This window comes from Carcharhinus amblyrhynchos, chromosome 22 (assembly GCF_965287045.1).
Source record: "Carcharhinus amblyrhynchos chromosome 22, sCarAmb.v2.hapA, whole genome shotgun sequence".
NCBI classification, from domain to species: Eukaryota; Metazoa; Chordata; class Chondrichthyes; order Carcharhiniformes; family Carcharhinidae; genus Carcharhinus; species Carcharhinus amblyrhynchos.
The window spans coordinates 8369477-8921730 of NC_137345.1; the positions used below are offsets into that span (position 1 = coordinate 8369477).

The 552254-nt window shown below is 45.6% G+C and overlaps 4 protein-coding genes across 26 annotated transcripts; all 4 read left to right on the forward strand.

The window, feature by feature from the left end:
• The first annotated feature begins 8725 nt into the window (after positions 1 to 8725).
• LOC145356854 (protein phosphatase 1 regulatory subunit 15B-like) lies at positions 8726 to 25220 on the forward strand. Its single transcript, XM_080209788.1, has 2 exons — positions 8726 to 10351; positions 20836 to 25220. The coding sequence occupies exons 1-2, from the start codon at positions 9086 to 9088 to the stop codon at positions 21025 to 21027; spliced, it is 1458 nt and encodes a 485-aa protein (XP_080065914.1). The 5' UTR covers positions 8726 to 9085; the 3' UTR covers positions 21028 to 25220.
• A 36178-nt stretch (positions 25221 to 61398) lies between these two features.
• On the forward strand, positions 61399 to 392548 carry plekha6 (pleckstrin homology domain containing, family A member 6). Of its 18 annotated transcripts, none has more exons than XM_080209801.1 (27): positions 61399 to 61630; positions 61764 to 61840; positions 61961 to 62018; positions 289096 to 289179; positions 295925 to 296060; positions 300810 to 300914; positions 304718 to 304790; positions 307787 to 307887; positions 319117 to 319292; positions 320363 to 320830; positions 329139 to 329619; positions 335061 to 335144; positions 340550 to 340603; positions 355622 to 355687; positions 358291 to 358371; positions 358877 to 359026; positions 360618 to 360719; positions 361003 to 361117; positions 363756 to 363892; positions 373288 to 373399; positions 378761 to 378870; positions 382703 to 382897; positions 383537 to 383698; positions 384371 to 384504; positions 385783 to 385925; positions 389333 to 389437; positions 391995 to 392548. In XM_080209801.1, the coding sequence occupies exons 1-26, from the start codon at positions 61566 to 61568 to the stop codon at positions 389431 to 389433; spliced, it is 3570 nt and encodes a 1189-aa protein (XP_080065927.1). In that variant the 5' UTR covers positions 61399 to 61565; the 3' UTR covers positions 389434 to 389437; positions 391995 to 392548. The 18 variants fall into 18 exon arrangements, with proteins under 18 accessions (XP_080065927.1, XP_080065928.1, XP_080065929.1 ...); XM_080209802.1 differs by having other exon boundaries at positions 378764 to 378870; XM_080209803.1 differs by having other exon boundaries at positions 335064 to 335144.
• A 6736-nt stretch (positions 392549 to 399284) lies between these two features.
• On the forward strand, positions 399285 to 437475 carry LOC145356813 (vesicle transport protein GOT1B-like). Of its 6 annotated transcripts, none has more exons than XM_080209711.1 (5): positions 399285 to 399378; positions 403425 to 403516; positions 406608 to 406786; positions 408314 to 408395; positions 415115 to 416102. In XM_080209711.1, the coding sequence occupies exons 2-5, from the start codon at positions 403442 to 403444 to the stop codon at positions 415151 to 415153; spliced, it is 375 nt and encodes a 124-aa protein (XP_080065837.1). In that variant the 5' UTR covers positions 399285 to 399378; positions 403425 to 403441; the 3' UTR covers positions 415154 to 416102. The 6 variants fall into 6 exon arrangements, with proteins under 6 accessions (XP_080065837.1, XP_080065840.1, XP_080065835.1 ...); XM_080209709.1 differs by lacking the exons at positions 399285 to 399378; positions 415115 to 416102 and adding exons at positions 402049 to 402147; positions 437341 to 437475; XM_080209708.1 differs by lacking the exon at positions 399285 to 399378 and adding an exon at positions 402049 to 402147.
• A 53920-nt stretch (positions 437476 to 491395) lies between these two features.
• ren (renin) lies at positions 491396 to 543230 on the forward strand. Its single transcript, XM_080209662.1, has 9 exons — positions 491396 to 491463; positions 512089 to 512236; positions 515258 to 515381; positions 517543 to 517661; positions 518223 to 518419; positions 522638 to 522760; positions 525947 to 526091; positions 532697 to 532795; positions 542663 to 543230. The coding sequence occupies exons 1-9, from the start codon at positions 491408 to 491410 to the stop codon at positions 542828 to 542830; spliced, it is 1179 nt and encodes a 392-aa protein (XP_080065788.1). The 5' UTR covers positions 491396 to 491407; the 3' UTR covers positions 542831 to 543230.
• Positions 543231 to 552254: the final 9024 nt, after the last annotated feature.

Here is a 552254-nt window from a genome sequence, read left to right on the forward strand (position 1 = left end):
GTAAACAAACAGTGGCCCTCTGGACCCTTTTGTATCTCTCACCTTAAACCTCTAATTTTAGACTCCCCTATCTTTGGGAAAAGATATTGACTATCTAAGTGACCTGTGCCCCTCTTTATTTTATAGACCTCTATAAGATCACCCCTAAGTTTTCTACGCCGCAGGGAAAAGAGTTCCAGTCTATCCAGCCTCTCCTTATAACTCAAATCATCAAATCCCTGTGGCATCCTAGTTAGGACAGGTGGCCAGTCGCTTGGCTAGAGGTAGATTTTAAGGAACATCTTGAAGGAGGAGGTGGGGGTGGGGGGAGGCTGGGTTGGACTTTGAGAAGGCAATTCCTGAACCTGTGGTCAAAACACTTCCACTAATGGTGCGGTGAAGGAAGTGGAGAATGATCATGGAGAAGTCCAGATTGGGGGAAAGTGGAGTTCTCAAAGGTTGGAGAAGGTAACAGAGAAGGGAGTTTATAAGTTTTGTAAGTTTTTTTTAACAGTGTCGCTAGTAGGCTTACATTAACACTGCAATGAAGTTACTGTGAAAATCCCCAAGTTGCCATACTCCGGCAGTGCCTGTTCAGGTACACTGAGGGAGAATTTAGCATGGCCAATGTATCCAACCAGCAAGTCTTTCAGCCTGTGGGAGGAAACCGGAGCACCTGACAGAAACCTACGCAAATGCAGGGAGTACGTGTTGACTCCACACAGATGGTGACTCAAGTCAGGAATCGAACCTGCGTCCCTGGCATTGTGAGGCGTTGATGGTAGTCATGATGTGGAAATGCCAGCGTTGGACTGGGGTAAACACAGTAAGAAGTCTAACAACACCAGGTTAAAGTACAACAGGTTTATTTGGTAGCACACGCCACTAGCTTTCGGGGCACTGCTCCTTTGTCAGGGAGTGGGAGTTCTGTTCACAAACGACATATAAAAACAGAAACTCAATTTACAGAGTAATGATTGAAATGTGAGTCTTTACAGCTAATCAAGCCTTAAAGGTACAGACAATGTGAGTGGAGAGAGCATTAAGCACAGATTAAAGAGATGTGTATTGTCTCCAGACAGGACAGTTCGTGGGGGTTATAGATAGTGTGACATGAACCCAAGATCCCAGTTGAGGCTGTCCTCATGTGTGCAGAACTTGGCTATCAGTCTCTGCTCAGCAACTCTGCGTTGTGTGTTGTGAAGGCCGCCTTGGAGAACGCTAACCTGAAGATAAGAAGATTCTGCCTCTGAGCGCCAGGGACCCAGGTTCAATTCCTGGCTTGGGTCACTGTGTGGAGTTTGCACATTCTCTCCATGTCTGCGTGGCTTTCCCCCGGGTGCCTAGATTTCCTCCCACAGTCCAAAGATGTGTGGGTTAGGTGGATTGGCCATGCTAAAATTGCCCTTTAGTGTCAGGGGGACTAAATGCATATGGTTATGTGAATAGGGCTTGGGTGGGATTGTGGTTGGTGCAGATCTGATGGGCCACATGGCCTCCTTCTGCACTGCTGGATTCTATAATTCTATGAGAGGCTTGCACGGAGTGGATAAGGAACAGCTATTTCCCTTCGCTGAAGGGTCAGTTACGAGAGGACATAGGTTCAAGGTGAGGGGGGGATGTGAGGAAAGACTTTTTTTTAACGCAGAGGGTGGTGATGGTCTGGAATGTGCTGCCTGAAGGGTGGTGGAGACGAATTGCCTCACATCCTTTAAAAAGTATCTGGATGAGCAGTTGGCACATCGTGACATTCAGAGCTATAGGCCAAGTGCTGGCAGATGGGATTAGGTGGGAGTTCAGGTGTTTCTAATGTGTCGGTGCGGACTTGATGGGTCGAAGGGCGTCCTCTGCGCTGTATGATTCTATGATGTGCCAAGTGCTCATTCAGCTACTTTTTAAAGGAGATGAGGCAGCACGTTCCAGGCTGTCACACCCTCTGGGTAAAAGAAAAAGGTTTCCCCACTTCCCCCCCCAAACTTCCTGCCTCTCACCTTGAACCTATGTCTTATAAATTGGGAAGAGTCAAGAGTTTGGAAATGTAATGCGTTGTGACTTCATGACTCAATGCACTCAGACGGGGTTACGAACAGCAGCAGCACTCATTTTTTATTGGTAAGACAGTCCAGATTGTGTACAGCAGGTGTTCCCAAACTGTGGTTTCTGTGGAACTCCCGGGTTGCGCGAGGGCCCTCCGGGGTTCCGTGGATGTTCCACGTGACGAGAAAATGCATTTTTTTTAACAAAAGGGAAATAAAATATGGTGCAAACTAAAATGTGTAAGTCACCTGAAGAAGCAAAGATTCAAGAAAGTGCAACACCCACAAATTGAAGCAAAACAAAAAATCAAATTGACCAATCAGAGCATGTCCTAGGTTCACTGGTCAGCCTATCAGTAGCCAAAGCTCAAAGAGAGAGAGACAGGGCTTTGATTGGCTGGTTGAGTTCTTTTTTTTTCTGTTGCTGGGCAGAAAAGTGGCTAAGTGAGCGGAGGAGGTAACTACACTTAAGATAAATTGGTAGCGTCAAACGTATCCGTAGAACACATTTTTTTACTAAAAGTAAATCATGGCAAATAATCTAAATTCTTTGTGATACCGGTTTTGGGAGGAGATTCATTGGGTGGGTTTTGGCAGGGGTTTCATGGGGGGTGGACTTTGGGAGGGGACTTTTGTGAGAGGGCCCATGGGAGTGGCTGATATGAAGGGGAGGGGGCTCAAATGTATTGTCTACCTCTAGCCAAGTGAGTGGCCACCTGTCCCAATCCACCCGTTGCCCCGATCCCTGATCCTTCACCTCAATCCCTCACCCCGATCCTTCACCCCAATCACTCACCCCAATCCCCCGTCCCAATCCCTCACCCTGATCCCTGATCCCTTGCCCTGATCCTTTGCCCAATTACTCTCCCTGATTCCCTCGCCCAATCCCTTGCTCCGATCCCTCGCCCCAATCCTCCCCTCATTCGTATTCCTCCCCTTACCGCCCTGATCCCCACCACAAGTGCTGCATTCTAGCCTATAGCCATAGCTAAAGAGTTATTAGCTTCAACATTAGAGAGTTGCAAAGTGCTTCATGAGATGCTGTTCATTTGAGCTTGAAAGAATTTTATTGTAATAAACAGTCGAAGGCCAAAGATGCAGAATACTAACTTTCTACCTAACGTCCAAAACTGTGAAATAGAATCTAATGAATGTCTTCATCAAGCTACCCAGTACTCTGGTCAGATAATGTCTTGCGCACTAATCGTTAAAAGAAGGTGAGATATTGAAGCACTTCAGGGTTGAGTGGAGAAGAACCAAAGAGTTAATCTCGAGTAAAAACAAAATACTGCAGATGCTGGAAATCTAATATAAAAACAGAGAATGCTGGATGAACTCAGCAGGTCTGGCAGCATCTGTGGAGAGAGAAACAGAGTCAACGTTTCAAGTCCAAATAGCCTCTTCTACAGAATTGAAAAAAGATAGAAATGTGATGACTTGCAAACTTGGAAAGGAGGGTGGGGCTGACTAGAAGGTCATAGAAACATAGAAAATAGATGTAGGAGGAGGCCATTCAGCCCTTTGCGCTGACTCACCGTTCATTTTGATCATGGCTGATCATCAAAGCCAATAAGGGGGGGTCAGAAGTTATGGGGGAAAGGCAGGAGACTGGGTTTGAGAAAAATAATCAGCCATGATTGAATGGCTGAGCAGACTAGCTGGGCCGAGTGACCTAATTCTGTTTAACATTGGGCATTGCAGGGAATGCAGTATGGAATGCAACGGAGTGGAGTCTGACAATACCCCTCAGGATCTTAAACATCTTCATGTGAACGTTGGCAACTCCAACAGTGCCACATTCCCCCGTCACTGTGGTGGAGGTGAAGAGGATGTTTCCTCTCGGGGAGAATCTAGAACCAGGGGTCATTGTTTAAAAATAAGGGGTCACTCATTCTACTGGCAATATTTAATTTTCTAGGCCTCCTTTGTTTTATGATTTTCATTTCTAATCGTGCTATTCATCTCAAAGGATTTTGTTATTTATCATCTGGTATTGGAGGGACAACGCAGTCTCCTCTGATTGAAGAGAAAGGTGTATCATTTGCAATTTACAGCACATTTTAATTTTAACTTATTTAATTCACTGCAATCTTGCTTTCTGAATAGTGCTGTCCTACAACTAAACCGTCAGACTCCTAACATTTAGCTGCTTGTTGTTAGTGATACCAAAACTCCATGTGAAAGCAAAAGATAAGCTAGTGGCCTCCATCGTCAGAACTTACTTCAAATGAAGGCTTATGCTCTGAAAAACATTAATCATTCTTTTACCTGACTTCCAAAATTTTATGTTTTTATTTCTGCTCCTCTGTTGCCTCATGACATACATCGAAAAATTAGTAATATTCAGCCCCTCGAGCCTGGTCTGCCATTCAAATAAAATATGGCTGATCTGTGCCTCATTCCATTTGCCAACATTGCTGCATATGCCCAACAAAAATCCTATTCAGATCAGGTTTGGGAAACTCCAATCATCCTTCAGGATCCACAGTTTTTTGTGGGAGAACATCCCAGGTTTCTACCACAGTATCAAATACCCGACTAAACACAGAATTCATTCAGTGCAGAAGGAGCCCAATGAGTCTGGACCAACCACAATCCCACCCAGGCCCTGTCCCTGTGACCCTACATATTTACCCTAACCTTCTGACACAATGGGGCAATTTAGCACGGCCAATCCACCTAACCCGCATATCTTTGGAGTGTGGGAGAGCACACCCACGCAGACACGGGGACAATGTGCAGACTCTGCACAGTGACCCAAGCTGGGAATCGAAGCCAGGTCCCTGACGCTGTGAGGCAGCAGTGCAAACCACTGTGCCACTGTGCCACCCTTGTTACCGGTAGCTGACATTTCCAGTATAATATCTTCACCTTAATTCTTCTAAGCAGAAGCTGCTCTATGGATGAGGTTCTTACAAATTGCAGTAACTGCAAGCATCCAGCAAAGCAGATTGGTCATTAAAATTCCACAACCTTTGATCCTTTACTTAAGGATTTAAGTTTGTATTTCAAAAGGCAACTTTGTGTGTCAGCCAAAGCTCAGATCGTACTCTGGACTCTGAGTCAGAAAGTTCAGGGTTTAAGACATGAGTGCAACAATCCAAACTAACATTCCAGCAAGCGGTGAGGCTCTGTTGGAGCTGCCAACTTTCACACGAAGATGTTTAAGATCCTGAGTGGTATTGACAGTGTGGATGTGGAGAGGATGTTACCTCTTGTTGGAGAATCTAGAACTTCTTAAAAATGAGATCACACATTTCAGATGGAGATGAGAATTCTTTTTCTGAAGGTCATGAATCTCTGGAACACTCTTCCTCAAAAGGCAGTGGGACGCAGAGTCTTTGAATATTTTTAAGGCAGAGCTGGATAGATTCCTGATTAACAAGGGGGTGAAAGGTTATCAGGGACGGGCAGAAATGTGGGGTTGAGGTCACAAGCAGATCAGCCATGGTTTTATTGAATGGTGGAGCAAGCTCAAAGGACCAAGTAGCCTACTCCTTCTCCTAATTTGTATATATGTTTGTGTTTATGTTAAACCAAATGTCTGTTTGCCCTCTTAGATGGACAGAAAACTGCAGAGCAGTTATTCCTGATGTTCTGGTCAATATTTAACCTTCAGTCAATATCACAAAGAAGAGTATCTGGTTATTATCACATTGCTGTTCATCGGAGTTTGCTGTGTGCAAATTGGCCATTGTTTTGTACATTACAATAGCAACACGCTTAAAAGCCACTTAATTAGTTATAAAGTGTTTTATGACTCAGATAGAAGTCCAACTACTTGAGCTGCAGATGAGGAAGTCATAAATGCGTTGAAAATGTTTTCCGAGAACACAGACCTGTTTCATTAGTTATTTGAATATTGTAAGTTGGGGAAAGGCAGTTCATATAAAGGCAGAACCACAGAAAAAAGTCCTTTTTTCCATAGCCAGTGTCGTGATGATTCTGCCTCTCCTCAGGTCTAGAGCAATCTATCTGTTGTTTCTTTTGCTGTTTCATCTCATTTTACTTTGATTTGCATCATCAAATCTTTTTGTCTCCCCTGCCTTCCATCCTATCTGAGATATTCCCTTTTGTTGCAACACCTCTACTTGCTTAACTCTCTAACTATTCCTAGTCCTGGGTGGCACGGTGGCGCTGCTGCCTCACAGCGCCAGGGATCTGGGTTTCATTCCCAGCTTAAATCACTGTCTGTGCGGAGTTCTCCCCATGTCTGTGTGGGTTTCCTCCGGGTGCTCTGATTTCCTCCCACAATCCGAAAGACATGCTGATTAGGTGCATTGGCCATGCTAAATTCTCCCTCAGTGTACCCGAACAAGCACCAGAGTGCAGCGACTCGAGGATTTTCACAGTAACTTTATTGTGGCATTAATGTAAACCTACTTATGACACTAATAAATAATTGCCAACAATTTCTTTTTGATTAAAAACAAAATATTGGGGAACAGAAAATGCTGGATAAGCTCAGTAGGTCTGACAGCAACTGTGGCGAGGAGACAGAGCTAATGTTTCAAGTCTGGATGACTCTTCGTTAGAGTTGTGTCAAATGCTACAAATGCTGGAAATCTGAAAAAAAGACAGAAAACACTGAATAAACTCAGCAGGTCTGGCAGCATTTATGGAGAGAGAAACGGAGTCAATGTTTTGAGACCGCATGGCTCTTCTTCAGTGCTGGAGGGAGATAAAAGTGTAACAAATTATATAGTTGGAGAGGGGTGTGAAGGAGCTGGAGCAGAATAGAGGTCATGATGTGAAGATGCTGGCGTTGGACTGGGGTAAACACAGTAAGAAGTCTCACAACACCAAGTTAAAGTCCAACAGGTTTATTTGGTGGCAAACGCCAGTAGCTTTCTGACCGCTCCGAAAGCTAATGGTGTTTGCTACCAAATAAAAGTGTTGAGGAGGAACGTCTTCACTCAAAGGGTGGTGAATCTCTGGAATTCTCTGCCCGTTGAAGTGGTGGAGGCTACCTTGCTAAATATATTTAAGTCACGGGTAGAAAGGTTTCTGATAGACAAGGGAATTAAGGGTTATGGGGAGAAAGCGGGAAAGTGGAACTGATCCACTTCAGATAAGCCATGATCTTACTGAATGGCGGGGCAGGCTCGAAGGACTAGATAGCCTACTCCTGCTCCTATTTCTTACGTTCTTATGTTCTTAAACCTGTTGGACTTCAACTTGGTGTTGTGAGACTTCTTATTCAGAAAGAGGGTCAGAGTTGGGCCGGAGCTGAGGAGAAATTGACAAAAATGTCATGGACACAGGACAAAGGGAGTGTTAATGGTAGCACTAAGGACTAAAGAAGGTGGTGTAAAGGTAATAGTAGAAAGTGTTAATAGGAGAACAAAGGTGCTCAGTGAAAGAACAAGTGACAGATGGCCCTGTGGGGGGAGGGGCACATTACGTAGGGATAAATTTTTAAAAAGGGGTTGAGATGGAGGGGCAAATATGTGCAGGTTTAGGTTGATTAACTTGCTAAATTGCCCCTCAGTGTCCAAGATATATAGGTTTAGGTTGATTGGCCATGATAAATGGAGCTGCACAGCAGCACAGTGGTTAGCTCTGCTGTTTCCCAAGTGTCAGGGACTTGGGTTCAACCTGGGGTCACTGACTGTGCAGAGTCTGCACGTTCTTCCCATGTCTGCATGGGTTTCCTCTGGGCGCTCCGGTTTCCTCCTACAGTCCAGTTAAGCTGCACTGGCTGTGCTAAATTCTCCCTCAGTGTACCCGAACAGATGCTGGAGCATGGTGACTAGGGGATTTTCACAGTAACTTCATTGAAATGTTAATATAAGCCTACTTGTGACACTAATAAATAAACTTAAACTTAAGTTGCCCCTCAGTGTCCAAGATGTTAGGTGGATTTACTGTTAGGGCAGGGGATTGGGCATATGAAGAATGCTTTTTCAGAGGGTTGGTAGACACTCGATTGTAGAATTATAGAATCCCTACAGTGCAGAAGGAGGCCATTTGGCCATCGAGTCTGCACCAACAACAATCCAACCCAGACCTAATCCCCATACCACATGCATTTACCCTAGCTAGTCCCCCTAACACTGAACAGCAATTTAGTTCAGCCACACATCTTTGGGCTGTGGGAGGAAATGGAGGAAACCCACACAGACACGGGGAGAACGTGTAAACTCCGCACAGACAGTCACCCAAGCCGGGAATCGAACCCGAGTCCCTGGCGCTGTGAGGCAGCAGTGCTAACCACTGTGCCACCGAGTTGCGCCAAAAGGGCGGGGATTGGGCATATGTAGGGCGCTCTTTCGGAGGGTTGGTGCAGACTCAATGGGTGGAATGGTCCCTTCTGCATTGGAGACAACTTTAACAAGTTCACACACTCACTTCTCTACGTCGCTGCCTGGGCGGAGGGTGCCTCGCAGTTCTCCTGTGGCGGCGGCCCTCCTAGCTAGGTGGCAGTAGCGAGGCGAGGGGCTGGAGCGGAGTTTGCATTGCAGTTCCACTCTGGCGGCAGCCCTCCTGGGTAGGTGGCAACAGCGAGTTGAGGGGCTGGGGCGGAGTTCGCCTTGCAGTTCCTCTTGGCGGTGGCCCTCCTGGCTAGATGGCAGTCGCGAGGCGTGGGGTTGGGGCGGAGTTCGCCTTGTAGTTCCCCCCTGGTGCAGGCCCTCCTGGTTTGGTGGCAGCAGTGAGGCGGGGGACCGGAGCTGGGGCGTGTGTCTGACGAAATAGGCGCTGGGAGGTCGCGGCGTCGCGTCAGTCCGCCTCGGGAGATGGCGGAGAGCAGACGGGGTGGTGTGTGTTGCGGGATGGCGTACGGCGCTGGCGGGACTTGGCAGCGGCATCACCAGCAGCACCACCACCACCTTCATCTCCTCCATCTCCTGCACCTCTCCCAACGGCTCCGGGCGGCCTGCGGCTGCTGGGCCGCCTCTGGCTCCGCGGTTTGGGCGCCGAAGCCCGTTCACCCACAAAATGGCGGCGGCGCCTTCAGCCGCTGACAGTTAAACGGCGAAAAAGTCGCTCGGTCGGTCCAATTTTATTTTTAATTTCTCTCGCGAATTTAATTTCTCTCACGGATTTAATTTTTTATTTACATTTTAAACATGAATTGGGATCTCCTGTTCCCTCAGAGCACAGACCTCGGGGCCGCCGGTTCCTGCAGCGGCCAGGGGGAGCCTCCTGCCCGGCCCGCCTTCTACCAGAGCACCTGGATGCGGCTGCTCTCCGCTGTCTCCAGGCCCGCCCTGCTTCTCTTCCACCGCGAGGCGGACGAGCCGCCTCCCGGCCGCGGGGGCGGCCCACTGGGCCCGCTGCTGGACAAGATGCGAGGCGGCCCAGGCCCCTCGCTCTGGACGGCTGTCGCCGCCTGGCCCTGGGCGCCAGCCGCCGAGAAGCAGCCGCAGGAGGAAGAGGAGCCGCCTCGGGCCTCCCCACCTCAGGTCGCGGCCTCGCCCAGCCTGCTGCTGCTGGGCCGGGCCTGGGGGACAGTCCGCCAGCCTGTGCTGTGCCACCCCCTGGATGTCCTGGAGCGGCCTGGAGTCATCCTCCAGGAGCAGGTGAGGAAGAGCCTGGGGCCCCAGCTGCCTCTTTGTGCCACCCAGAGAATGGAGAAGCCCCCAGAATATTCCCAGCGCTGTGGGCAGGTCACCCTGGATCAGGACTATGGCTATTCCAGCTTGGAAGAGGAGCACACAGTCTCCTTGCACCATCATTCTGACTGCTGGGGCACCCAGCTGCCCCCTGAGCCTGCACCCACCTTCCCTGAAGGTACTGGCCCGAAGGACAACAAGGAAACCCATGTGGAAAATGAAGAAGCAGTTCTGCTGCACCTTGACTCAGCCATGCCCAAGCTTGATATTGAGGATGGGAGTACATCCTTGCAAGACGACGAGTGGAGTAGCACTGAGAGCAGCAGTGATGAATCTGAGGACGATGCTGGGGAAGAGGAAGACTACTATTCCATACCCAGACCTCAGTGCTCCAACAAGACAATAGGTTATATTTTGGGGAACGTCTCCAGTAGTAGCGATGATAGTGAGGAGGATGAGGATAGCGACTCAGATGATGATGGATTTGACAGCGATGACAGTTCAGAGCTCTCCGACACCGATGAGGAATTGTTGAACTCTTTAGCAGGGACCTCTGATCCCTACAACCTTATGAATTTCCAAGCCTGCATTAAGACGCAGCAAAATCTGGACACCAGAATTGCACTTGAGTCAAGTTGCCCCCAGCAGTCTGTGATGTGCACTCTTGTGCTAGATGGTGATGATTCGGACAGACTGGACAGTGGGTTTTCTGATGAAGTTCAAGGAGAACTTCAGAAAGCATTTGCCCAGTTGGCTTCCGGAAAAAAGTGCTCCAAAAAGGTAATGAATTTTAATGTTCACTTGTCAAACAGTGTAAATGGAGGATTTGTGATAATTAGGAGGCTTAACAGGTTTCGAATAATAGTATCCAATGCTGTAGATTGAAAACGCAACAGTTCCTGAAATTTCTGCATTGACCACATTATTTCAACATTGTGAATTTCAAACACAGTTTGGGAAAAGCAGTAGAAACTACTCAGGTATTGGTAATGGTCACTGTGTTTGACTAATTCAAATCTGTCTTAGAAGAAAATGAAGTGGTGCTTTAGTGCTGAATAATTCTAGATTACACATGCCTATTAAACACGTGGCAAATACTAAACCGTCCAGTCACAGTCATGATCCCTGGTTAGCAGTTAAGTAAAGCTTTACAGTCAGCCTGAGCATCCTTGGTAAGAGAGAAAATTGCTAACTGTGCTTGGCGGCTTATAAAAGCAGCCGGGTGTTTGAGAATGCGATTGGGCTTGGTTCTTACAGACTTGGGTTTTCATGTAACAGCTGTCTCTGAACAGATCTATGAAACTGTTTCATGGTATCTCTGCCTGAGTGCCTACCTATCGGAGAAAAAAATTAGGTGGAGTAGGTCTGAAGGAGAGGTGATAGCAAGATGTTTACTGCTGTTGAAAACAATCTACAGAAAACATTTTTAGGCTGCCTTTATGCTGAATTTTGTTTTCCTTCATTGCACTCCCCATATACTGGAAATTCATCCTTTTTAAATAAATGCTGTAGCATATTTGACAGTTTTTCATTGCTACGGCAAGATTATGCACTGTACCTTATACCATGGCCAACTTCTGATAGCCAGTGCAATTTTATGCCATATATAGCCTATGGTATCATGTAGTTGAAGGTCAGGTTGGTGTTACAAATTGTTGAATCCCACAAGATAACAAAAGTATGTAATAGCTCTGCCAAATCAACAGAAAAATAGTTGTGTATAATATCTAGATATACCTTTAGTCACTTCTATAGTCAGCTGCACAGTTATTTTAAATAAAGTATATACTGTTCAAATATATTGCTGACATTTGAATGGGCTGCTATATTCATATTATATGAAATGATTTGCTAATGAACTTATTTTACAGTAAAGCTTTTGTGCCTGTTTTTCTAAAAGTTTTTAAATATCTGGATTTTTTCTGTGGGTAATGGGATATAGTTTCAAGCATTAAGCCTGCAAATCCTGTAACAGCTACTGTAAAACACTATAGGGCAAGTCTAAGATCAAGTTGGTTTTTAGTGTTCACATTTCTTTATCTTGCCTGTTGCTTCCTCCACACATCTACACACTCAGCTGTGAATTGAGATGCATAACATTTGGTATCCTTTCTCTCAATTTAAAGATGATCTTTATTCATGATTTTGCTGGTTCTAAAAGTACACTTTACCTTCACTTTCATCCACATTGTTCAGTAATTGTCACAGGAGTGTGTATGAAATATTTGTGCTCTACCCAAATTTATCTGTGAAAAGCTCAAATAGTACATTGAACTCTTTAAAAACTTGGTTATCTGCAATGTATTCCCATTGTAAAATTAGAGCTGTTTTACTGTCCATCTCCCGTAGCACTGGCTGTCTGCATAGGGGAAAGAGGTGAGAGAATTTTTAAAAATCTATTCGCTGGCATTTATTTGCCATTCTTCGTTTCCTTTGAGAAGCTGATGGTGGACTGTCAACTAGTATGGCAGTTGTGCTTCCACAAGCTGTTAGAGATCTCTGGCACTTTGAGTCAGTGACCATGAAAATACTGGTAATGCATATCCCATCAGGGGGCTGTCTGACCTTGGAGATAGTGGTATTACCTTTTCCTACCTGAAGTGAGAAAGTCCCACTCAGCTATGATGACTGAGTTGTTCTTTGAGCCATTGTGGACTTGATGGGCTGAATGACTGTCTTTTGTATGATTTCTGGCAGTGGAGCTGAAGGGTTGAGGAGGTGTTGTGAAGAAGCCGTTTTTGCTTCACTGCATCCAATAGGAAGTACCGCCAGCAGTTATGGTTTACCAGTGCTGGAGGGAGTTTAGGCTAGTCTGTGAGATACCCATGAAGCAGGCCTCCTTGTCCTGAACAATGTCAAGCTTCTTGCACTGTTGTTGCACCTACATCCTTGTTATCAAGTGGATTTAATTTAGGGATCTGGAGAGTAATCCATGCACCACAGAATATCCATCTCCCTACCTCCAGCAGCCATGAAAAAAATTATGCAGTTCCAGGGATTCAGTGATAATGTGATTGAATATCAAGGGCTGGTGATTTGACGACTTTGTTGGAGATGGTCATTGCCTGCCATTTGGGCACAAACTTTACTCACTACTTGTGGGATCATTGGAGAGGTTAAAGAGAATAAAACCCAAACTTGTTTCTCTTACTTACATTCCTGAAAAGCCAAATAATGCCTAGTAGACAAGCAGGAAAAATAGATAAACACTTTACATACCAACAGGCACCAGGTATATTTTGCTGAAATCCCAGTAATTGCCTTTAATTTTGACAGTCGCCTAATGCTCGCTTTGTTCTCAGGATACAGCATGCAATGAAAAAGTTGGTGATGTTGCTTCTAGTGCCATTGCCACTAAATTTGTGAGGCCATTGAATGCGGCATTAACTTGACATTTGTGTTAACTTCACAATATCTGACTCGTGAGCAATTCCTATTGTATTCTGGTTGAATGATACTTTGAATCAAAAGTTGTTCGACAGTACTTCAAGCAACTGCTTAAGCTGTATGTGGCGAGCCTTGGGAATATCTGCAGACGATATTTAGGCCGGAGCGGTGCCACAGTGGTCAGCACTTCTGCCTCACAGCGCCAAGTATCCAGGTTCAATTCCAGTCTCGAGTGACTATGTGGAGTTTGCGCGTTCACCTGATGTATGGGTTTCCTCCCATATTCCAAAGATGCATAGGTTAGGTTAACTGGCCATGGTAAAATTCCCCCCTAGTGTCCAAAAATGTGCAGGCTAAGGAGGATTAGTGGAGTAAATTTATGGCGTTATGCGGTTGGTGGGATGCTCAATCAGAAAGTTGGTGCAGATTTGAAGGGCTGAATGGCCCACTTCTGCTGGTGTTGGGGTTCTGTGATTCCATGAAGATGTGCCATTGGATGAGTTGTACATTGATGCTAAGACGCAATCCAGCTTCAGTGTTTCATGTGGTCTTTCGAGGGCTTTTAATCCAGAGTCTTAATTGGAATTCTGACATTTTGACAGAGTAGACTTATCAGTTTCTAAACTTTGAAGAAGGTTAGAAGAATGAGCATGAGCTCATTTGGTGGTTAGTTTTAATGTGGCAATCAGTATTATATGTAAAAATCATTCCAGTGCAACCTTTCATACCGCCTTTTGGGAATGGCTTATTAGTTTTGATCTGCTTGGTGTCTAATGTATTTGACTTTCACAATAAGCTTCTCAGCATTTTGGTTATGGGTTTGATTATTGATTTGCTTCACAATATTGTGTACTGCAGGGCTGGGTGGTGTTCTAAAAAACATTTTTATGGACCTGGTGAATCAGTGTTTATGCAGAGCCTGTTTGGGAGGGGCATTGTGGCTCCAGGATTATGAATCTCCACCTCAATGAAGCCTGTGTTTGTAATACTTTATGGAATATATTTTACACCTGCATATTTCAAAATTGTGTCTTTTGTACCACTGCTTTTATAATGATCTGGGAAACAGGAAGTTGACATAGGCACTAACTTTGCAGTCGTTTTTAAACAAAGGCTAGTTTTTGTCTGTCTCTCTTCTCACTCCATGCAAGTCTAAGATAAATGGCTGTAGAATTCCAGATCCCATTTGAGAATTTGGTTTACATTCCTTCCAACTTATTTGTCGGAGTTATTATGAAGAGATGACTTATAATGTGAACATAAAGCTTAGTATTTATTGCTATGCAATTTCCTGTAATGTAGCCACTTACGAAACTGCTAGTGGTAGTCAGAGCCGTTTAGAATAATGAAACTAACAACACCCTTAGGATTCCGGTAAACTGGTTAGTTTTAGTTTGTTTTATACCACGTTGCAGTTAACAGATTAGGGTGAGTTTCTGACTTATCCGCCCCGTCTGTTTTAAAAGATGCTCATATTTCACGCCCTGTCTCTCTCAGGAACTTGGCATCTAATTTTTTTATTCATTGTTACCGAAAATGAGATGCATATCGTGGACCAACTGCAGGTTGAAACATGCAGGGCTTCTTAAGAGTATTATAGGTGGTGGGGACTGCTTTCATTCTGTAAATACTCCATGTAACAGTAATAGTGTGAAATAGTTTATTAATAGGAATATGTCACGAGAATAACTCAAACCAAGTGGGGTTTCAGACCAGCTTGAGAATCAGCTCTCATCAAGTGCATGTTTTGATATTTATTCTGTAATTTTCAAAACCAAATAGTTCATAGGACAGAGACCTTTTTCTATTGATTCACACTGAAATTTGATTCCCAAGCTCATCTGAAAGGATAATGTTCTTATACTCCCCCAAATCACAGTTCAGTTTGATCAGTCAAATTTGTTACATTTATGCTCACTTGGGGAGGAAATTAATTTGTCTACTTTGTATTCCAACTATTGGTTGTTAATTGTGTATAAGATGATGGGAGGTATTGATCAAGTGGACTCCCAGAGGCTTTTCCCCAGGGCTGAAATGGCTGCCACAAGAGGACACAGGTTTAAGGTGCTGGGGAGTAGGTACAGAGGAGATGTCAGGGGTAAGTTTTTCACTGAGGGTGGTGGGTGAGTGGAATCGGCTGCTGGTGGTGGTGGTGGTAGAGGCAAATTCGTTAAGAGACTTCTGGATGAGTACATGAGACTTAATAGGATTGAGGACTATAAGTAAGCCTAGTAAGTAGAGGTAAGATCGGTGCAACTTGTGGGCTGAAGAGCCTCTTTGTGCTGTAGTTTTTCTATGATTCTACTTGTACAAAATGCATATGTTTCATCATGTAACAGCATGTATAGAAGTTTTAATGCTCCATGTCTGTAATCTTGGATTTCTTCTCAATTACGCAGCCTCCCATAATATCTTGCAGAGTCATCACTGGATGAGTTTTCTCAGTAAAAAGGCATCTGACAGCTTGTGCTCTGACCATCTTTCAGTTGATTGCATTTGTGATTGTCAATTGCTTTGGTGTTACAGCATTTCTTGTTAGTCATCAGCCTCAGTCATGTTGGTCAATGCCATAATCTACTAGGCATTCAGAGAGCAAGTTGTAAACCTCTAGAACTTTGAATTCAATCACTTGAATTAGACAGTCTGAACTATGGACAATTCTTGAGGTTACAAATGCATTGCCAGCATCATGTTGACCTGGGAGGAGCAAAAATATATTTGCTTTATAGGATGTGTTCCATGGATACATCAGAATTGCTAGAAGAATGAAGACCAGGATCAATCTGGCTGTCGTCTGCCATGATACATTAATATTAAAGTTGTTAGCTAACAGCAATTAATATCATATTATTCTAAATTGACCCATATGAGGTGAGGAAATTCTCAATATGGAAAGCCTTGTCTCTCGTTCCTCCCATGCCTCCTATTATAATGTCATGTTTGTGTGTATTTTTAAAATGTTACACTCTGAAGAAACCTAACCAATTTTCACTTGTTGGTACTTATCGGTGTCCACCATCTCCTGGGGATTCTATTCCATAGTTTGACTGCTCGCTCATTAAATAATATTCCTGTAGATTAGTTTTGAATTTATCTCCCTTCAAATACAAGCCCTGCCTTCAGACTTTACTCTTTCTGGGCAAGGTTAATCAGCCTGTTGTGGTCTACGTTATCTGGCCCACTCTTTTCCAGTCCACGAGTTGCATTGTAGCCTGTAAAGCTGCTCAATGTGGCCCCATTGTTCAAATGGCCATTTGTCAGTGAGGTTGAAGATAATTGAAGTGGTTTCTCCTCCAATTGCAGGTGCAGCAAACACGGGCAGCTGTAGGTTTGCGGAGGTAGTGGGACACATGAGGTCTCTGTTCCTGCTGTCTGGCCCTGGGCAGCACAATAGCACAGTGGTTAGCACTGCTGCATCACAGCTCCAGGGACCTGGGTTCAAATCCTGGCTTGGGTCACTGTGTGGAGTTTGCACATTCTCTCCGTGTCTACGTGGGTTTCCTCCCACAGTCCAGAGATGTGTGGGTTAGATTGGCCATTCTAAATTGACCCTTAGTGTCCCAGGATGCATAGGTTAGAGGGATTAGTGGTTTAATATGTAGGGATAGGATCTGGATGGGATTGTGGTTGGTGCAGGCTTGATGGGCCGAATGGCTTCTTTCTGCACTGTAGGATTCTGTGACCTCGCTCCAGGTCTCTTCCTCTTGCATCGCAACTCCCCAATCAATGGTTGTTGAGTGGCAGTGGGAGCAGGGCAGTGGGAAGATGAGTGTCTGAGTGGTTTTCTCACACTGCCCCTGAACCAGTCAGTAAGTGCATTTTCAAATAAGATTGTTGTATCAGGATCCAATTTGTCTTGAAGATCGGAACAGCCCGCCATATGATACTGACGTTTTACTGTAAATGTTCAATGCTGATACCTAATGTTTGTTGTTACCTATAATTATGGCTGTGTGAAGAGAGTGGGCTGTGTCTTGCTCACTCCTAGTTTGAGTTCACGTTCGCCCTCCCGTACACCAATACACAGCCTAACTTGCACTGTGTGTGTATGCTGGACTCGTTACCCTGATTTCAAATGAGCAAGTCTTAGTTTTTTTTGTTTTTGTTTAGCAAGTTGTTCCTTGCACAAGCCAGCTGCTTCTTTGAAATCAATGTTTAATTTTGTGCCAAACCATAACTTTGTGAAATCGGCTTAAGAAGTCTCTCAACACCAGGTTAAAGTCCAACAAATTTATTTGTAGAAACTTGACATATATGTTGATGAGCATGTTCCTCTTGGAGACCCTCTCCACTTTGAACCGGTGGTTTGCGATGTTGGTAGCCATGTTATGAGTGTTGAGACTTCTTACTGTGCCCACCCCAGTCCAAAGCCGGTGTCTCCACATCATCGGCCTCTTGAGTGAGGAAAAATATCCTCCTGAAAAGATTGGACAAGCCTGATCTAGCTCCTTTAGAATTGTAAAATCATATGGGCTCTTGACCTTTTCCAGAAAGAGTAAACAGAATTTACATGATTCCACTATCAGCTCAACCATTCTGCTGGTTCTCTTCTGTATTCTTTTCATTATTTGCGATACTAGAACTACAGTCGTTAAAAAAACAAAGTTTACTAACTTTCTAATTATTTTAATGTGATATCATTGTTAAACGTGCAAATACAAGTAACAGTGATTGCAGTGACAGCAATCAAAGACCTATGTCATGTTTATGTAGTGTGACTTAGATATGTATAGAATTTGCATTAATGCTCTTGATTACTGTGCTGTGACTAATTCAAGACTCTAAGAAGTTGCTCATTTAGCTTTACCTGTTCTTCTGTTTGCTTACTAACTCACCAGCAGTAAGCAAAATACTTCAAATTACCCAACCATTCTCTAAGACTTGTCTGTATGGAAGTACTGTACATAGTATTCCAATTACAGCCACATCAGCGGAGGATTTTCTTGGCCCAGGCTTGATGTGCTTGCTATGTTTTATTTGCTGAGTATTGCCACAGCTTTGATCTGTTGACAGGTAGCAATCTTTTGCCTAAACTTTATTTTCTATGTACGTTATCCTTATTTCATTTAAATAATACCTCCCTCCTGGACTACTTTAGTACATGAGGTGCAGAGCTCTTGCTTTTGAGTTCTGTCTGTTGCATGTCACCCTTGTTCTCAATCTTCAAATCATCCTGTTTTTTGTTTTAGTTTTGGAACCTGCTGTCTTCATTGGCTAAACATGCATTTGAATTTGCTAAATGGCACATTTTTGACTCATTATTTGTTCACTATTCATGGAGCGCTGTGTAACCATTCTCCACGTCCAAGTCTTTGCACTTTCCATATGAAGTTTCATCTGCTATTGATCAGTCTGCTTAAGAATTTTTGTCTAATCCACCAGATCGAAGCACCATCTTTGTTTTGCTACAGTGGGGTTGCTGACTTGCATTCCATTCCATTAATTTAGTTTGCTGTCAAATGTTGTAGGTGTAGGGCAGCACCGTGTTTAGCACTGCTGCCTCACAGCGCCAGGGACCAGGTTCAGTTCCAGCCTTGGGCCACTGTCTGTGTGGAGTTTGCACTTTCTCCTTGTGTTTGCATGGGTTTCCTCCGGGTGCTTTGGTTTCCTTCCACAGTTGAAAGATGTGCGGGTTAGCTCGATTGGCCATGATAAACTGACCCTAGCGTCAGGGGGATTAACATATTATGGGAATAGCCTGGTTAGGATGTGGTCGGTACAGTCTCAATGGACCGAATGGCCTCCTTTACTATAGAGATTCTCTGAAATTCATTCGCTGAAGCAGACTAAAAGGTGTTATGGATATGGCTGGTGCCAAGTGCTGAGTTCAACACTGAGGGGAAAATTGAAACAACTGCCCTCAGCTGCTTTTGTAATTAAATAAAAAACTATCTTGGTGGTCTTTTGGCTAAGATCAAGTGTAGTATCGATGTGCTTGGTTGAAGTCATTAGGTTCCATTTCAGCTTCATTTGAAGCAATTTTTAAAAGCGGTATCTTGGCCTTTTGGTTAAGATGCAAATGAGATCAAGCCTTGGAGGAGGAGCTATGCCAACTCCAATCAGCTTGGATCATATAGATCAAGCCCAAGACAGGAGGTGAGAGCCCTGTCTTGTCAGCTTGGATTGGGAATGTCTCAACTTGTTGAGGCTCTGAATTAGACTTGATTGGATTGAATTGGAACCAAAAAAATTGCATCATATGAGCAGAGGTTGGAAATTCCAAAATTGTCTGTCTCAAAGTAAATGTTTATTTAGAAACTAGAAGGAAAAACAAAATAAAATTGAAGTGCACTTAACAACGGATTGACAAAGTATAACTCTACGTAGTTCCAAACAATTTTTAGTGCCTTCAGAACTAACACTCCTCAATCTGTTCCATTGCACTGTATAGATTTTAAGATCAATAAAAATCCAGGTTACTTCTGAGGTAAATCAGCAGCTTGCTTTTCAAGTTGGTTTCCTTCACATGCTGGTTGTTGGGATTTAAACATCTATTCCTGCTCCCCTGCATATGTTTTGGTATTCTCTTAAATATGTTTTTTCACTTCGATCAATCCCTTATCTGACTGAATTTCTTTATAACAACCCCCTCTCGAACTTAATTACCTTCCTCTTTTAGCTTTGAGTTTAGATGCAATGTAAATTCGCTTTATATATCTTCCCTTTCTTTCGCACCTTGCATCTCTTTGAATCCTGTTCTGTGTCCATTGTTACTAAATTGCCTTAGATAAACGTCTGTTTGCAGTGTTGCTAGGCTGATTATCATATGAAATGCACTAGTTCTATTCATGCAGTCACGCATTCTTAGCATTAATTATCTTGCTCAAATATTCCCACAGATTAAAATATATGACCAGAAAAATAACCCACGGTATATATTCCAATTTCTTGGATTTCCCTAATATTTCCATGACACCTGACAGAGACCCAACATCCTCATGTAATTTCACAGACCGCATCAAGACATGCACAGCATTATTGGTGCTGGCGTACAAAGGGCGTGACCTCTTATTGTTTGGGAATGTGAGAATATACCAATAGTAGGGAGTCTGGTAATCTGCCATCAGTATTTACCTAAATTACAAGCAGCAACTTGTGCCCATTTGATTTATATATATGTCACCTCTGTGTTCTCTGTCATAGTAGTGCCCAGTGAAAACATTTCATTCTACTGTTCTTCAATACAGTTTTACCTGGTTTGTTGTAACCAAGTAACCAATTTAGTTATAATCGATGTTGAAAGCACAATTGTACTGCTTCCATACACAATACACTGGAGCTCTCGTTTGAATTGATTCACGTGTAAAATGAAGAAAATTGGTTTTTAAATGGGATGTTGCTTAAAGATATCAATTGCTTTTCTGTAGCAGAGTTCTAGTATTCTTCCAGAAATAGGGTTTCACTAATGAGATGGCCTATATATTGGCCACTTTACTAGTGAAGCACTCCAATTCAGCTTTCTTTTTGCATTGCCTGATCTCAGTACTGCCTTTTGTTTTCTAGTATGTAAATCAAAGATTATCCAAATAATTCATGCTAGGCAATTGGAATTAGGCACAATTTATTAAACTTGAGTTATTCTTTGCCAATGAAAGTTGCTAAATTGAAGCCAGTTTAAATTTAAACTTTTTTCAGTGGGTTATTGCCTATCTTGGCTGCTTTTGGTAATAATTTGAGATACTCTTGTTGAGGGAGATTTTAGATTCTCAATTGTCTGAGGTATTTTTTAATGAATCAATTTCTCTAGGCCGTTGTTGATGCTTAATGAGGTGATGTACTACAAAAAATAATTAAATTGGAAACTTTTGTCTGCAGCTATTACTTAGGTATTTAACGTTCTATAATAGTTAAAACCATTTTTTGTCTCTTTAATTTAGGTTGCCTTTGATGAGCAAGTCACTGTACATTATGTGAGCAGTGAAGAAAACCGTAAAGGTCCCTGGGAAGAGTACGCCCGGGATCGCTGCCGATTCCAGAAGCGAATCCGAGAGATTGAGGAATCAATTGGCTACTGTTTTAACCCTAAACACCGATGGAATGTGCTGGAAAAATTGCAGCTGGGCAGCTAGTGATCTGCTAGAACAAACAGCCATTGTTTATTAGACTATTGTTAATAGTCTGTGTTTGCAGTCCAACCCTTAACTTTGAATCTGTGCAGCGTAACCCTTTTGCCTAGCAGATTAGCAGTTGGATGTGGGAAATCCTATGCACTACTGAGGCCAACTTGTGACAAAAAGAAGTACATTAAGGAAACACAAAAAAATCACTATTTTCAGTTGCAGTGAAACATCCAGGGAAGTAAAATAGTGCAAAGACCTGCTGTCCCTAGATTTAATTCTAAAAGCTTCATTTGGACTGAGGCCTTTAGTATGTTGGTTTCATTCTAACTTGATTTCCATGGTGCGCAGAAGGTGGTTTTGATATAAAATTGTTTAAACCAAGTTCCAGTTAGATAATTTGTGTGACCCACCTAGCAATACGCTGTAGCTTTACTAAGGTTTATCTGTTTTACCAGTTTGAATGTGGCACTTGGGTGATGTGATAGTTACCTTGCTGCAGAAATGGCTGAAGCTATCTTTTTTTCCCAGGAGCTTTATATATTGTTGATGCTGTTTAAAAAAAAACAGAGACTTATCCCACAGTATAGTATAGCCAATAGGTATGAACAGTGGCTGATAAAATGAAGAAGTGTCATCACAGAGATATTTCAGAACTTAGTCAATATTTATAAAAAATGGGCGGCAGGTAGCACAGTGGTTAGCGCTGCTGCTTCACAGCTCCAGGGTCCTGGGTTCGATTCCCGGCTCGGGTCACTGTCTGTGTGGAATTTGCACGTTCTCCTCGTGTCTGTGTGGGTTTCCTCCGGGTACTCTGGTTTCCTCCCACAGTCCAAAGATGTGCGGGTTAGGTTGATTGGCCATGCTAAGAAATTGCCCCTTAGTGTCCAGGGATGTGTAGGTTAGAGGGATTAGTGGGTATAATATGTAGGGATATGGGGTAGGGCCTGGGTGTGGGATTGTGTTCGGTGCAGACTCGATGGGCCGAAGGGCCTCTTTCTGCACTGTAGGGTTCTGAGTATTCGGTATATTCAATAGCCACCCACAATTCCAGAGTTCACGTTCCTGCTGAGTTTTGCTCCTTTCATCCAATTTTTTTGTATAATTTAATTATCTCAAAATAAGGAAAATGTCATCTTTTGCATTTTCTAAGCTACATTATGACAAAGCTCCTTGATTTAATTGACTAGTTTGTTAGGGCAGTCTAACTTCAGATAGAATCCATAGAATCCCTGCAGTGCAGGAGGAGGCCATTTGGTCCATCAAGGCTGCATCACTGACAGTCTCAGCCAGACCCTATTCCCATAATCCCACAAATTCACTAAAAGACCATTTCGCGTGGCCAATCCATCTATTTTTGGACTGTGGGAGGAAGCTGGAGCACCCAAAGGAAACCCGTACAGGCACAAGGAGGACATGCAAACTTCACACACAGGCACCCGAGTCCGCAATTGAAACCGGGTCCCTGAACTGTGAGGCAGCAGTGCTAATCACTGTGCCACCCCAAATGATCTGTGGCTAAGAAGTAAATTGGCTGCTAGCACTAATGGCCTGCCTTTTTGAATGTTTTCTAAGGATGCTGGATGTTTAGCTCTTTCGTTGATAATTTTACAGGCTCCTAAAATGTTGGGAGAAAAGGGAACTGTAAATTCAACAAATTAATGACAAAAATATTGGTGCATGTTGTTACAACTATTTCTGTTATCCGTTTGTTAGTACCAGAAGGTGCTGCTTCAAAGCTCTTGATGTACTGGTGGGTACAGCAGCTGTTTAACAAGTTTCTAATGCACTGCAGTTGGATTCTCTGCATGTTTGCTTCCAGGAAGAATTTCTGTTCCCCAGCACAGAAGGAGGCCAGTTGACTTGTCATGCCTGCACCCACTCTTCGGAAAAACTACCCAATTAACCACACTCCACTGCTCTCTCTCTCTCTCTAACCATCAAATTATTCCCCAGTTGAGAATTTGAATCTGTCTCCATCAGCCTTTCGGGCAGTTCATTCCAAATCACACTTGCTGAGTTTAAAAAAAACACTATCAAAGAAGTGATTTTGGTACCAACCTAATCAGGGAGCTTGGGGGCATATGGTCATTGGTGAGTATGGGGGTATATGGTCTGTGAACAGAAACATCCCTTCCTATCAGCGCTCAATCTATTCAACAGCTGTTCTTAATAAATATTTTGCAGCATGACACCATGACCAGATATTGAATGTAAATTTGGTTCAAAATTGAGAGCAATCCAAGAGGAGGAGGAAAATTGTTTTAGTTCTCTTGCCAATCTCGTTCGGCTGGTGATTTAATTGGACAAATACCATGGGATCCAAGTTTCCTTTTAAATCCTGGCTACTGATGGTTTTGGTTTATTAACACGAGTAACATTGTGCTTTGTGTCATTGAATTTTTAACCTGCTACTGGCCACATCATGTGAACTGGAGTCATCGAGTCATGCTGTACCCAAGTGACTGGCTCAGCGTGAGAGTATGCAGGGAAAAAAAAGCTCCCATCAACTTCAGAACACATTGGAAACTTTCTCCCTCAGACAAGTTAATAAACCCAACTGTCATATCTTGTAAAACTGTTAGCAACTGCAACTTACCACTTCAGCTGGTCACCAATCTGCACAGATTATTATAGATAAATATAGTTAATAGCTTTTAGCTTTCTCAATTTAAATTCATTTTCTTACAGCTAATTGAATTTTGGACTGGCTTAGCAAGTGCTTTTATTTGTTGGGTGCAATTTACATTCAGAATTCAAGCTTGTTTAATGCTTTCCCAATTTTTATTGCTATGTATTGTCAGTTTTTCTGTTGTATACCGTTTTTAAATGTATACTTTGGGCAAATTAAGTTAGCTATTTCTGAGATGAGCTTAGTTGGATTTATTCTCGTTTTTAATGAGTGCAATTGTCACTTGGCTGCATCTTGGAAATGTGATTACTGATTTTTATTTCAGTTTGGGTTGGGATTGGGTGGGTGTAAGAATATCGAGGATTGGGGTTAGAGGTTGCCAAGGCTTTAGAGTTGATCAGTGATCAAATTGAGTATCCTCACTTGGGAATAAAACCAACAAATGGTTCTTGTTTCACAAGTGAATGCTGACTGAGCTGACCTTGATGCCATTTTCTGTAAAGGAAGTTGTAGTTTCAAATCTTTGTACATTGTGTCTTCTGAAACTCTGGCATTGTGCTTCGGGGCAACCTGACACATTGGACTGTATAGCAACCATTGTTGAAGAATCCCTTAATTCCCATGCTTGCCCTGATTATGATTCATTTATTTCAACAGTTGACCTTAGTTGTTATTTTGCAGCTCATCCACCTCGTTGCTTGCGCCTAAATGTTGGGCAACTCTTTTACAGAAGGCGTATTAGGTTCTCTAGAGCTGGCAATGGACTGCCAGTTAATGGTAAATTTGAAGCTAGTTAATTCTCACAGGCTGAGTGGCACCTGCAAGTTGAATTTTGCTGCTTGAAACTGCTCATTTGAAGGAACACAACTTATAAGTGCAAAGAAGGCATGCTAATGCTGACCTCCCCTGCAGCAGGAGAATCAGTTACTCGCCTGTGGTAGCAGTGAGTGTTGATGCTCCAGCGCAACTGTGGGGTAGGAAGGTTGACAAAAGCTGCCACTGTGAACCTTGCTGATAGCACATTGTACGTACATCGTCTGCTTGGCACTGGAGTCATGTCCTGGCAAACCCCCCCTTTATGAAAGAAAGATGAGTGAGGTCAAACAAATGTCAGAACAGAATTGGAAATTAGAAATCAAAATTGGAAGTGCAGTTTTTCAAATCCATGTTTACTGTCTGTTCTTCTATCGCATTCACTTGTTCAACCGAACCTTGAATCTCCACCTTGTATTATGTACAACAAGTTGAGTATGTGGCCTTTTTGGAGCCTTTTGTGCAACAGATGAAATTAATTTTGCACCGTTTGCCCTCAACTTATAGTTTTTATTTATCAGGCAACCAATTGTATTTTTGTATAATTTTGCAGATTTGTAAATTGTTAAAAAAAGTTATATTAATTTACATTAGGATAAATGGGGCTGTTTATAAGTTTGTAATTTATAATTCCCCATCAAACTATTGTTTGTTATATAAATCACTTACCATAAATTTTGAGATATCTATGTGCATTAAGCACAGCATAACCCAATACTGCTGACTCAACAAATAAAATATTAGTCTGAAGCATCTACAATTCATTGTTTCACTTTCTGCAGGTGGTGAGCTATATTCTTGCAGAGTTAAGTTTATTTAATAATTTCACTGCAAAGAGGTGGATCTACGCAAGTTTGAACAAGTATCTGCAACCGAGCATTAAGACTGCAGCTTCCTGAATGGGGCAGCTTCAAATGAGGCTATTCCCTCAGTAAGGAATGTAAGATGACACTTGATTCCTTTTCTCACAAGGAGGAAGGGGGGTAACTCAACTAAATGTATTTTGTGATGTGATGGCCTTTGTGAATTGGGGTTTGTGCCCATGTAAGCCAATTCCTGCATGTATCTGCAATCATGTACCACTACCCAGACTTCTTATCCCTATAATCCTTTAACAGCGTTATTGTGTTATGTCAAGAAAAGTCACGTATTCGTTTCCAGTTTTATTTCTAACATTACCTCAAGGCTCTGTGATATTGTGAATAGTTGTTCAATAGTCAGTGCTTATTTCCAGCAACGCTAATGTTTCATTTTCCACGTGCCTGACATCTTCAGAGTAACACAAACTGTCCCACGTTGGACAGATATACCTTCTGGAAAACTTAATCTGTAAAAACAGAATTCATCCTTTAATCTATCCTCCTCAAGTCAATTCTATTCTTGTGCATGCATATAAAGCAAAAAAGTAAACGTTTATTAGTCACAAGTAAGGCTTACATTAACCCCATAATTAAGTTACCACGAAATTCCCCTAGTCGCCTGTTCAGGCACCTAACTAGCACATCTTTCAGATTGTGGGAGGAAACCCACGCAGGGAGAACGTGCAAACTCCACAGTGACCCAAGCTGGGAATTGACTGCAGGTCGCTGGCGCTGTGAAACAGCAATGCTAACCACCGTACTACCATGCCACCAATATATATATTATATCCCAATATTGTTCCCTGTGCTATAAACCCCTTGTACCATATTTAATGGTTGGGTAATTGGATGTCCAATGGAACATATTTTTATTGATGTGCCATTGAAAGTTGGTTTGTGCAATCTGACTGGGTTTGAATTGGACTCTAATGGGGTTTTCTCTAATTGCACAACTGTGAGCGAGAGAGATGGTATTTACCCTGTAAGTCTTTGATTAATGTGTGATTGCAGGAGAATTTAAACCATGTCTTTTGGAACCAGGAGAACATGTTGCAGAACAAAAGTGCTGACAAGGTAAATAACATTCACGACATCTCCAATAAATGAACACCATTGTCCCTTGACATTCAATAGCATTACCATCACTGAATCCCCCACAATCAACAGCATGGAGACTGCCATTGACCAGAAATTGAATTGGACAAACCATACAAATATGTGGCTACAATGGCAGGTCAGAGACTAGGAATGTTGTAGCCTCCCTCCAAAGCCTGTCCACTGTTTATAAGATGCAAGCTGGGTGTAATTGAATAATCTTGACTTGCCTGGATAAGTTCAGCTCCAGTAGCACTTGAGAAACTAAATAGCCTTCCACAAACATTACCTCTATTACCAACACTAGCAGCAGTGTACCATTTGGAAGATGCACTGAAGGAACTCACCAGGATTCCTTGGGCAGCACTTTCCAAATTTGTGACTGCAATCAGCTAGTAGAAGGAAAATGGCAGCAGACACATGGGAGCACCGTCATCTGGAAGCCCCCCTACAAGTCAGTCACCATCCTGATTTGGAAATATAGCAACATTCCATCACTTGGGTCAAATCCTAAAATTCCCTCCCTGACAGCACTGTGGGAGTACCTACACAGCATGGACTGCAGTGGTTGAAGGAGGCAGCTCATCGTCACCTTTCCAAGAGTAATTAGGGATGGGTAACAAATGCTGGCCTAGCCGACACTGCTCATATCCTGTAATTTTTTTAAAAAGTTGCAATGCAAAGAACATTGGAAAAGGGAAAGGCCATTCTGTCCCTCAGATCTACTCCACTATTCAATTAAATCATGGTTGACACACTCTTGGTGGGATTTTGCAATCTCACTTGGGCGAGGTTCATAAAAACTGCCCGAGGCCAATGGAGAATTCTGTCCTGCAAACCTCGCCCACCCTGATTCCAGAGCAGGCAAGGCCCTAAAATTCCAACCTGTGACTCCATTGGCCCACTGTAGATCCATATCCTTAAAGGTTTTCACACCAAAGATTGATCAGTTTCACTGCTGGAAGTTTCGGCTCTGCTTAGCAGCCAACCTTTTGTGGGGGAGCACCTTTGGATGATTGAGGTAAATCGTGATTGGTCTTGTAGGGCATTGACACAGAAACAGATGGGCCACCTCCTTTTCTATAACTTACATGGTTGTATAAATGAGGCTGAGATTTCTACTAGCAGGTTGCAGGCAGCATCTGTGGTGTGATCAGAAAACCATATTTTAAGTAAGGACTTGCCGGAATGGCAGGACAGGCATATGGAGACTGGATCGACTGGGCTTCAAGACAGGGAGTCTCATAGAAACAAAATCCTAGTGGGACTGGACAGGATAGATGCGGGAAGAATATTTCCAACGTTGGGGAAGTCCCGAACGAGGGGTCATGGTCTAAGAATAAGGAATAAGCTATTTAGGGCTGAAATGAGGATGAACTTCACTCAGAGTTGAGAACCTGTGGAATCCTCTACCACAGAAAGGCGATGGGGCAAGTTTATTAGATATGTTCAAGAGGGAGCTGGACATGCCCATTGGAGCTGAAGGGATCAAGGGATATGGAGAAAAAGCAGGAGTGGTCTACTGTATGATCATGTCGAATGGTGGTGCAGGTTTGAAGGGCCGAATAGCCTAATCCACCTACTTTCTATGTAAGGTCATTGGAATGCTCAGAGAATTAACCAATATTTTGATTAGCAACTTGACTTCTTCAGCTATCAGACAGATGCCTGCAGTTCCTTTAACCAGTCCCAGAAGTCCCCCTGTCGGTGCAAGATTTACCTTTCCACAACTCTCATCTCCTTAAATACTTAATTTTGGGAGTACTTTGGTACTATAGGGAAAAAATGATAGCTAGATTTGCACTGCTGCCTCAGAGTGCCAGGGACCGAGGTTTGATTCACGATTTTGGGTCATTGTCTATGTGGAGTCTACACGTTCTCCCAAAGTCTGCATGGGTTTCCTCTGGGTGCTCCAGTTTCCTCCCACAGTCCGAAAGACATGTTGATTAGATGCATTGGCCATGCTAAATTCTCCGTCAGCGTCCCTGAACAGGCGCCGGAGTGTGGCGACTCAGGGGTTTCCACAGTAACTTCATTGCAGTGTTAATGTAAGCTTACTTGTGACACTAATAAATAAAACTTTAAACAAAGTCCTACAAATGGCAATGTGATGGCCAGAATGACAGTTTTAATGATGTTGGTTGAGAAATGAACACTGGCTAACACTTTCAGCAGCACTTCTCGTGTGGTGGGATTCTTATGCCCTCCTGATGGGGCGGATGGATCTTGCGTTTATAACCTCTAGTTATGTAGCACTCCCTTAATGCTGCACGGGAATGGCAGCTTAGACTTTGCCTTTCCGTCTCCAGCCTCTAACCCACAAGCTGAGTCAAATTGTATGGGGTACCAGCTCAGCCACAGCTGATGCACATTTCCATCCAGCTTTGAAGAAGTTTCTGATCTTGTGCACTTGCAGTACTCACAGAGCCAGCCAGTGTTCCAGTCCCACTGCAGGTTTTGCTTGGGAAATGCTCCCACACAGAGTACAATAGGCACACACACACCATTCTGAAGCTTCTATGCTGCACAAAGGCTCAGTCATTTGACAGATGGGGTGTGTGTTCTGAATGGCAGAACCCTCTGTCCTCAGATTATACAATGCAAACACAGACCTATTGTAAACTGCTGCAGCTGAGGTCAAAAGTGTACTGCTGTATTATTAACCTCTTCCTTCCCCTGTGAAACTCTTGGATGTACACATTTTCTTTGTACAGACTATACTTTGGTATTTGAAATTTGTATAAGAACCCCCTTACACAACCCCCCACCCTTAAAAAAAATTGCATTGGTATAACACAGGAAGGATTAAATGTTTACATACTTTATTTATTAATCACAAGTAGGCTTACATTAGCACTGCAATGAAGTTACTGTGCAAATCCTCTAGTTGCCACACTCCAGTGCCTGTTCGGGTACACTGAGGGAGAATTTAGCATAGCCAATGCACCTAACCAGCATATCTTCCGGACTGTAGAAGGAAACAAGAGCACCCAGAGGAAATCCACACAGACACGGAGAGAACGTGCAGACTCTGCACAGACACTGACCCAAGCAGAGAATAGAACCGGAGTCTCTGGTGTGGTGAGGCAGCAGTGCCACCATATGTAAAGTGGTCAATTGATATAATGCATCTGAAGTATCAAAATCCAGTTTCAAAATTAATTGCTGTTTATTATCTGCACATCGTGTCGATTGTGACTCAGTTAGTTGCATTCTCTGTGTGAATCAGAAGGTTGCTGTTTCAAACCCCACCTCAGGATTTGAGCACAAAAATCTAGGCTGACAATGTGGCAGGTGCTGTCTTTTGGATGAACTGGAAATTCTGAGGTGGGTGCAAAAGATCCCATGGTCCCTCTATGAAGGAGACTAAGGAGATCCTCAGTTGACGGGTGGCACAGGAGCATAGTGTTCAGCACTGCTGCTTCATGGTGCCAGAGACCCAGGTTCAATCCCGGTCTCAGGTCACTGTCTATGTGGAGTTTGCTTCCTGTGTCTGTGTGGGTTTCCTCCGGATGTTCCTGTTTCCTCCCACGCTCCAAAGATGTGCAGGTTAGGTGGATTGGCCAGGCTAAATTGCCCCTTAGTGTCCCAAGATGTGTAAGTTAGGGAGTTTACCCTGCTGAACAGGTTAAGGGGAGCAGGTGTGGGTGGGATTACCTCTTGAGTGTCAGGGGGATTAGGTGGGATTGTTGTCAGTGCAGACTTGATGGGCCGAATGGCCTCCTTCTGCACTGTAGGGATTCTATGACATCACAAAACCATCACCTAGTCGGCATCGCATTGCTGTTTTTGGGAGCTGTGTGTGTAAATTATTAACTACCCCACTTTATTCCACTTTCTAAAGTACCTCATCTGAAATGTGTTTTGTGACGCCTCACCTTGTGACCTTGATGTAAATTTTTGTGCTCATTCGGGGTGAAGTATGATTACTGGGGAAATTAAACCATTGCTCACTCCTAGTTATCCTAATGCGCAAGCCACATGTAAAATACCAAACGTAAACTAAAAATGCTCCAAGTACTCAGTCGGTCAAGCAGCATCTGTGGAGAATGAAACACATCATTTGTCAGATTAAATGCCAGTTTGTGTTTTGTTTTTGCCCCTCTGTCTGACTTGTCTTCATTTTCTAATATCTTCTGGAAAGATGAAGCATATACAGGTAGAGAAAGGAACCTGGCTTACTGGGACAGTAAATATAGACCACCTCAGTCAGCTTGGTGGTGGGGGCACCAAGTGGTTCAATGCTGCTGCTGTCTTCATCTTTTGAAGTGAAGGTGATCATGTTCATCAGCTGTGATATTTGGTAGGGTTGCAGCAGGTAGGTATGTGACTGCTGTCTGGGTAGGGAGGGAATATACAACCATGACCAAAGTAGAGGTTAGTTGCGAAACAAACCAAAATCCCAGGGGAAACTTGGCTTGTGGGCTATATGCTTTTAGTGAGAAGGCAGCAGACTGATCTCAGCAGAAGTCCAGTAATACTTCTGGGATTTAAATTATTCCAAGATGGCACTAGAATGAGGCAACTTCTTGCAAGCTGTGTCCAGCATACCTTTTAATTCTACCTTTTACTCTCATTCTATGCTTCTAAAACTTTGCACTCTTTTCTGTGACTGTAACACGACATTCTGGATGCTCTCCTCTATGAACGGTATGCTTTGTCTATATAGCATGCCAAAAACAATATTTTTCTCTGTATGTTAATACACGTGACAATAAATCAAAAAAGATTTATTAAGAGGAAACTTAAGCACAAGATTACTGCTAATCTCCCAAAAATAGTCTCCCAATAGAAGATGTGCACATTAGTTGCATTGATCGTGCTAAATTGCCCCTCAGTGTCCAAAGATGTGTACCTTAGGTGGATTAGCCATAGTAAATGTGCAGGGTTGTAGGGATAGGGTGGAGGGGAGGTCCTGTGTCATATGCTCTTTCACAGTGTAGGTGCAGATTTGATCGGCCTCTTTCTGTACTGTAGGACTCTATGATTTTATTTGTGGGGTGGCATGGTGGCACATGACCACCTTCTGCACTGTGGGTATTCTAAATCATTCCTTCGAAAGGCTCTGTACTTGGTCAGACCTACAAATAAACATCTTCCAGCCAACACCCTCTTGATGCTTCATTATAAAAGTCCAGTAAATATCTAAGACAAAACTGCTATTGCTTTAACAAAATTCAATGCCACCCCGCTGTGGAAATCTAAGAAACTTCAGACCCAGAGTAATTTTTGCAACCCAAGACTTTTCTGCTTGACCAGATGGCTAATTCAAACCACCTCCCAGCCCCAAGCTATTTCCAGGCTGTCTTCCCAACACCAAATCAGCTCCATATCTCCTGCAGTATAATGTTTCCCTTTTGTCTTTGATTCTATTGTTTCATCACTTATTTGAACTTAACCTTGCAAAAGTATTAAAATCCTTTATTTCTTTCCTATAGCCCTCACTTTTGGGATCAAATAAAATGTAATGACCTTCCCTTATTTACTTACAAAACATTTGGGCAGCACGGTGGCACAGTGGTTAGCACTGCTGCCTCACAGTGCCAGAGATCTGGGTTCAATTCCCTGCTTGGGTCACTGTCTGTGTGGAGTTTGCATATTCTCCCCGTGTCTGCACGGGTTTTCTCTGGGTGCTCCGGTTTCAGCTCACAGTCCAAAGATGTGCGGGTTAGATGGATTGGCCATGCTAAATTGTCTCTTAGTGACAGGCAGACTAGCTAAGGTAAATGCATGGGGTTATGGGGATAGGTCCTGGGTAGGATTGTGGTCAGTGCAGACCCAAGGGGCCGAACAGCCTCCTTCTGCACTGTAGGATCCTATGATGTATTTACAAACTGTAAAATCCCTTCACTGCCATTGAAATTTAACAGTTGAAAAAATACTTCTTTGCTATCTCCTAATGCAAATTTCTAAACTTATTCACTTGTAAAACCACGAGACCAAATCTTCATTACAAATGCATGAATTGAATATTACTTCTTTTAATTCCTCAATTCGCCTAGATAATCAAATCATTGACACACGCTGTCTTCTTTACACAATGCCAGAATACTCCCCAAAAATACTTTTAAATATGACATCCATCTTCACATTGATGCAAATTGTGGATACTACGGATGGACAGGATTGGAAATCAACTGGGTTTCTTCCAACAAGTGCTGTCTAACCTGCATAGGGATAGTGGCTGCTTGGGAGAGATCCGGAAAGTCAGTGGGCTCTCCTAGATTGTCTCTTCGCAAGAGTTCATGAAGGCTATTGTTTTGCTCTCTCTGGGGGTCCTCATGCCAGCACCCCCTAATATTTTAATTAACCCCTAAGTCTCGATTCCAAATGGGATCAGACCCAAATAGCACTCGCAGCATGGACAGCGAGGGGGAATCCGGGAAGTGAACAGGAATCTGGTGAGTGAAAGGTCAACTGTGGAGGATCAGCCCTCCTCCCCCCTCCCCATCAGTCAGGTAAGCTTCTGGAAATGGGAAGTTGGAAAAGCAAGAATTTGGTGTGAGGTGTGGTGGAGCTTTACTGTTTCTGAAATTAAAAGTAAAACTTCTTATTTGTGCCACTTTCTTGGATCCAGTCTTTTGCTGGTTTTTCCCTTCTCCACCAGCTTGGTGCTTGGGTTAAAATGGGAGATGAGGACCAGATAACAACATAGGAGTCTGAATATGAATACTTGTACTGGGTTTGAGTGGGTATCATTGGCAATTGCAATTTAACATTGGTCTGGTCGGGCTGAGAAGGAGTTGGTCAGTGCCTAACAGAAATCTGGCGCGGAAATTAAAATTAGTCTCGACACTTGAAAGGAGCCAATTTAAGGAAAGTGTTGTGGGAATTATGCCATTAAGTATTTTTGCTTTGCTTCCAGTTTGGTTTACAGTAAAGCACCAATTAAACACAAACCCTGTCTTGAAAAATAGTTCACATCTAACGAATTACTGTAACTGCGTCGTTGATATTGAGGTAAAACATTGTGCCCAATTTGTGTACAAGCTGAAACCAAACCAGAAAATGTTGGAAAATCTCAGCAGGTCTGACAGCATCTGTGGAGAGAAAATAGATCCAACACTTCGAGTCTGGATGACCCTTTGTTGGAGCTCTGATGAGGCTCTGAGGAAGAGCCATTCTGATCAGAAACATTGGCTGTATTCTCTTGTCAAATACCTGGGTACAAACAACACTAGGCACTAAAAGTACTCAGCCTTCCAAGCTTTAATTACTTGTGCGCAAGTGAGAACACAGTACAGCACAAAGTATTGCAAGGTGTCCTGTCGATTCATACAGAAAATGTAGCAGTTATAATTCACTGTATCTTGCTCTTTGGAATTTTATTATCGAAAGGGTCTTATTTTCATCCTGTGGCCAAGGATGGAAACACAGTGTTTATGAAACTAACATAAGGTTTAGATTAATTGCTTATCTTGAGTACATAAGCGCTGGACTCACTGAAGTTCTTGTTTGCTAATAAGCATTTTCCATTACTCGATAGAGTTGATTGTTATTTCCATAATTGTTGTAACTTAATTTTTCCCTACCAGCACCTGCAGTTTTTAACTATAGCTTTTATCTATAGTTTCACAAGCTCCAGCAATCTCATGGTGCTTTATTTGAAGTGAGCACCCTTAATCTTGCAGAATGAAGTGAATTAAATATTTGGTTGTTAGCGTGAGTGGGCAAAACGACCACTATGGACTTAGGGTGAAGTTCAATAACGGCACAGCTTTATTTTCTTTTTACGTCGACGGAGAAGCACAGTCAGGACATACAATCGGACTGTCCCGAAAGTGTTCTGAAGACTCCCCCACAAGGGGCTACAGTTATACCTGAACTTTGTGTTTCAAATGCTAATCCTTTATTTACAGTATTTGACTTCAGCCATCCTGTTTCGATGTTTTCGAGTGTTGGAGCAATTGTTTTAAGTGTGTGTTAATCGTTTTTGTCTGGTTGGTTATCAATGGTCTAGAATCTCTGGGGTTTGAACCATAGGTGTGTTATTGATCTCAAGAGTTTTGAGGGGCCAGGGATGTTTCCTTAACTGTGTTAATTTTAGGTGTCTCCATGGGTTGTTTGACTGGTTTAGAAGTGCTGATTTTGATGGGGCGGGGATGTGTTCTTTAATTAGTTCCTGTAGGTGCCATCCTGTCCAATTTCCCTCATGTGCTAGCCCTCATTTGCATTCTAAAAGCATGCTCTTGCCTACTGATCAGTGTCTGTTACTTTGTGATTTTAGTGGAGGGCCCTGGGGATAACTTTAGTATGCTTCCATTTTGTGTGCCCAATGTCATAAAATTTGTTGTCCGATAACACGGCCGTAGCTGGAATTACAACTTTCTCATTCTCTCTCCACAGATGCTGTCAAGACCTGCTGAGATTTTCCAGCATGTTATGGTTTTGTTTCAGATACCAGTATTCTTAGTATTTTTAGGCCTTTATCTTTGTGTACAAACTGGCTTGAATGGCTGCTTATTGTTAAAAAGTTTGATAAACAGAAGTGAGATAAGTAGTGACTTTGTTCTTGGCATTGCTGGTTGAGGGAGACATTTCGATGCTGCTGTTTAAATTCTCTGGGATCCAATATATCCAACTGCAAGACTGGATGTGACAGCACTGCTCAGATGTGTAAACTTTGCAAATGAGCAGTGATTGAATATTGGGTCTTAAACCCACTGCCATCTGAGGTCAGAAGCATTTTTAAATAGCAGTCTCGGCTATTGACTGCATGTGGGATATCCTGGAGTGCATTCCATAGATTGTTGGAATCATTCAATACTTGCGTGCCAGGTTTTATAATTAATGTTCTTGTCTAGGGAGGCTTCCTGTGTGTGTTAGCACAGTTAAAAATGATGTTAGTCTTTAATTTTCATGTTGTATTAATTGCCTTCCCCATTCGATTTTTCACCTTGCTTCCTGCAACCTCAGTTTCCTCTGTGCACTCCATTCCGACCAGTTTTGATTCAACTTGGGATGTGGGCCTTGCTGGCTAGGCCAGCATTTGTTGTCCATCCCTAATTGCCCTTGGAAAGATGGCAGTGAACTGCCTCCTTGAACCGCTGCAGTCTATTTGGTGTAGGTACAACCACGGTGCTGTTAGGGAGGATTTTGACTCGGTGACAGTGAAGGGGAACAGCAATATGGTTCCGAGTCAGGATGGCATGTGACGTTTGATGAAGCTTGGAAAAGCCTTGCCTGCTGGCACGACAATAAGAGATGAAGTGAGTTTGCAAGGAGAAAATGAACAAACAGCTTTAGAAGCTGGGAGGCCGGTTGGCTGGATGGCTAGCGTGTGGCTACCATAATTGCAAACTGTGCAGAAAGAGGCCATTCAGCCCATCGAGTCTGCACAACTGTCCAACAGAGGATCCCACCCAGGCCCTTCCCCGTAACCCCAAATAATTACCCTGCAATTCCGCTAACCTACACATCTTGGGACACTAAGGAGCAACTTAGCATTGTTGACCTAACCCATACATCTTTGAAGTGTGGGTGGAAACTGGAGCACCCGGAGGAAACCCATGTAGACATGGGGAGAACATGCAAACTCCACACAGACAGTCATCCAAAGCCGGAATTGAACCTGGGTCCCTTTGAGGAGCAGTGCTAACCACTGCACCACCATGCTGCTCCCCAGAGGTATATTTGGGACCTACCCATTGTCCTATCCATTGTGACAATCACAGTGCTTTGTTGACGAATAATTGCCAAGGATCTGCCTCGGTGGTCTGAAGAAGCTTAGTACCCTTCAATCCGGACCTTGAGAGGGTGCAGAGGAGATTTACTCAAATGATACCAGGGATGCGGGACTTCAGTTATGTAGTGAGGCGACAGAAAACATTTGTTAATGCGGATGCTGGAATCTTCAACAAAAACAGAAAATGCTGGAAAAATTCAATAGGTCTGACACCATCTGTGGAGAGAGAATAGAGCCAACGTTTTGAGTCTAGATGACCTTTCAACAGAAGGGTGATTCTTTGTATAGAAAACTGGGGTTGCTCTTACAACAGAGAAAGTAAAAGAGAGATTTTACCAGAGGTGTTCAAAATCATGATGGGCTCTGATAGAGTAACTATAGAGAAAATGGTTCTATAGGCTGGAGGGCTGGTAAGCTGAGAACACAAGAATTATAGAATCCCTACAGTGCAGAAGGAGACCAGTCAGCTCATCGAGCCTGCACCGGACCCAATCCCACCCAAGCCCCATCCCCATAACTCCACATATTTACCCTGTTAATCCCTCTAAACTATGCATCTCGGGACAATAAAGGGCGCTTTAGCATGGCCAATGCACCTAACCCACACAGCTTTGGACTGTGCGAGGAAACCGGAGCAAACGGAGGAAACCCACACAGACAGTTATCCAAATTGGGAATCAAACCCGGGTCCCTGGCGCTGTGAGGCAGCAGTGCTAATCACTGCCACCATGCCACCCACAGCCCTCCAGTTGTCAACCATAACTCTTTGCTTCCTGCCACTCAGTCGATTTTAGATCGAACTTGCCAGTTGATTTTCGATCCCACATGAACTTCTAATTTGTTGCTAAAGACAATGTGAGGTTCACTTTTACACAGCAAGATTTGCAGTGCCTGAAAGGGGTGGTTGGTGTAATTGGATTCATAGGTGGCTCAAAAAAAATTAATTAAAGATACAAATGAAAAGGATACATTGGCAGGTTTTTGGGCAGTGACGGGAGATCAGAAGTAATTGAATAGTTTCTTCAAAGAGCTGGCAGAGGCATGATGGGCTGAATGTCCTTCTTTGCTGTAAGATGATCCTACACAAGAACTTGCAGCAATGTTGACATTTGGAGTCAGACCAAATCCCTGGAGCAGTTCGCAGTTGAACATGTGGCTAAGTGCTTGCCACGTTGACTGGCTATTGTATTTATTAGCTACAACACAAACCTCTGCAGTTTTACTTCCAACTTTAATTTTTTCCTTTCTTTTATTCTTTACTCTGTTTCATCTTTTGAAGGAAAAACATTTTTCAAAAAAATTAGGGTGGGGATAAACTGATAAAAATCAAAGCTACAATGCTGGTATTTCAGGAAACAATGAAACTAACCAGAAGTATCTCTTGGGAGGAGATAATCTTTCAGGCAATTTGCTTCAGCGATGAACCGTGGAATAATTAACAAATGTAAGGACCTTGCAGCTCAGCACACTGGCACAGTGGTTAGCATTGCTGCCTCACAGTGCCAGGGACTCAGGTTCGATTCCTGACTTGGGTCACTGCCTGTGTGGAGTTTGCACGTTCTCCCCAAGTCTGTGTAGGTTTCTTCCGGATGCTCTGGTTTCCTCATACAGTCCGAAGATGTGCAAGTTAGGTAGATTGGCCATGCTAAATTGCCCCTTAGTGTCAGGGGGGCTAGCTAGGGTAAATACATGGGATTATGTGGATAGGACTTGGGTGGGATTGTGGTCGGTGCAAACTTGATGGGCAGAATGGCCTCCTTCTGCACTGTGGGGATTCTATGATTTTGTGGGGACCGTTCTAAGAACTTAATTCCAAAATTTTCACTTTTACGAAGGTTTTCTAAATGAGATGTTAGCCATGGCTCAGTGGGTAGAATTATTTCCTTAAGTAAGAAGGTTGTGGTTTCAAATCTCACCCCAGAAGTTCAAAATAGGAGCAGGAGTAGGCCATTCAGCCCATTGAGCCTGTTCCTCCATTCAATGAGATCACAGCTGATCTGTGGTCTAACTCCATATACCTGCCTTTGGCCCATGTCCGTTAATACCTTTGCTGAGCAAAAATGTATCTACTTCAGATTTAACAATAGCAACCGATCTCACATCAACACTCCCACCCTTTGTGTGTAATAGCTTCCAAACATCTCCCCTGAATGGTCTGGCTGTGTTGCCTAGTTCTCCAACCAGTGGAAATAGTTTATCTTTTTCTACCCTGTCTCTTCCCATTAGTACCAAGACTTCGATCAGACGCCCCTTAACGCTCCAAATTCCAGGGGAAACCGGTCTAATTGTATACTCTGTCCTCATAATTGAACCCCCAAATTCCAAGTATCCTGTACTCCCTCCAAAGGCTAATATATCCTTCCTAAACAAAAACAGAAAATGCTGGAAAAGTCTCAGCGGGTCTGACAGCATCTGTGGAGTGAGAGTAGAGCCATCGTTTCAAGTCTGGATGACCCTTTGCCAGAGTGTTTCAGATTCCAGAATCCACAGCATTTTGCTTATAACCTTCCTAAGGTTCTAGTGCCCAGATCTGCTCTCAGTACTCCACTTGGGGTCTAACCAGAGTTCTGTATAGAGAAAGAAAATGTACGCTGGTGTACATGCGCAGTACTGAGGGAGTGCTACACAGTTGCAGAAGCTTTCAGATGAAGCTTTAGTCCAGGACCCTGTCCACTCTATCCAGGTGTTTGTGAACGATCCATTGATATGGTTCCCAAGAGGAACAGGAGCATTCTATCCCAGTGTCCAATATTTCCCCCGATTGAACATCGCTAAACCAGATGGCCTGCTCATTATTTCATTGCTCTTTATGCACAAGTTGGCTGCCATGTTTTGTTACATTGCAGAAGTGACTGAATTTAGTGACCCGTCACGGAGGCATGGGGCTGGAACATGTGGCGAGCCATTCAAAAGTTCACTGACTTCAGCGGGAATGGAAAATCCCATCGGCAGGGAATTCCTCCCCATATTTCAAAAGTACCTCGTTGGCTATAAACCATAGGTGGTGCAGTGCTGAATTCTGTTTGATTGTGCACTTGTGAAATGCCTTGGGACATTTAACTATGTTACAGGTGCTACCCAAATACAAGTAGTTGTTTCTAACAATCAGCTTTATGAAAAGAATTTGGAGCTGATCCTCTGGTTTGCCAAAAGGGCACTCGTGTTCTTTCAATGTTCTTTCAAAGTCACAAGGACTTTGTCGTGTCATTGTTAGATTAGTCCAGTTTAACAGATAGGACAGGGCAAGTTTAAACAACTAAAGAACTGGCTGGAATCTCATAACCAACCTTTAGCACACTGTTCACTGTTTCACTAATCAGGGACTGCTTCTCTCCCTCATTTGCTGCTGAGAGGCTCAGCCTATGTGGGACAAATCAGCCTATATTTAGAGGAGCAGCTCCGAGCAGCATGGTGGCACAGTGGTTGGCACTGCTACCTCACAGTGCCAGCGACCCAGGTTCGATTCCTTGCTTGGGTCACTGTCTATGCGGAGTTTGCACGTTCTCCCCGTGTCTACGTGGGTTTCCTCCAGGTGCTCTAGTTTCCTCCCACAGTGTATGTCAAGCGGGTTGGCCATGCTAAATTGTTCCTTAGTGTCAGGGGGATTAGCAGGGTAAATGCATCAGGCTAAGGGAATGGGGCTTGGGTGGGATTGTGGTCAGTGTAGACTTGTTGGGCCAAATGGCCTCCTTCTGCACTGTAGGGATTCTGTGATTCTAAGGAGCACTTTAAACAAACGTCATGAGGTGGAGAGGTTCAGCAAAGGAATTTTAAAGCCCGTGGGTTGTTGTGCAGCTCATTCTAACCGCTCCCCCCTCCCCCCCCAAGGAAGGAAAAGCAAGGGAAATTCCACAAAAATTAGATTTTGTAATCCTGCAGAACTCACCTGTGATACAAGGGAACAGGGGTAGGCCACTCAGTTCCTCAAGCCTGCCCCACCATTCAATTAGATCATGGGTGATTGTAACCCCCAACTCCACATTCCCAACCATCCCCAATAACCTTTCACCCCCAGCAGCTTGGCTTGCCGTGTCACACGTGGGACGCACAGTTAGATTTTAACCCTGTGTCTGTGGTAAACCCATTCGTCCCTCACTTTCCTTTAAGGGCTTTGATATTGCAATCAAAATGATTGTGGTATCTTCGTTCCCATTGGGATTGCAAATCCAATTCATTCAGGCGATGCCTTTCACTTGAAGACAATAACTTGTAACATTATTTTATATACCTGGGCCACATTGCTATATTCATCATCTGGCACTGTTACTGATGGATGGATTTTAATGGAATGTTACATTGCTGAGAACTCCTACAGCGCAGACTCAATGGGCCGAATGGCCTCTTTCTGCACTGTAGGGATTCTATAACCTGTACATTACAACTTGGCGGTATTAAATTCACTTTCAACTTTAACTTAATTCCCAAAATAATTAATTCTGGAATTTATTCCTTACTATTGTGGGTGGCTGCCCCTTAATTGTAAGATTCCATTGCTCTTAATTACTCAGTTCCATTGTCAACACTGGGAGAGATATGACAGCCATTTCCTCAAACAATGCTGCAAAGAAAAAACATTCTCAATGGAAAGATCAACACAGTCAGACACCAAGGTCAGGAAATTTTCCTTTATAGGATCATGTAGAGCAGAAGAGGCCCTTTGGCCCACCGAGTGTGCACCGGCACCCTGAGAGACACCCGACCTCCCACCCTAATCCTATTTAACAGCACTTGGCCCATAGCCTTGAATGTTATGATGTGTCTAGTGCTCATCCAGGTACTTTTTAAAGGATGTGAGGCAACCCGCCTCTGACACCCTCCCAGGCAGCGCATTCCAGACTGCCCCACCCTCTGGGTAAAAAGGATTTTTCTCACATTCCTTCTAAACCTCCTGCTCCTCACAGGGATTTTGTGCCCCCTCGTGAATGACCCTTTGAATAAGGGGAACTAAGTAGCTCCCTATCCACTATGTCCGAGCCCCCTCATAACCTTGTACCCCTTGATCGGGTCGCCCCTCAGCCTTCTCTGCTCCAATGAAAACAAGCCACGCCTTGGGGTGGAGCAACTATCTTCAATTTGTGGGTGTTGGAAGTTAGTTTGCAGACAGATGAATACAGAAAATACCCTGAGGTAGTCTCTGGGCGTCAACAGGAACTTGGGAACAATAGTAAGCCAATCAGCCCCTCCACTATTCAATTAGATCATGCTGATCTGTAGCCCAGTTTAATTTTTCTGTCTTCATTAACCCTTGACACTCTACTCAGTGAAAACCAATCATTCTTAGTCATGAAAATTTCAATTGACCTGCTCCAAGCTAATTTTAAATACCCAAAGTTACATATTATATTAATATCTTAAAATTATTATCTACACTTTATCAACATGTCACAATGACTAATTGTCGAAGAATGTGTTAGTGATTATCTACTAATTAGACCATCTTCCTTGTTGAAACCTCATGGCATTTATAGAATTCCTACTATACGGAAAGAGGCCATTCAGCCCATCAAGTCTGCACCCACTTTCAGATAGAGCATCCCACCCAGTCCCTATCCCCATTATCCCACTTATTTACCCCAACAAACTCCCCCCCAACCTACATCTTGGGACGTTACGAGGGCAGTTTACCATGTCCAATCAACCTAACCCGCGTAGCTTAGGACTGTGGGAGGAAACCAGAGCACCCGGAGGAAACCCACGCACACACGGGGAGAACGTGCACACAAACAATGACCCAAGGCTGGTATCAAACTCCAGACCCTGGCACTGTGAGACACATGTGCTAGCCACTGTGCCATCTTGTGAGTAAATCCAGGCAAATGGATGAATATGGAAGCAGAGCTGTGTGGTCATGGAACAAAGCTGCAAACATTGGACTGAGGTGTGATGTTGTCAGTCACAAGTCAGGCACCAGAAGCACAAAACCTAATTAAAGGTATTTGTCACAAAGATAACAGAAGGCATTCAAATATTAATCATCATAGAAATCATAGAATCCTACAGTGCAGAAAGAGGCCCTTCGGCCCATCGAGTCTGCACTGAACACAATCCCACCCAGGCCCTACCCCCATATCCCTACATATTATACCCACTAATCCCTCTAACCTACGCATCCCTGGACACTAAAGGGCAGTTTTTTAGCATAGCCAATCAACCTAACCCGCACATCTTTGGACTGTGGGAGGAAACCAGAGTACCCGGAGGAAACCTACGTAGACATGAGTAGAATGCGCAAACTCCACACAGACATTGCCTCCTGTCTTCTCTAAAACTCCTTTTCATAAGAACATAAGAAATAGGAGCAGGAGTAGGCCATCTAGCCCTTCGAGCCTGCCCCGCCATTCAATAAGATCATGGCTGATCTGTCGTGGCTCAGTTCCACATTCCCGCCCTCTCCCCATAACCCTTAATCCCCTTGCTTATCAAAAACCCATCAACCCGCGTCTTAAAAATATTTAGCGAGGCAGCCTCCACCACCTCAACGGGCAGAGAATTCCAGAGATTCACCACCCTTTGAGTGAAGAAGTTCCTCCTCAACTCCGTTCTAAACCGCCTCCCCTTTATCTTGAGGCTGTGCCCCCTAGTCCTACTGTCCTTTCTGAGAGGGAAGAGTCTCTCCACCTCTATCCTATCCATCCCATTCATCATCTTATATGTCTCAATGAGATCTCCTCTCATTCTTCTAAACTCTAACGAGTACAAGCCTAGTTTATTCAGCCTCTCATAGCTCAAGCCCCTCAACTCCGGTATCAGCCTAGTAAACCTCCTCTGCACTCCCTCCAAGGCCAAAATATCCTTGCGTAACCTTATCTTTATATTTTCTTTTCTCTCCTTGCAGCTTGCCTACCTACAGGATTTTAAAATAATAATTATATCATGAAATGTGGGTGTCGCTGGCAAAGCCAGCATTCATTGTCTGTTCTTAGTTGCCCAAACTGAGTGACTTGCTAGGCCCATTTCTAAGCCACCTACTTTACTGTGGGTCTGGAGTCACAAGTAGGCCAGACCGGATAGGGATGATGGATTCCTTCTCTGAAGCACATTACTACATCTGATGTGTTTTAATGATGGTCAATGTTAGTTTCAAAGTCACCATTACTGCAACTAGCTTTTAATTCCAGGTTTTATTCATGGAATTTAAATTTCACCAGCTGCCGTGTCCCCAGAGCGTAGGCCTCTGGATTACTAGTTCAGTGATGGAGGCAGTTATTTTTGATTTCTCTTAGTTTAGACATCTACCATGTCAAGCCCCCGAGAACCCGATATGTCTCAGAAAGGTCACCTCTCATTCTTCCAAACTCAAATGAGTACAGGTCCAAACTACTCACCCTCTCCTCCTAAGAAAATCCCTCATACCTGAGATCGACATTTATCATCAAAACTCTATTTCAAAAGAAACTCTTAAGTCTTAATAGAACCTGTTGGATAGAAGTGTATTTGAATCATAAAATTCCTACAATGAGAAGGAGGCCATTTAGCCCATCAGATCTGTACCATCTCTCCAAAACAGCATCCTATCCCAGGCCTCCAATGCCAATGTATCTTTCCTTAAGAAATTGCAGCATGCTGCTGTGCAGAGGGACCTGGTCCTTGTGCAAGAATCACAAGGAGTTTGTTTGCAGATGCAGCAGGTAATTAAGAAGGCAAATGGAATTTTGTCCTTCTTTGCTAGAGGGATAGAGTTTAAAAACAGTGAGGTTATGTTGCACCTGTATAAGGTGCTGGTGAGGCCACACCTGGAGTACTGTGTACAGTTTTGATCTCCTTATTTGAGAAGGGATATATTGGCACTGAAGGGGATGCAGAGGAGATTCACTAGGTTGATTCCAGAGTTGAGAGGATTGGCTTATAAAGAGAGACTGAGTAGACTGGGGCTATACTCATTTGAATCCAGAAGCATGAGGGGAGATTTGATGGAAACATGTAAGATTATGAAGTGAACAGATAAGATAGAAACAGGGAAGTTGTTTCCACTGGCAGGTGAAACTAGAACTAGGGGGCATGGTCTGAAAATAAGGGGAAGCAGATTTAGGACTGAGTTGAGGAGGAACTTCTTCACACAAAGGGTTGTGAATCTGTAGAACTTCCTGCCCGGTGAAGCAGTTGAGGCTATCTCATTGAATGTTTTTAAGGTAAGGATACATAAATTTTTGAACAGTAAAGGAATTAAGGGTTATGGTGAGCGGGCGGGTAGGTAGAGCTGACTCCATGAAAAGATCAGCCATGATCTTATTGAATGGCGGAGCAGGCTCGAGGGGCCAGATGGCCTACTCCTGCTCCTAGTTCTTATGCCCTTAGATAAGAGAACCAAAGATGTGGTCCATCTAGTGCCTTGGATTGTTTTGGCAAGACATGCTTATTTTTATATCCCATTCCCTTTGATTAAGAGAGATCACTGATATTGTCTCTTGGCTTTTGCCTTTATTGACTCTGCAGCTCTCTGAGACACTCTGAGGATGTGAGAGGCAATAAGTAAATGTACTTTTTCTTTTCGTTTTGAAACTTGAACATTTTGATGATGACAGCGCCTGAATGGTCTGATGAGTTTGTTCATTATTGTGACAAACACTGAACACAGCTTGAGAGACTGGCGGTCCCAGTAGTCTAGCTATAGGTAATGCTTTTGTTCCACCACCCCACCCCACCCCACTCCACCTTTCCCCTGTTCTGGCAAGCTCATTAAACAGATTGCTCCTCTGGGATTGATTTTCCAGATTGCCTACATTTGCCATCAGCTGCCGTCACCTCCTTTTCCAGCTTTAATTGGTCCCCCGCCGCACACATTGCCTCTCCAAAACACCGGATCATTCCTTCTTGTCAGCTCAGGTCAACATGAGGCTGCCACTCCTGTCTTCTCCTACATCTGCTCTTAGATTCACATCGCACCCCCACCCCTCACCCCCAATCCACCCACTCCCAAAGGACCATGATCCAATCTGGAAGACAGACAGACAGAGTCCTCGGGGGAGACTGAGGCAGAGAATGACGGAGCTGTATGTAACCCGGTTATTTTCCTCGCGTTTTGTAATTACCTTACACCCAGGTTCAGAAAGCAAGGGAAAATGCTCATCCGACAGGTGTGTGCGCAACTCAGCTCAAACAGTCTTCGAGCAGCACAGTGTCACAGTGGTTAGCACTGCTGCCTCATAGCGTCAAGGACCTGGGTTCAATTCTGGCCTTGGGTGTCTGTATGGAGTTTGCATGTTCTCCCCATGTCTGCATCAGTTTCCTCCGGGTGCTCCAGCTTCCTCCCACACTCCAAAAATGCACCAGTTGATGGATTGGCCATGCTGAAGTGTCCCAAGATATGTAGGCTAAGGGGGTTAGCAGGGTAAATACATGGGATAGGACCTGGGAGGGAGGATCTGTTGGAAAGTCATTGCAGACCCAATGGGCTGAATGGCCTCCTTCTGCGCTGCCGTGGTTCTATTGTATTTTATAGTCCTTAGATTCTGCTGAGTGAAGTTGGCAGGGATGGAAATTTCATTACTTTTTCCCAATTTTTGCTTTTGTTTTACTCATTCGTGAGACATGGGCTTTGCTGGCTGGGCCAGTATTTATTGCCCATCCCTAGTTGCCTGAGTCACATGTAGGCCAGACCAGGTAAAGATGGCAGATTTCCTTCCCTAAAGGACATTAGTGAACCAGATGGGTTTTTCTGACAATCGACAATGGTTTCACGGTCATCGGTAGATTCTTAATTCCAGATTTTTTTTTATTGAATTCAAATTCCACCATCTTTCGTGGCAGGATTTGAACTCGGGTCCCCCAGAACATTAGCTGAGGTTCTGGGTTGATAGTTTAACGATAATATCACTAGGCTATCGTCTCCCCTGATACGTGTATAACTCTTCAGCCAAAACGTTACGGCTGTTCATGCCAGTGGGATTTTCCCATCCCACTGTGGAGAACGGAGATTTGGTTGGGTGCCAAAGTCTCCAACCTCGCGGTGGTGGGCGTGAACGGCTGGTAAAATTGAATCCTTCAATTATTTCCAATTTACTTCCTCCATCCCAATTCTCTCTTCCTCTTCTCCCAGTCTCTTTTCCTCCTCACTTCTCTTTGTTTTTAACCGCTTCCGTTTTATTCCCCCCACAATTTCTCCTGCACTGCTGTGCAAACTCACTTTTGTCGTTCTTCTCTCTCTGAATTCCCGCCCATTTCTTTCCTGTGTCTTTTTTCTCTCTCGACTACACACAACTTTCAAATGAGGTGCGAGAAAGAGGCACCCTCTCCCCTTTCAGATGGAGTAAGCACAGTAAGAAGTCTCACAACGCCAGGTTAAAGTCCAACAGGTTTATTTGGTAGCAAAAGCCGCCAGCTTTCGGGACTTTTCCCCTTCGTCAGGTGAGTGTGTCCCAGTCCAATGCCGGCATCTCCACATCATGACTCTCAGATGGACACAGTAAGAAGCCTCACAACACCAGGTTAAAGTCCAACAGGTTTGTTTGGAATTGCAAGCTTTCAGAGTGCTGTTCCTTCATCAGGTGACTCAATTGCCTGATGAAGGAGCAGTGCTCCACAAGCTTATGCTACCAAATAAATCTGTTGCACTTTAACCTGGTGTTGTGGGGCATCTTATTGTACCAACCCCAATCCAATGCTGGAATCTCCACATATCAGATGTGGCTCCCACTGTGCTTTTTTAAGAACAGGAGTGTTCTGATCAATATTTGTCGCTCAAGCTACACCTAAAATGGATCATCTGGTTGGTATTATGTTGCTGTATGTGGGAGCTTGCTGTGCACAAACTGGTTGCAACTCACAAGGAGTGTGGCCAAGTGGCCACCAGCCTGAACAGCTAGGCCAGATACAGGATTGGATAATCTAAATTGAACAGCAGCCAATGGCTTGAGCAGCCGGGCCTGATGGGAATTTGGACAGGTCAAGGTTGAACACAGGCACAGGTCAGAGGTGAGCAAGGCCAATCCCGGACTTATCCTGGCAGTTGGGATCAGAGGTGCTCAATCCTGACCCAATTAGGACAACGATTTGTGTATTTGCCGGTATTGGGAAGACTCACCGGGATGTCAGTCACCATATATGGAAAGGGTTTTGTGCACTTCCTGTACCTGACGATGGGCATCGGGTGCTCTTGGCAGCCTCCGTATAAGGAATCGGCAATCTCATTGGGTGGTGTGAGTGCTGCCTGGTAACCTCATTGGCTGGAAGCCAGAAAACCATAGCATTACAGAATCATAGAATCCCTACAATGCAGAAGAGACCACTCGGCCCATCGAGCCTGCACTGACTCTCTGATAGAGTATCCTACCCATGCCCCCTTTCCCACCCAATTCCGGTAACCTCACACATTTATCATGGCCAATCCTTCTAACCTTCACATCTTTGGACTGTGGGAGGAAACTGGAGCACCCGGAAGAAACCCACGTAGACCCGGGGAGAATGTGCAAACTCCACATAGACAGTGAACCAAGGCTGGACTTGAACCCGGGTCCCTGGCACGGTCAGGGTGCTAACCACTCTGCCACTGTGCTGCCCTTCCAGAAGGGCACAAAGAGAGTTAGAAGGATAAGAAGAGACACCTGGCGGCCCGTCCACAGCAAAGGCTTGACCTCGTAGCAAAGACGCAGTGATGACGGAAGAGACTGAACGAGACCAACCTTTGTGAGGAAGGCCCAGAGTTCAGAGGAAAGAACAGGGAGAGCTCCACGAAGGCAAAGCGTCCCACCAGGTGGAGAAGCCTGGCCAAGTTCAATGGCATGGGTATTATCAGAGTCTCAGATAGACAGTACATTATGTTAATGGTGCGTAAGGGGCGGCACGGGGGGAGGGGGGGGCACAGTGGTTAGTACTGCTGCCTCACAGCGCCAGGAACTGGGTTCGATTCCCAGCTTGGGTCACTGTCTGTGTGGAGTTTGCCCGTTCTCCCCGTGTCTGCGCGGGTTTCCTCCGGGTGCTCCTGTTTTCACACGCACTCCAAAGATGTGTGGGTTAGGTTGAATGACCACTTAAATTGCCCCTTTAGTGCCCCAAAATGCATAGATTGGCGGGGTAAGTACTTGAGGTTATGGGGGTAGGGCCTGGGTAGGATGCTCTGTTGGCGAACCTGTGCAGACCTGATGGGCTGAATGGCCTCCTTCTGCATTGTAGGAATTCTATGATTCGAATACAGTTCCGTCCAATATGTTCAGTTAAGAGTTTATTTTGAAATAGAGTTTTGATAATAAGATTCTTTAATAAAATTGGACTGAATTGACTCTTATCCCTTGATCATTTCATGAGTAAGAGCAACTGAATAAACGGGTTTGAGCACAAACTGGTCAAAGTGTTTGATATTGGAGACAACAGGAGGAATTCAGAGCCAGTCTTTCCTTAACGTAAGTTTGGAGGATGAGGGGCGACCTTATGGAGGTTTATAAAATCACGAGGGGCAGTGAATAGCCAAGATCTTCTCCCCGGGGTAGGGGAGTCCAATACTAGAGGACGTAGGGTTTAAGGTGAGAGGGGAAAGGTCATAAAGGGACCCGAGGGGCAACTTTTTCACACAGAGGGTGGCACGTGTAGGGAATGAGCTGCCAGAGGAGGTGGTAGAGGCGGGTACAATTACAACATTTCAAAGACAATTGGATAGGTACACGGGTAGAAAAGGTTTAGAGGGAAATGGGCCAAACGCAGGCAAGTGGGACAAGTTCGGTTTAGGAAACCTGGTCAGCAGGGCTGTGTTGGGCCGAAGGGCCTGTCTCCGTGCTGTATAGCTCTATGACTCTATATGTAAACCTGTGCTGAACCCTCTCTCCACTCACATTGTCTGTACCTGTAGAGACTCGATTAGCTATTAAGACTCGCATTCCAACTGTTATCTCGGAATTGAGTTTGTGTCTATATATGCCCTGTTTGTGAAACAAATCCTGCCTTCACCTGATGAAGGGGCAGCGCTCCAAAAGCTCGTGCAATCAAATGAACCTGTTGGACTTTAACCTGGTGTTGTGAGACTTCTTACTGTGCCCAGTCATATAAAACCCAGGGGGGAAACCGTCTCTGATACAGACTGAAGGATATTCCCCAGTTAGGGATAGCTGTTCTCACATTACAACCAGAACCATGTATGTCATTGTGAGGGATTGCAACATTCACACCTACATTGCAACAGTGATTACATTGCAACAAAATTCCTCATTGCCTGCAATGCCCTTTGGATACCCTGAGGTTACATGAAAGGCGCTATATAAATGCAAGTACTGAAAAAAAAATCTTTTCACATCCTGTGATAGGAAATGGCAGAGGTGAGAGGAAGAGAGGGAGAGAGGAAGGAATAAGGATTATAGACTGGGGATAACTTTTCTCCACTCTGGTTTCTGCTTCTCTGTCTCGAAGAATTACGTTCTGTATGTGCTGGATTCTGTTCCATGTGGAGTATCCGATTGGTTTCTGGGGTTCCTCGGGTTTCAGGCCCACACAGAACGGCTTGATCCCTGGGTCTGTCTGGGGGCCATTCAATCTCTCCACCAATCCCTGGCCTGGTGCACTGCGTATCATTGTCCAATCTCAGCTTGAAGCCACAAAAAGCAGACATCGTTTTGTCTCAGGTTCCCGAGGCTGAAACCAACGACTCTGAAAATGGCAGGGGATTAGCACCAAATCCTTGTTGCAGGAAAACCGCAGTGAATTCTTTACATTCAAACAGATTATTTCCAGATAGACTGGATGCGAAGGCCCTATCCCCACTCAGTTGAGGGGATCCATAACCCGGGATTCAAAGTTTAAAGTTTATTTATTATGGTCACAAGTAGGCTTACAAGGGCGGCATCGTGGTTAGTACTGCTGCCTCACAGTGCCAGGGATAGATTCGTGACTTGGGTCACTGTCTGTGTGGAGTTTGCACGTTCTCCCTGTGTCTGCGTGGGTTTCCTCCGGGTGCTCCGGTTTCCTCCCACAGTCCAAAGATGTGCGGGTTAAGTGGATTAGCCATGTTAAATTGCCCGTTATTATCAGGGGGACTAGCTGGGTAAATACATGGGGTTATGGCCTGGGTGGGATTGTGTTTGGTGCAGACTCGATGGGCCGAATGGCTTCCTTCTGCACTGTAGGATTCTAAGATTCTATGACATTAACACTGCGGTGAAGTTACTGTGAAAATCCCCTAGTCGCCACACTCCGGCAGCGCCTGTTCGGGTACACTGAGGGAGAATTTAGCATGGCCAAGCCACCTAACCAGCACATACTTCAAACCGTGGGACAAAACTGGAGCACTCAGAAGAAACCCAGACACAGGGAGAATGTGCAGACTCCCCACAGACAGTGACCCAAGCCAGGAATCGAACCCGGTTCCCTGGCGCTGTAAGGCAGGAGTGCTAACCACTGTGCCAACCTAATTAAAGACTTGGGGTAAGAGACAGCAGTTCTAAAGGAGATCTGAGGGAAAATATTTATATCCAGAACATGACAGGGACCTGGAGCTCACTCCCTCAAAGAATAACAGTGGCAAAAACCCCTCTTCACATTTAAAAAGTACTTCAAAACACACTGGATGAAAGGATACAAATGCATTGGAAGCAGTTCAGACATCTGACTGATTCCTGGGATAAGGGGGTTTATTTTATAAGGACATGCTGGAACTATATCCATTGGAGTTTAGAAGAATGAAAAGCTATCTTATTAGAGTGATAGAGGTTTACAGCATGGAAACAGGCCCTTTGGCCCAACTTGTCCACGCCACCCTTTTTTTAAACTACTGAGCTGGTCCCATTTGCCCACATTTGGCCCATATCCCTCTATACCCATCTGACCCATGTAACTGTCTAAATGCTTTTCAAAAGACAAAATTGTACCCGCCTCTACTATTGCCTCTGGCACCTCGTTCCAGACACTCACCACCCTCTGAGTGAAAAAGTTGCCCCCCCGGACCCCTTTGTATCTCTCCCCTCCCATCTTAAACCAATGCCCTCCCATTTTAGACTCCCTTAACTTTGGGAAAAGATGTTGACTACCTGCCCTATCTACGCCCCTCTTTATTTTATAGACCTCTATAAGATCACCCCGAAGCCCCCCACGCTCCAGAGAAAAAAGTCCCAGTCTATCCAGCCTCTCCTTATAACTCAAACCATCAAGTCCCAGTAGCATCCTAGTAAACATTTTCTGCACTCTTTCTAATTTAGTAATATCCTTTCTATAATAGGGTGACCAGAACGGTACACAGTTCAGTGTGGAGCTTATTGGAACTTATATAAAAGATCATGAGGGGACTTGACAGGGCGGATGCTGGGAGGGTGTTCCCCCTTGTCGATGAGACATGGGAATGGTTTAATAAGAGGTCCCCCGTTTGAGACAGAGATGAGGAGAAATGTTTTCTCTCTGAGGGTCATTGGTCTGTGGTCCCGAATGGCCTATTCGCCTTGAGTGCAAAATGAATCATAGATTCCCTACAGTGCAGAAGAGGGCCATTCAGCCCATCAAGCCTGCAGCAGCAACCAGGCCCTGTCCCCATAAACCCACTTATTACCCTGACACTGAGAGTCAATTTTGCATGGCCGATCCACTTAACCCACACATCACTGGAGTGTGGAAGGAAACCGGAGCACCCGGAGGAAACACATGCAGACACGGAGAGAATGCGCAAACTCCGAGTAGACAGTGACCCGAGGCTGGAATTGAAGCCCGGTCCCTGGCAACTGTGAGGCAACAGTGCTAGCCACTGTGCCACCGCGCTGACCCTAACCCCATCTCCCACAGCCTTGGCGGTGAAGGCACTTCAACAGTGTTACATAAAGAACATACAAATTAGAAGCAGGAGAAGGCCATTCGGCCCCTCGAGCTTGCTCTGCCACTCGATAACTCGACCATGACCTCAACTCCACTTTCCCGACGACTCCCATGTCACTTCGCTCCCTTGCTGACCAATAATCCATCTAACTCAACCTTGAAATTATTCAATGACCCAGCCTCCACTTCTCTCTGGGGACCACAGACCAATGACCCTCAGAGAGAGAGTATTTCTCCTTACCTCCGTTTCAAACAGGGGAACCTCTTATTAAACTGTTTTCCCCTATCTCATTGACAAGGGGGAACACCCTCCCAGCATCCACCCTGTCAAGTCCCCTCATGATGTAAGTTCCAATAAGCCCTGAAATATAATGGCGTTTGCTACCAAATAAACCTTTAACCTCGTGTTGTGAGACTTTCTGTGTTTGCTACAGGACAGTGATTGCAGCTTGGGTTGGTATACACTGCCACCTGGTGGAATAATTGTAGACTATCAGAAAGTGCAACAGTGTAAAATGGGAGAGAGATTTTTTCACACGGAGCATGGTGAGTGTCTTGAACAAGCTGCCAGAGGCTGTAGTAGAGACGGGTACAATTTTGTCTTTTAAAAAGCAAAAGAGTACGATGGGTATAGAGGGATATGGGTCAAATACGGGCAATTGGGACTAGCTTAGTGGTAAAAAGTGGGCAGCATGGACAAGTTGGGCTGAAGGGCCTGTTTCCATGTTGTAAATCTCTATGACTCTATAACTCATTCAGAAAAACTGTCAACGTAAAACTGACAATACCATCTGAAGTTCATGATTTAAGGATGGCACGGGTGGCACTGTATTTAGCACTGCTGCCTCACAGTGCCAGGGTTCAATTCCAGTCTCGGGTCACTGTCTGTGCGAAGTCTGCATGTTCTCCCTGTGCCTGCGTGGGTTTCTCCAGATGCTCCGGTTTCCTCCCACAATCTAAAGAGGTAGAGGTTAGGTGGATTGACCATGCTAAATTGTCCCTTAGTGTCCAAGGGAGTAAAGGTTAGATGGATTACAGGGTAATGGGGAGAAGATAGGGGTGAGGTTCTGGATAAGATGCTCTTTGGAAAGGCGGTGCAGAATCGATGGGCTGAATAGCCTCCTTCTACACTGTAGACATTCTACTCTATTCTATAAATTGCTTCTGTTGGACGGTTCCCAGTACGGTGCAATTCCCCTGGAGAAGTTAGTCCTTCCGGACAATGGTCGGGTAAACACTTACCTGGGAGTTTGCCAGTGGGATTCCCCAGCACATCATTAGGGTAAACCCCAAATGTGGTGCTGGGGAGCCAGGAAGTTATGAACATAAACTCTGCTTCTCTCTCTCCACAGACACTGCCAGACTTGCTTAGTTTTTCCAGCACTTTGTGTTTTTATTTCAGATTTCTGTCACCTGCAGTATTTTGCTTTTAATCTAATATTTCCTGATGTGTTAGCCTGGATTTGCCACTGGACTAGTGGCGAACGTGCTGTTAACTGAGTTATGTTGACATGACAATTCCCCATGGATCTCACCAGCATTTACAGATACACCATAGAAAGCATCATTTCTGGATGTATCACAGCTTGGGATGGCTCCTGCTCTGCCCAAGACTGCAATAAATTCAAAAGGTCATGAATGAAGCCCAGTCGATCACTCAAACCAGCCTCCCATCCATTGACTCTGTCTACCCTTGCCACTGCTTCAAGAAAGCAGCCAGCATAATTAAGGACCCCACGCACCCTGGACATTCTCTCTTCCACCTTCTTCTGTCAGGAGAAAGATACAGAAGTCTGAGGTCACGTACCAACCAACACAAAAACAGCTTCTTCCCTGCTGTCAGGCTTTTGAATGGACCTAACTCACATTAAGTTGATCTTTCTCTACACCCTAGCTGTGACTGTAACACTACATTCTCCATCTCTCCTTTCCTTATCTATGAATGGTATGCTTTGTCTGCACAGCGCACAAGAAACAATACTTTTCACTGCATACTAAATTACTTGACACTAATAAATCAATCAATCAATTGGCTGCTGTGCTCCTGGACTAGGTTCCCATTCCTGATGGCCATGCAGTGACCCCTATAGGAGGTATTGACATGAGGCTCATATAGATTCACTTTAGGCTTATGGGCTGTGCATTGGAGATGGTCAGAAAACCTCCAGTTGAAGGTCAAGTTGATCCGAGTCTTGTGTGCCAGCTCTGGGCTCCTTCCTCAGCCAGATGGTACTTAGCTCAAGTCCCCCGCCAGGACTTGAGCATGAAAATCAAAGCTGACACTCCTGCACAATGCTGAGAGACTGCAGCAGTGCCAGTTTAGCATCTTGGGGACAGTGATGGCCTAGTGGTATTATCGCTGGACTATTAATTCAGAAACTCAACTAATGTTCTGGGGACCTGGGTTCAAATCCCAACACAGCAGATGGTGGAATTTAAATTCAATAAAAAAATTTGGAATTAAGAATCTACTGATGATCATGAAACCATTGTTGATTATTGGAAAAACCCATCTGGTTCCTTCAGGGAAGGAAATCTGCCATCCTTACCTGGTCTGGCCTACGTGTCACTCTAGAACCATAGCAATGTAGCTGCTTGACCCTTGACTTCTTATCGATGAAAAATATGTCCATCTCATCCTTGAATATATGATTGATGGCATGATGGCACAATGGTTAACACTGCAGTCTCACAACGCCAATATTTGATTCCAGCCTCAGGTGACTGTGTGGAGTTGGCACATTCTCCTCATGACTGCGTGGGTTTCCTCCAGGTGCTTCAGTTTCCTCCCACATTCCATAATTGTGTGCGTTAGGTTGATTGGCCATGCTAAGTTGCCCCTTAATGTCAGGGGACTAGCAGGGTAAATATGCTGGGTTTCAGGGATAGGGCCTGGGTGGGATTGTTGTTGGTCCAGCCTCAATCGGCTGAATGGCTTTGATCTCCATTATATGGATTCTATGACTGGATAGAGTTAGACCTACATGGAGAATTCAAGCTCAGTCTGCTTTTGGGATTTTTAGAAAGAGGATGCTTTCTCTGTAGCTCTTGCCCTGAAATTGAGACTGGAATCGACTAAGAAATGAGCCCTTTTTTCTGAGATTCTAGTGTCTGGGGGTGGAACTTTCTCTGTAAGTTGCTGCATAAGAATCAGAAGACAAGTATCTGTCTGGATCACGCTCCAGAAGTGTCAAAAGGCTAGAAATCTAATACTTATGGAAGCATCTTTGGGTTTTGTGCTAACTGGTTTTAAAAAAGGGATTCATGTTCATGGGGTATACTGTCGAATTGGAACAATAGAGATAGCTAGCTGTTAAGAATTATCTTTCATCATGTTTAAGCAATTTAATGTTTGCTAATTCTTTTTGTTATATTCTAACTGTGTTCTGAAATAAAACTTAGTTTTGATAAAAGCTTCCTTGTGGGTCACTTGAGTCATGCCTGGAGTGAAACACCCATGCCAAATTCAAATGCAAAAGTTAGGGTCTAGGCTAACTTCATGAAATACCTTGGAGTTTCTGATCTGGTCTTTAACACTGCAAAGAGAGAAACAGAGTTAAAGTTTCAAGTACATAAGAACATAAGAAATAGGAGCATGAGTAGGCCATCTAGCCCTTCGAGCCTGCCCCGCCATTCAATAAGATCATGGCTGATCTGTCGTGGCTCAGTTCCACATTCCCGCCCTCTCCCCATAACCCTTAATCCCCTCTCTTATCAAAAACCCATCAACCCGCGTCTTAAAAATATTTAGCGAGGCAGCCTCCACCACTTCAACGGGCAGAGGATTCCAGAGATTCACCACCCTTTGAGTGAAGAAGTTCCTTCTCAACTCCGTTCTAAACTGCCCCCCCTTTATCTTGAGGCTGTGCCCCCTAGTCCTATTATCCTTTCTGAGCGGGAAGAGTCTCTCCACCTCTATCCTATCCATCCCATTCATCATCTTATACGTCTCAATGAGATCTCCCCTCATTCTTCTAAACTCTAACGAGTACAAGCCTAGTTTATTCAGCCTCTCCTCATAGCTCAACCCCCTCAACTCTGGCATCAGCCTAGTAAACCTCCTCTGCACTCCCTCCAAGGCCAAAATATCCTTGCGTAAGTACGGTGCCCAAAACTGCACACAGTACTCCAGCTGCGGCCTCACCAATGCTCTATACAGCCGCAGCAAGACCTCCCTACTTTTATATTCAATCCCCCTCGCTATGAAGGCCAGCATCCCATTAGCCTTCCTGACCACCTGCTGCACCTGCAAGCTGGGTTTTTGCGACTCATGCACAAGGACCCCAAGGTCCCTCTGCGCCATCGCCTGCTGCAGTTTTTCTCCACGTAAGTAATAGTCCTTCCTACCATTATTCCTACCAAAGTGGACCACCTCGCACTTGCCAACATTAAATTCCATTTGCCAGTTCCTGGCCCATTCGCCCAGCCTATCTAGATCCTTCTGTAGACTCTCCACACCCTCCGCACAATTTGCCTTTCCTCCAATCTTGGTGTCATCAGCAAATTTCGACACCCTACACTCGGTTCCCTCCTCCAGATCATCTATATAAAAGTCTGTATGACGCTTCTACAGAACTAAAGAGGAGTAGAAATGTGGTGAATTATATACTTGAAGAGGGGATGGGGCAGAATGGAAAGTCAATGATAGGTTGGAGCGAGGGAGAAATTCATAAAGATGTCATGGAAATGAGACAAAGGCAGCGTTAATGGCGCCATTAGAAACTGGAAAGTGTTGAGAGCAGAAAGTGTTTCTCTTTCTTGGTTACTGATGGAAAGTTTGTTAGGTGCGGTGCTGAAACTGTGTTCTGAAGAGAGGCGTATTGTTTTAAATCTTGGTCCAAGTTACAGCCTGATAGTCACATCCTGTGCACTATGGGAGGTTTCTGAATGGAAACTCCCTGACCAGCATTTTCCTCCTGATACAGTAAGTAAATCTATACCAGATGGGGCGGCGCAGTGACACAGTGGTTAGCACGGCTGCCTCACAGCACCAGAGACCCAGGTTCAAATCCAGCCTTGGGTCACTGTCTGTGTGGAGTTTGCACCTTCTCCCTGTGTCTGCGTGGGTTTTCTCTGGGTGCTCAGTTTTCTTCCCACAGTCCAAAGATGTGCGGGTTAGGTTGATTGGCCATGCTAAATTGACCCTAGTGTCAAGAGATTAGCAGGGTAAATATGTGGGGTTACGGGAGTGGTGTCTGGCTGGGATTGTGGTCAGTGCAGCACTTGATGGGCTGAACAGCCTTCTTCTGTACTGTAGGGATTCTATGATTCTATGATTGTCCCTGTGTCTGTGTGGGTTTCCTCTGGGTGCTCTGGTTGCCTCCCACAGTCCAAAGATGTGCAGGTTATATGGATTGGCCATGCTAAATTGCCCCTTAGTGTCCCAAGGTTTGTAGACTAGATGGATTAGCCACAATAAATGTATGGGGTTACAGGGATAGGGCAGGAGAGACGTTTTGGATCAGGGACTTTGTCAGAGAGTCGGTGCAGCCTTGATGGGCTGAATGGCCTCTTCTTCCACACTGTAGTGATTCTATGATTGTAATTCTGAAGTCTGGGGCCAAGCCACCTGAAGACATGGCCCCGTTAATAATGGGTGATTGAAATCGGGAGCACTAAGATCCAGAATTAGTTGAGGGCAGATATCCTGCGTGGGTTTCCTCCGGATGCTCCAGTTTCCCCCCAAAGATGTGCAGAATAGGTGGATTGGCCATGCTAAATCGTCCTTTAGCATCCCTACATGTGTAGGTTAAGAGGATTAGTGGGGTAAATGCACGAGGTTAGAGGATAGCATGGGGGGAGGGTTGGTCTTGGGCAAGATGCACTGTTGGCGAGCTGATGGGCCGAATGACCTCCTTCTGCATTGTAGGGCTTCTTGTATGGAATGGGAGTTCGCGGAAATGGTCCTCTCCAGTTCACTTTTACACAGTGCTGGAATTTCACTGTGAGGTTTTATGATTTCTACTGAGTTTACAGCAGCTGATTACTCTCAGACCATTATCCAGATGTTTGTGTGTGCTAGAATGATTGAAGAGCAGATGATGGGAGTGGATAGGCAAGTCAGAAGGCTGTAGATATTCTCAATCTCCATTACGGATAACTGCTGTTTGTAACATATTTCTCTGAGGAGTAACCAATGGTTATTGACAATTATCAAATGCATTGCGATCGTGCTCCGTACATTCCTGGATCAGGTCATATCTCATCCAGCCAGCTGTCCAATGTCAAATTCAATCACATCTTTCCCTTTGCTCCATTATAAAAAAACATTCAAAATAGGCGCAGGAGTTGACCATTCAGGCCTTCAGCCTAGTCTGCCCCTTAGAAATGAAATGGAGATGCCGGCGTTGGACTGGGATAAACACAGTAAGCAGTCTCGCAACACCAGGTTAAAGTCCAACAGGTTTATTTGGAGTCACGAGCTTTCGGAGCACTGCTCCTTCATCAGGTGAGGGGAGAGGTAGCTTCGCAAACATAGCATATATAGGCAAAGACATAATTACATGATAATAGCCTCACAGCGCCATGTACCCAGGTTCGATTCTCGGCTTGGGTCACTGTTTGGTGGAGTTTGCATGTTCTCCCCGTGTCTGCGTGGGTTTTCTCCGAGTGCTCCAGTATCCTCCCACAATCCAAAGGCATGCTGGTTAGGTGCATTGGCCATGCTCAATTCTCCCTCAGCGTAACCGAACAAGAACCGGCATGTGGCAACTAGGGGATATGGACAGTAACTTCATTACAGTGCTAATGTCAGCCTACCTGTGACTGATAAATAAACTTATAAACTTTAATTACAGATTGGGATGTGAAGAATGGTTGGAAGGTGAGCCATTACAGGTAATCAAGTCTTTACAGGTACAGAGAGCGTGAGTGGAGAGAGGGTTAAGTACAGGTCAAAGAGGCCTGAATTGTCTCAAGCCAGGATAATTAGTATGATTTTGCACCTCTTTAAACGTGATTGGTTATCCCGCTCTCCACTCGCACTGTCTGTGTACCTGTAAAGACTCGATTACCTGGGAAGACTCACATTCCAACCGTTCTTCACATTCCAACCATTCTTCACATTCCAATCCGTAATTATCTTGTAACTGTGTCTTTGTCTATATATGCTGTGTTCGTGAACCTGCCTCTCCACTCACCTGATGAAGGAGCAGCGCTCCGAAAGCTTGTAACTCCAAATAAGCCTGTTGGACTTTTAAGCTGGTGTTGTGAGACTTCTAACTGTGCCCTTTACAAAGGTCATGGCTGATCTGATCTGGTCATAACTCCACTTTCCTGCCTGTTCTAGAATTCTATGATTCCATGAAGAGTGGGCCATTCAGCCCCTCCACCCTAGTTTGCCCTTCAGTAAGATCAGAACTGATCTGATGTGGCCGCACTCCTGCTTGCTCCCCCGTAACCCTGGACTCCTTGTCGATGAAAAATATGTCCATCTCATCCTTGAATATATTCAATGACCCAAATTCCACTGCTCTCCGGGAAGAGAATTCCAAACACTAACAATCCTCCAAGGAGATATGTTTCCTCATTCTAGTCCGAAATGGGAAACCCCTTATTTTTAAACTAACTGCCCCCCTCCACCCCCCCCCCCCCCCAGTTCAAGATTCCCTCATGAGGGGAAACAACCTCTCGGCATCCATCCTGCCAGTGCCCCTGAGAATTTCATGTTATGGTCACCCCTCATTCTTCCAAATTCCATTGAGTGTAAACTTAACCTGGTCAGCCTGCCTTAAAAAATAATCCCTTCATCCCAGGAATCAGCCCATGAGTACGGAACCATATTGCTGCCACTTCGGAAAAGACCCATTTATTCCTACTCTCTGTTTCCCTCTTCTGACCTCAGGATGCCCCACAGTGGTTCACAGACAATTAAATGCTCTTGAAGTGTAAATACAATGGTAACCCAAAGAGGTGCAGTGATAATACATCTACACCTGGTCCTAGAGGTCTCGGTTCAAATCCCAGGCGAGGGCTTGTTGATAAAGGAAGGAGTGTGAATGGTCCACTCTTCATAGAATTCTAGAACAGGCAGGAAAGTGGAGTTATGACCAGATCAGATCAGCCTCTTCACTGCCTGATTTTCCACCTATTTTAGTATCATCCGCAATGTTATACTCTGTCCGTGCTTGTAGATCATTTATATAGGTTGTAAACAGTTGGGGGTCTGAGGACTGACCTCTGCGGCACCCCCCTTGTTACATTTCACCAGCCAGAGAAGGGTTAATTTATACCGACCCTCTGCTTTCTGGCAGTCAGCCAATACTCAATCCAACTGAATACTTTACTCCTAATCCCCTGCGATCTCAGCTTCTGAATTAGTCTTTTATGAGGCACCCTGGCTGTGTGAATGAAAGGTTTATGAGGCACCCTGTCAAAAGTCTTTTGGAAGTCTAGATATATCACATCCACTAATTCCCCACTATCCACCCTGCTGGCTATGTCCTCAAAGAACACAAGCAAGTTTGTCGAGCGTGATAAAGGGGCCGGTGGCACAGTGGCTAACACTGCTGCCTCACATTGCCAGGGACCCAGGTTCGATTCCAGCCTCTGGTCACTGTCTGTGTGGAGTTTGCACATTCTCCCCGTGTCTGTGTGGGTTTCCTCCCACAGTCCAAAGATGTGCAGCTTAGTTTAACTGGCCATGCTAAGTTGACCCTCGTGTCAGGGGGACTAGCTAAGGTAAATATGTGGGGTTATAGGAATAGAGCCTGAATGGGATTGTGGTCAGTGCAGACTCGATGGGCTGAATGGCCTCCTTCTGCACCGTATGGATTCTATGGTGACTTACCCTTTGTAAAACCATGTTGACAGAAAGACATTTTATCTTTCCAAATGCTCGGTCATCTCCTAAATGACTGATTCCAGTCACTTCCCCACCACAGGGGTGAGGCTAACCGGCTAAGTAAAATAAAAAGTCAAATAGAACTGCTGTGTGGGAGGAAGCTCAGTAACCAATTTGTGCACAGGAAGATCCCAGGAAAAAAAGTGTGATAAAAGTAGAATAAAAAGGAAAGGGAGACTGCTGTAAAGTAGGAAACTCGGCAGCCAAACTGTGCAAAGGAAGATCCCACAAAAAAAAAGCAGTGTGATAAAAGTAGAATAAAAAGGAAAGCGAGACTGCTGTAAAGTAGGAAACTCGGCAGCCAAACTGTGCAAAGGAAGATCCCACAAAAAAAAAGCAGTGTGATAAAAGTAGAATAAAAAGGAAAGCGAGACTGCTGTAAAGTAGGAAACTCGGCAGCCAAACTGTGCAAAGGAAGATCCCACAAAAAACACCAGTGTGAAAATGGCCCGGTGGCCTAATTATTTTAAACGGTTGGAAGACGAGGGATAAATATTATCTCAGGCAGAGAGAGGAGGATAGGAAAAGGATAACTCGTGGGCATTGTAATAATATTGTCTGTTGATTTGATTGGATTGAGTTGGTACAGCGAATGTGCGTTGTTCCCCGGGTTGTCTCTGCTTTCACACTGTGACTTATCCTGGAGATTTGCTTTGTAGCCACCCCACCTTCTCTGTGTGACTCAGCGAACTTGGGGAGTGGAACCTGGTTGATAGAGGGACAGGGAGAGAGAGAGGGAGAGGCGGAATGGGGAATGTGTTTGTGTTTCGCAAGGGGCGGTAATCCTGACAACTCACTCATCTCCTCAACAAGGAAGAGACCTCGGGAAACCCACAAGGAAAGCAGGAAGGAGATTCCCCCCCCTTGACTTCCTTACAGGGAAGGTGAAAATCAAACCCCGGGACAATGGAAAACCTGCCTAAATACTGGGATTATGGAATTACCCGGGGTGGGAGAATCTTCTTTGTGGAGTTGAGTACTTGTTACAGTTTCTACATTGTTCAATCCCCTCTCTGTTTGCGGTAGAGTTTTGCGGATTCCATTTCACTCCTCCCCAATAAAATACACTTACGTATTTCTTTTAAAAAATATATATTTTTGCAGCGATTTGACCCGTTCTACCAGTTGGATCCATCCCAAGTCAGGACAGGCGTTCCGAACCGGTCACAGGCGTCGTCCAGGTAAGGAACCCAGAGAAGGATTCTCTTGTCTGTCTCTCTTATTTTCGGTTTTGAATGGGGAGCGCAGGTTGCTGAGTCTTGGCGTCTTCCGTACATTTACTGTCGTTTTTCCAACTGCAGATTTGCCTCGAGGGTGGGAGCAAGGCTTCACTTTTGAAGGAGCCACATACTTCATCAAGTGAGTGGATATATTTGAACTTTATCTGAGCCTTGTTCATTCTGGTGCTGATGAATTTTGTCCTTTTAAAAAAAGGTGACTTTCTCCCTTATCATACCTGGAAAGAGTTGACTCCCTTTTTACCTATATTACCTGTCTTGGTTTATTATGGTCACATGTATTGGGGCACAGTGAAAAGTATTGTTTCTGACGCACTATAGAGACAAAGCATACTGTTCACAGAGTACATCAGGGGAAGGAAAGGAGTGCAGAATGCAGTATTACAGTCACAGCTAGGGTGTAGAGAAAGATCAATTTACTATAAGGTAGGTCCATTCAAAAGTCTGATGGCAGCAGGGAAGAAGCTGTTTTTGAGTTGGATGGTACGTGATCTCAGACTTGTGTATCTGTTTTTTGACGGAAGGGTTGACCATCTTCCCACTTTTATTTGCCAGTTTATTCGGTACAATGTATACTTGAGTCATCCAAGACTCTGCTACCTCTGCCCCATACACGGTCCCCGTGCTTGCTACCTACATTGTCTCCTTGTTCCACGATAAAGGTCTCAGCTGTGTTCTGGAATCTTTCCCTGGCCTCCTTTTCTCTGTGATCTCCTCCAGCCTCCACACCTTGCCCGAGATATCCACACTCCTCTCATTCTGTCTGGCCTCTTGAACATTGCCAAATTGGATGCCCCACAATTGATGCCTTCGGTTGCCTGAGAGCCAAGCTCTGGAATTTCCCCCACCCGAAAATAATCTGCTGCTCTCTCCCTGTTTCCTGATTTAAGACCCTCCCTACAGCCTATCTCTTTGGTCGCCTGCCCTAACATCTCCTTAGGGGTCTAATTTTGCTTTCAAACTCTGGCGAAGCAGTGTGGAACCTTTTATTGTGTTATGAGTGATGTGTAAATTGTTGTTGGGCCCCAGGTGTCCTGGAGCTGGTTATTTCACTATGGAGGAATCGCGATGTGGGGATGCCGGCACTGGACACAGCAAGAAGTCTCACAACACCAGGTTAAAGTCCAAAAGTTCATTTGGTAGCGCGAGCTTCCGGAGCGCTGCTCCTTCCTCAGACCCACCCCGAAAAGCTCGTGATTCCAAATAAATCTGTTGGACTTTAACCTGGTGTTGTGTGACTTCTTACTATAGAGGAATCATAGTTGAACCCAATCCTGAAGACTGCACTTGGGCCTTGTCCAAAGAAGGATCGGGATGGTAGATTTGGGGGAATTAAAACCAATTGTGACGTCTTAACGTGGTGCTTGATGTGACAGATGGTCTCTGAGATGTGGCCTGGGGATTTGAGAGGTGGTTTAAGGTGTACTACTGCACGTTTTGATGCCAACCTATCGTCCCTCATTGATCGTCTCGGGAGTGATCATCAATTTATTTGGAGGTTTTCAATCCCTTTTGTAGAATTATTTGAATCAAACCAACTTGGATGCAGCAGGGTTAATGTAGATCGGGACAAATTCTTTATCACCGCAATATCATCAAACTCCACGGAAGTATTCGACAGAGCTCCAGCTGTGCTTGTAAATGTAAATTAAAGGCTGCCTGTCTTCCCAATTTCCAAATGGATTTGGAAATATTTGCAACTGTGACTGTCCAGTTGGTCATGTTCCTGGAATGAACTTGAGCTCTGAATTGTCCATATGGATTTAGTGTGTCTAATTTTACATGCGTCGGATAAAATACATTTTAAAAGAAGCTTTCATTTGCGTTCTCCCCAATCAATTTACTCCAATTTCTTGACACAGCTCAGTTAGTTCTTACATTGCGGTTAAATTCTGAATGTGGGTTACGCAGACTAGACTTCTGGTCACTTGTGTACAGAAGATTAAAGGGCAATTTAATCAAGGTGTTTAAGGTGATGAAAGGGGTAGATAGAGTGAGAAAGAATCTCCTCCTTCCAGTGGGAAAGTCCATAAGCTTGCAATTGGAAATTGGCCCTTTGAGGGTGAGGTTAGGTGGCACTGCTACATGTGGATCTCCGCTCCCCACAAGGCTGGATAATTGGTAATGTCAGAACTGAGATTGAAATAGTTTCTCAAGGTTACAGAATCAGGCAAATGCCAACGAGAGGGTCCAATCATCTCCCTATGACATTCAATGGCAATATTGTCACTGAATCCCCCACTATCAACATGCTGGGTGTTTCCATTGACCAGAAGCATAACTGGGCCAGCTATATAAATACTGTGGTGTGTGGTTACAAGAGCAGGTCAGAGGTTGGGAATTCAGCAGTGAGTAACTCCCCATCTGACTTCCCGAAACCTGTTCGCAAGCTACATGCCAGGAGCGTGATGGAATGCTCCCCGTTTGTCTGGGTGAGTGCAGCTCCAACTGTACTAGCTCAATATCATCTAGGACAAGGCAACCAGCTTGACTCCCGTCCACCACTTGAAGCATTCACTATCTCCACCACCGCGCCCTTGGGCAGCAGTGTATACCATATCCAAGATGCACAGCTGCAACTCACCAAGGCTCCTTTGACACTCTACCACCTAGGAGGACAATGGTGGATGACACTTGGGTATGTCGCCACTCAGGGTGGCACGGCGGCACAGTGGTTAGCATTTCTGCCTCACAGTGCCAGGGACCTGGGTTTGATTCCCGGCTTGGGTCACTGTGTGGAGTCTGCATGTCCTCCCTGTATCTATGTGGGTTTCCTCCAGGTGTTCTGGTTTCTTCCCGTAGTCCAAAAGATGTGCTGGTTAGGTGGATTGGCCATGCTAAGTTCTTCCCCAGTATACCCGAACAGGTGCTGGAGTGTGGCCATTAGGGGACTTTCACAGTAGCTTCATTGCAGTGTTAATGTAAGCCTACTTGTGACTAATAAATAAACTTAGAGCTCTCCTCTAAGTTAATCACCACCCTGACTTGGAACTGCACTGCCATTTCGTCACTGTTGTTAGGTCAAAATCCTGGAACTCCCTTCCAGACAGCACTATGGACTACAGCGGTCAAATCATAGAATCCCTACAGTGCAGAAGGAGGCCATTCAACCCATCAAGTCTGCACCCACTACAATCCACCCAGGCCCTATCCTCATAACCCCATGCACTTACCCCAGCTCGTCCCCTTGACATTAAGGGGCAATTTGGCATGGCCAGTCCACCTGACCCTCACATCTTTAGACTGTGGGAGGAAACCAGAGCACCCGGAGGAAACCCACGCAGACACGGGGAGAATGTGCAAACTCCACACACAGTCACTCCAGTTGGGAATGGAACCCGGGTGCGGTGAGGCAGCAGTGCTAACCGCTGTGTCCCAATGCTGCCCGAAGAAGGTGGCTCCCCACTATCTTCTGAAAGGCAATTAGGAATGGGCAATAAATGCTTGGCTTAGTCAGTGACAATCGATACTATAAATCAATTGAAAACAAAACAGGTGGGTTGATGGAGTTGAATCGCAGACCAGCCACGATCTAATTGCGTGGCAGAACAGACTCGAAGGGCTGAATGGCCTCTTCTTCCTCCGTTTCCATCTCTGTGATACTCAGTGGGATTTGCTATCATGTATCTCCTGATGTTTTAGCTTCTGGCTGTGTAGACTGGTAGGAGCCGAGTCGATGTGTTATCAAGAATGTTTCCATTTTAAATTGGGGAGGGGTGTGTGGGAGCGGAACGTGGTCGTCTTCCTGGTGCACGAGTCGACTTGTTTCGTGTGTCTAATCGGTAGCTTAAAAAAAACATACTTAATGGGTTATGTTTCTGTGGAAATAGATAAAGCGATTGCATGTCAATAGCAGCTTTTGCACGTGAGTCATTCCAACCATAATTTCTGGTTTATTGCGTTCATTTCTTGACACACTCACTGAGATCGACAAGAGTGCCACTTGGGAAGATTGTGAAACTTCGAAACTATTTATAGGCTGCAATAGTAAAATGCCAATTTTGTAATCTCTGAACCAGACAGAGACAGGCGCAGAGCGGGACAGTCCTATAATTTACCTCTCCTAATTAATGTTATAATTTAGGTCTGAACAGCGCTCCTTCCCTGGAGGAACCATTTAATTTGGATTTGTCGCGTAGACGAGGGAATCTGAATCTCTCCTGCATGCACCAGGTTTTTTTCTTGAGGAGGATCGATTAGGGCAGCTTGTTTGATATAGTCCACCAGGATTTCATAGCGAGGCTTTTTGCAAGATTTAACTATCAATAAATTAGAAGTTCATGGGATCCAAAGTAAAATGGCAAGTTGGATCCAAAATCGGCTGAGTGGCAGGAAGCAAAGAGCTATACATAATTGACAGGCGTTTATGTGACTGGGGGTTGGGGGTGAGGGTGGTACGATGGCACAGCGGCCAGCATTGCTGCGTCACAGCGCCAGGCATCCGGGTTCTATTCCCAGCTTGGGTCACTGTCTCTGTGAAATTTGCACATTTTCCCTGTGTCTGCATGGGTTTCCTCCGGGTGCTCCAGTTTCCTACCGCAGACCAAAAGATGTGCTGGTTAGCTGAATTGGCCATGATAAATTCTCCTTCACTGTACCCAAACAGGCACTGGAATGTGGCGACTAGGGGATCTTCACAGTAACTTCATTGCAGTGTGAATGTGACTGATAAATTAACTTTGTTTCCACTAGTTTTTGCAGGGCTCAGTAATGCGTCTCTTTACAATTTGTGGCGTATATCAGCGACTTAGGATGCGTGATAAAGAAATTTGCAGGTGGTGTGAGAATTTGTGTGCTGGATAGCAAGGAAGAAAGCTATAGGCTGCAGGGACGTACCAAAAGACTGGACAGGTGGACAGAAAAGTGGTGACTTGAATTCAACCCCAAGCAGTGTGAGGCAGTGCATTGGGAATGATAAAAAATGCAAGTGAATATACAATAAATGGCAAGAACCTAAGAGGCGTGGAGGAAATGGGACTAACATGTGCACCGATCCTTGTAGACAGAAGGATAGAAAGATGAGGTGGCCTTGAAGATGTACAAGATATTTTCCTTTATTAGCTGAGGAACATAATATGAGAGCAGTGAGGTTATGCTGGAACTGTTTAAAACTCTTGTTAGACATTTAGAGTACTGTGTACTGCCTTGGTCACCACATCACAGGAGGATATGGTCACACCAGAGAGGGGGTTTATTGCCTGAAGTGAAAAATTTTAGCTAAGAGGGAAATTTTGAGAGTCTTTGGAACAGAAAAAGCTAAGGGGAGATTCAATTGAGGTGTCTGAAATTGTGAAGAGCCCAGAAAGAAGAAGGATTTACTCAGCCAGATAACCAGAGGTCATAGATTTAACTAATTGGAAGCTTTAGAGGGGATTTGATGAGAAACTTTTTCACCCAAAGAACTAAGAAAAGTACAGCACCAGAACAGGCCCTTCATCCCTCCAAGCCTGTGCTGATCATGATGTCCCAAAAAAAACTACCCTTCCTCGGTCCGTATCCCTCTAATCCTTATTCATGTACCCATTAATCTGATGGTCCTTAAACGTTGCTAAGGTACTTGCTTCCACCACCTTCTCTGGTAGTGGTTCCAGACTCCCACCACTCTCTCCCCTGCACGTCACCCTTAAACTTTCCCCCCTCTTACCTTGATCTTGTGCCCCCTTGTAATTGACACTTCCACCTTTGGAAAAGGCCTCTGACTATCCACCCTGTTTTTGCCTCTCATAATTTTGTAGACCTCTATCAGGGTTCCCCTCAGCTTCCATCTTTCCAGCGAAAACAATCCTAGTTTATTCAACCTCTCCTCGTAGCCAACACCCTCGAGACCAGGCAACACCCTGGTGAACCTTCTTTGCACTCTCTCCTAAGCTTCCATGTCCTGATAATGTGATGACCAGAACTGCATACACTCCAAATGTGGCTGAACCAAGGTTTTATATAGCTGCAATGTGATTTCCCAACTCTTGTGCTCAGTGCCCTGGGCTGATGAAGGCAAACTTGACGTATGCTTTCTTAGTCATCTTGGTGCCACCTGTGTTGCCACCTTTAGGGAACTGTGGATCTGCATGCCCAGATCCCTCTGTGTGTTAATGTTCCTAAGGGTTCTGCCATTTACAATATAATTCATAACTAAATTTGATCCTCCAAAATGCATCACTTCATCTGTCTGGATTAAATTCCGTCCACCTTTTCTGTGCCCAAGTCTTCAATCTATCCATATCCTGTTGTATCCTCTGACAATCCTCGGCACGATCAGCAGCTCCCAGAAGGTTGGGATTTTAAATTCACTGTCTAAAAGGTTAATGGAGGCAGAAACTGTTGTTATATTTTAAAATAAACATGGATATGCACTTGAGGTGCTATAGTCTCCAGAATATCGAGATTCAACTGGATAGCGACCAGCGTGACACGCTGAGCTATATTACCTTTTTCTCTGTGCTGCATATCTTTCTATATTTCAATATTTTGGTTAAATGCATGGTATCTATTTGTGGGGTTTGATTTTATAATTGCTGATTATGATATTAATAATTTTGTAAATTTTTATAATCGTAGGGGTGGCACGGTAGCACAGTGGTTAGCACTGCTGCTTCATAGTGCCAGGGACCCTGGTTCAATTCCCGGCTTGGGTCACTGTCTGTGTGGAGTTTGCATGTTCTCCCCGTGTCTACGTGGGTTTCCTCCCACATTCTGAAAGATGTGCTGGTTCGGGTGCGTCGACCCGAACAGGCGCCGGACTAGGGGAATTTCACAGTAACTTCATTGCAGTGTTGATGTAAGCCTTACTTGTGACTAATAAATAAACTTTTAAGTTTTAAAACTTTTGAAAACCGGTGTGGAGTGCCATAAAAATAATGTCAATCTTTTACTCTGCACTTTTGTAGCCACGGTTTCAAAATTCCTTAAAAGAAAAGCACATTAGTAATAAAACCTATGTACATTTTGTCTCATGATGCTTGGCAAGTTGGGCGTTAGCACTTGGCACATGGGATCAGTGTCCTGTTTGAGGACTGGGACACTGAGGAGGGCGAGGAGTGCTTATTGGTGTGGTTTCCAACGAGGAGGTAATAAAAAGTTGATTAAGTGCAAACAAGTCATGGATCATAAACTGGTAGTGTGTTCACAATGCCCCAAGGACCTTGTTTTATGGCAATGGGTGGGGGTGGGGAGTGGCAGGAACTCTGAATATGTTGCCTGCTCCATGCGGTTTGAGGTCTGAAAGGCATTTGACAAGGTGTTTTTTTTTTTAAGCAGAGGCAACAGGTTTGCTTTGAATCACGTCGGGCAGGATTGAAAGGTTGTCCAGGCTTAGACTGATCAGACCTCTGTGTGATTGTAATGACTTCAATCAGGCCATTGATCCAATGATGTGTCGGTTAGGTTGATTGGCCATGCTAAATTGACCCTGGTGGGATTAGCAGGTTAAATGTCTAGGGTTATGGGAATAGGGCCTGGGTGGGATTGTGGTTGGTGCAGTCTTGATGGGCCAAAGTGGCGGCCTCCTGTAGTGTAGGGATTCTATGATTGAGGTTGGCCTATTGGAGTATGAACTCCCTGATTAAGGATCCAATTGAAGGGCCAATCAGGGAGTCTTTGCCTTGTACTAAACAGGGCATGTTAATTCCTCCCAAAGATAGCCTGCTGACCACGGGCGCTCTGTGTATTGCTGTTAGAGTTTGTAAATAAAGGGATTTTGGTGAAGGGACTTCTGCCTCTGCAGACTTATTACAGCGATACAGACGGTTAGGTATGAAATTCTTTTACAGGTTATAAAAACTTGCATTTCTATAGAGCTTTTCAAAGTAGGAGAGTTGCCCAGGGCACCCTCCAGATGTTTTATTGAACAAAATTTGACTTTGAGTCATATAAGGACAGATGAGTCTCAAGGAGCATCTTAAAGGAGTAAAGTGCAATAGAGAGGTTTAGGGAGGGAATTCCAGAGCTTGGGGCCCAGATGGGTAAAGGCATGGATGCCAATGATGGAGCGATTAAAATCTGGATGTGTGCAAGAGGCCAGAATTGAAGCGATGATACTGGTCAGTCGTTTCTAAAGTTAGTCAGATGGGATTTTTGTGGTTTTTTTTTTGAAAAAAGTGTTATGATATTTAGTATTTGCTTTTAAAGTCAGATTTTGGGGAACTTGTTTCTGGGAGTAGGACAGCACGGTGGCACAGTGGTTAGCACTGCTGCCTCACAGCTCCAGGGAGCTGGGTTCAATCTCGACCTCGGGTGGCTGTTTGTGTGGAGTTTGCACATTCTCCCCATGTCTGCATGGGTTTCCTCCAGGTGCCCCGGTTTCCTCCCACAGTCCACAGATGTGAAGGTTGGGTGGATTGGCCACGCTAAGTAAATGGGGTTAGGGGGCAAGGGTAGAGGAGCAGGCATGGGTAGGGTGCTCTTTCAGACAGCCAGTGGCAGAGTCGATGGACCGAATGACCTCTTTCACCACCGGAGGGATTCTGTGGTTCTTTGGAATAGATTAGGAATTTCTGAGGAATTTGGAAGTGCCGTATGCTGGAGTAGGTTTTGGAGGGGTGTACTGATACGTGTTAGGGTTGTCAATTCTCCAGGATGATCCCGTCATCTTTAGACATTGAGGATTAATGTCCCACACACTGCTTGCAAAGTGCAGGAGAAAAATCACACTCAAATGTGGATGGTACATGGCTATGAGGGATGTTTTGTGGTGGGATGTCTTGGAATGTACATGCTGCTGTGGTGAATTGACTGAGTGACTAATATGTTGACATGCAGGTACGTTAAGCAATTCGAAAGAATCGGTTAGCCTTCAGTGCAAGAGGTTTTGTGTATAAAATAAAGCCTTGCTGCTCTGACAAGACTACATTGTGCAAAGTTTCCATGCCTGTGAGAGTGACCCTCCTTGACATCAAGGCCGCATATGGCCAAGTGTGGTGTCAAGGTGTCCTAGCAAAACTGAAGGCAATGGGAATCAAGGGGAAACCCCTCTGCTGGTTGGAGTCACACCTGGCACAAAGGAAGATGGTTGGGGTTCTTGGAGGTCAATCATCTCAGCTCCAGAACATCTCTGCAGGAGTTCCTCAGGATGAGTGTCTTAGACCCAACCATCTTCAGCTGCTTCATCAATGATCTTCTTTCCATCACAAGGTCAAAAGTTCCCTGATGACTGTATGATGTTCAGCACCATTTGTGACTCCTCAGATACTCCTCAGCAACCCATGTCCAAATGCAACCAATTCAATATCCAGGCTTGGGCTGATGAGTAGCAAGTAACATTGCCTGGCACTTGTGTGGTGTGAATGACCATCTCCAGCAAGAGAGAATGTAGCCACTGCCTCTTGACATACAGTGGCATTGCCATCACTGAATCCCCCGCTGTTAACATCCTGGGGGTTCCCATTTATCAGAAGCTGAACTGGGCTAGACATTTAAAAACTGTGGCAATAAGAGCGGCTCAGAGGCTAGAAGAACTGCAGTGAGTAACTCACCACCTGACTCCTCAAAGCTTCTCCATCATCTACAAGGCTCAGATCTTGAGTGTGCTGGAATACTCTCCACTTGCCTGGACGAGTGCAGCTCCAACGACACATAAAAAGCTCAACACCATCCAGGACAAAGTAGCCCGCTTGATTGTCATCCCTCTTACAAACATTCACTTCCTCCACCACCGAAAGACAGTGGCAACAGTATGTACCATCTACAAGATGCGCTGCAAAAACTCACCAAGACTCCTTTGACAGCATCTTTCAAACCCGTGACTGCGGCCATCTAGAAGGACAAGGGCAGCAGATACATGGGAACACCATTAGTTGCAAGTTCCCCTCCGAGCCATTCACCATCCTGACTTGGAAATATATCGCTGTTCCTTCACTGTCGCTGGGCCAAAATCCTGGAACTACTTCCCCTACCAGCACAGTGGATGTACCTACACCACGTGAACTGCAGCAGTTCAAGAAGGCAGCTCACCTACCAACTTCTCAAGGGTGATTAGGGATGAGCATTATATGCTGGCTTAGTCAACGATGCCCTTGAATAAATGAAAACAAACCTAAGCTTCTCTAACCTAATTGCCGAGGGATTGGTTGAGTTTAGGAGAAGAGATTGAGTGGAATGAACACTTAGAGGCAATCTCATTGATGTAGATAAAATTCTTAACAATGCATAATGGAGTGGATGATGAAAAGGCTGTTTCCCCTGACTGGGGAGTCTGGAATTAGGGGCTCGCAATCTCAGGATGAGGGGCTACACATTTTGGGACTGGGATGAGGAGAAATTTGTCCACTCTGAGAGTCCTAAATCTTTGGAATTCTCTGCTCAAGAGTGATTGGGATGTTCAGTCGTTGAATACATGAAAGCTGAAACTCAACAGAGGTTTGAACCTAAGGGGATTTGTAGGATTTGGAGATATGGCAGGAACATGAGTTCAAGTTAGACATGTTCTGGAGTTCTTATTGAGTAGGCTTGAGGAGCTGAATGGCCCACTCTTGCTTCTATTTCTCAGCCTGCTTCTTAAATGCATTAAAAAAAAACACTTGAAAACCTCTGATTGAAATCCATACCCGCACAACGTGAATGTGGAACTGTAATCTTGATTACTGGAGGAGGGAGGTGACCCATCTGCAGAGGGCCTGTAGAGACAGATCCCTGCAGCTCTCGAATGGCACCAACCCAGCTTAATCTGTGGCAGAAAGTGGTTGTTTGAAAGAATACTGAGAGTGCTAGGACAACGGATAGTTTCTGTTGCTACGTTCGCAAGCTAATCCACGTTCTTTCCTGTCATCCGGTAGCTTTTGAACAGGGCGACAGCATGACTATTTCTTGCAAATGGAACCTGAACCAGAGATTCCAAAGAAGCTACACACCGGTACTAAATTAACATAAAAGTAAGTAGTCTCACAACACCAGGTTAAAGCCCAGTAGGTTTATTTGTTAGCACGAGCTTTGACTCGCCTGATGAAGGGGCAGCGCTCCGAAAGCTCGTGCTACCAAATAAACCTGTTGGACTTTAACCTGGCGTTGTGAGACTACTAACTGTACCCACCCCAGTCCAACGCTGGCATCTCCACATCTTAACTTAAAAGTGGCTGTGGTCCCATGACCTCACGTTCAAAGAGGCGCCTTTTCCTTCCAGGGAATTTTCCATTTGCAAGACAGAAAGTTTTTACAGTGTGGCCAATTTCTGACTCTTAAGAAGATGTGAGAAACCTGATTCTGGATGCTTAGAAATATACTTTGCTTCCATAGCTGTCAGAAATTTATTTTTAAAGTTTAAACTTTCAAACCTTAAAACTTTTCAGAAATACATTGTGCTTCCATTGCTGCCTGCCATTCAAATAAAGTTCAGCAACGTGAAGGAAAAAGACGAACTTCTGCAGAAAACATTTTTTGTTTAAATTTCTCGATTACAGTCGAGTTATTTGTTTGAGCGAAGATGGCTGACAGATTAGGGAAGTATAGAAATTTGTTTATTTTTGTGTTTCTTCCAGAAGACAGGCTCTGTTTACTGAATTAGTTGAAACTGGTTTATTTCAAGCACCAGACCATGAAACTCATAACAAGTTAGCACAGTCACAAGTTGCTTCTCGATTGCCTTACCAAACACCATGTGAGGCTGAGCTGCATAAAGAGATTACCAGGGTCACAGAGGTTATTTTATGTTTATTTGTTATTGTCACAAGTAGGGCCTCATATTGACACTGCAATGAAGTTACTGTGAAAATCCCCTTGTCGCCACACTCCTGAGCCTGTTCAGGTACAATGAGGGAGAATTCAGCATGGCCAGTGCACCTAACCAGCACGTCATTCCTCCCACACTGCAGAGAGGAAACCCACGCAGACACGGGGAGAATGTGCAGACTCCGCACAGACGGTGACCCAAGCTGGGAATCTAACCTGGGTCCTTGACGCTGTAAGGCAGCAGTGCTAACCACTGTGTCACCCAAGTTAGGTGTTAAGGAGTCTCTAGGGACAAGGAGAATGTGCAAACTCCAAACAGACAGTGATCCAAGCCGGGAATCGACCCAGGTCTCTGGAGCTGTGAAGCAGCAGTGCTAACCACTGTGTCGCCCATATGTTCAGGTGTTCGGTGTTTGAATGTGTGCCTCAGTGTGTGATTACTCATGCCTGGGTGTGATTACTTGGAGAAAGAGAAACAGAACTGTCGGCTAGTAGAGGTCTGAAACTATTGAACAGAACACCTCTTGGAGAGAGAGAACCTGGAGTGTGTCATCTCTGCATATCTCTGAGTCATAAAGCACAAGAGATTCAAATGTAGGTTTAGACATAAAAGGGACATTTCAGTCAGCCTCCGAAAAGAAGGGCTGTTCCAGGGTGTTGGACTGTTTATCATTTGTATGATTCTGAGTTAATGAGATGAGTATTATGGTCCAGAGGGTGAAACCAGCCAGATAGTACAGAGATTCTGGAACTATCTAGCATGCATTTTAAGTATAGGAGACATTGGCCTAGTGATTGTCAGTGGGCTAGTAATCAAAAGACCCTGTGTAATGCTCTAGAGACCAAGGTTCAAATCCCACCATAGCAGATGGTGAAATTTAAGCGGCACGGTAGCACAGTGGTTAGCACTGTTGCTTCACAGCTCCAGAGACTTGGGTTCAATTCCCAGCTTGGGTCACTGTCTGTGTGGAGTTTGCACATTCTCCTCGTGTCTGCATGGGTTTCCTCCGGGTAATCTGGTCTCCTCCCACACTGCGGGTTAGGTTGATTGGCCGTGCTTAATTGCACCGTGATGTTCCGAAGGTTAGAGGGATTCGTGGGTTACATATGTGGGGTTACGAGGATAGGGCTTGGGTGGGATTGTTGTTGATGCAGGCTCAATGGGCCGAATAGCCTCCTTCTGCACTGTAGGGATTCTATGGTTCTATTCTACGAGTCTATGTTAGGCTCACCAAAGATGAAGCTTGGTTCTGCTGAACTCAAATCAGCTGCTCCAATTCTCCTACCCTTCAAAAATGCTTTATTGCCACCCTCTCGCTGTTTCTTTATCTTTGGATTTTTCTGCAGTAATATTTTCCACCACCAGAGTGTGCTCATGCATCATTAAAGTTCCCCTGAGTCATTAACAAGAGTGAAAGAGCAAGCTCGGACAAAACAACGATTGTCAAAATTCAGGAAGCCAAAGATTTTATTACGGAATTTCTTTAAGTCTCTTTGTGTCCTGCTCCTTGACTGGAGTTGGTCAATTCCTGCAGCTGCCTGCCTCACCCACTTTAGTTTTTAATGATGTTTATTCATGAAGGCCATTCTTTCTCAACCTTTTCCCCCTTGCTGAAGTGTGCTGCCTGAGGGGCAGTGGCACAGCGGGTTAGCACTGCTGCCTCACAGCGCCAGGGTCCCGGGTTCGATTCCCGGCTTGCGTCACCGTCTGTGCAGAATCTGCACATTCTCCCCGTGTCTGCATGGGTTTCTTCCAGATGCTCCGGTTTCCTCCCAAAGATTAGGTGGACTGGCCATGGCCCTGAATCATTGCCCCATAGTGCCCAAGATGCATCGATTAGGGGTATTAATGGGGTAAATACTTGGGATCATGGGGACAGGATCTGGATGCTCCATCAGAGAGTTGGTGCAGACCCGATGGGCTGAAAAGTGACCTCTTTCTGTGCTGCAGAGGTTCCATGATCCTCAGGTTAAATCGTCACCAGTCAGCTCTTCCCCCACCAAGGAGAGAACAGCCTTTGTTTATCTGGGATGATGCTTATTTAACCTTACCTAGATTTTAACCCCTGTCTTGGCTCCACTGACTGCTGTTTTCTCCACAAGGGGTTGGTCTTTACTCAGTATCTTTCTCCCTCTGTCTTTGCCATTCAGCTCCTGACCTTGTCTTAGTGCCCAGGGGTCCGACTCAGCATCCTCACTGTGAGCGCACTCGAAGCGCCCTGGATCATAACGTATCAAATAAATACCTGAAAATGCTGGAAATACTCAGCAGGTTAGGCAGCACCTGAGGTTAACTTTTTGGCTCAGTTGCCTTTTGTCAGACTGAGAATCATTGATGATGTGTGCCTGCGTGGTGGACTCATCCTGGGTGTGCAACTGTTCGGCATTTGATTGTGTGTTTGATCTGATTTATTATTGTCCCATGTATTAGCGTACAGTGAAAAGTCTTGTTTCTTGTGCGCTATCCTGACAAAGCATACCGTTCATAGAGAAGGAGAGGAGAGAGTGCAGAATGTAGTGTTACAGTCATAGCTAGGGTGTAGAGAAAGATCAACTTAATACAAAGTAAGTCCATTCAAAAGCCTGACAGCAGCGGGGAAGAAGCTGTTCTTGAGTCAGTTGGTACATGACCTCAGATTTTTGTGTGTTTTTCCCGAAGGAAGGTGGAAGAGAGAATGTCAGAAGTGCGTGGGGTCCTTAATTATACCGGCTGCTTTTCCACGGCAGTGGGAAGTGTAGACGGCGTCAATGGATGGGAGACTGGTTTGCATGATGGATTGGGCTACATTCACAACCTTTTGTACTTCCTTCTGGCCTTGGGCAGAGCAGGAGCCCAGACCGAGCTGTGACACAACCAGAAAGGTTGCTTTCTATGGTGCATCTGTAGAAGTTGGTGAGAGTCGTAGCTGACATGCCAAATTTCCTTAGTTTTCTGAGAAAGTAGAGGCGTTGGTGGGGCTTTCTTAACTATAGTGTCAGCGTCGGGGGACCAGGACAGATTGTTGATCATCTGGTATCTGTTCCCTGTGTGTGGATACTTGGAGAAATTAAGATATAGGCGTATCATTGGAAGCATGAGACCAGACATTTTAACACTTGAATAAGCTGGCACAATGGTTAGCACTGCTACCTCAAAGCACCAGGGTCCTGGGTTCAATTCTGACCTTGGGTAACTGTCAGTGTGGAGTTTGTATCTTCTCTGTGTGTCTGTGTGGGTTTCCTCCGGGTGCTCCAGTTTTCTCCAGCAGTCCAAAATGTACGGGTTAGATGGATTGGTCACACTAAATTGCCCTTTAGTGTCAAAAGATGTGTAGGTTAGGTGGATTAGTCCTGGTAAATGCACGGGGTTTACAAGGATAGGGTCTCAGTGGGATGTCCTTTCGGACAGCTGGTGCAGACTCGATGGGCTGAATGGCCACTTTCTGCACTGTAGGGATTCTAAAACTCCTGTTACAGACGTGTAACCTGGAGTGTCTCATCTCTGCGTATCTTCGAGAGTTACGAGCAGGTGAGGAGGAGTAAGTTCCCCTTTTATTCAATCCTTTTGTTGATCGCAACGAAAGGTTTGTAACAAAATTCTTTCCCTGTAGATGTCTTTGCAATGCAAATATTTTTATTTCTTACTAAGGAGCTAATCAAACCAGATTGCCTTGAGTCAAAGAAAAAATAATTAATTAGCCGTCAAACCCCGAGGGGTAAAAAAACAATAAAAAGATGCAACAACACAAGCACATGGATATCAGAATTAAGAAAGAGTCCTAAAATAAAAGTTAAAAGAATATATGAGTAACTTCTTTACTTCCCCATGAGATGTAGCACGTGGAACTTTGCGGCTGTTTGATGTTAGGTGGCTTCTGGTATAAATCTGGAGCTGACCTGAAGACACTCAGAGAGAGAAGGAGGGATCTTTCCTGCTCTTTTCCAGCAGGACTTCAGATAACCCTCGTGTTTCTTTTCTTCCTCATAACTTTTATAAAATTCTAACAAGATTAGACAAGAGAGATTGAGCAAGCATGTTCCCAGTGGTGGGGTAGGCCAGCTCTGGGGAGTCATAGTTTGAGGATAAGGGGCTAAACCTTTTAGAACCGAGGTGAAGAGAAATTTCTTCACCCAGAGGGCGGTGAATGTGTGGAATTCACTACCACAGAATGTCGTTGAGGCCAAAACATTGTGTGATTTGAAGAAGAAATTAGACATAGCTCTTGGGGCCACAGGGGTCAAGGGATATGGGGGGAAGTTTTCTGACACACTTTCCAGGGTATGAATCAACAGGAGTTGGGGATATTTCATCCCCCACATTGGGGGGGTGGGGTTTGAGTGTCTGGGAGGGTGTAATTGGCTGGGAAACAGTTTCCATTAAAACCCCTTCATTTTTCTTCCATCCCCATTCTTTCCTCCTACTCCATCTCCCTTCCCAAACCTTTTCTCTCTCTCCCCCCACCCCGCTTCCCCTTTTCTACATTCTCCCTCTGTCCCATTCCGCCACCCTCCCCTCCCAGCATCTTCATCCATTACAGCTTCTCTGCCATTTGGCCGCTCACACCCTTTATTCTCCCTGTGGACAGCTATTAGCAGTCTTTTCCCCTGGTTTCTGTGGCTATGACTGGAGGGCACAGGTTTAAGGTGCGAGGGGCAAGGTTTAAAGGAGATATACGAAGCAAGTTTTTTTACACAGAGCGTGGTGGGTGCCTGGAACCCGTTGCTGGGGGAGGTAGTGGACTTCTAAGGGCGTCTTGACAAATACATGAATAGGATGGAATAGAGGGATATGGGCCCCAGAAGGGTAGGGGTTTTAGGTCAGTCGGACAGCATGGTTGGTGCAGGCTTGGAGGGCCGAAGGGCCTGTTCCTGTGTTGTAATGTTCTTCGTTCTTTGACTCATCTTTTATTCCCTCCCCCTCCAGTATAAATATCTCCCACTTTCCATGGAGCCTTTTAGCTTTGACAAAGGGTCACCTGGACTCGAAACGTCAGCTCTTTTCTCTCCTTTACAGATGCTGTCAGACCTGCTGAGATTTTCCAGCGTTTTCTCTCTTGGCTGCAATTTCCATTGCCTTCACACAGTCGCAGTGGATTTAGACACCAGCACATTGCATTTTTAATGTCTTAATCTCTGTTTGAAGTGGACGTTGACACCTCCCACCCGCCCAAACTCCCGTCCCCCTTGAGTGTAAAATTCCATGTAACAGGGCTGCAGTTCAATTTATACAGACTTTCCAGAGAACTGGGCTTCACTGGGATCAATTCCCGCCTTGAGTCGCTGTCTGTGTCGAGTTTGTACATTCTCCCTGTATCTGAGTGGGTTTCCCCCGGGTGCTCCAGTTTCCTCCCACAGTCCAAAGACATGTGGGTTAGGTTGATTGGCCGTGCTAAATTGCCCCTTAGTGTCAGCAGAGTAAATACGTGGAGTAGCGGAAATAGGGCCTGGGTGGGATTGTGGTCAGTGCAGACTTGATGGGCCGAATGGCTTCGTTCTGTACTGTAGGGACTCTATGGTTCTATGAGCTGGTTAACTTTTCAGTATCAGATGACTGCTGGTTTCCATCTTTTTGTTTTTGAAGATCTTTAGACAGTTCAAGAGGTTTGTGGGTGGGGTGAAGTTGAGGGTAGCCCTCGTTCTGCCATAGTTTTTCTGTCTTTATGACGCATGGTATAAAATGAATCCCATTGGTGAGAGAGAAGACAACCTGAGGTTACGGACTTAAAGCGATTGGAAAAAGAGGCGAAGGTTTTTGATTTGATTTATTATTGTCACGTGTATTAGTATACACTGAAAAGTATTGTTTGTTGCATGCTATACAGATAAAGCATACTGTTCATAAAGAAGGAAAGGAGAGGGTGCAGAATATAATGTTGCAGTCATAGCTAGGATGTAGAGAAAGATCAACTTAATACGAGGTAGGTCCATTCAAAAGTCTGATGGCAGCGGGGAAGAAGCTGTCATTTTTTTCCTGTTGGAAGAACATGGAAGAGAGAATGTCCAGAGTGCTTGGGGTCCTTGATTATGCTGGTTGCTTTTCCAAGGCAGCGGGAAGTGTAGACGGAGTCAATGGATGGGAGGCTGGTTTGCGTGATGGACTGGGCTTCGTTCATGACTCTTTGTAGTTTCTTGCTGTCTTGGGTAGAGCAGGAGCCCTTACCAAACTGTGATACGTCGGAAAGGATGTTTTCCTTGGTGCGTCTGTAGAAGTTGGTGAGAGTGGTAGTGGACATGCCGAATGGAAATTAATTGCCGTTGTACAGGGATAGGGTAGGGGTAGGAAGTGAAACTAGCTCAATTACTTTAGCAGCGCAAGCCCAAGTGGCCTAATGGCCTCTTTCTGTGCTGTAACAATTTGCTCTGATATGGAAAGGGCAACTTAGAGATGGCCTTTTCTGAAGTCCCCTGATTCAATCAAATTTTGCAGGTTGGGGGGAGGTGTCCTTAGAACCATTTGATGGAAGAAGATGGAAGAAGAGTATGTCGCATGGTGTAAAACTCTTCCCACTGGTGAGGGAACAGAGAACCTGAGGTAATTTTAAGTCAGAATTGTACGTGACTTGGAAGAGGAATGTGAGGAGCACTGAAGGGGAACTGAGGGAAAATCCGGAATCCTTTGTCAAAGAATGAAATGGCCTTATCACCTTTACCCCAGAGACGAAACAAAACCTATAATGGCAGGTCATTTTCAATTTCTTTCTCTCACTTTCTCTTTCTTGTGCTTTCAGATCCTGATAGATTAGTGAAAAGCAGCAAGTCCGGTCACACCATTCTAGCGCTGTGTGTTAGATGAGAGATACTTGGAGTGATGTCACACATATTGGAGCGATTCCAGTTGGACGTTAGCCATGGCTCCTGGTTGCATGCCTGTCTGCACCTGTACTAACCTGCATGTTTCCTTTATCAACATTTGAGTCATTGGCCATTTTCATAAACATGTCAAACTCTTTCCATTTGGGTTTGAAGGCACCGTCTCCCCTGTGCTACATGAACGGTTCAGTGAGATCTAAATTAAGAACAAGTTTAACGTGCTGTCTGTAGCTTAGCTGGTGATGTTCTTGCCTCAGAATTAGAAGGTTCTGGAATCAGATCCCTTGAACGCAAAAATCAAGGCTCTCGGCCTTAGATCCAGTCTAATATTTGGTCTTGCATCTGGTTTTGGCCAATGAGGTTAAACTGAGGTTTCACCTGAAGTAATTTTTTTAAAGCCAGCTGGGCTTTTTGGCTGAGATGGAGGTCGGATCAAGCTCGGGAGGGGGTGTAATGCCTCATTCTGGCAGCTTGGACCTTGTTTGATTGAGCCCGAGATGGGATGTATGCCTTGTCTTGTCAGCTTGGATCTGTTTTGTCTCTCATGTGGGGACTCTGATTGGACCAAATTGAATTTTTGATTGGGAATAAAGTACCAAGAGGGACAAAAACAAAATCTAGGCTGACATTCCAGTGCGATACGGAGGGAGGGCTGCACTGTTGAAGATCATAGGCGGGATTCAGTGTGATCCCTGGCAGCGGAAGGTAGCCCACGGTTGGCCGGTGATGAGATCTTCAGGTCTTGTCACTGTCAATGAGATTTCCCATCGATTCTGTCAGGCTGGACATTGAGTGGCGTCACTGAAAAATTTCATCCTGACTCGGAACTGTATCGCCGTTCCCTCACTGTCACTGTCCATCACAGTCAGGCACTGGATTGAGAGATTTGGCACCAGGTGGATGTGTGGATGGTGAAAGTCTTACTTCTCCCCCTCCTCCACCCTGCCCTTTGGCCAGGATGTTCCACGATGTCCATTGGCCACAGTAAGGAACTGCCGGTCTCTCAGGTGAACGTTGAAGATCCCATGGCTGATGGTTCGAAGATGAGCTGGGGCTTTACCCCTAGTGTCCTGGCAAATAATTATCCCCGAACTAGCATCACCAAAACAGATGATTATCCGGGTCTTGTTGCATTGCTATTTATGGGAGCTTGCTGTGCGCAAATTGGCTGCTGCCTTTCCTACATTACAATAGTGACCACACGTGAAAAATTAATTCATAGAATCCTACAGTGCGGAAGGAGACCACTCAGCACATGGAGTCTGCGCTGACCACAATCCCACCCAGGCTCTATTCCCATACATTTACCCTAGCTAGTCCCCCTGACACTAAGGGGCAATTTAGCATAGCCAATCCACCTAACCCGCACATCTTTGGACTCTGGGTGGAAAACGGAGCACCCAGAGGAAACCCACGCAGACACGGGGAGAACGTACAGACTGTACACAGGCAGTGACCCAAGCCGGGAGTCGAACCCAGGTCCCTGGTGTTGTGAGACAGCAGTGCTAACCACTGTGCCGCTGTCCCGTTGGTGTAAAGCACTGTGGGACAGGTTGTGAAAGGCGTTATAGAAATGCAAGTTTTTTTTAACTTTCAGTTCCACCCCCCTAAAAGTTTGAACTCTATGCACTAGCGTCAGTTTAAATAGACAAGCTCACATTCTCAACTAATGTCACAGGTTGTACATCGGAGGTGGAGTGACAGTTGTGATAAAGATCAAACGTGAACAAGGTCTCTAAACGGATTGAATAAAGCAGGTGGAAAGTGATGGCAGAAACTGCTTTTCAGGTCATTTATCTTACTGTCCCTGCATGAGATCCCAGGAACTGCCTGAGCCACACCCAACCATTGCCAAAATAAATACCAGAGGTTTCTAGGTGACAGTGTTGAGAAAACACCAATTGCTGGAGGATGTACTTTAACCCGACTAGAAAATGATATTAATTACCTCCTGCAACAGTTGCCAGCTGCACAGAAACAGAGAAGATAGGAGCAGGAGGAGGCTATTTTCCCATTCATCACGATCATGGCTGATTGTCCAACTCAATAGTCTAATCCTGCTTTTTCCCCATAACCTTTGATCCCGTTCACTCCAACTGCTATATCCAGCCGCCTCTTGAATACATTCAATGTTTTGGCATCAACTACTTCCTGTGATAATGAATTCCAACTTGCGTATGTGGGAGCGATGGCAAGTGTACATGTGCAGAGTTACTCAGTGTATCTGCGTCAGTTCTGAAACCATTACATTGATGTTTTCTGTCTACCATGTAATATTTTCCAGTGAACCTCTTTTGAGATGACTGCAGCTTTCCAGTCCCCCTTGTACTGGTGAGGCGCTACTGGGGTGGCATTATCGTTACACTATTAATCCAGAAACTCGGCTGATGTTCTGGAGACCTGGGTTCGAATCCCGCCACTGCAGGTGGTGGAATTTGAATTCAGTTAAAAAAAAATCTGGAGTTAAGAATCTACTGATGACCATGCAACCATTGTCGATCATTGGAAAATCCCATTTGGTTCACTAATGTTCTTTAGGGAAGGAAATCTGCTCTCCTTACCTGGTGTGGCCTACATGTGACTCCAGAGCCACAGCAATGTGGTTGATACTCAATTTCCCTCAAGGGCAACTAAGGATGGGCAATAAATGCTGGCCTGCCAGCGATGTCCATGTCTCACGAATGAATAAAAAAAAATTGTCTCTCTCTTTCCTCTCCTCTTCTCTCTTTCCCTTGAGTCCAGTATCTTCAGTAAGAAGTCTCACAACACCATGTTAAAGTCCAACAAGTTTATTTGATAGTAAGCCCACAAGCTTTCAGAACGCTGTTCCTTCGCCAGGTGAACTCCAAGCACACCCATCCACCTGATCAGGGCTGAATTTCTTCACTGGCGGTTCACTCCCTGGATGAGCTGTAACAAGCAAACGGCCTGGATACTCTGGAATTCTCCAACCCTCCACGCCGATTTTCCAGCCTCGCTGAATACTTGGCTGAGCTCCAAGTTCTCCATCCTCAGTTGCAGCGGGGCATGAACAGCCAGAGAAATCGACCCCGATCAGACGAATGTCACTTCAGAGAGCATTCCGAGTAAAGCTAGTTTGTCTTGTCTGCGATCCACATAAAAATGAGAAGGGGGTGTAGGCCACTCAGCCCCTTGAGCGCGGACCACCAATGAGACCATGGCTGTTGTTCCAGCAGCGCTCTGGTTTCCTGCCCTATTTAAGTGCCCAGTGATTCTGAGCGTCCATTTCTCCGTCTTGAATATACTCAGTGAGTGAGCGTCCGCAGCCCACTGGGCTAGACTATCCCACCAGCTTTTGAGTGAAGAAATGCCTCCTCATCTCCATCCTAAATGGTCCACTCCTACAAGATGAATCAGTAGTTTAGACCTCGAGGGGTTTACAATGACACTGATCTGGCAAGCAGTCCGGGAACGATGCTGTGATTTCCTGGTATGTGATAGTCTGTAAGAGAGTCCGGTATTAACATACAAGCCTTGCCTGAATCAAAGCTGTTTAGCTGATAGCAGCAGGGGTGTGAGGAATTTACACCGCAGTGGGAGTTTTAGGGTGGCGCTCATTTCACGCACAGAATGGGGTCTGCCCAGCTGGCTGTGCGGAATTAACTGAGTTTGTTTGCCAACCAACAGGCCAGCAGCTCAAATCCTCCTTTTCCCAAAAGCCAATCAGCGTCACGATAAAAGTGAAATAATTTGGGTGTTTTAATTTTTGTGGTGTCTTAGTGTGCCTGCTCTCCTCTCCCGCTCTGTGCGCTCGATGCCAATTGCCTCCGCGTGAATTTTCTGACAATTGCTCGATGGTTAACGAACATCACCATGGGATTTGTGGTGTTTCTCAACACCAACTTTCAGCTTATACAGCGGGTGAAATTCTCCCAAAGAATGTCAACAGGTTCTGACTGAAAACCAGTGTGTTTCTCCCCTTGGAAACCAGCACGTTTTTGCGCCAGATGTTTTGGTATTTTGCCATTTTAAAGTGGGGAGGTGGGGAGAAGGGGAGGTTTGCACCATCGTTCTGAAGGGTGGGGTCTAAGGATGCTGGCAAGACGGACTGCATGGAGGTTGGAGCGCTTTTTTTCACTGGGCGCCCCCAATATCAAATTAACATTAAAGGTCCCTGCAGTCGCCAGCATTGGGACATTGGCACCTCCTTAATTGCTGACAGGGCATTGGCACTCCTCTTGCCCTTTGGCAGCACTGGGGCATTGGCACCCCCATAATTGCCAGCACCAGGGCATTGACACCCCCCCCCCCATCTTTGTCAGCATTGGGGCACTGGCACCCCCTTAATTGCCAGCATCAGGGCATCGGCAGTTCCCTCTTCCCCCACCCCTCATTGATGGCATTGGCAGCCTCCAGAACCCCCCCATTAAGCAAACCACTGCTAACGGATTTTCCATAGGCCCTGCCCCCGTAATCCCCTCCTTCTGGCAGTGTCAAGTTGGAATTGCCAGGATGCTGGGGGAAGAGGGCGCAGTGCCAAGGCTACACTTATCTCTGAATGCCCGGCTTGGTCATCATGACTGGTTTGCATTTTTGGAGCCCAGTGGTGTTGGGGAACAGACAGTGAAGCGGGTAGTCAGCTGTTTTTGAGTATTTGAATTAATGTTAATCCATGGTAATGAGGTTCACATCCTCACTGGACATCACCCTGGTGGTGTCGCCAATAGCAGGAGGGAGGCACAGTCTCATTTTGAGTTCTCCCTGGTGCAGGTCTCATTATGGCCCTCTCGCGAGAGTTTCTGGCTATGACGGAATTTGCATTGACCACGAACAGGGCCAGATCTGGCCCTTATCATGTGGTAAAACGTCCAAACATCCATCACAGAACCATTATCAAATCAAACTTGATGCTAAGCCACATGATAGGCTGACAGGCCAGGTGACCAAAAGCTTGGTCAAAGAGATAAGGTTTAAGGAGGATCTTAAAGGAGAAGAGAAAGACATTTCGAATGAAGAGGTTTAGGAGGGGAATTCCATCTCTGAAGGAATGGTTGCCGATTGTGGAGGGATGCAATTCGGGGATGTTCGGAAGGTTGGAATTGGAGGAGTGCAGAGGGTTGTGGGGCCGGAGATGATTGCAGGGATTTGGAAAATGGGGATGGGAGTTTTAACATTCTCCCGTTCTCCTATCCTCTTGTCGCTACTCCTGCCAGGAGGTCGCCCCCTATCTGTCTTGCGCCAGCCTTGCACACCCACTGTAGCCCATCTGCAATCGTTCAGTGATGTCTGCCACTCTTAGGCCAAGCCCTGTTTCTGCTGCCCTCTCCACTTTGACCTTGAGCAGAGTTCACTATAGTTTATCAGAACCCTGATTAAATGGCCAAAATACTGACATTTTCATTTCTGGATTTCACATTTTTAAGAGTTCCTTTTGCTGTTGGGATTTCAAGCACTCTTCATTTGTCTTGTTGTCTGTGTCTGAGATTTTAAGCATACCTTTAAAATACAGGTGCTATTTTCTCCCGTGTATCTTTATTTAATGTTGGGTTTCAGAGGGCCACAGGAATGCCAAGTAGCAATTTACGAGCATTCTGTAAGTGTATAAAATAAATGGTGATGGGGAAATAACTCGGAGTGCCAGTGATAGGAATCAGAGTGCTAATGGAACGTTTAGAACCATCAGTGCTGTGACGAGGTGTAATGAAACATCTGTTTGACACATCTGTCATTTTAACATTGCCATTCTGTGTTAAGTTATGGACAAATGACTTTTAATCCCCTGCATTAGCCTGTATTTTGTTACCAGAGTCACTGTTAGTGCTTCAACAAGTGGGGAAGAAGCAAGCTTCATCACTCACCCACTCAATTTCTCTCTTTTTTTATTGCTTTTTCTTTGGTTTTTCTCTTGATCTTTCCTTTGCCATTTTCTTCCTTTTACTGACAATTTATTTTCCTCTCATTCTTTCCTCTCTCTCCCACTTCCTCCCTTTCCTTTACCTCCCTCTCTCAATTCCTCTTTTTTTTTCCCGCTCTCTTTCTTATTTCCTCCTCGTTTTCCTCTCTCTCTTCCTCTGCTCCTGCTCCTTTTTCTCCCTCTCTCTCGCTCTCAATTCCTCTTGCTTTTTTTCCTCTCTCTCTCTCTCTCCCCCTCTTTCTCTCCCTCATTTGCTCCTCTCATTTTCCTCTCTCTCTCTCTCTCTCCCTCACTTCCTCCCCTCATTTTCCTCTCCCTCTCTCTCTCTCCTTTGCTCCCACTCCTTTTCCTCTCTCTCGCTCCATCCTTCATTTCCTCCTTTCATTTTCCTCTCTCCTTTGCTCCCACTCTTTCTGCTCCCCCCCCCCCTTCTCTCTCTCTCTCATTTTCTCTATCTCTCTTGTTTTTCCTTCACTGTCTCTACCATTTTCAGCCTTTAAAAATGTCCCCTCTCCCCTTTTTTGCCCCATGTTTTGTTTTTTGGTTTATTCCTCTGTCCTCGCTCTCTGTTGTGATGGCTGCCTCTGTGGGCTGAATTCTCCCTCCGGTTTTGAGACCCCGAGGTTGGGATATGATGGGGATCCTGAGCCTGTATTTGCGGGACTGGTCCAGCTATTTCCCCTCGTAATTGGCCTCATAATTGGTGCCCCCTGGTTTCCCCAGCCAATCATGGGTGGATGGCAGGTGCTGCTGGCCCAATCGGAGGGCCAGCAACTTTGTAACCTCGGCATCTCCGCTGGGAGAGATGGGCACCATGGAGGCAGCTCGGAGAACCTCAGGATGGAGTGGTGCCATTCAAGTTTAAAGCTGCTTGGTTCTGATGGGGTATATGGAGCCTCCAGCTCCAATGATCTAGCCACCTGCCCCCAGCGATCCCCTGGGGCTGCTACAGAGAGGCTGGCTTCATGAAGCTGGTGACTATTGAGCCATAGAAAAGTTACAGTCTGGAAGGAGGCCCTTCAACCCATCCTGTCCATGCCAGCCCAAAGACACCCAGGTGCCTTTTCGAATGTGGTGGAAAGGCTGTTGTCAAAATGCCCCAGCGCTCAAGAGATCAACGCTACACGGGCTGTTTAAATATTTGAAATTAGCTGCACGTCACCGTTCAGTGGGCAGTCTCAATGCACCCACTTCCACCACTGGGCAAGCTGGCCGGTGGGATCACTTTGGGGCAGCTCCCTCACAAATTTCCTGCCCCCACCCCCACTCCAGAAAATCCTGACGGTGGCACAGTGGTTAGGACTGCTGCCTCACAGCGCCAAGGATTTGGGTTCGATTTCCAGCTTGGGTCACTGTCTGTGCAGAGTCTGCATGTTCTCTCCGTGTGTGGGTTTCCTCCCACAGTCCAAAGATGTGCAGGGTTAGGTGCATTGGCTATGCTAAATTCTCAGTGTATCCAAACAGGTGCCAGAGTGTGGTGACTGGGGATTTTCACAGTAACTTCATTGCAGTGTTAATGTAAGCCTTACTTGTTGCACTAATAAATAAACTTAGAAAAATTAGAAATCTATCTCTTTTTTTCACAGCCTATCTGTCTCTCTTTGATCCTGCAATGAGAGTGTGTGTGTGCGAATGTGCATGTGTGCATTTGCTTGTGCGTGTGTGTGCGCATGCATGTGTGCATGCATTGTGAGTGTTTGCATATGTGTGTGCATGTGCGGGCGCGTGTGTGTATGCATGTGCGGGTGTGTGTGTGTGCATGTGCGGGCGCGTGTATGTGTGTGTGTGTGCGCATGTGCGGGCGCGTGTGTGTGCGCATTGTCTCATTGCTGCTTCTGTCTCCATGTTCCTCCTGTCTGTCCCTACCCTATTAGTGTTCACATTCATCATCAGTGATAAGGAGGGTACCCCCAACAATGCGACAATAATTCCGCATCTGCCAACTCTGCGGCAATATACCCGCAGCAGAACTGATTGGTAACTGTCAAAAAAGGAGCTGGACAAGTTAAGTAGCTGTGCCGAGGCCAGGCAGCTGAGGTTTTAAATGCTTCTGGATGGCTGGCAAAGTGGATTAATCTATGAAATGTGAAACCCGAATACAGAATGGTGAACGCCATTGGCAAAGGTGGAATCAGAGAAAAGATCCAAGTCTGATTAATAGCACTTAGTCCATGTATCCAGTCAATGCCACTCCCTTATCGTGGAGCAGATCGACACGGTGCTGCTTCTCCGAGGTGTCGGATTTCACTCCAAACGTTCTCATTGATGAGGTTGTATTTCAATATTTAGGACAGGCATCTTGTGAAAGGCACACATCTTCCATTCACATTCCGCATTCTGCTCACATCTGCAGGAGGGAACCGAGTGTAGGGTGTCGAAATTTGCTGATGACACCAAAATTGGTGGAAAGGCAAATTGTGCGGAGGGTGGGGGGAGTCTACAGAAGGATCTAGATAGGCTGGGCGAATGGGCCAGGAACTGGCAAATGGAATTTAATGTTGGCAAGTGTGAGGTGGTCCACTTTGGTAGGAATAATGGTAGGAAGGATTATTACTTACGTGGAGAAAAACTGCAGCAGGTGACAGTGCAGAGGGACCTCGGGGTCCTTGTGCATGAGTCGCAAAAACCCAGCTTGCAGGTGCAGCAGGTGGTCAGGAAGGCGAATGGGATGCTGGCCTTCATAGCGAGGGGGATTGAATATAAAAGTAGGGAGGTCTTGCTGCAGCTGTATAGGGCATTGGTGAGGCCGCAGCTGGAGTACTGTGTGCAGTTTTGGGCGCCGTACTTGCGCAAGGATATTTCGGCCTTGGAGGGAGTGCAGAGGAGGTTTACTAGGCTGATACCGGAGTTGAGGGGGTTGAGCTATGAGGAGAGGCTGAATAGATTAGGCTTGTACTCGTTAGAGCTTAGAAGAATGAGGGGAGATCTCATTGAGACGTATAAGATGATGAATGGGATGGATAGGATAGAGGTGGAGAGACTCTTCCCGCTCAGAAAGGATAGTAGGACTAGGGGGCACAGCCTCAAGATAAAGGGGGGGCGGTTTAGAACGGAGTTGAGGAGGAACTTCTTCACTCAAAGGGTGGTGAATCTCTGGAATTCTCTGCCCGTTGAAGTGGTGGAGGCGACCTCGCTAAATATTTTTAAGACGCGGGTTGATGGGTTTTTGATGAGAGAGGGGATTAAGGGTTATGGGGAGAGGGCGGGAATGTGGAACTGAGCCACGACAGATCAGCCATGATCTTATTGAATGGCGGGGCAGGCTCGAAGGGCTAGTTGGCCTACTCCTGCTCCTATTTCTTATGTTCTTATGCTCTTATCTTCTCTTCACTCCCTCTGTCAGCATTCCACAGAGGCCGTTCCCGCTGGGATAACCCAGTCCACCCCTCCACTATACCCAGCACTGCTCCCGTCACCCGTGGCACCTTCCCATGCAATTGCAGAAAGTGCAACCCCTGTCCCTTTACCTCTTCTATGCCCATCATCCAAGGGCCCAAACATTCATTCCCAGGTTAAGCAGTGTTTCACTTCCACCTATTTCAATTTGGTCTATTGCATTCGCAGCTCCCAGTGCAGTCTCCTCTATATTGGAGACACCAAACTTTGCTGAGCACCTTCAGTCTGTGTGTAATCAGGACCCTGAGCTTCCCGTTGCTTTGCCATTTTAACACACAATCCTGCTCCTGTGCCCACATGTCTGTCCTTGGCCTGCTGCAGTGCTCCAGTGAAGCTCAATGCAAACTGGAGGAACAGCATCTCATCTTCCAGCTCAGCACTTTACAACCTTCTAGTCTCAACATCGAATTCAACAACTTCAGATGATCAGCTCTACCCCACCTCCAACCCTTCATTTTCATTTTATTTAATTTTTAACTGTTCCCTGCCTTTTATTTCTTTATTATCTTTCTTTATTTTTCTTCCACTCTTTTTCCCCTATTTTATCCTCTCTTTCCTTGCCTTTCCTCCCCCTTTGCTTCCCCTTTTTCTCAATTTTACCTCTCCCCCACCCATCTCTCCCGTCCTCCCACATCTTCATCTATCACATTTTATCCTCTGATTTCAGCTTCTTGCCGTTTGGCCGTTCGCACCTTCCATTCTCTCTACGGGCTGCCATTAGCAGCCTTTCCCCTTGTTTCTGTGACTGATTCATCTTTCATTCCCTCACCCTGCAATTTAAATATTTCCCGCTTTCTATGCCTTTTAGCTTTGACAAAGGGTCATCTGGGCTCAAAACGTCACGTCTTTTCTCTCCTTACAGACACTATCAGACCTGCTGAGATTGTCCAGCATTTTCTCTTTTGGTTTCATTGCAAAGGGTACAGGATAATGTGCTGAGTATCCTGTAGACCCTAGCAGATAAGCCTCTTCTTCAGAGGATGATGCATTTTGATATTGATGTAGAATTAAAATCTCAATTGTTCAGACAATGTGTACCAAAGCATTTCAGTTAAACCATCACCATTGGAACCGGACTGAATGGCAGCGATACCAGAAATAGTACTTCTGTCTGTCTCTCTCTCTCTGGCCAGAATTCTCTGGCTGCTCCCGCCAGAAAGATTTCCTGGTTCTGCCAGTGGCACCTCACCTGTTGCGGATTTCCCGGTGGTGTGGCTTCAATGGGAATTCCCATTGACAGGGCAGGAGCATAGAAACATAGAAAATAGGAGAAGGAGGAGGCCATTCGGCCCCTGTCTGCCTGTCTCTGTCCGCCTGTCTCTGTCCCTCTGTTTTTCTAGTTCTCAGACTATGACGTTTTGTTGCCCTTTTGTGTTAATGTTCCAATGTGTGTGTGTTTCTTAGTTATGCTGTTTTGCCATGTCTCCCTATGACCTATGTTCTCTCGTGTTCTGTGCATTTCTTCCTCCTTTAATTGTGAGTGCCCTCGTCTGCAGATTATTCCCAATCCTGAGAGGAATATAGAGGCTGCAATTGACTGAACGAGTGTATGCTTCTTGGTTTGTCATGAAGGATGTTTGCGCTGTAATGAGTTGCTTGTGCTGGTCAGCAGCAATTGTCACATTGAAAAGTCGCTTTAATAAACAGTGTGTTGATTAATCAGCCTGTTACTTTAGGGATTCACTCCCATCTCTTCACCCCTGTGTCTTCTACCCTGAGTCTGATAAGTCGAGTCTGCTCCCAGCTGTCTCAGAAACTAAATGAGCTTTTCTCCTTTCAAAAGTGCCTCTAGCTATCTCATAAATTTATTGTCTGTAACGTTGACTCTCCTCTGCATTCCCCCTCGCCCCCCTGAGTATCTCAGGTTCAGGACTGTTTTTACTGCTGGTGTTATTCCAACCCCCACCCTCTCAGACCTAATTTTCCAATTCATCCAAAAATAATTATCACAGGGCAACCTGTCCCCACCTATTCTTAATCTTGCCTCTGATTAGTAGAAAATCTATCAAAAGGCCAATTGATTGACCCTGGGGAGAAAGGGTGGATGACAAGGTGTATCCTGAAGGCTCATTAATTTCACATTAGCGGACAGAAGCAATTTAAAATCATTACACCATGTGTGAGACAGCAGAGATGGGATATATTCACTGGGATGCACATGTTGTGAGAGGATTTGAGTATAGGAATAGGGATGTTTGACTGATTTTGATTTGATCTGATTTGATTTATTATTGTCACTTGTATTAACATGCAGTGAAAAGCATTGTTTCTTATGTGCTATACAGACAAAGCATACCATTCATAGAGAAGGAAACAAATGCAGAATGTAGTGCTACAGTCACAGCTAGGGTGTAGAGAAAGATCAACTTAGTGCGAGGTAAGTCCATTCAGAAGTCTGATGGCAGCAGGGAAGAAGCTGTCTTGAGTCGATTGGTGCGTGACCTCAGACTTTTACCAAGGAAGGTGGAAAGAGAATGTTGGGGGTGCGTGGGGTCCTTAATTATGCTGGCTGTTTTGCCAAGGCAGCGGGAAGTGTAGACAGAGTCAATGGATGGGAGACTGGTTTGCATGATGGATTGGGCTACATTCATGACCTTTTGTAGTTCCTTGCGGCCTTGGGCAGAGCAGGAGCCATACCAAGCTGTGATACAACCAGAAAGAATGCTTTCTATGGTGCACCTGTAAACGTTGGTGAGAGCTGTAGCTGACATGCCAAATTTCCTTAGTCTTCTGAGAAAGTAGAGGCGTTGGTGGGCTTTCTTAATTATAGTGTCGGCATTGGGGGACCAGGACAGGTTGTTGGTGATCTGGACACCTAAAAACTTGAAGCTCTTGACCCTTTCTACTCGTATCCCGTTGATGTAGACAGGGGCATGTTCTTTACTCTTCCTGAAGTCGATGACAATCTCTTTCATTTTGTTGATATTGAGAGAGAGATTATTGTTGCCATTACCAGTTCACCAGATTCTATATCTCATTCCTGTACTTTGTCTTGTCTTTGTTTGAGATCCGACCCACTACAGTGGTGTTGTCAGCAAACATGAAAATTGAACTGGAGGGGAATTTGGCCGCATGGTCATAGGTGTATAAGGAGTATAGTAGGGGGCTGAGAACGCAACCTTGTGGGGCACCATTGTTGAGGATGATTGTCGAGGAGGTGCTGTTGCCTATCCTTACTGATTGTGGTCTGTGAGTTAGAAAGCTCAGGATCTAGTTGCAGAGGGAGATCCGAGGCCCGGCCCATGGAGTTTGGAGATGTGTTTCGTGGGAATAATGGTGCTGAAAGCTGAGCTGTAGTCAATCAATGGAAATCTGACATAGGCGTCCTTGTTATCTAGGTGTTCCAGGGTTGAGTGCAGGGCCAGGGAGATGGCGTCTGCTGTGGGCCTGTTGCGGCAATAGCGAACGGTGGTGGATCCAGGTAGTCCGGGAGGCTGGAATTGATTTGTGCCATTTCTAGGTTTCATCATTTGAAGATAAGGGGAAAGCCTTTTAGGACTGAGGTCAGGAGAAATTTCTTCACTCAGTGGGTGGTGAATCTGTGGAATTCAGTGCCTTTGGAAGCACTTCATAATGATGGATGTCAGAGCCACCAGGCGATAATCAGAGACATGCGGCTTGGTTTTTCTTAGGTACCGGGGTGATGGCCGTTTTCTTGAAGCAGGTAGGGACCTCGGATTGTTGTAAAGAGAGATTGAAGATATCTGCGAACACTCCGGCCAGCTGTTCCGCAATTGAACCGGGCGTTGGTGAGGCCGCACCTGGAATGTTGCGGGCAGTCTTGCTATCCTTATCTGAGGAAGGATGTCTTTGCTATTGAGCGAGTTCCAGCGTTTACCACGCTGATTCCTGGGATGGCAGGTCTATCATATGAGGAGAAACTAAGTCAGTTACGATTATATTCACTGGAGTTTAGAAAACTGAGATGGGATCTCATAGAAACTTATAAAATTCTAACAGGGTTAGACAGGGTAGATTCAGAATATTCCCAGTGGTGGGGGAAGCCAGAACTAGGGGTCATAGTTTGAGGATAAAGGGAAAGCCTTTTAGAACTGAAGTGAGGAGAAATTTCTTTTCTCGGTGGGTGGTGAATCTGTGGAATTCAGCACCACAGAATGTAGTTGAGGCCAAAACGTTGTGTGATTTCAAGAAGAAATTAGATATAGCTCTTTGGACTAAAGGGATCAAGGGATATGGGGGAAGGTGGGATCAGGATATTGAATTTGATGATCAGCCATGTTCAAAATGAATGGCGGAGCAGGCTCGAAGGACCAAATAGCCTCCTCCTGCTTCTGTTCTCCACGCTTCTATGGTTGCCAAACTAACAATCTTTTCCTGAAGGGTTTTGTGATTAAAGTGTTATTTTAAATCTATTGTTGTAAATGTGAAAACGTGGAGGGACTTTCCTGAGATTGGGAAGAGTAGGAGAAAACTAAAGGCTAATTTATTAGTAAGGCACAACGAAGGGGACATCCGAAAAAGATTAGCAAATTATATAGCACCTTTCTCATCCTTGAGTTCTCCCAATTAAGCTGATGTGGCATTTTTGGAGTGATTTGATTTGATTTGCTTTATTATTATCATTTGTATTAATATACAGTGAAAAGTATTGTTTCTTGCGCACTATACAGACAGACCATACCATTCATAGAGTACATAGAGGAGAGGGAAATGAGAGAGTGCAGAATGTAGTGCTACTGTCATAGTTAGGCTGTAAAGAAAGATCAACCTAATGCAAGGTAGGTCCATACAAAGTCTGACAACAGCAGGGAAGGAGCTGTTCTTGAGTCGGCTGGTACGTGATTTCAGACTTTTGTATCTTTTTCCTGACAGAAGAAGGTGGAAGAGGGAATGTCCGGGGTGCGCGGGGTCCTTGATTGTGCTGGCTGCTTTTCCGAGGCAGCGGGAAGTGTAGACAAAGCCAGTGGAAGGGAGGCTGCACTACGTTGCAGGAAACATGACAGCCAAGTTGTGAGTCCCGTAAACAGCAATGGGATAATGACCAGATAATCTCAATTTGCAGGGGTCAGTATTGGCCAGGGATAGTGTGGATGTAGAATTCAGTTGTTCTGTGTGAGTGGTTTACTATGCTTGATTGGATAAGCCTGGGTGTGGACTGAGGGGAAAGTACATTGCAGAAGGAGCTGGAGTCCTAAGTTAAAGTATGGACCAAACATCTTAAAACAGTGTATTACATAGAAATCAGTGTCATCTCTTCATGGATCTGACATATTAAATACCTCTATGGGATTACCTGTATGACATGGATTGTTTAAGTTTAAAGTTTATTTCTTAGTATCACAAGTAGGCTTACGTTAACATTGCAATGAAGTTACTGTGAAAATCCACTCCGGCGCCTGTTCGGGTACACTGAGGGAGAATTTAGCATGGCTAATGCATCTAACCAGCACCTTTTTTGGATTGTGTGAGGAAACCAGAGCACCCGGAGAAAACCCATGCAGACACGTGGAGAATGTGCAGACGGTGCCCGGACAGTCACCTGAGGCTGGAATTGAACCTGGGTCCCTGGCCTTCTGAGGCAGCAGCGCTAACCACTGCGTGACCGTGCTGAGTGCAACATCTTAGGAAGGCAGCTCATCATCACCTTCTCTAGGGCAAAAAGCGATGAACAAGAAGTGCTGGCCTGGCCACACCCACTTCCTGTGAATGAATGATATAAGAAAATAGACCAGTGGAGAACTTTCCTGTCTTTCCAACAGGGCCTGGGATCATCTACACTGACCGTTAGGACAGAGGTCAATTTATCATTCGAAAGATGGCGTCTCTGATAGTGCAGCACTCCCTCGGTGCTGCATGGAACATCAGGCTAGGTTTATGCACCCAAGTCTCTGGAGTGGGAATCGAATCTCAATCTTTAGGCCAAAGAAGCCAATCACTGAGCCATCGAAAGAGTAAGGGAGGAAATGAGAAATTCTTGAAACTTATATGCCGAAGGTGATAGTGTGATAATAATTATGGAAAAATAGATGGAATCATGGAATTTGATCTGTAACTTTGTGTTATAGCACAAGGATTCAGCTTATTCGGTCTCTGTGAATATCTGGGCCTAGTTGTGAATGGTAAACATTCCTGAAAAGCCCTGGAATTCTTTTGTTCTTCTGGCAGTAAAGAAACTCCAGCAATAAGCAATGAAAGAACAAACTTCATAAAGTAAATCAAAGGAAAAGGTTCATTCCATCACCTCTTGAGCCACATCCTGGGCAACACCAGCTCCCCACAATCCCTACTTGCTTTTTATTTATACTGGTCAGCTGACAACCTCATCACTTTGCCACTGGTTACATTGTCTTCCAGGTCTGCTGGTCAGTTGACCCTCATACCATTGATTACATTATAACAGATTCCGATCATCGAATCATGGAATCCCTGGAGTGCAGAAGGAGGCCATTTGGCCCATCAAGTCTGCACCGACCACAATCCCACCCAGACCCTGTTCCCGTAACCCACATATTTAGCCTGACAATACCCCTGACACTAGGGTCACAAGTCGGCTGACATTAACACTGCAGTGAAGTTGCTGTGAAAACCCACTAGTCGCCACACTCCAGTGCCTGTTGGGGTACAGTGAGGGAAAATTTAGCATGGCCAATCAACCTAACTCGCACGTCTTTGGATTGTGGGAGGAAACCGGAGCACCCGGAGGAAACCCACGCAGACATGGGGAGAATGTGTGAATTCCACACCAACAGTGAACCAAGTCGGGAATTGAATCTGGGTCCCTGGCACTGTGAGGCAGCAGCGCTAACCACTGTGTCGCCCATTGCTTACATTATAACGGTAACACCTTTCTCAGGATATTGAGATTTGACCTGTTGGGCTGAATATATAACAGATAAACATGATTGGATTGGGGTCAGGACAGATGTTAAATTTTTTTAAAAAAACCTGAACGCTGCCTCCAACCCATCCACTTGCATTTTGTGGATGTGGGACAAGTGAGGTGAGGGAAAGTAGGTTTGTAATTTAGACATATAATTAAAGTTGGCATCCACTGCTGTCACTGGCTTTGCAGTTTTTACAACAGGCTTTTTGATTTGATTTTGATTTATTGTTGTCACATGTATTAACATACGGTGAAAAGTATTGTTTCCTGCACACTATACCGACAAAGCATACCATTCATAGAGAAGGAAGTGAGAGAGTCCAGAATGTAGTGTCACAGCCGTAGCTAGGATATGGAGAAAGATCAGCTTCAGGTGACTGATTCTCCCAGGTTTCGGGGAAACGCGGGAGATGAAAGAATGTGAGGGCAGCTTCTGGACAAAGGTACGTGCCGATTCCGGCACTGCTTGTGGGCCAGGAAGAACAAGAGTTAACACAAAGCAAAAAAATGCGGAGAAGCCCGGATTTCTGGCCTCCTTAACACCCAGGCCATTCAGTCCTGCAGTATCGGAGTAACAGTCTCGATCAATGAGTGAGATAATATTCCTTCACTGTATCACTCGTGTGGTGATCTCATTCGGGAGAGGGCACAAAGAGAGGCTATCATTGAGATGTGGCTGGGAAGCTGGGTGCAAAAGCCAGAGCGCAGAGGAAGAGCCCAGTCACGGCCGCGGACAATGAGGCTGTGTTTTACGGAGAAACGCGAACTCTCGCTTCTTGACAAGGCACGAGAGCTGATAATAAATGGAGCTGTGTTTAAAGCCCATCCTCTGTGCACTGAGCGGATGCGCTGGGAAGGCAGATGTGAGCGTGTCATTGTCACTTGAAAGAGTTATTGATGGTTGGATTTGAACCCAGCAGGTGGTTCCAACTCTTGGATCGGGCTGTGCCTTTGGCTCGAGCCCGTCGCAGTTCAGCTCACGGCTGCTGAATTTTTCAACCACAGAAAGCATATCGACAATCAATCACACAAGAACTTTACACAGTGCCTTTTATTGTAGCAAAACGCACCGACGTGCTTCATCAGAACGTGATCAGTTTAATTAATCGCTGAATGGGTATCTTCTTGTTCTGACAGCACCAGGCCCTCTGGTTAAGAATCTGCACTGACAAATTCCCCATTCCCTTTAACGTGCCAGGTAACTGTTCATTCCAACACAAAACAGAAGAACGCTGGAAAATCTCAGCAACTCTGATAAAAGCTCATCCAGACTCGAAACGTTGGCTCTGTCCTCGCTCGTGATGTGGAGATGCCGGTGTTGGACTGGGGTAAACATGGTAAGAAGTCTCATAACATCAGGTTAAAGTCCAACAAGTTTATTTGATAGTAGACCCACAAACTTTCGGGGTTTGCCCCTTCGTCAGGTGAGTGGAGAGTTCTGGTCACAAACAGGGCATATAATATATTTATATTTGTACTTATATGCTCTGTTTGTGACCAGAACACTCCATGCATCCGATGAAGGGGCAAATCCCGAAAGCTAGTGGGTCTACTATCAAATAAATTTGTCGGACTTTAACTTAGTGTTGTGAGACTTCTCACCGTGTCTATCCTCGTTCCACAGACCGGCTGAGAATTTCCAGCAGTTTTTCTGTTTTTGTTTCCGATTCCATCATTCGCAGCATTTTGTACTTATCTACCTGTTTATTCTATGTTATCAATGCCAATTTCAGATAGAACCATGGAATGCCTACACGGCAGGAAGAGGCCATTCGGCCCATCGAGGCTGCATCGACCCACCTAAAGCGTATCTTCCCCAGGCCTACTCTCTGCCCTATCCCCGTAACCTCATCCGTTTGCCCTGCTAACCTACACATCTTGAGACACAAAGGGGCAATTTAGCACGACAGTGCACTTAACCAGTATGTCTTTTGGACTGTGGGAGGAAACCGGAGTGCCCGGAGGAAACTCATGTAGCACAGGGAGAACACGCAGACTCCACACAGACCCAAGACTGAAATCGAACCTGGGCCCCTGGCTCTGTGAGGCGCTGTGCCACAATGCTGCCCCAGAATAGAAGGAGGCCAGTTGGCCTATTATGCCTGTACTTATCCTTCTATAAAGAGGAATCACGTTTAGTCCACACCCACACACACATTGTCTGTAACCCTGTAAGATCCTCATCCTCGAGTACGTGTCCAACTCCCTTCTTGAAATGTTTTATGTAGTCAATTTCCACCTTCTCAGGTTGAGCCTGACCTGCCTGACTCAAAACCGTCCTTATTGTCTTCCCTCTGGACCTTCTGTCGATGATTTTTTGACTACGTGCTTTGGTTATTGACCCGCTTGTCGGGGGAGTAGTTTTTCTCTCTGCTCTATTAAAATCTCTTATCAGATTGTAAATGCCAAGCTGGTTACCTCTAACCCTCACGATTCCTCTTGTGTCATTACTGTCATGTCCAGGTGAGGGCAATTCTGAAAGGAATCCATTAGTGGATTAGGAATGAGGCTTGTTAGTGTCAATAATTATTCACATCATTTATAGAATTATAGAATCATAGAATCCCTCCAGTGTAGAAGGAGGCAATATGGCCCATTGAGCCTGTATCATCATCAATTCCACACAGCCCCTATCTCTTTGATTTGATTTATTATTGTCACATGTATTAACATACAGTGAGAAGTATTGTTTCTTGCGCGCTATACAGACAAAGCATACCGTTCATAGAGAAGGAAACGAGAGAGTGCAGAATGTACTGTTACAGTCATAGCTAAGGTGTAGAGAAAGATCGACTTAATGCAAGGTAAGTCCAATCAAAAGTCTGACATCAACAGGGAAGAAGCTGTTCTTGAGTCGGTTAGTACGTGACCTCAGGCTTTTGAATCTTTTTTTCTGATGGAAGAAGCTGAAAGAATGTCCAGCATGCGTGTGGGGTCCTTAATTATGCTGGCTGCTTTGTCGAAGCAGCGGGAAATGTAGACAGAGTCAATGGATGGTGGTCTGGTTTGCGTGTTGGATTGGGCTACATTCATGACTTTTTGTAGTTCCTTGCGATTTTAGGCAGAGCAGGAGCTAATCCCCGGATCCTACACATCTAGGGACACGAAGGGGCAATTTAGCCTGGCCAATCCACCTAACCTGCATGCTTTTGGACTGTGTGAGGAAACCGGAGCAGCCGAAGGAAACCCATGGAGACACGGGGAGAATGCACAGACAGTGACCTAAGGCTGGAAGTGAATCCAGGATCCTGGCACTGTGAGGCAGCAGTGTGAACTACTATGCTACCGTGCTGCCTATTTATCATATGGTTCATGCTTTCTCTCAAGAATATGAATCTACTCGTTTACAGGATGTGGGCATCACTGGTGATGTCAGCAAATATTGCCCATCCCTATATTGCTGTTCAGAAGGTGGGACTGAGCTGCCTTCTTGAACGGATGCAGTCCATGTGGAGTAGGTACACCCACAGTGCTGTTCGGGAGGGAATTCTAGTATTTTGACCCAGCAAACATGAAGGAACAGTGGTATATAAGAGCAGGAGTAGGCCATCCAGCCCTTCGAGCCTGCCCCGCCATTCAATAAGATCATGGCTGATCTGTCGCTGCTCAGTTCCACTTTCCCGCCCTCTCCCCATAACCCTTAATCCCCTCTCCTATCAAAAACCCATCAACCCGCGTCTTAAAAATATTTAGCGAGGCAGCCTCCACCACTTCAACGGGCAGAGAATTCCAGAGATTCACCACCCTTTGAGTGAAGAAGTTCCTCCTCAACTCCGTTCTAAACCGCCCCCCTTTTATCTTGAGGCTGTGCCCCCTAGTCCTATTGTCTTTTTTGAGCGGGAAGAGTCTTTCCACCTCTATCCTATCCATCCCATTCATCATCTTATACGTCTCAATGAGATCTCCTCTCATTCTTCTAAACTCTAATGAGTACAAGCCCAGTTTATTCAGCCTCTCCTCATAGCTCAACCCCCTCAACTCCGGTATCAGCCTAGTAAACCTCCTCTGCACTCCCTCCAAGGCCAAAATATCTTTGTGCAAGTCAGGATGGTGAGTGGCCTGAGGGGCAACATTCAGGAGGTGGTGTTCCCGTGTATCTGTTGCTCTTGTCCCTCCAGATGGTAGAGGCTGTGGGTTTGGAAAACTCTGCTTGAGGAGCCTTGACAAGTTCCTGCAGTGCATGTCGTAAGCACGGTGGTTAGCACTGCTGCCTCACAGCGCCAGGGACCCAGATTCAATTCCAGCCTTGGATTACTGCCTGTGTGGAGTTTGCACATTCTCCCTGTGTCTGCATGAGCTTCCTCCGGGAGCTCTGGTTTTCTTGTGCTAAAGAAGTGCAGGTTAGGTTGATTGGCCATGCTACATTGACCCAAGTGTCGGGGGGTTAGTAGCGTAAATGTGTGGGGTTAGGGGAATAGGGCCTAGCTGGGATTGTGGTTGGTACAGACTTGATGGGCCAAATGGCCTCCTTCTGTACTGTAGGGATTCTAGATGGTGCACCCTGTGTGGAGGGAGTGAATGTTTGTGGATGGGGTACCAATCAAGTGGCTGTGGGTGGTGTTGAGTTTCTTGAGTGTTGATGGAGTTGCACCCATCCAGGCAAGTGGAGAGTATTTCATTACACCCCTGATTTGTACTCCCTCACAGGGTGAGGAGAATTTCAATGTGCTGCATTAGTAAGACAGAAGGAGGCCATTCAGAAAGTATGCCGGAAGTAGAACCCAGGTTAGCTTTCAAAGCAGAAGTGGTTAACAGTTAAGGAAAAAGAACACAACACAAAAAGGGTACAGGCAATGTGAATAAGGAGTTTTTTGTTTAGAGAGTGACTACAGGATCAGTGGGTCAAAAGGTCTCCTTGTGCACTGTATGACTTTGTCTTAGATTAGATCAGCAGGCAACCTGCCTGTGACTCCTTTGTTAATCAAGAATCTATGTAACCCTGCTGTGAAAATATTCCACGACCCTGCCTCTACTGCTCTCTGGAGAAGAGATTTCTACAGTCTCATAAACCTCAGAGAAACACTAAGATAAAAGCAAAATACTGCGGATGCTGAAATCTGAAAGACAAATAGAAAATGCTGGAAAATCTCAGCAAGTCTGACATAATCTGTGGGGAGAGAATAGAGCCAACGTTTCGAGTCTTGAATAAGATTGTGCACTGGGCTTGTCAGCCATCTTGGAACCCATTGAACTGGAGTGGAAGCAAGTCACCCTTGATCCTGCGGAATTGCCTAAGACGAAGAAGTACCCGCACCACCGGGACTGCTGCAGTTTAAGATGTGGCTCACAATCACTTTTTCAAGCATGATGAAGGATGAACAACAAATGTTGACCTTGCTAGAGATGTCCCACAATCAAAGTATCTCCTGTCAGTGGAAAATGGCCATGCAAGAGGCTGCTGATACCTTTCTGCGCACGTACAGGAAATGGGTGGCACGGTAGCACAGTGGCGAGCACTGCTGCTTCACAGCATCAGGGACCGGGGTTCGATTCCAGGCTTGGGTCACGGTCTGTGTGGAGTTTGCACATCGTCTACGTGGGTTCCCTCTGAGTGCTCCAGTTTCCTCTCTCAGTCTGAAAGACGTGCTGGTTAGGTTCATCGACCCCGAATAGGTGCTGGAGTGTGGCGACTGGGGGAATTTCACAGTAAGTTCATTGCAGCGTTAACGTAAGCCTTATTTGTGACTAATAAATAAACTTTTAAATCAGTGGTGCAACTGGCCAAAAATAAGGCCAGAATTCTCCAGTCTTGCATGCCCTGCATCAGCGAGAACGGAAAATGTCTTAGGCCAAATCTGTGTTCGCTGGAGAATCCCAGCTGTGGGTAAGGTTGGAGAATCCAGATCTCCGGGTCTGCAAAGCCCATCTTTATAACAAAAGCTCTGATAAGAGGGGAGGGGAATATTAAAAAAAAAATTGGAGAAACTTTTCCTTTTCCTTTCCCAATTCCACAATCCCACCCCAGGCCCTATCCCCAGAACCCCACACATTTACCCCGCTAATCCCTCTAACCTACACACTCTGGGACACTAAGAGACAATTTAGCATGGCCAATACACCTAACCTGCGTATCTGTGGACCGTGGGGCGAAACCCACGCAGACACGGGGAGAACGTACAAACTGCGCACAGAGCTGAGAATCGAACCCGGGTCCCTGGAGCTGTGAGGTAGCAGTGCTAAGCCACTGTGCCCACCGTCGTCAGTTAACATTGCTGGCCTCCTGTGAGTCACAGCATCGACCACAGAAAGAACGGAAAAGTACAATTCATTGCTGCGTTAAAAGCAAAGCGCCCAGGACTCCTGAAAGCCTCCCTTCCCCACAGAGATGGGATGAAAGGTTTCCGATTCCTGTCGCTCGGTGTGAGGGCTCTCCCCGGCTTAATCAGGAGAGCGCTGCGAATGGTGTTGCATTGCCCTGGGATCCCTGGCGCACAGAAGCCATGCTCGGAAGTGCCTGCGTGCGATGCTGAGTCTGCAGCATCCAGCTCTCTCTCCCCCCCCCCCCGCTTCAGCTAGGTGGAAAAGGCATTCCCAGAGCATCTGGGAGAGCCAGGACGTGGCTTGCGTGGGAGTGGTGTTGTACTACTGCTGTGGGTGTGGATGGTGGTGGTGGGGAGGGTGGGTACACTGGACTATCTCCCTTTTATTGGAAGAAGACACCATGCAGCAGGGATTTAAAACCAACCGGGGCACCCCCTCAGCAGCAACCCACAGGCAGGTCTCTGGTAAGTCCTGGCGTTTAAATAAAAGAAAGGTCTCCATGCTGTTTGTTTGTTTGTTTGGGTGGGTTTCTGTCTGTTGTGTTAATTAATAGTGACGTCCGATCATCCCTCCGCTCCTCCTCGCTGTAAGAAAATCAATTCCTCATCTTCCCGGCGAGATGGGTTCCTGCCATGTATCCATGGCGACCAATTAGTAATTGGTAACCTCCTCCTCCGAGCTCTCGGGGATAAAGAGGCTGGTGATTATGCTTGGAGAAAATACTAATCTGATTTGAGAGGCTGCGGGAATGGGGAGGTTGGAATGTGGATACGTCCTGCTCGTCGAGGGGAAGGAAAGGATGGAGCCTTCGGTTGTGGAGGGGAGAGTGCTGACAGCTGATCGCCCCCAGTCCCGAGGTGATTACATCCCATTGTATTTGGTGCTGAGGAGATGAACTCTCTCAAAATGGATTATTCACAGGCTGGTTTGGCAGATTAAAAAATCTCTCTCTGTCTCTCATTCTCATTCTTTCTCTCCATCCCTCTCTCTCTCTCTTTTTCTCTCTCTCACGCTCTGTCCCTCTCTTTCACCACCGTCCCCATCACCAGAATATGTAAACACAGGTGGCTTTTATGTGTATTCAATTTTGTATTGCAATTCTAACAGACCGAAGCTTTTGTCTGAACTGGTTCCAGTACTATTTTGGTCGTGTTTACTTCAAGTGGGTTAATGGAGCTGAAGGAATGAGAGGAAATTCAGATGAACACATTGATATCTTGACATCCCTATTGCCAGCATCCCCCGGCCTTCCGATTTGTATCTGACAACTTCACTAAGGATCCATTGTGGGAAGCGGGAAGCAAGTTACCTACAGCGAAAATTTCAAAAGCAGATTGTCACTTGGAGCACAGGGCAACCTTGTTGACAGAGTAAGTGACTAGGTACAATGCCATGGAAAACCCACTGTGTTATCATTTGCTGCTCCGTAGTTCAATAGGGAGGAGCTGGAGCCTGCGGGGGATAAATTTCTTGTTGCGTTTGGCAGCTTTAGATTGTGACTTTTTTCCTCCACCTTAAAGCCACCCCCCTTTCTTTAAATATCCCATACATGTATTGCCTCAATGCAAATGTCCCCCCTCCCCGCATTACTCCATCTATCTTTTGTTCTTAAGGTTGCTGGTCGCCTCATTACGGAAAGGATGTGGAAGCCTTAGAAAGGGTGCAGAGGGGATTTACAAGGATGTTGCCTGGGTTGGGTGGCATGTCTTTATAGGGATAGGTTCAGAGAGCTCGGTCTTTTCTCCTTGGAGAGATGAAGGATGAGGGGTGACCTGATAGAGGTGTATAAGATGATGAGAGGTACTGATCGAGTGGATTCTCAGAGACTTTTTCCCAGGGCTGAAATGGTTGCCACAAGAGGACACAGGTTTAGGGTGCTGGGGAGTAGGTACAGAGGAGATGTCAGGGGTAAGTTTTTCACTCAGAGGGTGGTGGGTTCGTGGAATCGGCTGCCGGCAGTGGTGGTGGAAGTGGATTCGATAGGGTCTTTAAAGAGACTTTTGGAACATGGAACTTAGTAAGATTGAGGGTTATAGGTAAGCCTAGTAGGTAGGGACATGTTTGGTGCAACTTGTGGGCCAAAGGGCCTGTTTGTGCTCTAGTTTTTCTATGTTTCTATGTTGCTACTTTTTGTTGCAATCTCTCACATCTGCATTTTAATACTAAACACGTTATTCCTCCCTTCAGTTCTGGTTAGGTTGATTGGCTGTGCTAAATTGACCCTGGTGTCAGGGGGAATAGCAGGCTAAATATGGGAATAGGGCCTGGGTGGGATTGTGGTTGGTGCAGACTTGATGGGCTGAATGGCCTCCTTCTGCACTGTAAGGATTCTATGACGAAAACCGAAAGGATTGGAAACATTGACTCTGCTTTCCCTCCCTGCAGACTCTGCCAGACCTACTAGGTTTTTCCAGCATTCTCTGTTTTTTGTAATAAATCCTTTGTCTAACTCATTGAGGTGGTGTTGTATGTGTGCATGCATGTTTAAAATTTATTTATTAGTTTCACAAGTAGGCTTACTGCAATGAAGTTACTGTGAAAATCCCCTAGTTGCCTGTTCGGGTACACTGAGGGAGAATTTAACACGGCCAGTGCACCTAACCAGCACGTCTTTCAGACCATGGGATGAAACCGGAGCGTCTGGAGGAAACCCATGCAGACGCGGGGACAACGTGCAGACTCTGCACAGACAGTGATCCAAGCCGGGAATCGAACCGGGATCCCTGGCACTGTAAGGCAGCATTGCTGACCACTGTGCCACTGTGCTGCCCCATTTTGCTTGCATAGAAGGTGATGGCAACATACTAATTGTGTTTGCACTCTTGCTCTTTTATTCTTTCGTGGGATGTGGGTGTCGCCAGCTAGGCCAGCATTTGTTGCCCATCCCTAATTGCTTTTGAACGGAGTGGTTTGTCAGTGCAGGGGGCAATCAATAGTCAACCACATCGCTGTGGGTCTGGAGTTACTGGGTAAGAATGACAGATTTCTTCGTGAAATTGGGGCATTATTGATCCAGATAGGTTTTTAAGATGATCAGCAATAGTTGCCATAGTCACCTTAACTGCGTATTGAGGGATCCTGTGGATGCCTTGCTTTATTTATGCAAAGACTTCATTTTAAGATATTTCTGTCTATGTAATTACATTTAAATGCTAAGCTTGAAAATTTAACACTTGACTATATTTTAAAACTCAGAAGGCATGCTGGATTATCTAGAAAATTGATTGCATTTTTGAAGGATACAATGCAAACAAAACAGGCTTTTCATAAACATCATCTGCAAGGCCTGTTTCTCCAAGTTGGAGACAACATGTGCAACACAATTTCATTAATAAAGAATGACACATAATATAGTTCAGCTCTGCGTTTGCAGTTTAGCTTTGTTTATGAGATCTTGTCCAGTACAGTACAGGGACTGCTTTTCTCTTTCTTTTTGTTTCTGTAATGATTAATTTTTAAGTTCTGCTTGATAAAAGAAATCCATTTCAACATCATACCAGTGCTGTGTTCGCCTTTTCTAAGGAATGAATGGACCCATACTGAGACTAGCTTCATTTTCCAGATTTGTTCATTTAAATTCCGTCAGCTACCATGTTTGAACTTGTGTCCCCAGAACATTAGCCTGGGTTTTTGGATTACTTGGCCACTGACATTATCACAACACCATCACTATCTCTGGTGTATTTTTTTCTCTTTGTTTAGAAATTCCTCCATTATTACAATAACGACTATGATGTGTAATTGGGGTGAAGACTTTGCCTTGGGGCAGGTGTTTTACTGTTACAATCTGTTTTGGGATCTATATTTTTTATTTAAAGAACACTTTGGGGGCACTTTTCCCATTCTGCTCGTCATGGGAACCATGGAAAAGTCCATTGATGTTAGGGTGGGATTTTCAATTACCTGGGTTCGATTACCTGGCTTACAACTTTGGCCTGAATGGAGTTTGCACTCTGTGTCTGCATGGATTTCCTCTGGGTGCTCCAGTTTCCTCCCACACTGCAAAAATGTGCAGGTTTGGTGGATTAGCCATGCTAAATTGCATCTTGGTGTTTCAAGGTGTGTAGGTTAGATAGATTAACCATGGTAAATGTATGGGGTTACAGGGATAGAGCAGGCAAAAGGGCCTGGGTAAGAGACTCTATCGGAGAGTCTGTGCAGCCTTGATGGGCTGAATGGCCTCTTCCACAATGTAGTGATTCTATGAATGTAATTCTGAAGTTTGGGGCCAAGGCACCTGAAGACACGGCCATTAATGATGGGTGATTAATGATGGGGGACAGGGTAGGTGTGGAGGAGAAGGATATTGCAGAGATAGATGGTGGCGAGACTGGAGAGAGATATTTGAAAGTCAAGGATTTTATAAACAAGATGTTGCCTGATTGAGTGCTAATGTAGATCAGTGAGCACAGGAGTGATTGATGAATGGGACTTGGTGTAAATTTGAGAGATTGGACAGCAGAATTTTGGATAATCTCAAGTTTAAGGAGGCTGGAAGGTGGGAGACAAGGTTTGGATATTGGAGTGGTTCAGTGTAGAGGAAATGAAGGCTGGTGAGCTGGGGCAGTGATGAAGTTGGGTGTTGGCACAGAGATGGAAATAGGTGGTATTGGTGATTGCAGTGACTAAGCTCTAAGATACCGGTTGTTTTGAATCACCATGGGTGTAGGTGGGTGGAATTATATCCTGGCAGTACATAGTCAGTGATATGGAAATGAGGAAAGAGTTGCTCTTCATAGAATCATAGAATCCCCACAGTGCAGAAGCAGACCATTTGGCCCATCAAGCCTGCACCGGTATGGAGTTTGCACGTTCTCTCCGTGTCTGCATGAATTTCCTCTGAGTGCTCCAATTTTCTCCCATACTGCAAAGATGTGCAGGTAAGGTGGATTGGCCATGCTAAATTGCCTCTTGGTGTCCCAAGGTATGTAGGTGAGATGAATTAGCCATGGTAAATATATGGGGTTTCAGGGATAGAGCAGGCGAGCGGGTCTGGGTAAGAGACCCTGTCAGAGGTCTGTGCAGCCTTGATGGGCTGAATGGCCTCTTCCACACTGTATGGAACAATCCCACCCAGGCCCTATTCTTGTAACCCCATGTGTTTACCCTAGCTCGTCCCGCTGACATGAAGGGACAATTTAGCTTGGCCAATCCACTTAACTTTGGACTGGGTGAAACCCACGCAGATATGGGGAGAACATGCAGATTCCACACAGACAGTCACCCAAAGCCGGAATTGAACCCAGTCTCTGGCGCTTTGAGGCAACACTGCTAACCACTGTGCCACCCCTTGTTTCTGACTTCTGTTTGATGGATTATTGGAGCTGATGGCAAGGAGTAGCTGAGATAATTCTGACTGTGAGCATCTTAACTAATTCCCCCCTTGTTTTTGCTGATTGAAAAAAATATAACAGCAGCACTTGAATTGTATTGAGAGCAGGCGCTTCAGACTGATGGTAATAGCAGCGACAGATCAAACACTTGTAAATGGTGACAGGGCCAATTATTCTCTCATGTGAAATTTCCTTTCTCTTTTAGTACTTTCCTACTTCTACACCACCCTGCACTCCTCCATCCCTACTCCCATCCCAACTCCCATCCCTACTCCCTTTGTCCCATAACATCTGGAGCACATGTAAACCATAGAGTTGATGGTGCTGTGGTGTCATGAAAAACGCGCAGGGATCAAAAATATTCTGGGAGCGATCTTAGCGGCTGTTCACGCTACGCTCCCCCTGCACTGAAGTCGGAGAATTTGGCGCCCAGCCAAATCTCCGTTCACTGCAGTGGGATGGGAAATCCCTGTTGGTGGGAATGGCTGTAACATATCTGTCTGCTTCCCGTATTTTGCTGGATAAAAGCAAATTACTGCGGATGCTGGAACCTGAAACCAAAATAGAAAATGCTGGAAAATCTCAGCAGGTCTGGCAGCGTCTGTAAGGAGAGAAAAGAGCTGACGTTTTGAGTCCAGATAATCCTTTGTCAAAGGGTCATCTGGACTCGACACGTCAGCTCTTTTAAAGTTCATTTATTCATCGCAAGTAAGGCTTACATTTAACAATGCAATGAAGTTACTGTGAAATTCCCCTAGTCGCCACAGTCTGGCACCTGTTCAGGTCAATGCACCTAACCAGCACGTCTTTCAGAATGTGGGAGGAAACCCACGCAGACACGGGCAGAACAGGCAAACTCCACACAGACAGTGATCCAAGCGGGAATCGAACCTGGGTCCCTGGCGCTGTGAAGCAGCAGTGCTAACCACTGTGCCACCATGCCGCCCCGCCCCGCCCCTGCTTCTCTCCTTACAGATGCTGCCAGACCTGCGGCGATTTTTCCCGCATTTTCACTTTTGGCCCTGTATTTTGCTCATTACCGATCTGTGATTATTTAATATGATGCGGCTGTGTGTACTGCAGTGATATTATAGTCTCTTTCATCGTGGTCCTATTTCTTGTGCAATGGTGCGTCACTGTATTGGGATTGTTTAGGTTGCGCAGCGTGGGGTACATTATTATAAGACACGGATACATTCTGTAATTGACACTTGCGCAGGCTAATCCTCTTTCGTTGCATTCTCACACACTCTCTCCCTCTCACTGTCATCTCTCTCTCTCTCTCTCTCTCTGTTTCTCTCGCTGTCTTGCTCACATGCTTTTCCAATTCCACAAGACACTAATGGCAAGTTGTGATTAATTTGCCATTCATTGTGGGGCATGGGGAGGAACACAATGCAGTGTGTGATCTAATTCCCTTCTGCCTGCTGCGGTGTTGGATTTCAGTGCTTATCTGCTACTGAGTGCGATGGAAGCAGGGATCTTGTTAACCCCTTAATGCATGAACAGTGACAATTACAGAATCCTGGAACTCCCCACCAACAATAGTGTGTGAGCGACTTCACCACATGTACTGAAGCAGTTGGCGAAGAATCATGGATTCATAGAATGATTACGGCATAGAAAAGGTGGCCATTCGGCCCATCGTGGCCAAGCCAGCCCTCTAAGAGAAATGCAGCTAGTCCAATTTCCCTGCCTTTTGCCACATATCTCTTTCTTTTCTTAAAATAATAATCCAAACCTCTACTCTCAGGCAGTGCATTCCAACCCCAACTCCTCACTGCTGAAAAAAATCCTCATGTCACCCCTTATTCTGTTGCCATTCACCATAAGATCGTAAGGATTAGGAACAGGAGTGGGCCATTCGGCCCCTCGATCCTGTTCCGCCGCCATTCAATAGGATCCAACATTCCTCACATCCACTTTCCTGCCCTTTCCCTGTAACCCTTCATTTCCCCCCCCCGCCAGCCCCCAGTCAAAAATCAATCTTTCTCAGCCTTAAATATACACAAGGACTCTGCCCCCTGCAGCTCCCTGTGGGAAGGAGCTCCAAAGACTCTCAATCGTCTGAGAAAAGAAATTTGCCTCGCTTCAGTCTTAAATTAGCGCCCCCTTTATTATGCCCTCTGGTTCATAATAGGGCGGCACGGTAGCACAGTAGTTAGCACTGCTGCTTCACAGATCCAGGGACCTGGGTTCGATTCCTGGCTCGGGTCACTGTGCGGTGTTTGCACATTCTCCCCATGTCTGCATGGGTTTCCCTCCAGGTGCTCCGGTTTCCTCTCAGTCCAAAGATGTGTGGGTTAGGTCAATTGGCCAAGCTGAATTGTCCCTTAGTGTCCTGGAATGCGTAGGTTAGAGGGATTAGTGGGTAAATATGTAGGGAAACAGAGATGGGGCCTGGGTGGGATTGTTGGCAAGTTGTGATTAATTTGCCATGTATTGTGGGGCATGGGGAGGAACACAATGCAGTGTGTGATCTAATTCCCTTCTCCCTGCTGTGGTGTTGGATTTCAGACGTGATGGGCCAAATGGCCTCTTTCTGCACTGTAAGATTTCTATGGTTCTAGACTCTCCCATGAGGAGAAACATCCTCTCAGCATTTACTCTGTCAGGTCCCTTACATTTCCAAGTCAGGGTGATGTGTAGCTTAGAGGGGAACTTTCAGATGGTGGTGTTCCCATGTAGCTACAGCCCTTGTCCTCATAGATGTTGGAGATCATGAGTTTGAAAGGTGCTGTCGAAGGAGACTAGGCAACTTGCTACAGTACATCTTATTGATCTTTCCTGGAGCATGATGTATTGGTTAATTTTACCTCACCCTCTTTGTTGTTTACTGCTTCGGTCTGGTGACTTTAGCTGTTCACTAAGATGGACTAGAGCCTTGCAGCTAAGAAGGAGGTCATTTTGTTCCAGTGATTTTTTTTGATTTATTATTGTCACATGTACTAGAATACAGTGAAAAGTCTTTTTCTTGTGCACTTTACAGACAAAGCATACCGTTCATAGAGAAGGAAAGGAGAGGGTGCAGAATGTAGTGTTACAGTCATAGCTAGGGTGCAGCGAAAGATCAACTTACTATGAGGTGAGTCCATTTAAAGGTCTGATGACAGCAGGGAAGAAGCTGTTCTTGAGTCGGTTGGTACGTTACATTAGACTTTTCATATCTTTTTCCCAATGGAAGAAGGTGGGAAGAGTGTATGTCGGGGCGCGTGGAGTCCTTGATTATGCTGGCTGTTTTTCTAAGGCAGCAGGAAGTATAGACAGTGTCAGTGGATGGGAGGCTGGTTTGTGTGATGGATTGGGCTTCATTCATGACCCTTTGTAGTTTCTTGCAGTTTTGGGCAGAGCAGGAGCCCATACCAAGCTGTGATACAACCAGAAAGAATACTTTGTGTAAAGGTTGTTGAGAGTCATAGCAGACATGCCAAATTTCCTTAGCCTCCTGAGAAAGTAGAGGCATTGGTGGGTATTCTTAGCAATAGCATCTGCATGGGGAGGGAGCACCAGGAGAGGTGGTTGGTGATTTGGACATCTAGAAGCCTGACACACTTCATCCCCAGTGTGTGCCTACGTGCCGGCTTTCTGTTTCAATCGTTGTCTCAATCCCTCGCTTTTAGGGTAGAGAAAATGTGTATTCAGTGGAGAAAACCTGTTTGATGTTCCAAATCCTGGATCTTGCCGTGGCTTTCGGACCTGAGTGGCTGCAGTGATTCCGACAACTGTCATTGCTTCCATGGAGCTCTGGGGCCCAACAGGAGTGAGGACTCTGTCTGCAGCACCACTGTGTGCGCTGAGAGAGTTCTCACACCCGTGCTCTGGGAATTCCCGGATGTACAAACGAAGGTCAAGTTGAACTGGAACAATCCTTCATGTGTTGGCAGAGAGAGACAGCCCAGCCGTGCTTTGCAAGGTTACTTATTTTATCGACTTGCTTTTCAACTTTATTTTATTACGCTTGTTTTTAGTGCTCTCACAGAGTGGGCCTAAGTGTTGGCACTTGGTAATACACACACAATAGTGGAGACACATGTTTGTACTGCCTAATGACTAAACCATTCAAGCTGTCTATCCGCTACCTATTGAGCATGACTCAGTTGCAATACATCAGTGCTATCCAGGCAAACACCAAAACAAATCATTTATCGTAATCACAGGTGAGTTTCTCCCTGTGATCCCCTTGTCAGTCCACCTCTAGGCGATTAATTCCATGTTAGCACCGTTTATTAATGTCACAAGTAGGCTTGCATTAACACTGCAATATAATCACTATGAAAATCCCCCTAGTCACCACACTCGGGTACACCGAGGGAGAATTTAGCACGGCCAGTGCGCCTAACCAGCATGTCTCTGGGAGGAAACTGGAGCACCTGGAGGAAACCCACACAGACACAGGAAGAATGTGCAAACTCTGCGCAGACAGTGATCCAAGCCGGGAATTGAACCCAGGTCCCCGGCGCTGTGAGGCAGCACTGCTAAAAGCTGTGCCACCGTGCTGCCCCGTGTCACCGTGCCACCAGGTCACCCACCTTGTTCATTTTGTATCAGTTGCGCCTCTTGGAACCTAGGCGGGTGATTGTGGGTGGGATGGAAAGGGGGTTCTTTTTTCTTAAGCAAGTGTAAAGGGAACAAAAGAGCCTGCCTTACTGCTGCTGTATCAGTGGCATTGCCATGTTGCTACTAGCAGCTGGTCAAACAGTACTGCCCGGCCTCAGCAATGCATAGTGTAATTGAGCATGTTTAGTCGGCTCAGCTGTTCCATCTGCCAACCTCAAAAGCCCGGAGACACAGCTGGCTGGGTTCAAAGAACATTTTTGCAGCTGTACACCGCTTTTCATGGTGATGCAGCTGTTAGGTTTTGTCAATTAGTAATCATTGCAATTGTTCACGCTGGTTGTGTGTTATACATGTTGACCAGTGATGGTGAATATTTGGGACAACTTGGACTATTCTGAGAGGTGCTACAGGCATAGGGTGCAAAAAGAGGTCATTCCTGGAATCATAGAACCACTCAGTGCAGAAGAGGCCCTTTGGCCAATCGAGTCTGCACTCCCACCTAATCCCATCTACCAGCACATGGCCCATAACCTTGAATGTTAATTCAATTAACCTTGAATGTTCATTTAGCGCACTGCTGCTGTGCCAGCCCTTTGTTTTAATTCAGTCACTGGACGTGAGCATCACTTTAAAGTCAATATTTATTGCTAATTGCTCATAAGACCAGTTTTTTTATTCATCCGTGGAATGTGGGCGTCGCTGGCTAGGCCAACATTTATTGCCCATCCCTATTTTCCCTTGAGAAGGTTGTGGTGGTGGTGAGCTGCCTTCTTGAATCGTTGCAGTCCATGTTCTGTGGGTTGATCCACAATGCCGTTAGGGAGGGAATTCCTGGATTTTGACCCTGCGACTGTGAAGGAACGACAATGTATTTCCAAGCCAGGATGGTGAGTCGCTTGGAGGGGAGCCTGTTGGTGGTGGTGTTCCCATATATCTGCTGCCCTTGTCCTTCTAGATGGAAGTGGTCATGGGATTGGAAGGTGCTGCCGAAGGATCTTTACTGAATTGCTGCAGTGCATCTTGTAGATAGTACACACTGCTGCTACTGAGTGTCGGTGATGGAGAGAGTGGATGTTAGTAGATGTGAAGTCAATCAAGCGGGCTGTCTTGTCCTGGATGGTGTCGAGCTTCTTGAGTGCTGTTGGAGCTGCGCCCATCCAGGCAAGTGGAGAGTATTCCATCACACTCCTGACTTGTGCCTTGTAGATGGTGGACAGGCTTTGGGGAGTTGGGAGGTGAGTCACTCATGGCGGTATTCCTAGCCTCTGACCTGCTCTTGTAGCCGCTAAGTGGCTGTTGCTAGTCTGACCACATTGCCGTGGGCTTGGAGTAACCTGCAGACCAGTCAGGGCGAAGGCAGCAGATTAGCGCAAATGCAAAATACTGCATACGCTGGAAATCTGAAATAAAAAATAAATTGGCTGCAAGTACTCAGCAGATCTGGCAGCATCTGTAGAGAGAGAAACTGGGTTACTGTTTCACGTTACGATGAACTTTCATCAGAGCTTTTGATGACCTGAAACATTAACTCTGTTTCTCTCCACAGACGGTGCCTAATCTAGTGACCAGGATTCTTTTACTTTTATTAAGGATGGTAGATTTTTTGCCTAAAGAAGCCAGGTGGGTTTTTAACAACAGTATGATCACCATTATTGAAGTTTAAAGTTTATTTATTAGTGTCACAAAATAACACTGCAGTGAAGTTACTGTGAAAATTCCCCAGTTGTCACACTCCTGGTTACACTGAGGGAGAATTTAGCATGGCCAATGCACCGAATCAGCACGTCTTTCGGATTGTGGAAGGAAACCCATGCAGACATGGGGAGAACGTGCAGACTCAGCACAGACAGTGATCCAAGCCGGGAAGTGAACCCAGGTCCCTGGCAGCAGTGCTAACCACTGTGCCACCGTGCTGCCCCCATTATTGAAAGTTGCAACTTAGAGGGAGCAACTTAGAAAAGCTAGCTTTTCAATTTTAGGTTCATTTAATTAATTTAGATGTAAATTTTCCAGCAGCTACTGTGAGGTATGAACTTGGGTCTCCCAATCATTAGTTCTGCACATAACCACTGTCTACTTCTGTCACCCACTCCTCTCCCTCCTCTTCCCGTGACCCCTGCAGGTTTGAGTAGGATCTATCCTTCAGGCAGCTGGGGTAGGTGGGAATCTGCTTTAATTGTTTTCGCTGGCCTCGGCATTTCTATATCTCAGTCAGACTCTTGTCTGTTGGCCTCTGGAATCTGTGTTTAAATCTAATGCAGACTGTCTGGTTGTAAGAGATTGACCCAGTCAGGGCTTGGGTGGTCTTGACCTGAGTTGGTGTTGAAACCATTGTGCAAAGCTGTTTGTACTTTGGCTTGAATAGACATCCCGGCTCGGGGAATCAGAGCGATGCATTGGGGTGAGTTTGTCCTACTCTGAATCAGCGGTTTATTGTTCGGATACTGATTCTGTGCACTGAAACCAACCTGATGATGGCTGGACCCCCACTGCCAGCTGCTACACATAATGATTTCTCAAAACCCTCACTGGCAGCCTTCACAGCACCCTGGCCTTTGATCACAGTCTTGGGATAAAGGGTTCAAACATTTGGGACTCTGATGGTGAGAAGTTTCTTCACTCAGAGTTCCGAATCTCTGGAATTCACTATCCTAGGGAGCTCTAGATGCTTGTCTGTTGAGTACATTCATGTCAGGAGAGTTAGGAATGCAGGAATGAGGTTGACCATTGAACTTGTGATGGAAATAGAATAGCCGACAAGATTAGTTGGCTCCTAGAGGAATAATAATTTGATTTGAGTAATTGGATAGCTCCTTTTAAGTGCCAGTGCAATCATGATGGGCTGAATGACCTCCTTCTGTGCTATAATATTGTTAGGAAGCCTAGGGTTCAAAGTGATATTGGCTGAGGAGAAAGACTGCTCCTTTTTTCCCCTCCTACGTGGTGACTGGTGGCATGTAGTAGTATTTCTTTTGGTTTGAATTGATTTATTATTGTCACATGTATTTGTATACAATGAGAAGTATTGTTTCTTGCACACTATACAAAGCGTGCCAGTAATAGAGCAGGAAAGGAGAGTGGGCAGAGTGTAGTGTTACAGTCACAGCTAGGGTGTAGAGAAAGATCAACTTAAGGCAGGTCCATTCAAGAGTCCTACGGCAGCAGAGAAGAAGCTGTTCTTGAGCCGGTTGGCACGTGCCCTCATAACTTTGTACCTTCTCCTGACAGAAGAAGATGGAAGAAAGTATGTCCAGGCTTGTAGGGTCCTTAATTATGCTGGCTGCTTTTCCGAGGCAGTGGGAAGTGTAGACAGAGTCAATGGATGGGAGGCTGATTTGAGGGATGGACTGGGCTTCGTTCATGACCCTTTTTTGTTTATTGTGGTCTTGGGTAGAGCAGGAGCCATACCAAGCTGTGATACATCTGGAAAGGATGCTTTCTATGGTGCATCTGTAAAAGTTGATGAGATGCGATTTGCCCGGTAAGAAGGCAAAAGGCTGCTGCTAAAGGTGCACAGCATTATGGATAATATATTAACATGGATACAAGATTGGTTAACTAACAGAAAGCAAAGAGTGGGGATAAATGGGTGTTTTTCTGGTTGGCGATCAGTGACTAGTGCATGCCTCAGGGATCAATGTTCACAATTTACAGAGATGATTTGGAGTTGGGGACCAAGTGTAGTGTGTTAAAATTCGCAGATGACGCTAAGATGAGTGGTAGGGCAAAGTGTGCAAAGAACACAACATCTGCAAAGGGATATAGATAGTTTAAGTGAGTGGGCAAGGGTCTGGCAGATGTACAATGTTGGCAAACATGAGATCATCCATTTTGGTAGGAATAACAGCAAAATTGACTGTTATTTAAATGGTTAAAAAAAAAATGTAGCATGCTGCTGTGCAGAGGGATCTGGATGCCCTTGTGCATGAATCACAAAATGTTGATTTTGCGGGTGCAGCGGGTAATTAAGAAGGCAAATAGAATTTTGTCCTTCGTTGCTAGAGGGATAGAGTTTAAAAACAGGGAGGTTATGTTGCTGCTGTATAAGGTGCTGGTATGGCCACACCCAGAGTATTGAGTACAGTGTTTGTGTCCTTACTTGAGAAAGGATGTGGAGTTGCCGATGTTGGACTGGGGTAGGAACAGTAAGTAATCTCACAACGCCAGGTTAAAGTCCAGCAGGTTTATTTGGTAGCACGAGCTTTCAGAGCATTGCTCCTTCATCAGTTGAAAGAATATACTGGCAGTGGAGAGGATGCAGAGGAGATTCTGAAGTTGAAAAGGTTGGCTAATGGGGAGTGACTGAGTAGATGGGACTATACTCATTGGTTGGATTGAGTGAGTAATGCTGCTTGTGTTTTTACTAGTGCCCAGGTCCAGATTCTGAATATATTAATCACCGGATAAAAAGATATTTCTCCTCACTTTCCTTTCTCCCTCTGGCAATGACGAACAGTTTGTTTAGAAGGAGCTGCCTGTTCCCTTGCCTGGGTTTTCAGTGATATATTCTCAGTGAAGCCAGACAGTGACTATGGGAAGACTGTTGGGTCTGCTCAGTGAGTCTAGCCTGATCCTCAGCCAGTGTGCAGCAGTGCTGAAGTGAGTATCAGTCTGTAATCCCCCTAACCGAGGGGAGCGAAGTGATCACCCCCCATAGCAGCATAGGAATTGAGGTCTGCTGGATGGGCTCAGATTAGGGATTGGATCTGAATCTTGTTTAGTGTTGCAACAAGGGACACCTTTGATTTATTGGGTGCATGTGAAATATCAAAAATAAAATATGAGGCTTTTATAAAACATTTTAGTGTGAACTTTTTATAATTAATCTTTGCGATTTGGGAAGCAGGTCATTTTCCTGGTCCCTAGTAGATGGATATCTCACAGTTCCTGCAGCCAAATCTGCATGTGGGTTTCTCAAGAGAAGCAATGCTTTATTCTTTCATGGGATGTGAGCATTTCTGGCATTGATAGTGTTTGTTGTCCATCTCCTAATTGCCCTAGAACTGAGTGGCTGGCTCGCCCATTTTAGTGGGCACTTAATTGTCAACTGCATTGCTGTTGGTTTAGAGAAACATCAGGGGAGACGATGGCCTAGTAGTATTATTGCTAGACTATCAATCTGGAAATTTAGCTGATGTTCTGGGGTCCTGGGGGGAAACCAGGGCACCTGGAGGAAACCCACAAAGCCACAGGGGAGAATGTGCAGACTCTGCACAGGCAGTGGCTTAAGCTGGGAATCAAACTCAGGTCACTGGCGCTGTGAAGCAGCAGTGCTAAGCACTGTGCCACCATGCTGCCCAAATGATGATGAAAGGGCCACCATTCATTTGAAGAGTAAACATCAACATGGTGATTCAGCGGAGCAGCGTATTTATATTCTGATACAATGCTTTGTAACACTATTGTGGAAACAAAAGAACGTAAACTCTCTTTTCCTTGTCCTTTCTTGGCATGTGGGCATTGTTATGGAATATTGCTCATATCTTGAAAGGTTGTATTTAGCGGGTTAACTGTAAACTTTTATTAACTCTTTGAAAAGAGGTTCCAAAATTATACTTAAGGGGACAAGGCTGAGAGCTGTGTCCATGCTTACATCTGCACACAGCCCTGTCGAATACCATGTGTGTTGTATGTAGGCAGTACTGTACTCAGTCCTGCATTAACCCTGTGTGTGCCAGGCTTCATATTCCAGGTATTGCTGGCAAGGTCAGCCTTTGTTGCCCCTTGAACTGAAGAGTTTCCTAGGGTTCCAAGGATATTTAATTGTCAATCAAGTGGATCTGGAGTCACATATAGGCCAGACTTGGGTAAGGATGGCAGATTTCCTTCCTTAAAGGGGCATTAGTGAACTAGAGAGGGATCATTAGACTTTTAATGTCAAATTTTACTGATTTCTAATTTCACCCCATCTGCTGTGGTGGGATTCAAACCTGATTCCCTACCGAATGTTCATTACTAGTCCAGTGACAATACCACTACACCAAAGCCACATGGGACCAGCTTTAGACTGCTAAGACACGGCTGATGGTAAACACTGAGCAAATTCAGACCTGACCCCTAAAGCTAAATTCTCAATAGCAGTTAGCAATCTAACTCTGTGTGCTACCGTTCACCAGAGTTCTTGGGAATTTTGCCAAAGGCTTGCTTTTCCACTTTGGAAAAAAGTATTCACTGAATTTCTAAAGGACTGTGTGGTAGCAAAGAGAGGGCTCTCTGCTGGCACTCTGAGCTTCAGCTAAAACACCAACAGAAGCTTACTTTGTGCATCTGACAGTGAAATTCTTACTTCTCACGGGCAGTATAAGATCATGACAGTGAGGAGAGCCAGTTCCTTTGCCCCGTTCTTCCGATTTTTCCCAAACTCTTGCGGCACTGCTGGAAGAAGCGTGCGGTGGAGTCACGGGCTGGAATTCACCAAGCTTGCCTGGAGTTGGGATTCTCCAGTTCCCGCTGCAGTGAATGGACATTTGGCTGAGTGCCAAATTCTCCATTCTCGCTGGCAGCAGTAGCGGGGCGTGCAAGACCGAAGAATTCTGGCCATTGTCTTGGCATCCACACTGTTAATTCCTCTCGTGATCTTGTACGTTTCATTATGTTTTCACTTCCCATTCTTCTAAATTCCAATGGATACAGGCCCAAGATGAGGGGGCGGCACGGTGACACAGTGGTTAGCACTGCTGCCTCACAGAGCTAGGGACCGGGCTCCGTTCCCGGCTTGGGTCACTGCAGACTTCGCACAGACAATTTCTTCCCGTGTCTGTGTGGGTTTCCACCAGGTGCTCCATTTTCCCCCCACACTCCAAAGATGTGCAGGCTAGGTTAATTGGCTGTGGTAAATTGTCCCTTACTGTCAGGGGCATTAGTCAGGTAAATACACAGGGTTACGGGGATAGGGCCTGGGTGGGATTGTTGTTGGTGCAGGCTCGATGGGCCAAATGGCCGCCTTCTGCACTGTATGGATTCTGTGATTCTGTAAAACTTGCCTCGTAAGATAAACCTCCCCATCTGAAGAATCAGTCATGTGAACCTTCTCTGAACTGCTTGTATTGTATTCATATCCATTCTTAAATAAGGAGATGAACTGTAAGCAGTATTCCAGATGTGGTCTCACCATCATCCCTATTTTTATATTCCATTTCTCCGTCGTGCCCCTATTCAGATGACCATCCAGAGATTTGGGCCTAAAATGCAAATTGGAGGGAGTGCTACAGTGTCAAAGGTGCCGTTTTTCACATGAGCTGTTAAACCGATGTCCTTTCTACCTCTCAGCCACATACAGTGAGATTCCAGGGTTTTAGAATCATAAAATCCCTATAGTGCAGAAGGAGGCCATTTGGCCCATCAAGCCTGCACCAACCATAATCTCACCCAGGCCCTTTCCCCATAACCTCATGCATTTACCCTAGCTAGTCTCCCCCTGACACTAAGGGGCAATTTAGCGTGGCCAATCCACCTAACATGCACATCTTTGAACTGTGGGAGGAAACCGGAGCAGCCAGAGAATGGGAAGGGTGTGCAAACTCCACACGGACGGTGACCTAACCTGGGTCCCTGGTGCTGTGAGGCAGCAGTGCTAACCACTGTGCTGCCCCTTTTGAAGAAGAGGAGGGAAGGTTTTATTGTGACCTGGTCAATATTTATCCATCAAACAACATTACTAAAATGGAGTACGTGGCTTTCACCACATTGCTGTTTGTGAGACCATGCTGGGTGCAAATTATCAGCCACATTTCGCCACATTACAACAGCTACTGCACCTCAATGAAACTTATTGTAAAGCACTTTGGACATGAGAACATCGAACGGTGCTATATAAATACAGTTTCATTTTCAGAAACAAGCTGGAAACTTCAAAATAATTCGAACAAGGAAGTAAAGTGTGAAGTCAAACCAAGTTGTATTTTTATCCTAAGTTTAATTGAGTTGCGGAATAAGTTACGAGGGTAGATTTAGGGAAAAGAGTATAAATGGGTTCCAGAGGAAGCCTGCAGTGAGATAAAGTAATCAGAAAAAAAGTTCAGGCTTTTCCAATTCATGTTCTGGTCAGCTCACTGCCGTATCAGGGGATTCAATGGCGTAGTGGTAACGTCATTGGACTAGTAGAACAGAGGACCTCGGTTAAAACTCTGGGGACATGGGTTCAAATCCCACCACAGCTGGTGGAATTTAAATTAACACATCTGGAAAATAAAACTTGTCTCTGTAATGGTCCTCCTTCCTTCTGGTACCATATGCCCCGAGAACATGTCGGCAACCTTGATACTTGGAGGAAAAGGATGCTATTGAGGTTAAACTGGCGAAAGAAAATAAAGCAAACCTTGGCTTTCTTCCCGTGCTACCAGCTACTTAACTGAGCTACATACTGGCTGACTTGATATATGTAGCAACTCAAAACAAAATAGGAACAGGAGTGGACCATTCAGTCCTTGAACCTTCTGTGCCAGATTATGTCTGATCTTTTGCCTCAGGTTCCCACACTATCCATATTCCCTTTGGTGTCCAAAATCTATTGAATATTTTCAATCAGAGGGGGTAGAAAATCAAAGAACTCCTGAATGAAACAATATCTCCTTGTCTCTGCCCAAAATAGCTGACCTCCTTCCCGAGACCATGATCCCTGATTCTAGATCCTCTGACCAGGGGTAACCAGGTGGGGCACCCTCTGACACAAATTCTGCCTGTCGAAACTAAGCCTCTCCATCTTTGGAAGGTCTTCGTGTTTTAACGTGTGTTTTGTTTAAAAGTGGGTGGCACGGTAGCACAGTGGCCTCACGGCGCCAGGGACCCGGGTTCGATTCCTGGCTTGGGCCACTGTCTGTGGAGTTTGCAGATTCTCCCTATATCTGCTCCGGTTTCCTCTGGATGCTCCAGTTTCCTCCCACAGTCCAAAGATGTGTGGGTAAGATTGATTGGTCATGCTAAATTGCCCCTTAAATGTCAGGGCGACTGGCAGGGTAAATACATGAGGTTATGGGGTAGGGCCTGTGCCAGGGTGACTGACAGGGTAAATACACAAGATCATGGGGATCGGGCCTGGGTGGGATTGTTGCCAGTACAGGCTCGATGGGCTGAATGGCATCTTTCTGCACAGTAGAGATTCTCTGGTTTAAGGCTGAAGTATTGGGAAATGGTCTGTAATTAACAGCACGGGTAGATCTGAGTAGGCTCACAGGAACTATTCTGAAAGATCTTGGAAATGTTTCTTTTTTCTTTGCCTCAAATGTGTGGGAAGGAGCTGCTCTCATGAGTTTGTTCTGGGCCATTGAGTTTATCAATTTTTACTTTAGGAAAATGTATCCAGTGCTGTGATTGAATTCTTCCAGCTGGGTTGGAATCTGATCAAATGTCTCAGCTTATAAGAGAGTCCTCAATCAGTAAAAGTTGATAAACTCAATGGCCCAGAACAAACTCGTGAGAGCAGCTCCTTCCCACACATCTGATCGGAGACCTTATTAACTGTGACAGTCCAGCAGGTGAAGTATGTGTGCTAGTGTTTGAATCAGATCTATAATGAAGTTTTGGCATTGCATTGTTCTGCCTGATAGAATCTATTCAAGAATTTGCAGGTAAATGTTCCATACTTATTATTCGTTGGTAGGCCCACAGTGAAGGCATTATTCTCTTATTTCTAAATTTCTTTTTGTCTCTGCCCTATACCTTTCAGATGTGTATACACGTTTCCATTCCATTCTCTTTCTGTTGCTCTGGAGGTGTGTCCTATCTCACCCTCAGTCTCTGTCTCCCTCCCTATATCCCTCTTACTGTCTCTTTGTCCCTCTCTTTGTGCGTCCCTCTCTGTGTGTATCTGTCGCTTTGACCTCTGTGTGTGTCTCTCTCACTTTCTTCCTCTGTCTCTTTCTGTGTGTATGTCTATGTCTCTCTGTGTGTCTCTCCCTGTCTCTCTCTATCTCTCTTTCTCTCTCTATCTCTCTTTCTTTCTCTCTCTCTCACTTTATTTTCCCATTCCGCACCATGGGTGTGGGGTGGACCATGGACAGTCCATTGACCTCGGGTGGGATTTTCTGATTTCAGGACGAGCGCAGACAGAAAATCCTACCCCATGTGTCTCTGTCCTTATCCCTCTGTCTGTGTGTGTGTGTCTCTCTCTCTCTCTTGATCTTTCTCCTTCTCCGGCACAGTGGTTAGCACTGCTGCCTCACAGCACCAGGGATCCGAGTTCGAGTCCCAGCTTGGGTCACTGTCTGCGTGGAGTCAGCATGTTCTCCCCATGTCTGCATGGATTTCGTTCAGGTGTTCTGGTTTCCATCTACAGTTCGAAAGATGTGCATTAGCCATGCTAAATTCTCCTTCAGAGTACCTGAACAGTCACCAGAGTATGGCGACTAGGGGATTTTCACAGTAACTTCATTGCAGTGTTAATGTGAGCCTACTTGTGACACTAATAAATAAACTTCTAAAACTAAACTATCTCTCCCTATGTGTCAGTATCTCTGGAATTTTGCAGAATGTGCACAGAGTGCTGGCTGATGTGAGAAATCCGATGTGTATCTCTCCAGCTAACAGTTGAGTTTTCTCTCGCTCTCTGGCAATCTGGGGGTGTGATTTTTGCCATCACGCTGGCAGGGTGGGGCTCGATAGACACGGTAATACCAGCTCCACAGAAACCAGGAAGCCCCTTTTTAAAGGGCAGTCAGATCTGTGCTGGAAAGAGTGCTCCCCTATGCCCCCACCCCACTCATTGAGACACACCCTCCCTCTCCCCCAAACACACACGTATGGATAAGGGGAGTCCCTCCCCCCAGTGGAACTTCCCGGAAGCACTGCCAAGTTGGCATTGCCAGGGGGCGTGTCCCCTCTCTCCCCAGGGGCTGCACTACCTGTGCACTCACAACTTCCCCAGAAGTGGCTGTTAATCGCACTAATATCATATCTATCAGGAGAGGGTTTTTATGGAGGGGGGAGCATAGGTTGGAGAAACCCTTTAAGTGGATGTAAATTTATTCAAATAGACTGAAATGAAAGGGTGGCAACCTTGTTATGTCATGAGTGAGTGGCAGGGAAAGTCATAGAATGAAATTTCAATGCTGTGATTCTCTTTCCTGTTGTCTTGTGGGATTTTCCACTAGTGTCACAATATTTGCCCATGGTGAATACTGCCAGAAAATCCCCTGCCCCCGCTGTATGTCTGTGTATGTGTCTCTCTGTCTGTGCGTGTGTGTGTTTATGCGTCTCTCACTCTCTCTCACTCTCTCTCACTCTCTCTCACTCTCTCTCACTCTCTCTCACTCTCTCTCAGTATCTCTCTTTTTGTATCCGCGTGTGTGTGTGTGTGTGTGTGTGTGTGTGTGTGTGTGTGTGTGTGTCTCACTTTGTCTCTCTCTCTGTCTCTCTCTTTCTCCCTCTCTCCATGTGTGTCTCACTTTGTCTTTGTCTCTCCCTGTCTGTGTGTGTTTCTCTCTCTCTGTCTGTGCGCGTCTCTCTCTCTCTCTGTATGTCTGTGTGTGTCTCTCTGTCTCTCTCTCTCTCTCTCTCTCTCTGTCTTTGTGTGTGTGTGTCTCTCTGTCTCTTTTTCTCTTTTAAAGTTGTTTATTTGTTAGTCACAAGTAAGGCTTACATTAACACGGCAATGAAGTTACTGTGAAAATCCCCTAGTTGCCACATTCCGGCGTCTGTTCGGGTCAATGCACCTAACCGGCACGTCTTTCAGACTGTGGGAGGAAACCGGAGCACCCGAAGGAAACCCACTCAGACACAGGGAGAATGTGCAAACTCCACACAGACAGTGACCCAAGCCGGGAATCGAACCCAGGTTCCTGGCGCTGTGAGGCAGCAGTGTGTGTGTGTGTGTGTGTGTGTGTCTCTCTCTCTCTCTCTCTCTCTCTATGTCTGTGTGTGTGTGTGTCTCTCTGTCTGTTTCTTCTCTGTGTCTCTGTTTCTCTCCTCTCTTTGTATCTCTCTGTTCCTCTATCTTTGTGTGTGTGTGTGTCTCTCTCTCTCTTTGTGTGACCCTCTCGTTCTGTCTCTCTTGCTCTCTGTCTCTGTGTTTATGTCTCTCTTTCTGTGATTGTGTGTTCTGTATGTATATATCTCTCTTTCTCTGTCTGTCTGTGTCTCTCTCTCTCTCCGTCTCTCTCTCCGTCTCTCTCTCTCTCCGTCTCTCTGTTTTTTCTCTCTCTCTGTTTCTCAGTCTCTCTCTCTCTCTCTCTTACATTGCTGTATATTTGTCTGTATCATGGGTCAAAGTGAAGGCTTATGGGCTGATATTCAGTTTGTCTATCTGCTATCTATTTGGCACCATGTAGAGCATGCTTGGTGGCTTTTCAATGGTGATATTATGCACTGATATAATGCCGGCTATGGAACACAGTAAGAATGAACTAGAAAGCCTCTATTTATGTCATTTGAGCATCTGGAAATTTCTAATCCTGTTATTTTTGGACATGGTGCAGACATCTCCAGGCGGTCCATGAAGACAGAGTCAATTTGAAGTGGCCACACACAGACATAGACACACACAGACATAGACACACACAGACACAGACACACGCAGACGCACGCAGACGCAGACGCACGCTGACACCGACACACACACACACACTGACACCCACACACACTCTGACACACACACACACACTGACACCCACACACACTCTGACACACACACACACTCTGACACACACACACACACTCTGACACACACACACACACACACTGACACACCCACACACACACTGACACCCACACACACTCTGACACACACACACACACACTCTGACACCCACACACACTCTGACACCCACACACACTCTGACACACACACACACACACTGACACCCACACACACTCTGACACCCACACACACTCTGACACACCCACACACACACTGACACACCCACACACACACTGACACCCACACACACTCTGACACACACACACACACACTCTGACACACACACACACACACTGACACCCACACACACTCTGACACACACACACACACACACTGACACCCACACACACTCTGACACACACACACACACTCTGACACCCACACACACACTCTGACACCCACACACACACTCTGACACACACACACACACACTCTGACACACACACACACACTCTGACACACACACACACACACTGACACCCACACACACTCTGACACACCCACACACACTCTGACACACACACACACACTCTGACACACACACACACACACTGACACCCACACACACTCTGACACACACACACACACACTGACACACACACACACTGACACACACACACACTGACACACACACACACTGACACACACACACACACACTGACACCCACACACACTCTGACACCCACACACACTCTGACACCCACACACACTCTGACACACACACACACTCTGACACACACACACACTCTGACACACACACACACACACTCTGACACACACACACACACACACTGACACACACACACACTGACACACACACACAGACACACCCACACACACTCTGACACCCACACACACTCTGACACACACACACACACTCTGACACCCACACACACACACTGACACCCACACACACTCTGACACACCCACACACACTCTGACACACCCACACACACTCTGACACACACACACACTCTGACACACACACACACACACTGACACACACACACACTGACACACACACACACTGACACACACACACAGACACACCCACACACACTCTGACACCCACACACACTCTGACACACACACACACACACTCAGACACACACACACACACTCTGACACACACACACACACACACTGACACACACACACACTGACACACACACACACTGACACACACACACACTGACACACACACACAGACACACCCACACACACTCTGACACCCACACACACTCTGACACCCACACACACACTCTGACACCCACACACACACTCTGACACCCACACACACACACTGACACCCACACACACACACTGACACCCACACACACTCTGACACACCCACACACACTCTGACACACCCACACACACTCTGACACACCCACACACACTCTGACACACACACACACTCTGACACACACACACACACACTGACACACACACACACTGACACACACACACACTGACACACACACACACTGACACACACACACAGACACACCCACACACACTCTGACACCCACACACACTCTGACACCCACACACACACTCTGACACACACACACACACACACTGACACACACACACACTGACACACACACACACTGACACACACACACACTGACACACCCACACACACACTGACACACCCACACACACTCTGACACACACACACACACACACTGACACACACACACACTGACACACACACACACTGACACACCCACACACACACTGACACACCCACACACACACTGACACACCCACACACACTCTGACACCCACACACACTCTGACACCCACACACACTCTGACACACACACACACACTCTGACACACACACACACTCTGACACACACACACACTCTGACACACACACACACTGACACACACACACAGACACACCCACACACACTCTGACACCCACACACACTCTGACACACACACACACACTCTGACACACACACACACTCTGACACACACACAGACATACAGACACACACACGCTGACACACACATACACACACTGACACACACACATTGACAGACACAGACATACACACTGACATACACAGACATGCTGACATAGACACACAAGACACTGACACAGACACTGACATAGACAGACACTGACATAGACAGACACTGACATAGACAGACACTGACATAGACAGACACTGACACACACACACACACACACACTGACACACACACACACTGACACACACACACACTGACACACACACATTGACAGACACAGACATACACACACTGACATACACATAGACATACACAGACACGCTGACACAGACACACACTGACACAGACACACACTGACACAGACACACACTGACACAGACACACACTGACACAGACACACACTGACACAGACACACACTGTAACATTGACATACACAGACACACTGACACAGACAGACGTAGACAGACACAGATACACGCTGACATAGACACACACAGACACAAACATACACACACAGATGTACAGAGACAATTACACAAGAGACATGTACACACAGACACATAGGGGCAAATTTCACCGTCCCACTCATCACGGGAGTAAAGCGGGTGAGGGGCAGATCATCAGAAGGTCTGTTGACCTCAGGTGGGTTTTCTGGTTTTGGAACGAGTGAGGCTAGAAAATCCTGCCCACAGAGACAAATGTACACACACAGATGTATATACATAGAAACACAGACAAATGCACACAGTCAGACTCAGAGAGAGGTGTACATACAATTAGCAGAGGGGTGTACGCACAGAGGGGTGTACACACAGGAATGGATAGCCACACACATGCTGAAATGGAGAGAGACACAGTCAGTGAGACAGACAGGTGCACACATCCACACAAAACCTTACACAGTCACAGGGCAATCTCTGCAGTTGTGTGACCAGGCTCTTTCACAGCCTTGTAAGGTTCGCACTATATTTAATCTGAACTTTTCATTGCCAACATTCAGATTGTTGCTGTATAAATTCCCTTTGCTTCACAAACAGGTGCCGCGATTAGCTTGAGGCAAAACTAGCCATTCTCCTGCTCATATTTACCATACTCTGAAACAACTCAGTTCCCCTCATCCACATCACTTGGCAGTGGAGCCCCTGAACATATTCCCAATCTGACAGCTTTGCTATTTAACTGGCTGCAGCATCACAGATACGGGAGCGATAGGACTGGAGGACCACCCAAACAAACTCCAAAATACAGAAAAATGTACCTACAAACAAAAGTCGCTTTTATCAGCAACTCCAGACCTTTTCAAGGGGGCTGAAACATCTGATTCAGCCATTTTGTACAGAACTGTTGGGCAGATTAGCGCCTCTCTGTGTGAGAACCGGTTAGAATGTCTTGCATCATTTTTAGTGTAGCTCCTTTCACAACCTCTGGACATCTCAAAGCATCTTGCAGCTAGTGAAAAACATTTAATAGAATCATAGAATCCCTACAGTGCAGAAGAGGCCATTTGGCCCATCAACTCTCTGACAGAGTATTTTACCCAGGCCCTCTCCCCCGCCCTATCCCCGTTACCCTACACATTTACCATGGCTAATCCTCCTAATCTGCACGTCTTGAGACACTAAGGACCAATAAAGCATGGTCAATCCACCTAAATTGCATGCCTTTGGAGTGTGGGAGGAAACCGATGCAGACGTGGGGAGAACATACAGACTCCGCACACAGACAGTCACCTGAGGCCAGAATCGAACCTGGGGTCCCTGGTGCTGGTGAGGCAGCACTATACTAGTGTAGTCACTGTTGTGAAACACTGTGTACAGCGAGTTCTCTCAAACATTGCAATAATGACCAGATAATCCATTTTAATGGTGCAGATTGAGGGATAAAGATTGACCAGGCTACCCCTCTGCAGTTTTCGGAGTGTGCAGGGAATTTGTTTAGGTATGTGGCTGGTCCCTTTAAATTTTTTTTTGCGAGGCAACTTAAAGAAGCCAACTTGTGCGCGGGCCGCCCTCAGGTTGTTCTGCCACTTGGCAGAAACATTGCCTGGGAGAATGTTTTTTGCGAAGGGGTGTGCCAAGGGCTTATTTATATTCGCCCCCTTAGTGAATTAGAATCATAGAGTTTCGGGCTGTCTCAGTACCATGCTCAAGTGTGCCTTATCCATGAGGGACCGAGCACGAGGGAGGGTGTGTGAGGGAGAGCATAAGGGAGAGAGTGTGAGGGACAGGGCAAGGAGCAGTACGAGGGAGAGCGTGAGGGAGAGCACGCTAATGAGTCAACAGGCAATTTGGTCATGGCTGGCATCACAGTATAACCAGATCGCAATAATATCCAACCCTCATCCTGAAGTTCTTGTGGCGCAATGGGAGTCCCAGCCTCTGAACCTGAAGCTCTGGGTTTGAGGCACACCCCCAGGACTTGATGGCCAAGTTCATACCACAGTCAGTATCAACCTTCAAAATCCTTCCAACACACACCAATGACAGGCGGTAAGAGTGGAAGAGATTCCTGGTCAGTCATGTGATGGAAAGAATGTTGGATCCTCCACCATCACTATCCATCGCTCCAGACTACAACATACATGTTGTCACGGCAACCCAGACTTTCAGTGTGAACTGTAAACACGCCGCCACCAGACAGTTTGTTTACTCACCCTACTGGGGGCGCTGTTTACTGATTAAAGAGCTGAAGTATCCATTCAGGAAGTGGCTTATAATTGAAGCGGCTTAGTTACACTGTGTAAGGAGAGGGTGAGAATAAACAAGGATTATAGCACAAACACTCACACACACATCTCTCTCACTCTCTCACTCTCACATACACTCACACACTCACTCATTTACACACTCACTCTCTCTCTCACTCACTCACTCACGCACACACTCACGCACACACACATACACACACACACACACACACACTCACTCATATACACACACATACACACACACACAGCTGCTGCAATTGAAACTACCTGGGAAGCTGCAGTTCTCCTCATTCTCTGTTTTTACAGATCAGATTTGTCCAACCTGTGAGCAAGAGAGGTCACATTTCCATTTTTTACTCACTCAAGGATTGATGAGCAAGTTTTGGAAAGGCTTGGCGCACTATTAAGCACAAGGTTTTTTTTTAAATAAAAAATTTGGCGTTATGAAGAAAATGACCATGTCAAAGCAATAAATTGAAAATTAAAAAAAATGAGTAATGAAGATGCCCATGCGAGAATTAATGTGCGTGCGTGTGTGTGTGTGTGTGTGTGTGTGTGTGTGTGTGTGTCCAGTTCATTCCCGGTCTCTGGGTGCTCACTCACTCACCCTCACCCACATACCCTGTGTGAGTAGGGGTGTGTGTGTGTGTGTGTGTGTGTGTGTGTGCATACGCAGAGGTGAGAGATAATGAGAACCAGGGCACTAGGAAGAGCCAAACATCCATTCTGTCACTCTTACACACGTGCACTCACACTCACGCTCACACACACTCAGTCCCCCCTGCCAGGCGTGACTGAAGTGCTGAGAGAGGTTCAGAGCAACTGTTTGCTCTTTCTCTTTGCCTGGTCTAACACTCTGGCTGTCCTGGGCCTCTCACTTTCTGCAACCAATGCTCTGCCATCTTGTCTCTCCTTGCCAGGCAGCTAGTTTCTCTCTTCTAATTCCACATTTCCCTCCCTCCATGCACACTGCCTCGCAACTAGGCTCTCCCCTGCGCTGTCCCCCTCCCCTGCCCCCGCCCTCTCCCTCTTGTGCTCTCGCTTTCTCTTGCGCACACTCTCTCTCATGCTCTCTTTCTCTCTGCCTATCTCTGAAAACCCTCTCCCTCCACAGCAGTCCCTGGTGATTGGCTTCAGGCTGATTAAAGCACACTGTTCGTGTCTCCTCCAATCAGAGATGGTTTCTCTCCCACAGTAGAGGAATGGCCTGTGATTGGAGGAGCAGCTCCTTGCAGGATCTTACTGGTGTTTTGAACACTGGCTCCGAGGGCCAGGATAGGAGGAACAGTGGCTGCACCAGGCCTGTGGGCCAGGGATAGGAAAGTCCATTGTAGATGATGCCATGGTCAGTGCTTCTCCAAACCTTTTCATTTTAATTTAAGCCCCAAATATGTTGTGCTGCTTCAGGGGAGGCAATGGCATAGTGGTATTGTCGCTGGGCTAGTAAGCCAGAGAGCCAGGATAATGCATTGGAGACCTGGGTTCAAATCCCACCACAGCAGATGGCGAAATTTGAATTCAATAAAAATCTGGAATTAAGAATCTACTGATGAACGTGAAACCATTGTCAATTGTCGTAAAAACCCATCCCGGTTCAATAATATCCTTTAGGGAAGGAAATCTGCCGTCCTTACCTGGTCTGGCCTACTTGTGACTCCACTGCAATGTGGTTGACTCTCAACTGCCCTTGGGCAACTAAGAATAGGCAATAATGCTGGCCAGCCTGCTTGCCCACATCCCCTGAATGAATGGAAGAAAAATGCCTGTGCGGAGAGTGCTGCTTTGTCAGAGGTGCCATTGTTTAGGATTGAGATATTAACCTGAATCTTTGTCTGCCCTCCGTTGTAAAAAATCTTCACGGCAGTGTTTGGAAGAAGAAACAGGTTTGTTTCCTTAGGGTTGATATTTATTTCTCAATCGACATATTACATTAAGAGAAAACAGATTAGTTGATCATTAACAAATTGCTGTTTGTCGGAGCTAACTGTGTACAAATTGGCTACCACCAATTAAACCAATGACTATGTGGAGAAAAAGAATGAGAATATTGGCTGGGATGCCCTTGGGTTGTGGAAGATGTTATACAGATGCAATCTTTCTTTTTAATAGAGGTTTTTTAATTATGAAGGGATTTACTTGGGTGACTGGAGAACAACTATGTCCTCTGGGGAGCCATTGTCAAGGAGACATCAAATTAAAAACTTTGGCGATAATAATGAGCAGAGAGGTTGCGAGAGATTTCTTTACACGGATGGTTGTTAGAATGTGGTATGTTTTGCCTCGGGGAGTAATTGAGACAATGCCGATTGCGTCTTTCAGATGGAAAAATGGACAAGATGTGAGTCAGGGAAAGTTGCAGAGTGATGGGGCGAGCGCAGCTGGGCCGATGAGATGCTTCGTAGAATGCTGTCTCACGATCCAGCCCAGATGCAATGAAGCAAGTGACCCCAGTCTGTGCTGGAAACCTGTCTTTCTACAACCGGTCCTCTGTTTATTAAAATCAATACTAATTCATCCTCTGCCATCCTCCCTTGCCTCAGTACCTCCCTGAATCCTTCCTTGATCCCACAATCTATATCCTTTTAAACAAAGCCAAGTGTGGCATCACGTGATGACTTCCTGATGTACTTTGCCTGGTTTTAAACCTTGCCAATGTCCTGTCTTTATGGGCCTTGGCCGTCACTTGGTTTCTCAATTTCAAAACAAAGAGGTTTGCCAAGATTTTGCAGTTGCCTAGCAACAGAAGCTGGTTCAGATTTGCCAACCTCCATGTGTCGCAGAGTCTGTCTCAGTCGGCCAACAGTGTACCAGATATCTAACAGCCCAATGGATAAATGCAAGGTTTAAAATCATTGAATACAGCCAAGTCATTCAGTCCATCCAATCTAACTTCATTGCAGTGTTAATGTAAGCTTACTTATGACACTAATAAATAAACTTTAAACTGTTTGGAAGAATAGTCGGGTTAGTCGTATGCATCAGTTCCTACTCCACATCCCTGCAATTCTGACACGGGCAGTACAGTGGCACAGTGGTTAGCACTGCTGCATCACAACACTAGGGACCCGGGTTCGATTCCCAGCTTGGATCACTGTCAGTGTGGAGTTTGTATGTTCTCCCTGTGTCTGCTTGGGTTTCCTCTGGGTGCTCCGGTTTCCTCCCACAGTCCAAAGATGTGTGGGTTAGGTTGATTGGCCATGCTGAGAAGTTGCCCCTTAGGGTCCAAGGATATATAGGTTAGAGGGATTAGTGGGTATAATATGTAGGGACATGGGGGTAGGGCCTGGGTGGGATTGTGCTCGGTGCAGACTCGATGGGCCGAAGGGCCTCTTTCTGCACTGTAGGGTTCTATAATGACATGCCGAAGATATGCAGATTAGGTGGATTGGCCGTGCTAAATTACCCCTTAGTATCGGGGGATTAGCAGGGTAAACATGTGGGGTTATGGGGATAGGGTCTAGTTGGGATTGTGGCCGTTGCAGGCTCGATGGGCTGAATGGTCTCTTTTTGCACTGTAGGGATTCTACGATTGCAAGCCAGTTTTATTTTTCACATCCCCCCCCCCCACCACCTCCACGACTCCCCATCTTCTCTCTCCTGTGTGTGCGTGTGTGTGCATTTGAGTGTTGTGTGTTATGTGTGTGTTATGAGCGAGTGTGTGTGTGTGTGCGCACGCGCACGCGCTCTCTGTGGTGGGAGGGGAGGTGGAAGAGAAATTCAGCTAGGATCGGTACACCTTGAGCCGAATTTCATTCTCAGTTTGAAGGCAGGATCAGTTAATCGAACAGGAGAGTACTATAGAGGGTGAGAAGGGGCTTTTGCCGAGCCCCCATCGCCTCGATTAAATATTGCCCCTTGGGCGGGATTTTCCGGCCATGCTCCCACATGAGGTCGACGGACCTTTCCACGGTCTGCCCCTCTCCTGCTCCGATTCCCGTGGCTGGCGGAATGGGAACATTCACCCCCTTGTGATGAAGCAGTGTTGAAAATTGTACACTTGCCCGGGCCAGATGCAGACTGCTTCAGCCTGGGCTGTAACACTTGACAGCGAACTCTCAGTGGCTCGACTCCGAGATAAATATTGGACCCAGCAACGAGCTGCAGCGAGATTGGGGAGGAAACCAGAGCCTCACTCTATAAAATGGACAGTTGATACTCCTTTCCGTGCAGCTTCTACAAGAAGAGAAAGAACCTCGCCTGAGGAAACCAGACTTGTATAATTGCAGTGGATCCTTGGGATGCCACGATATCGCTTTCTAAAGGCCTTTTGGCAGCTCAGTTTAGTGTTTTATTGTCTCCATCCTCTTCTGGCTAGTCACAATGAACGTCTTACACTCTGGAGTAGCTGTTTTTGTAAAGGGCCTAGTGTTTTAATGTATTAATTTTATATTTGCTTCCCTTCAGCAATTGTTAGTAAAGCTGCGCTAGTTAAAGCTTAAAAAAATGAATTGGATAAATATCTGGTGAGAACTGGGACTGGTGGGTTACAGGAATTGATACAGACGGAGAGAATACCTTGGCTCTCTGTGCTACTGAGGCTTGGGGTGGCACAGTATCTAGCACTGCTGCCTCACAGCCGCAGGGACCCCAGTGTGATTCCCGGTTTGGGTCACTGCCTGTGCGGAGTCTACACATTCTCCTCGTATCTGCGTGGGTTTTCCTCTGGGTGCTCCGGCTTCTTCCCACAATCAGAAAGACATGCTGGTTAGGTGCATTGGTTTGTGCGTAGTCTGTGTGTTCTCCCCGTGTCTGTGTGGGTTTCCTCCAGGTGCTCTTGTTTCCTCCCACAGTCTGAAAGACGTGCTGGTTAGGTGCATCGGCCATGCTAAATTCTCCCACAGTGTACCAGAACAGGCACCAGAGTGTGGCGACTAGGGGATTTTCACAGTAACTTCATTGCAGTGTTAATGTAAGTCTATTTATGACAATGATAATTAAAACTAAACGAAATATGTTAGATGAAGAGGAGCAGGCCTGGGTTAAATTGTGCAGGTGACTGATTATTTAGGAGTTTTCTTTTATTGGCTTTGGGCATGGGTTAAGGGTGAAAGGAGAAAAGTTTAAAGGGAATATTAGTGGGGGGCTTCTTCACGCAGAGTGATGGGAATGTGGAATGAGCTGCCGGATAAAGTGGTAAATGCGGGGTCACTTTTAACGTTTGAGAAAAACTTGGACGGGTTCATGGATGAGAGGGGTGTGGAGGGACGTGGTCCAAGTGCAGGTCAGTGGGATTAGGCAAAAAATGGTTCGGCACAGACAAGAAGGGCCAAAAGGCCTGTTTCCGAGCTGTAGATTTTCTATGGTTTTATGGTGATGGAACAGGATTGGAGGAGAACTCTCTCAGGAAGTTCATGACCATCTGTGATCGATCTTGGGTTCTGTAAAATGGAAAGGACTACTTGTAACAAGTGAGCTTTTCTTAATTCACGCATTCTTGCTTCCTTCAGTCTGGATTAGCTTGCAATCTGTGGGATCGCACCTATGATAGCATGGCCCCTGGAAGGGGCAATTGTTTTGTGGCATTGTGGTTTGTGTCACATGACCCTCTTGTTGCCTATAGGAACAGAGTGCATGAACCTCAGCCTATCGGGTTTAAGGGCATTGGTTCTGGTAGGTGGGTCAATTTCATAGAATCCCCACAGTGGTGAAGGAGGCCATTCAGCCCATCGAGTCTGCAGCAACCATAGTCCCACCCAGGCACTATTCCTGTAACCCCGCATATTTACCCTGTTAATTCCCTGACATTGGTGTCAATTTAGCCTGGGCAATCCACCCAATCTGCGCATCTCTGGACTGTGGAAGGAAACACTCGCGCACACAGGCAGAATGTGCTGACTCCGCACTGATGGTGGCCTGAGGCTGGAATTGAACCCGGGTCCCCGGCGCTGTGAGGCAGCACTGTTAACCACTGTGCCACTGTGCCGTCCTGCAGTGTGAGCTGGGACTAGAGCTGACTCTGTGATGAGGTTGTTTGTATGTAGTTTAATAAATCAGCATTGTGATGTAAGGCTTCTTCACGCTGCAACAACATCAAAAGCGTTTCTTGGCCTTTTGAAGGAGAAGTGAGGCCAGGGGTCCAGCCCGTGTGATGTTGAACAATTCTTTAGGTTTAGATATCTGTCCAATCCCACATCTCAGAGGATTCCATCACCAGTGCTCTATTGAAGGGCCAGAATAAATTGTCTGATCATTAGCAAGCCTGACAAAAATAGAGTGAAACTCTTCTGACCTCCTTTAGCTTTCTCAAAATTCCTTTAACACAATTCCGAGAGTTTAAAAAAAACCCCAAGCTGCAACAGACTTTGATGTTAAGCTTAACCCAGCGGGACTGTTCTAAGTGTTGTCTGTTTGTCTACATAACCCGCCAGGGCTACATTTAAACAAAGGCACATTGTAAATTGTTGAGTTCTGGATGTGACACCGTCCAGTTGTTTCTAAAACGTGGACAGTTGTTCGACACCTTGAATGTCCTGCTTGATATCTCAAGTAATATTAAAGGAACTAAATCTGATCATCGATTCACAACTTCCAAACAATCTAGTTCAGATGCGCACAGTGCTAAATAGACAAGAAGGGCAACACAGCAGCACAGTGGTTAGCACCACTGCCTCACAGTGCCAGGGACCCAAGTTTGGGGTCACTGGCTGCGTGGAGTTTGCACGTTCTCCCCGTCTTTGTGTGGGTTTCCTCTGGTGGTCTGGCTTCCTCCCACACGCTAAAGATGTACAAGTTAGGTTAATTGTTAAATTCATCCGTAGTTTCAGGGGTATTAGCAGTGTAAATACGTGGGGTTACTGAAGTAGGGCTTGGTGTCAAACTTAATTTGGTAACACTCCTGTGCAATGCTTTGAAATGCCTTGCCATTTCAGAGGCGTTATACAAATGCACATCGTTGAAGTCACCCACAAGGATCTGAGCAGCCAGTAAGTGACTGGCTCCACAGTCTGCTTGAGTAGAATCTTCAAATCCTCTTGCAGTAGGTTACTTATTACTTACAATTCAAAACAAAATCAGAAAGGAGATGCTTTGAAGAGGAAATGAGTAACTTAACCTGTCCAACAACTAATCTGAGACTATTAAATGGAGTGAGATGACTCGATGCATTCATTGCCAGCCTCTATGAAATTGGACACCTCGGCATCCTATTTTTAGTCGCTATCCAACTGTCTCCTCCAATTATATACCTTGTTGATGTCTGCACAGCTTTGGGTGTGTCGATACACAGGGAGTTGTAGCGCACCTGGTGAATAGTCATTTGCCAGCCAGACTCTTGTGGGATGTCTGCTCTACGTAGATCACATTTCAATTCCCCGATCTCACCTTCTAGTTCAGAAAGTTTGGTTTGGAGGGTAGGTCTTATGAGGGAAGGTTGAGTGAGCTGGGGCTTTTCTCTTTAGAGCGGAGGAGGATGAGAGGCGACTTGATCGAGGTTTATAAGATGATGAGGGGGGTAGATAGAGTGGACGTGCAGAGACTATTTCCTCAGGCGGATGTAGCTGTTACTAGGGGCATAACTATAAGGTTCATGTTGGGAGATATAGGAGGGATGTCCGAGGTAGATTCTTCACTCAGGGAGTGGTTGGGGTGTGGAATGCACTGCCTGCTGTGATAGTGGAGTCGGACACTTTAGGAACTTTCAAGCAGTTATTGGATAGGCACGTGGAGCACACCAGAATGATAGGGAGTGGGGTAGCTTGATCTTGGGTTTAGACATAGCTCGGCACAACATTGAGGGCTGAAGGGCCTGTACTGTGCTAGACAGTTCTATGTTCTAAATTAGTGACTTTTAGCCAGTGGCTGCCTGCGGTAGTTAGTGCAAATAACTATCCTTCCTGCGGCAGTCTGAATTGTCAGAAAGACATTTTCTTTTATTCATTTGTGGGATGTGGGCGTCGCTGGCTGGCCAGCATTTATTGCCCATCCCAAGTTGCCCTTGGTTATTCCACATCAGAGAGCACTTCAGAGTCAACCACATTGCTGTGGCTCTGGAGCCACACTTGGGTCAAATCAAGTAAAGATGGCAGATTTCCTTCCGTAAAGGACATCAGTGAACCAGATGGGCTTTTCCTAATAATCGATAATGGTTTCATGGACATCAGTAGATTCTTCATTCCAGATATTTTTTATTGAGTTCAAATTCCACCATCTGCTGTGGCGGGATTCGAACCCAGGTCCCCAGAACATTAGTTGAGTCTGGATTAATAGTCTGATAATACCACTAGGCCATCGCCTTCCAATTGACCATGGGATGGTGTTTCTGCCGACTCTCTCCTGTCTCCTAATGGGGGTAAGGTTTCTACCTTTACCTGTCTAGTGGAATCATAACCCAGTAATAGATTTTCTCCCGCTGCATTGTCCAGGGCTGATCATTGCATAAGGAGAACTACCACCACCCCCAAATCCACACATTAATGGAAGCTTTGGGACGTTTCTGTAAAAGCCTTGACTCAGTCCCTGGAAAGGTTGTGGATTGAAGTAACTCCCACTTCAAAGACTTGAACACACACCCCTCCAGTGCAGTATTCATAGAATCCCTACAGTGTGGAAGGTGGCCATTCTGCCCATCAAGTCTGCACCTACTCTCTGACAGAACATCTTACCCATACCGGCTCCCCTGCCCTATCTCCTTAACCCCACCCATTTACCATCGCTAATCCATCTAGCATCTTGGGGCACTAAGCGGCAATTTAACATGGCCAATCCACCTAACCATCATCTTTGGATTATGGGAGGAAACCGGAGCGCCCAGAGGAAACCCATGCGGACATAGGGAGAACGTGCAAACTCCACACAAACAGTAATTCAAGGCCGGAATTGAACTTGGGTCCCAGGCACTGTGAGGCAGCATTTTTAACCTCTGTGCTGCCAGTAGTAGCCAATAAAGTCTTCAGTTTCCTAATAACCACTTGCCACTGTGCCACCCTTCTGTAGGTGCCAGCTTTAAACTGCAATCCTCCAAGCAGTTTTGGAGTCTTAATCTGAGGAAGGATGCCCTTGCCAGAGAGGGAGTGCAACAAAGGTTTACCAGGTTGATTTCTGGGATGGCAGGTCTATCAAATGAGGAGAGACTAAGTTGGTTAAGATTATATTCGCTGGAAGCTAGGAAAGTGAGAGGGGATCTCATAGAAATGTATAACATTCTAACAAAGTTAGACAGGGCAGATTCAGAAAGAATGTTCCCAGTGGTGGGGGAGTCCAGAGCTAGGGGTGATAGTTTGAGAATAAGGGTTGAACCTTTTAGAACTGAGGTGAGGAGAAACTTCATCACCCAGAGAGTGGTGAATGTGTGGAATTCACTACCACAGAGTGTAGTTGAGGCCAAAACACTGTGTGATTTCCAGAAGAAATTAGATAAAGCTCTTGAGGCTAAAGGGATTAAGAGATATGGGATGGGAGGGGGATCAGGATATTGAATTTTATGATCAGCCATGACCATAATGAATGCTAGAGAAGCCTTGAGGGCCTGCTTCTGCTTCTTGTTTCTATTAAGCTGAGCATAAGAGATCCCATGGCACTATTGCTGAGAAAAGGAAGGGAGTTCCCTTACATGGTGTCCTGGACAATGTTTATCCCTCAATCAACATCATTGGAAAAGAATGGATTATCTGACCTTCCTGTGCTAACTCGCCTTGTACAATATAATGTAAACAGTGATCGCTTCAAAATTGCTTTGACCGTAAAGCACTTCCCAAAAGGTGCTGTATCTATGCAATTCTATCCTTTTTGTGTATGTTTTGATGGTAGCAATGTTTATTCATTGTTACAGCTGCACTTGTGCCAGTTTTCTGATAGCACTGATTACAGTAATTGAACAAAACAATATATATTTAATATGAAGCAACTCGATGAGATCATGCACCTAATTTAACCTGTTGTGGCTGAATGAGATCACACGTCTTGTTTAACCTTGCATAGTGCGATCCCGTGTCTAGTCAGCGCTGAGGTACCGGAGGGAGGGAGATAATGAAGGATTATGGTAGTTGAAAGTAGGCTCTGGGGACATTGCTTTGGGTCTGTGACTCAACTTGGCCCAGTAGTATCTTTCATATTTCTGAATAATCAGGTTCCAGCCCCACCTCAGAACTTGAGAAAAGAGAAAGCTGCTGGGATGGCAGCAATCAAATTGGAGTGTTGCCACCACCAAACGCATCTTCCCCTCACTCCCCCTGTCAGCATTCCGCAAGGGCCACTCTCTCCGGGACACCCTGGTCCACTTCTCCATCACATCCAACATTTCACCATCCCCCCAGCCCATGGCATCTTCCCATGCAATCGTAGAAGGTGCAACACCTTCCCCTTTATCTCCTCCCTGCTCACCGTCCCAGGGCCCAGACAACCCCTTTCAGGTGAAGCAGTGCTCCACATGCACCTCCTTCAGTCTGGTCTATTGGATTCGCTGCTCCCAGTGCGGTCTACCCTACATCGGAGACACCAAATGTAGACTGGGTGGCCACTTTGCTGAACACCTTCACTCTGCTGCCAAGCAGGACCCAGACCTTCCTGTCGCTTGCCATTTCAACACACCACCCTGTCTTTCCAATGAAAACAATCTTAGTTTATTCAACCTCTCGTCATAGCCAACACCCTTGAGACCAGGCAACATCCTGGTGAACCTTTTTTGCAACCTCTCCAAAGATTCCACATCCTTCTGATAGTGTGCCAACCAGAACGGCACGCAATACTCCAAATAATCCCTTTGTCTTTTTGTCTATGCTATCCCTTTCATTGCAACCCCCACCTCCCAACCCTTCCAAAATAAATTTTGTCCTCTTGTCCTATTTTCTTTGTCTTCAGCTCTGACGCAGGCGCAACCAGACTCGAAACGTTGGCTCTATTCTCTCTCCACAGATACTGTCAGATTTGCAAAGATTTTCCAGCATTTTCTGTTTTTTGTGAATCAGAGTAGGAGCAAGTCATCCTCAACTGTCCAAGAATGAGGAGGGTAGTGATTCCAATATTCAAGGCGGCTCATCTTCCCTCAGTGTGTCAGTCCCTTAACATGCCGGTGTGACCATCACATCCACAGCTCTCTTAGTCTCTGCTCATTTCGAACCAGCATCTCCCTATGTTACCATTCAGATCTCTGTGTGAATCGACCCTTGTGACTTCAAACAAAGGGTTTGACTGACAAAAGGTCAACGCAGTAAGAAGCCTCACAACACCAGGTTAAAGTCCAACCAGTTTATTTGATAGTAATCCCACAAGCTTTTGGAAACGCTGTTCCTTCGTCAGGTGTGTGACTTGTTACTGTGTTTATCCCAGTCCAACGCCAGCATCTCTACATCATGACAAAAGGTCACCCAGCTGTTGACATCTTGCTTTCGTGGTGTATTGGGTGGGGAAACAAATTTGACAGGAATTAGACACAGGGTGGTCAGTGGAGTGAGGGTGAGGTACTAATTACACAACATTAAGATAAAGAAATAGAATGGTGGATTCCAATTCTATGAATCTGAGTGGAGTCTGATGAGGATGAAAATCACATATGATCCACTCTGCTCTCTCTCTCTGTGTATCTCTCTTTGTCTTTCTCTGTGTGTCTCTCTCTCTTTATCTCTCTATCTCTCTGTCTGTGTCTATCTCTGTTTCTCTATCCCTATCTCTCTGTCTCTATTTATCTGTCTGTCTCTCTCTGTCTGTCACTCTCTCCCTATCTTTATCTCTCTCTGTCTTGCTCTCGCTCTCTCTCTTTCGTTCTCTGTTTCTCTATCTTTCTGTCTGTCTCTGTCTCTCTTTCTCTCTCTCTATCTCTGTCTCTCTCTCTCTCGTCTGTCTGTATCTATCTCTGTTTCTATCTCTCTGTTTCTATCTGTCTTTCTGTCTCTCTATACCTCTTCACTCTCGCTCTCTCTATCTCTCTGTCTCTGTCTCTATTTCTCTGTCTCTGTCTCTCTGTCTATCTCTGTCTGTCTCTCTCTCTCTCTCTCTGTCTTTCTGTATCTATTTCCGTCTCTATCTCTCTGTCTCTATCTGTCTCTTTGTCTCTCTCTATCTCTCTTTCACTCTCGCCCTCTCTGTCTCTCTCTCTATCTCTCTGTCTATCTCTGCCTCTCTCTCTCGTGTAGGCTGTCTTGTTTTGCTGTTGTAGAATTTTCCACTGTTCTCTGACCTTTTATTCTTTTTGATCCATTTCTCTCGAAAGGTCAGTGGAGACTTTTTCCTCACATTTCAGACACACCCGCCTGTAGTGAAATCAATAAGATAGATTCCAGGCGCTTGATTCATTAAACTCAACAAAGAATTCTATTTTTATAAACCATTATTGACCTCAATGTTAGGAATTTATCTCAGATACATTGGCCAATTGTTTGATCAGAGCTTGTGCATTGAGATTGGAAAACTCCTTCCATTCCTGATCAATTAATGGGTTGTTATAAAGCCATTATGTTGTAAGTGCTTAATTGACTGTAAAGTACTTTGCGTTGTATTTTTTAAATTCATTCGTGGGATATGTGCATTGTTGGCTGGCCAGCATTTATTGCCCATCCCTAGTTACCCATGAGAAGGTGGTAGTGAGCTGCCTTCTTGAATCACTGCAGTCCATGTGCTGTGGGTTGATCCACAATGCAGTTAGGGAGGGAATTCCAGGATTTTGACCCAACCAACAGTGATATAGTTCCAAAGTGGGATGGTGAGTGGCTTGGAACTTGCAGATGATGGTGTTTCCATATATCTGCTGCCCTTGTCCTTCTAGATGAAAATGGTCGTGGGTTTGGAAGGTGCTGTCTAAGGATCTTTGGTGAATTGCTGCTGTGCACCTTGTAGATAGTACACACTGCTGCTACTGAGTATTGGTGTGGAGGGAGTAGATATTTGTGGATGTGGTGTTAATCAAGCCGGCTGCTTTGTCTGGATGGTGTTGAGCTTCTTGAGTGTTGTTAGAGCTGCACTCATCCAGGCAAATGGAGAGTGTTCCATCATACTCCTAACTTGTGCCTTGTTGATGTTGGATAAGCTTTGAGCTACTCGCCGCAGTATCCTAGCCTCTGACCTAACCACTGTGTTTATGTGACGAGTCCAGTTGAGTTTCTGGTCAATAGTAACCCCAAGGATGTTGACAGTGGGGGATTCAGTGATGGGAGCACCAGTGAATGTCAAGGGTCTTGTGAATAAAAGACTTCTCATAGAATCATCGAACCCTGCAGTGCAGAAGGAGGCCATTCAATCCCACCCAGGCTCTATCCCCATGACCTCACGAATTTACCCTAGCTAATTCCCCTGACACAAAGGGGCAATTTAGCATGGTCAATCCAACTAATCTGAACATCCTTCAGACTGTGGGAGGAAACTGGCGCACCGGGAGGAAATCCACGTAGACATGGGGAGAATGTGCAGACTCCGCACAAGACAGTCACCCAAGCCAGGAATCGAACCTTGGTCCCTGATGCTATGAGGCAGCTGTACTAACCACTGTGTCGCCCTGAATAAATCTTCATTTGCTGACTGTGAATGGAACCCAGGCCACAGCGATGAAACTGCTGAATCCTAACCATTAGACCTCCAAGGAAGATGGTCTCATGGATCATTTTCTTTCCCTTCTCTTTCTTTCCTCTTTTCCTTTCTTTCATTATTTCCTTCTTCAGATGTGTTTATCTCCTTCTCCTGCTTCAGGACCATTCCATGTGCTCCTTGGTTCTGTCCCTGGACCATCCAACTACCCCTTCTCCTCCCAGACTTTGACAATAGACAAAGGATGACATGGACAAGTTGGGCTGAAGGGCCTGTTTCCATGATGTAAACTCTATGATGCCATAAGGTGTTTCCTATTTGAAAAAGGTCCAAAGGAATCAAAGGTAGCAACGTGAAAGAGAAACTGGTGTAAATTCCTTTGGCTCTTCTGCTCGGGTTAACGCACAACAACTGTTTTTACGATTAGACAGTTCATTAAGTTAAGCAAGCCCACCAATGCCTCCACTTTCTCAGAAGACTAAGGAAATTTGGCATGTCAGCTATGACTCTCACCAAATTTACAGGTGCACCACAGAAAGTATTCTTTCTGGTTGTATCACAGCTTGGTATGGCTCCTGCTCTGCCCAAGACCACAAGGAACTACGAAATGTCGTGAATGTAGCCCAATCTATCTCACAAACCAGCCTCCCATCCATTGACTCTGTCTATACTTTCCGCTGCCTCAACAAAGTAGCCAGCGTAATTAAGGGCCCCACACACATTGGACATTCTCTTTTCCATCTTCTTCCGTCAGGAAAAAGGTACAAAAATCTGAGGTCACGTACCAGCCGACTCAAGAACAGCTTCTTCCCTGCTGCTGTCAGACTTTTGAATGGACTTACCTTACATTAAGTTGATCTTTCTCTACACCCTAGCTATGACTGTAAGACTACATTCTGCACTCTCTCTCATTTCCTTCTCTATGAATGGTGTCTGCATAGCACGCAAGAAACAATACTTTTCACTCTTTATTAATACATGTGACAATAATAAATCAAATCAAATCAAATCAAAAATGCTTTATTGCTGAACGGTAAAGGATCTCCTCTGTCCTGTATTTAATCTGGCCATTTGCTCGGTGCCGAAAGAGTTAATCAAATGCCACTCCCTGATAGTTCCTCATCGCCAACGTGTGTCCTCCTTGCTTTGGCAGTTGGCGCAGGTCTCAGGAAGCAGATGGTCGCAGTGTTTTATTAATCCAGATTGCTGGGCACGTGGGCAGACTGCAAGTTAATAACAAAGCTCAATTAATGAACTCCAATTGAGCCGTGATAGGCTGGGATGTGGAAGATTGTCTAAAAGGCCGAGCAGGAGCTAAACCAGCTAGAACGAACCTCCGGCCAGAAGCTTCGTTAGATCAGCTTCTGCATCATCATTCAAAAAGTGGTTCCACAGAATCACCACATTGCTATGGCAACAGCACCATTTATGCTGTGGGGCGATTGGCACTCCACCGACACTCAGTCGCAGCTATCTGTACCATCTACAAGTTGCACTGTAGATACTCACCAAGGTTCCTTCAGCAGCACCTTCCAAAGCCACCACCACTACCATCTAGGAGGACAAGAGCAGCAGATACGTGGGAACGTCATCACCGGGAGGTTCCCCTCCAAACCACCCGCCATCCTGACTTGGAAATGTCATCATCTTTCTTTCACTGCCGCTGGGTCAAAATTCTGAAACTCTCCCTGACAGCACTGTGGGCGTACACCACATGGATTGTAGCACTTCCAGAAGACAGCTCACTACTGCCTTTTGAAGGCCAGCAAGGGGTGGGCAATAAGTGTGGCCTAGCCAGCGACTCCCACGTCATGTAAATTAATTAAAAATAAAAGAGCTCGGCACCCAAGGGAGGCAAGAATAGAAGAGTAATGTGTGAGGCTGGATAATGGGACATGCTGATGAAGGTATATCCCTCTTAAATCAGCAGATCAAAATTGTACATGCTATTCTTGGTAGGGTCTCATCACTGTCCTGTTTTGTTGCAGCAAAACCTCCCCACTTTTACTCTGATCTGATTTGATTTGATTTATTATTGTCACATGTATTTACAGTGAAAGGTATTGTTTCTTGCACACGATACAGACAACGCATACTGTTCATGGAGAAGGAAACGAGAGTGCAGAATGTAGTGTTACAGTCATAGCTGGGGTGTAGAGAAAGATCAACTTAACGCAAAGTAAGTCCATTCAAAAGTCTGACAGCGGCCGGGAAGAAGCTGTTCTTGAGCCGATTAGTACGTGACCTCAGACTTTTAGATCTTTTTCCCGATGGAAGAAGGTGGAAGAGAGAATGTCCAAGGTGCCTGGGGTCCTTAATTATGCTGATTGCTTTGGTGAGGCAGCAGGAAGTGTAGACAGAGTCAATGGATGGGAGGCTGGTTTGCATGATGGATTGGGCTACATTCATAATCTTTTGTAGTTCCTTGTGGTCTTGGGCAGAGCAGGAACCATACCAAGCTGCGATACTACCAGAAAGAATGCTTTCTGTGGTGCATCTGTAAAAGTTGGTGAGGGTCGTAGCTGGCATGCCAAATTTCAATGATGATTGTGATAAGAAAACGAGAAGGTGAGAAACGTTCCAATGATTGAGGAGAAGAGACAAAGGGATGTCATCCATCAGGTCCTTGGAGGATTCTTTTGTTCATATTCCATTGTTTCATCTCTTGTTGTATTTTTGGGGCAGTATAGTGACGCAGTAGTTAGCACTGCTTCCTCACTGCGCCAGGGACCCGGGTTCAGTTCCAGCCTCAGGTCACTGGAGTTTGCAAATTCTCCCTGTGTCTGCATGGGTTTCCTCCAGGTGCTCCAGTTTCCTCCCACAGTCCAAAGATGTGCTGGTTAGGTGGATTGGCCATGCCAAATTGATGCCAGTGTCAGAGGATTAGCTGGGGTAAATATGTGGGGTTATGGGATAGGGTCTGGCTGGGATTGTGGTCAGTGCAGACTCAATGGGCCGAATGGCCTCCTCCTGCACTCTCGGGATTCTGATTCCGTGATTCCCATGCAAGCTGCTACTGATCCATCAACCAGTTATGATCACTGCCACTGTCTAATTCTTCAACCTACCATGTTAACAGCATTGGGTTGCAGCCTCTGAGATGAGAATGTTTCGCCTTGCTGTTCAGTGGGAGATCAGAGCAGAGTTTGATACCAAGGGCTGACTTGTTCATTCACTTCAGAGGACAATTAACTGTAAATTGCATTGGTGCTGAACTGGAGTCACATGTAGGCCAAAACAATAATAGTAATAAATAAAAGCAAATTACTGCGGATGCTGGAATCTGAAACTGAAAGAGAAAATGCTGGAAAATCTCAGCAGGTCTGACAGCATCTGTAAGGAGAGAAAAGAGCTGATGTTTCGAGTCCAGGTGATCCTCTGTCAAAGCGCAGAAATTTCTCCTCACCTCAGTTCTAAAAGGTCTAACTGGCTTTGACAAAGGGTCATCTGAACTTGAAACCTCAGCTCTTTTTTCTCCTTACAGATGCTGCCAGACCTGCTGAGATTTTCCAGCATTTCCTCCTCTGGTTTCACATGTAGACCAGGCAGGATGAGGATGGCAGATTTTGTCCACTACGTGCTGTCAGCGAAACAGTTAAATTTTTACAACAATCCAAAATCTTCGTGCTCCTTTGTTTGGACTGATAACCACTTCTTTTTTTATTGTTGTTTTCAGCTTAATGTGTTTGAAACTGATGAAACCCGACTGCTTTTCTGTTGTTCTTGTTAGAACAGGAAAGCTGTTGGCCTTGAGATGCCTGCAAACTCAAGCAAGCTGTGGTTGACTAGTATCAGTCCCCTGGGGTGGCTGAGCTGGCAAGCCACTTGGTTCATTTAAACCACCACGGTGGGATTTAAAATTCACCAGTTTTTAATCCCAGGAGTATAACTTCCACGCCCACTGTAACCCCCTCTTTGAACACAGGAACTAAAAGCAGGAGTAGGCCATTCAGCCCTTCGAGCGTACTCTGCCATTCATTTTGATCATGGCTGATCCTCAAATTCAATATCCTGATCCTGCCTTCCTCCCATATCCCTTTAGCCCCACGAGCAACATCTAATTTCTTCTTGAAATCACACAATGATTTGGCCTCAACTACATTCCACACATTCACCACCCTCTAGGTGAAGAAATTTCTCTTCGCCTCAGCTCTAAAAGACTTACCCCTTATCTTTAAACTATGAATGAACTCGCTGCCAGGGGAGGTAGTGGAAGCAGATACAATAGTGATTTCTAAGGAGCAAATACATGAATAGTATGGGAATGGAGGGATATGGTCCCTGGAAAGGTCGGGGGTTTTAGTTCAGTCGTGCAGCATGGTCGGTGCAGGCTTGGAGGGCCAAAGGGCCTGTTCCTGTGCTGTAATTTTCTTTGTTCTTTTATGATCCCTAGCTCTGGACTCCCCCACCATCGGGAACATTCTTTCTCAATCTATCCTGTCTAATCCTGTTAGAATTTTGGAAGTATAAGTTAAGTGAAAGAAAAGAAGCATGAGGGTTATCTGAAGTCTTGCTGAAAAAAAGCAGGAAAGATCCTTCCCCCTCTGAAGGCAGAGTGTCTTCAGAGTGCAAGGTCAGTTCCAGATTTATACCAGAAGCCACCTAATATCAAACGGCCGCAAAGTTCCACAATCTACACCTTACAGAGAAGCGAAGGAGTTACTCGTATTATTTTTGGACTCTGACTTTCTTAATTCTGGTGTCACTGTGCTTGTATTGTTGCATCTTTTTATTTTTATCCTTCACTGTCCTGACTTGGTAATACATCGCTGTTCCTTCATAGCCACTGAGTCACAATCCAAAGTTCCACAATCCAAAAGTTCCACAAGAGAGGAACCTTGCAGGTGATGGTGTTCCCATATACCTGTTGCTCTTGTCCTTCTAGATGAATGTGGTTGTAGAAGGTGCTGTTTAAGGATCTTTGGTGAATTGCTGCAGTGCATCTTGGAGATGGTACATATTGCTGCCACAGAGTATCAGAGGTGGAGAGAATGGATGTTTGTGGATGTGGTGCCAATCAAGTGGGCTGCTTTGTCCTGGATGGTGTCAAGCCTCTTGAGTTTTATTAGAGCTACACCTAATTAGGCAAGTGGGGAATATTCGATCACACTTCTGACTTGTGCCTTGTAGATGGTGGACAGGCTTTGGGGAGTCAGTAGGTGAGTTAACTCACCACAGTATTCCTATCCTCTATATGAGGAACGGTTGAGGACTCTGGATCTATACTCATTGGTGTTTAGAAGGATGAGGGGAGATCTTATTGATGCTGATAGGATACTGCGAGGTCTGGATAGAGTGGATGTAGAGAGGATGTTTCTGCTGGAAGAACAAACTAGAACCAGAGGGCACAACCTCAGGCTAAAAGGACGATCCTTTAAAACAGAGATGAGGAGGAATTTCTTCAGCCAGAGAGTGGTAAATCTGTGGAGCTCTTTGCCGCAGAAGGCTGTGGAGGCCAGGTCATTGAGTGTCTTTAAGACAGAGATAGATAGGCTCTTGATTAGCCCTTCTTTCAGAGGCTAACCCTGAATCAGCCTCTGCATGTGGGAGTACATAACAACGACTATGGGTCAGCACTTCCACTGGTGTTGTCTAAAAGAAACCTTTGGCTATGTTGGCCTTTATCTCAAGGGAATTCAGTCAAGGGCGTAGCCATTGTTACAGCTGGACGGAGTTAGAAGTTTATTTATTAGTCACAAGTAGGCTTACATTAACACTGCAATGAACTTTACTGTGAAATTCCCCTGGAGTAACCACATTCAGTTCTGGGAACTACAGGCTGGGAAGGATAGAATGGCCTTGACAGGGTGAGCCCAGATTCACCAGCATGATACCAGGGTTAAAATAACAATGTCAGGTTGTATAGACTACGCTTGTATTGCCTTAATTTTAAAAATTAAGTGTTGATTGCTGTACGTGTAGGTTGGGTTGTGTGCTGCCCCTTTAAGAATAAGGTTCAGGTGATCCAGGGGCTGAGATCCACCCAGGTGGAGCTTGGGGAGTTAGTCTAGGACTGGCTGTGTGGCTGTCATCTGAAATAAACTGTCCCCTGTTTAAGTTCTCCAGATGTGGAGATGCCAGCGTTGGATTGGGGTAAACACAGTAAGAAGTCTCAGAAAACCAGGTTAAAGTCCAACAGTTTATTTGGTAGCAAAACACCACTAGCTCACCTGATGAAGGGGCAGAGCTCCAAAAGCTAGTGGTGTTTGCTACCAAATAAACTGTTGGACTTTAACCTGGTGTTGTGAGATTGAGTTCTCCAGCCCAATGGTCCTTTCATGCCTTATAACAAGACCTGGACATCATAATGATCTAACTGAGGGGTCCAAGCTGATTAAAGGATTTGATCGGACAAATAGAGGGAAACGACAATATTTTCTTTAGTGGGAAATCCCTGAATGGGGAATAATCCTAAAATTAGAGCTGGACCAATCACGGATGATGTCCGGATGTATTTTTACAAAGGCACAGGCCAGAATCTCACCACCGTTCACCCTGGCGAATTTTCCCATCCTGCCGCAGTGAACGGAGGGGTTTGCTGGCCGCCAAATTCTCCCACCTCGCTGCAGTGGGAGCGTGGCGTGATTGGTCAGTAAGATCACTCCCACAGTCATTGAAATCAAGAACTGTCCCCCACCACACCCCCAATCCCCACCCACCCTGCACCCCATTGCCCCCCACTTCCCCCATATCTCCCACCCTCCTCTCCTTGTGCCTGCCCCAACAAGAAAAGAGACTATTAAAATTGTAATAAGTCCATGGAGATGAAACTCCCGTTATTTACAAGACTCCACCATACCATACAGTGTGCTATCTGCATCAGGAGTGCAGAGGTGACTGCCACTTGTTAAAATCCAGGACATGGAGCTCCCTGACTGGGCTATCAATTAGCTCTCAATCAGGAAGCTCATACTTAAGTAGGCCAACTCAACTGCCTGATTTAAAGTCATCACTAAAACCTTGGGGTCAATCAGAAAATTTCAAAACTAAAATTAATAGATTCTTGTGATGCCAGTATATTAAGGATTAGGGAACCGAGGCGGGTAGATGGAGTTAAGATACAGATTATCCAGGATCTAATGAAATGGCTGGTGAGGCTGAACGACCTACAGCGGGAGAGGTTCTGGCGACAGCGACACTGTTTTGGAAAATGCATTAATTTTTGTTGAAAATGTCTCTGCACTGTGCGCGCCCGTGTCTGTCACATTTGACTATTTACTTAAAAGCATCTGCCACCATTCAGTGACTCAGGGAATTAAAAAAAACAAAACATTCACAAAAACGCTCTCTCATCACATTGCATTTGTTGCTAAATTAGAAGATAGAAAGCACAGGTTAAAGTTCACATCCATTTGCTGCTTGAATTTGAGTGTTGAGATCACACGGTCAGCAACAATATCCATTACTCACTTTTTATTCACAACATTTCTGCATGGGGGTTTTTCACGGTGCAATTTTTAAAAATCAAACTTTTTATTGATTGACTAGTCAGAGGAAATAGCCTTTCCCAATTTCCTTGCATCAAAATTCTTAATTTTGAACCCTTCTTAACTTTGGAGGATCCCTCCCTTCCCCCACCCACCAATTGAAATAGTCGCCCAGATCTCCCCTCAATATGCGGACAGGCGATGGCCCAATGGGATTACCACTAGACTAATTAATCCACACACTCAGATAATGTTCTGGGGGACCCGGGTTCGAATCCCACCGTGGCAGATTTGAATTCAATAAAAAAAAATCTGGAATTGAGAATCTACTGATGACCATGAAACCATTGCCATCTGGTTCGCTAATGTCCTTTGGGGAAGGAAATCTGCCATCCTTACCTGGTCTGGCCTACATGTGATGTCAGAGCCATAGCAATGTGGTTGACTCTCAACTCCCTCCAAGGGCAACAAGGGATGGGCAATAAATGCTGGCCAGCCAGCGATGCCCATGTCCCCTGAATGAGTAATGAAAAAAAATGATCATCTTCCCCTTGACCTCCTTTCTCAAGCCCTTGGAATTGTTCATACCAAAAGTTCTTTTTTTTTTAACCTTAGGTGTCTAACCATCAGAAAACGGGGTGGCACAGTGGTTAGCACTGCTGCCTCATAGTGCCAGGATCCCGGGTTCAATTCCTGGCCTGGGTCATTGCCTGTGTGAAATCTGCACGTTCTCCCCGTGTGTGCTTGGGTTTCCTCTGGTGCTCTGCTTTCTTCCCACGTTCCAAAGATGTGCGGGTTAGGTGGATTGGCTATGGTAGATTGCCTCTTAGTGTCAGGGGGACTAGCTAGGGTAAGTGCATGGGTTTATGGTAATAGGGCCTGGATGGGATTGTGGACAGACTCGATGGACTGAATGGCCTCCTTCTGCACTGTAGGGTTTCTGTGATTCTATGATTCTAAGTGAGGTACCAAACGCAAGATCCACGAAGATCCAAACGTTTTAACTGTGGCTTGACTAATCATTCCGACATGTTTAGCACTACCCGTCTGCTCGTGCTCTTTGCTGTTAATAAAGCTAAAAGGGAGATTTAATAAATGTATTCAAAATTATGAAGGGTCTTTATAAAGTTGATGGTGACAAGCTGTTTCCATTGGCAGGAGGGATGGTGTTGTGATTTACGACCATTGGCACAAGAGCCACTTATACGGATAACAATTTTCTTATTAACACAAGTTTGATCGCGCTGTCTGACAGGATGGAGGAAATAAAACTCAATCGCAACTTTCAAAAAGAAATTGGATGTATAGGAACAGGGAAATGGGAATAATTGGATAGCTCCTTCTAAGTTCCAGTGCAATCATGATGGGCTGAATGGCCCCCTTCTGTACCAAAACATTGTCAGGAAGCCTAGAATCCAATGCAATATTGGCCAAGGAGAAAGACTGCCCTTTTTTCCCCTTTACATTGTGGTAGGTGGCACGAAGGAGTGTTTGATTTGATTTGAATTGGTTCATTATTGCCACAGTGAAAAGTCTTGTTTCTTGCGCTATGCTGACAAAACATACTATTCATCGTATGAATATTAGGGGAGAAGGAAAGGATAGGGTGGAGAATATAATGTTGCAGTTACAGATAGGGTGAAGAGAAAGATCAGCTTAATGTATGATAGGACCATTCAAAAGCCTGATGGCAGTAAGGAAGAAGCTGCTGTTGAGTTATTTGGTATGTGTTTTCAGACATTTCCCAATGGAAAAAGGTGGAAGTAAGTAAGTCCGAGGTGCGTGGGTTCTTGATTATGCTGGCTGCTCTTCTGAGGCAGGGGGAAGTACGGACAGAGTCAATGGATAGGAGACTGGTTTGTGTGATGGACTAGGCTACATTGACAACCTTTTGCAGATTCTTGAGGTCTTGGTCAGAGCAGGAGCCATACCAAGTTGTGATACATCTGGAAAAGGTGCTTTCCCAGGTGCATCTAAAAAAAATTGATGAGAGGCATTGCGGACTTGTTGAATGGGAAATAAAAGTCAAAAAGGAAAGGGGTTGAGTGTGTGGAAGTTCTATAAAAGGAAGATGAAGACTGGAGATGCATGTGCTTTGAATGAAGCATTTACATTATTCCTTTTTTTAACTCTATTTTATCTGGGTTTCCTCGTGCCGAAAGGCACACTATACCAGTGAGTAATGTTCAGACAAGATCCACATGAGTTATTCAAGAGCTGCTTTTACTCTGACTTAGAGGCGTCTCGAGTGTTGTTTTCTGGCTTGCAATCCTTGAGTAAATTTGGCAACCCCTTAAGCAAACATGCCAAATTATCAGTGGTTGAGATAAAGTGGAGAATGAGAGGACCTTGCTATAACAATAGACCCTTCAGGCAGTTGAATTTGTTTTACCCATTTGAATGGTAGATGCCGTGGGCCAAATTCTTATCAATGTCAGCTGCTGCTGTGTTGATCAGTGGAGTTATTGAGGAGTTAGGGGAACTGGAATATTTGTGGAAGGACCAAAAGGTTTTGAGACAAATATAGACTTAATGGGATCGGCCCCAAATTGCAGTATTATTGTTCCAGTCTGGTAGGGTGCCGGGAATGTCACGTGTAAGATAACAACTGTCAGGTTGCAAAATGCTATGTTGATGTACTGTGGTTTTGGCTCGATTTCTTCAGGGTGGGAAATAATAGACTTTTTCAATCTTGGAATGTTAATCTCCTTGATGAAATTAAAGTTGGGCTAAGTCTGTGATGGTGCCAGTTATACATTTGTTTGTGTAAGAGGAAGAAATTCAATGACCCAAAGTTCCTTTCCTCTTGATACTATCCCATGCTTATTCCCCTAAAGCAACAACACTTTGATGCTAAGTTCAAGGCAATATACCGTGAATGCTGGAATCTGAAACAAAAACAGAAAATGCTGGAAAATCTCAGCAGGTCTGTGGAGAGAGAATAGAGCCAACGTTTCGAGTCTGGATGACCCTTTATCAGAGCTGACGTGTTTGCCAATACCAACCCACGGCCAGAATCATTGTCCCCAAAGGTAGCAAATTACTGCTTCTCACAATTGGTGTATTGTGTGCATGGCCAGAGCAATTTATTTAAAATGATAAATAGCTTTAGCCTGACCTCTGCAAGGAATGTCCTTCGTTCAAACTGCTTTCATCCTGGTGCTTGTCTCGAGGAGACTCTATTTTTCTGCCAATGAACCCTGTTCCAGTTGTAAGTCTGTGGACTCAACTTTAGATTGGTCTGTGAGTCCGTTGTGGATTAAGACAGTCGGAAATGGTTGTGTAAACGGTACGAGACACTCGTGGTTGCAAATATCCCGATGCCTGGAACAAAGAAGTGCTGTTGTGAAATCTGCACCATCGTCATGTCAATTTGAACATGTTGTGGGCTTTGGCTTTGGCATCTGATGCCAGTATGAACGAGCCTGTGGTGTAGCAATTCCGACCTCGGAGTCGTTGAGTTGGGGGTTGAAACCCCTCCTCCTAATTCCATGTCCATCCCCTACACCTCCCATCCTGCCAGTGCACTGGGTGGAGACCAGATATCCAGTGTTTTTTTGGTCAGTGTGTTTTTGTTGTGCTTTGACAAAGGGTTGTCTGGACTCGAAGCTTCAGCTCTTTTCTCTCCTTACAGGTGCTGCCAGACCTGCTGAGGTTTACCAGCATTTTCTCTTTTGGTTTCAGATTCCAGTATCCACAGTAATTTGCTTTTATCCAGTTATTTTTGTTGTAGATTTTTCCATTTTTACAAACAACTCAAAAAAACCCTCAAGTATTGGCATATTACAGCATGATCACATTTCCACATATAGAAAGAGACAAGAGAGCACCAATGTAGTTGGTTTGATGTTCCATTATTCACTAACAGCACCTCCAGTGATATAAACAATGGAAGGATGTTTCAGAGATGGGGGAGAACAGAATGACAAGATAACGTTTTTGAAGTTCTAAGCTTTTTTTAAAGTTTATTTATTACTGTCACAAGTCGGTTCAACTCAGGGAAGTCGGTTCAGTTCTGTTGACTAGACAGCTGGTTATCAATGCCAACAGCCCGGGTTTAATTCCCTGAGGCTATTCTTGAAGTCCTTCTCAACCTTGCCTCTCGCTTGAGCTGTGGTGATCCTCAAGTTAAATCACCACCAGTCAGTGCCAGTGGTCAGCTGGGACTATAGTGACTTTATCTTACCTCCAAAATCTAATGTGAAGAAGTATCAAAGAACAATTGATTATTTGTGGGTGGTGCGGTGGCACAGTGGTTAGCACTGCTGCCTCACAGTGCCCAGGGTCTAGGGTTCGATTCCTGGCTTGGGTTGCTGTCTGTGTGGAGTTTGCACATTCTTCACATATCTGCGTGAGTTTCCTCCGGGTACTCCGGTTTCCTCCCACAGTCCAAAGATGTGCGGGGCAGGCGAATTGTCAATGCTAAATTGCTCTTAGTTTCAAGGGGACTATCATGAAGGGTAAATGCATGAAGTTGTGGAGATAGGGCATGAGTGGGATTGTAGTTGGTGCAGACTTGATGGGCCGAGTGGCCTCTTCCTGCATTGTAGGATTCTACGAAGTAGGCTTACATTAACACTGCAATGAAGTTACTGTGAAAATCCCCTAGTCACCACACTCTGGCACCTCTTCGGGTAGACTGAGAGAGAATTTAGCATGGCCAGTGCACCTAAGCAGCACGTCTTTTGGAGGAAACCGGAGCACTCGGAGGACACTTACACAGACACGGGGAGAACGTGCAGACTCCGCGCAGAGAGTGACCCAAGCTGGGAATCAAGCCCAGGTCCCTGGTGCTCTGAGGTAGCAGTGCTAACCACTGTGCCACCAAGCCATCCCATGAGTACGTGAGCCGTGAGAAAATGGCATAATGGTGCACATCCTTGTTTACAGGATACTAGAGACAGAGCCACATAACTTACATTGCAGGATTTTCAAAGTAGCTACTGTCATTGCATATTCAGCCGGGAAGAATACAGGATATTGACACAGGTATAGAAAAAGCTGATCAGACAAAGATTGAAGTCCGGCTTTATATTCCTAGTAGGTATGGCTAGACTTTCGCAACGTTGATTCATGAGAAAAGAACAATAGATAAAATTGCAGAAGGCTGTTTGGACCTACTGCACCATTTGGCAATGTCATGGCTAAAGAGCTACTGCAACATTGCCTTCCTGCCTTCTCCTCACATCCCTAATATCTAATGATCTCTGTCTCAAATATACTCTAACTGAGCATCAGCAAATTCCTGGGGCAGTTATTTTCAAAGATTCACAACCCTTTGAGTGAAGAATTTTCCTCACACTAGTCTTAAATGGCAAACTCTTTATTCTGGGGTTGTGACCCCAGGTTCAAGGCTCTGCAGAGAGAGGAAACATCCTCCCAGTATTGACTCCTATCGAGCCCCATTCAATTTCATTCTGCTGAATTCCAGGGAGCGTAGACCTAGTCTATTCATCCTGTTCTCAGTGGACAATTGTCTCGTCCCAGTTCATAAAATCCCTACAAGTGCAGAGCGAGACCATTCGGCCCATCGAGTCTGCACTGACCACAATCTCACCCAGGCCCTATTCCCACAACCCCATTTATTTACCCTACTAGCCCTGACACAAAGTGACAATTTAGCATGGCCAATTCACCTAACCTGCACATCTCTGGAGTGTAGTAGGAAACTGGAGCACCCGAAGAAAACCTGCGCAGACACGGGGAGAATGTGTAAACTCCACACAGATAGTGACTCAAGCCGGGAGTTGAACCTGGGTCCTTGGTGCTGTGAGACAGCAGTGCTAACCACTGTGCCACCGTGCCATCACAGTCCACTTCCTCTAAGGCAAGTAGATCTATCCTCAGGAAAGGAAACCAAAATTGAGAATGGTATCACAGACGCCCTCTTCTGCGGTTGATTGGTATAACTTACTTTAATTCTTTCATGGGATGTGCGAATCACTGCTAAGGTCAGCATTTGTTGCCCATCTTTAATTGGCGCTGAACTGATTAGCTTGCTCGATCATTTTTGAGACCAATTAAGAGGCAACCACATTACTGTGGGTTGCAAGTCACACGTAGGCTGGCCTGGAGATGCCGGCGTTGGACTGGGATGGATACAGTAAGAAGCCTCACAACACCAGGTTAAAGTCCAACAGGTTTATTTGGAATCACCAGCTTTCGGAGCATCAAATGAAGAAGGAGTAGCGCTCCAAAAGCTCGTGATTCCAAATAAACCTGTTGGACTTTAACCTGGTGTTGTGAGACTTCTTCCTGGGTAAGAATGGCAGATTTTCTTCTCTAAGGGGCATTAGTGAACTTGATGGTCACCATTATTGAGAACAGCTTTACATTCCAGATTTATTAATTGGATTTAAATTCCACCGACTGCCCCAGTGAGATTTGACCCCCTGTTCCCCGGAGCACTAGCCTGGGCCTCTGGGTTGCTCTTACAGGGATATGAGTGGTTAATCTAGATCAGACAACGTGATTGGCGCAGCCTTGGAGAGCTGAAGAGCCTGTTCCTCTGGTGTAATGTTCTTTGTTCTAGTCAGTGACATTATCACAATGCCACCATCTCCCCTTTAGGTAAAATACCAATATCAAAGCTGGTTTTAATCTGGATATGCTCATTTGCTCTTTGTTGTGTGACAACAAAGTGGCTCTTTGCCATTTTGTTGCCACACAAAATTCAAGCCACCTTTTATAATGCTGCGTCTCTCCTCTCCCACCACCAGTCTTTCCTTCTCTCCTGCGGGCACTGACTGATTTGATTGTACCATTCCACAGAGTATGCGGCCTTTTCTCATGCGCGAGCTGAGATAGTGAGTGTTGCAAGGCTCTTTAACTCAAAAATTCTTCCCTCAGCCAATGTCCAGGCTGGCACTTTTATTAGGAGCCGCCCGATAGTGAGCAGGACTGGGAAACTTGTAAGTCCAGCGTTCCAGGGACCTCTGCACCACTGAAGATTGGGCCTGAGACTTCTTTACCTTGGTCCAGTGGCTCAATGCCATGTAAGCCACTGGCGAACTCAAACACAGCTGCTTCCATGTAAGCTCTATTCGAGATGGCAACTTCCTGCGAGTTGTCTTTTAATCTCATTCTGTAAAGCTGTACTCTAACTCTCGTAAACTCTCTAACAATGTTCTCACTAAATTTTGCACCTCCTCCTTTCCTTCTCCCCTATGTGCTTTATGAATGGTATGCTTTGTACAGTGCACAAGAAACAATACTTTTTACTGGAGCTCAATAGATGTGATAATAATACTTCAACTCACTGGAACGACGGAGGTTAAGGGGCGCCCTGATGGACGTCTACACGGTTATGAGGGGCATGGACAGAGTGGATAATCAGAAACTTTTTCCTAGGGTGGAAGAGTCAATTACCAGTTTAAGATGAGAGGGGCAACGCTGGTAGCACAGTGGTTAACATTGTTGCCTCACAGTGCCAAGGACCTGGGTTCGATCCCTGGTTTGGTCACTGTCTGTGTGGAGTCTGCATGTTCTCCCCGAGTCTACATGGGCTTCCTCCGGGGGCTCCGGTTTCCTCCCACAGTCTGAAAGACATGCTGAATAGATGCATTGACCCGAACAGGCACCAGAGTGTGGCGACTCATGGAATTTCACAGTAACTTCATTGCAATGTTAATGTAAGCCTTACTTGTGACTAATAGATAAATTTTAACTTTGAAGGAAATGTACGAGGCAAGTTTTTTTACACAGAGGGTGGCGGGTGCCTGGAACTCGCTGTCGGGGGAGGTAGTGGAAGCGGATACAATAGCGACTTTTAAGGGGCGTCTTGATAAATACACGAATAGGATGGGAATAGAGGGATATGGTCCCTGGAAGGGTAGAAGGTTTTAGTTCATGGTCGGTGCAGGCTTGCGGGGCCGAAGGGCCTGTTCCTATGCTGTAATTCTTTTTAATTCTTTGTTGTTCTTAATTCAAATCAAATCAAAATGTTGATCCGATTTACTTACCACAGCTGTGGTCTGTGACCTATGCATCATCTGTGTGAGTGCGTAGCTAACCTGACATTTCCTGGAAGATCTAAAAGAGATTGAATGTGGATGCAGAATTAAGCAGAATTTTATCCCATTGTAATTAAAATTGTTGTGGTTTAACTGCATTATTTACTTGTTTATGCAGCTTGCATCTTATACTGAGCTATCAAATTTAGAATAATAATGTGATTTCTACCATGAGTGCTGCTACTTTAAACAGCACTGGAGTTACACACCTTAAAATGTATAAAATAAAAGCAAATTACTGCGTATGCTGGAATCTGGAACCAAAAGAGAAAATGCTGGAAAATCTCAGCAAGTCTGGCAGCATCTGTAAGGAGAGAAAAGAGCTGATGTTTTGAGTCCAGATGATCCTTTGTCAAAGCTAAAAGGCATCGAAAGAGGGAGATGTTTATACTGTGGGGGAATGAAGGATGAGTTATAGCCACAAAGCCTAGGGGAAAGGCTGCTAATGGTAGTCCATAGAGAGAATAGAATGGCCAAACTGCAGAGAAGCTGATATCAGAGGGTAAACTCCAACAGATGAAGATGTGGGAAGAGAGGGGAGGTGGGTAGGGGAAAGGTAAAATTGAGAAGAAGGGGGAAAGGGGAAGCAAAGAGAGAGAAAGGGTAAGGAAAGGGGGGATAAAATAACGGGAAAGAGTTTGGGGGTTGGGGGGCGTGCGAGGGGGAGAAAGAAGTCCAGATGATAGTATCCAGAATTTAATAATGACACGTAAATTGATATTGAAATCAGCTTTGCGCCCAGAAAAGGCCGAAGCCAGTTCCGCTGACAAAACAGGATCAGTATGATCGGGAGAAACTGGGTGCGTTTCTGACTTTTTGCCTCTCACCTGATCATACCACCTCACCTCTCCGAATGGTGGGCGGGACGAGATCGTAAGATCACACCCTGTCGCTGATTTGCACTGTTACTGCAGTGCAGTTAAATTCTGAACCCCTGGGCTCAATGGATGGAAATTGGCCAAGGGCCTTACCTTTGGTCTCCATGCTGGGAAATGCACTTTGCAGGTAAAGACCAGAACAGGTTCGTCCGTGATTTACATCCTCGGCTCCCTCCTGTCCCTTCCCTCTCCCAGTTGGGAGTATGGGTATAGGCTCGTGGTTGAAGGATGGCCAATTGGTGAGATATTGGAAGGACGTTGGCATTTGTGGAACCGTACTGTCGGATGCAGCACTGCTGGTCGGAAGGAGGAGGTGAATGAAAGAAGGGGGAGACCGCGATGAACTAGTTCCATCCGGTACCTGGGTTGGAGGGGAGGAGGAGAGGGAATATTCTCTACACAGTCGTGCTTAGTTCAGCACACCGCTGTGATAATATCTCCCCTAAGGTGGAGCCTCGCCGTGGCTGATTGCCGTCGTTCTTCCCAAACAAAGGCAGAGGTTTTGAGCACGGGTCCCCCGGAAGCCATCCTTTGATCGCTGCACAGCCTCTTTTGTTAGTAACATCGTGGGCATAATCTGTAAGCTCTCACCACTTGGCTTAATGGATTTGCGCAAAATGCATCCTGCTGATATGACCTCCAGATAAACCATCTGTCATTTTCTGTGTCCATTAAGACACGATAGCCTCGCCACTGTCTGCAAGCTGTGCGCATTTCTTTAATGTGCATTAGTGCTGCTGTTTGTCTGCACAGCATCCTGACCATGTTTTTTTTAAAATCTGTGATTGTGGAGATTTTGGAAGGTGCAGAAAGATGATAAAGCCTTTGGACAGATCAAAGATCAAATCGTATGTGACAGGATCTTTCATTCTGGCGGATAGGTCCGGAGACGGTTGAGAAAGTCGATTGATTCCCGCTGGCAATTAATGAGCTGCACACGTTCAATCTTCCACTGTTCAGTTTGATAATTAAACATTCTTATTATTATTATTTGTTCCTGGAATGTGAGCATTGCTGGCTGGGCCCGAGGGCAGTTGAGAATCAACCACATTACCGTAGCTCCAGGGTCACATGTAGGCCAGACCAGGTAAGGATGGCAGATTTCCTTCCCTAAAGGACATTAGTGAACCAGATGGTTTTTTTTCCCGACAACCGACAATGGTTTCAGGGTCAACAGTAGACTTTTCATTCCAAATTTTTATTGAATCCAGATTTTACCATCTGCCATGGCAGGATTCGAACCAAGTCCCCAGAGCATTATCCTGGATCCCTGGATTACTAGCTCAGCGACCAATACCATTACGCCACCACCTCCCCTTCTCTGCAAAGAGCTCAGTGAACTTTGTGGGCAGCAAGGCAACCAAGGCACCATTACCTCATAGGGTCGAAGGTCCCAGTGTCATATTTAATCAAGGACAGTCTTTTATCCTTTTGTGTCACACCCCAGCCCATCCCCACCCCCAGACAATGTTCCACCTTTGGCTTCAGGTCCTTTCCCTCGCAGTCCACCTCCTCCCCGTCTCCCACCAACTCCTCAAAGCCCAGCCTCCATCTTGCCCGCCCCACTCGTTACGCTTCAGCGCAACTTGTGCTACCAGCACCCGTCCGTACTTGCAGAGGAAGTTCAAAGGGCAGAGGAAGCCAGCGTCTACTGACCTCAGCTTCGTGGGTGAGGTGAAGCTTGCTGGGTGTATGCCGCTTGTGTGCAGTGGTAAATCAAGACATCCTAATTTCCTGCTGCAAGGGGAGGGGGAGCGAGATTCAGGCGACACAACCTCACAATGAACCTCCATGAGGTGCTGATGAAATTGGGGCTCCCAATGTTGCTCGTCAGGAACTCAACCCGCTTGAACGTTGGGAGAACAAAACTCCAAACCGTTTTCCTGCCATCGGAAAACTGATGTTTTGACTCGCACCAAAGTAAAAGCCTCTACTTTCTCAGAAAACTAAGGAAATTTAGCATGTCTGTTATAGGTCTCACCAACTTCTACAGATGCACCACAGAAAGCATTCTTTCTGGTTGTATCACAGCTTGGTATGGTTCCTGCTCTGTCCAAGTCTACAATAAACTACAAGGGGTTATGAACAAAGCCCAGTCCATCACTCAAACCAGCCTCCCATCCATTGACTCTGTCTACACTTCTCACTGCCTCGGCAAAGTAGCCAACATAATTAAGGACGCCACACACCCCGGACATTCTCTCTTCCATCATCTTCTGTGGGGAAAAAGATACAAAATTCTGAGTTCATGTATCAACCGACTGAAGAACAACTTCTTCCCTGCTGCCATCAGACTTTTGAATGGACCTACCTTGCATTAAGTTGAGCTTTCTCTACACCCTAGCTATGACTGTAGCACTACATTCTGCACTCTCTCGCTTCCTTCTCTATGAACGGTATGCTTTGCCTGTATAGCACGCAAGAAACAAAATTTTTCGCTGTATCCTAATATATGTGACAATAATAAAGCAAATCAAACCAAATCAGGTTACTGGCTATTACTTGTCCCTAATTTGCCTTTGAGAAGATGATGGAACCGCTGCAGTCCATGTGGTGTAGGTAGACCCACAGTGATATTAGGGAGAGAGTTACAGGATTATGACTCAGGGACAATGAAGGAGAGACGATTTTGTTCCAAATCAGGATGGTGAGTATTGAAGTTGCAGGCCTCGGTGTTCCCATGTATCTGCTGGCTTTGCCCTTCAAGTTGTTTGAAACTGCAGGTTTGGAAAAAGTTTAGTGCTTATCTATTAGTGTCATAAGTAGACATACATTAACATTGTGATGAAGTTACTGTGGAAATCCACTAGTCGCCACACACTGGTGCCTGTTTGGGTACATTGAGGGAGAATTTAACATGGCCAGCAAACCTAACCAGTACGTCTTTCAGACTATGGGAGAAAACTGGAGCGCCCATGGAGACATAGGAGAACATGTAGATAGTGACCCAAGCTGGGAATCAAACTTGGGTTCCTGGCACTGTGAGGCAGCAGTGCTAACCACTGTGCCACCCTGCTGCCCATAGGTGGTGCTGTCAAATGAACATTGGTTTAAACCTGAGGTTTTCCTCACTCTCTAAGATGAGTATCAGCTAATCACAAAAGGATTTTGAGAAAAAAATCTGATCTACTCTTGTTCAAAAGAAACTGGATGCTTGGTGCCCGCTTTCTAAATTTGCAAAATCTCTGATCAAAATGTCTGTCTAATGGAAAATGAATGGGTGTCAACTCTAACATTTATTGACCGCTTCAGAATGTCTATTTATAATTCTGAACAGTCTTTTAACAGGCTGGAACTTTGGGTTTCCCATTAGATGGAAGCTGCACATATTTTTCTTTTAAATGTCATTGCAGTGAAACTTGGTGCCAGACACTTACTGGCTCAGGAGCCAGGAAACAAGCAGCTTCTGCACCACCCAGATAGCCTACTCGAAATAAAATAATGAGGGACTCAGATAAGATAGATAATCAACATCTTTTCCCGAAGGTAGGGGAGAGTAAAATGAGAGGGCACAGGTTTAAGGAGAGGGGTGAGTGATACAAAAGGGTCTAGGGGTCATTTTTTCACACAGAGGGTGGTGAATGTCTGGAACAAGCTGCCAGAGGTAGTAGTAGAGGCGGGTACAATTTTGTCTTTTAAAAAGCATTTGGACAGCTACATGGTTAAGAGGGGTGGAAATCGGAGCACCCGGAGGAAACCCACACAGACACGGGGAGAATGTGCCAAGTCCACACAGACAGTCACCCGAGGCCAGAATTGAACCCAGGTCCCTGGCACTGTGAGGCAGCAGTGCTAACCACTGTGCCTTGCATCATTAACTTCAGATTGGGACTAGCTTAGTGGTTAAAAAGTGAGTGGCATGGACAGTTTGTTTTCATGCTGTAAGCCTCTATGACTCGTTCAGAGTAATTGTCAGTGTAAAATGGGCAGAACCATCTGAAGTTAATGATGTAAGGGCGATGCGATGGCACAGTGGTTGGCACTGCTGCCTCACAGTGCCAGGGACCTGGGTTCAATTCTGGCCTCAGGTGACTGTCTGTGTGGAGTTGGCATGTTCTCCCTGTGTCTGCATGGGTTTCCTCCGGGTGCTCCGATTTCCTCCCACAGTCCAAAAGACGTGCTGGTTAGGTGCATTGGCCATGCTAAATTTTCCCTCAGTGTACCCGAACAGGCACCGGAGTGTGGCGACTGGGGGATTCTCACACTAACTTCATTGCAGTGTTAAGTTACATGTGACTAATAAATAAATTAATAAACCTACACCACAGGGGGAAGTGGTTCAAATATGCAGCTCACTATCATCTTCTCAAGGGTGAATTAGGGAAGAGTAATCAGTGCTGATCTGGTGCTGTGCTATGCTGGTATCCTGTGAATGAACTGTGCTTGTGGATGGCCTTTCCACCCCTACCTCCACCTGAGGGCTCGAGTGAGCAATTAATACATAAATAGATACCCAGTTAGAGTTGAGAAGAATGAGGGGAGATCTCATTGAGACGTATAAGATGATGAATGGGATGGATAGGATAGAGGTGGAGAGACTCTTCCCGCTCAGAAAGGATAGCAGGACTAGGGGGCACAGCCTCAAGATAAAGGGGGGGCGGTTTAGAACAGAGTTGAGGAGGAACTTCTTCACTCAAAGGGTGGTGAATCTCTGGAATTCTCTGCCCGTTGAAGTGGTGGAGGCTACCTCGCTAAATATTTTTAAGACGCGGGTTGATGGGTTTTTGATAAGAGAGGGGATTAAAGGTTATGGGGAGAGGGCGGGAATGTGGAACTGAGCCACGACAGATCAGCCATGATCTTATTGAATGGCGGGGCAGGCTCGAAGGGCTGGTTGGCCTACTCCTGCTCCTATTTCTTATGTTCTTATGTTCTTATAAGGACTTTGTATGATTTGTATGGATAGCACGCAAAACAATACTTTTCACTGTATCTTGATCCATGGGACAATGATAAATCAAATCAAATCATCCTACTTCTGTTGTCACTCACCCAACAGTGGGCAGGCGACTTCTCAGGTGGGAAACCTGTAAAGCAAGCCTTGCTTTATTTGCCTGTGGGCTACTGGCTGGAGGAGCATTCAGTATGGATTGAGGGATCAAGGATCAGGGAAAGTGGGGGTCCACTTAGAATTACCTTGCTGCCTCCATCCTCCTGAGACCATCCTCCCTCCCCTTTAGCCGCTCCCTCCCTCCATCACTCATCAATGTTTTGGGTCCCCGGGCGATTCTCGGCCTTGGGTGTGCGAGGTATTGGCAGCATCCGGTGGCGCTGCTGAGCTATGAAGAGATGCCATCATTGACAGAACCACCCCCAAACCCCCCATGTCGTGGTCTCCCCACCCCCACCCAGGGTCCTTGATCCAGCAGGCCTTTTCCAAGATACATGATGTGAAGCTCTCAGTGCCTTGCCGATTCTGATGGGCACAGCTCCTGTCACGTCCATTAGACTCTGTCTGAGATGATTCTGGCAATGAACGTTGCTGACACCAGACCACGCTTTGGCAGCAAATTCCAAACAATCTGTGTCCATAAGACTACAAGACATAGGAGCAGAATTAGGCCACTCGGCCCATTGAGTTTGCTCCGCCATTCAATCATGGCTGATACTTTGCTCATTTCCATTCTCCTGCCTTTTCCCCATAGGTTCTTGATTAATCAAGAACCTATCTATCTCTGTCTTAAAGACACTCAATGACCTGGCCTCCACAGCCTTCTGTGGCAAAGAGATTCCATAGATTCACCACTCTCTGGCTGAAGAAATTCCTCCTCATCTCTGTTTTAAAGGATCGCCCCTTTAGCCTGGGGTTGTGCCCTCTAGTTCTAGTTTTTCCTACCAATGAAAACATCCTCTCCACGTCCACTCTATCCAGGCCTCGCAGTATCCTGTAAGTTTCAATAAGATCCCCCCTCATCCTTCTAAGCTCCAACGAGTACAGACCCAGAGTCCTCAACCGTTTCTCATACAACAAACTCTTCATTCTAGGGATCGTTCTTGTGAACCAGCTCTGGATACTTTCCAAGGCCAGCACACCCTTCCTTAGATACGAGGCCCAAAACTGCTCACAGTACTGCAAGTGGGGTCTGACGAAAGCCTTATATAGCTGTGTCGAGCTGAACTGCTCAACAAAGCTGCCTCTCATTTGTCCCTTTGCCCAAGAATTGCAAATGTAGAGTGAAGCTTAAATAGGAGGAGGATGTTTGAATGACTTGGCCTTTTGACTTCTTGTAATATTTATTTTGGAAAGGAAGCTGGAATCAAAACAAAATAGAGTGTAAATAGTCCAAATGGATTTCCTACTGAGCCTCAAATATTCCAGTAATCTTGAACTAAGCAGCCTTTTACCAGATCGATAACATGACCTACGGGAGGGCTTTAAAATTATGAAGGTTTTTTTTGGGTAGTTTTGAGAAAAGTGTTTCTGCTTGTGTGAAAGTCCAAAACTGGCAGGTATAAATATAACATACGTAATAAAGCCGATGATGATTTCGGCAGAATGCAGTGAAACTTGACAACGCGTGGAGTACATGAAGAAAATAGCATCGGGAAATGAGATAAACATATATGGGAGAGAGAGTGAGGGAGAGAGAGAGGAATTGGATGATACGCTGATCAGGGAAGATGAAATAGGGTAGGTGGAAGAATGTGTGGAGCAGTAATACCAGTATAAACCATTGGGTTAAATGGGCTCTTTCTGTGCCAAAATTAATATGTACTCGTGACCGTAAAAAGCCCTCCCAGAGCTCCTGACATTACATCTATTGGCAATGTAATGACTTCAACAAGGCCCATGATGTGGACCTCTTAGAATACAAGATCCCTGATTAAGGCTTGCCCAGTCTGGGAGCCTTGTCTGTGTATATAATGTGGAGTGTCAGGGATACTGGGACTCTGGGTTTATACTCTGAGGAAGTACATGGCTGAGTGTTGCTGACGATGTAAATAGATCGAAGTTTGGTGACGGGATACTGGCCTTGGAGGAGTTATTTCAGGCAATTTCTCCCATGTCAAAGAATGAGAAATGCTTACTAAAAAAGCAATTCAAGTCCATCACCATCTGGGCAGAAAAGAATAGTTAACATTTCAGGCCTGAACACTTTGTCAAAACTGATGGATGGGTGAACAGGTCATTGGAATCAAGAAAAAGGAGAGGCCTTTAACGTGTTTGGCCTTTCTGGTGCAGTTTGATACAACTGAGTATTTTTTTATATTCATTCATGGGACATGGGCGTCGCTGGGTGGCCAGCATTTATTACCCATCCCTAGTTGCCCTTGAGAAGGTGAGCTGCCTTCTTGAATCGCTGCAGTCCACGTGCTGTGGGTTGACCCACAATGCCGTTAGGGACAGCGTTCCAGGATTTTGATTCGGCGACTGCGAAGGAACAACGATATATTTCCAAGTCAGGATGGTGAGTGACTTGGAGGGGAACTTGTAGGTGATGATGCTCCCATATATCTGCTCTCGCCCTTCTAGATGGAAGTGATCATGGGCTTGGAAGGTGCTGTCTAAGATTCTTTGGTGAATTGAATGGTTTGCTCAGTGTATCATCGTATTTAGCCACTTCAGAGGGCAGTTAAGGGTCAACCATATTGTCGTGGATCATGTAGGCCAGGCCAAGTAACCTTGGTAAGGATGGCAGATTTTCTGACCATGATGGGCATTAGAACAAAGAAAATTACAGCACAGGAATTCCTAGATGTGAGAAGACAGTGTTTTGAGACACTGGGCCAGCCAGTTTACCCCATGTGCAATCTTTTGCTTCATACTCAGTCATAGAAATGGTTTTCTTTCAGCTAGAAGTAAGTGGGAAGGAGAGAAGACTCTGAAGGTCTAGATATTGATGCTTGGTATCACATTTGGCCGACCCCAGTCCAACACCAGCAACTCCACATCATGGCGACATTTGGTTTGGCTTTCATACAATTGCCGTCATCAAAAAGATCATTTATTTTTGTTTTCCTCCCTCGAGAGTTATTTTTACTCTCCCAAAGACAAGTTAGAAGGGAAGCTGAAGTTTACAGTACTTATATAGTTTGGGCGCACACTGAGGTTGCGACAATACAGGAGGACAGTAAAGAAGTGTAATTTGATTATTTAATTTAAAAAACAACATTCTTAGTTTTCTTGAGGAGTTTATTTATATATTAGTGTCACATTAACATTGCAATGAAGTTACTGTGAAAATCCCCTAGTCGCCACACTCCGGCTCTTGTTTGTGTACACTGAGGGAGAATTTAGCACCTAACCAGAACGTCTTTTGGACTGTGGGAGGAAACCGGAGCACTGGGGGGAAGATCCACGCAGACAACATGCAGATTCCGCACAGATAGTCACCCAAGCCAGGAATCGAACCCAGGTCTCTGGTGCTGTGAGGCAGCAATGCTAACCACTGTGCCACCGTACTACCCTAGCACTTGCGTTTTAAAAAAAAAAGGAAGGCTGTGTGAATGTGACTGCCTGTTGTCAGTTCACCTGATGAAGGAGCAGCACTCCGAAAGCTCGTGATTCCAAATAAACCTGTTGGACTTCAACCTGGTGTTGTGAGACTTCTAACTGTGCTCACCCCAGTCCAACGCCGGCATCTCCACATCAGTTCAATTCTTGTTATTGACCGAAATGGGAAGAAATGGTCACCTCATCTTTAAAACTGACAAATCCAGATACACATTTGGAATACTTTACATAGTTCAGATCTCCACATTACAAAATGAATATCGAGGCATGGGGGAAGATGCGAAAAAGCTTTACAAGAATAATACCAGAATTGAGCAGTTATCAGCACAGCTGGACTGAAGGCATTCAGATAGTTTCCTGCCAGGTGCAACACCAACGAACTTTAGATAACCTGGGGTCAATGGAAAACCATTGCAGTTGGAGATTACCTGACACGCGGTTAGATGGTCAAGATAGTCAGAAGTTACTTGCATGCAGCCCTTGGGCTTCATTCCTCAGTGTTAATGGCCCAGCCTCCTTCAGTTGCTTTATCAGTGAAAGAAACAAAGGACTCAGCAGGTCTGGCAACATCTGTGGTGAGAGAAACAGGGTTAACGTTTTGAGTCCGTATGACTCTTCTTCAGATTGACGAGAGTTAGGACTGATGCAATTTCAGACCTTCATTCTGTTGCACCAGTGACCTCTCGATTATATTGCCTGTTTCCTGATACTTTTACAATGTTGAGTTCCTCTGATACTGAAGCAGGATGGGTTAGACTAGGTTCCCATTTTGTGACCTTACAGCCTAATCTGTACTGGGATAGTTTCCCTCTTACAGTGAGTAACTCTGGTCTGATTCAACTAGGTTACTTCAAAACTACTTTTGCGGCATGGTAGCACAGTGGTTAGCACTGCTGCTTCACAGCTTCAGGGACCTGGGTTCGAATCCCGGCTCAGGTCACCGTCTGTGTGGAGTTTGCACATTCTCCCTGTGTCTGCGTGGGTTTCTTCTGGGTGCTCCGGTTTCCTCCCACAATCCAAAGATATGCGAGCTAGGTTGATTGGCCATTCTGAATTGCCCTTAGTATCCCGCGATGCATAGATTAGAGGGATTAGTGGGTAAATATGTGGGAAAATGGGGATAGGGCATGAGTGGGATTGTGATTGGTGCAGATTCAATGGGCTGAATGGCCTCTTTCTGTACTGTAGGATTCTATGATTTATTTTATGTACATTATACAGATGTTGAGCTTCTAGGTAGGCACATTGCTGCTGGGTGCAGATTATTTTATCTGCCCTCGAGAGGCTGTAGCGTAGGACTGCTGGTATCACTGCGACAGCACAATACACATCACTCATTACCGTAACTATTAACTCATTATACTACAGTTATGAACGAATTCAGTTTTGTCTTATTCATTCAGGGACATGGACGTCGCTGGCTGGCAAGCATTTATTTCCCATCCCTCTTGCCGAGGACAGTTGAGAGTCAACCACATTGCCGTGGCTCTGGACTCTCACGTAGGTCAGACCAGGTGAGGATGGGAGACTTCCCTGCTGCCATCGGACTTTTCAATGGACCTGCCTTGCATTAAGTTGGTCTTTCTCTACACTCTAGCTATGACCGTAACACTATATTCCGCACTCTCTCGTTTCCTTCTCTATGAACGGTATGCTTTGTCTGTACAGCACGCAAGAAACAATTCTTTTCAATATATACTAATACACACGACAATAATAGATCAAATCAAAGACATTAGTGAACGAGGTGGGTTTTTCCAACAGTCAGCAATGGTTATCGGTGGATCCTTAATTCCAGATTTCTTAAAAAATTGAATTCAATTTCCACCATCTGCTATGGTGGGATTTAAGCCTGGATCCCCAGAACAATAGCTGAGTTTCTGAATTAATAGTCTAGCCAGAACACCTCTCGGCTGTCGCCTTCCCAGAGTCTTTTCCTCTTTAGGTTTATCACTTCAAGATTATGCAAGAAGTTGTTTAACTCTGAAGATCTTTCCACCATCATTAGTGGGAGTCAAGTACTGTAAAAGTTTAAAAGTGCAGTAGGATATCACCATTGGCGTAGTTCATTGAACATTGAAAGCTGGGCTATTTTATAGCAATTATCAACAAAGTTTGCCAAGGGAATGGGTTATCGGAAGATGCAGTTCATTTGTTTCCCCATTAATGGCTATGAATTGGATTTAAACTCTGAAGAAACCTTGACCTTTGTAATCATTTCTGTATAATGACCTCAATGAGGCCCATGAATTGAGCTTCTTGGAAAACGGACTTCCTAATTGAGGTTATCAACAAAAGATGTCCCTGATTGAGGTCATAATTTTCTATCCAATCAGGGAGCTCATACTCCAGGAGGCCAACCTCATGGGACTCATTGCAGTCATTACAACTTCCTCCTTTAACACACAATAAAAGCCCTGCCACTTTGCTCCAACCTTTTGGTCATCTGTCTTCAGATTCCCTATAATGCATAATGAGGCCATTCAGCCCATTCAGTATGCACTGATCACAATCCCACCCAGATCCTATTCCCATAGCCCTCATTTTACCCTGCTATTCCCCTGACACTAGGGTCAATTTAGCATGGCCAATCCACCTAACCTGCACATCTTTGGACTGTGGGAGGAAACTGGAGGAAACCCACACAGACACAGGGAGAATGTGCAAACTCCACACAGGTACACAGGTAGTGTCCGGAGGCCGGAATTGAAGCCGGGTCCCTGGCACTCTGAGGCAGCAGTGCTAGCCACTGTGCCTGCTGCCACCCTCGTAACATTTTATATGGCTTATTGTTCAATTTTATTTGACAATCTTGCTGTGAAGCACCATGGGGTACTTTTATTACGTGAATAAAAAGGCACGAGAATCAAGGTTCATGCGGGAGTGCTGCACCATTGGAGGTGCTATCTGATGGTAAATCAATGTCCCAGCTGCAACCTCAGGTGGATGCAAGAGATCCCTCGCCACTAGGAGGCAGTGATGTAGTGGCATTGTCATTGGACTAGTAATTCAGAAGGCTTGAATCCCACCACGGCAGATGGTGAAATTTGAATTCAATAAAAATCCAGAATTAAAAGTCTAATGATGACCTTGAAACCATTGTCGTAGAAACCCATCTGGTTCACCAATGTCCTTTAGGGAAGGCAATCTGCCATCCTTACCTGGTCTGGCCTATATGTCACTCCAGACTCACAGCAATGTGATTGACTCTAAAATACCCTCAGGGATGGGCAATAATTGCTGGCTTAGCCAGCGACATCCACGTCCCATGAATGGATATATAAAAAAAACTTTAAAGAAGAGTAAGGGAATTATTGCCAGGGTCCGGGTCAATAGTTATCCCTCAATCAACACTCCAAAAACAGATTATCTGGTCATTACCCCACTGCTGTATGTACGAGTCCTCTCACTAAAGCATTTCCTGCATTATGATGGTGATACTTCAGAAGCATTTAATTGCCTCGAAGGTGCTTTATGCTCTGGTCATGAAAAGCACAGTAAAAATGCAAGCTTTACTTTCTTTCTGCTGTCCTTGGTAAATGCAGGCTCTTGTGATACTTAAAGAATCTTAATAGAGACTCTCAATACCTTCCAGCACCATTGCTGTGCATTCTAGCCCAGAGCGTAACTGGGACAGGACTCTCAAAGCCAGGAGCCCAGGACTGTTCCTGGCCGGAGGCATTCTGCAACAGAAAAGCGACTGTTAGAATGAATAAGTAGGGCGACAATCAGGTTTGAATACAACTGTACATCGTGGGAATCCTCAGCTTTCTCTCATATCCCCAGGAGAATATTTCTGATGGTCAATAAATGCCACCCATTTGTTCCACTTTGAATAAAACATCATTGTTGGTGGGTTAATGAAACACGGAGGCTGTTGCTGACTGTAGATTAGTAAACGATTTGGCTAGCTCAGTGTTTTAGACCTGAATTGAAATCTCTCCTTGAAAGAGAGACTCTCTGAATGAATGAATGGCAGTTGTTTGTGGCGTGTGTTGTGGGTTTAAACAGTGCATCAGATTAACCATTGGCCTCACGGTGGCACAGTGGTTAGCACTGCTGCCTCACAGCGCCGGGGGCCCGGGTTTGATCCCCGGCTTGGGTCACTGTCAGTGAGAAATTTGCACATTCTCCATGTGTCTGCGTGGGTTTGCTTTGGTTTCCTCCCGCAGTCCAAAGCTGTGTAGGTTAGGTGCATTGGCTGTGCTAAATCCTCCCTCAGTATACCCACACAGGCACCGGAGTGTGGCGGCTAGGGGATTTCCACAGTAACTGCATTACAGTGTGAATGCAAGCCTACTTGTGACGAATAAATAAACTTTATAAACTATTGGTCCTAAAGAGGAGCTGGTGTTTGAGGGTTGGGATTAGCACCCTCTCCTCTCCCATTGCAGTCTCTACATAAAGGGGATGGGTTGCACACTTTCTATTCATAACTAACACGTGTAGCCGCAGTAGAAAACATCCTCCCTGTGTATTCTGGACAGAGTAGATCGAGGGAAAAAAATGTTCCAATTGGTGAAAGGATTGAGGACAAGAGGGTGCAGATTTTACTATTGGCAATTGGCAAAACAAGCAACAGCGAACTGAGGGAGATCTCTTTCCACACAGAGGGTTGTTAGGATTTGGACTGCGCTGCCTGAGGGAGTAGCGGAGGCAGATTCAACCAAGACGTTGATAAAGGAATTGGATTGTCCCCTGAACAGGAAGAATGTACAGGAATACAGGGAGAAAAGGGAGGCGATGGCTTAGTGGTATCATCGCTAGACTATTAATCCAGAAACTCAGCTCATGTTCTGGGGATCCGGGTTCGAATCCCGCCACGGAAGACAATGGAATTTGATTTCAATAAAAAAGATCTGGAATTAAGAATCTACTGGTGACCATGAAACCATTGTCAATTGTCGGAAAGACCTATCTGGTTCACTCATCTCCTTTAGGGAAGGAACTCTGCTGTCCTTACCCACCCTGACCTACATGTGACTCCAGAGCCACAGCAATGTTGACTCTCAACTGCGCTCTGAACAAGGGCAAATAAGTTTGAGCAATAAATGCTGACCAGCCAGTGACGCCCATATCCCATGAATGAATTAAAGAAGTGGGAGAAATGCATTAGGTAAACAGCATGTACGGGGAGCTGGCACAGACATGAGGGGCCGAATGGGTTCCTTCTGAAATTCTGTGCATTCTGTTGGAAGGTCAGAGGTCAATACTGGCATAACAGGATTAATAAATGCACGTGAGGTAATCTTTCAGCTCCTGTTGTCTGTACTTTTGCTGAGCCATCCAATTAATCCCATTCTTTCTCTCTTTCTCCTTAGTCCTATAAATCTTTCCCCTGTTTTTATCCAATTATATTTCAAAGGTTACTATTGACTGTGCCTCCATCACCATAATGATGCACGCTCAAAGACTTTGTCAGGACCACAAAGCCTATTTGTTAATGTGGAAAAACTGTACAGAGGCCAGTAGCTCCCTGGCTGCCTCAGTCCCTATTATCTCTTCTAGATACCTTCTGTACCAAAAGGGCCCCACCACCTGGGGTGATTGCCCTCTCTCAGTCTCTGTGGGAGGAAACCAGAGCACCCAGGGGAAACCTATGCAGGGAGAACATGCAAATTCCATACAGACAGTGACCCGAGGCTGGAATTGAACCCAGGTCCCTGGCACTGAGGCAGCAGTGCTCACCACTGTGCTGCCGTGCCACCAAGCAAACTAGCTGAATAACTATGGGCCCTATTGCATAACTTCTGTGCAACAATATTGTGCCTCTAATGTAAGAAAATAGCCCTAGACCCTTCACTGTAAAATTATACATTGAGCACCTTGGGGCAAAAGCTTGATTAAAGAAATAGCTTTTAAGGTGCGTCTTAAAGGTGCAAAGAGAGGAGGGAATTCCAGAGCTTGGGGCCTGGATAGATGAGGGCATGGCCAATAATGGGAGAGTAATTAAAATCAAGGATGTCAATGCAGAGGTCTCGGAGTGGTATGGCTGGTAAAGACTGCAGAGGTGGGGAGGGGCAATGCTATAGATGGATTGAAAGCAAGGATAAGACATGTAACATCACAGTGTTGCTTAACCAGGAGCTGGCGTAGGCCAGCAAGAACCGGGCCTCGTTGAACAGGATTTGTAAGGACGTGGACTGTAGAGTTTTGGATGACTTCAAGTTGATTGAGGCAGATCCTGGGAGTCCGGCCAAGACTGCGCTGGAATAGTCAAAGTAACAAAGACATAAAATAAAGGTTTCAGCATTTGATGAGTTAAGGGAGTGGCAGAATCAGGCAATGTTATGGGGATGGTGGGTGGCTATGTGTCTGGGTGCCAATGTGGGTATATTATTTCTTACCTATAGTAACTATAGCAGCTTGAACTTGCATTAGGGAAAAAAAAACAAACGAATACAAGGCACCCGTTCAGTAAGATACACCAAATAATAAAAATACACAAGGCATGAATCTGCTCCTTTCATTTGTTTGCTTATTGAAACTGGGACTTTCAGTGTCTCTCGTGATCATTCATTACAGATCAAAGCATCTCATGAGGCTGCAGTTAAGCTAAGCTTCATCACACTCCATAATTGATATGAAGGCCTGGATTATCTGAGCTCGTCCATGGCTAGGATTCTCCGACCTCACCCGTGGCTGGGATTCTTCAACCACACCCATGGCTGGGATTCTCTGATCTCCCCCAGGGCTGGGATTCTTCAATCTCCCCCAGGGCTGGGATTCTTCAACCACACCCATGGCTGGGATTCTCTGATCTCCCCCAGGGCTGGGATTCTTCAATCTCCCCCAGGGCTGGGATTCTTCAACCACACCCATGGCTGGGATTCTCTGATCTCCCCCAGGGCTGGGATTCTTCAATCTCCCCCAGGGCTGGGATTCTTCAATCTCCCCCAGGGTTGGGATTCTCTGACCTCGCCCATAGCTGGGATTCTCCGACTCCCTCCAGGGCTGGGATTCTCTGACCCCCTCCAGGGCTGGGATTTTCTGACCTTGCTGGAGGCTGGGATTGTCCAACCTTGGCCATGGCTGGGATTTTCTGAATGGAAGATTTGGCTGAGTGCCAAATTCCCCATTCTTGTTGGCAGCAACAACAGGGTGTGAGAGACCAGAGAGTTTTGGTATTCTTCTTTAAGGCTTTTCCCCATTAATAATTTCCATCAAGGGAGCATTCATGGGTAAAGTGATTTGCTGTTTTGCTGTAAGTAATCACATTTGGACATGCAATTTTTAATTGGTCGATCTGGGCCCTCAATAATATCTGTACGCCTCCAAACTGATGCAAGCAGAGAAAGATGGAAGCTGAGACAAAGAAACTGAAATCTGTAGAGTGATTAAAAGCCAGGTCAAAGAAAGGTGGCTTTTAAAAGAGGGGAGGAAATTCCACAGTGAGTGGGGCCTAGCTAGCTAAAGGCCTGGCTAGTACACGGCAATGAAGGGAGACCACACAGGAGACAAGTTCGGAATTGGAGAACTCGGCTGTGGGGCTGGAGGAGGCTGCAGAGAATAGGGAGAGCCGAGATGATGAAGGATTTCAAACATGAAGGGAAAACTGACAGCAGCTAAGGATGATAGGGGGAGCTAATGGCCTAGTGGTATTATCGCTAGACTATTAATCCAGAAATTCAGCTGATGTTCTGGGGACCCAGGTTCGAATCCTGCCATGGCAGATGGTGGAATTTGAATTCAATAAAAATATCTGGAATTAAGAACCTACAGATGACCATGAAACCATTGTTGGAAAAAATCCATCTGGTTCATTAATGTTCTTCACGGAAGAAAATCTGCTGTTCTTACCAGGTCTGGCCTCTATGTGACTCCAGAGCCACAGCAATGTGGGTGGACTTTCAACTGCCCTCCAAGGGGAGCTAGGGATTGGCATCAAATGCTGGCCAGCAGTGACGCCCATGTCTCACGAATGAATGAAAATAACTAAACACAATGTCCTGGGGGAAAAATGAATTGAAGTCGAAGATGATGCAATGGGTGACTGTTTCAACACAACTGCAGAGGCAGGGAGAAGGCCTCATGTTGGAACGTGCACTTGAATGATCAAAGGAACACTATCATCTAATTATAAATGATATTGAGCATAAGACTGGAAAGATCACAACAGAGCCTTTATTCCTTACAATGAGTTTATATGCAAGGGATTTTGCAATCTGAGCTGGAGCCTTTTAATGCAGAAGGAACCCTAGCTTTCTTTTACTTTTACACACTTTGGTCATTTACTCAGCTGGCCTATTCTTGTCTCTCATATGTCCATCATCCCTATATTTTAGTGGTCCATTTCTCCGTGCAATGGCAATGTGTTTACTTGTCATTAACACTGACATTTCTGCAAATGTTCATTCATGTCTACGCTGGGTTAGAGTGTGGAACTGTTCTGAATACTGCTGAAAGATTCTTTTCCATAAAAGCTCTGCTCCATTACCCGAGGCAATTTGGAATCAATTCTGGTTCAAAAATATAAGGTGGTGGGGGGTGGGGTGGTTTCCTCTGGGTTCTCTGGTTTCCTCAACACACTCTAAAGATGTGCAGGTTAGGTGGATTAGCCATGGTAAATTGGCCCTTAGGGTCCCAAGCTGTGTAGGTTAGGTAGATTGGCCATGATAAATGCGCAGGGTTATGGTGATAGGGTAAGTAAGGTGCTCTCTTGGACAGTTGATTAGATTTGATACAGATTCAATGAGCCGAATAGTTCCTTCTGCCTTGTAGGGATTCTGTGAATTCTATAAGTGTATAATTTTGCCTATACATTGGTTAATCACCTCATGTCAGGGTGTCTTCCCTCAAGTATTGCCTGGATCTCCCGGAATTGAAGACTAACCTCCTGGTCACGTATGCAGGGAAGAATTATTGGTTAATTATGAATGAGATGTTTTACTCTACATGTTTTCTGAACACTTTTCATTTGTAGCTTATAAAAATATTGACGATGGGAGTGATGGATGGTGACGTGGGGGAAGGTTGCTGGGTGGTTGCGGCAAGAATGATAAATTAGGGAAAAATATTCGGAGGGCGTAAGCTTACCCATTTGTTTGCGACAGGCATCACTGTGGACAGTCACTACCAAGGCCATGGCTGGAGTGGTCGGTCTGCATAACCACAACAGCGACAGTGGTTACCCCGAAATGCCTTGCCGTGGGGAAAATCGCTGCTTTGGGCTACGATGAAATCAGCAGGTCTCGATGTGAAGAATTACTACCCTTGGCCGTGGCTCTGGTGGTCAGGGTGAGGCATGTGCCTTACTTTAGCTTCTCGTAATAGAAATAGGGGATTCCATCATTGTCCGCAGTATGAGTGCATAGTGTTTGCTGCAATGCATCCTTCCCTCTCTACATCCATCCCTTTCACTTTCAGGGACAGAGCTTACAGTGGTTTCACACTGAAATTTTTGTCTCAAATTTATCTTACATTTACAGCTCCCATTCCTCCAACCAAGCAACGCATTTAAGTCTTACTGCACCTTTGGTATCTCTCCCTTTATTTCTACCATCACCATTGAATTGCTACAGTGCAGAAGAGACCATTCAGCCCAATGAGTCTATACTGACTCTCTGACAGTATTGTACCCGGACCCTCTCCTTCACCTATACCTATAATCTTACATATTTACCCAGGCTAATCCATCTAATCTACACGTTTTATCATAAGATCATAGAATCCCTACAGCCTTTGGCACAACGTGTCCATGCCACCCCTTTATAGAATCATAGAATCAGTTCAGAAGGAGGCCATTCTGCCCATCGAGTCTGCACTGACTATCCGAAAGAGCATCCCCCCAAAGCCCTCCCCTCCGTCCTATCCCCATAACCCTGTGCATTTACTATGACCTATGGACCTAACCACCATGCCTTTGAACTTTGGGAGGAAACCAGAGCACCTGGAGGAAACCCTTGCAGACATGGGTAAAATGTGCAAACCCCACACTAGAATCATAGAATTCCCCACACTGCAGAAGGAGACCATTTGGCCCATTGAGGCTGCACCGACCATAATCCCACCCAGACCCTATCCCCATTTCCCCATGCATTTACCCTAGCTAGTCACCCTGATACTAAGGGGCAATTCAGCATGACCAATCCACCTAACCCACACATCTTTGGACCGTGGGAGCAAACCGGTGCACCCAAAGGAAACCCATGCAGACTCCACACAGACAGTGACCCAAGCCGGGAATTACAAACAAAAAAAACAAAAGAATAAAGAACAACACAGCACGGGAAACAGGCCCTTCGGCCCAATGAGCCCACGCCGCCATCTTAACGATGTATTTTTCCGACTCCACCCTTGGCCCGTGTCTATGCTTATGGTACCCCCGTAACTTGAAACCGGCTCCTTGGCACTTTGAGGCAGCAGCGCTAACTGTGTGCCACCACGTTGCCCTACTACCACTCTTGGTAGAACTCTACATCCCCACCACTCTCTGGGTGAAGGGGTAGCCCCTGAATGTCCAGATGGATTTATAATGTACAAATCTTCAGTTCTTGAGTGTTTAGCCTCCTCACAAGTTAAAACATCTTTCTGACTTGACCCCATCCAACTCTTTCATAGTGTTAAAAACTATCTTGGAACTTACGCAAGGAAGTCTTGTATTTTTATCTATTTTTAAACCTAGACCTAGTGGGAGGATAAGGGTGTGTCCAGACCACACCCGTAGGAGTAATGTCTTCTTCATATTTAACTGCCAAATGTATGAACCGTAAAGGATAAGTGAACAGAAACAATAACAAGCTTGAAATTCCAGAGTAGTTATTAAGTTTAACTATCCCCTTGAACAAGTGGAAAATAACAACTGTGCAGAACTCTGATGTGGATAATCACGGCAAGTCTTTTTCTTTCTTTCTTGCTGGTGCTTGCTGGCCTGATTATCTCTCGCTAAAAGCTTCAGGCTGATTTCCCAACTTAAACCAGTCAGAATGAAAAATTCAGCTCTTAAAAAATGCAACTGCGTCAAGCAAATTTACATCACAGTCAATCAAATATAATCGGCAAGCCCACCCCACAATGCTGTTTGTATTTAAACTGGGAAGGTGATGGCCCAATGGTATTGTCGCTGGACTATTAATCCAAAAACTCAGGTCGTAGAATCATAGAAACCCTACAGTCCCATCCAGGCCCTATCCTCGTAACCCCCACATACTTACCCTGCTAATCCCTCTGACACTAGGGGGAAATTTAGCATGGCCAATCCATCTAACCCGCACATCTTTGTAGTGTGGGAGGAAACCGGGTCACCTGGAGGAAACCCGCGCAGACACGGGTAGAATATGCAGACTCTGCACAGACAGTGACCCAAGGGCGTGTGTCTAACCCGGGTCCCTGGCGCTGTGAGGCAGCAGTGCTAACCATTGTGCCACCGTGCCGCCCATGTTCTGGGGAAGCGGGTTCGGCAGATGGTGGAATTTGAATTCGATTTTAAAAAATCTGGAATAACCATGAAACCATTGTCGATTGTCAGGAAAAACCTATCTGTGTTCATGAATACCCTTTCGGGAAGGAAATCTGCTGTCCTTCCCTGATCTGGCCTATATGTGACTCCAGAATCACAACAATGTGGTTGACTCTCAACTGCCCTCTGAACAAGGGCAAGTAGGAATGGGCAATAAATGCTGGCCAGCCAGTGATGCCCATGTCCCATGATTGAATAAAAATAACTTTTTAAATCATGAATCTTCAGTTCGGGATTTTGTCTTGGGCAAGACATCGGTTGAGCAACCTTTGTCAGCTATTTTTTCCTGTAAGAAGGAAGCTGACTTTTAACCCAGTGCGTATTTCATTTACTAATTACTGCGGAAATCCCCTAGTAGCCACATTTCTGTGCCTCTTCGGGTACATTGAGGGAGAGTGCACCTAACCAGCATGTCTTTTGGACTGTGGGAGAATTTCGGAGCACCCAGGGGAAACCCACGCAGACATGGGGAGAAGGTGCAGACTCCGCACAGACAGTGGCCCAAGGCGGGAATTGAACCCGGGTCCCTGGCGCTGTGAGGCAGCAGTGCTAACTACTGTGCCACCGTGTCGCCCTACAGTGTTTTGAACTTTATTTGTCAATTATCTACCACTCAGTGTGTTTATTAATGCCCTCCAGTAATTTGTTGCAGTTCTCCCAGTATTGATGATGCCCCACAATTTGGGGCAGATTTGATTTGATTTATTATTGTCACGTGTATTAACATAGAGTGAAAAGTATTGTTTCTTGCGCGCTATACAGACAAAGCATCCCGTTCATTGAGAAGGAATGTCTCCTGTCTGAGACGAAGGGCCAAATTCTCCGACCTCACTGGGATTTTCCAGTCCTGTTGCAGTTGGTTGAGGGTGAAATTCTCCGTTCATGCTGGCAGTGGCAGTGGGGTGTGAACATCTGGAGAATTTAGGCCAATGTCCTGTGGCAGGAGTGGGGACGGGGAGTGTTTCCTACAGCAGCAGAGACTGATGGGAAAACACGCCATATCTTCCGGACCAAATGGAATTGATTATGTATCTGGGAGCTTAATGCCTTATTCTGTGACAGGCTGGGCACGTTATTTCTGGGTGCCATGTTTGAAAGATGTACAACATCACTGACCCACCATTGAAGAAAGAAGATGGCGCTCATGAAAAATGGATCTCCAGGAACACACTGAAGCTGGAAAGTGGACCTTCTCAATGAAACTGAATTTGGAAGATCCAGCTGGTAGATGCTTTTCCACACAGCGAGTGGTTCGGGGTCTGGAATGCACTGCCAGGAAGTATGGTGGAGGCAGTTTCAATGAAGGCATTCAAGAGGCTTGAGTTGATTGCCTGAATAGAAACATGGTGAAACAGGGTTATGGGGAAAAGGCAGGGGAATGGCTGTAAGTCTGAAGGTTCATTTGAAGAGCTGGTACAGACACATCACATCAGGAGATGCGACGGCCTAGTGGCATAATCGCTAGACTGTTAGTCCAGAAACTCAGCTAATGTTCTGCGGACCTGAGTCCGCATCCCGCCACAGCAGAAGGTGGAATTTGAATTCAATAAAAAAGATTTGGAATTAAGAATTTACTAACGATCAGAAAAACCCATCTGGTTCACTAACATTCTTTAGAGAAGGAAATCTGTCGTCTTTTCCTGGTCTGGCCTACAAAGCCACAGCAATGTGGTTGACTCTTAAATACCTTTGGGCAACTAGGGATGGACAGTAAATTCTGGCCAACCAATGACTCCCGTGTCACATGAATGAATAAAATCACCTTTTCCTACCCCGTAACAGTTCTGAATTCTGTGAAATGTAGGAATTACACGAACTATCAGTCAAATAATTGTGCCAAGGTAAGTGCTTCTTGTTTAATTAAATTGGAAAATAGCAGCCCAAACCTGTACTTCAAAGCCACAAGTGCACAAGGTCAGTGTGGTTGGACATGAATCATTCCTGAAATGTGGATTCTTAGTGAGTAACGTGCACCTGAGCCAAGAACTGAAGGTGGAATGCTGTGATCTTCCACTGACATCTGATTACACTCTCTGCTGAGAGAACCAGGAGGGGAAAACTGCAAAGGTGTTAACTTTCACTGCTGTGGGTTTGTTTAATTGATTGTGTGTTTACACTGAACCTGCAGTCACAACATCAACCTCCCCTCGGCGAGTCAGACAGCCAGGTACTCCTGCACTGTCTGGGTGAGTTCCAATCCATTCATTCCTCTTCGCCTCTCTGAGAGACACTATAGAGAATCCTAATCATAGAATGTCTACAGTGCAGAAGGAGGCCATTCGGCCCATTGAGCCTGAGCCCACCCAGGCCCTGTTCTCATATCCCCATGTAACTAAACTAAAACTAAGGGGCAATTTAGCATGGCCAATCAACCTCACCCGCACATCTTTGGAGTGTGGGAGGAAACAGGAGCTCCCGGAGGAAACCCATGCAGACGCAGGACAAATGTGCAAACTACTCACAGACAGTCAGTCACCCAAGGCCGGAATTGAACCCAGGTTCCAGGTGCTATGAGGCAGCAGTGCTAACCACGGTGCCTCCGTGCCGCCCTAGCATGCCAAATCTGGTGCTGATTTTCATGTTGGTCCCAGGAGGCTGCCAATGTGGAGTTTAGTGGCTGCTATTCACTTGGTGGATCCCACACCAGGTCTGAGTTGGTTTCAGAATGTGTGGGTCTGCTCACCCAAACTACCTCATTAGAAAAGGAGAGCGCGTTAATCCTGTTTCCAAATGCATAACCCTCCCAGTGGGACTTCACCTGCTGGGGTGCTCACTGGAAACTCATTGGCGTAAATAACTGTGCGCCAGTAATCTTCCAAAGTAAACTTTTGACAGGTGAGGTGATCATCATAGAATCCCTACACTGCAGAAGGAGGCCATTCAACCCATCGAGTCAGCACTGACTACAATCACACCCAGGCCCTATCCCCATAATCCCACAGATTTACCCTGCTAACCCCCTGGCACTAGGGTCCATTTAGCATGGCCAATCAACCTAGCCCGCACATTTTTGAACTGTGGGAGGAAAACCACACAGACACGGGGAGAGCATGCAGACTCCGCACAAACAATGACCTGAGTCGGGAGTTGAACCCAGGTCCCTGGCGCTGTGAGGCAGCAGTGCTAACCACTGTGCCATCGTGCCAGGAAGGGATATGGCTGCAAACATAGTTGCCCCTGTGAGAATTCTCTCAGTAAAGGGTGATCTGGGTTTTCAGGAGCTCTTGCTGCAGGTTGACTCTGTTGCCCAATGGAAAGGCAATTGAGAACAGGGCAGAGGCCATTCTGCCCCTTGAATCTGTTCCACCATTCTATTAGCTCATTTGTTCCTCAAATTTAAAAGCAAAAAACTGAGGTTTCTGGAAGTCTGAAAGTGCTGGAAATGCCCAGGATGTCTGGCAGCTCCAGTGGAGCGAGAACCAGAGTTTAAAGTTTATTTATTAGTGTCACAAGTAAGCTTACATTAACACTACAATGAAGTTACGGTGAAAATCCTCTAGCTGCCACACCCCGGCGCCTGTTCGGGTACGCTGAGGGAGAATTCAGCACGGCCAATTGTGGGAGGAAAGCCGGAGCAAACCCACACAGACTTGAGAGAATGTGTAGACTTCACACTTAAACAGCACAGTGGTTCACACTGCAGTCTCACAGCGCCAGGGACTCAGACTCGATTCCTGGCTTTGGACCACTGTTTGTGTGGAGTCTGGCGACTAGGGGATTTTCACAGTAGCTTCATCGCATAATGTAAGCCTACTTGTAACAGTAACAAATAAACTTAAAACTTTAAACTTAAACTAAGGAGCAATTTAGCATGGCCAATCCACCTAACCTGCACATCTTTGGACTGTGGGAGGAAAATGGAGCACCCAGAGGAAACCCACACGGACATGGGGAGAATGTACAAACTCCACACAGACAGTGACCCAAGTTGGGAATCGAACTCAGGACCCTGAGGCAGCAATGCTAACCACTGTGCACCGTGGAGTAGTCACAAGTAGGCTTATATTATCCCTGTTATGTAGTTACTGTGAAATTTCCTAGTGTCTGCTGTTCTTGTCCTACCCTCTGCTGTTACTGATCCACCTTCAACACTGTCCCACCCCCGGCAGCAAGAAGTGACTGGGAATCCCCTCAGAAAGCAGTGGAAATTTCTGAAGTGTGGGAAGGAGCACAGTGAGCAGCTGCTGCCTCTGAGAGAATTATCCTTGGCCATTTTCTGTCAGCGATTCAGAGCTGGAAAGCATTCAGTAAATTAGATTCACCGACTGCATTTCATTAATGTTTAACGCCCTGTTCCTGTTGTTTCATGAATGTCTTTAATATTTAATCAGTTCTGTTCCTTTTTATATAAATGCTGTTTTCTCCCGTATCCTCTTCAATTTTGTCTCCTTTTTTTTTGCCAAATGGCTGCTGACTCACTCGTGGGGTCAACTTACACCGGTGCCGTGCGACTTCTGGTACCGCACCTCATTAGCGATTCTTTATGTGTGAACGTAGGTTTTGAGTGTCGCCAAGGCGTCGAAAGAAGAGGAGGAGGCAAGAAACATTGCAGTGGTGCCTCAAATTTAATATTCTCATTCTTGCGTGAAGCTTCCCCCCTCCCCACCGTATCTCTGTGAACCTCGCTAACCCCCCCCCCCCACCCACCCATAGCCTTCTGATATCTCGACATTCCTTCAATCCCACTCCCCGCTCCTACTCCGGCCTACCCCACACTCCGAAGATTATGAGCGACATGGACAGAATGGATGCTCTTTCCTAGGGTAGAAAAGTCAAGTACTAGGGGACGTAGGTTTAAGGTGCATGAGGAAAAGTTTTGGGGGAGACATGCAAGGCAAGTTTTTTTTTATACAGAGGGTGTTGAATGTCTGGAACGCGCTGCCCGGGGAGGTGGTGGGAGCAGGTTAGATAGCAGTATTTAAGGGGCAACTAGATGAATAGGATGGGAATGGAAGGATACGGGTTCCATAAATGCATACGGTTTTAGTTTAGGCAGACACCATGAATGGCGCAGGCTTGGAACCTGAAAGGCCTGTTCCTGTGCTGTACTGTTCTTTATTCCAAACTCCCCACAAGTGGCACTCCTGCCTTCAGCCATCTGCCAAGTTGGGATTTGAATCTGGGTCCCTAGAGGATTACCCTGGGGTCTCTGGGTTACTATCCCTGTGACAATGCCACTGTGTCACTGCCTCCCGCTGGATTGCATTGAGAAGATCAGGAGTGTGAACCCAAGCTGAGGACTATTCGGTGCCTTTCTTTGAAAGTTCCAGTTAGCAGGAACATGGAACGAGTAAGAACAAGGGGTATATAATGGAGACTGAGATCCACTTCTTCACAAAATGGACAGTAGAAATTTAGAATTCTGGCCCCCAAACATTGTGAATGCTGGTGAAAAGTTGAAATGTTCACTGTTGCAATCGATATATTTTTATATGGCAAGAGTATCAAGCAATGAGGGGCAAGGCCATTAAGCTCAGTCATGATGTGGTTGAAGTTGGATTTTTTTGGGGTCGAATTTCAGACCACTTAATAGAATACCTACAGTGCAGAAAGAGGCCATTCAGCCCATCAAGTCTGCACTGTCAACAATACCACATAGACCCTATCCTAATCCCAGTAGAGGCCCTCTATTATAGGAGCAGGCTTGAGGGGCTGAATGACCTGATGCTGCTCCTGTTGTTAATATGTGATCCTTAGGTTCCAGGCTAAGTTCCCAAGCACTTTGAACCCTGTTTGAACGCCTCAAGTTTACTAATTGGGTTCATATGCTCTGAAGAACAGAACTGAGAACCACTGCCACTGGGCAGCTGAGACATAGGGACATCACAACCTGCAAGTTCCCCTCTGAGGCCCACCCCATGCTGAAATATATTGCGTTCCTTCACTATCACTGGAGCAATATTGTGTTACTCCACCCCTAACAGCATTGTAGAAATTATAGAAACCCTACAGTACAGAAAGAGGCCATTTGGCCCATCAAGTCTGCCCTGACCACAATCCCACCCACGCCCTACCCCCATATCCCTACACATTTTACCCACTAACCCCTTTAAACTATGCATCTCAGGCCACTAAGGGGCAATTTTAGCATGGCCAACCCACCTAACCCGCACATCTTTGGACTGTGGGAGGAAACCGGAGCACCCGGAGGAAACCCACGCAGACACGAGGAGAATGTGCAAACTCCACACTGACTGTGACCCAAGCTGGGAATTGAACCCAGGTCCCTGGAGCTGTGTGCAGCTGTGCCACCCATTCTGGGTATATCTACACCAAACTGCAGTGGTTCAAGAAGGCGGCTCAACACCACCTTCCCGAGGGCAAGTAGGGGTGGGCAACAAATGCGGGGGCCAGCCAGCGACACTCACTCCCTGTGAAAAAATTTTTAAAAATTGATTTTCAGTTAAGTGTTGAATCTGACATGATAGTGTACACACACTGATGTGGACATTTCTGGCATGACAAAGAACAAAGACAGCGAGTATTCTGCAGTGTCTCAAAGAATGGATATGGATTCCTGACTAGAATTCAGATCTTAATCATGTCTCATCCCAACCCTGTTGCAAGGCGTTATTTGTTTCTCTGTATAAGAGGGAGTGGCCCTGTTGTGGACCTTTGGCTTGTATCTATAACCCTGTGAAAATCATCAGTCATGCGGAATTATGATGAATTTTCGCAATCTCCTGTTTTATTTCCGACCTCCTCCTCCTCCACTTTAGAATGTCATCCACGGTTTGGGTTTGATGGACTATTTTTAGTGCAGAACTATTTCCTGAATAAATCATGCACACATTTCTTTCACTTATTGTGTTTAAACAAATCCAAAGCAGAGCGTTAACTGAATGGTGTCCCTCCAAGAGAATGCGGACAAATTATTCAAGGGGTTTCCGTGAACTTTGACCTTCAGCTGAGGACAAGAGCTGCGTCACTGGCTCACAGGGTCCAGGCAATCCAGGGGTACACACCCACAGAACACTGCAAGTGCGGCACAGGCAGAATCACCATAAAAAGGATGAAAGTGGATTCTGGGTTGAGGCAGTGAGTACAAAGCACGATAATGCATTTCTTAAAGGTTGTGAGTTCATTTTTCAGCAGTCAATTAATTAGTAAAGGGGACCTAAGGCAGCACGGTGGCACAGTGGTTAGCACTGCTGCCTCACAGTGCCAGGGACCCGGGTTCAATTCCAGCCTCGGGTGACTGTCTGTGTGGAGTTTGCACATTCTCCCCGTGTCTGCGTGGGTTTCCTCCGGGTGCTCCGGTTTCCTCCCACAGTCCAAAGATGTGCAGGTTAGATGGATCAGCCACGCTAAATTGCCCCTTCGTGTTTGGGGAATTAGCAGGATGAATACGTGGGGTTACAGGGATGGGACCTGGTTGGAATTGTCAGGCTCGATGGACCGAATGGCTTCCTGCTGTACAGCTGGGATTCAATGTGTGGGATTCTCCGGCCGCGCTCGCCCCAAGGCTGGCAAATCCTGCCCGAGGTCAATGGACATTTGCGTGATCGACGTGGTTTGCACTGCTGCCTCACAACGTGAGGGATCCAGGTTCGATTCCCAACTTAGGTCATTGTCTGTGCGGAGTCTGCATGTTCTCCCTGTGTCTGCGTGGGTTTCCTCCAGGTGCGCTGGTTTCCTCCCACATATTGAAAGACGTGCTGGTTAGGTGCATTGGCCAGGCTAAATTCTCCCTCAGTGTACCCCAACAGGCATCGGAGTATGACAGCGAGGGAATTTTCACAATAACTTATTTGCAGTGTTAATGTAAGCCTAATTGTGACACTAATAACTAAACGATAAACTAAACCATTTGTTCATATCCTGCCTGCTACGACTCTCGTGGTGGGCAGGATGGAAAATCCCACCCAGTGACTCGAGGCTGCATTACTTGTTCCAAAGTGCTTTACAGGCAATGAAACACCTTTGAAATGTATTCACTTCTGTAGTGTTGGAAACGCAACAGCCAATTTGTGCACTGCAAGCTCCCACAAACAGCAATGGGCTAAGGACTAGCCCATTTCTTTAAAGAGCTGAAGTTACGTAAGTGACAGGGTGTGAAGGAGAGAGCCCCTGGTCTCATTTGAAAGAATAGTCATTGGATCCTCTACATCCATCCGAGGGTGAAGTGGAAAAGATATTGGCAGGTCGATTAGCCTCTGAAAAATGCAACACTCCAGGTGATAACTTTCATCCCGAGATCCTTCGAGATGTGTGTTGGCTAGGTTTGGCATTGTGAGGCTAAGTTTCAGCCTGATATCTGTGTTCTCCCTATTACCTCACAGGGAGGCGATGATTAATCCAGAAACTCAGCTAATGTTCTGGGGACCCGTGTTTGAATCCCGCCACGGCAGATGGTAGCATTTGAACTCAATAAAAAGCATCTAGAGTTAAGAATCTACTGATGACCATGAAACCATTGGCACTTGTCGGAAAAACCCATCTGATTCACTAGGGCAGCATAGTTAGCACTGCTGCCTCACAGAACCAGGGACTTGAGTTCGATTCTCAGCTTGGGTCACTGTCTGTGTGAAGTCTGCATATTCTTTCCGTGTACACGTGGGTTCCCTCTGGGTGCTCCAGTTTCCTCCCACAGTCCGAAAGACGTGCTGGTTAGGTGCATTGGCCGTGATAAATTCTCCCTCAGTGCACTCGAACAGGTATCGGAGTGGCAACTAGGGGATTTTCACAGTAACTTCATTGCAGTGTTGATGTCAGCCAACTTGTGACTAATAAATAAGCTTTAATGTCTCATTAGGGAAGGAAATATGCCATCCTTACCTGGTCTGGCCTATATGTGACTCCAGACCAACAGCAATGTAGTTGAGTCTCAACTGCCCTCCAAAGGCACCTAGGGATGGGCAATAAATGCTGGCCAGCCAGAGCCAGCCATATCCCGCTAATGAGTTAAAAAAAACTTCAGTCTGTATTAGCATCACAGTTGATTACTTTGTCCACTGAATTGGAAATATGATTTTATTTTACTGTTTCCACTCCCTGGGTAGAGTTGTGGTCACACTTCTCTTTTCAGTGACTTCCTCGTGATGTCGGGGTTAACCAAAGCACAAGTGACTTTTGTTCTGTTTTGGCACAGGGATGTGCGTACTGGTCTCGTTCCCTGACAGAGTGAGTGGGCGAGGACCTGGCAGATGGAGTATAACGTTAGCAAATGTGAGGTTATCCACTTTGGTAGAAATAATAGCCGGAGGGATTATTATTTAAAGGGTGAAAAGCTGCAGCATGCTACGGTGCAGAGGGACCTGGGGGTCCTTGTGCACGAATCGCAAAAACCCAGTCTGCAGGTGCAGCAGGTGATCAAGAAGGCGAATGGAATGTTGGCCTTTATAGCGAGGGGGGTAGAATATAAAAGGAGGGAGGTCTTGCTGCAATTGTACAGGGCACTGGTGAGGCCGCAGCTGGAGTACTGTGTGCAGTTTTGGCCCCCGTATTTGCGAAAGGATATATTGGCCTTGGAGGGAGTACAGAGAAGGTTCACCAGGCTGATGTCAGAGATGAGGGGGTTAGCTTAGGAAGAGAGATTGAATAGACTGGGTCTGTACTCGTTGGAGTTCAGAAGGCTGAAGGGGGGATCTTATAGAGACGTACAAGATAATGAAGGGGCTAGATAGGGTAGAGGTAGAGAGATTCTTCCCACTTAGAAAGGATAGCAGAACTAGAGGGCACAGCCTCAAAATAAGGGGAGGGCAGTTTAGAACGGAGTTGAGGAGGAACTTCTTCGCTCAAAGGGTGGTGAATCTCTGGAATTCTCTGCCCATTGAAGTGGTGGAGGCTACCTCGTTGAATATATTTAAGTCACGGGTAGATAGATTTCTGATAGACAAGGGAATTAAGGGTTATGGGGAGAAAGTGGGAAAGTGGAACTGATTCACTTCAGATCAGCCATGATCTTGTTGAATGGCAGGGCAGGCTCGAGGGGCTAGTTGGCCTACTCCTGCTCCTATTTCTTATGTTCTTATGACACAGTTAGAGCTTCAATAAACATCCTTTGATCAAATCATATTCCTGCCAATGTAAAGATGTTGACAAGATTCAATGTGAGGCAGTATTCCCTGTTGGATAATCTTAGGTTCACTTTGGGAGTGTACATACATGTCAGGAATTGGAGAATTCTCCAAAAAAACTCCACTGTAGCAAGGAGGTTGAATCTACCCTTTCCCTTGTGATTATCTGTTCTGACCTTCATTTCAACCATCTGAGATTTGACCTGTGTCTGTCTGGCGCTCTCAGAACTATCCAAGTGTTTTATCATTATGGGCCACTTGCATGCACAGCAGAAGTGGAATGATATTCTGTTTAATGGGACTTTGTGGCTGACACGGTGACACATTGGTTAGCACTGCTGCCTCATAGCGCCAGGGACCCAGGTTCGATTCCCGCCTTGGGTCACTGCCTGTGTGGACTTTGCATGTTCTCCCCGCACATCTTTGGACTGCGAGAGGAAACCGCAGCACCTGGAGGAAACCCCCGCAGACATGGGGAGAACATGCAGACTTCACATAGCCAGTGACTCAAGCCAGGAATCGGACCCAGGTCCCTGGCGCTGTGAGGCAACAGTGCTGACCACTGTGCCACCGAAACGATGATTCTATTCTCTCTGCACAGATGCTGTTAGACCTGCTGAGATTTTCCAGCATTTTCTGTTTTTGTGCGAATACGAGACCATGTATGGATGGCATGGAAAAAAACCTTTGGTGCTTTTCCAAGAAGTGCCACAGCTCTGATCTCTTGGCGACGATTGAACCCTCAATCAACAGAGCTAAAGCATGAATAGCTGATCACTCACCCTTTATCTGCATTTGGATATGGCTGCGCGTGAACTGAATGCCACAATCTGCAGTGACTCAATGTCAAAAGCAGGACAGCAGCAGAAAAAGGAACAGTTGCGTTTTTTTTAATGGCTTTAATTAATGGCCAGCTGGAAAACCTAAAGCACCTCAAAGCCAATCAGATCCTTCCAAGTGTTGACTGAGGATAGGCTAGTGGAGCTTTATTTTTTAATTTGTTCTGTGAATGTGGGTGATTCTAAAAAGGCTGCAGTCCTTGTCTAAGTTGGAAAGTCTCCCGTATTGTAATGTAATGACTACAGCTCTATGCCCCGTTGTGTGAGGGAAGATAGGGGCAGTGGAGATCTGATAATGGACACGGTGTAGGGTTTGAATGTCAGCTCAGGGTCAAACTGCACACGGCGGGGTATGAATAAAACAAAAAGAAGTACTTTCCAATATCCCAAAGGGCTTTATCATCAATTAAATACTTTCAAAAGGGCAGTCGCTGTTGTAATGTAGGAAAGCAGTCGCCATTTTGTACACAGGAAGCTGCCACAAACAGCAATGTAATAAATGAGCAGATAATCTGTTTCCGTGATGTAGATACTAGAATTACTTTTATTGAATCCCTGCAGTGCAAAAGGAGACCATTCAGCCCACTGACTCTGTACCCACTCTCCAAAAGAGCATCTCACCCAGGCACACCCCACTGCCCTATCTCTGTGGCCTCATGCATTTATCATGACTAATACACCTAACGTACACATCTTTGGACACTAAGGGGCAATTTAGCATGGCTAATCCACCTAACCTACACACCTTTGGACAGTAAGGGGCAATTTAGCATGGCCAATCCACCTAACTTACACATCTTGAAACTGGGATGAAACCAGAGCACCCAGAGGAAATCCACGCAGACACGGGAAAGAAATGCAAACTTCATACAGATAGACACCGGAGTCTGGAATTAAACCCAGGTCCCTGGCGCAGTGAGGCAGCAGTGCTAAGCACTGTGCCACCCTTGAGGGATTGAGGGATAAATATTGGTCAGACTCCCGGGAAGAACTTCCCTGCTCTTCTTCGAAATAATCCCTTGGGAGCATGGATTTTGAATGGAGAGGCAGGGATGGGGAACGGAGTCAGGGTTAGAGAGGTTTTGCGTAAGGTGAGTAAACTAAAAGGGCAGACAGGGAGGTCCCTGTTGCACATGAACCTGGAGCTGTGTAATTCAAAGCATATTTTGCGGATCTCAGTTTGATCTTTGGTTCACTAATGTCAGCCGACAGTACAGATAAGAGAGTAGAGAGAATAGAAAGTCAGGCAGAGCACTTGGTCCTGATAGCCATCTCACAATCTCTGCTGGAATGTGAGTGCCTCTACTGCTTGTAATGAAGGCACGCAATTAATTAGCCTCCAGAAACTTATATAGATTCATGCAAAGAATAGGTTATCCAGGCAGCATTGGACATATTACTGGAGGTTTCAGCTCATGATCTCCTGGTAAGCCTGGGTATGATGCTCTGTCAGAGGGACAGTGTGGGTTGGATGGCCTCCTTCTGTACTGTTGGGATACTACAGTCCTCAATAAGATCCTGAGGGATGGAAAGGATGTTTCCTCTTGTGGGCGAGCCCAGAACTAAGGGGAATTGTTTCTAGGAGTCGCCCTTTTGAGGGCAGAGATGAGGAGACGTTTCTTTCTCCCAGGAGGGTTGTGCGACTTTGGAAGGTGGTAGAGACAGAGGTGGGGGTCATCGATTAGTTTTTAGGGAGGAAGTAGATAGATTCTTGTTAGACAAGGGGATCAAAGGTTATTGGGGTTAGGTGGAAATGTTGAATTAGAAACATAAACAGATCAGCCGTGATCTTAATGAGTGGCAAAGCAAATTCGAGGGGCCGAGTGGCCTACTTCTGCTCCCCTTTGACATGCCCTTAAAGGGGCAGAATGGCCTCTTTTCTCTTATTTCGTATGTTTGTATCTCTGCCTGTCTCTCTTCATGAAGACCTCAATCTCTCTTTGGCAAAAAATGTTGGGCAACTGGCAACGGAGCGAGGGGTGGGCATGTTCTGCTATATTAAGGGTGCTATATAAATGCAGGTTGCTGTTGTTGAGTCAGCGCTTTGGAAGAAGCAGGGCAGGAATTCAGGTCTGGGGTGTGGGTGATAAGTTATTTGAAAAGGCAGCGCTGTAACAGAAGCTAGGGCCTTGCGTGCTGCCTGGAGCTACTCGCTGAGGTTTTATTCTGTGTTTGTTCGCTGGTGTTCACCTGCTGGGCTGACTAATGCAGGTTGCGTCACACACAAACACAAGCGCCCTGTAATTAGGAGCGGTAACTCTTGCACAGAGCCTGCCTGTCACATTATCTATCCCTTCCCCTCGCGATGGAAAAGCAGAAGATTGCACTGGGCGGGTAGGCAAGACCTTGGGGTGTCGGATTTCAGAGCAGTCTGCGAAGGAGAGCTCTCACAAACACACACAGGGGGAGAGCCGGGGAGGCGTCTCCTGCGATGCTGCTCTGATGGGAAGCACTGTGAAGAGTAGCTTTGCAAAGACGGTGAGCAGAATCGCGTTCTGATCAGCTGCAAGTTATTTATTTTCTTGCCAAGACGACATCGGATTAGGACTCGGGAGGCTGGAGGGAGCAATCCGAGAGACTGAAGGAAGCTTTGCCGGCAAGGTATGGTGTGTCACTTATTCCGTTTTGTACTGGGGTGTGTTCCCTCTCTGACCCTGCAAGGTTGCCAAGTTCAGGAGCAGCAGGTGTGTGTGTGTGTGTGTCTGTGTGTCTGTCTGTGTGTGTGTGTGGGAACTTCAAAGGTAACGCAGGGCAGTCAGTGAGGTTCCCATGTCATTCTGCGGGAAGAAACTTTTTAAAATTAACTAATAATGTGTCGCTGTGAGGGAGAGTGAGCAGACGGCGGATACAGAATCGCTCTCAAGCTGTCTTCACACACCGGAGAAGTGGTTCGGCCAGTTTTAGCGACGGTTGCACAGGCGATGCAGGCACTGAGTCCACAGATTCTCAGGTTAACTCATCATCTCTGTGCATAATAATCTCTCCCTCAATGTCAACAAAACAAAAGAGATAGTCATCGACTTCAGGTAGTGGAGAACATGCCCCTGTCTACGTCAGTGGGGATGGAAGTACAAAGCTTCAGGTTTTTGGGTGTCCGGATCACCAACAACCTGTCCTGGTTCTCCCATGCCGACAATAAGAAGACCCACCAACGCCTCTTACTTTCCCAGAAGACTAAGGAAATTTGGCATGTCAGCTACAATTCTCACCAACTTTTACAGATGCGCCATAGAAAGCATTCTTTCTGATTGTAACACAGCTTGGTATGGCTCCTGCTCTGTCCAGGGCTACAAAAAACTACAAAGGATCGTGAATGAAGCCCAGTCCGTCATTCATTCAAATCAATCTCCCATCCATTGACTCTGTCTACACTTCCCGCTGCCTCGGAAAAGCAGCCAGCACAATTAAGGACGCCACGCACCCTGGACATCCCCTCTTCCAACTTCTCCCATCGGGAAAAAGATACAAACTCTGAGGACACGTACCAACAGATTCAAGAACAGCTTCTTCCCTGCTGCCATCAGACTTTTGAATGGACCTATCTCATATTAAGTTAATCTTTCTCTACACCCTAGCTATGACTGTAACACTACATTCTGCACTCTCTCCTTTCCTTCTCTATGAACAGTATGCTTTGTCTGTAAAGTGCGCAAGAAACAATTGAGTGCATTGTTAGGAGTCTGTAAGAGTTAGAATAAAGTTTTAGGAGCATAGAGCAAGAGTAAAAATTGCAATTAGAGGGTATGCTGGGCGCAGATTGCCATAAGTCGCCTTGCTCCATGCCATCTTGGATTTAGTGCCATGGGAGCGTTAACATCCACCCAAGTGGGCAGGTAGAGCATCCAGATGAAACCTACGCAGATACAGGGAGAAAGAACATGCAAACAGTCACCCAAAGCTGGAATCAAACCTGGGTCCCTGGAACTGTGCGGCAGCAGTGCTAACCAATGTGCCACCGTGCCACCCTCGACATCGGTGCAGACTTGATGGGCCGAAGGGACTCTTTTTCACTTTTTTTAATATAGCCCCCATGTCCAGTGCCCTGAGATAATTGATTTTGGCTAGGATGGCATTTAGAACCATAGAACCTCTAGAGTGCCGAAAGAAGCCATTCGACTCATCAAGTCTGCACTGACTCTCCATAGAGCTTTACCCAGGCTCTCACTGCCCCACCCCATCTCCGTCACCCTGCACATTTAACATGGCTAACCTTCCCTGAACCTACACATCTTGGGACACTAAGGGGCAATTTCACGTGGCCAAAACACCTAACCTACACATCTTTGGATGGGCATATTTGCAACACTCTGAGTGTCCCGAACCAAATTGTCTGCTAATATTTGTTACTCAGTGACTTACCAAAATGTGGTTGAGAGAATGAAACCTGTGAAGACAAAATTGGGCTTGGTTGTAGTGCTGTTCTATTCCGCCCCGCCCCACCCCACCCACAGCACCTACACTGCCACCCAGCACAAGGAGCCTGCTGACTCAATGCAATCAGGGCACTTACCTGAAGATGAGGAACCTTGGTGCAATCACCTGAGCTGCTGTTCGGATCCAGGTGGCACAGAGCCTAGGACCCGGGTTCAATTCAGGCCTAGGATGACTGTGTGGAGTTTGCATGTTCTCCCCATGTCTGCGTGGGTTTCCTCAGGGTGTCCCGGTTTCCTCCCACATTCCAAAGATGTGCGGGTTGGGTTGATTGGCCATATTAAATTGATCCTTGGTGTCGGGGGAATTAGCGGGATGAGTATGTAGAATTATGGGGCTAGGGCCTGGGTGGAATTGCGATCAGTGCAGGTTAAATGAGCTGAAGGTCGTCCTTCTGTACTGTAGAGGCTCTATGGATTCTGCGGTGCTAAAAGGAATTTTAGTGAAATGAGTTGAAATTGCTACTAATTATGTCAAGTGCCATCACCGACGCTGTACAACATTTGGGAGTGAGAGACCAGACTTCTGTTATTTGCTATCCTTTGAGTCAGACGGGAGGGTCTTTGATTGCACAGATTCCTGTGTTGTCGTCTCTGCTGCTCCTGACGCCAGTATTGCATTTGTTTGGATCTCACAGATGCACAGAGTACATTTTAGAGCTGCTTGATTGTGTTCACTCAGGGAAGTGAGGTTGCACTTGGCAACCAGGAACAGGGAGTCTATTTGTTCGCAACTCAGTCAATAACAACTTGGGGCAGCACGGTGGTACGGTCGGTAGCACTGCTGCTTTACAGCACCAGGGACCCGGGTTTGATTGCCGGCTTGGGTCTGTGCGGGGTCTGCACGCTCTCCCCATATCTATGTAGGTTTCCTCCAGGTGCTCCGGTTTCCTCCCACAGTCCGAAAAATGTGCCGGTTAGGTGCTTTGGCCGTGCTAAATTCTCCCTCAGTTGCAGAATCTGCATGTTCTCCCCATGTCTATGTGGGTTTCCTCCGGGTGCTCCAGTTTCCTCCCACTGTCTGAAGAATGTGCTGGTTAGGTCTGTTGGCCATGCTAAATTCTCCCTCGGTGTACCCAAACAGGCGCTAGAGTGTGGTGAGTAGAGAGTTTTTACAGTAACTTCATTGCAGTGTTAATGTAAACCTAATGGTGACACTAATAATGAATAAGTAAATTTATATAGCACTGTTAATATCATCAAGTGTCCCGACACCCTTCACAACTTACCATGTAAGATGAAATTAGGGTAAATGACCAACAAGCTTGGTCAAAGCAGGAAGCTCAAGAAGCATCATAAAGGAGGAAGGAGAGTTAGAGAGATGGAGGGAAATTCCGGAGCTTGAGGGTCCAGGCAGCTGAAACCAATATTGGAGTGATTACAATAGGGAATAGTGAAGATCCAGAATTGGAGGAGGGCTGAAGTTGTGAGGCTGGAGGAGATTACAGAGAGGAGTGGAAGTGGGGTGAAGGGGGGGAAGGCCGGAGGGGAGGGGGTTAGCGAGGGGAAGGGGAGGGAGAGGGGACAAGGTCATGGAGGGGCTTTGAAAACGGGGTTGAGGTTCTTAGATTCAAGGCATTGCTGAGCCGGGAGCCGGTTGGCCATCGGACTGGTGCGGGGCTGAGAGGAGAAGGGAACTCAGTGTGTGTTAGGAGACGGGCAGCGGGGGTTTTTTTTACATAAGAACATAAGAAATAGGAGCAGGAGTAGGCCATCTAGCCCTTCGAGCCTGCCCCGCCATTCAATAAGATCATGGCTGATCTGTCGTGGTTCAGTTCCACTTTCCCGCCCTCTCCCCATAACCCTTAATCCCCTCTCTTATCAAAAACCCATCAACCCACGTCTTAAAAATATTTAGCGAGGCAGCCTCCACCACTTCAACGGGCAGAGAATTCCAGAGATTCACCACCCTTTGAGTGAAGAAGTTCCTCCTCAACTCCGTTCTAAACCGCTCCCCCTTTATCTTGAGGCTGTGCCCCCTAGTCCTACTGTCCTTTCTGAGTGGGAAGAGTCTCTCCACCTCTATCCTATCCATCCCATTCATCATCTTATACGTCTCAATGAGATCTCCCCTCATTCTTCTAAACTCTAACGAGTACAAGCCTAGTTTATTCAGCCTCTCCTCATAGCTCAACCCCCTCAACTCCGGTATCAGCCTAGTAAACCTCCTCTGCACTCCCTCCAAGGCCAAAATATCGTTGCGCAGGTGCGGCGCCCAAAACTGCACACAGTACTCCAGCTGCGGCCTCACCAATGCCCTATACAGCTGCAGCAAGACCTCCCTACTTTTATATTCAATCCCCCTCGCTATGAAGGCCAGCATCCCATTCGCCTTCCTGACCACATGCTGCACCTGCAAGCTGGGTTTTTGCGACTCATGCACAAGGACCCCGAGGTCCCTCTGCACCGTCGCCTGCTGCAGTTTTTCGCCACGTAAGTAATAGTCCTTCCTACCATTCTTCCTACCAAAGTGGACCACCTCACACTTGCCAACATTAAATTCCATTTGCCATTTCCTGGCCCATTCGCCCAGCCTATCTAGATCCTTCTGCAGACTCTCCACACCCTCCGCACAATTTGCCGTTCCCCCAATCTTGGTGTCATCAGCAAATTTCGACACCCTACACTCGGTTCCCTCCTCCAGATCATCTATATAAATGGTAAAAAGCTGAGGCCCCAGCACCGACCCCTGGGGCACCCCACTAGTCACCAACCGCCAATCCGAATAGCACCCGTTGACCCCCACTCTCTGCCTCCTATTTGACAACCAATCCTCTATCCACGCTAACACCCTACCCCCAACTCCATGTCCCTCGACCTTCTGCAATAACCTCTTGTGAGGTACTTTGTCAAACGCCTTCTGAAAATCCAGAAAGACCACATCCACCGGCTCTCCTCTATCCACCGCCCTAAACACATCCTCATAGAACTCCAGTAAATTTGTCAGACATGACTTCCCTTTAATGAAACCGTGCTGCGTCTGCTCTATCAAGCAATTCCCTTCAAGATGCCTCGCAATTTCCTCCTTAATGACGGATTCTAACATTTTACCTACCACAGACGTTAAACTAACCGGCCTATAATTCCCCGCCTTTTGCCTGGCACCCTTCTTAAACAACGGCATAACATTAGCCGTTTTCCAATCCTCCGGCACTTCCTGAAGGTAAAACTTGGTAGGCTGACCAGGAACATGTTGGAAATGTCGAGTCTCGAGGTGAGGGGGCAGATGGACAGCGCATAAAATAAAATAGGCGCCCATACAAGCTGAAGCAAATGTTCAGGTCAATTAAATGTAATTTTAGATAAAAAGTATGAAACACCCCTGTCATCTATACTCGGATAATACTATATGCCTGTCATTCATCATAATTATAACACACTATTGCTTGTTATACTGTACCCTTATGATAATATATCCTTGTAAGGTCCTTTTTAATGGACATCTCTGATGGTGCAGAATCTTTATAATCTGTGTCTCCTGGTATATAGGACATTTACGGTCTGGTACCTCATTGCACCCTGTCAAAAAATCCCCTTTAAATATAGTTCTACTGTCCTGTAGTCACTATATTCACTATAGAATCACTATATATCTGAAATTCCTCCTGTAAATTTCTCCTATTACACGGTAATTCATTTACATTGTGGTACATTATCAAATGGCATGTTCGAATGGGGTGCTGGGTGGAGTGAACTCCAAACCATATTCTGTACATTCCAAACTAAGAATCATAGGAACCCTGCAGTGCAGGAGGAGGCCATTCAGCCCATTGAATCCACACTGACAACAATCCCACCCAGACCCTATCCCCGTAACCCCACACTGTTAATCCTTTTAACCTACTTATCCCGGACACTAAGGGTCGACTTTGCATGACCAATCAACCTGACCTAAGTGTCTCCGGACGGTGAAAAGAAACCAGAGCACCCGGAGGAAACCCATGCAGACACGGGGAGAATGTGCAAACTCCACCCAGTGACTCAAGCCAAGAATCGAACCCAGGTCCCTGGAGCTGTGAGACAGCAGTGCTAACCACTGTGCCGCTGTGCTGCCCTAACTTTGAGAAAGAATCAAAGCCTCAACTGCGTCTTTTACCAACATCACCCAAGACCAGAAACTGGGTGGACTGGGGCACAGTCAAACTCATTAAATCACTGGACAGAATTCTACCAACCCCTAGACTGGTGCAAATGGTTAAAGTTAAGTTTATTTATTAGTCACAAATAAGGTTTACATTAGCACTGCAATGAAGTTACTGTGAAATTCCCCTAGTTGCCACTCTCCAGTGCCTGTTCGGGTCAATGCACCTAACCAGCACATCTTTCAGACTGTGGGAGGAAACCCACGCAGACATGGGGAGAATGTGCAAACTCCGCACAGGCAGTGACCCAAGCAGGGAATCGAACCTAGGTCCCTGGCTCTGTAAGGCAGCTGTGCTAACTACTGTGCCACTGTGTCGCCCCATGGAATGGGGATGAGGGGGTGGTACTGGGTTGGGAGGGATGGGTGGGATGGGGGGGGGGGGAGTGGCATATCAGCTTTGAGACTTGATCCCGGGGCATGTCACCCAGCTGTGAGGCGGATCCTATGCCTATACCAAGCAGGCAGGCAGCTGATTGGCAAGATTAAGGTCCATGTTTTCAGCATTGTGCCAATGGTGGAGCTGCCCCACCCTGTGGAGACGATGGCAGCTACATGAAGGCAGCCTCCTCGAAGTAGCTGGAGTTGATGTGGGGAAGAAGGCTTGGGGGGGGGGGGAGGTGTACTGGTGGTGGGGGTGAGATGGGGCCTTGGACATTGCAGCCTGAAGCTCCTTGCTGCACAGAGTGGGTCGCAGGCAGGGAAGGCAATCCCGAGGCCTTAACTGTCCCCCGTGGAGGCATTATCACCTTGACGATTGACCTGGAGGGCAGGCTTCCCTTTCACCCATCCTGAATTTTAATTCGTACTTGACTCTACAAGGGTGCACCCATGTTGAGATATCCTCACGGTCTCTGACCTGCCTCAGTGGGGCCCACCTCTCCTGGTTTCACGTCTGCCGGTCCCAGAGTTTGGCTGACAGCATTTGGAGCAAACTCTCCTTCCTGATCTGGAACGCTGGCCCACAGATGTCCGGGTTAGGAGTCTGCCTCCTGTAAAGTTGCCAGGCAGGTTCTACATTTCGTCCTGACTTCAAAGTCGCAGAGTCCACGATAAAATCCTGTGACTCAGTCTGGTGGTTTTTCGTTATTGGAAGGTGGTTCTCAGAAATAGGGGCAGGTGTTGGCCGTTTAGCCCTTCGAGGCTGATGTACCGTTCAGTGAGATCATGGCTGATCTGACTCTGGTCTCAATTCTACATACCAACTCATGTTCCTGACCTCACCTTGACCCCCTTCTCAATCAAAAATCAGTCACGCTTGGTCTTGAACATATTGAATGGCCCTCGGCCTCCACGGTTCGCTGGGGGGGGAAGAATTCCAGGCACCAGCCACTCTCTGAGAAAGAAATTCCTCCCCATTTTCATCCTAAGTGGGAAATGTCTTATTTTTAAACAGTGTCCGCAAGTTTGAGGGTTCGAGGAAGGATATCCTTGCTGTAGAGGGAGTACAACGAAGGTTTACCAGGCTGATTCCTGGGATGGTAAATCTGTCATATGAGGAGACACTAAGCCGGTTAGGATTATATTCACTGGAGTTTAGAAGAGTGAGAGGGGGCCTCATAAAAAAGTATAAAATTCTAACAGGGTTAGACAGGGTAGATTCAGAAAGCATATTCCCAGTGGTGGGGGAGCCGAGAACCAGGGGTCATAGTCTGAGGATAAGAGGTAAACTTTTTAGAACTGAGGTGAGGAGAAATTTCTTCACCCAGAGGGTGGTGAATGTGTGGAATTCACTCCCACAGAATGTAGCTGAGACCAAAATATTGTCTGATTTCAAGAAGAAATTAAATTTTGCTCTTGGGGCTAAAGGGATCAAGGGATATGGGAGAAGGGGGGTATCAGAATATTGAATTTGATGATCAGCCATGATCAAAATGAATGGCGGAGCAGGCTCGAAGGGCCAAATGGCCTACTCCTACTTCTAGTTTCTATGTTTCTATTCCGCAGTGTAGGGAAACAGAGTGTCAGCATCTACTTCGTCAAGCTCCCTCAGTACGTTTCAATAAGACATAATATTTGTACAAATCTGCTGAGCATATACTTTACACTTGCAAATATTTAGCAGCCGACTAATCAGCCCGGATCTTGTTGCCATGGCAGTAGCAAAATCGAGGCATGTCACATATGACAATCAGGAAGTTTTTTTATTCAGTCGTGGGACCTGGGCATCGCTGGCTAGGCCAGTGTTTATTGCCCATCCCTAGTCGCCCTTGAGACGGTGGTGGTGAGCTGCCTTCTTGAATCGTTACAGTCCATGTTCTGTGTGTTGACCCACAATGCCGTTAGGGAGGGGATTCCAGGATTTTGACCCAGCGACTGCGAAGGAGGGCGATATATTTCCAAGGCAGGATAGTGAGTGGGTCGGAGGGGAGCTTGTAGGTGGTGATGTCACCATGTGTCTGCTACCTTGTTCTTCTAGGTGGAAGTGGTAGTAGGTTTGGGAGGTGCTGTCTAAGGATCTTTGGTGAACGTCTGCAGTGGACTTTGTAGATAGTGCGCGCTGAAAGACAAGAGCTAAGCTTAAAGTTTATTCATTAGTCACAAGTAGGCTTACATTGTCACTGCAATGAAGTTACTGTGAAAATCCCCTAGCCGCCACGCTCCGGCGCCTGTTTGGACAAGGAAAGTGGATGTTGTATTCTGACTAAACCAACATGAAGAGATTTGTAGTGAGCTTGTACCCCGATCCCAGAGTCTGGATCCAACTCCCTGGATCTCTTCAGATTCAGTTGAGTATTATTGCCTGATTTACACTCTGCATGTCTGGGGACACTAGGTCCCCACATCCTGACTTATCTAGGACAACTGGCTAGATTCAGACTCTCACCATTTGCCACTGCGTCGTCTATGAAGGTGCGTAGCTGAAGTGAGCTGACCATTTTGGGCAGTTTAAATGCCTTGGTACCTGGCTGAGTGCGATGGCCTATTGCTCCTTTCAGACTGCCCCACCCTCCTTCCTTCAGTCCTTCTCCAACTCCGGCCATTTTCAGTCTGGCTCCCCACTTCCGCATCAGTCCCCCCTCTCCCCCCCCCCACCCACCCTCTGCCTTCACTCCCTCCAACCCTTCTCCCATTTGGCCCTTTACCATGGGTGAGGTTAGTGGCATTGGGAGATAACCAAGCGGGGTGAAAGGATGGAGCAACTTCAAAGAATTAGGTTGCGCTTGGAATATAGTGTTCGATTCTGGTCGCCACACTACCAGAAAAGATATGGAGGCTTTGGGGAGGGTACAGAAAAGATTTACCAGAATGTAGCCAGGTGTGGAGGCATTAGCTATGAGGAGAGGTTGGAAAAACTTGGTTTGTTTTCACTGAACGATGGAGGTTGAGGGGTGACCTGATAGAAGTCTACAAGATTATGATGGGTAATTAGGAGCTTTATTCCAGGATGGAAGAGTCAATTACTAGGGGGCATAGAACATAGAACATAGAACACTACAGCACAAACAGGCCCTTCGGCCCACGAGTTGCGCCGATCACATCAACACCTACCAATCTATAGACCTATCTATAACCCCCAATCCCATTAAATTCCATATACTCATCCAGAAGTCTTTTAAAAGACCCCAGCGAGTTCGCCTCCACCACCACTGACGGCAGCCGATTCCATTCACTCACCACCCTCTGAGTGAAAAACTTACCCCTAACATCACTTCTGTACTTGCCTCCCCGCACCTTCAATCTGTGTCCTCTCGTAGCATAGGTTTAAGGTGTGAGGGATAAGGTTTAAAGGAGATGTACAAGGCAAATGTTTTACACAGAGGGTGGTGGGTGCCTGGAACTCGCTGCTGGGGGAGGTAGTGGAAGCAGATACGATAGTGAGTTTTAAGGGGGTTGGGACAAATGTATGAACAGGATGGGAATAAAGAGATGTGGTCCCTGGAAGGGTAGGGGGTTTTAATTCGGTTGAGCAGTATGGTTGGTGCAGACTTGGAGGGTTGAAGGGCTCGTTCCTGTGCAGTAATTTTCTTTGTTCTTTATTCTAATGCTGGATTCCACCAGCTACTGCATAATCACAGGCAAATCATGTTGACACTAACACATCCACAGTAACTTGTTGGGGCTGTTGTGTACAACAGACAATAGATAATAAGCCACATGTTTCATACCTCATAGAATCCCTACAGTGCAGAATGAGGCCATTCGGCCCATCGAGTCTGTACCAACCACAACCCCGCCCAGGCTCTGTCCCCATAATCCCATGCCTTTAACCTAGTTAGTCTCCCTGACACTCAGAGGCAATTTAGCATGGCCAATCCACCTAACCCGCACGTCTTTGGACTGTGGGAGGAAACCAGGGCACCTGGAGGAAACCCACGCAGACACGGGGAGAATGTGCAAACTCCAGACAGACAGTGACCCAACCAGGAATTGAACCCGGGATCCTGGAGCTGAGATGGCACAGTGGTTAGCACTGCTGCCTCTCTCCCGACTTAACCATCGAAAGTTGATGGAAATTTGAACTAAGAAAACTGGCCTGACTCTGATTGCTTTATGTCCTACGCCACGCTACGAATGAGAATCCAGGTCCCAGTGTGAAACGTGTGCCGAGCGATGAGGGCAGAATGGGCAACATTTGATTTGGGTGTGAAAATAATGTGGAGTCCCTGTGGGTTTTATGTTTCTTTTTATTGAAAGTTTAAATAAAAAGGTTTATTCATTGGTGTCACAAGTAGGCCTATATTAACACTGCAATGAAGTTACTGTGAAAATCCCCTAGTCACCACATTCCGACCCCCGTTCGGGTACACTGTGGGACAATTTAGCATAGCCAGTGCACCTAACCAGCATGTTTTGGACTATGGGAGGAAACCGGAACACCTGGAGGAAACCCAAGTAGACACGGGGAGAATGTGTAGCCTTGGCATAGACGGTGACCCAAGCCAGTGTTTTCCTATATCAAAGGCCCCCATGTAAATGCAAATTATCATTGACATTTGAACTGTAATTTCATGCCAATTATAGAACATAAGAACATAAGAACATAAGAAATAGGAGCAGGAGTAGGCCATTCAGCCCTTCGAGCCTGCCCCGCCATTCAATAAGATCATGGCTGATATGTCGCTGCTCAGTTCCACTTTCCCGCCCTCTCCCCATAACCCTTAATCCCCTCTCCTATCAAAAACCCATCAACCCGCGTCTTAAAAATATTTAGCGAGGCAGCCTCCACCACTTCAACGGGCAGAGAATTCCAGAGATTCACCACCCTTTGAGTGAAGAAGTTCCTCCTCAACTCCTTATATATATATAACTCATATATCCTATATCAGGAGTTTTTATAAATATATAAAAAGGAAGAGGCTGGCTAGGGTGAATGTTGGTCCTTTAGAGGATGAGAAAGGGGACCTAGTGGTAGGGGATGGGGATATGGCTAAGGTATTGAATAACTTTTTTGTTTCTGTCTTCACGGAGGAGGACGTGAATAATTTGCCGGGTGTTAGCGATAGAAAGGTGGTAGGACTGGAGGGTCTTAATGACATTACTGTTACTAGAAAGGCGGTGCTCGACAGACTGGAGGGGCTGATTGTGGACAATCCACAATCCACGCTAACACCCTACCCCCAACTCCATGTCCCTCGACCTTCTGCAATAACCTCTTGTGAGGCACTTTGTCAAACGCTTTCTGAAAATCTAGAAAGACCACATCCACCGGCTCTCCTCTAAATATATATATCAACTGATATAGGCTCCTGATCCAGTGACACTGATGCTCTGCACACCACATGTCCCCAAACTCAGGCAGAAAATGACACCACGGAGCATCTACTTCACCCAGAAGAGATTCTGGATAGCAGCTTTCAGGAGGAAGAATAGAGAGACCACTTAATACTTAGAAGGTGCAAGTCTAGATAGAGTAGAGGGGGTGGCACAGTGGTTAGCACCGCTGCCTCACAGCTCCAGGGACCCGGGTTCAGTTCTGGCCTTGGGTCACTGTCTATGTGGAGTTTGCACATTCTCCCCGTGTCTGCATCTCCCCTCAGTGTACCCGAACACTGTAAGGGCGTGGATTGCCCTGCCTGCAGCAGTTGTGGACTCGCCAACTTTAGGGGCATTCAAATGGTCATTGGATAGACATATGGATAATATTGGAATAGTTTAGGTTAGAGGGTCATTAGATTGGTTCCACTGGTCGGCGCAACATCGAGGGCCGAAGGGCCTGTACTGCGCTGTAATGTTCTATGAACATGCACTGGACTCTGGCGACTAGGGGATTTTCACAGCGACTTCATTGCAGTGTTAATGTAAGCCTACTTGTGACTAATAACTAAATAATTTTAACTCTGTTTCTCTCTCCGTGGGGCACAGTGGTTAGCATTGCTGCCTCACAGCGCCATGGGCCCGGATTTAATTCCAGTCTTGGGTCACTGTCTGTGTGGAGTTTGCACATTCTCCCCGTATCTGCGTGGGTTTCCTCCGGGTGTTCTGGTTTCTTCCCACAGTCCAAAAATACACAGGCTAGGTGGATTGGCCATACTAAATATGTGGGGTTATGGTGATAGGGCAGAGGGGAAGGCCTGGGTGGGATGTTCTTTCGGAGAGTGCGTGCAGATCGATAGATCGAATGGCCTCTTCATCACTGTAGGAATTCAATGGAATAAAGGGATCTCGGGCTACACATAAACTGATCGCCACAGAAGTTGTACCACAGGTCAGCAAAGCCATTGAAAAGAAACTGGCCAAGAAATATGTTTATTTCTGAAGAAATACAATTGAAAAATAGTGAAGTTTGTGATTGCCGTATCATACAAAGAATATGGAGGCAATGGCGAGCGTGCAGAGAAGATTTACAAGGATGGTCCCAGGAGTATCCCAGGGACAGCATGGTGGCACAGTGGTTAGCACTGCTGCCTCACAGCGCCAAGGAAAAGGATTCGATTCCCGGCTTGGGTCACTGTCTGTGCAGAGTTTGCACATTCTCCCCGTGTCTGCGTGGGTTTCATCTGGTTTCCTCCCACAGTCTGAAAGATGTGCAGGTTAAGTGAATTGGCTGTGCTAAATTGCCCCTTAGTGTCAGGAGGACTAGCTAGGGTAAGCGTATGGGGATTGGGCTGGGTGGGATTGTGGTCGGTGTGGACTCAGTGGGCCGAATGGCCTCCTTCTGCACTGTAGGAGTCCATGATCTATTCTATGAATATTTTGGGTGGGCATATGAGAAACAGATTAACTGGATGGGACTCTGATTCCTTGGGAAATCAAGGCAGAGCAGTGTCCTTACAGAGGTGTGTAAAATTCTGAAAGGTTTAGATGGAGTGGATACAGAGAGAATATTTCCTTTTGTGAGTAAGAGCAGAACTGCAGATCACCAACATGAAATAGTCAAAAAGAAATCCAATGCGGAATTCATTGGGTAAGAAACTTCTTTACCCAACGTGTAGGAAGAACTTGAAACCCATTGCCACAGGAAGTGGTTGAAGTGACGATTATAGGTATCTTTAAGGGGAAACTAGAAAAATTAGGAGTCCCAAGAACTTCATACTGGAAGCAAACAGATGGTTACAATGGTGGATTAAACAAGGGACTTGAGAAACTGAGTTACAGAGAAAGGTTGAATAGGTTAGGACTTTATTCCCTGGAATGTAGAAGAATGAGGGAGATTTGATAGAGGTGTATAAAATTATGATGGAAATAGATGGAGTGAATGCAAGCAGGCTTTTTCCACTGAGGCTAGGGGAGAAAAAAACTAGACGACTTTGGTTAAGGATGAAGGGGGAAAAGTTTAAAGGGAATATTAGAGGGGGGGGCTTCTTCACACAGAGTGTGGTGGGAGTGTGGAATGAGCTGCCAGATGAAGTGGTAAATGCGGACTCACTTTTAACATTTAAGAAAAACTTGGACAGGTATGAGATGAGAGGGGTGTGGAGGGATATGGTCCAAGTGCAGGTCAGTGGGACTAGGCAGAAAAATGGTTCGACACAGCCAAGAAGGGCCAAAAGGTCTGTTTCTGTGCTGTAATGTTCTAAGGTTCTATGGTTCTAAGGAGAGGTGGGAGGAGGCTCGAGTTGAGTATAAAGGCCAGCATTGGCTGTTTAGGCTGAATGGTCAGTTTCTGAGCTATATATCCTATGTCATCAGATGTTAAAAAGATGAAAATATCTCCCAAAGCGATTTTGATTTGATTTAATTTTAATATTACCACATGTATTAGGATACAGTGAAAAATATTGTTTTTTGCACACTATACTGACAAAGCATACTATTCATAAAGTTTAAAGTTTATTTATTAGTGTCACAAATAGGCTTACGTTAATACTGCGATGAAGTTACTGTGAAAATCCCCTAGTTGCCACAGTCTGGCGCCTGTTCGGGTACACTGAGGGAGAATTTGGTCTGGCCAATGCACCTGATCAGCATATCTTTTGGACAGTATGCAAGGTAGTGGGAATGGAAAGAACGCACGGTGCAGTCATAGCTAGGGTGTAGAGAAAGATCAATTTAGCATAAGGTAGGTCCATTCAAAAGGATGGCAGCAGAGAAGAAGCTATCGGTTAGTACGTGTCCTCAGACTTTTTCCCGATGGAAGGAAATGGAAGAGAGAATGCCCGGGATGTGTGGGGTCCTTGATTTTATGGTGGCTGCTTTTCCGCAGCAGCAGGAAGTTTTCAATAAGAGATTTCACTTGAGGCTGGCTGATGATACAAACTGTGTTCACCATCTCTGTTCAATCCGGATCCTCTGATTGTCACCACACGTAGTGTATTGAAAGTTGTGCCGTAATTTTGTCCCCTCGAGGTTACCACACACACTTGTACCAGCAGAGGGAGCCTGCTGGGAAGGGATAATAAAGGATACATGTCAATAGTTCATGCAGTTCTGAATCTAAATGCCTCTTGGCTGGATTTATACATGTTCCTGTCCCAGGGACATCACACCACTGAACTGTCATCTCGGTGATCTTGGTTTCATATCAGTGTGATGTGGGCGGGTGGGTAGCGAGGAGGCAGGGTGACCCTCGCGCAGGGTGGGGCGAAGCTCTTCACAAGTGTTTTATATTCTGAGGACGTTGCTGGATCTTGTTTTGTACTCAGTGACCTGATTGAAGTTGTCCGGCACAGACCCTCCTGTGGTTCGTCCTGTTGTGGTTAAAGATTTCAAATTCCATTTCCAGCTGTTTGTATATTCCACTTAATCACATCAGTGTGTAACGTTGGGTTGGGAGAAGAAAGTCTCAACAAACGTGGACACACGGGGAGGCGACGCTTCCCTCAATGTTCTGCAAATGTGAGGCAGCAAAACGCACAGGGAAGGGTGATTAAATCAGCTGATATGATCCAGAGCGCGGCAGAAGCGGATTCTGCAAGAACTTTCAAAAGGGAATTGGGAAGGGAAAGAATCTGAGGAGAATTAGGGAGAGTAGGACTAATTCCTTCAAAGAATATGCACAGGTTCAGTGGGCCAGTGGCCTCCTGCTGTTCAACTTGCAAGCTCGCACTGAAAGTGTTGTGCTGTGTATGGAATGCGGGCTTTTATGCACAATAACGTGCCTTGAAAGTTTTGAAAAACCTCACCTAGTTAGTCGAGAAGTAATCTTATTTTGCCTGCTTCCAGTTTCAAGTTAGCCTTCGAGTGCCACCCAGTGGCCTGCTCAAGCAAGTGCAGCTTCACTTCTCTGAACCTGAATCATAGAATCCCTGCAGTGCAGAAGGAGACCATTCAGCCCATCGAGTCTGCACCAACCATGATCCCACCCAAGCCCCATCCCCATAACCCCAGGTATTTACCCTAGCTAGTTCCCCCTGACACTAAGGGATAATTTAGCATTGCCAATCCACCTAACCCATGCATCTTTGGACTGTGGGAGGAAACCGGAGCACCCAGAGGAAACCCACGCAGACATGGGGAGAATGTGCAAACTTCTCACAGACAGTGACCCGAGGCCAGGAATCGAACATGATCCCTTGCGCAGTGAAGCAACAGTGCTAACCACTTGCCACTGTGCCGCCCAATGAATGAAAGAGCTTGTGTGCATTTATATAGCAACTTATCATTGTCTGGAACAAATCTAAGTGCGTGCCACGTGCAAGAATTGCTTTTTGCTTTTGGATGCAGCACAGCGGTGCCGTGGTCAGCACTGCTGCCTCACAGCTTCAGGGGCCCAGGTTCAACTCCCGGCTTGGGTCACTGTCTGTATGGAGTCTGTAAGTTCTCCCCGTGTCTGCATGGGTTTCCTCCAGCTTCGTCTCACAGTCCAAAGATGTGTGGGTTAGGTGGGTGGCCATTCTAAATTGCCATTAGCGTCAAAGGGTTTAGCAGGGTAAATACGTTGAGTTAAAGGGATAGGCCAGAGTGGGATTGTGGCCGGTGCAGGTTTGATGGGCCACAAGGCCTCTTTTTGCACTGTAGGGGTTTTATGCTCTCACCAGGAAGTGGGCAAGCTTGGCAGGCCCTTGCCCCACAGAAAAGGAAGAGATGGTGGGGTTGGCTAAGGCTCCAGGAGAAACACTGATGATGATATTGGTAGCAGAGACTGAGGTCTCTGTAGAGCAGTTCATTCAGTCCTACTCCCCTGCTCCACCCCAGATTCCTGCTGGCTTCTCCCAAAAGCCCATCCTGTTTCCTTTTGATTTGATTGATAGTGTCCACTTCCACCACCACCCTCCATAGCAAGATCCAGATCATCAGCTGCCTCTCTTCCAGTGGCCAAGTTGGACAGCGGAAAGATCTTTTGGTTGAACATCTCATCCCAAGAGTAACACTCCAAGAATCTGGCACAGCCTCAGTGTAGCGTTGAAGTTATCGGAGCCCAAGAACACAACAATTAGGAGTGTGAGTGGACTACACATTCCAGCAAGCCTACTCCGCCATGCAGTCCAATCAAGACCGATCTTGGGCTACAACTCATAGAATCCCTACAGGCACAAAAGGAGGCCATTCAGCCCATCAAGCCTGCACTGACCACAATCCCACCCAGGCCCTACCTTTGTAACCTCACATATTTACCCTGTTAACCCCCCCTGACACCAACGGGCAATTTATCATGGCCAATCGACCTAACCCAGACATCTTTGGAGTGCGGGAGGAAACCTGAGCACCTGGAGGAAACCCATGCAGACATGGGGAGGACATGCAAACTACATACAGACAGTGACCTGAGGCCGGAATTGAACCCGGGTCCCTGGTGCTGTGAGGCAGCTATGCTAACCATTGTGCTACTGCGCCGCCCTAACTGCAGCAAGACTTCATTATTTTCCTACTCCCATCCTCGTGCTGTAAGGCTTGAACCCATGGTCATTCCTGTTAACCCAAGGTATTAAGGGATATGGTGTAGCAGACAGTATATGGGGTTAGACCGCAGATCAGCTATGATCTTACTAAATGGTGAAACAGGCTCGAAGGGGTAAATAACTTGCGTCTGTCCCTATGTATTGCTCTGCTTCAGATGGGGAGGACGCTGGCATAAACTTAAAAAGTGCTGGAAATACTCAGTAGGTTAGGCAGCATCTGTGGAGAGAGAAACAGAGTTAATGGGGGAAATCTTACCAAAAAAATGGCAGAGTGTTATTTCCAGCGAGGAGACCGTTCCTCTCCAGATCTTACAACACTCTGCCATCAGGGGACGCGCGTTTCAATGCCAACATCCCCCACTCCTCTGTCCGCTCCCAGCCCACAACCAAATCTAAATGAATCACCCACCCTCACTTCCCCATGACGCCCCCACTGGGACCCCCACAGGTTGGCACCGCCAGGTTGGCACGGGTATGTGTATTCAAATAGGCCCCAGAGTGTGACAACTAGGAGATTTTTCCAGTAACTTCATTGCAGTGTTAATGTAAGTCTACTTGTGATACTAATAAATAAACTTAAAACTTACCCTTTTAGCCCCAAGAGCTATATCTAATTTCTTCTTGAAATCGCACAACGTTTTGGCCTCAACTACATTCTGTGGTAGTGAATTTCATACATTCACCACCCTTCGGGTGAAGAAATTTTTCCTCACCTCTGTCCTAAAACGATTACCCCATATCCTCAAACTATTACCCAGCACGGTGGCACAGTGATGAGCACTGCTGCCTCACAGTGCCAGGGACCCGAGTTCAATTCTGGCCTCGGGTGACTGGCTGGGTGAAATTTGCACATTCTCCTCATGTCTGCTCGGGCTTCCTCCGGACACTCCGGTTTCCTCCCACATCTCTTCCCAAAGATGCGCGAGTTAGCTTGATTGATCTTGCTAAATTGCCCCTTAGTGTCAGGGGGATTAGGAGGGTAAGTACGTGGGGTTATGGGGATGGGACCTGGGTAGTCGGCACAGGCTCGATGGGCCAAATGGCCTCCTTCTGCACTGTAGATTCTAGTTCTGGACTCCCCCCACCATTGGGAACATTCTTTGTGAATCTACCCTGTCTAATCCTCTCAGAATCTTACATGAATGATTATGAATGGTGAAGGTTGAGGGATAAATTTTAATCGGGAAACCAGAAAGGAACTCACTCCCCTGCTCAGTTTCGCAAGAATGGTTTTGGGATTTGATAAGGGATTGAGTGGTAGCTCCAGCTAATGTAACAGAGAAGGGGGTTGTTGTTTGCTGACCAGAGTTTATGGAGCCTTTCTTGGCTGGTCTGGCTCCCTGGCACTGCTTCCTAGATTGTGTTGAAACTGCAGACTCAGTAGAAAGGCAGATTTGGATTGCATCTTGAGGCGATTAATCGGATCCCGAACTTCTGTCAAGATTACAACACACAGCTGTTTTGAGAGCTTGCCCAATGTAAAACAAACAGCCTTCAGGATAAGGGCCAGTCACATAGTTTCTAACGGAGCTGAGGTTAGAATGGAGAGGGAAAAAAAACAACCTAAAGTTAGAATGATAGCTGGATGATGGAAAAAGCCGGTCTCCACTGAAAATCCCAGGTGTTCATGGTGGAGTGGTCAACATCTGAGAAGCAGAAAGATAGATTAGTGTTAGGTTGATGGGTGTGGTGTACGTTCGCTGTCTCTCATAGAAACATAGAAGATAGGAGTAGGAGAAGGCCATTTGGCCCTTCGAGCCTGCACCACCATTCGTTACGGTCATGGCTGATCGTCCAACTCAATAGCCTAATCCTACTTTCTCCCCATAACCTTTGATCCCGAGTGCGTTAACTAGCCACCTCTTCAGTATTTTGGCATCAGCTACTTCCTGTGGTAATGAATTCCACAGGCTCACCACTCTTTGGGTGAAGAAATGTTTCCAGATCTCCATCCTAAATGGTCTACCCCGAATCCTCAGCTATACCCCTGGTTCTGGATTTCCCCTACCACCAGGAACATCCTCCCTGCATCCACCCTGTCTAGTCCTATTGGAATTTTATCAGTCTAAATGTGATCCCCCCCCCCCACCATTCATCTGAACTCCAGCGAAAGCAATCCTAACCTAGTCAATCTCTCCTCGTACATCAGTCCCCGGAATCAGCCTGGTAAACCTTTGTTGCACTGCCTTGGAGCAAGAACATCCTTCCTCAGAAAAGGAGACCAAAACTACACACAATATTCTAGCTGCGGCCTCACCAAGGCCCTCAATAATTGTAACAACTCTGACTTCCTTCTCATTTTCACCGATTTCCATAATTATTCTGAACGAAAGAGGCTTGATCGAGGAAATCCTGGCAGGCATCCCATCTCGTAATGATGTCGAGGTGATTGATATGTTCACAGTAATGGGACCTCAACAGAGCAGGGACTACTGATTGCAGCCAAGGACCTTCTATCTATCTGTGTGCTTACAAAACAAGGTTTTTTTTCTTGCGGTGATATCTCTTTGAAAATTTCTCTCGAAGCTGGATAAGCATCAAAAAGAGTCGATGATATCAGCATTGCCTTGAGCAACCGGAGTTTGCAGTGGTCAAAGCAAGCAAAGTTTTTATTTACTGCAATGAGTTCCTTATCCTTAACTGGCCAGAACTCAGAATTTGCGTTGGGTGCAGATAGGAGATGGAGTGCACAAGCTTCTAAAAATTGGTTCTTGGAATGAGGGGTGTTGCGAGCATTTATTGCCCATTCCTCCTCGTTCAGACAAGGTGGTGGTGGGCTGCTGGTTGATGCGTTTGAAACTCGGCTAGTCCTTGTGCTGTTCCTTCCATCCCATCACTTTGCTCAAGAGTGTGACTCAGTGATGGCGATGAGGGGCTGGAAGTAAAAGTTCGATTCAGATTTGAAGGAAAACCTGGATGGCGTTCCCAGGATTTCCTTGATCAGGCCGCTTTCATTCAGAATAATTATGGAAATTGGTGAAAATGAGAAGGAAATCAGAGTTGTTGCAGTTATTGAGGGCCTTGGTGAGGCCCAGGCCCTCTCCGCTGCTCTATTTCTGTAACACCATACACTTTTCACAGCTCATCCCACTGTGGAATGGAAGTGGGAAAAGACTGAAGTGAGCTTTGATTTAAACTCAGTGAGATGTAATAAGTGCAGTAACATTAATGAAAGCATCACTCTGAGACTTGTGCTAAAAAGGTCTCTTGAAATTACTGTGGATCTCAAAATTCCTGCCCCCCTCCGATATTCTGCATTTGATCAGATTGTAAGTTTGAGCTGGAACTGTGTACTGATTCTTATTGTGGAGGCGACAAGCTAAAAATAAAGCCCCCTGCCCTTAGATTAGAGAGGTGCGGTCAGTTTGTCAAGACACCAGCCAGTTAATTAGGAGTTTTCTTCCTTTGGATTTTGGTTCTGGATAATGCCACAGAGTCTGGTGGGGAAACCAGCTGCAACCTTAGAGCTTTCTCTCCGCTCGTTCACTGGCATTATAGTGACTCGCTGCTTCGTTAGGGTCTGAGTGTGGCGTCCTCCATGTGGCTCCAATCACTGATCGGGCCAAAGATCTTTTTGCGAGCAGGGTCATTGAAATCCAGTCTTTTGTACATTCCAGGAAGTTAGTGAAGGAGGAGTATAAAAGGGTCGTTTACAGTGAGGAACTTTCAGTACTGACATTGGGTTTCAATGCAAATTAAAGTGTTTTTAATCTTCTTCCCTTGTATTTGAAGACTGTATAATTCAAGCTTGTGTACACACACACACACACAGACACTCATGTATAGACGCACACACACGTTCTCACTCATTTGCTCACATTCACACATATATATACAAACATGCACATTCTCTCACACACAAATACACAGTCTCACACATGCATACACACACACACACACACACACACACACACACACAAATATGCACACTGTGCAATTGCATACACACACACACACTCAGACCCACACATACACACTCGTGTACACCCACACACACTTATAGCCACACACACACACACACACATACACACACACTCATATACACACACACACTCATATATAACAGACACACAAACTCATATACACACACATACATATATATCGCATACACACACTCATACTCACACGTACACACACACACACGTACTCATATTCACACACACTCTCATATACCCACACATACACACTCACACCCACACACACACTCTATATATACACATGTTCATATACCCACACATATGCACACACACACACATACTCATACACACTGACATGCTCATATGCATGCACACACACACATACTCTCACTCATTTGCTCACATTCACACACAATGTCTCACAACCTCTCACTCACACCCCACACACACTCATATGCACACACACACATACAAACACACACACACACACTCATATATGGACACATGCACACACAATCATACCTACACACACACACATATATACACAAATACTCACTCTTTCACACATGCATACACACACACATACACACAGAAACACATATACAGAAATATGCACACTGTCTTGCAATTGCATACACACATACTCAGTCTTGCATGTACACGCATACCTATATACACACTTGTGCGCAAACACATTCACACTCACACACTTGCTCACATGCACTCTGGGCAGGATTTTATGGCCTTGCTCATCCTGAAACCATGAAATCCCGCCCGAGGTCAACAGAGCTTTCCACAGTCTGCCCCTTGCCCGCTCCCGATTCCCTCGGCAGGCAGGGTGGTAACATTCCAACACCTCTCTCTCTCACCCACATACAAACAGCCAAATGAGATCTAATATTGGAGTGAGAGTGCAAATTAGAAAAGAAAAGGTCCTTAGCTTGTGGCGTTTCTGGCAAAGACATCATTGCTCATCCCCGGTTGTCGTTAAGTAAGGCAGTTATGAGCCTTCTGTTGCGAGGCAGCTATGAGCCAACCACAATGATGTGGGACCCAACTCAGCTCGAGGCCACAGCGTGTAAGGATGGACAGTTTATGAGCTTGGGTCACTGTCTGCTCTCCCTGTGTCCACGTGGATTTCGTCCAGGTGCTCCGGTTTCCTTCCACATTGCAAAGATGTGCGAATTAGGTGGATTGGCCATGATAAATTGTCTCTCAGTGTCAGGGGGATTAGCAGGGTAGATATGTGGAGTTATGGGGATAGGATTGTGGTTGGTTTCGGCTCGATGGACTGATTGGACTCCTTCTGCACTGTAAGGATTCTATGAACAGGATAGAGAAGTGAGAGACTCCTTGCACCCCAAATACTATTTGTCTAGTTTCTCCCAAATATTGGGAGTGATTCTCCCAAAAGTGCTGAATTGGTGGGAAAACTGTTCTAGATCAGTGCAGATTCAGACCTGAATCTCCGCACTCTGTACACTGCGGAGGTCCCACTCATGAATCTCATTAAAAACCAGGGGAGGTGGTGCCTATTCGCGCCAGAATCTGACAGTTCTGGAACTCTGCACGTGCGCAGTGGCCCCGATCTGTCAGTCTCCCCATTTGCTGGCCAGCCCGGGACCCCTGCAGTGCTGCCCCTCCAGCCCCCCCCATCCTTCCCACGGCCCAATCGCAGTCCCCACAACAATCCCTGACCCCCTCCCGCCCCAGAAAGCCCTGATGTCCAGCTTACCGCCCCCAGCAGTGGTGATCCCCTATCCCCCTCATTCCCAGCAGACTCCCCCCCCCCCCCCCCCCCCCCCCACCATGACCCATCCCTGTTTGGGGGGGGTAGGAACACCCATGCCCTGGCAGACACACCCCAATTGCTGCCATCCCTCCAGCCCAGACCAATTGCCATGCAGAGTAGCAGAGGCACCCCCCCCCCCTCACTAATCGCCCCTGGGCCCCACCCACTTCCCAATCCCCAATGGGCAGTGCAAGGTGTCCCCTGGGCATGGGCAATGCCAGCGGGCATAGGCTGGCACTGCCAGGGTGCCCATGCCCAGGAGGCAGTCCCCCTCCCCACTGCCCAACCCCCTGGAGGGCCACGATTGTCCCCCCTCCCCCCTTTATTCCAGCGGGGTCTCTCTCTAGTTTCCCGAATGTGGGGAGCTAATCTGAACCCGCCAGAATGAAGTACTCCTGGCAGAGTGGGAGATTCAGTCGGGACCTGAAAGTTCTCGATAATGAACTGCTAAACATATCTAAAACACATTTAAAACAGATACAAATTACTTACCTGCCTTCCCGCCAGTTTCCAGAGTGGTCTGAGCGGCGACTGTTCACCAGCTTGGGAGATGCACATGTTCCTGGCGCGTGTGTGAATCCCGGTACAAGGCCAACGGTGCGCATCTTTCACCTCGACCCACCAGAAAAGTTGCGGGTCGTGGTGGGAGAATCGCGGCCATTGTCTCTGACATTCTGTGCCCTCTGATTTTCTTAGACTTAGAAATCCTACAGTACAGAAAGAAGCCATTTGGCCCATCGAGCCTGCGCCGACCACAATCCCACCCAGGCCCTACCCCCATACCCCTACATATTTTACCCACTAACCCCTCTAACTGAAACATCTCAGGACACTAAGGGGCAATTTTAGCACGGCCAATCAACCTAACCCGCACGTTTCTGGACTGTGGGAGGAAACTGGAGCACCCGGAGGAAACTTTCCTCATGGAGCCAACTCTAACCCAAGATTCTTGACTTAAGGCTCCCTCCATCTATTTTTATTTCTGTTACCATCAGGACCCTTTGAGCTCAGCCCTATCCTTTAGCTGATTTTTTTTTTGTCCCTTGGGGAACCGTTTCTCTTTCTCCGTGGGTCAACGTGGGGATTAAAACCGAGAGCCGAGTGAAGGATCCTCTGCAAAAAAAAAACGCCTTCTCTTCTTCTGGTGCAGATTTGTACTGACGACCTTGCCACGACCCTGCTTTAATCCAATAGCGTCCTGTGAAGAAGGCTAAATATTTATCTTTTGAAATTGGCCCCGAGCACAGACTTTGTCATTTCTCATTGAGGATCATGGAGTCTGGATGTTAATTTGGAATGATTTCCTTCCGACATTCTGGCACCTTTCTCGGATGCTTCCCGTCCGGGGACACCCCTCTGCTCATCTTCGAAATGCACATCTTTTACGTCCATCTGAGAGGGCAGCTGGGACCCTCGGTTTGATGTCTGGACTGCAAGACATTTGCTGGAATTTTATCGCCCACAGAATCGGGCGAGGGGCGGGCAACGGAGACGTCCGTCCACCTCGAGGGCGGTCTCTTACGGTTTCGAGACGAGCGAGGCTGTAAAATCCCGCCCGTCGTGTCACAGTGTGCTTTTCAAGTTGACGCCAGTAATCCCTTGACCCTACTTTAATATTTGCAGTGCGGCTCTCTCAATAGTTATGTCAATAACTTGGCTGTCCGGCCTCACAATAAGGGCGTCAGCAACGCCCAATACTTCAGTTCAGAGAAAGGAATGTGCCCCTGATTGGAGGGCGGAGAAAATTGTGGGTGGAGGGAGTTTTAGAAACATTCTTTCCTGGAATGTGGGTGTCATTGGGCAAGGTCAATACTCATTGCCTATCCCTAATTGCCCCTTGAACTGAGTGGCTCGCTGGGCCACCTCAGAAGGCAAGTTAAAAATTGCTGTGGGTCTGGAGCCACCTGTAGGCCAGACAGGGTAAGGATGGTCAATTTCCTTCCCTAAAGAACAGTAACAAGCCAGGTAGATTTTTCCAACTATCAGCAATGATTTTATGATCATCGGTACCAAGTCTAAATTTATATTCCCTAAGTGGGCTTAAATTCCACCAGCTGCCGTGGCAAGATTTGAACTCGAGTCTTCAGAATATTAGCATGAGCCCCAGGATTATTCATCCAGTGACATTACCTCTACACCACCATCTCCTCTAATGCCTGGGTGGCACAGTGGTTAGCTTTGCTGCCTCACAGGGACCCGGGTTCAATTCCGGCCTTGGGGGGAGTTTGCACATTCTCTCTGTGTCTGCATGGGCTTTCCTCCGCGTGCTCCAGTTTCCTCCCACACACCAAAGACGTGCAGGGTAGGTTGATTGGCCGTGCTAATTTGCCTCTTAGTATCAGAAGATGTATAGGTTAGGGGGATTAGCGGGGTGAATACGTGGTGTTATGAGGATTGAATCTGGGTTGGACGCTCGGTCGGAGAGTTGGTATAGACTCGATGGGCTGAATGGTCTGCTTTAGGGATTCTATGACGAGTTGCACAAGGGAGCAGGAATGCAGATGTGGGCCGTGTCTCCTCCAAATAACGGTACCTCCGGGAGCGCAGCATCCCCTCGGTGCTGGGGAGTGCTGATAAGGTGCGTGGGTTCACTGAGCACAGGATCCTGAGTCTGAGGCCAGCGCGCTGCTGACTTGAGATTTATAAAGAGGGGGACAGAAAAACAAGCAAACTCTGAACCAGAAAGTGGTTTGGGCGAATAGCAGCGACACCTCAGGTACATGAGTGAAAAATTCCACGCCCAGAATTTGTGCAACATTTACATCCCCGGGAGGAATGTTTTGACGTTTCAGTATCGTACCATTCACAGCTCCAGCCTCTCTCACTGATGAGGCATGCCTTAGTTATTCTAAGCAAGGAATTCAAGTAAGCAGATGTTTTTCATAAGCGACCAGTGTTACAACACGGTTGTTTTTCTTTTCCGTGACTAAGGGCAGATTTGTTTTCTGAGTAACCTATTCTGCCAGGAGGAGATTAGACAGATTGTGCTGTCCTCCTGTCCCTCCCTTCTGTCTGTTTGTAGCAGCCTTCATTTCTCGTAAGCATCAGACTGGGATGAGCTGCGGTGAGTAGAAAGATTCTCCAGCCTCAGTATCTCTTGTCTGCCTCTCTGGTGTTGGACAGTGTTTATCATTTTGTCCTCCTTGGTGGAGCTTAGTTTCTTTGCTTCTTTGGAAGTGCCCCGAGCGTTGGCGACCCGCAGAGTCGCAATTATACCAGCTGGGAGGGGGACAAATGGAGCTGGCACCCGGAGTGTAGTCAGACAGATGGACCATTGGTGTGAGCTTGGCTGACTTGAGTGTGACACGCAATCTGCCGCTTTCTATTTCCCTTCCATTTTCCTAGCCACTCATTTAAACGTGTTTATAAATCCCACTGGGTGTGCAGGGAGCCTGAATGCAACACTTGCAACTCCACCAGATTTCTCGGAAAACCTTTGCACAAACACCAGTTGGTTAGAGATAATGTTTCCCAGACTGAGAAACTGCTGCTCTGCCAAAGGTGATGGTGATTCAGGGATAATGTTAAACTGAGAGACCCCCAAGTGGGCATAAGAGGTCCTTTGACCCTGGGTGGGATTTTTCAGCCGCGCTTGCCCCAAGACTAGAAAACCCCGCTTGAGGTCAACAGACCTTTGCATGATCCGTGTCCCGCCCGCTATGATCCCCGTGGCAGATGGGACAGGAAAATTCTGCCCCCTGTGTGACACACAGAGGGTGTTTTACCCATTGCCCTGACAATATCTATCCTTCAAGCAACACTTAAAAACCTTTGATCCGTTTATCTGATTATCATCTTGCTGTTTGTGGGAGCTTGCTGTGTGCGAATTGACTGCCTCATTTTCTACATTGAAACGGTTGCTACCCTTCAAAAACTACTTGGTTCTAAAGCATTTTGTGATATTCTGAGGTATTGAAAGGCATTATATTAATGTATAAAAGCAAATTATTGAGGATGCCGGAATCTGAAACCGAAAGAGAAAATGCTGGAAAACCTCAGCAGGTCTGGCAGCATCTGTAAGGAGAGAAAAGAGCTGAGGTTTCGAGTCCAGATGACCCTTTGCCAGAGCTTTTACAAAGGGTCATCTGTATTCAACACGTTAGCTCTTTTCTCTCTTTACAGATGCTGCCAGACCTGCTGAGATTTTCCAGCATTTTCTCTTTTGGTGTTATATTAATGTACATGGTCTTTTTGTGAAGGCGATATGGTGGCTCAGTGTTGCTGCCTCACAACGCCAGGGACCCAGGTTCAAATCCAGCCAGTCTGTGTGGAGTCTGCAAGTTCTCACCATGCCTGTGTGGGTTTCCTCTGATTGCTCCAGTTTCCTCCCACAGATGTGCTGGTCAGGTGAATTGGCCGTGCTAAATTCTCCCTCATTGTTCCAAACAGGTGCTGGAGTGTGGCGACTCGGGGATTTTCACAGTAATTTCATTGCAGTGTTAATGTAAGTCTACTTGTGACACCAATAAGTAAACTTTGAAAACTTTACATCGGTTCCAGTCAAGTTCTCATCTTTGTTTTCAAATCCCGCTATGACCTCTCTATCTCTGTAATCTCCACAATCCTTCCAAGATATCTGTGCATCTCAAGTTCTGGCCCCTGGATTAATTGCTGCAATTTTGGTGGCCTTGCCTTCGGTTGCCTGGGCCTTAAGCACGGAATCTCTACAGTGCAGAAGGAGGCCATTTGGCCCATCTAGTCTGCCTCTCTGGTGTTGAGCAATGTTTATTGCTTTATCCTTTTTGATGGTGCTCAGTTTCCTTAGTTTCTGGATGTGCCTGGAGTGTCGATGACCCATGGAGCTTTGGATTTCCTCTGAGTGCTCCGGTTTCCTCCCACCGTCTAAAGATGTGCAGGTTAGATGGATTGGCCCTGGGAAATGTATGGGGTTACAGAGCAAGGGAGAGGACCTGGGTATGATACTCTGTCAGAGAGTCAGTGCAGACTCTAATAGAGTTGCGACAGACCAAATGGCCTCTTTTGCACTGTAGGGATTCTATGATTCTGTCAACTGGAGCACCCTGAGAAATCCTGCACAGACACAGGGAAAAAGTGCAAAGTCTGCACGCAGACAGCCACCCAAGGCCAGAATCGGACCCAGGTCCCTGACGCTGTGAGGTAGCAGTGCCAATCATTGTGCCACCTCAGCACTTGCTTTCTTCCAGTCTGTTCTGTTGGATACAAGAGTTTTTATCTATTGAAGATTGAGTAATCTCCTTGGCCAGATTTGTCTTTCAACCAGGGCTCTCAAAACAGACTCAATCATCTCACTGCCATTATTGGCATCAAGCTGTGCAGAAATTGACCTCCTTTTTAATTAACAAGCGGCAGTTACTGTGTTTTCAAAGGGTAACCTAATTAATTGTAAAGCACTTTGAGATCTCTTGAAGGTGTGATGAGAGGTCCCATGTGAGTGCCTGCACCGCCTGCCCGCTACAGAGGCAAACAGACCAGGAGCTCCCATGTTCAATTGTCATCATTGTGATGAACTAGCAGCTTAAGGAGAAACAGTTGACCTCAGTGAACTTCATTGAATATAGAATCACAGGACCCCTACAGTACAGAAAGAGGCCATTCGGCCCATCGAGTCTACACCGACCACAGGCCCTACTTCCATATCCCTACACGTTTACCCACCAGTCCTTCTAACACTGCCGCCTCACAGCTCCAGCGACTTGGGTTCGATTCCGGCTTGCGTCACTGTGCGGAGTTTGCACGTTCTCCCCATGTCTGCGTGGGTTTACTGCGGGTGCTCCGGTGTTGTCCCACAGCCCGAAAGACGCGCTGGTTAGGGTGCATTGGCCGTGCTAAATTCTCCCTCAGTGTACCCGAACAGGTGCCGGAGTGTGGCGACTAGGGGATTTTCACAGTAAATTCATTGCAGTGTTAATGTAAGCCTACTTGTGACACTAATAAATGAACAAAACAATAAACAAAGCACATATATCAAAGTATTCGTGGACAAATGTTCATACGTATGTGTCTATGATATAAATTCATTCATACGTACACACAGATGTGGGAAATGGCAGAGATGCAGGATATCATCGCTGTGCTGGCATGACTATCTGCTCTTTAACTGCGATGATGGTTTTGATATCATGTTGAGTTAATTGTTGGCAGGTCTCTCTGTTTTTGCTACATAGCAAAGTGCGGGCAAATGGTGTGATGCAATGTGCTGCTCTCAGACTGCGCCTATCAGTCTTCAATCTCCACTGGGGTCACAGAAACTAAGAAATTAACCCTGAATGGTGGTCGTAGCCACCGGCAAAGTAATTGTCAGCAGTTAGTAAGTAGAATGCAGGCCCCGACATCCTCAAAGAGATTGAGCTCGCAGTGAGGAAAGTATCGTGGACTCAAATAGATATGAGAAATACGCTTTGGCTTCTTCCGATGAACATATTTGCTTACTTATTGCTAGTAGCTATTCCCAGAAGGAAAGATCAGCTCTCACGCTCTGTCTCATACAAGCCTCACACATCCACTATAACTCACTGCAATCGCTCTGTGACGTCCATCAATCGTCAATGCCTAGGTTGACTGCTCTTTCTGCTGCCTTCCACTTTTCCTCTGGAAGAAATCTTTGTAGTTTTTCAGCTTTGATCAATTGTCCAGAAAACTGACATTCTCTTTTCTGGTTGTTGCCATTTAGTGTTGTTTTGCTCTTGCGATTTCGTGTTCCTCTTTGAGGCGACACGGTGACACAGTGGTTAAAGTGCTGCCTCAAAGCGCCAGTGACCCAGGTTCGATTCCTGGCTTGGCTCTGTGTGGAGTTTGCACATTCTTGCCGTGTCTGCATGAGCTTCCTCCGGGAGCTCTGGGTTTCCCCTCACAGTCCAAAAGACGTGTGGGTTAGGTTGATTGGCCATGCTAAATTGACCCTAGTGTCAGGGGGATTAGCAGCGTAGATAAATGGAAATAGGGCCTGGCTGGGATTGTGGTCAGGATGGATTTGATGGGCTGAATGGCCTCCTTGTAGGGATTGTATAACCTATTACTCTTTACTTGTCTGCACGTGGAATTTTTAGCATATGTCTTCACATCCACATTTCAAAGGCCTCTATTTATAGATCTTTACTGATTTACCATTATTATAGACGCACTGTGCAGTGTGAAACAGACTGTTCGGAGAAGAACCACGTTTAAGTCCCTCGCTCTGCTGTAATAAGAGGCCGCAGCTGACTTGACAACGTCCAGTGTTATCCCAAATTATTGGTGGGGATTAGAAATAAGATCCACCAGAGTTCCTGATTGTAGCGAAGGAGAAAGATAAAGGCCAGAATTTTCCAGCCGTTCACATCCCGCCACTGCGGCAAGCGAGGGTGGTGGACATCCAAATGTCCGTTCACTGCAGCAGGACCGGAGAATCCCGCTGGAATGTACAGCCAGAAAATTTCAGCCAAAGAAAGGTGTGTCTGTGAGTGAGAGTGATGGAGGCAAGGCCAGGGTGTGTGTCACGAGTGGGAGAGCTAGCTGACACACTTCAGACAGCTAGAAAACATTTATTGTTTCTTGTACGTTTATAGTACACAGGTGGCATGGTAGCACAGTGGTTAGTACTGCTGCTTCACAGTGCCAGGGACCCAGGTTCGATTCCCAGCTTGGGTCAATGTCTGTGCGAAGTTTGCACATTCTCCCTGTCTCTGTGTGGGTTTCCTCCAGGTGCTCTGATTTCCTCCCACGTTCTGAAAGACTTGCTGGTTAGGTGCATTGACCTGAATAGGTGCTGGACTATGGCGACTAGGGGAATTTCACAGTAACTTCATTGCAGTGTTAATGTAAGCCTGACTTGTGACTAATAAACTTTAATTTTAGTATACACAGAATAGAAACCAGCCATTCAGCCCTGCCAGTCGATGCTGGTGTTTATGATCCATTCGAGCCTCCTCTTTTCTTATCTAAACCTTCCATTATAACCATCTCTTCTCCTCTACCTCCTAAACTTGTCTAGTTGCTTTTTATATCTATACAGTTCATTTTGACTACTCCCTGTGGACCAGATGCGTTGTTGCAGCAATTATTAGACTTTTAATTCCAGACATTTATTGAATTCAAATTTTACCATCTTGATGGGTTTCGAACCGAGGTCCACAGAGCTGCTGTCTGGATTACTAGTCCAGTGACAAGGCCACTATGCCACCACCTCCCTGGTCAGCAAGGCACCTTAAACCCATTAAAACATAGCGAGCTGTGGGTTATCTGTAACAGAGGGCAACATCTCATATTATTAATAAACACTTTGGGTGGGATTTTTCAGCCACGCTCGCCCCAAGAGCGGAAACTTCCCGCCTGAGGTCAACAGAACCTTTCCATGGTCCATTCCCATGGCAGGCGGGATGGGAAGATGCTGCACCTTTGAGTGAGACTCGCTTCAGCTGTGTTGCCCTTCCGATCACCTTCTTACTTCTCAATTCACCTTATTGTGATCAGATAGCGCTGGGAATGGAACACACTGCAGAATCGGAAGCCAAACTCCCATCTCTGGCTGAGTTCAAAACACTCACCTTGAAAGAATGTGGAGTAAATTTTAATGTCTGTTTACAATTTGCAAGTATTTTCAATGATGAAACGGGGACTGCCGGAGTTGCAAATGTTTTGAAGGGGAATTTTTGCTGATTGGGATTGAGGGCCTGGGCAGTAGGCACTGTGGGTTCACTGGGAGTGCAGAAGGCAATTGTGGTTTGGTAGTGGTCACTGCGACTAGTCAGTCTGCGGTCTTGGAATCCTACAGTTGCAGAAGGAGGCCATTCAGCCCATCAAGTCTACACCGACCACAATCTCACCCAGGCTCTATCCCCAGAACCCCATGCATTTACCCTAGCTATTGCCCTTGACACCAAGGTCAACTTAGCATGGCCAATCCACCTAACCCGCACATTTTCAGACTGCGGGAGGAAACCAAAGCAAACCCCTGCAGATATTTGGAGAACATTCAAACTCTGCACAGACTGTGACCCAAGCCAAGCATGGCTCGCTTGTCCCATCACTGGGGAACCTGCTATGGGGGGATGCCAGGGGGTCATCTTCAGTGGGATTTGAAGATCCGGCTGGCGGGAAGGGCTGGAAAATCCCACCCATTGATTTCCTTAATCTGTCAAGCATTAGGATGGACCTCTGCATAAGCACTGCCCAGGGCGAAATATTGATGCAAAGCAGAGGCATGGGTGCAGTTAGACCTGATAAAGGGCGGGGTCAGATAATTTTCATTATGTCGACTAAATAACTTTCTTGTGACTGTGCATGAATGCTAATTGCAAAACAAAAGATTCTCCTGTTATTAGACCGAAGTGCCTTGACGTTGCACAAGAAAATATCTCAAAAGTCTTATCTTTGTTGTAAATGGAATGTGGGCAATGACTCTGGAACAGCTCAGATGAAAAAGCATGTGTTTCTATAGTGTCCTTCACACACTCAAAACATCACAAAGTGCTTCACGTATTTGAGTAACTGGAAAGTGGTCAAGGCCTATTCCAGCCCTAAGGTTTTGATTTGATTTATTATTGTCACATGTATTAGTATACAGTGAAAAGTATTGTTTCTTGCGCGCTATATGTACAAAGCATACTGTTCATAGAGGAGGAAAGGAGACCATGCAGAATGCAGTGTTACAGACATAGCTAGGGTGCAGAGAAAGGTCAACTTAATGCGAGGCAGGTCTGTTCAAGAGGCCGATGGCAGCAGGGAAGAAAATGTTTTTGAGTCAGTTGGTACGTGTCTTCAGACTTTTGTATCTTTCTCCCGATGGAAGATGGTAAAAGAGAGAATGTCCAGGGTACGTAGGGACTTTGATTACGCTGGCTGCTTTTCCAAGGCAACGGAAAGTGAAGACAATGTCAGTGGGTGGGAGGCTGGTTTGAGTGATGGTCTGGGCTTCGTTCATGGCCTTTTGTAGTTTGTTGCGGGTCTTGAACAGAGCAGGAGCCCGTACCAAGCTATGATACAACCAGAAAGAACGCTGTCAATGGTGCAGCTGTAAAAGTTGATGAGAGTCGTAATGGGCATGCCTTAGGAGTGAGTCTTCAGATTTGGTTGGGGGTCAAGCACAGGTGAGTGGAAGAGATAAGAGGATTCAGAAGGCAGGACCGTCAGCCTCTGTAATTGTCCAATAAGCCTGAGGTTCTCCCAGCTTGTTTGGGCGACAGTGTGGGGCTATAGGGTGAATGAGCTAACTGACTATGGCGCTGTGGTACAGGAAGCCATTCAAGTTGTGGGGGGAGCACAAAAGGAATGTAATGGTAGTAAGGGACAGTATACTGAAGGGGATTGATGGTGTTCTCTGCAAAAAAGAACGAGACGGCTGTATTGCCTGCCTGGTGTCAGGGTTTGGGACATCTGCTGAGGGCTGGAGAGGAAGTTGCAGTGGTGGGGGTTGGGCAGGAGGGGGATGGGAGGGTAACAGAATCCATTTGTTATGGCCCATGTAGGCCCACGCTGTGATAGGACGAGGAAAGAGGTTCTGCATTGAGATTATGAGGAGCTAGGCACTAAATTAGAAAACAGAACCTCAAAGGTTGGAATCTCGGGATTGTGACCTGAGCCACGTTCACATTGGCAGAGAGCGCACAAAATTACAGAGATGAATAAATGGATGAAAGATTGATATGGGAGAAGTGAGTTCTGGTTTGTGGGACATTGGCACCAGTATTGGGGAAAGTGGGGACTATACCATTGGGACGGTGTACACCAAAACCATGCTGGGACCAGTATTCTGTGAACTACATAGATTAGGAAGTAGAGAGTGTTTTAAACTAAATATTGTGTGTAAGGGATAAAATTTGGAAAGATATGTTATTTCAGAATAAGCAGTAGATACATTCCAATAAAAATAAAATTCCAAGGGGTGAACCTCACCATCTGTGGTTAACTAAAACAGTTAAAGATAGTATCAAACAACATTTAGTTGCGCAAAATGGGTGGCAAGTCAAAAGATAGAACAGAACATTAAAAAAAAATGACTAAAGGATTAAAGAGGGAAAATTACAGTATGTGCAAAATAAGTCCATTCAAAAATCTGACGGGGGGGGTAAGTTGCTCTTGAGTCAGTTTTGTGCACAACTTCTGTATCTTTTTCCCAATGGGAGAAGCTGGAAGAGAGTGCGTGGGTCCTTAATTACACTGGCTCCTTTGCTGAGGCAGTGGGGAGTGTAGACAGAGTCAATGGATGGGAGGCTGGTTTGCCTGATGGATTGGGCTACATTCATGACCTTTTGTAGTTCCTTGCGGTCTTGAGCAGAGCAGGAGCCCATACCAAGCCGTGATACAACCAGAAAGAATGCTTTCTATGGTGCACCTGTAAAAGTTGGCGAGAGCCATAGCTGACACGCCAAATTTCCTTAGTCGGTGGGCTTTCTTAACTATAGTGTCAGCATGGAGGGGACCAGGACAGGTTGTTGGTGATCTGGGCACCTAAAAATGTGAAGTTCTCGACCCTTTCTACTTCGTCTCCACTGATGTAGACAGGGGCATGTTCTCCCTTACACTTCCTGAATTTGATGACCATCTCCTTCATTTTGTTGACATTGAGGGAGAGATTATTGTTGCTGCACCAGTTCACCAGATTCTCTATCTCATTCCTGTACTCTGTCTTGTCATTGTTTGAGATCTGACCCACTATGCTGGTGTTGTCATTGCATTCAGAATCCCAGAGAACTCCCACCCCCGGGATCCTGATTCTAGGACAGGGTACTGCCATTGGCATCGCCACCCTGCCTGATTGGCATGCGGTTCTGAAGAAAAGAAGCACAGGTCTCTCATCAGCTCTCCAGTCAGCAGGTGAGACGCCACGACAAACTATCATCACATCTGTCGTCATTACAGAATATAGATAGGTTCTTGATTAATAAGGGGATTAAGGGTTATGGGGAGCAGGCAGGAGAATGGGGATGAGAATCACATCAGCCGCGATTGAATGACAGTGCAGACTCGATGGGCCGAACGGCCTAATTCTGCTCCAATATCTTATAGTCTTGTGGCTTAGAAGTTGGCCTTCTGATTTATGTGATCCTTTGATTGAGTCACTCAAGAGTGACATTACTACACGTGTTCCGTTTTCACCTCTGCACAGTCACCTTTCCAAATGAGTGGCTAGATGTGCACTGCCATTCATGCCAAGTTGCGAGAATAATTTGCCAAGTTTGGCCACAGCCACCTGGCGAACCTTATACAAGCCCCATAATCCAGGCTGGTACCGCTGTACAGCACTGAGGAAAAGCTGCACAGTTAGAGGTGCTGGCTTTCAGATGAGACATTGAACCAAAGATCCATCAGCCCTCTTTGCTGGGTGTAAGAGATCCCATGATGGAGAGGTAGGAGGTATTCCTAGTGCCCTATTGAACATTCAACCCTCAGTCAGCATCACTGAAATAGATTATCTGGGCATTATTGTATTATTGTTTGTGGGAGCATGCTGTACATAAATTGGCTACTGGGTTTCCTACATTACAATAATGTCTACACTTCAAATTACTTCATTGGCTGTAAAACACTCCAAGACATCATGAAGTTGTGATGTTCGAATGTAAATCCAAGTTCAATTTATAATTACTTCTAAAAATTGACCAGTTTAGTCCATTGTCTTCTTTTCAAGGACTGATTAGGATTCAGACTTTGCATATTTTCAGTTCATGGAATTGCTACAGTGTAGAAAGAGGCCATTCAGCCCATCGAGTCTGTACTGACTCTCTGAAAGAGTATCCTTCACCAAGTTTATATCCCGGTCACCCTGCACATTTGCCATAGCCAATCCCCCTTAATCCACACATCTTGGGACACTAAGGGGCAATGTGGCATGGCCAATCCACCTAACCTGCACATCTTTGGATTGTGGGAGGATTCCGGAGCATCCGGAGGAAACCCATGCAAATATGGGAAAGGCCAGCATTTGTTGTCCATTGTGACAGAGGACAGTTAAGAATTGAGGTATATGTAAATCAGACTGGATAATGATGACAGGTTTCCTTCCCTGAATGGGGCATTAACAGACCAGATGGTGTTTTATGACAAATGAGGGCAGTCATGGCCACCGTTATTTAAACTAGCTTCATATTCCAGATTTGATTTACTGGATTCGAATTCCACCAGATGCCACGGTGGAATTTGAACCCAGCTCCCTTGGACATGAGCCTGGGCCGATGGATAACTAAGCTATTGACATTACCACTGCCACCCCACATAGTTTCTTTATAATGTAAAGAATGATGAGATCTTTTATTTTGCGAGTATTACATGGAGGTAAAATTCCAAACAGAACTTCAATCAGTGGTCATAGGTCGAAAACTCAAGTTATAGGGGGCATAGGTTTAAGGCGCGAGGGGCAAGTTTAAAGGAGATGTACGATGGACATTTTTTTACACTGAGCCTGGAACTCACTGCTGGGGGAGGTAGTGGAAGTCGATACGATAGTGACTTTTAAGGGGCATCTTGCTAAATACATGAGTAGGATGGGAATAGAGGGATATGGTCCCCAGAAAAATAGGGGATTTTAGTTCAGACAGTCAGTGCAGGCTTGGAGGGCTGAAGGGCCTGTTCCTGTGCTGTAATTTTCTTTTTTCTTTGTTATGGAGAAAGGTTGGCACTGGAATAAGCATTGGTGCCACCCATTTTAAAATAGGAGAGCGAGTATAGCAGGCTGGCTGTGTGGATGCCTCTATATTATGGAAGGCGGATATTTTGTGTAAATAATTAATGGAAGCAAATACACAGCTATGAGTCATCCATTCTGCTGCCGTACATTTGTCTACTTTCTGCCACAGATCAGACTGTTTTGTAACATGAAGTTATTACTGGGCAGCAGAGCGTGGGTCTCTGGGTGATGTCACCTTATACTGGGAGAGATACAGCCCACTGACTGTGTGCGTGTAATGTTAAAAGATTGCCACATCGGCCCTCAGTCAGTATGTAATCTGTCTGACCTGGTGTGTGTTCTTGCTGCAGTGCAAGTACAGCGAAGGTTTACCAGGCTGATTACTGGGATGTCATATATGAGGAGAGACTAAGTAGGTTAGGATTGTATTCACTGGACTTTAGAAGAGTGGGAGGGGATCTCATAGAAACTTATAAAATTCTAACAGGGGTAGATTCAGAAAGAATGTTCCCGATGGTGGGGAAGTCCAGAACTAGGGATCATATTCTGAGGATAAGGGGCAACTGAGGTGAGGAGAAATTTCTCCCCTCAGAGGGTGGAGAACGTGTGGAATTCACCACCACCGAATGTAGCTGAGGCCAAAACGTTATGTGATTTCAAGAAGAAATTAGATACAGCTCTTGGGAATAAAGGTATCAAAGGACATTGGGAGGAAAGGGGGATCAGGATATTGAATTTGATGATCAGACAATTTGATGAATGGCAGAGCAGGCTCGGAGGACTGAATGGCCTACTCCTGCTTCTAGTTTCTATGGTCAATGGTCTCAACATACCCCCAAAATTATAAAAAAGTTTATTTGTTAGTCATATTTCAACTTACATTAACACTGCAATGACATTACTGTGAAAATCCCCTAGTCACCACACTCCTGTTGGGGTACACTAAGGTAGGATTCAGCATGGCCAATGCACCTAACCAGCACAACTTTTGGAGGAAACCCACAGGGAGAACCTGCAGACTCCGCACAGACAATGATCCAAGCCAGGAATTGAACCCAGGTCTCTGGTGCTGTGAGGCAGCAGTACTAACCGCTGTGCCACCATGCCAGTCTAAAAGCACCTGTACCTTTAGTGATCTGGGGTTGCGGGGTGATCCCCGCTTATGTCAAACCATTGAACTGGCACTGAATAAAAGAAAAATCTGTAAGACCTGGATTTATAAATCACCTTTCACAGCCATCTTTTTGATGTGGATTCATTGTTGTAATGTGGGAAATACGTCAGACAATCTGTGCATTGCAATCTCCCTTAAAACTAACGTGAGGACGACCAGAGCAATGGTCTGTTGGTGGAGGGGTGAATTTTGGCCAGGGTGGACACCAGGGAGAACTCCCCTGCTTTTCTTTGGAATAGTTGTCGCGGGATCTTTCCCTTCCACCTGAGAGGGCAGATGTAAATTCATCCAAAAGATGGCACCTCTGGCAGTGCAGCATTCTCCTGGTACTGCACTGGAGTGCCAGCCTGGATGCTGCGCACAAGTCTCTGGAGTGGGTCATTGAATCCACAATCTTCGGAATCAGTGAGAGCGCTACCAACTGAACATAAAGCCAGCGCCATTCTGTACGTATCACAGACTTGTGAATGAACGGAATGCCGCATGGCTTGTTTTTTGTGAATGCACCGTGTGACTCAAGCTACAACAACGGCAAGCTTGTATTTTGGACAGCATTGATTCTGTATTATTTCATTGATGGGTCTTATTTAGAATGCAGCTGAAGTGCAGCCGGCATGATGCAATCGGCGTGTGTGACTGTAGTTACATTCCTGATGGGTGATTTTTGGAACGTTTTTGGTAGAAATGATAAGCTTGAATCAGAAACCATTTTCGCTCCTCAATTACGTTGCCAAGACCGTTCAGATCAATGATTTCTTGTTGACTCCAACAGGAACTGCACACAGTGATGCAACCATCACCTTGAAAGGGGAGGCAATGGCCTAGTGGTATTATCGCTGGACTATTAATCCAGAAGCTTAGCCAATGTTCTGGGGACCCAGGTTCAAATCCTACCATGGCAGATAGTGGAATTTAAATTCAATTGAAAAAACTTTGGAATTAAGAATCTACAGATGTTGATTGTTGGAAAATCCCATCTGGTTCACTATTGTCCTTTAGGGAAGGAAATCTGCTATTTTTACCTGGTCTGTCCTACAAGTGACGCCGGAGCCATAGCAATGTGGCTGTCTCTCAACTGCCCTCCAAGGCCAACTATAGATGGGTAATAAATGCTGGCCGGCCAGTGACACCCATGTCCCACGATTGAATAAAAAATCCCTGATCCCACTGCATATGCAGTAACTCTATAAAGTGACTCAGTGAGTAATCTCTGCCCTGCTTAATAAATTAGACAGTAAAGTAACTCCTGCCCTGTTGAATAAACAGAATCTTCTCACAACGATAATATTTCACTGATAGACACTTTATTTTTCTCAATATTTAGGTATGAGGAATAGAGTTTGGCAAGATTTTTCACTTGGTTATGTGTGGATGTATGTTATGTGTGGGTGTGTCTGTGTGCATGATATGTGAAGGTCTGTGTGCGCATGTGATGGTGTGTGTGTATAATGTGTGGGTCTATAGTGTGTGTTTGTGTATGTGCTTGGGGTTTATATGTGGTCTGCGTAGGTCTGAGTGTATGATGTGCATGTTTATGTGTATGCTGTTTGTCTGTGTTTGTGTGCCATGGGTTTATATGTGACTGTGATGCATGATGTGTGTCTGTGTGTGATGTACATGGGGGTGTGTACAGTCTGTATGTATGTCTGTGTGTGTGTCTCTGTGAAGTGCATTGGTGTGCTGTATGTCCCTGTGTGATGTGTGATGTCTGTGTGATGTGTGACGTGTGTGTGCTGTGTGTCTGTATGTGGTGTGTGTCTATGTAATGTGTGATGTGTGTGGTGCGTGTGTCTGTGTGTGATGTGTGGTGCATGTGCTGTGTGTCTGTATGTGGTGTGTGTGTGCGTGTTTGTTGACTCCTTGCATTGCAAAGGAACAGAAGCCCTTGATGACCCCTTACTGTTTATGAACTCTTTGTAATCTGATTACATAATATTGTCTGTGTGATAACAAAGTTCTGTTTCGTAATAAAACAGTTGCCGTCTTGCTCTACCTCTGCAGAGCAGAAATATTTGAATTTTATTGCCTTGTGTCCAGTGTATCTGTCATTCCCAGCTTAGTATACTCACCAAGGCAAGTAGAAATCATTGAATATGGCTGCATGATCAGAACAGATGGTCCATTGAAATTTAACAAAAATAAGTGAATCTATCCCTTTCCTGTCCAGAAGGTACTCAGTGTTGCTGGAATACACAGGAACCCTTCCCAAACTGGCCTAGCTATTTGTGCATGCTTAGAAATAAAATGGCAGACTATCTAATTCAGCAGATTATCTTAGACCCCAGTCCTGGCTTCTCCCGTTGTCTATGCAGTTACCTTTCTAACATACACAACTGAATCACAATTAGATCATTCCTTCCCCAATTCTTATCCCAATGCCAGTCGTAAGCACCCTGTAATAGCAATTAATTGGCATCTTCCAACTAATATTTGGATTTCATATTCCACTTTTCTTATTCAAAAATGGCCCTTCTGACATTGTGGTATTCCCTCAGTAGTGCACTGGAGTGCCAATCTTTATTTCTGTGCTCAAACCCTGGAGTGGGATGTAAATCTTGAGATTCAGAGGCGAAGGTGTGACCAACTAATCCGTTTGAAATAACAACTGCCTTCTGATGGAGCCTGGGGAAGGAGCATGAGCACTCTTTCAATTCCAGATATTTGCAATTGCCTACAACAATTCTGCTACTGTGTCTGGCAAGGGAGACTTAAAGACCACATAGAACATTACAGCACAGTACAGGCCCTTCGGCACTCGATGTTGCACCGACCTGTGAAACCAATCTAGAGCCCGTCTAACGTACGCTATTCCAATATCATTCATTTGTTTATCCAATGACCATTTAAATGCCCTTAATGTTGGCAAGTCCACTACTTTTGCTGGCAGGGCATTCCACACTCTTGCTACTCTACTCTGGAGACTGTACAGTATTGGTCTCCTGAGTTAAGGAAGGATGTAAATGCATTGGAAGCAGTTTAGAGAAGGTTTACCAGACTAATAATTGGAATGGGCGGGTTGTCTTTTGAGGAAAGGGTGGACAGCCTGGGCTTGTATCTGCTGGAGTTAAGAGGTGACTTGACTGAAACATATAAGATCCTGAAGGGTCTTGACAGGGATGTCGGAATTCTATCGCCTCACCCGCCACAGAATTGGAGCGGGTGAGGGGCGGACAATGGAGAGTCCGTTGATCTTGGGCAGGAATTTCCAATCTCACTCAACCTAGGTCACAAAATCCCGCCCACTGGATGTGGAAAGGATGTTTCCTTTTGTGGGAGTAGAACTAGGGGGTGAATTTTCCCACTCCGCCTGCCATGGGAGTCTTACCTGACGTGGGTTGGACCATGGAAAGGTCCGTTGACCTTGAGCAGGATTTTCGGTTTCCAGGCGAGTGTCTCTGCCCCCATCTTTCAGGCCATGAGTTCCAGACTCTCACTGCCTTCTAGGTGAAAGAGTTTCTCTTTACATCCTCTAGCAGCCTCTTGCCCCTTCCCTTAAGTCTCTGCCCCCTAATCGTTGACCCCTCCATCAAGGGCGTAAGGTTTCTTCATAGAATTCCTACAGTACAGAAGGAGGCTATTCAGCCCATTGAGTCTGTGTCAATCACAATTCCACTCAGGCCCTATTCTTGTAAACACACATTTACCCGGCTAATCCCCACGATAATCCCCACGGCCAATCAACCTAACCCGCACATCTTTGGAGTGTGGGAGGAAACTGGAGGACCCGGAGGAAACCCAGGCAGACACGGGGAGCAAGTCCAAACTTCACCCAGGCAGTGACAGAGGCCGGATTGAACCTGGGTCCCTGGCGCTGTGAGGCAGCAGTGCTAACCACTGTGCCACCATGCCACCCCCCTCCCTTCCTGTCTATTCTATCTATGCCCGGTCTCGCTTCCCGAACCAGTCAGTGCTTTGAGTTCCCGCGTCCAGCCCAATTTGAAGTCTATTCCTCCTGCGAAGGTGGGTTGGGACTTGTGCTAAATGTTGAAAGAGCACTTGCTGGAAATCAGTACGCAAGGAGTTAATCAGCAACAGCCACAAGGTCTAATCTTGGTAATAATTGGCTCACTGAAGCTGAGCGTGTTCAGAATGGCAGGTAGTGGGGTGTGTGGAAGAGCGGTTGGCTTGTCGCCCCGTCCTGTGTGTGCAGCCCACGTGTGAGAGGGGATTTAAGAGGAGGAAAAGAAAGAGTCAGCACTGCAGAGTTTGACAAGTGACTGTCGACGAAAGGTAGGTTGTGTTAGAATTGACTGAACGCAGGAGAATGTGGGGCTGCAGGTTAGGTCTATGAAGCTTCCAGTCCTTTATCACATGCCGCCTTGTACACCGCGTGTAACTGGAGAGTCTAGCAGCTAACACAGAGCGCAGAACTGTAGACTTACAGTCTTGGTTAACTTTTGCTTGAAGCAGTTTTACGCTTGATTAGGAATTAGATGAATTTTTGGAGGTTTTAACCAGGGGAAGTGATGGGTAGCTTTTTTTTGAACACTTGATTTTGATTTGATTTATTATTGTCCCATGTATGGGGATACAGCGAAAATATTGTTTCTTGCACACTAAACAGACAAATCGTAGAATATACAGGGGACAAGGAAAGGACGTGTAGTGTTACAGAGAGTCATAGCTAGGGTGGAGAGAAAGATCAACTTAGCATAAGGTAGGTCCATTCAAAAGTCAGATGGCAGCAGGGAGCAAGCTATTCTTGAGCCGGTTGGCACGTGACCTCAGATTCTTGTATCTTATTAGTGACGGAAGAAGGTGGAAGAGAGACCAAAAAAGAAAATGCAGGAAAATCTCGGCAGGTCTGGCAGCATCTGTAAGGAGAGAAAAGAGCTGACGTTTCGAGTCCAGATGACCCTTTGTCAAAGCTAAAAGGCATAGAAAGTGGGAGATATTTATAGTAAGCTGGACGAGAGTATGTCCAGGGTGTGTGGGGTCCTTGATTATGCTGGCTGCTTTTCTGAGGCACCGGGAGTTGTAGATAGAGTCAAGGGATGGGAGGCTGGTTTTCTGGGCTCCGTCCACGTCCCTTTGTAGTTTCTTGTGATGCTCCTAGAATCTGGAATCCGCGCTGTTTGAGAAGCCCACTGAGTATAAATACAGTCTGATTGAAGTGAGTGACGATGTAAAGGATTTCTGGCAGGATTGATGCCAGAATCTGCAACATTTAAAAACAACACTGGTGACCAAGGTTGGAGGTAGTCCATTGTGAATTGTCTGTCGGGACATGTGAACATGTAGGTAACGCTGCTCGGAGAGCAGGGGCACATAGAGGGTGAATGGATCACTGCTTCATTTTTGGGACCTGAATAAAAACCAGAGATTTTAGATCATAGAGCCCTACAGTGCAGTAAGAGGCTCTTCGAGACTGCACCGACCACAATCCCACCCAGGCCCTATCCCCATATCCTATACCCACTAATCCCTCTAATCTATGCATCCCTGGACTCTCAGGGGCAATTTCTTAGCGCAGCCAATCAACCTAACCTGCACACCTTTGGACTGTGGGAGGAAAGCGGAGCACCCAGAGGAAACCCACGCAGTCACGAGGAGAATGTGCAAACTCCACACAGACAGTGGCTCGAGCCAGGAATCGAACCCAGGACCCTGGAGCTGTGAAGCAGCAGTGCTAACCACTGTGCTACCGTGCTGCCCAGAGGGTACAGAAATGTCTGTCCTGTGCCAATTATTTGCACCTTAAATCATAGAGTCATAGAGTCCCTACAGTACAGAAGGAGGCCACTCGGCCCAACGAGTCTGTGCCGTCCACAATCCTACCCTGGCCCTGTTCCCGTAACCCCACACATTTACCCTGCTAATCCCCCTGACACCTAGGGGCAATTTAGCACGGCCAATCAATCTAATCCGCACATCTTTGGACTGTGGGAGGAAACCAGAGCACCCGGAGGAAACCCACACAGAGATGGGGAGAACGTGCAAACTCCACACAGACAGCAATCCGAGGCTGGAATGGAACCCGGGTCCCTGGCGCTGTAAGGTGGCAGTGCTGACCACTGTGCTGCCGTGCCGCCCCTTAAATGTGTCTGGCCAAAAGTGAATGGAAGCTGTGAGCAGTTGCCTCAGGATTGGCTGGGAAAACACTGGCTGCTGGATGAATTAGTCCTGGTGCAGTAAAGCTTTGATCTTCTGGAGCAGAGCAGTGTAAAGGGAGCATTTTTTGAATATGTAACGGCACGCTAACAAGGCGTTGACTAAGCGTTGAAAGCTGGGAAGTATTTATTTGGCATCACTGATGTCTGTCACCCTTTGAGCAGAACAAAACAAATCAATCTGCTGCTTGATGCACTGACCTTAAAAAAGGGCAACTTCCTTCTGGTACGTTAAAGCAAATTTAACTGGCTAACTTAGAGTGAGCATTAAGAGTCTCCGTGGACATTGAGATACAAAGAATGCCTGTTTTTTTTTGACTGAACGATGTGAGCCGTACACTTGAAGTTCCTTTGTAACTTACTGCTAGTGCACGCCTGCATTTATATAGCACCTTTCACAACCACCGGGCAACTCAAAGCACGTTGCAGCCAGTGAAGAATTTTTTTTAGAAGTGCGATGTAGCCTGCCATTTTGTGCACAGTAAACTTCCGCACACAGCAACGTGATAATCATAGAACCCCCACAGTGCAGAAGGAGGCCGTTTGGCCCATCGTGCCTGTACTGACTCGCCGAAAGAGTGTCTTAGCTAGGCCCGCCCCACGCCATAACCCTGCACATGTCACATTTCTACATGTTACAGCACTGTTAGAACAGTAACTCAGTGGAAACCTTACATGTCGCCACCAAGGCAACATACTATACGCCTCCAGACCTTGAAAACATCTGCGTAGAGTCTTGGAATGCCTTTTTATTTGTCGTTAAGAAATTTGGGTGGAAAGCCACAGTACAAACCAGCCAGGCTTGAGAAAGATAAACAAGATTAGATCAGTTTTAGGCTGTGAGGTGTCAGCTGTGGCTCAGTTGGTAGAACTCTTGCCTCTCATTAGAACAGTTTGAGTTCACGCCTCATTCTAGTTTAAGTTTATAATCTAGGCTGACACTTCATTGCCTCAGCAAAAAATGCTGCACTGTCAGAGAATCAAACTTTTAATTAAAGCCCCTTTACTCCTTTCAAATATTGTTGATGTAAAAGATTCCACGGCGCTATTTCATAGAATCTGTACAGTACAGAAGGAGGCCATTTGGCCCATCGAGCCTACAACGAGCCTGTAACCCTGCATATTTACACTGCTAATCCCCCTGACACTAAAAGACAATTCAGCACGGCCAATCCAATTAACTTGCACTGCAGCACGGTGGTTAGCATTGCCCCCTCACAGAGCCTGGAAGCCAGGTTTGATTCTGGCCTTGGGTGACTATCTGTGTGAAGTTTGCACGTTCTCCCTGTGTCTGTGTGGGTTTCCTCCGGATGTTCCGGTTTCCTCTCATAGTCCAAAGGTGTGCAGGCTAAATTGCCACTTAGCGTCAGGAGATTAGAAGGGTAAGTATGTGGGGTTACGGGGATAGGGCCTGCGTGGGACTGTGGTCAGTGCAGACTCGATGGGCCGAGTGGCCTCCTTCCACACTGTAGAGATTCTATGATCTTTGGCGTGTGGGAGGAAACCGGGGCACCCGGAGGAAACCAACACAGACACAGGAAGAATGTGCAAACTCCACACAGACAATTACCCGAGGCTGGAATTGAACCTGGGTTCCTCATGCTGTGAGGCAGCAGCACTAACCACTGCGCCGTGATCTGTGAAGAATTGCAATTGTGTCCCGGCCAATGGTTATACCAAAAGCAACAACTTAAAAAAAAAATTGAAAAATGCTGGAAAAACCCAACTGGTCTGGCAGCATCTGTTGTGAGGGAAAATAGAGTTTTGATGACTCTTCATCAGAGTTAAAGAGAGGGAGGGCTGTGATGGCTGATGGAACTCATGAGAAATCCCAGCTTGTGGCTTATTCAGGAAGGCACCAGCCACGCCAAGAGACATTTTTGCAAACACGCTGAGGTGAAACCTCCAAACAGCCCATCAACCTGACCATCCTGCTCCGGAGTGTCTATAGATTGGCCATTGGAGTTATCCACTACCTCAGTTCTTCTCGATAACGAGGGTTCAACCTAAGAGAAGACTTGGATTTCAGTCCAGCAGAACTCTGGTGTGTAAATTTCCCACATCCACTTCATCAGGTGAGGAAAAGGAAACTCATCCGGTCAGTTTTGACATCTCACACTTAACCTGAACAGAACTTTGAGAGGACCAACATCAGGGTCAACTGCTGGTGTCCTTATTAAAACATAGAAACATAGAAGATAGGAGCAGGAGGAGGCCATTTGGCCCTTCAAGCCTGCTCCACCATTCATTACAATCATGGCTGATTATCCAACTCAATAGGCTAATCCTGCTTTCTCCCCATAACCTTTGATCCCATTCGCCCCAAGTGCTATATCTATCTGCCTCTTGAATGCATTCCTGTGGTAATGAATTTCACAGGCTCACCACTCTTTGGGTGAAGAAATGTCTCCTCACCTCCATCCTAAATGGTCCACCCCGAATCCTCAGACTGTGACCCCTGGTTCTGGACTCCCCCACCATCGGGAACATCCTTTCTGGATCTATCCTGTTAGAATTTTATAAATTCTGATGGCAGCTGAGTCAAGTGAAAAAGTAACAGTGATGCATGAGAACCTGAAAGCTTTCCGTGTTGGCAAAAAAAAACCTCCCACAAAGTAAGAATACAAATCCATGATTCAGGACAGAGCAAGTAATACGGCGCAGTCTCCCAGATCATTGTTTTGAAGTTATAACTGTTACCGGAATCTGTCAGCTTCATAAACTTATGAGAAAGGAGAGTGATTGGTCCCAAGGGGCAAACAGGCTACCCTGTGTGTGCAGTACAACTCAAATGTGCCTTGATTTGTATGTGTGAAATTCATTAGTCAGAAAGTGCAGAAAGAATCATCTTGAAAGCATGGAAAATATGCTTTTTATTTACAGGAATTTGCACCGAGGCAGACAGGAGTGGATTGTTTCCTTTTGGTCAAGGCAGTGTAACAGCACAGTGGTTAGCACTGCTGCCTCACAGTGCCAGGGGCCCGGGTTCGTTTCCCGGCCTCGGGTCAATGTCTGTGCGGAGTCTGCACGTTCTCCCCTGTGTCTGTGTGTGGTTTCCTCCCGCGCTCCAAACGCGTGCAGTTTGGGTGGATTGGCCGTGTTAAAATGCCCCTTAGTGTCCCAAGATGTGTAGGCTAGGGGGATTAGCTGGGTATATGCATGGAGTTAAGGGGAGAGAGCCTGGATGGGATGTTCTTTTGGAGAGTCAGCGTAGACTCATTGGGCTGATTGGCCTCCTTCCTCACTGTAGAATTACCATGAACAGGTCTTTGCCATATGCTGTGCATTTAAAGTACACAAATAGGTGTGTAGGTGGATTGGCCATGCAAAATTGCCCCTTAATGTCAGGGAGATTAGCAGAGTAAATAGTTGGGTGGGATTGTGGTCGGTGCAGGCTTGATGGACCAAATATCCTCCTTTTGCACTGCAGGGATTCTATGAAATGCATTGGTTGCACATAGATGGTTGGCTGAGTTTACTGGTTTAATTTATCTTCTAGATCGACTTATACCCATACTTCTTGAGGTCTTTGGCAATATACCAGTGGTGGAGTGGGTACCATCCATAGGTCTGGGCCAGAAGTGCCGGGTTCAAGTCCCACTCCAGGACTTAACGGCCACAGAAGGTGTGTTCATAATGCGGCTGAACAGGTTGATTATCAGCCTGTAAATCCTTTCAATACACCTGATGACAGATGGTAAGAGTGGGAGAGTTTCCTGGTCAGCAATACTGCAGCAGGCAGCGGCAAACCACTGCCATACTTTGCCATGGTCACCAATGCCCTCTTAGGGCACGGTAACAGGACGAGGAGGAGAAGGGGAATTTCCCATTGGGATGGATTATTTTATGGAATGCTTGAATGGCTAATGGTGATTCAGAACATAGCTCTTCTGAAAATTAAGCTGAATTGTTGTGCGTAGCTGAATTAAGGGGAAATTATTGAAATATTTAGCTGTTGTAATAGTTAATGAAGTTGATGAGTCAAAGAATTTTCATTCATTCCATTGTTGCAAACAGAATTAATTGAAATACCGTGTCATCATTTAAATTACGCTGTAGATCAAAAGTGTCTGACCGGGTCTAATCTTGTCACATCCTGGTTTCACTGTGGGAGCTTGTGTCTAATAGCCTTTAAATTAAGTTTATTTATTAGTTACATCTAGGCTTATGTTAACACTGCAATGAAGTTATGGTGAAAATCCCCTAGTCGCCACACTCCGGCACCTGTTCAGGTACACTGAGGGAGAATGTAACACGGCCAATGTACCTAACCAGCACTTCTTTTGGACTGTGCGAGGAAACTGGAACACCTGGAGGAAACCCATGCAGATATGGGGAGAATGTGCAAACTCTGCACAGACAGTGAGCCAAGCCAGGAATGGAACTTGGTCCCTGGCACTGTGAGGCAGCAGTGCTAACCACTGTGCCATCCCTATATGATTTAAATGTTACGGCCATATGCACTTCCCATCAACGAGATCCTACTTTAAGTTGCCATGTTTTTGTCACACTCTTGTATCAACTTTTCCTTTGATGAATTTCCACAAGCCGCTTTATTATGGGGAAGCAGTAGCATACTGGTATTGTCACTGGATTTATAATCTAGAGACCCAGGGTAATGCTCTGGGGATTCGGGTTCAAATCCCACCCTGGCTGATGGTGAAATGTGAATTCAGTAAAATAAAATCTGGAATTAAAGGTCTATTGGCGACCATGAAACCATTGTCGATTGTCAGAAAAATCCATCTGGGTCCACTAATGTCCTTTAGGGAAGGAAATCTGCCAACCTTACCTAGTCTGGCCTACATGTGACTCCAGAGCCACAGCAATATGGTTGACTCTTAACTGCTCTCTGAAATGGCCCAGCAAGCCACTTATTTCAGGGGGTAATTAGGTATGGGCAATAAATGCTGTCCCAGCCAGTGATGCCCACAACCCAAGAATAAAGCTATGTAAACTAGTCACGGTGTTATTGCACTTTCTGCCTGTGGTGGCACTGCCGTGCCATAGTTTTGTATTTCCCACGCACTGCAGAGCAACTCCAACAATTTTTGCGCGCAATATCATCAAAGGAGCAAACTTTTGTTTATTGCAGACTTCCTTTCAGTTGCTACATAACACTCCCAACATTACAAAATGGCCATCATGAGCAGAATTGTGTCACTCTCTTGTTAGTTCCACATATTTTACGTGCATATCTTTGTCTATATTGATTGTCTTGTCAACACTGGAGAAAATGTAGGAGTGACATTCGCAAATCCATTTAAGCATCCAAGTTAGAATGCAGCCAGTGATAACAATGGAGCTGTTGTACTGTGACCAATGGTGACATGCTGTAAGGGTCAGCTGACCCAGTAAATTATGTAACCAATGACAAAATGATGTGATGGTCAGCTGACTCAGTATGAATAAGAAGCTGCTGGGGTTTATGAGAGCTGGGAATGGCCTGTGGTGAAGTTGCAAGTGTTGGAGTAATAATGTCTTGTTATTAGACCTTTTTTCCTTTGATTTATAAATTGGAGTAAGCCTTGTTTATTTTGTCGTCAGTAACTGAGGAATACCTTCTGGTGGATCAGCAATCTGGGGTGTTTATTCTAAAGATTGAGATGTATTACAATCTTAGAAATATCCAGTACAGAAGAGGGCCTTTGGTCCAATGTTCTTGTGCTGGGTTTTTGAAAGAACTATCCATTCCCCCAGATCTCTTCCCATTTATCTGGCAGATTTTCCCTTCAGCTATATATCCAGTTTTTCTTGTTTTAGGCAGCGTTTTCCAGATCATACCAACTCATTGTGGAAAATAATTTTGCAGCATTTTCCCTCTGTCTCTTTTGCCAAACACCTTGGAGTGATGTCCTCTAATTCCTGACTCCCTGGATTATTTTTTTATTCACTCAGGGGATGTGGGCTTTGCTGGCTAGGCGAGCATTCATTGCCCATTCCTTTTAAAAAAATAACTATCTCTGCCAGTGGAAACAATTTCTCCTTCTTTACTCCGTAACAATCCTCTTTTAAATCACCCCTTAACTTCCTTTATAGAATCCTACAGTGCAGAAGGAGGCCATTTGGCCCGTTGAGTTTGCACTGACCGCAATTCCACCCAGGCCCTATCCCCATAATTCCATGCAATTAACCCTAGCTGGTTCCCCACCTGACATTAAGGGTCAATTTAGCGTAGCTGGTCCACCGAACCCGCACATCTTTGGATTGTGGGAGGAAACCCACCCAGACATGAGGAGAATGTGTAAACCACGCAGACAGTGACCCAGGCTGGGAATTGAACCCGGGTCCCTGGCGCTGTGAGGTAGCAGTGTTAACCACTGTACTGCTTTACTCTTGGAGAAAAAAAATCAAGCTTCCTTAATCTTTCCATTTGAAAAGACTTGCATTTATGTAGCACCTTTCATGACAACCATGTGTTCCAAGTGGTTTACAACCAATAATGTCCTTCTGAAGTATAGTCAATGATCTTATTGAATGGCGGGGCAGGCTCGAAGGGCTAGATGGCCTACTCCTGCTCCTATTTCTTATGTTCTTATGTTCAATGTAGGAAACACAATAACCAATTTGCACACTGGTATTCCGATATATGTGCGAATTAGCAGGTAAATATTTTGTTTGCAATTTTGATTGAGTAATAAATGCTGGGCAGGACACCAAGAATAACTCATCTGCTTCTATTTGAAGTATTGCCCTGTCATCTTTTCTGACAGCCTGAGAAAGCAGATGAAGCCTTGCCTCATCTGAAAGTCAATGGGGCAGGTTTTACCATTCTGTCAGCCATGCGAATCGGAGCGGGAGAGGGGTGGACCACGGAAAGGTCCATTGACCTCGGGTGATATGGTTTTGGGATGAGCGTGGCCATAAAATCCTGCCCAAACGCCTCAGACAGGGCAGCAATCCATCAGCACTGCACTGGGACCAGCTGAAATTTTTTTATGCTCAAAGTGTCTGGTGTGGGATATGAGCTCCCAGCTGTCTGGTTCTGGCAGTGAAAGTGCGACCCATTGAGCCACAGATCTGAAATCCATCATCCGTTTGTTCTGCTCAGGTAACTCAGTAACTCACCCTCTCCAAATCAATTCAAATCATTTACATTGATGAAGGTTCTCCAATTAAATACAGAGGAGTGGAGTCCACAATTTAATTTGTCTGAGCTGCAGTTCAATATTTTACAGATGAAAGCTGATTGTGCCTTTACTTGAGGAGACACCATGTATTATGGGTCCTTATTCATAGGATCATAGAATCCTACAGTGCAGAAAGAGGCCCTTCAGCCCATCGAGTCTGCACCAAACACAATCCCACCCAGGCCCTACCCCCATATCCCTACATATTATACCCACTAATCCCTCTACCCTACACATCCCTGGACACTAAGGGACAATTTCTTAGCATGGCCAATCAACCTAACCCGCACATCTTTGGACTTTGGACTGGAGGAAACCCACGCAGACACGAGGAGAATGTGCAAACTCCACACATTCAGTGACCCGAGCAGGGAATCGATCCCAGGATCCTGGAGCTGTGAAGCAGCAGTGCTAACCACTGTGCTACCATGCTGTGTGCTACCTGTCTGGCTGTGTTGCCCAATAGCTCCAGATAGTGCTGCTTTACCATATGAGTACAAGAGGCAGGTGTTGCAGCTTTATAAAACTCTGCTAGGCTGCACCTAGACTATTGTGTTCAAATCTGGTCACCATATTACAGGATGTGGAGGCTTTGGAGAGGGTGCAGAAGAGGTTTACCAGGATGCTGCCTGGATTAGAGGGCATGAGCTATAAGGAGAGGCTGTTTTCTCTGGAGCGACAGAGGCTGAGGGAAGACCTGATAGAAATCTATAAAATTGTGAGGGGCATAGATAGGGTTGACAGAATCTTTTTCCTAAGACTTGGAATATCTAATATTAGGGGATATGCACTTAAAGTGAGAGAGGGAAATTTCAAAGGAGATGTGAGGGGAAAGTTTTTTTACACTTGCTGCCAGAGGTGGTGGTGCAGGCAGACATAGTATGGCTGTTTAAGGGGTTTTTGGTAAGCTCTTGAATATTGACGGAATAGAGGGATCTGGACCAAAGGCAGGCAGAAAGGATTAGTCTGGTTTGGTGTCACATTTGGCACAACATTGTGGGTCGAAGGGCCTGCTCCTGTGCTGTGCTGTTCTATGTTTGCCCATCTGTTAGGCATTTTCCCTGATGAACTAATTGGTCATTTCTAGGGAAAATAAAATGCAAAGTTTAGGTTGCTGGCAGGTTCCTGGAAGTGGAAGCAATTTTACTGGCAGCTAGTTTTACATGGGATACAAAAGGGCAACCCCCTTGGATGGCACAGACTTTGGTTGGATCCGTGTCCCAGAACAACACCAGCTTTTCCAGCCTTTCTACCCAATACCATTCTACTAAATCTTCCCTGCGCCTTCTTGGAACCATGATGTGGAGATGCCGGTATTGGACTGGAGTAAGCGCAGTAAGAAGTCTCGCAACACTAGGTTAAATTCCAACAGGTTTATCTGGTAGCGCAAGCTTTCAGAGTGTCACTCCTTCTTTAGGTGATTCACCTGAAGGAGTGACACTCTGAAAGCTAGTGCTACCAGATAAACCTGTTGGAATTTAGCCTGGTGTTGTGAGGCTTCTTACTTTCCTCTTGGAACCACTGAATTGTAAAGCACAGAAGGAGGCTATCGGGCCCATCTTACTGTTCTGGCTGTGTGAAAGGGTTGTCCAATTCAGTCCCTTGCTCCAACTTGCACAGCTCTTCAAACTAGACCTCTACAAGTACAGACCCAAGCCTTTCAGTGAGATCCAGAGGTCCATATTGTTTTAATAAAAGCTATTGCTCAATACTCAAGGCCTGATTTTAACTCATTGACAACCCAGTCACTGAGGCGTAGTCAAAATTGAGTCCTTGACTGTTGCTTTTTTTTGATGTGAATAGAAGGCTATGACAGGCTTTGCCTGAGGAACCAAGGCCCAGTCACAGGGAAAGTTCCTTTGTGGGTTAGATTTAAGTTCTTTGTTACTCATGACCTCTGGGGGCTTGACTTGCTAAGGGTGCTGTTTGTAAAGTCTCAGTATTACGGGCTTGGGCAAAGACATGTTTCAGGACTGAGAGTACTCATGGTGCAGTACTGATACTCAATCATAAATTAATTATTAAAGTTGAAATTCATTAATATTCATGAACGTATTCTGAGAGTCACTCAGTCAAATATGTCAGTGAGAAATTAATAATGAATGTTTTGGTGGTAGTGATCACTTTTTATGTGTAATGTATGTGGGGATTGATGTAATGCATTGCACCATGTTCTGTATTTATGGGTTGGAACTACCTGATAAAGCCCTGCTGCCCTCTCCCAGTTTGCCATTTTCTGTTAAGTTCATGAGGCAGGATAGGACTGGACAGGATTGTGGCTTCACTTCTGATATCTGTCAGTGTAAAGCTTCACTTTCTTAGACTTCATTAATGAATACAAAAGGTATTTATTAATAAGAATTGTACAGCAGCCTCGTGGCTGCAGCCAGCTCCCAAAATGGTCTCTGCCCGGGAGCCTCTCTCAATATGGGGTGATTCCACACTCTGAACATAGAACATAGAATATTACAGCTCAGTATAGGCCCTTCGGCCCTCAATGTTGTGCCAACCTGTGAAGTCAATCTAAAGCCCATCTAACCTACACTATTCCAATATCATCCTTATGTTTATCCAATGACCATTTAACTGCCCTTAATGTTGGTGAATCCGCTACTGTTTCAGGCAGGGCATTCCATGCTCTTACTACTCTCTGAGTAAAGAACCTACCTCTGACATCTGTTCTAGATCTATCACCCCTCAATTTACAGCTATGTCCCCTCGTGCTAGCCATCTCCATCCGAGGGAAAAGGTTCACACTGTCCACCCTATCTAATCCTCTGATCATCTTATATACCTCTATTGAGTCGCCTCTTAACCACCTTCTCCCTAACGAAAACAGTCTCAAGTCCCTCAACCTTTCCTCATAAGACCTTCCCACCAAACTAGGCAACATCCTGGTAAATCTCCTCTGCACCCTTTCCAATGCTTCGTCATCCTTTCTATAATGCGGTGAACAGAACTGTATGCAAAACTCCAAGTGCGGCCGCACCAGAGTTTTGTACAGCTGCAACATGAGTCCTGATTGGTCACGTTGGCCGTGTTGCCCTTACTCTGCTGTGTTGCCCTTAAAGGGACAATCACCACAGTAAGATAAGAACTGAAAAAAGTAAGGATGGAACTTTTCTGTGTCCCCTGCAGTGGATTTAATGGCTGGAGAGGAGGGGGACATTATGACGGAAGCCCTTTTTTTAGTTTCCTGGATCATTTTTGTTTATTAGTTGTAAAAATATTAGAAATGGAAGAAAAATCATAGAAGCCTCCCATAACAAAGCCTTCCAAACCCTCATCCTCGACCACCTAGGGCAAAGACAGCAGATATATGGGGACACCACCACCTCCAAGTTCAGGTGAGTCTTGCCTGGTGAAGGAGCAGTGCTCCAAAAGCTCATATTACTAAATAAACCTGTTGGACTGTAATCTAATGTTGTGAGACTTCTTCCTGAGCGAATGGACAAGTCAGGTGAGCAGGTGACAGTCATTTTGTAGAAATATCCCTACAGTGCACAAGGAGGCCATTCAGCCCATCGAGGTTGCACCAACTTGCTGACAGAATGTCTTACCCAGGTCTCCCCTCCACTCTGCACCTGTAACCCCACACATTTACCCTGCCAATCCACCTAACCTGCACCTCTTTGAACTGTGGGAGGAAACTGGTGCACCCAGAGGAAACCCAGGGAGACACGGGGAGAATGTGCAAACCCCATACAATCACCCAAGGCTGGAATTGAACCCGGGTCATTGGCGCTGTGAGGTAGCAGTGCTAAACCACTGTGCCACCATGTGTAGGTCTTGTGATGAAACTGCCCTGGGCTAAGTCCTGACTAGAATAGGTGACCCGATGTGGTTACGAGGCGGAGCGCTGCGGTGGTGAACAGTCATTCGCACGTAGTTCATGTCGGAGGAGTTTGTGTCCCACATTGATGAGGGTTCACAGTCAAAAGATGAAACGGAGTTTGAGAGATGGGGGTTGGGATTGAGATGGAGGGAATGTAAATAATGCAATGTTTTGAACTTATCAGTACAGCAATCAAAGTGTGTGCTAATCAGTGCTCAGGACATGAAAATATTTTTCTAAAGAGATGAAAGAAAATGTAAAACTACAAAGTGAAAATTTGTGGTATTTTAATTCGATTATAACATTCCTTGGTCTGGAATGCAGCCCAGTACACGAGGATCGGTAATGGTAGAGGTTTCCTTGGCTTCCTGTGTGTGTTTCTATGGCTATGGTGACAGCCCAGTTTATCGATTGGGATTCAGGCCCCTAATTCTGTGCTAATATTATGTAGGCACTGAGATAGCAGCGAGGTGAGTGAGGAGGTGAGGTGATTAGAAGGGTAGTGTGGAGGTTTAGAGGGGAAAGGAATTGGAAAGTCAGGAATGTCCAGTCTGAGGCCAGGGTCAACGTCAATAAGGGGGTTGTGCGATGAGAAAAAAATTGGTGAAACTCTTATCACCTGACCCGCCAGGACATGGGGCTAGGTTCCCGGAACGGAAATCTCCATCGGCCTAGGGCGGGATTTTATGATCTTATCGTGTGAGGCCGTAAAATGCCACCCAATGAGTCTAAAAAACAAGGCTGGGATTTTTCACCAAAGGCAAAATACTGTGCGTACTGGAATCTGCGATATTTTGCCTTTTCTCACTCCCGTTTGTATCAGGCGGGTTCAGGGATGGGAGCAGAAAATCTTGCAAGAAGGCCAAAATTGGCGTATGTGTGTGATGTGATTGTCCCTGTAGTGGTGGGCATGATGTTGGGAGTGTCACTTAAATATATTAACATATAATTATCAGGTCTCTACGCCTCAATCATACCCCCTCCCAGCTCCATCAGAAAATCGACCCATGTCAACCTGAGGGCAAAACAGTGTGAATCACGTCTGTTCTCCCAAGGTCTGCACCTGATGAACAGGCCTCCCAGGGAGCTCAGGTGAGTGCATCGCTCAAGGAGGAGAGGGTCACTGTCCCCAGGCATCGACTAGGCACTACTCCCTGGCACTGACCAGAACTGACCCCTTGCACTGCCCCGGAACTGCCAGGGCACTTTGCCTTAACATGGGCCTGGGGCACTCCCCCTGATACTGGACTGGCACTGCCCCCTGCCACTACTTCCTAACACTGACCAGGCAGTGCTCCCTGGCACTGTCCATCCCTGATCACTTGCACTGCCCTGGCTGGCACTGCCCCCTGATACTGGACTGGCACTGCCCTGGCTGGCACTGCCCACCATTGGCCACTTGCACTGCCCCTTGACACTGGCCTGGCACTGCCTCGGCTGGCACTGCACCCTGGAACTGCTGGTTCACTGCCCCCTGGCACTGACTAGGCATCTACCTCAACACTGCCCAGACACTGCTTGCCTGGCAGTGCCTGGAGGCAGTGCTGAGAGGCTGCGGGGAAGGGGGGATGTTGCAGGGGGAGCTCCTTTGACCTGGGCTGGTTTGCGTGATGAATTAGGCTACATTCACGACCTTCTGTAGTTCCTTGCAGTCTTGGGCAGAGCAGGAGCCATACCAAGCTGTGATACAACCAGAAAGAATGCTTTCTGTGGTGCATCTGTAAAAGTTGGTGAGAGTCGCAGCTGACATGCCAAATTTCCTTAGTCTTCTGAGAAAGTAAAGGCGTTGGTGGGCTTTCTTAACAATAGTGTCGGCATGGGGGGGAAACCAGGACAGGTTGTTGGTGATCTGGACACTTAAAAACTTGAAGCTTTCAACCCTTTCTATTTCGTCCCCATTGATGTAGACAGGGGCATGTTCTTCACTACGCTTCCTGAAGTCGATGACAATCTCCTTTGTTTTGTTGACATTGAGGGAGAGATTACTGTCGCCGCACCCGTTCATCAGATTCTCTATCTCATTCCTGTACTCTGTCTCGTCATTGTTTGAGATAAAAGATGTACTTTCACTCGAGTTCATTCATGAACTCAAAAGGTATTTATTAATAACGATTATACTACAGCTCGTGGCTGTGGCCAGCTCCCAAAATGCCTCTGCCTGGGAGCCTCTCTTACTATGAGGTAGTTCCACATTCTAGGTGGAAATTTCCAATCCCACTGCCTTGGGAATTTTAGCGAGTGGGACATGGACCATGCAAAGGTCTGTTGACCTCGGGCGGGATTTTCCGACCTTGAGGTGAACGCGGCCGGAGAATCCTGCTGTCCGATTCCCAATTGGTTGCATAGGCCATGCGACTCTTGGTCTGCAGTGTTACCGTTAAGGAGCCAATCAGCACAGTGCCCTTTTAAGTCTCTCCTTCAAATTGAGGCCTTCAACGCCACTTTTCCCATCCAACATTTCTGGGAAAATCCCACTCATCATTTGCTGGGTGAGAGACGAAGAAGCTTAATGGTGGATTGAAAGTGAGAAGCTGAGTGCAGGGAGGGCAGTGTAGCACTGTGGTTAGCCCCGCTACCTCACCGCACCAGGGACCCGAGTTCGATTCCTGGCTTGGGTCACTGTCAGTGTGGAGTTTGCATGTTCTCCCTGTGCCTGTGTGGGTTTTCTACCAAATTCTGAAAGATTTGCTGGCTAGATGCATTGACCTGGACTGTGGCGACCAGGGGAATTTCACAGTACCTTCATTGCAGTGTTAATGTAAGCCTTACTTGTGACTAATAAATATACTTTGCAGAATATCAGAGCTTATTTTGATCCAATTGTTTTTTATGAAACACGGCCTTTGCTGTCAGTATACAAACCCCCCCTTGATGATGATGGATGAAAGAAACTCCTTTGCATTGATACCCTAATGCAATAATACCCTCTTCCTCAGACTGGGCACTGAGCAGATTGTGGATGGTTCCATTCTAAAAGGGCAAGGTTGCCAATTTAGGCTGAGTGTTTTCTCAAAGGTTTAATTTCATGCTTTCCCTGCCCCAACTCTCTCACTCCAATCATCAGTCTCTCCTCCAGGCACATGACCCTCCCGTCCCAATTGAAAAGCAACAAACTTGACCTTGGGACAGCACGGTGGCACAGTGGTTAGCACTGCTGCCTCACAGCGCCAGAGACCTGGGTTCAATTCCAACCTCGGGTCAGTGTGTGGAGAGTTTGCATGTTCTCCCCATATCTGAATGGGTTTCCTCTGGGTGATCTGGTTTCCCCCCACAGTCGAAAGATATGCAGGTTAGGTTGATTGGCGGTGCTAAATTGACCCAAGTGTCAGAGGATTAGCAGGGTCAATATGTGGGGTTATGGGAATAGGGTCTGGGTGGGATTGTGGTTGGTGCAGACTCGATGGGCCGAATGGCTTCCTTCTGTACTGTGGGGATCCTACGGTTAAACTTGACCACTGGGTAATACAACTCCACTCCCGCAATATCTCTGATATTGTTTTGGTTGATAAATGAAGTATCAGATATAAAAACAAGCCCACAATTTTTCTTAAGTTGAACTACAATTTATCAGCTGCTGGGTTCTCGTTCCCAACAGTGTTCTGAAAATCAGTTTTCAAATCTTGGGCACTCCAGGACAATCCTGGAGGGTTGGCAATGCCATGTGTCTGTGACTGACCGAATATCAGTGCTTTCTGGGAAAAAAAGACTGGACGATGGTTGAACCCAGTGAAGCTAGTTAAAGGGACAATCACCACACACCTCCCCTGGAAGTCTTCTCTTCAAAAGTGGTCTTCAGCACTGCTTTTCCTATCTGACATTTCTGGGAAAATCATGCCCATCGTTTGGCGGGTAAGGGATGAGGCGTGTAAACTATGGCATCATGATATGAGCATCTTGCCCTTGGAAGATTGGAGTTGAGAATGTCCTCGAGATTGATGGAGAATGTTGTGTGTGTTGAACTGGACAAACATGTGGTATTGTGGTATTTCCCTCTCAGGCAGAGGTTATCAAAGGAATCTGCTCCGAAATGGCACTTGAAATTCTCATAGTGCTTGTGATTGGCCACCGCACTACCAGAAGGACGTGGAGGCTTTGGAGAGAGTATAGAAAAGGTTTACCAAGATGCTGCCTGGTTAGGAGTGTATGAGGAGAGATTGAATAAACTGGGATTGTTCTCCCTGGGAAGACAGAGGCTGAGGGGCGACCTGATAGGTCCCCAGCATTGGGAACATCCTCCCGGCATCTACCCTATATAGTCCTGTTGGAATTTTATAAGGCTCTATAAGATCCTCCCTCGTTCGTCTGAGCTCCAGTGAAAACAATCCTATCCTAGTCACTCTCTCCTCATACATCAATCCCACCATCTCCAGAATCAGCCTGGTAAACCTTCACAGACACTAATAAAATTTTGAGGGGCATTGATGAGGTGAACAGTTGGAAACTTTTTCCAGGGCAGAATTGACAATTACAAGGGGGCACAAGTTCAAGGTAAGGGGGAAAGGTTCATTGGGGATGTGCGGGGGAAGTTTTTTATACAGACGGTGATAGGGGCTTGGAATGCACTGCCAAGTGAGCTGGTTGAAGCAGATATGTTAGCCAGCTTTAAGACTTACTTGGATAGACTCATGAACAGACGGGGAATAGAGGGATAAAAGTGGTTGGTCTAGATAGGACAATGTGATCGGCGCAGGCTTGGTGGGTTGAAGGGCTTTGTCTTCGGTGAGAAGTATTGTTTCTTCACTCTACAGACAAAGCATACTGTTCCTGTGCTGTTCTTTTTTCTTCATTCTTTGCAACCGGCAGACTTGACAACCTGAATTTGAACTAGAAAATAGTCTGGAGTGAGCCTGTGGGAGCAACGTCTGGCGGATTCAGCGCAGAGGCTAGGAGAATCCTCTCTTTTTAGCGAGCTGAGACTGTGGAATTCACTCCCAGACTTGAAGCAGGAGCTATGTCAACATTCGAGATTAGATTGCGCGGTTGTGTAAAGAATGATGAATAGAGATTGGAGCAGAAGGTGATGATGATTATTTGCTCACGTGATGAGTAGGCACTGATACCGAGCTATTGCAACCTCTTTGTGTTTCTGTGAATTAGTAACTGTTATTCTGTGTTGTAGTGCGATCAATTTCAAGTTAGTTTCACACATTTAGAAGTATCCATTTCATTAAGTCAGCTATCTGATATGTGTGGAAGCCAATCACATTCTCTCAAAATAGCCAACTCCAGTTGCCTGGCATTGAGTTTGCATCCTCACTGACTAAAATCTAAAAAGCTTGAAAAGCAGCCATCATATAGAAACATAGAAGATAGGAGGAGGCGTTTGGCCCTTCGAGCCTGCTCTGCTATTCATCACGATCATGGCTGATCATCCAACTCAATAGTCTAATTTCTCTCATAATTTCTCTCATAGCTTTCTCTCATAACCTTTAATCCCATTTGCCCCAAGTGCTATATCTAGCCGACTCTTGAATACATTCAATGTTTTGGCATCAACTACTTCCTGGGGTAATGAATTCCACAGGCTCACCACCCTTTGGGTGAAGAAACTTTTCCTCACCTCCATCCTAAATGGTCTACCCCGAATCCTCAGACTGTGACCCCTGGTTCTGGACTCCCCCACCATCGGGAACATCCTCTCTGCATCTACCCTATATAGTCCTGTTAGAATTTTATCAGTCTCTATGAGATCCTCCCTCATCCGTCTCAACTCCAGTGAAAACAATCCTACCCTAGTCACTCTCCTCATGTATCAGTCCCGCCATCCCCGGAATCAGCCTGGTGAACCTTCACGAACACTAATGCTTGCTCAGTGAGGGAGAGAATGAGATTGTCTACAGCTAAAAGGGTTGTGAGGTAGGTATGAGGCAAGGTTATATAGATCAGGCTTATTTTCCCTCTAGTCCAGAACAAGGGTTATAATACTGGTTAGAACTAGGCCGTTCAGGGGCAATATCAAGATGCATTTCTTCAAATAAAAATTTGATTTGATTCGACTTATTATTGTTACACATATTTGTCTACGGTGAAAAGTATTGTTTCTTCACTATACAGACAAAGCATACTGTTCATAGACTACATAGGAGAGAAGGAAAAGAGAGGATGCAGAGTATAGTATTACAGTCATAGCCAGGGTGTAGAGAAAGATCAACTTAGTGCGAGACAGGTCCATTCAAAAGTCTGACTGCAGCAGGGAAGAAGCCGTTCTTGAACTGTTTGGTATGTGATCTCAGACTTTTGTATCTTTTTCCTGATGGAAGAAGGAGGGAGACAGAATGTCCGGGGTGTGTGAGATGCTTGATTATGCTGGCTGCTTTTCCGAGGCAGCAGGAAGTGCAAACAGAGTCAATAGATGGGAGGCTGGTTTGCCTGATGGACTGGGCTCCATTCACAAGCCTTTGTAGTTTTTTTGTGGTCTTGGTCGGTGCAGGAGCCGTACTAAGCTGTGATACATCTAGAAAGGATGGTATAAGACTAGTGCAAGTCCGGAACTCTCTCTTCCCTAACAAGTTGTTGAAGCTGGGGGGAGGGAGGGAGGGAGGTGGGGAGGTGTTTGGCTTTTGAACTGCAGTCATTACTAAGCATCCTACCTGGCTTGCCATCGTCATGTGACCTCTGCCATGAAGGATTGTTTGGGGACAGCCACGTTACATGGAGTTTAATAAAGTCATTAAAGCCCAGAAACGCTGAAATCTATGAGCTCATAACATGTGTCAGAAGCGGCGCTGAGTTGAGTGCTGAAAAGATGGAAGCTACTGAACGAGGAACACTGAAATGTGTCAATCCTCTCAAAGCTGCTCAGAACAAAACAGATAAGCCCCAATCATTCATCCTAATTATCATGGGAGACTCCTTCAGAGTGGCTTTGATTAAACATAGAACCATAGAATCGTAGAACCCTACAGTGCAGAACGAGGCCCTTCGGCCCATCAAGTCTGCACTGAACACAATCCCACCCAGGCCCTACCCCCATATCCCTACATATTATACCCACTAATCCCTCTAACCAACGCATTCCTGGACACTAAGGGACAATTTCTTAGCATGGCCAATCAACCTAACCTAATTAGTTTGGATGATTCAGAATATTTTACTGCAAAAATCTTTTTTTTATTCATTCATGTGATGTCGGCATTGCTGGCTAGACCAGCATCTATTGCCCATCCCTAGTTGCCCTTGATAAGGTGATGGTGTGTTACCTTCTTGAACCATTACAACTCCTGAGGTGTAGATACACCCACAATGCCATTAGGGAGGAAGTCCCAGCATGTTGACCCATCGATAGTGAAGGAACAGTGATATATTTCCTACTCAGGATGGTGGGTGGCTTGGAAGGGAGCCTCTGGGTGCTGGTGTTCCCAATTACCTGTTAACTGTTGTCCTTCTGAATTGTAGTGGACATGGCTTTGGTAGGTACTGCCTTAAGGAATTTTGTGAGTTGCTGCAGTGCATCTTGTAGATGGTACACATGGCTGCCAGTGGTGGAGGGATTGAATGTATATGGAAAGGGTAAGAATTAAGCAGGTTACCTGTGGGCTTGCGGTACAGTGAAGCGTAATTTCACCTCAACCGGGATCTTGGGTTCATGTCACACTATCTGTAACCCCCATGACTTGCCTGGGCTTGCAAAATCTCACTAACTGTCCCGGCTGGAGACAACACACATCTTTTTAACCTGTGCTTAACGCTCTCTCCATTCACATTGCCTGTACCTTTAAGACTCGATTACTTGTAAAGACTCGCATTCCAATCATTATTTTGTAAATTGAGTTTGTGTCTTTATATGCCCTGTTTGTGAACAGAACTCCCACTTACCTAGTGAAGGAGCAGTGTTCCGAAAGCTAGTGGCTTTTGCTACCAAATAAACCTGTTGAACTTTAACCCGGTGTTGTGAGACTTCTTACTTAGTTTGAGTAACACAGAGCACAGTGTGTTGCCATTTATCCTCTCATGTATTAATCTTTTCAACTATGAGCAAATATTTTTTCTTTAACTTGCTATCTTCTCCAAACAGGGCCGGCACACACTATTAACCGGTCATAATAACCAAAAGCCCAATTAGCTGGTTGGATAGATTTACTTTGAACTCAGGCAGAAGTGCCAGTGATTGGTGGAAGCGGATTCAGATTGGACAACAGTCGCTTGCCAAGCTAAAACTTGACGTTACAGAAGTAGAACAATGATGAAGTAATCCACTGCTTTTTTTCCTCCAACTATTTCCTAACCAAGCCCACAAACTTTGCTCCCTCACTCATCAATAATTAACCTTTCGCAAGCACATTTCATTGCACGCGCCGGAGACCAGACGGACTGGGTAATGCTGCGCTTTGGTTTGGCAGCACTCAACCCCATGGGGCAGAATGACGTTGCTTCTGCCTGGTTGTCCGCCTTTTGCCAGACGCAATGGGCAGCGCGATTTTGGCCACACTCCTTGTTCTGTTGAACCAGGATTTACATTTTCTGTCCTTATTCTAGGAATTCTAACGTAGATCCGGCATCAGAAATTCCCATTCCTCTGACATGGGTCTCTCAGGCATCCTCAACTCCCTTCGCGCTGTCTTCAGTTATCTTGTCCCCTGCCACCCACTCTGGAATCACCCCCTAACTTTCCCCTGCCTCCCTTGTTTTATGATACTTCACAATGTTTTTTTCATTTGTGGGATATGGGTGTCGCTGGTTGGCCAGTATTTATTGCCCATCCCTTGTTGTACTTGTCCAGAGGGCAGCTGAGAGTCAAACACATTACTGTAGCTTTGGAGTCACATGTCGGCCAGACCAGGTAAGGATGGCAGATTTCCTTTCCTAAAGGACGTAGAAACTAGAAGCAGTAGACCATTTGGCCCTTTGAGCTTGCTTGACCATTCATTTTGATCATGGCTGATCGTCGAATTCAATATCCTGATCCCCCCCTTCTTCCTATGTCCCTTAATCCCTTTAGCCCCAAAAACTATATCTAATTTCTTCTTGAAATCAGAAAACATTTTGGCCTCAACAACATTCTGTGGGAGTGAATTCCACACATTCACCACCCTCTGGGTGAAGAAACTTCTCCTCACCTCAGTGCTAAAAGGTTTACCCCTTATCCTCAAACTGTGACCCCCTAGTTCTAGACTTCCCCAATGGAAACATTCTTTCTGAACCTACCCTGTCCAACTCTGTTAGAATTGTATAAGTTTCTATGAGATTCTATGAGAATATTCGTGAACCAGATGAGTTTTTTACGATAATTGACAATGGTTTCATGGTCATCGGTAGAATCTTGATTCCAGATAGATTTTATCAAATTCAAATACCACCATCTGCCGTGGTAGGACTCGAACCCGGGCCCCTGGAACATTAGTTGAGTTTCTGGATTAATAGTCTAGCGATAATACCACCAGGCCATTGTCTCTCTAAAACCCACCTCTTTGGCCAAGATTTTAATAATTTCCTCACCATCTCCATGCACAGGCCAAATTTATACAATCTGCCCTTGGAAGTTAACCCTTTTGTTACCAATATCATTCAGTGAGTCTGCCTCAAGGAGGTGTCCCAAAGAAGTAAAGGAACCTGCACCTTACATGCTGTAAACTGCATGTCTACAGGCTGTTGTGCAGGACGATGGGATTAGAAAGGGAATGTTTGTGATTTGAGTACATAGAACGACAGAATAGAGTCATAGAGCCCCTACAGTGCAGGAAGAGGCCATTTGGCCCATCAAGTATGCACCAATCTCTGAGTATGTCCTATCCACGTAACCCCACACATTTACCATGGCTAATCCACCTAACCTACCATCTTTGGACACTAAGAGGCATATTAGCACGCCCAATCCACCTAATCTGCACATCTTTAGATTATGGGAGGAAACCGCAGCATCTGGAGGAAACCCCACGCAGACATGGGGAGAATGTGCAAACTCCAGGGGCAGTCAAATAGCATCTTCTAGTCTGTCACCATTCAGAAAAAAGTCCAATTTGCCTCCCACATATCTAAAGTGGGCAACATCTCACTTTCCTACTTTGAACGCCATTGTCATAGTTTGTCCTCTAAGGGAAGTTGGTTACGGTGTAATGTGTTGTCACTGGACTAGTAAATCAGGAATGCAGGGAATTCAAATCCCACCACAGCTGGCGAAATTAGAATTCAATAAACATCTGGAATAAAGCTGACCATAATTGTCAGAAAAATTCACCTGGTACATTAATGTCCTTTAGGGAAAGAAATCTGCCATCCTCACCTGGTGTGGCCCACTCCAGATCCACGGCAGTGTGATTGGCTCTGAAGTAGCTTAGGAAACTCGTCAGCACAATTAGGGACGTCCACATTGAATGAATAAAAATAAGACTCATTCTGTCCCTTTGTAACTCTGCTCCAATCCACAAGGATGGAGCTTCTGCCTCCCTGAGTTTGGTGACTCTTAGTTTTGATTATAGCTACTCAAGTATGTTTTTGACTGTGCACAGTCTCCCTTAATTGAGACTTTGATGTATTTTCAACATCTTTGATTTTCCCTGTTTTAACAAGTTCCCTGTCTGATTTTCTGAGCTATGCTTCTATCTGGAGTGGAGTCTCACGGAATTAGGTCATATATTTACCGGCATGTAACACAGATTTAAAAAGCACTACTTCAGTTCTACCTTGCTGTCTTCAGACTTTTGAATGGACTTACCTCGCATTAAGTTGATCTTTCTCTACACCCTAGCTATGACTGTAACACTACATACATACAGGTTCAGTTAGAAGGCAAATGTTATGTCTGCTTTCATGTCGAGAGAGCTAGAACACAAGAGCAGGGATGTACTTCTGAGACTGCATAAGGCTCTGGTCAGACCCCGCTTGGAGTATTGTGGGCAACATTGGGCCCCAAATCTAAGGAAGAATGGCCGGTTTTGGAAAGGATCCAGAGCAGGTCCAGAAGAATGATCCCTGGAATGAAGAGATAAGGAATGTTTGAGGACTCTGGGTCTGTACTCGTTGGAGTTTAGAAGGATGAGGGGGGATCTTATTGAAACTTACAGGATACTGCAAGGTCTGGATAGAGTGGATGCAGAGAGGATGTTTCCACTAGTAAGAAAAACTAGAACCAGAGGGCACAACCTCAGGCTAAAGGAACAGAGATGAGGAGGAATTTCTTCAGCTAGAGAGTGGTGAATATATGGAACTCTTTGCCACAGAAGGCTGTGGAGGCCAGGTCGTTGAGTGTCTTTAAGAAAGAGATAGATAGGTTCTTGATTAATAAGAGGATCGGGGTTATGGGGAAAAGGCAGGAGAATGGGGATGAGAAAAATATCAGCCATGATTGAATAGCGGAGCAGACTTGATGGGCCGTGTGACCTCATTCTGCTCCTATGTCTTATAGTCTTATGCTGCGCTCTCTCCTTTCTCTCTATGAACGGTATGCTTTGTTTGTTTAGCATGCAAGAAACAATACTTTTCATTGTATGTTAATACATGTGACAACAATAAATCAAATGTGCAGCAATTATATAACCGTGTCCTACAGAAGGTCTGCAATTTCTTCACATATGGCAAAGCAAGGAATCTTCCTCACACATCCTCTTGTGTTATCTATTCTCCTTCAAGTTGAAATCTTACCAGTTGTTACGTGCTTGTCTTTTGGCTCACTATAGAGCCCTGCTGAAGTAATGCATGTATGGAAGTATTCTTGCAAGGTTTGACCCCGTTTGTGTCCATGGGTGACATAATATGAAATAGAACGGGAAGCCAAGAGAAGCAGCGGACATGAGAATGAGAAATGAGAAACGCACGCCACAAGTAAAGTTCCGTTTGCTTTTAACCAAAGCACTCCTGAGTGTCATAACTCCAAATAAGTTTTAAGGTTATTAGTGTCAGCAGTAGGCTTAGATTAACACTGCAATGAAGTTTTGTTTTATTCATTCGTGGGATTTGAACATCGCTGGCTGGCCAGCATTTATTGCCCATCCCTAGTTGCCCTTGGAGGGCAGTTGAGAGTCAACCACATTGCTGTGGGTCTTGAGTCATATTTAGGTCAGACTGGGTAAGGACGGCAGATTTCCTTCCCCAAAGGACATTCATGAATCAGATGGGTTTTCTGACAATCGATGATGGTTTCATGGTCATCAGTAGAATTTTAATTTTAATTTTAATATTTTTTGTTGAATTCAAATTCCACCATCTGTTGTGATGGGATTTGAACCTGGGCCCCCGGAACACAGTTAGTTAGTTACTGTGAAAATCCCCTAGTTGCCATACTCCAATACCTGTTTGGGTACATTGAGGGAGAATTTAGCATGGCCAATGCACCTAACCAGCACGTCTTTCAGACTGTGGGAGGAAACCAGAGCACGTGGAGGAAGCCCACGCAGATATGGGGAGAGCATGTGGACTCTGCACAGACAGTGACCCAAGGTGGGAATCGAACCCAGGTCCTTGGCGCTGTGAGGCAGCAGTGCTAACCATTGTGCCATCAAAAACACAACATCAGTAACACACTATAGAAAACACATACTCAGTAATTAATGGAGGTGGTTTTCTTTTTGACACATAGTGTATTTCCAGTTTGTCTTAAACCAAAGGCAGTATTTTGGGAGAGATTGAAGCTTGCACTGCAGAGTGTCGGAGATTCAGTGAAGCCTGCACCAATCAATATTAGTTAGGTCCACTGTGTCACGGAGGGATATGAATGGGTTAGTTGTGGCTATACGGTGGGGATGGGTTCACTGCTCAGTACAGCTGTGTTGAAATAGAAATTACATCGTTGACCTGAATTGTGCAGTTACGACATGACAAATTGATTCCTCTGATGGGCCAACATTCCAAAGACATACGGTCCCTCCTCTGGGAGTGTCCTTTTTAAGCTATTTATTGATCCAATCCTCTCTCCCTGATTGGAATTTACACTATGCTGGCTTGCTGATACAGTGAGAATTGACTTCACGAAAATTAAGCGCTATTGCATCAGGTGCAAATGAATTTTCAACCTCAGTTGCCCAGTGCCCTTTGCCTGCTAAGGGTCAAAGTTTTGTACAACCATTACTGTCAGACTATGATGCTCTCATAGTTGGGTGTAAAACCTCATGTACTCATTCATTTTCTATGTCCTCACTGCACCCATTGGACACCCTTGCTCATGACCTGTCCTCACTGCACCCATTGGACATCCTTGCCCATGACCTTTTCCTCACTGCACCCATTGGATACTCTTGCCCATGACCTTTTCCTCACTGCACCCATTGGATACTCCTGCCTGTGACCCTGCCCTCACTGCACCCATTGGACACTCTTGCCCGTGACCCTGTCCTCACTGAACCCATTGGATACCCTTGCCTGTGACCCTGCCCTCACTGCACCCATTGGACACCCTTGCCTGTGACCTTTTCCTCACTGCACCCATTGGACACCCTTGCCCGTGACCCTGTCCTCACTGCACCCATTGGACACCCTTGCCCATGACCCTGCCCTCACTGCACCCATTGGACACTCTTGCCCATGACCCTGCCCTCACAGCATTCATTGGACACCCTGGCCTTCACAACCCTCTTCTTCCCTGCCCCCATCTATGACCCAATCTCCCATACCCACTCACCCCCCGCCCAAACCCCACATTAATCTACAATGTTTTTAATTCTGGATTCCATCTGAAGTGTTTCCTAAGCAAGTGTAACCTCTGGAAAGCCCATAGCAGCATAAATATTAGGCGGTTTACTGCGTAGCTTGTCTTATCTTTTGCAAAGAAAGATGTGCCAGAAGCCTAAAGGAAGCTTGCTGTGTGAGGTTGCGACGTGCAGTGACTTGCTCTGATCCAGACCTCTGCCACACTCAACACTGATTCCGTTCTAATCCATTTCTGGTAAAGAACCAATTCGGTGCTCTGTTTGTGTCGAGTGTGAAAATTCCGAGCTAAAGTGAGGATGGTTTTACTTGTACGGGTACGGTCCATGAACTGTTGGAAGGCATTCTACTTCCAGAAGTTTCCTGTGCTGCATCATATGACTTGTTCCTGGTGTTTTTTTTCGAACTCCAAGCTGTTAGCTAGTGCAGTTGGTGTGAAAATTGCAGGAACGTTGCCATGGTGACAAAGGCTGCGAGCTTAATTTCATCATCCCCACCTCAAGCAACCAGAGTTTACCATTTTGTTCGACCACACTGAGGTGGTGAGGCAGTGCAGAAAGGGTGTGTGTGTGTGTGTGTTGCAGCGGGGCCGGGGGAGAGGGGAGAGGTGGGGAGCAACAGAAAATCAGGAAGAGACAGACAGACTGATCTGTAATCACAAGACAGTTTAGAGGTGATTGGGTAGAGTTGCGCAGAGGAGCGGCACGGTGGCACAGCTGTCTCTCCGTGCCAGGGACCCAGGTTCAATTCCCGTCTTGGGTCACTGTCTGTGCAGAGTTTGCACATTCTCCCCGTGTCTGCGTGGGTTACTTCCGGCTGGTCCAGTTTCCACTGGAGCATGGCGACTAGGGGATTTTCAGAGTAACTTCATTGCAGTGTTAATATAAGCCTACTTGTGACACTAATAAAATAGCTATAAGTTAAAATAACTCTCAATCCAATAGGATTTGATAGTGTAAATAAGGAGAAACCGGGTTCCAATGTCGACTAACCTGAGGTCACAGGTTAAAGGCAATTCATAGAATCAAAGAATCTCTACAGTGCAGAGGAGGCCATTCAGCCAATCAAGTTTGCACTGACCACAATCCCACCCAGGCTCTATTCCCATAACCCCACATGTTGACCCTGCTAATCCCCTGAGACTCGGGTCAATTTAGCATGGCCAATCAGCCTAACCCACACCAGATTTGAAGGAACATAAGGAAAAAGTTGCTTTTTGCAGCGATTTGTTTTCGTCAGAAATGTCCAAAGTGCGGTGGAAGCAAATTCATTGTTAACTTCCGAAGGGAATTGGATAAATTGAAGAGTAAAATATTTACAGGGCCATTTGTGAAAGTGGAGGAGTTTGGGACTAATAAGGTAAGTCTTTCAGAGAGAACAAAGAAAGAACAAAGAACAATACAGCACAGGAACAGGCCCTTCGGCCCTCCAAGCCTGCACCGTTCATGCGCCCAACGAGACCATTCGTTTGTATCCGTCTATTCCCAGTCTGTTCATGTGGCTATCTAAATAAGTAAATAAAGAAGATAGGCACAAGGGGCTTTCTGTGTGGTATTACTCAACAATCCTTCAGTCGCAGCCATGAGTTGGTGGGATCCCAGGAGGTGATTTGTTTACCTATATTTACTGTGTAAGTCTCATGGCTCGGGAGAGGGTAATGCAGTTTGTAACTTGAGTATGCTCAAGCAATCCAAAGGCTTGATCGCATTTTCTCCTTGGCTGTGGGAGTGTTGTATTGCACTGGTTTTAGAATACTGGAACCCCAGTTATGTGTTACTGCAAGAGCATAGGACTAATTTATCACATGTTTAATTTTTTGAGGTTCTTTTGTGGCACATGGCCATTGCCGGTGGACCAGCATTTATTGCCCATCACTTGTTGCCCGAGGGCAGTTGAGAGTCAACCTCATTTCTGTTGCTGTGGATCTGGAGTCACATATGGGCCAGACCCAGTAAGGACAGCAGATTTCCTTCCCTACAGGACATTAATGAACCAGATGGGTTTTTCCAACAATGGTTTCACGGTCATCAGTAGATTCTTAATTCCAGATATTTTTTATTGAATTCAAATTCCACCATTTGCCATGGGTCCCCAGAACATTAGCTGAGTTTCTGGATTAATAGTCTAACGATAATACCACTAGGTCATCACCTCCCCAATTGAAATGGTAGAAAGAGTTAGTCAAAGAATCCCTACAGTGCAGAAGGAGGCCATTTGGCCCCTCAAGCTTGTACGATAATCCCACCCAGGCCGTATCCTGGTAACCCCACATATTTACCCCTCAGCCCCTGGCACCAAGGGACTATTTAACATGTCCAATTAACTTAACCCATGCATCTTTGTCCTGTGGGAGGAAGCTGGAGGAAACCCATGCAGACATGGGGAGAATGTGCAAACTCCGCACAGACAGTCACTTGAGGCTGGAATTGAACCCAGGTCCCTGGCACTGTGAGGTAGTAGTGCTAACCATTGTGCTACTGTGCCACCCATTCTTTCCCTCCTCCTCCAGGGAGGATTCATTGATGTCTCTAACAACTGAATGATCCATAAAGAAGGAAAAAACTGAGTGCAATTCTGTTTTGCCTCTTTAACTAAATGGTCAGGGCATGCACACACAATTACCTGCAATCCATTCAGCCTAACTGGTCCAAGTAGGTGCCTCTTCCCACTCATCTTTATCTCACCGTATCAGCTTCACCTTCCATTTCTCTCGCCTGCCAATGTTTTTCTGGCTTCCCCCTAATGCATGCCCACACACACCATTCTCCGCAGCCATGCTCCTTGCAGTAACCTGCTCCACATTCTCATCACTTCAATTCGTTCGTGGGTTTGTGAAACCACTTAGCAAATTGATCCCTTGTCAGGCATTTTCCTGAAATACTGACACTCACTTCAACATTCACACAACACATCTGTTTAAATAGAGCCTCCTCCTCTCAAGCTAGTGTTAGGTTTGCCTCCAGCTATGATTATCAAATTTCAGACCCAAGGCAAAAGAGGAGGCTTGGCCTCATTTCAGTTTGTGTGGATGTTTATGTACACATGTGTGTTCTGTGTGTCTATGTATGGGGGTGTTTGTGCATCTGTGTATGTGTGGATGTGTTTGTGTAGATATTTGCCTGTGCACATGCGCATGAATATCTGTATGTGGGGCTATGTTTCTATACCAACTCATCCAGTAACCACCTTGGGCAGACCTCAGGACCAATGCTGAGATGAAATAAGTGTCCTTGGCAGACTTTTTTTTGAACCCTCTTATTCATCTATAAAGGCACACATTGCATTTACTATTGTTCAATTACGTGATCACAAACATTTTATTCAAGTGTTTAATCCCTTCTAAAAACAAACATTGGAATTCATCATCCCACTTTGAAAAGTCTATAACCACTTGGAGAAGCCAATCAAACTATGAAATGGCAGCTTCCCACTATGCAAGTGGAAGGTTATAAAATCTCGTGCATCACCAATCCACTAATGATAACCCTCAGGCTTATTTGAACAACATAATATATACAAATTAAGGACAGGAGTAAGTCACTCATCATTTTGAACCTGCTCCACCAGTTAATTTGATCATGACTGATCTGATTCTAAGCTCAACTCCACAAACCCGGCAACCTCTGATAACCGTTCACCCCCTTGCTTATCAAGAATCTACTTATATCCACAGATAGAGGGAAATCGGCATTTTTTTAACAGTCTACACCATTTCTTTAAAGATTTAAAGAGCGTGGGTTTTAAATACCTTGACAGCTGTTCTTTTCATAGTTCCTTTTGACATGTCTTAAAGTTTATTTATTAGTCACAAGTAGGCTTACGTTAATACTGCAATGAGGTTATTGTGAAAATCCCCTAATCGCCACACTCTGGCCCCTGTTCAGGTACACTGAGGGAGAATTCAGCATGGCCAATGCACCTAATGAGCACGTCTTTCAGACTGTGGGAGGAAACCGATGCACCCGGAGGAAACCCACGTGGATATGGGGAGGATGCGCAGACTCCACACAGACAGTGACCCAAGCCGGGAATTGAATCCATGTCCCTAGCACTGTGAGACAGCAGTGCAAACCACTGTGCCACCGTGCTGCCAAGTCCCCACCCCAGAGATGTAATCTAGGCTGATATTTCAGCGCAGTATGGAGGGTGTGCATTATGGTGGCAAGGTAGGCTGCTATGGAATAGTTTGGCTTCACACCAACTTTCATCCAGGTGGGGGGGATGGGGGGACTGCAATCTGCCCATCTCCTCGTAATATGCTGCCCTCTGTATTTGTCTGTGCTGCTCTCTGTCTCTGTATCTCCCCGTCTTTGTCTCTCTCACTCTCTGTGTCTCACCGTCAGTTTCTTACCTGTGGCACATTATGGCTGAGGGGTCAACATGTCTGTCCCCATGTAATATAGAATCCCTATAGTATAGAAGGAGACCATTTGGCCCATCGAGTCTGCACCAACTCTCTGAAGGAGCACTCTATCTAGGCCCACCCGCCCCCCCACCCCCCGCATTATCATGGCCAATCCACCTGACCTGCATATCTTTGGAATATGGGAGGAAACCGGAGCATCCAGAGGAAACCCACGCAGACATGGAGAGAACATGCAAACTCCACAGAGTCACCCAAGGCTGGAATCGAACCCAGGTCCCTGGTGCTGTCCTGTCTATCTGTCTGAATCTCTCACTATCTGTGTACCTTTGCATCTCACTCTTTCTTTGACAGTCAGGCTTTCTCTGTCTCACATCCTCTCAGACTCTCTAGCTATAGCTATTTTGATCGAGTGTTCCCTGCAAGTAACTGGCAGATTCATAATGCCATAACGTTGCCCTCTTAAGTGGTAACACATTATAACAAAGCTTTGACTCGTACCATATGTAACAATGAAAACAAACCCACCAGGCGATCGGAGGGGTTCATGGTGGGTCAGAAACATCAAATTAAAGCTGCTTCTTTGCATCTCTGAAATCCGAGATGGTGGGGCCTTCCTCTGTGCAGTGTCTGTGACCCAAACGCCAAGCATCTGCAGCATTTGACCTCCAAAGTGTGAGTCAATGTTGGGTGTCCTTTTTTTCCCCATCATCCTGTGTTAACAGAGGCTACTATCAATACATCCACCCTTCGCCAGTACACACATGAAGCCCATTGTACACTAACAGCATCGTCACAATCAGCAATGAAAGACAGACTTGCATTTATATAGATTTATAGATCTTACCGGCAGTTCACGCCACACTCCCACAGTGGCGAGGTCAGAGAATTTGGTGCCCAGCCATAAGACGTAGGAGCAGAATTAGGCCACTCGGCCCATTGAGTCTGCTCCGCCATTCAATCATGGCTGATATTTTCCTCATCCCCAACCTCCTGCCTTTTCCTCATAACTCCTGATCCCCTAATTAATCAAGAACCTACCTATCTCTGTCTTAAAGACACTCAATGACCTGGCCTCCACAGCCTTCACAGATTCGCCACTCTCTGGCTGAAGAAATTCTTCCTCATCTCTGTTTTAAAGGATCGTCCCTTTAGTCTGAGGTTGTGCCCTCTGGTTTTCATTTTTCTTGCTAGTGGAAACACCCTCTCCATGTCCACTCTATCCAGGCCTCGCAGTATCCCATGAGTCTCAATAAGATCCCCCCTCGTCCTTCTAAACTCCAATGAGTACAGACCCAGAGTCCTCAACCGTTCCTCATACGACAAGCTCTTCATTCCAGGGATCATTCTTGAGAACCTCCTCTGGACCCTTTCCAAGGCCAGCACATTCTTCTGTAGATACAGCAAATCTATGTTCACTGCAGCAGGATGGGAAAGTCCTGTTGGTGTGATTGGTGGTAACATTCTGGCCATCGTCTTTCATGGCCTCAGGACTCCCAAAGCCCTTTACCGCCAATGATATACTTTTTGAAGCATAGTCATTGTTGTAATGTTGGAAATATGACAGCCAATGTGTATACAGCAAGCTCCCACATGTTTTGATTTGATTTATTATTGTCACATGTATTAGTGTACAGTGAAAGATATTGTTTCTTGCATGCTATATAGACAAAGCAGACCATTCATAGAGAACGAAAGGAGAGGGTGCAGAATGCACTGTTACAATCATAGCTAGGGTGTAGAGAAAGATCAATTTAGCGTGAGGTAGATCTATTCAAAAGCCTGGTGGCAGCAGGGAAGAAGCTGTTCTTAAATCAATTATGATGTGGAGATGCTGGCGTTGGACTGGGGTAAGCACTGGGTCTTCATTCAACTGACGAAGAGGTTAACCTTGAAAGCTTGTGAGTTTACTGTCAAATAAATGTGGAGATGCCAGCGTTGGACTGGGGTAAACACAGTAAGAAGTCTGACAACACCAGGTTTAAGTCCAACCAACAGATTTATTTGATAGTAAACTCACAAGCTTTTGAGGTTAACCTCTTTGTCAGGTGAATGAAGACCCATTCACCTGACAAAGAGGTTAACCTCGAAAGCTTGTGAGTTTACTATCAAATAAATCGGTTGGACTTAAACTTGGTGTTGTCAGACTTCTTACTAACTTAAATCAATTGGCATGGGTCCTCAGACTTTTGTATCTTTTTCCTGAGGGAAGAAGGTGGAAGAGAGTATTGGGGGGGGGGTGGTGTGTGGGGTCCTTAATTATGTTGGCTGCTTTTCCAAGGCACTGGGAAGTGTAGACAGAGTCAATGGATGGGAGGCTGGTTTGAGTGATGGACTGGGCTTAGTTCAGGACCCTTTTGTAATTTCTTGCAGCCTTGGACGGAGCAGGAGCCCATACCAAGCTGTGACTTTTGTATCATTTTGTGCTAATGACCAGCTAACTTCTTTCTAGCCATGCTGATTGAGAGGGTACATGTTGTCCAGGACACTATGGAGCACTCCCCCCCCACCCCTACCCCTCTTCATGTAAATAATACCGTGAGATCTCTTACACCCAGTTGTGTTCTAATCTGGGATCACCCTAATCTTGATGACAGACAGGGTAGAAGCCGTTTTTATAACACTGAGTCTTGTCGGAACAGAGTGGGTCACTGCTGCGACTCTCGCTGAGATTTAGAGGGTTTTTTTTGTGTGGAATATAATACTGACCTCTATCAAGAGCCCGGGTTGCCAATCGCGCAGAGCCGGCACTTGATGCTTCCCTCTTTTTTTCTCTGCCTGAGTTTTATTTCCCTGCAATTCAATGTGACGAAGGCGTGGCACTTAAAGGGTAAACCACTTGGCGAAGTAATCCATTAGTGCAAATTGGAGGAGACAGCAGCACTTGACGGCTTTGTGATCACTGTAAACGATTAAATGGGTCTGAGCACAGACCTGCAGGCACTGAGCTATTGTAAAATAGCTTGATCGGCAAGACTTGCTGCTTCATTACTGAGAGAGGTTGCTGGCCACTGTACCTTCAGCATCTGACTGATTCCTGTGTCCTTCAGACCCTCCCTCGAGGGGGTGGCGGGCAGGTGGTGGGTGGGTGGGTGGGCGTGGGAGGGGGTGGTGGTGGTGGTGGGTGTTGAGAAAAGAAACTGCGTGAAGAATTTCTGCCTCCTGCACTTCACCTTGCCGCCTGCCTAGGTGTATATGGGCTTTGTCAGGCTGCCAAGGCCGGGCTTGAGAATGAAGCTGCCACCCTCCCCCGTCTCCAGCAGTGGAATTCAGAGGCGAGGCATGAGGATGTGCAGGGAATGATCCCGAGATCCCAAGCCCGGCGGGACACTGCAAAGCATCCCGGGGTACTGATTTTTGCAGGGAGCTGTCTGCCATTAAGATAATGCTGAAGTTTAGGGCAGACAGGAAGAAGAGGTAGGTGATTGTTAAGGACAGTGTAACTGCTGCAAAGGCTGCTTTAGCTCCTTTGCACACTTGTCAGGGTAATGCTGCATTGCAGTATTCCTGTGGACCTGCTGAATGGGCCTCTATTAGAAAGACAAACTCAGACTTGTTTTCTGGATGGAGAGGTGTGTGTGTGTGTGTGGGGCGGTGGTGATGGGGGGAGAGGGAGGGCAGGGGGGTGGGGTGCGTGTGTTTGCTTGCCTGTCTCTTAAACACCCCAGGAGGGCAGACGGTTAAATGTGTGGGAGAATTCTGTGTGTGTGTGTGTTTTTTTTTGGTAGTGTTGCGTTGAGGTGCCTGAGATGCGAGCAGGTCCTTGTGAACACTGTTGCTGTGATGTGGAGATGCCGGCGTTGGACTGGGGTAAATAAACACAGTGAGAAGTCTGACAGCACCAGGTTTCAGTCCGACCGATTTATTTGATAGTATTTACGTGTGAGTTGACTATCAAATAAACCGGTTGGACTTAAACCTGGTGTTGTCAGACTTAACACTGTTGCTGCACAGCAGCACACACTGTGTGCAGATCAAGGAAGGTGGGGGTAAAAAAATGACCTTAATTCGGAAATGAAATGAAGGGTTGAGTCTTTCTGCGCTGGTGGGGTGATTAAGATTCTCATGCTGCTTGGAAACTATGATAGGAGTTTCACAGCAGGAGGGTTGGTGGGGTTTTGTGGGGCAGGGGTGGTGCTGCTGTGTTGCATTTGTCAAAGCATTTGTTACCATTTGGAATCCCAGCTCTCCGTAAATGACACAGCTTGGCTTCACCGCTAGTTACTGATAAACCTTACCCATGTTAAAATCTAGCTGCTCATACAGCACGTGGCTCAGGGTAGCAGACTGTACAGAAGTGTGATAGTGTGTGTGACTGAACCATTACCTGTCGTACAGTTTGTATCACACCTGTTGTAGCAGCTGACACTCCTGGGCTGAGTTTTCCTGGGAAAGATTTGGAAGAAGGGGGCAAGTTACTGGTAAAGTCACGGGAAGTCCAGTGGGGATGGCTCACCCGATGCTGTCCTGTCTCCTTCCAGCTTTGCCAAGAGTGACTGTCGGGGAAAGTGACAGCCTGTGCCTTGGGGGGGGTGCAGGAGAGGGGGTTGGGAAGGGTAGCATGCAGCCAAAAGCCACTTAAGGCCCAATCTCGGGCCATTATCCAGTGCTATTGGAACTTTCCCTGACCAGTATGGAGCCCTGGTGTTGGATGGAGGTGTCCATCAGGTGGGAGAACCATTGGAGATTCCTGCCCAACCCCCAATGATAAATCTTCAAAAGCCGCGTTGATCCCGGTGGACTTGTTTCCCCTCCACACTGATGGCCCTAACATAACTGGGCTCTCACTTTTTAAACAGACTCAGTTGACATCCAAGATTTCAGAGACACCTTTCCATTCTGAGGTGTCCTCACGCTCAATTACCTGCCCCAGTGATGGCCACCTCTCCTGGTCCGGTATCTGCCAGCCCTCTGAATGGGTCTTCCACCCACTGGCTGCAATTGGATGTTGAAGGCAATGAACATCATATTAGGAAGCTGTTTCATGTACATTTGGACAATGAAGCCATGCATAAGCTCAGGACCCGCAGGTGGCCTCGATGTTAGGGTTCCATCTCCCTCAGGAAAATTCACCTGACAACACTGTAGGCCGGATTTCCAGGTAGTCGGGACAGCACTGACACCATTGAAAAATGACAGGTCGGATAGCGTTGACACCATTGAAAAATGACAGGCCGGATCCGATTCTGGGATTCCCACCCCCACTCCCAGCACCAGCGGTGTTTGCTATCGTGGGATTAAGGTGTAATAGATAAGCAGCCCACAACCTGCACTCTCAAACTGCTTGGCTCCATTGTAGGGTAGGCTTCTCCTAGCCCCCTGAAAATGTTTGTGGAGTTGGAACAGCTTCTTCTCCATGAGTTGTGCTTCATGACCCTTCAGCGGAGATGAGAAGGCAATGGTGGCATAGTGGTAATGCCACTGGAGTAGTGATCCCACAGGTCAAGGCTAATGCTCTGAGGACACGGGTTCAAGTCTCACCCTGGCAGCTGGTGGAATAAATCTGCAGTATAAAGCTAGTCTCCGTAATGGTGATGCTGATAGCTATCATCAATTGTTGTAAAAAAACAATCTGGTTCATTGTTACCCTGCAGGGAAGAAAATCTGTCATCCTTACCAGGTTTGAAATTTTATTGACTATAACTACCCTTTGAAATAGCCTGGCAATCCATTCCGTTCAAGGGCAACTATGGATGGGCAACAAATGGTGGCCTTGTCAGCTTCCCGTGAACAAAAATATTCTGAATTTTGGACCCCTCACTATGGCTCCTCATGCCTTCTATGTTAACTCCCTTTCAATGTCTCCCTCTACTTCTCTTTCTCCCTCTACCGCCCCCTTATGCTCTGCCTTCTGTTACAAAAACAAAGGGATTTATATTTGTATTTGTAGACAAATCATTTTAAGTATCAGTTTAAGTGGGTTTAATTTAATGTTTAAGTGCCTGGAAAGATAAAACCGATAGTTAGATTCATGCTGGACAAAGGTATTTGTATTTGTGAGGGTTGGTTTCAATTCCTTCTATGATTCTATTATGCTTAGAGAGGGCTATGGTGTGAAGAGTAAATTTATCAGCAGTGGTTACTTGCCAACTGGGGTTTGGTAAGAAGAGAGAAGCTTTTACATTTTAGTTTAGTTGAATTTGAATGCAGTTGAAGCTAGGTAATGAAAGAAAAGGCGGCTTTCACAGCGCTGCTAGATGCAGTTGGTTTTAGATGGCTGAAGATCTCTTTTGGCCTTGCTAGAGAAAAAGCCATACTTGGAGTAATTGCTAGCAAAGCAGATGTCAGAAACCTGATGTCCAATTAGTTAAGCAAGTTAGAGAAATGAAGAGAGATTACCAAGAAGTCTGGAGTTAACTGAACCGAGGAAACTTGGAACCAGAGCAGATTGCTGTACACTAAAGTTACAGAGAGTTGAAAAGGCATTGGAGCGTGACAGGCCAGAAAGATATCTGCAGTGGTGCAAAGTTTTGTGAGAAATTGCTAAAGATTGGGAGATATTACTTGAAATAATTGCGGAAATCGATGGCTGGACCTCAGAGTTTGTGTAAAAACTTTTACGATAATGAAATCCAAAAAGGATTTCTGGACTCGATTCGCTGGTAAAATTGGACTGGAAGCTCTGTTCAAAAGAGTCATTTGGAAAACATGGATTTCAGAGTCCAAACCTCTAATGGCAAGCATTATTGTGAACAATGATTTTAAGGTGTGTTTTGGGGAATGGAGTTTGGAAACTCTCACATGACTATCATCTGGGGGGGATATTTGAGGAGAACTCCACAGACATTCCCTTGGATTCAGAGAGGAGTGTGTCTTGCCACAGTCATCTTCTGTGCTTAAAAGAGACTAAGTGTGTTAATGAAGCCTTTGTACGTTAAGATGTACTTTGCAATTTGTGTTCATCTTAATATATATGTGTAATTGTTAAGATGGGGCGAGTAGAGGAGCATGGTATCATAATTCAATTTTTTTCATGTTTAATGAATTTTTTTTTCTTGTTGTTAAATCTATTAGCAGTGTTCTGACACTCCGCCTCAACGTTTTATAAAAAAGATTCCAGTCTTTGGAGCCAGGGTTCCATTCTGGGATTTTGTTGTGGGATCATAATACTTCCTCTTGCTCCGCCTCCCTCCCACTTTCTACCTCCCTCATGCTCCACCTCCACTCGCATTGTACCTACCTCTTGCTCCGCCTCGCTCTTAGCCTTGTCTCCTCATACATGCACCCGTGATCTGTTGTAAACTGCAAATGAGCAGTTGCAAGATAGCTTTAAAACTTTGGATCTTGGTAGAAAAGATTTGAATTGATATCATAGAATCCCTATAGTGCAGAAAGAGGCCATTCTGCCCATCAAGTCTATACCGAGAGCAATTGTACAGAGGCCCAATCCCTGTAACCCCACATATTTACCCTGCTAATCCCTCCAACCTATGCATCCCGGGACACAAAGGGGCAATTTTAGCATGACTAATGCACTTCATATGCACATCTTTGGACTGTGGGAGGAAACCGGAGCACCCAGAGGAAACCCACGCTGACATGGGGAAAATTTGCAAACCCCACACAGACAGTAACCCAAGCTGGGAATCAAATCCGGGACCCTGGTGCTGTGAGGCAACATGCTAACCACTGTGCCACTGTGCCATTTTGGAATTATATATGGCATTATGAGTTGACCTAGCACTTAGTTGCCATTTCACAAAACTCTCCTGGTTACCTGCCTGTTTTATCACTAGGCTGACGTTTGTTTTTGATTTGTTAAAGTCTTAAGTCGGGTTGCCTAACCACAAAGACTCTGGTTGCCCTGACAACCTATGGAACAGTTGCCTTTGCCTCTGGCCCTTCTGGAGGCTTTGTGTCAGTAATCCTCATTTGCCTGAGTTTAGCCCATCAAAGCTCGATTTGGTTTAATTTGCAAAACAGTTGTCAAATTTAAAAATGGTTTGCGCTTGCTCCTTCGCAAAACAGGAGGGGTGGCTCACCCTGAACAATAATGACTACTTGTATTGGCTTTAAGTTGGCAAAACATTCAAAGGAGTCCAATCAGACAAAAATCATCAGGCCAAAGAGGGGAACTGTTTGAGGCGGCGCGGTAGCACAGTGGTTAGCACTGCTGCTTCACAACACCAGGGACCTGGGTTCATTCCTAGCTTGGGTCACTGTCTGTGTGGAGTTTGCATGTTCTGCCTGTGTCTGTGTGGGTTTCCTCCGGGTGCTCCGGTTTCCTCCCACATTCTGAAAGATGTGCTGGATAGATGTATTGACCTGAACAGGTGCCAGAATGTGGGGGGAATTTCACAGTAACTTCATTGCAATGTTAACGTAAGTCTTACTTATGACTAATAAAATTTCAGGTTTTAAGGAACATCTTAAAGGTAGAGTGTGAGATAGTGAACGCAAGAGAATTCAGGAGAGAATTCCTGAACCAATGGTGGGCTGAAGGATGTGATATAATCCCTGTAATGCAGAAGAGGCCATTCAGCCTTTCAAGTCTGCACTGACTCTCTGACAGAATATCTTACCCAGACCATCTCCCTGAGCCCCTTTCCCTCTAACTCCACATGTTTACCGTGGCAAATCCATCTAACCTACACATCTTGGGACACTAAGGGGTAATTTAACCTCGCCAATCCACCCAGCCCACACATCTTTGGAGTGTGGGAGGAAACCGGAGAACCTAGAGGAAATTCACGCAGACATGAGGAGAATGTGCAACACAGGCAGTCACCCACAGGCCAGAATTGATCCCGGGTCCCTGGCACTGTAGGGCAGAAGTGCTAACCACTGTGCTACCCCTGGGTGGAAAGGAAAGAGGTTGGAGTTGGAAGAATGCAGGGGTACTAGATGGCTGATAGGGAGGGGAATGAGCATTGGAGGAATCTGAACACAAGGCTGAGAATTTTAAAATTATGTTGCAGCTAAGCTAGAACCCATTTCCATCACAGTCAGAGAGGTGAAGGGTGAAACGGTGTAAAGTCGCACCCAGACATCAGAGCTTTGGATGAGCTGAACTTTAAGAAGGGTGGAAGATAGGAGGCCGACCATTGTAATAGTTGGTTCTTAAATAAATGAAACAAGTGGTCTGAGTGACCTTTACCCCTTGACTTGTATATCATCAAATAGAGAATATTAACACAATTCATCATTTTAATAATCTTATGGCAGCTTCCCCTCGATAATAGTTGTAAGTTTACCCATTGTTCTACCCACCAGCGTAGTTCATTCATCTCTATAATCTAACACTGCAGAGTTTGGCCATATCCAATAAAGAGTTGGATGACAACATCTAGTTGGTGTTTCGTGTCAGTTCATGGTTGAATGGGGAATTTAATAATAATTTAATTGTGAAGGATGTGACTCAGCTTGTTACTTGGGTGGGCAAGATTTAGATGGTTTGAGCTAAATCTAACTTGGCAACAGGAATTACTTATGATAGAATTAACAAAACTTTTATTGGCGTTGTATGAAAAAAATCTGTAGCGCAGCCTATTGACCAAGTCCTTATAAAAACTAGCTACTAAACGACAGACTTAACCTTTTGTTTGCTGTATATCTCTGTAGCCTCCTGCAAACCTCTGAGATCGCTAACCTTCCTCTCGTTCTGGCATCGTGCAGGTTGCTGATTTCTAGCTCTCCATCGTTGTTGGCCATGCCTTCAGCTGCTTGTTTGTTCTGCAATTTTCATCCTGAAGGTCTCACCCTCTCCACCCTTCGACCACTGTTGGAATTTCTATTTAAGTGGCTGGGTGTTTTTTTTTTAATTAGTTTATGGGATGTGGGCATCACTGGCTGGGCCAGCATTTTTTGCCCATTCCTAATTATCCTTAAGCAGGTGGTGGTGAGCTGCCTTCTTGAATTGCTGCAGTCCATGTGGTGTAGGTACATCCAAAGTGCTGCGTGGGACCGAATTCCAGGATTCTCACACAAGAACAGTGAAGAAACAGTGCTACATTTCCAAATCAGGATGGGTGTCAACATTTTTTTTGACTGAAGTGCCTGGGAGGATGTTTCACGACATTAAACACACTAAATAGTTGCAAATTTTTATTATTGATGGTTCTAGCAGACCGTTTGTGGTGGTTCGGGGGGCAGTGAGCATCTGTAAGCTTCAGTGCGTCTTATGGGTGTTGCATGGGACAGGGATTGCCCCGAGGTTAACATTATGGCCCAATTCCAACGTACCTTTCACTTTCTCACTAACTGGGCACCTGGCGCACAGCACTGGAATGTCGATGCGATGCCCAGGCTTGACAGAATCTGTCATGTTTGATATTTTGCAGAAGGGATGGAAGTTGTTCTGCGAGGAACGAGCACAGCAATCTGTGATCTGGTGATGCAAGTATTTACGACATGGGTGTCAACTCAGAAGTAATTCACCTCCTGGCGTGAATTACAAAGCGCTGCTTCATAAATCTGACATGTTTGAAAGATGACTCTACCCTTCTGTAATCCTTATTGTTGTTGCATTTCGACATCGAGAGGAAAAATTAGACCCTAGCTAAGACATTTTGGTAATGTATTGCACTATGAATGTCTGTGGGTGTAGCACACTTGCTGTGCACTATCCTTAATTTATCAAATCCAACTATTTTCCTTCAGTCCACGACCACCCTCTGCCCTCTCCTCCCCATTGCCACCACCGTTGATGGTACAGATGTCAAAATAATGTGCCCTGGCAGAACCCAAGTGCTAATCACATGTGCATTAATTTGATTGTTTCAACACAGCCACACCCATTACATTTCACTGAAATCTAAGGACCCTGTTGTCAATATCAATACAGGTTAATGCATGTCGTTGCAGAACAGGCTAGTTTGGAAATTATTATTTACAGGCTGTGGAAGTGATTGGTGGTTTTGCGAAGGAAAGGCCAGGGCTTGACTTGAGCCACAGCTGATGTTATTGTCATTCTGGGCATCGCTGACATCTTGCTCCCGCTCCTCTGTCTCTCTCCATCTTCTCCATGACTCACATGTTGCTCATTCTGCTTCTATACTTCAAACGTGCCCCAATATTTCTTGCCCCCATCGCTGTCCACTTTCACTTCCTCTCAAATAGTCTTCCCCCATTCCAATCATCCTTGACCTGAGGGTGAAATGAGAATTGCAATGCTCTCACTGTGTTAGTGACCGTGGATCTGAAACAAAAAGAAAATATGTAGTTTGCACGTGTAGATTCGAGCTAACAACAACAGATTTATTGAGAGAGATGTTTCAGTCTGCACAGAGTACCAACTGAAACTAAAACAGCAGCCCGTGCAATACCGTTATGACATCACCATCAAATCAGGTGATCAGTTCTTAAAGCAATCATGCAACCATTTAAATATTTAACTAGAAACATGATGGCAGCTGGATTCCTGTGCCTATTGAAGTAGGTAGAAACTTTCTGTTCCATTTCCTGGTTCTTCGGATAATCGCTATGGGGAGTAAGACATTGCTACTTAGATCCCTGATCCCAAAGGATGTTGCTGATCTGATACCAACACGTATAAATTAACTTCAAATAAAGTATTATTGGTAGTTTTTATGCATTACTACCTCATACTTTTATGTATGACTACCTGAAATCCAATTTGTATGTGATGAGGTGTCAAGCATGGCTGGAAATTTCACCTCTGAGTCAGAAGAACAAAGAGAATCACTACAATACAGAAAGAGGCTATTTGGTCCGTCAAATCTATAACAACCACAATCCCACCCAGGCCCTATTCCCGTAACCCTCATTTACCCTGCTATCCCCCTGACGCTACATATGGTCAATTTAGCATGGCCAATCAACCTAACAGTCTTTGGACTGTGGGAGGGAACTGGGGCACCGGAGGGAACCCACACGGACACTGGGAGAATGTGCAAATTCCACACAAATAGTGATCCAAGGCCGGAATTGAACCTGGGTCCCTTGCACTGTGAGGCAGCGGTGCTAACCACTGTGCCACTGAACAAAGAAAATTACAGTACAGAAACAGGCCCTTCGACCTTCCAAGCCTGCACTGGCTACGCTGCCCGACCGAACTAAAACAGCCCCCTACCCTTCCGGGGACCTTATCTCTTTATTCCCATCCTCTTTATGTATTTGTCAAGACTCCCCATAAAAGTCACTATCGTATCTGCTTCCACCACCTCCCCTGGCAACAAGTTTCAGGCATCCACCACACATTGTGTAAAAATGTCGCCTCTTACATCTGAGGGTCTTGGATTCAAGTCTCAGTCCAGTGCACAATTCTCGGTTGACCCTCCAAGGATAGTGTGGAGGGAATGCTACCCTGCCTGAGAGACCACCTTTCAATAGAGATGATAAACCCAATCTAAATGCGAATTAATTTACATTTATAGGATGTGGGCACCATTAGCTGGGCCCTGGTTATCCCTGGTTGCTCTCCGTTTCAAAGGGCACTTCAGAGACATTGCTGTGGGTCTGGAGTCACGTGTGGATCCAGGCAGGTTAAGGATGAGAGATTTCCTTCCCAAACTTACAAGTTCATAAGATACAGGAGTAGAATTAGGCCATTCGGCCCATCGGTTCCACCCAACCATTCGATCATGGTGTATATGCCCCTCATCCCCATTTTCCTGCCTCCTCCCCATAATCTGTCAACCCATTGCCAAATAAAAATCTGTCTAATTCCTCCTTGAATTTACTCACTGTCCCAGCATCCACCGCACTTTGGGATAGTTGTTCTTCCTGATGCATGTAAATGGTCCAGACCTTGGTGTACAGGGCATAATTTCAAAAGATGTCCTGAAACAAAACTTGGAAGTACTGTGAACTATGAGAAGGATAGTGTAGAACCTTGAAGGATTAGTAGAATGGACAGACAATTGCTAGCTTCAGTCCAATGTGGAGAAGTGTGAAGTGACTGAGTTGGTAGAAAGAATGCAGAGAGACAAAATATGTGCATAGAATCATTGATTGTGGTAGGACAGCTAAAAGAGCAGCTAATAAAGCACACGCCATCCTGATCTTTGTTAGTGTACAAAAGTAAGCAAATTATGTTAAACTTGCATAAGACACAGATTCAACTTCAAATGGAGTATTGTGCCCACTTTTGGGGCCACATTTTAGGAATAATGTGAAGCCATTAGCAAAGTTGCAAGGATCTGGAATGTGCTACCTGAGAGCGTGGTGGAGGCAGGTTCAGTCAAAGGCTTCAAGGAGGAACTGGGTAATTATCTGAAGAGGAAGAATGTCTAAAAAGTTACGGGGAGAAGGAGAGGGAATGACAGTAGGTGAATTGCTAATTCAGAAGACCAGCGTAGATATGATGGGCCAAATGACTTCCTTATATACCACCTCCGATTATAAAGAGAATGCTGGAATCCAAAACAAAAACAGAAGATGCTGGAAGCTCGCAGCAGGTTTCTGTGGAGAAAGAATAGAGCCAATGTTTAGGCTCAGAATGACCCTTTGTCAGAGCCCTCCTTCCCTGCTGTCACCAATCTGTGAAGGAACAGTTACAGATTTACCAAGGACGCTGCCTAGTTAGTGGACAGTTTGTCATGTTAATTTTATTCATTCACATGATCTGGCTGTTATTGGCAGGGCTAACATTTACTGACAAAACTATCTACCTTTGAGAAGATGATAGTGAGTCAACTGCTTGAATACTTGATTGGCATAGTGGGCAATGGCCCAGCGGTATTATCGCTAGACTATTCATTCAGGGACTCCTCTAATGTTCTGCGGATCTGGAGTCGAATCCCACCTTCACAGAAGGCGGAATTTAAATTCAATAAAAAAAACTGGAATTAAGAATCTACTGAAGACCATGAAATCATAGTCAACTGTTGTAAAACCCATCTAGTTCACCAATGTCCTTTCGGGAAGGAAGTCTGTCAACCTTACCTGGTCCGGTCTGCATGTGACTCCAGAACCACAGCAACAGGTTTATTCTCAATTGTCCTCCAAAGACAATGAGGGATGGACAATAAATGCTTGCCAGCCAGCAATGCCCATGTCCCATGAATGAATTTAAAAAAGCGCCATTTCAGAGGGCAGTTAAGAGCCAACCACTGGGTCAGCTCAAATGCTGGGAAAGCAGGATATTTACTTGTTTCAGCCATGCAGAGATTGCCGAGATAGAGTTAATGAACTTTTATTTACAAAAAAAGGTCCCCTTTTTAATTAAAGGAATGGAAGGTGGGTTTAGGTCTTCAGGGACATGTGATAATGTGGTTAATGGGGGGAGGTAGGTTTGCAGTAGAAAGAGAGAAACTGTTGTTGGTGTTGTTTAAAGGCAGAAGCCTGCAAGCTACTCTGGAAATTAAAACCTCTCTGAAAGCTTCAAAGCTGTTAACATATTTTATAGCAAGTATGTCTGGGTTTGCTGACCATATTTAAAGTGACATTTGACTCTGAGAGGACTGTTGCTTACTTGGAACTGAAATAGTGATAAGTTAGGAATTAGAATTGTTTCCTTTCATTTTGTAACTACTGTTAACTTAGACGTTAAGCTGCTTCATTTTGTTAAGAATTACATTTAAACTGTGTTATGAATAAAGCTCTTTTTGATAAAAGATCCCTAATTTGTCATTGGAATTACACCTGGAGTGAAGCATCTTATCCTCACATTTATACCAAAATGGAAAGTTGTTAAGGGTCTAGTCTGGCTTTACAATATTCCTTGGGGTTCAATTCCAGGACCCTAACATTGGTGAACCAGATGGGTTTTACAACAATCTGGCCACCAATGGTCACTACTAGTCTTTTATTCCAGATTTATTTCATTGAATTTAAATTGGACAACTGCCTTGATGGGATTTGAACCGCAATTGAATTGTGTGATCAATTTTGAAATGGGTATTAGTTAGGTTGGGAAGTTCTAGGGCTAGAAGTAGGCTTATAATTGAGACTAGAATCCCTGATAGTTTAAGCAGAAGGGATATTGTCATAATTTGGGTTTTTGCTGGGGGGAGATTGAGAGTGATAATTAAACCAGCAATAAAACTTCCGTAAGCAAGACGTTTAATAGGATTAATCACTAATGGATTATTCTCATTAATAGGGAAAGTGTGTTAAATTGAGGGTATTTTATTAGTGCGAAAAGATAAGACGGAGGCTACAAATAGCTGTAAAGCATGTTGCTACAAGGGTTAGTGCCAGGACTCAGGTGTTTAAGTGGGAAGTGTTTATGGATTTAATAATAGCATCTTTTGAAAAGAAGCCTAATAGGAATGGTATATCTGTTAGGACTAGGCTGCTAATTGTCAGGGAGGTTGGGGTGGATGGTACAAGTTTGTGGAGGCCTCCTATTTTGCGGATATCTTGTTCATCGTTAAGACAATGAGTGATAGATCTGGAGCAAAGGAAAAGTATTGTCTTTAATGGGGTCCCACAAATCAATTTAGTCCAAGCGTCTGTGTTACTAGTTCAGTAACATAACCACAATGCGACTGCATCGACCAGAGTCCCTGGCTATGATCCAGTGATGCTTGTTAAAGATTTGCACACTTTTAGAACAGAATTGCGTTTACCTGGGATGTACCCCATAGTGAGAGGGTGAAGGCAGGACATGGTCTCCCCGCATGCTGATGTTACCTGAGACACAGAGTAGCTAAATACTCAACCCAGCCAGAACGATGTAACCCGACAACGCTTGTTTTATTAATGAAAGTATCTTTTATGCCTCATGGTTGATGATTGCTATCAACATTGAAGGAACAAGCGGGTATGGGGGAGATGTTTACAGAGTGAATGAACAGGCATGAAGCTTGCAGAGGGGCAGGCGGCCAATGGTAAGGATTACTGGCAGAGGGGCAAGGGCGTACCATTCAGTACCATTCATACCAGCTGTGTACTCATCTAGATTAGATCTGGGGAGATGTTTTCTCTTTGTAATAGCCGCGCAATGTTTTTTAGTTGCTGGATTCTCTGAATTAGGATTTTAGATGTGCATTCTTTTTTTAATTGATGTGGTGGAGAAAATATTCCTGCAATTCTTCTCAGTTCAAGAGAGGTAACCCTTGCATCAGAGTTTGCAAAGGTGGGATTTAATTCCAAGTACGCAGGCCCACCTATTCTTCCCCTCTTTCCAGAGATATCGATGTGCTGCTATAGCTGGAGGCCTTCAAGTCATAGATTCAGCACAGCCGCAGAATTCGTATTCTGGTGAAAAAAAATCGGGTGATTTTTGATAGATTAGTGAGCAGTCAAGGGATTTTGAATACAGTAAGAAGTCTCACAACACCAGGTCAAAGTCCAGCAGGTTTATTTGGAATCACAAGCTTTTGGAGCACTGCTCCTCCATTGGTGAGTGGAGAAACTTGGTGTCTGTGTCGATATGCGTGGTATTCTTGGAGGTCCTTTGAGCCGATGGTTTTATTTGATTTAATTTATTATCGTCGCACGTATTAACATACAGTGAAAAGTTTTGTTTCTTGCGTGCAATACAGGCAAAGCATACCGTTCATAGAGAAGGAAAGGAGAGAGCGCAGAATGTAGTGTTACAGTGATAGCTAGGGTGCAGAGAAAGATCAACTTAATGCAAGGTAAGTCCATTCAAAAGTTAGACAGCAGCAGAGAAGAAGCTTCTTGAGTTGGTTGGTACATGATCTCAGACTTCTGTATCTTTTTTCTGACAGATTAAGGTGGAAGAGTGTATGTCTGGGGTGCGTGAGGTCCTTGATTGCGCTGGCTGCTTTGCCGAGGCAACAGGAAGTATAGATAGAGTCAATGGATGAGAGGCTGGTTTGCATGATGGATTGGGCTACATTCATTTGTAGTCCCTTGTGGTCTTGGGCAGAGCAGGAGCCATACCAAGCTGTGATACAACCAGAAAGAATGCTTTCTATGGTGCATTTGTTGAAAGTCGTAGCTGACATGCCAAATTTCCTTAGTCTTCTAAGAAAGTAGAGGTGTTGGTGAGTCACCTGATGAAGGACCAGCGCTCTGAAAGCCCATGATTCCAAATAAACCTGTTTGACTTTAACCAGGTGTAGTGAGATGTCTTACTGTGCCCATCCCAGTCCAAGGCCGCCATTTTGGATACAGCCATTGCATCTGTCCTTGAGCTGGTGGCCATTGTTGTTCAGACGTTGTTCCTCTGCAGCACCTATAAAGATGTACGGTGGTGCCTGATATTTATTACGAACAATTTTGTGTTGTTGCAATTCACCTCAGAGATGGATAACTTTAAAAGAAAATAAATTTGAACTTCCAGTTAATAACTGGTCAGATAATATGGTGAGATTTCACAGTTTAAAATACTTACTGTAAAAGGCTAAAAGCACCATTGACTAAACACTATTTTTGCAACTTATACATTTAAATCACAGAACAGAATTCACTATACAACTAAAAAAAACACAATCAATTATCAGTAACACCGTGCTTTAAATAGACATTCTGTCCACCCATTACCAGCTCAAATTGATTCTTAGCTCCTTTGGCTTTACTTCTGATCTTTTCCTTTCCCAGTCTAAAAAATTTTAACTCCATGATTGTCTTTCATGGTGTAAAATTTTCCTGGACACCTTTCTCTCTAGCTAAAGCTAGGTAAAACCTCTTGTCTTGTAACTCTTCACGAATTTGTTGTTTCCAGCTTGATACAAGCTGCCACTTGCATCTCTGTGCAATGAACCTATTGAAAGCTTTGGCCGTATTTGCTGTCTCTCCTGGACCCTAACAGATGAACCATGCCTGTGCAATTTTAGAGATATCTTAGAAAGTATTCCCCTCTCAAAGCTTGTCTCCATGGCATTGTGAATCAAATGGGCCTTTTATCCAGGTAGAAATGCTGATTCACTATCATTGAGACCCTGGTCTGAATTCTCAGGATAGTGAGCGCTTGGTATCCATCATCCGGAGAGTCTGGAGGAAGCCCATCCCTTCTGACTGCGACAGACCTACTGCCATTTCATGCTGATTGACAGCAGGCGGGATTTGGCCCGCAGTCAGAGAACTGTCATTCAATCAGATTGGCCGACAGTTCTTCAACCCATCCAGTCATAGCGCTACAGTGGACAGAAGAGGTACTGCATTTCCATGCCTGAGACCAAATCGAGGGGTCCAGGGGAGAGGATGCCGTGGGAGAGGTCATCAGGCAGGCAATCTCACTGCTGTGGTAGGCAGAGAGTGTGTGAGTGGGAGGTCTCCAACCCCTGTGGGTAGGGTACCGCAGTGTGAAGGGACCTTCCAATTGAGATACCCATCCACCACTTTACTCCCAAGATCGAGGGTGATCAAGGGTCAACTCCCCCCGCCCCACCCCTCATTCACCAGGCACCCGCCACCCTCAAAATTGAGTGATTGGCACTGCTGCCTCACAGCTCTAGAGAACTGGTTTCGATTCCTGGCTTGTCCGACTGGCTGTGTGGAGTTTGCATGTTCTCCCCATATCTGCGTGGGTTTCCTCTAGGTGCTCCGGTTCCCTCCCACGGTCCAAAGACGTGCGGGTTAGGTTGATTGGCCATGCTAAATTGCCCCTTAGTGTCCAAAGATGTGCAAAGGAGAGGTAGATTTGACATTGTACTTGCCATTTAGTCTCTACAAATATACAAGGTATGTGCATTGGCCATGCTAAATTGCCCCTTAGTGCCCTGGGATGCATAGGTTAGCAGGGTAAATATGTGGGGTTACAGGGATAGGGCCTAAGTGGGATTGTGGTCAGTGCAGACTCAATGGGCCAAATGGCCTCATTCTGCACTGTAGGGTGTCTATAATTTCTATGGGAAAAGGCCCTGAAGTGGCCATTAAGTTTGGACTGAGAATGTTACAAGATCAGGAACCCAAACTGAGCATTAGTGAGCAGGTTATTGCTGTGTAAGTGCTGCTTGTTAGCCCTATCAATGGCATCTTCCATCACATTGCCAATGACCGGGGGTGAACTGTTAGGGTGGTAATCGGCCAGGTTCGATTTGTCTTGATCTTTGTCCACAGGACATACCTAAGCAATTTTCCGCATTGTCGGGTAGTTGCCAATGTTTTAGCCATGTTGGAATAGCCTGGCTAGGCGTGCACTGGGTGTTGGAGCATAAATCTTCAGTACTTGTGTGGGAATGTTTTCAGGGCCTTTGCAGTGTTCAGTTTCATCATGTGGCGTGAATCGAATTGTCTGAAGATAAAACCAGTGATGCTGCTGATCTCAGAAGGAGGTGGATACTGTTATCCACTCAGCACTCCTGGCTGAAGATACTTGCCAATGATGTTCTGGGCACCTCAGTCATTAAGGATGGGGACATTTATGGAGCCTTCTCATTTGATTAGCTGTTTAATTGTCCACCACCATTCATAATTAGATGTGGCAGGACTGCGGAGTTTAGATCATTTGCTTATCAGTTGCTTAGCTCTGTCTATTGCATGCAGGTGCCATTGTTTGGGATGCAGGTAGTCCTGTGTTGTCGCTTCACCAGGTTGACACCTCATTTTTAGGTATGTCTGGTGTTGCACCTGGCATGACAGTTAGCACTGCTGCCTCACAGTGCCAGGAATCAAGGTTCAATTACGACCATGGGTCACTGTCTGTGTGGAGTTTGCACATTCTCCCCATGTCTGCGTGGGTTTCATCCTTGTGCTCCAGTTCTCTCCCACAGTCAGAAGATGTGCAGGTTAGGTGGATTGGCCGTGATAAATTGCCCCTTGGTGTCCCAATACGTGTAGGGGGTATTAGTGAGATGAATAATTTGATTTGATTCATTATTGTCACATGAATTAACATACAGTGAAAAGTATTGTTTCTTGAGCGCTATACAGAATATGTGAGGTTAGGGGATAAGACGTGGGTAAGATGCTCTGTTAGAGGGTCTGTGTAGACCCAGTGGGCCAAATGGCCTCTTCTGCACTGTATGATTCTATGCCCTCCTTCTCTCTACAGTGAGCCCAGCTGATCCCTTGGCTTGATGTAATGTGGGATATCCCATGTTATGAGGTTACAGATTATGGTTGAGTACAATTCTGCTGCTGCCTATGGCCCACAGCGCCTCATGGTGTCCTCATCTTCAGAAGGACAGTGCAATGACCACTCCTATTTACACTGTCATGGACAGATGGATCTGCGACAGCTGGATTGGCTGGGTGGGATTTTTCCCACACTACCTGCTGCAGGGCCAGTCTGGGAGAAATTTCTTCAGGGCTGAAGCAGCGTGGTCAGTGGTGGTGTCCCACTGTAGTAGCAACAGTTGAAATGCCAGAAACACATCAGCCTTCCATGCCCGTTGGACACCGCAGGGGCTGGGGTGTGTTATAGACCCCAATAATCACACTTTAATTTGATGCTTTAAGTTTCCTTTTCACTTTGTTTCTGTTCGGGCTGTTCCCCCTCCTTTTGGGGAGCTGCCCTGTTTCCTTTGTCCCTAAGTTCCTTTGAGTTGGTTTAATTGGTTTACCCTAAAAGATTAACACATCAGCCAGGTTGCACAAAGCAAGCTCTGATAATGTTTAGATAATCTATTTTGGTATTGCTTGTTTCTTCAGAAGGAATGTCCAAAATACAGCGAATGAAAATACAGCAAAACTTACTCCAACTTATAACTCAAAGAAAGGGTTTAATAAAGGAGCATTACTCCAAACTCGGGGCCTCATCCTGAGCCACTCCAAGCTACCCATAATTCTACATAGTTCCTTATTTATAGTGAATCAGCTGAATATTACATCACTCAATGATGTAATCGGTTCCATGGTTTACTGGGTCAGCTGACCCTTACATCTTGTTCCCATTGGTCACATTACATCCAATACAAAGTTGTCACTGGTTGCATTCTAGCATTGCTGATTGAAAAATAAGTATCAGCAAAACACTGACTGGAGGTTTCCGACCTCACCCACGGCTGAGATTCTCCGACCTCGTCCGCAACTGGGATTTTCCAGTCCTGCTGCACTGAATGGAGATTTGGCTGAGCGCCAAATTCTTCATTGACCGTGGAGATGGGAGAACCCAGGCCACCGCCACTCCCCGGCTCCTCTTCACAGTAGCACCGTGCTTATTTTTAATGTACATCCCAGAGGGCAGATGAGACATCAGTTCAACGTCTCATCTGGAAAACCTCACCACTGACAGTACGACACTCCCTCAGTTCTGCACTGGAGATGTTTTCGTGTTCAAATCCTGAAGCGAGACTTAGATGAATGACCTTCAGATTCAGGTGCAAATATTGCCCACTGGCATTTGCAAAGGTGAGGGAATTTGGACTCTTGTTTTTCTTGGACCGCAGGAGGATTCATTGATGTTGTGAAGAGGATTGATAAAGTTTAGCCAGTGGAATTGCTTAACACGGTTCAAATTCCAGGGAACCCAAGTTAAAACTGTGGAGGTTTAAGATTAACAATCAGAAGCTAGGTAGAGATTACTTCTCGCTGAGCTACACTGGCCCCGATTCCTTTATTGTAAAGTTCTCATCCTTGTGTTCAAACCTCTCCCTCTCCTCCAGCCTGAAAACCCTCCAAGATCTCAGTACCTCTCTAATTCTGGTCTCTTTCACATCCCCCATTTTAACGACTCCAATTGTCAGCTATGGCCTCAGCTTCCGAGGTCCTAAACCCTGGAATTTCTTTGCTGAACCTGTCTGACTCTGCTCCTCTCTCCTTCTCCTCCTCCTCTAAGCTGCACTGGGGCAGTACAGTGGCACAGTGGTTAGCACTGCTGCCTCACGGTGCCAGGGACCCAGGTTCGATTCCCGGCTTGGGTCACTGTCTGTGCAGAGTTTGCATGTTGTCTCTGTGTCTGCATGGCTGTCCTCTGTGTGCTCCGCCTTCCTCCCACAGGGCAAAGATGTGTGGGTTAGGTGGATTGGCTAAGCTAAATTTTCCCTTAGTGTTAAGGGGACTAGCTAGGGTACATGCATTGAGTTATGAGGATAGGGTCTGGGTGGGATTGTGATCGGTGCAGACTTGATGGGCCAAATGGCCTCCTTCTGCACTGTGGGCATTCTATGATATTAATGGTGTGAAAAAACATACTCCTTTGACCAGCTTTTTGGCCATCTATCCAATTTATTCCTTTCTGTGACACTGTTTCTAATTTTCTTTGATCGCAGTCCTGTGAAGCATCTTGGAATGCTTTCCTACATTAAAGGTGTTATATAAATGAAGTTATTGTTGCAGTTGATAATGTATTGACACAGACAGCTTGAGCGAGTTCAGAACTCGATTATATGTGATTCTTGAGGAGAAAAACATGAAATGAGAGAGAGAGACGTTTGTGGCCCTGGTGACTTGGATCAGCCGTGGGCTGGCAAGCTTTTCTCTGTTGCTAATCATGCTTGCGTTCTTGCGACATGTTAATCTGTTTATTCACGGATGGTTTAAAAAATGTTTATCCTGAATATCAGTTGATTTGAGAGCGGCACACTTAGTCCTGGGCACTGCGGAGCAGGTCTCTGTGTTACCCTGTTCATTGATCTGTGTTTAATCATTTATGAGTTTTGCCAGTGCTAACAAGATGAACAGCGACTGGAACTCCAGTAAGTCAGAGATGTTGTGGGAGGGTTGGAATGGAGATTTTAGTCAAAAGTGGGAACCCTACAGGCACCGGAGTGTGGCTACCAGGGGATTTTCACAGTAACTTCATTGCAGTGTAGATGTAAGTAATATGTGGGCCACCTGCTCCAACGATAGAAAGAAATAGGATTTTTATAGTATTATAGAATCCCTACTGTGCAGAAGAGGCCGTTGAATGCCCATCCACCTAAGCTGCACATCTTTGCACTGTGGGAGTAAACCAGAGCACCCGGAGGAAACCCATGAGGAGAATGTGCAAACTCTGTGCAGACATTCACCTGAGGCCCGAGCTGAACCCGGGTCCTGAGCACTGGGAGGCAGTAGTGCTGACCACTGTGCCACCGGCACGGTGAAGGTCTGGTACTGCTGTTCTTGGAGGATGCTATCCCTAACATTGAGGCTTGTCCCGGCTGCTGAAAGAAGAAATATTCTCAAACAAAAATAGCCTTTTTTCATAACATTTGTAGCAGTGCATTACTTGAACGATCATATTGATGTTCCATGAAGTGCAAAACAGTTCAGTTGCTTCCAGTTCAGTACATGTCGTTCTCAGGAACCACTTTGAGTGATATTTACAATATATATATATTGCATGTTCTCTGGTGCTGGCTGCCAGAGAGACCCCAGCTCCTCTGTGTACTGAGCTGAAAGGTCTTTTGGCTGCGTTCCTTCTCCATTGAGTCTCCACATCAGCAGAAGCGTTAGAATGAGGCCTCCTCTCAGCTGTAGGTGGGAAAGTGGTTTCACTCCCAGCGAGGACAAACAAAGTAAGTTGCACCCTCTGGAATAATTACAACAGTTTGGAGTTACTAGTCACTGTCAGCACCTCCTAAGCCTGAGTATGAGTAATCCACACTGGTTAAGTCTCTTGATTCAAATGCTGCCTCAATTGCTAAATCTCTTCTATCTATTATTTTTCAGTCACAATGACAGAACTACCACATTCCAGGACCCAGTGACTGGGGTTGTGCCCATTGAGAACTGCATCTTCAAACTGGAAGACAAGTGAGTCTGTTATTACCTTTTCTCTCTTCCTTATTGCTAGTTTTGCTTTTTCCCCTCTCCTCTGCTTCAACAGAGGTATAGTTCAATGGGTACTAGTTTTCTCTTCCTAGCTCCCTCTCTCCTTTCTCCTCCTCTCTCTCTTTATAGAATCATAGAATCATACAGTGCAGAAGAGGCCATTCAGCCCATCAAGTCCGCACCAACATCTGAGAAACACCTGACCTCCCACCTAATGCCATCTGTCCACACTTGGCCCATAGCCCTGTATGTTATGGTGTGCCACATGCTCATCCAGGTACTTTTTAAAGGATGTGAGGCAACCCGCCTTCACCACCCTCCCAAGCAGTGCAATCCAGACCATCACCACCCACTGGATAAACCTCCTGCCCCTCACCTTGAACCTCTGTCCCCTCGTGACTGACCCTTCAAGAAAGGGGAACAGCTACTCCCTATCCACGTTGTCCATGTCCCTCATAATCTTGAACACCTCGATCAGGTCACCCCTCAGTCTTCTCTGCTCCAATGAAAACAACCCAAGGCAGGGTAAATACATGGGGTTCCGGGGTAGGGCCTGGGTGGGATTGTTGTCAGTGCAAGTTTGATGGGTCAAATGGCCTCCTTGTGCACTGTCGGGATTCTATGATTAAATACATCTAATACATACTGAATATTTCTTAACAAGTTATAGAAAATGCTTCATCATTTATAGATTAATAGAACTTCCATCAACTTCAAATAGTAAAATCAAAAGAAAGATTTACACTTTGGACACCGAGGGAGCATATGGGTCTCACAGTTTATGTTGTTCACAATCGGCACGCACATCATTTCACTTGCCCTTGCTTTATGTGCGAATCACTCATAGCGGTAGGAAACAAACTACACAGACGGTAACCAATGGGATGTGGCAACCCTGGGCATGGGCAGTGGTCAGTAAACTATCCACTGGGCTGCACTCAGAACTCAGATGGACCACATGTGGCCTCTGGGCTGCAGGTTGCCCAGCACTGTCATCGGTAGTTCAGTATCAAAGTCTGTGACCATTGTTGGGCAGATTTACTATGTTAAAGGTGCTATGTAAATTAAAGCTGTTGTTTATTTTGAGAAATCTGTTGAAGGTCCAAAGTCCATAATTGTGCTCTTTTGATTTTGGACGATAGTATAAAACAATTGAAGCCAACCCAATGCAATTTTCCTAATTGATTGATAATTATCCCTGCAACCAGTAGGAAGTATTTCCAAAAGCAATGAATCAAAAACCAGAACAGGCTGCAGGCCACCTTGTTGGTGCCCGGTACAGAATTCTGACCTCGTTGCAAAGCATGCTTGGTCTTTGAGAAGCCGTGATGGGTAAACAAGTTTACACTGAAGACTCTTTACATTTTCACCATCCAAATTACTGTTTTATTGTGGGAAGAATAACTTGAACTTAACTCATCAGTCGGGGGATGGTATGGAATGTTGATTTTCTGCTCCTCTGTGGGCGGTGGCACAGTGGTTAGCACTGCTCCCTCACAGCCCCAGGGACCCGGGTTCGATTCCCAGCTGGGGTCACTGTCTGTGCAGAGTTTGCATGTTCTCCCAGTGTCTGTATGGGTGTCCTCCGGGTGTTCCGGTTTCCTCCCACAGTCCAAAAGATGTGCTGGTTAGGCGCAATGGCCATGCTAAAATTGTCCCTCAGTGTACCTGAACAGGCACCGGAGTGTGGCGACCAGGGGATATTCACAGTAACTTCATTGCGGTGTTAATGTAAGGGTACGTGTGACAATAAATAAACTTAAACTTTAAACTGATAAGGTTTTAATTTAAAGAAGAACGGATAACACAAGAGGACGTGTGAGGAAGGTTCCTTACTTTGCCATATGTAAATAAATTGCAGACCTTCTGTAGAACACGGTTATATAATTGGTGCACATTGTGCACAAGAAGGAACCTTCCCCATTTTTTGATTTGATTTATTATTGTCCCAGCGCCAGCTTCAATTCTGGCCTTGGATCATTGTCTGTATGGAGTTTGCACATTCTCCCCGTGTCTGTGTGGGTTTCCTCCCGGTGCTCCAGTTTCCTTCCACTGTTCAAAGATGTGCACGTACTAAATGTGTGAGGTTATGCTGCTAGGCTGGGAGAGCGGGCCTGGATAAGATACTCTGTCAGAGACTTGGTCCAGACTCGATGGGCCGAATGGTCTCCTTCTGCACTGTAGGGATTCTATTCTATGTTGCTCTGACCAAAATAACACCCTTGACTTAAGCAGAGATTAAAATTGGACAGAGTCTAAAACTAGAGTTGCACTCAATCTCATCAGCACCCCAAAGGGGAGGATAGGGTGGCACGTTGGTTAGCACTGCTGCTTCACATTGCCAAAGACCTGGGTTCAGTTCCAGCCTTGAGTGACTATCTGTGTGGAGTTTGCTCATTTTCCCCGTGTCTGTGTAGGTTTCCTCTGGGTGCTCCGGTTTCCTCCCATCGTCTAAAGGTGTGCGGGTGAAGTGAATTGGCCATGCCAATTTGCCGCTTAGTGTCCAAAGATGGGGGGATTGGTGGTGTAGGCGCAGAGGGTTATGGGGTAAACCTGGGTAAGAGTTAGTGCAGACTCAATGGGCCAAATGGCCTCCTTCTGCATTGTGGGGATTCTACGATTCTAGATGACAATTGCCCCCTTTGCCTCTGAACTTCCCCAGTTGCCGTTGCCAGCCAGAATGGGTTTAGCGGCCAACAGAATTTCTCGAGGTGTGAGCTTGTTCTGAGAGAGTTCTAACGATATTAAGACTCCATATAATCTGAGATGTAATGAATTTTCCTAATCACCCTCCGTTTGTCAGATTCACTTGCTGTAAATGGGAAATGGGCGTATGTGAATGTTATCTCAATACTCATAGTTCACTGTGCTTGCTTACGGAGCTGACCTCAATAAATAACCATTGACAGACAGACAGTGAGCTGGGGCCAGGATTCTAATCCTTTCAGACATTTGACGCAATGTCACCAACCAGAGGCAATAATGAAATGTGAATATTTCTATTTACTGATGTCACTTTCTGCACAGAATCAGGGAGGCCTCGGGTTGTACATCAGATGATAAACTCACAAGCAAATTATAACTCATAATGTGACACTGGCTTTCAGGAGAATTTGGAAATTTCACTGACTAGAATTCTTTTCTTCTTTGACAGCAAGGTGTCACACTTCAGTTTAGCTTGGGGCGACACGGTGACACAGTGGTTAGCACTGCTGCCTCACAGCTCCAGCAACCCTGGGTTCAGCTCCTGCCTTTGGTCACTGTCTGTGCGGAGTCTGCATGTTTTCCCCATGTCTGCGTGGGTTTCCTCCGGGCGCTCCTGTGTCCTCCCACAGTCTGAAAGACGTGCTGGTTAGCTGCACTGGCCATGCTAAATTCTCCCTCAGTGTGCCCGAGCAGGCGCCGGAGTGTGTCGACCAGGGGTTTTTACAGTAATTTCATTGCAGTGTCAATGTAAGCCAGCTTGTGGCACTAATAAATAAATTTTAACCTTTAAAACTGAGCCGAGAAATAGGGAATTTTCTACAGCTGTGGCTGAGTTGGCAGCATTGTCATCCCTGTGGGTTGTGGATTTATACCTTACTCCGCACACTTAAGTACAAATCCACCTCCATGGCAGTACCGAGGGAGTGCTGCATTGGTGGCACCGTTTTTCACAGTTTCATAGAATTTCCACAGTGCAGAAGGAGGACATTTGGCCCATCAAGCCTGCACTGTCAACAATTCCACCTAAACCCTACCCCCGTAATCCCACAAATTTACCCTGCTAATCTTCCTGACACTAGGGGACAATTTAACATGGCCAATCAACTTAACCTGCACAGCTTTGCAGTGTGGGAGGAACCCATAGCACCTGGAGGAAACCCACACAGAAGGTAGCACAGTGGTTAGTGCTGCTGCCTCATAGCTCCAGGGACCTGGGTTCGATCCCCGGCTTGGGTCACTGTCTGTGTGGGGTTTGCATGTTCTCCCTGTGTTTGCGTGGGTTTCCTCTGGGTGCTCCGGTTTCCTCCCAAAGTCCAAAGATGTGCACGTTTAGGGGGAAACCAGAGCATCCGAGGAAACCCATGCAGACCTGGGGATAACGTGCAAACTCCCAGCAGACAGTGACCCGAGTCCGTATTCAAATCAGGTCCCTGGCGCTGTGAGGCAGCAGAGCTAACCACTGTGCCCTTTCCCAGTAACGCTGCAAATGTTTCCCTATCAGGGCTTATCCAGGTAAATGCAAAAATGACTGTGTCTCACTATTTGGAAGCCAGGCTTGCATTATTATCGCCCCTTTCCTGATTGCAGGGTGGCCACAGTGCTTCACTGGTCCTGAAATACTTTTGAAGTGTAGTGAGTGTTGCAATTGGAGATCTTGTGGTGAGATGAATAGTGCCTCTGCCTCTGTACTGGAGGCGTTGGGTTCGAATCCCCCTTTGGGACTTACAGAGGAGGGGGCCTTCATAATGTGAACAAACAGGTTGAGTATCTGCCTGTGAATCCTTCAATCAATGCCAATGGCGAGTGCTAAGAGTGGGGAAGATTCCTGATCAGATGGATTTGACAAAGAAATTTTTCTTTCAAAGAGTGGTGATCTTTGGAATGTTTTGCCACAGGAAGCTGCAGAGACCGACTTCTAGAAGGTTCTCAAGGCTGAGATTGATTTTTAATCAGCAGAAGCATTATGGGTTACGGAGATAAGGCAGGGAAGAGTGTTAGATCAATGACCACCTTCTCAGAACTACTTCTGATGCACTTATCTCCTTTCTTAAAATAAGGAGACCAAAACTGTACACAGTTGCTCCAGATGTGGTCTCACAAATGATTTGCTCAAAAGCAGCAAAACATCCCTACTTTTATATTCCATTCCCCTGGCAATAAACACCAGCATTCCATTTGCCTTCCCAATCACTTGTTGTACCAGCATGCTAACTTTTCCTGTTTCATGTATCAGGACACCCAGATCCCTCTGTACCCCAGAGGTTTGCAACCTCTCTCCACATAGACTGTTTGATCCGATGACTAATCTTCAACTAAAGAAAGTGTTTGAGGAAACAGAGAGAATGCGGGAGGATATCTCTCCTCTGGGCAAGGCCCACTGAAGAAACATTTTCCCTGCCTACATGAGACCCACGGGCAGAATTATTATGGAAACAAAAGATTAAATTCCAGCAATTTTCCTCCAACGGCTACCCTGTGACTGGTTATAGCGTCGTTGATTCTGGATTTATGAATGAAATGGGAGAGGATTCACAGATATTTCAGACCTTATTTCAATATAATTATTTTTGGCTTTCCTTAAATCAAAAACCTGGAGACAGAAATCACAACCTATTTGGTTTAGCATAGAAGACTGCCTATTCAGATATAATAAGTTGTTATTATATTATTATATTGCTATATAACTATATTATTATATTACTATATAACAGATATAATACACACCACACCCGTAACATTAAAGTAATGCAAATATATACAGTATGTATGCGTACATCAGATGTGCGTGTACAATAGCCGCATGCAATATGCATATACATTAGTGCTTTTAGAGACCCCACAAACTCAATGCACAAAAATTCCGTACACAAGTGCATGGTGGCACAGTGGTTAGCTCCACTGCCTCACAGCACCAGGATCTGCGTTCGATTCCCGGTTTGGGTCACTGTCTATGTGGAGTTTGCACGTTCTCCCTGTGTCTGCATGGGTCTCCTTCCACATTCTGAAAGGCATGCTGGTTAGGTGTATTGACCTGAACAGGCATTGAACTGTGACGACTAGGGGAATCTCACAGTAACTTAATAGCAGTGTTAATGTAAGCCTTGCTTGTGACAAATAAATAAACATTAGCATGTACAGTTATAGTGTCCCTACAGTGCAGGAGGAGGCCATTTAGCCCATCGAGCCTGTACTGACAACAATCCCACCCAAGCCCTATCCCCATAATCCCACATTTTTACCCTGCTAATCCCCCTAACACTAGGGTCAATTTACCATGGCCAATCAACCTAACCGGCACATCTTTGGACTGTGGGAGGAAACCAGAGCACGTGGAGGAAATCCACACTGACACGGGGAGAACTCTCCACAGACTCTTGGAATATAGTGTTCAATTCTGATCGCCACACTATCAGAAGGATGTGGAGGCTTTGGAGAGAGTCTGGCATGGAGAGCGTTAGCTATGAGTTGGAGAAACTTGGTTTGTTCTCAATGGAACGACGGAGGTTGAGGGACAACCTGATAGAAGTCTACAAGATTATGAGGGGCATGAACAGAGTGGATAGTCAGAAGCTTTTTCCCAGGGTGGAAGAGTCAATTACTAGGGGGCATAGATTTAAGGTGAGAGGGGCAATGTTTGAAGGAGATGTATGAGGCAAGTCTTTTACACAGAGAGTGGTGGGTGCCTGGAACTCACTGCCGGGGGAGGTAGTGGAAACAGATACGATAGTGACTTTTAAGGGTCGTCTGGACAATTAAATGAATAGGATGGGAGTAGAGGATATGGTCCCTGGAAGGGTATGGGGTTTTAGTGCAGTTGGGCAGCATGGTTGGTGCAGGCTTGGAGGGCCAAAGGTCCTGTTCCTGTGCTGTAATTTTCTTTGTTCTTTGACTCCACTGCCAAGGCCGGGATTGAATCCGGGTCCCCGGCACTGTGAGGCAGCAGTGCTAACAGTAAGTCAGTATTTGGGAATTCCGTCTGCATTTCCACCCTTTACTAATATTGTTGCATTGATTGTTTCAGGCCAAAACCTAACATGTCAAACCGGGCAGGAGGAATGCGGGGTGAAGGAGGAGGCGGGCAGCGCCCGACCAGCATTGCCAGCGAGATGTCCAATCACACCTTGGTTTCAGAAGCCTCTCAGGAACAGCCAGCCAGGGTAAGGGTGGCCCTTCACTGCAGTCTTGGCGCATGTTCGCTGTTAGCTGGGAGGGTGACCACGGATTCTATTGCAATGCAGGCGGTGGGAGGGTGAAGTTATCACCATTATAACAACTGGTCATTGATGCCAATACAATGGACAATGTATTCACTGTAGGTAATGTTAGAATGTGGCAACTTTGCATTGGATGTAATGTGACCAATGGGAACAAGATGTAAGGGTCAGCTGACTCAGTAAAACATGGAACCAATTATAGAGTGACCAGCTGATTCACTATAAATAAGGAACTATGTGGAATTGTGGGGAGCTTGGAGTGGCCTAGGACGAGGCCCCAAGTTTAGAGTAATGATGTTTCTTTATTAAACCCCTCCTTTGATTTATAAGTTGGGGTAAGTTTTGTTGTATTTTCATCAGCTGCATTTTGAAGAGTTCCTTCTGAAGAAACAGCTAAAACTGGCTCATCGACTACCAGTCCTGCCCACCCCCACCATTCTTACTTCAGAGGTGTCTTAAATCTCTTGAAAACGGTGTCAACAGTTTATAAATGTACAACACCGAGGAGAAATGCAACTTTACACAGTCTCTTATCGCAGCTGTCACATTTAATGGATGTTGATAAGGAGGCGATGGATTTTATGCAGCTTCAGGAACTGGCCAGTGGCTTCCAGTCTCACAGTTGACCTGATTGTGCTTGCTGTTTGGAACCGCAAGAGAAATAATTCCACCGATAGTTACAGATCAGATCTCTTTTCCTGCCACAAGGAATATTGAGCTAATTAACCAAGCATTTGTTCTGCTCTGCAGTCTGTTCCAGAATTGGACTTGCAGGGACTATAACAGGAGTGTATATTTTTCCATGCTTTGTTGATACAATGATCATGGACTTGTTGACTGATCCTATCAAACACTCTCAATCAACTAGGCTACAATAGACCCAATGGTGCAAAACATATTACAGCCCTTAACTTAGAAAGATGCGGACAACATGCTAGGTAATGCATCATGGGGATCTTCCCTAAGCAATTGGCAAGCACCAAAGTTTCTAGCTATTGGGGACAGATGAGCACCAGCAATGCACCAAAAGTGGCATTTGTGCCTTTTCACTCCTGCACCTGATTTCCCAAGCTCTGGCACTGTCACCGCTGAATACAGACGTCCCAGCACAGCTGCCAGTATTGGGCCCAAGGACCTTTCTTTAATCTTTATTTTTTTCATGGGAATTTAAATTTAATTAATTATATTTCACCAGCTGCTACAGTGGCATTTGAACCCGTGTCCCCAGAGTATTAATCCGAGCTGCTGGATTACTAGTCCAGTGACATTACCACTCTGCCGTTCAAAGAATTGCTGCAGTGCAGAAGAAGGCTGCTTGACCCATCATCTCTGTGCTGGCTTTCCAGATGAGCATCTTGGCTTAGTGCCAATTCCCCTGCCTTTTCCCCGTAACCCTGCACATTGTCTCCACCACACTTCCAGGCAGTGCATTCCAGACCCGAACCACTCGTTGTGTGAAAAAGTTTTTTTTTAATCTCACATCACATTTGTTTTTCTTGCAAATCACTTTAAATCTGCATCCTCTCATTCTCCAACCTTTTACGCGGGGGTACAGTTTCTCCCCATCTACTCTGTCCAGCCCTCTCATGATTTTGAACATTTCTGTAAAATCTCCTCTTGTCCTTTTTTCTCCCAAGGAGAACAGTCCCAACATCTCCAATCTATCCTCATAACTGAAGTTTCACATTCCTGGAACCATTCTTATAAACCTCCTCTGCACTTCAGTGTGTTCACATTCTTCCTTTAGACAGCGCGGTGGCACAGTGGTTAGCACTGCTGCTTCACAGCACCAGGGACTAGAGTTCAATTCCTGACTTGGGTCACTGGCTATGTGGAGTCTGCATGTTCTTTCTGTGCCTGTGTGGGTTTCCTCCCACAGCCTAAAAGTCATGCTGGTTAGGTTCGTTCTCCTGGACAGATGTCAGAGTGTGGCAACTAGGGGATTTTCACAGTAACATCATTGCAGTGTTAATGTATGCCTACTTGTGACTAATAAATAAACTTTAATTTTATAGTGTAGTGCCCAGAACTGTACACAATATTCCAGCTGAGGTCTACTCAGTGCCTTGTATAAGTTCAGCATACCCTCCTTGCTCGTGTATCCTGTGTCCCTATTAATAAAGCCCAGAAAATGATACGCTTCATTGAATGTTCTCTCCACCTGTCCTGCCACTTTCGAATGTTTAAGCACAGAAACATCCAGGCCCCTCTGCTCCTGGATCCCTTTAAGAATTTTACCCCTTATTTTGCACTGTCTCTCCATGTTCCTCCCACCAAAATGTATCACCTCATATTTCTTTGCATTGAACTTCATCTGCCACCTATCTGCCCATTTTATCAATTTGTCTATGCCTTTTGAAGTTCAGTGTTATCCTCTTCCCAGTTTACAATACTTCAAAGTTGTGTATCGTTTGCAAATTTTGAAATTGTCATCTGCACACCAAGATCTAGCTCATTAATCTATCTCAGGAAAAGTCTCAATAGCGACTCCTGGGGAGCAACACTACAAACCTTCCTCCAGCTCGAAAAATATCCATTGACCATTACTCTCTGATTTCTATTACTCTAATTTTGTATCTTAGTTTCTGCTGTCCCTCTTATTCCATGAGCTATAACTTTTCTTACAAGTCTATTGTGTAGCACTGTATTGAATGCCTTCTGAAAGTCCAAGTGCACCACATCAACAGCATTACCCTCATCGACCCTTTCTATTACCTCCTGAAATACCTCTAGCAAGTTAAACATGATTTCTCCTTTAGAAATCCATGCTGGCTTTCTTAATCAACCCACATTTCTTTCCATTTGACCATTTATTCTATCCCAGATAATAGTAGCTTGCCTACTTCTGATATTAAACTGATTGGCCTGTCATTTCTGGGGCTATGCTTTTTTGGACAAGGATGAAACATCTGCAATTTTCCAGTCCTCTGGCACCTTCCCTGAGACTAGAGAAGATTGGAAGATTATACCCAGCACCTCTGCAATATCCATTCTCACTTCCTTCAATATCCTTGGAGACATTTTTCTTAATTAATTCGTGGGACTTGGCTGTCGCTGTCTAGCCAGCATTTATTGCTCATCCCTAGTTGAGAAGATGCTGGTGAGCTGTCTTCTTGAATCGCTGCAGTCCTTGTTCTGTGGGTTGATTGCAGTGAGTGGCTTGGAGGGGAACTTGCAGGTGGTGATGTTCCCATGTATCTGCTGCCCTTGTCCTTCTAGATGGAAGTGGTTATGACTTTGGAAGGTGCTGTCTAAGGATCTTTGGTGAATTGCTGCATGCATCTCATCTGGTCCTGGTTCCTTGTCCACTTTCAGTCTATTCAACACCCCTTCCGTATCAATTTTGAATCCATCCAAGAACGGAGTAGCTTCACCTGACACCACTATCTTGGGTAGCATCTACCTACTTGGTAAAGATGGATGCAAAATATTCATTTAATACCTCAACCGTGCCCCATGTATAAGTTACCTTGTAGACTCCTAATTGGCCCCACTCCTTCTCTTCCCATCCTTTTGCTATTTATCTGTGCCTATAGATGCCACTATCGTCACACCAAGGTTTTTTTTTTTAGCCTCCAAAGAATGGGAGAGTTTTATTCCAGAGAAGGGTGTTTATTCAGTGATTTGTCTTCTGGAATGGTTCCTGGTGCATTCTGTTGCATAGGCTGATGTAGTCTGTGGACAGGATAATTCCATCCCTCTCCGACGTGTTTTGTGTTGCCAGGACCGGAAAACCCCACCGGCGGGAAAGGCCAGAAATTCCCGCCTGTGTGCCTCCCGTTCCCTTTTACCTACAGATTGCAGTCATCATTTCTAGAACGAACCGCAGTCACATGCTGTTTTGGGAGGGGGCACAGAGAACGGGACAGTCAGCAGACCTACTTGTGGGCCTGCCCCAAGGCCTAGCCAGAGTACTTCTTTTACAAAGGTGCAGACTGGATGTGGCCTAGAGGTAGTGGGAGGATAGGTGGCTGAGTCATTCTGCCTGCCTGTCTCTCTTCCCCTGTCCTGGTTGTGCTGGGCGGCACTGGAGATGCGGCACTCACTGTCTTGAGACCTCTGCAAATTGTGGTCGCTGCAAGATTGAAGTCTGTGATGGACATTCGGTTCTTTATTCTTATTTTAATTTGGTAAGTTTCTTTAATCCTTTAAAGAGGTGTAGCATGGTGGCACAGTGGTTAGTATTGCTGCCACACAGCACCACAGACCTGGGTTCAATTCCAGCCTCGGGTGTCTGTCTATGTGGAGTCTGCATATTCTCCTCATGTCTCTGTGGGTTTCCTCCCATAGTCCAGAGATGTGCGGGTTAGGTTGATTGACCATGCTAAATTGAACCTAATATCAGGAGGATTAGCAGGGTAAATATGAGGGGCTAGGGAATAGGGTCTGGGTGGGATTATGTTCTGTGTGAACTCAATGGGCTGAATGGCCGCTTTCTGCACTGTTGGTATTCTATGATTCTTTATGGTTAACATTCTTATTAGTCATGGCTATGCTTATAGTTCTTAGTTATGGTTATGGGTTAAGGTTCTTTTGAGTTCTAGTTTGTAGTTATGTTTGTGATTAAGGTTCTTACTGGTTGTGCCACTTTAAAAAGGGGTGCAGAGATGAGGCACAGTTACTTGTTTTGAAGTTGATGCATATGAGGTTTCAATGTGTTGACCCAACTGTTTTAACACCATCTCTTAACAGACTTCCAGATCATCAAAGAAGAACGCTGCCTTTGGCAAGAGGTCAAACTCAATGAAGAGGAATCCAAAAGCCAATGTTCTGAAGAGTGGCTGGCTGTTTAAGCAGGTATGGTGCAATTCCTGTCTGACTTAACTCACACTGGAGGGAGTTTGCCCGTGGATTGGTGTATCAAGGGTACAAGCTTGCAGATAATGTTATTTTACCAGCAGTGATAGTCTATTTAAAATAAGTGTCTTACTGTTAATATTACTGCAACAATAAACAGAAAAACTAGATACAGTGTCAAGCCACAGTCAAGTGAATATCTGTTGGTGACTCAGGCAGACCGTTATGTCGGACAGTTTTTTAATGATTTATTTGTTTCTTTTACTTATATTGATTTTCTTTCCTCGCCCCTCTCCTGAAGATCCGGACTTATCTTGAGGCACAGTTCATGAGCAGTGGTCAAGATTTACTCAGTTGCGCAGTTAAATTGTGTAAAGTTGGGGTTGATCTGGCTGTGTGCCAATCCAATACTTTCTACACATCCCATCGATACAGACATGCAACCTCCAGCGGGAATCATGGAGTTACAATGTTCATCCAGTTTGTTCCTTTTCTTCCCCTCCCCCATTCAATCCAATCCTCCCCAGTCCAGAACCATTCAGGTTAAGACCAGCAGATTGTGAGGTGCATGGACCCCTATCCATGCCCCTCATAATCTTGTAGACTCCCATGAGGGGGTGACCTGATAAAAAAACGTCTACAAGATTATGAGGGGCATGGGCAGAATGGATAGTCAGAAGATTTTTCCCAAGATGGAAGAATCAATTACTAGGAGGCATAGGTTTAAGGTGCAAGGGGCAAGGTTCAAAGGAGATATATGAGGCAAATGTTTTACACAGAAGGTGGTGGGTGCCTGGAACTCACTGCTGGGGGAGGTAGTGGAAGCAGATACAATGGCGACTTTTAAGGGACATCTGGACCAATACATGAATAGGAAGGGAATAGAAGGATATGGTCCTCGGCAGGTAGGGGGTTTTAGTTCAGTCGGGCAGCATGGTGGGTGCAGACTTGGAGGGCTGAAGGGCCTGTTGCTGGGCTGTAATTTTCTTTGTCCTTTGTTCAGAATGATACTGGAACTTACAGGATTAGATTGTGAGAATGGGCTGCATCTAAAATAGTTTATACTGCCTTGATCCTAGAAGATTAAAGTGTTTAGGTTTTAAAAGATTCAATAGCAGAGCTATTTCCTCTGATGATGAAATAAAAATAAGGCATCGTAATTTTATAAATAGAGCTAAGCCCATTGGGGCAAGATCAGAGTGCACTTTTTCAGAGAATTGAAGAACTCTAGAACATCTTGTGAATAGTGAGATAATTAAAACCTTTGAGATTGAAATAGGTTTTGATTTTGATTTCATTTATTATTGTCACATATATTGGTATACAGCGAAAAGTATTGTTTCTTACACGCTGTACAGACAAAGCATACTGTTCATAGAGCACGAAAGGAGAGGGTGCAGAATATAGTGTTCGAGTCATAGCTAGGGTGTAGAGAAAGGTCACCTTAAAATGAGGTAGGTCCATTCAAAAGTCTGATGGTATCCTTGCTAATGCTGGCTGCTTTTCTGAGGCAGCAGGAAGTGCAGACAGAGTCAATGGATGGGAGGCTGGTTTGCGTGATGGACTGGGCATCCTTTATGGCCCTTTGTAATTTCTTGCGGTCTTGGACAGAGCAAGAGCCATACCAAGCTGTGATATAACTGGAAAGGATGCTTTCTATGATGCATCTGTAAAAGTTGGCGAGAGTTAGAGTGGACATGCCAAATTTCCTGAGAAAGTAGAGGCATTGGTGGACTTTCTTAACTGAAGTGCCGGTGTGGAGGGACCAGAACAGGTTGTTGGTGGTCTGGACACTTAAAAACTTGAAGCTCTTGACCATTTCCACTTCATCAGATTTTGGCAGGTATGGGGATCAAGTAATAAGGAGTTAATCCAGTTGCCTGTAAATGGAGTTGAGTTGCAGATCAGCCACGGGCTAGTTAAACAGGGTAGGTTCAAGGGGCTGAATGGCTTACTCCTTTTCCTTAAGTTCCTGTCAGTAAACCTGGATAGAAATCATAGAACCCTACAGTGCAGAAAGAGGCCCTTCAGCCCATTGAGTCTGCACTGAACACAATCCCACCCAGGCCCTACCCCCATATCCCTACATATCATACCCACTAATCCCTCTAATCTATGCATCCCTAGACACTAAGGGGCAGTTTCTTAGCATAGCCAATCAACCTAACCTGCACATATTTGGACTGTGGGAGGAAACCCACGCAGATATGAGGAGAATGTGCAAACTCCACACAAAACAGTGACCCAAGCTGGGAATCGAACGCAGGACCCTGGAGCTGTGAGGCAGCAGTGCTAACTACTGTGCCGCCCGTTTGAACGCAGAATTGAACCTGAGGATTTTATATTTGGTTACCTTTATTAACTGGGCCATCCTTACCAGGAGGATTTGAGTTTGCCATCCTCTATTGTAGGAGAAGTATTTTCCCCAGTGCCTGGAACAGCTTCTGAAAATATTCTGAAATGGAAACAAGAACTTTCAGCCCAACCAGTCTCCCTCAATATTTACCTTCTGTACAAACAGGTGATTTCAAACACATTCACCCACCCTGTTTCCACATTCCCTTCGGTCTCGTTCTCTTTGTGCAAATTAATCTGGGAAGGTTGACACAGTTTCTATTTGAACTGCTGATTCCAGGAACAAATTCCACAACCTCACAACACCTTGTGTAAAGAAGCTTCTCCCGTCCCTTCAGTTTAATGCTGTACCTATAGCACCCTTGCTGTTGACCCCTCCACAGCTGGAAGCAGTCTGCTCCTGTTCATCCTCTTTTCAAAGGTTTTCTGGCTTATTACCAGCAACCTCTGCTGAGTGGTGTTTGCATTTCCTCATGCCGGACAGTATTGCTGTGAGGTATAGAAACCAAATTCTGCAATGTTTGAAATTGCCTATGACTCAATCGCAATAGAAACACTGACCAACGTGAATATCACCCCTCTAATATTCCCATTAAACTCAACGTAGGTGCTTTCATTGGATTCCCGGAAAGATCAACTTAATGCGAGGTAGGCCCTTTCAAATCTCTGATGGCAGCAGGGAAGAAGCTGTCCTTGAGTCGGTTGGTAGGTGTCTGTAATAGCTCCAGGAAAGTGAAGGTTCTATCACCAAAAGCTCCTTTAGTTACAAGACGTACTACGCTCTCAGTGTGCTCACTGCATCAGCAGACAGAGAGACTGACACACCTGCTTTAAATAGGGAACATGAGACTCCCTGATAGGGCCATCAATTAGGACTTAATCAGTGAATTCATTTATTGCCCAACTAAATAAACAAAATCAAATTAACTTGGGGATAATTCAAAAGGGGCAGCTCCCTAAAAGGAGGGGAACTGCCCAAAACAAAAAAAAGCAGACAGGGAACTTAAGACATCAAATTAAAATGTGATTAAAGGGGTCACTGATACTCCCCAGTCCCTGCGGTGCCCAGCGGCACAGAAGGCATCAACTGTGCCCTTGGATACTACATGCTCCCTTTCCAGGGACACCCGAACTCAATCAGGGGAGTTCATATTCCAGCAGGCCAACCTCATTTGCCTCTCTGAAGTCGTCACAGTGTCCTCAGCCTTTTGTACCTTTTCACTGAAGGAAGAAGGTAGAAGAGCATATATCCGGGGTGCATGGGGGTCTTTAATCATGCTGGTTGCTTTGTCGAGGCAGCGGGAAGTGTAGACAGAGTCAATGGATGGGAGGCTGGTTTGCGTGATGGATTGGGCTACATTCATGACCTTTTGTAGTTCCTTGCGGTAGTTTCTTCACTCTCACTTTTATCAGTACGAGGGTTGTAACAATACCATTGTCTTTAACAGGCAAGCTCAGGAGTGAAGTCATGGAACAAGCGTTGGTTTGTGCTGGTCGATCGGTGCCTCTTCTACTACCGAGGTGACGCCTCTCTGTTTCTGCTGCACTTGCGACGGGGCTGCAGTCACCACTGCTCGGTCCCTCGGGAATTGTTGCTTTGGAACGTCGTTAATACTGGCTGCCCTCTGCCATGCAGTCAGATGTCATTCTTTTTTAAAATCCTTTCTTAAAAGGAAACAAAAAACGTGCGAGGAAAGATATGTCCCATTGCTGAAAAGACCTGTGCCACTGATACTTTTAGGAAGTATTGCATTGGGACTGTCCCACTGCAGTGAATGGAAATTTGGATGGCCTTCAAATGTTCTAACCTGGCTGCAGTGGGAGCATGGTGTGAACAGCTGGTAAGATTGCGCCCGTAGGCTTTACAAAGGAGAGGGTTTCAGGGAGGGAAGTCAGGAGCTAAAGCCTGGTGAATCAATTAAAAATTCAGAATGAGCCATTTTAACTCTTGGGTAAGCGATAGTAATTGGGGCCCCAAGTTGCATGACTGCACTTCCCCATCCAAAGGAAAATTAAAAAACATTAATTCCCAGAGTCTACAATCCCATCTGTTTGAGTAAAGGACTGTTCAGTCCAAGATATTACCCCCTTGACTGGCATCAGGATCTGTATGATCCCATCGGAACCTGAAATATAAGTACGGAGAGATCCAATAACTGGAGCAAGTGGATGGTTAAAATGGCAGCTGAGCCAAATATATCAGGGAGCGCAATGGCAAATATCCAGCTGACCGTCTAACTAGCCGTCCACTCCGTTCCCGTTGGGAAGGGTTGGAATTGAGACACAGGTGCACCATGATCCTCACTAGCTCTTATCAACTATCCCTCTTGCCAGAAGCAGATTTTGTCACGATGATTAGAAGTGTTGCAATTCATTCTCGTGCACTATGAGTGATTACAGCTCTCGGGCTGTCACCTAACCACTCGTTTCCCCAACGAAAGGTCATTTAGCTGAGGTGCGAGTTTTCAAATGTCAGTAGATGACGTCACTCTCACCTCTGTGCCACAAGGTTGAAGTCCCACTCCGGAGGCTTCAGCACATAATGCAGAGTAACAGTCTCGTTCAATTATGAGGGAGTGCTGCATTGGCACAGATACCATACTTCCAATGAAACATTAAACAAGAGCTCACCTGCCTTCTCAACTGAGTATTACAGATCCTGTTTCGCTGTTAGAAGTTCAAGCGATTCCCATCAGTGTCCCAGACCAAGGCATAGCCATCACCCACCATCACTAAAAACGGATAGTCAGGCCATTATCAAACTGTGGTGTTTTTTGGGAGCTTTTTGTGCACAACTTAGCTGCCATAATTCCCAGTATCAGGTTAAAGTCCAACAGCTTTATTTGGAATCATGAGGTTTTGGAGCACTACTCCTTGTCCAGCGAGTGGAAAGGTAGGTTTCACAAACATGGCATATTTAAACAAAGACTCAGTTGCAAAATTGAGGGGTGAGCTGATAGAGGTCTGCAAGATTATGAGTGACATGGATAGAGTGGATAGTCAGATCCTCTTTCCCAGGGTAGAAAAGTCCAGTACTAGGGGTTTAAGGTACATGGGGAAAAGTTTAGAGGAGACGTGCGAGAGGGCGGTGAATGTCTGGAATGCGGTGCCCGGGAAGGTGGTGGGAGCCGGTACAATAGTGGTATTTAAGGGGCAATTAGACGAATATGTGAATAGGACGGGAATGGAAGGATACAGACTCCGTAAGTGCATACAGCTTTAGTTTAGGCAGGCATCATGATTGGAGCAGGCTTGGAGGGCTGAAGGGCCTGTTCCTGTGCTGTACTTCTCTTTGTTCTTTGTAAAAGTGATGGAAGCAATTGAGATGTTGGTGCTGAGGGATCTGAACATGGAGGCATCCACTATTTATTTCAATGGTGACCTCTCAATGGATGAAATTAAAGATGAATAATGGCAGATATGACGCAGGGAGTTGGCCAATTGGGTGCGGTTGGGCATGGATAATTTAACTGATCCTTCCCCTCCCCTCAAATCTCAATAACAACTCGAAATTATACAGGGCCTTCAACACCATAGAATGTTTCAAGGCTCTTCACAGCCATGCTATCCAACAGCATTTGACACTAAACCACACTACGAGATGGTGGAACAGATAAAGTTGATTTTAAGCAGCATCTGAAAAGAGAGTTTTTGGGAGAGAATTCCAGGACTTGGGATGCAAGGAGTTGAAGGCATGGTTGCCAATGATGGTGCAATGGAAATGGGGCCTGTCATGACACACCATTGCTTCACTAGGCCGATTCCTGGGATGGTGGGACTGATGAATGAGGAGAGATTGAGTCGATAAGGATTGTATTCGCTGGAGTTCAGAAGAACAAGGAGGGAATCTCAGAGAAACATATAAAATTCTAACAGGACTAGAGAGTCGATGCAAAAAGGAGGTTCCTGATAGTGGAAGTGTGCAAGAGTCACAGTCTGAGGATACAGGGTAGACCGTTTAGGACAGAGATGAGGAGAAATTTCTTCACTCAGAGAGTGGTCAGCCTGTGGAATTCATTACCACAGAACATAGTCAAGGCCAAAATATTGACTTTTCAAGAAGCAATTAGTCTTGGCACTTGGAGCGAAGGGAATCAAAGGATAGAGGGAGAAGGTGGGATCAGGTTATTGAGTTGGATCATCAGCCGTGATCATAATGAGTGGTGGAGCAGGCTTGAAGGGCTGAATGGCCTCATCCTGCTCCTATTTTCTGTTTCACCACTGATCAGGTTCAGCCAAGGGACCATTGATGCACTCTTCTCTGTGAAGTCACGGCCTCTATAACCTTTTAATGTAAGACAGTGGGGTTAATTTTCCAGTCCCACCCGACGTGGGAATTGTAGCAGGTGGGGCAGAAAATTTGGCGGACCATTTAAAGGTTCACTGACCTCGGGCAGAAATATCCGGTCTTGGGGCACAGTCGGAAAATCCCACCCGGAACATGCGAACAACTTGTGATATCTTTGGAATTGCAGCGGTCATTAAATAACAATGAGTTTTTTTTTCTTCAAATCCAGATGAAAAAGAGGAGGCAATCCTGGCAAGCATCCCTTTGTTCAGCTTCCGAATAAGCCCCGTTCAACCCTCTGACAACATCACCCGCAAGCACGCCTTCAAGGTGATGTAGTGCACGCTCCAAAAAGTTATCCTTTGAGAGGTCACGTGTAGATTTTGCGTAGAAGTCTTGTGTAGAGGGTGGGATCACTCCAGTTCAGTGAGGCCCTCCATGGTTGACGGACTTAGGTCTTGGTCTTGGTCTTCACGCAAGGAATGGATGTTTGGGGCGAGGCACCAGAACATCACTGGTGTCAGTGGCATTGGAGAGAGAGTTGGTGGCTTCAGTTAGTGTGGCAGGAGATGGAGATATGAACGATGGCTGCAGGTTGCACCGAGTGTTCCGACAGTACGTCCTACGAAGCAGGACTTGTGAATCCTAGGCTTGTGTGTAAAATATGCAGAATCCAAATCTGGAAACCATGTGCATTTTTGGCCTCTGTGTTTAAGAATGGGTATACTTGCGTTAGAACTAAGGTTCACTAAATTGCTCCCTGGTTTTGGAGAGTTGTCCTATGATGAGAGATGAAGTAAATTGGGGTCAGGCTTCCTGGTGTTTAGTAGAATGAGGGTGGGATTTTCTAGTGCCACTGGAATCGACCTCGCTGTGGGTTCCCCAGCAGCAGGAAGGGCAAGCCAACGGCAAATCACCATTGACTGTGACGGGACTGGGAGATCCCCCCGGCAGCCAATGACGAACCTGTGAGAAAATTCTGGCCTGAGAGTTGATTTCATTGGCTACAAGATTCTGAAGGGCCTTGATAGAGTGGACACTGAGAGATTGTTTCTGCTGGTCATGGAATCTAAAACACAGGGGCACAGTCTGAGGATAAAGGGCCAGTCATTTAGAACGAAGACGAGGAGAAAGTACTCCAAGGGTGGTCAATCTACCCTAGAGAGGTACGATTGCTCCATCAAAGAATAGATTTAGGGCTGTTTGGTTATAGAGTCAGAGAGGTTTACAGCATGAAAACAGGCCCTTCGGCCCAACTTGTCATGCTATCCTTTGTTATGACCACTAAGCTAGTTCCAATTGCCCACATTTGGCCCATATCCCTCTGCCCATGTAACTCAATGTAACAAAATTGTACCCGCCTCTACTACTACCTCTGACAGCTCGTTCCAGGCATTCACCACATGTGTGAAAACATTGCCCCTCTGGACACTTCTGCATCTCTCCCCTCTCACCTTAAACCTATGCCCTCAAGTTTTAGACTTCCCGACCTTTTGTTTCTTAGGGAATTGAAGGAAATGAGGATAGGGTGGGATAGTGGAGTTGAAGCCCAAGATTGAACATGATCATATTTAATGATGGAGCACTTGGAACCCTAGCACTTGGAACCTTGGGGCCACTCCAGTTCCTATCTCTTGTGCTCTTGTGTTCGTATATAGTTGCCTTGAAGCCTGTGTCGTACTTCTGTCAAGAGACTAAGTATCCCTGTTCCCATTACTTCACATTTGTGATGGTGTTGGTAAGTCTACCACTCCCAGTCCTACAGGACAGCCCTGCAGTCTTCAAACCTCGTAGATTAATCTCCAGGGCAGCTCTAGAAGCAACTCAAGAGAAGAACTCTCAAAGTAACAATGGACAAAGATTTGGGGCTTTTTTTTCCCTCAGTTTGTTTGACAAGTTCATTCACTGGATTGTTAAAATATTGGAGATGGGGGTAGGAAGGCTGTCCCACTAACAGCGAAGATTAAATCCAGTGAACCAGCAAAGTCCCGGTTCCCTTTCCAACGGGTTGCAGGATGGTCGTGCCTGCAGAATGGACCAGCGAATGTTGAGAGTGTAGGAGTGAGGCGACAGAAGATCGTCTGATGAAAGTCAAGGAATACAGCAGCCAGAGTAGGGCCACGGAAGAGAGATTGAACAGTTTAGACCTGTACCCTCAGGAGTTTAGAAGATTGAGGGGAGATCAAATTGAGATATATAAGATGATAAAAAGTATGGATAAAGTTGACGTGGAGGGTTTTGTGGGGCATTCTAGAACGAGAGGTCGTGGTCTTAGGATAAGGGCAAACAAATTTAAAACAAAGTTGAGGAGAAACTACTTCTCCCAAAGGGTTATGAATCTGTGGAATTCCCCACCCCAAAGTATAGTGGATGCTGGGACAGTGAGTAAATTTAAGGAGGAGTTGGACAGATTTTTAATTGGTTATGCATTGAAGGGTTATGGGGAGAAGACAGGAAAATGGGGATGAGGAGCATATAAACCATGATCGAATGGGAGAGTAGACTCGATGGGCCGAATGGCCTAATTTTACTCCTATATCTTACGAACTTATGAACAGGTGCAGCTGCCTGAGAGATACTGCTACTTGTGGTCTTTCAAAGACCGGCTTCTGCACGAACTTTACAGAATGTACTGTCTGTGAGCTGTTGTTTAACTTTTCAAGTTTAATGTTGTTTCTACTGATGCTGTCCTTGTCACCTTCGTTGTTCGCTGTGGTGGCTTAAATATTTACGGTGTCACCTTTATTTCTCGTTGCAAAGTGGCAGCTCGGCTGTAAACACCATCCTGTTTCACAGACCAACCCCTGACTTGCGGAGGGGAATGGGGGACCCTGGTTGATAATTCTTCCAAAAACTGGCAATTTTTTTGAAATGTTGCAGCTCTGGAAAGCCACTTCCAGAAGATTTCCTCCACATTCTCATTTTTAATGCGCCAATTTCAATGATTGGGCGATTCTGAATGAAAGAGCAGCCACTTTACGATGACTAATCCCCTCATTTTGCTTCACGCAACATGGCTTACCTTTCAGATAACTGACTCCTGGTTAACATAATCTTCTGTTCCACTGCCTTGCCTATGATGGCTTGGAGCTTCATCCAAGAACGTTTGGTGACGGATGAGATGCAGTTGGACATTGGACATGTTCTGGTACTCCCACACAATTAGGGTCCATGTCGCTGGCATTTTTTTTTAGACATTTGTCACTTGTAACCGTTGCTGTCTTTTTTTCTAAACGGACCCTCCCCCCAACTTTGCAGACCGTGAGAAGTTCATCAGCAGAGTATCAAGGTGTCAGGACTGTCACCTCATTGAGCTGTAACCATCCCACAGGAGGCTTTAAATGTGCTTTATTCTAATATACAAACCAAGGAGTCTCCTTGTAATTGGAGATTGATAGCTTGATAAACGAACAAGAACAGAACAGGAATGGTATCGCAATCATTATCGCAATCATCGTCGCAATATATTGCGAGGATCCAATGCCCTTATTTAAAAATAATTACACGCATCTCCTGTGTAGCAAAGTACAGATCACCCATTGCTGCAGCGAACAGCAGAACAGACCTGAGGGGCTGAATGGCCTACTCTTACTTTCATGTCTGTTGGTATACGTGCACCTATGATAAGAAGATAGACTGCTAAGGCTGAAACTTGATAGCATGATTGACGTGACTTCCCTGATGTCACTTCTACCTGAGGAGGGTAAATATTGCAGTCCTGCCCACCATGACAGGCGGGACAGAAAATTTGGCGGATTATTTAAAGGTGCATTGACCTTGTGCAGAAATTTCCGGTCTTGGGGCATTCACAGCTGGAAAATCCAGCCCAGTAAATATAAAATACTGTGATTGTGAATTTCGAATCATAGAATCTCTACAGTGCAGAAGGAGGCCATTCAGCCCATCGACTCTGCGCCGAACACAATCCCACCCAAACCCTATTACCGTAATCCCACATATTTACCCTGCTAATCCCCCTGTCACTAGGGTCAATTTAGCATGGCCAATCAATGAACCCACCTATCTTTGGACTGTGGGGGGAAACCGGAGCACCCGGAGGAAACCCACGCAGACACGGGGAGAACGTCCGGACTCCACGCAGACAGTGACCCAAGCCGGAAATCAACTCAGGTCCCTGGCACTGTGAGGCAGCAGTGCGAACCACTGTGCCACTCTGGTTTCCCATGTGTTAACCCAGTGTAGCTTTACCTAAGCAATTCCGGTGTCACTCACTTACCCGCAATAAATACACACAGACATACAAAAACACATGCACAGTGATGCACACCACCCCACAACCCAAGTGACAGAAGTAACACGTGTTACAGTGCGTATGTGCTTGTATCTGTTTGTCATATCCCTGTCACGTATGTGTCTCTCTCTATAGCTGTGGGTGTCTGCGTGCTGATACCTGGATTTGTGAACCTGTCTGTGTCTGCATGTTTGGTGGAAGGGTTTTGTCTGCAGGCTGTGTGGCAAAATTGTTGAGAAAGGTCATGACTGCAGCTTTGCAGTGTAGGGAGAAGATCTCTGGCCTGATAGGCCAAATGGCCTCTAAGTCATTACACATGGGTGCTTCTCTGAGACAGCTTAATGGGTTTGGTGGTTAGCAAAATAAAATCAAGATTAAAAAAAACCTTAAAATTCCAGGAATCTAAACCACAAAAGTTTTATTTATCAGTCACAAATAAGGCTTACATTAATACTGCAATGAAGTTACTGTGAAATTCCCTGAGTCGCCACGCTCTGGCGCCTGTTGGGTGCAATGCACCTAACCAGCACATATTTCAGAATATGGGAGCCAACCGGAGGAAACCCACGCAGACACAGGGAGAATGTGCAAACTCCGCACAGACAGTGACCCAAACCAGGAATCGAACCCAGGTCCCTACTGCTGTGAAGCAGCAGTGCTAACCACTGTGCCACCGTACCACCCATTGCTGGAAACACACAGCAAATCCAGCAGCCTGAGGAAGCTCAAATTCGCAATTCAGGTGTTGGGGGGGGCGGAGAACCTTCAGCTAACCGAATGAACCAACTCATTGCCAAACTCTTCCCTTCGGGCGCCGGTGATCTTAACGGCAGATTCTCGGACATAATCTAACCTTTGGGACTCGGAGAAGAGCTGAAGGGCAACGATGAGTTTGTTCGGGAATCACTGTAACCTAGCCCAAAAATATAATTCCGGGCCAGTGACATTCAGCAACAGGGAGAAAAAAAAGTGCTGTTCGCCCAGCCAGTCTGGAATGTTGGTTATTGCAGTCTGAGACTGCGTTCTGAAAGTACGTAAGTAGATTATCGCCTTAGCTTACAGGCTAAGGACAGGCATTAAGGCTCAGGGATCTATTGAAGAAATTCCTGGTTTAATTTCTGTTGGTTTCTATAATGCCCAGGCAGCAGGTTGATAAACTAATGTTTATAAACTATTAGGGCAGCACAGTGGTTAGCACTGCTGCCTCACAGCACCAGAGACCTGGGTTCAATTCGGCCTTGGGTCATTTTCTGTGTTGAGTTTGTACGTTCTCCCCGTGGGTTTCCTCCGGATGCTCCAGTTTCCTCCCACGCTCCAAAGATGTGCGGGTTAGGATGATTGGCCATGTTAAATTGACCCTACTGTCAGGGGATTAGCAGGTTAAATATGTGAGGTTACGGGAATGAGGCCTGGGTGGGATTGTGGTCGATGCAGGCTCGATGGGCCGAATGGCCTTCTTCTGCACTGTAGGGATTCTATCCTGGTTGGACCGCAAATCATGGAATCCCTACAGTGCAGAAGGAGGCCATTCAGACCATCGAGATTGCAGCAACTCTCCGACCGAGCGTTCCATCTAGGTCCAATTCCTGTAACTCCACATATTTACCCCGCTAATCCCCCGAACCTTCATGACTTGGGATACTAAAGAGCAATTTAGAGTGGTCAATCCACCCAACCTGCACATCTTTGGAGAATGGGAGGAAACCAGAGGACCCAGAGGAAACCCACACAGAAACAGGGAGAACCCCACACATTAACCCAAGGCTAGAATCGAACCTGGGTCTCTGGAGCTCAGAGAGAGCAGTGCTAACAACTGTGCCATCCATTGAAATGGGTGAATAAACAGTGGGACTAAGGAAGAAGCCCCATTGCCCTTTAAAAGGATAACTGGTGGGGGAGAGGATTTTTTCTTTCCTGTTCATTTGTGGGACATGGGCATAGCTGGTTGGCCAGCATTTATTGCCCATCCCAAATAGCCAGAGGGCAGTTGAGAATCAACCACATTACTGAGACTCTGGAGTCACATGTAGGCCAGATCAGGTAGGGACAGCAGATTTCCTTCCCTGAAGGGCATTAGCGAACCAGATGTGTTTTTTTCTGACAATGGTTTCGTGGTCATCAGTAAATTCTTAATTCCAGATATTTTTTATTGAATTCAAACTCCTCCAACGGCCGTGGTGGGATTCGAACCCAGAACATTAGCTGAGTGGCTGGGATATTAGTCTAGCGACAATCCAACTGGGCCATGGTCTCCCCAACAGCAATGGTGGGGGGGGGGGGGGGGGGGTCACGTGCTAGGTTGACAAATGTATGTCCCTGGGCAATTCCTCAGGCTTCACCTAGACTGAGCCTAAGAAGTTTGGAGTCCTCGGGCAGTGTTTGTGTACAGTTGTCTGACAAAGTTGTGGAATCCACGAGCTAAAAATAGAGTGAAGATTCTAAACCAACGCAGTCTCCGCATAAATTAACCTCCAAGGAAATAGATGTTTCTAAGTCCAACACTAGTGGGGTGAGAAGAGACACCTTGTGCTCTAATTCAACTCTAAATCTGGCTGGCATGAGAATGACTGGGGAAACACTCAGAAGTGGCTGGAGGCTCTTGTTTTCATTCTGGCGAGTGCGTCTCCTCTGTGAATGTGAGGTGACCAATGAGGGTCAGACTTCCAAAGACTTAGTGACAGTTTGACAACTCCCCCCGGTCCATTTTTGTTTTCTGAAGCTTCATCCAACTTGTGGGCTTGTGAGGAAGGATAGGGACCGCCTACAAAATCCTGCAGGGTCAACCTTGATTTGTTTTGGACCCAGGTAGAAGGAATGCACTACTTGGAAGGGTTTTAATGGCTTTTCAAAGCATGGTCCATCCTAGGAAACAGTGGTGCAGTTGGGCATTAGTTTCTATGTAAAATGGACAATTCCTGATACAGACAACTGTTCTTCCAAGCTCCCAGCAACTGGCTATCTGCTGTCCATCGATTCGGCCTCTATCAAGTGAATAGAAAATATCCACACACCCAAAACAGGTCATTTCCATTTGTTTCCATGGAAATGTTTTCCAGTGGTCTACTTCATTCATTCATAGAATTCCTACAGTACAGAAGGAGGCCATTTGGCCCATCGAGGCTGCACTAACTCTCTGACTGAGCATCTTACTCAGGTCTGCCCCCCTCCCCCCAGCCCCATCACCATAAACCCACACATTTACCCCCTAACCAACTTATCTTGGGACACTAAAGGTCAACTTAGTATGGCAAATCAACCTAGCCTACATATCTTGGGGCAACAAAGGGCAACTTAACATGGCCAATCCACCCAACCTGCGCATCTTAATAATGTGGAAGGAAACCAGAGCACCTGGAGGAAATCCATACAGATACATGAACATGCAAACTCCACATACGCAGACACCCAAGGCCGGAATTGAACTTAGGTCCCTGGTGCTGTGAGGCAGCAGCGCTAATCATTGTGCCGTCATGCCATCCACTTCTTATTTCTTTATGTCAGCTGGGAGAAGCCAACTTCCTGCACCTTGAATTGTAGCTGTATCGGCGTTCCCCAGTGTAGCACCGATAACACAAACCATCTAGCTCATCCTCATTAGGGATGCCAACCGTCCGGGATAACACTGCAGACACGCCGGGTGGTTAATCTCTGGGACATTGCTGAATGTAGCGCCCTGGAGAAAAACCCAGAGCAGCATTTAAACACTTTGTTTTCTCATTTCCATCTGAAAGCTATTGGAGATGAGGGTGACAAAAGGCTCTCCAGGCAGGTGGGGTATCGCATGTACCCAATCAGAGTTGACAAACCCAATCTCCTCGCCACCAGTTCTCAGAGCAGCGGCAGAGGCCTGGGTTAAAGTTTTGGCCTGTTCTGTGGAACTGGCATGAATTTTATTCACTCGTTCTTGGGACTTGAGTGTCATTGGCCAGGGGAACATTTATTGCCCAGCCCTAAAGGCTTTGAGAAGGTTTATTTATTTATTATTAGTGTCACAAGTAGACTTGTATTAACCCTGCGTTGAAGTTACTGCGAAAATCCCCTAGTCGCCTCACTCCAGCATCTGTTCAGATACAGTGAGGGAGAATTTAGCATGACCAATGCACCTAACCAGCAAGTCTTTCGGACTGTGGGAGGAAACCCATGCAGACACAGGGAGAATGTGCAAACTCCGTACAGACAGTGACCCAAGCCGTGAATCGAACCCAGGGTCTCTGGCACTGTGAGGCAGCAGTGCTAACCACTGAGCCAGCATAAGCACCACTGAGTGGCTTGTTAGGACATTTCAGTGGGAGGTTATAAGTCAACCCTGTTGCTGTGGATCCAGAGTCACATGTAGGCCAGACCAGGTAAGGACAGCAGATTCCCTTCCCTAAAGAACTTTTAGTGAACTAGAGGGGTTTTTTTCCAACCTCAATCCAATTGTTATTGCTATCTTGCATTTTACTCCAGGTTTATGACATCAAAATTAATTGCCACCAGCCATCCTGGTGGGATTTGAACTCTGGCCTCTGAAGCGTTAGTTTGGACCTCTAGATTAGTAATTACCACTGTGCTACTGTCCCCTTTACATTCTGAAAAGTATAGAAAGATTTTCCCCAAAGCTGAGGTTTATAACTCAATTAATTTATACTTTGAATGGCGAAAGCCAGGAATACTCCGGATGGTTGCTCTCTCTTTGCCTATCCTCTCGGTGTGGTGCTTCACTATGTTGATCTCTGCTGGTTGACCTGACATTTTATCTCTCCCTCTTATGGCCGAGGACCCACCTGCACCAGAAGTGGCTGCATTGTACCTGTCTTGAATTTCTGCAGGATCTCAGCTAGGTATAACTTCCAGTTCTTCTAATTAACTAAGATGATATTGAATCCAAATTAAAATTGACTACAAATCCTATCCACAGAAACCACCGGTGAGTGTTGCAGCGTACAAAAGCCTGAATTTTTAAAAATTCATTCGTGGGACACTGGCATCGCTGGCTGGCCAGCATTTATTGCCCAACCCTAGTTGCCCTTGACCTGAGTTTGGCTTGCTTGGCCATTTCAGAGGGCAGTTGAGAGTCAACCACATTGCTGTGGCTCTGTGGTTACATATAGGCCAGATCAGATAGGGATGGCAGATTTTCTTCCTTACAATGAACTAGATGTGTTTTTCCGACAATGGCTTCATGGTCATCAGTAGATTCCTAATTCCAGATTTTTTTTTTATTGAATTCAAATTTCCCCCATCCACCATGGCAGGATTCGAAACCGGGTCCCAGAACGTTAGCTGAGTTTTTTTGGATTAATAATCCAACGATAATACCACTGGGCCATCACCTCCCCCAAATCCCAATCCTATCTGACCATGCACAGAATGAATGCACGCTTCAAGAAACATGGCAGCTCAGGCAGTTTTGTTGAATTCAGGTTGTGATCAGCACTGACCATGCCCATTGTAAGTAACTGTCCGGTGTCCCAGTATGTTGCATATGTGGCTGGATCCATTGCCACCTTCCTCTTGTCCAATCTGTACTTGCTTGGACTTCAGATAAAGGCAGGGCTAGATTTGACTGTGTTGTGCTTGCCCTGATCAAATGGACCATCAATGGCCAGGCCCCCATATGTCGGTTGCAGCGAGGTGCTGGAGAGCTGCCTGTGCTGGAGGACCTGGATGCCTGGTCCTTCCCTCCAAAGGACCCAGAGTTTTGTACAATCCAGGACTCAGGTCTTCTGACCACACTCACTGCCTGGCATTTGCACATGTGGGCACATTTGGACCCGCAAGCTTACCGCACATTTCATTGGCAGGAAGTTTGCCAACCCCATGATCTCTGACACCTTGTCCAAACTTTGCTGATATCTTACCCAAACTAATAATCTGATTTCATTGGCTTACTCGACCATTAAGTCAACTTTTGGCGTTGCTCACCAATCATACCTTTATTTTTGAAGATTACAAATGTCTAAAGCTGCCCAGTGGACAGAGATGCATTTCTGAGGCATTTCATTAACTTTTGACCCCTGTAGAAGCTGGACAAGTGGTTCATGTGACAAGCAATGAGATACATTCAACATTCCATAATCTCTTCCATCTACTTATCCCTCAAATTGATACATTTTACCAATGGCATAATTTTTACAAATGTAATAATTCTTATGATTTGTTGTTAATTTTTTTTAAGCTTTCAATGTCCTTGTTCAGATGGCTCAGTGGGGTAAGTGCACAAGAGGGGACCCAGTGCTGAGATACACAGTCTCAGTAGAAAACGAAACGCAATGCGGCCCTGGGCTCGGCAGAGGGCTAGCCTGGAATCCTGCTCCTGCTCCTGAACCTGATCATCATCCAGCGACTCTTCCTCAAGCTGCCATTGCTCAGGCCTTGGCTGAGGACAAGGTTGAGCTTGGCCCTGTTCTGCGTTCCATGATCAATTTGGTCATCTCTGCTCAGGCTCCCACACGGATGTTTCAGTGCTGGCGACATTGGATACCAAAATGAGGGAGGCCCTGTGATGAAGGGGGCGAAATCCAGGTTAAAGAAACCAGTTCTTCGTGAACTTATTAACAATTACATGAAAGCGACAGTACGAGAGGGAATTGTAATGCCTTCCCAAAAGGAAGGAGATGGGACAGGTGCTTGAAGAAATAGTGTCACATTCCCCACTGAGCACTGCAATAATGGACCAATGAGAGAATAAGAGAAATTTGAGTGCAATTGCAAATTAAATGTACTTAAATGGAGAGAGAGCCACAACTGGAGATTTGTTTGTGAGTTGGTTATCTTGCCGGGGCAGTCCTTTGTGAGGAGCTGCTCCCCCATTTTAACACCCACAATCGGGGTGATCTGAAAGAGGCAGCTAAAAATGGCACCCGTTTGAGATGATCAGGGACCAAAAGACAGCCCGTGGGTGACACTGAACCAGCTGAGCTGGATCCACGTGCCCTGACATGGGGCAGCAATCAGGAGTCTCAACTGGGCAATGGCATGGATTTTGTGGCTATTGGAATGATGCCAGTGAAACCTTTGGAGTGCTGGTCACTTAATGGGTCCAAAATGTGCCTCTCGGTGTGAATGCTCCGCAATGTGGATACCCCAAAATCTCTTGCGACCCTTTCGCCCTTCCAGAACCCTCATTGGTAGTGCCAATAGACCGGCTGTAGATCATAGAAAGATATTATTGACGCCAACCTCTGGTTGATAGGAAATGTGTGTGCGGGACAAAGTGCACAATTGCCTTCTGGTTGTGGTTCTCTCCCAGCTCGGTCTTGCTTTTCGGAACAGCCACCGGTTCCGCCTCGCCGTTGACGTATTCCTTCCTATCTCTCCCGCAGTTGATTATAAACCGGCAGCCAGGCATTTTTCACAATAATGACCGCTCCGTTAATTATCAGGCTGAGCACGCGGGCATCCGAACTTACTACCTGAGTGCGGAGAACAGGACAGAGATGGAAGATTGGATCAATGCCATGAATGAGGCAGCGAGCATACAGACCGTGCCCGTGAACAGGTATATCAGACCCACCAGCCATGTGACTCTGTGCTGCGCTGAATAGAGTCATTGTTTTCGTATCAAAGTTGAAGAGTGTTTGCAGTTTTGTGTGAGTATTTGTAGGTGCAAGTCAGGTTCAAAATCATAGAATCCCAACAGTGCCGAAGGACGTCATTTGGCCTATTGAGCCTGCACTGACATCACTCCTGTCTCTATAACTCATGTATTTGCCCTGCTAATTCCCCCGACACTAAGGGGTAGTTTAGCATGGCCAATCAACGTAACCGTAGATCTTTGGACTTTGGGAGGAAACAGGAGCACCCAGACGAAACCCACACAGATACGGGGGGGGGAGCATGCAAACTCCACACAGACAGTCACCCGAGGCCGGAATTGAACCCAGGTCCCTTGCGCTATGGGGCAACAGTGTATCTCTGTGCCACCCGGAAAGAACTGCATTCATATGACCCCCTACAATGCAATAGGAGTCCACTCAACTCATTGTGTCTGCACCGACTATCTGAAAGAACATTTTACCCAGCACCCTGACACCCCAACCCTCCCCTCCCTTGCCCTATCCCCGTAACCCCACACGTTTACCTATGGCTAATCCAGCTAACCCATACGCCTTTGGACACTAAGGCGCCAATCCAATAAATTAGGGGAATTAGCCGTGGTAAATGTGTGGGGTTATGGGGATAGAGTGAGCGTGGGCCTGAATAAAATACTCTGTTAGATAGTTGGCGCAGACTCGATGGGCTGAATGGCCTCTGTAGCGATTCTAGTCTCTTGATTCTAATTCTGTATACCTGTCTTTGGCCCATACCGCTTGATACCTTTGCTTAACAAAAGTTTATCTTTCTGAATTAATTAAGTGGAAGGGTAATCTTCAGTAGGGAAGATCACAGATGATCCATGCCATCTTTTAGGAAAGGGGATTGTTTCAATGTTTTGCAGGGAATGGCTGAATAGATTATGCCACATTCCTCCGAGCTCCTAATGTGGGGAAATGAAAGGTCCTCATTACAAAATAAAGTTGCTCCAATTCACTGACCCGCTAATTTGTCTGTTTTCTGTTATATTGACAGCACCGGGGCGCATTACGAAGTAAAGCCTCCCACAGAATTGAACCACACGAGCAATCATAAACAACTGATTAAACCTGACGTGGAAAAGGTTCGGGGTGAAGCGGATGGATTTGAAAGGTACAACAGGAAGAGCGTCCAGAAGGACTCCAGCAACGAGCCAGTGGCCAAAGTTAATGGTGTGACGGCACAGGAAGGACCCTTTGACCCCAACAGCCCTGGTCCAGAGCTGAGAACTCACCCGGGATACGAGGAGCCTGAACAACCCAATGGACACAACTGGCAGCATGCCTCCCCTGGTCGGCCGAGCGAAGAGTATTTTCAACAGGACGGGGTAAATACGGTGCATCGAAGGGGCTTTGTCCCACGTACCAACACTGAGAAAATGGCACAGCGTCAATCCTCGCTGACCCAGTTACAACAATGGGTTAACATGCGTCGATCTGCACTACCACAGGACGATCTGAGGAGGTGAGAGGGCCGTGTTTACAACACGACTTTAATTTCTAACCATTCACAGGGGAAAGTAAAAGTAAAGTTTATTGGTTAGTCACAAATAGGTTTAAATTCGCACTGCAATGAAATTACTGTGAAATTCCCTGGTTGCCACACTCCGGTGCCTGTTCGGGTATGCAGAGGGAAAATTTAGCATGACCGATCCACCTAACCTGCCCATCTTTGGACTGTGGGAGGAAACTGGAGCACCCGGAGGAAACCCACGCAGACACGGGGAGAATGTGTAAACTCCACAAAGAAAGTGACCCAAACCGGGAATCGAACCTGGGTCCCTGGCAGGAGTGCCATTGTGCCGTCCTTACTGTTATTGGCAAGGGCAGCAGTTGTTGCTCCACCCCAGTGGCCTCTGAGAAGGTGGTGGTGAGCCGCCTTCTTGAACTGCTTCAGTCCTTTGTAGTGTCTTTGATGCGGCTGAGTGGTTTGCTCAGTCAACTCCATTGCTGTGGGTTTGGAGTTACACATTGGTCAAATTAGGTAAAGGTGGCAGATATCCTTACATGAAACGCATTTGTGACCAAATGGATTTTTGTAAAAACCATTAGTTTCATGGTGATCATTAGCAGTCCTAGCTTTTTATTCCAGATTTATTTAACTAATTGAATTTAAATTCTCTGACTGATATGATGAAACTTGATCTCTTATCTCTGCATCATTAATTGAGTCCTCTGGATTGCTAGACCTAAAACATAACCACTCTCCCATTGTTCTTGTGTCACAAACACTGTAAAATCCAATATATTGCTTCTATTTTACTGCTTCCTTATCATTGAATGCCCTATAAGTTTTGAAAGAAGGAATTTAATTTGGATGGTGCATTTCATGACAGTAAGTTGTCCCAAAGTGCTTTACAACAATGAAGTATTCTTGAGGTAGAGTCACTGTTGTAAGGTAGGAAGTGTAGGAACCAATTTTCACATAGAAAGCTCTTCCAAATGTGACAATGACCATCTAATCTGAATCAGTGATTTTGTATTCTTGGAGATCTGCTGGTGAAGGATAGAAACTGCAGTTAGCCCTTATGGACTTGAATATTTATTAACAGAATTACTCACTAGAAGCATACACCTCCTAACCGGACAACCACTGTTTTAGTCTATATCTATTTATAGGCAACTCAAATGATTTCCCAGTTAATGCCCATATTATGGCACAGCTGATAGAAAATGCCAAGCTCTCCCAATCCAAAGGGAAACATGAAACAGCTGTCATGACAATTTTGCAATTTGTATATTGTGAGGAGGTTTTCCAAAATCAGGAAAAAGCTTCTCAGAACAATTGATTTTCTATTAAAGTGAAACAATTATTAAGGTATAGAGAGATGAAAAAAAAGCTTAAAAGCAATAGCACCTTGACACAGTTAGCAGTATTTTTTAAGCCTCTGCAAACAGATCTTGGCTTAAATAACTCTGAGCTGAACCTCCCTTAAATGGCACGGACCTTATAGATTTTCTAGTCTATAAGATACCAGCACCTTTACCACAAGATGCCCTGTGGTTCTTAGGGAGTCCTGTGACAGCAAACTAGCTTTCCAGATCTGCCCTTGTCCACACTCTTGTCCTCGTTAAGATTGCACCAGCCACCGTTACACACACCATCTTGAATCTCTTTCTCTCCTTTGATCTTACCTTCCATTGCCTCCGACGCTCCTTTAGAATTGTGCAACCCCTGTTTATACTTTTTTTTGTTCACTCGTGGGACGTGGGCATTGCTGGCTTGCCAGCATTTATTGTCCATCCCTCGTTTCCCTTGGAGGGAAATTGAAAGTCAACCTTATTGTTGTGGCTCTGGAATCACAGGTCGGGTAAGGACACCAGATGTCCTTCCCTAAAGGACATTAGTGAACCAGATGTCTTTTTCTGACAATCGGCAATCATCAGTAGGTGCTTATTTCCAGAAATTTTTTTACTGAGTTCAAATTCCACCAACTGCTGCGGCGGAATTCGAACCCGGGTTCCCAGAACATCAGCTGAGTTTCTGGATTAATAGTTTAGCAATAATACCACTAGGCCATTGCCTTCCTAGTGGCTCCTATATTAAAAATACCCTATCTTTCCTTATTACAATCTTCTAATTTTAAGTTCCCTTTTGAAATCCAATGTCAAACCATTTTTCACCTTCTTTGCCTTATGTAAATTTGTATGTAACTTCTCCTGGCACCCTCGGTTCATCAGCATATCAAACCACTTGCCTTGACACCTTTCTTATTGATGTATGTCCTTTTCATGCTTCCTATCTGTAATCCCATTAGTACCAGTCACACCCACATTAGCTTGCCTTCCAGTATGTATAATGTGACAGTGATATTACAAAAACCAGAAATATTAAAGCTCCTCTCCCTGACACTCACCACCTGCGTACAGTTGGACACAATGAATATACAGGGGTTGAGAGATAAATGTGGAGAAGTCCCTTCCTATTCTTCAATTAATGCTATGGATTCTTTTACATCTATTTGAGATTTGACACTAAGCCACATTAGGACATTCGGATAGGTGACCATGAGCTTGGTCAAAGGGTATCTGTAATAAGTATATGGAGACAGAAGTCCCTTCACTGAAATCCCTTTATTTACAACTCTAACAGCAATACACAAAATGCTATCAGTCAGCAGATTACCTCTAGGGATCTCAGAGGAATTGACGCGCCCAGTTAAGTAGTGCTGTGGTCAGCACAGCTGCTTTACAGCACAGGGGACCTGGGTTCGATTCCCAGCTTGGGTCACTGTCTCTGTGGAGTTTGCACATTCTCCTCATGTCTCCATGGGTTTCTTCCCACATTCTGAAAGACGTGCTGGTTAGGTGCATTGACCCAAACACGCCCCAGAGTGTGGCAACTAAGGGAATTTCATAGTAACTTAATTGCAGTGTTAATGCAAGCCTTAACCGTGACCAATAAATAAAGTTTACTTTAAGTACAAGGCAGAGACTCCCCGATTGGCCCATCAATTAGATCCTTAATCAGGGAGTTCATACTCCAATAGGCCAACCTCAAAGGCCTGATTGAAGTCATTACAGTATCTTAAAGACTGACAGTGAGGCAGAGGGAAGGATTTTTCCGTTCTGCCCACCACAGGAATTGTACCGGGAAGGGAAGGTTGGGACTGGTGGGGTGGGGTGGGGGGCGGTGGGGTAGGGGGGAGACCATGCAAACATCTGTTGGTCTTGGGCATGATTTTCCACTTTTGTGTTGAGTGCAGCCAGAAAATCCCTCCCAGAGTACATAAGAACATAAGAAATAGGAGCAGGAGTAGGCCATCTAGCCCTTCGAGCCTGCCCCGCCATTCAATAAGATCATGGCTGATCTGTTGTGGCTCAGTTCCACATTCCCGCCCTCTCCCCATAACCCTTAATCCCCTCTCTTATCAAGAACCCATCAACCCGCTTCTTAAAAATATTTAGCGAGGCAGCCTCCACCACTTCAACGGGCAGAGAATTCCAGAGATTCACCACCCTTTGAGTGAAGAAGTTCCTCCTCAACTCCGTTCTAAACCGCCTCCCCTTTATCTTGAGGCTGTGCCCCCTAGTCCTACTGTCTTTTTTGAGCGGGAAGAGTCTCTCCACCTCTATCCTATCCATCCCATTCATCATCTTATACGTCTCAATGAGATCTCCCCTCATTCTTCTAAACTCTAACGAGTACAAGCCTAGTTTATTCAGCCTCTCCTCATAGCTCAATCCCCTCAACTCCGGTATCAGCCTAGTAAACCTCCTCTGCACTCCCTCCAGGGCCAAAATATCCTTGCGCAGGTGCGGCGCCCAAAACTGCACACAGCACTCCAGCTGCGGCCTCACCAATGCCCTATACAGCTGCAGCAAGACCTCCCTACTTTTATATTCAATCCCCCTTGCTATGAAGGCCAGCATCCCATTCGCCTTCCTGACCACCTGCTGCACCTGCAAGCTGGGTTTTTGCGACTCATGCACAAGGACCCCGAGGTCCCTCTGTACCGTCGCCTGCTGCAGTTTTTCGCCACGTAAGTAATAGTCCTTCCTACCATTCTTCCTACCAAAGTGGACCACCTCACACTTGCCAACATTAAATTCCATTTGCCATTTCCTGGCCCATTCGCCCAGCCTATCTAGATCCTTCTGCAGACTCTCCACACCCTCCGCACAATTTGCCTTTCCCCCAATCTTGGTGTCATCAGCAAATTTCGACACCCTGCACTCGGTTCCCTCCTCCAGATCATCTATATAAATGGTAAATAGCTGAGGCCCCAGCACCGACCCCTGGGGCACCCCACTAGTCACCAACCGCCAATCCGAATAGCACCCATTGACCCCCACTCTCTGCCTCCTATTTGACAACCAATCCTCTATCCACGCTAACACCCTACCCCCAACTCCATGTCCCCTGACCTTCTGCAATAACCTCTTGTGAGGTACCTTGTCAAACGCCTTCTGAAAATCCAGAAAGACCACAACCACCGGCTCTCCTCTATCCACTGCCCTAGACACATCCTCATAGAACTCCAGTAAATTTGTCAGACACGACTTCCCTTTAATGAAACCGTGTTGCGTCCGCCCTATCAAGCAATTCCCTTCAAGATGCCTCGCAATTTCCTCCTTAATGACGGATTCTAACATTTTACCTACCACAGACGTTAAACTAACCTCTCGGAGAAGGTGGAAATTCCAGAGTTTGGAGCCTAGATGATTGATGGGACATTGAATGTCTTGCCAGGGACACGGGAAATAGAATCTGCTGTAGCCTTTTAAACAAGAAGTGGGCACATGTTATTTAGAATTTCATACTATTTGACAGCACAGAAACAGGCCATTCAACCCAACAGGTCTAAGCCAGTGTCTGTATTCCACATCAACTTCCTACTGCTCTCCCATCTAACTTGATCAACATAATGTTTTATTCCTCGTATGTTTGCATGTCCCTTTCTCCATCAGAACTAATCCTTAAATACACCTGTACTCATCACCTCAATCACTGTGGAAAGAGGTTCCGCATCCTAACCATCCCTTGGGTAAAGACATCGCTCCTGAATTTGTTACTTGATTTATTAGTGACGATCTTATATTTAATCATTTTGAATGGCCGCACAGATGGATACATCTGCCATCTGCTTTTCATTGACCCCATCATAGTTTTAAAGACCTGAGTCTGGAAGAATATGTGCCAAATGTGGGCAATTGGGACCAGCTTAGTGGTAAAAACTGGGCGACATGGACAAGTGGGCTGAAGGGCCTATTTCCATGCTGTAAACCTCTGTAAACCTCTGATACTCTAGGGAGTCTCCTATCATCATTCTCTTTTCCAGGGAAAAGAGTGCTAGTCTATCCACTCTTTCCTGATGGCTAGAACCTCCCAGTCTTGCTATCCTACTTCAGAACCTTTTTTGCTTCCTCTCCAGTGACTCCAAATCATCTTTATAATGTGGAAACCAGAACTAAGCACAGTACTCCAAGTGGGGTCTAACCAAAGTTCAGTTTTTGTTTGGCATAACCTCTCTATTTTTCAATTTTGTCCCTTGAGGAATAAACTCCAAATTGCATTTATAGTGGCTTTTATTGCCTCCCCATGTTGGAAAGATGGTTAAAGGGTCACTGTGTGCAGTAACATAGGAATTAGAAGCAGAAGTAGAATTAAAAGAAGAACCAGGATGCTGCTTGAGATGGAGCATTTAAGTTATGAAGAGAGGTTGGATAGGCTTGGGCTGTTTTCTCTGGAGCAGAGAAGACTGAGGGCCAACCTGATTGAGGTGTTCAAGATTTGGGCGGCATGGTAGCACAGTGGTTAGCACTGCTACTTCACAGCTCCAGGGTCCTGGATTCGATTCTCGTCTCGGGTCACTGTCTGTGTGGAATTTGCACATTCTCCTCGTGTCTGCGTGGGTTTCCACTGGGTACTCCGGTTTCCTCCCACAGTCCAAAGATGTGGGGGTTAGGTTGATTGACCATGGTAAGATTCAGATCTCATTGCACTATGGGGCAGCGAGTTCCACAAATTCACCACCTTCTGTGAGACATAGTTCCTCCTCATTCTCAATTTTAAATCTACTGCCTCTCAGTCTATAACTGCAGCCTCTTAACGTGCTGAGATACTGATTTAAATGGTTCTTAAAGAAACGTTTCATGTACAAGGATTGCTACAGAATCTCCTTGCACAGAGAAAGCTTTTTCAGTGACTCTACCTAGTCATGAGTGATGATAAAAAGAACAAACACACCTCAAGAGAGAGGTCAAATACATCAAATACTTGGTGGGATCTCAACCAACTGAATGAGGCAGGCCTATCACTGGACACACTTGTTTTCTCTGAATAAAGAGCTGACCCCAGACAAGGGGCTTAGATGGTGGTGGTGCAATGTTCAGGGCACACAATACAGCTCAACATTCCTGAGATAGGCCAGGAAGACTGCCTTGTGCTGTCCAGCACACCATTCCAGTGAGTGCTTGGGGGGGGCGTTGAGAGATGAAATTGGGATCTCCTATGATCATAGAAATCAGAGAAAACCTACAGTGCAGGAGGAGGCCATTCAGCCCATTGAGTCTGCATTGACAACAATCCCACCTCGACCTTATCCCTGTAACCTTACGTATTTACCCTGCCAACCCCTCTAATTTACACATCCCATGACGCTTAGGGGCAATATAGCATGGCCAGTGCACCTAGCCTGCACATCTTTGGACTGTGGGAAGAAACCGGGACACCCGAAGGAAACCCACGGAGTCACGGGGAGAATTTGCAAACTCCACGCAGACCATGACCCAAGCCAAGAATTGAACCCAGGTCCCTGAGGGTGTGAGGCAACAGTGCTAATCACTGTGCTACTGTGCCATTGTGTGCCATCATGCCATGTTACCCTCATTATTGAATGACCTGCCAGCCCAACTGGAGGAAACCATTGTCATTATTAATGGTACATTTATTATATTGTTGAGATGCACTGATGAATTGCCTTGTTTAATTATCTGCCTAGAGCACTTACAAAGAGAGACTTTTTCAAAATTCATTTATGGGTTGTGGGCATCATTGGGTGGCCAGCATGTGTTGCCCATCCCTAAATGCCCTCCAATTCAGAGGATTTACTCGGTTGCTTCCAGGACGTGATGGTTTGAGTTATAATGAGAGGCTGGATAGACTGGGACTTTCTTCTCTGGAGTGTAGGAGGCTTACGGGTGATCTCATAGAGGTCTATAAAATAATGAGGGGCATAGATCAGCTAGATAGTCAACATGTTTTTCCAAAAACTCAAAGGCATAGGTTTAAGGTGAGTGTGTAGAGATACAAAAGAGTCCAAAGGGGCAATTTCTTCACTCAGAGGGTGGTGAGTGTCTGGAACAAGCTGCCAGAGGTAGTAGTAGAGGTGGGTACAATGTTGTCTTTTAAAAAGCGTTCAGACAGTTACAGGGGTAAGATGTGTATACAGGGATATGGGCCAAACGCGGGCAATTGGGATTAGCATCGTGGTTAAAAGAAGGGGTGGCATGGACAAGTTGGGCCGAATGGCCTGTTTCCATGCTGTAAACCTTTATGACTCTGTGATTTTTGAGATGCGACCACATTGCTGTGGCGACATTGTGTTGTTGGTGGGTAGATATATATAATGCTGCAGTCTGTGAATAAACTCGCTTTCCAGTGAAGTGTTAGTGTCTAGTTTTGTGGAAGTTAAAATGCTCAGATTAAAAATTTCATGCTTTCTCTGTAACAGCCCTGTATCAGCTTGTGAGAATGTTATCAGTCAGAGACATTCAAGGGAATCTGTCTGTCTGCTTTGAGGCTAATCTTCACTTGCATTGGCCCCATAACATTGTGCTTTTTGACCTTCACCAAGACCAGATTTTTTCCATAACAAATACCAAAGGTGAGATATGGGGATATGCTATGCAAATGAAAGATTAGCAGAGGTCAATTTTTCATAGAATGAGAAAGGGCAGAAAGCCAGGATTTAATTGGCAAATATGTATGTCAGTGAAGGATGTGAAAGAAATGCTTGTTCCTGATTTGCTGTAATTGACCAGAACTGCTAAGTTTTTCTGTAACGTCAGAACCAGTCCAGTCATTTTGATGGTGAGGAAGGGGACTTGTGCACAAGTCATTAAAGGCCTTGCATTGAATACATGATCTTTAGCTTGTACAAGAGTCGATTAAGAGTGCCTAATGTTGCTGGTACCCAGCATCTCTGACAATTTCATACTTTGCCAACTGGCTTGGAATTGATTGAATAGTCATTTGTTTCAGTGCCGTGGTTAGTACAGAGAAGGTCTATTTGGTTTGCTGTGGCCCTGATTGTATCTCTTTTCTTCAGCTCACAGGTGTATCACACTCCAACCAGAGATGCGCCAGAATATTACAGATTGTTATCGCCCTATTACCAAGAGGAGTACCCCCAGTTCATACAGCCCGGGGGTCGCCCAGACAGCATCTGCTCTGTGCCAGCTTACGACAGAATGACAGCCCGTTGGTCAATCGATGAGCGACAGTCAATGTTTCTGGCAAGGGACTGGCAGGACCGGCGGGCGTACAGCGGGCAAGGCTCGCCCGTGTGGCACGGTGCGCAGCAACCGTACCCCCATGAGGTCGACAGCGTCACCGGCACAATGCGGAGGATGTCCCTCCAGCCCCGTTCCCGATCTGTGCCACGCTCACCATCGCAGGGTCCGCTGTTAGTGAACCATGTCTACTCTCCGGTGAGGTCTCCGAGCGCCCGGTTTGACCGATTACCGCCACCAAGGGATGAAACGTTTGGGCACCCAGCGTACACCCTGCGACGGTCTCGCAGCGCAAAGGTAAACTGTTTGACAGTGTGCATTGACTGAGCGGTGAGAATGTGGAATTCACTCTCCACATTTCTATATTTAATTCATTGAAAGTCAGTATTTATAAGCTGTCTCTAATTGCTCCTTAGATGATCAGGGTGAGCTCCGTTCTTGAGTCCATGTGGTGGAGGCACATCCTTAAAGCTGATGGGGGGAAATTTCAGCATTTTGATCCAATAATGCTGATATAGTGCCACATTAGGATGGTTAATGGTTTGACAGGGGTGGCTGGCGGTAGTTCTATGCATCTGTTGCCATTGTCTTTCTGAGTAGTAGAGGTCACAGGTTTAGAAGGTGCTGTCGCCCTTATTGAGTTGCTGCTGTAAATCTTATAGATGGTACACACTGACTTTTGATTTGATTTTGATTTACTTTATTACTATCACATGTGTTAGTATACAGTGAAAAATATTGTTTCTTCCACGCTATACAGACAAAGCAAACCATACATAGAGAAGGAAAGGCACCAGTGCAGAACACAATGTTATAGTCATAGCTAGGGTGCAGAGAAAGATCACCTTAATATAAGGTAGATCCATTCAAAAGTCTGGCAGCAGCAGGGAAGAAGCAGTTCTTGAGTCAGTTGGTACATGACTTCAGACTTTGTCTTTTTTCCAATGCAAGAAGATGGAAGAGAGAATGTCTGGGGTGCTTAATTATGCTGGCTGCTTTGCTGTGGCAGCGGGAAGTGTAGACAGAGTCAATGGATGGGAGGCTGGTTTGCGTGATTGACTGGGTTACATTCACAACCTTTTTGTAGTTTCTTACGGAGTTGGGCAGAGCAGGAGCCACGATGATACAACCAAAAATGATGCTTTCTGTTCAGAAAGAGCTGTTGTGGTCATGCCAAATTTCCTTAGCCTCCTGGGAAAGTAGAGACATTAGTGCACTTTAACTATAGCATCAGCGTGGAAAGAGTGACATTAAGAATGGTGGAGGGGGTAGCAGTCAAGTGGGTTGCTTTGATTTGAATAGTGCTGAGCCTCTGGAGCGTTGGAGCTGCACTCCATCCAGGCCAGGGGGGAATATTCCATCACATTCCTGACTTGTGCCCTGTGAACGGTGGACAGGCTTTGGGGAGTCAGGAGGTGAGTTACATGCTTCAGAATTCCTAGTCATTGATCTGCTGTTGTTATCACAGTATTTACGGAGCAGTTAAGGTGTAGAATATCAATGCATTTAAGGCAAAAGTAGACAAGTACATGAGGGAGAAGAATCTCATATGGAACATGGAGTTTTATTGAGCCTGTGATAAATGCAAAATACTGCAGATGCTGGAATCTAAAACAAAAACAGAAAAAAGCTGCAAAAATCTTGGCAGATCTGATAGCATCTGTGGAGTAGAGCCAAGGTTTCGAGTCTAGATGACCCTTCGTCAGAGCTCTGACAGAGGGTCATCTAGACTCGGAACATTGGCTCTATTCTCTCTCCACAAATGCTGTCAGACCTGCTGAGATTTTCCAGCATTTTTCTGTTTTTGTTTATTGATCCTTTCAGGGGTTAAGTGTTGTTTTGCCACACTTAAACAGTGCAGACTCAATGGGCCGAGTTGCCTGCTAAATGGATCTTATTTATTGCTCATCCCTAATTGCCTTCGGACAGTTAAAATGATTGGCTGAAAGAGCTGTTTGAGTGCTATGAATTCTTTATAGTCTGTGGCAATTATTTGATTTTGCTCGGCAAGTTTAAACTATTCAGTGATTTGAAACTAAACGCTGCTACAGCACTAAAGGTTTGTCGGAAAGATATTCATTCATTTATATAGCAACCTTTCACAGTCTCAAGGTTTACTGCTGACGGAATTCTTTTGAAGTACAGTCGCTGCTGTACAAACCTTGACAGTCAATTTGTGCGCAGTGAATAGTAACAGGATGGTAACCATAGTGATGTGAGTTGAGGGATAAATATTGCCCATGGCATTGGGAAAACATTGCTGTTTTTCATCAAACTAGTGTCCATGTGATATTTTCTCTTCGTCCCAGAGGCAGATAGATCCTTGGTTCAACATCTGAAAGGTGGCCCCTCTGACAGTGCAGCACTCTCCTGGTACTGCACTGGAGTTTCATAGAATCATTGAATCCCTACAGCGCAGAAGCAGGCAACATCAAGTCTGCACTATTTAAAGTTTATTTATTAGTGTCACACGTAGGTTTACATTAACATTGCAATGAATTTACTGTGAAAATCCCCTGGTTGCCACATTCCGGCACCTGTTTGGGTACACTGAGGGAGAATTTAGCATGGCTAATGCGCCTAACTAGCACGTCTGGACTGTGGGAGGAAACCAGGGCACCCACATGGAACCCATGCAGACATGGGGAGAACATGCACACTCCGCACAGACGGTGACCCAAGCTGGGAATCGTACCCAGCACCCTGGCGCTGAGAGGCAGCAGTGCTAACCACTGTGCCTCCATGATGCCCTCACCACAGTGTTGCCCTCATCCCACCCAGCCCCTGTCCCACAACCCCACGTACCTACCTTGCTAATCCCCCTACCCTATCGTGGGACACTAAGGGTCAATTTAAACATGGCCAATCAATCTAACCTGCGTGTCCTTGGAGTGTGGGAGGAAACCGGAGCACCCGGAAGAAAGCCACGCGGACACGGAGAGAATATGCAAACTCCACACAGACAGTGACCCGAGTCCCTGGCGTTGTGAGGTAACAGTACTAACCACTGTGCCACTGTGTCATCTCGGGTCAGGCTAGGTCCTGCGCTCAATTCCTTGGGGTGGGACTTGAACCTGCTGGCTCAATCAAGATTGCTCCCAAATGAGTGACGGTCGACACCATTTTGCATGATTTCAATTCACAATAATGCATGAACCAAGCATCTACGTAGTTTCAAATATGTGTTGGTTTGAATAGAAAGATACCTTCAGGGAAAGCAAATGGAAAATCAGAAAATGTTGGATAAACTCAGCAGATCTGGAAGCACCAGTGGGGAGAGAAACAGAATCAATGGCTTGAGCCCATCTGAATTCCGAGCTGAAAAGGAGTAGAAATCTGATGGATGATATGGCAGGTGGAGTTAGATCTGGACAACTGTGAGATAATGCATTTGGGAAGGCCCAATGCATGTAGGAACTATACAGTAAATTGTAGAACGCTCAGGACTATTGACAGGCAGAGAGTCCTGGGCGTACATGTCCACCGATCACTGAAAGTGACAACGCAGGTGGATAAGATAGTCAAGAAAACATGTGGCATTCGGTCAGGCATTGAGTATAAAAATTGGCATGCTGCAGCTGGACAGAACCTTAGTTAGTCTTCATTTAGAATATTGTGTACAATTCTGGTCCCACATTAGCAGAAGGATGTGGATGCTTTGGAGAGGGTACTAGAGAGGTTTACCAGGATGTTGTCTAGTCTGGAGGGTATTAGCTATGAGGAGAGGTTGGATAAGCTCAGTTTGTTCTCACTGGAATGACGAAGGTTGAGAAGTGACCTGATAGAGGTTTACAAAATTATGAGTGGCATGGACAGAATGGATTGTCAGATGCTCTTTCCTAGGTTTTAGGGGACATAGGTTTAAGGTATGTGAGGAAAAGTTTGGAGGTTGTATGGCGTGCAATAAACAATGCTTTTCACTGTACGTTAATACATGTGACAATAATTCAAATCAAATCAAATCAAGTTAATCACAGTTTTAAAATTAACATTCGAGAAAGCTTCAATTGCATTTTGAAGGAAAGATTTCCAAACTTCTACCTCCCTTTGTGTTGGAGTGTTTCGTTCCTGGCTCTAACTTTTGATCATGTCCCTTGGTCTTAGATTCACCAGCAGGTGGAAATAGTTTCTCTCTACCTTTCCCCCTTAGTAACCTGAAACTTAGGTCAAATCACCCTTAAACTTTTGAATCGCAGAATATAGAATCATAGAGTCCTGTGATGCAGAAGGAGGCTATTCGGCCCATTGAGTCTGCACTGTTCACAATCCTTATCCCCATAACCCAATGTATTAGCTAATCTCCGTGACACTAAGGGGCAATTTAGCATGGCTGATCCACCTAACCTGCACACCTTTGGACTGTGCGAGGAAACCAGGCCACCCGGAGGAAACCCATGCAGACACGGGGAGAATGTAAAAACTCCACACAGACAGTCACCTAAGCTGGAAATCGAACCTTGGCACTGTGAGACATCAGCACTAACCACTGTGCCATCGTGCCGCCTCCTGAAATTGTTTTATGTAACTTGTCATAATTTAGCCCTCGGAGTCCAGGGGTGGGATTCTCCAGCCACGTGTGACCAAAGACCGGATCCTGCCCAATGAAACTTTAAGTGGTCTGCCAAGTTTTCTGTGATTCCCATGATGGCTGAGACAGGACAATTTTGCGGCACAGTTATCATTCCAGTAAATTTGCACTGCACTTTCTCCAAAGCCAATATATCTTTCCTAAGGTATGGTCCCCAGAAATGCTCAAAGTGCTCCATAAGACCATAACACACAGGAGCAGAATTAGGCCACTCAACCCATTGAATCTGCTCCACCATTCAATCATGGCTGATATTTTTCTCATCCCCATTCTCCTGCCTTTTCCCCATAACCCCTGATCCCCTTATTAATCAAGAACCTATCTACCTCTGTCTTAAAGACACTCAATGACCTGGCCTCCACAGCCTTCTGCGGCAAAGAGTTCCACAGATTCACCACCCTCTGGCTGAAGAAATTCCTCCTCATCTCTGTTTTGAAGCATCGCCCCTTTAGCCTGAGACTGTGCCCTCTGGTTCTAGTTTTTCCTACTAGTGGAAACATTCTCTCCATATCCAGTCTATCCAGGTCTTGCAGTATCCTGTAAGTTTCAAGATCCCCCCTCATCCTTCTAAACTCCAACATGTACTGACACAGAGTCCTCAATCGTTCCCCGTGCCACAAACTCTTCATTCCAGAGATCATTCTTTTGAACCTCCTCTGGACCCTTTCCAAGGCCAGAACATCCTTCCTTAGATACGGTTAATGCCACTGAATGCTGGATTGAATGCCGAGTTCAGTGTGTCCCCAGTGGGAAAGTGGTGGGGTGAGGTCTCTCCCACTGCGGCAACTCACTCTGGGGGTAATTAACGCTCCGATGGGTGACAGCCCCCAGCCCTGTGGCTCTGACAATACAGAGTAAGTAGTAGGTTGTAATAGCAACGCCACCATATAGGCATAAAAAAGGATTAAAGATACTGTAAGCATCATACGGTTACCTGGCAACGTTGTTATGTAGCTTTATGAAGATTCTCTTTGCAGCTTGATGCATAGTTAACAGCGACAACTTGCATTTCTGCAGCAACTTTAACATAGCAAACCGTCTCAAGTCACTTTGGTAGGAGTTCAGTAGGCATTGTTGGGGAGATTTTTATTATTGTAAATCAGCTGTAACTGACACCAAGTTTTAATAAATGTTGTCCATTTGCCTTTAGCAGTACGACTATTCTGGAGAAAGGAGGCTGTCCGGACTGCACCCATACCACTTCACCGCCTCTCGCTCAATACAGGACAGAATGGTATGTAGTTGGATTCATTCAAGAAGAATTTAAGAAGCAAATCTGTGTCATCAGGGAATGCAATTGCATGGAATCATAACACCTGCTTTACACTCCCATTAACTCCTAGAATCCTCCCCCCGCTTTGCTCAATCTCACTAACATTTGGCCAGAGAAACGTCTTTTTTCTGCTGACAACATTTTCCTCGCTTATCCTTCAACCATTTCCAACCAGGAAGCGCCAACTCCCAAAGGGTGACTCCAGTGGCCAATTCCCTCTTTCGGACAGTGGAAAAGGTGGCAATCTCCCCTCCAGGTGAGGACTCCAGCTTTCGGGCTGAAGGACAATGACCAACAGGCCGAGCTCCTTCCCAGATCCCAGAACCCAACGGGTGGGCTCCCTCGACAGCACCTTCCAAACCCGCAATTTTTACCATCTAGAAGGACAAGGGCAGCGGGACACCGCCACCACCGCCTGAAGGTTCCCTGCCAAGCCACACATTATCCTGGCCCCAGAAGTACATCACCTTCCCTCTGCTGTCACTGGGTCAACATCCTGCAACTCCTTCCCTAGCAGCCCCTACTCCATGTGGTCAGCAGCCATTCCAAACGGCAGCTCACCACTAACCTTCTCACGAGTAATTAGGAATAGGCAATAAATACTGGCCAAGCCAGCGATGCCCACATTCCATGAACAAATGAAAAAAAGGAACTTGTGCATAGAATCATATACAGAATCCCTACAGTGGAGAAGGAGGCTATTTGGCCCATCGAGTCTGCACCAACCACAATCCCACCCTGGCTCTATTCCCTTGGCCCCACATATTTACCCTGCTAATCCCCCTGACACTAGGGTCAATTTAGCAAGGCCAATCCATCTTACCGATGTGGGACATAAATCTGTGTGGGGCACAAGGATCTGTTGACCCACATTGCCTATTCTGTGTGGTAATTTCTAAATAATTCTCACCAAATGAGAATTCTCCACCAAGGGGGGAAACTATGATTGTTTTTTGTCCTTTATGACAATAGGATTAATCCCACTGACCAAATATTAAGAACATCAATTTTTTGTCACTTTCTGTCTGGAAACGGTACCCTATGAGGTTGTCATTCTGTTATCTACCCATCCCACGGGGATCTATTATTTTTCTAGAAAGACTGCAATCCATTCTAGTTACTCCTGCACCCCACTCCCACCTCAGCCTCCCAATCAGGACTGAGTTTGAACGTCACACAAGTTTACTGTGGGACTGTCAGCCTCAACCCTGCCAATTAGAGCAGAGGCAGAAGAACATCGGTACTTGTTGATTAGTCCCACAGGACTTCCCTCAGACCCCTGACGGTTACCTCTACTGTCAGACTGCCAGTTGGTTGGAATCGCTGGGTCAAAGGTCAGGCTATCACTGACCATTATTGGCCTCGATGTCAGCAGTATATTTGCTGCTGGGAGTTCTGCGGTGAATGCCATCCATTGCAGTTTGTTAGACCTATTTAAAACAAGCATTTAAAAGGGAATAAAGATTTGCTGGGTGTCCGTCAGACACGGTGGCACAGCGGTTAGCATTGCTGCCTCACAGGGACCCGGGTTCAATTCTGGCCTCGGTGACTGTCTGTGTGGAATCTGCATGTTCTCACAACGTCTCCGTGGGTTTCCTCCGGGTGCTCCGCTTTCCCCCCCACAGACCAAAGATGTGCAGATAAGATTGATTGGATATGATAAATTGTGCCTTAGTGTCAGGGGGATTAGCAGGGTAAATGAATGGGGTTATGAGAATAGGGCCTTGTTGGAATTGTTGTAGGTGCAGGCTCGATGGGCCAAATGGCCTACTTCTGCTCTGAAGGGATTCTGCGATTTTCACTGCAGATTCTCACAGGAGGAATATGTTTGTGATGCATTTTACAATGTGAATTGCAGCCACATTGCAGTGGGTCTGGAGTCAGATATAGGACAGACTGGGGGGAACTAGTGAAGCCAGTACATTTTCGAGGCAATCCAGTGGATTTGTGATAATTATTAATCAGACTAGCATTTTATTCCAGATTTATTAAGTAATTGAACTTAGGGTTCTCCAGCTTCCATGGTGAGGTTTGAATTCAAAGTGTCCAGTGTTTTACATAAGAACGTAAGAAATAGGAGCAGGAGTAGGCCATCTAACCCTTCGAGCCTGCCCCGCCATTCAACAAGATCATGGGTGATCTGAAGTGGATCAGTTCCACTTTCTCCCCATAACCCTTAATTCCCCTGTTTATCACAAATCTATCTACCCGTGACTTAAATATATTCAGCGAGGTAGCCTCCACCACTTCAATGGGCAGAGAATTCCAGAGACTCACCACCCTTTGAGTGAAGAAGTTCCTCCTCAACTCTGATCTAAACTGTCCCCCCCTTATTTTGAGGCTGTGCCCTCTCGTTCTGCTACCCTTTCTAAGCGGGAGGAATCTCTCTACCTCTACCCTATCCATCCCCTTCATTATTTTATATGTCTCTATAAGATCTCCCCTCAGCCTTCTAAACTCTAACGAGTCTATTCAATCTCTCTTCATAGGCTAACCCCCTCATCTCCGGTAAGGGGGTTAGTCCAAGCCTCTGGATTACTAACCCAGTAACATTACAACAGTGCTGCCACTTCCTCCATTTGATGTGTTTATATACAGTGCCTCTTTCACGTAGAAAGGTGTCCTGAGCTGTTTCAGAGCGGAGAAGCAGGTGGCAGACGTGTGGAGGAGGTTTTGGAGGAGTAACTGAAAGCATGGTTGAAGAGAGGGATGTTGAGGAGCCCCTTAATGCGGAGAGAGGATTCACAAGGGAATGCGTTCCAGAGGATTAATGAGGGTGCAGGAATTGAGGTGGTTAGAGTGGCGAAGTGGGGTGTTGCCGTACTTGGCAGCAACTGAGAATCGATTTATTGATTCGGTGGCTGTCGGAGATTGATGCGGTGGGATGCGGAATGGTCAAGTGAGGATAAGGATTTGGATTTTGAGTTGTTGGGCAGTAAGAGCCATTAGAAGTCAGTGAGATTGTGCGTGATGGGGGAACAGGACTTGGTGCTGTACATGATGCGGGACAATAGAGGTTTAGGCAAATTGCAGACTTGGTTTGTAACTGAAATGAGATTTAATTAATCCAACGATATTTAATTATTAAGATTGAAACACCCCTCCCCAACCCTGCTGACATTCAGTGGATAGATTTACAGCTGAAGAAAGTACAGTTGGTTGGAAAACATCATGAGTATCTGTAAAACTATAGCCCAGTGACAACTGGGGTTAGGTGAATAGTCTGGACAAAGTGTTATTGTATGTTTGCACTTAAACTAGCCTCCTTAGATTTCTATTTGCTCTGCTGCATTCAACGTAGAACCGCACACTCACCTTATTCCTCAAGTTTATTCAGCTCTGTTGCTTTCAATTATAGAGCCTGCTAAAGTCTACATTATAGCTTTGTAATCAGTCCCAACCAGGTGTCTTAATCTGCGCACAGCTACCTAAACTGTGCATACTATAAATTTAGCACTGTGTCTGAGAGATTAGTTTGTGGATCAGAATTATCCCTTTGGTCATATGCTGCAGTCAGTGTTTGATGGAATTTGCAGTTGTGGTTTCGGGACATCACTGGTAGCGTGGCTCAATGGTTAGTTACGGGCAGATTGGTCATGGAGGAATTGGGGTGAGTTTGGGCAGGTTTGAAGTTTGCTTGCATGCTTTGAAGGAATCATCTTTCTGAACTCATCAATTGTCAAACCACATGGTATTTGCGGCTGTTAATCTGCATTTGAAATTTACTTCTGGCCTCCATGACTATAACTTGCATTAGTTAGATAGAACAGTTAGATATAACACACACACACACACACACACACACACACATATACACATACACTCCCCCCACACACACATATACACACACAAACATACACACACACATCCACACACACATACAGACACACGCACATACACACACACACACAAGCAGAAACAGAAAATGTTGGAAAATCTCTGCAGGTCTGACAGCATCAGTGGGGAGAGAATCGAGTGAACGTTTTGAGTCTGGATGACCCATTGTCAGAGCTCAAAAGCTCAAATATTGCACCCACAGTATTTTGTTTTTATTTCAGTTAGATATAACGCTTGGGACGAAGCGAATCAAGGATATGGCGGGAAGGCGGGATCAGGCTGTTCAGTTGAATGATCAGCCATGATCATACTGAATGTTGGAGCAGGCTCCAGGGGCAGAATGGCTTCCTCCTGCTCCTATTTTCTGTTCCTATTAGTGGTCGCAGTTCTCAGACTGCTGACTGCGGCTATATTGCTTCGCTGTCTTTCACTGTGACAGTAAGAAGCCTCACAACACCAGGTTAAAGTCCAACAGGTTTATTTGGTCGTAAACGCCACTAGCTTTTGGAGCGCTGCTCCTTCGTCAGGTGAGTGGGCATCTCCACATCCTGAGTTAAATGATGTAGCCCAGGGTGATTATTATTGGGCCATTACCATTAATCGCAGTGTCCCTGGGCTTGGGTGTTGGGGGGGGTGCAATTATCAAGCAGGGTTCCCACTCATTATCCAGTGATTCCTGATGGAAAATAAATGCAAGTATTTGTGTATCCAGAGAGGGTAAGATAGGGTTTAACAAGGAGGTCATCAGCGGTTCCATAACCCCCCACCGCATTCCCCCCCCCACCATCACCCCGCTGACATCCAGTGGATAGATTTATAGTTGAAGAAAGTCCAGTTGTTTGAAAAACGTCATGAATGTTTGTGAAACCGTAGTCTAGGGACAATCAGGGTTTGGGGAATAATCTGGACATAGTGTTACCGAATGCTTGCTTGCACTTAAACTTAGCCTGCTTAGATTTTTATCTGCTCTGCTGCATTCAACGTAGAACCGCACACCCAATTTTTTCCTCAAGTTTGTTCAACTCTGTTGCTTTCAATTATAAGAGCCTGCTAAAGTCTACATTATAGCTTTCTAATCAGTCCCGACCAGGTGCCTTAATCTGTGCACAGCTACCTACAGTGTGCATGTTGTAAATTTAGCACTGTGCCTGAGAGATTAGTTTATGGCTCAGAACCATCCCTTTGGTCATTAAACGTCGGCTTAGAAAATGGAATCGCTTCATGTTTCCCGTCAAAGATTTGCCTTCTGAAGTCCTTCGTCTTTTCTGAAAGTGTAACAATCGCTTTTCGGGCTATCTGTGCGGCACCACTTTTGAACTGATTGCGCTGCTCGTGAGAAGGATTGTGGAATGCTGAGGTCTGTTTTATTTACCATTTCCTAACCAGAGTGACGCTGTTTATGGCTGAGCCCCTTTCAGAATCTCTAACCGTCTGTTTCTTTTTTTCTCCCCCCGCTGACTAACTATTTGCTTCCTTCTTCGTTCCGTGCTGTCTAACTCCGTGACTCCTTTCCCCCAATCATGTGGCAGGATGAAATTCTAGACCTTCAGTTGCAAAGAAAGCTAGAATTTCTGGACCAGCAGGTGGGGACTCAATGTGCTAACGTGTCCTAGTGTCCGTTCCCATCGGTCGGAGGTGAAGTGGCAAGGTTGTGAGTTGGGCCTAACTCTTGAGAGTGGACCATGTGAGCGCTGAGTATAAGTCAGTCGCTCTTTAAGACGGCGAGAAATAAAGACGATTGTATCAGTGAATGACGCAGTACAGAATTGTACACGTGCCAGCAATTAATTGACTGGCTTTAAACAAATTCAGCATCTTTTCATAAAGTGGGCCGCATTAAATAAATAGGGGCAGCACGGTGGCACCGTGGTTAGCACAGCTGTCTCACAGCGCTAGGCACCCATGTTTGAGTCCAGTCTCGGGTAACTGTGGAGTTTGCACCTTCTCCAAGTCCCTGTGAGGATTTTGTCCGGGTGCTCCAGTTTCCCCACACAGTGCAAAAATGTACAGGTTGGGTGGATTGGCCGTGCTAAGTTGTCCATAAGTATCCCAAGATGTGTAGGTTCCGGCCATTGTGTCCAACATATCACTGTTGATTTGAATGGTCAGAGTGTGGGAGAAATGAGAATTGAGCTTGCTGATCTCCTCACCCCATTCCTCGATAGCTACTCCCACAGAAGGAGGTTTTGCACTCAAAGTAGGTGGCATGGTGGCACGGTGGTTAGCACTGCTGCCTCACAGCACTAGACACTCAGGTTCGAGTCCAGCCTCGGGTGACTGTGTGGAGTTTGAACGTTCTCCCCCTATCTGCGTGGGTTTCCTCTGGGTACTCTGGTTTCTACCACTCTCCAAAGATGTGTGGGTTAGATGGATTGGCCATGCTACATTGACCCTTTGTGTCAGGGGGACTAGCAAAGTAAATAAGTTACAGGGATGGGGGTCCGGGTGGGATTATTGTCGGTGCAGGCTTAATGGGTTGAATGGCCTCATTCTGCACTGTAGGGATTCTGTGGGTGGGATTTTATGGGGTTGCTCGTCCCAAAACCATAAAATCCCCCCTAAGGTCAACAGACCTTCCCATGTTCCGTTCCTCGTCTGTTTCGACTCCCGTGTTGGCAGGCCAGAAAAAATTCCAGCCTATGATTTAATGGAATAACGGCATAACACAAAAAGAGTTTAGATGGAGATAATCCATGTGCAGATTACGAATGCCCCAGGGACTTGCTTTGTTATGTATATATGCAAAACATAACTGTAATTACTGAATAATGAGACATTGAAATCATTCTTTTAGAGCAATAATAAACAGCTTGGCTAAAACAAGCCCCGAGATCGTTAATAGTAGAATTAGATTGAAGTACATGCTGTGGAGGGAGCCTTTGACCAATGGTAGTATTTCTGCCTCTGAGTCAGAAGGTGGAAGGTTCACACCCCAACCCAGACAGCCCTGCCTTATGCTTCTGAATTCTTGATTCATGTCAAACACTCGAATCGCGATAGTGCAGAAGGAGGCCAATCAGCCCATCAAGTCTGCGCCAGCCCTCTGACAGAGCACCCTACCCAGGCCCAAATCCCTGCCCTGTACCCATAACCTACACATCTTGGGACATTAAGGGACAATTTAGCATGGCCAGTCCACCTAACCTACACATCTTTGGACTGCGGGAAGAAACCGGAGCCCCCCAGGAGGAAACCCACACAGACACGGGGAGAATGTGCAAACTCCACACAGAGAGTCAGCCGAGGCCGGAATTGAGCCCGGGTCCCTGGTGCTGTGAGCCAGTAGTGCTAATCACTGTGCCACTGTTGCCACCCTTTGACACCATGCCACCCTTTTCCATATCCCATATCCAGCTGGTTATTTGTGAGTCTGCATATGCATTGTGTGAGCCTGAAAAACCTGCCTGCCACGTAGAACTAACCACCCCATCAGCTGCTATAAAGATGGCGATGGACATGGAAGGACATTGTGTCTTTGTCAGCCTGTGAACACCTCACTGCTCATCTCTGAAAGTATGTGAACATACCAAACAAAAACAGCGTAAATGATTAATTACAGTGCTGTGATTGATCAATACGGACAAGCATGATAAAAATAATTCATGACACAATGTGGTCCAAAAGTCTATGTTGTAGAACTCTCCTCTTGGAACAGGCTAATTAAAGGGGATTACTCATTAGGGACCAAGCCCACATCAAAAAGCACAGTAATAAGAAGGCCATGAAAACATTAAAAGGATTTCTTTAGCAAGAGGCAAACCATATCAAAGGGTTTTTCCTCCAGCGAGATGATTCACATCACAGCACTTGCCTCTTTGATGGGCAAATCATGTTAAAATTAAATCTAAGCATTTGGCTATCAAATGATGAACTGGCAGTAATAATGGGAATTATGTTTATTTACATGGCCCTCTCTGTCTCCAAGAATGTGGCAAACCTTGACACTTCTCCTTTGAGTATTTATCTGTTTGTGTCATTGCTGACTGTGCACCTTCTGGGGAGCATTGGTCCAGTGTCGTTTATTATTGAATACGTTTGCATAAACCTTGCCAAAAGTTCCTGCGAGCAATTCGATAGAATGTGATAAACACCCCTCCCACCGTGTTCGTTTTTGCAGTCGATCCACTTGATTTATTTCTGTAAACTTTTGTCTGCTTTCTCTTTCGTGACCTTGTTCATTTTGGATGACTGCTGCTGTGACAGTTTAAAGGCGACGCCCAGTCTTGTAGCACTCGGAGTCTGCTCGCAGTCGTGTGACTGAAATTCTAACTAACGTGGAACTGAACAGGCTTGCCGGGAGAGGGTGGGGGGATCTTTTCTATAGGAAAGAGAAGGCTGATGGGTGTCCCAGTAGGTATCTTGAAAATTCTGAAATGGGGCTCGATAAAGTAGATGTATGATGTAATAGATGTAGGATAGATGGGGACAGAATGGTGGCACAGTGGTTAGCACTGCTGCCTCACAGTGCCAGGGACCAGGGTTCGATTTGTGCAGATTCTGCACATTCTTCCCATGTGTGTGTGCGTTTCCTCCGGGTGCTCCAAAGGATAAAGTTAATTTATTAGTCTCAAGTAGGCTTACATTAACGCTGTGACGAAGCTCCTGTGAAAATCCCTTAGGCGCCTGTTCAGGTACACCGAAGGAGAATTTAACATGGCCGGTGTACCTAACCAATACATTTTCCGGATTGTGGGAGGAAACCCACGCAGACACGGGGTGAACATGCAAACTCCGCACAGACAGTGACCCAAACCGGGAATCGAACCTGGGTTCCGGGCGCTGTGAGGCAGCAGTGCTAACTATTGTGCTACCGGGCTGCCCCCCAGATGTGCTAGTTAGGTGCATTGGGCCATGCTAAATTCTCCCTCAGCATACCAAAACAGGTGCCAGACTGTGGTGACTCAGGGATTTTCACAGTAATTTCATTGCAATGTTGATGTAAGCCTATTTGTGACACTAATAAATAAACTTAAACGAAAGAACATTTCTCCACTAGTAGAGGAGTACAAAGTTAGTGGCCAGAAATTCAATTGTGAATTCATGTGAATCTTCTTAACTCAAAGAGTGGTTTGAATGTTGAACTCGATACTGTATGGAATAATCCGGACAAGTAGTCCTGTTGCATTTGTGGGCAAGACAATGACATGAGGGAGGAAGGAATGGAAGGGCACACTGATTGGTTAAATTGAAGTAGGTTGGGAGGAAACCAATCTGATGCATAGACCAGTTAGAATTTAGAGCATCGAAACACCTGTGTAATAATTGGCTGAAAAAATGTCACACTTTGGAAAATAGCATTTAATTGGCCTTTACTTATTGTTCGAGGGCCTCAAGGTCATGACAAAGGTCAAGATCCCCTAGCCAGTCCACATTGATCTTTGATTGGCTAATGCTCACAGACTGAGGTTTTCTCCACCAAAAACTCAGTGTCAGGGGACAAATGGAAGGAAATCCAATTTATAGTCTACAAAAGATGACCTGAAGTTATTTACAGAATGGCTTCAGATTTACACTGACCATAAACTCTAGCTCAATATTTTACTGTCACGAGTTGCAGCCTCTGTCACTTCCACTAAAGCAGAATTTACATTTTAATCCTCTGGTGACTCTAACCTCGTGGTTCATTCTGAGTGTGAGTGCTGCAGGATATTTTGCTAAGTGTCACTGCAGTAAATATACTGCATGCCAAACACATTTGTGAAGTGAAGTCCTTGCTGTATGTCCACAAGAAAGTGTGTGTTTGAAGTGAACAATATGTTTGATTCATCCACGATTCTGAAATCGACTTACACGTTTGAGAACACCACTGGAATTCGTGAAGTGCTGCTGTTTTGTAAATAAGAACATAAGAACATAAGAAATAGGAGCAGGAGTAGGCCATCTAGCCCTTCGAGCCTGCCCCGCCATTCAATAAGATCATGGCTGATCTGTCGTGGCTCAGTTCCACATTCCCGCCCTCTCCCCATAACCCTTAATCCCCTTGCCTATCAAAAACCCATCAACCCGCATCTTAAAAATATTTAGCGAGGCAGCCTCCATCTCAACGGGCAGAGAGTTCTAGAGATTCACCACCCTTTGAGTGAAGAAGTTCCTCCTCAACTCCGTTCTAAACCACCCCCCCTTTATCTTGAGGCTGTGCCCCCTAGTCCTACTGTCCTTTCTGAGCGGGAAGAGTCTCTCCACTTCTATCCTATCCATCCCATTCATCATCTTATATGTCTCAATGAGATCTCCCCTCATTCTTCTAAACTCTAACGAGTACAAGCCTAGTTTATTCAGCCTCTCCTCATAGCTCAACCCCCTCAACTCCGGTATCAGCCTAGTAAACCTCCTCTGCACTCCCTCCAAGGCCAAAATATCCTTGCGTAAGTACGGCGACCAAAACTGCACACAGTACTCCAGCTGCGGCCTCACCAATGCCCTATACAGCCGCAGCAAGACCTCCCTACTTTTATATTCAATCCCCCTCACTATGAAGGCCAGCATCCCATTCGCCTTCCTGACCACCTGCTGCACCTGCAGGCTGGGTTTTTGCGACTCATGCACAAGGACCCCGAGGTCCCTCTGTACCGTCGCCTGCTGCAGTTTTTCGCCACGTAAGTAATAGTCCTTCCTACCATTATTCCTACCAAAGTGGACCACCTCGCAGTTACCAACATTAAATTCCATTTGCCATTTCCTGGCCCATTCGCCCAGCCTATCTAGATCCTTCTGCAGACTCTCCCCACCCTCTGCGCAATTTGCCGTTCCACCAATCTTGGTGTCATCAGCAAATTTCAACACCATACACTCGGTTCCCTCCTCCAGATCATCTATATAAATGGTAAATAGCTGAGGCCCCAGCACTGACCCCTGGGGCACTCCAGTAGTCACCAATGGTTGATCAGAAGGGTGAACTGAGCCACCGTATCTTCCTTGCTAACCTACTTTGGGCGGCATGGTGGCACAGTGGTTTGTACTGCTGCGTGACGGGGCCAGGGACCTGGGTTCGATTCTTGGCTTGGGTCACTATCTTTGCGGAGTTTGCGCGTTCTCCCTGTGTCTGCGTGGGTTACGTCCAGGTGCTCCAGTTTCCCCCCACAGTCCAAAGATGTGCAGTTAGGTGCATTGGCCGTGCTAAATTCTCCCTCAGTGTACCGGACAGGCGCCGGAGTGTGGCGACTCAGGGATTTGCACAATAACTTCATTGCAGTGTTAATGTAAGCCTACTTGTGACGCTAATAAATAAACTTTAAACTACTTAGATTTTCCACCTCTGCCAGTCCAAGATTATTAATTAGCGGAAACTGGGTTGACAACTGACAAGTTTTCATCCACTTACTCATTTCCAACTCGGTACCATTGATTTTGTCGTTCCATCAGACTCAATGGGCGGAATTCTCCCAAAAATATTGGACGTGTTGAATTCTTGCGGAAATCGCAGTAATTCACGCTAGTTTTTTCAGTGGAAGTTCAAAGAGGAATCTCCCATACTCTGTGTACTGCAGAGGCCACCAGCATAAGTATCAGTAGATGTCAGTGGATGAGGCCTATTCCCACTGGAGAGGCTGAAATCAGTGTGTTTTATGGGCCGTTGCGCATGCTCCGATCTGTCAGTGCCAACGCAACGCCAGCTCTCCGTCCCCGCACAGCCCAATCGCTGGCCCCCTGACCATTATCGGGCCCATCCCCGAACCCTTCCTCATCCCCCCCCTTCGCCAGCCCGTTGCGATCTCACCCCCCCCCCCCCATTAATTCCTCCCCCCTCTTTCTGCCGACAGTAAACCCACCCCACAGTGCCGACCTCCTTCCCGTCCCGCCAGCAGGCTGACAGCCCTCCTCGGCTGACCCCGGTTGCTGGCTTCCCTGCTTCCTCCCCCAACCCCTATGCAAACTGGGAGTGCGTACCCCCCCCCCCAACCCCCACTGATCACCCGCAAACTCCACCCCATCCAGACCCTGCCCCTCGGCCCTACCCCCATATGCCCCCCCCCCCCCACCTTGAGACTGCCCCATGCCTGATGGGCAGTGCCAGTGTTCCCCTCTGGGCACTGGCACTTTGCCCCTCGGGGGGGCACAGGCAGGCACTGCCAAGGTGCCAATGTCCAGTGGGCAGCCCTCTCCCACCCAACCCTCTGGAGGGCCCCGATTGTCCCACCTTCACTCTAGCAGGGTGGGGTCACTAGCTCCCCGAAAGTGGGGAGTTACTGTATTACCCCCTGAAGTGAAATACTCTAATGGGATGGGAGGTGGTAGAGGGCCTGGACACCTCAGCCTCGGGCCCACTAATCGTAGGTAAATTATATTATAGTGACCATGTAAATGGTCTTTATGCCTCCCTGCCAAACGCTCATGTAAACCCACTATTTGACCGACACAAGAATCTCCTGGTTCACTGCGTTAAAAAAATTAGTGCAGTGGGTTAGGAGAATCATGGCCAATATCACTGTGAATAATTATGATGTATTTATCCCTGAGTGTGAGCACCTTTCTTCAAATTTCAATCAATAATAACCATAAAAAAGACTTGCATTTGTGAAGAACCTTATTCTATTTTGTGTATGCCTCAAAGAATAGAATTGTGCAATATAGAAGTAGGCCATTCGGCCAATTGTGATTGTGCTGGCTCTTTGAAAGTGCTATCCATTAGTCCTAGTCCTCTGTGCTTTCCCCATAGCCCTGAATAATATTTCCTTCAGTATTTAACTAATTTTCTTTTGAGAGTTATTGGTGAACCTCAGAATCATAGAATTCCTACAGTGCAGAAGGAGACCATTCTGCCCATCAATCCTGCACCGACAACATTCCCATCCCCCCAAACCCCACTAATCCCCCTGACACTAAGGAGTAATTTAAGCATGGCCAATCAACCTAACCTGCACATCTTTGGACTGTGGGAGGAAACCGGAGCACCCGGAGGAAACCCACGCAGACACGGGGAGAATGTGCAAACTCCACACAGACAGTCACCCAAGGCTGGAATCGAACCTGCATCCCTGGCACTGTGAGGCCGCAGTGCTAACCATTGTGCCATCATGCCGTCCTTCTGTCACCTTTTCAGACAGCACGGTCCAGATTATAAAAACTCGCTGCTGATTTTCCTTCATTGTCTTACTATTGTTCTCATAATACTCTGTCAAAGGAAACGACATCTCCTTATTTACTCTGTCAAACCTCTTTGCAATTTGGAATACCTCTATTAAATCTCTGTCCAACCTTCTCTCTTGTAAGGAAAACAACCTTAACATTTGATGCAGTGAATTACTTTGAAGTGCGCCCATTGTTGCTTTGGAGACAGCCACTTGGAGCACGAATGGCGATGTGGTAAAATATCGGAGCTACTTTGTTTTGCCGAGTGGAAGATAATTAACTTAAAGCTGTAAAGCCATCGGGTAGCCTGTGAGATAAAGGGCTGGGTCACTAAGTAAATGATCCTCTCCTAGATTCCCCTGCCTTGGAACATTCTGGCAATTAAAATACCAATACATTGACTAATGAACCACAAGAATGCGGTCTGCCAGCCAAGCAAAGCCAGGAAGGTGCAGCCTCAAAAGTGAGGTTTCCCCAGTCTCAGCAGAGCCAGGTGGTAATAGTGGAGAATTATTCAGGGTTTGACAGAGGCGTTCAAAATCATGAGAGGTGTGGACAAAGGTGGGGAGAACTGCCTCCATTCATGGAAGGATCACAAACAAGAGGGCAAAAGTCTAAGATAACTGGCCAGAGAGGAAAAGCTTAGTTACACAGCGAGTGTTGTGGATGCGGAAAGCGCTGCCTGAGACTGTGGTGGAAGCAGATTAAGTTGTGGATTTCAAAAGAGAGTTAGTTAATTATGATTATTATTAAGAGGGAGAAGGCGGGGAGGGAGGGAGTGCCACTCGGAGAACTGCTCCTTTAGGCAGTCAGTGCAGTCACAATGGGCAGAATGCCCTCCTTCTGTGCTGCAACCATTCTTTGATTATTTGCCCAAATTATAGATTCCCAATTTTAGTCTTGACTGCTGTTCACACTTGTAATAAGTCCTGGGGGCTGGCGGCTTTGCTCCCCCCCAGGCTGTGGGGAAAAGAAGGGAATTTGTGGGATTTTACGGCCTCGCTCTTCCTGAAACCACGTGAGGTCTACAGCCAATTCCAGCCAATATCTTTTTCTCATTCAACTGTGATACCTGTTGGAAACATTGCAGTCCCCTCCTTATACAACTTTCTATTATGCCCTACTGCAATGTACAGAGCTCGAAGCACACAGCTTCTCCTGCGTAATGTACCACTGATTATACAGTTGTCACTGTGTTACACATAGCTTCTTCTTCAGAACACACTGCTTCACGTCGCATGTGCAACATATCGATGTATTCAAACCATGAGTTCAACAATTATACATGTGAAATTCTAAGTTCCATCCTCCTACACACTTGGGTGTATATTGTGTGTATATTTGTGTGTGTATATACGTGTGCATGTGTATATGTGCATTTGTGTAATACATGTTGCTTCACAGACTTTTGATTTGATTTTTTATTGTCACATGTATTAGTATACAGTGAAAAGTATTGTTTCTTGCGCGCTATACAGACAAAGCATACCGTTCATACAGAAGGAAAGGGGAGGGTGCAGAATGAAGTGTTACAGTCACAGCTAGGGTGTAGAAAAAGATCAGCCTAATGCGAGGTAGGTCCATTCAAAAGTCTAATGGCAGCAGGGAAGAAGCTGCTCTTGAGTCGGTTGGTACGGGACCTCAGATCTGTAAGAAAACAAACTATGATGGTGAGCTAGACTTTGTGAGAAGGCTTATTGTCTGTCATGTGGTATCAAAGGTACAGAGAAGCTGGCATAGTTGGGAGTAGTGTGTTTTATCTTTCCCCAATTTGGTGCAGAGTTTGTTCCTGCTGGTTTTTAATATTTGATTTTTTTTATCAAACCCCTTTTGTTTCGGATAATTAAAATGGTCAGCTGCACAAAAATAATACCTGGAGTCAGCTTTATCCTACCTAATCTATATCCTTAGTGTCAGTCTCTGGGAATGAGAGAGCATGGATCAAAGATTATTCAATGCCCCTGTGGTACCTGGGGTTAATCATAGGTCACCGATTGGGTTTAATTTCTAGAGGTAATTGTGTAATTGGGGCATTCTGACAGATGTGACAATTTTAGGATTTGCTTAAATAGATGGATTGTGAATAAGAGGTCCTGACCTTCCCAAGTCACTTTGCACCTAAGTAGGGATTAATTGATGACTTTCAGTCCATGGACTACTTGTCTGTTCACTTGGCAGCCCCTGTTTAAGGAAAAACAGCAGAAAACACTGAACAAAGGCATGTATTGTACAGACGTTTCAAAGGTGAACAGTACATGAGTAATGAGAGCAATTGCTGCGTTCCTTTTATTGGAATCGGAGAAGTTCTACAAACTGAATGAGAAGCTTGTCCTCCTGCAGTTTTCTGAATTGACAAGTATGAACAGATGAAAAAAAATCACCTCATCTACTGGAATTCTATCCAGTTTTGCATAGATCCCAGTGAAATAAACCCTTTTTGATTTACTTTTCAACTCCAACGAGATGGTAGTCTAGTGAGTTAACCATCATGCAGTTCACTGCTATTACAGTCCGGATCACCTTCTCGTTAGAACATTAGAACTATGGATAGGAGTCAGCCATTCGGCCCTTCAGAGCCTATGCTGCAATTCAACAAAATCATGGCTGGTTAACTTGACCTTCCAGCAATGTCTTAATATCACTTGGTTACCTCAGCATCCATAAACCTCCATATGTCTTGGATATATCCTCATGGCTGAACTTCTGTAGTGCTTTGTGGTAGAGAATTCCAAAGATTTACAACCATTTGAAAGAAGCTATTTCTCCCCATCCCAGTCCTAAATAGGCCACCTCTTATTCCTGAGATGTGATACCCCCAACCCACCCCAGTGGGTTTGCAGTTCTTTGTGAGAGGGCTTTGCGGTTCTATATAATGGAACCTCGGTTGGCAGGATGGCAAGTTTTGTGTTGCAGAGCAATGCAGGGGTTCAGTTCCCGTACCGGCTAAGGTTATTCATGAAGGCTCCACATTCTCAACCTCATCTCTTGCCTGAGGTGTGGAGACCCACAGGTTAAATCACCACCAATCAGCTCTCCCCTTAAAAGGAGAGTGGCCTACTATGGCCATTTGGGACTATGCCAACTTTACCTTACAATGGAAGTGGCTGGAAGTTGCATATGGGCCACTAAAATTCTATATGGCTATGGCTGGACTGCACAAACAAGAGTTTAGTTCAATGGCATTCTAAATGATAGTGTGATTGAATTGGGGTCTGGGTCATTTGAGAACCAATGCAATAGGTTTTTCACCCATTGAAATTCTAAGCTTGGATAAGGGTATGTATTTATCAATTGGATAGCAGTCCAAACTCACAGTGTAACCAGATTACATCAGTTATGGAGACCTGTTCGAGGTGTTCCACAAGAGGAGGTGTAACATTACTATATTTAAAAAAAAACTCAAGAATTCATTTACCAGTGATGAATATTTAAACATTTTGAGATTTGAATCAGTTTGTTCTAATATCAAGAAGAAGAAGCAAGTTAAACACAAGAGTGGCCACGTTGGAAATCCTTTTCTTATGAAGTTAATGGTTGGGACTTGCCCTTGTGATTAAGTTTTTTATCTGACTCTGTAATAGGTGCAGATCTGTGTATTACTAGCCTGGTGCACAGAATGTTAAAGAATTCTGCTCAGAGCCCTCAAGTCGGACATGCCAAAAACCTTGTTCTGCCATTAAGTTAGATCTTGGCTGATCAGTATCTTACCTTGATCTTCCAACTTCAATTCGGCAATCCTCAATAACCATTACCTAATTAAAATCTATCAATACATAGCTTTCAATTGATCCCTAGCCTAATTTTTTTTTGCGGGAGAGAGTTCCAGATTTCTTTGTGATAAGAAGGGCCTCCTCCAAACACCTCGGAACTACCTAGATTATTTTTAAAGTTATATCCCACCTTGCTCTGGATGCTCCCACCTGGTAAAATAGTTTCTCCCCATCTATCCTATCAACTCGGGGCGTCTGGACAAATACATGAATAGGATAGGAATAGAGGGATATGGTCCCCAAGAGAGTAGGGGGTTTTAGTTCACACGGGCAGCATGGTTGGTACAGGCTTGGAGGGCTGAAGGGCCTGTTCCTGTGCTGTAATTTTCTTTGTTCTTTAACTCATTTATTTTAACAACTGAGTTAGATTGCACTCTTAATTTTCTATACTCATGGGGCTGTGTGCCAATTCTATGCAACCTGTCCTCATAATTTAAGTCCAGATATCATTTGGATGAATCTGGATCGAGCCTCTTCCAAGGTATCCAGAAATGAATGCAATGTTCTAACGTAACTGTAACTTGACGTAACTGTAGATAGGGGAGTGTGCTTTATAGGAGTTCTCAATTAGCATCAAAACCATCCTTATGAATGATCACAAAATTACAAGACACCAATCGTAGCCTGAAGATTGGAGTGTTGTTGAAGAGTGGAGTGCGGAGATCAGTGTGCACGATACACATTGGGCGGGATTTTATGGCCTCACTCGTCCCAAAACCATAAAATCCCACCTGAGGTTAACAGATCTTTCCACAATCCACTCCTCGCTCGCTCCGATTCCTGTGGTGGGCGGAACAGTAAAATTCCGGCCATTGTGTCCAACATATCATCGTTGATTTGAATGGGGAAAACGAAAATTGAGCTTACTGATCTCCTCACCCCATTCCTTGATGGATAATCCCACAGAAGGAGGTTTCACACTAGAAGTGGGTGGCATGGTGACACAGTGGGTAGCAGTGCTACCCCATGGTGCCAGGGACTTGGGTTTGATTCCGGCCTTGGGTAACTGTCTGTGTGGAGTTCACACGTTCTCCCCGTGTCTGCATGGGTTTCTTTCGGGTGCTCCGGTTTCCTTCCACATCCCAAGGATGTGAAGGTTAGGTGGATTGGCTATGCTAAATTGCACCTTAGTGTCCAAAGATGTGTAGACTAGGTGAAATAGCCATGATGAATGCGTGGGGTTGCGAGGATAAGGCAGGGGAGAAGGCCTGGGTAAGACACTTTGTCAGGGAGTCAGTGCAGACTCAAAGTGCCAAATGGCCTCCTTGTAGGTACTCCATAAATTCGAAGTGAACACTTGTAGTTTCTGGTCTAATTTGTTGATGTGAGAGGTGTCTTATAGTGAGGTAATTTATATCGAGAGAAGCAATGTGTACAAACAGGAATGTGCAGCAGAAGATGTACACCGGAGGTTGGTGAGTGCAGGATATCAGAGGCCCAGACCATGTCTACCACTGCCAGAGTAGCAGATTTAAAGTATTAGCCCATTATTTCTGCTCTTGATTTCAGAAGAACTCCTGAAGGGGGTTTGTGCAACGCCAGAGATAAAATTAAGCAGAAAATCCAAATGTAAATGATCCTTACTGAGTGTAAAAAAAAATGACAATAAGGCAATGTAGTGGGCTTTGTTACCATGGCAATGGTTTATACTTCTATAGCACTGCTCCCATGTTGGGAGACATTTTAAGGAGCTTTACGAAATGTTGGAAAAGGCTGGATTATGAGCAAGTACGACTGCGAGGTGAGGAAATGATAACGCAGGAAAAGGTGTGGAGGAGGAAAAAGTGGGATTAAGGGGGAAAGTTTTAAGGAAGTTTTTGAAGCCAGGCCCTGGGTAGGATTGTGGTCAGTGCATATATGATGGGCTGAATGGCCTCCTTTTGCACTGTAGGAATTCTATGATTCTATCAGGACGGGTTGGTGAGGGAGGAGAGGGCATTTACATTCGGATTTTCTGATTAATTTTTTCTCTGGTGTTGCATAAACCCCCTTCAGGAGTTCTTCTGGAATCAAGACCAGAAATAATGGGCTGATACTTTAAAATCTGCTACTCTGGCAGAGGTGGACATGGTCTGAGTCTCGATATCCCACACTCACCACAAACCAACCTTGGATATACATCTTCTGCTGCACATTTCTGTTTGTACACATTGCTTCCCTTGATATAAATAACCTCACTATAAGACACCTCTCACATCAACAAATTAGTCCAGAAAATACAAGGGTTCACTTAGAATTTATGGAGTTCCTATAGGAGGCCATTTAGGCCATTGAGTTTGACACGGTCTGGGACATAATGGGTGAAAGAGTGCAGCAGACTAGGAGTGACAGAGGGGAGTTGATTGAGAGCAGTGGATGAAGGATACATCATGGTAACACAGTGGCATTGCTGCTCACAGTGCCAGGGACCCAGGTCCAATTCCGGCCTCGGGTCACTGTCCGTGTGGAGTTTTCACATTCTCCCCATGTCTGCATGGGTTTCCTTCGGGTGCTCCAGTATCCTCCCACAGTCCAAAGATGTTTGGGTTAGGTTGATTGGCCGTGCTAAATTGCCCCAGGTGTCAGTGGATTAGCAGGGTAAATACGTGGGGTTACAGGAATAGGGCCTGGGTAGGATTGTGGTCAGTGCGTATATAATGGGCCGAATGGCCTCCTTTTGCACTGTAGGAATTCTATGATTCTATCAGGACTGATAGGTAAGGGAGGAGACGGTGCATGTGGGACAGCTGGAGAAGGTGAGGTGAGGTCTCGGTCATGGGAAGATTTAGGTATGAGGAGTGAAGAGTTCAAACCTATCTTGGTGATGTCCTGTCACAGACCTGTTGTTAGATACAAACTCAGGACAAAATCATCATCAGCTTATAAATGATGCATGGTGTCGCAGAGTATTAATGATCAATATGCAACAATTAAATTATTCTTAGAAGAATCATAGAATTCTGTTCAGAAGGAAGCCATTTGTCCCATTGAACCTGCATCAACAACAATCCCACCCTGTCCCAATGACCCCATGTATTTACCCTGCTAATCCCCCTGTCACTAAGGGGTAATTCAGCACGGCCAATCAACCTAAACTGCATATCTTTGGAGTATAGGAGGAAACCCCACACAGAGAGTGTGCAAACACAGCCAGTCACCCGAGGCTGGAATTGAACCTGGGTCCCTGGCGTTGTGAGGCAGCAGTAGAATGAGTGGTGTGTAGCTTGGACATCCCCCTAGAGACTGGTTTAACCTAATCTCTCAGCATCTTCCTGAAAACAACCAAAACTTCCCAGCAATTTGTTTCTGCCCCATGAGAAATTTGGCACCAGTTCACTCCCATTTAACATCCCATTCAAAAGCTGGGCTCAGACTCTCTCCTGTCCCCCTAACCCATCCTTTGGGCCTTGCACCTTCTGCTGCAACAACTGCACTCAGATTCCCCATGTAGACACAGTACACACCGTTCGAATCTAATGGCAAGGGAGCAGAGCCAAGTTATCTAGATCTGGGTCACTTGATTTGTGGCTGTGGTGATTTCTTGATCTAATTGTAGTTCTGATGGCCCCGTTGGATAGCAGAACATGAGATTGCAGGCTTGGTTTGCCGATGGGGTCAGCTGGCACAGCAGGGCAGAATGAGGGAACACAGTGAACTCGGAATAAAAAAATCCAGGTTTGGCAGCGATATTGTTGACTCTGCTTGACAAAGCATCTAAGAGCCTGATGGATGTGCACTCCACATGCCAAGGTCAGAACCCTTAATGATTGCTGATGTTTGCAGGTGCCATATCAGGACAGATACCAGGACCCACTGCAACATTACAAGGTCGATGAGTTGGAGATTGACGTAAGTTGCACAGCTTCATTACTGATCTCCTTAACAACATTATTTCTACAGTGTTGGGCTCAGAAATGACTGCGCAGCGAGGCTTTATCAGGGACAGTCACTCTGTGGGTTTTTAATCTTGTAAACCTGTCATTTTGGAGCAAGGATGGAGATACTCTTGGTGAGAGGAGGTACTTAAGAGTTAGAAGGGGGTCACCGTCAAAACAAGGCAAAGAGAGGAAATATAATCCAATAGGAACAAAAGACTGGGTTGTAGGTATTAGTTGCAGTTTTGGGCCCCATACTTAAGGAAGGATGTGCTGGGCTTGGAGGGAGTCCAGAGAGGTTCTCAAGAATGATCCCAGGAATGAAGGGTTTGTCATATGAGGAGTGGTTGAGGAGACTGGGTCTATACTCGATGGAGTTTAGAAGGATGAGGAGGGGGATCTCATTGAAACTTACAGAAAACTGAAAGACCTAGATAGAGAGGACGTGGAAAGGATGTTTCCACTGGTGGGAGAGACTAGAACTGGAGGGCACAACCTCCGAGTGAAAGACGTGCCTTTAAAACTGAGATGAGGGTGAATTTCTTCAACCAGAGGTTGGTGAATCTGTGGAATTCATTGCCACAGCAGGCTCTGGAGGCCTGGTTATTGAGTGTCTTTAAGACTGAAATAGGTAGGTCCTTGATCAATAAGGGGATCAAGGGTTATGGGGAGAAGGCAGGAGAATGGAGATGAGAATCGTATCAGCCATGATTGAATGGCAGAGCAGACTCGATGAGCTGAATGGCCTAATTCTACTTTTATATTTTATGGTCTTATCATTTCCATCCCCATTTAAAAAATAACAGGGAGGAACATTGTGCGTTATACTGTTTTTCTTTCTTCTCCTGCGTAATCTGAAGGAAAATAAATTATTACGCTCCATCTCGCTTGGTCAATTCACTTGTGTAAATCATTTGTACAAGATTTAGGTTCAGTCCCTCTGAAAAAACTGATGTAAGCTGGTAAGGAGATGAGAATGACTCTTAAACACCCTGTTGGGAAGGGCCTGGTGTTTACCCAGAGTCTCTGCTCCCATCATCTAGTGACTCCCTACTTGGATAAGGGAAGCATGTGTCTGTCAGAGCATCTGGCTCAGTAAGGAAGCCTCTGGGATGGGCACTATAAGAAGCCTCAACACCAGGTTAAAGTCCAACCAGTTTATTTGGAATCACGAGCTTACGGAGCACTCACCTGATGAAGGGGCAATGCTCCAAAAGCTCGTGATTTCAAATAAACCTATTGGATTTTAACCTGGCGTTGTGAGACTTCTTCCTATGGCCACAATGAATGGTGGAGCAGGCTCGAAGGGCCAAGTGGCCTACTCCTGCTTCTAGTTTCTATGTTGTGTGACTGAGTGGGCGCAAGTTCAGTCTGGTGTTCGGCACCTGGAGATATTTGGGTGCGGGGGTTAGGGTGGAGGTAGAGGGAGTGGTGATGAATATCCACATGAGGCAGGTGGGAGGTTGTCTCTTCCCTACTGAACGGCATCTGATGGAGCAGCTGAGATCTGATGTGTCGAGGAGTGACAGACTCAGAGTCCACTAACTCAGTGACACAGCCCCAAGCTGCCTGCAAAATATCTTTGTTGAGTGGATCCATGTCAGATGGTGATATCTGGAACTAGACACGGATCCTTTTCTTGATAGCAGGTTTATTCACAGGATGTAGCATTACACATCTCCGTCTCCTAGCTACCATAAGATCATAAGAGATAGGAGCAGAATTAGACCATTTGGCTCATCGAGTCTACTCCGCCATTCGATCATGGCTGATAAGTTTCTCAACCCCATTCTCCCACCTTCTCCCCTTAACCTTTGATCCCCTTACCAATCAAGAACCGATCTATTCTCTGTCTTAAATACTCAATGTCCTGGCTTCCACAGCCTTCTGTGGCAATGAATTCTACAGATTTGCCACCCCCTGGCTGAAGAAATTCCTCCTCATCTCGTTTCTAAAGAGTCGTCCCTTCAATCGGAGGCTGTGCCCTTGGATTCTGGTCTCTCCTCCTAATGGAAACATCACATCCACTCTATTCCAGGCCTTTCAGTATTCTAGCACTCCAGTGACCCAGTGATACCTTTCAATAGACTTTTCAGAAATGAGTAAATAAATGAAGAATGAGTGACCCTTTTCGAGGGGTACGGCGACTAATGTAAAATATTTCAATGGAAAGATATCAAGTGAAGGTGCTGTTACCAGGGCTGTTGATGGATTCTAGCCCCTGGTTGGTTGTAGAAGGCCTCGACTGTACTCTGTGTGCTCTCTTTCCGAGAAGCCAGGGTGTGGACGTAACTGGAGAAAACTCTCTTTGCATGCGCTCAAAATACTTAATCAATTAACTCTTGTTTCCCTTAACCTTAACAATCTAATTAGCATATATTAACAATCTTCACCCAATCTGATCATTTGCAGTGGGAACTGTTTCTGTAGAGCACCCTGCCAGCTAACTGAGAGAGCAGGTATAGCACGGAGTTATTTGATGGTGCCTTGATGCTTGCTAGATTTGCACATGTTTATCTCAATGCGATCTCTGTAACTGACATTTTCTTTATTTTTTTTTGCCGGGGGGGGAAACAGAAATTGTTGGGACGACTGTGTGAACAGAGCAAGAACCAGCGAGAGCAGGAAAAGTGGGTCCTGCAACTACGGAAAGAGAAGGTACAGTCAGTGCTTTTCATACCCTTTCCTTGTGTTTGCCACCTCAAGTCATTGCTTTATTGGAAGACACTCCCTTCAGCTACTTTGATTGCTCAGACTCTGCTTAAGTTGCAACATGTCCAGGAATCGGGGCTTCATTTGGATGGCTGGTTAGATGACTGCATGGCAGGGTGACACAGTGGTTGACACTGCTGCCGCACAGCTCCAGGGACCTGGGTTCGATTCCCGGCCTGGGTCACTGTGTGTGTAGCATTTGCACGTCCTCCCCGTGTCTGCGTGGGTTTCCTCCAGTTCCCCCCACAATCCAAAGATGTGTGGGTTAGATGGATTGGCCATGCTAAATTGCTGCTTCGTGTCAGGGGGACCAGCTCGGGTAAATGCATGGGGTTGTGGGGATAGGGTCTGGGTGGGATTGTGGTCGGTGCAGACTCAATGGGCTGAGTGGCCTCCTTTTGCACTGTAGGATTCTATGATTCTATGAAAGTGTTTTCCTTGTTCCCTCCAGGAATCTCTGGAAAATGCCTTGGAAAAAACCCACCGGGAGATGGAGGTGTACCACAACCAACCAGCGTACACTGAGCAACTGATGCAGAAGAAGGAGTCGCTACAGAATCAGCTGATCAACATTCGCGGGGAGCTCTCGCAAGCAACCACGGTAAGGGGGGGTAGTGCCAACGCGCAGTCACACGGGGAGCAATTGCTTTGTATCCGCAAGGCTCGACTGCCCTGGCGTTTGGAGGGAGATTGGTGCTTTATCCCGTCAAATGCGTTCAAAAGGATCGCCCGTCTGCAAACTGATGCAGGCAGCAGCAGGTTGTTGGGAGCTGGTACCCCGTCACTCGCATTCGAAACCGTGCACTGGGATATTTTACCTCCACTCGAGGGAGCAGTGTGCTCCGAAAAGAAGCTGCGAATTGCCCACAGTGGATCGGGCAAACCCAAATCCACTCCTTACTTGTTGCAAAAACCAAATTCAAATTCCAATTGAATCCAATTCATGGCCCCACAAGAGAGACAAACACGATCCAAGATAAGCCACTGCAGCCCTTCTTGGGTTTGATCTGACGCTTGGGGTGAAATTCTCCCAAACTGTGCAAAGGTCCTTTGACCCCGGGCGGGGATTTCCAGCCATGGGGCGAGCATTGCCAAAAAGTCCCAGCCAAGGTCTTAGCCAAAAGGCCAAGAAGGTTTGCCCGGTCCATGCTGAGCACTGGCTTTGTAAACTTTAAAGATAGAGTGAAACATATTTCAAAAGAAAAAGCTCTTAAATCTGTGCCTGGTGGGCTTGCGGGCAGCATAGTGGTTGGCAGTGGTGCCTCACAGCACCAGGGACCTGGGTTCGATTCGCAGCTTCGGGTCACTGTCTGTGTGGAGTCTGCACGTTCTCCCTGTATCTGCATGGGTTTCCTCCGGGTCCTCCCACAGTCCAGAGGTGCAGGGCTTAGGTGGAATGGCCATGCTAAATTGCCCCTTTGCGTCAGGAGGACGAGCTAGAGTAATTGCATGGGTTAAGGGGATAGGGCCCGGGTGGGATTGTGGTCGGTGCAGACTCGATGGGCCGAATGGCCTCCTTCTGCACTGTATGGATTCTATGGGCTGGGAGAGGTTCAGATAACAACCCTGCCTGCACAGGGGTGCTTCAGCAACTTGCAAGCAAACAAACCTAACTGCCAGACGATAGACAAACTAGCCTGCATTTCAGTTTAATTTATTTGTGTCACAAGGAGGCTTACCTTAACACTGCAATGAAGTTACTGTGAAAATCCCCTAGTTGCCACACTCCGGCGCCTGTTAGGGCACGCTGAGGAAGAACTTAGCATGGCCAATGCACCTAACATGCACACCTTTGGACTGTGAGAGAAAATCGGAGCACCTGGAGGAAACAGGGAGAATGTACAAACTCCACATGGACAGCCATCCAAGCTGGGAATCGAACCCCTGTCCCTGGCATTGTGAGGCAGCAGCGCTAACCACTGTGTGCCACCATGCTGCACTAACAACAGAGATAGTCACTCATCTCAGTGGTGAGTCCTCACTCCATTACCGTGAGTCCTTCTTTATTATTAAATTCACAACATACCGTTGGAAATGTCTCTGAAGTTGGCAACGAATTATGGATGTAAAGGCACCCAATAATTACCAAATGTACTTGATTATTTATTGATTCTTTTAAGCGTTGAGATTTTTTTCTAGAAGAAGTATTGACTTGTGTTCTGGTCCTGCTTTGTGCGTTGCATGCATTTTAGGCCTTTGCAAACACAAAGATGGAGTGCGATGCCCTCAAAATGGAGCTGTCCATCATTCACAATGACTTATGGGAGCAGCTGAACAGCCCCATGGGAACGCAGGTAAAACGGCCATAAGATCATAAGAAAAGGTAAACTGGTAAAATAATCAAATATCTTCCACAATGAGGAAAAGTTGGAGCAACGAAAGAGATTTAGCCCATTAATCATCACACCCATCCTAATTCCTCAAGACAACCGTGCAATCACTCCCTAAATCATTTTGCATTTCGCTTCGTAGCACTTTCCGCTCCTGTGGAGGAAGCTAATGGGAGGTGTGATTTCAATTGTTGGTTGTCGTGGTCACGGTAAATGAGTCTGACTTGGGCTTATGTCCATCTTTCAGGATGAACTGGGGCACAAGCACATTCAGAAGGAGCTGTGGAAGATCCAGGATGTGATGGAGGGACTGCGGAAGACCTACCCCGATCGAATTACAATGGAACCCATCAAACAGAATGGTACGGCATCTCCAAGAGCTGTGCACCCTCGTTGGCCCCTCAGTATTGAAGGAGGCCATCTTCGTTCATCATCCGGGTGTTGGGCTGAGGTGCCGACGCATCCCATCTCAGCACAACATGTTCTAATGCAGTAAGGATAGGCGAGTGAGGCTGGTTGGTAGTGGGGGGCATCATTCTCATGGTTTTACGGTGCCTTGAGTGGGATCTTCCTCTGTATGTTGCCATAGGTTTATTTGGGAGCAAAAGCCATTAGCTTTCGGAGTGCTGCTCCTTCGTCAGGTAAAAGAATTACCTGATGTAGGAGGAGCAAACGTTCCAAAAGCTAGTGGCTTTTGCTACCAAATAAACCTGTTGGACTTTAACCTGGTGTTGTGAGACTGCTCACTGTGTTTACCCCAGTCCAACACTGGCATCTCCACATCATGGTGCAATAGGCCCAATGACTGCTCTCCGAAGTACCTAAAACAGCTTTGGACATCCTGAGATCATGAAAGACCTGGGGGAAAGGGGTGGGGGGCAGGGGGGAGGAGGGAGGTGGCATCGCATCCCAAAGGCTGATGGGTAGGATGAGCTGGTAAGATCGCCTGAGAGTTCAGGTTCGTTCCCAATTTCTCACCTCTCCCAATCTTACTGGCACCGGATATCCAGCGCATTAGACCTCGCGCCCATTTCTGGCACGAGGCTGAATAAAATACTTCAATCAAATCAAAGAGGAGTTTAAATGAAATTAGCAACCTGGGACTCAAGCAGTTGCATCTGTGGCCTCGCTGGGAGAAGTTCTGTCTGGTGAGAAAAGCAGCTAGTCCCCATGAATGGGTAACAGTCATCATGGCCTTGCTAGTAGAACCAGAGGTCATTGACGGTAGATCAGGGGCTAGTGGGTTGCCCCTTGGGCAGTGTCAGCCTTGCATCCTGGCACTGCCCACCAGGTGCCGAGCAGTGCCAATGAGGTGGATCTTCTGGGGGTGGGGCCCACCAGGCTGGTGAGTGGGGTGGGGTAGGGGGCTGCTTCGCACTCCACAGGTGATCGCTGAGGGAGGGAGTGGTGGCTCCACTGCTACTCTGCAGGCAATCGAAGGTTGAGGGAGAGGGTCTCCACTGCCATTCCTCAGGCGATTCGTCTGGGCAGCGAGGGCAATACTTACAGGTTGTGTGGAGCTTGTGATTCATCATGGGGGACTGGGTCAAGGCTGGCTGCAGCAGCAGAGGCCTGACAGGTCTCTGAAAGATCCCTCTTTCAAATCTGTCAGGCCTCTGTTGATTGCCATTGGGCATGTGCAGCCACAGAGGTCTGGCAATTTAAGCTCTGCTCCCCTTCCCCTACAGGTGAGGAATGGTTTAGCCCATTTTTTTCTGGCACTTAGTGCACAAAATTATAAATTTGAATTCACTCAATAAAACAGACGAGAAAGTCTCCCATATTGCTGGCCTCCTCAACTTAGATTTTCCTTTGGTAAGATTCTCCCCCCCTGGAATAGTGGCTGAGGTGGAAGTTATTGTGGTTATTTGGTTATTATGTGTGGTTGTGGGTGTAGAAAAACAGTCTTAAGGAGGAAGCGCTGAGCAGATGCAATGATTAAACAGCTTCAATTCATGTCTGCCTTTTCCCCAAGGAATTGGAAAAACATCCACTTTTTATATTAACTGCTTGCCTTGGTCCTGATCACTATTCATTCACCTGCTGTCCCCTCACCCCTTCCCCCTCGCTCTGGAGAAGAATGAAACAGATCCAAAATATTGACTGGAATTCTCCAGTCCCACCAACAGTGCCCCCCCCACCCCGCTGTGTGTTTTCCAGCCGGATGGGGTGGAACCCCTGGGAAATCCCACTGACAGCCACAGGACCAGGAGACCCTGCTGCTGGTGTGCAGCGTGCTGCCTCCCACAACCGAGAAGCGCGTGGCTGGAAAGCCGGAGAATCCCGCCCTTTAACTCTATTTTCTTAATAAATAAAACCAAAAGAGAAAATGCTGGAAAATCTCGGCAGGTCTGGCGGCACCTGTAAGGAGAGAAAGGAGCTGATGTTTCGAGTCCAGATGACCCTTTGTCGAAGCTCATAGACTACGTAAAACTCTATTTTCTCCCTCCACAGATGCTGCCGGACTTGCTGAGTTTTTCCAGCACCTCCTGTTTTTTGTTCCCCCGCCTTATCCCTACCTCAGCATCGCTAAAAAACTGGACATTTTCACATTGCCGCGTGTGTGTGTGGGAGCTTGCTGTGCACAAATTGGCTCCTGCGTTTCCTAAATTAAAACAGTGGTCGCACCTCAGAAGTACTTCATTGGCTGTAAAGTGCTTTGAGACGTCCTGAGATGATAAACGACATTATTTAAATCCGAGTCTGTCTTTCTTACTTTTATTAAAATCGCTGCTTGGAATTTCACTTCTTTGTTAATCTGTCACAAATCCAGGCATTCTGCCCACTTGTAATCAGTCCCGGAAAGTCTAGCACTCTTCTTGCGTGAGGAGATTTCATGAGAACAGATTGTGATTAAATTAGGTAGTGTGTTTTACCCTATTTCAAGATCCGGGGAAGATTGGATAGGCTGTATGAATGGGGTGGGGTGTGTGGAGAGAGTATTGATGCTAATTTACGATTTAGTTTGTTTTTCTAATTGCGATGTGTTTTTTTTTGCAGTGCCGAGCGCCCAAATAGGCACCTTCAGCTCAAACAGCCCTGCCAGCCCCCTGAGCTCCAACAGCCTCACCAGCCCCATGAGCCCCTTCTCCCCCATCTCCGAATCGCAGTTATCAGCTCAGCAAATAGCCAGTGAGGTAAGCAGAGGGAGCAACACGGTGATTCCGGACCTGTGACGGACATACCAAAACCCAATTCCTTGAACAGTAACACAGCGGTTAGCACTGCTGCTTCACAGCTCCCGAGACCTGGGTTCGATTCCCGGCTTGGGCCACTGTCTGTGTGGAATTTGCACATCCTCCCAGTGTCTGCGTGGGTTTCCTCCGAGTGCTCCGGTTTCCTCCCACAGTCCAAAGATGTGCGGTTAGGTTGATTGGCCATGCTGAAATTGCCCCTTAGTGTCCTGAGATGAGTAGGTTAGAGGGATTAGTGGGTAAAATATGTAGGGATATGGGAGTAGAGCCTGGGTGGGGTTGTGGTCGATGCAGACTTGATGGGCTGAATGGCCTCTTTCTGTACTGTAGGGTTTCAATGATTTCTATGATTCACTGCTGCCCCACAGCACCAGGGAGATCAGTTCAATTCCACCTTGGGTGACTGTCTCTATGGAGTTTGCACGTTCTCCCCTCCCCATGTCTGCATGGATTTCCTTCGGGTGCTCCTGTTCCCTCCCACACTCCAAAGATGTGCATGTTAAATGCATTGGCCATGCTAAATTGTCCCTTAATGTCCCCAAGATGTGTAGGTTAGGGGGAATTAGTCGAGTAAATATGTGGGGTTACAGGATAGGGTCTGGGTAAGATGCACTACTGGAGAGAGCTGGTACATAATGGGCCGAATGGCCTCTTCTGCACTGTAGGGATTCTAATTTATTCTATAACATAGAACAGCAAACTTTGATGACATTGCCAAAGGACAGGTTTTTAGTGTCACGAGAAGGGAATTGTTATTAGAATCCTACAGCGCAGATGGAGGCTATTTGGCCCATTGAGTCTGCATCGACCACAGTCCCACCCAGGCTTTATCCCCACAACCCCATGCATTTAACCTAGCTGGTTCCCCAGACACGAGGGGACAATTTAGCGTGGCCAATCCACCTAACCCGTACATTTTTGGACTGGAAACCCGAGCACCTGGAGGAAACCCACGCAGACACGGGGAGAACATGCAGACAGTGACCCAAGCCAGGAATTGAACTCAGGTCCCTGGCATTGTGAGGCAGTAGTGCTAACCAGTGTGCCACCATGCTGCCCCATTAGATTTATTCTGGCTGCTTAATAGCCTCAGGTGTTCAGTTCCCTTGTACAGTTAGCCAGTGGTAGTGGGTTCAACCAGAAATGGAAAAGCAATTAAAATAATGAGATGTCAGTCCTAATATAAATTATATTTAATCCCTTTCTGGTCAGGGAGTATTGATGTTGAGACATCTTGTTGTGACTATTGATTTATAATTAGGTAGATTCGAGTAAACATTGAAACAATCTGCAAGGTCTGGTCCTCAGTGACCGGTTTAAAGGTTTAAAAGTATAAGAAATCAAGGGTTGGGAAAATGCATTTGGCCGACAAAGCCCACTCCCTCCGATCGCAGATCCAGCTCTATCCCAGTGAACCTCCTGGAGAAAATTCAGCCTAAATAGTTCTTGGTGGCCCAAAACTAACCAAGCAAAACTACACCGTGGCGGCACAGTGGCTGGCACTGCCGTCTCACAATACCACGGACCTGGGTTTGATTCCTGGCTTGGGTCACTGTCTGTGTGGAGTTTGCACATTCTCCCCGTGTCTACATGGGTTTCCTCTGGGTGCTCTGGATTCCTCCCACAGTCCAAAGATGTGCGGGTTAGATGGATTGGCCATGCTAAATTGCCCCTTAGTGTTATGGGAGACTAGCTAGAATAAATAGATGGGGATAGGGCTTGTGTGGGATTGTGGTTGGTGCAGACTCGATGGGCCATATGGTTTCCCTCTGCTCTGTAGGGATTCTATGATTCCTTCAATGCTGATCCCATCTTTACTTTTCAACGCAGCCTACTGTCCCCCAGTGATATCACCTTCCTGCCCCTGCCTTGCTCCATGCACTCACCCTCACCCTGCCCCCATGCCAAGCAACAGAGGACAACTGTGTCCAATAAATAGTTCATTATCTCGACCAATTATTAGAGCCCTGCGGTATGAAAAGAAAGTTGCCATAGTCCCAGATGGTGTGATTGCACTGGAAGGGGTGCAGAGCAGATTTATGAGGATGCTGCCTGGGATGGAACATTTAAGTTAGGAAGAGAGGTTGATTAGGCTTGGGTTATTTTCGTTGCAGCAGAGAAGACCTGATCGAGGTGTTCAAGATTGTGAGGGACATGGACAGAGTGGATAGGGAGTGCCTGTTTCCCTTAGTTGAAGGGTCAGTCACAAGGGGACACAGGTTCAAGGTGAGGGGTGGGAGGTTTAGGGGGCGGATGTGAGGAAAACTTTTTTAACCCAGAGGGTGGTGATGGTCTGGCATGCGCTGCCTGGGAGGGTGGTGGAAGCAAGTTGCCTCACATCCTTTAAAAAGTATCTGGATGAGCACTTGGCACATCGTGACATTCAAGGCTATGGGTCAAGTGCTGGCAGATGGAATTATCTGGAAGTTCAGGGTTCATAGACTATTCTCTCCTTTGAGGAAGGAGGGCTGACTGGTGGTGAATTAATCTCAGGTTCAGCACACCTCAGATGAGGGGCAGGATTGAGAAGGTTTTGCCTTCATGAATAACCTCAACCACTACGGGACTTGAACTCACGCTGTTGGTGTCGCTCTGCGTCGCAAACTACCTGTCCAGCCATCTGAGCTAAACCCACCCCCAATCAGGGACTAGTCAAACATTTAATTAGTTGATGGTCGCAGCTTCCACTGTTGCTTCTCCATTTCCATAACCCTTGCGAATGGGAAATGAAAGTTCCTTCTAACCTTGATTCGTTTTGTGTTTCCCCCTTCATCAATAAACCAGACACAACAAAAGAGCAACTGGCAGCACTGGGATATAAGAGAGCAAAGGAGCAAAAGAAAGCAAACACAGCAATTAAAAAGTGTTAAGAAACAAAGGAGAGGAATGCCAATAAAAACGAAGGAATTGCAATCCCGTTACTTGCCAAACAGTAAATTGGCAAATTATCCCAATGTTCCTGGGGAGTTTGTCATCTTAATACTAAATGTGTACAATATGGTGTTGGCAGACCTCCTGGTTACTGCCTGTGAGTTTTTTTATTGCACTAACAGGTAGGAGATCAGATGTGGCCTTGGATGCGTAGTCTGGCCTTTCATAGAATCATATAGCACAGAAGAGGCCCTTCGGCCCATTGAGTCTGCACCAACACATTAGAAGCATCTGCATTGGCATTTTACAACCTTGTAGGCGAGGCTCGTGAAATCCCGCCTGAGGACAACGGAGAATCCCGTTCTGTGAGTCTTGCCCGCGAGGCGGTAAAATTCCGGCCCTGAACTCCTACCTAATCCCATCACTTGGCCCATAGCCTTGAATGTTATGATGTGCCAAGAGCCCATCCAGACATGTTTTTAAGGATGTGAGGTAACCCATCTCTGCCACCCTCCCAGGCAATGCAGTCCAGACCATTACTGCCCTCTGGATAAAGAAGCTTTTCCTCACAACCCCCCTAAACCTCCTGCCCCTCATCTTGAACCTGTGTTCCCTTGTGACTGACCCTTCAACTAAGGGGAACAGCTGCTCCCAATTCACTCTGTCCATGCCCCTCATAATCTTGAACACCTCGGTCAGGTTGTCCCTCAGTCTTCCCCGCTCCAGCGAAAACAACCCAAGCCTACCCAACCTCTCTTTCTAACTTAAATGTCCCATCCCAGGCAGCATCCTGGTGAATCCCCTCTGCACCCCCTCCAGTGCAATCATGTCCTTCCTACAATGTGGCGACCAGAACTGCACACAGTACTCTAGCTGTGGCCTCACCAAAGTTCTATACAACTCCATCATGACCTCTCTGCTTTTGCAATCCATGCCTCAATTGATAAAGGCAACAGTCCCATATGCCTTTTTCACTACTCTACTAACATGCCCTTAGAAATCATTGAAACCCTACAGTGCAGAAAGAGGCCATTCACCCATCGAGTGTGCACCGACCACAATCCTACCAAGGCCCTACCTTCATATCCCTATATATTTACCCATTAATCCCTCTAACCTAAGCATCTCAGGACACTAAGGGCAATTTTTTTTTAATATGGCCAATCAACCTAACCTGCATATCTTTGGACTGTGGGAGGAAACTGGAGCACCCGGAGGAAACCCACGCAGACATGAGGAGAATGTGCAAACTCCTCACAGACAGTGACCCAAGCTGGGAATGGAACCCAGATCCCTGGAGCTGTGAAGCAGCAGTGCTAACCACCGTGCTACTGTGTTACCCTAGCATCCTTCTACCTTCAGAGTCCACATGCCCTAGACGTCATGAGGTGATTCTAGAGAATCTGCAAGGTTTCTATCTCCATTGGCGTGGACAAACACGCCAAGACCTCTTTGTTCCACAGAATTTGCTAGTGTCCTACCATTCATTGAGTACTTCCTTGTCAAATTACACCTTCCAAAGGACATCACCTCACACTTTTCAGGGTTAAATTCCACCTGCCACTTATTTGCCCATTTGAGCATTCCGTCCAAATCTTCTTGTAGTCCAAGACACTCCACCTCACTGTTAACCATCCAGCCAATCATTGTGTCATCTGCAAACATTCACCTCCAGGACCTTGGTCAGGGATTGGAGCATGTGGGAGAAGGGGGTGGGGGGGGGCGAGGGGGCAGAGGGTTTCCTGGGGACCACTCAACCGAAAGTGATGGGATGAAAATCTTCTTCACCTGTATCAGGATGGAATAAGTTTGCAGGGAAAACAGTCTCATCCCAATTCCGACTGGGAATCAATCTCCAAAAGTAACAAAATAGTGCTTATTTACAAGGATCATAAGGATGATTGGGCATTGGATATCTTACACTGATTAAACAGGGGTTGATATTATGTCATAGGTTATTAAACCCTGGACATCATGAGGTGATTCCAGGGGAACTGCGAGGTTTCTATCTCCGTTGATTTGCCCAATTTGTCATTTCCAGTTCCGTATTCCACGGAAAGATGAGATCCCTGGTTTCCTTTTGGGTAGCTGGCACTGTCATTCAGAAACGAGGGTGTGAAGTCCTGGATCTGTGTCAGTATTTGCGAGGGCTCCCCACATGAAAGAGTTTGAAAACTGTTGTTGCCTGGCATGTTGGAAAGCCACAGCATGTAAAACGTGTCGGTGCAGAGTGGAAGGAGTTTTACTCTGAGCTGGCTTGTACAATACCTATCCTGTGTTCCAGCTGGGTTCAAAGATAAGGAGTGTATGAACAACAGTGGAGACATGATAATTAGTCGAGGCCTCGTTCTCTTTGTCTCTGCCCAGTGACCACAACTAAAGAGTGTGTATAGCTAGAATGGGTTCAATTGTCATGCCTCCATGTTCACGTAGCCACGTATACTTGCTGGCGAGGCATGTACATAATTTTTATTTATTCATTAATTTTATGGGATGTGGATTCACTGGCTGAGGCAGCATTTATTTCCCATCCCTCCATTTCAGAGGGCAATTGGGAGCCAACCACATTGACATAGGCCCAACCAGATAAGGGCAGCAGATTTCCTTCCCTAAAGGGCAGTAGTGAACCAGACGGGTTTTCACAATAATTGGCAATGGCGTCATGGTCCAAATTTTCTCAATGAATTCAAATTTCGCCATCTGGGTCCCCAGAGCTTTACTCTGGGTCTTTGGATTACTAGACCAGTGACAACACCACCCTGCCTCTCCTTGATGGTGACAGATACCTGACTACCCACTGCCCACTCAACAAAACCCTAAGATGTCAGGGATCTTCAGTAAGAAGAGAAGTCTTCCAAGTCCCGTACCAGCTACCATGCACATCAATGAGAAAAGGTCCGAGAACATACATCCCAGGTTTTCAGTATTCTAAGCTGCTCCTTGAAGCTTCATTTCAAAGGGGAAGTCCCCTAAAGACTAACGTCCTCTTGCTCGCTCACTGTCTTCCTGGCTTTGCAGTTATTCTTTATGCTTTGCTCGCTCTTTGTCTCAGGAAAGCCGCCCGCCTCGACCTCCCCTTCCGCAATCCTACCTGCCGCAAGGGCCGTTGCCCGTAGTCCCTCCTCTCCCCACTGAGAGCAGCCTCTGGGCCTACTCTATCGACGACATCTGGGAACAGGCGGAGAAAGGGAAGACAGCCTTGGACACGAAGAGAATTGAAGGAGGCACGGCAGTAAGTGGCTGGCCAGGCCACTGTCTACATCAGTCCCAAAGTCTTGTGGTTTCCCATCTGTTTCAGTCCTGCTCATGTGATTTCGAGGCATGAAATAAGTAGGATGCAAAGGAATGAGATGCAGCATTGGCACTTAGAGTTCAGTGAGGCCTAATGGCTTTCGATTGTACTGACATGGCTCCCTCATGCATCTCAGGACAGTTGATGTTCTCACCCAGTATCTCTGTACAACAGTAAACTCCAAGTAAGGTTTCCTGGACCTAGACTCTCTAAAGTTCTTAATGTGATTGCAGACTATTGCTTGGAGAGTCATCAACAACAATAACTTTCATTTATATAGCACCTTTTAACATAACACTTCAAAGGAGTGTAAACCAACACAATTTGAAAGCTGAATTGCATTAGGAAACAATTAGGCTGGGTGAATGAAAGCATGTTCTGAGCAGTAGGTTTTAAGGAGCATCTTAAAGAGAGAGAGAGTGAAACTGAGAGGCTTAAAGAGGGAATCCCACAGTCCAGAGCCTAGGTAGCCAAAGGCAGAGTGAGGCAGTGAAGATCAGGAGGCCTGAATTGGAGGAGTGCAGAGATCTTGGAGGGTTGTTGGGCTGGAGGAGATGACAGAGTTAAACTGATCGTGAGGGCTTTGAAAACAAGGATGAAGATATTAAATTTGAGGCATTGCTGGATCAAGAGCCACATAAGAACATAAGAAATAGGAGCAGGAGTAGACCATCTAGCCCTTCGAGCCTGCCCCGCCATTCAATAAGATCATGGTTGATCTGAAGTGGATCAGTTCCACTTTCCCGCTTTCTCCCCATAACCCTTAATTCCCTTGTCTATCAGAAATCTATCTATCCGTGACTTAAATATATTCAACGAGGTAGCCTCCATCACTTCAAAGGGCAGAGAATTCCAGAGATTCACCACCCTTTGAGTGAAGAAGTTCCTCCTCAACTCTGTTCTAAACTGCGCCCCCCACCCCCTTATTTTGAGGCTGTGCCCTCTAGTTCTATTTTCCTTTCCAAGCGAGAAGAATCTCTCTACCTCTGCCCTATCTAGCCCCTTCATTATCTTGTAAGTCTCTATAAGATCCCCCCTCAGCCTTCTAAACTCTAATGAGTACAGGCCCAGTCTATTCAATCTCTCTTCATAAGCTAACCACGGTAGGTCAGAGAGAAAGGGGTGATTTGTAAATAGAAATGTGTATTAAAAATCAGTCACAAATTGACAATCAGAATCCCCTTATTTCATGCCTCTGTGTTGTAGTCAGTGTGTTGTAATTTGGTGTGTTCCATTTGAATTTAATATGTGATTTATAAAACATTGGGTTTAAATTGTACTCTCCCAATGCACAGGGCAGTTTGAACTGTTTAGTGGGGTTCACTGCGGAGGGAAGTTGCTTACTACCTTTGAGATGTTCTGGCAGCAGGACATCGTCACCTTTGGTCACTAGAGATGGGAGAACAGTGCAGTTATTGACTTTACCCAACACATCTTTGCGACTCCTCTTTCGCTACTGCTTTCTGCTTTGACAGGGCCAGACTAAAATGAGCAAAGCAATTCTCAGAAATTGGGTTATCTTTCAAAAATGGTGGTGGGTAATCTGTAACCCCAACGCACAGCCATGATCAGGGAGCTCACACTCCAGAGGCCAACCTCCTGGGCCTTGTTGAGGTCATTACCCTGCCCTCATTTCTGTCTTCAGCCTCTTTCTGCTCAGGATAAGCTGAGGCTGGATGGGGCTGACACAAATCAGCCTGCTGGGGTGATGAAACATCCAGAACATCCAGTCACCCAGTTCAAATGCCAGTAGCTGCCCCCAAATGTAGGCAAGACCAAGCAGGCAGCCACAGCAATAGTAGGTTAGGGATATCTTGTAACCCAAAACAAGGGCAAGACAGACAAGGAGGGCAACAAGGGTCCCCACAATTTGATTTGTTTTGATTTGCATTAAGTTGATCTTTCCCTGTACCTTAGCTGTGACTGTAAGACTACATTCTGAACTCTCTTATTTCCTTCTCTATGAACAGTATGCTCTGTCTAGATAGCAAGAAACAATACTTTTGCTAATACATGTGACAATAATAAATCAAATCAAACCTTATAGACCAGCAAGTTGTTCCGTTGCACCGTTATCAGATTTCATTCTTCTCATGGGTAATATACACAGTAGAGGCTGGTAAAGCAAGGGAAATAGTTACCGCTGAGTGAGATACGTAAGTGTCCTTTCTTGGTTAGTATTAGGCCAACAGAATTCAACTTGTTCCGAGAGAGGGGTGCTCTGGATTAGAATGCTGCCCCTTTTTAATTCGGGAAATTTATTTCTTGCCCGGTTCGGGTGAAGAGATGAAAGTCTCAAGACAATTAATGATTGTCAGCCATGATGATGCTTTCCTGGTCAAATAGTCATAGCCCAATAATGTAGCCTTGACACTGATCCACATCCAACAAGGGTCAATGGACCAAGATGGGTAGAACCCTCATCACCTAACCACTGCTGTCCCTACCACCCACCTACCCCAGGGACACTGATAGCAATGAATAGCATTGCCACCTGGCACCCGGCTACCATCAACTGACTCAGTCCAGATCTTCCTGATCTGAATGCTCCACTACTCACTAGTTACCCTGGACAATGAGCTTCCCTTCCCTGCATTAATGGACCGAGTTTCAGTGTCTTTGCAAATGTGATGAGGATTATGAATCCTGTCAGGATTTGTCAGAAAGTGAAAGCTGCTACTTCTGCTTAAAGCGAACACATTCCCACGTGCATTTGTTGAGATTGGCAAACGTTCCTCACTGTTTCTGAATGCAGAGGAAGAATTCCAACCCATCTAAGTAGGTAATGCTGCAATACTCCATCTCACTGTCCGTCTATTTCAAGCAATTGAGCAGTAAACAAGGAATTTGCTTGCTGCGTAGTCAGATTTTACAGCGTTTTATGCTGCTACCATTTTAGAGAAGATATGGATGCATACTCTTAGAGTTTGGCTTGTGAGACATTCCCCCTGTTCACCACCACCCACCAAATTTTGGGACCCTTCATTCACTGATCAAGAAGAATGGACCCTCTGGTCTTGACCGAGTTCTAAGGAGTTAGTATACTGTCCACTTCCAACCTCCCACTGCCCACATTTTTAACCCCCCCCCCAGTTGTTTATCCCCAAGGCCTGGGACCTCAAGTCCCATCTTGGATATCTCGGAGCTGATGTTCTATCTTTTTTGCCTCCTACAGAAATTAGGTCTCGAGACCTCCAGGAAAGAAGGTCGGCCAGGGTTGCAAACCAGCTCCGAGGGAACCAGCGGACAAAGCAAGCAGGACACAGAAGCTGAGAAACAGAACAAAGGTATGATCTGCCAGAGAGCAGTGTGTGTGTGCGTGTGGGCCTCCGGATATCATGCATTTACTAACCAGATTTATTCAACCTGGAGGAATCTTGTGCATCTTCACAACAGAACCTTAAATAACGTCACTTACAGCTTGAACGTCCAGTCAGAATAGGAACCTAGAAGCATGAGTAGGCCATTCAGCCCCTTAAGCCTGTTCTGCCATGAGTTTTTATTCATTCATGGGACATGGATGTCGCTGGCTGGCCAGCATTTATTCCCCACCCCTATTTGCCTGAGGGCAGTTGAGAATCAACCATATTGCAATGGCTCTGGAGTCACATGTAGGCCAGACCAGGTAAGGAAGATAGATTTCCTTCCCTAAAGGACATTAGTGAACCGGATGGCTTTTTCCGACAATGGTTTCATGGTCATCAATAGATTCTTAATTTCAATCATTTTTTCTTGAATACAGATTCCACCACCTGCCATGGCAGGATTCGAACCAACATCCCCAGAACATTCTCTGAGTTTCTGGACTAATAGTGTAGCGATTACACCACTGGGCCATTGCCTCCTCCTAAAATTAAATCATGGTTGATCTTCTACCTCAATATTATCTTCTCAAACTATCACCATATTACTTGATGTCATTGGTATCTAGAAATGTATTGGCCTCTGCTTTGAACGTAGTCAGTAACTCAGTCTCTACCTCCCTCTAGTGTGGAGAATTTCAAAGATTCACCACCCACCTTCTGACTGAAGAAATTCCACCTCACCTGGGGCCTAAATATTTGTTTGTTCGTGGGATGCAGGCATCGCTGGCTGGGCCAGCATTTATTGCCCATCCCAGAGGGCATTTAAGAGTCAACCACATTGCTGTGGCTCTGGATCACATGTAGGTCAGACCAGGTAAGGGCAGCAGATTTCCTTCCCTAAAGGAGATTAGTGAATCAAATGGGTTCTTACAACAATAGTTTCACGGTCATCAACTAACTTTTAATTCAACATTTTTATTGAATTCAAATTCCACCAGCAACCGTGGTGGGGTTTGAACTCTGGTACCTCGTAGTTCTCGACTCCCCAACCTGGGGAAACATCGTGCGGAGATGTCGGTGTTGGACTGGGGTGGGCACAGTAAGAAGTCTCACAACAGCAGTTTAAAGTCCAACAGGTTTATTTGGAATGACAAGCTTTCGGAGTGCTGCTCCTTCACCTGATGAAAGCTCGTGATTCCAAATAAGCCTGTTAAACTTTAACCTGATATTGTGAGACTTCTTACAAGGGAAGCATCCTTCGTGCATCTATCCCCCTTCTGCCCTGTAAGAGTCTTTTACGATTCAATAAGATCACCGCTCATTCCTCTAAACCCTAGTGAATACTGATCCAATCTCCACATCAGACAATCCTGCCATCACAGGGATTAGTCTGGTATCTAGGGATTAGTCTGGATTAGAGTGAGGCCAGTTGTTCGGTTAAAGCTTAAACACACGCTGCTTCCTTTTCCAAATCCTCACGCCATCGGTCACCAAACACTTTGTGACAGCAAGGAGCTTTTACATTTGTATAGCACCTTTAACATAGGACGATATCCCCTGGGGCATCTTATAGAAGCGTTATCAAACGCCGTTTGACATCGGGTCATTTAAGGTGATATTAGGACAGATAGCCAAAAGCTTGATCAAAGTGCGATGGGTTTTAAGCAGCATCGTAAAACAGGAGAGAGAGAGGGTGAGAAGCAGAGAGGGTTTGGGAGGGAGACCAACTAAACGTTTTGTGAACACTTTGAAATCTTTTGTTAGCTAATCACGGGGGTAGTGGGGGGGGAGAATTTTCTGGCCTCCCTGGGGTGTGTTTCTCATGGTGGGAGGCAGCACATCATTCATTGGCAATGGGATTTTCTGGTCTCAGCACAGTTAATGGGATTTCCCATTGATTTTACCACGCCAGACCAGGAACCCCACGGTGGGCGTGTGACATCACCGGGGTCAGAAGATCCCCGCTGGCGTGAACAGCTAAAAAATTCCAGCCCGTCCTTTCTGTTTCTTCTAACCCCACCCCATTTCCATTGGCTTAGAAGCTCTTGCATCCCTAACTTCCTTCTGTTCTGCTAAAAGCCATCGACCTGAAACGTTAACTCTGTTTCTCTCCATAAATGCTGCTCGGCCTGCTTCTGTTTCCAGGATTCTTTTATTAACAAAGTGCAAATTGTCCAGCAACTTTCACTTTAAACTACCAAACAGAGCTTTCTCCTTTTGCTTTTAAGTCAACCGGGAATCCCACTTCACAATTATGCGTTATAATGGGCTGGGATCTCTGACCTTGTCCACAGCTGGGATTCCCCGGTCCCGTTGTTGTGAATGGAGATTTGGCTGAGCGCCAAATTCTCCATTCTCATTGTCAACGGCAGTGGGCTGTGAACGGCTGGAGAATTCTGGCCGATGTCCTGGAACTGGTTCAAAGTGATTCTTAGCTCCTGAGGGTTGACTTCCATTCTTTTCCTTGTCATGCCTGGTAACATTTAGCCCCAGAACTGTCTTTTGTGATGAAACTTTTCCCTGGAGTTTCTCCTTCTCACCCAAGCTAGGCAAATCTTCCAGTCACCAAACAAATTTGGTCTTTTCATTCTGGCATGAGCAGTCATCTGTATTCAAGCATGGTGAACCACAGAGACATTTTGCCTCTAGTTGTTGTCTCTCCCCAGGATCCAACGCAAATTAGCTTGATTGTGAGATTCAGTGATATTTTAGGAAAACCTACAACACGATCCTTCAGTAATTTCCCAAGGACACTCTCCCTCTCAAAGCCCATCTCCATGGCAACATGAATCACATGGGCTGAGTATTCAGGTAGAGATACCAATTAGCTATTCTTTAGGCCTCAATGTGATCCTGGAAGTAAATGGATAGTTTAAAGTATAACCGTTTACAACCCGTCATTCTCAACACCTTCCCGGGACTTTGGAAACTAGCAGTCTAATGACTATAAACTTAGACATTACTGTTATTGTCTCCAAGTGTGAACACCTCACAACATCTTTCCAGCAAAACAATATAGGCCTCCCTTTAATGTTTCCACAGCCACATTGCCGAGGCCTGTTGTAAGACAGACTTCAGAATAGGTCACGTGATGGCCCCCTTCATTTTACCCTAAATAAAAGACACAGTCCCAATAAATAATAAATTTACAAACTTTTAACAGTGGTAGTTGTTCATCCAGCTTGTTTTCTCAAATAGAAACACGGAAACATAGAAGATATGAGCAGTAGGAGGCCATTTGGCCCTTCGAGCCTGCTCCGCCAGTTATGACGATCATGGCTGATCATCCAACTCAATAGCCTAAGCCTCTTTTTTCCCTATAACCTTTGATCCCATTTGCCCCAAGTGCTATATCCAGCCACCTCTTGAACACATTCAATTTTTTGGCATCAACTACTTCCTGTGGTAATGCATTCCACAGAGTCACCACCCTTTGGGTGAAGAAATGTCTCCTCACCTCCGTCCTAAATGGTCTAACCCTGTACCTCAGACTGTGACCCCTGGATCTGGATTCCCCCACCATGAGGAACATCCTCCCTGCATCTAACCTTCTAGTCCTGTTAGAATTTTATAAGTCTCCAAGAGATTCCCCCTCATTCATCTGAACCCCAGAGAAAACAATCCCAACCTAATCAATCTCTCCTCATACATCAGTCCCACCATCCCCAGGATCAGCCTGGTAAAACTTCGCTGCACTCCCTCGAGAGCAAGAATATCCTTCCTCAGAAAAGGAGACCAAAACTACATATGCTATCTAGGTATGGCCTCACCAAGGCCCTGTATAATTGCAACATCCCTGCTCCTGTACTCGAAACCTCTCACAATGAAGGCCAACATACCAAGTGCCTTCTTTACCGCATAATGATCACAAAATGACGGTAGCCAAGCAGAAGGGCCTCAGTTGAAATCTAGGGAGGGATCTTCCAGCCTCAGTCACCACCACAATCGTCCAGTCCTAGCACTGGACTTTTGGCTGGGCCATTGCATCCCACATGATGGATTCCGCTACGGAGAGGCCAGAAAATCCAGACCCCCCCCACCATCAATGCATTGGGTTCAGAGAAGGTTTACTAAACTAATGCCTGGAATGAGTGAGTTGTCTGATGAGAAAAGGTCGGGCAGGCTGGAATTTAGAAGAGACAAATTAATTGAAACATAAGATCCTGAGGGATCTTGAGAAGGTGGCTGTGGAGAGAATGTTTCCCCTTGCGTGAGAAGCAGAATAAAGAGTTAGTTTTTAGAATAAGGTGTCATAAGGGGCAGGCGATCATGAGGGGAAGGCGATGGCCTAGTGGTATTATCCCGAGATTATTCATCCAGAAACTCAGCTAAGTCCTGCCATGGCAGATGGTGGAATTTGAATTCCATAAAAAAAATCTGGAGTTTGGAATCTTCTGTTGACCGTGAAACCATTGTCGGAAAAACCTATCTGGTTCAGCAGTGTCCTTTACGGAAAGAAATCTGCTGTCCTTACCTGGCCTGGCCTTCATAGAATCATAGAAACCCTACAGTGCAGAAGGAGGCCATTCAGCCCATCAAGTCTGCACCAACAACAATCCCACCCCAGGCCCTATCTCCACAAATGTACCCCGCTAATCTCTCTAACCTACTCATCCCAGGATACTAAGGGGCAAGTTAGCATGACCAATCAACCTAACCCGCACATTTTTGGACTGTGGGTGGAAACCGGAGCACCCGGAGGATACCCATGCAGACATGGGGAGAACGTGCAAACAGATAGCGATCCAAGCCGGGAATCGAACCCGGGCCCCTGGGTTCTAACCACTGTGCCATCGTGCCACCCTTCAAGTGACTCCAATGCCACAGCAATGTGGTTGACTCTCACCCACCCTCTGAAATGGCCTACCAAGCCACTCAGTTGTATATTGCAGCATTTCAAGAAGGCTGCACTCCACCACCTCCTCAAGGGCAACTAGAGATGGGCAATAAATGTTGGCCAGCCAGCGACACCCATGTCCCATGAATGATTTAAAAAAAAATTAAATCCATTTAAGACAGAGTTGAGGAAGAAATGTTGGAATTCTCTTCCTCAAAAGGCAGCGGAAGCAGAGTTTTTGTATGTTGTTAAGGCAGAAGGAATTAAATGCTTCATAACCTTTCCGTCACCCTGTTCGTTGAGGGAAATGCAGGAATATGGAATTGAGGTTGAAATCAGATGAACCATGATCTTACAGGGATAGCAGAGCAAGCTTGAAGGGCCAAGTGGCCTACTCCTGTTCCTAGAGTTTGTACAAGTTTTGATAACCAGTCTGTTCTTTGTGATGTAATTTGAATGTTGCTCTGACAGAGTTCCCTAACCTATATTCCCTTTGAATACTGCAGTAGGTGTCGTTCCCCCAAGGACCAAATCACCACCAGAGGATGTTTCTCCGTCTCCGTCTTACCTTGCAGTTCGGAACAGTGAGAAAGCAAACTATGAATCTCAGGCACGAGTAAGTGGAAAGATGTCTTGCACCCCATCAACCCACAACATCCCACCTCCCCCAAATCCCCTTTGACTTTCCTTCAATTTTCCTTTTTACTAAAAGTCGCTGCCCACTTGTGAAAATAAGAGCAAAAATTGAGATGGTTTTGATTTTGAAGCTAATACTCCAACTATAGGTGGTGCTGCTTTTGGAGGCCAGGTTCACTAACAGTACCATAACAAAACACATACGCACAGTGTTTGGGCGGCACAGTGGTTAGCTCTGCTGTCCCACAGTGCCAGGGTCCCGGGTTCGATTCCGGCTTTGGGTGGAGTTTACACACCTTTTCCCTATGTCGAAGGTTAGTTTCTTCCAGATGCTCTGGCTTCCTCCCACAATCCAAAGATGTGCAGGTTAGGTCTATTGGCCGTGATAAATTGCACATAGTATTCCAAGATGGGTAGGATAGATGGATTGGCGATGGTAAATGTGTGGGGTTATAGGGATAGGGTGGGGGAGAGGACCTTGATAAGATATTCTTAGAAAGTTGGTGCAGACTCAATGGGCTTAGTGGCCTCCTTCTGCACTATAGGGATTTTATGATTCTAATGGAGTCACCAGGAGATGCGAAGAGTAAGGCCGGTATTCTCCAGTCTCGCATGGCCCAGCGAGAACGGAGAATCCCAGCAGCGAGCGAGGTCAGAAAATTCCGTTCAATATACTCAAAGAATCCACCCCAAATTTGACAGGGATGTGGCCTTCCTGATACATCTGTTAAGAATACGGACAATTCTGAACATTTTAGCCTGTCAGTAAATTACATTCAAACATCGGAGGGTCTTGCAAATCAGTTTGTGCTGTCCGTCATCCAGACAGTGCAGACGTGTGGATCAGACACTGAACATATTTTATTTTGTGAAGTTTGCCATTCAAGTTTGTGTTTTTTTTGTGGGGAGATACAGATATATTAACATGTTGAACATGTCCTTGAATGGAGTATGGATTTTGTTTGAGGGTTAAACTGTCTCCCTGTCTTTTTAACATCTGAACAATTTATTTGAGATGAATATGTAGACTGTGTGTGGGGGCAGGCATCCCAGAATGTTTGCTGAAAAAAATATAGAATCCCTACAGTGCAGAAGGAGGCCGATTGGCTCACTAAGGCTGTACTGACTATCCAGGCCCTTTCCCCATAACCCCACATATTTACCCTGCTAACCCGCCTCGATAGAGGTATAGGTAACTTCCATAAAATACAACTCAAAACTGGAGCTTATTTCTGATCCATATATCCTATTCTTCAAGCATGTCAAAGTCTTAAATCTTCAAGGGGCTTCCACTGGCTGAGGAACCTAAAACATTTTCAGGATTAAAATGAGAAAAAATTTCATCATTCAGTGTTGTGAATCTTTGGAACTCTCTGCCCCAGGGCATTGTGGATTTTTGATCGACTATATTCGAGACAGAGGTCGACCGATTCTCGGGTAGTAGAGGAATTTTAAAAATTATTTTGTGGGATGTGGGCGTCGCTGGCTAAGCCAGCATTTCCTTTTTGCTCATCCCTAACTGCCCTTGAGAAGTTGGTGGTGAGCCATCTCCTTGAACCACTGCAATCCATGTGGTGTAGGTACAACCACGATGCTGTTAGGGCGGGTGCTTCAATCCAATGCCAGCGAAGGAATGGCCTAATTGTCCCAATTGAAAAATTAGTACTTGAAGGAATTGAGTTGAATCAGCCGTGACCATATTGAATGGTGGAGCAGGCCTTGAGCCAACTTCAGCTCCTATTTCTTCTCCTGTTACTTAATCCAAAGACAAAATAGCTGAACAGAAAGACTAAGTTTAAGTTTACTTATTAATGTCACTAGTAGGCTTACATTAACACTGCAATAAGGTTACTGTGAAAATCCCCCAGTCGCCACACTTTGGGTACACTGAGGGAGAACTTAGCACGGCCAATGTACCTAACCAGCACGTTTTTTGGACTGTGGGACGAAACTGGAGCACCCGGAGGAAACCTATGCATCTATGTGGAAAATTTGCAACTCCACACAAGAAGTGACCCAAGCCAGGAATCGAACCTGGCAGTGCCAGCCTGTTCTGGGGGCATTGCCAGGCCACTGCCTGGCTATGTCCCTCTCCCTTGGGGCTATACTTACTTTTACAACCCCGGGCACCGCTGCATATCTGGGGTGGTAGGGGGAGCAGTCCTGCATAGAGTGCTCGATAATGACATGCTAATGTATTAATATGAGCTTACTGTGGTCCTGCGGTGTTTCACACCATTCCGCCGGTGAGTCGCCGGGAAGATCAGAACCCGGGACTCACCGCCGCGAATTGCACTCTCTGGATTTTGAGTACACGTCGCCAGTCCCGCAGATGGAGAGTACAGCCTCAAAACTGCCCCTATATTGTTAGATACATCTTCAAGGGGGTTGGCACGCAAGGATGGGAGTTATACTTCAGTCGTATAAAACTGGTTAGACTGCAAGTGGAGTATGTCATTTAGTTCTGAGCACTGCACCAAAGGAATGGGGATGAGAATCAAATCAGCCCAGGATTGAAAGGCGGAGCAGACTCGATGGGCCAAATGGACTAATTCTGCTCCTACATCTTATGGTCTAATGGAAGGATTTACTGGAACTGAAGAGTTAAATTATAGGGGAGGCTGCATGAGGGCATTGAGTATTGAATAAAATAAATGATTATGGTTAGGAATACAGAATTGTGAAGCATAACCTCATAGTTGGAGTTGATCATTCAATCATAATGTTCACACCAAAGCATAATGGAAATCTAGAATTCTCTCAGCCAAAAAGGTGGGGTTAATCGAAAATATCAAAATAGAGATTTGATAGACTTCTTTTGCTGGGTAAATGGAGTTAAAATACAGATCAACCGTGATCTAATTAAATACCAGAACAGACTCAATAGCTTACCGAAACATAGAAATAGAAACCAGAAGCAGTAGGAAGCCATTTGGCCCTTCGAGCCTGTTCCGCCATTCATAATGATCATGGCTGATCGTCAAATTCAATATCCTGATTCACTCCTTCCCCCCTTATCCCTTGGTCCTGTTAGCCCCAAGAGCTATATCTAATTTCTTCTTGAGATCACACAACGTTTTGACTTCAGCTACATTCTGTAGGAGTGAATTCCACACATTCACCACTCCCTGGGTGAAAAAATTCTCCTCAACTCAGTTCTAAAAGGTTTACCCCCTTATTCTCAAACTATGACCCCCTAGTTTTGGACTCCCCCACAATCGGGAACATTCTGAATCTAACCTGTCTAATACTGTTAGAATTTTATAAGTTTCTATGGGATCCCCTCTCACTCTTCTAAACTCCAGTGAATATAATCCTAACCGACTTAGTCTGTCCTCAGATAACAGACCTATCATCCCAGGAATCAGCCTGGTAAACCTTCCCTCTATAGCAAGGACATCCTTCCTCAAATAAGGACGTCAGATAAGGTTTGAATGGCCTCCTTCTGTTACCCTATTCTTTGTAAGAATCTCACAACAGCAGGTAGAAGTCCAACAGGTTTATTTATTTGGTAGCAAAAGTCACTAGTGGCCTTAATAAACCTGTTGTAATAAACTTGGTGTTGCCAGCCTTCTTACTGTGTTTACCCCAGTCCAACACTGGCATCTCCACATCACCTTATTCTTTGACAGAGTTAAAGAAAATGCCAAAAAGATAACTAAATGATTTTACTGACTCATAATTATTTACTTGCTGAGACTTCATCCATTATTGAAGCTTCTCGGGCTGGTCGAGTTGGGATAAGTGATGGCTGCTTGGTTTTTGCTGCTTGACTCTTCCTGACTGAGGGGATCTCTTCTGTTCTGTAAAAGGAGAAATCAAAAAGTGGGGTTTACCCCGGCGACGCAAAATCCAAGATGAGTGTCGAGGAACAAGCTGAGCGCATGAAGCGTCACCAGAATGGATCGCTGCGCGGCCATAACAAGAGACGGAGTCTAACCCTAACATCTGGCCAGTTGATAGCAGCGAGCTCGAGCAGCCCAAAGCCCATTGTTCGGAGAGTCACGGTACGTCATTGGCTCATTTCACTTCAGCGAAGACGCTCCAGGAAAGAACTGTTTTTAAGTCATTCCCAAACCAGTTGAAGTATCAAACTAGACAGTAATGTTTTTCTTGATAACGGGTTTATTTGCAGAGTGCAGCAATACGCTTCTTACTAACCACCCCGTGTCCCAGCAGTCTCTCTTTATAAATGCTCCAGGCACTTACTTAAACAATGCTCTTTATGTTTGTCTCTTAACAAACCATTATTAGTCGCATTCTTTTACCAGTAATACCATGGTTTGTATGAACTGTTGCAGGGCACAGGTGGTCAGGTTATTAAGAACAAAGAAAATTACAGCACAGGAAAAGACCTTTCAGCTCTGCAAGCCTGTGCCGGTGCACTAACCGAACTGAAAAAAACCTTCTGCCCTTACTTGGCCCATATCCCTCTATTCCCTCCTTATTCACATACCTATATTTGCCGTCTTTGTGAACCTACCTCTCCACTCACCTGATGAAGGAGCAGCGCTCCAAAAGCTCGTGATTCCAAATAAACCTGTTGGGACTTTAACCTGGTGTTGGGAGACTTGTTATTGTGCCCATCCCAGTCCAATCTCCATGTCGAAATTTATTGTTTGTGGTTTCCCCCCCGCCCAATCCAGGTTCCTCGACGCAAGACCACAGAGGTGGATATCTCTCACTTGGAGGCAGCTGTCAGGGGGGATCAAGCGGGAAACTTCCATGAGACCCCCAGGGAAGAGATTGCCCGTCTGAGGAGGATGGACCTGGAACCAGAGCACTATTCAGTGGACATCAACAAGGAGGTGTGTGGCCGCGAGTGTCGGCAGAGGTGGATGTGCAGGATGATGAGTGACTGTCGGAAGGAATTGAGGACGAGAGATGTGTTAGGGGAGTCAGAAAGTGAAAAGGGGGAGTACAGGAGCATGGAGAAGAAGGACTATTGGAGATAATGACATTTTAATTGGGGGGAAATTCCATTTGTTAACACATTTTTGGGCTCACTGCTGTACATTTACTTTTCAGTGCACTGACGGGCACTTTGCAGGTAAATGCATTCAGGGAGTCAGTCTGCTCCCCTCAGTTCCCCATGGTTGAAAGGTCTTAGACAGTGACCTTCTCCATTGTGCTTCTGTGGCCGAGAAGGTGTAGACCCCCAACTTTCCATCACGCAGTCGGAGCCATGACATATAGCCCACCATGAACTGTGCCAAGATAGATCTGAACCACACTCTCTTTAACCTGAACATGTTTGAACCCCGCGCTAGATACCAAGAGTGTTTAATTCTCGAGCACTGACTTTATTCATTTTGATAAATGGCAACATTTCTTTTGACAAAGCCAACAATTTGGGTCTGCCCCACCCCGGATTCTAGACCCCATTGCACTAAGTATTGTGATGAACAGCCTATCTGCTCTCTTGTTACAGGCCCGTAAACCTTACCTTTCCTTGTCCTGATTGATTCTCTCTTGTCCAGCTATCCACGCCAGACAAGGTCTTCATTCCCGAGAGATACATCGAGATCGAGCCCGAACTTCCTCTCAGTCCGGAGGAGCTTAAAGAAAAGCAGAGGAAAGTGGAACGAATCAAAACCCTCATCGCAAAATCCAGGTAGCCGGTCGTTAAATTATAGGGGAATTTGCAGAAGCCCAGGGGTAGCTGTGTAACAGACGAGACTAAACCAGGAGCAGCAGAGCATGTCGTCTGTATTCTACCAGGGAAACTCAACTGGTTGACGAATGACCCCTTCAAATTGGAAGTCTTATCTAGCCTGCCCTGTCCATGACTCCATCCCACATCTATATGGGTGGCACAGCAGCGCAGTGGTTAGCACTGCTGCCTCACAACGCCAGGGACCCAGGGTCAATTCCGGCCTCAGCTCACTGTCGCTGTGGACTTTGCGTGTTCCCCCCTTGCCTGTGTGGGTTTCCTCCGGGTGCTCTGCTTTCCTCCCACAGTACAAAGAATTGCAGGATAGGTTGATTGGTCATGCTAAGTTGACCCTTAATACCAGGGGTAATATGTAGGGTTACGGGAATTGGGCTCGTGTGGGATTGTTGGTGCAGCCTTGATGGATCTTCTGCACGGTAGCGATTCTATAATTCCATGAATGTGGACACTTAACTACCATTTGGAATGGCTTAACAAGTCCCTCCATCAAATCAATTCACGATGGAGGTTCCCTATCATCACCAGTGAAGCCCAGCAACTGAGAATTACTTTCCAAAGATAACAGTCCTCCAAACTTCAAATGATGCAAAGCAATGAAAAAGTACCAAACCAAAAGAGAAAATGCTGGAAAATCTCAGCAGGTTTGGCAGCACCTGTAAGGAGAGAAAAGAGCTGGGGTTTCGAGTCCAGGTGACACTTGGACAAAGCTGGTTTCGAGCTTTGAGAAAGAATCACCTGGACTCAAAACATCAGCTTTTTTCTCTCCTTACGATGCGACCAGACCTGCTGAGATTTTCCAGCATTTTCTCTTTTGGTTTCCGATTCGAGCACCCACTGTAATTTAAAAAAAGCACAAAGATTTGTTTGAGAGGGTGCGTGTATATAATTGTTAAATCTTCAGATTCCCCCGTGTAATTAGTACGTCAATGGAAACTCTACTTGTTCCTGTTGACAAGCAGTTTTCTAATTTTGCGTCATCTGTGTGAGCAATGTGATCATTTAAAAATAGTTTCTACAGCAGGAGGGAGGTGATGACGTGCAGTGTTAGAGTATTTCCATTATGTATTCCCACATTTTACCCAACTATCTCTCCTTTAGAAGTACAAGTCTGAGCATCTTCTTGCCGCTTATTCTGGGATTGGGGGAAGCAGGAAGGAGGGTGGGAGGAGGATGATTTAGGCATTTGGACAGATCAGTGAATGCTTTGTTTCATGTTAGTTTGCAGAACATTGTCCCACTAACTGAAGGCCTCGCTGACACTAACATAGACCCTGAGCTCCAGCTACAGGAACAAGAGAAGCGGATCGAGATCTCATGTGCTCTTGCCACAGAGGCATCAAGGCGGAGCCGGCTCATATCAGGTACTGACTGCAACTAAGTTCCACTTGTGTTCTGGAGATAAGGAGTACAGGGCTTTACTGAGAGAGGATAGGGGTCTCTGAGGTGGGACAGAGGTTACTGAGGTGGGACAATGATCGCTAAGGTGGTACAAAGTTAATTGAAGTGAGCCAGAGGTCACTGAGATGGGACAGGAGTCATTGAGTTGGGACAGAGGTCACTAAGGTTGGACAAAAATCATTGAGATGAGACAGTGGTCACTGAGGTGGTACAAAGGTCATTGAGGTGGGACAGAGGTCATTGAGGTCAAAGGTCACTGAGGTGGGACAGAGGTCATTGAGAATTGAGATCAGACAAAGATCATTGAGGTGACACAAAGGTCATTGAAATAATGTTGGAAATTCTCAGCAGGTCAAGCACTATCTATGGAGGGAAACAGAGTTAATGAGTTGAACTTTCATGGCCTCATGAGAACAGATTTGAGATGGGGATGGGAAATAAGGAGAGCAGTGTCAGGACAGCTGTTGCATTTCTGTGACCAGGTCCACCACTAACAGGCGTTAGGGTCTATTTTCTAATGGAGACAGGGCTTTCCCATTGTGCATGAAGGTCAAAGCTCTCTGGAGTGTCCTCCCAGAAGCAGGCCAGGTGGCCACTGATGCCTCCTTTAAGTCTCCCCTTGCCCAGGACCATAGTGATCAGAACACCAAAGTTGCAGCTGCAATCTATCTTGTTCAGGCCACCCCGCACCCACCGTCCATTCTGATACTCTGAGGTCTGCTGATCACACTTATGTTTAACAATTTAAGAAGTCTTTGAGGTCCCCTCTCAGTCTCCCCTCTGCCACAGCAGCACCCATCGCCAATGGTGAGGCTGTCGGCTGCCCGTGATCTCAGGATGTCTGATTGGTCACCCCACCTGTGCTGCCCACCTCCATCTTTAATTGGACCAGGAGGTGACCTGTTGATTGGCTGCCTGCAGTGAGATGGCACAGGCAGGTCAGACCCGCACACCATCGGGGTTGGGACCCACAAATGGTCTCAACGTCAGGGTCTCAATTCCTGCTGGAATCAGGATCTCAATCCTTGATGGAATCAGGGTCTCAATCCCTGCTGGAATCGGGATCTCAATCCCTGCTGGAATCGGGATCTCAATCCCTGCTGGAATCGGGATCTCAATCCCTGCTGGAATCGGGATCTCAATCCCTGCTGGAATCGGGATCTCAATCCCTGCTGGAATCAGGATCTCAATCCTTGATGGAATCAGGGTCTCAATCCCTGCTGGAATCGGGATCTCAATCCCTGCTGGAATCGGGATCTCAATCCCTGCTGGAATCAGGATCTCAATCCTTGATGGAATCAGGGTCTCAATCCCTGCTGGAATCAGGATCTCAATCCCTGCTGGAATCGGGATCTCAATCCCTGCTGGAATCGGGGCCTCAATCCCTGCTGGAATCAGGGTCTCAATCCCTGCTGGAATCGGGATCTCAATCCCTGCTGGAATCGGGATCTCAATCCCTGCTGGAATCGGGGCCTCAATCCCTGCTGGAATCAGGGTCTCAATCCCTGCTGGAATCAGGGTCTCAATCCCTGCTGGAATCAGGGTCTCAATCCCTGCTGGAATCAGGGTCTCAATCCCTGCTGGAATCAGGATCTCAATCCCTGCTGGAATCAGGGTCTCAATCCCTGCTGGAATCGAGATCTCAATCCCTGCTGGAATCAGGGTCTCAATCCCTGCTGGAATTGGGATTTCAATCCCTGCTGGAATCAGGGCCTCAATCCCTGCTGGAATCGGGGTCTCAATCCCTGCTCAGCCCAATGTTTCAGATTGTCGCACCTTTTGTCACATTTATCACTGCCATTCCATTCCCTGTTCCCTTCCACTTTCTCAGGTCGAGTGGGATTTTCCATCCGAATCCCCTCCAAGTCGCACATTGTTCCCACTTGGTCTTACATTGCTGTTCCTTCATTATTATGGGGACCTGATCTTAGGGTTTCCAAACACCATTAACACCTGTAGCACAAACAGCAGCGCAGGCCATTGAGCTGAACGGACAGTTTTTATAGTTGGAGGTTTAAATGTTATGCAGTTGGGAATGTGCCATTGCCATAAAGACAGCAAGAACAAAACCCATCAGCCCCTTCTTGGGGACACTCAACACTGTGCTTGGAAAATAAAATAACTTCACAACTGCTGCCCACATCTATTATTTTTAGGGTTCAAATGGGGATTCAGCTCAGAGAGCTGGTTTTTGAAATGTATTCCTCCACAGGATGGGTTATCTGTAGTAAGTCTTCAGAGGTAGAACCCCTTTATTTACAACTCCAACAGCAGTACACAGAGTGCTATGAGTCACCAGTCTACCTTCAGGGGTGTCAGAGGAACTGACACACCCGGTTAAGTACAAGGCAAAGACTCCCCGATTGGCCCATCAATTGGATCCTTAATCAGAGACATCTTCCGAGGCCAACCAAGTAAACAAAATCAAATTAACTTAGAGACAACTCAAAAGGAGGGGAACCGCCCAAAACAAAACACAAAGCGGAAAGGAAACTTAAAACATCAAAATAAAATGTGATTAAGGGGGTCAGTAATACACCCCAATCCCTGCGGTGCCCAGCAGGCACGGAAGGCATTAATGGTGCCTTCGGACATCACATGTTCCCTCTCCAGGGACACTTGGCCATGAATATAGTCATGATAGAGGGGGGAATCTTTAATCATACTCCACTAGGCCAACTTCACTGACTGAAGCCATTACGTTATCATTAAGCTGGAAAACAATGTGATTGATTTTCTAAAGGTGAATGCTTCTTTTTAACATGTTGTCACTGATCTAACACATTCTTACTTTAACCCAACATCATCATGGACTTCACAGCATCTGTGTCTGAAGGTTTGGGACCTGCATAACTGGGTGGAGCACTGCAAGAGTTTAATATTGGATTAACAGTGGAGGAGGAAGATCAGTTTAAAGCAGCACATCAGTGGAATGCAAACGAGGATTGGTATCCAGAGGGATGGAGCCTGACAGTGTGTAAGAAGCAAATTATCTGTAGTGCAGGAAGGAAGCAGGTCTGGGGCAGGGTTGAGTGCATGCAGGGGAAGTTGGAGGGGGGCAGAGAGTGATAGAGCAGTCTGGCAGCTATTGATGGGGAAGCCTTCATCAATAGTTTGGCAGCTATTTTTGGTGGCGGCTACAGAATGCGATGGAGACTGGGCTGTGAGAGGACATTCGTTTCTGAAAGGGAAAACCTCAATCATGGAATGGCAGCCACGAGTGGAGAGGATGCGACTAAGTATGGGAGGAGATTAGGGAAAGGCGTGACTGTGAAACTCTGTAGTGGGCTGCTTAGGAGTGTGATTGTGGAAAGAACGCTTTTGCCATCATCTTTTGCTCCATTTATTACCACATTTTCATTCCATTTAGTTCCAGCTGCGGGCACCCCAGATTCTTCAACCCCACCATCATCTCCCATCTCATCACTGCCACCTCAGGTCACTGATGGAAGCCATTTAATGTGTGTCTGAAGAAGTAAGAAGTTTTTAAAGAAAGATTTGTCGTTTTTAATCTTAAAAGAACTATATACTTTCATTCATATTAAGTTTATTTCTTTGGTGTTGGCTGTGACACAATGGTTATCATCGAATGCTACAATGCAGAAGGAGTCTATTTGGCCCATTGAGTCTGCACTTACCACAGTCCCATCCAAGCCCTATCCCCATAACCCCATGCATTTACCATAGCTAGTCCCCCTGGCATTTAGGGGCAATTTAGCATGGCTAACCCACCTAACCAGCACATCTTTGGACTGTGGGAGGAAACCAGAACACCTGGAGGGAACCCACGCAGACACGGGGAGAACGTGCAGTCTCCATACAGACAATGAGCCGAGCCGGGAATCGAACCTGGTTGCTGGTGCTGTGAGGCAGCAGTACTAGCCATTGTACTAACACGCTGCCCTTATTTATGGTAGATTTAAGTTTGATCAGATTGTCACAACTTTAACTATAGATACCTGTGGCACCCATCATTACCTTTCCTTATTTATGCCAACATCCCTGATTCTTTGGTTTGATAGATTTCCTTGCACTTGATCATGCAGCCTTTGATCATGTGACATTTGGTCATGTGACACAGAACATTGTGACGTCTGATCATGTGACATCCACAAGCACACTGTTGCTTTTACCCTGGTTTGAGTGTTGTAATAACACAGGCCCTGAATGAAATATCTGACTTTTTGATTTATATTGAGATGAATCACATAATTTATAGGGAGGAGGGGGGTGCTGGGTAAAATGTTCTTTTGGAGAATCAGTATAGACTTGATGGGCCAAATGGCCTCCTTCTGTACTATAGGGATTCTTTGGACCAGTTGCCCATTCTGGTAGACCCCTACCCAAAGCAAGAGGGTTGGGAGCCTCAGAACTAACACAGTTTAATTTTAAAAAGATTAACAGCTTCACTTAGCTAGTGTCCCCTCTCAGGTCACTTAGAACCATAGAACCATAGAAAATTTACAGCTCAGAAACAGGCCTTTTGGCCCTTCTTGTCTGAGCTGAACCATTTTTTGCCTAGTCCCACTGACCTGCACTTGGATCATATCCCTCCACACCCCTCTCATCCATGTACCTGTCCAAGTTTTTCTTAAATGTTAAAAGTGACCCCGCATTTACCACCTTATCCGGCAGCTCATTCCACACTCCCACCACTCTCTGCGTGAAGAAGGCCCTCCCACCCCTAATATTCCCCTTAAACTTTTCTCCTTTCACTCTTAACCCATGCACTCTGGTTTTTTTCTCCCCTAGCCTCAGTGGAAAAAGCCTACTTGCATTCACTCTATCTATACCCATCAAAGTGTTATACACCTCTATCAAATCTCCCCTCATTCTTCTGCGCTCCAGGGAATAATATTACTTTCAAGACTGAACAGACCAAGTCTTTTCATATTTTCCCCAGCGTGTCCTTGACATTAGGGATGAGCCTCAATCTTTTTTTTATAGTTCATTGGAAAATCGTCATGGCAGCCTGTGTTGAATAAAACAAGAAATGATAATTCATAACAATGTTATAGACAAGCATTCAGATAAAAATAAAGTATAAAGGATTGCAAGAATATGATCATTTTAACATATAAGTAATTACAATACACCGCAAGATTCAGGCCCCTTTGATTTACAGAATAGAAGTGAAAGATCTATTGGAATTTACATTTTGTATTAAAACCCACAGATCATCTGCTGTCAGAATGAGTTAATTAAATTCTCAATCATTGACATCTCTTTATGAGTTTAACAAAATAAGGGGTCAGGCTCCCTCATAGTCCATTCTTTCAGTTTTAAAGTTTATTTATTAATGTCACAAGTAGGCTTACATTAACATTACAGTAAAGTTGCTGTGAAAATCCCCCTGTTGCCACACTCCGGTACCTGCTCAGGTACACTGAGGGAGAATTTAGCATGGCCAATGCACCTAACCAACACGTCTTTCAGATGTGGGAGGAAACCAGAGCACCCAGAGGAAACCCATGTAGACACAGGGAGAAGGTGCAGATTCCACACAGACAGTGACCCGAGCTGGGAATAAAACCCAGGTCTCTGATGCTGCAAGATAGCAGTGCTAACCACTGTTCTACCATGCCACCCTTATTTATAGACTCCCTCCAGGACAGAAGGCAGCCATTTGGCCCATTGCGTCTGCACTGACCACAATCCGACCCAAGCCCTATTCCTGCAACCGCACATATTTTCCTTGCTAATCCCCTTGATACTAGGGTCAATTTAGCATAGCTAGTCAACCTAACCTGCACATCTTTGGGATGTGGGAGGAAACTGGAGCATCAAGAGGAAACCCATGCATTCACAGGGAGAATGTACAAACTCCACACAGACAGTCACCCGAGGTGGGGAATCGAACCCGGGTCCCTGGCGCTGTGAGGCAGCAGTGCTAACCCACTGTGCTATCGTGCCGCCATTATGGGATGGTGTCTTTCCACCTTAACTCTTTTATTCTTGCCTTCTGACCTGGGGTTGAGTGCTGATCAATGGTGCCGATTGGCGAGATCATTCTTTGGATGCTCTTTTTGCAGCTCAAGCCATTGCTGCCATCAAGTATCACGGATCGACGTACTGAAGACCACCCGAGATACATCGATACTGTCGTCAGGGCCCAGTTGAAGACTGGATGGAAGTCTCACCAGGAGCCAACTGACACCCAGCGCAGACCAGAATGATTCCTTTATCTTCAAAGAGGGCACCTCCTCCCAAGATGCTATATTCATCCAGGAGTTTCTTATTCATTTAGTCCTTCCTGCGAGATGACTTTTTGTGACTTTTCTTTTGTCGTTTTGTGTTTCAGAATTCTAAGGAACCGGGGCTGCCCATTCTCAGGTTGAGGTTCTGAAAGGAAGGAAGGTCTATGAAGGTCATTGAGTGTCTTTAAGACAGAGACAGATGGGTTCTTGATTAATAAGGGGATCAGGTGTTATGAGGAAAAGGCAGGAGAATGGGGATGAGAAAAATATCAGCCATGATTGAATGGCAGAGCAGGCTCAAAGAATGGAATATACCCAGGCCCGGGGGGGCTGCACATTAGACTGAAAGTCTGAGGCTTAATTGAGATGAGACATCGAGCCCCAACCAGGGGAGGGTGGGGAATGAAGGTGGGGGGGGAGGGATTGAGGGGGAGATGGCAGAGTGAGGTTGGCGTTTGTAGGGAAGAGAAACAACCTGGACCCCGGAAGATGAGTAATTTTATTTTTTAATTTCTGTGTCACCTCCCCTGCCAAGAGATAGCTGGGGGGAGATTGGGCAAGTCACTTGATACACAGTGGCCAGATACCAGTCTCTAGCTGCATAAGTCATGCAGGGAAATGGGCATTCTATGATGTCCTCCCATTGATAGAGTAGGTAGCAGTGGGTGGAATTAGAATATAACTGCCAGTGGCACTTATCCTTGAGACCAGGGCTAGTCCCACTGGCCAGTGATGGTTGGAAAAGCAAGGGAAGAGAGACTTGTCCTGTTCCATTGATTGCAGTGGAGATCACAATTTGGCTACTCTGACAGCCCATCTCAAACAATATTCAACCGCATGTCCTACATAACCAGCTGGTCGCATCTTAACCCAGAGTTGGCCAGCTTCAGATCAGTGAGACTTTAGTCACCATTGCAAGTGATGGCGCTTCCTGACAATATCTCCACCCACTGGCATCACAGAGCAACCTTGAGGCAGGGAGACACGTATTCAAAAGAGCGGATGCATTGATGAAGAAAAAGAAATACCCTCCTAGACCTTCCTTCCCTGTCACTGTTACAGGTGTCGTCCTCTCGGTAAATAATCTATTCCGGAATAATCAAAATTTGCAAATATAATTGCTCCTCAGTCTGCTTAATTTTCTTTGTTACCGTTGACGGTTTTGAGAAGCCTGTTTGGAAAGGCCACAATGAAGCTTTGCCCTCGCACAGTATAAACTAGCTCACCTCCAAGTCAGCCCAAACGCTTGGCTGTGCCCAGTGCTGGATCTTTGCACGTCGGTGTGTGTTCACATGACAACAGCCCCAGCTACTTGCATTGCCATGGGTAACGCAAAAACAAAATTAAAAGGGCCGATGACTCAATTTTATGAAGTTGGTGTCACATTTGATAGCCACTTGTTGACTGGCTGTTGGTGAGCTATTCTGTGACTTGCTGAAGAGGCTATTGGAATAAGTTCAGCCGGTTCGATGGGATATTTGAATGTTAAAGGCATTGTTCCACCATTTAACTGTTGCAGGGGTATGACTCTGAATTTTCTCTCTTGTATATATGTGTTTCATTTTGTTACTTCTCTGTATAAAGATGAAAAGCTTATGCCGGAATTTTAAGGCACTGAGCTCCTTTTGCCCAGTCCTGTTGCCTATTGGCGACCCTATCAGTCTGAGGTTCCACTATGTGCAGACTTCAGACACAATCCAACCAGCCTAACATCTCTTTATGGTGAGACTGACTTAGCTGGTCTCAGACCCTCTTCTGCAAAGGCCGGCGTTGATCACTAACGTAGACCACGATCAGATTTTTTTTTCGTTTGTAGGTTAGGTTCCTTAAGGCACTTTTCCATTTAACTGCCTTCCCACTGCCAATAGCCCAGGGATGGCGAGTTCCCAAAAGTTAAGCTCAGGACCTGACTGGGGCTCATCCATGACGGTCACACTCTGTTGGCCTCATACTTGGGAGGTTCTGTGGCAGGGGATAGGGGTGGGGGGGCGGCTTGGGGGACAGTTAATTTTTGGAGGCAAAAGTCAGAGGTCAGGATAAGACTTCAGAAGGTGAGGGGCCAGAATTCGGAGAGAAGATCAATATCGCGAGTCGGGCAGAGGTTTGAAACTGGAATTCCAGTTCTTCTAGTCTGCAGCAGCTCTGAAATGTTTGGATTATGCTGAGGGCACTGGCTGGTGAGGCTCAGGGACAGTTGGAATGTGCCTGAAGCAGTTGCGTGTTTTGCAGTCTGCTTGAGGAGTTATACATGGTGCAGGTTAGATGCCAGTGAGAAAGGGTCATTTATCAGCTCAGAGGTGATCCCTACTGATGCAATATTCTTCAAGAAACCCAACCCCATTGAGTAGATTAAGCTCCATTAAATATGGTCCATGCTGAAGAGGAATTTCCAAAGGGTCCACCTTGTCTGTGTTAAAGGGTTAATCACTGGTACCCCTCTCTTGAATTGCGTGCTCTCCCTGGGTTAATCCTGAGGCAGCAAAGTAAGTCCTCTTAGTGGAGGAAGGAACTGGACAACCTCCCCAAAAGCCTGCCCAATTCAATCTCCTCATCGAATTGGTGGCCAGGATCCATAAAGTGGAGCCAGCGATTTTGGAATCCTAAAGTAAATAAACAGATGCGAGCGTCATCATTAAGAATAACTGTGACTGCCGTTGCGCACCCCTCGCAGAGTCATTTCCAGCATCTGATGGTTTAACTTACATCATTCCTAATGCCAGTGGTGCCGGCACACGCCAGCTTGATTTTGCAGCAGCCGCAGTATAGCTCCTGTCTGCATCTAGAGCTATGACGAGCGTAAACTGGACATTTCGGGCTTCTATGCTTCCCATCCCATGACTTCCGAGTCTTCCTCCAAGCAATCTCGGGAAGATTCCCACCGCTGTCAGGGGTGTGGGGGTGCCTCATTCTCTAAAGGGATGTAAAGAGACTTCTGTAAAATAAATAAAATTATCTAATCTCATGCGATCTCTACCCAGAGTGACTCTGAAAGAGTCTACGGTTAGAGTGCTTGCAACGTTGCTACTCAGAGACTAACTCTGCCTCACCTATCTGGCTTACTTCCGTGCGAAGTTGGCACACTTCAGTGATGTTAAAACATGCTGTTGCGTTACACTTGTTACATTAATTGTCAGGTCAGTCGACAAAGTTTTTTATTTTTTAAAAGAAATCTGAAATTTGGATCTACTCAGTTGTAAGTGACTCCAGCACTAATGAAATGTACATGGCTTTAACCTGTTATGAAGTCACCATTAACTGTTACTTGATGAGGTTTTCCTGTAGGACCTTGTGATGGTGTGTGTGTGTGCGTGTGTGTGTGTGTGTGTGTGTGTGTGTGTGTGTGTCATCAGACTCTTGGTCAGTGCAACTGGCAGAGGTGACCGCTTCCATATTATACGGATGTGAATGGGACGTGGTCAATGGCCAGTGTTTGGAATTTGTCTTGATTTTGTTCAGTGGCGCTGGTCCCTTCATTGGCACAATGTCGAGGAGCTGGCAAAGTAACCTGTTGCGGGCAACAGCAGAGCAAGGCCATTGGCAGGGGGAGCCAGAGCTGGAGAGACTAGGAAGCTGCTCCCACTCTCCTGCAACCACACAAGGCTGCTACATTGGGCTGAATGGGGAGAGGTACAAAAGCAGAGGAAGACAAGTGAGGAGAGAATGTGACTTGGGATGGGGACGTGTGGACAGGACACAATAACAGGAGAATGAGGGTTGCGGAGGTGGGGATTGAGTTATAAATTGAGTTAGGGAATGTGAAATATGATCTGGGGAAGAAGACAGGACTGGGAGTTGAGAGGTAAGATGGAGGGTCAAGAAACAGAACATTAATTGATTGACCTGTAGCGGCTAAAGCCAGTGTGTGTGTGCGTGTGTGTGTGTGTGAGATGCTGTCAGTGCTGCACAATGTATTATCTGGAAACACAAATGGAAATTATAATTTTGGCCGTTGCAATGTTAACCAGTAACTAACTCCAGCAGGCCTGTTTCGAAGTACAATCCAGTCCAGTTCATTATTGTTTGCACTTTGATTCTGGCCTCGCTTCCTGCTAATTTAAAACCACAGCAATAGTCGCACGTAAGCAGATCTACACTAGTGAATGTATTCTGACCATCTTCTCCATACACTAATAGCAAGATCAATCAGTATAGAAGATACAGGAACAATCTCATTTAGTTGAGCAAAGCACATCCTTGGCTCTAGCCAAGGAAATGTCCATTTTTGTACGTGAGGTAGCTACGCAGGAGTGTAATGTTAATAAAATTGTTACATGAACACTGAGATGAGGGAGTTGAAGGAAAGAAGTTCTGTGCATACAGTGATTGCAAAGATTGGACTACCTTCTCAAACTCATCAAATGGTTGTGAACCTTTGCCAAACCCAAGCACAATAAATTCCTCAACAGGCCCAATGGAGAAGCACCCAGTTTCTATTTGGCACCCTCCTCCCCCCCCACCAATATAATCACCTCTGAATGAACAGTTATCACCATTTGCAACCAGTGACAGGTTGTGGCTGTTAATGGGGCAGTGGTCATTATTTCCATTTGTCTCAGGGCAGGGGTTGTAGTGATCACCCATTGACTTGAACCAAGCCATGCCTGTACCCTGTAACCACCCCAACACCCCACGAACACATTGTGGCACTGAAGACAATTGCCCAGCATCTAGCTCTCCCTATACGAAGCACAGTCTGAAGGATAGACTGGCGTCATTGAGGCTAAGAGCATGGCCCAACTTGTCCATGCTGCCCCTTTTTCAAACCGCTAAGCTAATCCCAATTGTCTGCGTTTGGCCCAAATCCCTCTATACCCGTCTTACCCATATAACCATCTAAATGCTTTTTAAAAGACAAAATTGTATCCGCAACTGCTAGAAATTTCTCTCTCCCCAGCTTAGCACTGCCTCATGCTAGGTTACAATTCTAAAGGTGCCAAATGCCACCCAGTGCCTCACCACATAACCACCGTCCCTTTGCAGCATGGGCAATGACTGTTGAGCATGGCATCATGGAAGAGTATAATCCTGTCCCGAACACATACATGAGTACCTTTTTTTAATCAGGGTGCATTAACAACTGAGTTATCTGTTTTTGTGCCCACACCCCTTGCTAGCCTAGATGGTGCTACCAATGAAACAATTTGGACCACAGCTGCAGGTGGGGTCTGTTCACCCAGCCTAGATCCTGAACTCTCAGCTGAGAATTAGATATTACAGATCCTGGAACTTGGTCCTTTCATGTTGCTCCTCTGGCTTCTTGAGGTGAGGGAGGGCAAAATCAATGTATGATTCAGAGCTTCTTGGCTTCTGACTTACCTTGCCACCCCTCTTGCCCCCTTACTCTCTTTACCTCTCACCCTCCTCATTCCTCACCCTCTTCAGTCCCACGTTCCAACCCACATCAAGGGCAAGTGCTGTCCCAGTGCAAACTTGTCAAGCAAAATAGCAGATATCCTTAGACCTCACGGGAAGGGGTGCTGGGTTGCAGTAACGGGGTCTCCATTTGGAGAGCATGGGCTATCTCGAAGGGGCTGGGAAACTTTACACTTAACGACTCAGGATCAGGGAAGGTAAAAGGATCATGAGTATGACATTTGTGACCACATGATGCTGTGTTTCTTTATCATGCCTTGTTCCCATTTCCTATTTGACAAGCAGGTACTTTTTTCATAGACTATAAGCTGTTCATTGTGTGACTGCTAAGGTGTGTTGGGGAAAGCATTGTAGCTCACTTTGGTTGGTTGGGAATTTAGACAAGTACCTTATAATGTACATCAATGTATTGTAATAAAGAAATATCAAAAAATATTATGAAAAAATATTGAAACTAACCAGAATAAAAAAATGAATATATAAACATAAGTCTTATGTGTTCTTTGTCAATTTTGAAGTATTTGGTATATGTTTTGAGGGATATGTCAGTTTCAATACTTAGTGCCCTCAACTTCTGAATAGTAATTGGTAAACCACCTCATCAAGAATATAGCGTCCCTTTAAATTCGATAAATCCCTACCAGCGCTGAGAAAAATGGGAAAACGTTATAAATGGGAGTCGAGAGGTGTCATTGTCTTGGAGAGAAACCGCTTCAATCAGATGAAACATGTGGACTCTTGACCTTCACAGAGGGGCCACACTGATTTTCTTGGTTGAAATCTGATTTCAAAGGATTAATCAGAAGGTTTGGGATGCTTGCTATCCCATAGAATCCCAACAGTGCGGAAGGAATCCATTTGGTCCATTGAGTCTGCACTGAGTCTTTGAAAGAATATCTTATCCAACCCCTCCCTGCCACCTCCCCCAGCCATTCCCATAATCCCATGCATTTACCATGGCCAATCCACCTAACCTACACATCTTTGGACACTAAGGGGCAATTTAACATGGCCAATCCATCTAGTCTGCACATCTTTGGATACTAAGGAGCAATTTAGCATGGCCAATCCACTCAACCTGCACATTTTGCACACTAAGGGGCAATTTACCACAGCCAATCCATCTAACTTGCACATCTTGGGACACTAAGGAGCAATTTAGCACAACCTACACATCTTTGGACCACGGGGAAGCCGGAGCACTGAGAGGAAACCCACGCGGATATGGGGAGAATGTACACACTCCACACAGGTGGTCACCCTAGGCTGGAATTGAGCCCAGATCCCTGATGCTGTGAGTCAGCAGTGCCAATCACCGTGCTGCCAATTGAGGTGATCAAGATTTAAGGAAACTGCAGAAAATACCTGAGCCAAGACACTTTGAACAATGGGGTGAATGGCCCAGCCCTATGCCTATGTTCCCATGCTCCAAACTGAATTTCAAACAGAACTAAGAAAGTATTGGTGTCTTCATACAGCTAAATGAAGAATTTATAGGACTTTGGACTGTGGAGTACTGGGGACCTCCTTAGTCTCTGTATTTAAGAAATTGGAGTCAGTAGAGGGAATGTTAAGTAGACAGGTCCCTGGGTTGTCCATTGATGAAAGGCTGCATTGGTATCCACTGGAGTTCAGGAAAAATGGGAGGTGATCCCATTATATCATACAGGATTCTGAAAGGACTTGACTGAGTTTTGGAATGTAACCAATCTGATTGAACCTCAGGTTTTCTGTGGTCATGTGATCGTGCCTGTGAAGGCAGACATCTTCAGATGGGTTCAATAAAAGCCTCTCACAGAAACCCCCACTAATGAAGACTGCTGTCCTTATACTTGCCATGGACATGGTAAGCACCAAGAGATTGAGTTCCCTGGCAGCAACATGGGAAAACAGCCTCAGGATAAGGGGAAAGTTATTTTGGACTGAGATGAGAGGAATTTTTTTCACCCAAAGAGTTGTGATTCTTTGGATTTCTCCTCCTCCGAAGGTATGAATGGTCCATTATTTAAGGCTGACATAGATTTTTGAAGGATACGCAGAGTGGGCAGAAAAGTGAAGATGAAACCCAAAATCAGCCACGATCAATTAAATGGCAGAGCAGACTTGACCGGCCTGAGGGGTCTTCAACCATTGCAATGTTTTATATTCTTAAAGTTAAAGCCACAATGTTAATTGAGCTGAGTTAATATCAGATAAAAGAAAAATGTATTTATACAATGTCTCAAGGCATCCCAAAGTACTTTACAGCCATTATAATTATGGTAGTAATTTAGGAGATATAAAATTTTAAAGTTTATTTATTAATGTTATAAGTAAGGCTTACATTAGAGCTGCAATTAAGTTACTGTGAAAATCCCCTGGTCACCATACTCGCGCGCCTGTTTGGGTTACACTGAGGCAGAATTTAGCACGGCCAATTCACCTAAGCAGCACGTCTTTTGGACTGTGGGAGGAAATCGGAGCACCCGGAGGAAACCCACGCAGACACGGGGAGAACATGCAGACTCCACACAGACAGTGGCCCAAGCCAGGAAGCGAATCCAGGCCCCTGACACAGTGATGCAACAGTGCTAATGAACGCGCCACCGTGCCGCCCAAATATGACAGCCAATCTGTGTACAGCAAGATCCCACAAACAGCGACATATTGGTGACCAGATAATGTACTTCCTGTCCTAACAATTAAGGGATGATTCCCCTCATCTATTTCAACATAGAATCGTAGAATCTCTACAGTGTAGAAGAGACCATTCAGCCCATTACATTTGCACTGCCTCCCTGACCCCAGTCATCTAAATTCTATCACCCCACCCTCCATGGAATCGGAGCAGGCGAGGAGCAGACAACAAAAATGTCCATTGATCCCAGTGTCTTATACAGTCCATCTTCCCCACCCTATCCCTGTAATCCCATACATTTATCATGACTAATTGATCCAACCTCCACATCTTGGGCCACTAAGGAGCAACTTAACTTGGCCAATCCACCTAACCTGCGCATCTTTGGACTGTGGGAGGAAACCGGAATACCTGGAGGAAACCCACGCAGATACGGGGAGAACATGCAAACTCCACACAGACAGTAATCCAAGGTCAGAATCGAACCTGGGTTCCTGGAACTGTGAGGAGGCAGCGCTAGACACTGTGCCACCATGCTGCCGACTGCATAATGCCATAGGATCTTTTACATCCAACTGGGACATCAGGTTGGACCTCAGTTCAACATCTCATCCAAAAGACAGCTCCTCCAACAGACATAAAGAAAAGCCAGTGATAAGTACCTAGTGTCCATCGAATTTACAGCAAAGAAATAGGCCTGTAGCCTAAATGTCTCCAGCTGCTGTTTATGCTCCATGTGCGTCTCCTATCTAACTTTCTCTACGTATCCTTCTGTTCCCTTCGCCTCATGCTCGTGTTTAGCTTCTCCTTAAAAACAACAACAGCTGTTTGAGTTGAGTAATACTGGAGTGGAATGGATAGATATGGACTTTGATGTTAGTTGCAATTCTTTATAAAGGTTCCCATGGGTCTGGTTCCATGTTGTAACTCAATTAGTTAAAGTAGTTTTGACCACTAGAGGTCCCTTTGGTCTGTCATCACACTTTGGAAGGTCTCGCCATGGATTGTTGAAGAAATATAATGGACAGATTTTGCTTCTAAAATAACAGCAAGTTGGAGTAAATGAGCCAATTGATATTGTTCCCTGGCATTGTAATTGGTGAATAGCATTAGTAATGCGTTACTGTTTGCGCTCAAAGTCCTGAATGTGTTGCAGTAAAACTGGATTTTGTGCACATTTTCTTTCAGAAGATAACACAGATTGAAACCATACCATGACCACAGGGGGGAGGCAATGGCATTGGGGTATTATCGCTAGTTAACTAATCCAGAAACTCAGCTGATGCTCTGGGGACCTTGGTTCGAATCTCGCCACAGCAGATGGTGAATCTGAATGCAATAAAAAATATCTGGAATTAAGAATCCACTGATGACCATGAAACGATTGTCGATTGTTGGAAAAATCCATCTGGTTCACTAGTGTCCTAAAGGGGAAGAATTCTGCCATCCTTACCTGGTCTGGCCTACGTGTGGCTCAACAATGTGGTTGACTCTCAACTGCCCTCCGAGGGCAACTAAGGATGGGCAATAAATGCTGACCAACCAGCGATGCCCATGTCCCACAAATGAATAAAAAAAATCATAGAACCATAGAATCTCTACAGTGCAGAATGAGGCCATTCAGCCCTTCAAGCTTGCACCAACAACTATCCCACCCACACCCTACCCCTGGAATCCCACGTATTTGATCTCCTCTCTGACTGCGTGTCACAGGGCCTTGACTCATTTTATGATTAGCGTTCTGAATTACAATTAAGAAGCGTCACTGAAGTTTGTACGTCTGGGATAGTGGGGTGGACTTTCACCACGCTCCCTCAGGTTGCATTTACTGATACTTCCACATGAAATCAGATTGATTGTTCGAACCAAGGGTCACATTTTGCAACGATTCACCGAGCGCACCTGGGAGGCAGTCAGGATTTGGATTAAATATTAATTGTATTTTGTACTTTTAAAAAATAGATTTAAAGAAAATGATTTCCTTAACTGACACGCAGAGTAAGTAATGGCACGGGAGAGGTACGGTACACTGGGGGGGGTCGTGAAAGGCTGTGGATAGGTAAATGACTGAATGCCTCCAGAGGTATTGATTTGTGCTCTGAGTTAGATCAACAGTCAGTAACCTGGCAACGTTAGAACGTTTAGGTCGGAATTCACTAATATAAGAATGGATGTACTGTTTACTGCTGTAGAACTCACAGGGCAGATGAATAGGATAGTTAAGAAGGCATGTGGAATACTTGCTGTCATCAGTTGTGTATGGAGTAAGGAGTAAGAAGGGAATGTTAGATTTGTACAGAGCATTGGTTAGGCCACAGCTGGAGTACTGTGGTCACCTCACTATAGGAAGGCTGTGATTGCACTTGAGGGGGTACAGAGAAGGTTAATAGACATAGAATCCTACAGTGCAGAAGGAGGCCATTCAGCCCATCAAGTCTGCACCAATCACTATCCCACCCAGGCCCTATCCCCATAACCCCATGCACTTATCCTAGCTAGTCCCCTTGACACTGAGGGGCAATTTAGCAAGGCCAATCCACCTAACCCGCAGACCCTTGGAATGTGGAAGGAAAGAGTGGAATGGTGGCAAAGTGGTTAACTCTGCTGCCTCATAGCGCCAGGAACCCGGGTTCAAATCTGGCCTCAGGTGATTGCCTGCGTGGAGTTTGCACATTTTTCCCGTGTCTGCGTGGGTTTCCTCCGACCCCTCCCCATCCATTGACTCCGTCTACACTTCCTGCTGCCTCGGCAAAGCAGCCAGCATAATTAAGGACCCCATGCACCTCGGACATTCTCTCTTCCATCTTCTTCCTTTGAGAAAAAGATACAAAAGTCTGAGGTTATGTACCAACCGACTCAAGAGCAGCTTCTCCCCTGCTGCTGTCAGAGTTTTGAATGGACCTACCTCGCACTAACTGACTTTTCTCTACACCCTAACTATGATTGTAACACTATATTCTGCACTTTCTCGTTTCCTTCTCTATGAATGGTATGCTTCATCTGTATAGCGCACAAGAAGCAATACTTTTCATTGTATGTTAACACGCGTGACAATAAAAAATCAAATCAAATCACAGGTGATTTTTCGAGGACATGTACTGAGTGTCAAGATTGCTACCACTGTGACTCTATGCTTGCTGCTTAGATCGACGGCTGGGCACGAGTTGTCCACCACAGAATGCGATTGGATTTAAAGAAAAAATGTGCCTGCTTATTAAGGACTTTCCAAAAACGCAGCAGTGAATCTTTTAAATGGATGTGATTTATCTTTGTAGGGATTGGAGCAGGACTGATGGGTTTCGGAGTATTTTTCCTCCTGTTTGGTGTCCTCTTGTATTTTGACAGAGTTCTCCTTGCATTTGGAAATGTGAGTATTTGCCGTAAATTGTGTGGGTTTTGAGGAACTGAGAGGGTTCTCGGAGCTGACAGTTCGTAGAAGAATCTCGACAGGAGCATAATTGAATGTTGATGCAAGCTGACAGTTCAGAATTCCAGCTTAAATAGAAAATGTAAAAGATTAGTTTAATACTAATTTTATGTCAGTTATTTAGGCTATACTAAGATAGATAAAATAAATTCCACAGCAAATATATAATCGTATTTGATGATTAGAATCATAGAATAGAGTCCCTACAGTGCAGAAGGAGGCCATTCATCCCATTGAGTCTGCACTGATTTTCTGACAAAGCATCTTAACCAGGCCCACTATCCACCCTATCCCTGTAACACCATGCATTTACCCCGCTAATCTCACAGCGCCAGGGATCTGGGTTCAACTCCCGGCTTGGATCACTGTGCAGAATCTGCACATTTTCCATGTATCTGCGTGGGTTTCCTCTGGGTGCTCCAGTTTCCTCCCACAGTCTGAAAAACGTGCTGGTTAGGTGCATTGGCCATGTTAAATTCTTCCTCAGTGTACCTGAACAGGCAACAGAGTATGGCGACTAGGGGATTTTCACAGTAACTTCATTGCAATGTCAATGTAAGCTTACTTGTGGCACTAGTAAATACATTTTAAACTTTGAACAATTTAGCATGGCTGATCAGCCGAATCTACACACTTTTGGACTGTGGGAGGAAACCAGAGCCAGAAACCCACATAAACATGGGGAGAGCGTGTAACCTCCACACAGACAGTGACCTGAGGCCAGAATTGAATCCAGGTCCCTGGTGCTGTGAGGCAGCACTGCTAGGTACTGTGCTACCATGCCACCCAAATCATTTGCCTATTATTTTGTAGGTTAATTTAATATTGTAAATACAGTCTCTTCTAAACTCCAGTGAGTATAAGCCCTAACTGCTTAATCTCTCCTCATATGTTAACCCTTTCATCCCCAGAATTGATCTGGTAAACTTCCTCCAAACTGCCTCCAACGTCACCATATCCTTCCTCAAATAAGGAGACCAAAACTGGACACAATATTCCAGATGTATTCTCACCAACACCCTATACTATTGAAGTCACCCATTCTTATCTTCAATTGGCCCTACTTTTTTCTTTTAACACCCTTTTATTATTTACATGCTTATAGAAGACATTGGGATTCTCTTTTATATTAACTGCCAGTCTCTTTTCATGCTCTCTCCTTGCTTTTCTTATTAGTCATTTTTTCATTTCCCCTCTGGTCCTTCTAAAGCCAGCCTGATTCTCCACTGTCTTTTCTAACATCTGTCCTTCCTTTTCATCACCACCTCTTTTCTCTCATCAGCCGGGGTGCTCTGGAATTATTTGTCCTACCTTTTCCCTTCAAGGAAGTAAACTTTGACATTTTCTGCAATAATTTTCCTTTGAAGGTGCCCATTGTTCAGCCGTCGTCTTCTGCCAACATTTCAACTCACTCGACTCAAGACATATTTTCACCCCAGCGAAGGTGACTTTCCCCCACTTAATTATCCCTGCTCTCAATTTGAACCCAGGCCCCTGGCACTGTGAGGCAGCAGTGCTAACCACTAGGCCACTGTACCGTCCCTCATAAAAGGTTCAATTAATGAGTTCCAACTGGGAACATAAGAACATAAGAAATAGGAGCAGGAGTAGGCCATCTAGCCCTTCGAGCCTGCCCCGCTATTCAATAAGATCATGGCTGATCTGTCGCTGCTCAGTTCCACTTTCCCGCCCTCTCCCCATAACCCTTAATCCCCTCTCTTATCAAAAACCCATCAACCCGCGTCTTAAAAATATTTAGCGAGGCAGCCTCCACCACTTCAACGGGCAGAGAATTCCAGAGATTCACCACCCTTTGAGTGAAGAAGTTCCTCCTCAACTCCGTTCTAAACCGCCCCCCTTTTATCTTGAGGCTGTGCCCCCTAGTCCTACTGTCTTTTTTGAGCGGGAAGAGTCTCTCCACCTCTATCCTATCCATCCCATTCATCATCTTATACGTCTCAATGAGATCTCCCCTCATTCTTCTAAACTCTAACGAGTACAAGCCCAGTTTATTCAGCCTCTCCTCATAGCTCAACCCCCTCAACTCCGGTATCAGCCTAGTAAACCTCCTCTGCACTCCCTCCAAGGCCAAAATATCTTTGCGCAGGTGCGGTGCCCAAAACTGCACACAGTACTCCAGCTGCGGCCTCACCAATGCCTTATACAGCTGCAGCAAGACCTCCCTACTTTTATATTCAATCCCCCTCGCTATGAAGGCCAGCATCCCATTCGCCTTCCTGACCACATGCTGCACCTGCAAGCTGGGTTTTTGCGACTCATGCACAAGGACCCCGAGGTCCCTCTGCACCGTTGCCTGCTGCAGTTTTTCGCCCCGTAAGTAATAGTCCTTCCTACCATTCTTCCTACCAAAGTGGACCACCTCACACTTGCCAACATTAAATTCCATTTGCCATTTCCTGGCCCATTCGCCCAGCCTATCTAGATCCTTCTGCAGACTCTCCACACCCTCCGCACAATTTGCCGTTCCCCCAATCTTGGTGTCATCAGCAAATTTCGACACCCTACACTCGGTTCCCTCCTCCAGATCATCTATATAAATGGTAAATAGCTGAGGCCCCAGCACCGACCCCTGGGGCACTCCACTAGTCACCATCCGCCAAACCGAATAGCACCCGTTGACCCCGACTCTCTGCCTCCTATTTGACAACCAATCCTCTATCCACGCTAACACCCTACCCCCAACTCCATGTCCCTTGACCTTCTGCAATAACCTCTTGTGAGGTACCTTGTCAAACGCCTTCTGAAAATCTAGAAAGACCACATCCACCGGCTCTCCTCTATCCGCCGCCCTAGACACATCCTCATAGAACTCCAGTAAATTTGTCAGACACGACTTCCCTTTAATGAAACCGTGCTGCGTCTGCTCTATCAAGGAAGGCCACTGCCTGTTACCAGGCGACTGAAACTCAGCGAGCCCCACAGGGAGATCAGTCCCCATGGGCCTTGTGGGGGGTTATCACAACAATACCACAGTGCTGAATCCTGATTGCTTTTCTATTCCATTCTTCAGATTCTCTTTGTATCCGGCCTTCCCTTCATCACCGGGCTGCAGAACACATTTCGGTTCTTCTTCCAGAGGCAGAAGATGAAAGGTTCAAGTTTCTTCCTGGCTGGGATTCTGCTGGTTCTGCTCAGGTGGCCTGTAGTGGGCATGCTATGTGAAAGCTATGGAAGTTATCTACTTTTCAAGTAAGGCTCATTGCAGTTAAACATGCTTGGGTTGGGAAGCCTTATTAAGGGTTCAGACTGTTCGACAGAAACTTGCAAACCTCCACAGCAATACCCCTAGCTCTACCTCTGAAAAGCAGCAGTTCACCACTGGTCTCTCTCTGAGTGTTTCAGTTCAGTTTGTTTATTAGTGTCACATTAACACTGCAATGAAGTTACAGAGAAAAACCCCTAGTTGCCACATGCAATTTCTTTTATTACCTCTCTGCTGAAGCAATGGCCAAAGATTTTAAACAAACTCACTGGTTTCAACGAAAACAAATTACTGTGGATCTGGAATCTAAAACAAAACCAGAAAATGCTGGAAAATCTCAGCAAGTCTGGCAGCATCTGTGGAGAGAGAATAGAACCAAAGTTGGGAGTCAGGTTATCCATATTGTCTTTCCATTGGTTTTACTGTTATTTCAAGGTCACTGTATTTAAAAAACAGAAGTCACTCTATAATGTAGGCATTTGAGTCCAGTTCACTATTCGAAGATTGTTAAAAGAACATTAAGGAAGTTTCTCTACTTTTTATTTTAATAATCTCTTCTGTTCTATTCCCTGGAGGCTGGAGATCAGACTATAGTTTAAATTTATTTATTAGTGTCACAATTACGCTTGTGTTAATACTTCAATGAATTTTGATTTTGACTTGATTTAATTTGTTTTATTATTGTCACATGTATTAACATACGGTAAAAAATATTGTTTTTTAAGCGCTATACAGATAAAGCATACTGCTCATAGAGAAGGAAACAAGGCAGTTACAGTCATAGATAGGGTGTAAAGAAAAATCAACTTAATGTGAGGTAGGTCCGTTTGAAAGTCTGACAGCAGCAGGGAAGAAGCTGTTCTTGAGTCGGTTGGTACGAGACCTCAGACTTTCGTATCTTTTTCCCGACGGAAGAAGGTGGAAGAGAGAATATCCGGGTTGTGTGTGGGATCCTTAATTATTCTGGCTGCTTTGCCGAGGCAGTGGGAAGTGTAGACAGAGTCAACAGATGGGAGGCTGGTAAGTTACTGTGAAAATCTCTTAGTCTCCACTCTCCAGCATCTGTTTGGGTACACTGGGGAGAATTTAGCATGGCCAATGCACCTAACAGCATATCTTTTGGACTGTGGGAGGAAACCAGAGCACCCAAAGGAAACCACGCAGACACAGGGAGAATGTGCAGACTCCGCACAGACAGTGACCCAAGCTGGGAATTGAACCCTGAATTTGTCACATTTCCCCTTTAATTGTCCATTAAACTCAACATAGAAAATTGAACTAGCGCTTAAGAATGTAAGAACCTCATTAATATCTGAGTCTGTGTCCCTGAAATTTCAGTCAACTGCCCAAGCTCAGAAAGGGAAGAACTGAAACTTCGGAGTCCTATTTCCAATAGTAATCCTTTGTTAGAGATTTTTGAAACTATTTTCTTTTGTGCTTTTTTTCACTCGATGGGCCAAGTGGCCTAATTCTGCTCCTATGTCTTATGGTCTTCTGGTTTTATGTTTTCCCAGGAGCACAGTCCCACTTGTATCAGAAATTCTATCCAAGGTTCCAGTCCTGGGATTAATTTTCACATTCCCCGGACTCAGCACGGTAAGTTATTCCTTTCATTTTGGGCTTGTTTTCTCTAAAACTGTGTTGTTATAAGGAGTTTTTCGGATTGCTTTCTGTGAGATATGACCATAGCCACTGATAAGAAGTTGTGGAAAATAATTTGAAGTGAAATTGAATTCCATTCCCCCCATTACATGTTTTTTTTCTGTCAAAGTATTCAACAAACTTCAGTAACTCTCCTGTGAAATAATCAGGTTTTTGTCTGTCTTGCATTCCTGTCCCTTGCAGTGGTGTGCCCTCTAATTGCTCACTGACATTTAGGTGTGATTGGGTTTTGAGTGGGTTAAGATGTCACCCAATCTGTCTCTCTGTGTGGTGATGTTATACCTTATCTTTATGCGATTGTCTTTTTCTCAAACTCTCTGGGGGTGATCTTACCAAAAAAATTCTAAGTGCCAGATAAGTGTGAAAACGGGAGAGAATCGCACATTTTTTCTTACAACTTATAAGAAATTATTATTTATTTTATTTATTTATATTATTATTATTATACTATATTATTTATTTTCTTATAAGCTTATAACACACAGTGCAAAAAAAAGGTAAAGTGTGATTCATGCCAGTAGGGGAAGTGGATGGATTCTATTCTCACCAGAAAGCCAGCTGTTCACACTAGAGGATGCTATCGCACATGCACAGATCTTTCAGTGTTCTGTGCATGAGAAAGTTTCTGTAAGTTTCTGTCAGTCCCCCATGCCCCTGGATATTGCCCCGATAGACCCCGCTGGCTGATTGCCACCCCGATACCTGCACTGGCTAATCAACTCTCATTGTGTCCCCAGCCAACTGTCCCCCACCCCTAAATCAACGCAAATCACATTTTTCACTTTTCTCCCAATTTTAACAACTAGCCACACCGATCGACTGACATGATGAGCCAATAAGATTGCCTCCTCTGTGTTGGCCTTTATAGTGAGAGGATTTGAGGGCAGGAATAGAGATGGCTTGCTGAAATTATGTAGGGCCTTGGTGAGAGGTGAGAATATTGTGTGCAGTTTTGGTCTCTACCTGAGGAAGGATGCATTTGCTCTGGGGAGGGAAGAGAAGGTTCACCAGACTGATTCCTGAGGTGGCAAGACTGACATATGACGAGGGATTAAGTCAGTTAGGATAGTATTTGCTGAAGTTCGGAAGAATGAGGTAGGATCTCCTGGGAACCTATAAAACTCTATCAGAACAAGATGGGATAGATACGGGAAGGCTGTTCCCAATGGTGGGGGAGTCCATAAACAGGGATCGTATACTGAGGATACAGAGTCGACTGTTTAGAACAGAGATGAGGAGAAATTTCTTTATCCAGAGAGTGATCAGCCTCAGGAATTCACTACCATAGGAAGTAGTTGAGGCCAAACTATTGAGTGTATTCAAGAAGCAGTTAGATATAGCATTTGGGGCAAAGGAGTTAAAGGATGTGGGAGAAAGAAGGGATTAAGATATTGAGTTGGGTGATCGGTGATGATCATAATTAATGGCAGAGCAGGTTCAAAGGGCCGAATAGCCTCCTCCTGCCCCTCTCTTCGATGTTTCTATGTGTTTTCTGCTTCACAGTTGTAAGTGTTTCATAGAAAAGAATATTCTCAGTTAAATGCATCAGCCTATGTTTCATCAAAAAGGTTGGTTTCAATTTTAATCTGCATTCACAATCAGTGTGATTTTAAATAATGCCTTTCCTACCATCAATTTAAGATTGTGTGTGTGTATGTGTGTGTATCTTGTGTGTGTTTGTATGTGTATGTGTGTGTATCTTGTGTGTGTTTGTATGTGTATGTGTGTGTATCTTGTGTGTGTTTGTATGTGCATGTGTGTGTCTGTGTGTGAGTATGTGTGTGTGCAAGAGTATGTGTGTGTCTATTTGTGTGTTTGTAAATTTGTGTGTGTGTGTGTGTCAGTATGTGTGAGAGTGCGTGTGTGTGTGTCTGTGTGTGCCTGTATGTGTGTGTCAGAGTATGTATGTGTTTGTGTGCTTGTAGATGTGTATGTGTGAGAGTGTGTGTGTGTGTCTGTGTGTGCCTGTGTGTGTGTGTCCGTGTGTGTCAGAGTATGTGTGTGTGTGTGTCTGTGTGTGCCTGTGTGTGTGTGTCAAAGTATGTATGTGTTTGTGTGCTTGTAGGTGTGTATGTGTGAGAGTACGTGTGAGAGTGTGTGTGTGTCTGTGTGTGCCTGTGTGTGTGTGTCCGTGTGTGTCAGAGTATGTGTGTGTTTGTGTCTGTGTGTGTTTGTGCGCTTGTAGGTGTGTATGTGTGAGAGTATGGGTGAGAGTGTGTGTGTGTGTGTGTCTGTGTGTGTGTGAGACAGTATGTGTGAGAGTGTGTGTGCATATGTGTGGGTGTGAGGTATGTATGTGTGTGTTTTGTGTGTGTGTATGTGTGAGAGTGTATATGTTTAACATTAATGTTTCTGATGCATATTTATAAAGGGAGTTGTTAAGTTTCAGGCACAACCATCCTCAATAACTTCCTGTAAGTAAGAACTGTGAGTTGTTTTTAACTGTGACTTAATACAGTTAAAATTATATTTGTGGCTATCATTAAAGGAGACACATTTATTCAATATAATAGTTAGCTTGATTATATTCTGCTTCACGCCTACCAGCAATGTTAATCCAATGTCTCATTGATGTGCATCATCAATATTAATATTAAAGCTACTCCCCCACAGAAGTTTTAAGCAATTTTCAATCTAAGAAAGGAGGTGGACAATTATTTTAAAGAGCAACATTGGCTACTGAATAAAATAGAGAGAATACAAGCTGATTCCAGCCTTTGGGGATCACTTGTTAGAGATTTGGTTTTAACAGTCGGAGAATGCACTGCCTTCTTTGCAATCTAATTCCAGGGCATGCAATTATTATATTCATTCTGGGGCATTGCTGGCAAGACCAACATTCATTGCCCTTTAAAAGGTGGTGGTGAGTCACTTTCTCGAACTGCTGCAGCCTGTGTGGTTGCAGGACTTTGAGCCAACAACAGTGAAGGAATAGCGACATATTTCCAAGTCAGGCTGATGGGCGGCATGGTGGCACAGTGACTGGCACTGCTGCCTCACAGCACCAGGAACCTGGGTTCAATTCCGGCCTTGGGAATTGATGTCTGTGCGGAATTTGCACGTTCTCCCCATGTCTGTGTGTGTTTCCTCGTGCTCCAATTTCACCCCACAGTCCAAAGGTGTGCGGGTTGGGTGGATTGGCCTTACTAAATTGCCCTTAGTGTGCAAGGTAGGTGGATTGATCATGTTAAATTGCCCCTTAGTGTGTACGTTAGGTGAATTGGCCATGCTAAGTTGCTCCTTAGTGTGTAAGTTAGGTGGATTAGCCATGTTAAATTGCCCCTTAGTCTGTAGGTTAGGTGGATTGGCCATGTCAAATTGCCCCTTAGTCTGTAGATTAGGTGGATTGGCCATGCTAAATGTACGGGGACAGGGTTGGGGTGGGGGGTGGGGTGTTGGATATGGGTGGGATGCTCTTCAGAGAATTGGCGCAGACTCAGTGGGCTGAATGGCACCCTTCTGCACTGTAGGGATAAGTCACTTCTTAGAGTGTAGTCACTGTTTTGATGTAGGGAACACAACATTCAATTTGTACACAGCTCATTCTTTCATACGGCGATGAGATTGGTAACCAGGTAATCTGTAATGTGATTAATATGGGGTTCAATTGATCCTATTAACCTTAAGGACTAGCATGAAATATGTAATCAAAGTCTAAGTGACTCCAAGCTATGGAACCTAGAGTTTCTGTTCACACAATCACAGAATACTACAGTGCAGCAGAGGCCCTTCAGCCCATTGAATCTGCACCGATGACTAAAATGCCCTGACCTGCGCACCTAATCCTACTTGCCAGCATTTAGCCCATAACCGTGAATGTTATGGTATGCTGAGTACTCATCCAGGTATTTTTTAAAGGATGTGAGGCATTCTATCTCCACTACCCTCACAAACAGTGCATTCCAGATTGTCACCACCCTCTGGGTAAAAGAGCTTTTCCACACATCCATCCCCCCCATAAACCTCCCATCTCTCAAAAACGTTGTGAAGCTAAGATACTGGTTTGAAGTGGTTTTTAGTGGTTTCATCAAAGGTTTTAAAATATTGGCCAGGATCTTGGAGACTTCTCATGTCAATCTTAGAATGAGGAAGTTTGGTGTGATGACTTCAGCCAGGCTAATGAGGTTGGCTTGCTAGAATATGAACTACTTGATGAATCTTATGACAATCACATTGTGATTTAATGTTTCAAGTTTCCTTTTGACTTTGTTTTTTGTTCGGGCTGCTTCCTCTCCTTTTGGGGAGCTGCTCCTTTTAATTTGTCCCTATGTTAATTTGAGTTAGTTTATTTGTTTGGTATTCAAAATGAATCCTATTGATGGTTAAATCAGGGAGCCTCGTGCTCCCTATTTAAAGCAGGTGTGCCAGACTCCTGGCCTGCATTCAGCAGGGAGCAACTGGAGAGCTGGCTGTGTACAGATGTATGGTGTAAATAAAGTAACTTGGTGACGGGACTTTCGTCTCTGTGGAGTTATTAAATTTGGATTGCTTCAGGAACTCGGTCGCACAATCTAAACAAACACTTTAAGACAATACAAAACAAAAGGATGCCACATTGTAGAGAGTGCCATTTCTTTGAGTAAGACATTTGCTTGCGACCTGTATCTTTTGTCAACGTGAAGTGCCACTCTTGTGATGTTAGCTGAGTGATAAATATTGATCAGTACAAATCAAATGTGTAATCATTTCCCACGCTGAATTTGCCAGCTTCTCTGAACTTCCTCAATACTGTAAAATGCTAATGTGTGTGTCCACACAAGGTTGCTTCGACAATATGGCAATATTTTAAATGATTAATCCCTGGTGGAAAATTTTTCAAATCGCTTTCCGCAAGCTTTGTCTTCTGTGTAGTTTATCCTACTTATACTATCAATGTAACAGGATGTGGCAAACTAATCTATTTTCATATTCAGGTTCAATCCCTTTCTTTGCAAGTCAGTTAATAACCATCGACACGATTTAGAACATAGAAATCTACAGCACAAACAGGCCCTTCGGCCCACAAGTTGTGCTGATCATATCCCTACCTACTAGGTCTACCTATAATCCTCAATCCCACTAAATCCCACGTACTCATCCAGAAGTGTCTTAATAGACCCCAACGAGTTTGCCTCCAACACCACCAATGGCAGCCGATTCCACTCACCCACCACCCTCTGAGTGAAAAGCTTATTCCTGACATCTCCCCTGTACCTACTCCCCAGCACTTTAAACCTGCGTCCTTTCGTAGCAACCATTTCAGCCCTGGGAAATAGCCTCTCAGATTCCACCCCATCTATACCTCTCAACACCTTATAAACCATTATCAGGTCACCTCTCATCTTCGTCTCTCCAGGGAGAAAAGACCGAGCTCCCGCAACCTATCCTCATAAGGCATGCCTCTCAATCCAGGCAACTTCCTTGTAAATCTCCTCTGCACCCTTTCAATAGCTTCCACATCTTTCTTGTAATGAGGCAACCAGAACTGCGCACAGTACTCCAGGGTCTTATAATTCAGAGCAACAAATATATCCTGGAGCTCGAAGTTACACTGTGCCATAACTTTTATTTACACATGTTGGGTTCTGGGTACTTATTATAGAGAGTGTCAGACTAAGGCAAAAATCTATGCTTGCATTCCCAAGAGTCAGGCAAAGAAAGACTAAACTTGCAATTATATTGCATTTTTCTCAGTCTCAGGGCTAGTCACAGCCAGTGAAGTACTTCTAATGTGTAGCTACTGTTATAATTCAGAGAAACACAACAGCCAGTTTGCACACACCAAAATCTCACAAATAAGACAATCAATTGAAATTGAGTTGGTTGAGGAATAAGTGTTGGCTGGATACCCAAAGAACTCAGAAAATGTTGGAGCCACTCTAAGGGCTAAAGAGATCAAGGGATATGGTGGGGAGTTGGGGGGGAGGTCAGGGGATTGAAATTGATGATCAGCCATGATTAAAATGAATGGCAGAGCAGGTTCAAAGGGCCAAATGGCCTACTCCTGCTTCTAGTTTTTACGTTTCCAAATCGGGTGGCACAGTGACTAGCACTCAGCGCTAGGGACCCAGGTTCAATTCCATCCTTAGGTGACTGAATGACTGTGGGGGGTTGGAACATTCTACCCACGTCTGCGTGGGTTTCCTTTGGGTGCTCTGGTTTCCTCCCACAATTTAAAGATGTGCGGGTTGGGTAGATTGGCCATGGTAAATTGCCCCTTAATGTCCCAAGCTGTGTAGGTTAGGAGCATTAGTCATGCTAAATTACCCCTTAATTTTCAAAGATGTGTAGGTTAGGGGGATTAGCAGGGTAAAATATATGGGGTTACGGACATAAGGCTTGGATAAGATATTCTGTTGGAGGTTTGGTGCAGACTCGATGGGTTGAATGGCCTCCTTCTGCACTGTAGGGATTCTGTGATTTTATGATTCTGTTGCACTTTTGTGAGGGGACACAGAACAAATACTTAATTCAACAGCAAAGTGGTACTTGGAAATGGTTCAACATTGTGAAGTGGTTTGAAGCAGAAGCTTTCATCTTTAGAGACTAATGTTCAAGATAAAGGAGAGTAGAATCAGTCTCCAAGTTGGTAACTGACAGGGAAGGCAGGGAGCAAATAGAGAGGAATCTGAATTGCAGTTCTAAGGTTTCATCACACTTGTTTATTTCTCCAGATATTGAAGAAATTTAGTGAGACAGGCTCTTTGGTGTGAAGACAAACAAAGGAACTATCGAGCTGAATAAGCAATTGAAGACATCGTCCGGTCAAACCTGTCACTCTCACAGCTTCCCTGCAGCATATCCAGCTTGGGCCAGTACCGTGTGAAACAAACAGCTCCTGTCCGATGTTTCAGTGAAGCTGTTTATTCCAATGGACCCACATCTTCTCTTTCATTCCCGTTTATTCATTTTGTTCCTGTTCATTCTGAGTTTGCTGACTTGCTTGGTTCCTGAGACTGCCAATTCCTCACCAGCATCTTTAAACCTTTCCACAGCCTCACTTCGCCCATCTCTGTAACCTACCGAGCTCCTATGACCTTCTGAACTCTCTTCCCTCCTTTAATTCTGGTCCCTTGTGCATCACCGATCTTCACCACTCCGAGACTGATTTCTGTGCCTTCAGCCATTGAGACCCTAACATCTGGAATTCCCTTGTCAAACCTCTTCACCTCTCAACCTCTCATTCCTCAAAGAACAAAGAAAATTACAGCACAGGAACAAACCCTTCCGTCCTCCAAACCTGCACCAATCATAATGCCCAACTGAACTAAAACCTCCTACACTTCCGGGGACCATCTCCATCTATTCCCATCCTATTCATGTATTTGTTAAGGCATTCCTTAAAACATATCTCTTTGATTAAATGTTTGCCCATCTATACCTCTATCCACATATGTGGGTTTGGTGATGCACCTTGGGGTGTTTAGCCATGTTAAAGGTGCTATATAAATGCAAGTTTTTGCTCTGTCACAGGAATATTCATTGTTGATCTTTGTCCTCCTGTCATTCCTTCTTCTTCTTCAACTTCCTGTGTTGCAATCCTCTCCACTGACTCCTCCATTATCATGAATCCTCTGGGTTGGTCAGCAGACCGCAATAATTTTGTAAGTACCAGCCTCCTCTCCTTGATACATCTCTAAGACAAAGACGCTGGACATTTGTTAAACCCGTTTCCATTAAATTGAGTTCAGATTCACTCAACAATCTGACTTGATAGAGTGTTTGTTTTGTAATTCAGGTTTTGACACTTTTTATTGAATCAACACTTAAGTATTTCCACATGTTGTGAGTGTATTTCTGAGCTTGTGGGTTTTATGACTGATTATCAACCTGGAAGTGCCGGTGAGGTGAAATATGTGCCAGAGTCTTGCTGCCATCAGTGCCGGCAGGATCTTATGTTCCCACCAACGGCGCACAGCCCGCCACAGGTTTCCCAGCGGCAAGGGATGTATTCAATGAGAAACTCTGTTGATAATGGTGTGACCATAAGGTACCACCACCAGTGAGTGCATGCCGCTGCGAAACATGCCACAGAAAGGGAGAGAAATCCTACCCTGGACTGTCGCTTGATGGTCCAGAACTTGAGCATCACTGAAAAACAAACTGTTTCTCTCTTTGAAATTTGGTATTCTTGCATCTATCCTGCTGAATGCAAGATGGAAAACTTCAACATCCTGTCTCCTTTTTATCAGAAATGATGGGTGGCATTTTACCCCCTCTCCACAGCGTGTATTGCAACAGCAGAAATAGCCCACCAGTGAGATCGTTTGGACCCATCGCTGTTAACAAGGATTTTTATTCTTCACGCACCTTTCTTTTCAGGAACCTGTGGCAGGGATTCACTGTTGGTGGGACTGGAAGATCGTCCAGTAGGAATGGAAAGAAAATCCCACCAGATATATATATGTGACTACAAACAAGGGCTCCCCAACTCTGGCTTGGAGGGGACATTTGTAGCAAGACTGGGCTTTGGATTTTCAGGTTTCACATCAGGCGATAACCTTCAGATGCAGGCTTCATAGCCACATATCTTAAATCTATTTCACCCTCCTATATTGCTGCAACTCAGTTATGGACTAGGGTTTGCTGGACTGGGGCAGCTAACAGTGTTTCGTTCCTTTAGCACTCTTCAACCAGAAAGAGGTGTGTGTCATCACTTGCTGGAAGTGCATGGTGATGACAGCACGCCAAGGTCAATGAGGCAGCAGGGATCATAGAGAGTAGCAACAACAACTCTCCTTCTCTTCAAACAATGAGACGTTAAGTTTGAGGGAGAAACAGCAGAACCAAGGAGAAGAAAATAGTGCGGATTAAGCTCAAATCAGGTAGAGAAAGGTAAAGGGGGAGCTGAAAGATTGGACTAAGAGAGACAGAGAGAAAAACACTAAGAAAAAAGCCATTGACAATTGTCCCAACATAGATCAGCCGTCAAATCTGGATTAGTTTACACTGAACAAAGTTTTGATTTTTCAAGCAATGGAAATCGTGTTGACCTGTCTTAAGGAATTCTCAATCTGGTTTTGGGACAAGGGAACATAAAACACCTTGTTATACATAAAATCATACAGCGACGGATTGGAAAGCATTTGAATCTTATCATTGTCCTAGTTGTCTCCACCCTTGTTTTTGACTCCAACCATGGCCTCCCTGTGCCCAAAACAAGCATCACCCCCCCATCCCTCACCTAACCCCCAGCCCATTGGTGTTGTTATCCCTCAACAAGTCACTGCTCCAGTGGCAAAGGTGAGCATTGTTGGGCAAACAATGGGCACGTTGTGTAAACAAGTGAGGTACGATAAGCAAACAGAATTTGAAGGCCAATGTGCATGTAATGGGTGATACGTGTATATGCAATGGGAACCATGAGAAACTTCAAAGTAGGTTGGCAAGCATCATAAGGTTGGGAGTGTGGATGTTCGCTACTGATTGCACAATGTTCAGTACTATTCGTGACTCCTCAGATACTGAAACAATCCACGTTCAAATGCAATAAGATCTGGACTATATCCAGGCTTGGGCTGACAAGTGGCAAATAGCATTTGTGCCATGCAAATGCCAAGCAATGACCATCACCAATAAGAGACAATCTAACCACTGTCCCTTGACATTCAATGGTATAACCATCACTGAATCCCCCGCTGTCAACATTCTTGGGGTTACCATTGACCAGAAACTCATCTGGACTCACCACAGAAACACAGTGGCTACAAGAGCAAGTCAGAGGAGAGGAATATTACAGCAAGGAACTCAACTCCTGGCTCCCCAGAGTCTGTCCACGATCTACGAGGCACAAGTCAGGAGTATGATGGAATATTTCCTGCTTGCCTGGATGGGTGTATCTCCGATGTGGAGATGCCGGCGTTGGACTGGGATAAACACAGTAAGAAGTCTCACAACACCAGGTTAAAGTCCAACGGGTTTATTTGGTAGCAAACGCCACTAACTTTCGGAGCGCTGCTCCTTCGTCAGGTGAGCGGGAGTTCTGTTCACAAACAGGGTATATAAAGACACAAACTCAATTTACAGAATAATGATTGGAGTCTTTACAGCTAATCAAGTTTTAAAGGAACAGGCAATGTGAGTGGAGAGAGCGTTAAGCACAGATTGAAGAGATGTGTATTGTCTCCAGACAGGACAGTTCGTGAGATTTTGCAAGTCCAGGCAAACCGTGGGGGTTACAGATAGCTGATAGGAACCCAAGATCCCGGTTGAGGCTGTCCTCATGTGTGCGGAACTTGGCTATCAGTCTCTGCTCAGCAACTCTGCGCTGTTGTGTTTTGTGAAGGCCGTCTTGGAGAATGCTTACCCAAAGATCAGAGGCTGAATGCCTGTGACCGCTAAAGTGTTTCCCAGCTGGAAGAGAACACTCCTGCCTGGTGATTGTCGAGTGGTGTTCATTCATCTGTTGTCATAGTGTCTGCATGTCGTCCCCAATGTACCGTGCCTCAGGACATCCTTTCTTGCAACGTATCAGGTAGACAACGTTGGCCGAGTTGCAAGAGTATGTACTGTGTACCTGGTGGATGGTGTTCTCACGTGAGATGATGGCATCCGTGTCGATGATCCGGTACATCTTGCAGAAGAACCTTGCTGTGGCAGGGTTGTGTGGTATCGTGGTCATTGTTCTCCTGAAGGCTGGGTAGTTTGCTGCGGACAATGGTCTGTTTGAGGTTGTGCGGTTGTTCGAAGGCAAGAAGTGGGGGTGTGGGGATGGCCTTGGCGAGCTGTTCGTCTTCATCAATGACATGTTGAAGACTCCAGAGAAGATGTCTTGGCTTCTCCGCTCCGGGGAAGTACTGGACGGCGGGACACGGTGGACAGAGTACCCTTCGTCATCCAGTGCTCCCCGGAGCGGAGAAGCTATGACATCTTCTCTGGAGCCTTCAACATGTCATTGGTGAAGATGAACATCTCACCAAGGCCAATCCACCTAACCCACATATCTTTGGATTGTGGGAGGAAACCGGAGCATCCGGAGGAAGTACACGCAGACATGGGGAGAACGTGCAAATTCTACCCAGACTGTGGCCCAAGCTGGGAATTGAACTGAGATCTCTGACGTTGTAAGGCAGCAGTACTAACCACTGTGCACCATGCTGCCCAAGTTTCAGGTAGTCTGAAGGATTGTTACATCAGGCATAACTAATGCCAGGTAAGAGTGTCGGATTGCAGATTCCCACATGAAATACATGTGCATGGCATGGTAGCATAGTGGTTAGCACAGCCTCAGGGACCTGTGTTGAATTCTGGCCTTGAGTGACTGTCTATGTGGAGTCTGCATGTTCTCTTTGTGTCTGCATGGGTTTCCTCCCACAGTCCAAAGATGTGCAGGTTAGGTGATTAGCCATGCTAAATTCCTTCATATTGTCCAATAGTGTAGGTTAGGTTGATTAACCATTGTAAATATGCAAAGCTAGAGGGATAGCGTGGGGTAGGGCCTGGGGGATGCTGTTGTGGAGAGTCGGTGCAAACTCGATGGGCTGAATGGCCTCTTTCTGTACTGCAGGGAAGCTGTGGTTCTATCCTTTGTAGACTCAAACTAGAACTGGTCAGCCCAGTGTTTATTCTTGTTCGTGGATCATTAGGATTATTGCAGTATTCTGTACAAGAAGCTCAAAGGCACAGCTCACACCAGTCTGAAACAATTTGAAAGAAAGTTGATGCATTATTTAATTGGAAGAATCAATTTCCATAGCAGCCTGGAGGAGGAGAGAGACACAGTGTTATTGAAATATTGAAATATTGGAATGTTCAGAATTGAAGGCGTCTCCTGGGGACATTAAGATGTCTTTAAAAAATTTCAACGTGTATCTTTCGTCATTCTGTGAGTTTTTGTGAACTTCTTTTGTTTGTTAAACTATTTTCAAACAATGTGGCATGACTGGAAGGATGGATTAGGGCAGCATGGTGGCACTGTGGCAACTATACAGGGGACCTTGGTGAGACCACATATGGAATATTGTGTGCAGCTCTGGTTGCCTCACCATAAGGAGGATGTGGAAGCATTGGAGAGAGTGCAGAGGAGATTTACCAGGATGCTGCCTGGTTTGGAGGGTATGTCTTATGAGGAAAGGTTGAGGGAGCTGGGGCTTTGCTCTTTGGAGCGGAGGAGGATGAGAGGCAACTTCATAGAGGTTTGTAAAATGATGAGGGGCATTGATAGAGTGGACGTGCAGAGACTATTTCCTCGGGTGGATGTAGCTGTTACTAGGGGCCATAACTATAACGTTCACGGTGGGAGATATAGGAGGGATGTTCGAGTAGATTCTTTACTCAGAAAGTGGTTGGGGTATGGGATACACTGCCTGCTGTGATAGTGGAGTCGGACACTTTAGGAACTTTCAAGTGGTTATTGGATTGGCACATGGAACACGAATGATAGGGAGTGGGATAGCTTGATCTTGGGTTCAGACATAGCTCGGCACAACATCACTGAAGGGCCTGTACTGTGCTGTACTGTTCTATGTTCTATATTCTAATGGTAAGCACTGCTGCCTCACAGTGCCAGGGACCTGGGTTCAATTCTGGCCTCGGGTTACTGTCTGTGTAGAATTTACACATTCGCCCTGTGTCTGCGTGGGTTTCCTCTGGGTGCTCCGGTTTCCTCCCACAATCTGAAAGATGTGCTGGTTAGATGCATTGGCCATGCTAAATTCCTCCTCAGTTAACCTGAACAGGTGCCAGAGCATGACGACAAAGGGATTTTCACAGTAAGTTCATCCCAGTATTAATGTAAGCCTATTTGTGATACTAATTAATAGATAGATAGACAGATAGACAGACAGATAGATAGATAGATAGATAGATAGACTCTCTCCAGTCATTCCACAGGAGTACATTTGACCTTAAACACTCCTTGTAAATCCCCAGCTTTCTCCCCCATCCTCAAAGCGAGAATGATGGAGCGGGAAAATATTTCAGCACAGAAACAGATCATTCAGCCCAACTGGTCTAAACCCATGGTTATTGGCCTAATCACGGGGCTGGCAGCTCTAGAGCCTCGGCCATCCCACCAGGAGATGTTGGCACAGTTGAGACAGGTCCTGAGAAGGCAAGGGTATCTCAACATGGAGGCCGAAAATGTTCCAAGGGGGATGGCTATAGCCCTTCGACTTGGAGGGGAAATCCTTTCCAGCTGGATTATTGGGACTTAAAGGATGCCTTCCCAGACTGTGGCCCCCTCTTTGAGAATGGGTACCCTCTGACACAGATTAGCACCATGACTGCGGCAAGAAGGTCACCTGCGTGGAACCGGCAGCTTCCACCTGGAGTATGGAACAGCTTTGTTGCTGGTAAAATCAACTGTAAATAGGACCTTAACTATTTAAAATTGCCTACCCATCTCTGCACTGAACACTGACAATCTACTTCCCAGGCCATTCCTTGGGAAACATGTCTGGAGGCGGTACTGCATCGATGAACCATGGTGACATAGCTGACGTGCTGAGGGGTGGCACCGTCGCACAGTGGTTAGTACTGCTGCCTCACAGCTCCAGGGATCCAGGTTCAATTCTGGCCTTGAGTGATTATCTGGAGTTTGCATGTTCTCATGCCTGTGTGGGTTTCCTTCAGGTGCTCCAGCTTCCTCCCAAAATCCAAAGATGTGCGGGTTAGGTGGATTAGCCACCCTAAATTGCCCCTTAGTGTCCAAAGATGTGCAGTTAAATGGGTTAGCCATGTGAAATGTGTGGGGTTACAAGGATCGGGTGATGTAGAGGGCTTGGGTAAGGTATGTTGTCAGAGAGTCAGTTCAGACCCAATGGGCTGAATGGCCTCTTTTGCTCTGTAGGGATTCTATGATTCTATGATATCGTTTTCCTGCATGCGTGCACGCATACACACAAACACACACAGACACACACACCATACACACAGACACACATGCACACACACACGTATGCATACACACACATGCACACGCACACACACATACCAGCTCACACACATGCACGCACACACACACATGTACACACAAGCTCACACACATGCACACACAAGCTTGCACACACACATACATACACACCCCACCTCCTCCTCCCCACTTCGTTCCTGCCACGAGAAGTTGAACTTGTTGGGTTTATAGGCTGAAGCTCTGGGAGGAGATTGGAATGGGTGGTCTGGGTTCATGGAACCATGAGATTGGACAAAAGCCAGTAAAGACTCTGTAGGAGACCAATAACTGGCTAGAAAATTATCGCCTGGTCTTTGTTAAGAAGAGTTTATAGCCCAATAGAAAATAGATGTCAATCAAATGGTATCCTGTTTCAGTTTGGACCTGTTGGCGCTTGCAGTCTTTCCTGTGTTTGGTTCAGCATTCCAGTAGTTTACCAGTTGCTAAACTGCTTCCCTTTACCGAGCTCATCTCAATATCTCCCCTGTGGCTTCTTGAAGTTAACAAGTGTTGTCAGCAGCTGTTTATTCAGCTGCTCTGCTTCTGCCGTCTGGATTCTCTACCCACTTCTTTCTGCCTTTTGACTTCTCTCTTCCAACAACACCCTCCCGAAACCATCCTCTTCACTTTGCCATCCTATCTCTCCATCTCTCTTCCCTGTCCCCGTGCTTTAATCCCACTCTCCTCCTCTTTGTAAAGCCCCCTAAGATGTGTTTCCCTCCATCTGGAGGGTTGGGGGAAGCACAGCAAAATTACAGCTTATTGTTGTCGAGGTCCCAGGCTCTTTAAGGTTTGTGCTGAGATAGCTAGCCTCAGCACAGGACACAATAAAGTTGCACACCAGATCCAAGAAGGAGGAAGGAAATCAAATAGGAAATGAACAATGTGCTGGGATTTGAACAAATACTGCAGATGCTGGAAATCTGAAATAAAAACAGTAGTGCTGTAAATACACAGCTGATCTCCATAGCATCTGCGGAGAGGGAAGCTGAATTCACGGTTGTGAGTTTCTGGCCCCCTCGCAATGGGTTTTCCTGCGACAGATGGAGTGAGCCATTGGCCGCCGGTGGGATCTTCCAGTCCTGCTGAAATCTGCCATGGCTCACCTGTCCTGCGTCCAGGGAATCCGCTGAGGCAGGGGGAGGGAGAGGTCCACATCAGCGAGGCCAAATGAAAAATCCCACCCAACGTTTTGAGTCCAGTATGACTCTTCTTCAGAGCTGATGACTTTTTCCAAAGGAGGGCCTTGCTCAACCTGAAATATTAACTCCGTTTCTCTCTCCCCAGACGTTGTGGAGATCTGCCGAGTGTTTCCAACTTTTACTTCATAATTGGTCGAGCGCGGCTTCAGGAAGGTGGACCTCCTTTGATAGGCATTTGGGAATTAAGGGAATTAATGGAATTTGGGATCGCCCCTGCAAGTAGAATTGAGGTGAAACATCAGCCATGGTCACACTGAACAGTGGAGCCTTGAAGGCTGAATGACTTTTGCACCACACTCTTTACTCTTATACCCTTAGTTATGAGTTGCTTGTGTTGATCTGAGCAGCAAAGGCGTACTTTGCTTTCGTGTTGAATTTAGTGTAGAATAGCATAGAACAGAAGGAGGCCATTTGGCCCATTGCATCTGTACCGACCACAATCCCACACAAGCCCTATTCCCGTAAACCCACATATTTACCCTGCTCAGCTCCCTGACACTAGGGTCAATTCAGCACGGCCAATCAACCTAACCCGCACATCTTTGGACCGTGGGAGGAAACCGGAGCTCCCGGAGGAAACCCATGCAGATACGGGGAGAATGTACAAACTCCCTACAGTGATCCGAGGCCAGAACTGAACCCGGGTCCCTGGCGCTGTGAGGTACTGTGACACTGTGCCTCGCCACGGTGGCACCAAAAAGCACCATCACTGGAAACTTCAAGCAAAGCTTTGTTTTAAGTTTATTTATTAATGTCACAAGTAGGCTTACATTAACGCTGCAATGAAATTACGGTGAAAATCCCCTAGTCGCACCTGTTTGGGTACACTGAGGGAGGGTTTATCATGACCAATGCACCTAACCAGCACATCGTCCGGACCGTGGGAGGAAACCCACGCAGAAGTGGGGAGAATGTGCAGACTCGGCACAGACAGTGACCCAGGCCGGGAATGGAACCTTCCCCCTGACGCTGTGAGGCATCACTGCTAACCACTGTGCTGCCGTGATGCCCACGTCTTTTTTTTTAGCAGAATGTCAGGTTTTCTTCTTTTGAAACAGATGATCAGACACTCCTGAGTGGTTTGATTTCTGCAGACACAGCCAATCAGATGGAGTGGGGTGGTTGGAGGGGGGTGGGGTTTAGTGGGCGGGGGGAGGACTGAGTTTCTGCTTCCTCCCACCCTAAACCTGGAGCAATGACAGGTCTGACTCAAAGCTGCTCATTTCAATAAAACTCACAAACTGGACTCGCTGTGGTGACGTGGGTGGTTGATTGTATAAAAAGGGGCTGTGGGGAAGTTGGAGTGAATTTCAAATGCAGAATCCCAGGCACTCAGTGTGCTCCCTATGTGAAACCACGAGAGAGAGAGAGAGGAAGACAATCAGTGTGCCTGTCCAAAATAGGACCTTTTAGCTAGATCAAAAAGAGGTCCCTGTTCTCAGGAACCTTAGCTACACCAGCGACCCACCTGTGACAGTGCAGCCCGACGCACGAGCAGGTTCAGAGCACTCGCAGATTCTTCAAGAAAATTGACCATTTCGACAGCTTTTGGTATGTATCATTTTCTTAATATGAAGTTTTCTTTTTCATCTTATTGACAATGGCACTTGCCCCAACTCCGATTTACTTTCTCCGTAAATTATTTCTAGTGTCTAAGAGAGGGGAAGGGTAGTTTTTTTTTGTAAAAGATTTCTACATCTTTCTGCATTATCTACAGAAGTGATTACTCCAGAAATTTCAGTTATTAAGACACAGAGTGTTTAACATAAGCAAAGGATAAAATGAATCGTCAAATCTGAATCAATTTAATAGATGCTCTCTTTATGCCAGCATTTGAGAAAGGTTGGCTACTCTGGTCTGAACAATAAGTACTTGACAAAATGATCAGGTAGCAGGGAATGGAAGCCAGTACCTTTATTCTCTTCTTTCTCTCCTCTGCTTCCAATGACCCTTCTCAGGTTCATGACATTCCTCCTCAACCTCTTTTGGCTTTAGAGAGGTGACATTTTACATCGAGTATTGTTGAGGATCCAGTACTCTACGTCTTTTGTAAGTTAGAGGAATTATCTTAATTAGTGGCATTATTAACAAATGTGTGTTAAACTCAAATGCATCAGTTCTACCTTCTGCTAAGGTCCTAATCAGAGTTCTTTATTTTACATGACCTGGGCTGCACAGTGCTGAGACACTGCTTAGCCATAATGTACCCCTTTAATTCTGGCCCATGCACAGTATCAGTTCCTCTGAAGGCTGAAAAATGAAGAGTAAAACAAGGAAATGAGAATACTGATCTGAACTGGTCTTGTATACTGCAAAATGGAACACAGTAAAACGGGGAAATAAGAATGCTGGTCCAAACTGTTTTTTTTGCTTCTAGCTTCTGGGTCTCCCCGCCATCACCCCTGCACCCCTTCCCCACCACCACCCCCCCCTCCCCCGCCTACCCCCCACCGCCCCCAAAACCCCATCTCAGTGTCATTCCCTTGGTAGTACACCAAGCCCCCTATTCCAGATTCACAACTCTGGTCACAATCCTGCCACCGCGCTCACAACCCAGGCATCACCACTTTGCCCCTACTTGTACAGACCCCATAATTTTCCCCGCAAGAGTCGGTCACCCTGAATCATACAGGACAAAGGGTCAACTACTGGTTTGTTCGTTCACAGTTAACCAAACTCCAGCCAGCATGATAGTTGGGCTGCTGCAGTTAGGTTGATGTTCCTGGGGTAAAGGAATCAGCCAAGTCTCTTTCCCAATCCCCTGTCCTTGATTGGTGACAGTTGCTGGACAGAATACGTGAATAAGACCAGGGATTAGGTCAAGTGACGATGCTTTTCATGTTCAAACAGCCAAAATACAAGAAACCTGTGAAACTGCAGGAGTCAACCCCTTTGGCAGAGAAATAGAAGAAGTGTTTCGGTGGTAAGGTGGAATGTAAACACAAAGAAGATTTCAGCAGTGACAGATGATGGTCACTCTACAGAGGTAAAGATAAAAAGGTAAAGTCCTCATTTTCCAGAAGACCATGGGTTGCTCTCTCCTTTGAGGGAGAGAGCTGGCTGGTGGTGATTTAGCCCGAGGATCTCCGCACCTCGGGCAAGGGGCAAGGTTAAGAAGGTGAGTCTTCATGAATAACTTCAAACGGTACAGGAATTGAACCCGTGCTGTTGGCATGGTTCAGCAATGTTGAGACCTTGTCTTGAAGGCTGCTTTTCAGGCAATTCTTCTACCTTGTTGCATCAGTAAATTTAACAGCTCCAGAGTTCCTTCATTAAAGGAATGGCCAATCATCATTTGAACATCTTCAGCAAAATAAAAATCTATCAAGTGAGGTTCTTTTTAAAGCAAAGGTAATTGGACAAATGTAAGATTATTCCTTCAGTGGATTGGTTAATCCTGTGTACGGATCCCTTTGTACCTTTGACAGGGACATGGACTAGCTGAGTGGCAGAATAGGCACAAGGGGCTGAATGGTCCAAGCCTGTTTGAATTGTGACTAGGTGACAGGAAAGTCGCAAGCAAACGTATGCCCACACTCACGCACACCTGTGCTGCAAAACTGACCGCTGAACGAGGTTGAGGAGGATTGTCAGGTCCGGGGAAGAATGATTGGAAGCAACGGAGAGTAAGAATGCCATAAAGGCACTCACATCCAGTCAAGTGTTTATTGCATTGTTGTGACCAGAGTAATAAATTTTTTACAAATGTTGGCAAAAGGAGGCAATCTATTAATCTGATTCAGAGAATTTGACGATTTCATGCTGAAATGAATGTCTTTTGATGATAATAGACACGCAATTCAAATCTGACTCATTCTCCATCACAACCTTTCCTCTCTTTATTTTGTCCTATTTTAATCTGCACTCCTGTGAGGTTTTCCTTCTTTGTTGCAAAGCGTTAAAGACATCACTCTATACGTGTTATCTTTCCCCCTAACCCCGCACTCTGTGAGTCATGGCTGCTTTAAAATCAAAACTCACTGAATCATGTCGTAAGCCTTTTCCATGACCTCAGAGTTGAAAGAATCCACAATTTATCCCTGCACCAGCAGTTTACAGGCATCTTACCAGCTCATAATTACCTCATTCATTTCTCTGCTCTTCCTTTCACCCTTGGTGTCCTGCGCTGTGGACCTTAGCTCTTCACTGACCTTCTCAACAAAGGAAAAGAAGCAAGCATTGGCCTGTCTTGCGTTACTCCGTCATACGAAACATCAGGACTGCAGCTCACCTTACAGCCTGGCTGCCACAACCAACCCTACACAAATGACTGGCATGGTATCACATGGGTTAGCACTGCTGCCTTACAGCACCAGGGACCCGGGTTCAATTCTAGCCTCGGGTCACTGGTCTGTGTGGATAGACAGTGTGTCTGTGTCTGAGTGGGTTTCCTCTGGCTGCTCCACTTTCCTCCCACATTCCGAAAGATTGCCAGTTAGGTGCATTGGCGACACTAAATTCTCCCTCAGTGTATCCAAACAGACGCAGGAGTGTGGTGGCTGGGGGATTTTCACGGTAACTTCATTCTAGTGTTAATGTAAGCCTACAAATAAATAAACAGTAATAATTCTTCATAAAATGTCTGCTTAAACCTGGTGTCCTGCCATCATATCCCAGGTCATCTGAGAATAAATACTTCCTAGTTGGAGATTGACCTTTACTAGTAGTGCAGCTCAGTCAGCGTCCGTGCATCATTTAGGAATCATCTCAGTTAAATGTCAAATGTCTTTCATCATTTGGAGGAGGAGCTGGTGTTTTAGTGCAGTCACCAATGCTAAAGACAGAACAAAGATCAGGTGAATTTTGCCAACCAAGTCTAGATGTTTTCATTGTTGAGTCAGCTCACTGCGTAGAGCTGGCAAAGATGGGTGTAATTCTTTGGGGATACATAAAATGGGGGCACGGTGCCTCTCTCTGGCAGTTTGTGATCTGAGTACCCTGTTTGTTGACCACTCAAATAGGCTTACACAAGTCAACTAATTTGTCGGTCATAGAATCCCTACAGTGCAGAAAGCAAACTTTTGGTCCATCAAGCCAGCACCCACAACAATCCCACCCAAGCCCTATTCCCGTAACCCTATATATTTACCCTGTCCATCCATCTGACACTAAGGGGCAATGTAACATGGCCAGTCAAGCTAACCTGCACATCTTTGGACCGTGGGAGGAAACCAGAGCACCCGGAGGAAACCCACACAGACACAGAGAGAATGTTCAAACTCCGCAGACCCAAGACGGGAATTGAACCCGGGTTCCTGGCACTGTGAGGCACTAACCGCTGGCCTGCACTGTGCAAAGATGACAGGAACGTCGCATATTCTACATTTCAGATCGCAAATTCCACAGATTCTCAACTCTTTGGGAGAAGTAGTTTCTCCTCTATTCTGTTTTAAATTTGCTACCCCTTATCCTAAGACTATGGCCTCTTGCCCTAGAATGGCCCACAAGAGGAAGCATCTGCTCCACGCCTACTTTATCCATACCTTTTATCATCTTGTATACCTCAATTTGATCTCACCTCATTCTTCTACTTTCCAGAGAGTATAGGTCTAAACTGTCCGTTCTCGCTTCATACGACAAATCCCTCATTTCTGGAATCGACCTTGGGAACCTCATCGGAACTGCCTCCAATGCCACTACACCTTTCCTCAAATAAGGGGACCAAAGCTTATATGGGGGATACTATCCCCCATATCCTAATTCATACAAAGTCTCATTCACCCATTATCCCTGGTGAACATTGCCTTGATTTTTAAAATACCCCTTCTTGTTTGCAAATCCCTCATGGCCTCAGTCCCTCTCTATCTCTGCAGCCTCTTGGCACTCCCCCTTCCCTTGCTTTCAGCCTGCAGAGATCCCTCTGTTCCTCCCATTTGGACCTCTTGAACATCGTCACTTTTAACTGACAGCAAAATACTGCGGATGCTGGAATCTGAAACAAAAGCAGAAAAAGCTTTTTCTAAGCAGGTCTGACAGCATCTGTAGAGAGAGAATACAGCTGACATTTCGAATCTCAAAGCTTTGACAAAGGATCATCCTGACTCGAAATGTTGGCTTGATTCTCTCTCCACAGATGCTGTCAGACCTGCAGAGATTTTCCAGCATTTTCTGTTTTTGTCACTTTTAAATGCTTCTCTATTAGCTATTGAGGCCCAAAGTTCTGAAATTCCCTCTCTAAATCTCTTTACCTTTGACTCTCTCCTGCTTTGCGATCCTTTGTTAGGTCCCAACTCTTTGAACAAGCTTTCAGGCATCCATCCCAGTATCTCCTCATGTGGCCAATGTCATTTGGTGATGCTCCTGTGAAGCACCTTGCAATGCTCTACTATGTAAAAGGTGCTACATACATGTAGGCTGGTGTCGTTGGTGGCCTGAATGGAGAGAACCTGAGCCAGCGCAGAGATGACCCAACAGGTCAGAGATGTCCCACATTCAATCTTTGGTTCGTGTTGAATTACCTCATCACAGTTGAATTCTTTGTTACAATCGATTACTGCAAATAAACACATAAAGTAGCCCAGGTTCCCACTCATGTCTGGGTGACTCCATCTTAAAAATGCCATGTGTGTGTGGACTGCTGATCGAGTACAGGTTTGGGCTTGGCATTAATACCATAGCTGTTAAATAAGACGAGATGGATTATAGGAAAGAGTTGGAGAATCTGGTGAAATGTTGAGACGGCCTGTCCCTCAATGTCACTTAAACTAAGGAGATAGACATCGACTTCAAAAAGAGTAGTGGAGGGCATGCCTTTATCTACATCAATGGTGATGGGGTGGAAAGGGTCGAGTCCTTTAGGTTTTGTCGTATCCAGATCACCAACAACTTGCCTTGGTCCCCCCATGCCGCTACAGTTAAGAAAGCCCACCAACGCCTCTACTTCCTCTGAAGACCAAGGAAACTTGGCATGTCTTTTTATGACTCTCACCAATTTTTACAGATGCATCATAGAAAGCATTCTTTCTGGATGTATCACAGCTTGGTATGGCTTCTGCCCAGCCCAAGACTGCAAGAAACTACAAAGAGTTGTGATCGTAGCCCAGTCCATCAGGCAAACCAACCTCCCATCCATTGACTCTGTCTACACCTCCCACTGCCTTGGAAAAGCAGCCAGCATAATCAAAAACCCCACGCACCCTGGACATTATTTTCCACCATTTTCTGTCGGGAGAAAGATACAAAAGTCTGAGGTCACATACCAACCGACTCAAGAGCAGCTTCTTATCTGTTGCCATCAGACTTTTGATTGGACCTATCATATATTAAGCTGTTCTTTCTCTACACCCTAGCTGTGACTATAACATTACATTCTGGACTCTCTCCTTCCCTTCTCTATGCCTTGTCTGTACATTGCACAAGAAACAATACTTTTCACGGCATCTCAATAATAAATCAAATCAAACCAAATCTAATCAAATCAAATCAAATGAAGTTCAGGAAAGTTGCAAGCTGTTGGCCTTTAAGTACAACTAGAAGGGGATGCAAAAATAATAGGTGCACTGCCCACAATTTTCTTTTGACTGAGATTGGCTAGGTGAAAAATCATGGGCAGGTCACACACTATTGCAATGTTGCTCAGCACTGGTTAGACTAAGGATGCTATCAATGAGAGGGATGTCACCCCTGACTGGTCCCACACATTAAGAGTAGCCATTTGGGTGAAGCAGAGAAAGGTGGGTAGAGTACGGGCTGCAGCAGATCAAAGGGGGCATCCACTGCCACATTATCAGGGGCAATTAGGAGAGGTCAGCAAATGCCTGCTGTCCAAAAATCCAAGAAGAAATAAGAAAAAGGCAACACTTTTGGGGGCAGATGAGAGGAAGATGATGTTGGCGGGGGAAGGTGGGGCCTTGTTTGAAAGGAATGATAATAAAAGTACAAGATTATTGAAGCCAAGGGGTTCAAGGTGGGGCACTGTACAGATCACATTATTCTGTTGTGATAATATCAAAGCTAGCCACCGGACTGCATAAAGCAAGCTGTAATCATGTCTGGGTATATTTGTTTAGCTGGATCTCTGTTGGTAAATCTGTGCAGGTTTGGAGTGGCTTGCCTTTTATGTTGCTCACAGAACAAAGGCCAGAAACCCTGCTGATCAACACTTTCATCCACTGCCTCCCACTCACTTCCCTGACACACACTCCAGAAACTAATCAAGTCAGAGTTTTTTGGATTGCAGGAGCCCAGACTCACAAAGACGCTCGAGGCCTACATCTCTTCAGAAAATTGATGAGTTTTCTTCTACTCCGACTGCAGTAAATGGGCGTTTTTTTTTTGTTTTGTTAATAATCCGTACCTGTGGCTCTCTGCAAGGAATCTGGGTTCTAGTTTGGTAGCTGAGGTCTCATGCTGCTGTTCTTAAGAATCTGGGTGGCGGGATGGCATGCTGGTTAGCTCTGATGCCTCACAGGGCCAGGGACCCGGGTTCAAATTGCCGCTTGAGTCTCTGCCTGTGCAGACTTTCCGCGTTCTTCCTGTGGGTTGCCTCTGGGTGCTCCAGTTTCCTCCCAAAGTCCAAAACATTAGCCGCATTGGCCGTGCTACATTTTCCCTCAGTGTACCTGAACAGGCACTGGAGTGTGGCAACTAGGAGATTTTCACAGTAACATCATTGCAGTGTGAATGTAAACCATGACGTAGAGATGCCGGTGTTGGACTGGAGTGGGCACAGTAAGAAGTCTCACAATACCAGACTAAAGTCCAGCAGGTTTATTTGGTATCACAAGCTTTTGGAGTGTTGCCCCTTCATTACGAGCAATGCTCCAAAAGCTCATGATATCAAAAAGACCTGTTGGACATTAAGTTGTGAGACTTCTTACAATGTAAGCCTACTGGTAACGCTATTAAATAAAGTTAAATTTAACTTGTTGGACAGCAATCCCTATGATTGGGTGCAACACTGGTTTTAGAACCTTTCCCAGCATTAAACTCCATGAACTGGAAGAGTCAAATGAGGCAAACTGCAATAACAACCTCCAATCCCATCAATTTCCCGAAAATTCGATGTAACTTGATGCTTTGTGCCTATATAGTTTCATTCCTGTACAATCCTTCACATCTACTCCCTCCAACCACACACCAACATTACTGTCACTCACGATCACTCACTAACTCTCACCGCTTTGATCAGACATTCTGTCCATCTGGCTTTTTGTTGTACAGACTATGCATCTCAGGAACATACCATTCAGTCCAACTAATTTGTGTTAGAGTTTATTCTCCTCAACTCTTCTCCAATTCCATCTTCCTCATCTCAACTTTTCAGCCTATTTTTCTACTCCTTTTGCCCTCATGTATGTAGAATCATAAAACTCCAACAGTGTAGAAGGAGGCCATTCGACCCATCTCTGACAGAGTATCTTACCCAGGCCCCTGGCCCCCGCCCTATCCCTGTAACCACAAACATTTGGTAAATCCACCAAATCTTCACACCTTGATTTGTTTTGATTTGATTTGATTTATTATTGTCACATGTATTATACAGTGCAAAGTATTGTTTCTTGCGTGCTATACAGACAAAACATACTGTTCACAGAGAAGGAAGTGAGAGAGTAGTGTTACAGTCATAACTAGGGCATAGAGAAAGATCAACTTAATGCAAGGTAGGTCCATTCAAAAGTCTGACAGCAGCAGGGAAAATGCTGTTATTGAGTCGGTTGGTACATGACCTCAGACTTTTGTATCTTTTTCCCGACGGAAGAAGGTGGAAGACAGAATGTCCGGGATGCATGGGGTCCTTAATTATATTTAATTATACGCAGTAAGGGGCAGCTTAGCATGGCCAATACACCTAACCCACACATCTTTGGACTGTGGGAGGAAACTGGAGCCCAGGGAGGAAACCCATGCAGACATGGGGGGAACATACAAACTCCACACAGACATATCCTTGGCTGGAACTGAACCTGGATCCCACTCTGCCACTGTGCTGCCCCTGATTTCAGACTTGACCGATTTCATTTTGAAAACATCTGAACTATTCATCTCAACCTCTTCCTGTGGAAATCAATTCCAATTCAATTCATTCCCTTTGAAAAAAACAATTTTCCTGTGTTTTCCCTACTGCAGGTAACCATCTCGTGTTTTGGATTTAGTTTTCTATAACCTTTGCATTATGATTTTCTCTGTATCATCCCATCAAATCCATTCATGACTTTAAAGACTTCTATGTATCAGGTTGCCACTGAGACTTTTCCCCAATAATAAAAACCCAAATTATAAATGGAAAATGTTGGAAATATTCAACAGATCAGGCAGCAACTGCAGGGAGAGAAACAAAGATTGAGAAACAATGATGTTTTGGTACTCCTGCTATGCGAATCATTTCAGGTGGGATGGATAACTTGACAGGCAAGCAAGATTAACCTCTGGCAGGGATTTCCAGATGTGGAGATGCTGGCACTGGACTGGGGTAAACAGGGTTGGACTTTAACCAGGTGTTGTGAGACTTCTTACAGGGATTTCCAGTGCAGGGACAGGTGGAGTCAGAAAATCCAACCCAGACTTGGCCCTGGAGAACCCATCTGCCTTTTGATCTCTCCTACCTGCTACCTTTTCACAGTAAGAAGCCTCACAACACCAGGTTAGAGTTCTACAGGTTTATTTGGAATTGTGAGCTTTCAGAGCGTGAATCACCTGATGAAGGACCAGCACTCCAAAAGCTCGTGGAAAATTGCACGGCTGCCCTTAGTCAATCTTTTGGACTTTAACCTGGCATTTGTGAAACTTCTTACTGTGCCCACCCCAGTCCAATGCTGGCATCTCCACATCATGGTTACCACTGACACCTTTTCTGAGGCCTTCCTTTTGTCCTCGCCGGCCCACTCCCTGCTCAAAAACCATTCCATTTCCAACTTTTCCCAGTTCTGATGAAGACCTGAATCTGTTTCTCTCCACAGAGACTGCCCGACCTGAGTACTTCCAGTATTTTCTGCTCTTATTCCAGATTCCCATCATCCGCAGTATTCTGCTTTTAAATAAAAGCTCAGGTCTGTGCAATATTTCCCGAGAGCTACAATCTCTCAGTTCTGCTACCCTCCTGGCGAAGCTGCTGTTGCAAGTTTCCAGGTAGCATCATAGAGTCCCACAGCACGCAGGGAGGCCCTTCAGGCCAAACTGATCCACGCTGATCTAAATATCCATCCACACTGACCCCATTTCCCTGTACTTGGCCCATATCCTTCTAAACCTTTCTTATCCATGTATCTGCCCAAATGCCTTTTGAATGGTGTTAGTGTACTCACCTCAACCACTTCCACTGGCAGCTCATTCCATATGCGTACCACCCTCTGTGTAAAAAAGTTGCCCCTCAGGTTCCGCTCTTACCTTAAACTGATGCCCCCTAGTTCTTGATTCCCCAACCCTGGGAAAAAGACTGCATTCTGTTTTGTTCTCTCTCTTTTAACGCTTTTGCCTGTTTGTGTTTATTGTCTGTCACCATCGAATGTTGCAGCCAAGCCTCGGGGTTGCATTTTGCTCAATGGACAGTCAATATTGATGAACATCCTTGGTTAAATCACCAGAATCTCTGGGCCCACTTTCCCTGCCACTCCAAGAAGACTTAATTAAGACCATAAGACATAGGATCAGAATTAGGCCACTCGGCCCATCAAGTCTGTTCTGCCACTCAATCATGGCTGATATTTTTCTCATCCCCATTCTCCTGCCTTTTCCTCATAACCCCTTATTAATCAAAACCTATCTATCTCTGTCTTATAGACACTCAATGACCTGGCCTCCACAGCCTTCTGTGGCAAAGATTTCCACAGGTTCACCACTCCCTGGCTGAAGAAATTCCTCCTCATCCCTGTTTTAAAGGATCGACCCTTTAGCCTGAGGTTGTGCCCTCTGGTTCTAGTTTTCCCTACTAGATCCTCTCCATATCCACTCTATCTAGGCCTCGCAGTATCTTGTAAATTTCAATAAGATCCCCCCTCACCTTTCTAAACTCCAATGAGCACTGACCCAGAGTCCTCAACTGTTCCTCAACCGTTCCCTTGAAGGGAATCTACATGAAAACCCATCAATAAACTTAATAATCCTTAAACCATGCTTCTGAGACAATCTGTTTGGTGACAAAGGGTGGAATGTTCCCGTCCCGCCCGTGATGGGAATTGTAGTTGGTGGGCGGGGGGGGTGGGAGGGATGGGGGGATTGGAAACGGACCATGAAAAGGTCCATTAACCTCAGATGGGATTTTCCGGTTTTGGGACAAGCACAGCCGGAAAATCCTGGGTGAGAAAGACTCCGCTTATCCGGGACTTGAGGAACTGAGGTAAAGTGTGACCAGCCTGCAGGATAGGGGAGTCTGTGCGTATAGTTGAAATGTGCTGGCTGAAGTGAGGTTGTCGAACAGTACACGCTTCCTAATGCTTGTACAACTAAAACCATCCATCTTGTTATATTATTGTATAGTAGGAGTAAAATCCTACCCACTCCCCCTCGTTGAGTCAAGTGAGAAGACCCATCAGCAATAGCAAATGGGAATTTGTGTTCTGATGGACCACTGACCACGTATCTATCTGGTTCCTTCTGCTGGGATTCCAGTCTGTTTCCAATTTTCCAACGTGGTATCTGATCTTCCAGTGTCGAAACTCTTTAATTCAATTCTTCTACTCAACTTATCTTGACTGCATTGTTCAAGTTAATTAATTTATTGATTACTGTAATGATGTACTTTCACAGACTTTATTCAAAACACAAAAAGTGTCCAGTGGCACGGCAGATACGCGACTGCCCTTATTCAATCTTTTTGGCAACAACCAATTAAAACAAATCAAATTAACTGAGGGGTAAATTAAAAGGGGCAGTTTCCAAAAGGAGATGAACCACCCGAAACAAAAGACGAAGCAGAAAGGAAACTTAAAACATCAAATTAAAATGTGATTAAAGGGTCGATAATGTACCTCAGCCCCTGCAGTGCTCAGCGGGCATAGAAATCCTCCTCAGCGTCCTCAGGCACTGCATGCTCCCTCCCCAGGGACACTTGGCCATGAATGTAGCCACAGTAGAGGGGCAGGCAGTTGGGTCAGACGACCCCCTCGGTCGCCCACTGCCTGGATCTGTTAATGGCAAGTTTTGTCAAGCCCAGCAGCAGGTTCACAAGGCAGTTCTCTGCCTTCCCCACCCCTCTTTGCACCGGATGGCGCCCTTAGTCCCCTACAAGTCTTCTGCCCAAGAGAGGACTCCACCCCTGGGGGTGATTACCCACTCTGCATCCCAATTGGTCCACGAAGCTGGGTGACCCTTACCCTTCTGCATTGCCGTTAAATGGACAATCACCACAAATCACTACATTAACACGTGAAGATTTCCTTTTGAATTATTTGTGAGATTGAGAATAATCTAATACCACGTCAAACGCAGTTGCACAGTGATTAGCACTGCTGCCTCAAAACACCAGGGACCCGGGTTTGATTCTCAGCTTGGGTCACTGTCTGTGTGGAGTTTGCACATTCTCCCTGTGTTGGCATGGGTTTCCTTTGGGTGCTCCAGTTTCTCCCCCACACTCCAAAAATGTGCAGGTTAGGAGGATTGGCTGTGCTAAATTGTCCCTTAGAGTCCCAAGATTAGGGAAATTAGTGGGCTAATTGCGTGAGGCTTGGGGACAGAGCAGGTGGTGGGCTGGGTAGGATGCTCTGTCAGAGTCAGTGCAGACCTGATGGGCCGAATGGCCTCCTTCTATGAATTCTACAAAATGCATTTCTTTGGCTGTGAACTCCATCTCCTGGCAACTCAAGTGCTCAAATTATTGAATTAAAGTAATAATTCCCTTGAACTGATGAATGACACTGACTTTCTCTTGCAGGTTGCCAGCATCCTGCCATGATTTCCAGTATGAGGACACTCCTGCTGTTCCTGTTCATCCTCTTCTTTGACGGACAATTTGGAAGCTCTTTAGACAGGGACTTGGACAGGGATGTGACAATCCACAGCCCAGTGTTTGCAGGTAGTTAGTTTTGTGTGAGATTTTGTGGCTTCCTTCTTTGCTGGTCAACAGTAAGAATGAATTTCTAAGTGAGCAATGGCCTCAGAATACCACCCTGTTAATCCCAATGATGCAGACAACTTTTTGAAAGGGGCCCTGAAAATAGGCCGGTAATCTTATCGGCCTGCAATGTTGACCAACCGGCGTGATGAGCCGGTAAGATTGAGCCTCAGTGTTTTATATCCTTGTATATTGCTGTTTTCATGCACTATAAAGGATTACAGCATAGCACTGTAATGGATTGCCTGCATCACACTGTGTTCATAGAATACCTACAGTGCAGGATGAGGCCATTCAGTCCATCGAGCCTACACTGACCCAGGCCCTATCCCTGTAACCCTATACGTTTACCTTAACACTAAGGGGCAATTTAGCATGTCCAATCCAGCTAACCTGCACATCTTTGGGCAGTGGGAGGAAACCGGTGCACCTGGAGGAAACATAAGAACATAAGAAATAGGAGCAGGAGTAGGCCATCTAGCCCTTCGAGCCTGCCCTGCCATTCAATAAGATCATGGCTGATCTGATCTGATGGAAACCCACGCAGACATGGGGAGAACATATGTGTAAAGTCCACACAGGCAGTCACCTGAAACTGAATTAAAACTGGGTCCCAGGTTTTGTGAGGCAGCAGTGCTGACCACTGTACCACCATGGTGTGTGTGTGTGTGTGTGTGTGTGTGTGTGTGTGTGTGTGTGTGTGTGTGTGTGTGTGTGTGTGTGTGTGTGTCCTGTCATGTAAGGCACTGTGAACAAAGAACAAAAAAACAGGGCGGCACAAGAACAGGCTATTCAGCCCATCAAGACTGTACTGATCATATTGTCCTTTCTAGACAAACTGCCTGTATCCCTCTGTACTCCACCTATTATTGTGCCTATCCAGATAAGTCTTAGATTTTCACAGTAACTTCATTGCAGTGTGAATGTAAGCCTACTGGTGAGTAATAAATAAGTGAATAAATAAAAAAATGTCACTAATGTGTCTGCCTCAACCACCTCACTTGGCAGTGCTTTCCAGGTCCCCGCCACCCTCTGTGTAAAAAACATCCCCCTACATCTCCACTGAACCTTTCCCCACTTACCTTGAAGTCGTGCTTTCTTGTAATTGTCATTTCTGCCCTGGGAAAAAACTTACAACTGTTCACCTTATTTTTGCCCCTCATTTATGTGTTTTAATAGGTTTCCTTAATCATAGAATAGAATCTCTACAGCGAAGAAGGAGGCCATTAGGCCCATCGAGCCTGCACTGACCACAATCCCAACCAGGCCCTATCTCCATAACCCCACACATTTATCCTGCCAATCCCCTGACCTACTTGTGAGAATTGAATTTGTTTGGATGGGATTTATTTCACTCTTGTGCCACACTTTTGTGTTTTAATAGTTGGTCTCTTTGATGACGAGAACTCCGAAGAGCACCACAGGTCATCTGGTTTTCCCTGTGAGGATCAACCTCGGAACCTGGATGGGATACAAGATCCCAAGAATCCTCTTTACAACCTCTTCCGAAAGCAACAGGCCCTCAGCCGGGAGCTCTGCAAAATGGAGTTTACTCTGAGGAAGCTTCACTCACGGCCAACCAGGTTAGAGCTGGTGAAGAGGAAGCAAGATGTCTCCTCATACAACTGGAATTCTTTCGGATTAAGATATGGGAAGAGGGGTGGCAAGAAGAAATGAGAGAACCATCTATTGATATTATCACTCTGTGGGCTTCTGTCAACTATAATATTTCTTATCTCAGATCCTTTCAATGTATCCTTTGTTAACAATTTGCATTCGGAGGCATGTTCATTATTTCTTCTGTATCCTAACAAACTTGAAATAAAATATTAAATGAAGCTTACCTTCTGAGTGAATTTGTCAATAGAAACTCCTGCACAGTAAAATTCACGGACACCCTTACCCCACTGCTTGTGTGCTGTGGCACAGCGGTTAGCACTGCTGCCTCACAGTGCCAGGGACCCGGGTTCGATTCCCACTTGAGTCACTATCTGTACAGAGCTTGCACATTCTCCTTGTGTCTGCTTGGGTTTCCTCTGGGTGCTCTGGTTTCCTCTCACAGACGTGCTGGTTAGGTGCATTGGCCATACTAAGTTCTCCCTTAGTGTACCCGAACAGACGCCAGAGTGTGGCATCTAGGGGATTTTCACAGTAACTTCATTGCAGTGTGAATGTACACCTCCTTGTAACACTAATAAATTAACTTTGATAACCAGCTGCCGCCCCCCAAGTTGTGGTATGTTACATTTTGCTCAGAGAGTTTAAGTTGATGTGGCAACATATACTTTTACATGCCTGTCTTGAGCTATGGGCAGTAATGGTAGAGGTTCCAATATGCTTTGCTCTCCATCAAATGGTCGTCTGATCAAAAGCTCTCCCACTCTTGCCACCTGCCATCGATGGAAGGATTTGCAGATGGATTCCCAACCTGTTTTGGCTGCTGTTATTCATAGACTATGATGGATTACAGGCTTGCACTGTAATAGATTGCCTGCATCACATGTGTTGGCTGTGTTGTGAATGTACCTTCTGTTCATAAGTGAAGAAGTGGTGAAGAATGCGTGAGGGCAGCTCGGTGGCAGAGTGGTTAGCTCTGCTGCCTCACAGCTCCAGGAACCCCGCTTTGATTCGCGGTTTGGGTCACTGTCTGTGCGGGGTTTGCACGTTCTCTCCATGTCTGCGTGGGTTTCCTCTGGGTGCTCCGGTTTCATCTCACAGTCCAAAGATGTGCGGGTTAGGTGCATTGGCCATGCTAAATTGTTACTTAGTGTCCTGGGATGCGTAGATTAGAGGAATTAGCAGGGTAAATATGTGGTAAGTATATGATAGGACCTAGGTTGGATTATTGTTAGTGCCGAATGGCCTCATTCTGCGTTGTAGGGTTTCTATGAAAGCATTCGGCATGCTTGGTTTCAGTGGTCAGAACATTGAATACAGGAGTTGGGACGTCTTGAAGTTGAATAGATATTGGTGAGGCCACGCTTGAATACTGTGTACAGTTCTGGTCACCATATTATAGACAGCATATTATTAAACTATAAAGAATGCAGGAAAGATTTACTGGGGTGCATTTGGGACTTGATGGTTTGAATTATAAGGAGAGGCTGGATAGACTGGGACTCTTTTCCCTGGAGGCTTAAGAGTGATCGTATAGAGGCCTATAAAATAATGATGGGCATAGATCAGCTAGATGGTAGGAAGGATAATGGTAGGAAGGATTATCACTTACGTGGTGAAAAACTGCAGCAGGCGACGGTGCAGAGGGACCTTGGGGTCCTTGTGCATGAGTCGCAAAAACCCAGCTTGCAGGTGCATCGGGTGATCAGGAAGGCAAATGGGATGCTGGCCTTCATAGCGAGGGGGATTGAATATAAAAGTAGGGAGGTCTTGCTGCAGCTGTATAGGGCATTGGTGAGGCCGCAGCTGGAGTACTGTGTGAAGTTTTGGGCGCCGTACTTACGCAAGGATATTTTGGCCTTGGAGGGAGTGCAGGGGAGGTTTACTAGGCTGATGCCGGAGTTGAGGGGGTTGAGCTATGAGGAGAGGCTAAATAAACTAGGCTTGTACTCATTAGAGTTTAGAAGAATGAGGGGAGATCTCATTGAGACATATAAGATGATGAATGGGATGGATAGGATAGAGGCGGAGAGATGCTTCCCGCTCAGAAAGGATAATAGGACTAGGGGGCACAGCCTCAAGATAAAGGGGGGGCAGTTTAGAACAGAGTTGAGGAGGAACTTCTTCACTCAAAGGGTGGTGAATCTCTGGAATTCTCTGCCCGTTGAAGTGGTGGAGGCTACCTCGCTAAATATTATTAAGACGCGGGTTGATGGGTTTTTGATAAGAGAGGGGATTAAGGGTTATGGGGAGAGGGCAGGAATGTGGAATTGAGCCACGACAGATCAGCCATGATCTTATTGAATGGCGGGGCAGGCTCGAAGGGCTAGATGGCCTACTCCTGCTCCTATTTCTTATGTTCTTATGTTTCTTATGTAGATAGTCAATGTCTTTTCCCAAAGGTAGGGGAGTCTAAAACTAGAAGGCATAGATTTAAGGTGAGAGGGGAGAGATACAAAAGGATCTGGAGGGGCTGTTTTGTCACTCAGAGAGTGGTAAGTACCTGGAACGAGCTGTCAGAGGTAGTAGTAGAGGTGGGTACAATTTTGTCTTTTAAAAAGCATATAAACTGTTACATGGTAAGATGCGTATAGAGGGATATGGGCCAAATGCAGGCAATTGGGACTAGCTTAATGGTAAAAAACTGGGTGGAATGGACATGTTGGGTTGAAGGCCCTGTTTCCATGCTATAAACCTCTATGACTCTATGACCATCAAGTCCTGGGTTGGGACTCAAACCGAGATCTTCTGGCTCAGAGGCTGAGACATTAACCATTGAACCACAAGACCTTCATATCCTCTCCAAAGCACAAAATAAATATTTGGATCAAAGAGATGACAGTCAGAAATCTGATTTATCACTTGCTTCCTTTCGGAAAGAATGACTTACATTTATATAAGGCCTTTTGCAGCTTTAGACAGTCCCAAAGCACTTTGCAGTTCATGAATTGCGTGATCTTACTTGCTGTTTGTGCCACTCTCCCGCGGCAGCGAGGTCAGAGAACTTGGCGGCCAGCCAAACCTCAGTTCAGTTGGGAAAATCCCACTTGTGTGAACGGTGATAAGATTCTGGCCAAAGTATTCCTGAAATGCAGCCGTTTTAAAAGGTCATTGTTCAGTTTTAAATTTTTTGAAATTAACAATGAGAATATATTTATGTATACATTTTATAGAATTATATCGTGGGAGTCTTAGCTCCCTGACAGCACGGTAAACTTGATGGTATTTGAACCGCCTAGTTTAAAGGTACTGCCTTTTGATTTGATTTGATTTATTACTGTCTCATGTATTATCATACAGTGACAAGTATTGTTTCTTGTGCACTGTGCAGACGAAGCATACTGTTCATAGAGAAGGAAAGGAGAGAGTGCAAGATGCAGTGTTACACTCATAGCTAGGGAAAGATCAACTTAGTGTGAGGTAGGTCCATTCAAAAGTGTTTGAGCTTGGCACCATGCAGAGTTTGACTCCAGGCTTGGTGTGGAATCAGGGTTCATGGAAAGTTTCTTACACCCAATGTGACTGAGATTTGGCAGAGCCTTGTATTGCAAATGTGTGTGGACGCTCATACACACAGCTCTCTCTCACCAGGAACATCTAATTCACAGAGAGGGTGAGAATCTATAGAATTCCTAAGTGCAGAAGGAGGCCATTTGGCCCACTGAATCTGCGCTGACCCACCTTTCTATCATATCTAGCCCTAGCCCTCCATAATGCCATGTGTTTACCCCACTTACGCTCCCCCCTCCCCACCATAAGCAACACATCTTGGGATGCTAAGGGGCAATTTAGCATGATCAATTCACCTAATCTGCCCACTTTGGACTACGGAGCACCCGGAGGAAACCCATGCAGATACGGGAAGAACGTGCAAACTCCACACAATCAGTAGCCCAAGGTCGGAATTGATTCTGGGTCCCCGCTGCTGTGAGGCAGCAGTGCTAACCACTGTGCCACAGTGCTACCCTTTGCTGGGGTCTTGCTGGCATTTTGCATTTACAACTAGCAGAAGTGTTGGACACCTGCAACAATAATTGATGAGGGAAGGGTTGTGGATGTAGTTTATATGGACTTTAGTAAAGCATTTGACAAGGTCCCACATGGCAGATGGGTACAAAAGCTAAAACTACATGGGATTCGGGGTGGACTGGTTAATTGGATATCAAACTAGCTTGGTCATAGAAGACAGAGAGTAGCAATGAGAAGGTATTTTTCAGAACAGGGATCTGTAGCTTACGGTGTTCCATAGGGATCAGTGCTGGGACCGCTGTTATTTGTAACAGAGAGTGGTGGGTGCCTGGAACGCACAACCAGAGGAGATGTTGGAAGAAAGCACATTAGCAAATTTAGGAGGCATCAGGTTGGGTACATAAATAGGAAGGGAATAGAGGGATACGGACCAAGTAAGGACAGAAGGATTTTTTTTTAGTTTAGGGCATCATGGTAGGCATGGGCTTGGAGGGCTGAAGGGCCTGGTCCTGTGCTGTATGTTTCTTTGTTCCAAACTTACACTCGCAGCTCTCCCATTTATGGGATGCAGCTTTCATTTTCCCAAACAACACATGGAGTGACAAACTCGGTTGTTAGTGAATGCACATTCTTGCTTCACCAAATAGGGTTTAAAGAGATGACTGTATTGACTTTCATAGAAATGAAGCATTCAATTATAGCTATTATTATTAACAATCAAATAGAATTATAATTACTAATAATAATCACAGACACTCAGGATAATTGCTGATGAGACAAATGCCTCATAGATTTTGAGGTGGTCAGGCCTTCTCGAATTTGAAATAACCTGACACACTTTTTTTTTGACTTTTGCTCTAATTCACATGTTCCAAAGTTATACCTCATCCTATTAGCTGCAGTGACTGCAGTTATAACAAGAATATCCCCCAAATAACTTGACTCACTCCCTAATTTTCCAGGTCTGTGGGAGGTACCTTTCTCAAATTGGAGCTAACCAAGGCAATTTAATGTCCTCTCCCTTTCAGCTAAATCACTGTTTAATTGGAATCCTAATTGAACAGTGCTCACAGAATCTCAGTTAACAATTAAGGTCAAGGCAAACTATTACTTTACACCCATCCCAATAGAGCACATGAAAGTCATGGTTGAGGAACACAGTTAGACTTCATTCCACCTTCAAGCAAGATCCTGTGGCTCCTTTATTTTACAGATAAAGAAAAATGTGAGTTTTAAACATTATAATGAACTTCACCAAATATCATTAATGACTTTCCCCAAGACACATATCTTAGGAACCTCAGCCTTGCTGTTCTGAGAGGCTTCAATCCTTAGATTAGACATTAAGTATCAATATTTTCTGTGATGTAAGTAACTTGTTTACCTCTTGCTCCTTACTATTTTGTGTATGTGAGGTGGTTGGGTGCATGCAATCATGAGTTCCTCGCATGTGTGGCCATCATTCTCAGTCTTACGTCAACATAGCTACTGGGGACCCCTTGGAGGGGGTCCAAAGGAGGTTCACAAGAATGATCCTAGGAATGAAAGGTTTGTCATTTGAGGACTCTGGATCTGTACTCGCTTGAGTTTAAAGGATGAGGGGGGAATCTAATTGACAATTACAAAATACTGAGAGGCCTAGATAGAGTGGACATGGAGAGGATATTTCCACTATCGGGAGAGACTAGAACTCGAGGACACAACCTCTGAGTGAAGGGACAAATATAGCTTAAATGTTCCAATCAAACAAAAGTTCCCATAGACTAAACCCTTTCCATGGGTTTAACACAGCAAAGACTAACGCTCATGTGACACTGGAACTGAGTCCTTTGGTTGGAGAATTGAAACCCTGACTTTTAGCCCTGTAACTTCTAGGTCTGGCTACACCCAGAACAGTTTGTCGTGAGAACAGCTTCCCAGAACACCAGGGGGAGACTCTGCTCAAGCCGCCAACAGCAGATCACCCACTCCAAGAAGACAGGAAGTCTTGCTTTCAGCCACCCAGAAGAATTTACATAACCAGGGAGAGAGAAAAGCATTTCTTTTCAGCTTAATGTCCCTTCTAAAGCTAAACTGCTGCCAGCCAAATAGAAAATGAATCCTTAAATTCACTGGGAAGAAAAAAAAACTGTCCAGAACACATGACCTGCCAACCTGATCTTCCTCCTGCCAATGTAGGGTCATACAAGACCCAGGAGTAAAAATAAACAAACACATTTAAACCACTGAAGGAGTAATAAAAGGACTCCTACAACTTGGCAACAGTGGAATTAGCTGATACTCTGAGAGGTGCAGAGGAAATGATAAAGAAAAGCATTTCTTAAAGGTACACTATCGTCACACCAGAATAAATGACACATGAGAATTAACTGCAAGTTCCCTCCAACTCAGACACCATCCAAATCTTGAAATATATCACTGACTCTTCACCACCACCAGATTAAACTCCTGGAACTCCCTCCCTAACAGCACAGTAGATGTACTTACCACACACGGACCGCAGCATTTCAAAAAGACAGCTCAATGCCACCTTTGCAAGGGCAATTAGTGATGGGCAATAATATTACCCAGTGATGCCAACATCCAGTGAAAGAACGATAGAAGCTTGAGATTAGGCATAAACATAAGCATTCAAGTATTAAAGAGAAGTTGTTCTTAAACATTAAACTAATTGGCTCTTAGATAGAAATAAGATGAAATTTGGGATGTTTATCACAATGGTACCATGTTTGAGGGTCTCCAGTAATGCAGTGTTTATAATGGAGAAAGGAAACTAAATAGAGATGATCCAACACAAATGCAGAAGATGCCATCCTGCACCCATCCACTCTCTGTTACCTGGAAAATGCCACTCTTCTGCGATTGGTCAGTTTGGATGGCACAAGTATCATGAATCAAAATCAATTAAATAAAAGTGAACCCTGGCAAAGGGGGCAAACACTCAAATCCAAATAACGAATAAAACACAAAGGCAACTCATTAAACTGAATCATAATGACATTCTCTGTGCTGATGGTTCCTGCATGATGATGTCCAATGTACGTGGGGTCTTTGATTATGCTGGCTGCTTTTCCAAGGTGTTGGGAAGTGTAGATGGCATCAATGGATGAGAGGCTGGTTTGCGTGATGGATTGGGCTATGCTCCCAACTCTTTGTAGATTCTTGTGGTCTTGGTCAGAGCAAGAGCCATGCCCAGTTGTGATACAGCCAGAAAGGATAATTTTTAAAGTTTAAAGTTTATTTATTAGTTGTCACAAGCAGGTTTACATTAACACTGCAATGAAGTTACTGTGAAAATCCCTGAGTTGCCACACTCCAGTGCATCTGTAAACATTGGTGAGAGTTGTAGTGGGACATGCATAATTTCCTTAGCCTTCTGAGGAAGTAGAGGCATTGGTGGGCTTTCGTAACTGTAGTGTCAACATGGAGGGAATAGGGCAAGTTGTTGATGAATCTGCACACCTAGAAACCTGAAGATCTCGACCATTTCCACTTCACCACTGTTGATGCAGACATGGGCATGTCCTCCCCCGCTTCCTGAAGTTGATAACTATCTTCTTTGTTTCACTGACATTGAGCTGCAGGCAAATTCGGAGAATCCCAGCCTATACTTTGACGATGCAAAATTGACCAGAATAAATTGTTGCTGATGACCAGTTTTCGACAATAAATTCAACATAACATTTTGTAGAAACTGTGTGGACATCTTCACACAATAGGTGGTGCTTTCATTAAGTTAAGTTTTGAACAACCTTCTATATGATCATTAATTATACATTCCCAAAATTTACAATAAATATTTGAGTATCACTTGAATAAGAATAGATTCATTTTGGGCATAATGGCTGGTATTTTATGACCCCACTTGGGTGCGGCTCGTAAAATCCCGCTTGAGGTCAATGAAGAATTCCATTCTGTGAGCGAAGCCCACCCTGATTCTGGGGGTGGGTGAGGCTCGTAGAACGGCATTCTCTGTTGTCCTCGGGCAGGATCATATGAACCTTGGGCAGATGCGCTGAAAAATTCTGCCCTATGAGTGGAATTTTCCGTTCCCCTCCCCCTGTGGCGTGTTTTGTTGGGCGGAAGCAGCTCACCATTGGTTGGCAATGGGATCTTCCTGCCCCACCTCTCAACGGGTCTTCCCGTTGTTCGCACCCACCGAGAATTTGTGACAAAGGGTCACTGCTGGCAGTATCAGAAGATCCCGCTGGCACAAATGGCTGGAAAATTTTGGCCAACGAGTCTCACACACGCACAGGAATGAAGCTAGCCTTACTTTAATATTTGGTGGCTATCCCATCCAAATATTGTAACAAGTAAAGTGTGATTTTTGGTTTCTCTAGCAGAACTGAGAACTAGCTATCTCTTCTCTTTCGGGATTTATCTAGTTTTTCAATTTAGTTTTTCATAAAACCACTGAATTGCTGCTTGCTGATTACAATAAATTTCTGGGTGCTTTAAAATTTAAATTGTCCCACTTGGTCTTCCGCATCAACAACTCAAGGAACCTAATTCATCTTCCCTTCTGGTGAGAAAATATTTCCAGAAGACTTTCATCCTTGCAAAAATTACAATCTCGCTAGAAATTAATTGAATTTAAGGCCAACGGGAAGAAGGCAATAATCTTGACTAATTCCTCTCCTTTAGTTGGAGGCTCTCTTAGGCTCAGTGGAGCCAGTTAGATATCCTTGATTCTGACTCCCTCTAGCTGAAGTTGAGGAGAGTTGATCAGGAAGCATGCCTGATCCTGAATTACCCCAAATATAGAACTCGGACTGGAATACCACACACAGGGACACAAAAAGATGGACATGGCCATGAACGTGGAGTGGGTAGCTGGAACAAACAATCCGATGGGACACATCTGACCTAGGCCTCTTGATGTCCATGTTGGCTAGGCCTAGGAGCAGATGTCAACTGTTAGGGGCTGTTACAATGGTTTTCTTGTATTTTAAAAACTATCATTCCCCTCAAGTAGTCAAACAAAGTAACAGGGTGACTGTAGCTAGCTACAGGACCCTGAATGTCCATTGAAGGCACTCAGAGTTTAAAAATTCAGAAATACAAAGGCAGCTAAAGGCTTGATGTGATGATGCTGATGTTGGACTGGGGTAAGAAATCTCACAACACCAGGTTAAAATCCAACAGGTTTATTTGAAGCTTTCGGAGCGCTGCTCCTTCATCAGGTGAGTGGAGGGGTAGGTTTTACAAACACGACATATATTGACAAAGGCACAATTGAAAGATAATGGTTGGAACGCGAATCTTTACAGGTGATCAAGTCTTTACAGATACAGAGAGCGTGAGTGGAGAGAGGGATAAGTTTAAGTCTCAGCATCGATTACAAGTAATTAGCATGTACAAATAAAAGAATAGGAGTTGTCTCTATTCAATCATAGTTAAGGCTACATCATGCATACACAAGGGTATAATATCCAACTAAAACTTGTGCATGTTGTATTGTCAAGGAATGACCGCTGTATCTCTGACCAATGGTGTCTCGACCTCCCTTTCCATTGTTCCTTGTTCTAATGGGCAGACATGAACTACAGTTTGCACATCATTCGATTAGCTAGTCCTTGAGCCTCATCTGGGCTCACTTTAATCAGTTTTCCCTGTGTGACTGAAGTTCAACTTGACGCTCATATGATTTTTAAACGTGTGTGATTTTTAACCCTTTCACCAAAACAAAAACAGAAAATGCTGGAAAATCTCAGCGGGTCTGACAGCATCTGTGGAGAGAGAATAGAGCCAATGTTTCCAGTCAGGGCGACCCTTTGTCAGAGTTGGTCCTCACACTTGACTGCTCTCTTTTCCCCAGACCAGGTGGAACAAAATGGGACTAAAGTGCACCCGGAAATGGAGGAAAAGCCGCTTCAAGTGAAAGAGGGGCTGGAACTTCCCACATACATGTGGTACACAGACATATCCAGAGGGCAAAATGAACTGAAATTGGCTGCTTGTGGAAGGTTTTTTGGTAATTGTTTGGATGCAGCTGAATGGGTGAAAAGAGCATTATAAAGAGTTCATAAATTCATAAGATATAGGAGCAGAATTAGGCTGTCTGGCCCATTGTGTCCATTCGATCATGGCTGAAATGCTCCTCATCCCCATTTTCCTGCCTTTTCCCCAAAACCCTTCAGCTTGTTATTCAACCCACAGATTATTATTTTTTGTGGGGGGGAGGGGGTGCAGTAGCACAGTAGTCAGCAAGAAATTCAACATAAATGGAATGAGGAGAAATGTCTGAATGAGTATAAATGGTCACATTTGCAAGTACTGATCTAGAGTGTTAATCAACCCTTAACCTATAGCCTTCCAATATTTCCCACTACATTACTCTATTACTTACGTGGCGAAAACTATTACTTACGTGGAGAAAAACTGCAGCAGGCGACGGTGCAGAGGGACCTCGGGGTCCTTGTGCATGAGTCGCAAAAACCCAGCTTGCAGGTGCAGCAGGTGGTCAGGAAGGCGAATGGGATGCTGGCCTTCATAGCGAGGGGGATTGAATATAAAAGTAGGGAGGTCTTGCTGCAGCTGTATAGGGCATTGGTGAGGCCGCAGCTGGAGTACTGTGTGCAGTTTTGGGCGCCGCACCTGCGCAAAGATATTTTGGCCTTGGAGGGAGTGCAGAGGAGGTTTACTAGGCTGATACCGGAGTTGAGGGGGTTGAGCTATGAGGAGAGGCTGAATAAACTAGGCTTGTACTCGTTAGAGTTTAGAAGAATGAGGGGAGATCTCATTGAGATGTATAAGATGATGAATGGGATGGATAGGATAGAGGTGGAGAGACTCTTCCCGCTCAAAAAAGACAGTAGGACTAGGGGGCACAGCCTCAAGATAAAGGGGGGGGGGCGGTTTAGAACGGAGTTGAGGAGGAACTTCTTCACTCAAAGGGTGGTGAATCTCTGGAATTCTCTGCCCGTTGAAGTGGTGGAGGCTGCCTCGCTAAATATTTTTAAGATGCGGGTTGATGGGTTTTTGATAAGAGAGGGGATTAAAGGTTATGGGGAGAGGGCGGGAAAGTGGAACTGAGCCACAACAGATCAGCCATGATCTTATTGAATGGCGGGGCAGGCTCGAAGGGCTAGATGGCCTACTCCTGCTCCTATTTCTTATGTTCTTATTCCTTATCTGATTCCCTTTCAAAAACCATGACTGAATTTACCTCCACCCCGCTCTCAACAAGCACATTCCAGATCATAACCATTCATTGCCTAAATCACCTTGCCCCATTTCAACATTGGTTCTTTTGCCAATCACCTTCAACCTGTCTCCCCTGACTCTCAACCCTTCTGCCAATGGAAACATTTCATCTTTATCAACTCTAATCTTCTCATGATTTTGAGTATTTCTTTGAAGTCTCCCCTCGCTCTTGTCTTCTCTAGAAAGAGAACAAGCCCAATCTCATAAGTGAAGTCTCTCATACATGGAACTATCCTCTTTAACTAGAGGGCACAGCCTCAAAAAAATTGGGGGGTGGGGGGAGGTCAGTTTAGAACAGAGTTGAGGGGGAACTTCTTCTCTCAGAGGGTGGTGAATCTCTGGAATTCTCTGCCCATTGAAGTGGTGGAGGCTACCTCGCTGAATATGTTTAAGTCACGATAGATAGATTTCTGATCGATAAGGGAATTAAGGGTTATGGGAGCAGGCGGGTAAGTGGAGCTGATCCACTTCAGATCAGCCATGATCTTACTGAATGGCAGAACAAGCTCGAGGGGCTAGATGGCCTACTCCTGCTCCTATTTCTTATGTTCTTAATCTTTTCTACACCCTCTAAGGCCTCCACATTCTCCCTAACTCTGGTGCTCGGCTGAGACCAGACCAGTGTCTGACTTAGGTTTATCACAATTCCTTGTTTTGTATGCAATGCCTCTCCTTATAAAACTCATCATTCTGTTTGTCTTTTCAACCATTTTCTCAACCTGCCCTCTCACCTTCAAAGATTTGTGTGCCTATATTTCCAGGTTTCTCTGTACCTGAACCCCCTTTAGAATTGTAGCCTTTCATTTATATTGCATCTCCTCATAAGAACATGAGAACTAGGAGCAGGAGTAGGCCATCTGGCCCCTCGAGCCTGCTCCGCCATTCAATAAGATCATGGCTGATCTTTTCATGGGCTCAGCTCCACTTACCCATCCCATCACCATAATCCTTAATTCCTTTACTGTCCAAAAATTTATCTATCCTTGCCTTAACAACATTCAATGAGGTAGCCGCAACTGATTCACTGGGCAGGGAGTTCCACAGATTCACAACCCTTTGTGTGAAGAAGGTCCCCCTCAACTCAATCTTAAATCTGCTCCCCCTTATTTTGAGGCTACGCCCCCTAGTTCTAGTTTCACCTGCCAGTGAAACAACTTCCCTGCTTCTATCTTATTTATTCCCTTCATAATCTTATATGTTTCTATAAGACCTCCCCTCATTCTTCTGAATTCCATTGGGTATAGCCCCAGTCTACTCAGTCTCTCCTCATAAGTCTCTCAACTCCGGAATCAATCTAGTGAATCTCATTTGCACCCCCTCCAGTGCCAATATATCCTTTCTCAAGTAAGGAGACCAAAACTGTACACAGTGCTCCAGGTGTGGCCTCACCAGCCCCTTATATAGCTGCAACATAACCTCATTGTTTTTAAACTCCATCCCTCTAGCAATGAAGGACAAAATTCCATTTGCCTTCTTAATTACCTGCTGCATCTGCAAACCAACTCTTTGTGATTCTTGCACAAGGATATCCAGCATGCTACAATTTTTTAGCATTTAAATAATAGTCCATTTTGCTGTTATTCCTATTGAAATGAATGACCTCACATTTGCAATGGATGACCTCACATTTACCTCATTCTTCCTACCAAAATCTGCAGCCAAATTCTTCTGTCGGATGTTCACCCATTCTGTCTAAGTATCCAATCCATAGAATGGAACCATGGAATCTCTGCAGTGCAGAAAGAGGCCATTTGGCCCATCGAGTCTGCACCGACTCTCTGAAAGAGCTTCCAACCCAAAACCTCTCCTCTGCCCCATTCCCGTAACCTGTGAGTTTACCATTCCACCCATGTCATTGGGCAATTTAGCACCTAACCTGTATATCTTTGGACTGTGGGAAGAAACTGGAACATTCGGAGGAAACCCAAGCAGACAGTGGGAGACCATACAAATTCCGCACAGACAGTGACCCCAAGTTGGGAATCGAACCCTGGTCCCTGACACTGTGAGGTAACAGTGCTAACCACTGTGCCACCACAGGAGGGGTGGGTGCAAGCCATTCACTCCTCTCCCTCTCCCCAGTAACATGTTGCCTATGGAGTGGGTGCAGCTTTTACTGTAGGCGCATTAAGGAACGACTCAGCCTTTGATGTTTAATATGTTCAGAAATTCCTCAGAGAGACAGTAAACACTTCCAAGGTTTTGTTTTAAATTGAAGAGACATGAATAATTCAGTGGAGAAAAACAAACAGAGGTGGGAATAAGGTCACTTAAACTAATTTCTTCCCTTCCTTTGTGAATTTTATACAATGTTCTTTGGCTTTTGTTTTCTGATTGCCTCGCCTTGATGTGCAGTCAATCTGCGTTAGGCAAGAGAATGGTTGCTTCAAGCAACCCGAGGCAACATCACACATTCCCAGGTCTCTGATGGATTTGGTTTGATGCGGAGTAAATTTCACCATTACAAATTTATGGATGAATGTGGTCAGGATTCCAGCTGGTGCGAAAGCACAAGGGCACATTATCAACTCGAGAGTGTTGACGCTTAAATGGGTTAACAGCTTCATTAAGGCAGCAGGCAAGATAATTAAATGAAGCTAAATTAATGTGCTTACCTACTAATGTTGCCATAGAGCAATTTCAACCTATTAACGCCCCACTGTTTCACTTTGTTGGAAGCACTGTTGTAGTAACACCGAGCTCGAAAACTTTTAAAGTTTATTTATTAGTGTCACAAATAAGCTTACATTAACACCGGAATGAAGTTAGGGGCAGGCGATGGCCTCGTGGTATTATCGCTAGGCTATTAATCCAGAAACTCAGCCAATGTTCCAGGGATTCAGGTTCGATTCCCACTACGGCCGATGATGGAATTTGAATTCAGTACAAAGTATCTGGAATTAAGAATGTACTGATGAGCACGAAACCATTGTCAGGAAAAACCCATCTGGTTCACTAATGTGCTTCAGGGAAGGAAATCTGCCACTCTAGCCTGGTCTGGCCTACATGTGACTCCAGAGCCACAACAATGTGGTTGACTCTCAACTGCTCTCCAAGGGCAACTAGGAATGAGCAATAAAAGCTGGCCCAGCTAACAATGCCCATGTCCCATGAATGAATTAAAAAAAACTGGAAATCCCCCAGTGGCCACACTCCAGCGCCTGCTCGGGTACACCGAGAGAGAATTTAGCATGGCTCAATGCACCCGACCAGCGCATCTTTTGGACTGTGGGAGGAAACCGGAGCATCCGGACGAAACTCACACAGACGTGGGGAGAACGCCACACAGACAGTGACCGGGAATTGAACCTGGCTCCCTGGCGCTGTGAGGCAGCAGTGCTAACCACTGTGCCACCGTGCCGATTGCAGCAGTTCAGGGAGGCGGCACCTCATCATCTTCTTTAGGTCAATAAGGGATGGGCAACAAATGCTAAAGAGAAGTTTGTGATCAGTGACTTTGGCAGAAACAGGAATGAACAGAACTGAACATTTTACTTGGTATGAAGTTGGTTGCAAGGGATGTAGGCGATGACATTGTTAGCATTGGTAAACAGGTCAACAAATTGAACAGAATAATTGGGAACATTGTGTAGAGATACTTCATATTTCAAGGTTTATGCTGATTTCTACCTCAGAATAATGATTCATTCTCTCCAGCTTTCTGCCATAATAACCACAAAGCCTCTCAGCATTGAGCAGACTTATGAGATCATTGTGGAGTAAATTGACAATTAAATAAGTATAGCTAGCCAAACAGAAAGTCCTAGTAGTGGAGATAACCTGTAGCTGAGCAGCTGCTGCTGAAATTAAAGTTACATGTGTTCTTTATTAAAAAGATAAATCCTGGGAAATAGCGATAGAAGATTAAATGGTTCAGAGAGAGGGCGTTCAGTTACTGAAGATAGAAACCAAGCAGCATTAGTAGCTCAGGGATAGACGTCTTACCCACCACGCTGGAGGCCTGCATTTATTTTCTGGGCAATATTGTGTATAGATCTGTGTGCCATACTATAGGCAGGATGTGAATGCATTGTTTAGTTTAGCTTATTTATTAGCGTTCCAAATAGACTTACATTAACACTGCAATGAAGTTACTGAGAAAATCCCCTCATCGCCATGCTCCGCCATCTGTTCAAGTGCATTAAAGGGAGAATTTAGCATGGTCAATACACCTAACCAGCATGTCTTTTGGGGAGGAAACCAGAGGACACCCACGCAGACACGGGGAGAACGTGCAGGCTCCACATAGACAATGATCCAAGATGGGAATCGAACCTGGGTCCCTGGTGCTGTGAGGCAGCAGTGCTAACCACTGTGCCACCGTGCCACCCACGTTGGAGAGAGTGCAGAGGAAGTTTACAAGAATCATTCCAGGATGGGAATCATAGAATCTTAAAATCTCTACAGTGCAGGAGCAGGCTATTTGGCCCATCAAGTCTGCACCAATGCTCTGACAGAGGACCCCATCCAGACCTCTCCCCATAACCCCAGGTATTTACCCAACTAATCCCCTTAACCTATACATCTTGGGACACCAAGGGGCAACGTTAGCATGGCCCATCAACCTGATTTGCATATCTTTGGACTATGGGAAGAAACCAGAGCAACTGGCAGAAACCCATGTAGACATGGGGAGAATGTGCAGATTCCAACAATCGCCAACAGTCAGATCTGAACCCAAGTCCCTGGTGCAATTTCAGTTACGACAACAGATTGTGTGGGGGGTGAGGAGAGGTTGGTTAAGAGGGGATTGGATAGAGATGTTCAAAATCATGAGGGAGCTGGACTGAATAGATTGGGAGAAACTGTTCCCACGTGTGAAAGGATCAACAATGAGAGGACACAGGTTTAAAGTGATTTGCAAAAGAAACAAATGTGATGTGAGGAAATACTTTTCCACACTGCAAGTGGTTGGGGTCTGGAATGCACTGCCTGAAGTGTGGTGGAAGCAGGTTCAACTGAGGCATTCAAGAGGGCATTAGATAACTGTCTGAATAGAAACAAGGTGCAGGAAAGGGCAGGGGAATAGCACAAAGCTATGATGCTTATTTGGAGAGCTGGCACAGATACAATGGGCTGAATGGCCTCCTACTGCACAGTTCTGTGATTCAGTGAAGTGCAAAGATAGTCACTGGTTGATCAAATAACAAAGAATTTCACAATTTCTTTACGCTAAGAGTGTTAAAAAGGTGAGACTCATTATCACATGGTGATTGTATCAGATGGACTTGATGCATTTAGAAGGGGGCCAGATGCATATATGGGGGAGAAAGAAATGGAGAGATCTGGTGGAGGGAAAGGTAGAAGAAGGTAATTAGATTTGGAAGACAGTTCATGCAAAGTATGAAACCTAGAATAGGCTCAGCTGGGCCAATGGTCTGAGTCTGTGCTGTAAATACTATGCAGTGTGCTTAAAGAGAGGAGATCTTGTGACACAGTGTGTAGCATCCCTACCTCTGAGCCAGAAGCTCTGCGTTCAAATCCCACTCCAGGACCTGATAATCAAGGAAGGTGCGTTCATGATGTTCCCATACTGGTTGAGTGCCAACATGCAAATCCTTCCAACACATGCCAATGACAGGTGTTAAGAGTGGGAGAGACACCTGGTTAGCCATGTTTGATGGAGTGGTGACCCTCAAACTGTAATTCCCTAGTGGCAGGTTAGTGACCTGTTCCAGGAAAAACCTCATCATGGGGACAGAGGAAAGTCTGCCTTGTACACCGCGAGTTATAGGTAAACAAACCATGCTTAAGGGGTGATTAAAAAACACCATCTATTTACATAATGGGAAGGCAGTGACGTAGTAATCCAGAGATCCAGGGTAATGCTGTGGTGACACAGGTTCGAACTCCACCATGGCAGATGGTGAGATTTGAATTCAGTAAAATCAGGAATTCAAAATCTAATAATTGTCGGTTGTCATTTTAAACAAGCTCATCTGGCTCACTGTCACTTTGGGACAGTGATCATAATTCCATTCATTTTAAGATAGCTATGGAGAATGATAGGTCTGGCCCAAAAGTTAAAATTCTAAATTGGGCAAGGCCAATTTTGATGATATTAGAAAGGAAACTTCAAAAGCCGATTGGGGGAGTCAGTTGGCAGGCAAAGGGATGTCTGGTAAGTGGGAGGCTTTCAAAAGTGTGTTAACCAGGGTTCAGGGTAAACACATCCCTTTTAGAGTGAAGGGCAAGGCTGGTAGAAGAGGGGAACCCTGGATGACTCAGGATATTGAGGCCCTGGTTAAGAAGAAGAAGGGGGCAAACGACATGCATAGGCAGCTGGGATCAAGTGGATCCCTTGAAGAGTATAAAGGGTGTTAGAGTAGAGTTAAGAGCGAAATCAGGAGGGCAAAATGGGGATACTAGATTGCTTTGGTAGGTAAGGCAAAGGAGAATCCCAAGAACGTCTGCAAATACATAAAAAGCAAAAGAGTAACTAGGGTGAGAGTTGGGCCTCTTAAAGATCAACAAGTTCATCCACAAGAGATGGGTGAGATCCTAAATGAACATTTCTCATCTGTATTCACTGTTGAGGAAAGCGTGGATGTTAGCGAACTTGGGGAAATAAATAGTGATGTCTTGAGGAGTGTATATATTACAGAGAAGGAGGTGCTGGAAATCTTAAAGCGCATCAAGGTAGATAAATCCCCAGCACCTGATGAAATTTATCACAGCACGTTGTGCGAGGCTAGGGAGAAAATTGCGGATCCCCGAGCAGAGATATTTGAATCATCAGCAGTCACAGGTGAGGTGCCTGAAGATTGGAGGGTAGCAAATGTTGTGTTTTCGTTTAAGAAAGGCTGCAGGGAAAAGCCTGGGAACTACAGACCTGTGAGCTTAATGTCCGTAGTGGGTAAGCTGTTAGAAGTTATGCTGTCCAATCCCAGTAGACCTGCAAGTTTATTCCTTTCAAATTCTGATCCAATTTGCTTTTGAAATTGTTGACTATTTGCTAAGAACAAGTTCAGACTGTGTAAACCTGTCTGTTGGGAAGTGGTATGGCATCAGTGGCATAGTCACCTGATAATGGTGAGAGTAACAAGAGGACTTAGAACTGCTTGGGTTTGATATCCCTATCAGTATTGTAAATGCAGCCAACACAGTGTGTTAACCTGCTTTGGCCTGTATTGCAGATTCAATACAGTTAGAGCGCCTCAAAACCAATAACTGCCAGATCTAGGGCATGCCAGATTTGGGATTTTAATGCACTTTGGAATAATGCCCTAAGGCATTTCACAGTACCTGTAATGCAATTAGATAAAGATTGATAACAATGAAGTCTAAGTTTAAGGCAGCTACATTAAAGATGGATGGTGTTTTGAGAAGGCTACAACTTTTTTAAAAAAGTTATACATTCATGGGACATGGCAATGTTTGGCTGGCCAGCATTATTGCCCATCTCTGATTGTCCATGAGAAGGTGGTGGTGAGCTGCCTTCTTGAATCATTGCAGTCCATGTGCTGTGGGTTGACCCACAGTGCCATGAGGGAGGGAATTCCAGGATTTTGACCCAGCGGCTGCAAAGGAACGGTGATATATTTCTAAGTCAAGAAGGCGAGTGGCTTGGAGGGCAACTTGCAGGTGGTGATGTTCCCATGTATCTGCTGCCCTTGTCCTTCTAGATGGAAGTGGTCATGGGTTTGGAAGGTGCTGTCTAAGGATCTTTAGTAAATTGCTGCAGTGCATCTTGTAGATAGTACACACTGCTGATACTAAGCATCGGTAGCCGTGGGAATGAATCAATTGGGCTGCTTTGTCCTGGATGGTGTTAAGCTTCTTGAGTGTTGTTGGAGCTGCACCCATCCAGGCAAGTGGGGAGTATTCCAACATACTCTTGACTTGTGCCTTGTAGATGGTGGACAGGTTTTGGGGAGTCAAGAAGTGAGTTACTTGCCATAGCTTGATAGGGCAGACGCAACACGGTTTCATTAAAGGGAAGTCGTGTCTGACAAATTTACTGGAGTTCTATGAGGATGTGTCTAGGGCGGTGGATAGAGGAGAGCCGGTGGATGTGGTCTTTCTGGATTTTCAGAAGGCGTTTGATAAGGTACCTCACAAGAGGTTACTGCAGAAGGTCGGAGGACATGGAGTTGGGGGTAGGGTCTTAGCGTGGATAGAGGATTGGTTGTCAAATAGGAGGCAGAGAGTGGGGGTCAATGGGTGCTATTCGGATTGGCGGTTGGTGACTAGTGGGGTACCCCAGGGGTCGGTGCTGGGGCCTCAGCTATTTACCATTTATATAGATGATCTGGAGGAGGGAACCGAGTGTAGGGTGTCGAAATTTGCTGATGACACCAAGATTGGGGGAAAGGCAAATTGTGCGGAGGGTGTGGAGAGTCTGCAGAAGGATCTAGATAGGCTGGGCGAATGGGCCAGGAAATGGCAAATGGAATTTAATGTTGGCAAGTGTGAGGTGGTCCACTTTGGTAGGAAGAATGGTAGGAAGGACTATTACTTACGTGGCGAAAAACTGCAGCAGGCGACGGTGCAGAGGGACCTCGGGGTCCTTGTGCATGAGTCGCAAAAACCCAGCGTGCAGGTGCAGCAGGTGGTCAGGAAGGCGAATGGGATGCTGGCCTTCATAGCGAGGGGGATTGAATATAAAAGTAGGGAGGTCTTGCTGCAGCTGTATAGGGCATTGGTGAGGCCGCAGCTGGAGTACTGTGTGCAGTTTTGGGCGCCGCACCTGCGCAAGGATATTTTGGCCTTGGAGGGAGTGCAGAGGAGGTTTACTAGGCTGATACCGGAGTTGAGGGGGTTGAGCTATGAGGAGAGGCTGAATAAACTAGGCTTGTACTCGTTAGAGTTTAGAAGAATGAGGGGAGATCTCATTGAGACGTATAAGATGATGAATGGGATGGATAGGATAGAGGTGGAAAGACTCTTCCCGCTCAAAAAAGACAGTAGGACTAGGGGGCACAGCCTCAAGATAAAGGGGGGGCGGTTCAGAACGGAGTTGAGGAGGAACTTCTTCACTCAAAGGGTGGTGAATCTCTGGAATTCTCTGCCCGTTGAAGTGGTGGAGGCTGCCTCGCTAAATATTTTTAAGAAGCGGGTTGATGGGTTTTTGATAAGAGAAGGGATTAAGGGTTATGGGGAGAGGGCGGGAAAGTGGAACTGAGCCACGACAGATCAGCCATGATCTTATTGAATGGCGGGGCAGGCTCGAAGGGCCAGATGGCCTACTTCTGCTCCTATTTCTTATGTTCTTATGTTCTTATGTATTCCTAGCCTCTGACCTGCTTTTGTAGTCATTGTGTTTCTGTGGTGAGTCCAGTTGAGTTTCTGGTTAATGGTAACCCCAAGGATGCTGACAGTGGGGGATTCAGTGATTCATTGAATATCAAGGGTCGATGGTTAAAGTATCTCTTATTGCCTGGAATTTATATGGCACGAATGTTACTTAAAAACTATGTTCACTTTGGGTTACTGGAGCACTTTGGGAAACACTCAAGATGGAAGTTGTACAGAGAAATGCAACTCCACAAACCTTTCCGAGCTAGGTTGAATGGGATCAGAGATTGATCCAACCTTTTGGAGTGCAGGAAACCCGGTGTTTGAAATAGACAATTTGAAACATCACCACAGTGATGCAGCCACACTTCCTGATCAAGCCAGTAAGCTTTTTCATTTGTTTTATAGCACTTGCACAGCCACTTTAAAAAATGTCCATTTTTCAGACACTACCAGTTTTTGGAAAGCTGAATTTGAGGTACCAAACCTGTAGCAACTTTCTAAAGAGCATTGGGTAAATACTTGAAAAGGAAACACTAGCAGGGCAGCAAGTGTGACTAATCAAAGACCTTGTACAGGGGTAATGGAGAGACTGGCATCATAGAACCTCTACAGTGCAGAGGGAAGCCACTCAGCCCATTAAGTCTGCACCAAACACAAACCCACCCAAATCCTATCCCAGTAACCCTACATATATACCCTGCCAATTGGATCAATTTTGTACAACCATTGATTAATCTAAACCTGCACATCTTTGGACTGTGGGAGGAAACCAGAGGAAGCCCACACAGACACAGGGAGGATGTGCAAACTCTACACAGACAGTCACTAAAGGCTGGAATCAAACCCAGGTCCCTGGTGTTGTGAGGCAGCAGTGCTAACCACTGTGCCACCATGTTGCATCCTCATGGGCTATGTGATTTCCTGACATAAAGTTGATTCACGAGCAATTCGTATCCTCCAGAATCAATCCCTACTTTGGCTAGGTTTGCTTTAAATGACGCTGACATTCCCAATTGATGAACAACTGTAAAAGTAATGAGCAGAAATGCTTCGGGAGTGTGCTAGTTAGGCAAACTGAATGGCATAATGTCTTGAATTGTGTAAGTAACAGATGTATCTATGCGTCAGAACAGGCTGAAGCCATCCAATAAACTGTGGAATGCTGATGGCTGCATTGCGTACTGCGAAAACCAGATGGAGACGTGAACTTTATACAAAGGGCAATAATTTCAAGAGATGTATATCAACCTGAGAATCCCATGTCTATGTGACCACGATCCTGTGCTGTGCAGAAGCTGCAGCTACAATGAACACAAACATTTTCTTATCCATTTCAGCATCATCAAATTCCACGCAGCAAAAAGACAGCAAATGAACAGCCAACATTTTTAAAACACTCAGGATCTGAGACTGATTACCTCAGGGTCCCATGTGACAATGAACCCGGAACTTAAGAACATAAAGACTTTGAGCTGGAGTAGACTGTATCAGCCCTCAATCTTCTCTGCCATTGATTATGATAAACGTCAACTACATTTTCTGCACGAATTTTCAGATTCCATTCAAATTCCATGTTGTATTGAATGTAATCGTGAACACACCCAGTGACAGGACATCTTCTGATGTGAAAATTCCAAAGATTCACAATTTTGATTTGATTTATTATTGCCACATGTATTAGTGTACAATGAAACATGTTGTTTCTTGCGCACTATACAGACAAAGCACACCATTCATAGAGGTGGAAGGGAGAGAATGGATAAAGTTTTAAAATTTATTTATTAGTGTTACAAGTAGGCTTACAGTAGTAATGTAATGAAGAAAATCCGCCAGTTGCCTCACTGTGGCACCTGTTCGGGTACACTGAGGGAGAATTCAGTGTGGCCAATGCACCGAAACAGCACGGCTTTTGGAGTGTGGGAGGAAACCAGAGCATCCGGAGGAAACCCATGCAGACACGGGGAGAGCGTGCAGACCCTGCACAGACTGTGACCCAAGCCGGGGATTGAACCCGGGTCACTAGTACTGTGAGGCAGCAGTGCTAGCTAATAGTATGGTTGGCTTGGTATAGCTCCTGTTCTGCCCAAGACTGCAACAAACTACAAAGGGTTGTGAACATAGCCAGTCCATCACACAAACTAATCTCCCATCCATTGGCTCCATCAACAATTCCTGCTGTGTCGGAAAAGCAGCCGGCATAATCATGGACCCCATGCACCCCGGACATTCTCTTTTCCATCTTCTTCTATCAGGAAAAGTCTAAGGTCACGTACCAACCGACTCAAGAACAGCATCTTCCCTGCTGCCATCAGGCTTTTGAATTGACCTCCCAAACATTAAGCTGGTCTTTTTCTGCACCCTATCTTGTGACTGCAACATTATATTCTGCACCCTCTCCTTTCCTTCTCCGCTATGTTCTCTCTGAACGGTATGTTTTGTCTGTATAGCATGCAAGAAACCATACCTTTCATTGTATCCCAATGCATGTGACAATAATAAATTAAATCAGATCAAATCAAAAAACCTTCTTCCATTGTCTTCTCGGTTAACTGCTCCATAGATTGAATGAACATTCCCCAGATCTTTCACACTTTGCTACTGACTGAAAATCACACCTTAATGTCCTGTTTGGTAGTAAATGTTCCATCGTCTAAAATTCATTCTGAAAGTGATGTTTCCTTTACTGCGTATGTGGTTAGCAGTGCTACCTCACAGCGCCAGGGACCCGGGTTCGATTCCCAGTTGCGTGACTGTCTGTTTGTCACATTCTCCCTGTGTCTGCATGGGTTTCCTCCCACAGTCCAAAGATGTGCTGGTTAGGTGCACTGGTCACGCTGAGTTCACCCCCAGTGTACCTGAACAGGTGTCGGAGAGTGGCAACTCGGGGATTTTCACAGCAACTTCATTACAGTGTGAATGTAAGCCTACCTGTGACTAATAAATAAACTTATTTCCCATTACTGTTATCTTCTATAGAAGTTAGAACAGTACAGAGCAGGAATAGGCCCTTCGGTCCACAATGACATGACGTCAAATTAGAACAGGCCCTTCTGCCTGCCCTAGGCCCAGATCTCTCTATTCCTTACATATCCATGTGCTTATCTAAATCCCCTTAAATGCCCCTATTGCATCTTCTAATTCATTTTATTTAACGTGAGGTCTTTATATTGACCATGTGATGAGACTCGTGATTTTACATCTGTTCCTCCTGCAATTCACTTCTTGGGAGCACATATAATTCTTTCCATTTTGGCCTGTCCACCCCCTCCTGATCAAAGTCACCAGTCAAGCTGTTTGGGTCAGAAAGAAGCACTGGAAAGACTGGGGCCAGCAATTCCAAAGCAGCACTCTGGGGAGTCAAGACATGATGTGTATGTTTGGGCTCAGATCAAGAATGCAGCCATCCCACTTGATAGAGAATTGCTGTTGGTTCTGCACTCATGAGGAAAAGTTACCAGGCCCGTATACATTCAGTCCCTCACGTCTGACTAGACTTGTCCCCACAGTCTTGCTTTCCAATCACCTCCTGGGAGAAGTAAAAAAAAAACTCAAGAAAACTGTAACCGGTTCAAGTAACTGTCAAAAACCTCCCATTTGACCCCTCAAGGGCAAACTGGCAAATCTCAGGCAGATACTGGAAATGGTCCAAGATACAAATCTTGGGCAATGTTGGTGAGGGTTGGGAAAGAAAGGAATATCTGTGTGTCCTAATTATATAAAATTATACAGAATGGACAGCACAGAATAAAGTCATCTGATTCCACAATTCTAGTGTTCATCTTTCAGCCTCTTCCGCTCCCCCCCCACAACTATTTATTTTCATTTACCCATACCAATATATATCAAGGCCGCAATTGACCAAATATAGTAGCAAAACTGGAATCAATGGGTATCGGGGGGCAAACACTCTGCTGGTTGGAGTCATTCCTGGTAAATAGGAAGATGGTTGTGCTTGTGGAGGGTCAGTCATCTCAGCTCCAGGACATCTTTGCAAGTGTCCCTCAGGGTAGTGTCCTAGGCCCAACAATCTTCAGCTGCTTCATTAATGACCTTTCATCCGTTAGAAGTGTGGTTCGCCGATGATTGCGCAATGTTCAGCACCATTTGCGACTCCTCAGATACTGAAGCAGTCCATGTTCAAATGCAACAATACCCAGGCTTGGGCTGCCAAGTAGCAAGTCAGATTCATGCCACACAAATGCCAGGCAATGACTATCACCAATAAGAGACACTCTAACCAACGCCCTATTAGCATTCGATGGTATTACCATCACTGAATCCCACACTGCCAACATCCTTGAGGTTACCATTGACCAGAAACTCGATTGGACTCACCACAGAAACACAATGGCTACAACAGTAGGTCAGAGGCCAGGAATACTGTGATGAGTAGCTCATCTCCTGACTTCCCAAAGCCTGTCCACCGTTTTGGAGGACCGAAGGACCTGTTTCCTGTGCTGCGCTGTTCTTATCACAAGTCAGGAGCGTGATGGAATATTGTCCACTTACCTGGATGGGTGTAGCTCCAACAACACTCAAGAAGCTTGACACCATTCAGGACAAAGCCGCCTGCTTGATTGACACCACATCTACAAAAATGCAATCCCTCCACCACCGAAGTTCAGTAGCAGCGGTGCGTATTATCTACAAGAGCAATTGCAGCAATTCACCAAAGATCTGTAGGCAGCACCTTCCAAATCCACAACCACTTCCACCTAGAAGGACAAGCGCAGTAAATACATGAAAATGTCACCACCTTTAAAGTTTCCCGCCAAGCCACTCACCGTCCTGTCTTGAAGATATATCGCTCTCCTTCGCAGTTGCTGGGTCAAAATCCTGGAATTTCCTCTCTAATGGCATTGTGGGTCAATCCACAGCACATGGACTGCAATGATTCAAGAAGGCAGCTCACCACCACCTTCTCAAGGGCAAATAGGGATGGGCAATAAATACTGGCCTAGCCAGCGAGGCCCATGTCCCATGGATGGATAATTTTAAAAAAGTGCTATTAATCCTTTCACCCTCATCTGTCTATCAAGCCTCCCCTTAAGTGCATCAATGCTGGTCACTCATCTGCCGCTTGTGCTGACAAGTGCCATGTCATCACGATTTTCTGGATAAAGAAGAATCTCCTGAATCCTTTATTGGATTTATTAACAGTTATCTCATATTTATGGCACTCTAGTTTAAGTCTTCCGCCTCAAGTTGAGGATTGAGAAACGTATCAGTCATGATCGAATGGCAGAGCAGATTCATAAGAACATAAGAAATGGGAGCAGGAGTAGGCCATCTAGCCCTTCGAGCCTGCCCCGCCATTCAATAAGATCATGGCTGATTTGAAGTCGATCAGCTTCACTTACCCGCCTGCTCCCCATAACCCTTAATTCCCTTATCAATCAGAAATCTATCTACCCGTGACTTAAACATATTCAACGAGGTAGCCTCCACCACTTCAATGGGCAGAGAATTCCAGAGATTCACTACCCTCTGAAAGAAGACATTCCTCCTCAACTCTGTTCTAAACTGCCTGTCCCCTTACTTTGAGGCTGTGCCCTCTAGTTCTGGTTTCCTTTCTAAGTGGAAAGAATCTCTCTACCTCTACCTGATCTAGCCCCTTCATTATCTTATATGTCTCTATAAGATCCCCCCTCAGCCTTCTAAACTCCAAAGAGTACAGGCCTAATCTACTCAATCTCTCCTCATAAACTAACCCCCTTATCTCCGGTATCAACCTGGTGAACCTTCGTTGGTCTAATTTTAATCCTATATTTTATGGTCTTAAATGGAAACCTCATGCATTTCACTCCTCTCCGCTGAGTTCTTGAACTTCAATCTTAAAGATTGAAAACCCTCCATGCAAATAACAACTGACATCATACATGTTAAGAGCACAAAATTGGTGCTGGTCTAACCGTAAGATTGAAAGCGGTGAGAGGATTTACCCAAGTGGTTCCCGTGAACTCGTGCGCCTTCTGCATCCAATACTGGCAGGCATCTCTATTATTTCAGCACTGGGTCAGTGGAGCTTGGGGAGCCAACCTCCTTTAGTCATGCATTTTACAGGCCTTGGAAAAGGGGTCCCTACGTCAATCTCGCCATCTGGTCATCAGGGTCACTTGAAGTAACAGCAAATTTGAAAATGTCTCTGTGGGAAACAGAAATTCAGAATCCAGACAGGATAAATTATTGTTAGAAAATGTTACAATGTCTTGGCAAAAGAAATATTTAGCAAAAATACTCAAACCCTTAGACACTGAATTAAAGATATTATAGACTGGTGGAATTTTGCAGCACTGTAAAACATATTGATCAGATTTCCTCTTGAACTTTTTTGCTCTAATGAAGAGAATCAAATCCTTTCTTACTCTCTGCTTGGCTGTGAAATCTACATTAGCCTCACCTCCAAATTCCTCATTCCTATTTAAGAAAGACATTGAACCACCCACCTCAAGTGTTAGAGTTGGAGAGAGGGAACTTTGATGATGACTTTGCGCAGGGCTGGCTTTCAGTACCAGGTTATAACCCTCAGGAAATTAATCCTACAAGGCTAGATTGGGTAGATGCAAGGAGGATGTTCCAGAACCAGGGGGTCACCATCTGAGGATACAAGGGTAGACCGTTTAGGACGGAGGTAGGGAGAAATTGTGTCACTCAGAGAGTAGTCAGCCTGTGGAATTCACTACCATGGAAGGTAGTTGAGGCCTAAACTTTGACTGTTTTCAAGAAGCAGTTGATATGGAGGGTGGCATGGTGGCACAGTGGATAGCATTGCTGCTTCACAGCTCCAGGACCTGGGTTTGATTCTCGGCTTGGGTTACTGTCTGTGCGGTGTTTGCCCATTCTCCCTGTATCTGTGCGAGTTTCCTTCCAAAGTCCAAAGATGTGTGTGGGCTAGGTTGATTGGCCATGGTAAATTGCCCCTTAGTGTCAGGGAGGCTATCAGGGGACATGGGGCCACGGGGATAGGGGCTACTTGGGATTGTAGCTGGTGCAAACTCAATGGGCCAAATGACCTCCTTTTCACTGTAAGGATTCTATGAGTTGGGGTGAAGTGGATCAAAAGATATGGGGGGAAGGTGGGATTAGGGTCATTGAGTTGGCTGATTAGTCATGATCAGAATGAATAGCAGACCAGGCTCAAGAGGGCTGAATGGCCTCATTCTGCTTCTAGTTTCTACGTGCAAGAAACTACAACAGGTTGTGAACGAAGCCCAGTCCATCATGCAAACCAGCCCCAATCCATTGACTGTCTACACTGCCCGCTGCCTTGGAAAAGCATCTAGCTTACCCACGCATCCTAGACATACTCCCTTCCATCTTCTTCCTTTGGGTAAAACATACAAAAGTCTGAGATCACCAACTGACTCAAAAACAGCTTCTTCCCTGCAGCCATCAGACTTTTGAATGGACCTATTATATATTAAGCTGATCTCTTTCTTCAACCTGTCTGTAACTGCAATTCTATATTCTCTGTATGACCCCTATATAAGCCTTTCTTTCTGCCTATGTATTCTGTGAATGGTATGTTTTGCCTGCATTGTATGCGAGAAACTATCCCAATACATGTGACAATAATAAACCAAATCAAATAAAACAATAATGAACACCTGGTAAGCAAATTCAGAAAAAAAAACAACCGTTTTTGTAAAGGCAAATAATTGCATCTTCAAAAGTATAAAAAAAGCCCCAAATTTATGCAGCAGTTTTTACCAACCTCATGTTATTTGATGTTAATTAAAATGTCCTCTTTGGGTCTTTCTTGCTCTGTTTAAATACTCTCATGTCTTGTATGACATTAAATTGTTTTCATAGATGGGTGTTCCAAGTTTTAAGCAATTAGTTATTAAACATAAGAAAGAGAAAGTGGAGGAGGTAACTTGGCTCTTTGAGTCTCCTCTGCCATTCGACAAGATCATGGCTAATCTTATACCTCAACTCCACCTTCCTCTTATTTCCCTTAATATCCAAATATCTATTCAACCCTGTCTTGAGTAAATTCAATGACTGAGCATCCATATTTCTCTGGAGCAGAGAATTCCAGATATCCATCACCATTTGAATGACTAAATATTTCCTCATCTCAGTTCTACATGGCCAGTCCCTTTTTTTTTGAGGCTCTCACCCCATGTTCTAGATTTCGCACCCGGGGGAAACTGTGCTACTCTACCAAGCCCCTTAAGAATTTTATATATTCTTCCATGAAACATGGGCCTCGCTATCTAGACGGGCATTGACCCACCGCTAATTGCTCTTGTGAAGGTGGTGGTGAACCATCTTCCAGAGCCACTCCTGCCCATATGCTGTAGGTGCATACACAGTACTGTTAGGGAGTTCCAGGATTTTGAGCCAGTGACAGTGAAGGAATGGAGATATAATTCCAAATCCTGATAGTGTGTGGTTCAAAGGGGATCTTGCAGGTGATTATGTTCTCTTTTATCTGCTGCCTAGTCCTTCTAGGTGGTAGAGGTCATGGATTTGGGAGTTGCTGACAAAGGAAGTTAGATGGGTTCTTTCTGTGCATCATATGGGACACATTGCTGCCGCTGGGTGTCAATGGCGAAGGGAGTGAATGTTTAAGGTGTGGATATGATGCCAATCAAATGGCACCTTGATGTCAAACTTTTTGATTGTTGTTGGAGCTGCACTTATCCAGGCAAGTGAAGGGTATTCCATCACACTCCTGGTTTGTGCCTTATGGGTGGTTTGGGGCTTTGGGGAGTCAAGAGGTGAGTTCCTCTCCATGGAATTTTCAGCCTCTGCCCTGCCCTTGTAGCTGGAGTATTTATGTACCAATTTACTTTACTGTCAATGATAACCCCCCGCCGCAGAGTGTTGATATTGGGGGGTTCAGTGATGGCAATGCCAGTGAATGTCAAAGGGAGATGATTGGATTCTTTGTTTCAATTAGAATGCCTTTCGTTCATTTCAAAGTCTGATAGCAGCATGGAAGAAGCTGTTCTTGAATCAGCTGGTTCATGACCTCAGAGTTTTGTATCTTTTTCCTGATAGAAGAAGGTGGGAGAAAGTATGTCTGGCGTGCATTGGATCCTTGATTATGCTGGTTGCTTTTCCAAGGCAGTGGAAGGGTAGACAGTGTCAGTGGATGAGAGGTTGGTTTGTGTGATGGACTGGGCTATGTTTGGTTTCCTGCAGTCTTGGATAGAGCAGGAAACGTACCAAGCTGCGATACAGAAAGGATGCTTTCTATGGTGCATCTGTAAAAGTTGGTGAGAGTCCTAGAATCATTGAATCCCTACAATTACAAAAGGAGGCCATTTGGCCCATTGCGTTTGTACTGACCACAATCCCACCCAGGCCCTATTCCTGCAACCCCACACATTTACCCTGCTAATCCCCCTGATACTAGGGTCAATTTAGCATAACCAATCAACCTAATCTTTACATCTTTGGACTGCGGGAGGAATCTGGAGCACCTAGAGGAAACCCACAAAGAGTCATATAACAAATAAATATAACAAATTCCATTGGTTGGACCACACAATACAGTCTAATTTTTTAAGGAGAACAATCTCATGTTCTGTAATCTCCCCAAGTAACCAAAGCCTTTCATTACCTGGCATCATTCTACTAAAATGCCATGATTGCCTTCCTGAAGGTGCACTGCCCACAATATCCAAGCTGAATTTTAACCCGTGTTTATAATAGTTTAGTTTAAATTCCTTCATTGCTTTCGTGCTCAGTTCTTTAATGAAAAAAAGATCCTTTTAAATTTTTGAAGAACTTTCTCCAATAGGATTACTGGAAATACTCAACAGGCCAGGCAGCCCTGCCACCTTTCAAGACAAAGGGTCTCTCTGCCCCTGCATCCCTTCCAAACTGAACTGCCTCTCTTCCACCATGAGTTGCTGAACTATCTCCAATTCTCTCATCTTAACAGAGTTTTAAACTGCTGAATGAGGCCCTTCGGCCTCAAACACCTACCCATTCTAACATCATTTTACAATATTTGATCCATAGCCTTGTATGCTATGGTGTTTGAAGTATTAATCTAAATGCTTTTTAAATGTTATGATGGTCCCCACCTCTACCATCCTTTCAGGCAGCGAGTTCCAGATTCCCATCACCCTTTGGGTAAAATGGTTTTTCCTCAAAGCTTCTCTAAATCTCCTGCCCCTTATCTTAAATCTGAGCACCCTGGTTATTGCTCCCTTTGTTCAGGGGAAAGGTTTTTTTCCTATCTACCCTGTCAATGTCCCTTATAATTTTGTACACCTCAATCAGCACAGCTCCCACCCCCACCTCCCCACTCCCTTCAGCTTTCTCTGCTCTAAGTAAAACAACCCCTGCCTAATGGGCCTTATTTCATTTCTGTAATGCCCTCAACACTCAATAAGCTCGACACCATCCAGGACAAAGCATCTCACTTGACTGGAACTCCATCCACAAACATTCACTCCCTCCACCGCCAATGAACAGTGGCAGTCATGTGTACCATCCGCAAGATGCATTGCAGGAACTCACCAAGGCTCCTTCAACAGCAACCTCCAGACACTTGATTGCAACCATCTAGAAGGACAAGGGCAGCAGAAACCTGGGAACCTGGACAGCTGAAGTGCCTTGAAAGCACTCTGCCAATTCCTACCCTGTGTCCCATGAGAAAGGGTTGCACTGGAGATAAAAATATTCACAGCTCTCCTGCCATGTCCATATTGAACTTGCCTGTGGCACTGTCATTCTAAAACAGGTTATAGATGATGACTAATCCGGCAAATGGAGTTTAATGTGGGGAAGTGTGAGGATGCACTTTGGTAGGAAGAATGAAGGGGCAGATTATTATGTAAATGGAGAGAGCTTGCAGGTGAGTGAAGTACAGAGGGATCTGGGTGTTCTAGTGCATGAATCACAAAAAGACAGCAAGCAGGTCCAACGAATAGTTAAGAAGACAAACGGTATTTTGATCTTTATTGCAAAGGTATTGGAGTTTAAAAATAGAGAGGTTTTTGTTACAATTTTACAGGGTGTTGCTGAGACCTCACCTGGACTACTGCGTACAGTTTCGATTCCCTTTCCCAAAGAAAGGATATTGTAACATTGGAGGCAATCCAAAGGACACTCACCAGGTTAATTTCTGGGATGAGAGGGTTGTCTTATCAAGAGAGATAAAATAGCCTCGGTCTGTATTCCTTGGAGTTTGGAAGAGTGAGGGGTGACCTTATACAAACATATAAAACCCTGAGGGGCTTGACAAGGTGAGATGCTTTCGCTAGTGGGACAGTCTTGAAAAAAGGATCATAGTTACAGAAAAAAAGGCTGGTCATTTTAAACTGAGGGGTGTAGAAATTTCTTCTCATTGAGAGTGGTGAATCTCTGGAATTCTCTGCCCCAAAGGGTGGTGGCTGGATCATTAGAAGTATTCAAAGTGGAGGTGGATAAATATTTGATAGCTCGCAGGATAGAGGGCCATGGGAAACAGTGTAAGCAAGGAGTTGAGGCGAGTATGGATCAGCCATGATCATATTGAATTGTGGGACAGGCCTGAAGGATCTGGGGACTTATTCTTGCTTCTATTTCTTGTGCTCTTTTGGAGATTTCCTCCAACCCACAAACGATCCTGAGTGGGAAACATATCGCTATTCCTTCACTGTCGCTGGTTCAAACTCCTGGAACTCCCTCCCTAACTGCACTGTAGGTGTACATACATTGCAGACTGCAATGGTTCAGGGAAACTGCTCAGCACCACCATCTCAAGGGCCATCAGGAATAGGAAACATATGCTTGGTCTCGCCAGCGACGCCCACATTCCATGGATGAATATTTAAAAAGTTTACTGCGAGGTATGTGAGACAAGAGAAATCTAGAATCTGGGAGCAGCACATCCAGAAGAGGGCCAAGAGGTGAGTTAGGCTGCTCTATCAAAGTAACCCCACATATTGACGCTACTAACCCCTTGGGACACTAAGGGGCAATTTAGCACGGCCAATCCACCTAACCCACACATCTTTGGCAGGAAACTGGAGCATCAAGAGGAAACCCACGCAGACACAGAGAACATACAAACTCCACACAAGGTTGGAATTGAACTCACTAGTGCTGTGAGGCAGCAGGGCTGAGAACTGTGCCACCATGCTGCCCCTATTTTCATAGAATCATAGAAATCCTACAGTGCAGGAAGAGGCCATTTGGCCCATCGAGGTCTGCACTGACCACAATCCCACCCAGGCCTTACACCCATATGCCTAAACATTTACCTGCTAATCCCTCTAACTTATGCATCTCAGGACACTAAGGGGCAATTTTAGCATGGCCAATCAACCTAACCCCCACATCTTTGGACTGTGGAAGGAAACTGGAGCACCCGGAGGAAACCCATGCAGATATGAGGAGAATGTGCAAACTCTACACAGACAGTGACCCAAGCCGGGAATCGAACCCAGGTCCTAGATAGCACTGTGAAGCAGCAGTGATAACCACTGTGCTACCGTGGCACCCAGACAGGTTCTTCAACACAAAGTCTATGGAAGAATCTTTGTGCTGAGGTCCATTTTTTTTCCTTTAAAGGCAGTTGTTTTTTCAGTCTACGACCAGTAAGCTATCACGACATGCATTGTGTAATAGCTCACTCACATTGTCATTGTACCCTTAAACAGCCAGTGCTACACCCAACTGAAAACGTGGGAAAGTGAAATTATAGCAGGGGTAAGAACGCATCATTGCTGTGCTGGCATTGACTGTGAATCTATCAAACCTGCCTTGCTTCAGTCTCTGCCAAGACCTGCTTGTTCGTCTCATTGCAACTAAGAAACCACATGGGTCAAAAAAAAACAAATCTGAGATGTTCCCTGGGAGGCAGGGTGGTGATGCCAAAATGATAGGATACAGGCAGACTTATATATAAGAAATTTTCACAAGGAATTATTTAAGGAAGATTCATTAGCCAGCATTAAAATGGTCAAATTTTTCATGGGACAAGCATCACGTAATCACAGATTTTTTTACGACACAGAAGAAAACCATTCGGCCCATCATGCGTACACTGGCCCTCCAAATGACCATGATAATTTAGCTAAAAGCAAATTACTGCAGATACTAGAATCTGGAACAAAGACATTTTGGTAGACTGAACCAGGGCAGGACTTACTCAGTTAATGGTAGAGTGTGGGGAGAATTACAGAAGAAAGAAATCTAGGGGCACATGTTCATAGCTCCTTGAAAGTGGAGTCACAGGTGGATAGAGTGGTGAAGAAGGCATTCGGCATGCTTGATTTCATCAGTCAGAACATTGAATACAGGAGTTGGGACCTCTTGTTAAAGTTGTACAAGACATTGGTAAGGCCACACTTGGAATACTGTGCGCAATTCTGGTCATCCTATTATAGAAAGGATATTATTAAACTAGAAAGAGTGCAGAAAATATTTACTAGGAAGCTACCAGGACTTGATGGATTGAGTTATAAGGAGAGGTTGAATAGACTGGGGCTTTTTCCTCTAGAATGTCTATAAAATAATGAGGGGCATAGACAAGGTAGATAGTCAATATCTTTCCCCAAAGGTAGGGGAGTCTAAAACTAGAGGGCATAGGTTTAAGGTGACAGGGGAGAGATACAAAAGTGTCCAGAAGGGCAATTTTTTCATACAGATAGTGGTGAGTGTCTGGAACAAACTGCCAGAGGTAATAGTAGAAGAGGGTACAATTTTATCTTTTAAAAAGCATTTGGATAATTACATGGGTACGATGGGTATAGAGGGATATGGGCCAAATGCAGGCAATTGGGATTAGCTTAGGAGCTTTAAAAAAAAAGGGTGGCATGGACAAGTTGGGCCAAAGGGCTTGTTTCCATGCTGTAAACCTCTATGACTCTATGCCGTTATGACAGAAAATGCTGGAAAACCTCAGCAAGTCTGACAGCATCTGTGGAGAGGGAACAGAGCTAACATTTTGAGTCTGGATGACTCTTTGCCAGGGCTTAATTCCACTTCCCTGCCTTTTCCCCATAGCCCTGCACATTGTTTTATTTAAATAATCGGTGGCACGCTGGCACAGTGCTTCATAGTGCTAGGGACCGGGTTTAATCCCTGACTTCGGTCACTGTCTGTGTGGAATCTGCACATTCCCCGCGTGTCTGTGCGGATTTCCTCCACGCGCTCCGGTTTCCTCCCACATTTTAAAAATGTGTGGATTAGGTGGATTGATGATGCTAAATTGCCACTAGCATTCAAAGATGTGTAGTTCAGGGAGATTAGCAGAGTAAATATCTGAGGTTAGGGTCTGGGTAAGATACTCTGTCAGAGGGGTGGTGCAGTCTTGATGGGCCAAATGGCCTCTTCCTGCACTGGAGAGATTCTATTCTTGACCAAAGCTGTTTGCCACATAGGTCAGTACTACGCTCAAAGCCTGCTCCACCTTTCATGGTTAGCAGTGCTGCCTCACAGCGCCAGGGACCTGGGTTCGATTCCTGGCTTGGTTTACTGTCTGTGTGGAATCTGCACATTCTCCATGTGTCTGCATGGGTTTCCTCCGGGTCCTCCAGTTTCTTCCCACAGTCCAAAGACGTGCTAGTTGGCCACACTAAATTCGCCCTCAGTGTACCCAAACAGGCACTGGAGTGTGGCGACTAGGGGATTTTCACAGTAACTTCATTACAGTGTGAATGCAAGCCTGCTTGTGACACTGATAAATAAAGCTTAATACTTAATCATCTCATGCTCTCTTGAATGCCTCAATTGAACCCGCCTTCACCACACTTCCAGGCAGTGCATTCTAGAGCCCAACCACCTGCTGTGTGAAAAAGTTTCTTCCTCACATTGCACGACATTTTGCTCCTGATGATCTTTACAGAGACATTTCACATATATTCCCCCCAACATAGAAAATTGAACGGTGACCTGATAGGAGTGGCAGACTTCCAGAGCCAGTGACCTTAAAGGTGTGACAGCCAGCAATAAATCCAATAAGGTCTTCAGGAAAAGCTGCTTTATCCAGAGAAAATGGATCTCGCTATCACAAGGAATAGTCAAAGCAATTAGCATAGGTGTGTTCAGAGGGAAGCTCGATAAGTACATGAGGTTGAAAACATTTGAACACTGTGTTGATGGAATTAAGGAAAAGGGGTGGGAGGAGAATGTAACCAGTTTGGATCTGAAATTCCCTCATTCTCTCTTCCACCTTCTTCCTTCGGGAAAAAGATACAAAAGTCTGATAACACGTACCAACCAACTGAAGAACAGCTTCTTCCCTGCTGCCGTCAGACTTTTGAATGGACTTGCATTAAGTTGACCTTTCTCCACACTCTAGCTCGTCACTCTGCACTCTTGTTTCCTTTGCTACGAATGGTATGTTTTGTCTGTATAGTGTGCAAGAAGCAATACTTTCCACTGTATGTTAATACATGTGACAATAATAAACCAAATCAAATCAAGAAGGCCTGTGAAGACGACATAAGTAGTCTCATGGTATCTGGTTAAAGTCCAACAGGTTTATTTGGTAGCAGGAGCATTCGGAGCACTGCTCCTTCATCAGGCAAGTGAGCAGTGCTCCAAAAGCTCGTGCTACCAAATAAACTTGTTGGACTTTAACCTGGTGTTGTGAGACTGCTTAATGTGCCTACCCCAGTCCAACACTGGCAACTCCACATCAAGGCCATATAAGATTATATAATCCGTGCAGGTTAAAATAAAATGCAAAAATATGTCTTATTCAAAAAATATCTGACAGAAATATGACAAAACATTTCAAATTGCTTTAACAGGAAAGTGTGAGGACTTTTCCTCATATTTTCTCCCGAATCCAGGTGCATTCTGACGTGTTTCAGCTCAGTAATGAGAACGTTACAGGCATTTCAATATTTTCATTGCAGAGACTGCTTAAACTATATACATCAATCATGCTGCACGCTGCAGAATTTCAATAGAATTACGTACAATGAGGATTAAGTACGTAATTGAAGAGGTTTTACCCAGTTGCTAGCCCCTCTGTGAAGGATAGCTGAAAGGACTTGCACAGCGGTCTTTCCCCATTACACCTTAGCAATGGCTGCTCCAAGCCTGAATGCGTCCCTCAGCACGTAACTGTCAGAATCAGTTATCTCCTATTTTGAACTGACAAAGAACCAAAATGTATTTGAAATTGTGCTTCACAGAGACAGGGCATTTCATCAAACTGGTGTTAGAAGGAATTTGTTTAGCTGTTTGTTTTTATCTAGCCCAGTAACAGTAAGTTGCCTAGTGCCTTTACTGTCAAGGGCAGCACAATGGCACAGTGGTTAACACTGCTGCCTCACAATGTCAAGGACCTGGGTTTGATTCCCGGCTTGGGTCACTGTCGCTGTGGAGTCTGGATGTCCTCCTGGTGTCTGCATGCGTTTCCTCTGGGTGCTCTGGTTTCCTCCCACAGTCCGAAAGATGTGCTGGTTAGGGTGCGTTGGCTGTGCTAAATTCTCCCACAGTGTACCTGAACAGGCACCGGAGTGTGGCGACTAGGGGATTTTTACAGTAATGTCATTGCAGTGTTAATGCAAGCCTACTTGTGACACTAATAAATAAACTTAAACTTCATTTGGATCCAGCAATATGTCATCGCCTGAGTCCAGAGATCCTTATTGTCATACTATCTTCCACAAAATAGAGAGGACGTGGAGAAGATGTTTCCACTGGTACGGAAAACTAGAATCAGAGGGCACAACCTCAGGTTAAAGGGACGATCCTTTAGAACAGAGATGAGGAGGAATTTCTTCAGCCGGAGAGTGGTGAATCTGTGGAACTCTTTGCCGCAGAAGGCTGTGGAGGCCAAGTCATTGTGTGTCTTGTGATATATAGGTTCTTGATTAATAAGGGGATCGGGCGTTATGGGGATGAGAAAAATATCAGCCATGATTGAATGGCGGAGCAGATTTGATGAGCTGAGTAGCTTAATTCTGCTCCAATGTCTATGTTTATGTCTAAAATGTGTGCCACAAACAGAACATTTGCTCATATTTTGAGCAGCATCACAGAGCATCTCACCACGTTTTGAAAAGGACACACTTTGAAAAACCCCACGTTACATCAATACCCCACATACACGCACATAAAAAAACGATCACTTGCATCAAATTTCTAAACGTTCATTATTCATTTCTCATTGACATATTTAACTGAGTGACTCTCAGACTATGTTCATGTACATTAGTGAATTTTCAATTTTAATAATTAATTCGTGATTCAATCAGAGAATCCTAGAGTGCAGAAGGAGGCCATCTGGCCCATCTGCACTGACCACAAGCCCCCCTAGGTCCTATCCCCAGGACCCTAGCTAGTCCCTTGATACTGAGGGGCAATTTAGCTTGGCCACTCCACTTAACCTGCACATCTTTGGAGTGTAAGAGGAAATCGGAGCACCCGGAGGAAACCCATGCAGACGCAAGGAGAACGTACAAACTCCACACAGATAGTGACCCAAACGGGAAATCGAGCCTGGGTCCCTGGCGCTGTGAGGCAGCAGTGCTAATCACTGTGCCATGGTGCTGCCCCATAAGTATCAGTACTGTACCCTGCGTTCTCTCAGTCCTGCAACATGTTTTTGTCAATGCCCCTATCCCACCTGTGGCTTTGAGAATTTACAAACAGCACCCATAGCAAGTCAAACACCCAGAGGTCATCAGCAACAAAGAACACCAATCTACACCACAAAGGAACTTTCCCTGTGACTGAGGCACAGCCCAGCATAGCCTTCCATTCACATTGAAAAAAGCAACAGTCAAAGACTCAATTTTAAGTATTTCTCAGGGACTGGGTTGTCAATGAGTTAAAATCAAGTCCTGAGTCTCAAACAATCAATTTTATTTAAGTAATATGGATCTCTGAATCTCAATGAAAGGCTGATGGAATCAGAAGCCCTTTGGACCACCCACATCAGGAGCCACAGATTGTCAGGTAAATCAGTTTCTCTGACAGGGTTAGCTACGATCAGAGTTTATTTGTTTTTAATTTTAATGTCCTTGGAAGTTTATTTATTAAACTGGAACACCCAGAGGAAACCCACACAGACATAGGGAGAACTTGCAGACTCCACTCAGACAGTGACCCAAGATTGTGGGAAATGAGCTCGATAGACATACAGGGAATGCAGTCTTAATGGACAAGCAATGTTGCAGGAAATCGGATCCATGCATAATAACAGCGCTAAAAACTGACCTCTGCACTCCTGGACATCACTGGGAGGAATTCCAAATTTCTGTATTTGGGAATCTTGAGGAATATTTGCAAACACAGCAGGATACTGCTTAACTCTGTGCTTCTATTGGCATAGGATTGGAGAAAAGGGTTTTGAGTTGAAACCACCTCACGTACTACAAAAAAAGTTCACATTCAGGATTGCACTGGATGTAATGGCTACGGCTTTCCAGCCAAGTCGTGTCTGGCACAAATTACATTGGGGCAGAATGGATTTGGAGAATTGTGGATGAATGTTCTCGCGTATTCAATGCTGGCACAAAACCCCATAATGATTTTGCCAGCCACCGTGCCTGGATGTAATCTACACAGAAGCCGGTTAGGATATATAACTAAGCATTTAAGTATCTACTTGAGGCCAGATTCTCCCTGCTCCCAGGGTTCTCCAACCCTTGGACACAACGGGAACACAGCAAGAACCTCTACTGGTCATCACACATGGAGACCTGTGTGATGGCCATGCTGGGGAGGACTTCAAAGCCATTGAAGCCCCTGGATGGCTAGAAATGTGGCTGGGAAGTTCCCATCTGGCTATGCCAACCTGGCAGTGCCACCTGATACCCTGTCAGAAGAGGGTCATGAAGGGGGTCTTGAATTGGGAGAGCATGAAGTGGGGATTGAAGGGGGCATAAAGAATGTCATGAAGGAGGAGTGAGCATGGTGGGAGAGCATGTAAGGAGCTATGAAGGAGGTCATGAATGTGGGGGGGTGAATAAAGGGGGACTCATTAGGAGGGCCTCTGATGCCAGAGATCTTTCTTGGGGTGGGGTTGGGAAAACATACCTCGGGTCCCTGACGTGCGTAGGGTGAGGGAAGGGGTTTTCAATTTCACTTTGAGATCGGAACGCTCTTTAAAAATTTCACCTGATCTGTCTGAAGCCAGGCTTGCTTAGGCCCCGCCTCGGTATTTAGGCCCCAACTCTCTCAGAATTGGTGCAAAAACTTGTCCCTCTCCCAAAATAAAAATGAGGGAGAATTGCAGTCTGATTCACGCTGGCATGTCCTTCCCTCCGAGCTGCTAGATCTAACTTCTCTACTCCCTTTGGCTCCACCAAGCCATGAGCCCCTTCACTTCCAAATTTTATGATCCTTCTTTCTTGCTACTTCCCAGTTGATAGCTACTTCCAGCTCCTCAGTCTGTTGAGCTACAGCCAGGAATCAAAGACTGGTGATGTTATTCAGGTCCTGCCATTCACCTCAACAGCTGCAGAGGGCAACCCATTCCCCTGGGCTAATGCAGGGTTTTTCAAAGTTGGGTTTTATTAAGTTGATTGACAGGAACATCATGTGACTGCGTGCAGCTTGGCTCACAGAGACACACAAGCTCAGTTGTAGAGAGAAGAAATAGTTCTCTGTCTCTCTCTTTCTGTCTCTGTACTTGGAGTCTGTGATGTGCCAGGAAATAGATCTTTTTCACTGAAGCTCTGCTGTTTGAAGATAGATCTTTCTTTGGGGACTGTTTTTTGGGAGTCAGAAGACAGATGTCTTTCTGTATCATTGCCCAGAGGGGTTAAAAGGCTGGAAATCTTTTTTTTTGTGTTAACTGATTCTGTGTTGGGATTTATGTCTGTTGGGATATTTCTTAAATTGGATCTATAGAGATAGCTAGCTGTTAAGAGTTATATCTTGCCATGTTTAAATATTTCAATTGGTAAAAGTTATGCTAGTTGCTTTTATTATATTTTAACTGTGCTGTTAAAGATTTGTTTTAATAAAAGTGTTCTAATGCATTAATAGAGCGCCTTATTCTCTCACGAAATAAATAATAAACCTAGGCTAACTTCATAATATACCTTGGCATTTCTGATCTGATCCTTGACTCTGGTATGACACTGAACGATGCAGGTCAGGAAGGGATTAGCTTGAACGTGGCAAGATTTTAGAGTCCATTATTAAAGGTGAGATCACAGAGTACTTGAAAGTGCATGATAAAGTAGGCGATTTAGCTTGGCCAATCCACCTAACCTGAACATCTTTAGACTTTGGGAGGAAACCAGAGCACCCAGAGGAAACCCACGCAGACACAGGGAGAATGTGCAAACTCCGCACAGACAGTGACCCGAGCATCGAACCCAGGTCCCTGAAGCTGTGAAGCAACAGTGCTGACCACTATGCTACCGTGCCGCCCTAGAAATTACCAGGGGTATTAGTGGTTCCAAGTCTTGGCAATACCTGGCACTCCGAACAGAGATGGGGGTACATTGAACAGTCCAGGCGAATTGCCGTTGAATGGTGTGCTTGAAGATTGGAGAGATAATTGCCAGCTAGACAATAGGCCACAAGGCCTCTTTTTGTGCTGTAAGCACTCTGATTCTGTATATGATTTCTGCAAACTAGAACTATGTGGGAGTCAACAGCAAAAGCTGGATTTATAAGAGTGGATTTTCAGACTGCTTTACTATTTTGTCATTATAACTGATTAGCCTTGGGGGGGAAGGTGAGTACTCACAGCACTTTGTTTGTAAAAGTCTTTGCATGGTGGCTTCGCTTATTCTAACATTGGCCAAAGCTATTGTGTGGGCTCCAGAGACAATGGGATTGATGGGTCTAATAGTCCCATTACTTAATTGATGTCCTTATGTGTGCATGCAGTGTCTGTAAATGGCTCAGTCATTAGTGAATTAGTTAAAGTGATTAATGTCCCTGCCCTCCTATTTATGTAGGCTGCATTGCCGCCTTGTATAAGGCATGCCTGGATATTCAGAAATGAGAATGTGACAATCTTGTGATTGAAGATTTAGCAATACAGAAAACAGCAACCATGCTGCTAACCGGTGATGAAAGGTTGAAGAGCCTGGGTCCAAAAGGAGAGGACTCAGAAATATTATTCAAACATTAAAGTTACTTAAGTGGTTAGATTAATTGAACCCAGCTAATATCACAGAATCATACAGCATTGGAGGCCAGTCAGCCCATTATATTCATGTGAGCTCTTCAGAAAAGCTATCCAATCACTTCCAATCTCCATATCCCTATAAAGATCTTTTCCCTTTCAACTTCTCTCCTTTTGGAATGTTGCTTCTTCTGGGTAGTGCAGTGCCAATTACAGGTGGGAGATTAGGTGTCTCTCGCACACTGGTGCGGACTCAATGAGCTGAAAGGTCTCTCCTGTATGATTTTATGATTCTCTGCACATGTTTGCACACATTAGCACCAATTCTTTTGCCAATCACCTTAACCCTGTTCTTTGCTTTTTAATCCTTTGTTCACTGTTTCCTTTCATTTACTCTAGAGCAAAACCAGTCAGAATCATGAAAACCTTTATCAAATCTCCTCTGAGTCTTCTTTGCTCTAAGGAGAATGACTACAGTTTCTCTAATCTCTCCACATAACTGATGTCCGCCAACCCAGTACCATTCTGTTAAATCTCTCCCACCCCGTCTCAAGACCTTGATACTCTTCCTAAATTGTGGTGCTCACATTTGAAACCATCTCCCCAGTTGCTGAGGCCTAATCTTATATAGACTCAGCATCACTCCCATTGAATCCCATAGTGTAGAAGGCGGCCATTTGGCCCATTGGGTCAGCATCGACTCTCTGAAAAAGCATCCCATCCCCCACTCTATCCCCATAACCCTGCATATTTACCATGGCTAATCCACCTAATGCCCACATCTTGGGAAACTAAGGGACAATTTAGCATGGCCAATTAACCTGCACATCTTCAAAGTAGAAGGATGAAGTAGGAATGGTTGAGAGCTTCAAGTTTTTAGGTGTCCAGATCACCGACGATCTGTCCTGGTGCTCCCATGCCGACACTATAGTTATGCCTCTACTTTCTCAGAAGATTAAGGAAATTTGGCATGTAAGCTACTCTCACCAACTTTTACTGATGCACCATAGAAAGCATTCTTACTGATTCCATCACAGCTTGGTATGGCCCCTACTCTGCCCAAGGCCGCAAGCAACTACAAAAGGTCGTGAATGTAGCTCATCCATCACCCATCCATTGAGTCTGTCTACACTTCCCGCTGCCTCAGAAAAGCAGCCAGCATAATTGAGGACCCCATGCATCTCTGGCATTCTCTGTTCCTTCTTCTTCCATCCAGAAAAAGATACAAAAGTCTGAGGTCAAGTACTAACCGATTCAAGAACAGTTTCTTCTCTGCTACCATCAGATGTTAGAATTTAACCTACCTCATCTCCAGTCCAAGCACATTGGCACCGGGCACACCGACACCACCAAGTGGGAATGGCTGGTGAACCAGCACCGCGACTCGTACGCCTCCTACATGGGGCACTTCAACCTCCCCAACTACTTTGTCATGGCCGAGAATGAGACCAAGGTCCGCATCCACTTCAACCTCATGGAGATGATGCTGCGGCCATGCGAGCCCCTGCCAAACAACCCTGAGGAGGCCTGAGAGGGCCCAGCCCGGCCCAGGGATATGGGGGGGGGGTGGTAGAATGTGGGTGAAAGATGTATATGGGTGAAGGGGTATACGAGTGAGGATTGGGGAATATGGGTGAGGATAGGTATGCGTGATATATGAGTAGAGGACAGGTGTATAGGGGTGAAGGATTGGGTATATGGGTAAAGATTGGGGTATGAGTAAAGGATAGGGGTATGAGGAGTATTTGGGTGAAGGATGGGGACGTGAGAAGTATATGGGCACATAGAGTAATTGCATTGATATAAGGGGGAATGGTGCAGGTATAGGCAGATAGAGTTGATTGGAGGAAGGGTGCCTTGTGGATCGCACTCCAACCTGAGACACAAAGGAATTTCTCCATCAGTTTAATCTAGCTCCTTACCAACAACCAACCCCACCTCAACCAGTGGGTTGCTCCTATGTCTCCAGTCAGATGGTATAGCCTGCCCACTCCAGGTGACAAGGTGAACCACTTCTGCTCTCTCTCCCCAGTTAGTCGGGTGATATTCCAGCCACAAATGTCTCCATCCTCGATCATCCACAACCAGCCAAGTTTCAGAGTCTCCACTTGCCTCAAGAGTTCTGCCATCGCAAGGGCTTGTAAATGATATACAGAATTATTACCCCTCTGAGATACCTTGAAGCTTCACAATAGCTGATGACTTTTCTGTGTGGTGCAGTGAATTTTGTGGGTAAATGATCACAAGCAGCAGCCAAGCTCTTTGCAAAAGTGGCCAGTTGACTTCACAGCCTGTTTGCAGAGGATAAATTTCACCATCTCAAGATGATCCAAAGCTCCTCACACCCAGGGAATTGGGATTTGCCCTCACTTCAGCAACATAACCTTAAAACAACAGCTAGGGAAGGAAATATTACTAAATGATCTGCCGCCCAGTCTGAAGGAAAGGTTTCCACATCAGCTGATTAGTGAGAAGCTTTCATAAGAACATAAGAAATAGGAGCAGGAGTAGGCCATCTAGCCCTTCGAGCCTGCCCTGCCATTCAATAAGATCATGGCTGATCTGTCGTGGCTCAGTTCCACTTTCCCGCTCTCTCCCCATAACCCTTAATTCCCCTGTCTATCAGAAGCCTATCTATCCGTGACTTAAATATATTTAGCGAGGTAGCCTCCACCACTTCAACAGGCAGAGAATTTTTTCATGCTGGCTTTGATCATTGGGAGATTTCTAATACTGAAACCTGGGCCCACGTTGCTGTGAAGATCTTGAAAGAATTTTTGAGGGGAATTCCAAAAATACCTGGTTCCAGCGTAAAAATTCCAGTCACTAAAGCAACCTTCTGTCATCATCCTGTGTCTCCTACAACTGAGCCAATTTTGAATCCACTTTATCAAGTTACCCTGCATCCCTTGTGAACTTATCTCCTTTATAAATCTCCCATTTGGGACCTTGTGAAAGGCTTTGCAAAAATCCATATAAACTACATTGACTGCAATACCCACGAGTCATGAGTCTCTGGAGCTTACTTCCTCAAAAGACAGTGGAAGCAGAGTCTTTGAATATTTCTAAGACAGAGCCAGATAGATTCTTGATTAACAAGGGGGTAAAAGGTTATCAGGGGGTCAGCAGGAATGTGGGGTTAGGTTATAAGCAGATCATCCATGATCTTACTGAATGGGCGGAACAGGCTCGCGGGGCTAAGAGGCCTACTCTGTTTGTATGTTCATAAGCAAAGGGTAAAGTAAGAAAAAAATTGAATTTCACTTAACAGCAACAAACCATCAAAGTTAATTTTCTGTTCTCTCTTGGGAGCCCTAGGTTGACAGGAGACCTGAGCAGACCTGTGAAATTTTCCTAGCTGAAATCATTTTAATAACTTCTCTAACTGTGTTGATTGAGCTAATTTCCTAACCAAAATATATCCCTCAACAAACATAATTTATAAAACAGATAATGTGAGAATTATCACAGTGCACTTTGTGAGAGTTTACAGTGTTTGAACTGACTTCTTCCATTATAATGGTGACTACACTTCAAAAATATTTCATTGAATCACAGAATCCCTGCAGTACAGAAGAAGGCCATTCAGCCCATCCCGTATGTACTGACCACAATCCCACTCAGGCTCTATTCCCGTAACCACACACATTTACCCTGTTAATCCCCCAAACATTAGGGGCAATTTAGCATGGCCAATCCACCTAACCTGCACAGCTTTGGACTGAGAGAGGAAACCTGAGCACCCAGAGGAAACCCACGCAGACACAGGGAGAAAGTGCAAACTCTACACAGACGATGACTGAGGCCAGAATTGAACCTGGGTCCCTGGCACTATGAGGCAGCCATGCTAACCACTGTGCCGCCGTGGTGTTGGAAGTATTGTAAACTGTGAAACACTTTAGCAAAGTGTAAATTGGACCCGGTTCCCTGGCTCTGTGAGGCAGCACCACTAACAACTGTGCCACCGTGCCTCCCAATATGAGGGGCGCAAATAAGTTAGATAGTCAACATCTTTTCCCAACGATAGGGGAGACTAAAACTAGAGGGCATAGATTTAAGATGAAAGAGGAGAGTTACAAAAGGGTCCAGATGGGCAATTTTCTCACTCAGAGGGTGGTGCCTGCAACAAGCTGCCAGAGGTAGTAGTAGAGGCAGGTACAATTTTGTCTTTCCAAAAGCATTTAGACAGTGATTTGGGTAAGATGGGTATAGAGGGACATGGGCCAAACCTGGGCAGTTGGGATTAGCTTTGTGGTTAAAAAAAAGGCAGCTTGGACAAGGTGGGCTGAGGGGCCTGTTTCCATGTTGTAAACATCTATGATTATAAGTAGCACAGGCCTCTTTGGCAGATAATGAGTGCTGAGGGGTAAATAAGGAGGAATCATAGGGCTACAGATTAGGTTCTGGTATCAATTTGTGTTAATGGTTAGAAAGATCAGGGAAGACAACCTTGAGCTGAAACTGGTCTGGGACTGATCTGGAAGGGAGGGGATTTCACTCCATCTGCTGGTTTTTGGAGACATTGCAGTATATTGCTGCACTGTTTCCATGGGGAAATACAGTGGTGTCATGGTAATGTCACTGGACTAGCAGTATGGGACCCAGACTAATGCTTGGGAAACATGGGCTTCCTCCATGGTTCAATCAGTTAATCAACTATTTGGAATTGTAAGCTAGTCTCAGCAATGGTGTTATGATGTAGGGATGTGTCCATTGGACTGGGCTGGGTCCACCTCAGTCATAATGAGCATGGAACTATTGTTGATGTAAAGAGCCACCGGATTCACTTGTGTCCTTTATGTAAGGAATTAGCCATCCTTATCTACTCTGGCTACATGTGGCTCCTAACTGCCCTCAAGGAGTCACATGTAGCCAACAAATGCTGGCCTTGCCAGTGGCGCCCACATCCCCTGAAAGAGTGATTTAAACAAAAACATAGAAGGTTAAGAGCACATTTGACCCATCATGTCTGTGGCAGCTCCAAGTTGTTGGGCATAGATCAGTGGATCTTATTAGGTTATTCATGGTTGTAGGTAGTTCAACAGTAAGTGTTTATTAACTATCAGAAACTATATACATAGGTAATGACTTGGATGGGAATAGAGGGATATACTCCCTGGGAAGATAGGGGTTTTTAATTCAGATGGACAGCATGGTTGGTGCAGGCTTGGAGGGACGAAGGGCCTGTTCCTGTGCTGTAATTTTCTTTGTTCTTTGTTCTAGAGTTATCTCCATGCTTCCTTCGACACACAGCTCTGTCCAATACTACACAAGCCCCCAGCTGTGGGTCATGTGCTCTCAGTACTGTACTTAGACCAGTATTAATCCCTTATGCGCTAGACCATTATACTACACAATTCATTTCACTCCCCTCCTCTTTCCATAGAGCCCTGAAAATATTTCCCCTTGTAAAACTAATTATCGAAGATACGTGACTGCCTTTCCTTTAAAAAAAATTGGTATCTCCATCAGTCGTACTGTATTTTTAAATTTATTTCAATTCAATTTTTTTTGACAGAAGAATAATTTGCTCTTCAATTATTCTACTCAGTGATCTTTTCGAAAAGTAGCAACTCATTACTCTTGGAACAATGCATACTAAAATTGGACTGAAATTGAATGTTTGAATTTCAAACATGCCTGACAAATGGAAATGTACAAACATTGTTCTGGTTTGGTGTATTCATGCATCTTGTGAAATGTATGAGTTAAACACAAACAAAAGCCACCAATATTGTGTGTTATTGGGTGCAGACATCTGCCAATCAGACTCATTCAGGTGAATGATCCATTGCAACACACAAGTCCTCCGTTTTGAGGAAAGAAATCCCACTGACATCAAATGCTGGTGGAATTGGGTGGTCATGATGTGGCGATGACGGCATTGGACTGGGGTAAACACAGTAAGAAGTCTCACAACACAGGTTAAAGTCCAACAGGTTTATTTGGTAGTAAAAGCCACTAGCTTTCTAGTTAGTGGTGTTTACTACCAAATAAACCTGTTGGAATTTAACCTGGTGTTGTGAGACTTCTTACGGAATTGGATGGCACAGTGGCACCGTGGTTAGCACTGCTATCTCACAGCGCCAGGGACCCGGGGTCTGATTCCCGGCTTGGGTAACTGTCTGTGTGAGGTTTCCACATTCTCCCCATGTCTGCGTGGATTTCCTCCGGGTGCTCTGGTTTCCTCCCACAGTCCAACGATGTGTGGTTTAGATGGATTGGTCATGCTAAATTGATCTTTAGTGCCAGGGGGACTAACAGGATAAATGCATGGGGTTATGGGGATAGGGCTTGGGTGGGATTGTGGTCGGTGAGGACTTGATGGGCCAAATGACCTCCTTCTGCACTGTAGGGATTCTATGAATGAAGTACGTTGTGTGACCTCAATTGGCCCCCCCCGAGCAGTAAGGCAGCCCACCACCATTAGCTCGGGTGTTGGCTGGGGATGTTAGGGAGGTCATGGGATCTCCACTCTGCATCTTCCTGCCCAGCCAAAACAATCACCCTTGTCTGCAAAGTCAGGGTGGTTGAGGGGACACTGGGGAAAAGTTAAGGGGGGAGTTGCAGCGTGGCATTTAAATCCACCCAAAACAGAAATTCACCCACTCCTCCTCTAAACCCTACCGTAGGGCAGTATGATGGCGCAGTGGTTAGAGACCCTCACAGTGCCAGGGTCTCAGGGTCAATTCCAGCCTCGGGTCACTGTCTGCGTGGAGTCTGCATATTATCCCCATGTCTGCGTGGGTTTCCTCTGGGTGCTCCAGCTTCCTCCCACACTCCAAAGATGTGTGGGTTAGGTTGATTGGCCATGATAAATTGACCCTAGTGTTGCGGGGGGCTAGCAGGGTTAATGTGTGGGGTTGTGGGAATAGGGTAGGATTGTGGTCAGTGCAGAATAAATGGGCCAAATGGCCTCCTTCTGTACTGTAAGGATTCTATAGCTTTTTGTTCCACCATTGCCACTCATCATCTCCTCCAGAATTGGATCATCCTTTTTTGTGTTGTGTATCTTCTCTATTTCTTCCTCACCCTGCTAACTGCAAACAGTCCGTCAATTCTGACAACAAGGGCAGAATTTTCCCATCCCGCCCAGGACAGGAATGGTAGCGGGCGGGACACAAGTTGTGCAAAGGTCCGTTGATCTCGGGTGGGATTTTCTGGTCTTGGGGCGACTGCGGTTAGAAAAATCCCACCCAAGGTGTTTGACTTTTTTTTATATTCTTCTGAAAAATGTAAAGAACTCTATGAAGTTCTGCCAAGATCAAAGTAATCAATGCCCAGGGTAGACAATCTCTCCTATCAGTGATCAACTTCCTCTGGTTCCCTCAACATCTTTGCACTGGGGCAAAGGACAAAGTAGTTCTGGTGAAGACTCATTTAAGCCAGATACAACTTTAACACCTTTTCCTTTGACCAATGAAACACAGCATACCCTACTTTTAGAAGCTGATCATCTTTGATTTAGTTGTTTCGTGGGTTTTCTATCAAACCCCCAGACCTTCTCCCTGCTCTGGCATTTCAAGAACAGTGAAGGATAATGTGCATCCCACATCTCTGACTAATCTCAGGGCTTTACACTAATATCTGTTGAATAATACCTATTCATTCAACCTATCCAAATCTCTCATGCTTAAATTCCTTTGTCCCTTCCCTCTGTAACTTTCTCCAATTTCGTGCAACATTTGTATTCTTCAGGTTCTAGCCTCACAATTTCCTTCGGCCATCATTGGTGGCCATTCCCTCTGCTTTTTTAAAGTTTAAAGTTTATTTACTCATGTCACAAGTAGACTTACATTAACACTGCAATGAAGTTATTGTGAAAATCCCCTAGTCGCCACACTCCGGCATCTGTTTAGATACACCGAGGGAGAATTTAGCATTGCCAATGCACCTAGCCATCAGATCTTTTGGACTGTGGGAGGAAATCGGAGCACCTGAAGGAAACCCATGCAGATACAGGGAGAACGTGCTGGTTAGTTGCACTGGCCATGCTAAATTCTCCCTCTGTATACTGAACAGACGCTGGAGTATGGCAACTAGGGGATTTTCATTGCAGTGTTAATGTAAACCGAATTGTGACACTAATAAATAAACTTTAAACAAAGCAGAGGGAATGGCCACCAATGATGGGTGAGGGAAATTGTGAGGCTAGAACTTGTGCAGACTCCGCACAGATAGTGACCCAAGCCAAAAATTGAACCCGGGTCCTTGGCTGTATGAGGCAGCAGTGTGAACCACTGTGACACCATACTGGCTGGGGTTTGAACTTGTGAATTTCCTCCCTGTCTACCTCTCTCTCTGTCTCCTTCTTTCAGATACTTCTCAAAACTGCCTTTTGCCCAAGTCTTCAACTATCTGTTCTAATATTACCTTATGTTTCTTGTCGTCAAATTGGATTTGGGATGTTTTGCTTCTTCAAAGATTCTACACGGTGGCACAGTGATTAGCACTGCTGCCTCACAGCGCCAGGGGCTGGGGTTCGATTCCCAACTTGGGTTACTGTCTGTCCGGAGTTTGCACATTCTCCCCATGTCTTCATGGGTTCCTCCCACAGTCCAAAAGACATGCTGGTTAGACGCACTGGCACTCGCACTGGCATCAGAATGTGGCGATGAGGCGGTTTTCGCAGTGACTTAATTGCAGTGTTAATGTAAGCCTACTTGTGACACTAATAAATAAACTTTGAACAAGCGGCTCAGCCAAGATCTTACTGAATGCTCGAAGGGCTGAGTGGCCTACTTCTGCTTCTCAAGTATACTTGTGATGTTAATAAGTGCACTTTTTAAAAAATCATACATCATTTAGATTATCAGGCATTAGTTTGCATCATCAAACTTATACAGATTGCAGAATATTTCAACCTCAAGTCTTTTTAGTGATTTCAGCAATGGTCTCTTTGGGTCTCTACCTGTGTTTGGTTTCCATTCTGATATCTCTCCATACACAATCATCCTTTGTTGCTATCTTCCACTCAAACTCCAGTCAGTCTATTATGATTGACAATCACCCCACAGTCACACACTTTGCACACCAACCTATGGGTTGGTGTAGCCTTGGATACCTTTCTGAAAAGGTCCACCACCTCATTGTATTCACTGGAATTTTTCTATTTTTCTCCATTGGTAGAAAAATTCATTTAGTGGCGGTTCAGTAGTTCCACAGTTTCTCTGGTGACTCTCTATTACTATAGCTAAAAAGACCATCTTCTGTTCAAAAAATTTTATTGCCCTTTTCAAATTGCTCTTGTGGTGGCACAGTGATTAGCACTGCTGCCTCACAGTGCCAGGGACCTGGGTTCGATTCCCAGCTTGGATCACTGTCTGTATGTGTGGAGTTTGCATGATCTTCCCGTGTCTGCATGGGTTTCCTCCCACAGTCTGAAAGATGTGCTGGTTGGGTGCACTGACCTGAACAGGCGCTGGAATCTGGTGACTGGGGGAATTTCACAGCAACTTCATTGCAGTAAGCCTTACTTATGACTAATAAATAAACTTTTTATGTTGCTTTAAAATCCTTGTTCTCATCTTCAGATCCCACTCGCCCTTTGGCCTTTCACAGTAACGTTGATCCCAGAGTTGCACTCTCTTCAACTCTCTGCCAAACTCTTTTGCCTCTCCACGTCTCTCTGCATTTTTTTGAAAAACGTTCTCAAAGCAATATTTCTACTCGTGCTGACTGTCCCCTTCCGCTGAGTCTCATATGATGGGTTGGTGTCACCTCTTTCCACTGACTCCCCTACGTAAAGCACCTTTCCTGTGCTTAAAAGAAAACTATAATCACAGAATTGTTACAGTGCAGAAGGAGGCTGTTCAGCCCATCGTGTTTGCACCAGCTCTCCAAATGAGCATCATGACTTAGCGCTGCTCCTCTGCCTTTTCCTTGTAACTCCTGCATGTTGCTTCTATTCAAGTAATTGCCTGAAACACTCTTGGATGCCTCGATTGAACCTGCCTCCACCACACTTCTAGGCAATGTGTTCCAAACCCAGGAAACTCATTGTGTGAAAAAGTTTCTTTTCTCACAATAAAAATGCATGTTCTTCTTCTTTATTAAATCACTAGATTTCAGGAAGGTTTCAAAATGATGACAGGTTTAGATGGGGTGCGTGGGGACAGATTCAGGTAACTAACAACTTCGACGAGCGTTGAAAACTATTGGAATCAAAGTGCCCACCCATTGTGCAGGGTATATTGCCTTTCCTTCCCTCCACAGAGCTCCGCTTAATCCCTGTGCAGTAATTTTGTAAAGTAAAAATCTATTTATTAGTCACAAGTAAGACTTAACACTGCAATGAAGTTACTGTGAAAATCCCCTAGTTGCCAACTCTGGTGCCTGTTCAGGTCAATGCACCTAACCAGCATGTCTTTTGGACTGTGGGAGGAAACTGGAGCACCCGGAGGAAACCCACACAGATACAGGGAGAATGTGCAGACTCCACACAGACTGTGACCCAAGCCGGGAATTGAACCCAGGTCCCTACTGCTGTGAGACAACGGTGCTAACTTCTGTGTCACCATGGAGGCTTGACAATTAAAGCCAGGCATATAGGATAAGAAACCATTCTCGGCACAAAGAATTGCGATGTGGCTTAAAGAAATGTACCAACCTGTGAAGTGTTTTGGGACTTCAGTTAGGTTGCTGCTTACACGGTCAATCTGCCAGATAGTTTAACAGGGGCAGGGCAATAGACAGAGGAGATGAGCAGCAGCCAATGAGAAGGTGGATAGTGAAGTTGCAGGCAATGCCAAGTGCCTATAAAACTCAGAAAGAGACAGAAACTTTAAGCAGCTGAAAGATCGGGAAAGTGAACAAAACAAGAAGGCAGAAGCGTCTAGCCCAAGACACACAATGAGGTGGTTGTTAGTTCTTTGGGTTCTTTGTACCTCAACCGATGCTTTCAAAAGGTAAGAGATTGTATTGCTGCCTGACTGCCGCGAGTTTTAATTCTGAGTTATTGTTCAGTGGCAAAACAAGTCACAATTAGACACAGTTGAACAAACATTAAATGCAAGTTTGAATAAATTGATGTGATTATTCTAACTCTTTATTAATGTTAGTGCTTTGTAAATGATACATTAATGCATTTAACAGCTTCTCTGTGTGTGTACGAAACCCAACAGTGATTTGTCAAATGTATTTTATTTTAATGACCGTGTTAAGAATTAAGATCTCAGAAGGTGGAAAGGTAGGTTAACAGGATGGTGAAAAAGGCATATGGCACACACGCCTTTATCAATCGGGTGGGGTATAGGTTACAAAAGCAAAGAGGTCGTGATGGAGTTGTGTAGAACTTTGGTGAGGCCACAGCTGGAGTTCTGTGTGCAGTTCTGGCTGCCACATTATAGGAAAGATGTGATCGCACTGGAAGGGGCGCTGAGGAAGTTCACCAGTGTGCTGCCAGGAATGGATCATTTAAGATATAAAGAGAGGGTGGGTAGGCTTGAATTGTTTTCTCTGGAGCAGAGAAGACTGAGGGGTGACCTGATTGAGGTGTTCAAGATGATAAGGGACATAAACATGGTGGATAGGGAGCAGCTGGTTCCCCCTTAGGTGAAGGGTCAGTTATGAGGGGACACAAGTTAAAAGGGTGGGAGTTTGTGGGGGGGGGGTGGGGGGGTGGATGTGAGGAAAAACTTTTTTACCCAGAGAGTGCTGCGCTGCCTGGGAAGGTGATGGAGGCGGGATGCCTCACATCCTTTAAAAAGTAGCCGGATGGGTGCTTAGCACACCATAACATTCAAGGCTATGGGCCAAGTGCTGGAAAGTGGGAGTAGGTGGGCAGATCAGGACCTTTCATGCATCGGTGCAGACTCAATGGGCCGAAGGGCCTCTTCTGCACTGTAATATTGTGTGATTCTGTGAAGAATTAGTTGAGATGAAGTTAACACTAATGCTATTTTTGCGTCCAATGTTGAGAAGACTGTGTTGTGTGAGAGAGCAGAATTACCACAGACCAAAATGCTATTTCGCCATTGTGAATTTGTTCAAATTTTTAAAATTCATTAAATAAACCTAGTGCAAGAAATTGAAACTATGATCTTTTGCTACCTGCATGATCCTTGCTTTCATTTGCTAACATATTGTTGTGCCCACGATAAAAAAGCAAAATTTGGCAAATCTCAATTAGTGCAAATTTTCACAATCCATCAGACTTTGCTTTTTTAAAAAGAAATTGTTCAGTGGGTTTTCTCCGGGTGCTCCGGTTTCCTCCCACCGCCCAAAGATGTGTGGGTTGGATTGATTGGCCATGCTAAATTGCCCCTTAGTGTCGGGTGGATTAGATTAGCAGGGCAAATGTGGGGTTATGGGGATCAGGCCTGGGTGGGATTGTTGTTGGTGCAGGGTCGATGGGCTGAATGGTCTCCTTCTGCTCTGTAGAGGTCCTATAGTTCAATGATTCGTAGAATCAAGTTTCATGAAAAACTTGGTTTGTTCTCATTGGAACAGTACAGGTAAGCGGACCCGATAGAAGTCTACAAGATGATGAGGGGCATGGACAGAGTGGATAAGCAGAAGCTTTTTCCCAGGTTGCAAGAGTCAATTACTGGGAAGGGGGGCACAGGTTTCAGGTGTGAGGTGCAAGGTTTAAAGGAGATGTACGAGGCAAGTTTTTTTTACACAGAGGATGTTGGGTGCCTGGGACTTGCTGCCGGGGGAGGTAGTGGAAGCAGATACTATAACGACATTTAAGGGGCATCTGGGCAAATACATGAACAGGATGAGAATAGAGGGAGATGATCCCTGGAAGGGTAGGGGGTTTTAGTCCAGACGGGGCAGCATGGTCGGTGCAGGCTTGAAGAGCAGAAGGGCCTGTTCCTGGGCTATAATTTTCTTTGTTCTTTGACTTGAAGGATCTGAGTGGCCCTGGCAAGGCCAGCGTTTGTTGCCTATCATTATTCACCCCTGAACCAAATGCTTGCTGGACCATTTCAGAGGGCAGTTAAGAGTGAACCATATCACTGTTGGTCTCTAGTCACATGTAGGCCAGACCGGATAAGGATGGCAGATTTCCCTCCCTAAAGTGAGAGCAAGTGAGCCGGGTGGGTTTTCAACAACAATCGATGGTCGTTGTCATGGACACCGTTACTAAGGCTAGTTGTATATTCCGGATTTATTAATTGGAGTTAAATTCCACCAACTGCCATGGAGCAATATAAAAGATATGGCAATGAGCAGAGGCCTGAGATTAGGATATGTATCTGGCAGATGGAAGAACTGGTGTGGAACTGATAGTCCAATAGATCTAATGCTTAAATATTTAATAGAAGACATGAGATATTGCAAAATATGGGGATATATTTTCTGATTAGTGCTACTTTAGGATGAAAACATGATTGGGTCTGAAAGGATAACAAACATCTCAACGGACAGGTGTTTTACTTCTATTATATAGGGTGTTGGTGAGGCCACATTTGGAGTATTGTGTGTAGTTTTGGTGTCCTTACATAAGAAAGGTATCCTTGCTATAGAGGGAGTACAGCAAAGGTTTACCACACTGATTCCTGGGATGATAGGTCTGTCATATGAGGAGAAATTAAGTCGGTTACGATTATATTCACCGAACTTCAGAAGAATGAGAGGGGATCTCATAGAAACTTATAACATTTTAACAGAGTGGATTCAGAAAGAATGTTCCTCAAAGGTGGGGGAGTCCAGAACTAGGTGGTCTTAGTTTGAGAATAAGGGGTAAACCTTTTAGAACTGAGGTAAGGAGAAATTTCTTCACCCAGAGGGTGGTGAATTCACTAAAACAGAAAGTAGCTGAGGGCAAAACATTGTGTGATTTCAAGAAGAAATTAGATTTAGCTCTTGGGGCTAAAGGGATCAAAGGATATGGGGGGAAAGGGGGGATCATGGTATTGAATTTGATCAGCCGTGATCGAGATGAATGGTGGAGCAGGCTTGAAGGGCCAAATGGCCTACTCCTGCTCCTAGTTTTTATGCTTCTATGTTTCTTTGACAAGGAGACAACATCAGAGGGACAGGGGATGGTGTGGGGTGTGGAAGGGTTGGGGAAGCAGCTACTCTTGTTCTCTTCCTAATGGCGAGCTCAGAACTACATCTAAACATTAAGATATTATTCTACTAAACTTCCTTTTCGCACACAGGAATCTGCCTTATTTTGTTCATCCTTAGACTTTCTAGAGGCACACTAAGACTCCCTCACTGAGAATGAAAAGGCTGGGTCTGAAATTGAGCTGATTATTGACAATGGCATTAGCTCTAAAGACTATGTCCTGTTCCCTGGCAGGTTGTCGCCAAACCAATCTAACCAATAATGAAGAAGCTAACCTACGTGCTGGGGCATGACTCCATGTGCGTTGACCCACACTCCGGCACATCATCCAAGTGGCATTCCATCTTGCAGAAGCGCCATTTCCAAAGCAGCCAATCCGATTGCAAGTTTGTTCATTTGGTCAAACCTTAGTCCGAAGCTTTGAAACCAGGGTCTGCTTCTTTTGCCATTTAGATTGCCCTTGCTGCCATTTCCCAGGGTTCCATTGTGCCAAATGTTCAGGAGCAGAGCTTGAGTGGGTCACAACGGGTGCAGATTTTCAATCTTCATCAGAGTTTTCTATTTGTGGGAATAGGGGAAGTCGTGTCTGACAAATTTACTGGAGTTCTATGAGGATGTGTCTAGGGCGGTGGATAGAGGAGAGCCGGTGGATGTGGTCTTTCTTGATTTTCAGAAGGCGTTTGACAAGGTACCTCACAAGGGGTTATTGCAGAAGGTCAGGGGACATGGAGTTGGGGGTAGGGTGTTAGCGTGGATAGAGGACTGGTTGTCAAATAGGAGGCAGAGAGTGGGGGTCAATGGGTGCTATTTGGATTGGCGGTTGGTGACTGAGGCCCCAGGGGTCGGTGCTGGGGCCTCAGCTATTTACCATTTATATAGATGATCTGGAGGAGGGAACCGATTGTATGGTGTCGAAATTTGCTGATGACACCAAGATTGGTGGAACGGCAAATTGCGCGGAGGGTGTGGAGAGTCTGCAGAAGGATCTAGATAGGCTGGGCGAATGGGCCAGGAACTGGCAAATGGAATTTAATGTTGGCAAGTGCGAGGTGGTCCACTTTGGTAGGAATAATGGTAGGAAGGATTATTACTTACGTGGAGAAAAACTGCAGCAGGCGACGGTGCAGAGGGACCTCGGGTCCTTGTGCATGAGTCGCAAAAACCCAGCTTGCAGGTGCAGCAGGTGGTCAGGAAGGCTAATGGGATGCTGGCCTTCATAGCGAGGGGGATTGAATATAAAAGTAGGGAGGTCTTGCTGCAGCTGTATAGGGCATTGGTGAGGCCGCAGCTGGAGTACTGTGTGCAGTTTTGGGCGCCGTACTTACGCAAGGATATTTTGGCCTTGGAGGGAGTGCAGAGGAGGTTTACTAGGCTGATGTCGGAGTTGAGGGGGTCGAGCTATGAGGAGAGGCTGAATAAACTAGGCTTGTACTCGTTAGAGTTTAGAAGAATGAGGGGAGATCTCATTGAGACGTATAAGATGATGAATGGGATGGATAGGATAGAGGTGGAGAGACTCTTCCCGCTCAGAAAGGACAGTAGGACTAGGGGGCACAGCCTCAAGATAAAGGGGGGGCAGTTTAGAACGGAGTTGAGGAGGAATTTCTTCACTCAAAGGGTGGTGAATCTCTGGAATTCTCTGCCCGTTGAAGTGGTGGAGGCTGCCTCGCTAAATATTTTTAAGATGCGGGTTGATGGGTTTTTGATAACAGAGGGGATTAAGGGTTATGGGGAGAGGGCGGGAATGTGGAACTGAGCCACGACAGATCAGCCATGATCTTATTGAATGGCGGGGCAGGCTCGAGGGGCCAGATGGCCTACTCCTGCTCCTATTTCTTATGTTCTTATGTTCTTATGTCATAGAGGTTTACAGCATGGGAACAGCCCTTCAGCCCAACTTATCCATGCTGCCCTATTTTTTAACCATTAAGCTAAGCCCAATAGCCCGCATTTGGCCCATATCCCTCTATACCCATCTTACCCACATAATTGTCTAGAACATAGGACATAGAACACTACAGCACAAACAGGCCCTTCGGCCCACAAGTTGCGCTGATCGTATCCCTACCTACCAGGCCTGTCTACAAACCTCAATCCCATTAAATCCCATGTACTCATCCAGAAGTCTCTTAAAAGACCCCAACGAGTTCTCCTCCACCACCACCGACGGCAGCCGATTCCACTCACCCTCTGAGTGAGTCTGAATGCCTTTCAAAAGACAAATCGGATCCGTCCCTACTATTGCCTCTGGCAGCTCATTCCAGACACTCATCACCCTCTGTATGAGAAAATTCCCCCTCTGGATCCTCTCTACCCTTAAACTTATGCCCTTTAGTTTTAGATCCCTCTACCTTTGGGAAAAGATGTTGACTATCCACCTTGTCTATATCTCTTATTATTTTATAGACCTCTGCAAGATTTTAAAAACTGATTATTCTTCGTAAGTGACCTCTGGCTCCTTCAGAGGAGGGTTTAATCTACACAGACATTAAGAGCAGAGGCTCTTATCAAGCAGCAGAAATTGGAACTAGCCTGGAGGCACTGAGGCCAAGTTCCATTCAGTCCTAAAACTGGGGTTCAAGCTTAGCAGCAGCCTGGTCTGTACGGGCGGTGTTTATTACTGTTGCCTCGCAATGCGAGCGACCCCGGTTCCATTCCTGGCCTGTGTGAGTCTGCACATTCTCCCCGTGTCTGTGTGGGTTTCCTCTGGGTGCTCCAGTTTTCTCCCACAGTCCAAAAGAAGTGCTGGTTAGGTTGATTGGCCATGCTAAATTGCCCTTTAGTCTCCCAGGGTGTGTGGGTTAGAGGGATTAAACGGAACAAATGTGAGGGGTTGTGAGGATAGAGCATGGGGTAGGATTGTTGTCAGTGCAGACTGAATGGGCCAAATGGCCTCTTTGTGCACTGTAGCATTTCTATGATTCTAATATGTGAGATTTGGGGAGGGCCTGAGTCTTTAGTGATGATTGTGCTTTGAAGATACTTTTTCAAATCCCACTTGTATCTGTCCTTCTCACAAATCTCTAGCAGACCCTCATTTTCCCCTCTCTTCTACCCCTGCTCCCAACTCTTCCAGAAAGAGACATTATCCTCAAGCACTTACCCATCAGGCTGTTTTGGTGTGTGAGAGAGTTTGGACCAGCTTTCCCTGTTTTTGGCTATTTTCAGAATCTTGTATAAACACAAGGAGCTGTGAGTCTTATTTTAGGCCCTGTCTGATAGTTAATTTCACCATCTGGCTGTTGGTGCCTTTGACCCCGTTTACTGAAGTCACATTTCTTCACCTCATGGATGGCAGAAAGCTTTTACCAAAAAAAAACTCGGCGAGAAAACAAGCTTTTAGCGAAAATAAACTGAGTCGATCGTCCCTAACAGATAGCAGAGCTTATTAATCACTGTAATCTCCCTTTCCTTCAATAAACATCAAACAGCTCTCTGTTGTGGAACCACCCCAATCCACCCCACCTCGCACCCCCCCACTTACCCACCCCCCCACACCCCCCTAAACCTGCCCTTCCCACACCCCCTACCCCCTGCCTCACTCCCCTCATCTGCAGAAGTTGTCATGTTCCCAGGAAGCTTCTTCCCAAGCTTCTGATGGAATCTAAACAGAAATAGGCCCTTGGAGTTTAGAAGGATGGGGGGGGGGGGGGTACGTTTATTGAAACTTACAGGATATTGCGAGGCCTGGATAGAGTGGACGTGGAGAGGATGTTTCCACCAGTAGGAAAAACTAGAACCAGGGTGCATAGCCTCAGGCTAAAGGGACAATCCTTTAAAATAGAGATGAGGAGGAATTTTTTCAGCCAGAGAGTGGGGAATGTGTAGAACTCTTTGTCGCAGAAGGCTGTGGAGGCCAGGTCATTGAGTGTCTTTAAGACAGAGATAGGTAGGTCCTTGATTAATAAGAGGATCAGGGGTTATGGGGAAAAGGTGGGAGAATGGGGATGAGAAAAATATCAGCCATGATTGAACAGCGGAGCAGACTTGATGGGCCGAGTGGCCTAATTCTGCTCCTATGTCTTATGGTCATTCAGCCCCTCAGCCTTGCCCTGCCGACCTACCAAATAAGAAAGGTGTTTTAATAATATACACAGTGGTTAGCACTGCTGCTTCACAGCTCCAGGGACCTGGGTTCGATTCCCGGCTTGGGTCACTGTCTGTGTGGAGTTTGCACATTCTCCTCATATCTGCATGGGTTTCCTCCAGGTGCTCCAGTTTCCTCCCACAGTCCAAAGATGTGCAGCTTAGGTTGATTGGCCATGCTAAAATTGCCCATTAGATGCGTTGGTTAGAGGGATTATTAAGTAAAATATATAGGGATATGTGGGTAGGGCCTGGGTGGGATTGTGGTCGGTGCAGACCCGATGGGCCAAATGGCCTATTTCTATACTGTAGAGTTTCTATGACAGCAACAGACTGAACCTGCATACAATTCACAATCACAGGACATCCCAAAGAACTTTGTGGGCAATGAGGTACAGAGTGCAATCACTATTGCAATGCAGGAAATGCAGCAGTCAATTTGAACACAGCAAGCTCCCACAAAGAGCAAGGAGATAAATGACCACACTGTGATATCAGGGTGGCATGGTGGCACAGTGGTTAGAACTGCTGCCTTAGAGCGCCAGGAACCTGGATTCGATTCCCGGCATTGGATCACTGTCTGTGCAGAGACTGCACATTCTCCCTGTGTCTGTGTGGATTTCCTCCGGGTGCTCTGGTTTCCTCCCACAGTCCAAAAAAGGTGTTGGTAAGGTGCATTGGCCATGCTAAATTCTCCCTCAGTGTACCCGAACAGGCGCTGGAATATGGTGACTAGGGGATTTCCTTAATAAGGTTACTTGTGACATTAATAAATAAACTTAAAAGAAACTTATTGCTAGAGAATTGGAGAGAGTTATATAACCAGGTAGGATGTCAGAGATAACTCTTCTCCAAAAATGCCATGGGTTCCTTTACACCTGTTGAGGATTAACCAGGTAAAGCTTGGTGAATACTCAAATCTTCGAAGCTTTTATTAATTGCTTGCAAGGAGAAGAGATGCAGTGAATTTCCCTATGGTGTTCTGTTGATTCATACAGATAATTAGCAGTCCTCATCCAACAAATGAGAAACAAGCAATTTTCTAATCCTTTATTTGCATGCATAGTCACTAATCATAGTGTAGGTTTTTGCCCCTTCTTATCCAATAGAAAACCTTCTCCTTCATTAGTGTAATACGTCACCATATCTTGTTTTTTGCTATTTCTCATGATAACTTGTCTTTGTTTCATCCTGTGGCCAAGCCGGGAAGGCAGTGTTTATGAAACTGACAAAAGGTTAGATGAGTCGCTTCACTGAAGGTGCAACAATTGACTTCAATGAGGCCTCGTCTCCATATTTGCTGATAGCGTTGCCTGCCTTTATTGTTGTAACTTATTTCCACATCAGTATCTGCAGTTTTTAACTGCTTTTAACTATAATTTCACAAGTTCCAGCAACCCCATGGTGCTTTATTTGAAGTGAGCATCCTTAACCATGCAGAACAAAGTGAATTAAATATCTGGCCACAGTTGGAATTCCAACTTCATTTCCACATATCCACCCGAGAGGGTAGATAAACCCAAGGTTTCATATCTCGTGCACTCAACAGTGCAATGCTCCACCAGTACGGCACTAAGCGTGTCTGCCTAAATCACATGCTAAAGCCAATGAGATGTGGAGCTAGAGTATAGGAGGATGTGTATTTAATGCTTGCCTTCATTGGTTGGGGCATTGAGTATAAAAATTGACGGGTCATGTTGTAGCTGTACAGAAACTTAGGCCACATTTAGAATATTGTGTACAATTCTGGTCGCCATACTACCAGAAGGATGTGGATGCTTTGGAGAGAGTACAGAAAAAGTTTGCCAAAATGTTGCCTGGTCTTGAGGGTATTAGCCATGAGGGGAGGTTGGATTAACTCAGTTTGTTCTCACTGGGACGACAGAGGCTGAGGGGGTAACCTGATAGAAGTCTACACGATTATGAGTGGCATGGACAGATTGGACATCAGATCCTCTTTTCTAGGGTAGAAAAGTCAAGTATAAGGGGACATAGGTTTAAGGTGCGTGAGGAAAAGTTTAGAGGAGATGCGTGAGACAAGTTTTTTTACACAGAGGGTGGCGAATGTCTGGAATGCGCTGCCTGGGGAGGTGGTGGGAGCAGGTACAATAACAGCACTTAAGGAGCAACTAGACAAATACATGAATGGGAAGGGAAGGATATGGGCACCATAAATGCATACGGTTTTAATTTAGGCAGACGTCATGATCACTTGGAGGACCGAAGGGCCTGTTCCTGTGCTGTACTTTTTTTTGTTCTTTGTAATAATTTTGGAAAAAGGCTTGAAAGAGAGATGCAGAGTAAAGGGTTAACTCGAATAACAGTTACTGAGCATGTGTGTAAGGAGCTGTCACAGTGATGCTGTCATAGTGGGAACAGTCTAAGACGGGAGCGGTGTCCTAATGTTCTATAACCCTATACATAGTTAGCTATATGCATAAAGATATTTTGGGGAAAAGACCTTTATCTCTCATAAGGTCTCCTCCTGGGGTAAGGTACCCAAGGTCTCTGAGATAGCACGACTGCAACAGAAGGGCACACAACATTCTGAGTGGCTGGTAAAACAATTGACTCAGAGCTGCCACTTGGTAGCAACTCAATAGTGATAGGCCTATAAAAGTAAATGACTGCGGACGCTGGAATCTGAAACAAAAACAGAAAATGCTGGAATACCTCTGCAGGTCTGACAGGATCTGTGGAGAGAATAATGGAGTGATCCATGCTGGCCTCTCTGGGGCGCTTTGCACCACAAGCCTCCCACATTCAGTCACTTCTCTGGAGAATTGGGAGTTCCGCACTGGGACAGAGGGGGCCAGAGCCTAAACATGCCATTGAACCAGGCTTCAGAGCACTCGGGTACCATTGCACAAGGGCGCTCAAATCTCACAGTGTGCTGGGAGAACCCCTCCCTCATTTCATGGAGACCCCCCAACCCCATCGGCAGGATGTTCCCCCACCCCCCTCCCCAACAGAGGTTACCAGCATTGGGGCATCAGGGTCCTCCCAATGGTTTTGCCTGCCCAACCCCCAACAACCACCCCCCCTCCATCAAGACCCCTGACACGATCCACCCCTGCGTTACCACCCCCCCGCAGGTCATAGCCCCTGACCTTCTTGGCACTGACCCGGCACACTGGCTGAGCCCAACTGGCACTGTCGGGGTGTCCAGTGGCCACTGCTAGGGTGCCTGGTGGGCACTGCCGGATGCCAGTTGAACACTGCCAGGTAGATACTGCCGGATGGGCACTGCCCCACCATGCTCTCGACCCCCTGGGGACTTCAATGGTCTCTGAGCCCCCTCACATTCTCCAAAGTGTGACCACCACACCAGGCCTCCACCGGTGGAGACCAGTCGTGATTCTTGCCGTTATGGCTCCGTACCGGAATGTTGAAAAATTCTGTGAGCGGGGGTTTCCATATTTAAATGCTACTTTAAAAATACTAACCAGACACCCGCCCTTTCTGGGTAGGATTTGGTTTCACGCAATTGGAAAGAGGCTGGGAGACTCACAAACTATTGTGCACCAGGCACGAAAAGTATTCTTAGGTTCACTTGCTATTCTCCAGGCTCGCCGCGATTTGCACCAGGCATGGCGAGATTGGAGAATCACCTCTGAAGCTCTGAGTCTGGATGACTCTTCAGCAGAATGCACAAAAATAAGATGGGCTTGTTAGCATCGGTTTGCAAGTCTATTCTATACCATGCCAGCCTTGGAGGGCTGTTCAATGAGTGGAAATGAATGGGAGGACCGAGCAGATAGTTTCCTAACTGGATATGAGAATGACAAGGAAATATACTCAAGAGTCCTTTCTACAAGTAATGGTCCAGATTCTTCTGCAGATATGTGGCTTGTAGTCACAAACACCCTTGAAATGATACAAAAGGAAGCAGAGTTTATGGAGTAAATGTCCCACAACATTGCTTGAAAATCCATATTTAGCTTGGACATTTGTATCTCTCCACTCTGTCAAAGCTAACCTGATAGAAGTCTACAAGATTATGAGGGCCATGGACAGAGTGGATAGTCAGAAGCTTTTTCCCAGGGTGGAAGAATCAATTATTAGGGGGGCATAAGTTTAAGATGTGAGTGGCAAGGTTTAAAGCAGAGTTCGAGGCAAGTTTATTTTACAAGGGGTGCCTGGAACTTGCTGCTGGGGGAGGTAGTGGAAGCAGATAGAATACAGAACCGTACAGTGCAGAAAGAAGCCCTTCAGCCCATCGAGTCTGCACCGAACACTATCCCACCCAAGCCCTTCCCCCATATCCCTACATATTATACCCACTAATCCCTCTAACCTACACATCCCTGGACACTAAGGGGCCATTTCTTAGCATAGCCAATCAACCTAAGCCGCACATCTTTGGACTGTGGGAGGAAACCAGAGTACCCGGAGGAAACCCACGCAGACACGAGGAGAATGTGCAAACTCCACACAGACAGTGACCCGAGCCAGGAATCAAACCCAGGACCTGGAGCTGTGAAGGGATTAGCAGGGTAAATATGTGGGGTTACAGAGATAAGACGTGGGTGGGATTGTTGTCGGTGCAGACATGATGGGCCAAATGGCCTCCTTCTGTACTATAGGGATTCTATGATAGGGAAGAATCACATTGCTGTTGCATCCTTAATTGGTGAGACTGATGCTTTAACTCAGAGTGATTAATTGACTTGAATGTGTTTTCTGATTGTGGTTAAATGATGCGCTGCTGTGTCTCTGGACTTGTTGGATTTGTAAAAGTTACATGTTAAGGACGGATAATTGAGGCTATGGGGGAATTTGAAAACAAGATGAGAATTTTAAAGGCTGTGTTTGTTAGTCAGTGTGGAGCAGTGAGCATGTGCAGATGGCTATGAGTGGCCATCTTGGATTAGCCGTGGACACAGTGGACACAGGAGTGGGAATCCTTCCTTACTCATTTGCCTTCTCTGACCCAGGAACAGTGTGATTTTTTTTTTAAAAATTGATTCACGGGAGGTGTGGGCGTCGCTAGCTAGGCCAGCATTTGTTGCCCATCCCTAACTGAAGGGATGTGATGAGCTGCCTTCTTGAACTGCTGCAGTCCCTGACAATGCTATTTGGAAGGAGTGACTTGGAGGGGAACATCCAGGTGATGGCCTTCCCAGATACCTGCTGCTCTTGACCTTACAGATGGTAGTGGTCGTGGTTTCGGAAAGTGCTGTCTAAGGAGCCTTGGTGAGTTCCTGCAGTGCATATGATAGATAGTACACACTACTGCCACTATGTGTTGGTGGTGGAGGGAGTGGATATTTATAGAAGGGGTAGCAATCAAGTGAGCTGCTTTGTCCTAGATGGTGTGAAACTCTTTTAGTGCTGTTGGAGCTGCATTCATCCAAGCAGTATTCCATCACACTCCTGACTTGTGCCTTGTAGATAGTGGACAGGCTTTGGGAAGTCAGGAGGTGACTTACTCTCTGCAGGATTCCTAGCCTTTGACATGCTGTTATAGCCACAATACTTATATGGCTGGTCCAGTTTAGTTTCTGGGTGTTGATAGTGGGGTGAGTGTCCCAGAGCCACACTGACTGACTAGATTCAGCACAAATGTTGGATCCGTAGATCAAACCTGAGCCTTCGCCAGTTTGTGTAACTTAGCATCACTTTTGGAAGGGGAAGGAGCCGGTGGACCCAGTGCAAGGCCCTTTTTAAAAGACAAAATCTATTTAATTTGCATCTTAAGAAAAGCAAAATATTGCAGATCCTGGAAACAAAAACAGAAAGTTCTGGAAGTACTCAGCAGGCCTGGCAGCCTGTATGTAATTTACACCCTGGCACAGTCCAGGTGATACTGTGCCAATTTATAATAACAGCTAAGCATTTTAGAGGTGTTAAAACAGTCCAAGGCACTTCACAGGAGCGATACCAAACAACATTTGACAGTGTGAATCCAATAAGGAGATACTGTGAATCAGTACGGTGGAACGGTGGTTAAGCACTGCTGCCTCACAACGCCAGGACCCGGGTTCGATTCCAGCCTTGAGTCACTGTCTATGTGGAGTTTGCACGTTCTCCCTGTATCTGTGTGAGTTTCCTCTGGGTGCTCCAGTTTCTAAAAGGCGTGCTGATTAGGTGCATTGGCCATGCTAAAGTCTCCCTCAGTGTACCCGAACAGGCACCAGAGTGTGGCGACTAGGGAATTTTCACAGTAACTTCTTTGCAGTGTTAATATAAGCCTGCTTGCGATACTAAGAAATAAACTAAACTAAATTAATCTCCCAGCCTGCACGTCTTTGGACACTAAGGGGCAACTTAGCATGGCCAATCCACCTAACCTGCACATTTTTGGACTGTGGAAAGAAACTGGAACACGTGGAGGGAACCCATGCAGACATGGGGACAATGTGCAAACTCCATACAGATAGAGACCTGAGACCAGAATTCAACCCAGATGTTGTGAGGCATCACTGCTAACCACTGTGCCATCATGCCAGCCCATTTGACTGAAAAATATTTGTAAAAGTTCATTACCAAGCATTTTGAATTTAAAATTACAGAAAGTGCGATAAAATTCAACTTTTCTCTCTACAGCAAGCTGCACTGAGTGTTCTGAGTACCATTTCAATGCTCTTACTATGCATAGTGTGTAGTCCACGTCAGGCATACAGCGTGAGAGGTTCTATACGCTTTCCAGACTCTCGGTGCACTCTCGACTAAGGACAGGCATAGTGGGACTAATTAGATATTCTACCAAAGAGCTGGCATAGGAAAAATGGCCCAAATGGTCTCCTATGCTGTATGATTCAATGGTAAAGGCCTCTGTCTAGCCTGCTGACACCTTTCGAGTTTTAACCTGCCAATTATTCAGACCCCTGTTAATCCCTGAATGATCATTAATTACCAGGGCGTATTAGCATTTAGATTGCTTTTTGTGCTAATATCATCTGCATCATGTAACCAAACCTGCAACCCCTGGATGTTCATTAACGATCAGAGAATATTTGCATTTAAATTGCTCTTTGTACAAATGCAATTAACATTGCATAAATACATAATCCTGTCAGTTTGAGAAATATTGAAGATCATCAACCAATTTTCACCGACATCTGTTGCATGAAGCGGGTGTAACTGATTCTGGCCTTGTTGTTTATACCGTCCATTGCAACTTTCACCAGTTCACGTGATGTGTGCCTCCCCACCATGTTTACGCGCTGATTCTCCAACCTTGCGTTACACTGGTGACTTGAATAGTGTTCTGGTCCGCGAGTATCATTTTAACTTGAACCAAATGTCAATTGAATATATTCAGGGGTCGGCTGGATATAACACAGGGGGCGAATGGGATCAAGCATAATGGAGAAAAAGCAGGATTAGGCTATTGAGTTGGACGATCAGCCTTGATCATGGTAAATGGTGGAACAGGCTCAAAGGGCTGAATGGCCTCCTCCTGCTCCTATCTTCTATGGTTCTATATGTCTATAGAGGTATCCACGGCACAGAAAAAAGCTGTCCATTCGGCCCATTGAGTACCTGCTGGTTCTCTGTGGAGCTATTGAATCAATCCCTCGCTCGACCCCTGTAGGTCTCTATCCATTCCTTGTGAAATCATGGATTGTTTCTGCTTCCACTACTGTCATTGCCACCCACTGCACAAGGGAAATAGAAAAGAACCTAAGAACCCCTACTCTGCAGAAGGAGGCCATTCGACCTGTTGGGCTTGCACTGATTACAATCCCACCCAGGCCCTTTCTCCTTAACCTCAATTATTTACCCTACTGGTTCCCCCTGAAGCTAAGGGGCAATTTAGCATGACAAATCAATCTAACCCACGCATCTTTGGAGTGTGGGAATATGAGAACTTGGGGGAAATCCACGCAGACACTGAGAGAATGTGCAGACTCCACACAGACAGTCACCTGAGGTCAGAATCGAACCTGGGTCCCTGGCTCTGTGAGTCAGTAGTGCTAACCACTGTGCCACCGTGCATCTCTTGCCATAAATCTCTGACCCTCCAGTCCTGTACTGTCAACTAATTGGATGAGTTTCTTCCTCATCTACTTTATCTCAACCTGCTATAATCTTGAACGAATCTATCAAATCTCTCCTCAATTTCCTTCCATTCCAAAGGGAACAAACCCAACCTTTGCAAGCTGACCTGGTGAGTAAAATCTTTCATCCCTGGAATTATTCTGGTAAATCTTCTCTGCACTATCTCAAGAATCCTCACATCCCTCCTGAAGTGCAGTGACAAGATTTGAACTCAATATTCCAGTTGGGGCCTAACCAGAGCTTGACAAAGATCCAGTGTAACTTCCTGCTTTTGTACTCAATGGCCAGAATTTAATGCCCTCCATTGTGGCAAATTGGGTGCCAGGGGAGCATTTCATTTGGTGTAAGGATTGGGGATGTGGACCTGTCCATCTTCTAGCCACTGCCCCAATTTAGTCTATGTTGGGAAGGCTTGGCGGATGGTTATATTCTCCAGCGCTGATTGAGACCCTGGGGTACAAAAAACAAAGAACAAAGAAAATTACAGCACAGGAACAGGCCCTTCGGCCCTCCAAGCCTGCACTGACTATGTTGCCCAACTGAACTAAAACCTCCTACCCTTCCAGGGACCATATCTCTCCATTCCCATCCTATTCATGTATTTGTCCAGACGCCCCTTAAAGGTCACTATCATTTCTGCTTCCATGACCACCCCCGGCAGCGAGTTCCAGGCACCCACCACCCTCTGTGTAAAAAATCTGCTTTGCACATCTATTGGTTGTCAATCAGTGGCAGGTGGGGAGCACCAAAAGCAAATGGTGCCATGTACTCTTGTTGGATTCTTGGTTGGGAGAGGGGGAGGATGGTTGTGGGGTGTGGAGGGGAAGCTTTGTCAGACAGTGCCTGATTGATGGTACTGACATTGGGAAGGGATAGGCCCAATAGGCCCAGTTGAGAAACTCTACCCTTGCTTCTGACCAATCTCTCTCTCACACACAATACCCATCCCATGACCACCGTCCACACCCAATTCCCCCTCCCACCCCCACAGCTTATCATCTTTGCTTTGGCTCATGCTAATCCTAGAGGGGTGCAGTATCAGAAATAGCCACTGCTACTCAGTGGCACTGCTGAGCAATGAAGCATGAGGAAACTGGAGCGACCGGAGAAAACCCACACAGACACGGGGAGAATGTGCAAACTCTATACTCTACATTCATTACCACAAAGTAGTTGAGGCTACTTCAAGAATAAATTATATATAGCTCTTGAGGCCAAAGGGATCAAGGGATAAAAGTGGAATCAGGATATTGAATTTGATGATTAGCCATGATCAAGTTGAAAGGTGGAGCAGGCTTGCAAGGCCAAATGGCCTACTCCTGCTGCTATTCTCTATGTTTGATTGACCAGAATTCCCTAACCCGGAGGGCTGTGTATAATCAATCAGTCATTTAAAATGTTCATGGCAGAGGTGGATAGATTAATGGGCTCCCAGGTTTTATAAAAGGGAACAGCAGGTTGGGGCGGGGGTTGGGGGGAGGGGATGTTGGTGGATTTCCAACCTGGGGGTCATTCATCCAGTGCTGCCCAGTTGGCACTTGAGAATTATTCATCTCCCGAAGTCGAAAATGTTCAGAGATTGGAAACGGCCACAACTATTCTACAGCCGGGTGTGTTTTCAAGTCATTCTTCTGAAAGGGGGTCACATGGGATCCTTCATCAGCTGACAAGCTTGTCCATTAAGCACTGCCCAGTGCCTCCAGTAGTGAGGCCTAAGCGCCCACGTGTTTTGTTACCCATTCTCTCTCAACATGTTTTAGAAACTTTTCTCTTCTAGTAATTGGAGAAATGATCCAAAAGAGATCCATTCCGCCAGTGAAGCCTTTTTTTAATTCATCTGTGGGAGATGGGCGTCACTGGTTGGGTCAGCATTTATTGCCCATCCCTAGTTGCTCTTGAAACTGAATGGCTTATTTGGCCATTTCAGAGGGCAGTTGAGAGTCAACCACATTGCTGTGGCTCTGGAGTCACGCGTAGGCCAGACCAGGTAAGGGAGACAGATTTCCTTCCCTAAAGAGCATTGATGAACCAGATGGGTTTTCTCCTGACGATGGTTTCTTGGTCATTAGTAGATTCTTAATTCCAGATATTTTTTATTGAATTTAAAATTCCACCGTCACCCATGACAGGATTTGAACCCAGATCTCTGGAACATTGGCTGAGTTTCTGGATTAACATTCCAGCAATGATATCACTAAGCCATTGGTTCCTTCCTCAACATCTGAGTCTTTCCCTTGACGCTTAGCGATTTTATTTACACTGTTAAATGTTCAGTATCTATGAAATTTCTTGTTGTGTCATCCCCTGTACCTTCACCATTCAGCAAACTGTCGAGGGGAAAAGCTTGTCGTCAGCGTATTGATGATATAATTAATATGCTTTTCCACATTACTGCAAAGTGTTTCATTGGCTGAAAACTGGGCTTGTGAAAGGTGCTAACTCAATACAAATTCTTATTCAAAAACATAAGGATTAGGAACTGGGGTAATCCCTCAGCCCATCAAGCTGTCTTCGGGGCTAATTCCACTCCCCACCCCCTCCAACCATTCCCACTTCCTTACACTGTCCTGTAGTCCTTAAATCCCTGGGAACCCATTAATCTATCTACCTCTGCCATGAATGTTTCGAACGTCTGATTATGCGCAGCTCTCTGGGGTAGGGAATTCTGGTCATTGACAACCCATAGAAGCCCAATGGGCCCTTCCACCGCCCATCTCTGACTCCCCCAGTATGCTGGGTGGCTGGATGCTGAAATTGGCAGCCATATTTGAATGGAGACTTAAAGGTTAATTAGGCTTGTTAGTCCCCTTTCCTCTTGTTCACCATTTGCCCTTCAAAACCTCATCTCCCAATACCTTCTCTGCACCCTTCTCCCCTCACCCCTTATCCCCATCTATCTCCCTCCATCCTTCTCCCATTCTTCACCCCTTCTCCCCCATCCATCTCCCCGCCCCTTCTCCCTCACTCCCAACATCCCTTCTCCCCCACTCCTTCTCCCCTGCAGTTCCTTTCCCCCTCACCCCACCTTTTCTCCCCCCACACCCTGTCTCATCCTCACCCCCACCCCCAACCCTTCTCCCTCCCCACCCCTTCTGCCCTGTGGCCCCTCTCACCCCCACCAATTCTCCCCCACAACCTTTCTTTCCTCAAGCCTTTCCCCGCACCCTCCCTCCCACCCCTCCTCTCCTCCCCCAACCCCTCTCTGCCCCTTCCCCTCCCACCTCCCTCCACCCCTACCTCCGGCCCCCCCGACCCCCACCCCTGCAACACCTGGCTGTGATCACAGAGCCCCCTCTGCCCTATAAGCCCAAGGATTTTCTTTCTGCTGGAGCCAATGCTCCCCTTGGTGTTTAGTCCCTTCTCCTTCCACCAGCCTGCTCTCTGTCTACGTTGCGTCCTTTGGGATTTCTGCTTATCAGCACTCGTATGCTTTCAGTCTTCCCCTGGGTATATAGGAGGAGGTTAAAGGAACAAGAACGACTTGAAAACACACCCGGCTGGAGAACGGTTGTGGCCGTTTCCAATCTCTGAATGTTTTCAACTTCAGGAGATGAATAATTCTCAGCAGTTTGGATTACAGTCATTTAATTTTAGGACTGCAGCATTTCTACTGCCAACTTGAGGTCATGGTGGGGTCGGATAGCTGAGGTGAATGTGCCACCCGACTGAACATTTGGGAGAAGCTTAAAATTGGAGATCTGTGAGAAAGTCTTTTTGACTTTTTAGCCAACTATGAGAGCTGAAGGGTTTAGTGCCCTCTCATGGCTGTTTCAGGTACAGTGAGATGATCATGAGCTTAAATGGGAGACACCCTCAAGTCTCAAGATTAAAGTTTAAAGTTTATTTCTTAGTGTCACAAGTAGGCTTGTATTAAGAACATAAGAAATAGGAGCAGGAGTAGGCCATCTAGCCCTTCGAGCCTGCCCCACCATTCAATAAGATCATGGCTGATCTGAAATGGATCAGTTCCACTTTCCCGCTTTCTCCCCTTAACCCTGCAATGTGAAAATCCCCTAGCCGCCACACTCCGGCGCTTGTTTGGGTATTCTGAGGGAGAATTTAGCATGACCAATGCACCCGACCAGCACGTCTTTCGTATTGTGGAAAGAAACTGGAGCACCCGGAGGAAACCCACGCAGACACGGGGAGAATGTGCAGACTCCACACAGGCAGTCACCTGAGGCTGGAATCAAACCCGGGTCCCTGGCGCTGTGCAGCAGCAGAGCTAACCACCCTAGTGAACATGAACAGGCCATTCAGCCCAACAGTGGCTGTGCTCCCACAGACTATCCACCCAATTATCAACAACAGTGTGCTTTTGTACAGTGTTTGTCAGAATATAATTAAGGGGGCAAGGGATCACATTTGATAAGGCATGATAAATTAAATAGTGAAGTCAAGGCAGGAAGAAGGAGGATGACGTGGCCAGAAGGTAGAGAGTGTGGAAGATAAAGTTGCCATTGTCCCAGATGACCATAGGCTGCCCTCCCATTTCAGGGGGAGAGCTGACAATTGGTGATTTAACTTGAGGATCAGGCAAGAGGGAGAAGGTGGGGTGTTCATGAATAACCTCAGCCACATCAGAGTTTGGACTCTCAATTCTTAGCATTATTTCACTAACCAGGCATCTAACCAATGGAGCTAACCATAGCAACTACTTCACTGTGTCATCCAGTAGGGCAGTCACCTCAGATGTTACTGTGAGTGACAGTGGATCTGTCCGTACGCATTGTCAGGAACCCCAGTAGTCGAGAGCTCACAACGCTGAGAGTTAGATCCTAGGCAGTGCTTTATAAACCAAAATAGCAATCTTTTTTCCAAGAGTCATGTTCTATTAGAATGCATGGAGCTTTCAGCCTTTCTGTTGATAATCACTTGTTTTCGGGTGTCTGACTTGGCCCAATAGTATCAAATCCAGCTGGAGGCCAGAACGCTTGTGGGTTCAATCCCATTCCATAGAGTGGAGCAGAATCTCCAGGCTGGCAGGAGTATCAGTGCAGTACTGGGGCAATACAGTGACACAATGGTCAGCACTGCTGCCGCACAGTGCCAGGGAGTTGGGTTTGATTCCTGGCTTGGATCACTGTCTGTGCAGAGTCTGCACGTTCTCTCCGTGTCTGTGTGGGTTTCCTCCAGGTGCTCCAGTTTCCTTCCACATTCTGAAAGATATGCTGGTTAGGTGCATTGACCCGAACAGGCGCCGGAGTGTGGCAACTAGGAAAATTTCACAGTAACTTCATTGCAGTGTTAATGTAAGCCTGACTTGTGACTAATAAATAAACTTTTAAACTTTATTGAGGGAATGCCCCCCATTGCAGTGTTAATGTAAGTCTACTTGTAACACTAGTAAATGAACTGATATTTATCAGGGTTTATGCTGTTGCTTGACAATGATTCTAGAACATTTATGTCTCCAAAGGATCCCTCTCTATAAAATGCCATCCATTCGCCAATCGCTCCGGCAGCTTGGACTGAAAGTGACGGATGTCTCTCGGGAGATTAATAAAGACTTTCGGACAAATATGGGCAATGGAACAGCACCAACGATCCTTACCAACTACCTGGATGTAAGTATGCTGGCCTCCTGTTTAAACCTTGGTGAATTTAAAGCAATTCACCAAAGATCCTTCGACAGCACCTTTCAAACCCACAACCACTTCCATCCAGAAGGACAAGGGCAGCAGATACATGGGAACACCACCACCAGCAAGCTGCCCTCCAAGCCACTCACCACCCTGACTTGGAAATATATCGCCGTTCCTTTGCTGTTGCTGGATCAAAATCCTGGAATTCCCTCCCTAATGGCATTTTGGGTCAACCCACAGCACGTGGACTGCAACGATTCAAGAGGGCAGCTCACCACCACCTTCTCAAGGGCAACTAGGGATGGGCAATAATTGCTGGACTAGCCAGCGATGCCCATGCCTCATGAATGAATAAAAAACGACTTGTTCCTTAGGCTGAGGTCCCTAATCTACGGCTCACTTCACTGATCTACGGGTCTCAACCTTTGGACCCAAATTTTCTCATCATCAATTCATAGAAAATAATTATTTTGATGTGTTTCTAATTTAAGAAGCCAAGAATTGGAAATAGATTCCAAGCTAAAACGGGAAAAGTCTCTATCTTGTTTTTCATTAGAATTGGCATTTGGAAAGCAGTACTGCCGGGAGCTGTTGTGTTTTTGACTGAAGCTCTTCTTGTTTACATAGAATATGTAGAACCCAGTGCAGAAGGAGGCCATTTGGCCCATCGAGCCTGCCACAATCCCACCCAGGCCCTATTCCCGTAACCCCAAGTATTTACTCTGATAATCCCCCTGACACTAAGGAGCAATTTAGTACAAACAATCAACCTAACCCACATATCTTTGTAGTGTGGGAGGAAACTGGAGGAAACCCACACAGACATGGTGAGAATGTGCATACTCCACACAGATAAAGACCTTAGGCTGGAATTAAACACGTGTCCCTGGCACTGTGAGGCAGTAGTGCTAACCACTGTGCCGCCCTCAAATAACGTGGCTGCCATCTCCATCCTAGGTTGTGGTTATCACAGTGTGATGTGGTACAGCTCTGTGTTGGATGCTTGTCGGTGAGGGACCTTGGTTTGAGTATCCATCTTGCTAAGCTCTTGAATGAAGGTGACAATCAAAGGAGGAATTCCATACCATCTTCAGGAGAATGGGATATTTGCCAATATGCTATCTGTCACAGTTGCACAGATAGAGATAAGGAGCATGTTAGCCATACACTCTCAAAGCCTGGCGATCAGGCAGAAGGAAAGGAGAAATGAATTAGAAGGTGAGAGCCATGCCTTTCTCTGGGCAGACTCTTGTGCAGATAACAGACAATCAGCCCCTGGTGGGAGAGTCAGTGAGGCTCTGACATTGTCTGTTTTTCAGGAAGGGCCATCACATCTTGTGCCATTCAATCAGTGGAGAGGTCAGTGATGGGCCTATCCCTGAGAACCAAAAACCCTGGAGGTGGAAGTCCTTGCGAGGCTGGCAAAACCCCTAGATTGGCTCAATGCGACAGGATATAGAAAATAATCCTTTTTATCATACTACCCTCAGACCCCATTGTCTCTCAAAGAGCCCTGAATCTCTCAAAGTCTGAATCCTTCATCGTCCCTCAAAGTCTAACTCCCTCATCGTCCCTCAAAGTCTAACTCCCTCATCGTCCCTCAAAGTCTGAATCCCTCATCGTCCCTCAAAGTCTGAATCCCTCATCGTCCCTCAAAGTCTAACTCCCTCATCGTCCCTCAAAGTCTAACTCCCTCATCGTCCCTCAAAGTCTGACTCCCTTATTGTCCCTCAATGGCCCTGTATCTCCACAAGGGATGATGTCATCCTATACCTGATGATATCATATCCAAATGTGATGACACCATCTGATATGTGATGATGTCATGAGGTCACTCATCCATCTATTTGTTGCCACAGTGTCCAGTATTCATATCCTCAGACAATGACCAATTAGGGTCGAAGGGCGTACTACAGGAACAAGCTCCTTCCTTTTTTATTCATTCACAGGGTTTGGGTATCACTGCCTAGACCAGCATTCATAGCCCATTTCTAATTGCCCTTGAGAAGGTGGTGTTGAGCTGCCTCTTGAACTGCTGCAGTCCCTGATGTGTAGGTACATCCACAGTGCTATTAGGGAGGGAATTCCTGGATTTTATCCCTGTGACAGTGGAGGAACGGTGAGTGATTCGGAGGGAACCTCAAGGTGATGGCATTCCCAGGTATCTGCTGCTCTTGTCCTTCTAGATGGTAGAGGCCACGGGTTTGGAAGTGGCTGTCTAAGGGATCTTAGTGAGTTGCTGCAGTGCTTCTTGCAGACGGTACACACGGCTGCCTCTATTTGTCAGTGATGGAGAGAATGAATGTTTGTGGGAGGGTTGCCAATCATGTGGGCTGCCTTGTCCTGGATGGTGCCGAGCTTCTTGAGTGATTTTGGAGCTGCACCCATCCAGGAAAGTGGGGAGTATTTCATCACACTCCTGCCTTGTGGATGGTGGGCAGGTTTTGGAGAGTCAGGAGGTGAATTACTCACTGCAGGAAATCTGGACTCTTGGAGCTAGTTCAGTTCCTGGGATGAAGAATCAACTTGCGTTCCTTCTGAACATCAGAGATCCTCAAATAACATCACAAGGAACAGATTAACATTGCCGTGATAAAAGGAAGTTTATTTATTAGTGTCACAAGTAGACTTACATTAACACTGCAATGAAGTTACTGTAAAAATTCCTTCGTCGCCACACTCTGGCATCTGTTCGGGTACACTGAGGGAGAATTTAGCATGGCCAATCCACCTAACCCGCATGTCTTTCGGGCTGTGGAAGGGAACCAGAGTATCCAGAGGAAACCCATGCAGACATGGGGAGAACATGCAAACTCAACACTGACAGTGACCCAAGCCAGGATTCGAACCCAGTAATTGGCACTATGAAACTAACCACTGTGCCACCATGCCACCTGTTTGCGGGGCTTCGCCCCTTCAAAGTTGTCTGAAATGTTTTCATAGCATTTCAGAACTAAAGTCTTTATTGTCGCTGTTTTATTGTCGCTGTGTTGTCTTTCTCAGACTCAATACTTTGGGGAGATCAGTATCGGGACACCTCCACAGAACTTCAAAGTCATCTTCGACACTGGGTCGGCCAACCTCTGGATACCGTCGGCGAACTGTTCACCCATCTACGCTGCTTGTTGTGAGTGCCTCCCTTCCATTCCTGTTAGGCTGCAGGTCAGCTCACCATCACAGTTCACTGAGCATTGCTCCGTAAAATGGATTTCTAACTAACAGACCATCACCTCTTTCCCCCCCATCATCAAACTATACAATTCCAACATTTGATTTGATTTGATTTATTATTGTCACATGTATTAATATACAGTGAAAAGTATTATTTCTTGCGCGCTATACAAACAAAGCATACTGTTCATAGAGAAGGAAAGGAGAATGTGGAATGTAGTGTTACAGTCATAGGTAGGGTGTAGAGAAAGATCAACTTAGGGCAAGGTGGGACTATTCGGAAGTCTGATGGTAGCAGGGAAGAAGCTGTTCTTGAGTCGGTTGGTACATGACCTCAGACTTTTGTATCTTTTTCCCAATGGAAGAAGGTGGAAGAAAGAATGTCCGGGGTGCGTGGGGTCCTTAATTTTACTGGCGGCTTTTCCAAGGCAACAGGAAGTATGGACAGAGTCATTGGATAGGAGGCTGGTTTGTGTGATGGATTGGACTACACTCACAACCTTTTGTAGTTTCTTGTGGTCTTGGTCAGAGCAGGAGCCATACCAAGCTGTGATACAACCAGGAAGAATGCTTTCTATGGTGCACCTGTAAAAGTTGGTGAGAGTCGCTGTGGACATGCCAAATTTCCTTCATCTTATCAGAAAGAAGAGTGCAAAAAGAGGCCATTCGGCCCATCACTGATTCTCTGAAAGAGCATCCCACTCAGCCCCCCCTCACCCGACCCTGTTCCTGTAACCCTGCACGTTTATCATGGCTAATCCACCTAACTCACACGTCTTTTGAACTGTGGGAGAAAACTGGAGCGCCCAGAGGAAACCCACACAGACACAGTGGGGGAATGTGCAAACTCCACACAGACAGTGACCCAAGGCCGGGATTGAACCCGGGTCCCTGGTGCTGTGAAGCAGCAACGCTGACCACTGTGCCACTGTGCCGCCTGGTCAGGTTGTCATAAACACATCACTGCTCTAAATCTCCAAACAAAATGTGCCTGTAAAACTAACACTGTCGCCAAACCCCGACACCCCCAAACTCCTTCCCCCCTCCACCCTTCTCCCTCTTCCCCCAAAAGAACTTTGCGATGAGAAACAGATCTGGGAATTGCTGCAGAATCAAATCGGAACAGAGATGAAATGAAACAATTAAAGAGAAAATGTGAGAAAACTTTCAAGATTTAGATCACAAAAATATTTGGGAACTTAAAAAAAAAACAGGGGCAAAATACCAAACAGTTCAAAGCAAGGGAAAAAGGTAGGGGAGGGCACAAAATTAAAGATGCAGTGAGGAATAGAATTGAACAATATTAAAATAACGAACAACAGTGCATCCCGTTTTGAAGTTGCGCCATTTCATTGGCTCCACACGCACCCCTCAGACAGATGAGGGTGGATTTTACCACCCCGCAGGAGTTGGAGCAGGCGAGGCGCTGATCATCGGAAGGTCCATTAACCTCAGGCGGGGTTTTCAAGTCTCGGGGCGAGCGTGGCCGTGGAATCACCGGAACGCGCTGTTTAATAATCAGCATCTACCATGGCCTCCAGTGTTACTCATCATAGAATCCCCACAGTGCAGAAGGAGGCCATTCGGCCCACTGCGTTCACAATCTCACCCAGGCCCTATTCCTGAAAACCCGCTGACGGTAGGGCAATTTAACGTGGCCAATCAACCTAACTCGCACATCTTTGGAGTGTGGGACGAAACCAGAGCAGCCGGAGGAAACCCACGCAGACACAGGGAGAATGTGTAGGCTCCATACAGACAGTGACCCGAAGCTGGAATTGAACCTGGGACCCTGGCTCTGTGAGGCAGTAGTGCTCACCACTGTGCAACGGTACCGCCCTTGATATATCTTTATGCATTAATATCTTTGTGTATTTTACTATAATTCTGAGGGTGAAGTACACAATGCCTGTTTTAAGGAAAACCCTTTCTATACGGAACGATTCATTTCCCTGACCCATTTTCGTATAAACCTGCACGTAGGTTCAGCACAGAAGTTGATCTGCCACTGGATGGCGCCATTGGCCAGGATTAGATTTGCATGCATCAAGTTCTTGAGCAGAATGGTAAAATTGCTCAAAATTAAACAGCTTGTGCCCTGTTTTGGCTCTTTGCAGTTTCCCATAACAGGTACGACGCCTCCACATCAAGAACATACGAGGCTAACGGACAAGGATTTGCTATTCAATATGGGTCTGGCAAAGTGAAGGGAATCCTCAGTCAAGACATTGTTATGGTGAGAAACAGGCGATGAAATCCTGGTCGTGTTCCAGCAGAAGCTTCATTCACTGTGGACATTTACACTTCCCATTCGTTCAGCAAGATACTGTACAGCTCTTGTACTAATTATGGATGATATGATAGAGTTTTGTGCCTTTAAGGACAGGCGCCTGCTCCTTTAAATATGCAAATAATCTATAGAATCCCTACAGTGCAGAAGGAGGCCATTCAGTCCATCAAGTCTGCACAGACTATAATCCCACCCAGGCCCTATCCCCCTATTTACCCTAGCTAGTCCCAGTGACACCAAAGTCAATTTAGTATGGCCAATCCACCTAACCTGCATATATCTGGACTGTGGGAAGAAACCGGAGCACCCGGAGGAAACCCACGCAGGCACGGGGAGAATGTGCAGACTCCACACAGGCAGTAATCCAAGCCGGGAACCGAACCCAGGTCCCTGGTGTTGTGAGGCAGCAGTGCTAACCACTGTGCCGCCATGCCGCCCACAAATATATTATATATTTAAATGTGTTGTACAAGATGTGATTAACAAAGCAAAGCTTTATTCCAATAGGTAGCCAATATCCCGGTTATCCAGGTTTTTGCTGAGGCCACTGCTTTGCCAGCTTATCCTTTCATCTTTGCCAAGTTTGACGGGGTCCTGGGGATGGGTTTCCGGACTATTTCGATTGACAACATTAAACCGGTGTTTGAACGGATCGTGGACCAGCACATCCTCAATAACGATGTCTTTTCTGTTTATTACAACAGGTGGGTACACTCGAAATATCATCTATAAATATCTATAACATATAACCGAACGCACAGCGATACATGAGAGAGACATTGATGGCACAGTGGCACAGTGGTTAGCACCGCTGCCTCACAGAGCCAGGGACCTGGGTTCAATTCCCAACTTGGGTCACTGTCTGTGTGGAGTCTGCATGTTCTCCCCGTGTCTGCGTGGGTTTCTTCCGGGTGATCCAGTTTCCTCCCGCAGTCCAAAGATGTGTGGATTAGGTTGATTGGCCATGCTAAATTGCCCCTTAGTGTCGGGGGATTAGCTAGGATATATGTGTAGGATTATTGGGATGGAGCCTGGGTGAGATGGTGGTCAGAGCAGACTCGATGGGCTGACCAGCCTTCTCCAGCACTGTACGATTCGTCTATGAGACAGGGAGATTGAGTTGATGGGGAAAGGGACCTCGAGTCCCTTCAGCTCATAGCTAGAATCCTACAGTGCAGAAGGAGGCCATTCAGTCCATCGAGTATGACCAACCCCAATCCCACCCAGGCCCAATCCCCATAATCCCATGCGTTTACCCTGCTAGTCCTCCTGACACTAACAGACAATTTACCATGGCCGATCCACCTAACCTGCACATCTTTGGACTGTGGGAAGAAACTGGAGTACTCGGGGGAAACCCACGCAGACACAGGGAGAATGTGCAAACTTCACACAGACAGTGACCCGAGTTGGAAATCGAACCCAGATCCCTGGAGCTGTGAAGCAGCAGTGCTAAGCACTGTGCTACCATGCCGCCCCACATGCTAGACTTCTTGACACCAAGATTTCCCACCATAAATGGTTGAGTCTATGTGGCCAATGTGCAGTTTGGGATAAACATTATGAGTAACTCCATTGTGCTTTTAATTATAACTTGTCCCAATGTTCCCAGCATGCTTGAGTCTCAGTTCCATAATTACTCTTACAGCTAATATTACCAATGTTGTTATAGTTGTTGCAATTGTTGTTATCTGCCCCCTGGCCACAACCACCACCTGCATGAGAAAGCGCACAGGGCCTTTGTTTATTCACTAACCTGTAAGACACTGACTCTGCGAGTGCGGCACTCCCTCAGCGTTACACTTTCTTGTTAGGTTTGACTTTTGGCATTGGAAACCATAAGCTTCTAATTCAGAGGCCAGAGTGTTATGGACTGACTGCTCCAAGGAAGTGTGCTGCTAATTGGGTCAAGGTAGCACTTGAACAGGGGAGGCCCAGGATTTTAAAAAATGGTAATGAATTAACCAGCTGGCAGCTTCAGGGGGCAGAGGCTGGTTATCTCAGTTGATTAGAGTGTGGCGCAGAGTGTGGAGTGGAACGACATCCACAACATGGGCCTGATCCCCCCCCCTTCTACCTGCAGAGACAGGGATTACTGGGGCTTCCCTCCACATCTCATCCCTTTGTCAAAATTGGGGCACAGGCCCTGGTGAAGCAACCCTTGGACAACGAAGAAGCTACTTGAAGAAGCAACTTCAGAGGAGGTGAAATGATGGTGGCTTACGTAAAGACGGAGCATTCGAAACCCGATCAAAGCTTTTCCAGGTGTCGAGGAGATTAAAGATTCCCGAAAGGAAAGTTCAGAGGTGGAAAATCACCAGTCATCCAGAAAACCACCATAGCAACAATCAGGGATTAAGGAAGAGTATTCTAGATGAACACGCCTCCATAACTTTAGAACATTCCATGGATGTATTCCAACCCAGCTTGGGCTGAAAGGTTCTCTCCCTCTCTTTCTCTCTGTTTCTGTTTCCATTTCCCTCTCTCTGTCTGTCTATATCTTTGTCTCTTTCTCACTCTCCCTTTCTATCTCTCTATCTCTATCTGTCTCTTTGTCTCCCTCTCTGCCTCTCTCTGTCTCCCTACATGTCTGTCTGTCTGTCTGTCTCTCTCTCTCTCCCTCTGCCCATCTCCATCTCTCTCTCTCTCCGCCTGTCTCCCTTTTTGTCTCTCTCTCTCTCTCCCTCCGCCTGTCTCCCTTTTTGTCTCTCTCTCTCTCTCTTTCTGTCTCCATTTCTCCCTGTCTCTCTCTCTGTCTCTTGCTCTCTCTCTCTCTCTCTCTCTGTCTCTATGTTTGTCTGTGTCCCTCTCTGTCTCTCTTTCTGCCTCTCTCCATCTCTCTTTTTGTGTGAGTCTCTGTCTTTGCATGGGTCTCTCTCTCTGTCTCTGTCTGTCTCTCTCTCCCTCTTTCTGTCCCCCTATCTCTTTCTCTCTCTCTCTCTTTCTCTGTCTGTCTCTGTCTCCGTCTCTCTATGTCTCTGTCTGTCTGTCTGTCTCTCTTTCTCTCCATTTCTCTGTATGCTGTCAGCTCCTGAATATGACTGTTTCTCCTATAGCAATCTGTTGGACCCTACTGAGAGAAAATGAATACTGTGTTTACCTCCAAAATAACAGTGACTGTATTTCAAAATTAATGAACAGACTATGAATTGAGGTGAAGTGAGATGAAGAGAAAAGTAATGGAGATGTGGGGGTGGGGGTGGGGGAGTATTGCGAGGTGGAGGAGGGGAAGATGACAGGGCAAGATGATGGGCGTGTGGGATGCCAGAGTGTTTAGGTAAAGGGGAGATGGGACAGTTGGGTTCTGAGAAGGAAGGGTCTCAGCAGCAGAGTAACTAGAAAGATGTTGCTATAGAGACATTGAATGGCAGGGAGGTGAGGTGACAGGGATGTAGGATATCAGAAAGACAGAATAACAGTTAGAGATGGAATGAGATGCAAATTTGATAATGGAGAAATAAGCCAACAGGATAATAGGGGTAAAAGAGCAATTGCATATCAGAGAGATTAAATTACATGGACATAGGTTAAAGAGAGGGTGTGGAGTAATAAAGTGATGGAACAACACTGCAACTGTGTAATAGAGAGAGGATATAGTTGATCAAATCTATTGGGTAATAAGGAGAAGGACTAACAGAGAAAAGATGGAGTAACAGAGGGACAGATAAACAGCATGTGGTGATTGTCCCTTTAAGGGCAACACAGCAGAGTAAGGATCACATGGCCTATGTGACCAATCAGGACTCAGAGTGTGGAATTACCTCATGGTAAGAGCAGCTCCTAGACACTTAGGGAGTTGGCTACAGCAATGAGGTTGTTGCACAATCCTTATTAATAAATACCTTGTATGTTGGTTCACTGATGAAGTGTCTGGAAGGCACCTTTATGCAGGTAACAGGAGTAAAACACCAGAAAGACAAATCAGTTAGAGATGGACAGGATGAAAGGGAAAAGCAGGACAGAGGAGCAAAAGAGTTTTAGCATTTTTAAATCAGAAATTTGCTCCATTTTTAATCAACTGTCTAAGAAGTGGAAACCGTGCTAAATATTGTGAACTGGTGACTTCCAGTGGAAACTACCGGGGAACAGAACACTTTCCATTCCTGTCACACACAAACAACAGCAGAACGTTCTTGTTAAACACACTGGGGGGGTGTTTCCCCATTCTGCCCATCACTGAAATTGTTGCGGGTAGGCTGCGGGGCTTGTGGGGTGTGGGAGCCAGGGGTATCCGAATGGCAGCAGAAGGGTCGGGGGGAGGGGGGATGCGTGAGGGGGGAAGGGGGGGCATTATTTGGGGTGAGTCAGGTCTGAGAAGATCAGAGAGGGGGAATCGGGTGGAGTTGGGGTGGGTAGTGGGGGAGGTCAGTAGTTTAGCTACCTAGGAGTTGGAATTGGGTTTTAATCCTTTTCCTGGGTACACAAGTGAGGTAAGTCAGAGCCGTCTGAAATCTGTTGCCAAAATTCTCCATCCTTGCTCGCGGCTGGGAATATGCGGTGCCGCTGAAGGTAAACGGCGTTTTGGCTACGAACACCAGATTCTCCATTCTCCCCTGCGGCGGAGCGGGTATACACGAGACCGGAGAATCCCGCCCTGGGCGGAGACAGGGAATTTTTCCGAGTGTTTGGGGCAAAGGGAAATTGCCCAGAAGAAGGCCAAGCTTCCCAATTCCCGGATAGTCAGTGCGTCGGGACATCTGAGGGGTTCCATCGCGCATCCTGGGTGGCAGGGAGGAGGGGGGTGGTGCGAGTGGAGGCGGTGGGGGGAGCGGTACAAACACACGGGGGGTCGGAATTCCTGGGCCTGAGATTATTCAAGTGGAGGGAATAACCATCTACCCTGCACCCCATCTCCTGCCAGCTGTTAGCTCACTTCTGCTGCTTTTGATCTTTTAACCGCGTTGCTGACTTCCTTTGCACAGGGATTCCAGTGGGACCCCTGGTGGTGAGATCATCCTGGGTGGCAGTGACCCTTCCTACTACAGCGGGGAGTTCCACTACCTGAGCCTGGTCAAGAAGGGCTACTGGCAGATTGAACTGAATGGGTAAGCCTTCCCAGCGTCCGCCTGGAGAGATCCTGTGCGCACAGACTTTATTCAACGTGGCACTGACTCCAAATGACTGTGGCATGTGGTAAACAGCTTAAAGATTAGTCTGTACACAGAGATCACGGTTAATGTTTAACAGTTCTGCTATTTAACAATTTCTCACTTGTATAACTTAATTTGAATGGATGGTGAGGTTCAAAGAGCGTTGAAAAATGGGAGATGGGACAAAGAATTTCATTAAAACTTCTGTAGAACCCAACACAAAAAATATAATGGATCAGAAAACACTGGGGATAAAATGTAAGCAAAACTCACTTCTGTTTCAAAGCTATAATATAGATATACATCAAAATATTACATACATTCAAATCCTTGACTGTCGCATCCTTGAATCAGTGGGAAACATTTGTTTCAACTTAAGTTTTAAATTTATTTATTAGTGTCACAAGTTGGCTTACATTAACACTGTAAAGAAGTTGCTGTGGAAATCCCCCAGTTGCCTGTTCAGGTACATGGAGGGAGAATTTAGCATGGCCAACGCACCTAATCTTTCAGATTGAGGGAGGAAACTGGAGCATCCGGAGGAAACCCCGCAGACACAGACAGAACGTGCCAAACTCCGTGCAGTCAGTCACCCAAGCCGGGAATCAAACCCAGGCCCCTAGCGCTGTGAGGCAGCAGTGCTAACCACTGTAGGCAATCCTACAGTATGTCCTGATCCAACTGTGTGGATAAAAGATGTACTACTGCCCTTAAATAAAAGGGCAGGGGGTGTTTTACTATTGTATGTGTTTATTTAGATGTCTAAAGATTATTTATTGCAGTGATACCACTACTCGTGCTTTCTAATTATTGATGTTTGATTCAACCTGATGGTTCAAAGATCGTGGAATCCCCACAGTGCAGAAGGAGGCCATTCAGCCCAATGAATCTGCACCGACAACAATCCCACCTATCCACGTAACCCACACATTTACCCCACTGATCCCTCTAACCCACATATCCCAGGACACTAAGGGGCAACTTAGCATGGCAAATCCACTTAACCTGCACATCTTTGGAGTGCGGGAGGAAACAAGGACACCTGGAAAAAACCCACACAGACACAGGGAGAACGTGCAAACTCCACACAGACAGTGACCCCAGCCAGGAATTGAACCCAGATCCCTGGCGCTGTGAGGCAGCAGTGCTAACCACTGTGCCACCATGGTGCCCAGTGTTGAATTAAATGTGATGCTTGTGTGTCAGTTGTGGCCCAGTTGAAAGCACTCTCACCTTCCAGATCAGAGGTTGTTGAGGTCCACTTCAGAGACTTAAATAGTTAAGCTGACACTTCAGTGGAGTGCTGCACTGTTGGAGATGCTGCCTCTTGATATGTAGCATTAACTGTAACCTTCTTGGGTGGATATAAATAATCCCTTGGGACTATTGATAAGACTGGTAACAAGATGGATATTTTAAATTCTTTCATGGGATATGGATATCTCTGGCTGGCTCAGCAATTGTCTATCCCTAATTGCCCTTGAGAGGGTATTTTAAGACTCAACCTCATAGCTGTGGCTCTGGAGTCACATGTAGGCCAGACCAGGTACAGGCGGAAGATTTCCTTCCCTAAAGGACCATAGTGAACCAGATGCATTTTTACAACTTCCAATAAGTGGGTTCATGGTCGTCATTAGATTTTTAATTCCAGATTTTTTTTAACTGAATTTGGACTCTACCTTCTGCCATGGTGGGGTTTGAAGCTGAGTTCACAGAGATTTACACTGGTCTCCAGATTACTAGTCCAGTGATAGTACCACTGTAACACTGCGTCCTCTGTGAGGTGAGGATGTAGGGTAACGGGTAGGCGGGTGAGAAGTGGCAAGTGAAGGGGGCAAGCTGGACTTGGGGCATTGGGTGGTCAGGGAGTTTGCGGGGTGGTAAGTGGGTAATCGACTGGTCTGGAGGGCAATCCAGAGTGAGAGGAAGAGGGAGGTTTAGAATGAGCCAGGGAGATAATCAGCAGTTCCTGAGGTTAGTGGTGGGGGTGGGGGAGGGTGTCTGGATCAGGAGGTCTGGGGGCTGGTGGGGGTAATCAAGTTTTTGGGGGGGATTGTCCTGGTCAATGTTTATCCCTCAATTAACATTGCAAAAAAACAGATGGGGCAAAGGGTGTCACGGTGGCACAGTAGCTAGCATTGCTGTCTCACAGCGCCAGGGACCTGGGTTCAATTCCCGGCATGGGTCACTGTCTGTGTGGAGTTTGCATGTTCTCCCCGTGTCTGTGTGGGTTTTCTCCGGGTGCTCCAGTTCCTTCCCACAGTCCAAAGATGTGCAGGTTAGGTGGATTGGCCATGCTCAAATTGCCCCTTAGTGTCCAGGTTTGAGGGATTGGGGGGGAGTGGGCTAAGTGTTTGGGGATGTGAGGATAGGGCCTGGGTGGGATTATCGTCGGTACAGACTTGCTGGGCCGAATGGCCTCCTTCTGCACTATAGGGATTCTATGAACTCCTGAGCGGTGCATAAATTGGGTTACTTTACAGAAGTGATAATTCAAAGGCTTTTCATTGGGTAAAGTCATGAATTGCATTGTTGGAAAGGATGTTGCCTGAGCTCTCAATCCCAAATTTTATGCTGAAATGAGACTTGAAACCAAACTTGAGAGTGTTACCAACTGAGCCTTCGCTGAACCTCCCCTCAGCAATATCTTTCACAGAATCTCTACTGTGCAGAAGGGGCCCATTCAGCCCATTGAGCCTACATTGACAGCATTCCCACATGTGTCCCATTCCCATGAATTCACTCATTTACCCTGCTAGTCCCCCAACACTAAGGGACAATTTAGCATGGCCAATCAACCTAACCTGCACATCTTTGGACTGTGGAAGGAAACCCACGCAGACACGGGGAGAATGTACAAGCTCCGCACAGACAGTCAACCAAGGCTGGAATTGAACCGGGGTCCCTGGTGATGTGAGGTGATGATGCTAACCATTGCGCCACCCCATGAGCATTGCTGTATAGACCTACAGTGGCCGTCCTTGTAAACACTCCATCCGTAACTGTAATGGTCAGGACTTAATTCTTGAGAGCAGCCATCAGCAATCTCTAGCAAATAAGAAATTGCAGATCTTTTCTCATTACTATTAAGGGTAAGAATGCTTTTATTTCATGAACTCTTGTTTCTTTTTCCTCTTCCAGGATTTCTGTAAGTGGGGAGTTACTGTTCTGCAGTAAAGGATGTGCGGCCATTGTTGACACTGGATCCTCCTTCATCACTGGACCCGCTGCAGCCGTGTCCTCGCTGATGGTCGCTATCGGAGCAACATCCCTGGCAGAGGGCGAGGTAAAGGCAAGAGCCATTACTCTGACAGCTGTGCCTCAGTCGATAGCCTGCTTGCTTTGGAGTTAGAAGGTTCTGAATTGAAACCCATTCCATAGACTTTAACCTAAAGTCTAGGTTGTCACTCCCTGCGGTACTGAGGGAGTGCTGCTGTGTTGGAGGTGCTGCCTTTCGGATCAGACATAAAACAGGTTTTGTCTGCCCTATGGCACTACTTCTTAGAAGAGCAGGCAAGTTCTCCCCAGAGTCCTTGCCAACCTCACAATCAGCACCATTTAGAAACATCCGGCACACATCCCAGGAATGGATGGGGAAAAAAAGTGGCCATTGCATACAAGATGATCAGAGGATTTGATAGGGTGGACAGTGAGAGCCTTTTTCCTTGGATGGTGATGGCTAACATGAGGGGACATAGCTTTAAATTGAGGGGTGATAAATATAGGACGGATGTCAGAGGTAGGTTCTTTACTCAGAGGGTAGTAAGGGTGTGGAATGCCCTGCCTGCAGCAGTTGTGGACTCGCCAACTTTAAGGGCATTCAAATGGTCATTGGATGGACATATGGATAATATTGGAATAGTTTAGGTTAGAGGGTCGTTAGATTGGTTCCACTGGTCGGTGCAACATTGAGGGCCGAAGGGCCTGTACTGAGCTGTAGTGTCCTATGTTGTATTGCTGTTTGCGGGAGCTTGCTGTGCACAAATAGGCTCCTGCATTTCCTACATTACAATTGATTGGTTCAAAGCCACTAAAGAAAGATGAGTTTTTTCTGTCCACTTGCAATTCTTTCCAACCTTATGTCTCAGCTCACTTTTCTTACTCCAGCCTACTCCATACCTCTCACTCCAACACCACTTGGGCCAAAACCTTTGTGCACCAGACTCCATTTCCTACGCTACCTTTCCCTGTTAGAATGCAACCCGTGACAACTTTGTATTGGATGTAACGTGGCTAATGGGAACAAGATGTAAGGGTCAGCTCACCCAGTAAACTATGGAACCAAATACAGAGTAATGCTGACCAGCTGATTCATTATAAATAAGGAACTATGTAGAATTGTGGGGAGCTTGGAGTGGTCCAGGGCAAGGCCCCAAGGTAGGGATAATGATGGTTCTTTGTTAAACCCTCTCTTTGATTTATAAGTTGGAATAAGTTTTGTTGTATTTTCAATAGCTGCATCTTTGAAGAGTTCCTTCTGAAGAAACATTCCCCACTCACCAGGTCTACATATTTTTTACCGCACCCTCAGCCAGGTCCATCTAAGTTTGGGGGCATGATGGTACAGTGGTTAGCACTGCCGTCTCACAATGCTAGGGATCCAGGTTCAATTCCAGCCTTGGATGACTGCCTGTGTGGAGTCTGCAGGTTCTCCCCATGTCTGCATGAGTTTCTTCAGTGAGTTTTCTCCCACAGTCCGGAGATGTGTGGTTTAAGTGAAATGGCCATGCCAAATTGACCCTTAGTATTCAAAGTTGTGTAAGCTAGGTGGATTAGTCGCGGTAAATGCACATGTTACAGGGATGGGGCAGAGGGGAAGAAATGGATGGGATGCTCTTTTGGAGAGTCAATGTAGGTTCAATGGGCTGGATGGCCTCTTTCTGCTCTATGGGGATTCTATGGTTCTAAATTCTCTCCCACTTGCTGCTTCAATTATCAACCCCCTTTGAAAAGTAGCAGAGGTGGAAATACTGGCTTTGGAGCAGAGAGAGGCAAGAGGAGATTTAAGAGGGGCATTCACAATAGTGAGGTGTTTGAATAGAACCTGTATCCACTGACTGTCGAATGGTAACATAATGCTTATGTTCTTGCACTAATAGTTGGATGGGATGAGTTCAAATCTCACCAGGGTAGCAGTGAATTTTAGTTCACCTAATTAAATAAAATTTAATAAAAGACTAAAAGAGCCATCATTGGAAATGTTGCCCATGAAACTAGCAGATTGTCATTAAGAAATAATTCTTACAAATGTACTTAAGACAGCAATCCTGCTGTCCTTACCTGATCTGGCCTATATTTTATGGGACTCTTTACTGCCCCCCCTGAAATGGCCTGGCAAGTTATTTAGTTGTTACCACTAGCACCTTGGGGGTAACTCGGAATGGCAATAAATCCTGGCCCTGCTGGAGTTGCCCACGTCCTGTGAATGAATAAAAAAACTCCTAAGTTTTTCCAAAATCTTCAAGTTTCTAAGTGTTCAGATCACCAACAATCTGTCCTGGTCCCTCCACGCTGATGCTGTCGTTAAGAAAGCCCACCAATGCCTCTACTTTCTCAGGAAGTTAAGGAAAGTTGGCATGTCACCAAATTCTACAGATGCACCGTAGAAAACATCCTTTCTGATTGTATCACAGCTTGGTATGGCTCCTGCTCTGTCTAAGACCGCAAGAAACTACAGAGTTGTGAACGTAGCCTAGTCCATCACACAAACCAATCTCCCATCTATTTACTCTATCGACATTTACCACTGCCTCAGAAAAGCAGCTAGTGTAATCAAGAACCCCACCCACCCTGGATAACTTCTTCCATCTGGAAAAAGATACAAAAGTCTAAGATCACATACCAACCGACTCCAGAACAGCTTCTTCCCTGGTGCCACCAGACTTTTGAATGCATTAAGTTCATCTTTCTCTACATCCTAGTTATGACTGTAACACTACATTCTGCACTCACTTCTTTCCTTCTCCCCTATTTACTCTATGAATGGAATGCTTTATTTGTATGTGACACTTCACTGTATACCAATACATGTGACAATAATGGGAGGCACAATGGCACAGTGGTTAGCACTGCTGCCTCACAGCTCCATAGGGCCTGGGTTCGATTCCTGGCTTGGATCACTGTCTGTGTAGGAGTTTGCACATTCTCCCCGTGTCTGCGCGTGCTTCCTTCGGGTGTTCCAGTTTTCGCCCGCAGTCCAAAGATGTGCGGGTTAGGTTGATTGTCCATGTTAAGTTGCCCCTTAGTGTCCCGAGATGTGTAGGTTAGAGGGATTAGTAGGGTTAAAATGCGGGACTGCTGAGATAGAGCCTCAATGGGCTGAATGGCCTCCTTCTGCACTATCAGATTCTATGGTTCTATAGATCAAATCAAATCCAAGATAATTGATATGGGGGGGTGATGGGATGAGGCGATTTTGTTTTAAACTACCCAGAAGGAAAGGCTTTTCAGGGTTTTGAGAAAACAGCGGTGGTGTTTGATGATAGTATAAATTTTTTTAAAAGAGATAGTACAGGCAGTGTGGACCAATGGCCTTCTCCTCTGCTGTTTGATTTGATGATTCGAAAGACCAAAAAGCAAGAAGGATGTCTTTGAGGAACAGATTTACAGAGGAAATAGTCTGCTATGAGGAAAGGGTTTCTGCATCCAGATCAACTCCTTGTTAATTCGATAACAATTTGTATTCAATGATATCATGGGCTGTGGGCCTTTTATGGTCATTGCCAACACGGAGATAATCCAGCAATGAGTAATTGTGTTGGGTGAGTCATCATCAGAATTACAACACTGTTGTTAAATGAATACATTGCCAGGCTCTGATCTCAGCCTTGGGTATTCAGCCTGTATAAAATCACTGTTTGGTTGTCTTATTGAACCTTGCTCAGGAGTAATATAGAATCATAAAGCAAGATTTTCCGACTTCATCCTCCCCGAAACCATAACATCCCCCCCGCAAGGTCAACGGACTTTTCCATGGTCTGCCCCTTGCTCACTCTGATTCCCTGGTGGGCGGAATGGGAAAATTCTGGTCACAGAATCCCTACAGTGCAGAAGAAGCCATTCAGCCCATCGGATCTGCAGTGATTCTCCAACAGAGTATCTTGTCTAGGCTGTCTCCGCAAGCCCCTTTCCCTGCAACCCCACACGTTTGCCATGGCTAATTCACTTAACCTACACATCTTGGGCCACTAAGGGGCAATTTAACATGGCCAAGCCACCTAACCAGTACGTCTTTGGACACATCCCTCAAAAAAACGATTGTGCCTAATAACATTACCTCATGGACTTGAGCAACACGATGGAAGTTGACAGTCCAGGGCTGAGGAAGTGCTGCACTGTCTGAGGTGCCTTCTGACAGATGAAGTGTTAAACCGAGGGCAGGTCTGTCCCCTCAAGTAAAAGTAAAAGATCTCCCAGGACTATATTAAAGAAGGATATGAAGGTTCTCCTGGTGTTTTGACCCTCAAACACCACCACTAAAAGTGGTCAATAAAGACATTGTTGTTTGTTTGGGCCTTACTGTGAGCGAGTATATTGCCATGTTTCCCTGCAGTGCAGTAGTAATCACACTTCCAACCACACTCAAGTGACTCTAAAACTACTTCGATTTGATTCATTATTGTCACGTGTATTGGAAAGTGGAAAGTATTGTTTCTTGTGCGCTATACAGGCAAAGCATACTGTTCAGAGTACAAAAAGGAAAAGGAAAGGAGAGGGTACAGAATATAATGTTGCAGTTACAGATGGGATGAAGGGAACGATCAGGTTAATATAGGATAGATCCATTCAAAAGTCCATTCAAAAGCAGAGAAGAAGCTGTTCTTGAGTCAGTTGGTACATGATCTCAGACTTTTGTATCTTTTTCTCGATGGAAGAAGGTGGAAGAGAGGATGTCTGGGGTGAGTGGGTCCCTGAATATGCCGGCTGCTTTTCCAAGGCAGTGGGAAGTGTAGATGGAGTCAATGAGATTGACATTTCTATAGCGGTGTTGTACATGTATGACGAGGCATATATCTAGGACTTGAATGAGAATATTTTCACCAGATGCTAGATGGCACAGGTAAACGTTCTTTACATGAGTCAGATAAGTTCCCTTCCAGTGCAGAATTTATAGCCATGTGAATGATGACACTGCAAGAATAGCGGCGCAGAAGAGATAATCTAATTGCCTAAAGCCAACCTGATACACTTAATCAGTAACTCTTGGGTAGTAATCTATTGGAAATTGGCTGGCAATTTATGTCTCCTTTTCAAAGCCATAATGGTCAAAAACTCTTGGATGTATGCCAATGCCATGTGAATGTGAGTTAAGAAATCATTGACGGTTCCTGTGACTCATCTTTTATTTACTAATCAGTAATTCAATTCTCCATATCTGGGTTGCTACACGTGGCTAACAATAAATATATCGGACAATGCAGGTTCATTTGCTGCAGGAAATGGAGAAACATTAGCATATTTCATCACTGTTATTGAAAATTAAGTCATTACCTTGCTACCCCATCACAGATGCAAACGGTCGATTTTGGTAGTTGATAGAGTAACCTTGGTGACTGAATGGCTCAGTGGTTAGCACTGCTGTCTTACAGTGCCATGGACCCGGGTTCGATTCCGGACTTGGGTGAATGTCTGTGTGGAGTTTGCATGTTCTCCCCATGTCTACGTGGGTTTCCTCTGGGTGCTCAGGTTTCCTCCCACAATCCAAAGATGTGTGTGTTAGGTGGATTGTCCATGCTAAATTGGCCCTTAGTGTCCAAAAATGTGTAGGTTAGGGGAATTAGTGAGGTAACTACAGGGATATGGCCTGGGTAAAGTACTCTATCTGAGAGTTGATGCAGATTCTGCACCGTAGGGATATCTATGGATTCTATGAACAACAATTGTTTTTATTAGTGTAACAAGTAGGCTTACATTAACACTGCAATGAAGTTACTGTGATAATCGCCTAGTTGCCACACTCCAGCACCTGTTCGGGTATACTGAGGGAGAATTCAGCATGGCCAGTCCACCTAATCAGCACGTCCTTCGGACTGTGGGAGGAAACTGGAACATCCGGAGGAAACCTACACGGTTACGGGGAGAATGTGCAGACGCCACACAGACAGTGACCCAAGCCAGGAATTGAACCCGGATCCCTGGCACTGTGAGGCAGCAGTGCTAACCACTGCGCCACCATGCTGCCTGACCTTTGTCTAACACTATTCCTTACATCAATCTTATTCTGGTCAGCCTTCTTTTAAACACGTGCTACTTTCATCTTCTGTTTCATAAATCTGCCCATTGTGGACTGTACTTGAATAAATGCTAAAGGGTGCAATACAAGCACTCAAGGATAATTAGTGTCATATAGGATTCCCAGTTTCATAGGAACACAGAAGATAGGAGCAGGAGGAGGCCATTCAGCCCTTTGTGCAGACTCCGCACAGACAGTGACCTAAGCCGGGAATTGAACCCGGGTTCCTGGCACTGAGTACCAACCACCGTGCCATGACTGGAATTTTCCAGCAGTTCACGTCCCGCCACTGCTGCCAGAAAGGATGGAGAATTCGGCACTCAGCCAAATCTCCGTTCACTGCAGCAGGACGGGAGAGTCCAGGCTACGAGCGAGGTCAGAGAACCCGGCGCTAGGTATCTAATCAGACGTAACAGTTGTGAATCAGAACAGGCTTTTAAGCACAGTGATCTAATTACAGGTAGGTCACAACATTCAGATTGTTGGTGTACTGATTTCTTAACTGATGGAGAGGTGAAGGGGGCCAGCGTTGGTGTCAATAAGGAGGAAGATGATATTGGACTGGGAGAAGCGCTGATCTCAATCATTAAAAGAATTGGACACCTCAGTAGCTTTTACTTATTCAGACTTTCTCATCTCCCTTTCCATTTCACACTCAGTACATAGTGGACTGTGACAAAATACGTCTGCTGCCTCACATTTCTTTCAACCTGGGAGGAAGGATCTATCTATTAAAGGGTGAAGACTACATCATGAAGGTGAGTTTGAATTTCTATGTGGGGGGAATGGGGAGAGAATTCAGCTTTGATCTTCAGGCCCTGCCCCCCGCCCCCTCACCCCACCCCACCCCACCCCTAAGGCATGGTTTCCCGCAGTAGAGGCAGCTTGCCATTGGGATCTTCCAGTCCCGCCAAAGTCTACGATGTTTTGTATGGCTGCTGGGGAACCCTCGCAGGGGGTCATCTTTGGCAGAACCTGAGGGGGGGGGGGGGTTGGGGGGTGTGTGTGTGTGTGTGTGTGTGTGTGTGTGTGTGTGTGTGTGTGTGTGTGTGTGTGTGTGTGTGTGTGTGTGTGTGTGTGTGTGTGTGTGTGTGTGTGTGTGTGCCTATGTCAGAGTAAATGCGTCTGTGTACCAGGGGAGGTGTAGAGGTCTGGTGCAGACATTGGCTAAAATGTTACCGTCCTGTGTGCCACGGGAATCGGAGTGGGCGAGGGGCAAAAAATAGATGTTTGAGTCTCCTGGTTGCAGTTCAGTAAAGGAGACACATGTTCTACTTCTTGCTAAAATGCCTTTACTTCTTTGATCCAACTCCACATATAATTCTCTTTATAAATCAGTGATTTCTACTGAATAATTGACAAATTAGGACTTAATGGGAAGGTCTGTTAACTCATTCCTAACAGTCTTCCTTTCCTTGGAGAAAAAAATGAAGATATTGTTTCCACAGAAAAACACAAAACTATTTCCCTTTCCTTTTTTTAATGTACGTTTCTTGAAGAAAAAAAAAACATACATTCACAGAAAGATACGCCCTTCCTTAAAAATATCCAAAAGTTTCTTCGAACTAGCCCCTCTCTTAGTCAAACAATTGGACAACTGATAGCTACTGTCAACGCCGGAGCATTGTATGCAGTTTTGGTCTCCTTATCTGAGGAAGGATGTCCTTGCTATAGAGGGAGTACAGCAAAGTTTACCAGGCTGATTCCTGGGATGGCAGGTCTGTCACACGAGGAGAGAGTCAGTTAGGCTTGCATTCACTGGAGTTTAGAAGAATGAGAGGGGATCTCAGAGAAACCTATAAAATTCTAACAGGGTTAGACAGGGTAGATTCAGAAAGAATGTTCCCAGTGGTGGGAGAGTCCAGAACTAGGGGTCATAGTTTGAAGATAAGGGGAAAACTTTTAGAACTGAGGTGAGGAGAAATTCCTTCACCCAGAGGGTGGTGAATGTGTGGAATTCAATACCACAGAATGTAGTTGAGGCCAAAACATTGCCTGATTTCAAGAAGAAATTAGATTTTCTTCAAATCCTCTTGCCACAAGCATGGCCGTTGCCTTATATGTTCCATCAGGTAGCACCTTTTCTGTGCAAATCCATCTGTGAGATAGAGCTCTTTGTCCCCTATTTGGAATCTCCACGTATACCCCAAATTTACTCTAACTATGTAGTTTGGCATCTTCTATAACTTTTTCAGCTGATTTATTGGAAGCCACCAAAATCTCATGAGTATGTGGGCTTCTACTCCTAGTAGCATTCGTAGTCTTACCCGTATTCTGAGACCATGTCAAGCCATGTGTTTTACCTTGCCTGATATCTTGTTCTGTACTACCACTGCCTGATCTTTCCCTCCTACTGTGGGACGTTCTTTCAATAGTTCTTGATCTCTTCTTGTGAACGTGTTCACTATTGGACTTACTATCTGAACCGCTGCGACGCTTCTGTGCTCTTCATTTTTGAACTTTGTGTTCTCAATCCATGGTCTTGGCATCCTCCTCTGTATTCTGTACATTTAACCAGTGTTTATACTTTCCAGTGGCCTTCCCTGCTCTACTAATAACAGTTACATCTTTCCAGTGACTGGATCCTTCAGGCAAGTAAGTTGGTGCTTTTGTACCAACTTTTGACAATTGTCCTTTAGAAAAAAATGACCTCTTCTAGTTCATCAAAAGTATTGTGTTCCTGTACTAATTACCTGTCTATTTCAGCTAACTGGCCCTCATAGTTCTGTAACACGAACATCGGATGACCCTTGTTCCTCATTATGTTCGTCTCCTCTTTCTAAATTCACAAGTTTGTAATCTGTACCCATTATCCTTGATGAATGTATCCCAACAGTCTGATTACCATGTTGCAAAACAATGGTTTTTGCCTATAACCTTCCTTTGGCCTTTCCATTCATTAGAAGTGTCTCTTACATAATATACTACGTCTCCTTGCTGAATAATAGTGTTTGGTGGCTGTACATTGTGCCTTAAAGCTCTGCGAATCCTTTCAAAAGACTTCTGTTTCCAAAAAATGCTCTTCTACTTATATGCAATGCATTTAAATGTTTGGAAAGAGCAGAGCTAATTGTAGTTCCTTCCCAAGCTGAAAACTGCTCATTAAAAATGGATAGAATTTTAGGATTTCTACCAATACTAATTGATTGGGACAACCATCTGCAACAAATTCTTTGCACATACTTCCCAGGCTAAGGCTGAATTTAACGTGCAATCTGGTGCTATTTGCCAAAATTTTCTGGAGCATGTCATCTATTACTACATGGTTCTTTTCATACACACCATTACTAAATGGGCTTTCTGCAGCCGTACTCATGACTACGATATTCATGTTTTCACTCATCAATAGTAAACGTGCCCCTGCACCCCCCCTCAATTGTCTGTTAGGAACTTTGCCGGTGACCCCATTCCTGTCTCTATCCGTTTTTCCATAATCTGATCCAGGATTACTCTCTTTTCTTTACTACGGACAGTTGTTGATTGACTAAATCTGGTTGCTGAATCTACAAAGTGCAAAATGAATATATTGTTTGCATTATCTCAGATCTTAAGGTCCATAGCCACAACGTTGTTAAATCTATACCCAAAGATAGAGTTACTATCGGTCATGATGATGTCCATCTATACTTTCTACAAACCTCATGCTGATCACTGACCTGTTCTACAAGCTTAGCATAGTCCATATCTCTTACACCTGTATCCTTTAATAAAATTTGCAGTCTCTGTGGAGATGGGTGCACAAATTCCCGATGCAACTTCAACACAATGAGCTTTTTATCTGCTAAAGTCCCATTTCTAAATGCTAATAACGCTTCCTTAATCTCTTTACCCGAAAAATTATTTGTCATTAACGGAATACCATAGTATCCTTATTGTGTAAGTTGTAAGTTTTCTCAAAAATTGTTGTCTTATTTTCCATATCCAGTCTCACATGTGCTACCTTCATCGCTGTTCTACTCAGAATTTAAGGTATTTCACTTGACACAACATCTGTGCTAATGGAATGATTCGCTCTAGCAATATTGCAAGGGATCACCACTCTTTTCAGTGACTTCAGGGTATTATCATCCCCAAACCTGAAACTTGTGAAACTTTCAAATCCCTTAACCTTGTTCTGATTTTCAGCATTTAAAGAGTCCAGGTAACATTTTAACCAGTCAATTTTACACATGGTAGATGTGCAGCCACTGTCCAATGCAACACAATTAAAGGACTCTGCAACCAAAACTCTCATTACAGGAGTAAACTTCTTGTTAATAAGACAATGCCTTCTTCCTGGTCACTATCTCTTTCCTCTTCCAATTCTTCCATGTCATGTGTAGTTTCAAACGCTCCATTAGATCATTTTGGATGGTTGAAAGCATAATGAAATTTAGAGTCACACTGAAAACACTGATTAATCATACCCTGGGCATTTCTGGGGTTCATTCTCCATATGCTTCCTCCTCCTATAGGCATCAAAGGGGTTTCTGTCATCATAATTTCTGGGTCCCAATCTTCTGCCATACTCTTGTCGGGCAGGCTTGTGCCTGTACGATCTCACCATCCTGTTAACAGTGTATCATCTACATTCTGCTTTATCACTGACTGACTCATTTGTGTTATAAAAGCTGTGGGCTTAGAATGTTTTCCTGATTTTTTTTAAGGCCTTCGACATTTTATTGAATAGTTTATCTGCAAACTTAACTCCTGTCAAAACCAGGAATCTACCCATATTTGGCACATTCCAGTCACTTAAAAGCCGACATGGATTGTGGAAATTCCAGATGGTGTTTTTGCAGACTTTTATATAATCTACTAAATTCCATTACGTGCTTTTCAATAGAAATATTCTTTGATTTCCAAAATCTATTAAATTCTGACCATGTTTCATGCACACTTAAGTCATCCTTTTGGTAAATCTTATCCATAAAGTTTAATAAATTACCCAGACTTTCCTCCAAGTTCAACTCCAATTCGGAAAATACTTTGTGACTGATTTTACTTCTATATGCTCAAGAAAAAGTCAAGGCCACACCTTGTTTCCTTTTCCCTCAAAGCAGTTACCACAGTCCACATGATGACTTCACTTTTCCATTCGTCATAAGATTCAATGTCTGAGAATAATCGTGGATAGTCATATCCTGACACTTTTAGCCTAGGTTCAGCTATTTTTGTTGTCTCCTGCTCATTCCTTTGTTGGTTTAGAATTTGAGTGAGGTCTTCTTGCTTTTTTCAAAAAAGTCATAACTTTCAGCACTTTACTTGGAACCATCCTCTGCTACCGCTGTTTGAGCCTCTCAGTTGCAGTTCAGTAAAGGAGACATGAGTTCTGCTTCTTCATAAATTACCTTTATTTCTTTGATCCAATTCCACATACAATTCTCCACCAATACCCAGTGCCACATGTAGCCTCTTTATGTATCAGTGCCTTCCCTTGAATAATTGACACCAAATTAGGACTTAATTGGAAGGTCTGTTAACCCATTCCAAACAGTGGGAGTATCCATTGGCTACGGGTGGGATTTTATGGTTTTGGGACCGCAAAATCCTTCCTATTTTATCTGTGTTCAAAACAAGGTTGTGAGGATGACCCAGCAATTACAAACTAGTCAATTTAACTTCAGTTGTAGGGAAGCTTCCAGAAACAATGATTTGGTATATAGATAGTAGCCACATGAGAAAATGTGGGTTGATTAGGAAGAACCCAGCATGGGAATTCTAAAGGAAAAATCACGTTTAACCATCTTGCAGAGTTTTTTGAAGAGGTAACAGAAAGGATCGATGAGGGTTGAGAGTAAATGAACTTTCAAAAGGTATTCAACAGACTTATGAGAAAAATTGCAGCTTATGAAATTGAAGGGACAGTAGCAACGTGAATACAAAAATGAGGAGTAGAAGGAAACAGAAGGTAAGGACATGTTTGGTAGATCATTTGGGTAGACCGAACCAGGGCAGGACTTACTCATTCGATGGCAGGGTACTGGGGAGAGTTATAGAACAAAGAGGTCTCAGAGTACAGGTTCATAGCTCCTTGAAAGTGGAGTCACAGTTGGGCAGAGTGGTGAAGGAGGCATTCGGCATGCTTGGTTTCATCGGCCAGAGCATTGGACACAGAAATTGGGACGCCTTGTTGAAGTTGTACAAAACCTGGTGTTGTCAGACTTTTTACTGTGTTTACGAAGTTGTACAAGACATTGATAAGGCCACAGTTGGAATACTGTGTGTGGTTCTGGTCACCCTTTAAAGAAAAGATGTTATTAAACTAGAAAGAGTGCGGAAAAAAATTATTAGGATGCTCCTGGGACTTGATGGTTTGAGTTATAAGGAGAGGCTGGATAGACTGGAACTTTTTTCTCTGGAGCAAAGGAGACTTAGGGATGATCTTTAAGGTCAATAAAATAATGAGAGATGTGGAGAAGATAGATAGTCAACATCTTTTCCCAAAGATAGGGCAGTTAAAACTAGAGGGCATAGGTCTAAGGATAGAGGGAAAAGATACAAGAGGGTCCAGAGGGGTAGTTTTTTCACACAGAGAGTGGTGAGTGCCTGGACCAAGGTGCCAGAGATAGTAGCAGACAATTTTGTCTTTTTAAAGGCAATTAGACATGGGTAAGATGGATCTAGAGGAATATAGGCCAAATGTGGGCAATTGGGACTAGCTTAGCGGTTTAAACAAAAGGGCGGCCTGAACAAGTTGGGCCAAAGGGTTTGTTTCCATGCTGTAAATCTCTATGACTCTGTCTCGGGCTGGATGATGGTTTATAGTGGAGTTCCCTGGGAGTTGGTATACGGACCCTTGTTTTTCCTGGTATGTGTTAATAACTTAATCTTGGTGTGCAGGGGACAATTTCAAAATTTTCAGATGACACAAAACTTGGAAGCATTGTAAACTGTGAGGTGAACAGTGTAGAATTTCATCAGGGCATAGACGTGTCAGTGTAGTGGCAAATGAGGTGTTCGAAGAGGTGTTCAAAATCATGAGGGGACTGGACAGCGTAGATAGGGACAGATTGTCCCCACTCATTAATGGAGGGAGAACAAGGGAGCAAACATTTAAAGCGATTTGGAAAAGAAACAAATGTGATACATCAAAAACTTTTTCACACAGCAAAGATTTTGGATCTGGAACATACTGCCTGGAAGTGTGGTGGAGGCAGGTTCGATCAATAAAATCAAGAGGGCAGCAGATGGCTATTTGAATAGAAGAAAATGTGCAGGGGTACTGGGAAAAGGCAGGAGAATGGCATTAAGATATAATGCTTATTTGAAGAATGGGTATAGACATGATGGGCCAAATGGCCTAATACTGCATTGTAACAAGCATGCGTGTGTGTGCATGCCTGTGCGTGTATGCGTGTGAGACCATTTTAACATTGTTGGGGGTGGGAGTGTTTACAACCTGCTCTGCCCCTGGATACTGGCTCCTGTATTATTCAAATGGACAAATGCTCAATGAGATGCAAGACAAGAGCTTCTGATGCAGGATCCAGGCAAACCCACAAAACTGTGATTCCCCACCCAAAGCCAGGATATTGACTGGGTGAGGCAAAAGGATCACATTAGAACCCCAAGACACATTGGAGGAACAAACATTTATGAAACTCCTCTCCCATGGCAGCACAGTGGTTAGCACTGCTGCCTCACAGCACCAAGGACCCAGGTTCGATTCTGGCCACGGGTCACTGCCTGTTTGGAGTTTGCATGTTCTCCCTGTGTCTCTGTGGGTTTCCTCCAGGTGCTTTGGTTTCCTCCCACACTCAAAAGATGTGCAGGTTAGGTTAATTGGCCATGCTAAATTAACCCTAACGTCAGGGGATTAGCAGGGTAAATATGTGAGATTATGGGAGTAGGGCCTGGGTGGGGTTGTGATCAGTGTGGACTCAATGGACCAAATGACCTTCTGCTCTGTAGGGATTCTATGACTTCTATTCTATGACAATCAAAACTGATGTGGAGATGTCGGTGTTGGACTGGGGTGGGCACAGTAAGTCGTCTCACAACACCAGGTTAAAGTCCAACAGGTTTATTTGGTAGCAAAAGCCACTAGCTTTCGAAGCGCTGCTCCTTCATCAGGCAAGTGGGATCTCTGTCCACAAACATTGCATACAAGGACACAAACTCAATTTACAAAATAATGGTTGGAATGCGAGTCTTTACAGTTAATTAAGTCTTAAAGGTACAGACAATGCGATTGGAGAGAGCGTTAAGTACAGGTTAAAGAGATGTGTATTGTCTCCAGACAGGACAGTTAGTGAGATTTTGCAAGCCCAGGCAAGTTGTGGCGATTACAGATACCGTGACATGATCTTCCCGTAAGCATTCTCCAAAGTGGCCTTCATGACACACAACAATGCAGAGTCACTGAGCAGAGACTGATAGCCAAGTTCCGCACACATGAGGACGGCCTCAACCTGGATGTTGGGTTCATGTCATGCTATCTGTAACCCCCACAACTTGCCTGGGTTTGCAAAATCTCACTAGCTGTCCTGGCTGGGGACAATAGACATCTCTTTAACCCTCCGCTTAACCCTCTCTCCACTCACGTTGTCTATACCTTTAAGGCTTGATTAGCTGTAAAGAATCACATTCCGATCATTATTTTGTAAACTGAGTTTGTGTTTTTATATGCCCTGTTTGTGAACAAAACGCCCATTCACCTGATGAAGGAGCAGCACTCTGAAAGCTTGTGGCTTGCGCTACCAAATAAACCTGTTGGACCTGGTGTTGTGAGACTTCTTACCAATCAAAACTGGTCCCAGAGATCTCCCTGTCCCTGAACTCTCTAAAGTTAAAGTTAAAGTTTATTTATTTAAGTCACAAGTAGACTTACATTGACACTGCAATGAAGTTACTGTGAAAAGCTCCTAGTTGCCACACTTCAGCGCCTGTTCAGGTACACTGAGGGAGAATTTAGTATGGCCAATGCACCTAACCAGCACGTCTTTCAGACTGTGGGAGGAAACCGGAGCACCCAGAGGAAACCCACGCAGACACACGGGGAGAAAGGGCGAACTATAAGAGGCAATTTTGTCTCCCCATCCCCTCAAAACAGCAACAGGCTCAACCTCGTATTTGAGGGGATTCAGTGACTAGGCAAGCACTGGACCAGACGATTGCCTGTTTCATCAAACATACATCTGTCTTTATGCAACTTAAAACTTGTGACAGCCAACACCAACAGCTGCCCCCCCCCCCCCCCGCAACATCCCCCCACCGCCACATCCGTCCTCCCTAATCAATTTAACAAACTGTAAACTGGAACAAAATTTGTTCCTTTCTTCACTATACGAAAAGCAATCAAACCCTAAATCTACACTGAAGTGTCGAGCTGTGCAAATATTGGATCCATTGATGTTAATGGAGACCTCAGGCACTTTCCTGGTATCACTATTATGAGCCTTTTAGCACACTTCGTCTTGAGATTTTGCATTTAACATTTTCCTGCTAAATTTGGAGGTGTCATGAGCTTTGCCTTTGAACAGGATAATTGATAGACAACCGAGAAGTTTTACACATTTTGTGGATAGTTTCTAGTGTGGTGAAAGAGAATGTCATGGAATCACAGAATACTACAGTACAGAAGGGGCCCTTTGGCCTATTGAGTCCACACTGACGCATGAAAGGCCTTGACCTGCCCACCTAATCCCACCTGCCAGCACTTGGATGTTATGGTACGCAAGTACTCAGCCTGGTACTTCTCAAAGGGCATGAGGCATCCTGCCTCCACCACCCTCCCTGGCAGTGCATTCCAGACCATCACCACCCTCTGGATAAAAAAGATTTTCCTCACATCCCCCCAAATCTCCCACACTCTCACTTTTAACTTGTGTCCCCTTGTATCTGAGCCTTCAACTAAGCTGATCCCCATCTACCCTGTTCATGCCCCTCATAACCTTGAACAACTCAAGCAGGTCACCCTTCAGTCTTCTCTGCTCCGGAGAAAACAACCCAAGCCTATCCAAACTTTCTTCATATCTTAAATGTTCCATCCCAGGCAACATCCTGGTGAATCTCCTCTGCACCCCCTCCAGTGCGTTTATGTCCTTCCTACAATATGGCAACCAGAACTGCACACATTATTCCAGCTGTGGTCTCACCAAAGTTCTACACAACTCCCATCATGACCTCTCTGCTTCTGTTTCCCGATTGATAAAGGCGAGTAAGTGCCGTATGCCTTTTTCACCGCCCTATGAACCTGCCTTACCGCTTTTAGAGATTTATGGGCAAACACGCCAAGGCCCCTTTGTTCTTCCTCAGTATCAGAGGTTTCATAGTATACTTCCTTGTCAAATTACTCCTTCCAAAGTGCACCACCTCACATTTTTCTGGGTTAGATTCCAAATGCCACTTATCTACCCATTTGATTATCTCATCTCTATCTTCCTGTAACCCAAGACACTCAACTTCACCCAAACAATCTTTGTGTCTTCTGCAAACTTACTGATCCTACCCACCACCACCACCCCCCCTACCCCCACCCCAGCCAAATAGTCACCTATGTCACTTATATGAATAACAAACAATAAGGGGCCCCACACGGATCCCTGTGGTATCCTGCTGGATTGTGATGGAAACAAAGCACTATTAGTGCTTCAGTTCTGGGAGACATGGGGGACTAATTCTCTGCTTCTCGCTCTTTACAGGCATCCCAGTTTGGGGAAGATGTCTGCACGGCAACTTTCAGTGGTCTTGACATCCCACCACCTGCAGGCCCTGTCTGGGTCCTGGGCGCCAGCTTCATTGGTCGATATTACACCGAGTTTGACTACAAGAACAACAGAATAGGTTTCGCCACAGCGATTAGATCCTGATGTGCACCAGATCACTTGAGTTAGTCTTTCCTTTGAAAAGTCTAGCTCTCTCCATGTGTGTGACAACTTTTTCCAGCACAAGTGTCCTATTAGATCGGGCTCCACTGGGCCAGATTAGTAGCTTTTGCATCAGGCTTCTTACTTTCCCTGTTATCGGCGCTCAGTGTTAGATCTAGAATTGTTATAGTAGAACGCAGGAAGCAGGTTTGGAACATAGGAAAAGTCATTCACGGAAGCCTTGTACAGTCCAGATTCTCATTCTTCTCTAGTCATTTATTCTTCTTAGAATCATTGGACTTAGAATCATAGAATCTCTACAGTGCAGAAGGAGGCCATTCAGCCCATCATGCCTGCATCGACCACAGTCCCACTCAGCCCCTTAGGAGCAGGAATAGGCTCAGTCTATGGCTTGAGTTGGTCCTCTATTCAATGAGATCATTGCTAAAAAAACATTGGATCCAGATCCCTTCATACCAAATAACAGCAGAAATCTGCAATCTCAGATTTAATTGATTATAAAATCTATTGCTTTATTTAAAGAGAAAGTTCCACACTTCTACCACCCTTTGTGTCGACACATGTTTCCTAACTTCTCTGCTGAATGGCCTTCGTTTCGTTTACGGTTATGTTCTATTTCCTTAACTTTTATCACCAGTGAAATAAAGTTTTTTCCCCATTCAATTGATTGCTCCCAAAGTGTGAACAGCCTCCAAAGCGGAAGTTCTGCAAATATTCTATTACGATGAGGAGGTAGGAGTTTATTTAAACAGTTCCTGTCTCACTACCCATTCTCGCACAGAAGGGTGTTTTGTTTTTGATTTCCTCTCCTTTATAAATGGTGATTTATTGTTCCTCAACCCTCTAATTTGGAGTGTTCCAATCCCCAATGCATAACTTGCACTGCAAACTTGAGGTAAGATAAAAGGGGTTGGTTTCTTTTTGTGCACACACCTGCAAATGGGGTAGAATCAGAGAATAGAATCTCTACGTTACAGGAAGAAGTCATTTGGCACATCAAGTCTGCACCGACCACAATGCACCCAGGCCCTATCACCCTAACCCCATGTATTTACCCTGTAATCCCCTGACACTACAGGGACAATTTAGCATGGCCATTCAACCTAACCCGCACATCTTTGGAGGGTGGGAGGAAACCAGAGCACCTGGAAGAAACCCACACAGACACAGGGAGAACGTGCAAACTCCACATAGACAGTGACCCAAGGCCGTAATTGAAGTGGGGTAACTGGTGCTGTGAGGCAGTAGTGCTAACCACTGTACCACTATGCATCCCCTGGATGTCAAACCTTCCAGCCCTTTTGTAATCACACAGTAAATGGGGGCAAGGAAAAGGGAAGAGGGTTCAGGACACACCCACAATAAAATACAAGCTATGGTTTCACCTGAGTGCAGAAGTGTAATGGAATACATCTTCAGAGAGGAATTTGGTTGACTATTGCAGGGTGATCTGTCTTTCTAGAAATGAGACTTCCACAATGGGAGAGAACACACAGAATGTTCTAGTCTTGGAGGCACAAGTTCCAATGTTCCAGGAGTTTTGTGGTTTTGTTGAGGACTAGTGTCTTTGGGCTGCTATCTACATGATTGTTAAGATGGTAGGCAGTGCAAGCTGTGGCCTAGAGTCCTGCCCTTATTAGAAGTCAAACAGAAACAGCTTGAATTCAAGTCCACAAGGTGGTATTAACAAGTTCCAGCAGCATGGGGGAGGACATGTGAGATACTTCCCATCACCATTCTCCTTAGATGTTGGACAAAGGATGTATTTTCCCAGAGCTGGAACTGCGAGATATTTAATAGGAGTCAGAAGTCCTTTTGTTCTTGGAGACACCAGTTTCAGGTTGATGAAGCGAAGGCTTTTTGTTGAATCCATTGTATTAGAACTGTTAATGCTCAGGCCATTATTGGAGATGGGGTCAGGGCTGGCTGAGACAGACTGTCCCTCTGCTCAGCCTTTGTGTTGGCTTGGCTGGAATGTTGATGCGATACAAGGAATGTTACCTTCCAGGCCTTTTGAGGTGTTAGCCTTTGTTCACTTTAAAGCTGCTCAGAAACCTCCCGAAGCCAGTATGTGTCCAGTTGGAGTCATCTTGTGAGCTCAACAATTGTCCATTTTGTAAAACATACAGAAAAAAAATTTTATAAAGGAGCCTGGATTACAAAGATAGATATATTTCCCTCCCTCTTTCAACCATGACAATGCCAATCAAACAAAGCTGCTGTCTCTTCAATCATCTCTATATTTCAATCCTTCAAACTGGGCCTGTTGTCTACCATACATTACATCCCCTTCCTGCACCAGACAAACAATTGTGTCCCATTATCTCATCTGTACCAAATGTACAAAAGTGATGGGCAGAGGAAAATGACCACAGGCTCCATTAAACCCATGTACGCCACTGGGGTCACAGCAACTTCCCACCCATCTCGTGACATGGTTCTTTTAGTAAGAGTCTCAATCTCAATCAAACATACTAGGTTCGTTTTTAGATCAGTCTCGATTGCCTTTGCTAAGGACAATGTCCAGTCAGACTTGTGTACTGAGCTTATATTCAGCAAATCGAAACAAAAGCATTATTGCATATCCATGGCATGTCCACTAGGATCCTCACCAACTTTTACAGATGCACCATAGAAAGCATTCTTTCTGGTTGTATCACAGTTTGGTATGGGCTCCTGCTCTGCCCAAGACTGTAAAAAACTACAAAGGGTCGTCACTGAAGCCCAGTTCATCATGCAAACCAGGCTCCCGTCCATTAACTCTGCCTACACTTCCCGCTACCTCAGAAAAGCAACAGCATAATCAAGGACCCCATGCACCCCTCTCTTCCACCTTATTCCATTGGGAAAAGGATGCGAACGTCTGAGGACACGTACCAACCTGACTCAAGAACAGCTTCTTCCCTGCTGCCATCAGACTTTTGAATGGACCTACCTCATATTAAGTTGATCTTTCTCTACACCCTGGCTATGAAAGTAACACTACATTCTGCACCCTGTCATTTCCTTCACTATGTATGGTATGCTTTGTCAGTATAGCGCGCATGAAACAATACTTTTCTCTGCATGTTAGTACTTACGATGATAATAAATCAAACCAAATCAAAACCTTGGCATAATCGGGTGTAGGAATTGCTATTATTGCAAGCTAGTGATATCAAATGGTACAATATCAACTGTGTACCAAACTTTTACTGGCATTGAATTAATAACTTCTCCAACCTGAATACAATGTGGTCCATTCTCTTTGTGAGTATTTTAGGCTGGTCCTGGGAAACAAAGCATTTCCATTTCTGTCATCACAAAATAAGTGGTGAAGTCTAGAGGGAGAGGGAGGTTAGAGACAGGATAGTTACATAGGGGACCCACTAAAACATTTATTATTACTGAGAGTTAACAAGCTTAGGATGCCAAGAGAAGCAATGGTAGCAATAGCAGAGGCATTAATCTCAGTCTTTCAGTCGTTGTTGGGTAGACTATTGCAGGAGGACTGAAGGGTTACTAACATGGGAGCACTGTTCAAGGAGGGGCAAGAGTTAGAAATGAGAAAACAATAGGCCTGCCATTGGTAGCGGGGATGTTACTGGGAACCATTGTCAGGGTCAAACTAAACTTTCATTTGGGGAAGCAGACATTGAGCGGAATTTTACTGACTCACCCAGTCCATCGATGGGGGGAGTGAGCTGGTAAATTTGCACGAGAACCGAGAAATCAAGATCACGATCGTGATTTTACGAGAGCTGGATTTCCGGAGAAAGGCTGAAAAATTTATTTAAATATATCTAAATGGTGCCTTACTTGTATTTAGTGAGCATGGCGCTCAATCGTTCAAGCTCACTTGCCTTTATGGCCTCACCGGGAGAGGTTTTCTCAGCGAGGGAAACACCTGCTCCCCACGAACAGAGAACATCCCTATTGGCCTCACTGATGGAACCAGAGGCCATTGAGACCCTCCCCGGGGAGGCCGAGGGCAAGGATGGGTGCTCCTTAAACAGTGCCACCCCTGGCATTGTCCAGGTACCAGTGGGCAGTGCCAGGGTCAGGGCCTCTGGGATGGGCCTATGGGGTGGGGTCTGTGGGCAGGGCCTGTGGGGGTAGGGGGAAGAGGGTCCACTGCACACTTTGCAATAGGATTGGATCAGTGAGCCTAGCGTACACTCTCAATGGGGTTGGATTGGGGTGGGCATGTTGCGTACTCTGCAATGGGATCATGGGGGATAGGGGTGTCAGTTGCCATTCTGCAGGGGAAAGCAGGCCCAATCACTCTGTGTGGTGAGGGGGTGGGGGGCGGTATTGGTGGTGGATGGCAGCAGAGACTAGGTGTCCGTACGAGATGGGCCTTGCGACTGGCTGCGGGCCCCCTTGATTGCTGGGGGAGGGGGAGCTGGTTGAGGCCGCCTGCAGTAGCAGAGGCCTGAAAGCTCTCTCTGTCAGTCAGTCTCCTGCTGTTTGAATCAGAGTCTGCATATGCGCAGTATCTACCTCTATAGTCTCTGGTTAGCGAATTAAGTCCAGCCCACTGCCTACAGCGGCTAGAAACAGTCTAGACCATTTTTTCAATAACTATATACATCAGATTGAGTGTGAGAGCTCAACGCAAAAACTCAACCCAAAAAACAGATGATGAAATCTTCCATTTTCATGCTAGCTGGACACTTAGGGTCTTATTTTTCCATTTTGATTCCAATCAACTTCATAAAATTCCACCCATAAATCAAGGCGAGCCAGTTTAGAAATGTTAATGGCAAACCACAGTTAACAAAAGTAAATGAATTCTTTGAGATAACAGAGAACATTGATCAATTCATGTCATGCTGGAACTATCAGAAGTCACTTGACAAATTGCCACGCAGAAGGCTAGTTAAGAAGGTAAAAGTCCATGAGATTGATAGGTGGTGGTATAGATAAAGCTTGGTTGTGGCCAGATAATTTTCAAATTGGGAGGTGGTTTGTGGTGTTATGTCCAGTTTGTTGGATTCTTTAATCTTTTCAATTTTCATGAACTACCAATAGGGGGTAATATTGGATAGATACCAAACTTGGCAAAGCAATGGATTATGATAAGGATAGATTTTAGGATGAAATGGGGAGGATGGTGAAATGGGCAAAAGTGTGAAATGATACAGTTTGGGAGGACAAATATGGAAATGAAGTACATTATAAATGGCATAATTTTGAAAGATGCAGATGTGAGAAAGAATTTAGTGTCCATCACTCTTAGAATTATAGTAAAATACACAAAGGTATTAACACATAGGGGTGTCATGGTGGCACAGTGGTTAGCACTGCTGCCTCACAGTGCCAGAGGCCTAAGTTCGATTCCAGGCTTAGGTCACTGTCTGTGTGGTGTTTGCATGTTCTCCCCATGTCTGTATGGGTTTCCTCCTGTTTCCTCCCACAGTCCGAAAGACGTGCTGGTTAGGTGGATTGGCCATGGTGAATTCTTCCTCAGTGTACCCGAACTGGCGCTGGAGTGAAGTAACTAGGGGGTTTTCACAGTAACTTCATTGAAGGGTTAACGTAAGCCTACTTGTGACTAATAAATAAACAAATCCTCTGGAGTGACTGGGCGTGTTTTAAAAAAATCACATGGGGGTTACTTGGGTTTATAAATAGAGGACTGTCAAAGCAAAGAGATTATTCTAGAACTTTATAAATCACTGGGTAGGTCTGAGCTGGAATATTGTGACTAATTCTGGGCACGTTAGGAAAAATGTAAATGCCTTTGAAAGAAGAGAGAGGGTGCTTATTAACATGCTCCTGTGGATGAAGGACTTCAGTTCCGAGGACAAATTGGAAAAATTCGGAATGTTTTTTTGACAGAGAAGGTTGAGAGGTGACTTAATCAGGGTTTTGAGGATGATAGATTTTGAATGAGTGGGGAAAAATTGTTTCCTCTGATGAGTGAATCCATAAGACGAAGGAGCAGAAGTCAGCCGTTCAGCCCATTGATTCTGCTCTGTCAAACAGTGAGACCGTGATTGATCCGAAGTGATAATCCTCAACTCCACTTCCCCACCTTATCCCAAAACCCTTGGGTGGGATTCTCCAGCTGTGCCCACCTGAAGACTGGGGAATCCCACCCGACTGCAATGATATTTACATGGTTGGCCACCCCACCAGCTAGTATTCAAGTGGTGGGAGGGATGGAAGAATTCCGGCCCTTGATTCCCTTATTGGGTAACTGGGCCTCTGCTCACTGGAATTTAGAAGAATAAGAGGGAATCTCATCTAAACATATAAAATTCTGATGGGACTGGAAAGGCTGGATGCAGGAAGAATGTTCCCAATGTTAGGAAAATCCAGAAATAGGAGTCACAATCTAAGAGTAAAGGTTAAGCCATTTGGGATTGAGATGGAAGAGCTTTTTATTCAGAGAGTTGTAAACCTCTGGAATTCCCTACCACAGAAAGCTGCTGGGGCAAGTTAAATTGGTCTGTGATAATTTGGTCTCTGACATAAGGTGATGAAGGGGCAGTGCTCCGAAAGCTTGTGGTTTGTGCTACCAAATAAACCTGTTGGACTTTAACCTGGTGTTGTTAAATGGAAGAAACAGGTTGCTTACTGGAATTACAGAGAAGGGTTCAATTACAATGAGCTTCTTTTCACTAAATCAAGTGGTTCATTTGAAATTCTCACCATCGATGTTCTCCTGGGCCCATAGGCCCTCCTGTGTCACTGTCTCGGCTCAGTACTGTGCCTGGGCTTGGGAGTACAGAAATCTCCTCTCCCCCTGGTGCCACACACCAGTGTCTACCTGGGTAGCTGCCACAACAAAGGTCTGAAAATATGACTGGCGATATGGAGTGCAAGGTGTGGCCTGACAAAGACAATGAGAGGCAGTGTGGAAGGAGGACTAGATCATAGAATCATAGTTCATTGATTGTAGAATCCTACAGTGCAGAAGGATGCCATTTGGCCCATCAAGTCTGTACTGACCACAATCCCACCCAGGCCCTAGCATATAACATAACTATTCCCCTGACACTAAGGGAGACCTTAGCATGGCCAATCCACCTATTGCGTACATCTTTGGACTCGAATGATGGTACGGGGATTCGGGGAGGGTGGGGAACAGGTGTGAGGGGTCATGATGGCAGGCAGAGGGGAAAGGAGGCATATGAGGAAGATGAACAATGGAAGGCAGAGGGAAGATTGAGGGGCGGTGGGGGAGGGACTGGAACCCAACAAAGCTACATGGAAAATTCACAGACAAGGAGGTCAGAGGGAGATTGCACTGTTTACTGGAAAGAGGTAGACAAAGACTCCAGATGCAGTGGTTAGAGGTCCAAGTGGGGCATGGGCGCCTCACAGGTGATGGTCTCAGTGGGGGGGAGGGTGGTAGAATCGAGGAACCAATTTCCCCGTGAGGCTGCTAGCCTTTTCCCTCTCGATTGCTGCCACCCTGCACAGTCTGAGGAAGCCAGGTAGCTGGAGAGGGGGATATGAGTGTGCTGGGCTGGAGTTTAAATATGGCGATTGAACCTTCAAACACACCAATGAGGGTGGAGGGATGAATCAGCTGCTGACATACCATGAGAGTCAGAGGGAAACTCGTTTGTGCATAATTGATGAAGTTCCAAGAGCAGAATTTGGCGCGGAATCTTGCCATTCTGGTTAATGGGAAAGGCACCACCAGAGGCATCTACCACTGCACTTTGTCTCAAAATGGAGATTCCACTCTTTATCCTCTCAATATAAATATACATTTTTATGTATGTATGTGTATTAATATGTATATTTAAAGTTTATTAATTAGTGTCACAAGTAACTTACATTAGCACTGCAATTAAGTTACTGTGAAAATCCCCAATTCACCACACTCCGCCACCTGTTCAGGTACACTGAGAGAGAATTTAGCATGGCCAATGCTAACCTGCGCATCTTTCAGACTGTGGGAGGAAACCAGAGCAAACCCACACAGACACAGGGAGAATGTGCAAACTCCATACAGACAGTGATCCAAGCTGGGAATCGAACCCGGGTCCCTTGCACTGTGAGGCAGCACTGCTAACCACTGTGCCACCATAAATTCAGCTAGGCATGTCCATGAAGCCTGGTGTACTGCGTAAAATTAGTATGTCAGCAATGTGATCATGCAGCTACAGCTACAAAACAAGGCGCACAGTGTTGGCCAACATGCCATTGGACACTGAGTCACACCTTCTTGGAATTCTGAATTAGTTTCCTTGTATATTCCACCACTGATTTCATCCGCAGATTGCGTCCATTGATTGCTGATGAGCTCTTGTGTTGTAGATCAATAAGGGAATTAAGGGTTATGGGGAGCAGGCGGGTAAGTGGAACTGAACCACTACAAGATCAGCCATGATCTTATTGAATGGCACGGCAGGCTCAAGGGGCTAGATGGCCTACTCCTGCTCCTATTTCTTATGTTCTTATGTAGATATGAATTATTTCTGGATTCATAGCTGGAAAAACTTGATTGGACAGTGATACACATCAAGCTACTCAAAATGCTGGTAAACAAAATCTCTAAAGGCCTATATTGTAAGCAACACACAGAAGATGATGGAAAAAATCAGGGCAAACTTGGGGCTGGATTTCACCTGGACAAACTGGGAAGAATACCACCTCCTCCTTCCCACCTCCCACTGTATAAATAAGGTGTGATGCTGCTTATTTCATTCATGGGACATGGGCATCACTGGCTAGCCAGCATTTATTGCCCATCCCTTGGAGGGCAGTTGAGAGTCAACCACATTGTAGTGACTTTGGAGTCACATGTAGGCCAGACCAGGTAAGAATAACAGATTTCCTTCCCTAAAGGACATTAGTGAACCAGATGGGTTTTTCTGACAATCGGCAATGGTTTCATGGTCATCAGTAGATTCTTAATTCCAGATTTTTAAAACTGAATTCAGATTTTTAATATGAGATAAAACTGAAGAAAACTAGTGACATTAGCCAGACAAGCGAGTAATCAACCTGCTGTAATGTATTGCAATAAATGTGGAAGGAAAAAGGTTAAGGTTACATTTTACCTGTTACAACTATTAAGAAATTGGGGACATATTGGCCAGTGATGTTTAACTGAGAATCAGCCATACTGAAGGAGAACAACAGCTTAACTTCATGCAGGTATGTTTTAAGGTTTGGGAGTCATGCAAAATAGGTGGTTGAGAATTCATAAATGAGTTTAAAGTACTTTATTAAGTTTATTAAGAGGCAACAACTTAAATATGACGCATAATCTAAATAGGCCAGAGAAACATATAGGTTGGGATTCTCCCCAAAAAATTCTAAGTGTTGAATTCATGTAAAAACTGGCGTAAATCCCACTGTTTTTTCAGTGGGAGTTTCAAAGTGAATCTCCCACTCTCTGTGCAATGTTGAATGCACTAACATGAGTCTCATAAAAAAGCTGTGGTGGGGTTTATTCCCA

Excerpts from the sequence above, each read along its gene's own strand:
- LOC145356854 (XM_080209788.1), top strand. The coding sequence starts at position 9,086 with ATGAATTGGGATCTCCTGTTCCCTCAGAGCACAGACCTCGGGGCCGCC. Across the intron at positions 10,352-20,835 it reads GAAAAAAGTGCTCCAAAAAG|GTTGCCTTTGATGAGCAAGT; the intron begins GTAATGAATTTT and ends TCTTTAATTTAG.
- plekha6 (XM_080209801.1), top strand. The coding sequence starts at position 61,566 with ATGGAAAACCTGCCTAAATACTGGGATTATGGAATTACCCGGGGTGGG. Across the intron at positions 62,019-289,095 it reads GGAGCCACATACTTCATCAA|TCACAATGACAGAACTACCA; the intron begins GTGAGTGGATAT and ends ATTATTTTTCAG. Across the intron at positions 335,145-340,549 it reads GCTCAATACAGGACAGAATG|GATGAAATTCTAGACCTTCA; the intron begins GTATGTAGTTGG and ends ATCATGTGGCAG.
- LOC145356813 (XM_080209708.1), top strand. The coding sequence starts at position 402,123 with ATGATTTCCTTAACTGACACGCAGA. Across the intron at positions 403,517-406,607 it reads TTCTCCTTGCATTTGGAAAT|ATTCTCTTTGTATCCGGCCT; the intron begins GTGAGTATTTGC and ends TCCATTCTTCAG. Across the intron at positions 408,396-415,114 it reads CATTCCCCGGACTCAGCACG|ATATTGAAGAAATTTAGTGA; the intron begins GTAAGTTATTCC and ends TTATTTCTCCAG.
- ren (XM_080209662.1), top strand. The coding sequence starts at position 491,408 with ATGAGGTGGTTGTTAGTTCTTTGGGTTCTTTGTACCTCAACCGATGCT. Across the intron at positions 491,464-512,088 it reads TCAACCGATGCTTTCAAAAG|GATCCCTCTCTATAAAATGC; the intron begins GTAAGAGATTGT and ends ATGTCTCCAAAG. Across the intron at positions 526,092-532,696 it reads CATCCCTGGCAGAGGGCGAG|TACATAGTGGACTGTGACAA; the intron begins GTAAAGGCAAGA and ends TTTCACACTCAG.